Source organism: Miniopterus natalensis, chromosome 1 (genome assembly GCF_054644295.1).
Source record: "Miniopterus natalensis isolate mMinNat1 chromosome 1, mMinNat1.hap1, whole genome shotgun sequence".
In the NCBI taxonomy this organism is placed as follows: Eukaryota; Metazoa; Chordata; class Mammalia; order Chiroptera; family Miniopteridae; genus Miniopterus; species Miniopterus natalensis.
In genome coordinates, this window is record NC_142081.1 from 40,858,650 (window position 1) to 41,308,728 (window position 450,079).

At 42.3% G+C, this 450,079-nt stretch overlaps 8 protein-coding genes, 1 long non-coding RNA gene, 4 other non-coding genes and 2 pseudogenes across 24 annotated transcripts; 9 read left to right on the forward strand and 6 right to left on the reverse strand.

The window, feature by feature from the left end:
* Window positions 1–20,829: 20,829 nt before the first annotated feature.
* On the forward strand, window positions 20,830–117,364 carry DENND4A (DENN domain containing 4A). Of its 4 annotated transcripts, none has more exons than XM_016208621.2 (34): window positions 20,830–21,001; window positions 41,887–41,970; window positions 44,082–44,210; window positions 49,380–49,712; window positions 58,082–58,331; window positions 63,191–63,260; window positions 64,970–65,139; window positions 65,956–66,197; window positions 69,895–69,961; window positions 71,318–71,376; window positions 73,289–73,433; window positions 73,687–73,862; window positions 77,924–78,024; window positions 81,051–81,269; window positions 82,671–82,816; window positions 87,877–88,010; window positions 91,145–91,280; window positions 91,644–91,850; window positions 91,939–92,067; window positions 92,548–92,689; window positions 93,087–93,218; window positions 95,220–95,336; window positions 96,090–96,221; window positions 98,458–99,557; window positions 104,368–104,557; window positions 107,559–107,653; window positions 108,905–109,080; window positions 109,172–109,318; window positions 110,335–110,533; window positions 111,009–111,263; window positions 112,215–112,332; window positions 112,957–113,119; window positions 113,295–113,359; window positions 114,512–117,364. In XM_016208621.2, exons 4-34 carry the CDS (start codon window positions 49,402–49,404, stop codon window positions 114,646–114,648), a joined length of 5,730 nt encoding a protein of 1,909 aa, XP_016064107.1. In that variant the 5' UTR covers window positions 20,830–21,001; window positions 41,887–41,970; window positions 44,082–44,210; window positions 49,380–49,401; the 3' UTR covers window positions 114,649–117,364. The 4 variants fall into 4 exon arrangements, with proteins under 4 accessions (XP_016064107.1, XP_016064110.1, XP_016064108.1 ...); XM_016208624.2 differs by having other exon boundaries at window positions 93,090–93,218; XM_016208622.2 differs by having other exon boundaries at window positions 41,892–41,970.
* A 2,926-nt stretch (window positions 117,365–120,290) lies between these two features.
* On the reverse strand, window positions 120,291–152,645 carry SLC24A1 (solute carrier family 24 member 1). The gene is made up of 11 exons (XM_087820832.1): window positions 152,275–152,645; window positions 151,442–151,592; window positions 143,439–145,451; window positions 135,033–135,086; window positions 133,592–133,700; window positions 129,386–129,472; window positions 128,287–128,378; window positions 124,274–124,942; window positions 123,449–123,538; window positions 122,429–122,595; window positions 120,291–121,527 (listed from the first exon to the last, which is right to left on the reverse strand). Exons 3-11 carry the CDS (start codon window positions 145,320–145,322, stop codon window positions 121,278–121,280), a joined length of 3,402 nt encoding a protein of 1,133 aa, XP_087676958.1. The 5' UTR covers window positions 145,323–145,451; window positions 151,442–151,592; window positions 152,275–152,645; the 3' UTR covers window positions 120,291–121,277.
* Window positions 152,646–152,846: 201 nt separating this feature from the next.
* On the forward strand, window positions 152,847–182,615 carry INTS14 (integrator complex subunit 14). 5 transcript variants are annotated; one of them, XM_016208629.2, is made up of 13 exons: window positions 152,880–152,932; window positions 153,603–153,697; window positions 156,404–156,687; window positions 157,991–158,098; window positions 160,634–160,789; window positions 162,349–162,467; window positions 162,891–163,033; window positions 165,369–165,461; window positions 167,215–167,359; window positions 168,694–168,827; window positions 176,875–176,993; window positions 179,032–179,097; window positions 181,190–182,615. In XM_016208629.2, the coding sequence occupies exons 3-13, from the start codon at window positions 156,466–156,468 to the stop codon at window positions 181,439–181,441; spliced, it is 1,557 nt and encodes a 518-aa protein (XP_016064115.1). In that variant the 5' UTR covers window positions 152,880–152,932; window positions 153,603–153,697; window positions 156,404–156,465; the 3' UTR covers window positions 181,442–182,615. The 5 variants fall into 5 exon arrangements, with proteins under 5 accessions (XP_016064113.1, XP_016064120.2, XP_016064118.1 ...); XM_016208627.2 differs by lacking the exon at window positions 153,603–153,697 and having other exon boundaries at window positions 152,847–152,932; XM_016208634.2 differs by lacking the exon at window positions 153,603–153,697 and having other exon boundaries at window positions 152,847–152,932; window positions 178,998–179,097; window positions 181,190–181,277.
* Window positions 182,484–213,164, reverse strand: HACD3 (3-hydroxyacyl-CoA dehydratase 3). Its single transcript, XM_016208635.2, has 11 exons — window positions 212,935–213,164; window positions 202,890–202,932; window positions 201,019–201,092; window positions 199,629–199,793; window positions 197,587–197,638; window positions 195,277–195,387; window positions 190,553–190,680; window positions 188,974–189,086; window positions 187,952–188,058; window positions 187,260–187,391; window positions 182,484–184,142 (listed from the first exon to the last, which is right to left on the reverse strand). Exons 1-11 carry the CDS (start codon window positions 213,019–213,021, stop codon window positions 184,066–184,068), a joined length of 1,089 nt encoding a protein of 362 aa, XP_016064121.1. The 5' UTR covers window positions 213,022–213,164; the 3' UTR covers window positions 182,484–184,065.
* Window positions 213,165–223,998: 10,834 nt separating this feature from the next.
* DPP8 (dipeptidyl peptidase 8) lies at window positions 223,999–273,892 on the forward strand. 2 transcript variants are annotated; one of them, XM_016208618.2, is made up of 20 exons: window positions 223,999–224,281; window positions 226,952–227,221; window positions 230,641–230,753; window positions 236,961–237,134; window positions 237,917–238,085; window positions 243,376–243,486; window positions 244,654–244,782; window positions 245,521–245,582; window positions 248,993–249,093; window positions 249,760–249,937; window positions 250,768–250,927; window positions 254,065–254,144; window positions 255,652–255,804; window positions 256,075–256,210; window positions 257,375–257,520; window positions 262,219–262,365; window positions 263,539–263,691; window positions 265,306–265,448; window positions 266,006–266,117; window positions 269,676–273,892. In XM_016208618.2, exons 1-20 carry the CDS (start codon window positions 224,245–224,247, stop codon window positions 269,796–269,798), a joined length of 2,697 nt encoding a protein of 898 aa, XP_016064104.1. In that variant the 5' UTR covers window positions 223,999–224,244; the 3' UTR covers window positions 269,799–273,892. The 2 variants fall into 2 exon arrangements, with proteins under 2 accessions (XP_016064104.1, XP_016064105.1); XM_016208619.2 differs by lacking the exons at window positions 263,539–263,691; window positions 265,306–265,448; window positions 266,006–266,117; window positions 269,676–273,892 and adding an exon at window positions 262,759–263,221.
* On the reverse strand, window positions 241,286–242,147 carry LOC107533710 (small ribosomal subunit protein uS10 pseudogene; annotated as a pseudogene).
* Window positions 245,593–248,515, forward strand: LOC107533791 (peptidyl-prolyl cis-trans isomerase D pseudogene; annotated as a pseudogene).
* Window positions 261,728–261,860, forward strand: LOC148094105 (small nucleolar RNA SNORA38). Its single transcript, XR_015716511.1, has one exon. It is a non-coding gene; the product is annotated as a small nucleolar RNA SNORA38 (small nucleolar RNA).
* A 7,030-nt stretch (window positions 273,893–280,922) lies between the features above and the next one.
* LOC107533741 (uncharacterized) lies at window positions 280,923–284,089 on the reverse strand. Its single transcript, XR_001602901.2, has 2 exons — window positions 283,793–284,089; window positions 280,923–282,853 (listed from the first exon to the last, which is right to left on the reverse strand). It is a non-coding gene; the product is annotated as an uncharacterized LOC107533741 (long non-coding RNA).
* Window positions 284,090–286,961: 2,872 nt separating this feature from the next.
* IGDCC4 (immunoglobulin superfamily DCC subclass member 4) lies at window positions 286,962–325,119 on the forward strand. Of its 3 annotated transcripts, none has more exons than XM_087820858.1 (20): window positions 286,962–287,031; window positions 296,345–296,695; window positions 297,367–297,508; window positions 304,343–304,479; window positions 305,847–305,987; window positions 308,935–309,090; window positions 309,789–310,202; window positions 310,772–310,936; window positions 311,469–311,606; window positions 312,488–312,658; window positions 313,654–313,890; window positions 314,047–314,148; window positions 316,354–316,537; window positions 317,238–317,365; window positions 319,066–319,236; window positions 319,483–319,620; window positions 320,366–320,471; window positions 320,887–321,115; window positions 321,855–322,016; window positions 322,197–325,119. In XM_087820858.1, the coding sequence occupies exons 1-20, from the start codon at window positions 286,962–286,964 to the stop codon at window positions 322,599–322,601; spliced, it is 3,747 nt and encodes a 1,248-aa protein (XP_087676984.1). In that variant the 3' UTR covers window positions 322,602–325,119. The 3 variants fall into 3 exon arrangements, with proteins under 3 accessions (XP_087676984.1, XP_087676985.1, XP_087676986.1); XM_087820859.1 differs by having other exon boundaries at window positions 313,654–313,794; XM_087820860.1 differs by lacking the exons at window positions 313,654–313,890; window positions 314,047–314,148.
* Window positions 325,120–330,437: 5,318 nt separating this feature from the next.
* On the forward strand, window positions 330,438–369,405 carry IGDCC3 (immunoglobulin superfamily DCC subclass member 3; the record flags this gene model as incomplete). Its single annotated transcript, XM_087824136.1, has 13 exons — window positions 330,438–330,777; window positions 360,357–360,501; window positions 360,863–360,993; window positions 361,646–361,783; window positions 363,113–363,271; window positions 364,351–364,516; window positions 364,781–365,028; window positions 365,227–365,391; window positions 365,679–365,870; window positions 366,028–366,132; window positions 366,628–366,766; window positions 366,929–367,136; window positions 367,397–369,405. Coding segments are annotated over 13 exons (2,361 nt in total), but the record flags the coding sequence as incomplete, so codon positions are not given.
* A 1,983-nt stretch (window positions 369,406–371,388) lies between these two features.
* LOC148094106 (small nucleolar RNA SNORD35) lies at window positions 371,389–371,483 on the reverse strand. Its single transcript, XR_015716499.1, has one exon. It is a non-coding gene; the product is annotated as a small nucleolar RNA SNORD35 (small nucleolar RNA).
* Window positions 371,484–389,289: 17,806 nt separating this feature from the next.
* LOC148094107 (U5 spliceosomal RNA) lies at window positions 389,290–389,407 on the reverse strand. Its single transcript, XR_015716386.1, has one exon. It is a non-coding gene; the product is annotated as a U5 spliceosomal RNA (small nuclear RNA).
* An 8,247-nt stretch (window positions 389,408–397,654) lies between these two features.
* PARP16 (poly(ADP-ribose) polymerase family member 16) lies at window positions 397,655–420,896 on the forward strand. Of its 2 annotated transcripts, none has more exons than XM_016208616.2 (6): window positions 397,655–397,884; window positions 410,366–410,503; window positions 413,425–413,631; window positions 416,623–416,794; window positions 418,183–418,324; window positions 419,681–420,896. In XM_016208616.2, the coding sequence occupies exons 1-6, from the start codon at window positions 397,711–397,713 to the stop codon at window positions 419,820–419,822; spliced, it is 975 nt and encodes a 324-aa protein (XP_016064102.1). In that variant the 5' UTR covers window positions 397,655–397,710; the 3' UTR covers window positions 419,823–420,896. The 2 variants fall into 2 exon arrangements, with proteins under 2 accessions (XP_016064102.1, XP_016064103.1); XM_016208617.2 differs by having other exon boundaries at window positions 419,684–420,896.
* Window positions 420,897–430,662: 9,766 nt separating this feature from the next.
* LOC148094108 (U6 spliceosomal RNA) lies at window positions 430,663–430,769 on the forward strand. Its single transcript, XR_015716278.1, has one exon. It is a non-coding gene; the product is annotated as a U6 spliceosomal RNA (small nuclear RNA).
* The last annotated feature ends 19,310 nt before the right edge of the window (window positions 430,770–450,079 follow it).

Here is a 450,079-nt window from a genome sequence, read left to right on the forward strand (position 1 = left end):
CAAAGATAGACCACATGTTAGGACACAAAACCAGTCTCTACAAGTTCAAGAAGATTGAAATCATATCAAGCATCTTCTTGGACCAAATGGCATGAAATTAGAAATCAACTACAATAAAAACACTAAAAAACATTCAAACACATGGAGGCTAAATAGCATGTCATTAAACAATGAATGGGTTACCAAAGAGATCAAGAAAGAAATAAAAAACTTCCTGGAAATAAATGAAAATGAACTCACAACAACCCCAAATTTATGGAACATAATGAAAGCAGTCCTGAGACGGAAGTTTATAGCACTACAGGCCTACCTCAAAAAACAAGAAAAACTGCTAATAGACTCTCTAACCCTACAACTTAAAGACTTAGAAAGAGAACAACAAGAAAAGCCCAGAGTAAGTAGAAGAAAGGAAATAATAAAGATCAGAGCAGAAATAAATGACACGGAGACTAAAAAAAAATACAAAAGATCAATGAAACCAAGAGCTGGTTCTTTGAAATGATAAACAAGATTGATGAACCTTTAGCCAGACTCATCAAGAAACAAAGAGAGAGGACCCAAATAAAATCAGAAACAAAAGAGTTGAAGTAGCAATTGACCCAGCAGAAATACAAAGGACTATAAGAAAATACTATGAACAACTATATGCCACCAAGCTGAACAACCTGGATTTTGTCTAGGACAAATTCCTAGAAAAATACAACCTTCCAAAACTCAATCAGGAAGAGTCAGAAAACCAGAATAGGCCGATAACTGCTGATGAAGTTGAAGCAGGATTAAAAAAAGCTCCCAGCACACAAAAGCCCTGGTCTGGAGGGCTTCACAGGGGAGTTTTACCAAACATTCAAAGAAGAACTAACACCTATCCTCCTCAAACTATTCCAAAAAATCCAAGAGGAAGGAATACTTCCAAGCTCTTTTTTACGAGGCCAGCATTAGCCTAATTCCAAAACCAGATAAAGACACTACAAAGAAAGAGAATTACAGGCCAATATCCCTGATGAACATAGATGCTAAAATCCTCAACAAAATATTAGCAAATCAGATCCAGCAATATATTAAAAAGATCACACACCATGACCAAGTGGGATTTGTTCCAGGGATGCAAGGCTGGTACAACATTCGCAAATCAATAAACATGATACACATCACATAAACAAATTGAAAGACAAAAATCACATGATCATATCAATAGACATGGAAAAAACATTTGACAAAATCCAACACCCATTTTTGATAAAAAATCTCAGCAAAGTGGGAACAGAGGGATCATACCTCAACATAATAAAAGTCATATATGACAAACCTACAGCCAACATCATACTCAATGGGCAAAAACTAAAAGCATTTTCCCTAAGAACAGGAACAAGACAGGGGTGTCCACTTTCACCACTCTTATTCAACATAGTACTGGAAGTCCTAGCCACAGCGATCAGACAAGAAGAAAATATAAAAAGCATTCAAATTGGAAAGGAGGAAGTAAAACTGTCATTATCTGCAAATGACATGATATTGTACATAGAAAATCCTAAAGACTCCATCAAAAAACTACTAGATTCAATAAATGAATTCGGCAAGGTAGCAGGATACAAAATTAACACCCAGAAATCGATGGCATTTTTATACACCAATAATGTACTCTCAGAAAGAGGAACTAAAAAAACAATCCCATTTACCATTGCAACAAAAAATTAAGATACTTAGGAATAAACTTAACCAAGGAGGTAAAAGACCTGTACTCAGAAAACTACAGGATATTGCAAAAAGAGATAGAGGAAGATACAAATGAGTGGAAGAATATTTTGTGTTCATGGACTGGAAGGATCAACATCATTAAAATGTTCATACTACCCAAAGCAATCTATAAATTCAATGCAATCTCTATTAAAATACCAACAGCATATTTCACAGATCTAGAACAAACACTTCAAAAATTCATATGGAACCAAGAAAGACCCTAAATAGCCATGGCAATCTTGAGAAGGAAGAACAAAGTTGGAGGGATCACAATACCAGGTATCAAGTTATACTACAGAAAGCCACTGTAATCAAAACAGCCTGGTACTGGCACAAGAACAGACATATAGATCAGTGGAACAGAACAAAGAACCCAGAAATCGACCCAAGCCATTATGCTCAATTAATATTTGACAAAGGAGGCAAGAACATACAATGGAGTAAAGACAGTCTCTTCAATAAATGGTATTGGGAAAATTGGACAGGTACATGCAAAAGAAATGAAACCAGACCACCAACTTATACTACACACAAAAATAAACTCAGAATGTATAAAAGACTTAAATGTAAGACATGAAACCATAAATATCCTAGAAGAAAACATAGGCAGCAAAATCTCAGACATCTCTTGTAGCAATATGTTTGTCAATACATCTCCTGGACAAGAAAAACAAAGGAGAAAATAAACAATGGGACTACATCAAAATAAAAACTTCTGCACAGCAAAAGAAACCATCAACAAAATGAAAAGGGAGCCCAATATGGGAGAACATATTTGCCAGTGACACATCTGATAAAGGGTTAATATCCAAAATATAAAAACTCATACAACTTAACAAAAGGAAAGCAAACAACCCAATTAAAAAATGGACAAAGGACGTAAATAGACACTTCTCCAAAGATGACTCACAGATGTCAAAGAGACATATGAAAAAAATACTCAAAGTCACTAATCATCAGAGAGATGCAAATTAAAACCACAAAAGACATCACTTCACACCTGTCAGAATGTCTGCCATCAACAAGTCAACAAACAACAAGTGCTGGCGAGGGTGTGAAGAAAAGGGAACCTTAGTACACTGCTGGTGGGAATGCAGACTGGTGCAGCCACTATGGAAAACAGTATGGAGATTCCTCAAAAAATTAAAAATTGACCTGCCATTTGACCAGTGATCCCACTTCTAGGAATATATCCTAAGAATCCTAAAACACCAATCAGAAAGAACTCATGCATCCCTATGTTCATAGCAGCGCAATTTACAATACCTAAGATCTGGAAACAGCCCAAGTGCCCATCACTAGATGAGGCAATAAAAAAGCGGTGGGACATTTACAGCATGGAGTGCTATGCAGCTGTAAAAAAGGATCTCTTAGCTTTTGGGACAGCATGGATGGAACTGGAGAGTATTATGCTAAGTGAAAGAAGCCAGTCAGAGAAAGACAAGTACCACATGATTTCACTCCTCTGTGGAATATAATAAACAAAATAAACTGATAAACAAAATAGATTCAGAGACATAGAAGCATGGAACTGACTGAGGAATCTCAGAGGGAAGGCGGGGGTGGGGGAGTGGGTGGGGAGAGATTAATCAAAGAACTTATATGCTTATATGCACAACCTATAGACACAGACATTGGTATGGGGAGGCCTGGGGATGGGGTGGATGTGGGGTGGAGGGGATCAATGGGGGATTAAGGGGGACATCTGTAACACTTCCAACAACAAAGTTAAATTAAAAAAATAAATCAAAAAACCAAAAAACCACAATCTGACAAATACCAAGAACTGGTAAGAACAGGAAGCAACTGAATTCTCTCATACCTTCTCACGCATTGCTGGTCGCCAATGCACAATGCAAAATCCACTCTAGAAAAGAGTTTGGCAGTTTTAAAAATAAAGTTTAAAAGAATTACCACAGACACAACAATCTCACTCCCAGGTATTTATCAGAGTGAAGTTAAAACTTATGCTCACTCAAAAACCTGACCACATATTTATAGTAGCTTTATTTGTAATAACCAAAAGTTGGAAACAGCCCATATGTCCATTGACTGGGAAATGGATAAACTATAGTACATCTATAAAATGGAATACTACTCAGCAATAAGAAAGGAATAAACTATCTTTAAAATTTTTTCTTTTTTCTTTTTTAAAAAAATATATCTTTATTGATTTCAGACAGAGGAAGGGAGAGGGAGAGATAGAAACATCAATGATGAGAGAGTCATCATTGATCGGCTGCCTCCTGCATACTCCCAACCGGGGATCGAGCCCGCAACCCAGGCATGTGCCCTGACTGGGAATCAAACCTCAATCTCCTGGATCCTTGGCCAATGTTCAACCTCTGAGCCATGCCCGGCTGGGTGGAATAAACTCTTGATACATACAAGAACATGGATGAATCCCAGTACCATTTTGCTTAGTGAAAGAAGCCAGACTCAGAAGACTACATATAGCATGTTTACATTTATATGACATTCTGGAAAAGGCAAAACTATAGGAGCAGAGACCAGATTGGTGGTTGCCTAGGGTTAAAAGGTGGGGTAATGGTTTGATCACAAAAGGGTGGCACAGTGGAATCTGGGGGGTTGCGTTCCATATCTTGGTTGTAGTGGTAGGTTTACCACTCTACACATTTGCCAAAACTTATTTTACTGTATGTTAAATAACTTTAAAAACACACACGAAAAACAAGATTGTCAGACTGGGTTAAAAACATAGGGGTCTGACAGTCTCTGTTGGCCAAGGGCAAACTTTGCTCAAGGAAAAGTTCAGTTCTCATTCTGAAAAATCCTATGAGATTATGCACCAAACCTCATTAATAAGTGAATAGTATTTCTATTTTTAGACTGCTAACATCTAGCAGGAAGTAAAAACCAATACACATCACAGTTAAATATACTTTAATATACCATAGTTTTGCGTATCTTGTACAACTACAAAAGATATGGAAACTAAGAATCAAAGAACCTTTTTGCCTATTATGTGACTGATTTCAGTTACTGTGTTTTTCATTCCTAGAAGTTCTAATTTTTAAAAATCTACATGGCTACTTTCTATAGTTTCTTGTTTTGAATAAATGTTTTCCACTTTGTATTCTATTTCTTTACAAAATATCATCTGAAACAGCAGGATGAGTCCTTGAGTTTTCACGTCTCATCCAGCTGTTCTGCCATCAGAGAGCTAATTTTAGAAGGAGTAATCTTATAAAATACAGTGTAATTAAGAAAAGTAGGTTTGGGGTTGTTTCTTTCTTTCTTTGAGACTTCTAATTCAGAGTTGTACAGGGTGCTTGGTTTTCTGAAACAAGCCAGCAGCCTGAGAATAATCTGAACCATAAATCTAGGGCTAAGCCATGAAACTTTTAGCTAAAGGATCATAGTTAGCTTCTACAAGAGTTGAATTCCAGCTCCTTTACATTAATGGACTTTAAAATGAAAATAAAGTCACAAATAAAGCTTTTTCTCAATCCGTGAAAAACACGATGGAATCAGGGTGTGTGCTGGATTATTTTTCCCTGCAAGTTGAATGATTACATTTGCTTTGTCATGCATGTGAGGGATATGCTTGCCTACTGTTGCTAAAGACTGTAATAGCAGCTTCCCTTGCTTTCTTTTTCTGACAGGAATCGTCAGCAACATGGAACACGTTGCCACATTTTTTGAGCAATGGTATTTTTTTTTAATGTAGAGAGTTAAGCCCAATGAGTCTAACCCAAAGCAAATAATTTTGTCCACAAAGTCCAGACTGGTTTTCCTCATTTCTCAAAATAACTAGAACTGAGTGCACACCAAAATCTCCACTTTTTCTTGTACCATGTAGACATGGCCACAAATGCAAGCGATTCTTCACTTTTCAGGTAAAATTAGGCCATCTATGTGATCCTGTTACATAGGTGAACAGTGACTTTTCACTTACTAACTATGAAACAACATAGATTGAGAAGACAATTTCATGTAACTCCTCTCAGGTCCAAGTGCTGTATGAGGAAGGATTTAAGTGTTGATAATAGCTTATTGATGAGTTTCCATTAAACTACTTTAAAAAAGTCTTAACTTATACAATAATTCAACCAACCCCAAGGTCACCTAAAGTAAGTTATCCCAATCAGCCAAGAACCCAAGAAACGTTTATAGAAAAAGAAAAAGACCAAAGGAAATTGGCATCTTATATTATCCTAGAGTCATGCTTTTTCTGAGGCTTTTGTGCCACCTAATTATAATAAAATAATGCTCCAAGTAACACAATAAAGCTATTAGATACATCATGAGAGCACTGACTGTCTGAACATAGCTCTGTGTGGTTGGGAAACCGTATTACTGAACTTTTGGCCACTGGCTTGTGACATTTAGAAGAGCCCTGACAATTTACCCACAACTACTGAAAAAAAATTTTAAAGCCTTTCTTCAAAGTTTTCACATTAAAAATGATCTTACGTGTGTAAGAATGGAGGAAATGTGGAAAAGTTACTCCTGTTGGACTGGCTTTGAGTCTACACACCATGTTTACAAAGTGTTTTGCGATAGTTAGAGGAGCAGTTCTAATAACAGCATATTGCACAGTTATCATGAACCATGTGTAGCCGAAGGAGAACTTCAGTCTATCAGGGTGGCTCACATGTTGCTATTTGTCACTTCAATTTCTTATCAGAAATAAAATTGAAAAAGTGAAAACTCTGAAACCCAAGCAAGTCATCAAGTCATCTGTGGCCAGAATAATGAGGCCTCTTGGGAAAAAACACACAAAACTAACACATTTTTGAGAAAGAGGCTTTGGTTTCAGAGAATTACGGCAGCTGTTAAGTTCATTTGCTGTTGCAGCTCAAGTAGATAGGCATTTACAGTACATTTTTAAAGGGTTTATACGCCCTCAGTGATTTTTATCATTTTGAAGAGAAATGAGAAACACTATAGTAGTTACCAAGTAGTAGCACTTATTTTCAGAAGCTGCATTTTAGTGACTAAAGCAGCACTTGTAGATAAAAGGGTTATGTCTTAGCTACAGTTCCATACTGAATGTTATAGCAATTAAGAATGCTTTGATATAGACACGGTACAGGGTAACTTAGAGAATAATATTCTCCTAAAAAGGTGTTAGCTTTCCTTATAAGAAGCAACATGTGAAGTCTAGCAGACACAGTTTCATTTATTGCATTTTGATTGCCTAAGTTTTCAACTGGGTAGTATTCTATTTCAAGGCCATTCTGTTGCAAAACTTTGTTGTGTGGTTTTAACATAGCTCTGTCTGTTGTAAACCAGAGAGAATAGGAAAACAAACAAACAAAAAACCCGGAAAGAGTACTCCATATATAACTTTTCACTTTCACTTGAAGGTCTTATAGTAGGTAACTGATTTTTAAGACAAAAAATTCTTCCCAGCCAGGCACAGCTCAGCGGTTGAGCATTGACCTAAGATCCAGGAGATCGCGTGTTTGATTCCCAGTCAGGGCGCATGCAGGAGGCAGCTGATCAATGACTCTCATCATTGATGTTTCTCTCTCTCTTTCCCTCTCCCTTCCTCTCTCTGAAATCAATGAAAATATATTAAAAAAAAAAAAAAGACAAAAAATTCTAAGTTCTCTGAGCTTCTACCCTAAATGAGTCCCGCTTTTACTATGCTTTAAAGTGATTACTGCGGAGACTCTAAAGTTTAGGACAAAACTGGATTAAGGACAATTAATCATCTAAATAAATGATTGTCATCTTTATTAGAATTCTGAAGACCAACACAATAACAACAATTGATTGTCACTTATCAAGTATAGAAAATGTATGTAGTCCTATGCAATTCTTCTTTTGGGTTTTCAGGATTTAAGATGGGGTTTAGGGATAAAAATGAGTGACCAAAAGTTTATTATATAAAATAATTATCTTATGTTTTGGTTATTTTTGGCTGATGGAAGAAAGGGACTATGCCTGTGGAATTTCTTTTGTAAATGCCTACTTGTGTGGATATATAGAGACACCTGATTGTTTTTGATAATGATGATAATTAACAATCATTCTATCCAAATACATAGGTTGTTATAAGCTATGTAATTAAGAACTGGGCCAACATATATTCACAAAATGAATGATAGGCAATGTGATATCTTGTATGGGCCTTCTACTCTAGTTGTATCCTATACAAAAACTCCCTTTCCTGGTTCCTCTATAGTTATAGATATTTTTTAAAAAGGATCTTACAAAAGTTTCTCAGAAGCATCTGCACAGTTCTTGAAAAATTAGCATCATAACTCTCCATTCTAAGGAATTTAGGCCAAAAAGAAAAATATTGAGTGAGGTTTCTTAGGCCCTGGGTATGAAGTTTCCCAGGAGCTATAAGTCAATAATCATGGTCCAAAGGCCCAGTCTTTTCATAAAAAAAACATATGTCACAAACATCTTTCCTGTGCCAGTTCCAGAAAGTGACAGATCTCACTCTACATGCACTTAACATCCGGAACAAACCTTGTTTCATAGACAGCGTACTCACTCAAGTCATAAATCTTTTTCTGACAATTCAAAGTAGTGACAAGAGCAAATTATATTAGAAGATATTTCACTCTAGTTAGCAGTGTAGATGTGTTCAGTCTAGATCAGTGATTTTCAACTTTTTAAAAAATCTCATAGCACACATAAACTAATTACTAAAATTCTGTGGCACACCAACAAATATATTTTGTGTTGTTCTGACAAAAAATAAGTATAATTTTGGTTCATTTACACTGGATGGCTATTGTTTTGTTGGCTGTTGTAATTTTTTTATTTGACAGTCTAAGGGAAAAGAGGTCAGTGTCCCTGACTAAATAGTCAGATACTGCCTATTTTAAAAATTCTTGCAGCACACCAGTTGAAAATCACTGGTCTTGATGATATTCCAAATCAGTTTCTGGTCCACTTATTCAAATCCTTTGAATTTCTTAGTTCTGAGGACTGAGGTGGGCATAAGCAATTCTTCCTCAAACTTTCATCTGCAGCTATTTCTAATACTCTAACTCCCTAATGTGCTTGTTTCAACTTCCCTGTGGTTTTGGAAATTCCTGCATGTCATCATTTAGAGTCTATTTTACATCATTGTAGTTCCTTACAAATAGACTCACTATGTTCTCATCTCTAGGTATGAAGATTCGTTTTCTACTGATTGCTTTTATACATGAAGTTTACTAACATTCTAAAATTTTGCTTTTCCTTAAATGTATGCATTGGTTGAAATATTAATAAAGCTTCTGCATTAAATTTTGTAGATCACTTTGCATTGCACGTGTTCTGTAGAAAGATAAAACCCAACCTAAGTAAGTAAAATAGAGGATCAAGTCAACAGTCCAGCAGAGACTCTCCCAAAACCACAACTTCTTACCCTAATTTATAGTTTCATTACTGGCCACACTTTTATTTTGCTTACTTTTTTTAGTTCCTTCCTTAGATCTATCCCTTACATATACTTTTGGATAATAACACTAACCTCTACTGAATTCCTCCATCTAATGTAAGTTGGCCAGTTTCTTTTGAACTTTAAGTGCCCTATATGATAAAAAAGGCAATGTCCTGAAGATCCATGAATGCAATGATAACGGTATTTCTATTGTCTTTTTTCATCCTCTGTCCTTTCAATCTATCCCCACCAATGTGTAGTTACTATTAAACTATAATGACTATGCCTACATAGTCAATTATATATCCCTGCTTCTTTTGTTTTAATACTTTTTTTTGGCTTCACAGACTACAACAGTTTTAGAGCTGGGAAGTTGAGTGATCCTTTCCTCTATCATTTTCAGTGTAGGAAACATGATTTAGTAATAATCCAACATTTGATACAGTTTCTTTTTTTAAAACTTTTTGAAAGTTTACTTAAACTACAAGATACCACTGTACCATTTTAACCAATTAGAATGGCTTTTAAAAAAAAACCCAAACAACCAAATAAATAAAAATATGACAATACCAAGTGCTAGCTCTCATATTGCACTACTGGTGGCAACATTATAGGATACAGCCATGTTGAGGAACAGTTTGACAGTTTCTTATAAACATATTCTTATTATCAGACCTAGTAAGCCCCCTTCCTAGGTATTACCAAAGAAAAATGAAGGCATATGTCACAAAAACTTGTGTATAAATGTTAAAGAGGCTTTCTTTATAATCACCAAAACCTGGAAACAGCCCAGATGTCCCTCAACCAGAGAATGGACAAACAAATTGTGGTTGTTGGAATACGACTCAGCAATACAAAGGAAGAAACCATTGATGTGTGCAACACACAACAAGGGCAAATCTCCAATGCATTATGCTAAGTGAAAAAAATCCCTATACAGGTTGGGGCAAAAGTAGGTTTACAGTTGTTCATATAGAAAATAGTAAAATCATTAATAAATAATAATATGAGAATAAATTGTATTTCAAGTACTTACAACTATAAACCTACTTTTGCCCAACCCTGTATATTATATGATTCTTTTTATTTGTTATCCAGGAAAATGCAATATTATGGGCATAAAAATCCAATCAGCATTTGCCAAGGGCTAGGATACAGAGATTGACTACAAAGGGGAAAAAGTTTTGTGTTTTTTTTAAATGTTTTTATTGATTGATTCCCTACTGAGAATGGAGCCCCAAAATCTGGGCATATGCCCTGATCTAGAATTGAACAGTGAACCCCTGGTTTATAAGTTGACTCTCAACCACTGAGCCATGCCGGCTGGGCATGAGGGAACTTTTTGGAGTGAGGAAATGCTCTATATTTTTTATTGTGGTGGTGGTTCACAGATGTATACATTTGTCAAAACTCAACAAACTGTACACGTTAGAAGAACTTGTTTTACTATTCGTAAATTTTATTGCAATAAACCTAAGTTTTAAAAATATTACACAAAAATCTTTATGAAAATATTGGAAAATTATGAAGTCAATTCTGGCCCCTTGTGCCTAGGGATTTGTATTTCCTCATACTTAATTACTGCAAAACTCTTTTTTTTTTTTTTTTTTTTTTGCAAAACTCTTAAAATAGAATGCCAACAGAATTTGGTGAACTCCTGAAAGATTCCAGTATTGTTCTTATTACATGGAACTTAGTAGTGATACACATAGGGGAAGAAACAAAATAACTTAAAATTAATCAACCAAACAGTTATAACTGGAATGCCTGTATTTCAAGAGGAAGTGACCTTGTTAACTGTGCTTTCACTACTTCCTGATAGTAAGATAAAGTTTTAAAATGCTTTCCTTTTATGTATTAGATTTTTTGCAAAAATAATTCATTGAATAAAATGTAATTTTAAAATATTTTAAACATATAGAAAAGTGAAAAAAGAAACCTATATACAGATTTACATAGGTTTACAGGTGTGAGTACATGAAACACAGAGTTTATTCTTGTATTATTTATTATTGTATTGTTTTCCAAACAACTGTAAACCTGCTTTTGCCCCACAATTGTTCAATTGTATAAATTGAACAAATGCTATATTTTGCCATATATTGTTTATTTTTTTAATCCTCACCTGAGGATATGTTTTTATTGATTTTTAGAGAGGAAGGGAGAGAGAGAGAGAAACATTGATGTGAGAGAGAAACATTGATTGGTTGCCCCGACCAGGACTGAACCCGCAACCTAGGGATGTGTCCTGACTGGGAATCGAACCCACAACCTTTTTGGTGTACAGGACAATGCTTCAACCAACTGAGCAATCCAACCAGGGCTGCCTTATTTTTTTTTTTAGATGCTTCTTTAAAAAGCAATAAAATGCTACAGTTGAAGCCCCAACTTCATCCTATTTCCCAGGCTCCTTCTCCAGAGGTAAACACAATCCTGAAGTTGGTATGTATATTAGAACTTTAAAGATTTGTCCATGTTGATAGATGTCAGAAGGTTTTGCCACTTTAAATTATTATATACTATTCCATTGAATTATTATAGATATTTAGTTATCATCTACAAACAATACACCAATGAACACCCTCCTAGTGTCTTCTGGTTCATATGTGTAAGAGTTTCTCTAAATGCAGGGGTTTTCAAGCTTTTATGGCCAATAAGCATGGTGAGAAATAATTTTACATTTAGATCCTATATATGCATAGATGCATATATCATCACAGGCCAAATTGCCTGGGAAGCAGATCTGAGACAGAAATTTGTGTGCAGGATGTTTATTTGGGAGTGTACCAGGATCAGCACCTGTGGGGGAGTGAAGGAAGCAGAAATGGGCAGAGTTTGGGGATCTAATGAAGTGACTACAAAGATCTCAGGTGATCCTGCATTGGCTGCGGTGATCCCTAAGGATAATTTCTAATTGGGGCAAGGGGATCAGGCCTTTTATATACCTGTATTGATCAGTTACTGCATATAGCCAACCCAGGCAGAGGCTCTGACCTTGGGCAAGTAGCTCTCTTCCTGGAGAGGGAATCAGCTAAAAGCTGTTGGCAGCCAATCCTGTAGCATCTGGGTGAACGAAAGCTTCAGTCCTGGAGAGGGAGAATGTAAGTGGCACACAAAAATTTGCAAAACAATCCCTAATCTGATATTTTCTGTTATAGTTCATTTGTTAAAAATGTTTGTTGTAACCCTTAAATTGACTTCATAATCCACTAATGGATCATGTGTCACAGTTTCAAAAAAACTGCTTTAGAGTATATAGCCAGAAATGGAATTGCTGGATTGTAGGGTATATGCCTTTTTAATTTTACTAAATACTACCAAACTGCTTTCTGAAAGGGTTGGGCAATTTGACATTCCCACCAGCAGAGCATGAGAATTCCAGTTACCTAATAACTGTTGGTAATGTCAGACTTTTTAATGTTTGCCCATCTGATAGATGTATTACTGGGGTAATACAGTATAGAATCTGAAACCCATCCTTTGGTGAAAGTAAAACATCCCCAATATTGTAGTACACCATTACTACTTCCTGTTAGCTTATCAACCACACCAAAAGGCATGTGCATTTCCCTGATAATTAGGTTACGTTCAATTTTGAGTCTTGCAAAATAGAAATCTAGTCTGGCAAAATAAATCTTTCAGTCTTGTAATCTTTGCTATAGCACCTAGCACAATGCATAACACATAACAGTATAAAGTAAAGCACCTGTAGCTTGAATGAGGGAATGCGCATGGGCCCATGACATTGAAGATTTCACCTGTTTTGAATCTCTGAGGCAGTGTGGTTTGGTAGAAGCCTATTGGCCCAGAAATTGTAAGGCCTGGCCTCTGGTCTAGTTCAGAATGATTTGGTAAGTTCATTCTACCTTTTTTTTTTTTTTTTAAATTTAAAAAAAATTTTTCAATTACAGTTTACATTCAGTATTATTTTGTATTAGTTTCAGTTGTACGGCATAGTGGTTAGACAATCATATACTTTACAGAGTGTTCCCCCTGACATTTCCAGTACCCATCTGACACCACATATAGTTATTACAATATTATTGACTATATTTCACTCCACCTTTATGATCCTCAGTTCCTTCATCTCTAAAATAAGGATTTTTCTGAGGACCCAGCTTACTTCATGGGATCCTTGGAATACTGAGTTCTCGGAACTGTTATTTATGTAGTGGAGAAGTCAAAGAACTGGGAATCTGGAGATCCGGATTCCAGTCCTAACTCTCCTCCCACTATTGGATGTATATGACCTTGGAAAAATCCCAAGTAGGCAAATGTTCACTTATGAGAAAATGAAATGGTTACTATATGATCTCTAAGTTCCTTTCCTGCTCAAAAATGCTTTGTTCTGGGTCAGAGAAACATAAAGTCAGTTTATGAAAGTGTCATTCCCATAAAGTCATCATGATGTGGGTCAGATGATACATTTTAAATCCATTCCTAATTACCTGCCCCACCTCAATTGCTCTATAACCCTATTCATTTAGCCCTACCCTTATCCAATTTCCCTACATGTTACCTGAACTCCACCCTTGAGATTTTCCTTTACAACCAACCACCATTTTTATTATATTTAGTATTCCAATTCTTGCTCCTAACGTTGTAGCAAACAGAACCTTACACTATGTGATCATCAGGAGAATGTGACAGAAGAATATGTTTCTTGTCTCTTTTCATAACTTCACTAATTCTCTTTTATCATAGAGTTTGTTTAAAATGAGCCGTATTGTTACATACTCTGTTCAGTCCAACATCAAAGATTCTATGGCTCTCCTTTCTTCACTGTGCCCTCCACTGCCTTCCCGACAGCACTGCATAGGCGGGCAGGAGTTTGCCAGCACTGCCCTATTGTGCCATCTCTAAAAGCCTTTCTTCCATTTCAGTTCCAATACATTCAGATGAAAGCCTCATATCAACTTCCTTCTGCTTCTCTTTTAGCAGAATTTGAAACTCCATAGTTACTATTACAAGATTCTATTAAATCAATAGGGTGATGTTTATTAAATTTTTAAAATGCTGTTAAAATAATTACAACAAAATATGAAAACATGCAGGTTATAAGTGGAGAATGTAGAGAAAGAATATCTGTTTCTATGGGATAGTAAAGTGATGCTGACACTAGAGAGCCCTTAGAAGCAGCTTTGAAGATCTTCCTCGTTTTTAATTTAAATCTTTATTACTAAGTCTTTTATTCTCCAAATCCTGAGTAAGCTAATTGTTAGTTTTTCCTCTGACAATTCTGGATTAACTTTGCCCTTAATATAGCTAGCTTTATATAACTAACTAGTTCATCTCTTTGTACACACCTGTGTGGGTTCTTATGGCTTGCAGAGGCTTACTTCTTTCTCAATTAAGAGCCTGGAGTCGTGAGTCTGAATGTGTTGGGAATGAGAGGCTGTCTCCACCATACTGGAGAGGGGCAGGGGAGAACGAAGCATAGGCCCTAAGGCCCTGCTCTTCGTAGGCAATGTCAAGAGCGGACACTGATGAATTTTTCTACCAAGAATAGAAAGAAAAGAGAGGAGAAGGCTAGCAACCTCAAACCATGTCTGGAACGACTGGTCCTATTTCTTCTTTAGAAAGATCAGCCTGGCAACAAAGGACGGGATAGACAGAAGAGGGAAAGACAGGAGATGGGGAGTCCAATTAATTGATTGTAGCAAAATTTCAGATTAAAAAAAAAAAGTATGTCTGAACTGGGTCAGTGGGAATGGAGATGGGAGAGGTAAGGAAGGACACAATTGATGTTAAGCAGGTGATATCGATAGGTTTTTATGGTTAAGTGTTAAAGAATGAGGGACAAAAGGGGAGTTGGTTACTCAAAGGTTTTGACTTTTGTGACTGGTGCATGGTGGGTACAATTCAAGAAATTAGAGAATATAGGAGTAAACATAATGAGTCTACCTTTAAAAATGTTGAGTTTCAGGTACACTAGGTACTGAGATGTCTGGAAGCAGTTGAATACACAATCCTGAAGCATACAAGAGAGGTATGGACTAAAGGTGTCTGTCTCCTAGTCTGAAGGATTATATAGAAAACAGGAGTATTTTATTTTGTTTTGTTTTCAATTGCAGGTGTTTCCCCTTACAAGCAGGGTTCCTTAGGCCTTGACAATAAAAAAAAAAGAGTGTTCCTGTTGTGTACCCTTACAGGATGCCTGTCTGGGCCAATCAATAAAAAGAAAAGAATGATGGTGTCTTATTTGTTCATCTTAATGTTTCCCAAATATCCTAGCTGTAATAACAGTGCTGAGTACATGAAAAAAGCTGACTCATATTTCCTGCAAGTCAGCACAGATATCCATCCTTCCAAATTATTTGAACCTTTGGCCACTACCAGAGAGTCAGGATGCTGAAACAATTTATAAGCATCTCTTTCATTTGTTGAAAACAATTCTAATACATCTGTTATAAAGATTCAGAGTAAAAAAAAAAAAAAAAAAAAGCTGTTACTGCCTTGTACCACCCCCATAACCCAAACAATGATACCCTGGCCTTTCAAAGAAAGTCTAGGTTCTCTCAGGACCGGTTCAAATTTCACCTATTTGTCACTTTCAATTCCCACAATCAGAATCAATCACTCAACTCCCCCAGACTCCCCGGCAACAAGTTCATCCATCTATTGTAGAATTTCTAATAGCCTCATTTCTATTAAAGTTACCCGCCTGGTGCTTATCTTTGTTTTCCTTCTGTGCCCAGCATAGTGCTTTGTGTGAATTTGTTAAAAGTTATAAAAATTTGGCCTATTATTTAAAGAAAACCAGGGGGCATACTTGACTGTGGACAATGACAGTTTAAAAGATGCACTATATAAAAATAATTTCCTTTTGCAGATCATTTAAAAATTAAAAATTGAATTTAGAAGGAATCGTTGAGAGAGGTAAAAGCATTCACCTGAGGAGGATGTTGAGAGGTGATAATTTTCAAATTTGTGAAAAAGTGCTTAAAGATATGACTCAATTGGCCATCAAGGCGGTAAAGACAGCAGTGGCTCACATCACTGCAGCTTGCCTGTCCCTGGACACTCCTCTCAAGTATCAGGTTTAGAGTTTACCATTTGCAACATGATGTTTCTCACTATTATTCTTGCAAATTGTTCAGATAATCTGTCTTTCAAAAGTATTTCACCAGATTTGTGTTAAGAAATAAATTGATAATTTGACAGCATTGCTAGTAAATTTCAGTTTGTGGATTAAATACACTGGAATGACATTCTAACATTGTTTCACAATGAATAGAATTTGGCAATGTGTTCTGGTTTGGGACTCATCCAAAGAGTTTCTGATGGACCATAAGTGCCTGGTGGAAGGCTTTCTCACCCATAAGGAAGCCCCATGGCACAGATATCAAGAATGGCTTTATAGAAGGTTCCAGGTTTTTTAAAGATGTGGGAAACTTCTGGCATAACAATTAAGGTGAACAGATTTAACAGGTGGAAAGGATTAGGCTGTACAAAAGCTTGAGCTTCCACTGCTTTAAACTCTTATTGGTTTCATAGGTTTTTCTTTGTGCATTGTTCAAACTGCAGTAGTTAAAAATAACTTCTAGGAAGTAGCCATATAGAGTTCTAGGTGTAAAAAACGACATGATTTCAGAAATGGCAGGGGGCCCAAATTTCTAAGGCATATTTTTCTATCTGGCCCACATCTGCATTGTTAGACTCCACTGCCCAAATCTCACTTAGGTTTCAAGTTTGTTTAATTGTGACTATAGTGACATATGCATGGGATGTTGAGAGGATTCATGAAATGCCTGTTAAGGGCTCTGAGATACTTAGAGGCACTTCCTGAGCTGTATGTCAAGTACTGCTTAACGTTTTCTACTGCTTTTTAATATGTTCATTCAGAAAGTGTTTTCTTTGATTAAAGAAAAAAAAACTTGATGCCCTGGCCAGTGTGGTTCATCGGTTAAAGCACTGGCCCTCGAACTGAAGGGCTGGAGTTCAATTCCGGTCAAAAAGAATATCTGGGTTGCAGGTTTGATCAGGCCTGTTCCAGGCCCATGTGGGACACAGCCAATCCATGTGTCTCTCTCCCATCCAAGTTTCTCTCTTTCTCCCCCCCTCCCTCCCTCCCTTCCTTCCACTCTCTCTCTAAAAAATCAGTGGAAAAAAATATCCTCCGGTGAGGATTAACAAAAACAAACACTGGAAAGATTTTCAACTTTTGAAACTGTTTAGAGTATCATTCTGTAAACTATGCTTGCAACTATGTTTATAATATTTTAATTGGTATGTAGTAATGTAGATGAAAATATATGAACCTTTTTGCCAATTAAAAAAGAATGCTTCTTGTCGCTAGTCAAATGTTTTGATACAACAAGCTACTCCTCAAAGAGGAATTGACCTTGTAGGTATCTCAACAATTAAAACCAACGAAAGACTAAATCTTCATCCAATGGGGAGAAGATGGGAGGTTCCCAATTGGACTTTTAAATTTTTTACAGCTTTATAGAGATATAATTGACACACAGAGGACTACACATGTTTGTATGCAGCTTGAAAAGTCTGACATATGAAACCATTACTACAATCTAGATAGTGGACATATCCATCATCCCCAAAAGTTCCTTTGTACCCTTTTATGCTACGACCTCTCTCTTGTAATCTAGCCGTGCCCTCATGTTGGGTTTAAAAACACTGTGGATGACATGGGGAAGAGGCAGGAAGGGTCCAGCCTGGAAAAGAAATTTAGTTTGAGCCCTGGCTGGATGCTCAGTTGGTTGGAGCATCGGTCCAATATGCCAAGGTTGTGAGTTTGATCCCCGGTTAGGGCACATGTAAGAATCAACCAATGAACGCATAAATAAGCAGAGTAACAAATCTCTCATCTCTCTCTCTTTCACCCCACTTCCCCTCTCTCTCTAAAACTCAACCAATAAGTAAAAATTTTGAAAAAAGAAAATATCCGTGGAAATTTTAACAACAAAAAGAAATTTAAGTTTGTTTAATGGAGTTATAATGCGGCATTTAGGATGTATTTTTAATAAAAGAAAGGCAAAGGGGGACATCTGTAACAGTGTCAGCAACAAAAAATAAATTTAAAAAAAGTTATCAGCTCAGTATTTTCAGGTCAAAATTCTGATCTTTCGAACTTCATAACTATATAGAATGCTTGGTTATTTGAAATGTGGCAAAAAAACATGCTTTCTTTTTTCTTGTTTCTTTTTTTCTATTTTATTGTTCACAAAAGAGTGACTTTTAAAACTAAATTTAGCCAGAGATTAAATAACTTTTTTAAAATGAAAATTAATAGTATTAAAAAGATATGCATTTAGAGTAGTTGTACATAAATGGAGGAACAGGTTGTCTGGGCCATTTTGGAACATTTACAAGACCATAGAGCACATTTTATTGTCATGGAACATAGTTTTTAAGAGCTAAAAATTAATTGATCCTATATTAGTATTCCTCATTAGTATGATGTATTAGTCATCCAAGCTAACAACCTATGCTAATCCTTATTTCTTGGTGGTGGTTTCAAACTTATATGGAATGGTCCGTTGAACCTTTCAGTGGGAGCAAATAATTGTATTAATCACCGTTTGCCATCTTGAGGTGGGAGGGGGCCTCACCAGATACCTTTAAAATATACATGGCTTAGAAAGTAGGAGTTCCTGTTTACTGAATAGAGTTTCAGTTTGGGATAATGAAAAAAGTTCTAGAAGTTTTAGTGGTTTCGCAACTATGTGAACGTACATAATGTCACTTAACTGTACACTAAGAATAGTTAAAATGGTATATTTTATGTTATGTATATTTTACCACAATAATATTTTTTTAAATTCATGACTTGATAGCAAATTTTATTAGAAAATGCAGAGCTAAGCACTTAAAAGTACATTTGGAACTACAGCATCAAGAAACTACACATTTATAGCAGTTCATATTCTTTACCCTACCAGCACAATGTGCAAAAAGTAATAAGAATGGTTGGTTTCGATTACTACTTGTAATCAATAAAAAATGTACTTATCAAATAGCATTGATTAGGCAACTATACACATTAACATAACATATAAAACATTTAGAAACAACTTACACTATTTAACAACTTTCAGTGATAGTACTTTCTGTACACAGTCTTATGTGATATTCACACTTTTTTTTTTAACAATAAGGTAACTGAAGATCAAAGCATATAATTTGACCAACTTAGTACTGAATAGGCCCAACCCCAGGTTTCTGTTGTTTGCTTTGTCAGATGCGAACATCACTGTTCCCAACTCCCTTGCTCTAACAGAGTCATTCCCTACCCTTTCAATAGCTTCCAGCTGCAATTACAATAAAATCCAATCTTGTTTCTTCTATGTCTTCCTAGGACCTAGGGGAATGGGCCCACACTCACCTCTCCAGTGTGATGCCATGTTGCTCTCTGCACTGTGTGTTCCCCAGCACCAATGGGCTCCACTCAGTTCCAACAGCCAAGCTCCTTCCTGCCACAGGTTCTTTGCACAGCCATTCCCACAGCCTTAAATATTACCTCTTCACGTCTCACATAACTGGAATCTTTCTCATCCCTCAGATGATCCTTTCCTCATCCCTGTTTTTGGTGGTGGTGTTTTTTAAACTATCCTGTTATTTGATTGCCAGAATTCTGTTCATAACCTTCGTAGCATGTTTCCACCCAAAATATGCTGAAGTATTTGTTGTCCCTCTTTTTCCCACTAGACTGTCAGCTCCACGAAGGCAGACCTTTTCTGTTTCTCTCACCACTGGGTCCCCTCAAGTGTTTGTCTCAATGAATGTTTGTTGACTGGCTGAATGAATACTACAATGCAAGTTATGGAGATAAGAAATAGAGCTATAAACTTGGTTAGTAAAAGGGATCAATGCCTATTCTGTGCAATTTAGGAAAACTGACTTGAAACCAGAGGAATTTTTAGGGTCCTATTTCTTCCTTCACTTGTCCATGGAATAATATCTAACATTTATTGAGTGCTTTTAGGCACGACGCCAAGCATTTCACATGTGTTATAGAATGTAACCCTCCGAGCAACCCGTAGCAGTAATCAACCTTTATTATGCTCATTTTCCAGAGGCAAATTGCCAAAAGCCACTTACCGTGGAGCCATAGGAGGTTTAAATAGGCCATATCCCATTAATTCAATGTAATCTACACCCCTTCAGTCAACAATAGGTGTTTTATCTACATATTTTTCAGAGAACCCCACTGAATCCCCCATTTTACCTGACCTTCAGTACCTTGGGACCGAAATCTACTAGGTGGTTGCTAGCCCCTTAGGGGGTTTCCTGGGGAATCTGAGCACCCCTGGTGGAGGGGCGGCCGCCCTGACGGACGCGCGGAGTTCTGGCTAAGCGCTGTCAGGACTCCCGGGGCTGCTGCGCTGAAGGGAGGAAACAGATCAGTTGGCCCAAGACAGTCCCTGACCCTCCGGCTGGTGAAAGGGGAAGGGAAGGTATGTCTCGCCCACTCCCGCCTCGGGCTGGGGATCTCCCGACCAAAGAGGGAGCCACAAGCGCGTTTCTCCTTAACTACATCGCGCGTCACCAGCGGAGCCCCGCCTACTTTCTCACGCAATCAGTCTGAGCTACGACTCCGCCCCCTATGGCCGGACCTGGCCCGCGATTGGCCCTTGCTGGCCGCGATCCCCGCCCCCGCCCCTTCCGTCACTGCCAAGATGGCGCTGCTTGCAGCCGCAGCGGTAGAGGAGGCTGGAGTCGGAGAAAGAGGCGGAGGCAGCCGCGGTTGCAAGGGGAGGGGGAGTCCCGTCTGACTGAAACAGCAGGCCTGGGCGGGCGGGGGTGCCGCGCAGGGCGGAGCGCTGGGCTGGGGATGAGCTAAGCAGGCTCCGCGCCGCGGCATTCAGCCCCTCGTGTCCCGCCGCCGCTCGTGAGGGGACCGCTCTCCCAGTTCGACCAGCTGCTCGCTCTGGAGCCAGCAGCGGTGAGGTGAGTGCGGGGGCGGGAACGCGGACAGCGGTGGCATGTGGAGCTGTCACTGCCCGGAGCCGTGACAGCCGTGGGTGCGGGAGCCGGGCCAGCCAGACTCGGAGAGGTGGCGCGGATGGCCGCGACCTCCGCCCGTGAGCTTCTCAAAGCCAGGCTGTCCTCCGCGGGCTCGGTCCTCCCCGAATGGCGCGGCGGTGCTGAGAAGAGCAGTCGCGCCTCTGCGTCGGACGCGTGGGGGGTTTCAGTGTTTTCATTGGGATTTTCTATTCGGGGCTGGCCTGGGGCTCTCAGTGTTGGGAGGTGGGGGTGGGGACGGGGGCGGTGAGAGGGGAGGTCCCGGAGCTCGGAGTTTGACATACCGGTTACGTAAGATTGAGGCGGCCTCCCGGAATCCCACCTGCTCGGTATTTTAAGCCGGCGGCAGCGGAAGCCTGGCGGGGCCCCAGAGGCCCGAATTCCCTCCCGGGGGTCTCCTTCGTCTACCCGGGTCCGCGTGAGCTGCGTCAGCGTCCAAGTTGGCCAGTTTCCACCCACCCCCGGTCTTTATTTTCTCGGGGGGGGGGGGAGCTGGTGAAACGATTCCTAGTCTCCACCATTCGCTTTCAAGTTTATCGCATTCTGGGGGGAGGAGAAAAAAAGAAAAATGCTTGTGACCTAAAACTGGGTCGCAGCGACAGCTTTTCATTATCGTGCTTTTAAATGACAGATGTGCAGGAAGATTTTTGTTATTGTCTCAGTGCGCTTTTAATACAAACGTATGGTTACGCCTGGAGCGCTAGAGAAGGGTTTTGTTTTACAGGACAGTTATTTCTTGTTCGCAACAGTAGGACAGGCATCAGTCAACAGGCATGTATTTATTTAGGGAGAAAACGCGTGTCAGCCATCTAGAGACCCGTAAGAGCAGAAAGAGTATTACTCCGTTAATATGTTATTCTTGAAAATGTATTATACATTAATGAAAATAGTAGCCCAAATGTAAAAAAGCAGTTTTACAAGATTACAAGCTGTTGTTCGGTGTTTATAGTCTCTTTCTGTTTTCTGATTGCCCTAGTCTACTCCTCTCCTCTTGGTGGAAGGAGGCGGGGGCACCTGTAAACAGCGTAGCCCAGGTTACACTAATCTATTGTAGTACATTTGAGATTATTATAAAAAGTACTCTCTGGGAGACCTAGGATTAGGTAATAAGTAAGGACTCTTGGGCATAATATTCAGTTTATGTTTAAAGTAGATACTTCTGAGATTCAGTTTTTGAAATTTAAGTATACAGAATTTCTGAGCCATTCGAACCTTGTTTGAACTTATAATGAACAGAAGATCGTATTTGGCTTCTTTTATAAGAATTTTGTTTTGTTTTGGCCTGAATTAAACATTCTGAGCAACATTTACATCATTTTCGCAATTTCCCTTTGGACTGCAGCTCTCAGTAGGAGTTCAGAATAGCATATATCACCATCATCTTTATATATACTATATGCTATATAATTTTCTTTTTCTGAATGATTAAACATAGACCTACCTCATTGTGGAATTTTATGGGAATGCACTTGTTAGGAAGGTTAATTGATCTTGATACAAGCCCAATACTGGAAAAAAAAAAAAGAGTAAGTTTTGGCCTGAGTTTTGAATTTATGTACACAAATTTACACTTTTGAAAATTGGTGAAGTGATATATACTTTTCATTTGTGCAAGAGAGCTACCAAGCTGATGCTGATTTGTTCAGAACTTTTTCATATGAATTACCACTGTCCTTAGTAATTATTGATTCTTAAGCTTCTGGAGCTGTTGGCCTATTTATGGCAACTCAAATAATATTTGGAATAAATAGGAAGCTGTAAGAAGGAAGAGATAGGGTATATGACATTTATTAATTTATTCAAACAATAACAAAAATCATGGCAGAAATGTAAAAGAAAAATTATTTTCTCATTAAGCAATACTAGTTACATTATCTTTCTTGTTTGCAGATTTTTTCTAAGCAGTCTACTTTCTATGAAAACCTGGATTTAAGCACTGATACACACAGGGATGTTTGATATATTACAGATCTGTACTATTACTGTTTAAATGGATGGTTTATTATTCTAAGTGGAAAACAAAAGTATCTCTAGCAGGAAAATTGACTTGTTCTTCTTGTCCTCTCTGATGTCAGGGACTTTGTGGGACTTTCTTCTTCCCTACCAGATGTGGAAGAAGAGAATGACTCAAAAAAACTTGACAAAAATTTCTTCTTTTCTTGTTTGTTTAATGCCCTAGATAATTGCTCAGTAGAATTTTTGGGTTGGGGAGAAGTCAAGCACCCCACACTTAATTACTGTATATCATGGTTAACCACTTTGAATACTAAAATAGCAGTATAGAACTTTATACATAAGAAAGTATTAATTTCTATAGTGTGTTACTATAATAGTGAAAAATTTGTAACAGCCAAAATGCCCTATAATAGAGGGATAGTGAAATTAATGATAATCCATGTGATGGATGCAGCTTTTAAAAGTCACATATTAAAAAATATTTACCGCCCGGCCGGGCTTGGCTCAGTGGTTGAGCATCGACCTAGGATCCAGGCGATCGGGGTTCGATTCCTGGTCAGGGCACATGCCCGGGTTGCGGGCTCAATCAGTGACTCTCTCATCATTGATGTTTCTATTTCTCTCTCCCTCTCCTTTCCTCTCTCTGAAATCAATAAAGATATATTTAAAAATATATATATATTTACCGACATGAGAAAGTCCAGTGTGTTGAGAGAAAAATCAGAATACAAGGAAATGCATACAATATTATTATTTATATGATATCACATGTATGGCAAAGTGAATGCCAGGAAATACATCAAATATTAAAAGATGTTATCTCTGGATGATAGGATTATAGATAATTTTTATTTTAGTGTTTATCCTTTTCTATGTTCTGTCTTTTGAATAATGTTACACTAATAACCACAAAAATGACATTAAAGTATTTTCAGGGGTCATAGGAGAAAATCCTGAAAATCCCACATAACCACTGCTCCAACAGAAAAGCTATCTTATGATTCATATTAACAAAAATAATTCAATATATAGAGCTTTTGCAATGTACTATAATGGAAACAGCTAATATAGGTGAAGGCATTCTCTTAGTTAACAGCACCAGGCTGGTAATAGTTTTAAGTATATGGATGCTGGAGTTAATGCATATTGTTACATTCCAACCTCTTTTCTGTTTGGGTCTTACACCCAAACTGTTCTGTGTTGACAGTGCCACCTATTGATGGACTGCTTGACTCACTCCTTTTCTCATTGCGGGCTCATTCAGTAGCAGCAGTTTTTTAATGTTTATGAGGTGCCAGGTACAGTTGACTCTTGAACAACGCAGGGGTTAGGGGCGCAGATCCCCTGCACAGTCAAAAATCTGCATATATCTTTTGACTCCCAAAACTTTACTACTAAGAGCCTAGTGTTGATTGGAAGTCTTATCAGTAACAAATAGTTGATTAACACATATTTTGTATGTTACATATGTGATATAGTATATCCTTACAATAAAATAAAAGAAAATATTAAGAAAATCATAATGCAGAGAAAATATATTTACACTATGTATTGAGAAAATCTGTTTATAAATGGACACATACAGTTCACATCTGTGCTATTCAAGAGCCAGCTGTACTTTGCCAATCACTGAGGATACAAAGGTGAATGAGACATGATTTCTGTCCTCAAATTGTGGTTGAGAAAACTCTTCTTCTTGGGCTATCAGGCCATATTGTATACTCTGTTTTTCCTATTTCACTGCTCATGGCCTGGCACTTAAGGCAGTATCTTTCTCCTGGTGCTCATGTATCCTTTTTAAACTTTCTTTATGGGAAAATATGTTCTGAGTTCCAGACAACCAACTTATAAGAACATTTTTGGGATATTACTTGATTGTATGTTGGGGAATCTTACATTAACAAAGACTGCATGTATGTCCATCTGTGGATGTTATTTGTACAGCGTGTGGCAATTTCTTGTGACCTCTTTTTCAAAAGCAAGAAAGTAGAAAGAACAGAGAAGAGACAAACTATCAAGAAAAATGAGGTAGGCTCTAGCCAGTGTGGTTCAGTTGGTTGAGCATCATCCTGTGCACTGAAGGGTCTGGTGCATGCAGGAGACAGCCAATTGATGTTTCTGTCTCACATTGTTGTTTTTCTCTCTTCCTCTTCGACTCTAAAAATCAATGAAAACATATTTTTAAAAGAAAGAAAGAAAAATAAGGTGAAAGATATCTAGGGAGTTTTCCTGCTATTGCTATTTTCACTGAGGAATAGTGAGTCATCAAAGAGTATAATAAGATACTGTTTTTAATATACTTTTAGTATCTTTTTAGGTTCATGTAAAAAGACATTTTCTATATGTATATTAGTGTATATACATACATAAACTCACAGTTTAGCTGTTTTCACTTCCAAATAAAAGCTGAAATGAAGACTGGAAATTTCTTAAATTTCTTTTTATTTATATATTATAGAAATGTACAATTGAAATCTATATGATCTTATTAACCAATGTCATCCCTAAATTTAATTTAAAATTTTTTTCTTTTTGCTGTAATATTGCTTTATAGATAAGACATTTTTATTTTGACGTTTTAAAACTACAGAAAATTATAAAAAATAGTAAACATGCACATACCCATCATATAAACTTAACATTTTTTCATTTTTGCTTTAGACACATGTTTAATATAAAAGAAGTATGTATATTATAGTTATCACATTGAATTCTAAAAGAGCTGTGTATAACTTTATGCTGTACTTGAACAATGCTGGTCCAGTTAAAGTCCCATTTGTTCTCCCCAATTTCATCCTCTCTCCTCATATTCTCTCCAAAAAGCAATTGTTATGATAAATTTGAGGTGTATCCTTACAGTTTACCCTTTAATAAACTATAAATATAAACAGTATATGGCACTTCTTTGGATGCTTTTGAAGAGTGTGGACTTTGGAGTCATGCTTCCTCGGTTTGAATCTTTATTCTGCTGCTTATTAATTTTGTGACCTTAAGAAGGTTTTTAAATCTTTTCCATGCCTCCTTGTCCTCATCAATCAAACAGGGGTAATAGAACTGTCTCTTTCATAAGGTTGTTGTAAAAAGTAAATGAATTTTTGCCTGGCTGGCGTGGCTCAGTGGTTGAGCATCGACCTATGAACCAGGAGGTCACGGTTTGATTCCTGGTCAGAGCACATGCCTGGGTTGCGCCAGTAGGGGGCATGCAGGAGGCAGCCAGTCAGTGACTCTCTCTCATCATTGATGTTTCTCTCTCTTTCTCCCTCTCCCTTCCTCTCTCTGAAATCAGTTTTTTTTAAAAAATATAAATGAATTTATTTATAGAAGTTATTTAAAACTTTGCCTGGAACTTTTTTTTTAAATCCTCACCCGAGGATATTTTTTCCATTGCTTTTCAGAGAGTGGAAATGAGAGAGAGAGAGGGAGAGAGAGAGAGAAAGAGCACAACATACATGTGAGAGAGACACACTGTTTGGTTGAGGATCACGCCTGCAACCAAGGTATGCGCCCTTGGCCGGAATCGGACCCAGGACCCTTCAGTCCACAGGCCGATGCTTTAACCACTGAGCCAAACTGGCAAGGGCTGCCTGGAACTTTAAAAAAAGCATGTGCTGGTAAATTTAAGCAGCTATTAATATGATTGTGTCATGGTATACATATTTTGAAACTTGCTTTTTCAACTTTACCTTTTTAAAAAAATCCTCACCCAAGTGTATGTTTTTATTGACTTTTAGAGAGAGAGGAAAGAAGAGGGAGGGGGAGAGAGAGAAACATCAATGATGAGAGAGTCATTGATTGGCTGCCTCCTGCATGCCCCCTACGGGGGATCAAGCCTACAACCTGGGCATGTGCCCTGACTGGGAATCCAACCGCAATCTCCTGGATCACAGGTCGATGCTCATCTGCTGATCCACATTGGCCAGGCTCTCCCCGCCTTTTTGAATACCAGAATTTTATAGAAGTACCTTTTGTTTTATTTATTTTTATCTCTGAATTTGCTGTTACATTTCTAGATTTTCCGAGTCTTCCAAAATTTTGATTATGTGAAGCAAACTAGTCAGTTTTTCTTACAAATGTAAGTTTGCCTTGTTTTGAATGAAGAAATTGTACAGTTACTGGTATTCATTATTCGTTATCAATTTGAAAACTTACTAAAGAAACTGTTTTTTATAGTTTGAGTACTAATAAACTATCAAAATAAAAAGAAAACAATATATCAGTCTTGTTTTAGAAGTTAATGCCATGTAATGACTGTTCTATTGGGAAATGCTTCCCTTTTTATAGGTCACTGCCTTCTATGGCTAAGTATTTTAGTTGAAGACTCTTTGAAGTGGCATCTTTTTAAGAAAACGGTGTAGATGGATGGGAAAACTGTGTAATGATATTTAGGCTTGTCTAATAGGACTGGCTGTTATTACCAGAAAAAAAACCCACATTCCCAACCTCTTTTTGGTCAAAATTGTATATAAGTAGTAGTATTTTTCTTTAAAAAATAATTTGTTCTAATAAGCTCTAAGAGATTCCTTATCCCTTAATCTCTTACTTGTTTCTGAACTTCGAAATACAATTTTATTCATACTGACTCACACTATGCTGAAATTGGATTTATAGGATGTTGTTTGAACCTGTTATGGGTGGTGAGTATTTTTCATTTTGTTATGCTGAGAAATACCTGAAGATACCAATGTAACAGCCATTTTCTTAACAAGCCCCCCTCCATGGTTAACTGACATTTTGCTATTCCTACATGACCTTTTCTTTTTTGAGGTTTTTAAAATCAAATTTCTTTGGTTTGTAAGTACTAAAAACCACATTCAAAGTAACTCAAAAAAAGGGAATTAATGTTAATGGCAAGGATACTGGGGATTTTACAGTAACTAAAGATAGAACTACAGCTAGGCTTCATGAAGGGGAGGGGAACCAAGAACTGGAAACTCATCAGTAACTCAGGTAGCTATTTTCTCACCGCCGTGTGGCTGCATGGTCTCTCTGCTTCTCCCTAAGTGCCCACTTCATTTTCCCTCTCTACATCTTGTCTTTTATCACTGTGCATGGCTGAACAAGTCCTCTAACTCTTAAATTCATATATTAACTCATGGTTCTGTGATACCATTTAAACTCCTGGGAGAAAATTCAATTTAAGGCAAGTGTCTTATGTCTGGTCCCATCAGCTATGGCTGTTGAAACTAAGGTCTCAGAATATTTCAGGCCCTGTTTTTGGTAGGGGAGTGGATGCAGGGCGTACAACTCTCAAATTGGGAGAAGTATATAGTCAAATAAGTATTCTAAAAAGTGGTGATTACAAAGGAATACTGAATAATATGAAATAAAGTTAAGATTTTTTTTTTTAAATAAAAAAATTGGTCACTCATTGGCTTTTATATAATATTAAAGAACTTAAATTATTTGATCTCTAGTCAGGGCACATAAAAAAAGCAACCAATGAATGCATAAAGAAGTGGAACAACAAATCTCTCTGTCTCATAAATAAGTAAATAAACAAACAAATGTATGAAGATCCAAGTTTTTATAAAAATAAACAAAATGATACATAGTCTATGTGTAATGTAATTTTAACAGAAAAATCTCTAAAAATGACCTATGTCAGTACAGAAATGTTATAATTTTAGAGGAAAAAGCACACACACACACAATTTTGTAAAATATTATTTTACATTAGTTTTTTTTTCTCCTAGAGAATGGTACGTGCCTTTAAGCAAAACTAGTTAAGCAGTTGGCAGAATGCTTCGTGCTTCACTAGTCTGATCAGTTGATTAACATGTTTACTTCTCTTTTCAATTCCTTTATCCACTCAGTCATGATTCCTACACCACCCCCATCACAAAGCCAACCAACCAAATGAAAAACTCCCCAAAACCCAGAGCTCCATAGTTGACTGTTTAGAGAAGTGACTGAGATAGGTGAGAGAGAAAAGGTAGGCAGTTGTGGCCAGCTTTGTAGCAGTGATGGTGGTGGGCGGGTATGTTTCAAGCATGAGCTTCGTTTTCATATAGCAAGCTCAAAAATACCACTATTGTCACCCAGGTCACAAATTGTGACTGTTTCTCATCCCCTTCAGACCCATCAGTCTGCTTTTTGTCGTTTTTGTCCTTCAAATATGCTTTTGATACGCGATGTAGGAAAGAGGTAATGAACACAGGAAAGAAAATAGTCCTTTTTCTTGTTGCTCCTTCTGTTTGGAATGCCCTTTCATCTTTCCTCTATTATCCTACTCATATTTCAAGATTTAGGTGATATCTTTTTTTTTTTTTTTTTCTGATTTCTCAGGCCTAAACTATGTATCCTTCTTGTGCTTTCTGTGACCATTCACATTATGTAGACTTACCAATTATTGTAACTGCTTGTTTATTTGTCTGCATTCTCCATTATACTCTTACAAGACAGGCCCACTTCCTATTTGCCATTGTGTTTCCAGTGCCTAGTACAGTGCCTGGCACATGGTAGGGTTACCATTTCAGGATTTTTGGATGCAAACAGCAGAAATCAACTCTGATTAACTGAAGCAAAAGAAAAGAAATTTATTGGAAAGATATTAGTTAGCTTACAGAAATGACTGGAAGACTGGAGAACCAGACTCTGAGAACAAATTGGAAACAAACCAACCAGCCATCCTAAGTACTAGACCATAGCCAAAGTTATTCCACAGAAATATCCTTTTCCTGTTTAAGATACCATTGCTCCTCTGTAGAACACTGGATGCCATTGCTGGAACACTGTCATGGATGCTGTATGTCACTGTCCTAAGAATGAATTTTAAACTGACTTTGCGAGTTTACTTATTATTATTATTTTTTAATCCTCATCCGGGGATATTTTTTCCATTGTTTTTTCAGAGAGAGTGGAAGGTGGGGGGAGAAAGAGAAATGAGAAACATCGATGCGAGAGAGACACATTGGTTGGTTGCCTCCTGCACAAGCCCCAACAGGGGCTGAGCCTGCAACCAAGGTACATGCCTTTGACTGGAATCGAACCCTGGACCCTTTAGTCTGCAGGCTGACTCTCTAACCACTGAGTCAAACCTTTGCAACTCTGCTCTAGATTCAAATTCTGCTTGAAAGCATCTAATTGACTAATCTATGTAACTGGTCCCTAAATAGGGAAGCAAGTATATGGTCTTTTTGACTTCCATAGTTGACTCTAAGGCCCACTATCCTTCCAGAATACACATAGTGGCATGTAGGGAGTTCAGATGTTAGTAAAAAAACAAAACAACAATAACAAAAAACTGACACATGTACTTTTCAAAAAACTTTCAGTAAATATTTATTAGATGAATGAATGAGAAAATCAGTCATAATTTTCTGCATCTGACCCTTTGCATGATCAAACATTGATGTGATTATGGTGCCACTTTTGTAATCTAAAACAAAATCAATTCCAAACCATAAAATAATTAAAAGATAAGCAAAATCAGCAGAGTTCTGATTTTTAAAATGATACCTCATTGTTAAATTTTAAAAAAATTATTTGAATTAAATTGAAACTTTTGGTGCCCCTTTTTTTGCAATACCACATGCTTATTTGATTATCTGATAATCTAATACTGGATATAGCCAGGATTTGAACTTGGCCGAACTGATTCCAGAGTTTAACTGCTATTTTTATATTCTTCATATAGTTGTAGTAAACAGTGACTTAATTTAAATAAAAACAACAACAAACTTAATGTCATGGAGAGCTCAATCAGAGGAATGTTTGTGCTAGCAAATTTTTTAAAAATTTCTAGACCATCTTACCCATCAAATATAATGTTGTATTACAACCACTTTGGAACACAGACATATAGAACATATACTCTATATCTTAGTATGTAGAATATATATTATATATCCTAGCAATTTTATTTGTAGGTATTTTTTTAAATGTATACACTAGTGCATCATAATATGTACAATACTTTATACATGACTTTGTAATTATTATAATAGCCTAACATTGGAAACCAAATTCTTTTAACAGTAGAAAGGATAAACAAATTATGATGTATTCTCAAAATGAAACACTATACAGAAATGAAAATGAACAAACTACTGCTATGCATATGAGTATAAAAAAAATCTCAAAAACATTGAGTGAGAAAAGCTAGACCAAAAGAATATATATATGAATCCTTCTATGTTACATTTATATAAAGTTCAGAACCAGACAAAACTTAGAAGTCAGGATAGTATTCTTTATGGGAAGGTTGGAGGGGGATTGGGAACTTCCTGTTACTGGTAATGTTCTATTTCTTCGCCTGGCAGAAATGAGTGATGTGTTCAGTTAATAAAAATTCCTAGAGTTGTTCACTTTTCTAAGTATATTATACCTTAATTAAAAGGAAAAAATAAAATAATCAGATGTGTATGGATTAGCTTGGAGAGCATGGCTCAGCAAAGTTCCTGAAGTTGTATGTAAAGTTTTATCTGACTATCTGTATGTGTGTTTTAAGGGAGAGGTGATCCATAGCACATATCAGATTCTCAAAGGGGTGCATGACCCAAAAAAGGTTAAGAACCCAGATCACTAAGACCCGACTATTCAGAAAAATTATTGTTAAACATATTGTTATGGAAAGCTTGTTTTTACAATGAGATAAATCCTTGCCTGTATAATCAGACTGTCTATGTTTTGGATACAATCTCTCCACACTTTCTTAAGGTTTTTGCTTTTTTTCTCCTTCATCCCATTTTCTCCCTCTGATGGACGATTGCCATTGGCAGCCCCCCACCCCCTTAATTTCATTCGTTTTTTTAAAAAAGTCCTTAGAAAATAAACAAATGGGACTACATCAAAATAAAAAGCTTCTGCACAGCAAAAGAAACCATCAACAAAATGAAAAGGGAGCCCAATATGGGAGAACATATTTGCCAATCTGATAAAGGTTAATATCCAAAATATAAAAGGAACTCATACAACTTAACAAAAGGAAGACAAACAATCCAGTTAAAAAATGGGCAAAGGACCTAGACACTTCTCCAAAGATGACTTACAGGTGGCCAAGAGACATGAAAAAAATGCTCAAAGTCACTAATCATCAGAGAGATGCAAATTAAAACCACAAAAGATATCACTTCACACGTGTCAGAATGGCTGCCATCAACAAGTCAACTAACAAGTGCTGTCGAGGATGTGGAGAAAAGGGAACCTTAGTACACTGCTGGTGGGAATGCAGACTGGTGCAGCCACTATGGAAAACAGTATGGAGATTCCTCAAAAAATTAAAAATTGACCTGCCATTTGACCAGTGATCCCACTTCTAGGAATATATCCTAAGAATCCTAAAACACCAATCAGAAAGAACTCATGCATCCCTATGTTCATAGCAGCGCAATTTACAATACCTAAGATCTGGAAACAGCCCAAGTGCCCATCACTAGATGAGGCAATAAAAAAGCGGTGGGACATTTACAGCATGGAGTGCTATGCAGCTGTAAAAAAGGATCTCTTAGCTTTTGGGACAGCATGGATGGAACTGGAGAGTATTATGCTAAGTGAAAGAAGCCAGTCAGAGAAAGACAAGTACCACATGATTTCACTCCTCTGTGGAATATAATAAACAAAATAAACTGATAAACAAAATAGATTCAGAGACATAGAATCATGGAACTGACTGAGGAATCTCAGAGGGAAGGCGGGGGTGGGGGAGTGGGTGGGGAGAGATTAATCAAAGAACTTATATGCTTATATGCACAATCTATAGACACAGACATTGGTATGGGGAAGGTCTGGGGGTGGGGTGGATGTGGGTTGGAGGGGATCAATGGGGGGAAAAGGGGGACATCTGTCATATTTTCAACAATAAAGATAAATTTTAAAAAATTAAAAAACCACAATCTGACAAATACCAAGAACTGGTTATCAACTTTAATGTGTTTAGCATATCATCCTGAATATATTTTTGAAAACTATAGTACTATTTTTAATGTGTTTTTAATTCATATAAATGATATTTTGCTATAGATTCTTTTGTTTCCTACTATTTTTATTAAAAGCTAAAATTTAAAAAAATTATCTCTGTTGCTGTTTACATCTATTTCATTGCTTCCAACTGCTGCATGATATTCAAATCATGGTATCGGCCATATTCAAAAATTATTTCTTTACTTATGTACACTTGTTTGTTTATTCATTCATTCAACAAATATTGAATACATACTATTTCCAGGCATTGTAGATGATGTTTATATGCAGTGACTAAAACAGAAAAATTCCTACCTTCATTGAACTTCCAATCCTGTAGAGAGAGATAATAAATAAAATGAATAAGTAGAATATATAGTACGTTAGTGAAAAATGATAAGATGAGAAAATTAAAACAAGGAAAGAGAGAGTATGAATGTTGGGTGTGGGAAGTTGTTGAAATTTTAAATAGGGCAGTCATGGAAAGTCTCACTAAGAAGGTGACTTTTTAGAAAGAAGGACCTGAAGATGCAGCTGGCTCATCACCTGAGGTGCAGCTGGCTCTGCTGGCATAGAGGAAAGCTATTTCAGGCAGACAGAGCAGGAAGTATAAAGGCCCTGGGACTGGAACATGCCTGGTTTGTTCAAGGATCAGTAAGAAGGCTAGCATGTTACCTCCAAAAGTGCTTTCTAATAATTTTTTTAGTATGCTAAACTTTGTCTCTTCTTATTGTTCTTTGTAAAATATTTTTATTGATTTTTTAGAGAGAGAAACAACGAGAGAAAGAAACATTGATCAGCTGCCTCCTACATGCGCCCCACTGGGGGTGGAGCCCACAACCTGGGTATGTGCCCCAATTGGGAATCCAACTGGCAACCCTTTGGTGCACCGGATGATGTTCAACCAACTGAGGCACACCTGCTAGGGCTTGTCTCATATTATTATATTAGGACTTATTCCTGCCATCTTATGTTTTCTATTTACCATAGTTTCTTTTCCTTTCTTTCTTTTACTGTTTTCTAAAGATACATAAAAATGTTGGTGCCACTTTGAAAATTATGTATTCTATTTTTGTTCTTCTGGTGGTTACCCTTTACTTAGTCATATTCATATTTATTTTTGTCTATTAATTTTAAAAAATTTTTTATTTTAATTCTTACCCAACAATATTTTTTCCATTGCTTTTCAGAGAGGGGGGGGGAGAGAAAAACATTGATGTGAGAGACACCAATTGGTTGCCTCTAGCACAGGCAGATGGAGCCTGGAATAGAACCTGGGACCTTTCAGTCCACAGGCCAACTCTCTAACCACTGAGCCAAACCAGGTAGAACTTGTCTATCACATTTTTTAGCTTATTGATTTTCTGTATCTTCTGCCTGAACAAGACATGTATCTTAGTAGGCTCTCATAGTACTCTATTTTTCCCTCCTCTCCACCCCTTCCGTGTTAGGGTTCTCTAGCCTTTTGATGTTCAGGATTATTATGGATATGCTTTCCTTTTTTTTTTTCCTTCTTTCTTTCCTCCCTGACTCCCATTGTTTACTTAGCAATACTGAACCTTGAAGTTATTAACTCACCCTTTCTTGCCATATCTTATAGTGTCCCTAGATTTGTTTATTTTCCTACTACAATATTTTCTCTCACAGTGTTTCACTCTAAAATTCTGAGTCTTTAAGGCTGTACAGTTTAAGTGATCTTTAGACCAATAGTTTGATTTTTTTTGTTTAACTTTTTTCTTGGTAAATCATCTGAGTGCTTATATATTCCTAATAATATCTTTATTTCACCCGTGCATTTAAATGATTATATATATATAAAGTTTCCTTTCTTTCAATATTTAAAAAATATTGTTCCATTATCTTCTTATATCCACTGTTAGTGATTAGAAGTCTAGAGTTAGATTTTTTTTTTTTGAGTGGGTAAACTACTTTTTATATCTAGGAATTTTTAGAATTTTCACTTTGAGGTGTTTTTAGATTATAAGTTATCTAGGTATTTTTTTCTTATTTGTTATACTAAACTGACATATCTTTAATTCTTAGAAATTATTGGGCATTATTTCTCAACTATTTCTTCATTTGTTTTTTTTCCTCACCTTCTGAAAGTTATTTAGATATTGACTCTAATTTTCCTAGCCTCATATTTGGGGAGGGTTCAAAGCTAATTCTTTAATTTTTTTCCTTTTAAATATGCTTTTATTTTTTAGAGCAGTTTACATTCACAGCAAAATTGAACAGAAAGTACAGAGAGTTCACATACACTCCTGCCCCCCACAGAGACATAGCTTCCCTCACAATCAACATCCCCTACCAGAGTGGTACATTTGCTACAATTAATGAACCTACACTGATACATCATTATCACTCAAAGTTCATAGTTTCTATTAGAATTCATTCTGCATTGTACATTCTGTGGGTTTTGACAATGTGTAATGACATATATCCACTATAAAACAGTATTATACAGAATAGTTTCACTGCTCTAAAAATCCTTTGTGCTCATCCTATTTATCCTTCCTCCCTAACCAGTGGCAACTCTTGATCTTTTTACTGTCTCCATTGTTTTGCCTTTTCCAGAATGTCGTATAGTTGGAATCATATACTCTTTTGGATAACAGTCTTATATATCAGATATGTATTTTACAAATATTTCCTCCCAATCTGTGGGTTGTCTTCTCATTCTCTTAAGCCTCTGTATTTTAAAACTTTTACAATATATATTTTCAGCTTCTTTATGCCTTCTTAACATCTCATTCTGATCATCTACTCATTGATTTATTTTTAATGACATTTTGTTATTTAACCTATCTGATTTTAAATTTTTCAGTTATATATATATATATATATATATATATATATATATATATATATATTTTTTTTTTTTTTATTGATTTCAGTTATATTTTTAACACCTAATATCTCTAGTTGATTCTTCATGGCTCATTACTTTTCTAGTATCCTACTTTAGTTTTCTGAGGATGTTTGTTATACTTATTTAAGAAATGTGTTTTGTGTGGACCATAAATTCTCTTTGCTCTGGGATGGGTTGTTCTGTTCTTGAACTGTTTTTTGGTGTTTTACCCCCCCACCCCTCCCTTGCATTGTTTATTTTTTTTTTCCCCTTGATTCCACATTCCCTTGAGAATATGAACTATCTCAATTGATAATGCACACAAAATCCCAGATTAAAATTTATGCCCTTCCTGCTGAATTTTTAGAGTGCAAGTAGGTGTATGGCAGAGAAGTGTATTTAGGTCTAAAGTTGGAGATTTGCCAAAGAAATAGTTCTGTTTCGGGTGTTAGATACACAGATACAGTTATCAAGCAGGCCTCTTGGATCTCAATAGAGAGTCACGGTTGGTGATAGAAATTTGAAAGTGAGCAGCAGTTATCAGTGGGATTAACACATTTCCTTGGGGATATAAAGAAAGGGAAGATTTGGAGGTTCATTTGATTGTTAAAAGTAGGTTAAGGGAGTTTAAAGAATAGAAGTTATGCTTTGTCTAGGGCTGGACCTGGCCATCAAAAAGTTTAAAAAGAGCAATGTGTCACCTAGCTTCACTAAACTGATCTGCTAATCCTTGTCAATTCTGGATCATTGTCTCAGGCTTCTGTAGAATAGTCTACATGGTATAGTAGCAAGAGATCTGGAATAGTTTCAGGTCCTGCTTCTCTACTGATGAACTGTGCTACTTTGGGCAAGTCAGATTTGCCTTTCCACACTTGAATTTACTCATCAACAAAATGATGAGGTTAAACAAAAATATTTTTTGAAACTATGTTTTTATTGATTTTTAGAGAGAGAGGAAGGGAGAGAGAAACATCGATTTGAGAAACATCAATCAGTTGCCTCTCACATGCCTCCCACCTGGATCAAGCCCGCAGCCCTCTGGTGCGTGGACCACATCAAGTGAGCCACACCAGCCAGGGCCCAAAAGATTTTTAAGGTCCTTTTCTACTCTAAAATTCTGTGAACCTTTAAAGAGGTTATAAATAATCTAGACCAACAGTTTCTTTTTCAAAAATTTTTTTGCCCAGCCAGTGTGACTCAGTGGTTGAGTGTTGACCCATAAACCAGGAGGTCACAGTTCAATTCCACATGCCTGGGTTACAGGCTCGATCCCCAGTAGGGGGTGTGCAGGAGGCAGCCAGTTGATGATTCTCTCTCATCACTGATTTTTCTCTCTCCCTCTCTCCCTTCCTTTCTCTGAAATAAATAAAAACATATTTAAAAATAAGATATATTTATTTTTTGATGATGTTACCAAAATAGAATAAGTTGTTGATAAGAATACAATTAGTTTTAAGTAATTACTAGATGACTTTTCAGAAAAAGTGTTCTAATTCATAGTACCATTAACAGTTTTTAAGTGTGCTTGTTTTTCTTACACCACCACCAACCAGCATTTGGTTTAATGGTTTTATTCATATTTGTTAATTTACTGGATATGATGTAGTACCTCAAAGTTTATTTTTATTTTTTAAATATATTTTTATTGATTTTAGAGAGAGAGGAAGGGAGAGAGGGAGAGAGATAGAAACATCAATGAACATCTGCTGCCTCCTGTACACCCCCTAAAGGGGAGCGGGCCCACAACCCATGCATGTGCCCTGACCCGGAATTGAACTGGTGTTCCCTTGGTGCATGGGTTGATACTCTAACCACTGAGCACCAGTTGGGCTCAAAGTTTATTTTTAAAATTTTTTTGCAGGACTAACAATTCTTCCAAGCATGTTAATATTTGGATTTCCTTTGTTTGTAATCTTTGATCACCTAGTAAGTCCTACAAATCAAAAAATTGTATCAGTCATTATTAACTGGGACATTAACAACTCTCAAAGTTGTTTTCAGTTATTAATCAATTCTCAAAATCCTTTTCAGGTGCTTATTAACGAATAAATTTGTTATATGTTACAGTTTGTGGGGAAAAGTGGAAAGGGAATTTTAAAAAGGCTTAAAGTAGCTTTAAATAGGTGATGAAATTAAGAAATTGAAATGTTAAGCATTAATCAAATGACAGAACTATAAATCTTATATATCTGCTTTTCAAAAAAGGTGATATTTTTAATCAGTGGATCTCATTTTTATTATATATTAGTATAGCTGAATTTTAGATTACTCAACTTATGTAAATGTATTTTTATTCACCCCAGTGAATACTATTTCAAGTACCTTGTATATGTATGACTGTGAAATACAGAAGAAAAAACAGATGTGTGTTTGAGAGAAACTTTTGGGAAGATTCCAGTGGAGGCAACAATTCATTTTAGATACCAGCTAACAAATGTTTATAATAATTCAGAGGAAGTAAGAACTTTGTTATGTGGGAGTGGTGTGTATATCGGAAATTAAGTAAAAATGATAGTGCAAGAGACAAAATTTTAAATCAGACTTCCCTGTCACTCTAGACTGCTAAGCACGATATATTTGCATTTCATACACAATGCTGAATATGAACAGATTTTCAGTACAAGATTGATAATTTATTGGTTGTTACTGTTAGTTTATAGTGAATCTGATTTGACTATAGGAATAGTAGATCTCATAGTTTCTTTATTTTAAAAGAATGTAAATAGTATTAAAAATTCTCCAGATACCATTTCCCCATTCCATTTCATCATTTCTCAGTTTTTCTCATTTCTGCACTGTTTTTTACTTTTATACTTTCCCCAACCCCATCTTTTTAATTCTTTTTCTTACCATATCTCTCTGTTCAAGTTTCTTCCTTTTGTATTTTACTCTTTTGTCTTATTTTTGGTCATCCTTTTTTTTTTTTTTTTTTTAACCTGTTAATTGACCCACTCTCTCTTTAACCAATTTAACTTCTTCCATTTACCTGTTAATTTTCTTTGTCCATCAAAGCCCCATGTTCACTAATTAACACAAAGGTCTCCCCAGGAAATTGCTTCCTTCTCTTCATTCTTCAGTTGAAGTATAGTATAGTAGAACTCCAAATCAAATGAGAGTTGAGTTATAAATTGATGCATTTCATCTTAGGCAAGATGTTTAACTTATATGCCTCAATTTCTTCCGTTATAAAAAGAATTGAAACTAAATCTCCATGTATCCTTCTAGTTCTAAAATCCTATGATTCTGTGGTGTCTTAACTTTCTTATTTTTCCTCCTGTGCTGACCTTATTTAATAAATATTTTCACACCTACCATGTGTTTTTAACTGCTATAATTTATGTGACGGAATCAAAAGAAACAAAAGACAGAGTTCCTGCCTTTCAATTATTTATAGTCAGCCTGGAGAGACAAGAGGTAACTATCTGTATGTTAACACTCAGATAATTCTATTTTGTTCTGGATCAGTCCAGACCAGATCCATATTCTCAAGGGAAAACCAGATACACTAGTTCCAACCTAATTTTCCATGAGTGGCAGGGTTTCCCTGAACACAGTAAAAGACTCCTTTTTATGTTCTTATACATCTAGGAATCCCCATTGTAGTTTTCTGTAGCATTATTTTATGTTGTTCACTTGATCTAGTCTAGAATTTAACAATAATAGAAAAATTTATCTCAGAACTAAGGAGATTGATTTTCATTGTGATTATTTATTTTTAAATTAAATTTACTGGAGTCACAATGGTAAATATGAACATGTAAGTTTCAGGTGTGGGTTTCTATGTTACAAGATCTATATATTGCTCTGTGTGCCCACTATCCAAAGTCATATCTTCTCCCATCACTGTATATTAAGACACCCTTTATGCCCCACCTCCTTCCCTCTGGCAACCACCACACTGCTGTTCGTATCTACAAGTTTCAATATTATATCCCACATATGAATGAAGTCATATGGTTCTTAGCTTTTTCTGACTGATTTATTTCACTTAGCATAATATTCTTAAGGTCCATCCATGTTGTTGCAAATGGCAGCATTTCATCCTTTCTTATGGCTGAGTAGTGTTTCATTGCATACATGCACCACATCTTCTTTATCCAGTCCTCTATCACAGGACACTTTGGTTGTCTCCATGTCTTGATCACCGTGAATAATGCTGCAATGAATATAGGGGTGGATATATCTTTGCAAATAAATGTTTTCGAGTTTTTTGGTGTATATACCCAGGAAAAGGATTGCTGGGTCATATGGTAGCTCCTTTCTTAATTTTTTGAGGAACGCCAGACTGCTTTTCATAGTGGTTGTACCAGTCTACATTCCCAACAGCAGTGAATGAGGGTTCCATTTTCTCCACAACTTCTCTAACACTGGTTATTGCTTGTCTTATTGGTAATAGCTTCATTGTGATTTAGTAGATGTTCACTCTCTGTCCTTATCTTTTGTGTGCATACATATTTCTGTGCATTTATATGTTTGCATAATCATGTTCAAATATAATGTTCCAGATGGCTGAGTAAATATGACTAACAAGTCTTTCCACACCACATATACTTTTTTCTTTGGTTTGTTTCTGTACCTATTTTGTAGAGTGGTGTCCAGTTTTTAAAAGATATATCCATCCTGACCAGTTTTAGCAGTACAAAATGTAACAGGATTGTATTTAACCTTATTTCTCATTCATTCTTTTTACCCTCCATTCCATTCCAAGACATTTTATCAAATCTTGACTCGATTTAGGCCCTTTCCACCATTCTTTCTTTCTTTTCACAGACAAACCAAGTTAGGTAAATCTGGTGCCTTTGATGCTGCTGTTTCCTTGTCATTAGTAGGTAGTCCATATTGGTTAAAGCTGTGGTTTCTTCTACTTGTGATTACTGCATTTCAACTTGCTTTCCTGCAAAAGTTTTTGACTCTCACTAAAACTCCTGCCTGTGCATGTCTTCAGCATTATGTAACTAACCCACAGTGATTTGGTACAGTACAGTTGGATTGGTTATACTCTAAGACTTTGTCAGTGGCATCGTCTTTCCATTTGGTATTTAAAATTACTCATTACTACAACTTACTAAATTACTCAACTTTAAGAAAATATGTTCATAGCATATTGAATCCCATAATACAACAACATCTATTATCTTGGATGTAAGACCTGGGTTCCTTGATGAGATCTTAACCATATTAAGGATTTGATATAACTAATTCAATTTTTTTTTTAAAATGTATCTTTGATTTCAAAGAGAGGAAGGGAGAGGGAGAGAGATAGAAACCTCAATGATGGGAGAGTCATTGATCAGCTGCCTCCTGCATGCTGATTCAGTTTTAATACAAGTATTTAAAGAATTTGTAATAAAGGGAAATTACTTTTGGGTATTCTTTGAAACTGCTTATGTATACGAAAGTTACTTGAGTTAATGTTTAAATTGTCTTATATTTTTCCTGTAGGAATGAGATACTGTATATAATGCCCAGAAGTAGTATGCTTTTCTTTCTCACACTCACTGTTTCTGTATATTTACTTATTTATGTCATTATTCGTTTCTCCTCCCCTCCCCTCCTCTCCCCTTCCCTCCCCTCCCCTCCCCTCCCCTCCCCTCCCCTCCCCTCCCCTCCCCTTCCCTTCCCTTCCCTTCCCTTCCCTTCCCTTCCCTTCCCTTCCCTTCCCTTCCCTTCCCTTCCCTCCCCTCCCCTCCCCTCCCCTCCCCTCCCCTCCCCTCCCCTCCCCTCCCCTCCCCCCTCTCCCCTCTCCCCTCCCTCCCCCTCCCCTCTCCCCTCCCTCCCCTCTCCCCTCTCCCCTCTCCCCTCTCCCCTCTCCCCTCTCCCCTCTCCCCTCTCCCCTCTCCCCTCTCCCCTCTCCCCTCTCCCCTCTCCTTTCTTGTTTTTCTCCCATTATCTGCTCTGTCTGTGTTTTTGTGTGTCTGTTCTTGACTGAAATGTGTTTTCTGAAAGAGCTGGTGTTTGAAATTTACTTATTGGCTTTTAACCATATGAAAACAATATATGCAAGCATTTTGTTTGAAAATTATCATTGTTAACAGAACCTTAAGACATTGTAGGGGGAATATTTGATTGGAATTAATTTAAGCTTAATTCTTGTTCTTTTCAGTACAGTATTTCTCAAACTCTGAGGCTTGCAGAATTCACAAGGTGAGATCTGGCATCATTTTCAGAGAAAGACTTTCAGTAATGTGTAAGTAGTTTTTGTTTTTCATTTTGACTTATTTCTGTTAGCTGTTTTCTGTATTAAACACTGAAAGTTTAATTTACCAGATTTCTTAACCAGAATTTGGCATATATTCCCCACATAATGATTATGAGTAACAAGCGACACCAAAGAACTTACAGAAAGATGTCTTAAGATGTGCCCTTGATCAGTATTAATGACCACTTATTAGAGGTAGCAACCTCAAATATAAAGAACACTGGATTGAAGGACTTGAGTTCTTTCCCAGGCTGCCACTTACTAGCTAGGTATCCTTAAGTAAGCCACTTTTGTGCTTCAGTTTCTTTGGCTATGAAATGAAGGCTTGGACTATGACTAATAATAAGATCCCTTTCCCTCTAAATGGCTATTATTTCTACCTTAACTTTTTAAAAAATAAATCAGGGATTGCTAATCTTTCATAAGGCTGTTGTCAAATTAAGTTATGTTTTGATTTTGTTGTTGTTGGGTTTTGCTTGGGAACTGGTTTTGAGAAGGGAGGTGCTTCCAAAGTAGACTAGGAGACAAGTAAGTAAGCCTCCCTTGCTCAAGAAGTTTGCTCCACATAGTTCATCAATTTGGGTTAATAAAACTTACTTTTAAAAAGTCAGGTTTGCCTTGTGTGGGTTTAACCTTTTCAAAAGAAAGTTAACCTACCCTTAAATATGATATACAAATAAGATTTCTTTCCTTTCAAAATTTCCAGAGAATGCTGATGCTGAAGGAATGCCAGTTTTCAAGGAGATGGGGAAAAGGGATGATAAAATAGGGATCATCATGTTTGTGCATATGAGGCTTTAGAGAGAAAATGGTAGAGAAACTTTGGTCATAATGACAGCACACACTTGGAATCTGGAAGGGAGATAGAAGAAATGATGGCTAGAGGTAGAATAAAAGTATAGAAAGAGATGTGAAAAAGTAGAACTCAATAAGAAATGCCTTGAAAGAGGATGTTGCTTTCATCAGTATTGTCACTGGCTCCTAGAATAGTGTGAGATTGTAGTAAGTATTTATGAAAACTTTATTGAATGAATGAATCAAGTACTTCTTGAATAAATTTCTAATTTTGTCTAAGTTCCTGATTGTTTTGGTTTTTGTTTACTTGACTCAGATCATCTAGTTTATCTATGTCTATCCTACATTTAACAACAATTACAGTATTTAAGGTAATTGAAGTTCAGAATATTGATTCTGAATTAAAGAAAAAAGACATGCTTAAGAAAGATTATAAAATGAATTGTTCATTCATTTAACAAATATTTTTAAGCACTTATCTGCCATACTTTGGGACTAGTTGAGAATGGGAAAATGGGGTACTGGTTATAGTGTATACTATTTCTATTTGATGGAATATTATGTAGTCAGTATAATTATGAATATTATAGCACTTTAGAAAAATGCTTATTAAATGAATAAAATAATAAAGTATTTGTATTCTATATTATAACTGCTTGAGGATAAGAAGGGTATTTTCTGTTCTCAAAGGAAACTAGGAAACATTGTCAACTATAAACCATTTTTTTTATTATGTATGGGATTGTGTAATTTCTTTATGCTCTTTTGTACAATTAATAAAGTTTAAATGAAATCCACATATATTTAAATTCTTTGAAAAATATGATGAACATATGTTGACTAGAAAGAGGAAATGCTTTAGTGTTTTGTGAAAGAGGAAAAGAGCAAAACTACTTTTGAAGGACAGTAGATAGATTACCTTGTTTGGAAGAAAAATGAGAGACAAAGTTTAAAAAGGATGAGATTGGGGGGTCTGGTCTTTAGTTTAGTTTTGATAATGTAGGAAAAGAGCTGAATTAAGTTCTTATCTGTGGAATTATGTTTTTAAAAAAAGAAAATTTCTTCTAGCTTATATAAGTGAACTGGAGTGAGGAGCAGTCGAATTGGTCCATTGAGTTATAGACTATTTTTATATGTGTCTTGAAATTGTGGCTGTATATCAGGTCTATCCGAAAAACTTTCACTCATTTGACCACTTCAATAACGGTATTATTTGGTAAAATTTTCATGTTTAGATTTTTTGTTTTTCATATATCCTTAAAATGCTACCTTTGATTTCCACTCTTGCCTTTTCTTGTCCCTAGGGTTAGCCTAAGTAACAAATGCTTAACTACTCTGACCTAATGGAACTATATGAAAAATAAAAAAGAACCTGAATTGATTGGACAGAGCTTGAAAGGGAGAGAAACAAGTCTCTATTAGTTGCTGAATGGGTAAGAGCTTTCTTAATTTAGTTCCCATGAACCTTGAAGGAATAGAGAGCACATCCTTCTCATTTGCTATTCTCAAAGAAAATAGATTTATTTGAAATACTAGCTAAGCAGATATCTGAAATTTTAAGAAGATGCCTAAAACATTTTTATGACCTAATTCCTTAAGTTATCTATATTTTGTTGAATAAAGAAGAATTAAAAACAATAATTGGTTAATAATGTGGTATTACGTATTATTCAGCTTGAGTAAAGTTGTTTCAGGCTTTTATATTACTGTGAATACTTAGGGAACTGTTGGATCAAATGCTTGTTTTGCATGGTGACCCCCCAGTTTCCAAAATGAATTTAAAGAAATTTACCTAAAAAAAAGAAAGAATAAAAGAAAGAAAATTTTATCTCTAATTGTTTAACAGTTTTTGCTTTGATGTACTGAACTAAAAACCCAACCAAGTTTTGTGTGTGACTAAGAATGCTTTCCTCAAACGCTCTTTCCAAGTAACTTCTGGTCACTTTTGCCAACAAGGGCATTTTCTCATATCTATCTAGTATTTTCCCTTAAAGATCATAAATTTCACATGCCAATGGAAGTCTCTTGGCTTAATAAATTATTAGGAAATAATATTATTCATTTCTATATTAAATATTTTTTGTATTTCCTTTGCCATGTAATTTTTAACAATGTCTTCTCCCTAGTTTCTAAATCTCAAATTTACTGTATAAACAGTTGATTTAAAACAAAAAGTAGCCTGGCTGGGCATGGCTCAGCGGTTGAGCATCAACCTAGGATCCAGGTGATCAGGATTTGATTCCCGGTCAGGGCACATGCCCAGGTTGTGGGCTCCATCCCAATGACTTTCTCATCATTGATGTTTCCATCTCTCTCTCTCCCTCTCCTTTCCTCTCTCTGAAATCAATAAAGATATATTTTTTAAAAACAAATAAATAATAAAAATAAAAAGTAGAGGTGCATTTTCAGTATTATAGACTTCCCAAATCAATTAAAAAGCATTTAGATCTTTTAAGAAGTCACATGAGTCCAGCCGGGCATGGCTCAGCGGTTAAGCGTTGACCTAGGATCCAGGCGATCATGGTTCGATTCCAGGTCAGGGCACATGCCCGGGCTGTAGGCTCAATCAATGACCTTCTCATTGTTGATGTTTCTACCTCTCTCTCCCTCTCCTTTCCTCTCTCTGAAATCAATAAATATATATTAAAAAAAAAAGTCACCTGGAAATTGGCCAGCTATGTTCTTGGCATTATATACTTTGTCAACCATGCCTTAAAATATTTTGCCTTCTTTTCTAACCACTCTCCACCCCCAAATGAATAAATGGATAATAACAATAGCAACAACAAGGCAAGAGAACTGAGTGATATATAATTTACTTTTCTGTTAATAAATGTAAGAGGATTTTATCACCACTTTAAAATTAATTGTTCTTATGTCTTGATGAACAAACAACTTGTTCCTTTTTAGTAGTTATTTACTGTATTCAAATATGAATGAAAACAAGTTACTAAAATGTGTGAACCAGGAAGATCTAACAAAAACAAATTTTTCATACAAAGTTCTCCCAAATATCTGCTTATTAGTATAATAGCTATTGTTTTAATGGCTAAAATAGTAGCTTTCAAAAGACCTTATTAAATATATATATATGTTTTCATGATAATACTCTTTCCATTCTCTTTCCCCTTCTGCATAGCAAGACTTAAAACTATTATATGCCATAGTGACTATATGCTTTAGTTTAAATAACATGAAGCAAGAGTCTAGGAAAAAGGAAAATATTTGAACTTCTTTCATTATGAAGAGAGGAAAGTGCTCTTTCTACCAAGGTAATTTTTAAGAATAGTGTCTACTAAAAGCTTATCATTTAAAATTCATGGACACATAAAAGCACATAAATACTTATAGAGGCTGGTTATATAACTTTTGACCTAGCATTTCAACTTCAATACAGTAAACCCTTGATTTTGCAGACCTCGATTTAATGGACTTTGGATTTAACGGACAAAATTTCTTGTCCGTATGTGAAAATTAACACCCTGTTCATTTTAAAATGCTTTTAACCAAGAGTTGCTTATAATTAAGAGGTTATTTTTTGTTATTAATTCACTGTTATTTTTAACAAATTTTAGTCAATAGGCCATATGTTAGAAAAAACACTATAGTAATTTTGACAGCATAAATATATAGACATCTATAGTCTACATATTTAAATCCAAGAGTAACCACTCATAAACAATGTTCCGAGAATGATTAGCACCACTTCATACGAGGTAATTGGTTCTTTTGTCCTGTGGCCTGACTTTTTACAGCAGTTTCAAGGAGTGCCGATGTTCCCACGTGAACTATGCCACGCCCCAGCTGTGTGCATTTGTTTACACTCCGTGTCTGATGATTGTACCCATTTACTAGACTTATTCAGTATAAATTAAAAATTATAGCAGTACATATAGAAAACTTTTCTGTGAAATTAAACTTTTCATGCATACTTAATTACACAAACGTGTTTACATAAGTAAAAACAGGAAAGTTTGTCAATTTTTTAACATACTCATTCAGAAAACATACTTATCATATAACTGTCGGATTTAATGGACACCTCCTCACCCAAATTAGTCCATTATATCGAGGTTTTACTGTAAATTTATCTTAAAGAAATAAGAGTTGTAGCTAGAGGTTTATGTTCAAGTTTATTTATAATAGCATTTAAAAAATATTAGCAAAATAAGTAGAAGTAGAAATGATCGACAATTAGGAAATAGATCGATAAGGTTATGTTCATAAAATAAACTACTATGCAGCCATTAAAAATTACTTCAAAGACTATTTAATGAAATGAAGAAAAAATAGTGCTGCTGTTCTCCTACTTTTTGAGAATGAATAGATGGTTAACTGGGTAACACTGGTTGTTTCTTGTGGAGTACCTGTTTTATGCAGTCAGCTGAGTGACTATTCGAAGTTTAACAGTCTTCTCAGAGGAACGGGTTTTTACCTTCTCTTTACTGTTCGTCTAGGAGGCATTCCTGAGAAGTTTATTTAAGCCCATTATCTTGTGCAAAAATCTTACGTGTAAGGGAATTGTTGTATAGGAGCCATGTGTATCTAAATAAAACAAGGAGGAATATTTGACCCTCCTTTAGGCTTCTTTTTTTTTTTTTTTTAAATACATCTTTATTGATTTCAGAGAGAGGAAAGGAGAGGGAGAGACAGATAGAAACATCAATGATGAGAGAGTCATTGATCGAGCCCGCAACCCGGCATGTGCCCTGACCGGGAATCGAACCCTGATCGCCTGGATCCCAGTTCGACACTCAACCACTGAGCCACGCCCAGCCGGGCTAGGCTTGTTTCTTAAACAAACAGGGGAGTAGTGTTAATATCTCATGACGTTAGGAATACTGAAAATTAAATGAGTTTTGGGATTATGATAAGTGTGGTGGTACTTATATCATAAACAAGTGTGCTACATAGAATTTCTTTGCCCTTGGGTATTTTGTACTCTATAAAAGAAGGTTGTTTATTTTAAACTAGTATTTTCTAAAGCATGTTCTAAGAATTTTTTCTAGTTTTTAAATGAGAAAATAGGGTTCATTGTTCAAATATACTTGGGGCATCCTGGGTTAAACGAAGGTAATCAAGTACCTTTATCAAACGACTGCCAAGGCTTTAATATTTTTACATATGGTAAGTATACAAAAGAGGCATGTAGTATATATACCTAATTTATTTGTCCGCAGTATCCTTTGTTTGCATTTATTGGAACTAAGTCTGACGTGAGACATGTGTTGGGACTTTTTTGTTTTAGATTAAACTTTTTTCCTGTAACTGTTATGTAAGTAATGACAGTAATGTGGGGGCGTAATCTCCTAGTTAAAGAGACACATAATGTTTAATTGATACTAGACAACTGAAGGAAATTTTCCTGTTAAAGTGTTTACAAATACATGATGGATTCTACTGTGTACTTTTTCTTTGAATTTGTTATTAGGATGCATTCCTGTTACAATCTCTGCCTTATTTTTGTTTGAAGTTCTGTTTGTTGTATCTGCTGAGACTCATTCAAAGTGGATTTTCTTTTTGTGTGTTTTTGTAGTTTTGGAATAAGAGGTCATGTTCAGTTGGGCTTTATCTGTGTAAAACCTGGGTTGAGGGTGTACCCTCTAGAACTGTTTTGCATTTGCTTCCCCAGGGGCATCACTAGCCTGGGAACACAGTTATTGTTAATATCTCAGTTTGGAGCTTCCTGGGACCATGGCTTAAGGTCAAACCTCAAATCCAAGTGTGAGCAGGCCTATTGTTATACATTCACTGAGACTTTTTACCCTCCAGAGCAGGGCCCAGATTGAGGCAAACTTTATTATCTCCCCATACCAGTAGATGGATTTTTAAAATTCACTCTTTAACTGGGATATAGTCCTTTGAGGTTCTTGACTTTTTACAGGTGTCTCAGTTCCAACTCCCTGTCTTATATGATCTCAGGGTCTTCTGTCTCAATGACACCTTTTTTTTTTTTAACTTTTAAAAAGTATAATGGAAGGGAGAGGGAGAGAGATGGAAACATCCATGATGAGAGAGTCATTGATCAGCTGCCTCCTGCACACCTCCCACTAGGGATCAAGCCCGCAACCCAGGCATGTGCCCTGACGGGGAATCGAACCGGGATGTCCTGGACCATAGGTCAATGCTCAACTGCTGACTCATGGCAGCCAGGCTCTGTGATACCTTTTAAAACACAAACCCCTTGATTACTGAAGAGGTCAGCAAACTTCCCCCACCCAGTATCAGCTTTATATACTGCATTCTGGCCTTTGGTTTCCTCACTGTTTTGGGGCCCCGGGAATTTCCCTTACATTTTTACATGTTAATCTAAGCATTTAAAAGGATATGAGGGTTTTATTTTCTGCCTACTTAGGTAACCTAGGCATCCATATTGCCAAAAATGGAAATTCTCATATTTTATAATCATAAATAATGCTAACTATATTCTCATTTTTAAAAAATGCATACTTTTTATGTAAGAAAGTGAAATGTATACTACTGTGTTTATCAAGGCAGTAGTGCTCTTTTTGTAGTTTTTGTTTTGTTTTTATTTGCACACAAACCACTTATATTTATTTGGTTTATTATAGGAAAATAATAGTCTTTTACTTTCCTTTTAGATGTAACCTTCTGGAATGGAAGATGATTGAAGATAAAGGGCCTCGTGTTGCTGACTACTTTGTTGTAGCAGGATTAACTGATGTTTCAAAACCTCTTGAAGAAGAAATTCATTTCAATGATGCCTGTCATAAAGTAGCTAAACCAAAAGAACCTATCACAGATGTTTCAGTTATTATTAAATCTCTTGGGGAGGAAGTGCCACAGGATTATATGTGTATTGATGTTACCCCATCTGGATTGTCAGCTGACCTCAATAATGGAAGTCTTGTGGGGCCACAGATTTACCTTTGCTATAGAAGAGGAAGAGATAAGCCTCCACTTACAGATCTGGGGTAAGTCTTTTTATTTTTTATTTTTTTATTTTTAAAATTTACCTTTATTGTTGAAAGTATTACAGATGTCCTCTTTTGGGGATAAGTCTTTTAAAAAAAAAATTATTGTTGCCTTGGCTGGGTGGTGCAGTTGGTTAGAGTGCTGTCCCTTGCACCAAAAAAAGGTTGCAGGTTCGATTCCCGGTCAGAGCACATACCTAGGTTGTGCAGGTTCATTCCCTGTTAGGACGTGAACCAATCGATGTTTCTCTTTCACATCGATGTTTCTCTCACTCTGTCTTTCTCCCATACTCTTTCTCTAAAAAATCCATAAAACATATCTTTGGGTGAGGATTTAAAAAAATTATTATTGTTATAGACCCAAAAAATATCTCTTATAGATTTTGAAGTGAACTGTTTAAATTTTTTCATTAATAGATATATGGCAGCTTTAGAAAATGGACATGTATATATCCAGAATCCTGTATTCACTTTGTTCATTATACTGTTTCAGTGTCCCTTTGTCCTACAGGTTCCCAGAACTTTCATCTTGTCTGAGTTTCTTTCTGTTGAAGGTAGGGGAGATGCCCTGGCTGGTGTGGTTCAGTTGGTTGAGCATCATCCTATGCACCCAGAAGTTGCCAGTTCAATTCCCAGTCAAGGCACATGCCCAGGTTTTGGGCTTGCTCTCCAGTAGGAGGTGTGCAGGAGCCAGCCAGTTGATGTTTTCCTCTCTCTCCTCCTCCCTTCCTCTCTATATCAATAAAGTTGTTTTTTTTTAAATCAATAAAAACTTTAAAAAAAAAGCAGGGGAGAGAATTTAAAAAAAAACATTTACAGAAAAGTACCAGAAAATTAATGTATTATCCTGATCATAAAATTTTAAGTTATTTTTAAAGTATGAGAAAGGGTGGTTTTTAAGCATCTAATATAATAATTATAAATGGATAAGTCTCTGCATCAAACAAGGATCTTGAGGTAAATTAGTGCTTTCCTTAGAATACTATATTGAACTTGGGGCTCCTTTTTATTTTTTATTTTTAAATATATTTTTATTGATTTCAGAGAAAGGAAGGGAGCAGGAGAGAGAGATAGAAACATCAATGATCAGAGAGTTTTGATTGGCTGCCGCCTGCATGCCCCCTGCCAGGGATCAATCCCGCAACCCAGGCATGTGCCCTGACTGGGAATTGAACTAGGATCTCCTCAATTGTAGGTCAATGCTCAACCAATGGGCTACGCTGGCCAAGCAGGGCTCCTTTTTAATATCACAGCTTTATTGAGATGAAATTCACATACCATGCAATTCACCCATTTAAAGTGTACAATTCAGTAGTTTTTAATGTATATATGGAGTTGTGCAACCATCACCACAATAAATTTTAGGACATTTTTATAATGCCCAAAAGACTGCCTGTACTCACTATTCAGTTCTCCCTAGCCCCCTCAGCTCCAGGCAATCACTAGTCTACTGTCTGTTTCTACAGATTTGCCTATTCTGGACATTTTATATAAATGGAATTGTGTGTGTGTGTGTGTGTGTGTGTGTGTGCACTTTCACTTAGCATAATGTTGTTTTTTAATCCTTACCCAAGGATATTTTTTTCCATTGCTTTTCTTTTTTTCTTTTTCTTTTTTTGCTTTTTTAAAATCCATTGCTTTTCAAAGAGAGTGGAAGGGAGAGAGAAACATTGATTGATTGCCTCCTGCACGTACCCGACCAGGGCTGGGATCGAGCCTGCACCCTACGTGTATGTGCCCTTGGTCAGATTTGAACCTGAGACCCTTCAGCCCTTGGGCTGACTCTCTAACTATTGAGCCAGACTTGCTAGGGCTCACTTAGCATAATGTTTTCAAGGTTTATCCATGTTGTAGTATGTGTCAATACTTTATTCCTTTATATAGCTGAATAATATTCCATCTTATGGATACACCAAATTAATTTATCCTTTCATCAGTTGATTGTGGGTTATTTACCTGTTTTGGCTATTAGGAAATATTCATGTAGAAGTTTTTGTATGGGCATATGTCTTCATTTCTCTTGTATGTTTATTTAGAAGTGGAATTGCTGGGTCATATGGTAACTGTGTGTTTAACCTTTTGAGAACGTGCCAGACTATTTTCCAAAGCAGTTGTACCACTTTGCATTGCCATTGGCACTGTATGAAGCGTCCAATTTCTCCACATCTTAGCCAACATTTTGCTTGTTATTTTGATTATAACTGTTCTAATGGGTATGAAGTGGCATCTCGTTGTGGTCTTTATTTGCATTCACCTGATGGCTGATGATGTTGAGCATTTTTCATGTGTTTATTGGCCATGTGTATATCTTTGGAGAAATGTCTATACAGAATCTTTTTCCTGTTTTTAATTGAAAAACAGGAGTTGTCTTTTTATTGTTGAGCTTTGAGAGTTCTTTACATATTCTAGGTTCAAGTTCCTTACCAGATACGTGATTTACAAATATTCTCTCCCATTCTGTTCTTTGTCTTTTCACTTTCTTTATGGTGTCCTTGGAAACTGAAAAATTTTTAATTTTGATGAGGTCTGATTTAACTATTTTTCCTTTTGTTGCTTATGTTTTGGTGTTGTATCTAAAAAGGCTTTTACTACTCTAAGGTATGAAGATTTATACCTACCTGGGAATTTTATAGTCCAGCCTTTACATTTAGGTCTTTGATCCATTTTGAATTAATTTTTGTATATGGTTGAGGAACTGGTTCAATCTTACCCTTTTGCATGTGGATATCCAGTTGTCCCAGCCCCATCTGCTAAAGAGAATATTCTCACATTTTCAAAAATTAGTTGGCCATTGATGGGTGGGTTTATTTCTTGACTCTCAATTCTGTTCCATTTGTCTACATGTCTGTCCTTAGGCCAGTGCTACACAGTTTTTGATTACTGTAGCTTTGTAGTAAGTGTATACATTGGAGTGTAAATATTCCAACTTTGTTCTTCTTTTTCAAGATTGTTTTGGCTATTCTGTGCCTTTTGAATTTTCATATGAGTTTTAGGATCAGCTTGTCAATTTCTGCAAAGATTGGGGTTCTTTTTAAAAGAGGAATACATACATATTTTGCACATACGTAAAAGAGGATTATTTAAATGTAAAGATATATAATTTTTTTAGTAAAAGAGGAACAAAATTTAAAGGTAGGAAAGTTGAAAGAAAAAGACCAAAGGAAGGCCAGTAGTGGCTCTAAGAATGTCTTCAAAATAGGTGAAGAGTTTACAAGAAATAAAGATTAGCCTTCTTGTTTCCATTGCTGTGTTATAAAAGGGGATGGGCTCTTAACTTACAATGTTTTGGTTAAAAATAATGAAGATATCAACATCCCTACTGATGTCACCAGAAGGGGCTATAAAAGTTCCATCTCCTAATATACTAAGTCAGAAAGTGTATATGTAGTCATGTTTACTAACACCTGAGGGAAGATAGGATGAGCTCCTGAATTTTCTTCTACTTTTAAAATTCTGTCATGTAATGGTTGATATCAAAAAGTTACTGTGGGGCAGCATGGACCTGGAGAGTATTATGTTAAGTGAAATAAGCCAGTCAGAGAAAGACAAGTATCACATGATCTCACTCATATGTAGAATATAATGAGAGAAAAAAACCTGATGAACAAAATAGATCCAGAGACATAGAATCATGGAACAGACTGATAAACCTCAGAGGGAAGGTGGGGGTGGTGGATTGGGTAGGGAGGGATGAACCAAAGAACTTATATGCATATGTGCATAACCCATGGACAGACAATAGTGTAGGGAAGGCTTGGGGCGGGGGTGGTGGTGGGAGATGTGGAATGGAGGGGATCAGTGGGGAGGAAGGAACATCGGTAATACTTTCAACAATAAAGGTAAACTTTTAAAAATCAGTCTTCTGTTAATTCACAAATAATTGCAATAATTTTAAATTGGTTGCAGAACAGCTACTATATTGCTTCATGTGACGTTCACATATTTAGTAAATGGCTTGGGAAAGTAAGTCAGATGTTAGATCTTGTTTTCAAAAGATTAGATAAATTGTTCCTATGACCACTGACTATCATCAGAATTTTAGCTTATGGATAAAGTGAAGGCAGTGTTGCAGATTCTCATTTGGGTGTTGGAGTTCCCTAGAGTAGAGATGAGGAATTTTCCAAGCATAGGAAGGATTCTCAAATAGGAAACGACTTGAACTGAAATAAACAAATTACTCTTATAGCTACCCTTATATGTTTGTCATTGTAAAGAATATGACATCATTCTTGCCTTTAAAATCTTACAATTTATTTATTTTATTTTTTATTTTTTCAATTACAGTTTACATTGAGTATTACTTTATATTAGTTTCAGGTGTCAGCATAGTGGTGTCATATATACTTAACAAAGTTTTCCCTCTGATATTTCCAGTACCCATCTGGCACAATACATAGTTATTACAATATTATTGGCTATATTTCCTGTGCTGTACTTTACATCCCCATGACTATTTTGTAACTGCAATTTGTACTTCTCAATCCCTTTACCTTTTTCACCCAGCCCCTCAACCCTCCTTCCCTCTGGCAACCATCAGCCTGTTCTCTGTATATAAGGGTCTGTTTCTATTTTTATTGTTTGTTTATATTGTTCTTTAGATTCCACATATAAGTGAAATAATATGGTATTTGTCTTTCTCTGACTGACTGATTTTACTTAGCATAATACCTGCTTGCTAGGTCCATCCATGCTGTTGCATATGGTAAGGTTGCATTCTTTTTTCTTTTTTTTTAATATGTCTTTATTGATTTCAGAGAGAAGAAGGGAGAGGGAGAGAGAGAGATAGAAATATCAGGGATGAGAGAGTCATTGGTGGGCTGCCTTGTGCACGCCCCCGACTGAGGATCAAGCCTGCAACCCAGCATGTGCCCTGAACGGGAATCGAACCCGATCGCCTGGATCTGAGGTCGATGCTCAACCGCTGAGCCATGCCCTGCCGGGCTAAGGTTTCATTCTTCTCTTATGACCAAGTAATATTCCATTGTATATATGTACCACAGCTTTTTTATCCATTTGCCTGTTGATGGATGCTTGGGTTGCTTCCAAATCTTGGCTGTTGTAAATAATGCTGCAATAAACATAAAAGTGCATGGTTTTTTTCGAATTAGTGTTTTGGGTTTCTTTGGATATATACTCAGAAGTAGAATTGCTGGGTCATAAGGAAGTTCCATTTTTAACTTTTTGAGGAACTTCCGTACTGTTTTCCATAGTGGCTGCTCCAATCCGCCTTCCCACCAACAGTGCACAAGGGTTCCCTTTTTTCCACATCCTTGACAACACTTGTTTGTTTATTTATTGATGATAGCCATCTTGACAGGTGTGAGGTGATATCTCATTGTGGTTTTAATTTGCATTACTCTGATGATTAGTGACAGTGAACATCTTTTCATATATCTATTGGCCATCTGTAAGTCCTCTTTGGAGAAGTGTCTATTCAGGTCCTTCGCCCATTTTTTAATTGGATTGTTTGGGGGTTTTTGGTATTTAGTTTTATGAGTTCTTTATAAATTGTGGATATTAACTCCTTATCAGATATATCATTGACAAATATCTTCTTTAATTCAGCGGGTTATCATTTCATCTTGTTGATGTTGCTGTGCAAAAACTTTTTTGTTTGACGTAGTCCCATTTGTTTATTTTTTCTTTTGTTTCCCTTACCCTAGGAGATATATCATAAAAAAATATTACTAAGAGAAATGTCTGAGATTTTACTGCCTATGTGTTCTTCTAGGAGTTTTATGGTTTCAAGTCCTACATTTAAGTCTTTAATCTATTTTGAGTTTATTCTTGTATGTGATGTAAGAAGGTGGTGTAGTTTCATTTTTTTGCACATATCTGTCCAATTTTCCCAATACCATTTATTGAATAGACTGTCTTTACCCCAGTGTATGTTCTTACCTCCTTTGTCAGTATTAATTGACCACGTAGGTATGGGTTTATTTCTGGGTTCTCTATTCTGTTCCATTGATCTGTATGTCTGTTTTTATGCCAGTACCATGCTGTTTTGATTACTATAGCCTTGTAGTATCACTTCATACCAGGTAGCATGGTACCTCCAACTTTGTTCTTTCTCAAGATTTCTATGGCTGGTTGGGGTCTTAGGTAGTTCCATATAAATTTTGGAATATTTGTTCTAGTTCTGTGAAATACACCATTGGTATTTTAATAGGAATTGTGTTGAATCTATAGATTGCTTTGGATAGTATGGACATTATAATGATGTTCATTTTTCCTATCCATAAGCGTGGTATATGCTTCCACTTATTTGTATCTTTTTCAGTTTTTTTCTTCAGTGTCTTATTTCCCAAGTATGGTCTTTTACCTCCTTATTAAGTTTATTCCTAGATATTTTATTCTTTTTGATGGAATTGTAAATGGGATTGTTTTCTTAGTTTCCCTTTCTGGTGGTTTATTAGTGGTATATAAAAATGCAACCAGTTTCTGTATATTTATTTTGTATCCTTAAAAGCTTACAGTTTATTTATTTATTTTAATTTATCTTTATTGTTGAAAGTATTACAGATGTCTCCCTTTTTTCCCCATTGATCCCCTCCACCCTACATCCACCCCACCCCCAGGACTTCTCCATACCATTGTATGTGTCCATTGGTTATGCATTTATGCATGTAAGTTCTTCAGTTAATCTCTCCCCAGCCACCCACCCCCACCTTCCCTATGAGATCCTTCAGTCTGTTCCATGCTTCAATGTCTCTGGATCTGTTTTGTTTATCAGTTTATTTTGTTCATTATATTCCACATATGAGTGAGATCATGTGATACTTGTCTTTCTCTGACTAGCTTATTTTGCTAAGCATAATACTCTCCAATTCCATCCATGCTGCCCTAAAGAGAAGAGATCCTTCTTTTTCATAGCTGCATAGTATTCCATGGAGTAAATGTACCACAGAAAAGCTTACCGTTTAGACAGGAAAAGTCATCTAACAATATAAAAATAAAAAATAGTAATGCAAGATACATACAACAGCACAATATCTGATTAAATAGACATCATTCATATCACATGTATTTATATTCCATGTATTTTAAGAATATGTGATAATAAATAGTAGGGGGTTTTCTGTGTTCTATTTTTATTTTCTTGTTTTCAATTGAGCATCTATATGCCAAGCACTATTTTGGAAACCTTACTTATACTCTCACCTAATTTTCTCAAGATCCTGTGAGTTAGATTTTTAAATTTTATAGCTGAGGAGTATGAGGCTTAGAGATTAAGTAACTGCCTAAGATAGTATAGCTAGTAACAAGTGGTAGGAATTTGAATTTAGATCTGTGTAATTTCTCTCTGTTACAACGACTTTTTTTAAGATTAAAACAAAACAAAACAGAAAAGAGCAAGATCAAAAGGAGAAGTAAGAATAAGCAACTGAGCCAACAATAGGATAAACATAGTTGCTATGATTAAGCATCCAGTTTAGCTCTAAATTTTCCAAATAAAATGTTAAGAAAAGTTTTTTGTTTGCTGACAACCAGGACAAAAAGAACAATTAAAAATTACATTAGAAAGCAATAATTTGACCAATTTCTGGCACTAAATTTTCTTTATATAATGGAATTTTATAAAAGGGAATACTGACTGATGTTAAGGATTGCCTGTTACAACAATTTCTATAGCAAAAACACAATATAGTAGACCTTTAATTTTTTTTTTTTTTTTTTGATGCCAAGGACTTAGCTTTAAAATCTAATCAGTGAATTCTGTGAAAGAATTAAACTATATTATTCAAAGATGACATTTTCTTTGTTTCCCCAAGTACTTTTAGTATTTAGAAGACTTAAGGGATGGATGCCTGTCTTGTCCAGTATGAAAAGCCTGTGATTTTACTACGTAAAGAAGGAGGAGGGGAAAAAAGCCTATGTCTTTCACCTATACTTTTGAGGTTATTTTCTCTTTTAAAGACTAAAATTATCTCTTAAACCTGAGGGAAGTATTGGAAGTAAAAGTATGCAGGCAGGTTCTATACCCTCTGGTTAAGGAGTCTTTTGTAAAATTTTAATTTTGGCCACAATACAAAGTTGCTTTTTCTCAAGAAGATGCTTGGTTTTAGAGACAAAAATAAATAAATAGATCCATTAAATGGAACACTAAAACAAGTACCTTTGTGCTTAATCGTTGCCATCCTGTGGTTTATGTTTACAAACACAAAGGTTAATCTGAATTTTTCTTACATTATTTAAATTGTTGGTAGGGAAAACAGTTATCCTCTAATTTTATATGGGACTGTGCAATTCAAACTTGCAATAAGATTGGAATCTCTGCTACATCTAAGGATCAATTCATGATACCTGATAATATTACCTTTCATATTTGAGGGTGCTTTGTGTACTTATTTATTTAACTTATTTTTTAGGGTTTTATATGACTGGAAAGAAAGATTGAAACAGGGGTGTGAAATTATTCAGAGTACTCCCTATGGACGCCCTGCAAATATTAGCGGCAGTACCTCATCACAAAAAATTTATATCACTTACCGAAGAGCCTCTGAAAACATGACTCAGAATACACTGGCTGTCACAGACATATGTATTATTATACCCAGTAAAGGAGAAAGTCCACCACACACATTCTGCAAAGTCGACAAGAATCTCAATAACAGTATGGTAAGTGATTTTTGCACTAATAAAATTAGCCACTGATGCAAAGACCATAATGTAAAATCTTCGGAAAACAGCAAAGCACAATTACTAAATTAAAAATAATGTTTTTAAAGATGTTGGATATTTTATTTTTAGGTAAGTACTTTAGTTGTACTTTCAAAAGGAGTTATGCAAAAAAACATTTTTTTAATTAAAAAAAAAATTTCCCCTATTGCAAAAGTAATGCACTACCCAAGGTTAACCCTTCCCTCCATTTGTGCACTAGATCTGTATCCTTACCTATTTGATGATGTGACTTTAGCAATTCTCCTTACTTTCTTTGTGAGTCATCAATTTTTCTATTGGGTTATTTCCTCCAGCATGCAAACCATGTTTCTCCCATCTTTACAAAACTTGACCCTTTTATCCCCCCTTCATCTTTTGCCCCCTCTTTCATTGTTCTCCTTTACAATAAAATGTCTCAAAGAGTTAATTATATTCTGTCCCCTTCCTCACCTTGACTCTTCAGTTAGACTTTTGTCTCCACCATCCCACCAAGATTGCTCTTGTTGCATCTAATGATCTGTTCATTTTATTTTCGGTAGGTTTTGACATAGATGATCACGTCTTTCTTCTTAAAACAGTTGCAGGAAGAGATGTATTCTTTTTCTATGCAACCTCTTCCTCCTACCTCATCAATCATTCCTTTTCTGCCTTTGCTGATACCTTCCCATCTCCTTAACCTCTACACAATGGAATGCCCTAAGGGTTAGTCTGTAGACCATTTATCTTTACCACCTAAGCTCACACCCTTGATGATCTAAATTCAGGCTATGTGTGGATGACTTTTAAATGTATGTATGTACTATGTATGTATTAAGAAGAAAAAAACCCCAATCTAATGTACATAAGAAAATGTATGTTGAATTTTTCCTCAAGTTCCTACGTGATTTTTGTACCCAGTTTATAGCTTTGGCCTTAAAAAAAGCCTCTTCCACCTCTCCACTACCCATTAAGCTTATGTACAGAAAGAGTTTTGAAGAATTATTAATTTTTAAACTTTGAACTATACGCCTTAAATTATTTGGATTTGTATTGATTTAGAATAGAAGTATAATATTTTAGAGCTGGAAGAGAACTTATGAACGGTCATGTGATGCCAAAATGCAAAAATCTGTAGTTAAGGATATGTAGCCCAGTAGTTTTGAGTCACACAGTTTAACTCTTGGCAAATTTGGGACTCTCTACTCAGTTTTTGACTCATTGAGAGTGTTTTTTCATACCTTATGCAAATGGCTCTTGTTTTACAGTCTTTCAAAAATGTATTTGATTTAGCAAGTTTACTTAGAAAAATAGTTATTAACAAAGCAAGTAATTAAATCATGTACCTAATTCCTAAAAAAAAAAAAAAAGCACCTGAAAGTACTTTTTTGCCATGGTAAATCACAATACAGATAGTTTATAGGTTAAACATTTAAAGTATTTTTAGAACAATGCTCTTCCTACTTTCTTTTTTGCTCAATCTTGTATGTGAAAAAATTTAGAAAACCCTCTTTTAGTTTTGCTATCATGGTTATTTTCCTCCAGAGCCCTATAATTTTTATTGTATCTCTGAACTTCTATTTTTCATTTTAGAATATTCCTTTTGGTTTCTACCATATCCAAATGGTCATATAGCTAGCTCCCTTTTTATCATCACAAAGGTTATCAGTGAAAGTTTTTTAATCTTCACGAAATTTGGCTTATTGGGAACTGGAGTTGGGACTCTTCAATAGAGAGCCCTTTATTTCTAAATTTTTTTACTCACCCGATAAACTAAAAGTCCAGTTTGACTTACATTCATAATATCCACTTGACTTTTACACATTCATTCTTTTGATAGAAAAATACTAAAGCATTTATAAAAACAAAATTCTAACACAGCAATGAGCATAATTTAATGCCCTAAGCACGATTTAACAGTTTATCTCGTGGAGACACAGAAAAAATGTTTTATGCCTGTGCTTGGTAGCTCAGTTGGTTAGAGCGTTGTCCCAATACACCAAGGTTATGATTCGATCTCAGGTCAGGGCACACACAAGAATCAACCAATAAATGCATAAATAAATGGAACAACAGATCAATGTTTCTCTCTCTCTCTCTCTCTATCTATCTTTCCCATTCCCTCTTCTTTCTCTCTCTATAATCAATAAATTTTAAAAAGTAGAAAAATGCTTAAGAAAGCAAGAAAAATTTCTTGATGTTGAGCCAGTGTATTGCAACATTGTTTGTAATAGCCAAAAGAAAAAAAAAGAAACAACCTAAGTGTTCATCAGTAGAGGAATAGGTAAAATAAACTGATTCATTTATTAATGGAATACTATCCAGTAGTTCAGAAAAGGAAATTAGATCAACTCCACTAATTCCCAAAAACATGTTGATGAGTAAAAAATTAAGCTATAAAAGCATATATTCAGTATGTCATTATTTATGTAAAATTTAAAATGCATAAAACAATAATACATACACATAGGTGTGTATATTTGTATAGTAGAAATTTTTTAAATGCACGTAAATGAAATGCACTGGCTTTAGGTTAGTAGTTAACTCTGGAGGACAGAAAGGAGTAGAAGATGAGGCTTTAGCTAAAGTGTAATTTTTTGTTTCTTTATAGATTAAAATATCTGAAGCAAATATGATAAATTGTTAACATTTGTTAAATCTTGGTGGTAAGTAGGTGTTTGTTATAGTAGCCTCTTAATATGTAAAAAATATTTCTTAGCCCTGGCCAGTGTGGCTCAGTTGGTTGAGCATCATACTGTGCACCAAAAGGTCACTGGTGCAATTCCTGGTAAGGGCACATGCCCAGGTTTCAGGTTCAATCCCCAGTTGGGCTGCGTACAGAAGGCAGCTAATAGATGTTTCTCTTTCCCATAGATGTTTTTGGGGTTTTATTCTTTCTCTCTCCCCCTTTCCCTTCCTCTCTTTCTAAAAATCAGTAGAACATATTTAAATACATATATTTCTTAAGTAAGTTTATTTTCTCCATATATCTGTCCTCAGTACTATGACTCTATCCTCATGTACTAGTTTATGCAGGTACTCTATCATGTGTGCACAAACATGTCCTGACTAATTTAACACATATTTATTGAGCATTTCTACATAGTAGGCACAGTTTTAAGTACTACAGATAAAATAGTGAACAAAACAAAGCCCTTGCCATCATAGAACTTATATTTTAGTGGTGAGAGGCAGATACTAAATAAGAAAATATGCAATATGCTATGCAGGGAAGAAAAGCAAGAAAGGAGTGATAGGGAGGACTGGGAAGGGTAGAGGGAGGCTTGTTATTGCATATAAGGTGATGAAATAATAAAGCGGCATTTGAGTTGAGGCCAAAAGAAGGTAAGGAAATGTGCTAAATGAATATATCTGTCACCACCTAATGTCAAGTGGTGATGTCTCCCAAGTTACCTTAGCTCTATATGACTCTTCACTTGGATGTCTAATAAATTTTTCAAACTTAACATGTCTAAAAACGAACTCCTTTTCTTCACCCCAAAATCTGCTTTAACCACAGTCTTCCTCATCTCAGTTACAGCTGGGACTAGAAAATTGAGACTCCTTTGGGAGTAGCAGTTATTTAAAACCATGGGACTAAATGTATGAGATCATTTAGAGCGGGGGTGGTCAACCTTTTTTCTGCCAAGGGCCATTTGGATATTTATAACATCATTCGAGGGCCATACAAAATTATCAACTTAAAAATTAGCCTGCTATATTTGGTCAAACATTTAATTAACTCATCCCTAATATGATGACTGGAATTGCAGTTGCCTTGGCAGAGCCAAACCAAATGATTTCATGGGCTGTATATATGGCCTTCTGGCTGGACGTTCCCCACACCTGATTTATAGAAAGTAAAGAATAGAACATACTTAATGATCAGGAAAAGAGAAAAGATGATTGCTACAAAGGAGACTGAGGGCCCTCACCAGGTAGCTCAGTTGGTTGGAGCGTCGTCCCGTACACCAAAATATTGTAGGTTGATTCCTGGTCAGGGAATATACCTAGGTTGTGGTTTCAATCCTGGTTGGGGCAAGTGCAGGAGGCAACCAATTGATGTTTCTCTCTTCATCCATTTTCTTTCTCTCTCCCCCTTCCTTTCTCTCTCTAAAATCAATAAAAACATATCTTTGGGTGAGGATTTTTTTTAAAAGGCTGAGGGATGGCCAGAGATTTGATGGGGAGGGACCAGGAGAGTGTGTTGCCTGAAAAGCCAAGGAAAGAAAATGTTCCAGGAAGGGAGTCATTAGTGGTATCAAAATCTGCTGAGAGGTTGAATAAAATGAAGACTAGGAATCAACTACTGTATTAGATTTGGCATCATTAAAGTTGTCAAGGTGTTCTTTTAAGGAACGGTAACATTAAAACTTTTTTTGGAATGGATTCAGGAGAGAATAGGATATAAGGAAATGGATATGGCAAATTACTACTCGAGTGTTGGTATAAAGAGCTGCAGAAAAATCTGGCAGTATCTGAAAGGGGTTATGGAATCAAAAGGAAGACATACATATACACAAGTAGATATTTCTTAGTTTATCACTTCTGCCCAGTTTTTCACTTAGCATAAAATCTAAATTTTTATGGCTTCGTTTTGTTTTAAGGGGTCAGATTTTCATGTTATTGCTGTTGCAGGGAAAAAATATGTTAAATTCTACTTCTGAGAGAAAAGTGGGCAATAACTCCAATAAAATGCTCACAAAACAACCAACTGAAAATAGCTAACAGAGAGCAATCTTTTACATCTTAAATAATACATACTAGAAAGATCAAAGAGACTCCAATTTATTAAGTTATTACCTTTTAAAATTAATGATATTTTCTTTTTTTTAATTCAGTGGGGATCAGCAGTATACTTATGTTACAAAAAGTCAGTGGCAAAAACTAACACTATCTCTTACAAAGCTGGTAAGTATAATTTTCATGGAATACTTAATATATAAATGTATTATGGGGGCCAGTAATATTAAAGAAAATAAATAAAACCTGTCTTACAGTGTGTTAGTGTCAGGACTGGGACTATAACGCATGTCTTTTGCTTCTGTTTTGTTTTCATCCATACAGTTATTGGATGCTTAATGGAAGATTTATATTAAAAGAAGGCGAGATATTTTTAAACATTAGATTTAAATAATTAAGTAGAAATTAGTTCTCTTTAAGTTTTTGAATCAGTAGAAAATGGAGAAAAGTATTTTCCAGTTAAATTAATGTTTAATTTTTACATCAAATTTAGTGAAGTCTATGGTTCATATGTAATTATTTCATAATAATCTGAAATATTATAAACTAATTTGTGATTTTATAATACATAGCTGAAATTTTCAATTGCCAGAAACCTCAAAATAGCAAACATACTGATCTTATTTGCAAGAGAGCAGCTTCAGCCTTTTAAATAATATAGGTTTAGAATCATGTCCTAGACTATTAATTTCTGTTCTTTTTTTTTTTTTTAAGACCTACATACAATTCATCACTACTTCTGAACTACTTAAAGCCTATACTATATATAGCCTTATGACCTGGGAGAGTAGAGGACAATTAACTGTAGACCTTCATGGGATCTACTAGCTGGCCAGCACATAATTAGAGAATTTTAGAACTGCCTTGGACCTTAGTATATCTAGTTCATCTCACTTTATAGATGAGGAAACCAGTCTTATAGGTATATGATTTGTTCAAAATCACACAGATATTAGTGGCAGACCAACTACTGGTATTCCTAATTTATCATTTTGTCTTTAAGGCCATATCTAGTGATGGTTTCCACTTGGCTTTTACTGTTCAAGTTCAGGGAACCTATTTTCTATTTCTAGTCTCACAAAATCAGTATGAGATTCTGCTGGAGGATGTGTTCAACAGAAGATTCCTAGACCACTTTCTAGACTAGTCTATTTAACATGAAATCATAGGCCACTTGAAACTCTATCTTCATATAATTTGGGATTATTCAGAAGCCGGGCTTGAGTTGATACTATTCTGAAGATACTGTAAATATATGACTCTTCTATTTTTATTGGTATTTTTCTTGTATTTGTGCTAGAAATTATGTATATACTCCTATAGGACATCTATTTTAATGTGTAAAAACCCAATAAAAGTTATTGAGAACTGGTGAAATGGATATATGCAGGTAAACATATTGAAAAAAAATTTTTAATAGTATATTCATGTGCTTTAAGGTAGTGTGACCACAAATTGAATTTTTGAATATGTGTGTATTTATGTATATTTCTTTAGAATAATCTTTTCTTGTTTGCCTTACTTAGCTTTTGTGGATGAAGTTTGATAAATATTAAGCAGTTAATATGAATATGTTTGAGGATTAAAATCTATATGAATCCTACTGAAGCATTAAGTAGGATTAATGAACATACAGGGTGGGGCAAAAGTAGGTTTACAGTTGTTCATATGGAAAGTAATACATTAATTAATAAATAATAATATAAGAATAAACTCTGTGTTTCGCATACTCACAACTGTAAACCTACTTTTGCTCTGCCTAGTATATGTAATGTTTTGAACTTTGAAATGTGTTAATAAAGCATTTCAGCATCATTCAAATTATGAACACCTAAATTCAAGAGATGATGACCTAATATTTATTTTTGTTTTTATAGGTCTGATTTGTAGATATCCTCAAGAAGATTATGAGTCATTCTCACTCCCAGAATCTGTTCCCCTATTTTGTTTACCAATGGGTGCAACTATTGAATGTTGGCCATCGAATAGCAAATACCCTCTCCCTGTATTTTCTACATTTGTGTTAACTGGAGCCTCAGCTGAAAAGGTACTACGTGTTTTAACAAGTTATATTGGGAAGTTCTTGTACATTTTACATTTAAGTTTTATATAGTGCAAGGAACAGTAGGAAAATATAACTGGTTAAATTGAATCTATTATACGTACCTCTTTCATTTGGTTAAAGTAACTATATCCAGGGACATAGGAACAGAAAATTTTCATTCTCTTCCATATTCCCAAATGCTTTCTTGTGAACATGGTGAAAGGTTTTTTAATTGTTAAATGATGATCCTTCATTGCTTTATTTTCTGTGATACAGAAGCTTTGAAAATAATACAAAAGACATTATTAAATATGTGATGCTTTTTTAGAATCATGTACTATTATAATTGGAAGGGACCTTGGAAATTACTTAGTTTGACATTCTCATTTTATAGATTGAGAAATTGAGATCCAGAGAAAATCAGTGAATTGCCTGAAATTGGAATTTATATTTCCTTATCTAAAATTGTCCTACTGTCTACTAAATAATTTTTAATTTTCTTCTTGTAGAGATTATTGATACACTTTCTTTCACTGTCTATGAAACCAATGCAATTTAATTGAAACACCTTTTTGAAAAAATATAAGGAAATGTGAGAGTAACACTTGTGTAGTTTTAAAATTTTATTTTTAATGTACTTCAAGAAAGCAAAGAGTGATGTCTGTTCACTACTGTGTTCCTGGTACCTGGCACCTTGCCTGACTCAAAGGCGTATAATGGCTTATAATGGCCTGGCTTATCTATTAAATATTTAACTAATGATATGATTTGAATAAATTATATAAGGTGTATTTAGTAAATATATTACTTGTTTTCCAGGTCTATGGTGCTGCTATTCAGTTTTATGAACCATATCTTGAGGAGAACCTCACAGAAAAACAGAGACTTCTTTTGGGTTTAGCATCATCAGCAGATGGGAAGTCTGATAGTTCCAAAACAGTTCACACTAATAAGTGCATCTGTCTTCTTTCTCACTGGCCTTTTTTTGATGCATTCAGGAAGTTTCTGACGTTTTTGTATCGTTATTCCATCTCTGGACCTCATGTCCTTCCAATTGAGAAGTAAGTTTGAAGCCTTCTTGGTTCAAAATTTGGCAGATCTTCCCAGTATGTGTGGTATATTTGTACTAGTAATTGAATTTTACTGGTAAATTTTATATGGAAACTAGATTTGTCAGGAGTTATTTGGGGGGGAAAAAGTTTGGTTGTTTCAATCAGGAATATTTCTCTATTATACTTTTTTGTTGTTTGAACTAACATCTACAATTTATTGGGCAAATTTCCAAAGCACTGCATCGCATACATTATCACAATTGTTTCTCATGGAAGCCCTTTGAAGTAGGTATTGCATCCAGATCTTTCAGAGAATACAAGTCTCAGAAAAATGAGCTGTTTGCCCACAATCACTCTGCTAGGGAGAAGCCAAACCATAATATGATCCTAATCTGCCTCACACACCAGGAAGAACTGACAGATAAAACTTATCTCCATGTATGAGAGACGCATATTATATTATACTTTTACAGTCATGTTATTTTAAATAACTTTATCTCTAACAAAATAAGCGTTTCATTTTTTGATGTTCTTGTGAAGTTTGGAGATCCTAATTGGAATTTTAAAAAATAGTTTTGTAATTCTTATTTTACACGTAGTTTGGATTTATTATGAACCTTTAAAAATATTCCTCACTATTTTTAGATGTCATGAATTTAAAGGAAAAATTAGATGAGTGCATTCTTTATTCTTTTTAAAAATTGAGTGATTCACTTTAAGATCATTAAAACTGAATAATGTTTCATACAGTAAGATATTCAAATGAGATCTAAATATCTCCATTGTCTATTGTTTATTTTATACCATCGATCACTTAAGCTCTTTCGTGTTCTTAGGCAGAATTCCCTGACTCTAATGACAGTTGAAAAGTGATAGATTTATCATAAGAACACTTGCTTTACAGGCTTAGGCTTTAATTTTCCCTTGCACTTTTTTAGTCTCAGTATTCCAATGCAGCAGTTCACAGATTTTTTTGGTCTCAGGACTCCTTTATACTTTTAAAAACTGAGCATATCTGTTGATATTTATTATAGTAGAAATTAAAACTGAAAACTTAAAAAATATGTTAATTAATTTTTTAAAATAATAAACCCATCACATGTTAACATAAATATATATATTTTTTAAAATAACTATTTTCCACTGCAAAAAAAATTAGTGAGAAGAGTGACATTGCTTTACATTTTTATAAATAATGGCTGGATTAATTGAACACAGGTAGGTTCTCATGTGTGCTTCTGTATTTAATCTGTTGCAATAGGTTGTTTGGGTTGTTTGGCCTTACACAGATAAATAGGTGGAAAAGATAAGTAGATGGACATTTGAATAGTCTTTTCAGAAAATTTTGGATTTTCCTTTTTGTTACTGCACCAGACATGACAAGTGGAGTTTATTATGGGGATTAGCAGACATTTGGTCCTGTCTAAGACATCCATGGAGACATTTGGTCCACATTGACCCATCTACCTATTTACCCCATGTGCCACTACCAGCTAGGTTACTGAGGCAAGAAGGGTTATTATTGGCAGTACAGATACAGGACAATTATTAGATCAATAAAATTTGATAGTATTTTTTTAATGTATTAATCCTATAAACCAAAAGTATAAATAACTGTTATGGGCTATCTGAACCCAAAGAATGTTTTCTAAGCATGGAAGTTTTTGACAGGACCAAATATCAAGAATAATTTGTCATGTACCAAATATGCTCATGGACATTTTTCATAGAACCAAATGTTAAGGACCTTTTGGCATGGACCAAGTGTTGCTGTGGACTCAGTCACACAAGTGCTTTTCAAGACAACCATTTGTACTGCTGTGCATAGCAGAAGTGCTTTATACATACTTCCCCTTTCATCACAGATTATTTTTTTTTAAAGTACACTGAAGCCCCGGCCAGTATGGCTCAGTTGATTGGAGCATGGTCGCGTACACAAAAAGGTGGCAGGTTGGATCCCTGGTCAGGGTGCATATGGAAGGCAGCTAATTCGTGTTTCTTTCTCACGTCAATGTTTCTCTCTCTCCCTTTCTTCCTCTCTAGAATCAGTGAAGAACATATCCTTGGATGAGGATTTTAAAACTAATTAATAGTGAATTAAAATTAATTAATTTTGCCCCCACAGGGACAAAATTTAATAAAATTAATAATATTTATTGTTTTATCAAAGACATTCTTAAGTGAAACTGAATACAGTGACTACTAATACAATTTGGTGCCTTGATTCATAGTAAGATGCTCCATTAGTGCAAATATCAACACAGTGAAAAAGGCAAATGAAATCTTACTATAAAAATAGTTTTGCTCCAGCTGGGTGGCTCAGTTAGTTGGAGAGTCGTCCCATACACCAAAAATGTTGAGATTCTATCCCCTGTTGGGGCACCTGTACGGGAGGCAACCAAGTGATGTTTCTCTCTCACATCAAGGTACCCCCCCCTTGCTCGTGCTCTCTCTCTCTCTCTCGCTCTCTCTCTCTCTCTCTCTCTCTTTCTCACACACACACACACACACACTCAATAAACATGTCCTCAGGTGAGGATTTAAAAAAATTAGTTTTGATCTTGCAGATCTCTGTGAATGGGTCTTGGAGATCTTTAGATGTTCATGGATCACACTTTGTTTTCTGCTGTTCTAATTACTTCAGATAATTCAAGCAAAAGTGTCCTCTGGAATCATCCCCTTATCTTTTTTTCTTAGGTTATGAGTACCTTCATGGTATAAAGTGGTAGTATAATATGCCTTTTTTTATAATTCCCATAATGTCTGTCAGTGTCTTATACATAGCAAGCAGTCAAAACATGTTTGTAAAATTAATACATTTCTCTTTTAATGCTCTCTATCCAGTTGAAATTATTCCAGCTCTAAAACAAAGATGGTTTTGAAGTAATGTTTAAGAGAAAAGTAATGCAGAAATAAAATAACTTTTTCCTAAAAGAAGAAAAGATTTTCACTATTCTTGCCTTTTACCTTTTCCAGTGTTCAAAACAAAACATGTCAATCTAGCTTTTTATCCATTTTCTTCTGGGAAAAAACAACCATCATGTAATAGGATTTTTAACCTATTGTTAGTAGAAAGTACAGGAACATCTCAGAGATGTTGTGAGTTCCATTCCAGACCACTGTAATAAAGCGAGTATTGCAATAAAGCGAGTTGTAATCTTTTTGCTGGTGGAGGGTCTTGTATTTAGTTTATAAAAAACACAATATCTGTAAAGTGCAGTAAAGCAAAGCTCAACAAAATGAGATATGTCTGTATATTGTTCCTCTTTTAGAAACAGTTAAACTCTTTCATTTTTCTGGAGCACTCTAAATGGTGTTTCACTTTTAAAATATGAGCAGTTGACTAAAAAGCATATTACAGATGCATGAATTGGTTTCTTTGTTAATGCCCACGCCTCTGGCATGTTGTATATCATCTGCTTAGGGAGAGGTAGAAGGTAAAATGGCTTTTGAGATATTCATAACATGAACGTTGTTGAATGTGAACAACTATTAATATGAGAAGTGAATTGGATTTAGGTAGAAGCAACTTGAATGCAACAAATGATTTTTGGTTGTTTGTTCACTTGTTTTCATAGTAGCAGGGATTTCGAAATTACAGGTTCACAGAGCTTTTGACTTAACTTGGACTTGGGATGACATGTTGACCTTTGTAGCGTATGGTACTCACTTTGGAATCAATTGCCTTTTTTTGTTTGTTTTTAAGGCATATTTCTCATTTTATGCATAAAGTTCCTTTTCCATCTCCTCAGAGACCACGGATTTTAGTTCAGGTAAGACTTTCTTGCTATAAGTGCCCTGTTGAATGAATATTGGATCTGTCAAAATGTAACATAAGAATAACTATTTTAAATGGAGGAAAAATCAAATGAAATTGAGAGAGAACAAGATGCTATTTCATTTCAGAATTTGGGCCCTTATTGTCTTATTAACTGCCTCTCAGACAACTAATTTTTCTTTCTCAAATAAAGGGTTGCAGAGTTAAATAGGAGGCAGTAGACATTTTGAACACAAAAAAGGAACTTATCGTCTTAAATTTGTTCTAGGTATTTGAAAGTTTCTGTGTGGCTTTGGCATTTATTCTCTAAGTTAAGTATATTAGAATATACAGAAGGAAAAGTTGTGTGTTTTCATAGATTGCAGGAAGGAATGCTCATATCTTTGTGATGGAGGAAGTTTAAAATGAACATAAATTATTTTCCCCATCTCTTTTTTCAATTGACTGTATCTTTCCTCTTTTATTCATATTTTTTGTTTGTACTTTTGAGATGTAAATTTCTGCTTTAATCATCATTTATGAAGTGATTTACATTAAGATATTTTCATGTAACATCACTGTGTGTGCTTTACTATATCTATCACAGCCCTTAATAGGGTATCATTCAAAATTAGAAATTATCTGGCAAATATATATTTACAAATTTGTGAAAATCTGCGTAAATTTTAAAATATGGATAAAAATAATTGCATTATTATATTGATATAGATAAAATATTTAGAAAAATACTATTTGATAAGTTTTATAATCAGTCTTCATATTTACATATTATTTCTGTCTGTCTTTTTGGTATTTAGTGCCAGAATATATATAGCAAACTCAGTTTGAATTCATGTAAAAGATTTGTTTTGTAGCAGAAGTTGGCAAATTTTTCCTGTTGAGGACCAAAAAGTAAATACTTTAGTGTTTACAAGCCATGTGATCTCTATTGAAACTACTCAGCTCTGTTGTTATTGCACAAAATCAGCTAGAGGTAATATGTAAATAATGAGTTCCGATAAACTATTCATAAAAACAGGTGGCCTGTGGATTTGCCCTGGAGGCCATAGGATTGCTAACTCTGATTTTATGGTATTAAATTAACAAATTAGTCTTTCAATACAGATTTTTTTAAATGGCATCAGGGAAACATTGAGAAACAGAAGAAAAGATATAGGATTTAAAATGGAAGAGTTAGTAGTCAGAAGAGGTCAGTAATCAAGATATATTTTTCAGCATCTTAGTAAGTGATTATACTAATGAATGAATATATTGAAACTTCATCATCATTAGTCTATATGTTTTTACCAGAAAGTAGTGTTTTAAAGTTTATCTTTATATTTCAAATACTTTATTTTGAATCTTCTTCCAGTTATCACCACATGATAATCTGATCCTCAGTCAGCCTGTTTCTTCACCTCTTCCACTAAGGCAAGTAAAACTTCACTTCTGTTTATTTCTCTAAATTTAGTGTGAGCTCAAGTAACATTCAAATATTTTCTTTCTTTCCCAAGCAGAATTTCAAATGATGATGGAAATACTTTTCATTTAACTTTTTTTTATCTAAATTCCATTTACTTAATATTTAGGTTAATGTTCTTAAAAAAAGAAAGAGTTTTATAGTATTGTTTGGTATTTTGTGTATCCATTTGTTATCAGTAATTACATAAATAGGTACATATGTATGTAGATTATGAAAACAGTTCTTTTTAGCTTTAAATATTCTATGAAGAACATTCAGATGCAATTAACTTTCAATTTAACCTCAAAATAAAAAGACATTTATAAATATTAAACCATGGGGTAGAACAATGTATTTCATCACCTTAAAAGTTCAAAGAAATTATGAATTATGTTTTTCTATGGTATCATTTCTTGACATTTAATTAGCTGTATAATTTCTCTAGCATAGAAATAGTTACGGTATAATTAAGCTATTTTGTAGCACATTCCTAAGGGTGACTAGGTGCCATCTTTGACATTAATTTTGTAAGAATTGCAGATTATTTCATCACTAGGTCTTGGCCCAGAGTGACCAGTGTTTTCTTAACCTTTGTTTAAGCCAAAAATAAACTAGATATACTGACTGAGACAATGTAAAAATAATTCTAAATTACCTGAGGATTTTGTTGCTAACAGCTTTTTTGGTATATATTTCACATACTATACAATTCACCCAGTTAAACTGTACAATTCATTGGTTATATTTACAGAGCTCTGAAACTATCGCTATAATCAATTTTAGAACATTTTCATCTCTCTAAAAAGAAGCCTTGTATGCTTTAGCAGTTTACCTTCCCTATTTCTCCCATCCCTACATGGACAAACACACACACACCTCCCCAACCCTTGGCAACAGCTGATCTGCTTTCTGTCTCTACAGATTTCACCTATTCTGAACATTTCATATAAATGGACTCATATAATATTTTGCCTTTTGTGTTTAGCTTCTTTCACTTAGCATAATGTTTCCAAGGTTCGTCCATGTTGTAGTATGTATCAGTACTTCATTTCTTTTTATTTCTAACAAACATTTCTATATATGAATATACCACATTTTATTTATTCATTAATCAGTTGATGGACTTTCTGGCTACTATGAATAATGATGCTATAAACATGCACAAGTTTTTTGTGGACGTATGTTTTCATTTCTCCAAGAGACTTTTGTTACTAGTTTTGCTTTATTTTTTAAAAATTAATTCAGTGAAGCCAATTATTTAGCATTATATAGACAAAGTACTGGTTGGCTTACTGAATTATTAATTTTGTTACTATACAGAATGTCTAAGTTTTGGTTATGAATTTGCTTTGTATTTATATATCATTACTTGGTAGTCTGGATTTCATATTATTATCATCGTTACAATATGAAAGATTATCTATTCGTATATCTAAGTTTTAATATGTGTATTTACCTTAAGGGATGTAGGCCTGTAAGTCATGTAGGGTTTTTTTGTTATTATTACAGTGGAAGATGAGCCAAAACTCATTAAAGAATTTGCTTTCAATCAAAGCATCCCTCTTATAAATTAAATTCTTTGTTTGGACATTATCTACATGGTAAATCTTTCTATATAAAATAAAGCAGATGACTTTTCATTTTCCATATTGAATACAATGCAGAAGATTTGAATGATTTTGAAACCTCATAAAACTTCATTGTTTTATAGTGTGTTTCTGATGCAGTGTCTTCCCTACATAAGATCAACAATCATATTTAAAGTTGAATATATATACAAATCCTACCCTAACCATGAACTTTTTTCTTCTTCATTATTTTGGGTAATGAGGCTATTGGATCTTTATTTTATTAATTACATATTTTTGTTTGGATTGATAGTGGTGGCAAGTTTTCAACACTACTTCAGAATTTAGGCCCTGAAAATGCTGTGACACTACTGGTATTTGCTGTAACAGAACATAAGATTCTGATCCATTCCTTACGGCCTTCTGTGCTTACTAGTGTGACAGAAGCATTAGTGTCTGTGAGTATCACAGTTTCTTATTGTGAAAATATATGATTTAAAGCTATTTTAATTCAAAGTGTAATAAATTTTTATGTTGTGGAAACAATTTAAACTTTCTGACTATTAACACTGGTTATAATTATTTAATTCATTTTTAAGCATTAGACTTTAGGTATAAATGTTTAAAAGACAATTTTTTTGTTCATGCTGATAAATTATGTTTCAATGTCAAGCAGCTAAATATTCTCCAATATTCTTTTGTTTATCCAAGATGATATTCCCTTTCCACTGGCCATGCCCATATGTTCCTCTCTGCCCACTGGCCTTGGCCGATGTCTTGAGTGCACCATGTCCATTCATAGTAGGAATTGATTCAAGATACTTTGATCTCTATGACCCTCCACCAGATGTTAGTTGTGTTGACCTAGATACCAACACCATTTCTCAGTAAGTACATTTTAGTGATTCTACACCCAATAATTTACTTCATAATCTGTGTATGTAATTGTTTATTTTATGAAAGCTTATTAGAATTTCCCTTTGGCTATATTGTTTTTGTTTTTGGGATTATCACCATCTTTGAATCAGCAATTACTATACTTGAATAGGATAGATTTAGAGCATTGGCTAAGGTTTTATTGGAAAGAAAATGTAGCCCTCATCCTTAGCTTTTTAAATATTTAAGAAACATTATAATCTTATGTTTACCTAGAAATTTAACAGGAAAATTGAGGTTAGAAATAGAAAAAGGTTATTTCCCTTTAGTCAGATGAATATGGGTAAAACACAAAGTGAAATACTGTTCCTTGTTTACAACACAACTTGAATTGAAATACTATATCTAGTGTAGTGTAATGCTATTTAGAATACTGATACTTCATATCAAAATTAATGTAATGTTTTAAAATTTTTGGCCCGGCCGGGCATGGCTCAGCGGTTGAGCATCGACCTAGGATCCAGGAGATCGGGGTTCGATTCCCGGTCAGGGCACATGCCCGGGTTGAGGGCTAGGCAGCGGATCAATGACTCTCTCATCATTGATGTTTCTATCTCTCTCTCTCCCCTTCCTTTCCTGTCTCTGAAATCAATAAAGATATGTTTAAAATAAATAAATAAATAAATAAATAAATAAATAAATAAATAAATAAATAAATAAAATTTTTAAATAAGTAAAAAAATTTTTATTGTTAACAATGTTGCAGATGTCCCTCATTTTCTTCCCCCTCTGCCCACTTCCACCCAGCCTCCAACCCCCGTCCCTTGGCCCTCACCACACTATTGGCTGTGTTCACAGGCTATGGGTATATATTCTTTAGCTAATCCCTTCACCTTCCTTTATCCAGTCCCCCTCACCTCCCTCCCCTCTGTCATTAAATAACTTTTAAATTATACCTTTTTTTTTTTTACTTTTATACCGTAGGAGTATAAGGATTTTATAAGCTTCTCTCTTTTATTGGAATAATATTTAAGTTGTACTACTGGAGCTATATACTTACAGCTTCTTTATAATTAAGTGTTTCTCTTGTGTCCCTTATTTTCAGTTTAATCATACTTATGCTATTCAGGAAAGAGGAAATTGATGCAGTGACCATATTGAATCCACAGGACATGCTTAAAATAACTACAAGTTAGTCTATCAGTAAAGCCCAAAAGCTAGTATGCCTTTTACAGCTTAAATATGTATTTGTGAAATAGGTTTTTAAATATGCACGTGTTATATTAAAGCTTTTTTATTTAATTCTGAAATCTTAACATTCTAGTTTTGTCATATGTCAAAATTTCAAATATTTAAATCATCAGAAAAATTTAGCAAAAAAATAATTTTCTGCTATAAAACATGTATGCTTTATAAAAGCTGTCAAAAGCTTTTATTCAGAGAAAGCCTAACCAAGAAAATATAGCATGTACTTTGTGCATAAAAACCATTTTATGTATGGGATCAAAAGAGTCAAAGATTCTTTACCAGGAATATTTAATTCTTTAAATATTAAAGTAGTATCTCTTTTCTTTGCCAGTTGTTAATGTTACATGACATAATGTTTTCAAAAATTGAAATTAAGGGTGGTAAATGAGCATATCCTAAGGTTATTATGGTAATAAATTACATTTCCCTACTTTTATACTTTCCCTCAATTTGTTAAAAGAATTTTTTTTTAATTCTCACCCAAGGATATGTTTCCATTGATTTTAGAGAGAGAGGGAAGGAGAAAGAAAGAGAAACATTGATGTGAGAGGGAAACATCAATTGGTTGTCTCCTGAATGTGTCCCAACCTAGGTATGTGCCCTGACTGAAAACCGAACCGGCAACCTTTTGGTGCATGGGAAGATGCTCCAACCAACTGAGCCGCACTGGCCAGGGATACAGAATTTTTAATTATTTTATCTTTCTGTTTTGATCACTAATGAGTTAAAGAATAAAAGAAACATGAGTCTTTGCACTCATTAGTATTATTCCTTCTTGATATTATCATCATTACAAATCTGTGGGAAGACTAAACTAGTATACTAACAGCTTCCTACCTTCCTTTACCCAGAATTTCTGGAGCCTTGACCTAAAATTTGAAAGAAAAACAAATTCTGAATATGGAATTTTTGGTTTCCTTTTCCCTCTCTGACTGACTCTTAGATACATGTAATACAGAGTGTATTATGAATGTCAAGAAATTTCTGAAGAAAGGGAAATTAGAATCTGATATGTGCTAGGCATAAAGCTGTATGCATAGCCTAAGTTATCTATTCTCTTTATTTTGTGAGGTAGTTTTTATTAACCCTGTGACAGATAAGAAAACCAAAGCTTAGATTTTTAAGTAATTTATCAAAAGGCACACAACTTATACTGGCCAGACTGGATTTTGAAACCATCACTGTGTGACTCCAAACTAATACATGTATCACTAATGATCAGCTAACTATTTATGTTATAATTACCTCATAAATGATGTTACCATGAATACAAATGCAGAAGGCTATCATGGATCCAAACTCAGGTACTAAATAAAACTGTCCTACTCAGCCAAGTTTTAAAGTGAAGCTATCAAGGGTTAGAGAAGGAAATTAATTACTTGAATAAATAATTAGATGTAATGAAGTGATATTTTTCATTCATTTGTATGGCAGACATGTCTTGAGTACCTTGTTTTGCTAGGCACGGAATAAAAAGGAAAACCAAGCACACTCCCTTTTCTTAAGTTGCTTGTAATGTAGTCTGACAAGGCAGAAGGCAGGCATGCATACAGTGAATGATAAGGCGCAGTGGGAGTGCTTTATCAAGAAAATAACGCGAATAGTGTTTCTGTGTTGTGTTCTCACTGCAATGTAGAATTCTATGCTCCTAGTCACATTATAAATGAAATAAAACCTTTCCAGCAGGACACCTGTAATTTTACCCTGCCCTATCTGTATTTTTATTCTCATCTGTGAAAAGATAGGATAGATTCCAAGACAGTTGTTCTTTGTCAGCTTAAGCTTTCCCGTCCACTCTTTTTCCTTTGTTTAGTTTTCAAAGTGATATTTGCCCTTTTTGTTCTGTGGGAAGTTTAGGGAACATTGAAAAAAAAAGTTCAGCAAGTTTCACTACACACCTGTGCTATGTTGTTGTCTTTGGTCATTAGAACATGAGTGGTAGATGTGCTTTTCTTCTCTTTTTTCTGTACCTTTTTCAAAATTTCTAAAATGAGTATTCATTGCTGTTGAAATACAAAAAAAAAAAAAAAAAAAAAAAAAGATTTAATAAAGAATGGAATAAACAAAGCTATAGTTAAGTCCAAAACCTTTATGGTGTTTTAGCACCGTGCTTTTTTCTTCTCCTACCCCATATGTAGTTTAAAGAGCAACTAACTGTGTTGTCAAAGTTGTAATGGAGATTATAGGAGTTTGTCATAGAAACCAAGATAGCACTTTCAAACACATATCCTCTTTTGTAGTTATAAAACTATTTTGGACTGTTGTAGTTTATTCAATTAATTTAATATTATAGATTATTTCTTTTCTGAAGGAAACAAAATAATTTTTCTTCTAGGAAACTAAAAAACAATATTTAAATATGACAAAGTGTTTTGATAAGCTCATTGAAAGTTTTCTACAGTGCTCTATTTTCAATCTACAACAACAACAAAATCCACACAGTACGATTTTCCCAGTATTTAGCCGTCTAAAGACTCTTAAATGGAGTTTAAGAGTAATGACCACCACATTAAGTTTGGTAGTGATTAGCATGATTCCAATTAATGTGGAATGTGCTCAGTACCGATATGATTACAAATTTTTGAGCTATATTTAATGCAAGGTTTCATCCTCATATAAATTAATTTTTAATATTGAGCATTCCAATTTACCCCAGTAATATTTTTCTCCTGTTAACTAGAATATTTTGTTAAGTGTTTTATTTTTTGTTCAATGTGTTTTCTCTTTTCCTTTTTGATATGTATCAAGTATACACTTCCCCTTTCCTCCCCACCCCCCACAGGGTTCATCTAACAAATATATTATTTTTGCCATTTAATCTCAGAACCGGTGACAAGAAAAATGTAGCCTGGAAGATACTTCCAAAGAAACCATGTAAAAATCTGATGAACACACTGAATAATTTGCACCAGCAATTGGCAAAATGTAAGTGTCTAACCTAGTTAAAGTAATTTAATCTGAGAAAAGGACTCATTACTTTGCTGTACTTGTAAAACGATAGTGTTTATCTAAAGGAAAGTGTTTTTACAATCTTAAAGACAAATGAGCATATAGGTAAAATTTGTTAGAAGTTGAATGGGAGGTTTATAAAATTTATTTTTGATACCACATTTTATAGAACCATTTTAGAATAATAAAATTCAAAAAGAGGTTAAGGTGGTTGTTTCCTTTAATTTTACTTTTACTGAAATACCATTGAAAAAATAAGCATTTCCACTTGTATCTTTTCTTCATACATGGAACAGAAAGTTAGTTTTGAAAATCTAATATGGATGGTTTAAATTACATTAGAAAATGCTGATTTACAGTAGGTTGAGAGCTAGGTCATATACTTTTCACCTGCAGTGGATCTTAATACTGTGCTTTCCTCAAATAATTTGAAAATAGAAGCTTGCTGAAAGCATTAGGAAATTAATCAAAATGAAAATTGATTGGGCCTGGCCAGGCATGGCTCAGCGGTTGAGCGTCGACCTATGATCCAGGCGATCGGGGTTCGATTCCCAGCCAGGGCACATGCCTGGGCTTCAGGCTCAATCCCCAGTCGGGGGCCTGTAGGAGGCAGCCAACCAATGACTCTCATCGTTGATGTTTCTATCTCTCTCTCTCTCCTTTCCTCTCTCTGAAATCAATAAAGATTTTTTTTTTAAAAGAAAAAGAAAATTGATTGGGATATGGAATATTTCAGTAAAAAGCTTATGTAAGAATATCTTGATGGTGATCCAGAATTACTAAGGAGAACTAAATCTTCATTTATCTAATCCTCTTGATATTTTATAACAGTCATTCAGGGCCCATAATTTAATACTTATTGTATGAAAAATGGTCACTAATTGTGTCGCAATATTTGAGGTTCTCATTTATGTAGTAGGTGAAATATAAACATAGGAGGTGGCTTATATCTTTGAGGGTTCAAGGTACCTGTAGTATACTTGGAAGTGGACACGAAAGACAATGTTTACAAAGTAAGCCTCATGACGAGATAATTTGGATGTGGCTCACAAATATTGGGGTATTTAAAAAATGACATCAAATGAATAAAATTTTATTTTATGGAACAAATAAATTATGTGTGGAATTTTATTTAAACTGCCTAGTTAATTGCTTTCTAAAAGTGCATGCACTTCTTTTGAATAGCTGCGAAGTCTAGCAACTTTTGTAGCAATATTTAAATATTATTAAAATCAGTGAAATAGCTCATTTAGCTCTATTAAAGGGCAGAATCTTAAAGCTTAAAACTACAGACTTTTAAACAATACTGATAGTTCAGGATTGTATAACACTGTATAGCTTCAGAGAACTTTCACATACATTCTTTTATTTTTACAACTATGAGGTGAGGATAATAAGGCTGAGAGAGGTAAAAAGTACTTTCTTAGGGGTCATACATACAGTTGAAGCTAATGATTAAAACCTAGGCCTTCTGTTCCAATGCCCACATTCTTTTTAATACTACTTTTTTAGACAATAATAACTCAAAAAAACTTGCTAAGATGATTTATTCCTCAAATTTTAAAGTCTTTAAATTTTGAAACAATCACAAACTTTTCTCCTGACCCTTTGAGAATAGATGCCCCATCACCTCCAGATGGAATGTATTTCCTACCAACAAGTACATTCTCCTATATCACTATAATATAACCATGAAAATCAGGAAATTAACATTCAGCATTACTGCCATCCTTATCCTCAGACCAGATTTGAATTTTTCTAGTTAAAATATGTAATGTTCTTTATAGCAAAAGAATTCATTTCCAAATCAGATGTATTTAGTTTCAGATCTCTTTAGTTGTCCTTTTCTCTAAACAGTTCAATTTTTTCTTCATTTTCTTGACATTTTTGAAGATGATACTTACTATTATAGAATGGTCTATGATGTGGGTTTGACTGAATGTCTTCATGATGAGTACAGATTATGCATATTTTACAGGAATATTGCAGAAGTAACGCTGTTCCTTTCATAGCATCCTTATCAGATTGAACACTATATCAGTTTGTCCCATTATTGATGAAGATGTTGACTTTGATCACTTGATTAGGTGTCTACCAGGCTTCTTCTCTACTACAAAGTTATTCTTTTTTTAAAATCATGTATGAGCGTTTATTCCAATAATGCCAGCATTATGGAGAGAGCAGCAGTAAAGTTATTCTTTTACTACCCAATGACTTTAGCATTGAATTACAAGAGTTGATTTTCACATTTTCATCCTAGAATGTTCCTCCTATAAGCACTTATATTTTTTTTAAAAAAAAGAGGAAACGAAGGACTATTGCATTTAACCCTGTGTCCAGTTGCTATGGTTGTTATGATCTTCATTCATTAATCTACATATAGTTATTTCATAACATGAACATTTTCTCTGACTGTAGTCAGATAAACAGGGATTATTTTATGTTTAATTTAAATAAAATATACTCAGCAGAGCCTAAAAAATGATATGGCAAGCTTTTTTAGGATTTATATATTACGAAGTTATATAAACAAAGGTTGAGGTCAGCTTGAGCCCTTTTGAAAACAACAAATTTATTTTTTTCTTTCAATTTTATTGAGATATAATTGACATACAGAACTATATAAGTTTAAGATGTACAGCATAATGACATACATATACAATAAGTTTATTTATTTATTTATTTAATCCTCACCAGAGGATATTTTTTCCATTGCTTTTCGGAGAGAGTGGAAAGGAAAGACAGAGAGAGAGAAAAACATCAATGTGAGAGAGACACATCGATTGGTTGCCTCCCGCATGCACCCCGGCCAGGGCCAGGGATGGAGCCTGCAGCTGAGGTACGTGCTGTTGGCTGGAATTGATCCCAGGACCCTTCAGTCCAAAAGCCAATGCTCTAACCACTGAGCAAGCCCAGCCAAGGCTACAGCAAGTTTATATTGATAAAACTATGAACATTAGTTTTGACTGTTTGGACAAAACTAACACTGTATTTCTTCACAGTGCAGCAGAGACCAAGAGATGATGGACTAATGGACTTAGCAATGAATGATTATGATTTTAATGCTGGAAAGAGGTTGCACATGATAGATTTGGAAATCCAAGAGGCGTTTTTGTGTTTCATGGCCTCTATTTTAAAAGGTTATAGATCATACTTAAGACCAATAACAAAAGCCCCGTCTGAGACAGCTACAGATGCAAGTTCTCTTTTTGCCCTACAAGGTGAGTGATTGCATAGTATTACAGTTGTCATATTATTGAGCTTAACCTTGTAGTGATTTAATTGCTTTCTGGGTTAATAGCTAATATTTATCAAACTATATACCTATTTTGAGAGTATGTGAATAACAACTCAGTTGGTAATTCATTTCCATAAGATTAGTTATTTCTCAAGCACTATGCATAAGGAACTATTTGAAAAGTACAGAGATTTCTAAACATGTACTTTTGCACTTGAGTCACAGGTGTGTTGATATGATGCTTTCAGCTTTCGGGGAAGCCAGTCAATGTTGGGCATGCCGAGTAGCCTGGGAGGGTCACCTCCATGCTTGAGCAGCTTCATTTGTTTTACTTTAATATGCTTTATAAATATTATTTTCTGTCTATGCCACAAAGTGAAAAAATGTTGGGAAGCCCTGGAATGCATTTGTGTCGTATTTTGTATTTACTTTCTCTTGTGATATTTAGCATTTAAAAGAGAAATGTATTTCCTAAACACATATTGAGTGCCTCCAAATGATAGGCACTAGATATATAGTGGTATGCAAAAGATACATGGTCACTCAAAAAGAAAAGAGAAGAGGGGAGGGGAGGGGAGGGGAGGGGAGGGGAGGGGAGGGGAGGGGAGGGGAGGGGAGGGGAGGGGAGTGGGGAGGAGAAAAAAGAAAAGGAAAGAAAAAAGAAAAGAAAAGAGAGATATGATCATTTCTCCCTTGGAGCTTATAGTCAAGAAGATAAGCAATTTGAAAATAATATGAATGAACACTTCAGTTCTCAACTTTAGATCACAGAAGGCCCTTCTGAAGAATTCACAACTGAGCCATGATCAAAAGGAAGAGTAGAAATTAGCCAGACAATGGGAAAGTAGAAGAGTGTTTTGGGCAGAAAGAACAGTTTATGCAAAGTCCCTGAGGCTGGAAAGAGTTTGAGTTCACGGGCCCAAAAGAAAACCCAAGTGTTGTGTAACTGAATATAGTGAGCAAGGTGGAGTGTGAAATCAGGAAATAAACTTTTACTCTCTTTAAGTATTAACACAAACATAAATGAATACTAGAGGGGATGTAACTGCTGCTTCGAGAAAGCTACATATGTATATGGAGAGAGAGCATGAGCCGAATGCAATACATGAGGGAAAATAGCAATTTTAAGTGCTTTCACATTTACTAGTTTATGTGTAATCTTCACGGTAGTGAGGGCACATCAGAGACAATTCTGGATGAGGATTTAGAAGATCTGGATTCAAGTTTCTTTCCTGTTGCTGTTTTTGTCAGGTCACTTTCCCTTTCAGGGTCTTAGTTTCTTTTTCTGCAAAATGGTGGGTACAGATGACATGATTGATCAAGTTCCTTCTAGCTTAAAAATTCTATGAATGATATTCTGACATTGTAAATTTATGTTGAACAGCTTTCTTAAGAAGCCGGGACCGATCACATCAAAAATTCTATAACATGATGACCAAAACACAAATGTTTATTCGCTTCATTGAGGAATGTTCTTTTGTCAGTGATAAAGATGCAAGCCTGGCGTTTTTTGATGATTGCGTAGATAAAGTAAGTAATACTTTGTCCACAGTGCTTTAACTTATTTTGTGTGTCTGTTATAAATGTTAGGAATTATAGTTTCTATAAGTTTTAATAGCTTTTAACAAAACCTAAATTAATTTCATTCCATCATTGACCCTTTATTATGAAAGTTTTGGTGGCCTACCAGATATTATAGAACACAACCTCTTAGGAATACCCTGCAGGATTTTACTAAATCGTGAGTTTTATTTTAGCAGGAAGGTCTCTATCTCTGCCTGCCCACTTACAGACAATAGGACTTTTGTTCAAGCCTGTAGACCTCTAACTCGAGCATTCTTTTTTTGTTGTTGTTAATCCTTACCCAAGGTTATTTTTTCCATTGATTTTTAGAGAGTGAAGGGAGAGAGGGAAGGGGGGAGAGAGAGAGAAAAAAGTCAGTGTGAGACACATCGCTCTGTTGCCTTCCACACAAGCCCAGACGGGCTGGGGATCGAAATTTGACCAAGAATTGAACCTGCGGCCCAACCCCTTTCCCCTATGACAACTGTCAGTCTGTTTTCTGTATCTATAAGTCTATTTCTGTTTTGTTGTTAGTTTATTTTGTTCATTAGATTCCACTAATCTTGCTGGTTTTAATTCGAGTTTATTAGATTAGTAGTTCATCTGGTTTTATCATCTCATGACATTGTTTAGCATCGTGTAGGCATATATATATATATTATACCCTTTACTCACTTAAGAAAACTCGAGGGATGATGGATGTAGAGAAATACTTCGCTGTGTTGATAGAGAATTAATAGGCTAAGGTGCTTGAAGTCCTTGAAATGCTTTGGAATAGGGAAAAGATGGATATATGCCACAATCTGCTTAGAACTCATAATTCATTTTACCATAGAAACACTGATATAAAGGGTGATTGGCTGTAGTTCAAATGGTGCAGGGCTGCAGTGTTGTGCTAAAAATATGTATTAAACTTATTTTTGGTGGAATGGTACTCTAACCGCCTTTTAGGGCAGTTTTTAAAAAAAACAAAATTCAGAGATATATCAACAATATATGCACCTTTGAAATGTACAGTTTGATAAGTTTGGTCAAATATAGATTTCCATGCAACCATGACTCCAAATATAGAACATTTTTACCACCTCAGAAAGGATGGTGTTTTTTTTTGAGGGGGGGGGTATTTTCTATATTTTAAATAACCTATTTACAAATGGACCTTTAGATCAGCGCCTTTTTGTAAGTTTACCTCTGCCCATATGGGGCTTTGAAACCCTGTTTATTTTGAGAAGTTATGCCAGCTCCTTGACAATTTTGTCTTTATTGCAGCATTGTACCAAGAACTTGTTTTTCAGTATTTCAGTCAGATTTTTAAGTTTGCTTTATTTGATGCCTATATGGTTAAATATTAATAGAATAAATAAATAGATGTGCTTTAAATAGAAAAGATTTCTCTAAATACTTTTTTACAGGAATAATTGTTGGATTTTTTATATGAAAGCGATATTCCTGACTAGCATTTTGTACTAGCATTTTGTACTTTTCCCTGTATGGTGCTGGGCTTCCATTGGTCATCCATTTGTACTTACTGAGCTTTCCTTGTGAACAACTGCATACATTTGTGTAACAATTGTTTGCTGTACCAAACTAAATGGACCAAATTAGTGACCAGGGTTTTACTAATAGCTTTTGCCAATAAATTTATTAATTCACATAGGAACAATGAATTAATTGTAGGAATCCAATTAATAGTGCAGAAGAAAGAAATCTTGTGTTGTTCCTGTTTATATTTCACTCACTGTGTGTATTTTGTTCACCAGTTAGTGTTTCAGCTAAGGACTCACATTATTTAAAAAGTACTCATTAATATTGTAAGACATATAAGAATTGTAATTTTGCTAAGTACCTAGGACTTCATGTTCTCAGGATATTTTATTACTAATAATTACTACATTATTTTGTCTAGGATTTTCTGAGAGTAGATCACCTACTTGCTCTTTACTTGATGAGTCAATGCAGAACATGACTGGAATAACTGCTTAAAGAATAAAAGTTCTGAGAAGTCTCAAAAAAAGAAACAATTCCATTAAATGTATAACCATTATTTCTAGGAAGACTGTTTTCCTAAGATGCAATTTACCTATTTAAAATCTATATCCAACATAAGATCACATATATAATGGATTAGTGTTATACTTAAAAGATTTTAATGACTACTTAGAAAGTCAAAACCAAAAATTCACTCATTAAAACATGGTTACTCATATTTGCTTTATTATAATTCAAGGAACTGTTTTTATTAGAGAAAATAAAATGTCACAAGACCCAAAATATATCTTAATAACCTTCATATATAGTTAGAGATCATTTGTATTTCTGGTATAATTAAGCAGAACTCTCTGAAATAGTAAAAATTATGCAGTGCTGTTACTACCTTTTATATTTTAATACTACAATTTTAAGTACACCCAACACAAAAAGTCAACAAGCTTGCTTTTAATCTGCGAATCAGTAGTACTTTAAAAGTAATCATTAGTGGGGGGTTATTCCTTAGTTGAGTGACTTTGAGCTTAAATTTTTTTTGGCTTAATTTTTTTAAGTGAACAGATTCTCTTACCTCTCCAGTTTAGCTATGGAAAATAAATAATATTAGATACGCATTAACTGCCTGAGCCAATCCATGATTAAGATTGAACAGAAATTATACATATTCCTCTTTTGATCTTAGCATGTCCAAACAGAAAATATTTGACTGACTTAAAAGTTGGGGTGGTTAATGCTGAATAGGAATAAGAAAAACAATATATGAGAATCATTTGAGATTCATTTATGACTAAGAACCATGTGTTCTTGTTCTTCAGATGATTATATTTTAGGTTGTCACAATCTATTCTATAGGATGGAGTTTCATTAAGGGCAGTTTGTTTGTTTATGTACTTTGGCACAAGGATGATTTTGTTGTTTTTTTAATGTTTGTGGGGTTTTTTTTAACATCTTTACTGATTTCAGAGAGAGGAGAGAAGAGGAGGGAGAGAGAGAGAGAGAGAGAGAAACATCAGTGATGAGAGAGTCGTCATTGATCAGCTGCCTCCTGCACACCCCTCCCCGGAAATCAAGCCCGCAACCCGGGCATGTGCCCTGACCAGGTATCGAACCGTGATCTCCTGAATCCTAGGTCGATGCTCAACCGCTGAGCCACACCCAGCCTGGCCAAGGGCAGTTTTGTTTAACAAATAATCTAGCAAGATTTTTCTTGGTCTCTTGAGCATCTCTTTATGTCTTCTGAGGATATTAATATCTTGTGAAAAAATATGAAGATACTATGAAAATTATTTTAATTTTATCCTGCAAGGGGTGTTGGATTTCTTTTTCCCCCAATAAAGACAGGTGTCACTGTGCTTCCCACAAGACAGAAATGTCCGACTGATAAATGCAGGAATTATTGCATTGCTGTTTTTATAATGTTGAAATGAGATTTTATTGGTATAAATGTTTAGGGGAATATCTTTTACCATGGTACTGAATCTATAGTGAAAAATTTTAATATTTTAATAGTCTTTACAATAAGAATTAAAGCAGTTGTCCTTGTCCACAGGTTTTTTCTGTGCAAAGTGGCTGGAGAGTAGGAAGTAGGCACAGGCCTGGAGAGGGAGAATCTGTTCAATAAGTAAATAAAAATTTTATAACACCTGATGTTCATTGACAAGCAGTTCTCTTATAATGTTCCATCATGGATACAGGAGTAGTTTTCAGCTTCCTTTCCAGTGACCTTCGGTATTTGTTTAAACCTTTTTATTCTAGTCCATCTTTTCTATTTCATTATCATTGCTGCCCTGCTAATTAGATTAAACCCACTTCCTCTGCATAAAAATGTTTGTATATAGAGCTTTTCATTTGTTTTTGGGTTGCCCATAGATACCAAATTCTACTAGGGATACATACGGTTTATCACTGACAGGTTATTACTATGAGTTATCACTGACATGTTCCTAATGTTGTTTTTTAAAATAACTTTTAGGCTTGCTAATAATGGCTTAGGTGTTCTCTGTTTTCATTGAAAGTTTAATTTTTTAACACTTTCATTAAATTTTGTGGAGCCCAGCCGGGCATGGCTCAGCGGTTGAGCATCGACCTAGGATCCAGGTGATCGGGGTTCAATTCACGGTCAGGGCACATGCCCAGGCTGCGGGCTCGATCAGTGACTCTCTCCTCATTGATGTTTCTGTCTGTCTGTCTCTCTCTCTCCTTTCCTCTCTCTGAGATCAATAAAGATATATTTAATTAATTAATTAATTAATTAATTAATTAATTAATTAATTAATTTTGTGGAAAATAAAAGGGAGAGAAAACTTTGTAAGTCCAGTGCCCTTACTAATCATTTTGCATTTACTTTGTGTTTTTTACATAATTATAATATAGTTTCATACTTTTTTACATAACCAGATCTTATAAGCATTTTTTTTAAATATTTGTATTGATATTTTAGAGAGAGATGAAGGGAGAGGAAGAGAAACATCTATGTGAGAGTGAAACATCAATCAGCTGCCTCTTATGCCCCTGACCAGGGTTGGGAATCAAACCCGCCACCCTCCCATGTGCAGGCCGATGCCCTAACCACTGAGTCACACCAGCTGGGGCTCCCTCTCTCTTTACTCAAAAGTTAGTTCACTATAGCCCTGACTGGTTTTTCTCATTGGTTAGAACATCAGCCGGTGGACAGAAGGATTACAGGTTCAATTCCTGGTCAAGGGCACAATCCCCAGCCCTGGCGGGGGGCACCCAATCGAAGTGTCTCTCTCCCTCCCACTTTCTCTAGAAATCAATGGGAAGAAATATCCTTTGGTGAGGATTATTTTTTAAAAAATTTCACTATATACAACGCTCTGCACCTTGTTACTTTCACTTAATTATCTTGAGATCCTTCTGTAGTGGTACATAGAGAACTTGCTCATTCTCTGTTTTTTATTTATTTAATAGCTCTAGAATATGCAGTCGTGTACATAGTTTATTTAACCATTCCCCTATGGACGAACACTTGGCTAACCAATCTATTTTTTTTAATGTATTTTTTTTTTAAACTTCTTCAGGTGGATATGGACAAAAGTGGTGAAATGCGACTAATAGAATTGGATGAATCTTTCAAAAGTGAACATACTGTTTTTGTAACACCACCTGAGATCCCCCATCTACCCAATGGTGAAGAACCCCCTTTACAGTACAGGTATTCAAGAGGCGAATGTTTGAAATTGAAAGAGAGAAGCAATCCATCATCTGTGACGTAGCTTTCTAAGGACTGTGGTATTTTCAAAAATCCAAACTTTACAGATCCCTAATTTTTAGGTGGTAAGCAAGCTTATCCCACATCCATTATTAAGTTTTGAGGTATAAAAAGAAAAAAAATTATAATTTTGCAAAATACAGACTTGGGAATGGGAAGCTCTCTATATCTGCATAAGTATCTGTTCTCATAAATTCATTTAGGACTCTACCCCACCAAAATGCAGCACTTTTATTATAAAATTTTGATTTTTGTTTCTCACTAAAGCTGACTTCCTCACTTTCATCCACTCCTCCATACACATATTGGTTAATGTATAATCTTGGTTTACAGAGGTTAAATCTAATTTAGAGTCAACATTTGTGGCCTTGATTTGTGTGATATAATTTTTTTAGGTTAATTTTTCCGTGATTTTTTATTGTAAGTCAAGGAGATTCAGAACTATTGGAATTGATGGCTATTAATTTAGGAAATATGGTCAGACACTGTGCTAAGTGCTCGGTATTTAGACTTGAATGATACATTGTTCCTGCCTTCAGGTCTAGTGGGAAAGAGGAAAGTTCTGAGCACAGTGAAATAAAGGTTATGATAGAGACAGACTTACTATGCCTCGATCTACCTAGATATATATTATACATATACATTTGTTATATACTATAGGTAGTTTCCAGTATATATTTATTTTTACTTAAAGTGGTATTTCCTTTCAGATTTTAAATTATTTTTTTATTCTCCAATAATTCTCCTTACTTTATTTAAAGATTCTAAAACCATTTTTTCACCTATCATTCATTAAGTCACAGTTTATTTTCATTAAAAAGGGACTTTTCAGGACATCCTCATTTATAACCCAGATTATTAAATTTGAAAACTGGTGTAACAGATGTTTGTAAATATTAATTCATAGGCCACTTGATTCCTGCCCTTTTCATCTATTGCTGATGTTATTCATATCACTTTTTTTTTAATCCTCACCTGAGGATATGGTTTTATTGATTTTTAGAGAGAGAGAGAGAGGAATATCAATGTGAGAGAGAAACATCAATCAGTTGCCTCCCAAACTCGCCAGGCCAGGGCTCATATCACTTTTTATTTTAATTTTTTAAAAATTTATCTTTATTGTTGAAAGTATTACAGATGTCCCCTTTTTCCCCCCATTGATCCCCTCCACCCGGCATCCGCCCCCACCCCCCACCCCCAGGCCTTCTCCACACTATTTATTGTTTGTGTCCATAGGTTATGCATATATTTATATAAGTTCTTTGATTAATCGCTCCCCCTGTATCACTTTTTAAAAGTCTGTCTTTTGTCCAAAACATTTAAAATATTTCTTCTAATTTCTCTCTTTTTCTTTCTAAACAATACCTCATTTCTTCTATTTCTTTTGTTCATTATATTTCTTTTTCTCTTTTTGTTAATCCTCACCAGAGGATATTTCCATTGCTTTTCAGAGAGAGTGGGGGGTGTGGAGAGAAAGAGAAACTTCAGTGTGAGAGAGCCACATGGACTGGTTGCCTCCTGAACACACCCTGACCAGGGGCAGGGAGCGAACCTGCAACCCTTCAGTGCGCAGGCTGACTCTCTAACCACTGAACCACACCAGCCAGGACTGTACATTATATTTCTAAGACTTCTTTTGGTATGTTTACTAATACATTTGGGGGGGGGGGGCAGTTGTGGTTTGGTTTTAACTTTTTAATTAAAATTTTACTTTTAGATTTAGTCCTTTAATAAGAAAATTACTTAGCTTAAAAAGTTTCCTTTTTTTTTTTTTTAATATATCTTTATTGATTTCAGAGAGAGGAAGGGAGAGGGAAAGAGAGAGATAGAAACATCATTGATGAGAGAGTCATTGATCTGCTGCAGCCCACAGCTGGGGCATGTGCCCTGACCGGGAATCGCCTGGATGCTAGGCTGATGCTCAACCGCTGAGCCACGCCCGGCTGGGCAAAAGTTCCCACTTTTTAAAGAACCTAAGTTATTTTTTCCCCTTGAGACTACCCAGTATAATTTTGGTGTAATCATACTCATCATTTGAAAAACAACTTAAAATAAATGCCTTTAATGAACACAGTGGGTCCTCTTAATAAGAGATGATTATGTACTTACATTTCTGTATAAAATGATAAGGCAGTAAGTTTCCACAGAATACACAGAATGGTCGTCTTATCACACCATGTACATACAATGAATTTTTTTAAGGGTCATTTTCTTGAACTACTTTCATATTTTATTCTTACTTGACATTCAGTCATTACCAATATTTTATTATTCAACTGAATTTGCATATTATAATTAATACAGTTTTCCATCCTTTATTATAGTTTTCTTCTTAGTTAATTAAAACTGCTTGTAGCCTTTAAGAATATAAAGTAGGTTAAGTTTGCTGTTCAGGGGCTTCTGTTCTTTGCAGCATGTCTTTTTCTTAGCTGCTGCTACCTTTTAAATGTCCAAACACCTTCCTCTAGCACCCAAATTAAACCTACCTCCTCATAGAGCCACGTATTCTAATCTTTTCTTCCTCTTCTTTAACCTCTTCAACTTTCTCATAAATGAGGCCCTGAACCTGCTAGCTAACCTGATAAACCAATTCATGACAATATGAGAGCTTGTCCTGGTGTGCTAATATGTTATTTGCATCTTTTTAAGAGGGAGGTTCTACAGTAATTACTTAATCCAAAGCAATGATATTAATGACTGTCCTCTTCGAAAGAGTATTGATTTGGTGGGCCCTTTACCAACTGTTATATTATCTGATAAGTTTGCTATATATTTACACAAATACTAACAAGGTGCTTGAGTTACTTTGTAGTTTAATATCAATTCAGCAAAATTTTTTCCTCCAAAATATATATTTGAGTTTATGTTTGGCTATTACATTTCTAAATATTATAGTAAGAAAAGAAAAGAAACATTAGCATGAGTATTTGCTGAGTATATATCCTAGTCTGATGGAGAAACATAGTGAAAATAAATTGTAAGTTAAGAAGTTATTGGTCATACATTTTTTAGCTTTTAACCAGTATGATATGATAATCTGTGTGTGCTTGAGATTTTCTTTCTCTTTTCAAAAACAGCTATAATGGATTTCCAGTTCTTAGGAACAATTTATTTGAGAGACCTGAAGGATTTCTACAAACACGAAAGAGCAAACTGCCTTCAAAATCAAGTAGTCCTAGTAGTCCTTCTCCCATGTTCAGAAGAACAAAACAGGTGCTTTGAAAATTTTGCATTGTTCATGTTATCAGATATTAGAACAAAAATAAATATGACACTCATCCTCCCTTAATATACTTTACTACCTCATTTATGACTAGATTAAGCTCCCTGAAGCTTTCTGAAGATAATTTAGAATAAGTGGACTTCAGAAAATTAACTAGTTCTCTTGTGCTAGAACTTTATTTTATGTATGGTATAATACAAATTCAAGCAGAGGCTTGAATATATATTAATTATAAACAGATTTTGTTAGGGAAACATAAAAGCAAGTGACTCGTATTTGTTCAGCATGCAGTTAAATAAGGATGCCATGTATGTAAATTTAATAATGAGATCCTTGCTTTTTTTTTCCCCTAGGAAATTAAATCAGCCCATAAAATTGCCAAGCGGTATTCTTCCATTCCTCAGATGTGGTCTAGGTGTCTACTACGTCACTGTTACGGACTATGGTTTATTTGTCTCCCAGCTTATGTGAAAGTATGTCATTCAAAAGTCAGGGCTCTGAAGACAGCATATGATGTGCTTAAAAAAATGCAGTCAAAGAAGATGGATCCACCAGATGAGGTAACAATTGTCTTTAAAATGCATTATTTCTATATTTATGTACACACATGTTTTATTTCTGTGCACTTTTGAACTTACTGTGTTTCAGGTGTGCTACCGAATTCTTATGCAGCTCTGTGGACAATATGATCAACCAGTGCTTGCAGTTCGAGTACTTTTTGAAATGCAGAAAGCTGGTATTGACCCCAATGCCATTACTTATGGCTATTATAATAAGGTGATTCCTTTTATTTAGTGGAGAAAGAGTGTAACTTTTGTGATTATACCACCTTGATTTAATGGCAGAAATTGTTGATGCAGGGGTTATTTGGCATTTATTTTAGTTTAGTTTAGTTTATTTATTTTATATATTTTTATTGATTTCAGAGGGAGGAGAGGAGAGGGAGAGAGATAGAAACATCAATGATGAGAGAGTCATTGATCGGCTGCCTAGCCTGCAACCCGGGCGTGTGCCCTGACCGGGACTCAAACCCCGATCGCCTGGATCCTGGGTCGACGCTCAACCGCTGAGCCATGCCCGGCCGGGCAATTTTGGCATTTATTTTAGAGTATTTAAAATATATTTTGTAAATCAAGTAAAAATTTTTTGTGCTATTTTGTGTTATACAACCTAGATTTTTTTTAGTTTGACTCTAAAGACAATGTGTTCATTTATAAAAATTATTATACTAATTATTTTATTTTGTTGAACAAATAGGCTGTCTTAGAAAGTACCTGGCCTTCACGAAGTCATAATGGCTATTATCTTTGGACAAAATTAAGAAACGTTGTTTTAGGAGTAGCACAGTTCAAAAGAGCTTTAAAGAAATATGCACACTTATCACAAACAACTCTCTCAGGTAATTAAAGGTTTTTAAGGGATGCATGTGTTTAACTTTTTCTTTAAAATTAATTGACTAGTTATACTTTACATTTTTTAGAAATTAGAAATACTTTCAAAATATTGAATGTTTTCTAGTTTTTATTGCCAGTAAGCAAATTCTCATATTGGGGTATTCTTCACATTAAAAACACAAAATTTTATGTTTTTTCTTGTAACTTAAACTATCAACGTTGGTGGTCTCATTTTAGTATTCGTTGATGATTCACAGTAGGGTTCTTTGTTACAGTTGTATTTTGCTAGTTATGTGGCACTTTTCATGTTCAGTATTAGTAGATATTAGTTTGAGCAACAAACTAATGTGTGTTTTTGGTATCTCCCTGAGTAGTAAAATGCTGTCAAATTGTGTTCTTAAGCAGATGGCAGTGACCTGGATGCTGTTAGTCATGGCAGCATGGATAGTGGTCATGGGACACACACTGTGGAGCAGGCACCTTTTAATACGGGTTTAATCAAAGTATATGCTACTGATGATAGATCTAGTACAGGTTTGTGTGTGCTTATGTATACATATATTACAGTATATTTTAAAAATTAGACTTGCTTACCTGTCTTTTTTGGATTTTAATGCTCAATTACATATTTAACTGTCACTTTTAATTTTGTATGTTAGGTACTTGATTTGATATTGCATTTAATAACTATATGCAATTTTATCATTCTTTATTTGAATAGAAATAACAGTTTAACAGTTTATTCAAGGATTTAGTCCAGGATAATCCAATTAACTCTGGATAGCACACAGCTCTCTTTATCATATCAATTTTTTAGGATAAGTTCTTCTTTGCAATTCTGAAAGTGTAATTAGAGTTTTTAAAAAAGAAATTTATAGCCCTAATCTTAGTTAACAGTACCATATCAACATTAATTTACTATTTCATGTAAAATATTATTGGGAGAAGCTGAGTAAAGGGTACACAGGAACTTTCTCTGTACTGTATTATTTTTGCAATTTCTTGTGAGTCTTAAACTATATTAAAATAAAAAGTTACAAATAAATAATTTAAATACATATAAAATTTGTAGTATTCTAGCACTGAAGATGGCATTAATTTAATTAAAATGTAAGATTTATACATAAGCTTTCTCTAAGTAATATTTAAACTGACATATTTAAAAAAGAAATTACTTCAATAATTCTGTCCTTTTTATTATTACATTTAAAAAAGTACACATGGTTTTCAAATATAAGAGCCACCTCTTAATGGACAGAATTTTACATTTAAAAATCCGAGCATTAATAATAAAATATAAAGGCTTCTATCTCTGCAAAAAGTAACACTGTTTTGGTCTGTCTTATTTTGTACCTGTTTTTAAGAATATAAATATAAGCTAATTGTGTTGAAATGTAATTTTCATAGTTGTTTTTCTTTGGCTGGTTTTATTTCTTAATCATGCAATGTGAATATAATCAGAGTTATAGTAGTCCTCAGGCATTATCTCTTAAAAATGGAGAAGTCTATCTTTTGTTTTTAACTATGGCCTTAAAAAAGAAAAAAAGAGTATCTTAAAACAGCACAGAACCTAATAAACCTAATAAAGTATGAATTTCATCAAGATTATCTTCATATTTTTAATTTGTAGTTTCTTTCGGAATAGAGCTGAAAAATTGATTACCAGAAGTACAATCTAAAAAATACAACAACTATATTAAATGCCTAGTGATACTTCATAAGGTTTCTTTAGACAGTTTTTTACAGGTATAGAAAATCATTTCATATATAGTTTCTCATATAATCATAACAACCTTGTTTATTACAAATCTTGGGACTAGAGATCCAAACAAAAAGGTTATATAGTTTTACTTAAAATTATGTCTGATAACATAGAGAACTAGGATTCAAAACCTTATGTTTTGATGCTAATCTAGTGAAAATAATTTGCTGCAAAGTAGAGAACCTCTTTAACACAACAATATACAATGTATTAGAAGTTTTTCTTGTATCAATGTAGCTTTTGCTTTTCTTAACAATAACTTTAACACAATTTTTTTCTCATTCCCATGTATTTGTACTCATGAGCAATTCAGTATGATTGAATTTTCAAAAAAAAATAATTACCTACATATAAATTTAAATCTTTTGGGGGGTGGTAAAATCATTTAAACATTCAGCTTCCTGTGTGTGAAGGTTCTGTTGTGAATTCCCTGCAGATTTTTCTTCTTCATTGCTTAGTTGGAACTCAAATTTTTACTTAGAAAGGTCATGGATTTGTATAAAGAATGTCTGGTTTGTCTGTGTCTTTTGAAGCCCAGATAATATTGTGAATGTATATACTTTTATCTGCAATGTGGAGCCAAAAATAAATTATTTTGAGATTATCCCTTTCTTGCATTAATAGAGATGGGGTGAGGGGAATCCAGCAAAATAATGTTTTCAATTTAAAGTTATCCAGAAAATTTTCTATAAGTAACTCTGAACATTAATGTGTTGCTCCTAATTCCAGTTCTCACTGAAGAAGGTTATGATAGGGATTTTTTTTTTTTCTAGGTGGCCAGTCTGATCTTGGATATAATTCATTATCTAAAGATGAAGTTAGAAGAGGAGATATATCTACTGAGGACATTCAAGAAGAAAAAGATAAGAAAGGGAGTGATTCTAGTTCCTGTAGGTATTAAGTTGATATTGTAAAAAAATTGTGAACTTATATTAATAATAAATACAACTGCTTTAAGTATAAAAGTACTAATTTTATTTTTCACTTTCCTATTATAACTCCTCTTTCCTCCTATTACGAGCCCTCTCTACCACCTAATATTCCAACATGCAGATCTTCATGTGTGAAGTGTATAGTCTCAGTGGCACAACCACTTTCCAGTCAAATACTGTTCTTCTTGTAGTCGAAATCTGTTTTTTTGAGCAGTGACTCTTTTTTTTTAATCCTTACCTGAAGATATATTCTTATTGATTTTAGGGAGGGGGGGAGAGAGAGAGAAAGAAAGAGAAACATTGATGTGAGAGAAAAACATCGATCAGTTGCCTCCTGTATGCACCCAGGGCCACAAAGTGGCTCTTTTCTGAGGTGTAATAGTATCTTTATTTAATGCTTTTATTAATGGTCTGTTGCTTATATTTTCCCCTTGCTTTTTCCCATCAAAAGCAGTGTTTTATAACCAAAGAAGTAATATAAATGTATGCATGGATCTCATGCATGACCAGTACTTAGTAATTTGATACATACCTTGAGGCCTCAGATCAGTGTAATTACTTATTTGTGATTGACAAATACCTATAGAGGTGTTCACTAATTTCTTATTACCTACTTTGAGGAAAAATATTCAGAACTAAAAGCTACTTCTTTTTATGCCTTCTATGATCTATGTAGATTTCATCTTACCAATTTCATTTTAATCTTTACAGTATCAGAGAGTGAGAGTGCAAAAGGAAGTGCTGATTGTCTTCCTAAGCTCAATTATCAAAGTTCTTCCAGTATAGTTCGCCTCAGTGGTACAAATACCAACAGTGCTGATAAAATATCAGGAGAAAGCACAGGTGAGTTGAATAGTATACCTCTTTTATGTGCAAAATAGCTTGTATCTGTATTTCTAGTGAATATTTATTTTTTTAAGTCTTAATTCTCCAGGGTTATTTTTTATATATTTGTGCAGCCTCTCATAGTATAGTTTAGTAGCTTGAATTCTGTATTTTATAATATAATTTATTCAAGCTTTTATGATAAAGTATAGGGACAAATTTATGAGCTACACATATCTTTTGAGTTTGGACTTTAGGGACTTTTGGGAGGGGTAAGTGGGAACAATTGAGATGATCAGCCTGAGGGTACAGTTTACTGAGCCAGCTGTTAAATGAAGTATCTAGTTCCTTAGTCTTCATATTGTCCCTATTTATTCAGGGGCAAAAGGATAGACCTTCAGATTGTTTAGGTAACAATACCTAATGTTTTTTCTTTTCAAAGTGATTTTTATATATTATTTTATATTTATTGATATAGTAATGCTTATTATTAGTGAGAGGGGATATTAGCACCATTTTTAAAGATGAGAAAACTAAGGCATAATCTGACTGTTAGCAGATCACATAAGTTAACTAGTTAATGGGAAAAGTCAGTTTAGGATTCGTGATAATACTTGATCTCACAAATTTTTAATCAGATCATTTTGGGAGGTGAGAAGGATATAAGGTTCAGAATTTCTAGTGTTAATAGTCTAATTACATAATTACATTCTTTTATTTTTGTAATAGCTCAATATATAACGCATATATGCTAGAGATTTTATTTGATTTCTACTTGCCTTGCACATTGTAAGTGTTCCATAAGTATTCAGTAATTTTACAATTTTTAAATTATTCTCTTGTAAGTAATAATTAAAGAGAAAATCTTATATAATTTAGCATCACTTTCACTACATAAAACTAAGTCAAAATCCTTTGAAAAATAATCTCAGAACCTTAAATAAATCTTAAATCCTTTCATAGGATTAAAGATATGGAGGGCATTATATACTTACTTGTCCTTCATTTTGCCCAGTGAGAAGTTCAAGTGTAGTTTAATGTATGCTTCTCTTGGTTTTTCTGCAACTTCTCCCCACCTTTCAAAAGAGTCAGATTATTTTTCTGAGTTTCAGTTATTCTGTTTAAGTCTGATTACCAGGTGATATCAGATTTTCACTTTACTTTGCAGACATGGACAGCCTTTATCAACAGGATAATGATTTCTTTTTTATGTCAACTTATTTTCTGTTTTGTTCTTCAGTGTAGCTTTCAAGTATTTTGTGTAAATTTATCAATTATGCTGAACTTTCATTTGTAAAAAATAAGCATTATTTTGTCCTTTAGGACAGTAGGAATAGAAATAGAAATTAATAAGATAAGAAATGAACTTATCTGAATTATTGTTTTATGTTGTGTTCAATAAGCCAAGTAAGCTGATCATGTAATTTCCAACTAAATTTATGTGAATATGACTATACGACAACTTAGTTGAACTTTTGGCACAATATAAGCAATTAAAGAGCTTGTTTTATAATCTAAATATTTACTTTGAAATCTCAGATATCATACTACTAGAATTTAATTACATGTACTTTTCCCTGAATTACTTTTTTCCTAAGGATATAATGAAATAAAAAAGGAAAGTGAAAAAAAAAAATAAAGCAAAGGTAAAATTCTTCAGTCACATCTATAGTCATAAGGATTTGAAGTTTTAAAAACAATTTTTATTTATGGATAAAGCTACTACAGCTGCCTTTTATTTGGTTTGGTTTAATGTTTTGGGTTTAGTTTTTCATTTTTAGAGTCAGGAGACTCAGACCCTTAGGGTCATCTAACACAACCACAGTTGTATTAACCATTGTTATTTATTCAATTTAGTGGAATTAACATGAATTAATTATTATTAAGGATACCATGAATAAATGTTAATTTTAATTTATACTTTTTAAAAAGCAGTGTATTCTAATATCTAGGAGCATACCATTTATAGCTAGTCAAATCTGGATTTGAATCCCAGTTCTGTAGTTGAAGGACTGGGTAACTTTGAGCTAGATAATTAATCTCTGAGTGTCAGTTTTTTCTCAACCTATAAGGATGTTGGAATAATTATGGTAGATAATGTAAGTAAAATGCTTAGTATAGTATCAGTCAAATAGTAAGCCCTTGATGAGGGCTTACTATTATCATTTTCATTACTAGTACTTTAAATATTTAAGACAACTTATATTAGCACATTACATTTTTCATGGCTAAAAACACTTCTCTTGTTTTTCAGAAAGCACACCTGAGGCACTCTTCATATCGTCTTTTGAGGATACGAATGAAACAGGAAACATTCAGAATCGATGCTTCAGAAAAAGGCATAAAAATGGCAGTGAACCTAATTTGCAGCAGCAAATGTCCTGGGGAAATAGAAACCGCAATCATAGTGGAGGAGTAGTGATGGGACTTATGCTCAGTAGAATTAACCAGGAAGCAAACCCTGGAGATATGGTTGAAAAATTAGGAGCTGATGCAAAAATTCTTTCACATGTTATCTCAAAAAGCACAAGACCAAATAGTCTTGATGTTGGAAGGCCATCTTTAAGATCAAAAAGAGACAGCCTAGAAAAGGAATCTAGTGATGATGATACAACTTTTGATGGTTCTAATTGTTTGACAGATAAAGTGGATTCTCCAGTTATTTTTGACTTGGAAGACTTAGACAATGAAACCTATGGGTCAAAAATGGGATATGTTGCCACACAAAATCCTAAAAGGATTCAACGTATGAACAGCAACTTTTCAGTAAAACCTTTTGAAAAAACTGATGTTGCAACAGGATTTGATCCCCTCTCTCTTTTGGTTGCTGAGACTGAGCAGCGGCAAAAAGAGGAGGAGGAAGAAGATGAAGATGATAGCAAGAGTATTTCAACACCATCTGCTAGGCGTGATTTAGCTGAAGAAATTGTGATGTATATGAATAACATGACCAGTCCTTTGGCAAGTCGGACACCAAGCATTGATTTACAACGGGCATGTGATGATAAATTAACGGATAAGAAAAGTCCAACATTTGTTAAGGCATGTAGAAGATCTAGCCTGCCTCCTAATTCTCCCAGGCCAATGAGACTTATCAAATCTAAAAGTTACACAAAAAGTGAAGACAGACCAAGGGATAGACTCTGGTCTTCTCCAGCCTTCTCATCTACTTGCCCATTTAGGGAAGAATCTCAAGATGCATTAACCCATTCATCACCTTCATTTCATTTAGATACACTACTAGTACCTAAACTAGATGTTCTAAGGAGCAGTATGTTCTCTGCTGGAAAAGGAGTCGCAGAGAAAGCAAGCAAATGGTACTCAAGATTCACCATGTACACCGCATCAGCCAAGGTGAGTTTCATTAGCACTTTCTGCTTTTCCTTTTATCCCCCTTCACCACCAAAATTCCCTTACTCGCAAAGATGCCTGCTTTTTATGTTCTCCTTAAATACAGCTTTAAAAAAGGATTCTTGGGATGTGTAAGGTTTGTAAGTATCAGAATTTGAACTTGAATAAAAACTTCAAAAGGAAAGAAAATTCACTAAGGTTATGTTTATAGTTCAGTTTTGAAAGAAAGTGACTTGTAGCTAAAGTAAAAATTAGTGTTATATGAAAATGCTCACTTCATTTCCTTCAAAACGCAGATTTTTTTTTTCCAGGCACAATGTCCAGCATGCCTTCAAAAATTACCAGCCAGGTGTAGGACTTCTCCTGTTAGGGTGGAGTAGCTTGTGATGATACACTTACATATCTCCTAAGAACAAAAAGCTAGATGAAATATAGAAAATAACTGTTCAAAGTCATCAGAGAACCACTGAAGCAATGAGAAAGTAGAGGGACAAGATTCTAGAGAGAAGAGAATTGCAGAAGTGAACTAAAGTTCTTCAGCTACTTTTTCCCTGAGGTCATTTGCTTGTTTTGAGCACAGAGCAAAAATTTGCAAATCCAGGCTTCGCCTTATCAGAGGACTGTGGACAGGTAAAGGGGGCCAGCAGAGCTTTTGGGATCTTACAAAGCTGGAGAGACAAAATTGAAGACTTGAGGGTCTTCAAATACACAATTTTTTTCCTTTAAGACATTTTCCAAATAATGAAACTGCATGAGACAGGAGGCTAAAAGGGTAAGCAGAAAGTCTCTGACAGACAAGAGTTTTCAGAAGTTTTATGGTGCTGGTAATATAGCTAGAGTTCATTAACTGCTGGGCAAAGGGGTAGGGGTGCTGGTAAACACTCTAGGCCCTTAGTTGGAAGTCCTGCAGAGCTATGCCTTAGGAAGATTGGCAAACTGGAGGTAAGCTGAGCCTGACCAAAACTGAACCTAGGCTTGACTAAGCTCAGTCTTTGGTTAGATTAAAATAATCATCATTTATCTAAAAGAGGAAGGAGTGTACCCTTTCTGGAAAAATAGAACATCATCTGGAGTCCATATAATTTTTTATATTCTGTTGTTCAATTAAAAATAGCTATGCCAAGAGACAAGACCATAACTAAAAAAACAAAAGAAAAACAGATGGTGGAAACAGACCTTTAGGGAATCCAAATATTTGAATTAGCAAGAGACTGAAATAATTATGTTCAAAAAAATAGAGGAAAAGGTAAAAAATAAAATAAAATAAAAAATAGCTGCAAAGATGGAAAATTTCACCAGATAATTATTTATTAAAAATAAGTGTAAATTCTAGAACTGAAAAAGATACAAAAATTAAGAATGCAGTAGTTGGATTTAATAGCAGACAAAACACAGAAAAAAAGGCTAGAAAACTAGATGAGAAGTTAGTAAAAAATATCTACACCAAAGCATAGACAGGGAAAAAAATTGAAAAATAAAGAAAAGAATATGGGGTTTAGTGAAAATGCCTAACATTAATGTAATTGAGTTCCAGAAGAAGAAAGAGGAATGGAATAAAAGGAACATTTAAAAAGCTAATTGTCAAGAATTTTCCAAAGGAAAATGAATCAAAGATGTTAACTCACATATTTAAAATATCTACAAATCTTAAACAGAATAAATACAAAGAAAATCATAGTCACCTAATGTTGAAGTAGATGAAAATGAAATACAAAGAGAAATCTTAAAAAGAGCCAGAGAAAAGAGATATATTATGTTCAAAGGAGCAACACAATAAGAAATTGACAGTTAACTTTTGAATAGAAACTATGATGTCATAATATACTGAAAAAACATCTTTAGAGTGTTGAAAGAAAATAACTGCCAACCAATTTTTCTATATCCAGCAAAAATATTCTTTAAATATTAAGATGAGAGCTCTAGTTCCACTGTAGTAACATAAGTACACTAAAGCCCATCCCTCCCATTGATTACAACTAAAAACTCCAGACAAAATACGAAAAACAACTATCTAAGGATTCTGAAAAACAAAAGTAGGCGGCTTGTGAGGAGGGACTCACACAGAGAAGAATTTCCCATTTTCTTTTCTCATTCATATTTGCCTCAAGAGCAGGTCCCTGTCACAATGTGGCATGGCAACTCTGGAAGCTAAAACTTTAAGAAAAAAAACATATTTCCTGGACAAAGGAACCAGGGAAGGGACCTCTATAGGCTGGAACACTGAGGTGAATCTGAAAGAAGGGGATTCACTAATTCTGTGTATGGCCCACACAAGTCTCAAAAATCAAAGCACAAATTATAACCTGAAATAATTCAATTGACTGCCTGCTAAAACAAAAGCATCAACGTTTTCCAAGAGATTATAATAGTACTTAGACTGCACAACATAACATTCACAGTGTCTAAAATAAAATCCAAAATTATTTGCTATATTAAGAACCAGGAAAATATGACCAATTCTCAAGGGAAAGATGGCCCTGAGATGGCCTTGGTATGGAATTATAAGACAGAAACTGTAAAGAAGCTATTATAACTAGATTCCCTGAGGTAAAGAAAAACACATTTGAAATAAATGAAAAGAATTCTCAGAAAGAAATAGAATTCATTTTTAAAATGTATAACAAAAAATACACTGAAACTCTTTGGATGGGTTCAATAGGAGAATGGAGATGACAGAAGAAAGTGTCTAGAAACTATCCAATTGAGGAACAGAGAAGATTTTTTTTTATGAAAATGAATAGAACCTCAGATTTTGGAGACAGTTATCACAAGGTATAACATATAATTGAAGTTCCAGAAGAACTGGAGAAAGAAATCATGGTAGAAAAGACATTTGAAGAAATAATGGCTAAAACTTACTAGATTTGGTAAGAGATTTAGATTTACAGATAGATACAAGAGAGTCAGTAAACAATAGACAGGGTAAACTCAAAGAAAACCATACCCACACACACATAAGCAAATTACTAAAAACTAAAGATACACATCTGCTAATGACTGATAATGAAAGAAAATGAGTAAAAAATATCTTAAAAGCTGTTGAAGAAAAATGGCACATTACCTACGGTGGAATAATTATTTGAATAACCATGTATTTTTCATCATAATCCATGGAGGTAAGAACAGTGGAACAGCACCTTTAATGTGTTGAAAGAAAAAAACCTGTCAGCAACCCAGAATTCATATCTAATGGAAGTATTCTTCAGTGATAAAGGTGAAATAAAAACATTTTTTTGATAAAGGAAAAGAATTTTCGGCCAGCAGACATGTTCTAGAAGATGTGCTAGAGGAAGTTCTTCAAGATGAAAAAAAATGATACCACTAACAAAGGAAGAGCAAACAGATGCTAAATAGCTGGTTAATTTAAAAGATAACTTCTTTTACCTCTTAAATTCCTTAAAATACTTATAATTGTCTAAAACAAAAATTAGAACATTATCTCATGCGATTTTTCAATATATATATATATATATAGATGTTTTGTAGTGGTAAAGGGACTCACCCTATTAACGTTTATTATACAGGGTGAGACAAAAGTAGGTTTACAGTTGTGAGTACATAAAACAGTTTATTCTTGTATTATTTATTTATTATAGTATTTTCCATATTGTATTATTTTCCATATTTTCCATGAACAACTGTAAACCTACTTTTGCCCCACCCTGTAGTTATATTATTATATACAAAGTGATACAATACTAACTTTAAGTAGACTGAAAATGATTAGGTGTATATATTGTAATCCCTTGAACACCCACTTAAAAAATACAATGAACCAACAAAATAAGACCTAAGGTATGGAGGCATGGACTAGACTAACACATCTGGGGGGCAGGGAAAGAGAAGAGATAAACCAAAGAACTTATATTTATAGCCCATGGACACAGACAATAGTATGGTGAAAGCTGGGGGTGGGTGGGAGGGGATAAAGGGGGGAAAATGGAGGACACCGGTATACTGTCAAATGTGTGTGTGTGTGTGTGTGTGTGTGTGTATAAAATAAAGTGCATTCACAATCACCACTAAAAAAATACAGTGAGCCCTGGCCAGTGTGGCTCAGTTGGTTGAAGCATTGTGCTGTGCACAGAAGGGTCACAGGATTGATTCCCAGTCAGCACGCATGCCCAGTCAGGAGGCAGCCAATCGATGTTTCTCTCTCACATCATTGCTTCTCTCTCTCCTTCTCCCTTCCTTTCTCTCCATAATCAGTGAAAAAACATCCTTGGGTGAGGATTAAAAAAAAAAAAATACAATGAGATGTAGTAAAAAAGCCCATAAAAATATTCAGATAATCTTAAAAATTACAATTCAGTAACACACACCTGACTAGAAAAAAATATATTCTATCATCTAGGCAATAGAATTATAGATATTAAATTTTTTTTTTCTTTCTACAAAAATTTGTGTCTACCAGATTTTCTTATGGATCATTGGTATAACCAGAAAAAAAATTAACTTTGGTATTCTTAAAAGCAAAAACTAGAATAGATGTCTTTATGGTCTGGATTATTGTGTAAAAGAATAAAATGTAAACATAAATGAAATTTTAAAAGAATAAAATGTAATTCTAATGGTATCATCTCAGCCAGATATTTACTGTGCTCTAACTAAAAAATGTCTTAAAAATTGATCTACAGCACATGTTGGTCCAAATTAGTATGCCTTGTAAAATCAGTTGTTCTTTCCTCTAGGAGTTGTAATGTTGAGTAGTTGATCATCTTGAGTAATTAAGCACTTTCTCTGCCTTAGAAATGACTTTTTAAATAATACACATTGAATATGAAGAAAAGTAAGCTTATAATTATGTCCTTAGGATCAAAGTTCTGATCGTACCAGTCTTTCTTCAGTGGGAGCCCAGGATTCTGAATCCGCCTCTTTAACAGATGAAGATGCCTGCCCAGAGTTGGAAGGAGCCACTTCCTCCCAAGAGTGCAGTGCCACCACAGGGACTAAGGGAATTGATTTGAGCAGAACAAGCCTAGAAAGTTCTGCCTCCCTAGAAGGTTTGTTCAAACGGTATTGTCATATTTCATTTGACAGGTGGTACCTTTACTTTTTCTCCCCTTAATGTTTTATTTTTGTAAAAGATTTGCATGACTCCAAAGTCAAAACAGTAGAGAACCAGGCACTTTCAGCTTCCACTCCCACCCCCTTCATCTTGTTTCTCCCTTTCCCTAGAGGTAACCAACCATTTTTATTCATTTTGGTTTATCCCTCCATTGTTGCTTTTTAAAATAATAGGCTCACGGTTGTGTGTATTTTTATTACCTTCTTGTCTTGTTACTCAAAAGGTAACATACTGAAAATACTTTGCCACTCCTTTTTTTTTTCCTCTTAACAGTAGATCAGTCACTACATATCATCACATAACATTGTCCCTCATTCATTTTTATGGTTGCCTAGTTCACCATGTGTCAATGTATCATACTTTATTTTAACCCCGTCTCTGTTGATGGACATTGTTTCCAGCCTTTGACTATTACAAATAATGCTATGATGCATGTATGTCATATTATATTTTTGCCAGGGTACTTTGAAAGATACTTCAAAATTCTTCCTTGAAGTGATATTGCCAAGTTCCCTTCCTCAGGGCTACACTATTTTACATTCCCGCTGGCAGTGGGAATATAAGAATACCTATTTCCTCACAGCCTTGTCAGCAAAATATGTTGGCAAACTTTTGGATTTTTGCCATCTGATAGGTGAGGAATGTATTTCAGTTTAGTTTTCATTTATACTTCTTTTATAATCTGAGTTGAGGATCTGTTAATATGTTTAAGGACTATTTGTATTTCTTTTTCTGTGGACTGTCCTTTGCCTACATTTCATTTGTTGGCCCTTTTTAAAAAAAGTTTTAATAGCTCTTTTTGTATTGAGGAATTAATCCTTTATATAAATCCCTTTATCTCTTATATAAATGGCAGATACTTTTTCCAAGTTTGTCAAGTTTTGTGGGGGTGGGCAGGGGTGTTTGTCACAAGTAAGGTTTTAATTTTATGTCATCAAATTTCTCATTCTTTTCCCCTCTTGCTTCTAGATTTTGAGTCATTAGAAAGATTTCCCCTCTTTTTTTCCTCCTTTGTCATATATTCATGAAGAAATCAGGTGATTAGCTCCCTTCCCTCTTTTTTTTTTAAACATACAAGAATAATTTAATGTGCTAAGCTCACAACCTGATCCATACTTGTTAAAATGAATGTTTATTCTTTGCTCACAATTAATTAGATACAAAGGTGCCCACATAAATGATTGAAATAGTCAAGGCAGTCCGGCCGGGTGTGGCTCAGTGGTTGAGCTTTGACCTAGGATCCAAGCAATCTGCGTTCGATTCCCAGTCAGGGCACATGCCCGGGCTGTGGGCTCGATCCCCAGTCGGGGGCATGCAGGAGGCAGCCGATCAATAACTCTCTCATCATTGATGTTTCCATCTCTCTCTCTCCCTCTCCTTTCCTCTCTCTGAAATCAATAAAGATATATTAAAAAAAAAAAAAAATAGTCAAGGCAGATATTAGAAAGCAGTTTTGAACTAGCTTTAGCAGAGAGAGATTACAGAAGGTTATTGGGAAGCCATCAAGGAAAGAACTACAGTTTCCACCTTCAGTTCTCTCTGCTTCCCTACATCTCTTTGTGGCAGGGCCTAGGGAGAGTGGTCTCTCTGGAGCTATCTTTTTTCCCCCCTTGTCATCATTTATTTGCTGAAGCAGCCAGTTCATTTGTCTGGATTATGCTGATTGCATCCCCATGGTGGTGGTTGACATGCTTTCCTATCCTCTCTATATCTTGTGAATTGGTACTTTTTTTACCTTTACTTTATATCTATTAAAATACCAGTGCTCATTCATAAAATTTAATAACTATTGGGAAAAAATAGAGAAGATATAGATTACCTCCAATTTTACTAACAAGATATAGTCACTGTCAACAATTGATTTGACCACAGAAGTCACCTTTTTGTCGTTGTTGTTTTAGTACTTACTAGTATCCTATTGCTCTTAAGAATATACTTGGAGCCTGGCAGGGCGTGGCTCAGCTGCCAGCATTGACCTAGGATCCAGGAGTTCGCGGTTGATTCCCGGTCAGGGCACTTGCCTGGGTTGCAGGCTCAATCCCCAGTCGGGGGCATGCAGGAGGCAGCTGACCAATGACTCTCTCATCATTGATGTATCTATCTCTCTCTCTTCTTCTCTCTGAAATCAATAAAGATATATTTCAAAAACAAAAACAAAACTTTCTATCTTTAAAAAATAATAATAATAATAATTATATACTTGGAAGTGTGTGTGTGTGTGTATATATATATATATATATATATATATATATATATATATACTTGGAAACCCCCCATAAATGGCTTTTTTTTTTTTTTTTTATTGTTCAAGATAATACAGATGCCCCCTTTACTCCCCATTGACCCCTTCCACCTCTTTCTCCACCCCTCCTCCCCAGTCCCTCACCACACTAATCTCTCCCCACCCACCCCCACCTTCCCTCTGAGATTCGTCAGTCTGATCCATGCTTCCATGTAACTGATGGAAACTCTTTCCTAGTGTCTAAGAGCAAGATAACTGTACCAGATCCTAAAAGAGCCTTTCGTGATTTGAAATAAGATTAGCTACTTTGTACTTTTTAGACCTTAGAACTAAACACTTTCTTGTATTTTAAACATGGAAAAACACAAACAGCAAAATAGTAATTACAAAAAACTAGAATGGCTTCTAGTCTCTACACAGAAAGTGCTTGAATAAGTGAGGGATGGATAAACGCGCCGAGCATGTGGGAATCGGGAATTGGAGCACACTTCCTTACGTTTGCGCTCAAAACAAAAATGCATGCATTGAAAAACATTTCTTTGTTGTTTATTTGTTTTTCTTAAATTGCCTTTAATATTTTGAATAGAAGAGTTTAACATTTTATCGGAGAAAAATGTTTATGAAAGTGAAAGATTCTTATATCCTTTCTCATTAATTTTAATGGTTTTGCTCTTTATTTTTTAATAATGGATAGGATCCCTGTCAAAGTTTGCCTTACCTGGGAAATCAGAGGTGGCGTCTTCCTGCAACACGAGTAATACAAATATCTTCCAGAACTATGCAATGGAGGTACAATTTTAATCAAAATAGCATTTTTATGTACTACTTTATGAAATTTACATTTCTTAAGTATTGATAATCTTGGATACTGTAATAAAATGTTAAATATGTAGCATCTGAAAATTTCAGAATGTATGTCACACCTGAATAAACTGAAAATATCTAGTATTTCAGATTATTAAAGTCATACCACTTTACCTCTATTTAGAAAAGTTCCTTTGAGATTTATCAACATAAAAGAGCATTTTGATTTTCAGTGTTTATATTTATCCCTTGTTATATGTATGTTCTCTTTGAATTTTTATTTTACATCTTAAACAAAACCAATTTTGCTCTGCAAGCACACTTGATGAGAATACAGGGAGCAGTTTTGGCATTTGTGTCAACTTTTTCCATCATGTTTTTCACTCTTTGTATCAGTTTGATGTAGCTATCTGCTGGCTGTGCTGCCATATCTCATTTTATTACAATGAAAAAACTATTCTTTACTCTTTAAAAATTTCCCCTAATTTTGGGGTAAAGATTGCTTTCAAATACATTTGCCAGTGTTAATACTGTTTCATGCTAATTTGTATAAAATTGGATAATAAATTTGTATGCCACTGGAAAATAAATGATGAGTACTGGTGTTGCAATTTTACAAAGTTTCTGATGACTTCAGGAATTTCTACATTTTATTAATGTAAGACAGTATTTATGTTTATCCGCAGCAACAATCTATAGTGACAGACCAGGGGTTTATTGTTGTTTTAAATCTCCAGTTTGTCATGGCTGATACTCTTGTAAAATATGTTGATCACACACTTACTTGTTGCAGCATTGACAAATTACTTTAAAGATTTTTAAATCATCCCTTCAATTTCTTATCTTATCACAAACTTGAGTTTGTGGACCAGCACTTGTTTGGTAACCACACTTGGAGTAGCACAAATCTATAATGTATAATTACAAATACTTATTTGGGGTATTAACAAATTATGCTTGGGTTTACTTTTCCATTGCAGGTTTTATAGTAATTATTATAATAAAAATGCTCACTTAAATGCAAGTTTCCTTTCCAGGCAAAAATTTTGGAATAGATTTAGCTGAAATAGTTAAAGATTAGTATATTATATAATGCACTGAATGTAATTCATGTTTTATTTGTAACTTATGAAGTCTTCTGAGCTTTAGTTTCCCAGTAGACATGAATTGAACCGGTTTTTAATTAATAATATGCACTAACCGGCTTACTTTATACAGTGCCATTTTCTCCCACAGGTTCTCATCTCAAGTTGCTCTCGATGTAGAACTTGTGATTGTCTTGTCCATGATGAGGAAATCATGGCTGGCTGGACAGCAGATGATTCAAATCTCAATACTACATGCCCGTTTTGTGGCAATCTTTTCTTGCCCTTTTTGAATGTCGAGATAAGAGATTTAAGACGACCTGGAAGGTAACGATTTATGCTTTTTTTCTTCATGTTTAAGGGTCACGTTTCCTAGAACCTCTCTTTTCTCAGTAAGCTCCTTTGACTCACATTGCAGATACTTTTTGAAGTCAAGTCCATCTACAGAAAATATGCATTTTCCACCCTCCTTTTCAAGTCAGACAAGGCAGCCTTGTATCTCAGCATCAGCCTCTCGTCTTGACACACCTGCTATCTCTAGTCAAGGGAATTTTGATGTAAATAGGTGAGTATGATTATGTGGAACTATATTTAATAATTTATATTATACATGTTTTTTATAACAAGAATTAGTTGAATATTTTAAGATTTATATTGCTATGTATAATAGATTTATAATCTTAAATTTTTCTAAGTTAAACAATATTAAAATTATCTAATAGCCTAAATGTTTAAACAGTTATACGTTATGCTCTATGAATCCCCAGGGTGTAAGCTGTATATTATAATGTTTAATGGTATTTTAAAGGTAAAAATTTTGTAGAACACTTAAAGTTTATAATGAACACCTTTCTCTTGTTTTTATCTCTTCAGGAATTAAGTTAGTACTACTATTTTAGAATATTTAATTTTCTACTTAGGAATATTTAATCTAAGAAAACATTTGGAGCTGATAAAGGAACTATAAAATTAAACTAAGACATATACAGTAAGCCTAATATAAGTAAATCTATGCTTAAAGCAAATGCATAAATCAGCTTCATTTTGGAGAAGTGCCAAATATAGATTGCTGGAAGGTGAAGCCATATTGGTAACTACATGTGCAACAGAAAATGCCTACATAGTACTGGAAGGCTCACATGACCTGTTTAATCCTAAGGCAGCAAAATCGCAAATCTGTGTGTGCACTCTTTCATCACAGGTCTGTTGTAGCCCTTTCTTTGATGCCACTAGCTTGTGAATAAGTGGGAATCTCCCTTTCCACTAGCTGAAGGAATAGATGCCTATTTTCTCTGCTTTGTATTCTCTGGACCTACTGTGGTTCCTGCTGTACAAAAGTTGTCCACTAAATGTTTTGAATAATTGAATGGCTCTTGAATATTTAAAGTTCACTGGATAAAAAGGAAATTTAACATGACTAGACTACTTAAAAATATATTCATTTTCCAGACTGAATCCTGAATTCCTTGGATTTACTTTGCTATGTCCAGTTCTAATGCTAAAAAGAAAAATATGGTCTTTCTAGATGAAATAAAGTAAATCTAGACAATGATATGCTTTTTTCTTTTTCCAATACCCAAGCAAATCTAAACAGCTGGAAAATGCATATGCCCGAAGTATTCAGATCCCTGCTGATAGATCAAAAACAGCTATATCAAAATGTCCAATATTTCCAATGGCCAGGAGTGTCAGTACTTCTGGTCCCTTGGATAAGGAGGACACTGGAGGGCCGAAGCTCATTCCTACAGGCAGCCTGCCAGCTACTTTACAAGGAGCTACAGTATGTATTTTGGTGTTTTTAAAAATTCAGATATTGATACTTTACATGATTTTGTTCACCTTGTCCTAAGCAACCTTATTAGCTTTAATTTTCTTTTAATCCTCATCCGAGAATATGTTTATTGATTTTAGAGAGTGAGGAGGAGAGAGAGAGAGAGAGAAACATCTGTGTGAGGGAGAAACATCAATTGGTTACCTCCCATACGCACCCCTACCAGGGATGAAACCCACAACCTAATGTGTTCCCTGACCAGGAATCGAACCCACAACATTTTTGGTGTATGAGACGACACTCCAACCAACTGAGTCACCCTTCCAGGGCTAGCTTTAATTTTATTATTGTCAAGAACAGTTTTTGTCCCATGATACAACTATAATACCTTTCTACTTACATGGAAATCATTGACAGGAAATTTTTAATGATTTAGTATCATAAATCTTGTATTTGCCATTTATGGTTTTTATTTATTCAACAGGATTCTTTAGGATTAGAATGGCACCTCCCAAGTCCAGATCCTATCACTGTCCCATATCTTAGTCCTTTAGTGGTATGGAAGGAACTTGAAAGCTTATTGGAAAATGAAGGCGATCACGCAATTACAGTGGCAGACTTTGTGGATCATCATCCAATTGTCTTTTGGAACCTGGTTTGGTATTTTAGACGACTTGACTTACCCAGTAACTTACCTGGATTGATTCTTTCTTCTGAACATTGTAATAAGTATTCAAAGGTATGAGAGTAAAAATTAACTAAAAGGCAATTCTTTTGTCACCATTGTAGTGTTTGTATATTCCTAATGACAAAAAAAGTAAAATTTATGCTATTTTTAATAACCAGCTTAATCATTAGACAAGATTGATCTAATTGCGTTTACAAATAATTTTTCTTCTTACAATCTAAGTCATGTTTTTTAGCCTTCTTGTAAAATTTATGCAAAAATGGCCTTTTTGTTATGGCCTCAAGAATAAACTGTAAATGACTCATAAGATTTTGTGAGTTGGCCCCACTCATGCCTCAACGCTTCTTTAAGAGAATGTCTCTACTTCATATTGCAGTCATGTGCTACCATTCTCTTCATTCCTTTACTCTAAATTTTTGTTTAACATTTAGGTAGTCAGTTTGTTATATATTCATTAGTATTTTTGTTATGTTGTTCTATAAAACTGTTTCCACTTTTTCATATGCTATCACCACCACAAAATTAGAAAGTCTTTAAGTTCAGAAACTTTGTCTTCTCCTTTCTTGTACTTTATGTCTATGATGGTGCACACGCTTCAGATTTTCAGTACATGATGAATGAGTGACCAAAGGTTAACTCAATTGGAGTTATCTGGGCCAGGGTCTTGGACTGATGTAGAATGGGGCGGCAGGGTTTATCTTTGTTTGGACCCTCACTCATAAGCTACAGAGATTAGCCCTTCATGCTACCCTTTGTCACTGATTTCAGTGTTTTGTAAAATCTACTTTAAAGTGGAGATCACTTTACTTTAGAGATCATTAGATTCTCAACTCAGCCCATCTTTCTTCAGTCAATATAAAATGCATACAAACCAGTCATTTTCTGTTCTCTCTCTCTCTCGCACACATACATCCTAAAAAATATTTATAAGGATATTTATAAGATATTTACAAAACATTATGTAAGGATCGTTAATGAATGTTTGTTTATTCTTCAATACAGATTCCCCGCCACTGTATGTCTGAAGATAGTAAATATGTTTTAATACAAATGTTATGGGACAATATGAAATTACATCAGGATCCGGGACAGCCCTTGTACATCCTCTGGAACGCCCACAGTAAGTGCCATCATAGAATGCTGGCTTTGTTCATATGAGAGCAATCTCTATTTACTTTAAATAGCCTAAACTAATATATAACTGCCTTTTATTTTACTATACTACTTTTTGTCTTACAGGTCAAAATCGTACTCTTTTGTTTGAGAGTGAGTGTTAAGTTTGATGTTTTTAGTGCTTATCGTCTATGGAGGTCAAGGGTTTTTGGGTTTTTTGTTTTGGTTTTGTTTTGCTTTTTAGTAGCCCTCTATATGTGCTGCAGGGGTTATGTTTTGCAGAGTTCTGCTTTTAGCACATTGCTTATCCCAATTTCTTCTTTATACTTATTTTTTGTTTGTTTGTTTCCATCCGGGCTGCTGATGTAGAACTTCCTCCAGGGGCTGTATTAAGGAAAACAGTATTTTTAAGTTCTGTCTTTGAAGCCAAAAAGCTTTATGCCTATTTTTATTTTTATCATTATTTGTCATACATTTTTCCTTTTTTTCTTTCTTCATTCTTAGATTTCTATTGCCCTTAATTTATTTTTAGTGCTTTGAAACTCCTTTGATAGCTGTCAATTGCTGCTTAATTACATTCTCCTTTCTACAAAGAACATTTTCCTTCATCTGTTCTTTGGTTCTTTTACAGCCCAAAAGTATCCAATGGTCCATTTATTGCAAAAAGGTGATAATTCATTTACCCAGGAACTATTGAAAAATATGGTAAAAAGCATTAAAAGGAATGATGTCTATGGACCAATGAGTCAGATTTTAGAGACACTGAATAAATGTCCTCACTTTAAAAGACAGAGGTAAGTCATTATCTTAAATGAATATATTGTTCCTCTAAGCATATTAATGTTGTTTGCTTAGTAATTTGTTAGAATATCTCATGTTTATATTAGCATGAAAATTTTTGTAGAGAATAAATAGACTATATGCATAGTAATATCTTCTCCATTTCTTCTCTCCCCTCCCCCCCCCCAGGAGTTTATATAGAGAAATACTATTTCTCTCACTTGTGGCACTGGGAAGAGAAAACATCGATATAGGTAATTCAGCATAATATATAACATAAATATTTATATGTCATAGTATAGTTCATATTGGTAGTCTTTATTTTACTATTAATTTATATTAATAGAATAATTTTTCTTTAATTTTTTAAATATGAGATACTTTGATATTTTGGTAAAGTTGTTAATAATTAATAAATAAAAGGTAACAATAGAATTTCCATATGATTCAGCAATTCCACTTCTGGGTATATACCCAAAAGAATTGAAAGCAGGGTCTTGAAGAGATATTTGTACACCCATGTTCATAGCAGCATTATTCATAACAGCTAAAATGTGGAGACAACTCAGCTGTTCATTGAGGTATGAATGAACAAAATGTGGTACATCCATACAATGGAATATTATTCAGCCTTAAAAAGGAAGAGTATTATGGCATATGCTACAACATGGATGAATCTTGAGGACATTATGTTAAGTGAAATTAGCCAGTCACAACAACTCAAATACTGTATGATTCCACTTATGAGGTACTTAGAGTAGTCAAAATCATAGAGACAAAAGTAGAATGGTAGTTGCCAGGGGCTGAAGGAGGGGAGAATGGAGAATTATTGTTTAATGGGTATAGAGTTTCAGTTTTACAAGATGAAAACAGTTATGGAGATGGATGGTTATAATGGTTGCACATTATGAATGTATGTAATACCACTGAACTGTATAGTTAAAAATGGTTAAGATGGCAGCCCTGGCCGGGTAGCTCAGTTGGTTAGAACATTGTCCTGATATGCCAAGGTTGAGGTTCAATCCACAGTCAGGGCACATACAAGAATCAATGCATAAGTAAGTGGAACAACAATCGATGTCTCTCTCTAAAAAAATCAATTAAAAATGGTTAAGATGGTAAATTTTACGTTATATATATTTTACCTCAATTTTAAAATTTGGGGGAAAATCATTTTTAAAAGTCAGCATCTTAAAGCTTTAAATTTCACTGGTCTGTGTAATCTAGCTCTAAAATGCTATGGACTTTCAGCTCTGAAAATTCTGTGGTCCAGTAATTATCACAAAAGACCTCAAGATTCCTTCTTAGCCTTTAATTTTGCAGTTCTGTAGTATTACAAAACTTGGTTGTTGTCAACATCAAATATAAATTTCTTTATACCTTTATTTCTGTATGAATTTTTTTAGATGTATTTGATAAAGAATACAAGATGGCATATGATCGTCTCACACCTAGTCAAGTCAAGAGTACACACAACTGTGATAGACCGCCAAGTACTGGGGTGATGGAATGTCGAAAAACCTTTGGAGAACCTTATCTTTAAGATGTGTGTATGTGCGTGTGCGTGTATACTTTCAATATGTATTGTATAGTCAGTGTATAAAATAGCACTTTTAGACTGTAAACTTTTTTTCTTCAATTTTTCAAAACAAATTTGTAAATGGTTCAGAATGTCCATATAGCTTATGTACAGAATGTTTTAAGAAGAGAATAGTGACAAATGAGGAGAGAGCCACTTTGTTTCTCATTTCCTTTTTTTCCTTTACTTTCCTTGCAACAAGCAATTATTTTTGTGGTGAGGAAATCCCTAAACAAAATTAGTTCCCATAAAGTAAAAAAACCATTTTATGGTTTCTCTTAGAAGAGACAGATTGAAAACTCATGTATGGAACTTGAACTAATGTAGGGTCAAAGCATCTCCCGTTTTCACAGACTAGTCAAATGTTTTGACCAGGAAGTTGTATTATACATATTTTAAATTGTTTATAGTAAGTTGATATTTTTTTAATTTTTAAACTAATATAGCAAACTTAAAATGAACAAACTTGAACTTATGAAGCAAGCAACTAAGTGCTTATTTTCCTTGTCTGCTATTTGAAATCATTAGTACAGCTGCAGATCTCTATATGTGTATCTATCTATCTATCTATTTTTTATTACTTGGGGGAATGATTCCAAAGTGTCAGTGCTAGTGTTCATGTTGTCCTAGAATTGCATGTTAGTACTCCTAAGCCTGACTGCAGTGGGTGAGTCATGGCAAGGGTGTGCACTGCCCAGACTGACTCATTGAGTCTCATAGAAGGAGAGCCCCAGAGGTTCCAAGTCTGCTTCTGCAAAATCAGGTTCAGCATACCACAATTCCAAAATTTCTCTATCTCTAATAGATACATACAGTACACAAGGAAAATAGCTGACAAAGCCAAATATCAATTTAAATTTTAATATTCTACACAAATATTTATGTTGGGAAACATATCAGACAGTTTACTCTATCCCAGATTTTAACCTTAATAACCAAAATATTGGGTATGATGCAAATTGTACTGTATTTATCGGGAATAAGACCTACTGGAGTATTTGGTTAATATTATATATACATATAAATATTCAAAAAAACTTTTCAAAAGTAGAAAAGTAATAACTCTCTAAAAGTAAAGCCAGAGAGAATTTCCCATACTGAGGAGCTTGGCTTTTTCAGTAACCCTTCAGAATCTGAAGTTTATGGAATCTAAATCCAAAATACCAGAAATCGGACAATAAATGGAATGTTTAAGCACCATGGGTAGACTCTAAAAAATATTTTTAGTCTCATTATTTCTAACATTACTTTCTTTGGGTAATTTCTGATCAAAAATATTCTTTGGCTGTTAGCATTATTTATAATTTTCAATATGTGTATTAAGGAAGGAATTCTCTAGCCAATTTCAAAGAAAATAACAGATGGTCCCAAATTATGTGTGTAAAGCCAGTAGAGACAGGACATTTGGACTGGAGATATCATGAAGTCCTGGGACTTAGAATCAGTTCAGCTGCAGAAAAACTACCTTTGGAGTTCATAGCACTAGTGAATATCACCAAGCTGAAACATTTCACAGCTTTCTACTCTGGGAAACAATGGGGAGAGTTTAAAAATGTAAATTTTTAGTTCAGTTAGTTTGGGGCTGAACTTGCTTACTTGAAAAACCTGGTGCTATGCACATGTATCTGCCTCACCTTTGTAAATACCACTCCTATTTTATCTTTAACTATTCAAATCCAGCTTCTCATTCTAAGTGAGTCTTTTGTTTTCTAAATCACGTGTAAGTTGTCTAATGAGATACATATGATAGGTAAACCTTTTGACATTGGCCACAAATGTCCCTCCAAAGAGGATTCTGGCCTGGCCTGTCGTGACTGGGCAGTTGAGTGTAGACCTAGGATCCAGGAGACGGCAGTTTAATTCCTGGTCAGGGTACATGCCTGGGTTTCGGGCTCGATCCCCAACAGGGGGCATGCAGGAGGCAGCCGATCAGTGACTCTCTGATCATTGATGTTTCTCTCTCTCTCTCTCTCCCTCTCCCTTCCTCTCTCTGAAATCAATAAAGATAAAAACAAAACAAAACAAACAAAAAACTAAACTAAAAAAAAAAAAACAAGGAGGATTCTGGGGTTCTATTCTGGTTTTTGTTGTTGTTGTTTGGTTTTTTCCCCTTATAAGAACAGCTTTCACTATCATTTACCTTATCTTTAACACAATATGAATCACAATTTATTGATTTCAAATATGTGACCAAAAAAGGTTAGATAAAAGCTATTCTTCATGGTTCAAACTTATTTCGAAAAGTGTATGTAATTTATATCTCCTCCCCCCACACATATAGTTTTGTTTCTGTCTTTTTTATTTTTAATATGTTTTTTAAATTGATTTCAGAGAGAGGAAAGGAAAGGGAGAGAGAAACATCAGTGATGAGAGAGAATCATTAATCAGCTGCCTCCTGCACCACCACTGCCCCTCACCCCCCGGGGATCGAGCCCACAACCTGGGCCTGTGACCTGACCTGGAATTGAACTCTGACCTTCTGGTTCATAGGTTGATGCTCAGCCACTGAGCCACACCAACCAGGCTGTTTCTGCTTTTGGTTGGGTTTTGTTTCCCCTACTTTTAATCCCCAAGGAATATTATTTGCACAAATTTAGTTGTTAAAAAAAACTCTGAACCATGAATAAGAAGTGGTAAACACTGCTCAAAACAAAGTTAAAATATAGATCCTTTAAAATAACTCCATACATACTTTCCTTCAATTTTTTCTCTGTTGACCATACATATTAGAGAATCATAGCCAGTTGACAAATACCCTTTCCTACATTATCTGTCTCTTATTTTCTTACTCTTAGTTTTGTTTATATGTTTAATAGTTGAAAATAAATCATTCTGTGCCCTAGTATAACTTGTTTACTACTTCCTTCAATTGTGTTTTGAATGTCACACATTTGTATTTTATATCATATGTTAATATTCAACTTTTTCATCCTATTGTCAGGTAGGGAATTTTGCAGCCTATTCACATTCTGATTTTTGTCTTTTATGATTGTTTGGAGTTTTTTTTGCTTTAAGACCCTAAAACCACCAGCATATTTTAGGGCAACTAGGAAGTGCTAGCCTGCTGTGTATAGAAGGCTGTTATGTTGTATTTCTAAATACCTTGTAAGTATACAGTAAGAAAATACCCATTTGTATGGTAATGTGTGATGACCCAGCTTTATTTTTATTTCTCCCACTAGAAATTGAAAGCACTTTTAGGCACTTTATCTCAGAGCAGGAAGGGAAAGAGCAGGCTGCCCTTGGCTCATCTTTGTGCTAGTGTTCGTATGCTCTGCCCTTTCTGTTTAGACACAAGACTGAGTTTTATTTCAGAATTGAATTCTCTAGCAGCTGCATACCAGTTTACCTTCATATCCTCAGTACTTTCCTTCATACATACTTTTTATCCCTCATGTTACCCACTTCCTCTGGCCTCAAAGTAAGTACATTTGATGGCTTAATTCTTCTTCACAAAATTAACAGTGCACAAATTAATATAGGAATTTCTGTCTCTGATTCAAAAAGTCTGTGTGCAAGGGCTTATTCTCTGAGATGGTACCAGACTCTTCTGATAAAGTTACTGTGGCCCTTTCCATAGTTGCTGTTCATTTGGATGGCTCCCTCCTTTTGTATTTAAATATTTTCTTTTCAAACATAGTACTGTGATAAACCACTGAAACAAATGAAATTGAAATTAACCATAAGTAAATTATCCATAAGTAAATGAAATTATCCAGGTTTTACCTGCTCATCGCAGGGAAGGGCCTGAAGAACAGAAGCAGTGCCTTTGGTGTGTGGGCAGCCGTAGGCCAGGGTGTCCTGCTGGCTCTAGTGACCCCCCCCCCCAGGGGTAGACAGCCTGATCATGAGCTCTCTCTTTGTACCTTTCCTAGAGACCAGTCCCACCTGCAGGGGGATCTCCCCACAAAAAAAGGGTCAGAACCAAGGATATTCTTGGCACATAAGGTCAATCTGTTCTACCAGGCTTTGCCCAGAATATTACATTCCAATTCTGGCTGCCTTTGGAACTCAATCTTTTAAGTAAATGGTAATAATGTATCTATCAAATTATAAGCTATAATCACAATGTATAGTAACCATTTAAACATATACCAATTTTCATAAGTTTGGAATGTAGCCCTTTTTTCTGGTACTATATAGAATTTTAACCCATTAAATTTGGAAGAGTTTCACATATTTAGAAATTTGGCCCAAATCCATGAAGCAAATGGAACCTCATGGGGGATGAAGGAGAAGTCATCTATCTGTTCAACCAGTCTTCCAATTCAGACACCAGTGTGGGTACAGTTCAGACTTTCTAGGCTGAATGAATGATCTAGAATACTGATCATTTTGCCTGACAAATGAGAGGACCATCTCACCATTTTCTTGGCATTTTAAGATGGTACTTTATCTCTAAAACAGCACAATTTTAATAAATTTTAGATCTGTAAATGTATGGCAAAAATTTTAATTTCTCAGCATAACACATCATTTAGAAGTTACATGTTTTCCATCTTCCTGAAATTTTTCTCCCTTTCCCCTTGAATTCCTACTCATCTATCAAGACCCAGCTTTCATTTCATGTCCTTGACCCTTTCTGTCATAATGTAAAGTGATCAGAACTTCCTTTCTAGGCAAAGAGAAATGCCAGAAATTTAGCACACCAATCAGGAAAAGGTCCTTAGATGGTTAGAGTTGATTTTAATCATGAAGCGGCTCTCCAGTGCTTTATCATTACAGAATGTCTCGCTGTCCATCACTCCCCACTCAGTCATTCTGGGGAACAGCGCCAGATCCCGGGCCGTCAGGGAGGAGGTGAATCCCTGAGGCTAGCTGGAGCTGGCAGAAACCAGGGTGGCACCCAGAGTGAGCATTGGGCTCTCCCTCCACATGCACTGTTCTCTCCTATTCTCAGGCCACAGCATATGGAGACTGGGCTATGCAGCAGCATCAGGAATGAGGATAACTAATTTCAGAATATGGCATTGGAACATGATTCCATATTCATCAGTCTTCTCTTGAGCATTCTGACCAAGTGACCTAAAGATATAGATGAACCCATCCATGTTTGTAAAATTAAATACCATTGGGACTCACAATTCATTGAAATTGAATAAAAATAAAAATCATTTCCAAAGAATATGAATCCTGGGGTAGTGAGGCCATTCATTAAATTCACCAATCCTTTGAACGCAGCCCTTCAGCACCAAAATGTTTAATTTTTTTTCTTATCACATCTGTCCTGCTGTCTTCTAGTCTTCAGTGAATCCTCATGTTTGTAAATAAAGCTGTATTTACTATCATAATCCATAGTCACCTCAGTTCCCTTTGCTCTGAAGCCAGGGACATAGAACTGTTTCATTTCTAATGTGTCCCTTAACTTGATGCTAGTAAAAGGTAAGCAGTGGTGTTTAATGTAAAGCACTTCAAATTCCACATGAAATGTTTAAATAACCACACAATTTTTAAAAACAAGTGTCTTTTACACTAGCTACCTTGGAAGTGGAAATACTTTTTTTCTCACCGTGTTGCCATTGTGCTAAGCATTTCTGGGGTTTCTCCTTTGTAATTGCCTTAACATCCATTTGTAAACCACACAAGACATCAATCTTCTTGCTTTATAATCCTATCTAGGTTAACATACAAAAGTGGCATTGCCCCACTGGATCTCTTTCTTTATAAACCTGGCTTGGCTCTACTGACTTTGAACTCTACCTTCTCACTCACTAGGAGCAGCTGTCACTGTTGGGTGAGAATATGCTGGAGGGGCAGAGCCGGTACAGCTGTGTTAAAGGTCTAATCCTTCAAGGTAACCACTTGATGGAGACAACACTAACTTGGATTTTCTAATAAGTACATATTTTTAAATAGCCTTCAGAGTAGTTTTCCTTCCCTAATATCCATGCCTTCCACTTCAAGGACAAATTACAAATTTTAATTTCTTGGGTTACTTATTTTAATTTCACTCTTTCAGAAATGCAATAAGAGCTAATGTAACCCTTTTAAGCTATAAAATACTGGTACACCTTTTACTAATGATAATTGATTCCTATTATACTTAATTTTTTCCTATAGCCTTAGCTCCTTAAACTCACCAGTAACTGAACCAGTAATGATTACAAACCTGATAGAACCTCATGTCTTGAACAGAAAAAGAGGAGACAGCAAATTGCAGCATATGCTTGGGGCAGGAGCCAGGAGGGTCAGACACAGACCACATCTGCATTTCTTGGACCAGCAGCCCTTGAATGATCAAGGAATTGTGAGCATGGGAGCTTGTCTTTATTGTGCCTGCCCCAACCCTCACTCCAATTATCTCATGTTAAAAATCCCTCTGACTCAAGGGTTCCTTCTACTGGTCTCCATGTGACAGCTGTCTGTATCAGTCGGGTAGGAACTCCACCCAGCCAAAGGTGAGATTCTTAATCCACAGTGAGCTGCAGGTGTTTCCAGCGATAACCTTCACTCCTGTATCACATTCACATCAGAGGCTCTCAGCCTCTCAGTTCACTCTCCTGGATCATGCTCATTCATTAATGTAGCAAGAGGTACAATAACTTCCAACATGGTTTTCTGATCCATGTCCATTTTGGGCAACAGTGACTGACTCAGATAGATACAGGACAGAATATGATGCGATCTTCTAACATCACACTGATTATCAGGAATACAAAGTAAAGGAGAAACATTGTGAAGCCCAGGATCTTGTTCATTCTCCATTTGCATGAAGCAATTGAAGAGATCACAAACAGGAGCATGAGAAAAAGCAGAACAATTGCACAAAACAAGCCATTGCTGCTGACTGGAACAGGCTGCAGTCCATTGATAAGAGAGAAAAGCAACCAGGGGACAGGCAGGCTGCAAGATTGAAGAAACAATGTGAGTATTTTTCATGTTTATAATCATCCCATATACTGCGTTCTACAATTTACAAAGCACTAGTTTTTCCACACACACACAAATCTATTACGCAGAGCAGAAAACATTAGCCCCATTTCACAGATGAGGATACTAAGGTTCTGGGAAATTAAATTACATGCCCTTGGACTCACAGCTAATAACCAAAGTTTTCTGGGTCTGAGTGTTTTTTCTTCATACTAAATGACTTCCATATGACTAACCCAGATCTGTTGATATGTGACTGTAATCTCTAAATTTTTACCATAAGGCCCAGCCCAGGATAACATTTCTTTAAATTCTTTAGGGGTGAGGACTCTCTTACGCCCTTTCCCTGCCACACCCCTATATACACATAAGTAAATTCAAATTAACGAAACCAAAGCCACCACTCGAGTCCAGGACATGACTGGGGAAATGCAAATAGACCAGGTGAGTAAGGGAATGGGTACAGGAGGATGCGGCATTTGCTTGTTTATACAAAATGCTTTTAGAGCTGGCAGGAACCCAAATGCAAAGGAGCAGGAATATCAGGAAGTGACTGAGTCATTGTCCCAACCCCACCTCCACCACCTTGCAGGTCAGCCAGCAGAGCATTTGATGGTGTTTGGTAATGGAATTTAATGGACTTCATTTTTCAATTCATCTATAAATTCCAGTCAGTCACATTTCAGGCCACATTTTAGTTCTATTACCTCATCTGGCTGTGATGAATGAAGGGAGGATACTTTGTTGCCTTACAGAAACTAATATAAATGCCCTTTTATTCCATGTATAATGAATGAAGCAGAAAACCAGTGAACAAAACCAACACAAGGTTTTCCAGTCTTAATATGCCTTAGAAAGCAACTTTGCCACTCACCCCACGGTGATATCAAATATGTTACTGCCCACAGAGCTTGACACGGCCATGTCTCCCAGGCCTTTCCGAGCAACAATCACACTCGTGATGAGGTCAGGAATTGATGTGCCTGCTGCTAGGATCGTCAAACCCATAATCTCTTCAGAGATCCCTATTGTTTCACCAACCTGGTAAACAGTAACAGTAATAAGAAACCATGGCAACAGCAGGTGGAAAATCTGAGGCTCTTCAAAACACCAACAACATACATACTACTTTGTGCAAACCCAGCACTTCCCATGGAGCTCAGCACACTCCCTTGGCCTGAGTGAGGCAGGGTGATGGGCCGTAGAGAGAGAATGGGGCCCCTGCTCAAGGCTTCAGGGAAGGACTGCTCTTGTCTAACTTGGACTAAAAGTCCATCTATGATACCACCTGTCACTGTCATTTAAACAGCACCTCTACTTCTAAAAGAACTGCCCCTCCAAATGTTCATGTCACATTTCCATTTCCAGAGCCATGGACACCTGCTGTGTGCCAGAAACCAAGTGGCTAGGGAGAAAAGTATGAGCAGTACAACACTGACCTACTCTCCACCTAGTGAAGGAGAAGAGCTTGTAAACAACGATTACAGCTCTGGGCTAAGTGCAGTGTTCCAGGCGGAACAGAAAGTCATGGGCACTCAGAGGAAGACCGATTACAGTGCCAGAGAGGGGGCCAAACTGAGCTTGCTTTCAGGAGTGTGCTTGATTCCCCAGGTGGAGAGGAGTGGGAGATGCATGACAGAAGGCAGGGAACAGGGTGACGAGCAGATTGTGAGGGGCCTTCCACGTCACACTACAATGTGAGCGTAAGACAGAAGGGCCACACCTGAAAAGCGCCACGTTCGCTGGGATAAAAAGTCTGCCTTTACAAACAATGCAGAAACTGTACAAATGCACGTGATCCACACCATTCCCGAGGTACTAGAAATTTACCCTGAAGGGAAAAAGTGTGCTTTGGACCTGCCGATGCAGGGTCTAGTTCCTGCCGTTCACTCACCTGGTGAGCCCACCACACCATGAGGTATGAGAACATGGCGATCCACATGATGGACCCCAGGAAGGTGACAACAAAAAACCTCCTAGACTCCTGTTTGAAAAAAGAAGTAAGTTGCAGAGGCTGAAGGTCTTTGGCCCTTCTGAGGGAGCCCCAGAATCAGTGACAAGATCTGCCGGAGGGGTGGTGGGGAGAATCTAGAGATGTGAGAGCTGAAATCTGTTTCCAGTGAGGACCTTGAGACGGCTGGGAAATGATGGGGTTGGTGGCCCACAGGCGAGTCCAGCCAGTAGTGTGTTCAGCAGTCACCAACAGAAGAGAGAGGTGCTTGCCCAGGAACCAGGCCAATCTAGGTATCTGACTGGGCTTCTGCAGCCTCTCTGCCCTACTCCTCTCCAGACCCAGAGACAGAAATGGACTGCCGTTGGGCGGGTGTGCTAGTCAGGTCGCTCCCTGCAAATAGGAAGCTGGGAGGAAGTAGCATTACCACCCTGGGGTTTCCCAGTAACCCTGTGAGGTGTGAAGGGGTGTAGTGGCATCGTTCCTATGTTAAAATCAAGACACTGAAACAGGAGTCAAGGAGGGACTAGTTCACGTTGCTTACAGTGGTGGAAATAAGCACATTCTAGGGCCTCGCAAGCCCATCGGTGTGTCCCCCTCGGTGCATGGTCCCCCCCAGAGCTGCAAATTCCAACCCAGATCCTCTCTGTGGTTGAGCCCTGCCAAGCTGGTTGGCCCTGTCCTGTCGGCTCCTCTTGGGCGGGATGCCTAGGGACCCCACAGCCTCCCCGGGGACAGGCAGCCTGGGGAATGGCTGGGCAAACTCACCAGCCTCCGGACGTCGGGCACCGTCAGCCACAGCGGGAGCAGGATGGGCAGGAGGAAGAGGTAAATGGTCTGCTTCTGCCGGGTCTCGGGCCACTCCAGGGACAAAGGCTCCTCATTTCCTTCCTCTTCCTCCTCCTCCTCCTCCTCCTCCTCCTCTTCCTCATCTCCACTGTCACCTCCATCACCTCCCCCTTCACCATCTGCACCTTTCCTATCACTTTTGGCGTCACCTTGATCTCCAGCACTGAATCCCTGCTCTTTGGTTTCACCTTCGTCACCTTCCACTTCGCCACCTTCCCCTGTCTGGAGTTCACCTTTGCCTTCATCGTTTCCTTTCATTTCCGCGTGGGCCTCACTATTCTGCCCATCACGCGCACCATCGCCTCCATCACCTCCCCCTTCGCCATCAGCACCTTCCTCCTCACTTGTGGCGTCACCTTGATCTCCAGCATTAAGTCCCCGCTCTTCGGGGTCATCGCCTTTCATTTCACCATCATCTCCCTCTGCTTGGACTTCACCGTCACCTTCATTGTCTCCTTTCCCTTCTGCTTGGAGTTCACCTTCACCTTCTAGCCGAGTTTCACCTCCACTCTGCTGTCCATTGTCGCCTTCACCGGGAGCTTCGCCTGTCATTTCACCTGTGCCCTCGGCTCCAGCCGCGTATCCTTCCTGCAATCCAAAGCCAACATTAACGTGATAACTTCTCTGCTTGTTTTCCTTCCCAGTTTCTTCCTATTATCTTTGCTGCTGTTTTCTCAGAATGTAACTAAAAACTCGAGTATAAGGAGAAAACTAGTTCAATTACTCAGCAAAATTCCCTTCGTAACATTCCTACCTACTGGTGGTTTAGTCTTTATTTGATCATGTCCAGGGATGGAAAACTCACCACCTAATGCAGCTTCTATCATCTTTGGCAACTCTGATTGGTTTGAAGTCCATATTAATACCAAAGAGCTACCCTCTGGGTAAAGGTTTACTCTTCGGAGATGCATAGAACAAAGAGAATCACTCTTCCACGAGACAGTTCTCTTCTCTGCGTTAAAGGCACCCAGGTCCTCCTGTCACTCCCCCATGTAACAGCCTAGAGCCTCATCCCCATCTTGGCAAACTCATTCTACACAACTTGTATCCCATGAGGAGGCTTCTGAAACTGAACACAGAACACCGCAGAGTTTAATAGGGTTATCAACGCCTTTGTCTTAGGCGTTATGCTTCCATTAATGTTGCATGATCTTGTGGTGGTTACATCACATTGCTGTGTCCACTAAAATCCTAAACTGTTATATTACCTCATATGTATAAAATGATGATAATACCTATTTATTGAGGGTTTTTATGTGCCAGATACTATGCGAAGCGGTATAACAATAATAGCTAGCAGTTACAATGTAAACTAATTTACGATATAGATAGGATTAAACCCATCTGACCGATGGAGAAACCAGGGTACAGAGCAGTTAAATAACTTGCCCATGGGTCACACAGTTTGTGATGAAGCTGGGATTTGAATATGGGTAGTTCAACTCTTGGTCTCTTAACCACCAACCTACCCTGTTTTGCAATGTCAGGGCCAAATGAGATCTTTGGTTCCCAAACCTCACAGTGCAGGAAGCTTATTAGAAGCGCACATTTCCGCCCTGGCCAGTGTGGCTCAGTTGGTTGGGTGTCGTCCATGCACCAAAAGGTTGCCAATTTGATTCCCATCAGGGTACATGCCCAGGTAGTGGGCTTGATCCCTGGTAGAGGGCATGCAGGAGGCAGCTGATCTTTTGCTCTCACATCGATGTTTCTCTCTCTCTCCCTCTTCTTTCCTCTCTCTCTAAAACTCAATTAAAAAATCTTTAAAAAAAAGAAATACACATTTCCTTACCCCACCTGAACCAACTGAATTACAGTCTCTGGGGTTGTAAGCCAGGAATCTATTTTAACATGCTCACAAGTGCTCCCAATAGGTCCATCTACAGACCAGTGTTTGGGAACAATGGACTGACTCCATGCACTCTAAAGCCATGGATTCTGAGATTCCTCCTAGTAAGGTTTCAACTAACCTATAACATGCTGGTCAAATCCCTTAAACAAATGGCCTGGGCTGTATGCTCATGGAGTATGTTTTCTTTAACAAATTTCATGACACAGCCAACCCCCAAGGGATGCTCAGTGATTCTCAACTCGGCTGCATATTAAAGTCACCTGGAGACTTTAAAGCTTCCCCAAATTATTCTGATATGCAACCAGAGTTAAGAATCCCTGATGAAGTCAAATGTTAGTATTTACTTTGAATTGGGAATGAAGAGTGAGATTTTAGTCTGAAATAATTCCTGCCCTCCCTCCCCAGCCCCATCAGGAAAGGTTTCCTGGAGAAAATGACAAGTCATTTAAATCGATAGGTATGGGAGTGTTTGCCCATCCTGTACCCTTTCCTAAAAACTGTCAACTCTAATAGTCCCTTCTTCCTTGTTAAAGTCAAAGCACCCCACCTCTCCCTGACACAGCTGATCGGACACAGGCTGGATCTCTACCCCATGACCTGGTTTGACCAAATTTTCTCTCTTCTGTGACTAGGAGCCAGTCACTGGTTGATCACCTGAAGACTGGAGAACTACAGTAGTAGTTTAGGTTGTATGAGCTAATAAGGAAGCAAATGGAGCCAGACTGCCAGGAGAGGCTGAGTGATAGAGTATGCACATAGAGAAGGGAATGTGAGAGAGAGCCAGACACGGAGACTCCACCAGGGTCACAGATGCCTTCTCAGGCCTAGGTCCAGCTCCTGGTGACACCAAGCTTCACTTCCTGCCCTGGGGTTCCTCTTAATCCCTTTTAGTTGAGCTGGCTCTCATGGGACTACTCAGGACACTCATGACACCATGCAGATGTCTTAAACACTGAACCCAAAATTGCTGGCTTAAGGATGAGCTATAACAGTGTTTCTGGGTGTCAAATTAAAAAAATAAACAGCAATGAATCTTGCAACTTGAATATTAATTTATTACCAGTCACTCAACCCTTTTTGAGCACAGACAGCTGTGTGCCCTGAGTTTCTCTCTGTAGGGAAAACAGGCGACTCAGAACTGGACCCTACCTTCAGGAACCTCACCACCTAGCAGGGGAACTAAGAGGCTCACAGAGTACAAGGAAGGCAGTGTTAAGAGCCCTGGGAGAGCCCTGGCCAGTGTGATAAGAGGTTAGAGTGTTGGCCCATGGACTGAAGGGTTCCCGGTTCAATCCCAGCCAAGACCATGTACCTCGGTTGCAGTCTCATCCCCAGCCCCAGTTGAGGCAAAGGAGGCAACCAATTGATGTGTCTCTCTCAAGTCAATGTTTCTCTCTTTCTCTCTCCCTTCCAGTAGTATCTCTGATAAAGCAATGGAAAAAATATCCTCGGGTAAGGATTTAAAAAAAAAAAAAAAAAGAGCCCTGGAAGAGGAACAATGTACCATACGCATTCAGATTGAGGGGATCAAGGAAGCCTTATGACAAAGGAGGCATTTGCACTGGCCTGAAGGGAGATTCAGATATTTGAAGAGGGAGGGAAAAGGCATCCAGGGAGGAAACCAGGTGGGCCGTGGCGTGGAGGTAGAAAAGCACGGAGAAGCCAGTGTGGCCATAGCATGGTGGAAGGGCCTGTGAGGCTGGAAGGACAGCAGCAGTATCAGGAAGCCCTGCGGACAAGGCCGAGATGCCTTGGAAGTTTCAAGGCCTTTACCCAGCAACCCTCCCCTTGGCATTTCGAGCTGACTGGTCTCATTGTCCCCTGGCTGCTGACAGACCCCTAATAGTTATTCTTTATGTTTTCACAGCATGTGACACTTGCAACACATTCTCCTATATATTATCTCACACTAAGGTGTTAGGGTGAATTGACCGGCCCCGTGAGGTATCTGATCTTGCAGTGCTTACCCCAGAGGAATGAACCTCAAATAGCATTTCAGACCTTGAAGGAGGAAGGACTTTTGGTCAGCAAGTCCATCCCTGGGCCTCTCAAATCCCTCTACCTGGAAGAGGCTTGTGCCTACCTGACAGCCAGGATCCTCCTCCTGATCTCCCTTGACGTCTGGAGCAGGGGCTGGTGTGACCATGACCGCAGGGAGCTTAGCTGGCTCCTCCTCTTTAAAGGATAAACATGGGATAGGTCAGAAGAGAGCCAGATTTTGAGGGCAGCTGGCAGAGACTGATGTGAGTGGCTACAGGGCTATTGGACTTGTCCACTTCAGGGTCTCCGAAGGGGAATTTCTGGCTGATAGGAAAAGTAAAACGATGTGATGTGAACTGTTACTGTCCTGTCCACCGAGATGCGCACAGATGAAGGTACAGCTGGGGAACGGCTGTCCTTGCTCCCCCCTTATTCACAGACTTTTCTGTCCTGGCCAGTGTGGGCAACTGGAGCAGAGAGAGGGCAAAACCCCAGCCCTAAGGGTCTGGCCTTTCCCCCACTGATTGCGCAGAGAGGACCCTAATGATTTCAAAGACAGCAGCTAGGAAGTCTTGAAAAGCCTGGAGAGTTGGGTTTAGGCACAGGCTGTTTCACTTGTTCGCTGTGCAGCTTGGGACAAGTCACTTGACCTCTCTGAGCCTCCCTTGTCTATAGAATAGGAACAATGACTGTTGCTCTGCTTCCCTCCGAGGGTTACTGGGTACAACAGATAGGCCTGGAGTGCTCTACAGAGCCCACAGGACAGTAGCTGTCTCACTCTCCTTGTCCCAGCTGCCACACAGATGCTGGACTTCTGTGTCACCAGGCTCCATGGTTGCCTTTCCTCACTGGGGTTGCTGATCTCAGACCAATCCCTAGCAGAATCATCCTTGTATAAAAGTGGCAGGAAGAAGAAATAGAGTTCAACAGAGTCTAATGTGGGAGAAGATTTAGCAAAAAAAAGAGGTGGGAGTTCAACAATCTTTGGCCTGGCCTTGCCTACCCCATCTAAGGAGAGTACAGAGGGAGCTGCACAGGACTGCCTCGGGAAGGCGGAACCCGGAGGACAGCAAAGTTCAGAGCAGCACCAGATCATCACTTCAGCTGACTGACTCAGAGACGCCAAGAGGCTGGCCTCAGCCTGACGGACAGGAGGGAGGAAGGTGGCAGGAGAAAACCCACTGGTCTCACCATCCTCTCACCTTCTGATTTGCTCTCTGCTTTGGCCTGAGGCTTGGCTTTAGCCTCCTGATTCAAGGTCTCTTTGTCCTTGTTCTTGGAGGAACTGGCTGCGAATGAAAAGGGGAACACATCTGGGACCACAGTATCCCCGCCACACCCTGACTGGCCAGCAGCCAGAGCAGCTGGAGTGCGTGGGAAGAGGCTGGCCTGGGAGTTATGATGTCTGGATTCTAGTCCTACCAGGCTTGTCATGGTGCCCAGTTCCCAAACTTTAGTCTTACATTCCCTGCACTGTCACCAACTGGCTGTGACCGTGGGCAAGTCACTTCCCCTGCCTAGGGCTATTTCCTTTCTGGTAAAATAACAAATAGGATTTATTTCCTTTGTAAGGCCAAGTGATGGTGGCTTGAGTGTGAAATTGAGGAGAATCCGCATCAGAGCTTGATAGGAGAGTGTCATGATTGCTGGGGGTTCCGCAATGGGCGAGGAGTGGAGAAATAATGGCGGGGATTTGTTTTTGCCATCCTTGGACTGGATTATGTGTAAGGGCCTTTGCAGCCTACTTTCTTCTTCTTTTTTTTAAATCCCCACTGATTTTTTAAAATTTTTTTTTTTAATTTTTAATTTTTGTTAAAATCCATTGATTTTTAGAGATTGGAAGGGAGGAAGTAGGAAAGTGAGGGGGGAGAGAGACATCAATATGAGAGAGATACATCTATTGGTTGCCTTCCACATGCACCCCCCTCGCACTCCTTACAAGGGGGCCAGGGATCAAACCTGCAACCCAGGTACGTGCCCTGGACTGGGAATCGAACCTGCTACCCTTCAGGGCACGGGACAGTGCTCAACCACTGAACGACACCAGCCGGGGCAACAGCTTACTTTCCATAAATCTACTAGAAGCTTTGCCATAACTCCAGGGGCACCATGGGGTGGCCATGCTCATGAGCCTCCCCTCTCAGTAGGAAAGGGGCTGCAGCTGCCCACCAAGCTCCCTGCCACATTCTCTTTGACTCCAGACACCTGGAACCCACCCAGAGGCCCATTCCAGATCCCTGTGCACATGCTTTCCTGGAGGCCCACAGAATACTGTGCCCAGAATGGCGCTGCCCTGGTTTCCAGGCAAGAAAAATGGGGAGGGCAACTCTTTCAATGCAACTATGTTCCAGGAAACATGCAAAGTGCTTTGCATGTGTTTCAGGAGGGAGGCACAGAGACCGAGGTGCAGGGTCCTCCTCACAGCAGTGTAGTGTGGCAGGGTGAGGATAATGGTAGAAATGATAGAACAAAGTGGTGCCACGGAGTCTGTTTTGAATCCCATGCTGGCTCTGCTATGAACACTGGGTGACCTTGGAAAGCCTGTGTCCCTCTCTAAGCTTCAGTGACCCTTCTCTAAAAAGGCAACACCATGATATACACAAAGCAATGATGCAGGGATCCATGAGACAACATAAATAAAAATATTTTAATTGCTGCAAGTAAAATATTATCATCTTAGGTCAGACTCTGGAACCAGACAGCCTGGATCTAAATCCTAGTTCTGCCACTTGCTAGCCATGGGCCGAGCTGGGTGATTCCTTAACCTCTCTGTACCTCAGATTCTTCATCTGTAAAATCTTACAGAGTTGTTGAAGGAATAAATGAACTGATACATGAACTTGCCTATTAAAAGAGTGCCTGGCACCTGGAAAAAACTACATCTGTTTTAGCTATGACAATAATGACGAACTGACAACAGTAGTTGAGAGCAGCTGTCCCACCAAGTTTGCAGTGATGAGGCCCCACATTCTGAAGGGTTTGGGTTCGACCCTGAAGGTCCTCTGGTCCATAATCCAGACAGGCTGAGCAGGTGCAATCTGGGGAACTGGGTGGATCAAACTCTGCCTGTGTCCAGGATGGGCAGGAAACATAAATAGGTCGGAATTTCCTCCTCTCAACCTGCCTCCTGAACTCTCGGAGTAGGTTCAGCTGTAGCTGCCTGTGGCAACAGGCTCCATCCTGCAGAGCCACCGTTCTGGCATGTGTTGTCCCTCGAAGTATCCCAGGACTGAAATGTCAGGAAGCAGGCACTCCACTGCCTCTTTCATCCAAAAAAGTCCAGCACCCCCGTGGCAGTGATCAAACACCGTCATCTTCTGTTGAACAATGTGTAGCTATCATCAAAGAAGGGCTCCCCTGTTCCAGTTCTGGCTCTGAGAATATCTGCTGTTAGCTGGAGGAACTGGCAAGAAAATCAAGTTCCCCTCTTTCCCTTTCATTCCTCATCACACACCCTACCCTCTCACTTCTCATGCCACCAAGGAAAACAGGTTAGCAACAGGGCCTCTCTGTTTCTCTGTCTTCCTCTCCAGCCCCCCACAGGTCCAAGTAAAAATCACCAGAAGAGGCGTGGGATCATTGGATCCTGAAGAGGCAGAGCCCCTTCACAGGGTGAGAGTTCAGACCACAGAGCAGCTCTATGGAAGAGTGGAATACCTGAAAGAGTGGAACCCTCTGGACAGACATTTGGAAACAACATATGGAAACACAAACATGTATCTGGAAAGTCTTGAGAACAAAAGCCTTCATCACAGCCCTGTGAGGTCCCACCCCCTCCTGGATGGAATCTCAGGGTGAAGGATCAGGGTTGGCTTCTCTGAGCAGGACTGTACCCCAGAGCGTGTCAGCAATCATTCACAGTGAGGGCGACTCCATGCCACATATGCACACAATGGACCACGCAGGACTGTCTTCCCTGAGATGAGGGTTGCTGGCTCCCCGAGAGCTCATTTCCTCACAGGCCTCTCAACTCTCAGCGCTGAGGATCATCTCCTTAGAATCAATCTCCTCTGACCTCGGCCTGGCCTGGCCATCACATAATCCCATTAGGACAAGCAGGCCAGCTGGCGGCTATTGGCCGTGAAAGTGGCCCAGGCAAGGAGCCCAGTGGTCCCTCTGAGGAGAAGTCTTTATCTTTCAGACTTTGCCAAAGTCAGTGACTCCTGGAGGAGAGGTCAAACATAACCCAGAGACACAGCTTTCTTCATGACACTGGCACAGGTAACACACGGCTGCCAGTCGCTGCAGGCTGCGCTCTCAGAACCCCAGCAGGACTGATTCTGGAGCTGATGCTTGTGGGTGGCCTCTGTGTCTGCCTTGGCTCACCTCGAGGATTTTCTAAGGAAGGTTTGATCACCTTGTCTTTGACTCTGCTTTTCACAGTACAATATACTTGTTTCAAACACCTAAAATCCCAATATTGTGTCTGAAGAAGATACTTAAGGGCCTGAGGAAATTCTAAGTCCCCCAAATTTATCCCTTAACCAGAAAGCTCAGTCAGGGTGCTCCCTGGAGCTCAAGGGTCAATCTCTAGTGTCACACACAGTTCAGTCCTATGCCCTACTGCCCAACTGCAACTCCAACCCCTTGGCTTCTGCCCAAAAGCCAACCTTCCCTTGATGGGGCTCCTGCCTGGGCTCCCAGTTCTGCACCAGAACCCCAGAGTTGGAGGGGCTCAAGGAGAGCAGGTGCCTTTGGGGGCCTGAGAATCATGTTGGCACAGCTCTTTGGAGAGGGAGGCCAGAAGGCAAGAGCTGATAAGATGGATGGTGAGAATCTCAGCTGTCCCCATCATTTGTCAAGTTGGACATTAGCCCCCACTGCACTTTGGACTCTCACCACCCCCAAAACTGGTCCTGGCAGCTCCCAGGATGCCCTCTGGGGTTCCTGGCTGGGGGAAGGGTTAGCAGTCTTCTTAGGACACCAGAGCTAAATACAGAGCTTATGGCACCTAGCAGGTTCCCCTGGAAGTGACCCTGTCACTCAGCCTGAGCCAAGCTGCCTGGCAGGAGACTCTGGGGCACAGGCACCGACTCGTGGGCGGTGGGCTGCGCAGGGAAGATGCTGAGGGCAGCCCCAACATAGACCAGTACAGGGCATGAGGCTTCACGGCCTCAGTAACTACAGCTGAACCTCCTCATTTTACAGGTGAGGACAAGGAGGCAGGGAAGTAGTGGGATGTGGACACCTAAGGGCCTTGGCTCCTTGGGACCCTCTCCTGTCCTAGTGAGTTCGGTGTCTTTGCCTCTACCTCGTCTCCCAGACTGATGATCACCCACTCTCCTCTGCTAACTCTCTCTTCCCGCTCCCGCCCTCATCCCACCCACTGCCTCAGTCTTATAGGTCCCAGCTGCAGGAGGGAAGGACTGGCCAGGGAGACCACGCAGGTCTGGGGAGGCCTCGCTTACCTTCCCTCAGAGGGTCCAGGCTGTGGAGCATGAGCCAGTACATGGTGCTGCGGATGGTGCTGTTGTGCAGAGAGGCTGAGCTGCTCCCTCGGGTCAGCACGGACGGGAGCTGAGCAGGAGAGAGCAGCACAGGCCTCAGTGGGCCCTGCCCGAGCCAGGGGAGAGCCTCACTTAACCCTGCATCCCTCCCAGAAAGATCAGCATGAAAGCACAGGAGCCTTTTCCTGGCCTCCCCTTGTTCTTCACCTCAACCAGGAGAGTTACACTACTTTCTTCTCAGCCTTCCCTCAACTCTCCCATGACAGACTAATTCTACACACTGAGTAATTCCCTAAAGTCTCAACAGGGAGCAGCAATGTGTACTGAGGACACCACATTGCCAAGAGCTTGTCCATCCCCCCAAGTACACTCCATAGAAGCACACACTCACCCACACACCACACAGCAGACCCCCTGCTTGTGGGTACAGCCCTTCGCAGTCCACGAACAGCATCGTGGTGCTTTATCACTGCCCCACTCCCAGAGATAAGAAAGACTGTGACCCCCTTCTACAGGAAAGGAAATGAAAACTATGAGTTCATGAGGGGTGACAATGAAAAGATTCAAGACTGGCACCCAGGGCTTGATTCCCATTCCAGATTTTTTTTCCTATCCTTGTGCTCAAGAACCTTCACAGGCACCCACAAATGCACACACATATACAGCTATAGGTGCAGACACACAGATGCGACACACACTTATCCATAACGACACACACGGATTTACAAGGGAGCATCCAAGAACAGACAAACGCTTGCTCAGTCCCTCCACATCCCCCCTACGTTCACCTTCCCCATTCCTCTGACTCTGAACTCTTCTGCCATCTAGTGGCTGTGGTAACGCAGTACTGTACTTTACAACAGGCCTAGGGATTTTCTTCCGACGGGAGAGATTTCATTCAGGCCCAGCCTCTCCTCTCTATGGTCCCCATACTTCTTCCCCCATTGGCCAAAGGCAGCTAAGACAGTTTTCCACAAACCTCAGACTCCCCTGCCCCAGTGCCCCTCTGACAATTCTCTTAGTTTGGGGCATTCAAAGCCACAGGTAATTAGGCTTTTGATCAATCATGGCATGTCGGGGCTGTAGAGTAGGGCCTGAGTTCATCTACTCCAGTCATTTACAGATGCAGAATCTGTGGCCCCAGATCACACAGTGAGCTAGTGGCAAAGTGCACAGTGACATTCTAGCTCCCAAACTAGCACCTCCTCCACGGCCACCTGGGATTGAGAGTCCCTGGCAAAGGAGCCAGCCTTCCATGGCTCAGCCTGGCAGCACTCCCAGGAACTTCCCAGGCCTGAACCCAGTCCAAGATCCCCAGCATCAGGGCCACAGAGCCCTGAGTCTGTGGCTTTCTCTGAGACCCCACAGTGTCCTCACTGGGCAGACTCCACATGGCACCCACCTTCAGCTTCTTGATATCCTGTGGCTCATCCACCGCAACCGCCCCATCACCTGGCTGCAAACAGGGACAGGAGTCACAAGATGTTTGAGAGACCTTCAGTCTTTCTCCCTACTTCCCTCTCTCTCCAGGAAGCCCTCAGGTTGGAATACAGAAACACACCAGAGATAGCCTGGCCTTCCATAGCCTGGCTTCAGCCTACACACATCATTCCCAGTCAAACGTGTCCACTCACCACGGTCCAGTAACACCACCTATCTTTTAGTCCCTCAAATGCACCGTCCTCTTTACCCACCTTGAAACCTTCATCTTGGGGTGCACGTCTAATTCTCTTTCATAGACTTCTATTCTTTTCCTTCATAGCATGCTCCCCACTTTATTTGTGTTAGTTGTATGGTAGCAAACATGCAAATAAATCTATTGCCCCACTAGCATCTTGAAGGCAGACTGCCTATTTCATTTACCATGTGTGTCCAGCACAAAAACACTGCAAGGGTTCAACAAATATTTGTTAAATGAATGAACTGTCCTCTAAATATACCTAATCTTTTCAAACTCCTATTCCCTTGTTCATGCCTTTCCCCTCTGCCTAAAATGCCCTCTCTATCTCTCTGTAGGCCAACTTTTCAGATCTAAAGTTTTCCCAAATGGCCCCTTCCACCTCACCCCCACTTTAGCTCACTCATACATCTCTCCTCAAAAGCTATATAACGACAGTGAGCACATTTTGTGATACCAAAATCTGGCTCTGTAAATAAATAAGTGCTAATGTCCTAGGGAAGCTGTAGGACAGCCCTCTGGGAAATGGGGCAGCCCTAGAAAATCAAGATGAAGGCCCATTAAGCCCACGGTATGCATTGGCTGGACCACTAGCTTACCACTTTGCATTTACTGACGTTTTAACTTAATGGGATCCCTTGCAGCTGTTCATAGGAACCCAGGGAGGAAGCATGGCAGTCCCTCAGGGGGCTTGTCCTCCTGATTTTCAATCTCCCACTGACATAGCAGTTAATCATTGACCTCTCTGTTTCTAGACACACATCCCTGACACTTTTCCTGAACCACACATTTTAGTCTGATTTTTGAAAACATTCATTCAACAAATACTTACTGAAACCTTGGGATGAGTCCTGCCTTCACTCAGGTTACACACTAGTTGGGGACTCTTCATTTTATCCCTTCACTGAGTACAGTCTTGCACCCTGATCCACTCATTTGTCTAGGCTGGAAACCCAAAAGTCTACCCAAATTCCTCCCTCTCTCTCATAGACCACATCCAACTAGCTGTCAGACCTAATTCATGAAAGTCCTCAAATTTGGCCTCATCTTTCCATTCTCCTGCCTAGAGTCCTGCAACAGCTCCTGACTTCTGATCTGTTCTGGTTCATTCTCCAGCCTTCAGCCAGTGATTTTCAAAGCAAAGCACATCATGTCCCTCCCCTGCATCCTGGGAGCTCACTGGCCTCAGAAGGGAGCACAGACTCCTAAGCTGAGCACACACCAGCCTCCTGCTTACTTACCTCCAAACCAGCTCTGTCGAGCAGAAACAGAATGCAAGCCACATATATAATTTTAATTTTTTTAGTAGCACATTTTTCAAAGTAAAAAAACAGGTTACATTAATTTTAATATACTTTAACCTAATATATTAAAAATATAATACCCTCTAGGTTCATCCATACTGTTGCAAAAAGTAAGACTTCCTTCTTTTTTACACCTACTAGCCCCATTTCTTTTTAAATATATAAATGTCGACCTTCTTAACATGCTTTTTTTAAATTTTTTCACTTACATTTTACATTCTGTGTTATTTTGTATTAGTTACAGGTGTACAGCAGAATGGTTAGACAATCATATACTTTACAAAGTGTTCCCCTGATATTTCTGGTGCCCAATTGGCACCATATAGAGTTATTACAATATTATCAACTATATTTCCTATGCTGTACTTTACATCCCCATGCCTATTTTGCAACTACCAATCTGTATTTCTCAATCCCTTCACCTTTTCACCCAGTCCGCCAACCCCCTTCCACTCTGGCCACCATTAGTCTGTACTCTGTATCTATGAGTCTGTTTCTGTTTTATTTGTTCATTTATATTGTTCTTTAGATTCCACATATAAGTGAAATCATGTGGTATTTGTCCTTCTCTGACTTATTTCACTTAGCATAATATACTCTAGGTTCATCCATGCTGTCACAAATGGTAAGATTTCATTCTTTTTTATGGCTGAGTAATATTCCATTGTATATATGTACCACAGCTTTTTTTTTTTTTTAATGTTTTTATTGATTTCTGAGAGAGGAAAGGAGAGAGAGATAGAAACATCAATGAGTCATTGATTGGCTGCCTCCTGCATGCCCCCCACTGGGGATCGAGCCTGCAACTCAGTCATGTGCCCTGATTGGGAATCAAATCATGACCTCCAGGTTCATGGGTCAACGATGCTCAACCACTGAGCCAAGCCAGCTTGACGTATCACAGCTTTTTTATCCACTTGTCTATTGATGGGCTTGGGTTACTTCCATAGCTTGGCTATTATAAATAATGCTACAGTGAACATAGGGGTGCATATATTCTTTCAAATTAGTGTTTTGGGTTTCTTCGGATATATGACCCAGAATTGCTAGGTCATAAGGCAGTTCCTTTTTTTTTTAACTTTTTTTTTTTTAAATATATCTTTATTGATTTCAGAGAGAGGAAAGGAGAGGCAGAGAGAGAAACAGAAATATCAATGATGAGAGAGTCATTGACCGGCTGCCTTCTGCACGCCCCCGACTGGGGATCAAGCCCGCAACCGGGGCATGTGCCCTGACCGGGAATCGAACCCCGATCGCCTGGACCCCAGGTCAATGCTCAACCGCTGAGTCATGGCCAGCCGGGCCAGTTCCATTTTTAATATCTTGAGGAACCTCCATACTGTTTTCCATAGTGCTGACTAGCCACATTTCAAGAGCTCAGTAGCTGCATGCTGCCAGTGCAGCTACAGTCTCTTCCCACTCTCATTTTCCAGCCTTTACACATGCCTAGGAGACTCCCTACCCCTTCTTCAGTCAGCCAACCCCTGCTTGTCCTGTACTACTTTCCCCTTCCTCACTAACCACACTGGCCTCCAATTCTTTCCTCTACTGCACCAAGCTCTTTCCCCAATCTGAGCCTTTGCAAATGCTGTTTCCTCTTCTGGAATCCTTCAGAACATGGTGTGTTTCCCTTCTCATTCTGAAGACCTCTACCTGGACTTCTCCTCCTCCAAAAGGCCTCCCTTGCTCTCTCTATATATAAAGGGGACCCACTACCTTCAGTCACTCCCCATCACATGCACTGCTTATTTCCTCCATAGCACTTGTCAACCTCTGAAATTATCTTCTTAATTTATTTTACTTGTTTATCACCCATACGCCCACTCCTCCACACTAAAAAATGTTCTGTTGGGTTTATGTTTCCAATTTATATAGGTGGCAGAGCATCTAGAAATCATGCTGTTCTCTGTAGAATACCATGAATATCTGATTTCATATTTAATCCCATCATATACACTATAGAAAATATACTGTGTTGCATGAGTGCATGTAAAACCTCAACTGCAGGCATACACATTCCCCATAAAAACAACACGGTATTGGACGAGGCATGATCACATCGGAGTTTTTCTGTTAATAGTTGTTTCTCATGCATTCACTTTGTCATCTGCTAGCACCCACTAGCAGGAGAACACTGAAAGCTTAAGAAACTTTTATGAGGAAAGGGAGCTTAAAATTGAGAATTCTATTCTTACCATCTTTTCCTGACAACTGGGGGGAAGCTGACCATTACTCAAGGAGTTAAAAGGAGGGAACCCCTCAGCCCAGGCTAGGATGGCCTCTTTGAAAGCACAGTGGATCCCCTGCAGCCGAGCATGGGCAGGGTCCACAGAGGCAGGAGGGGCCCTGGTGGCTGCTTAGTTGCCTACACCCATCTTGTCTGCACAGTAGGCAGCTGGCAGTACAGGCCACTGATGAAAGCCCTTAGGATAAATGTCAACCTCGACAAAAAACCTAAGGAGACCCCAGGTTTGTCTGCTTGGGGTCCTGTTGGTTGGTTTAGTAAACAATCCTGCCAGGAAGAAAACAGTCCCGGATGCATTTAAGAAAGAGTGTCAGGCTTCCCTCCAGAGTTTCACATTCTGAAGTATTTGGGGGTCAGAATGTGGATATGGAGTTTTCCGAGGGGCCCACACCAGACTTATTTCCTGCCTTGCGTCCCTTTTCACCACTGGTGTCCCACAGGGCTGCCTTCCCAAACAGCATCTCATGCAGATGTCTAGTCCTTCCTGGCTAAGCTCGTAACTCTCTCTCTAAAGAAGGGCCAATAGTCCTCCAAATACAGATAAGACTTTTCAGCCAGGCTAGTACTTCAGTTTTGCTGTTTGTTGTCTTTCTGTGAGTGTGCACAGTCAAGGCAGGTCCAATGCTTGTCATTTTTGGCCAGAACAAATACATTGAGAGCTTCAAAATCAGGTATAAACTTTTAGAGTAAGCTAAGTTAGATTGTGTTGAACAAACATTTACCATTTCCTTATTGGGGTAATTCCTCGAAACAATACATGTCAGTTTGACAATGTTGTCTAAAATATTTTAGGACTTGATTTTTTTTCAGCCAGTGTAAAAAGAGAGACTCTAAAATAGTTGCTATGTGTCTATGTCTGAAGCTACATAATTTATTTTTTCTGAAAATACTTAAATTCTGATTAGAACCATCCCCAAAAACTTTTATCCTGGTTCTAGATTATCAGAGCAGAATAAAAAGTAAAGTGAACGGCCCTCCAGCTTAGAAACTCCATAGTCATCAGTTGGATGTTCAGTTCTTCAGGTAGGAGAAACCTGTGAGTTTGTTGCTCTTAGTGAAACACCATGTGGCCATTCCCATTTGTTTACATATTGTCCATGGTCTGTGGCTGCTTTCACAATGGAGTTGAGTAGTTGTGACAGGCTGTATGGCCTACAAAGGCTAAAATATTTAGTATCTGGCCCTTTGCAGCGAAAGTCTGCCAACCCCTGCACTAATTCATCCCATTTACTTTTCAGATGAGCAATCTTAGGCCTGGATGAAAAGCAAAGTGACTTTGTAGCACTTTGCACAGTGTTCCCTTTATTATAAGGACTCTTGTCTATGCCCGTGCCCTCTACTGGATGGGACACAATCTTTTTATTTTCCACACTGTTTTTCATTTCAGTGCTTAATAATAAAGATTTATTGAACTGCATTGACTTGCCCAGGGTAACAGGGATAATTAGCAGTGGAACCTGGGTTAAAACCTAGATATATGGATTCAAAAACCAGTGGGAAGGACCGTCAACTAGCTGTGTAACTTTGGATGAGTTAATTATCTTCTCTGAGCCTCAGCTTCCTCATCTGCAAAATGTGGATAACAATCTGTTCCTTGTAGGGTTTTTATGAGAAGTCGTTGAGATAATGTATGTATGTAATAGAGGAAGGGGGTGTCTTTCCTGTTCCTGTTCCTTTCCAAGGAGGAGAGGATCCCACTGCCCTCCATGGCTCTTCCCACTACTTGGACTTCCTAAGCAGCTATGGCTCTGACCTTGTCTCCCCAGCCATCCTCCTTTGCTCCCTATCACCCTGCCTGGCCTCACCCCACCTCTCTCTGATTTCCTCACCTTTGGAGCATGGCTGATTAAATAAGCCCAGTTTCTCTGGCTCCCTGCCTTCCTGAGATGATGCTCAAAGAAGAGACCCATTAGTCAGGGAAAGGTGTGAACTAATAAGTCAGTAAAAGTAAGGCAGAGAGCAAGGCATAGCCATTTTCATAGTTAAAGTAAAATAATTTACAGGGGTGAGTACATACTCTTGCATAAACCACCAAAATGAATACCAGCCCAGGTTACTAGATCAAAGACTGGATTTTCAGAGAATTGCTTTATGAATTCAAAATGGAATGGCTTCTCAGTTTGTCAGTGAAATGCAGGATGACTCATCTCTCTCTAACCAGATCATAGGTCTTGGCCAGACAAACACAGACATAAAGATACAAGCAAAGGCAGTGTCCTCTCTCTCTGGCTATAAGTAACCTGGGGTGAAACTCCAGATCCAGACAGTTTTAAAAACCATTTCAAGCCGGGCTGGCATGGCTCAGCAATTGAGCATCGACCTACAATCCAGGGGATGCCGGTTCAATTCCCAGCCAGGACACATGCCTGGGCTGCAGGCTCGATCCCCAGCAAGGGGGTATGCAGGAGGCAGCTGATTAATGCCTTTCTCATCACTGATGTTTCAATCTCTCTCTCTCCCTCTCCCTTCCTCTCTCTGAAATCAATAAAAATAATTTTAAAAAAAATAAAAAACATTTCAAAATAGGTATAGTTCCTGAGTTATTTGGACTAATTTTTAGCAGGCAGTGGTTAGTGCTGGGAAGTCTAAACTATAGGTTTTTAATTTTAAATAAATATAGATTTGCTTTCAAGTATAGCCAGTAATTCAATCTGCTTTTAAAAACATAATTCTGTTCATTAAAAATCATGCTGGATCTGTTTTGACAAATAGCTAAAAACAGAGTTGTAATAAGCACCACTAAAACTGTTTGGCAACCAGCTGCTATGAAAGCCCTTGAAAAGTCTCGGAAGTAGATTACAAATTCTCCTTTGAAATCATGATTATGCTTCACATCCTTGGCAAGCTTTGCTCTGATGGTCTAGCTCCAAATCACAAATTCAGAATTTGCAGTTTAAATAAAAACAGAATGACTATGAAAGACTGGGAGGCAAGTCAGAGGCATTTTGAAAACTGCTGGCCTGATGTCTACCAGGCAGTAAATGCTTTCCTCAGAGGAGAGTACCAAGCTCCATGGCCACCCCTAGCAAGGTCTACCCTGAGAATTTCATTAAAGGGAGGCCCCTGCATCTTCACAATGAGTGATAGGACACTTTAAGCCTCCCTTTCTTTTTTAAGCCTCTGGCTTCATGGAGCAGTAGTCTCATGGTAAATAGTGCTGAATGGGGAGTTAGGATAGTGGATTCCAGTTCTGATACCTGCAGGCTATATGACCTTGGGCAGAACATTTCTCCTTTTGGGGCAATATGCAAATAAGGCAATTGGAGCTCAGTTGATCAGATCAGACAAATAACCATTGTGCTGGGCCTGCCAGAACTGAGCTCACTTGGACACAGCACATTATCAATGAATGTTAGAATCAGAAAGACCTTTTGGTGATTCACTAGAATTTGTGATTTCCCCCAAAGAAGGGAAGGAACCTGTCTAAGGTCACACAATTAGAGGCAGAATTGGATTAGAACCCAGGTTACCTGACTCTCAGTTATGTGCTCTGGCCAGAACATTATCTCAAAAATCCTAAAGGAAATACATTTTATCTCCTTTGCATCCTGTATCTCCCAGACATGTTGCTGAGTTTGGTCTCCATCCTGCTCACTCATCAAAACTGCTCTGGATTAAGTAGCTAAATCCTTCTACTCTTTGCACGCAAAATTCTGCTCGCACCAGTAGCCTCTCTGAGACCTGAGACGGGCAAGTCTCAGAAAGGCCACTGACTGAGCCTAGACTGAGCCTTTAGGAGCAGGAGAGAAATGGAGTCTGTGTTCTTAGGGTGCCCTCACTTTGGAGATTCAAGGATAAACAACTTGGAGATGAATTTTCAGAGATCACTTCCCCAATTTAACCTGCAATGAATTTAGTAGGAATGGGACAGAGAATTTCTTGGAAAGGAACTTTGGGGCCAGGAGAAAGACCCAGAGTTAGCATTCTTGGTATCTGGTCTCCAGTCAGCATGGAGACCAGCTCTGTACCCAGGGCTGCCCTGTCAGTGGATGAATGGAGCTCTCATGTTAACTATTTTAAAAACAAAACAAAATTTAAAAAATCCTTCCTTCCTTCTCGGACCCCATCCAAGCCACCAGATCCTCCAAGTCTGGAATGTGAACAAATAAGATTAAATGAAAGTGAGGATGCTACATAAACCCTGAACACCATGCACATGGAAGAGATTATCATTTTTCCCTACCTGATACCTCTTTGGACATTTTCCAAAGCCCAGCTCAAATGTCATTTCCAAAGACCCAGTCAGACCAACCTGGGTTCAAATCCTCACTCCATCACCTATTTGCTATGTGATATTGAACAAGTGGCATAATTAGGCTTCAGTTTCTTCCCTTGCCAAAGGGGGGTCATAATAATAACCATTTTATAGGATGATTGGGGGCTGAACCAAGTTCACTCTGGGCAAAGACCCCAGTATAGTGCCTGGCAAAGAACAGGACTTTAAATGTTGAATGAATAGCAAGGGAACCAGCGCACCCATCTCTTGAGGTCTGACCCAGCACTTTTCATTCTTTAGTCCCGGGCTTCCCTCACCCTTTTGCCCCAAAGAGGCTAAAGAAGCCTGAGCTAGCCTGCTCTTACCTTGCTAAAGTCCCCTAGGGCCATGACCTTGGCCCCTGGCCTCCTGCTGAGCTGCTCTTTCACCCAGAGCTCGAGCTTCTTGTTCCACTTCATGGTGAACACATAGGAGGCATAGGCCAGCAGCAGCAGTAGGCTCTCCCACCAGACAATGAGGCTGTCCAGGAAGAAGAGAATGAGCATCATCAGGTCAAGGATGTAGAAGGAGACGTCACGGAACAAGGGCCACCAGGTGAGGTGGAGGATCTCCCGGGAGAAGAGGGCACAGGTGCCGATGACAAAGAGGATGTTGAACACAGCAGAGCCCACGATGGTGCCAATGCCCACATTGCTGTGGGAGATGAAGACGCCGATGAGGGAGGTGAAGAGCTCAGGAGCAGAGCCTCCAGCAGCCATGAATGTGGCACCTGCCACATCCTCAGAGATCTGCAGCTTGTCTGTGATGACGCCCAGGGCTGGGACAAAGTACTCGTCACACACGATGGCCAAGGCCACAAACACATACATCATGCCAAAGATGTGCAGGACCACCCAGCCATGCCTCCGCTCCTCCACGCTGAACAGGTCTGGGGGATAATCTGCCATGGGGTGGAGGTCTGGCTGGCTGGGGGGCAGCGCTGAGGGACTGGGGCTGGGTGCCTCTGGGAGCAGGGCTGTTGTCACACTGGGGGAGGGGATAGTGGGAATGGCTGGAGCTGACTCCACAACTACATAGTGACGAACCTGAGTAGTCAGATTTGCCCTAACGCTGGGAGTTGCTGAGGTGCTTGGTGCTGTGGAAGGTTTCTTCGCCAGCCCCCAGAAGGTGGCTAAGGACATTCCAATGGTTGGTACACTGGTTCTGGATGAGGGATTCCTAACCCTCCCAGCAGCAGTAGAGACTTTGGTTTCTGTTAGGCTGCTTCCTGTCATGGTGCTAGTCATCACTTGCCCCTCAGAGATGGATGCAGTGTGCTCTAAGACTGTTCCCTGGGTCATCAGGTTGTTCTTTAGCACTAACCTCCGAGGGTTGGTTGAGCTGTCCACTCTTCTGGGGATAGTCAGGGTGTTCTTTTCCAATGTACTCCTAGGAGAAGTCAAGATGTCTGTTTCTATGTAATTTATCAGGAAAGTTGGAGTATTATCAGTTACTCCCTTGAGAGTAGTCGGGGTGGTTTCCTCCACTATTCCCTTGGAGGGGCTGCTCTCCAACATTTTGTAAGTTGCCATAGTTTCACTGTCTTTCACTGTTGTTCCGGGGGTGATCCCATTGCTTCTTGTCATTGTCATGAATGTGGATGGGGCAGAGATTACTATTCTACCATGTGGGGATGGGGTGTATTTTTTTACCTTTCCCCTGGCTTGAGTTGGGTGGTAGTGCTTCATTTCTCCCCCGGGTGTTGTTGGGGTATAATTCTTTACTGTTGATGTGCTTGAAGTTGGGGTGTAGTGATTCAGTACTCCACTTGGTATGGTTGGAGTGTTTTCCTTCACTCTTTCTGTGCCTGCTGCTATTGGGCTGTAGTTATTCTTGGGTACCGTTGGAGAGATGTTGGCTATTCTGGGTGTATTGGAGGTGTTCTCCATTGTTATGTCAGGTGTTGCTTCCTCCTTGCCCACTGTGGCTTGGAGTGCCAGTGTTTCACCCTCCATTTCAGAACCTGCTCTTGGAGGGTCACTGCTCACCATCATCATCTCATTGTTGGGAAGGTCCCGGCTGGCCAGTTTTACAGGGTGTTGGGAAGGGACTGCTGCCCACAGTGAGGGGAGGCCCCAGGGGCTCCTCAGGTGCTGGTAGGTGGAACCAATGATCAACATTCCCAGTAGGAAGAGGAAGCGGATCCATTGAAGCCGTTTTGGCCACAGTAACTGCCTTTCCTGCATTCCCACCCTGATCAGTTTCCCCATGATGGCCAGTTATGCCAGGTTACAGAAGGCTCTCATTCTGTCCACTGAAAGATGGGGGCTGTTCTGGGATTCAGGTTGGTGATCAGGGAAGATTTCTCCATGAAGCCCAGCCAAGAGATATCCACAACCCTAGAGAGGGGGGGAAAAAAAGAGGTTATTTGCCCTTAAGAGGAGAGCTGGGATCCACCAAAACCTCATCTGGAAAAGAGTAACAATTCATGCAGGGGCCTTTGTGGAGAAGACAGTGTTTCTGTTGGAACAAAACTACCTCTGCACCCTGCTCAAGGGGGCAATGCCTATTCATGGGCAAAGGAGCATCTAGGGGTCCTCAGTGCTGTGTAGGCGTGCCAGCAACCTAGGCTCCTGAGCTGGGTCCACCCGAAGTCTGCCAGCACTCCTAGGTATAAGCCTGAATTGCTGGGAGCTCAGTCATATGTAGTTGGTGCCCAGGCCACAGATCTCACCTTATCAAAGGCATAAGGGAGATAAAAAGACATGTTTTTAAACTTTAGACAAAAAGAGGCAGCAGTGGAAGACAGTGCCAGGGACATCAAGACTCCACATGTTTTTTTCAGACTGGCTTAAAACAATTCCACCATATCATCCAGAGGGGATAAAGCTTAAAAGTTAATGTCATGAAGGTTCCCAGACAGTGTGATGCGGTGGGAGGAACATGGACAATGGAGTCAAAGACTTGGATTCCCAGCTCTGCCGTTTGCCAGCTGTGTCACCCTGGAGGGGCTGAGCCTCAGTACCTCATCTGTGAAATGGGCATAACATATATGTTGATTATGTAAAGATGATCTCTGGAAGGACATCTAGAGAAGGGAAACCAAAGGCCAGGGGTCAAAAGGAGACTTACTTTTCAGTATACCTTATTGTTCAGTTTAACCACTCAACCTTTTTATTATATGGATGTTATATTTTAATTTTAATTTTAAATTTTATTCATTGTAATAGAAATAACAATAGTAATAACAATACCTATGTCATAGGAATGTTGGGAGAGTAAAACACATAAAGTCTGTGAAAAGCACTGTACAGAATCAAGTGCTCCATATGGCTATTTTACATAAGGACACACTAGGAAAGACCATGAAATGCCCTCAAAGAATCCTCAGTTTATCAAGGGCACTGAGGCTCAGTGCAAGTGAATATTTATTAAATCTCTAACCAATGTCCACAGATTATTATAAAACAGTAACTAGAAATGACTGGTTTTGCATATGAAGTAATCTATTAGAAGTGAGATGAGTAACCCATAGAATAGTAAGTAGTTAAAGGCAGAAGTTACTAACATTATTTAGTGTAACTGCCCATTTGAGATATGAAGAAACTGAGGTCCAGCCCTGGCCTAGTTGCTCAGTTGGTTAGAGCATCATCTCGATTTGAGAAGGTTGAGGGGTCGATCCCTGGTCAGGGCACATAGAAGAATCAACCAGAGTGCATAAATTAAGTGGAACAACAAATTGATGTTTTTCTCTCAAATCAACAAATTAAAGAAAAAAAGAAACTGAGGTCCAGAGAGATGCAACTTGCTCAGTGTCACACAGCTAGTGAGTAGCAGTGCATGTGAGCCTTCTACTGCCCCAATCTTCCCAGCATACCACACTAGAGACGCAAATGCAATTGTCTTAAAAAGCAAAAGAGGGATGAGCAAAAGGAGAACTGCAAAATAAGTGATTTTCCTTCTTTGTCCTTGATTCCTATAATCGTCTTTCCACTGTCTCCCTGTTCACCCTGTCCCTTGCCATAAACTCAACACTTTGAATCTCCTAAAGAAACTTCCAAGGGTCTCTCTTTCTGGTATGCCTGTGTTATGTAACAGAGCTGAGCTGGCATCTCAACTGATCCTTCCTACCTAATCACCTACCTTCAAACCTGGACATCTGGGTGTCTTCTCAGTTCTGGGAACTTGTCAAAATCCAGGGTCTCAAAGAGTGGGTCTGAAGCTAGACAGCAGGGAACACCCCATTCTCCCGTCCCCAGCTCTTCTATGGAATCCTAATTCAAGGCAGGGTCGGGTATGAAGGGCATCTCAGGGGAAGACTATCCAATCCCTGCTAATACCCACTTCTAAGCAGCTTACCAGGGCATTGTACAAAGTTCTGGGTCTTGGTGCCTCTGCCAGAGACGAAGAGGGTGCACCTTGCACCAGGGACACAGATGGACTTCCATGGGCCTCTGTTGTCAAGGAGGAAACTGAGGGAACTTCTCAAACTTGTTTCTAAGCTCTGGGAATAAGATGTGGTCTGGGGTTTCCATGCTTATGGGAAGGAAAGATTCAGAATTCACTCTGTGGGAACCAAGAGAAGGTGCCTGGGGCTTAAGAGATCAGAAAACCTCAGTTAGCACTAGGCTCCATTTGCTACGGTGTGATTCTAAACATAATCTAAATGTAAATGTGGAGATAATAATACTTGCCGTACCTATCTGTAGGGTGGATGTGAGAATCAAAATTTTAAATGAAAGAATATCTGCTCAATTTTGCTGTGAGCCTAAAACTGCTCTAAGAAACAGTTTTTTGTTTGTTTTTTTAAATGAGGGAACGTGGGGAAGATACTTTACAAACTTTAAAGCATTTCACACATGCAAAATATTTTATTAGGCCTAAGGGAAATCCTTGGGGGAGAAGGGCACTGACAGATCTCCCCAGAGCATACTGGAACATCCCAAGATACCCCAGGAGTTGTGTTTCCAACCCAGGGCTGGAGCTGAATGGAGTGGAAGTGAAGTGAGGCAAGTGGGGGTCTCATGATCCTACCCAAGGACCTGGCAGCCACTTCAATCATTCCTTTAACTCCGCCTGATATTTACTGATTACTCCTTTCTCCCCTCCCTGTTTTCCCCAAGGTGCATGCATAGCATGTTGCTTTGATTACTTTCACTGGAAATAGCTGGTAATCCCTCACAGCCTTCCCCCTGCCCTATTTCCCCCTGCGTAGTCTATAACAGTGATAAGGTACCCAGCGTCCTCTCCTGGATCACACAGAGGTGCCCACCCCCTGTGGAGGAGCTGTCTTCATTTCTGGGTGTCCTGGAGTCACTCTGAATGTTGGAAGCCTGGGTGGAGAGGCTGACCTCTGCTAGCTACCTTGCCTTTAGACTCCTGCAGGCAGAACCAGATCTAGTTACTTCCCTTCTCACACTATCTAACACAGTCTCAATCTGGTCCAGAAAGACGGAAAAAGCAACCCAATTCACAAGATGGAATATTATTTAGCTCTAAAAAGAAATGAGCTATCAAGCCACAAGAAGACATGGAGGAAATTTAAGTGCACATTACTAAGCAAAAAATGTCAATCTGAAAAGGTTACAAACCATATGGTTCCAACTATGACATTCTGGAAAAGGCAAAACTATGGAGACAATAAAAAGATCAGTGGTTGCCAGGAGTCAAGGGAGAGGGAGAGATTAAAAGGCAGAGCACAGAGGATTTTTAGAGCAGTGAAACTACTCTATATGATACCACAGCGGTGGATACATGTCATCATAAATTTGTCAAACCTACAGAATGTACACCACCAAGTGTGACCCCTAAGGTAAAGCATGGACTTTGGGTGATAATGATGTGTCAGTGTAGGTTCATGAATTATAACAACTTTATCACTCTGGTGTAGGATGTTGATAGTGCAGAAGGGTGTGTGTGTGTGTGTGTGTGTGTACACAGACTACATGGAACTCTCAGTAATTTCCACTCCATTTTGCTATGAACCTAAAACCACTCTAAAAATAAAGTTTATTTTTTTAAAAAGTTCTTATCTTTTAGAGATACATACTGAAATATTTATGGACAAAATGTTATCTGATCTACAATCTGCATCAAAATAATATTTTGGGGAAAGTGGGTAGAGGTATAAATGAAGTAAGATTTAGAATTGAGTTGACAGTAGAAGCTGGGTGAAGGATTTATTATGCTATTTCCCCTACCTTAGTCTATGTTTGAAATTTTCCAGTAATGAAATATTTTAAGAGGAGAGTGGGGTTGTAACTACAATTTCTTTAGACACTCACTTTGGTGAAAATAGTGGAATGTGGTTTGAGGATGAGGGAAAGGAGACAGCCTGGCACTTAGAAGTATGGTTTGGGAATGGACAAGGTCTAGACTAGAGGGAGCAGGAAGGAAGACATAGGGCAAAGGACAGTATAGGAGAGTGACAGGGAGAGAATAGAAAAGGAATGTGGGCTCACTGCTTCCTGTCCCCCTCTCTTCCCTTTTCTTCACTCACTCACTCACTCACTACTTACCCTTCACCTCTGTGAATGAAAAATGAAGGCTCCAGGTACCAAACCATGAAATCCCAATTCAGTTAGCATGAACTGGGAGTCTACATTTTCTTTTTTTTTCTTTTTCTTTTCTTAATTTATCTTTATTATTGAAAGTATTACAAATATCCCTCTTTTTCCCCCTTGATCCCCTCCACCTTACACCCCTCCCTCCAGGCCTTCACCCCACTATTGTCTGTGTCCATCCATGGGTTATGCATATATGCATATAAGTTCTTAGGTTAATATCTCCCCACCCACCCACCCACCCACCTCTGCCTTCCCTCTGAGATTCATCAGTCTGTTCCATGCTTCTATGTCTCTGGATCTGTTTTGTTCATTAGATTCCACATATGAGTAAGATCATGTGATATTTGTCTTTCTCTGGCTTATTTCCCTTAGCATAATACTCTCCAGGTCCCACTATGCTGTCTCATTGGGTAAGGGATCCTTCGTTTTTACAGCTGCATAGTATTCAAAGGTATAAATGTCCGAGAAGATGCTTGATATGATTTCAGTCTTCTTGAACTTGTAGAGACTTGTTTTGTGTCTTAGAATGTGGTCTGTCTTTGAGAATGTCCCATGTGCACTTGAGGAGAAGGCATATTCTGCAGATTGAGGGTGAAATGTTCTGTAAATGTCAATTAAATCCATCTAATCTAGTGTATCATTTAGAGCCAGTTTCCTTGTTGATTTTTTTGTCTGGAAGATCTATCCGGTAAAGTTAGTGGGGTGTTAAAGTCCCCTACTATGACTGTGTTGCTATCAATCTCTCCTTTAAAGTCCTCCAGAAGTTTTTGTTTTTTGTTTTTTCCCCCCAGCCTGTGTGAGTTTTTTGTTCTGAGGTGAGTCTCTTGTAGACAGCATATATTTGGGTCGTGTTTTCGTATCCATTCAGCTACCCTATATCCTTTGACTGGAGCCTTTAATTCATTTATATTTAAGGTTATTATTGATAGATACTTATCTATTGCCATTTTATTTCTTTATGCCTATGTTTCTCATTCTCTCTATTTCAACTTATTATTACAGCAGTCCCTTTAACATTTCTTGCAATGCTAGTTTGGAAGTCTACATTTTCAGCACGTGCCCTAGGAGAACTGAATATATGAACCTCTCTTGAGCCCAGTACCTGGCCCTGTGAGCAGTTTGGTATTTCTGTCACTAACCTTACTCTGCCAGAATGAAGAGCAAACCACTCTGCCTTTCAAAACTTCTGGGACAGTACTGTTTCAAAGCAGAAAAAATTAAAGGGGATGATAGATTATGTAAAGAAGTTGTTCACTGATTTCTTTTAATATGTGTGCGGAAATATGCAAATGATGAGGGTCTCTTGAGTGGGAAAAATAAATTTATTAGCGAGCTATGGCTTGAAAGACATCTCTTTTAAGACCTTATAACTCTTTGAGCTAATGTTCTCTGATTTTATATTCACTGAACAACCTTCTGATTTTAATGGGATTCTACTAAGAATTAAAACACAAAAGTAAAAGCACTCACCAGCTGCCCTAAGAGATGCAGTCCTCTTGGTAGTTCCACCTTTTACTGTCAATTTTAATAAATTGCCCTTTTACTTCCCTTGTCTCCCAAAAGCCTGTATTCAGAAGAACTAGGTCACCACCCATCTCATCACCCATCAGCAAACTAGTAAACTTAAGCTTTAAGGCAAAGATAATGAATCAGTCCATGGACTGAGCTGGAACTACCAGAAGAACAGCGACCCTATGGCTGAGTCATTATTACATTAGAGGTAGCTAGACAACTCCGTTGCCTACATGTTCTTGGCCACATCCCTTCCATTAGGGAAAGCATGAGAAATTATAACCAAGTAACCAGGGTGCAGCCTTACTTACCTAGACCCCAGTGCATAACAAGGTTTTGAGATGGTGAGACCAGCCAAGTTGGGGAGAGAAGTTCTGAAGCAAATGGCACAATCTTCAGGCCCCTGGGCCCTGATGCTGACAGGAACACTCCCAGGGACTGGCCTGTCTTCCTCTGACACCTCTAATATAAGGAGGAGACAAGAAAGAACTATGAGCAGCTGGAGCCCCCACTCTCCCACAGAACAAGCTATGAAGAGTCAGACCGGGGTGTTTAGTTCGAAGCTTTCTCCCTCCTTACCCCACCCTCTACATCGCCCTATCCCACCGACTAAAAGAAAAATGGCCCGGCCGGGCGTGGCTCAGCGGTTGAGCATCGACCTAGGATCCAGGCGATCAGGGTATCAGGGTTCGATACCTGGTCAGGGCACATGCCCAGGTTGCGGGCTCGATCAATGACTCTCTCATCATTGATGTTTCTATCTCTCTCTCTCCCTCTCCCTTCCTCTCTCTAAAATCAATAAAGATATATTTTTAGAAAAAGAAAAAAAAAAATGGCAGAGGCTTGGGCCTTCCAGGGGCCTTTCTGTTCCCGTTTGTTCTCTCCGCGGACCACATGGTTCTCTGAACCACAACTCCCCAGGGCCTGCTGGCGCCCCCTCAGGACGGCCTCTCCCGCCGCGTTTCGCGGCTCGCCCACGGCTAGGGAGAAAGCTACTTCTTGCCCCCTCAGCGACCTGGCTGAGGCACAGGCTGCTGTGGGGCACCAGCTGTTCAAAGGTGAGGCAGGAGCGGGCCCAGGCCTCACAGGAAAGCCCGAGGGCAAACCCCTCAGCATCGCCCCTGGGCCGGGGTGGGGGAATTACCTCCGCCTCCGGGAAAGGAGGGGTGGGGATGAAGTGAGCCGCGCGCTGGGAGACCAAGAGGGACAGTCTTGCCAGGTAAACTGGCTCAGGTCCCTTGAGAAAAACATACGGCGTGCTTCGTAGGCGCACTCCTCAGGCAGGAATTACAGTTTAAAAAGAGTACAAAGAGGATTCTGTGAGCTGGTTCAGAGAATATGAGTGAGGGGTCTGAAGAGAGACGGAGAAAAGGGACAAATATCTGAGAGGGTTGGGCTGGGGGCACCAGCCGGGCCCGGGTGAGTAGGAGACAAAGTGTGAAGGGGTCACAGAGTTACAGGAACGAGGGGAAGGTGGGCAGGAGGCCAGCGGTAAATGGGGGACGAGCCCGAGGACGGAGAGGGAGGCGGGGAAGCGGAGGGCACGGCTCAGGCTGAAGGCGGCCGGAGGTGTGTGCGGAGGGTCGCCGACCGCCCCCCGCGGAGAGCGGCGCTGACAGGAACGCGCCCCCTGGCGTCCCCGCCGCGCCCGAGCGCAGCCTCGCGCGAGCCCTGGAGCCCCGCCCCCGTCTCGCGCGCAGTCCGGGCTCCGGGCTCCCTTTGTCGCGCGGCCCAATAGTTCCGGCTGCGGCGCGCGGGCGGAAAGTTTATGCGGATGGACTGTTGCCGGCGTTGGGCGCCGGGTGAGTGGGGGAGGCCCGGGCCCTGGGGTTGCTTTTCGTGGCTTGTTGGACGCGTGGGAGCAGGGGTCCAGGGTGGGGGACAACGCGGGGCCAGCGCCCGGCTTTCCCGGCTTTCCCGGCTGCCGCTCCGCGCGGTCTCTGCGGCGCCAGTTCCGGGGCCCTGCTCCCGGCCTCCCCCTTTCTGCGGCTCGGGGGTCACCGACTCCGCCTTAAACACCTCGGTTTCGGCCCCCGGCCCGGGCCTCTGCGCCCCTCCTGCTGTAAGAGACTTCCTGATCGCTCTCACGCACACTCTCTGGCGCTTTGAGAGCTCAAGTGCTGAGAATCAGTTCTTTATAAATGAGCTAATCGTCACCTTAAGGGAAGAATTATAAATGTGTACTGATGGAGGCTTGGCATTGAGGCCACACAGGTGGCTAGGGTCTCTTCTCAGGAGGAGACTGTTCTTGAGAACGGTTCTTACGCGTTGTATGTAAACAGACTTGCGCGAAAGGGGTGGGGGTGGGGCGGGAGACTTGCAGGTGAGCGTCAACCCAGGTGAGAAATGCATCAGGCTCTCACAAAGTTGCTGGACCGTGGTGGGCAGGGATTTCCTTTTATCAGGCCTCGACTGCTTGAGCGAACCATCCCTCGGAAACACTCAGTTATTCTTTCACTTCTATACTTCCAGCCTGAGTTACCAAATTGGTTTCCCATGACTTTGTTAAGGAGGTGCGTTTGCTGGTGGACACAAATGCGTCAGTCAGGAGAAAGCCATCTCTACAGGTGTGTGCAGAGAAGGCAGAACTGCCTGCTGTGGTCACCCATTCCAGTGTTACAGCAGATTTCATGGTCCCATCCTAAGAGGCAAGGGTAGTACTTCTTTGATCCCCAACTTTCAATAACATAAAGGCCTCTGTGCGTGAATGGGGCTACCATGCGAGCTGCATAAACTGTAAATGGGCAGAGGCATAGGTAGGAGTCACTAGTGTCTCTGAATGGGAAGAGAAATGTGTTTGTGGTGCCCACGGTTAAAATTCATCAGATGTTTTGCCAAAGAATTAATGATATATTAATGGTAATTAGGGGTAGTTCATTAGTCATCAAACATTTGTCAAGTACTTAACTATGTGCCACTTACTGTGATAGGCTCTGAGGAGACACTGGGGAGCAAAAACTGACATGGTCTCTTCCCTTACTGGGCATATTATCTAATGTAGTTGAACCAATATTGTGCAGGACCTCACTTGAACAACACAGCTTGAGATTCAGAAAGAAGAAAATAAAAAAGACTGAGTAGATGAAATAGTACCAAGTTGACACACCTCAGCTGATGCATTTAACACTAGAAATCCATAGGCTTTCAGAAATGGTATCTTTGACTTTGGACACAGTTTTGACAAGCTTAATTATCTGGCTCTCCAGCCCATAGTAGCCAAGAAGCAGCAAATTGGAGGATGATTACAGAGGATTACTGAGAAAAAGTGGAATTGCAAGCTATGGTCTAAAAATTAATTATAAAGAGGAGGCACCAAAACAGAGTACAACAGCCTGGATTTTTTGAATACAAGGCATTGTTTCCATATATGTTCTATACTTCACTTATCCTATGGGACTTTAACAGTAATTGTGTAAAGAAGGGTTAAGTGGAAAACACAAGGTTAGCAAATTAAACTGTATTCTTTGCTATAGAACTCAGCATCTGTAATAAGGCCCGAACTCATGTTTCTTGAAGGATCTCTCCAGAACAGTGTTCTGCAGCACACACTTTGGGGAATGCTGGTATAAGTAAAACATCAGGGAAGCAGTGTGCTGGGCAGTATTGGTGTTTAGAGTGGTGATGTCAAGTCAGCATGAATTATGTTTAGCACACAGTGTTTAAGAGGCAGAGAAGAGGAATACACATTTTAATTTTTTCTGTCTGGAAAGGTAATTTATATCTCTAATTTAATCTTTGTTGATATTGGATACATGAGGCATTATTGTATTTGAAATGTATCTCAGACCATTCATTATGTGCTAAAAAGGCTTTTCCTAACTAACTCAATCGCTGGCACTCATTTATAACATTGTTTCCATGAACCAATATGTTCTGAGTTCCCTGCATTCTATTTACACATGGACTTTTAGAATATCACACATTTGCAGTTGGAAATTGTACCAAAACAAGAAGTCTGGCCACTGTTAAATGTTTTGAAGTAAGTTCCAAAAAAGAAATTAGTGAATGTTAAATTTCTAACTTGTTTATGTCCATTCAGTCTTCCCTAATTGTATATATACAATATGATTTTTATGAAGCTGTAATCAGTGTATACTTACAATCCTGTGACCTGCTTTTCTAAGTTACTAATACTTTATATAAATGTTTCTGATATCTACATGTGTCATTTGTTTATATGATATTTTATTGTGTCAACAGACTATAGTTTGCTTAATAATAGAATAGCAGCAAGCTGTGTTCCCAAGAGCAGGTCTGTGTATCTGTGAACTCTTTATTTTTGAGCACAAAAATGTTTTCTTCATGCTAATTCTCAATCCATAATTTTAAAGAACCTTGTGTTTTTTTCATTTCTGCTACATTTTGACTTTTATACACAATTTCGTGAGATAATGCCAGTTGTCATACACATTTAACTTTGTTCTTTTTCTTCACAAAGCCCTGTTGCCTGGTTACATTCAATGAGTACTACCAAGGCTAGCAGTCATGGTTAATGATTTACAGCTTTGTCTAATTTGGATTATGATTTTACTAGCCCTTTCACTTTTATATTTTGCACTCATTGTAATTAAAAGGGGGGGGCTGGCTGGTGTGGCTCAGTTGGTTGAGCGTCTACCCATGCATGGAAAGGTCGGTGGTTCAATTCCCCGTTCAGGGCACATACCTAGGTTGTGGGTTTGATCCTCAGTTAGACCATGTGCGGGAGGCAACCAATCAATGTTTATCTCTCATATCGCTGTTTCTGTGTGTCTTTCTCTTTCCCTCTCCTTTCCTCTCTCTCTAAAAACAATAAAAAAACAATTTTTTATAAAGAGGGGGACACCAAACAACATAATAATTAAACAAACCCTTGCACAAATACTGTTGTATCGATTAAGTTAGTAATCGTGCCCAAAAAGACTGGTTGATTGTCCAAAAGCACCACCATGTGACAACTAGAAATGTTCTTTAGTGAATTAAGTGTTGGAGAGGATGTAGGAGTGTTTGTTATATTCAGGTGCACAAAATTTGGAACTGTGAAAGTCAAGGACTACCTAAATTTAATGTTTTTTTAAAAATAGAAACACTTAAGGTTATCCTTGATTTATGGCCAGTTAGTGGGTGACTGCTTGCTTGCTTCCCTCCCACTGAATTCTCTGCAGATTTGCCCATACCTCAACTTACGTGGGGTTTGCCTGCACTCATTTCTGGAAAGTTTGGTAAAAATTATGGTGAAAACTACATACTTTTTACTCTCCACAACAGGTAATCCTAACCATATTTATTTTCTACAGCACTTTTCTGTTTATAGCTGTCTGTTTGCATTCTGATTGGGAACACTGGGATCATTTTCATCATGCCAACAGTGGTGGTAATGGACGTGTCCCTTTCCATGACCCGACCTGTGTCTATCGAGGGGTCTGAAGAATATCAGCGCAAGCACCTTGCAGCCCATGGTTTGACAATGCTGTTTGAGCACATGGCCACGAATTACAAGCTTGAGTTTACAGCCCTGGTGGTGTTTTCATCACTCTGGGAGCTGATGGTTCCCTTCACAAGAGATTACAACACCCTACAGGTACAAAAAGGAATGAATTATTGAATTGGGAGCAAAAAGTGTTACCATATTGTACTGAATATTTAGGACTTGGAATTATTTAATGATGAATCTGTGGGTATAATACCTGAGTATACCTATAAAACAAGGATTCACAACCAGTAGGTTTTATGCCTTTGGTAGAGCTGAGTCAGAGTTGTGAGTTGTTGCCTTATTTTCTTCTCTTGGTTTTCTGGAATTCTCTCAGGATGTAGTGCCCCTTTCCCTAAAGTTCAGGATCTTTAGTTTCAACACTTTACTTCTTTTCCTATAAAACTCGAGGAAATGAAAAATAGCCCTTCCTCATAAAACTCTTATTCTGGAGTAATTCAGAATTCTGTTTCCTCTCCAACAAATAGCCTTTGATTTACAGATGCCAAGAAATAATAACTTTTAAGCCTCAACTGATAGGTGTTATCTTTCTAAGGTGTTGACTATGATATGCTCAAGAACTTAGTTCCTGACAACATCTCTAAACCGTTAATATTTCCCACAGTGCCTAGCATGATGTCTTACCCATAGTGAGCAGCCAGTGTTTGTGAAATTAAGTTGAATAGATTAGTAATTGCTAGGCAGTTTAGAAATCCAGGGTCAATGTAGTTTGATTATTAAAGTATAAGTAATAAAATTTTGTTAAATTGTTTCTTCTGTCTCACTTTGTTTAAATGACTCTAAAACTTTTTAAAAATTGCAGTGGGTTTCTTATAAGTGAGTAAACTAAAGATTTTGGATGTTCAATAGTTCTGAAAGTCACAGAATTGTTGTGGAAGTGGTGCAGAGTAATTAAGACCAGGAGTCCTGCAGTCAGAATGACTGGGTTCACATCTAGACTCTGCCACCTCTAGGCACGAAACCTGGGAAAGTTACCCAGTTATTCTGCACCTTAGCGTCCTCTTTTTAAAAATAGGTTAATAATATGTAGGGTGTTGTGATGATTAAATGCATGTAAAGTGCCTAGAATGGTGTTTAGGATACAGTTAGTTTTCAGTAAATTTTGGCATTTTTGTATTTAAAAGTGCTTTTATTTTAATTATTTCCTTCAAGGTCCACTTATAAAGATATGAACTTGGTGGGCTGTTCACTCTCACCCAATAAGAGGACAGAATGAAGGGAAGCTCTTTTAATTATCTTTTATAGCTGAGGAAGCCTGTTTTACTGTTTTTAAGAACCTATGCTTTGGGACTCTCAGAAACAGTGTCCCCTGTGTAACATTTGTGCTTTTAACAGTCTATGTTGTTTTCTGATAACAAATTAAAATGGTCATTTGTATCTTTTATTCGATTAGGAAGCACTAAGTAACATGGACGATTATGATAAAACCTGCTTGGAGTCTGCTCTCGTTGGTGTTTGCAGTATTGTTCAGCAGGAATGGGGCGGTGCAATTCCTTGCCAGGTAATTATCAATTATTTTTCATTGCCCAAGTTAAAAATGTTAACCACTGAGGAGCTTCAGTTTTCAAGCTCTAAGCATGCATTGTAATTTCTACAAACTGTGTTTGTTATACACTATTGGTATCTCTTTAAAAGAAGGCACTAAATCACGAGTAGGCTCAGAAGCAGCACAGTTGTGCCTCAAGGAGAGTGTCCTCCTAGTAAGTTGACTGTTTGCAAACTAGTGTTATTTGTATAAAATACGAAGGGCTTGCTGTGGGATTGGAACACTCCATAGAAGAGGTGATTTTAGGTTTTTGAGTGATAGAATTGTAAACATCAGTACAATCAGTCTATCTTCATTACATTTATTCAGCCAACTTTTAGCTATCTCAGCTACCTAAGTTATCTAAAGAGTGAGGAGTCTGAATGTCATAAATCAGTTGCCCTGTAGAGTCTACATGAGCATCAAATCAGAGCAGAGTAGTAGCTGAAAAAGAGAATTGGAAGTATGCCATACACAGGTGCTGTAAGAAGTGGTAGCATATTTTAAGAAGAAAAAAATTGCTAAAAAGAAAATCATAATACTGTAGTCTACAACAGGAGTCAGCAGACTTTCTGTTTTGGGCTTTGCTGGTGTTCATGGCAACTCCTCAACTTCTCTGTCATAGCATGAAAGCCACCATAGATAATAAGTAAGTGAATGGGCATGGTTGTGTTCCAGTAAAACTTTATTTTCAAAAACAGGCCATGGGCCATAGTGTATGATTTTTATTACAGGGTCAAACAGGATTCCTCGGTAGTGTCAGTGGCATCACTGGTGTTACTGCCTGGGGTAAGGGTAGGGTAGGGTAGGGGTTGGCACAAATGAAGGGTGAGGGAATGTGGGAAGTGAGGGAACTCGTCTTCATCTTGATTGCAGAAGTGGTTATGTCACTAAAAGCAGTTTTCAGAACTGTATACTAAATAGGGTGAATTTTATTGCATGTAAATTATATCTAAATAAACCCAACTTTTTAAAAATTGTTTTTTCTTGCTGTAAAACCACGCTGTTTTATAGAGTATGAACTCCAGGGTTAATAGAGACCCTGAGCTACTACTGAAAGGTTAAATCAAATCACTTTAGTGGACACTTGCTAAAAAAAAAACAGTAAGTGCCTTATAATTAATTCATTTTCAGAAATAAAAATATTTGGCACCTTCATAAACATTATTTATTTAGTAAATCCATGCATACAGAATATCTAATCTCCTAACAATATATTAAATAAATGAAGTTTTGTTGTCATTAGCAAGTAGCACAGTTTCATTTGCTAATTCTTCATTAGTTTTATTTTTTAATTAAATTTATTGGGGTGACATTGGTTAATAAAATTACATAGGTTTTGAGTGTACAATTCTATGAGACCTCATCTGTGTGTTGCACTGTGTACCCACCACCCAGTCAAATTTTCTTCCGTCACCATAGTCTTCAGTATTAGAGAAAACACTCAAAGAATTTGTGCATCAGAGAGACTTCTGTCTTTGCATAAAGGAAGAATCTGAATTTGGGAGGTATTGTACCCTGAGGGCAAGGGGCTGGGCCTGAATCCACTTAGACTTGCTTGATGAGTTTTGAGGTGAACAGTCCAAAACACTGGGCTAGAGGTGGAAGTTATTAGTGATTATTTTTATAATCAATTACTGTCAAACAGATTTGTTTTAATGTGGAATTTTTTTTTAAATATGATCTTTTATTGATTTTGAGAGAGAAAAGAAGGGAGAAGAGGGATAGAGAGATAGAAGCATTGATCGGCTGCCTCCTGCACGCCCCCTACTGGGGATCAAGCCTGCAACACCGGCATGTGCCCTGACCGGGAATGGAACCGGCAACCTTTCAGTGCACAGGACAGCACTCAGCCAACTGAGCCACACCAGCCAGGGCTTTTATCTTTGAAAACAAAGCGTTGAGGTTCAGACTTCTGTGCTGATACTCTCTAGGGACACATAAAAACACTGCCATTTTTGACATCGGTGCCTTAGGCGCCACCTCTTTACCTGAGAGAGAGGATTCTAGTTTTAGGACAGTTAACTAAGAATTAGTTTTGGATGTTTTTGTCCTTTTTTAAAGTGTTCATAGAAAGGTGCTTTTTTGTAGGTTTAATTAATTAGAATACAGTAAAATGCAGAGATCTCAAGTATACAGTTTACTGAGTATTGACAAATGCATATACCTACGTAACCACTGCTCCAGTTAAGACATAGAACATTTCCATTGCCCCACAAAGTTCCTTATGCCCTTTTCTAGTCAGTATCCCCCATGCCCACAACCCCAATTTGGTTTATTTTAGCTTTGATTTACCTATTCTAGAACTTCATATAAATAGAATCATATAATGCATCTGTTGTCCTCCACTTGACAGAATGTTTTTGAGATTTATTCACATTGTTGCTTGTATCTTTGCAAAGGTGGATTTTTCAGTATAGATGCAATTAGGGAAAAATGAAATTGCTAAATGAGGCTGCTTAAATGAGTTCGTTTTTTTCATACAAACCTTCCCTCACTTTTTTCAAACAGGTGGTTCTGGTGACAGATGGTTGTCTTGGCATTGGTAGAGGGTCGCTGCGGCATTCTCTAGCTACTCACAGTCAGAGAAGTGAGAGCAACAGGTTCCCACTTCCTTTTCCTTTCCCATCTAAGTTATACATCATGTGCATGGCAAATTTGGAGGAGGTAATGCTTTTTACTAATTCTAGTTTGATTAGATACACTTTAGGACTCAGTTTCTTTTTTAGTATGTACGTTCCATTAGTATTATTTGCAGATACTTTGACATTGAATTCCTTTGGTTTCAGCTGAGGCTGGTCACCAATTACCTTTGAAAAGACTGTAGAACTTAATTGCTCTTTAAATGTTCAAAGTGTTACCTCATCTTGTGAAACATAGATAAGAGTTGGTATCCAACCTACTGCCCACAAAGACTCTTCAGATGCTGAAATGTTCTTTTTGGTGTTGGATATTTCCCTCATTTAGGAATTCTTAAGTCCATTCTGCCAGAAATGTTGACAGAAGTGTGCTTTGATTTTTTTGGTAAAGTAACATTACCCTGATGCATGTTTTATTAAACTCTACTTCCTGGTTTTCTCATTTGCTCAGGGAAGTTATTTAACCCATCTTCATCTCAGTTTTTTATCTGTAAAATGTAGGTAATAGGGGTACTTACCAAAAGTTGTTAGAAACATTTTGGAGGAAAGATACTTTGTCAGTACCAACTGAGGTCACCTTGGAAAATCTTTGCAAAACTACATCTGAATGAAGTAGCTATCCTGGTATCATTTTATATGACATTTCTTCTCTGGTAACTTTGAATCAAAATTATTATTTTCCTTCTCATATTGTTAAATTGTTACTGGACCAGGTCTGGGCCAGGGCCATTCTGCCTACGGCCTCCCAGTAGTATGTGGGTTCTTGACTTTCGACAGGAAAAATTTCACAATATGAGTCCAGGTGATTTTGAGAGTATGTTTATTAAAGCTGGGGACAGTGAAACAAAAGGAAGGCTTAAGGTAGGAAAAGCAACAGGAGAGGAAAAGTCAGAGGAAAGGGAGCCTTGGAGGCAGGTTCATGGGGTTAGCCTGGGTCCAGCTGCCACTGTCCACTGCTCTCCTGGTTGCAAGTCTCGGGGGTCCCTTAGAGTTTAGGAGAAAAACAGGAAAGACACAAGCTGTGGGTGTGCTCTTATGAAGTCATCCTGTGACTCCTTTGTCTTGAGGCTTTTTCTCTCTCTTTGGCCTGCAAGAATCCTAGGAGAGGTCTCAGGGGAGGGTCTCCACAAAATATTCATTAGCTTTTCAGGTATGTCCTTCAATATGTGATTCAGCAAAATGTGATTCATCAAAATAAGCTCAGGGCTTATTTTCTGGTTGGTTTCATTTTTAAAGAATGTCATCAAGAAGATTATTAAAGAGGGACCAGGACTGAGGCCATTCTGTCCTAGGATGGTCTGGAATATATAAACCCTTTGCTCCTTAATGTCCTTGGTTAGGGAAGATAAAACCTTATGATTCATTAGCTGACTATAAATTGTTCCAATTATTTGGTCTTGCTTAATTATATTGTCTCAGTTTCCCTTATTTCGCTTGTCAAGGAATCTCCTTAGCTTCTTACTATCCTGCCTCAACATCATCTCCCTTATATTTATTGCCTGTGCTATTGTGATGGATGTGGCCTTGGTGTGCTGATAATAATCTGGCATTTTGTGCCACTTTAAACAAATCTGTTTTGCTTTGTAGCTTCAGAGCACTGACTCCTTGGATTGCCTTGAACGTCTCATAGATTTAAACAATGGTGAAGGGCAGATTTTTACTATTGATGGCCCCCTGTGCTTGAAAAATGTGCAGTCTATGTTTGGGTGAGTATGTATTTAGAGCTTTTTTTGCCTTCTTACAGTCCATTATAATTTGATATCCAACAATAATGTCTATTTTATTATTTCTAATTGTGTCATTTCATTTACCCCCAGTTTCACATTTTTCAGATAAAATGCTTAGTAGTAGTGATTTTTGAAAGCTCATTCCCTTTTAAATTATGCATGACTAAGTCTGTAATGCCTGTAGATACTGACTTCCTTATACTGACTCAGCAATTTCAAAGATTAACTTGCCTTTGGGCTTTTCAGAATTAAAATTACCTCACCAAAAATGTCAGATTTTGTTCTGTTTCAAAATGGCCACATCCTTTTGGAGTCAACTCAAAGGGAAAACAACTTAGTATCTTGAAAAAAATTGTATGTATCATATTACACTTCCTATAACTGTTAATCATCATATTCTAGAAAGCTGATAGATCTGGCATATACGCCTTTCCATGCTGTTCTCAAATGTGGCCACCTGACTGCTGATGTGCAAGTCTTCCCCCGGCCAGAGCCTTTTGTTGTAGATGAGGAAATCGATCCTATCCCTAAAGTCATTAACACAGGTAACTCATTTTAAAACTTTCTTCTTAGTTCTTCTGTCATCTTGACTTTTTTCTACCCTCTGACTTTTACTCCTCTCTATCCAGGAGAGTTGAAAAGAAATGTAAGTTCTAATACCAGGGTGCCGTCGTCGTCAGTTACACACTTGGGTGGGAGGATGCTTTGCCTAAGGGGTAGCGGATTACTAGTCCTGTGTGGTGATGGTGAGGTCACGAATTACTCTCCAATCCTAAATAATTATAACCATAGATTACTAGAGTTGGAAATCATGGCCAGATTCACTAGCACTGAAATCCTTGAGGTAATTCTTAAATGATACTAAGATGGATTAGCGTAATAATTGAGGTCAGACATGAAGGACTTGGCTGAGTGACTCTTCCTGCATGACCCTGGACAAGTCACTTCCTTTAGTTCTTATTGGCTAAGTGAGTGGTATCTCCAGGTGAGTGATGGTCTCTAAAGTCTCAGGTCTGCCTGGCTAGTGTGGCTCATTGACCTGTGATCTAGGAGATTGTGGTTCGATTCCCAGTCAGGGCACATGCCCAGGTTGCAGGCTCGATCCCCAGCAGGGGGCTTGCAAGAGGCAGCCAATCAATGACTCTTTCATCATTGATGTTTCCATTTCTCTCTCCCTCTCCCTCCCTCTCTCTGAAATCAATAAAAATATATTAAAATTAAAATAAAATCTCAGCTCTGATATACCATACCTCTCTAGCTCTGCTGCTTATGTTATGACTGAAAGAAAGCGTGCCACTGCTTTTACCTGGTTCGTGTTGCCAGTGCTATTCTTAGCTAAGACGGGCAAAGTGAAGAGTCCAAAGTAACAGGAATAGTGGAGAGGAGAGTTCTCTCCGGTTGGAGGGTGGACTCCTTGAGTTGTGGGTACACATTAAACCGTCACTGTGTCAGTCACCATTGCACCCTCAGTGCCTAGCATAGTGTCTGATGCCTCGTAGATGTTGACTAGGTAATGGTTCAATCAACAGATGATTAAAATTAAGTGCAGAGTAACTATTCATTTCATTCTTGGGTGTACAGTTTTAAGGAGTTTATAGTGAAGGGCTAGGCACAGGCTTTTTATTTTTGTGCCTTTAGCTCCTGGCTGTCAGGAAGTAGGGCAACCATCTCTCATTGTGACTGGACAGCAGTGTACTGAGCTATGTCAAATTTTTTTTGCCTTTAAACCAGTTATATTCCCTCCCATCCTTTTTTGATGATTAACTTTGAATAGGTCTTTTCTTTTCTATATAAATAAACTTTTAGTCCATGATCTTTGTTACAGCTTTTATTTAAACCATTCTCAAATGAAAAATATATAGCTGCTTATGCTCATTCATTTGTTATTCAGCTAAAGAAGGCAGTGAAGGCAAATCTCCAGAGAAGCTGACTTCTTGGTATCTTAGAAGTACAGTGTACTTACATGAGCCTGATTTTTTTTAATTGTTTTAAAAATATGAGTGTGTAGCCCGGCCAAGCGTGGCTCAGCGGTTGAGCATCGACCTGGGATCCAGGCGATCAGGGTTCAATTCCCGGTCAGGGCACATGCCCGGGTTGCGGGCTCTATCAGTGACTCTCTCATCATTGATGTTTCTATCTCTCTCTCTCCCTCTCCTTTCCTCTCTCTGAAATCAATAAAGATTTTTTTTTTAATTATAAAAATATGAGTGTGTATATATGCCTGGGAGACTGAAAGGCAATTCAGTAAAATATTAATAGAGGTTTCCTTTGATAATAAATAATGAGTGATTTTATTTTTCACCTCTACAATTTTGAGTGCTTTGGATCAGAAAAACAAACTTTTAAAAAGTAGTTTGGGTTACATCTTATATTTTTTACTTATTTTAGGTTTCCAACAAATACTTTGGATCTTTAATAGGCTTCTATAAAACAAAGAAATCATTGTCATATTTAGACTGCTAGCTTGGTTTTGTAGAGAATGTGTTTCTCAGAATAGATTTACCCTCCAAGGATGGTTACTTGGAGTTGTTGTGGAAGTGTTTAACTATGACATCCCCTGGTGGCTGGAACATCCCTTATGATATAGAGGGATTTTACCTTTAAGCTTTTGCCTTGGCTGGGGACCTAGATTCATAAAAATAAAGTTTAGCTGATTTGTCATATAACTTAAATTCATTAAATAAAGACAATTATTGTGATTTTCTGAGATACTTAAATGAAAATTTATTAATTATCCAGAAAGACTTCTAATAATCTTCCTGGTCTTCATATTTGAATTCCCTATCTAAATTAAACATTGTGTTTATGAAATCTAGTACATATAAAATAGTGTACTTTCCTATAGAACTAATTAATTCTATATTGGTTTCTTCTTTTCAGATTTAGAAATAGTGGGGTTTATTGATATAGCTGATATTTCCAGTCCCCCAGTTCTCTCCAGACATCTGGTCTTACCTATAGCACTTAACAAAGGTAAGTTCTCTTCATGTTCAGTGATACATATGAAGTATCTTATTATCTAAAGTTATTCTTAAATTTAGGTAGTAGGGTAGCCCATTTTGCATAATTTGGGGGAAAGGAGTAGTTACTGGATTGGACTGGATTTCTTTAAAATGGAATGTTGCCTGATATACAAGAAAACTAATTCTGCTGTTTTACACTGTGCAAAGCAAATTGACATGTATTTATTGTGTGCGTATTGCTGTTAATTTACAGTGGAAGTCCTCTTTAGAAATGAGAATGCTTTGTCCCTAATCTGCCTTTCCTGGTAGGAGCATGGCGAGGAAGTCAAAGTGATTCTCAGAGGTTGCCTGATAAATGTGGAGTCAAATACAGCTTCATAAGGGAAGAACCTACATCTGTTCTTTACCAGTGCCTAGCACACAGCAGATACTCAGTAAATACTGTTGAATAAATGGAAGAATCTAGCCCCTCGTGAGGCTTCATTACTGCAGAATAAAGCTCTCCAGGAACTATAATGTCCCCCAAATTCAGCACCTCTGTGGAGAATGTTGGTGTCTAGCACTTTAAGCTTCTCTTTTCTCTGTTCTAGGCTGACCACCCACTTTATATTCACCAGCTTTCTCCAAGAAGTGTATATAGTCAATCAGGTTTCTACTCACTGAGTTATGATCACAGTCCCTTTAGGTCAGTTATCTCAGTTGTGGAATTGGGTGTTTCATAATTCTCAATCACACATCCACAGACAGCATCTTTATATTGGCCCACAGATGGCTTATTGTGATTATTGTTTATAATTTACCTTATTGTTCTTGATATTAATATTGATAACCAGATTTTTCTTATTTCTAAGATCTGTCTTGAGTTGGCAGGGAAGGGAAGGGATTATGCATACCCGTATAAATTGCCAAGAAAGAAAGTGAGCAAAGTGAAGAGTTTGTGCAGGGGAACAGTAGAAAGAAAAGTGTGGGAAGGCAAAATGGAGCCATGTTTTAAGGGCTATTGAATGTCAAGCTAAACTGGGCAAATTCTTCCTGTTGAATTAGAAAGTCTTTGAGTGAGATTGAGCAGGCAGATAGTTCCAGAGGGAAGTTAATTGTAGGAAGATTCATTTGTCGGCAGAGTGTATGAGAGAACCTGGAGTTGGAGAGTCGGATCAAGAAGTTTATGGAGTAACACTGCTCCCTTTTGGGGGCACACATCCATGTGCTGCCTGAAGGCTGTCAGTTGAGAATATTCTTGACATCTCTGAATCTGGGGTTCTGTTTAGATGGTACCTGAAACCCCCAGAGAGACCTAGCTGAGTGTCCTAGTAGAAACTGTAGAAAGCTGATTATTTTGTGTAGCAGCGTCACTAAAATATAATTCACATACCATACACTTCACCCATTTAAAGTATACAATTCAATAAATTTTAGTATATTTACAGACCTGTGCAGCCATCACCATAGTCCATGTTAGAACAGGAATTTTAAAACCCCTAGCCCTTCATCTCCCTCTGTCCCAGGTAACCACAAATGTCCTTTCTGTCTCTACAGAGTTACCTCTTCAGCAGGTTTCATATAAATGGAATTCATATAACATGTGAAAACTGATTTTTATATGAACATAGGAAAACCAGAATATGAGTTTTTCTTATTTGTATTTATTCCTTTTATAACTCCATGTACTTTCCTTCCAAATCTAGAAACAGCCAACAGAATAACTGGAGTTTGGAATTTTTGTAGCAAATCTTGGTCTGACCTGTTTCCTCTTCTTCCCACAGAAGGCGATGAGGTGGGCACTGGCATAGCTGATGATAATGAAGATGAAAATTCAGCCAATCAGATTGCAGGCAAAATACCCAACTTTTGTGTCCTGCTCCATGGCAGCCTAAAAGTGGAAGGAATGGTAGCAATAGTTCAGCTAGGGTAAGAAACTTTGTTTTCCTTTGGTTGAGTAAAGGAGAATCAATTTACAAAGTGAAATATTTCCCAGTCTTTTCTGAAAGAAATAGAAAGGTCTTGTCACCTTTTTCCTCTCCCTAATATACCATTCCCACCTACCATCACCTTCTAAACTGCTTTTTTAAAGTATCCCCTAGACTAAGTATAGAATTAGCCTTTTAATTATATTGCTTTTAGATTATATCCTAAGTTTTCTTCTATCTAGGAACCTAGATTCAGTTATAGCAATGCTGCTAACTTGCTATTAGGATCTTATGTAGTATTCACAGACTCCTTAACTATAAAACGAGGAGGTAGAAATAAATGAAAAGAGAAGCTGATAAAATTAATTGAAGTTTTTACCATATACCAAGCACTCCTCTAGGCACCGTATATAAACTCATTTAATCCCTCACAAACACTGTACAGGCGGTATTGATATTATCCCCATTCTACAGATGAGAAACTGAGACTTAGAGAGGTCAAGGAACTTGCTAAAGGTCGCACAGCTAGTAAATGGAAGAGCCAGGATTCGTATGCATTCTCACTCCAGAGCCCATGCTTGTAACCACTCTGCTGTGTTCCTCCCCTATGAAGAAAGCCCTTTTAGCTTCCACATTCACTACGGTCTGGAAATTTGCAAAGCTACCTGCTTCCCTTTTTAAAATACCTGTTGTTAGAAAAGAAGAGGTGACTGATCATTTTCTGGCCATTACCTGGGGTAGACTAATAGAGGAGACAAGAGGTCAGGAGTACTCAGGGAAGCGTGGCTCCATGCCTGCTTGAGTTGAAGTTAGTTAGTCCAGAACGAAGAATGCATTCTTAGGTATTGGTTTGCTTATTCTTTGGTACCCAAGCTACTTGCACTGGCTCTGAATATGAGAATCACCTGGGGCCCTTTGAGAAGTGGGAGCAGAGCTGGGTGATGGCTTTGTGTCCTTTGTTACAAGGTCTTCTCTGTGTGGGTGCTGCTGTGAATGGGAGGGAGGGGGCAGCTGAAAAGACCTATAGATCACAGCCCTGGCTCCTCATCACCCCTGCAGCTACCTCCTGCCCTTGTGATTCTTTTTTCCTCTTTTAAGACTGCTTTTGAGTTTTGTATCTACGTAATTGAAAAATAATACCTGTCCCAGAAGAATGGTGATATTAGAGGGCAGCAATATGCATTTTCAGGTTTAGGGTTTGGCTTTAGTAAAAGTAATGCACCTGATTTGAAAGCTGAAGCCCATGTCGCTCAAGAGGAAAACACAGATTAGACTTATTTAATTGATGGTCACAGGCTTGATATTCTCCTGATCTTCCATCTTCTCTCCATCTAGTCCTGAATGGCATGGAATGCTCTACTCCCAAGCTGACAGCAAGAAGAAATCAAACCTCATGATGTCCCTCTTTGAGCCTGGCCCAGAACCTCTCCCATGGCTAGGGAAAATGGCACAGTTGGGTCCTATTTCAGGTATAACCCAGATCAGATTTTATTGGTCTTGACTTTGTTTTCTCTCTGCTGTTCTGAATGGCTCTGGCTGTGTGGTCAGAGAGCTGGGTGGTCTCCCCTCTAGGTGTGCTGTGGTCTCGATGCCAGGTGTGCAAATAGAGAGTCCCAAGAGAGTTCGATGTTTGAACTTTTTAACTTCATAGCTCAGGGGAAACCAACATTTAGGTTGCTTTAAGTACATATGAATCTTCTAACTGCTTAGAGTAAAAAAACTACTCTCCATAAACTTATTTTTCCTTAATGTAAAATTTCTTTAGTTTAATTTTAAACCCAGGTAATTCCCAGTCATTCCTAGAAAATTTAACCCCCTTCCTTCTTGAAACTTTCCCCTTGGCTTTCCTAACATTGCATTCTCCTGGTACTTAACCTTTTTCTTTGGCAACTGTTCTTTTTCTTGTCATCTTCTTGCCTCATGATGTTCTTTGCCTTCTTCTCTCGCGTTAATATTCTCTACTGGTTACTTCATCAGCCATTAGCTTCAGACTCCCCCAAGTCTATAGCTCGAGTCCTGCTTGATCTTTCCCTGGAGTCCGCATATTGTATTTTCACTTCCCATTGGACCTCTCCACCTGGATATTCTGCTACAGTCCCAAGCTCAGTATGTTTGTGATAGAAACCATTGTCTCACCCCGTCCCTCTTCACCTGCTCCTTCTGATGGAGACCTTTGTCCTCCTAGATCCTCAGGTTCCAACTGTAGAGTCATCCTTGACTTATTTGGGCCTGTTTCACTTTCAAGAACATCTGCCAAGCAACCTATTTTGTGCCAGGTCTAGGGATAAAAGAGTTAGCAGAAGTTGCTCAAAGTCTAGTGGAAAGTTGACCAGTAAACACAGACTGACACAAGGTCAGAGTTGGCCTGCAGGAGGGGATGGTCACCTCTGCTCAAAGGACTCAGGAAAATCTCCAAAGAGGAGAGTTACCCTAGCCGACATTTGGGAAAAAAAAAAAAAGAATTTGGTGAGTGAATGAAGGAAGAAAGGGCATCCTGGACAAATGGAACACCTATAGGAAAGAAAGGAGCACTGGATCACAAACTGGGGGGGGGGGGGGGGGGGGGCAGATAGTAGCTTAGAGGTTGGCAGTGGCTAGAGCAGGGCAGACCTTATCTGCAATGTGAAGAGTTGAAACTTTATTCTGCAGAGATTGGGAAGCCACTGAAGGGAAGTAATATATCAGGTCCTTCTGGCTGTAAGGAGAATAGTGGAGATACCAGTCAGGAGACTTGATATTCTAGATGCCCCCTGGTGTTGTACAATATTACTGAAATCCAAGTGAATGGTGGTAAATTAGAAAGGTAACTGGAGTGTGGATTTGAAAAGGTAAGGGCATCCTGCAGTTAGAAGTCAACTGTGATAGTACTGGAGATGTGAAGGTGAGAGCCAGAACAAGGGACAGTGACTGGGGACAGAGAGAATGGGATCATGCAAAACATATTTACAAAGTAGAAAGAAGGAAAGAGAAGAATTGAGAATGATCCCAGGTTTCCGACCTGGGCTGCAGGATGAAAGGTGGTGCTATTAGTTAAAACAGAGAACAGAGGAGGAAGAGAATGTTTGGGAAGAACACCTTTTGTGCCGATTGAGCTTATGGCTATGAGATTTAGGTGGAGGTACCTAGAGACAATTCCTGTAAGTCTAGAGTTCAGAAGAAAGGGCAGAGTTGGAAACATAATTTTCATTATAAACACATCACTATTCATTAAAATGGTGACAATGAGGGAGATTACTTAGGGTGATGGTCCACAAATTTGAGTTTCCGTGTACAAAAATAAACCTGGAGAACTTGAATAAAAATTATGTTTCCTGGGCCCCACCTACAGAGATTCTGATGCAGTAGGTCTGGATTCAAGCCCAGGAACTTGCAGTTTTAATATTACCCTCATGGTTACAATCTAGGTCATTCATACCACACTTTAAGAAGCCCTAGCCTCAGGAAAATATATAGATTAAAGAAAAAAAGAGAGCCAAGGACCAAACTCCTAGAAAGGGCCAGCTACTGAGGACAGTGGAGAGGGTGCTACTAAAGGAGAGTAAGAGGAAATAGGCTGATGAAAGAGGAAAAGTAGCAGTGAAGTTGCAGAAGCCAGGAGAAGAGAGACTCAAGAAGAAGTACAGTGTCTCATACACATGTGCATGCATGTCACTGAGGATGCCTTTTGCCATTGAAGCCTAGAGAAGATTTGGACTGAATAGTCGCCCTAGAAGCTGGGCCAAGGTTCAGCAAACTTTTTCAGAAAAAGGACAAGATAGTAAATATTTTAGGCTTTGTAGACAATATGGCCTCTGTCATAGCTACTAAACTCTGCCATGGTAGCATCATGTGTAAATAAATGATAGTGACTGTATTCCAGAAATTTTATTTTTGGACACCAAAATTTGAATTTTATATAATTCTCATGAATATTACACAAAATAATATTCTTTTGATCCCACTTATTTAAAAATACAAAAACCATTCTTAACTCAAAAACAGGCAACAGGCCATAGTTGCCAACTCTTGAGCCAGGATCCAGGGGCTGGGGTTTTAAAGCTCACACAGGGACAGGAAACATGACTTTGGTTTCAAACAAGACAAAGAACTGATCTCTATGAGTAAAGCTGAGAATGTGGAAGGCCCACCCTCTCAGTGAGAGGATGGCAAGAAAAATTCTACCCATTTTTTTCTATTGACTTTTCTATATATAAAGAAATTTAAGTTTCCTGTAAGAAATTGAAGCGCAAGCCCTGCACCATGCAGATTGATACTACCCATTCTGAAGTGGGGACTTCTAAAACCAAACAATACAAAACCAAACCCTTGGTGCATCCTCCAGAAACTCATACAGTGGCTCTGTGGGACACCTCTACAACCCAGGGCAAATGGACTTCTACAGAAAAAACATCCCCACTGACAGTGAGTTTCCAAATCATGTGAGGACTTTTATCTCCTTTGCAGGAAGGCCAACAGAATGATTAGCACCTTGAGAACTTAATCTGAAAGAAACTGTGGAATGAGTGTTTTAAAGATTGAAGAGTTTTAGGAAGGACTAGAAGCCAAGAGGAAAGAAGGAGACTATAAATAAGAGTCATTTGATATTGACAGGAGATTATTGGTGGCTTCATAAAAGTAGCTTCAGTAGATGGTTAGCCAGTACATAGGTTGAGAAATGAATTAGATATAAGGAAATGAAAATAACAAGGTTGGCTACCAAGAGGAGAGAAATAGGACAGTAATTGGGGGAGAACACAGGGCAGAGGAAGAGTGTGTGTGTGTATGTGTGTTAGGATGGAAAGATGCCTCACCCCTAGATTCCTCTAGTCTCCAGCATTCTTACATTCATTCTCCCTTTTCATTCTCACTGCTCTTGCCTTGTTCTGACTTTCTTTACCTTTCACTTAGATCAGAGGTCAGCTAACTGTGGCCTGCAGGTCAAACTAGCCCACTGCCTGTTTTGTAGGTAAAGTTTTATTACACAGGGACACTCATTCCTTTCATATAGTCTATGGCTGCTCTCCCGCTCCAGTGGCAGAGTAGAGTAGTCATAACGGAGACCATATTACCCACAAAGCCTAAAATATTTACAGTCTGGCCCTTACAGAAAAAGTTTGCCCACCCCTGACCTAGACTGTTGTGGTAGTTTTCACCACAGATGCCTGTCCTTAATCTAAGATAGTAGCACTCACATTTCTTTCTGATCTGGCTTCCCACCTAGCAGTGCTTGGCCTGTTACAGGCATTCTTCATTCAAATTGAATTGCTGTTTACTCTGCCTTATAGTCATGCTGTTCTTTTCCTCCCTCTGGGCCTGTTCTTTTTTTCAATGAAGATAATAAGAGCTAACTTTTTTTTAATTTAAAAAGTTTATTAAAGGTATTGCCTTGTGAGTTTTACGTGAAGCTTTCCCTTTGTTTGGTTTCTGGTTAACTTCAGTTAGAATAGCAGTGACCACTAGGTATAATACTGGTTCCATATACTAGTCCAAATATCATGCATACAAATATGTGTTATTTTGCAATTACTTATTTTTAAAGAGTATGGATCTGCTAACTTATTAAGGATACTGCTGTCTAGTTCCTTCTTGAAAAAAATATGAGAATTCTTGGTAAAACAATTTTAATTATTTTTTTCATGTCTGTTTTTATGTAGATATCCTTTGCAGCTTATCTGCAAAGAAGAGAAATTTTACAAAGCCATGGAAAGATATAGTAGCTTGGGAATTAGTATTTCTCTCTCTAGTGTCATTTTATCTCTATATGAGAAATATGAGGAATTAGATTTCTCATTTGCTTTAGCAAGTGCTTTTTTAAAAAAGTTTCTGTGTCTTTTTTATCTCAGAACAGTCTGTTTAAAAGGTCTGCTATTTACTTCCTTATTTATATTTTATCCTCACCTGAGGATATTTTTTCCATTGCTTTTCAGAGAGAGTGGAAGGGGGAGAGAGAGAGAGAGAGAAACATCGATTGCTTGCTTCCCACTAATGCCCTGACCAGGGCGGAGGATCAAGCCTGCAACTGAGGTAGATGCCGGTGACCGGAATCGAACCCAGACCTTTCAGTCTGTGGGCCAATGCTCTAACACTGAGCCAAACTGGCCAGGGTTGCGCTTTCTTTTCTTTTTTTTTTCTTTTTTAAATATATCTTTATTGATCAGAGAAAGGAAAGGAGAGGGAGAGAGAGATGGAAACATCAATGATGAGAGAGCCATTGATCGGCTGCCTCCTGCACACCCCCGACTGGGGATCGAGCCCGCAACCTGGGCCTGTGCCCTGACCAGGAATCGAACCCCAATCGCCTGGATCCTAGGTCAGCGCTCAACCACTGAGCCACGCCTGGCCGGGCTGAGCTTTCATTTAAAATGTCATTTTAAAAATGTTTAAGGATGACTACTTAGGTCTCAGCACTACCATTTTCACCCACCTACCATCCAAGAAGCACATTTTTCCCTTTATCCTTGCAGTGTGGTTTTAGTGTTCTTTTTGGTTAAATCAGTATTCTGTCTTTGTTAGATAATGTAAACAAAGCCATGTGGTATACCAGTCACGTTTCTTTTGTTTTGCAACTCTCCCCTGCCCCAGTTATTACTTCTTTAATTAGATATTTTTCTTTTTTCTAATAGGCAAGATAAATATGTTCTAACTTCAGTTAAAAAGCAAGCTGTATTGGAAGGGCACTTAGGTTCCTCTGAGACTTCAGGAAAGAGCTGGGCAGCCAGGCTGTGGGGGAGTCAGCACAGATGAGTGCAGCCTTCACCCTGGGCTTGCTCCTGGCCGCCCTCTACTTTCTTTTTTTTTCTTTTTTTTACTATTTTTTTTACTATTTTTATTGATTTCAAAGAGAGGAAGGGATGGGGGGGGGAGAGAAAGAGAAACAATGATGGGAGAGTCATTGATCATCTGCCTCCTGCACGCCCCATACCGGGATGGAGCCCGCGACCCGGGCACGTGCCCTGACCAGGAATCAAACCTCAATCTCCTGGGTCACTGGTTGATGCTCAGCTGCTGAGCCACGCCGGCCGGGCCCTCTACTTTCTTTTCTTTATTTTTCCTTTGCTGTTTTCTGTTTACCTATCACTAATTCCTGCCTAAGTAAAATACATTCTTCAGGGATTTTGTCAGTTTCCTTTTTTTTCTTAGAGTCATCTTTCTTCCTCTTGTTTTATAAAATGAACTGGTTTTTCTCTTAGCCTGTTGCATAGTTGTCATTCTGAGTCTTCCCCTCACCTCTCTCCTGTGGCCCTCCTGTTTCATGAATATTCCTGAGAAAAGGATAGATGGGAAGTAAATGTTTGAAATCCTGCATAATTTGGAAATGTCTGTATTTCTTCCCTTACACTCGATTGGTAGTTTAGTTGGATATTGAGTTCTAGGTTGGGAATCATTTTCCTTTAGATTTTTGAAGCATTGCTCTGTTGTTTTTTCTGGAAGCTTGCTACTGAGAGTCTGGTGACGTGCTGACCGCCTGGACTTTGAGTTGATCTTTATTTCCCCTGCGCTCCTTGGGCTCTTCTTTGTGTCCCTGCTTTACTGGATTTTCAGAATGACATGCCTGGTTGCTGATCTCTTTGTTCATTGTACTGGGCACTCAGTGTACTTCAGTCCTGGGAACGAATTATGTCCTTGATTTTTTCCTCTCTATGGTCTCTCTTTTTCCTTTCTCAAACATATACTTGTGATTTGTGTTTGTGTGTGTGTCAGTCGTCTTATCTGGTCCTACCCATTTTTCTGTTTTTTTCTTTTCTACCGTCTGTAAGGCATCTTCAACTTTCTCTTGGAATGTTTATTTTTAAATTTCTGTTATCATATTTCTTATTTCTAAGAATCTCCTGTTCTTTTTTCATAAATGCATTATTTTCTGTCTGCTAAGCCATTTACCACATATAGGTTCCAAACAATTAGAGACTGTACAAGATGGGCTGTGATTAGATGTTGAAATGTTGGTCCTCATACTGAGTGCTGTAGAATAGAAGGGTCTTGGAACCACTTCATGTTGAAGGTAGACTAGGACCTGGACCTGGAATGTAAGTTTGGGTAGGTGAGGAGCGGCAGTGTTGAGTGGTTGAATCTGTGTTGGCATTGGAACCAGGCCCAGCTGAGTCACTAAGAAAACCTGTGCAGGTGCAACCTCTCTGAGCCTCAGTGTCCTCATCTTTAACGGGACTAATAATATCTACCCTGAGGGTTGCTGTAAAGAGAGAAGTTGTATATGTTTAGTGTATGGGGTGTAGTGGAATTAAATGAACATTTTTTATTCTATAAGTTTCTTAAGGACAGAGAAATATCTTCTCTAGCAACACTTCCTAGCACAGTGCTTGCTACATAGTGGGTTCTTAGTATCGATAATGAGTGAGTGAGGGAATAAATGAATGAGCAAAGGAGAGCATTCCAGGCAGGGGAAATAACAGAAATAGTGGTCGGGAAGTTAAAAATAAGCATGTTGCATGGGAAAGGACTGTTGGGATCTTGGCCTGACCGAAAAGGTTTATGTAGAGATAAGTCTTCATGAAAATATGTCTGAAAGTTGGGTCAGTACTTTTTGGAGGGGTCGGGAGGAAAGATGTCAGGAGGTAGTATGGGCCAGTGTAAAGCATTTAAATTATTGACCAAATCAGGGTTAGAAAGCTTCTGGCTCAGTCAGAGAAACTGAGCTAATTCCAGTTTCAACATGAACGTTTGGGCAAGGGATTTAAGCTCCCTGACTAGTTGGGAGAAAGATTCCTGCTCTGTCTACCCCAGAAGGTAGTAACAATAATGATAAAATAAGCCAATAGAGAGAAGTATGCTCTGTAAGTTTGTGGCAGTTTCATTAGCTCAGGAAGCAGGTAGAAAAACAGGAACACTTATTTATCCATATGGCTATAAAACCAATATAGCTTTAATCCTTTGGAAGCAATAAACTAATAAGCCATAATAAATAGTGGGGTATGTTTCACCAGAAAGTACTTCTTCCCTTGCCTCTTTTCTTAATTTGGCTATATATAATTTTCCTTTTTAACTTTCCCAATGCCTATACCTGTGTTGTCTAATCCAGTAGCCAATGCCACATGAGGCTATTTAATTAAAATAAACAAAGTGTAAAACTCAGTACCTCAGTCACACCAGCTACACGAAAGTGTTCAGTGGCCATGTGGGCTAGTGGTTGCCATTCTGTTATCGTAGAAAGTTCCATTGGAGAGTGCTGGACTAAGGTATACAGAGTTTCAGTACGTATGTTTATTTTTATTTTTTTGAGTAGTACATTAGTTTTATTGTATGTATTCATTTTATCTTCTCTGACTTCTCTAGCAAATAAGTGAAGTTTGTTTCTTTAAAAACTTTAAGCTGCTTTTCACTTACATGGGCCTTCATCTCTTACATCAGTGGCTTTTACTGAGAACAATTTCCCCAACCTGACTGAAGTTAATGGATTTTCTTAATTAAGGAAGTAACAGGATATAGAAGATTGAATGATTTCAAAAAGCTTCTAGCCTAATTGGAAATGTAATTGATTGTGTTTTTCCAGATGTCTTTTCAAGAATGTCTTTTTCTTTTAAGATGCTAAAGAAAACCCTTATGGTGAGGATGACAATAAGAGCCCATTCCCCCTTCAGCCCAAAAACAAACGCAGTTATGCCCAGAATGTGACTGTCTGGATCAAACCCAGTGGCCTGCAGGTAACATTACCATTCACATTGCTTTCCCCTGGGGACAGGAGAGGGATTCTGGCAGGCAGGCAAACACTTGATTTGATTTTCCTCTCCTTTGATACTTAGTAATTCATTTACTTCTAATGTTTGTCATTATTTCCAAAAACGATTTGAGGTTGCCTACAGTAAAACACGTATGCAGCAAAATCATTTTTTACAAAATTTAGATCAATACAAAACCTAGTGTAAGGGGGAGACAATTGTTCCAGGAACCCAAGGCAAAATAATTGTATTTGAGCAATTTGGCTCTGAGCTTCCTGCTACCAAGGTCAAAAAAGAAACAGGTAGAGTTTTATGTTATAAAGGGTTATATGTCTGGTAAAAGTAAACACATCAGTTCTTCTAGAGAGGCATTTCCTGGCATTGAATTTTAATGTTTAATTTTGGACATGCTGAGGCAGGCATCAAATAATATAATGGGTGTTATCTTTAACAACAGTTTTGAGAAAGATGTAAAAATCTTCATGTGGCTATTTCTTCCATCCCCACAGTAAGCCCAAACCATAGCATTACACTGTAATTCCACACTTTTGTGGGAAGCTGAGAGTAGACTATTACCAAGGTATGCTACTTTCAGGCAAGGTACTCGGTGACATTTCTTCATTCATTGACATAATGTCCTTTATACCTATTTTTAAAAATCACTTTTGAGCCTTTTTTTTCCATTTAAGTGTCATTGTTTTTTCTTTGTTCGTTCTTCCAATGAGTCCAGCTTAAGCCAGATGAGAAGAGGCAGTGAGGCCACCTGACAACAGAAGTAGCTTCTGTTGATGGCATAGTCCCCCTTTTCATAGAAACTAGACACATCCTGCCATGGTGAAGGTGGGAGGGATCCTTCTCTTTGTTGGAAAATTAGGTTCTCCCTCTTTTTTCTGTCACCCCTGACCACAAAACTTCCCTATTGGAAAGATAGCTGAATTTTTTTTTCTTTTTCTTTTAATTTTTCTAAAATTATTTAAAAATTTTTATGTTAGAGTGGGTATATTTTTTTATTATGGTGAAATACACATAACATTGACCATTGCAATCATTTTCAAGTATATAATTCAGTGGCATTTAGTATAATCACAATGTTATTTAACCATCACCACTACCTAGTTTCAGAACATTTTATCACCCCAAGAGGAATCCCTGTATCCATTAAGCAAGTCATTCTATATTTCCACCTTCCCCCAGCCCTTGGCAACCACTAGTCTGCTTTCTGTCTGCATGGATTTGCCTATTCTGGATATTTCATATAAATGGCATCATATAATATGTGGCCTTTTTGGTTTGGCTTCCTTCAACTAAGCATAATGTCAGTGTTCATTCATGTTGTAACATATATCAGTACTTCATTCCTTTATTCATTGTATAACTAGGCCACATTTTGTTTACCCATTCATTCAGTTGATGAGTATTTGGATTGTTTCTGCCTTTTTGCTATTCTGAATAATGCTGCTATGAATATTCATCAGATTTATTTTTTTCTTTTGTTGCTGGACTGCTGTAACTAAGAAATCATGGCCAATTCCAAGGTCATGAAGATTTGCCCCATGTTTTCTTCTAAGAGTTTTAAATGTAAGACTTGTAGCTCTTGCATTTAGGTCTTTGATCCATTTTTATTTACTTTTTTGTATATGGTGTGAAGTAAGGGTCGAACTTTATTCTTTACTATGTGGCTCTCCAGTTGTCCTACCACCATTTGTAGAAGAAACTATTCTTACCCCCATTGAATGGCACCCTAGTCAAAAAAAGCAGCTGGCCATATATATTGGATTAATGGGTGGGTTTTTGTGAGACAAGTTTATTTCTGTCACCAAGGGATTTATTATCAAGCACTTTGAAAGAGGGAGGTACTCTACTGATACTGAACAAAGGAGTGACATTAACTCAGAAGGAATCCTCGTTTTGACACGGTAGCTCTGTGCATATTTTCATTTCTTTAAACATCTAGAACCATCCTTTTGTATTCTTTCCCCTTTACCACAGAATTCTGATGTTGAATTCTTTTTACCCTTGATAGACAGATGTACAGAAGATTTTAAGAAATGCAAGAAAACTACCTGAAAAAACACAGACATTCTATAAGGTGAGACTGTCAGAATTACAGTAGAGGAAGGTGGGCCCTGGGATGTGTGCCAAAAATAAATGGTTCACCATAGTTAGTATGGGGTAGCAGAATGAGCATGGACCAGGATTAGAAATATATGGCTTGTGCCTCAGTTTTTCCATCAGTAAAGTCAACAGAAGTAATAGGTCTGTTTTTGCCCTAAAATCCAAGAATTGGAAGTGCTTAAATGGCCTGGCTCTGTGCAGAAGGGTTTCTCTGTGTTGGTGCTACTGTGACTGGCTGAGGGAAGGATCTGAAAGGACCTTAACCCTCTTATCCCTTAACCCTTCTCACCATTCCCCTGTGGGCAGATATCTAACCTAGCCCCAGGCAACTATTGTACGTGACTTCCTGGCTCTGGGATGGTGATGGCCCAGAACATTCTTACTGAACCAGATAAGCTCTCCCAGGAATGGCTTCTAAAATTGCACATTTATGAATTGCAAAAGATGGCCCTCAGGAATCATACCTGGCTGATCCAGAACCACTGGTGGAAGGAATAAAGTTACAAGGGGTGAGGTGGAGTGTGGGGCATTTAACCTCACTCATTCCTCCCGTCCTGGTGTTTGGCTGAAATCACACTAAGTGTCAGTGTGAGGTATAGTGTTGTCAGTTGTGTCCTAGTTTGCTAATCTTAAAATATAGACACACAGCCAGCCCCAGGACAGCATTTCTTCCAGAGAACATACATGCCACTTTTTCTGGATGTTATTTCATTACCTTTCTGTCACTGTTGTCTTCAAACCTAATTATGTAGTTAGCTGGTGAAATCAAGCAAGAGCAACCTTAATCAGTTCAGCCAGAGTCCTGACCAGCCTGCCATGCCCCTAACTGAAGCCCGTAATGCACACAGGTACTGATGACCGCTTGCTGTAGTCCTCCCTGCACAGCTTTCTACACGCAGTCATCAGCTGTCTGTCCAAGTCGACACTCTTGTACACTGGCCTTTTGAACTTTACACTTGTTTAACATGATAAAGCAGTGCTCAGAAAGCCCATTTCTCTCTTCTGGTTCCATATAATCCCACATCAGGGCTGGAAAGGGCCTCTACCAGGCGATTGCATCAGCTCCTGCAGTGGGCAGGGAAGAGGTTTTCCTTCTCATGTTGTAAGGCCACTGAGATCCAGAGAGGCCACACAACTTGCCCAAATCGCACAGCTATGTGGTTGGTGCGGCACTTCCTATTTCTCTGCTCCCATTCACTACCCCACCTCTTTGTGGCAGTCTTTCAGGTCAGATTTCCTGACTCCTCCAGAGCCTCCAGAGCCTCCAGAGCCTTTATTGTCATTCAGCCCGAGAGGCTTGAGAGTCTTAAGAGCCCTCTGAGGTTTGGGACAAGCCTTTTCCATACCTGAGCTAGAGGAAAAGGAACCCTCCTTAGAGTTATGAGTAAATGAAACGATGTATGCAAAGTGCCTCAAGATGTTTGCATACGTCCTCATCAACTGTGGAGTTGACGACCTGTGTTTCAGTGTCCTCACCCAGCTTTCTGATCACCTGTAGAGGAACCGCTTCTCAGCCGTGTCGTCACACTCTCGTTACAGGCATCTTTGTACAAACATTTGTTCTCACATAAAAATGCTCACTTAAGTTCAGGGTTCAAAGAGAACTTATTCCAAGCTGAGCACTTAGAATGTATGTGATAATTCCAGACGGAGGGGTGGCTGGACTGGCTGGTCAGGAAGACAGAGTTGACGGGAGTTGGTCAGGAAGTCAGTCAACAAGATAGTAGAAGATGAAGTGGGAATAGAAATCAGTCAAGAAGTGGGGACCACAAATGGAGTTTTGACTGAGAACTTGATAATTACTCTGTCAGTGTGAACTTTACTATTTTCTGCCTAATCATGTACATTACCCATCAAAATTTAGGTCATCATAGTTGAGGTGTCTCTTTGCAGATAAGGTGGTTATATTTTCTTAAAAAGTACTTCACAAGAATGGTTGTAAACAAATCTACTTACCAGTTACACCTTTGAATAAAAAAACCTGCTTTTACTGTCACACACAGACACAAAAGTATGAGATGAGGAAATTGCATTTTAGGAACATTGATGTTTTTTAAATGTTTCAGGAGCTGAACCGTTTACGAAAGGCTGCCCTGGCCTTTGGTTTCCTGGACTTGCTCAAGGGGGTGGCTGACATGCTGGAAAGGGAGTGCACACTGCTGCCGGACACAGCCCACCCTGATGCAGCATTCCAGCTGACCCACGCTGCCCAGCAGCTCAAGCTGGCCAGTACCGGCACCTCTGAGTATGCCGGCTATGACCACAACATCACGCCTTTGCAGACAGACTTCTCTGGGAGCAGCACTGAAAGACTGTGAAGCTGACTTTTGGAGCCTTCCTTTCCTCATTTCAAGTGAAAATGATTTAGAGTAAAAACCGTTCCAGAGTGTTCACCTCTGCAATAACTACCCGAAGACCTCCCTGAGGCTGCCTCAGAAGCACCACTTGCTGGTTTGAATGACAAGTCTGAGAGGGGCTCTGAAGGGTGGTTGGCTGCTTGGGCTTTGATATTAGCTTCCTGAGGCTCAGAGTCTTTCAGCCCAAAAAACACCTGTTGCTCCCATGATGGGAACATCTCCTGAGAAGCTTGAAGGTCTGATGGGCACAGAGCTCTCCCCATTCCTCAGGGCCGCAAAGGCCCTCTGACTTTCTGAAAGGCATCTTCTCCTCTCAGTCATAAGGACATTTTCAAGCTTCTGCCCTTGGAGTGAGCAACCCAAACTTGTCTGGGACTAGCTAAGTACAAGCCCTACACCACTAAGTTTTAGAACTTTTCTTAGAACTTGGGCAGACTTGGTGGTAACCCGTAGGTGCTTTGGGTACGTCTTGAGATACAGACTTTTAAATAGCAACCATAAATGTATAAAATTATTCCTGTCTTTTTTTCCTAAATGAAAAAAAATATTTGATTTTCTATAAAATGGTTTTACTGGGAAACTAATGAGTCTTTGCCTTTTGATCTGTTCTACTTGGGTATAATTTCAGCTTCCTGTGTGGCAGATTGACAAATCATGAGGGTTCCTTGGGTTCCATACTGCCTTGTTTCTGACACTGGTTAGGCCTCATTGCCCGGGCCAGGTTCCATCCAGGTAGATTCCGACAGGTCACTACAAGTCAGCTACCCTTCCATTCATCAGCTAGTTTCATCATCCTGGGCAAGTCCTGTAGCTTCTTTAGGTTTTATTTACATCATCAGTGCTTTTCAAATTCTCTGTGAACTGCCTAAGGTATTACTCCCTCAGGCTTCAACCTGAGCAGCCATTTTTAACATGCTGAACTGCTATATAATATTTTGTCTGAACAAAGGACTTTATCACTAACAACTTGAAAACCATTAAATAAATTACCTTTAAACACAAGTTATTAGGATTTTGACTGTAAATGTTTAATAGAAATACACACTCTTTTGCTTTCTTAGCAAAGAATATAAGATTCTGCCACAGATGCAGCATAATCTGCTGCAAAGCTGATCTGCCCAATCACACACAGAAAGTCAGGTGAAAGAACATCAGAACTTAATACAAATATTGACAGAGGTTACAGACATGCAAAATACCCATCAGTGCAATGAACTTGTAAGAAAAATCAGCCAGCCTATGCTAATCATATGTTTTTAGGTCAAGCCAGGTTTCCATCTTGGGCTCAGAGAAACAGCATAGCTCATTCAGTCCCCTTTTCCCCAGGAACAACGGGAATGGCAAAACAGAAAGCGCAATCATGCCTTAAATTCTTTTATGCAAGCATTACTTGTAACACATTTTACTTGGTTTATTTGGAATGTAGTAGAAGAAACTTGATGTTTTGACAATGGCCAAACTTCATAATGCCTAGATTTTTTTCAGTTCCTGTTGGTGGGTTTCCGTCCAGGAATCTTATTAAAGGACCACCTGGTGGTTCTCCAGCCAACATTCTCTGTTCACTGTCCTACTGCAGAGTTGAAACACAGCAGAATAAAAGCAGGTGGTTTTGAGGTCTATTCAAAAACAGACAATCCCACCACTTCTGACAAGTACATAAGTAAATGGACTTAGCTACTTCAGGGGAAGGAAGATTGTTTTGTTTGTGCACAGCCTAAGACAGTTTTGCAGGCATGTTTAGACTGGCCCACTCTAGTGTTCTCAGTTTGCTACAGGCTGCATTGCCAGCAGCTGTCTTATGGCCAGTTGGACCCTTCTGACCCCTGTAGCCATTTGGGGTTGTAACTCTCATAATTTCATTATTTTCTAATTAATGTTTCATCTTTCTTTAGTGTTGAAAATAGTTCTGACATCTCAGAATGAAGTAAGTGATCATGGTGTTCCAAGGTTCTGACTGGTGCCTGTCAAGTCATTCTGTGCCCACACAGGTAAGCACTGTATAGTAACAATATCTTTAGAGAGGCCAAAAAATTCAGAGGTAATATGTGTTCTCTATGCCCACTTGGACTCAGAAATGTTTTATCAGTAACTGAGTCAAATAGATTTTTTAAAAAGTCAATGCCACTCCACTTAACAAGTAACCCCTTGGGTACAGAATATATTAGGCCCTGCCTGGGTCACTTTAACAGCCTCCTACAGAGCAAGTCTTGCTTTTTCTCCATAATCAATAGCCAAAAAGAACAAATTCCAGCTGTAAGAATGGCCAGTACCTAGTAGGTTCAGGGCACTGACAAAATCTCTCTGGCTTGTGTGAAACAGACTAGTGACTGGACATGGAGTGGTTGGAGGGCAGGGCTGAGTCTGCTGTCACTAACAGAATACAAAAGAACAAACAGATGTCATGCAAGTACTACACTAATAAAATAAATCCAGGATGTTACTGGGGAAAAGGGAAGATAGCCTTACTGAGAATTTAATAGTTTAACTTTAAAAAAACTTTTACATCAGTACAAGAAGGTAAAACCGTTAAGAATTATAGATTAGGCTCAAAAGTCTAAATGGCAAGAAGTCATCTAAATCTCTTCTCAGTGGATCTTTTTCTTTTTTTGTCCATAGCGCCGCCTACGCTGTTTATAAAGGTGACGGAAATTTATGTATAACCCTGAAAAAGAAAAGAGGCCGGTTAGAAGTGAGAATCTTTGCCCTTGTTTATAACCAGAAGTTCCTGGGCAGGGACAGTCTCTAGTTGTGTTTTTCATCTCCCTCTATGCTTATTGCAGCTGCTCAGGAAGTACAACTTAGTAACAAACTATTAACAAATTATTAACGGTGCACTAGAGACAACTCAATTTTTCCCCAGTGGGTTTACAATTCCACTTTCTCCCATATTTTATTGTGAAAATTTAAGTATACAAAAAAGATTAAATCATTGTACAGGAAATACCACCTGGATTTAAACTTTTTTTTTTTTTAATTTTTTTTATTTCAGAGAGAGGAAGGGAGAGAGAGAGATAGAAACATCAATGATGAGAGAGTCATTGATCGGCTGCAGCCCGCAACCCAGGCATGTGCCCTGACCGGGAATCGAACCCTGATCGCCTGGATCCTAGGTTGATGCTTAACCACTGAGCCACGACTGGCCGGGCTGGATTTAAACTTTAACTTGTTACATTTACTTTACCGCATACCAATTCCCATCTCATTTTTGATGTTTTTCAATGAAAGTTACACCTGTATCCCTAAACATTTCCTTAACTGGAGTTCACAATATTCTTTCTTTTACCTTCTTTTAAAGTAAGACTTACACAAAATACACAAATCTGAAGTAATAGAAGCAACCCAATTTTTAATTCAAGGCTGTGCGATAACCTGTATTGTGCAATAGTTTAAAAGGTGTGGGACCCTTTTCTAGGAAGCACAATCTAGTGAATTAGAACGCATAGGATTTCAGAGTCAGAAAGAACAAATTTCGGTTCCACATGGCTTAGCCTCAACTTCAGTTTCCTCATTGTACAGCAGAGTGAAAGACACTTATTTTGCAGATGTAGTGTGAGAGAAGGCAGGTTTAGAAAAGCACTTTGGTCTATATACAAATGTAACTGGTTGTTATTACTGCTTCTAAATCATGCAAATTTAGGATCTATTTCCTTCTGAAGAATAAGAACAACTACATATTCACTGTAGGCAAACTAGATATGAGTATAAAACCTTGAAAATTAGAATGTGCAACCCACATAAGCAACGTGAAAAAAAGCCATTAGGGTTACTGCACATTAACATACTTCTAACTCTTCTAACTTTTTTAGTAAAATATTTTAAGGGTCTTTCCAATACTTATTCCTCTTTAACACTTTCAGTATGTCCACCTCATGGAGCCTAATTACAATAATAGAGATTTATCTAGTAATAAACAGCTCTTTTAATGAGTACATTTTCCAAACTGAAGCTTACTCCCTTCAACGACCAACCATTTTAACATTTTGGTTAGAAATCTTCCTGAATTGTATTATACCCTTTATTTATTTTTTGATCCTTACCCGAGGATATTTTTTCCATTGATTTTTAGAGAGTGGGAGGGGAGAGAGAGAGAGAAACATCGATGTGAGAAAGACATCGATTGGTTGCCTCCCGGGCACGCCCCTACTGGGGCCAGGGATGGAACCTACAGCCCAAGTACGTGCCCTTGACCAGGAATCGAATCCACAACCCTCAGGTTTGCAGGCCAATGCTCTAACCACTGAAGCTAAACCGGCCAGGGCTATTATACCCTTTCTGAAACAGGAAAGAAATGGAATAAAATTTAATCTTTGGCAAATGACCTATACCCATAACATATTATTTAACTGTGCTTCTGCCATGCGCTGATATCCTAAGTGTAGGTCTCTTCTCCCCTAATACTAAATGACCAAAACCGCTGGGCTTTCTGGCTTCTTGGGTTTACTTTTGGTCAGCTTCCTATCACTGTCTGGGGTAGCCAGTGATCCTTACCTCCTAGTATTTCATACCCTTGTGCAGTCCCCCCCCACACTTTACTAGGTAGGTCTATGTAACCAACAGAATATGGGAAAAGTGATAGTATGTCACTTCTGAGATTAGGTTATAAAAGGCAGTGTGGACATGATAGAGGTGCTAATTATGACCTACAATGGCAATCATTACAATATATAGATGTATCAAATGAACATGTTATATACTTTAAATTGATACAATGTTATATGTCAAACATATTATAATTAAAAATTAGACAACTTTTTTAAAAGGCAGTGTGGCTTCTGGCTCTCAGACCACTTGCTCTGGGGGGAGCCATGTCATGAGCAGCCTTATGGAGAACTGTAGCAGGAAACTGAAGCCTCCTGTCCACAACTAAATGAGTGAGCTTAGAACAGATCCTCCAGCCCCAGTCAAGTCTATAGAAACTGTAGCCCTGGCTGAGCTGACAGCTTGACTGAAACTTCATGAGGGACCCTGAGCCAGGGCCACCCAACTAGGCTGCTTCCTGACCCGCAGAAACCATGTGAGATAATAAATGTTTGTTGTCTTAAGCTGCTAAATTTTGGGGTAATTTGTTACACAGCAATAGATAACTAATATACTATCTGTTGTCACCTCCTCTGTTGCTAAGAGACCAGACGGCCATACTTACTTAGGGCCAACTCAAGACTTGGGATAAATACATAAATTATATTAAAATGTATTAGAACTTTATCTAAAGTAAAAAGTCCTTATAGTTAGGAAGGATTATAAATCTCTTATATTTGCAATAATTTAGGTTTATATATTTTTCCCTTCTTTTAATTTTTATGAATTAAGGCAAGAACTTATATTTTATATAAAAGTACAATAATAAACATGTTTTACATGAGGAGCAAAGGAGCCTCCTATTGTTAGGTAGAAGGCTTTATGACATCTCTTGGCTGTTCTTCCTTCTTGCGGCCACTTGTATTACCACTCCTGTAAACTCTGGGTAAGGAATGTGCTACCGAAATTAGTAAAAGTAAAATGAGCTTCTTCTTATATTGTTTCAAACATGAAATATATTATGGTGAGTTCCCAATGACCTAGAGCACTTCAAGAAAGATAACCACCACCGGGATTTGGGAAGAAATGCTTCCCATACATAGCATCTCCTCCTAGTGGGTCTGTTCTGCAAAGTCATCTTTCTCTAACTCTGCACTGCTCTTTGGGAAATAAGATTCCTAAAGGCTTTTAAAACTTTGAATCATTTAGTCTACCCTCTAAAGAAGTGAGAGAGAAAGTCTATTATAGAGCCAATACTTACCTAAAAATAACATTATAAGATAAATCTGAAGAAAAAAGGAAAATCTAACTTTGATTTTCACGGGATATGGCAATGTGAAACTGAATCTTCCTGTTTCATTGAACACTGGAATGGACTGGATCACCGAGACAGCTGAAGGCAGAAACAAGAACTTGTTAGAAGCAAGTAAAACGCAGTCACATGCAGTGACAGCACCTTCTAACCCCTCCAAGTTTCAGTTACAGGCTGCTGGAAGTGCTTCCTCCTCCCTTTGTACAGGAGGCTTCCGCCTCTTCTGTTTCCCCCGTTTTCCTGAGAGATGAGCCTCCAAGCGGACAACAGATGAATGAGCAGCAGCCATCTGATAACACTGGGCTTGTCCCCTATTCTATGAGGTGGAGAGAAAAACCCCTGCCTGACTCACCCACTAATTGTTTGTCAAAATAAAATAAAGCCATCAATATGAACCTGCTTTGGAAAATTAAAAGAACCATATAAATAGGAAGCTCACAATATAGGACCATCCAGCTTCCAAATGAGCGACTTCCCTGGAACAATCTGGATACCAGGAGTATTATGGAAGGAAGCTACTATGAGGAAAATCTTGAAAAGTCCAACATCCACACACTAAGGCTGGCGGAGGGAGGAAGATCTGGCCTATTGGCTTAGCTATCCCTTGGAGCTAAGCTGTAACCTAAAGTTCCTGAAAGTACCTTCTGCCAAACATCCCAGAGGATACAAAGGAATCCACACAGTGTAACGGAGCCATGTGAGCACCTTCCAATCCATATCAATGCAGGAAAGCATGTAGAAGGGGTACCTGTTGAAAAGAAGGAATTCAGATATTGAAAGCCACATCAGGTTCTGAATGCAACCCTACAACATCATTCAAACAGAACCATCTCACAGTTAGCCACACATCATCTTCAGAACAGAAGTATAAACCTGGGCTGTCTGCCCACAAACTCCCATCATGCTCCTCCCCCAGTCCTCAAAGGATGTGAACTCTCTTTAATGACAAAGTAAGTATAGGTCTCAAAGGAACCCTCTTTGAAATAGTGGAGTATGTGGGATAGATGCTCAGAAGTTTTTTGGCTTTATTCCTAGTTTTGATTGACCTTCCAAGTAGGGAGGGATGACAGACACATCGACAGGCACTTTATCTCTGGATAAATGAATGCTATCAAAATTAAGTACATTTAAGTATACCAAAGACCTTTAACCTCGAATCATACTTACAGAATATGTATGGTTGGTAGAGAAGAATACATCTACTTTAATTGGATTTTTTTTAAAGATATTTTATTGGCAACTGAGGATGGAAGAATCAGATAAGAGGTCAATTTAAAACTTCAGAAATCTTGTAGTAGAAGATTCATTTCTACCATCCCTTCTAGAAGGGTGGTCTTCACTAGTTTCATCCAACCTGGATTGCTCCTTCAATCCCATGTTTCTTCAGCCCTTTCATGAATTTTTCTCTTCCCAGTAAGATCCTGAAGGGTAAGATGGGTCTTTTCATTTCCCTGGGTCTCTCCTTCTGCTCCCCAGTGCCCAGGTTTGGCACTATGTAGGATCCAATGACAGCTTTAAAAAACTCTGCCTTGCTTTTGTGGAGCCCGTAGATGCAGCTACAACTCTCCACAGGTGGAACCTTAATCCCAAACCAAATGAGACCCTGGAAGAGAGCTGATCCAAAGCAGAAGAATACAAACACCATCCTAGCATTTCTACCCACCTGAAAATTTCAATTGTGCTCCACAAATAAAACACAAAGAAAACCACAGCTTTGTTTTGCATTTCTTCCATGGTGCCAAAGATGATAAACAAAATGAAATTTCTTCCAAAAAGCTATTAAAAGGACCCAAGAGAGAGAAAAAAGTTTAAGAATATATTTTTTAAAACCATATACATGTGTTATTTGAAACCTAACCCCACTAAATTCAAGGTAAATAGAAAAAGACTGAGCTCAACTGGTTTAATCCCCTGCTCCAGTGTTGGAACAAGTTAAATGCCCACACCAGTCTTTCTAGATAAATGAGTATGCATATGTGTATAAATGTATCATCATAACTAGTATATTTTTAAAAATACACATTCAAACACAGCTTAAAGGATACTGCCAAATGAACATCTGTGTCTGCATAAGCCAAGCTAAGAAATAGAACATTACCAGTATGGCACTCCCCCAACCCCAGAAATAACTACTATCTTGTGTTAAGCATTTCATTGTTTATACGTTTACTGCTTATGTATGTATGCTTAAGCAGTATACTGTTTCACTCTGCCTGTTTTTTAATGTGCTGAAATCATGCTACACATAATATTCTGTGACTTCTTACTCAATGTTATGTTCCCAAGATCATCCACACTGAATCATGTGGCATTGTCCAGCTCCTAGAGGCTTCATTCACATTGTATTCTATGTCACTGGCACTTGCTGGAGCTATGCAATGTGATACTGAACCAGTCCCATCCACCTTGTCCTAGAAATTCTACCCAAATGCTTATTTGTACTAGCCTCTGATACACAAAAAACATTATTCCGCATTAGTGGGTATCACTATCCCCTTCTTATTTTTTAAACTAAACAAAGCAGCCTCTTTCCAAGGGCAGAAAACCTAGAAATAACAAAGCTATGTACTAACACCCTTTACCATGCAACTGATACTATTAGCATGCCAGAGTTGGTATACCACAAAAAGATAGAATTATCAAAACTACTCCAGAAAAGACTAACCAATAATCACCACTTCTCCCTGTGTCTGGGTAGGTGGTATTTAGTGATATGTAATTGCATAGCTAAGAAACAGAAAAGCGGACGAAAGGCTTTGATGCCCCATTCCTGATACTGTCTTCCAAATATCAGGAAAATACATAGATGTACTGGGGAGAGGGATCCCCACACAAGTCAGAAGAATCACCTTCATATATGAAAGTTGAAGGAAAAAGAGTTCCTAGGTATTATACTGCCTTCATCCACCCAGGCTGGGAGGAGACCAAGCATCTCTCTCTAAGAAGACTAAGGGTAGGATTTTCTGCTCCTGCCTGAGAATCAAGTTTCCCTAGTTTTACAGCTCTTTGTATAACTGTGATTTCATGAAGATGTTATAATGAAATCAACCTGAAATGGCAAAAGTTAACTTTGGAAAATATTCCTAAGGTTTAAATTTCTCTTCCTTATTCAGACAAAACAATGCTTTTCCTGTGCCAATAGGTATTTTTACTAATTGAGACTTCTCAGCAGATTGTGGCATAACTACTAAATAAACAATGAAATCTTTCATTCCCCACCCTTGAGATCAACTGTCCAATACCTGGAGAACAGAAGGTATCACTGGTGACTTAGTGACTCCAATTGCTGCATTGATAGTTTCCACAACTGCCAGCATCTGGCAGAAATACATCATGTCAGCAATGGTGTGGAATGTGTCATAGAAGGACTCTATGGGACAAAGTACATTAAGGGTAAATGAACTGGCAAATCACAACAGAATAATTTCTCAAACTATATAACTCCTTACAGGAAAGGAATTTTAAGAAAGGTATAATAAATATCCAGTCAGATTCAAGTTTACTAACCAACTGCACTGGAAGAAAGCAGGCCTGTGTGATCGTGAATGAGTCAATTATTGGTTACCAGAAAGCACATAAACCACACTGTATGCACTTTTCATTTTAAAAGACAAGGGAGAAAGGCATACCTAGACTTCATTCAGTTATTGTATGCAATATAATATAAGGCACAGCAATAATTCTTTTCAGCTCCATCATCTCATTTAACTTAAAGCTAAAACTATATCACATATATTGAATGCAATCTAGCCTTTTAAAATCTCAAAAATTATACAATCATAAATAGAGGTGCAAAAGTATTGAATAAAATTAACTTTCAAAAACCTTAATTGTGCTTCTATATTTAATCCTAATTATTCTTTTTCTGAGAATCTATCCTAACTAAAAAAATCTAAAATGAAAAAAACTTTAGAAATAAGGTTGCTCTCTCAAACATTTCTCAGTGCATTAAAGTAGAAACTGTCTAAATGTATAAGGTAATGGGAAGTTTGAGTAAACTATAGTATATCTACTTCATGGATATTATGTAATAATTTAAAATAACAGTTATTGCTTATATGAGGTCAGCAAATATATCAATTTTGAGTGGTCTGTAATATAAAATCCTTTCCTTTTCATGCTGATCCTCACCTGACATCCTGTATTCCTACATTCCTCTTTGCAGTGTTTCTCAACCAGGGCACCACTGACATTTTGGCTAGGATAATTGTTTGTCCTGCACATTGCAGAAAGTTTAGGATTTTTGATGCTTATTAAATCCAAGTATAGTGCTTCCGAGGATCTGGCAGAGTTAGGGCAGTTACCAACAAAGACGACACTGTAGGAGCCTCAAAGGGTACGGTTTAAATACCAGATAAATAATAAGAGGCCCTTGCAAAAACTGAAGAAAACCTCTGAAGTATTTTTGCAAAACTGATTCATTTTACAATCCTGCTTTAAAGTCAAATGTGAAATGAAGAATGGTATGTATTGCTAATGCATAATTTTACCAGAAAAAAATCCACCAATAAGTAGTTCAAAATTTGACTAATTCTTTTCTTTGAAAAAATTTATGCAAAATTACAATTTAAATTTTACTATATATAAAATAAAAAAATTATTTTCATAATTTTAAATGCCCCTTTTTCAAGACAAAATCCCCATCAAATCTTTTTGTCACCATTTACAATGAAAATTCTGGTATCAAGAAGGGGGTTCACTTTAAGTGGCATTCTCCTTTAAAAAATGAGGACCTCAGAAAGTTGTGACTTAAGATTTGGCATATGGTAAACAAAAATTAGATCTTATGGGCTTTGCCTCTGATTTTATGGGACATTGGTCTTTGCTTCAATTCAGGAATAGAAATCTTATTTCTAAAATGATACGTTACAAAGAATATTAGTAACATTAAAATGTTTATAACATTGTTTTAAAAACAAGATGCAAAATTTATATACAGTATGATTATTAAACTGTAGGAGGCAAAAAAGGCTAAAAGGCAATGTATGGAAATATTAATAGTGATAGACAATGACTTATTAACCTCCCCTTCCTTCTCCCACACCTTCTTCACCCATTTTTCCCCCGTTTTACAAACTTTCTTAAATCAGCACATTTTAATTTAATGATTTGGGGGAAAAATTTTTTTGAATGTAAGAAAAGGCATTCATGTTAATGGAATATGGATTTAAACAGAAGTAGTATAAAATAGTATATACTCTTCCTAGTTATTATGCATCAAGATCCTTAAAATAACTTGTCCTTTAATCTCACAATTCCACTTCGGAACTGTTCCTAAGGCAGTTATATGGGAAAGACGCCAAGAACCAAGGAGCCAAGAATCTACTGCTCTCGTTGGGACTATGGTAGAATTTTTAAGTCTTTATTTTCTGATTTCTTCTGTAATGTACACATTTTTATAATTAGAAAAAAATTAAAAATTTAATAAAAAAATATTAATAGAGAGCTAGGCAAGCTCAAATAAGAGTTTCTACATAAGCCCAAGAATCTGCTGCTGTGTCCTTAGCATATGAAGTTTAGCAACTACATGTTTACATGAAAAAACAAGTACATGTGTGGGACCTGCCATTCACCAACATCCTTTATTCAAAAGGAGAAAATTGCAAAGGGAAAGCTAGGACCCTGGGTACCAGGCCCCAACTCCTCTCTGAGAACTGATAGGGAAGAATTAAACCAGCAGCTCTGTTCCAGAAGGTGGTTAGGAAGGGGCTCAGAGCCAAAATAGAAATTACAAATCCAGGCAGCTTACTTTAAACTCATGACCCAGATACTTAGCAGCTTTTACACTGCATCACCTAACAGCCAGAGAGCTTACACGGCAACATTCAGAAGCAATCCAACTGTGTTGGTTTAAACTGTGGTTTGCAGATCCAAGGTGTTAAGAAGGCTGTAAAAATGTGCACTTCTTTCAAATAATTCTAGAGCTAACTACAATTCACCTTCTAAAAACCTCAGATGGAAAAATTTAGGAGTGAATAAGAGTCTACAGGAGCTTTTCTCTCTCTTTAAAGTTTATATTTTTCCATTACACTTATATTTTTCCTCATATCTATTTTACAAAATAAAGAATTTTTTAAAATTATCCACATTCAAACCATTTGAAAATGGTACGTTTCCTCCCAATCTTTTCATGTGATTGGTTCATTTTCACCTTTTTATATGGGTGTGATCAAACTGGAAGAATAAATTTATATGTTACTTCTTTAGACTGTCCTCAGTATTTTTCCATGTTATTACAAACTCTTTAAATACTTCATATTTGTTTCACAACATTACATGAGAGAATATTCTACACCAATCCCTCACTGGACATTTAGGTAGCTTCTAATCTGTCACTAATATAAGTAATGCCATAATGTCTATCTTTTTGAAAAAGCTTCTCTTGCAGTTTCAATTAGTTCTTTAGAACTTAGTTCCAGAAGTGAAATTACCAGGTTCAAGGATACGGACAGTTAAGGTTCCTGATTCACTCTGCCAAATGATTTCCCAAGAGTTGTTGTAATTACATACCCTCCCAGTAGCCACTGGTATGTCTATTTTAGCATAGGTCCTCTTGATTTAGATATCTTTTTTAACTTTGTAAAATTGATAATAAAAAATGTCTTAGATTTTATTTTCTTCATTGCTGACTTAAACATTTTTTCTGTATATTAGTTTCAGTTCCTCTTATGACTTTCCTGTACATACTTGTGTTTATTTGGTGGAGTTTTCACATATTTAAATCAATTCGTAAAAGTTCTTTATATGTCAAGAAATCAACCTTGATTTGTATTTATTGCAATTTTCCATCAAACCTCCATCCCCACACTGCTAACCTCAATGTACTTTTCATCTTCAATGCTGTCGTGGCTGGGATGTTTTTAGATATACAGGAATTTAGATGTTTTCTTGTAGTCAAATATATTGACCTTTTCCTATATGATTCTTCCAACACTTTTAAGCTTAGAAAAGCCTAACCTTCCACATGAGATTTTTATAAGTATCTATTTATATCTCCTATTATGGCTTAGCTTTTTGACATGTAATTCTTAAATCCCTGGAGGGACTTATTTTTGTATACAGTGTAAGGAAGAAGCATCAAACAGAGCCCTTGCTCCCTAAGGTGCCCGAACCTAACCCAATTTAACCTGGAAACATTTATCCAATAAAAAAGTACTGGATAGTATTTCTCTTTCCATTGATTCATGATTCCTTTACCATATATAATTCAGGTATGTATATAATGTAAAAGCTATTCCTAGGCCACCTAATCTACTCTGCTAATTAGTCTATTCTTACACTAAGACCATACTATTTTAATTCTCTCTCTTTCATATCAGGTGGAGAAAGTCCTCTCCCATTACCTTTCTTCCCCCAAATTTTATTATCCATTTATTGCTCACAATAAAATTTCAGAATACCTTAGATCACATTCTCAAATATTTTCCATAGTCATGTATGTTGGCCAGAATTCTGTTAAACATGCAAATTAATTTATCAAGAACTATTTTTTATTTTTTTTGTTTGTTTGTCAAGAACTATTTATATGATAGTCTTTTCATTCATTTTTAGAACAGTCCAGTTGAGAATCTATTTAGGCTCCAAAAAGATGAGCTCCCTTTGGACTTGCATAACTTTGACACTGGAAGTATCACACCCATTTCTTTAGTTATAAACTACCATGTCGTGAACAGAAAAAGGGATGCTAGCCCAAGATATGCTCCTGGTGAACTGTGTGGACATGGACCATTTCTTTGGCCATCTCTAAGCCTGTTTCCTCACCTGTTAAAGAGACAGAACATCAGCCTGCCTGTTTCAGAGGCCACGGGAAATAAAAGATGTGAAAGCACAATGAAAAGCATGAAGTACTATACAAATACGGTGGGTTATTACTAATACCAAAGGCAGAGAGTATTACCTACCTTTGGTGAGCAGTGGGCCAATCTACTAAAAAAAAAAAAAACTAGCATTAAAATTTGGTACTTGCCTTTTCCCAATATAAAGAGCCGCACAGTCATGTTGACAAACATCCAGGAGAATCCCAAGAATTGCACAAGATTATACATGAACATGTATCCTTTCTTCAAGCTTATAAGAGCTGAAGAGTAAAGCAAGGCAGTAAACTGTTACAAGCAGTCAGTAGTCATAGTCACAGCAGAAGAAGGGGGTGTGTAGGGTATACAGTCTTAACTTCATCCCTCTTTTCTATTTGGGTGCCCTAAGTTCCCACACAAATACCTGGCCCAGGTGTGCACCAGCCTGGCTCCTGGTCCCATACAGAAACAGGTAAGGGAAAATTGTGAGGAACATTCCACTCCAAGGTATGTTTTCAGCAGTCTTCCCCTCAGAGCCTTTAAGTGTTAAGTATACAGACATAACAAATCCAAGAAGAGAATATATCTTAGGAGGCATTAAAGTAGGGGGAAAGAGGCTATACTCAGCTCCTGTTCTTGTCATCTTAATATAATCTACAGTTACTTCTTTTCTTGAATTTTTTTAAGGTCATACAGGTTGAACTAGCTCAAAGAGAGAGAATGACTATTGAAAAAAATTCTGATATTTGGTCATATATTCATTCAACCAAGCATAAATGAACACCTACAATGTCCAAGGTACAGAGGGGCACTACTGGGATTCAAGAACTTACAATCTAAAACCATAATACAAGACAGAATAACAGGTAACGTCTTGTGAAAATTTCAAGGTGAGAAAATGACATTGGGCTGGGAAGTGGGAATCAGGTAAGTCTGACCTGAGCTTTGGAGGATGGGTAGAAGGAGGACATAACCAAAGGAGGAAAATTACAATCTGAGAGGCAAGAGAATGAGGGACATTAATTTTGTCTGCAGCCTAAGGTTTGTGCAACACAGCTAATTAGAGTTAAGGAAGGAGTGAGGAACTTAGAGCCACAGTTGAGTCAAAGGAGTAAAGGACAATTCTCAAGAAAAGCGCTGGAGTGCAGATTCTGCTGCCACACATTTATTCCCAACTACAGATATTCTGCATACTCACTTGGTTGACGCTCAAATAATCACTAAACAGTAGTGTGGTTAAGCAAAAGCAACCTTATTCTAAAGGGCCAAAGAAACCAGACTTCTGGCAACATTTAACTAATTAAAAATTTTTCTTCAAAACTATAAAAGTTTATCACACTTCCCCATCACTTCTTTCACTAGGAAACTTAATGAATTTAGACAAAACAGTTCAAGTTTTATCTAACATTCTAAAAATCCATCTATAAGCATTTTTACATAGTTTTGAAGCTTATCCCTCTAAAATCAAAAAATTAATTTAAATCTCAGGTGGCCATTTATATTGTTATTCTTTACCTCCACTAACTTTCTCCCCTCTCCTTTGCTTTGCCACAGGACTATTTCTCTAAATTACTAGTTATTGAAATCTTTTTATTAGAGTAATAAAACCTTTTCAAGAGGAACTTTATTTATACCACCAATACATAAAACACAAAAGCAGAGTTGCTTTGGCTGAAGTCGAACTACTTAGGTAGCCTATGCCTCCAAAGCATCTCTGGGAACCCCTGGGTTGCCATAGAACATAGTTTGAAAACCACTGCTCTACAACTTTCCACTTCCTTATTTACGGCATGCCAAATAAGCGTCACTAAAACTTGAAAAAGTATGAACAAGTGAGGAACCCTTACTCTGTTTTAAGCATTAGTTTTAACTTACAGACTTTCACAGTCCTCCCTCTAGAATGTAAGCTCTTAGAGCACAGGTGCTATGATGAATTCACTGGCTCCACATCTCAAGAGACTAGTACAATGCTTTCAATGCAGCAAGAATTTAATAGAGAGCTGTTGAATTTAATCTATGTCACCCAGAATATAATACACTTACAGAGCTTCTTGCTTATCAGTGTTGGACAGATAGAAATGGATTTTTTTAAAGGTTGACAACCGCACTTATCTGTGGCATGGCCCTTAAGATCTCAGTTGGGAGAAAAACACTAGGCTGGAAGGAGGGTAGCCTTGGACCTACATGGTATTTCCACATGTCCATGCAGTATATGCTGTCACCTAACATTAGGCCAGTCCAAGAGACTAAGGTTCTTCCATACTACTATACCAGCTTGGTATGCTCAGGTGACGTTAGGCTCCCAACGGAAGGGAAACATTACAAATAAGGCTTCTAATGTGGGTGTGCACAGCATAAGCACTGGACATTAAGGACTACTCATCAACTCACCTACACAATATTAGCTCTCCTATCACATCACACTCATCCATACCCCCATCTCAAGTTAACTGGTTACTACCACAGCAGCAGGGGCAACTTACTTTCAGGGGAGCCTTGGCTTTCAATTCTGAGTTTATTTAGGCGTTCTTCTTCCTAGAATTTGGACAGAAGTTTTTCAAGAACAGAAGTTAGAATTCCCAGTTGCTTGCAAAAATCCACATACTGGATAAGTGATCTGACTCCTGAAAGCCACCTCCTCTAACTGTGTGCATGCTTCATTGTGGAAAATGTCCTAGCTCGTAGTGCCAAAAAGCCCAAGTCCTCCTTACTGAGGAGCATTCACATCACAGAATGCCCATCCAATGCTCACAGAACTAAGCCAATCAGCTGGCTTCTAATTTACAAAGTGGGTAATCTTGAAATCTTAGAGCTGGAGAGACATTCAGATTTGTCACGGTCATAGAAACAAAACAGGAATTTAAGACAGAAAATAGATTGCTATTTTATTTTTTTAACACCTCTAGATTTTTAGTATAATTTTTCCAGAATCTAAAATCATGTCTCCACATTGGTATGAACTCAAATTAGGATAATATATAGGTAGTTACATATAGAAATATTTACAGATATATGTATTTGCATAGGCAGTATGTACACACATAGTTCGTTTTTCGGTCACCTGAGAGGACCTAGAAGCAATGACACCCCAGCAGCAATAAGCATAGCTGAGCCCAGATCTTGGTTTCCACTACCATTCTCCAATAGAAAGAACAGAGGCTCCTTGAAAAATAGCTGATTCTAGGGCTGGAGCAAGGAATACACAAGATAAGCCTGGTGCCCTGGCAGGAGAGTCCACAAACCCAAGAGTCATGGGTTCAATTCTTGGTCAAGGTCACATACCTCAGTTGCAGGTTCAATCCCTGGCCCCCAGTCAGGGCTACTGTGGGAGGCAACCAATTGATGTGTCTCTTTCACAAAGATGTTTCTACCCCCCCAACTCTCTCTAAAAATCAATGGAAAAAATATCCTCGGGTGAGGATTAAAAAATAAAAAGATAAGCCTGGAGCAGCTTATAGTGCCAGAAATTAAGGAAAGAAGGAAGCACAGGGAGGAAGCGAAGGAAGCAAAGGGAGGAAGGAAGGAAGCACAGGGAGGGAGGGAGGGAGGGAGAAAGGGGAGGGAGGAAGGCAGGCCCAACCCTAGCTGGTTTGGCTCAGTGGTTAGAGTGCTGGCCTGTGGCCTGAAGGGTTGCAGGTTCGATTCCTGCAAGGGCAGATACCTGGGTTGCCAGCTGTAGGCTCAATCCCCGGCCCCGGTCGGGGTGCGTGAGGGAGGCAACCAATTGATGTGTCTCTCTCACATTAATGTTTCTCTCTCTATCTCTCCCCCTCCCTTCCACTCTCTCTAAAAAAAAAATCAATGGAAAAAATATGCTTGGGAGAGGATTAACAAAAAAGAAAGCCTGCCCCGCAATGATGGAGCTTGGAGCTTTGTAAAAGGGACACAAGAGCCAACTGAAAGAGTTCTATTGGCCAAAGCTGAAATAATTTGAGCAACAAAATAACTAGTATAGAATTATAACCCAAACTATAAAATAAATATTCATTACTGATATATTTTTTAAATGACTGAATAAATAAATGGGAGAGAATAATCTCCAGGAACAGAATAGTTTCAAATATAGTAAGTAGATCCTCCACCCTGAAGATGGGAAGCATAACTCCCCACTCCTTAAGCATGGGCTATGCATAGGAATTTCCTTCCAAAGAGTCCAGAAAGGGGGAGAAGTAACATTACAGTAAAGAGACCCGGCAAACACTACCTCAGCCACATGAGCAAGATCAGTATCAACAGCAATGTCATGTTGATAGTACGGACCCATTATATGACATGATAAGATGGAACCTCTGTGGTTTTCCTCCCCAAAGCCAATCACCCTAGTCTAATCATGAAAAAAATCAAACCACAGGGAAGAACAGTCTACAAAATATATGACCAGTACTTCTATAAAACCATGTCTCCAGGTCATTAACTGAATTTCTAAGTTTGTATTTATTCTATCAGACCCTTAGAGGTATCTGAGGTGGCCCAAATAACTTGGGCTCCTCATGATTTCTGTCTAGGTCCTAGGGTCCTTACTGACCTTGGCTCTGAGCTCCATTTCCGCATCAGACTCGTCCAGCCAGCGATCAAAGTCAGGGGCCAAAAACAGTGGGCGCTTCTCTTGCTTGGTGAGTCTCTCCCACCATTGGCTCACCTTCTTCTGTATCGTAATGTTTACCTGCCTCTGGGTCAGTTTGTAAACCGGCTAAGAGAGAAAATGAGAATGTGAGAATGCCTTTTCCTTCCCATCCCCTCTCCTTCCCTGAAACTGCCCCAAGCCAGTATGACTATACGGAGAAGCTGCAGGTAGGCTAATTCCCCTTCCTTCTCTGTTCCTACACATCCTGATACAAGAGAACATCTAGACCAAGGGCTGGTATAGGGAAGAGCTGGTAAGAACAGCACTGTCTGATTCTCCCAATGAATGCCACAGGAGGAAATCAGGGTAAGAAAGGCAGAGTGTTCCTGGTTATCCTAGAAGAAACTAGACACACCTCCTGCCAGATCCACATCATGCAAGGTACCACATCCAATCACTCTCTCAAGTACATCCTCACCTTCCAAATTTTCCTCCCATGAAGATGACTGAATTCAAATGATCAATGGTCCCTGGCATAGGGTCCTTATGTTAGAAAGGTCTAATCAAGGCCACAACTGTACTGGATCAGACACAACTTTTTCACAAAGGTCAGCCAGGGAGTCTTCCCAACTACACTCAAATTCTTAGAGGCTGTTCCAGTTCATTATTCTTCTACATAGCTTCTCCCTTCACCTCCAAAGCAAGACCCATGATAAGTTCTCCACCCCTTAAACCACTGCTATTAAAACAACGAAGCAACTGAAACCTCCTATAGACAGAGAGCCATGTGCTCAAGTCCCCAGAGATAAGAAAGAGTGTAATTCCAGAAAGTGAAATACACCATGTGTTGGATTCTCTCCCTTCCTGTTACAGAAGCTTCGTCAAGCTCTGAGAGAAGGGAAACTTCAACATATGTCCCACATTCTTTCTAAAGATCAACTGTCTTAGCCTTTCCGATTTCTACTGCCCCTCTGGCAAAGTCACGTGAAAGTCACCTGCCCTCTGTAACTCTGCTCTCTATGGGGACCATTCTCCTCCTCTGTCATCACTAAAAAAACAGAATATCAGAGCTGGAAAACAGCAGATTGGATAAGAGATCATTTAACATATAAGAAAACTAACTCAAAAAAAGTGAAAGGATTTGTTCAAGCCACTAATAAGTGACAGAGCCCAGAATCACCTCAGGTTCTGACTTCCACATTCCTCTGCAGCTAAAACCTGTTCCAAACAATAGAACTATATTCTCCTTTGGTTTTTATCTTCTTTCCCACAACCCCTGCTCCCCATTTCACTAAAATATTAGTATTTATTTCCAAAAACAGAAAGGAAAGTGAGAAAGGAGAGAATATACCTCTGGCTTCACAAGGTCCAAGAACTCCAGGTGAAACTCATAGACATTGTCTCCTTTGGCACCATGTCCTTGAGCTGTAAAGAAAGAAGTGAGGGTTACTGTGAACTTGAGCAGAGAAAGGCCATCCATTAGTGCAGTTCTTTCAGAAGTATACAAATGTCAGTGGTTCCTGCCAAAATGAGTGGGGGCTTGTGAGAAGAATTACTCAACAGCTAGATAAGCTAAATCCTGAACAAAAGTTTATCTCCACATGTCCTTCTGATGGTCAGTTCCAGAGTAGCTCCTTAATCTTCCAATGTGGCCCTGACAATGCCCAGTACAAATAGGCAGGGAAAAGATTACAGAAAGCAAAGCCAAAGGTATCACATAGATATAAATTTAACTTTCACTTGTACTATGGCGCCGAATCCAGAGCAGAGAAAAATCGGGTTAAGGAAAGTTGCAGGGTACATGGCAATACTGGATTGTCTCAAAGAAAGCTCTGACCCTAACACCTTTCAACCAGGGATAGAAAATGGAGAAGATGACTTCTCCTTTAGCACATCCCAAATGGAACAAAAAAAGAGAGAAATCATTTTCTCAACTCATTCCTAAGAGAGGACAAAGGGCACTGGGAGGACAGAGCCTGGGTTGACCATTATGCCATCCCTGTGCCTTCACATAGCTCCTCTCCCCAAATCAAGCCATGCCTCAGTGCCAGTGCCTGCTGCACATCCCTTCCCCTCTCACTCTCTGACCTATCAATTCGGTTCTATTTCCTCATCTGGCCATATGTAGCAGAACTTGCCTAATACTTGCTACAGGTAGCAGTTGTTCCCTAGGACCATACATTCCTTAAGACAGAACAGTCTCTAAGCTCCAAGTGGAAAGATACACTTTTATCACTTTAACTTCTATTCAAATGTACAAATCCTAAAAAAATCCCTGAGCTGCTACTACCACTGCTCTCATCTTGAAAAGTAGATACAAAAGTCAGGCTGTGATTTCATGCAAGTATCTTAAGGCAGATGGAATCTCATATAAAAGAGAAACTCTTCAATGTCCCATAACCCTAGTCACTTACTAATGGCATTCCGAAGAACAAGAACAGAAAGAAATCAGGACGAATCCCACTCCACTGGGTGACAATAAATCCAGACCTACCCTCTGAGGCATAGCAGCAAATGTGCTGATAGACTGAGGAGAAAAGAGATGGAGGCAGATTCACAGAATCCAAGGCTGCCAGAGCTGGAAAAGCTTTAGGTATCATCTAGAGTGTTTCTTAAACTGGTCTGTAAGTATAATATCAGGGTCATTAAGAAAATTTCTGGTTTTGGTTTCATTATAATCTTTAAAAAAAAAAAAAAAGGTCCCCTAGATGGCTACCTTATAAGGGAGTACAACCACCAAGTTTAGTGGCTGTGTCTGCATCTCTGTTCACAGCTGCAATGAAGCCACGTATCACTTAAAGTGACCATGCTTAACTCAATGTTTCTCAATCTAGGTCTATGGCCCTGGGGATGCTGAGGACATATTCTCAGATGTCTGTGGGTCCTCAAGTTTGAGAGACACAACTTATAACCCAATACCCTATTTTATAGGTCAGAGAAGTCAGTAAGTTGTCTAAGGTAGCAGCAGAATTAATCTCCGTATTTCTAGCCCAGGATTCTTTTTTGCTATATCTACTGCCTCTCCAAGGGGAAAGCAGGATTTTAAACAAATTCTTTGACTTTCTTAATCATGTATTTCAAAAACAATCTAGTTTACCCCAAGAGTACCAGAGAGGTGAGCATAAATAGAAAGTGAATAAAACAGAGATAAAAATAAAAAGAAACCACCACTAAACCTCTTCAACTTCGTAGAGAGCTGGGAGCATGTACCCAAATACTGACCTTTGAAATGCAGAACATTTTCAGTGATGCTGATGGCAGGATTCTGTGAAAAGAGACCAAGGATGCGAGAAGGGCATTTTAATGAGGAGGAAAATGGAATTAAAACCATCCTTCCCCCTTGGGGACTCACCTCCTACCCTGTGCCTCCCCCAAGAAATACATTTAGTCGTTGATTCACATCTCTGTGCAGAGTTTCTCTATGTCTATCTGCACCCATCTGAGATTGCAGGCTCCTGCAGGAAGGACCCGAAACTGCTCTAACTGTGCAGAACAATCAGGTAACTCAGCCAGTCCATCTGATAAGTGCGAATAGTGCAAGGTGCTGTATGAGGTGTTACAGGGGAATGCTCAGATCTCTCCCCTCAGTCCCTGGGCTGTGGAGGCAGAGAACCTAATTGAACAGATGAGTCATTTCCTGTGAGAAGATACCAAAGAGTATCAAATAACACATGCAAGACCCAATGAGTAGTAAAAAGCAGTAAGCGTACAGTTAAACCAGCAAGCAAACTGGAAACCGACCAGCTGGGGAAAGCTTCGCCAAGTGCGAGGCCTGTGTTGCAACTTGAAGAATAAATCAACTCCAACAGGTAGAGGGAGGGGCTGAGGACTGGGGCTGGATGAAAATGAAACACGCAGCACCTTAACCTGAGGCCCCGCACTCTCTTAGCCCCAGTTCAAAGGAAGAGTAGAACAGACCGAAATTCTCAAAACTGTTCATTTCTCCCCAGAGGTTGCTACATGCCTTTAGCAGCATAATTTAAAATGAAGTAGTTTAACTCTTTTCCCAGTAGAGAAACAAGTCACCTCTCCTACCTCAAAGCTAATAAGCAAGCAGCAGCAGGTTTCCATTGCTACTGCCTTAACTGGTTTATTTTTCTCCTGTAGGCTCAGTCTCTGTGCTCCATCACACATCAAAGGAAACCAACAAGACAGAAGATACTAATGGGCAGTGGGAGCCTAGATGCTCTATTCATAGCCAAGAGTATTAGGAAAAGGGGAATAATGAAGACTTGGGGTGGGGGAGCATTTGAGCCAAGCTTTATGTTAAGAACCAACTCTGTGGAAGTAAAGATTTCAGGCTGAGCAGCTCAACCAAAGATTGTCTAGATTGTCAACAATCTAGACAATCTCTGACAGGAAGAGGGAGTTAGGAAACCTAATTTTAAAAAAGGCAAAAAATAAATAAATAAAAAATAAAATAAAAAAGGCTACACTTCCAGGGGCATGATTCCTCAGCAAGGGAAACAGGGTTTTGATGTAAATATGATCTGAAAGCTAGAGTTCTGGGGTGTCTTAGAAGTAAGTTTCCTACCTAGGTCACTTCTTGCCCAACTCTTCCCCATACCCTAACCCACATGGAAGGAAAAATGGAGGTTTGGAGGCCCATTTTACTCTCCTCAGACAGACAGGTGTGTGCAAGCAAGGTCTAAGGGCTAGCTGCAGCCCAAGTCCAGGAGGTCATTAAGCATTTCTGTGAGCCAGATTTCAGATGCTAACTCAGCAATAACGGGGCAGCTCCTACCCAGCAGTACACTGGGCATTTCAGCTTAAGCTTCTCCAACAGTGGTGGCAGTAGAGGAATATTTCAGTTAAAAATGCTTATGCCAGATACAAGTTCAAAATTGGGAAGTGACCCTGAAGTGATAAAAAAAAGTAGTATATACAGTTTTAAGTGAGATTGGCCTACAATTTCCCTTTCTTATATCTCCGTCTCCCTCCCCCCTTCTCTGGAAATGTAAGTACAAGTCTGGTGTGGTAGCTAGCCTTCAAAATGGCCCCCAGTGAGCCTCTCCCCCCAGTATTTACACCCTGTGCGGTCGCCTCCTAACTGACGTCAGGTATGATCTGAGTAACCAACAGAATACAGTGGAAATAATGTGACTTCTGAGGTTAGGTCATAAAAGCCATTACAGCCTCCATCTAGGCCGCCTCTGACCGTTCACTATGGGCAAAGGCAGACACCATGTCATGAGAACACTCAAGCTGTCCTGTGTGGAAGCCTACATGGAAAACAACCTGTGGATGCCAATTTGCCAACGAGGTAAGTGAGACACCCTTGAAGTGAATACCCCAGGCTACCATACAGCTGACATCTGACTACAACCTCGTGAAGAGATCCCAAGCCACAACAACCCTAGTCCTTCCTGAAGGACCCACAGAAACAGAGAGATGATAAATGATTATTGTTGTTTTAAACCACTACATTTTGGGGTGATCTGTTATGCAGTAATAGATAACTAATAAAACTAGAATTATTTCTATCAATGTTTGGTAGAACTCAATGGTGAAGCCACTCAAAACATCTGGAAATTTCCTTGTGGGAAGATTTCTGACTACTGATTTATTTAATGGTTATTGTGCTAGTTAGGTTTTCTATCTCTTTGATAGAAATCATCTTTACTTTCTAAGAATTTATCCATTTTATCTGACATAAATTCAATATTCTCTTTGCTTTTTAATGTCTGTAGCTTCTATGTATGGTTAAGCCTTTTTCATTACTGATAAGGTTTGTATTTTAATCTTATCAAGAGATTGGTTCATTTTATTTGTCTTTTCAAGAACTAACTTTTAGCCCTAGCTGGTTTGGCTCAGTGGTTAGAACATTGGCCTTCAGACTGAAGGGTCCTGGGTTCGATTCCTGCCAAGGGCACTACCTCGGATACAGGCTCAATCCCCAGGGAGCTCCCTGGGGCCTATGAAGGAGGCAACCAATCAATGTGTCTCTCTCACATGGATGTTTCTCTCTCTCTCTTCTACTCTCTCTGAAAAGCAATGAAAAAAATAATCCTTTGGTGAGGAAAAAAACTAACTTTTAGCTTTATTGATTCTATCTCTGTTTTCTGCTCTTTATTACATCCTTCAACTTTAAGAGAATTGGCTTTTTTTCTAACTTCTTGAAATAGACTCAGAGGGCGTTAATTTTCAGACTTCATTCTTTTCTTTTAATTAATACTTTAAATGTAAGCATTTAAAAATATAAATTTCCTGCTAGCTCCTACTTTGGTAGCACCTCTCAAGCTCTGAATGTAGTATTTTCATTATCATTCACTCTAAAATATTTCCTAATTTACATTATCGTTTTTTCCCCCCTTGAAACATGGGTTACTGAGAAGTGTTTCTTAATTGCCAAACACATAAGATTTTCTAGCTATCTTATGTTTCTACCTCAATTACACTGTGATCAGAGAACATTCCCTATATGATTTTAATCCTTTCAAATCTGTGGAGACTTGTTTAAGGAAGCAGTATATAGACACAAACTTTGTAAATGGTCTGAGTAAACTTGAAAATAATGCATATTCTGGAATTATTAGATGCAGTATCCTATATATATATCCATTAGGTTTACTGTTAAGTATGTGTTCCAAAATCTATCTTTTTGGAATTTTGTCATCTTCTATCAATTACTTAAAAACTCACATTATTTTAAACTTGTCTATTTCTCCTTGTACCTGTTAATTTCCATATTATAGAGACCATGTTACTAGTTTTATGTAAGTTTAATATTGTTGTATCTTCCTGGTGAGTTGAAACCTCTATTATTTTGAACTGACCTTTTTATCTCTAAAAATACATTTGACCTAAAACTCTTATCTGATATCAACACAATGATCTGCATTTGCTTCTGCCGGGCATCTAGGAACCCTATCAATTTAGACCACTTGAAACTAAATTCATGGCTTGAAGGTTTTTGGGTCTCCAAAACTGTGCACATTTGGGCTGCATAATCTTTTGAGAGCCAACTAACAGTTTTAAGTCCTCAAGGACCTCTCCCTCCACTTTGTTCAGTGCCAAGGTACGTGCAGAGAACACGGGCTGGGTTTACCTCTAGTCCATCCCTCTACAACTGTGTAGTCCTCTGAAGTAGAGTTAGTGGGGAAAAGGGTTTCCTATTACATACTGCATTTCCGATGGGATTTGGTCTTACTTCTGTCCCCTGCACTCTGTCAGGTTGTCAAAACCAAAATTCAAGTTCATGCAGCTGAGCAAATGTACTGAAGGCAAAAGCAATTTCAGAGCTCAGCTTACCCCTCTGAGTTCCCGCTTTATTTTCTAACTTGTTGAATTCTTGATGATTTTAAGATTTATATTGAATACTTTTAGTTTTTAGTAGAAAGATTGATCTGCACAACTCAGCCCATCTTTTACTAGAGATGGAATTGTGCCTTTGCTTATGAAAAGAGGAGTGAATAAGGAAAGGGGTAAAAGGTCGCTCTGGAGTCAGATGGACCTGGGTACAAATCCTAGTCATATCATACTTATTTCTATCATTCACTTTTAAATCCACAGCAACTGTCATCATTTAAAAACAAAACAATAAAACCCTTTATTTCACAAGATTGTTGTGAGAGCTACAATAATATGCAGAGTCTGACATCTAGTAAGCACTCATATTATGGTTGCTTTTCTTCCTCTGATTAGAATGCTCTTCTAAACTTCCTAACTAATCTATTCATCTTTCAACATCCAGGTCAAATGTTAATTCCTCTTCCCATCTACTCACTTTCAACATCAAAATTAATGGCTTCCTCACTACCTCCTCTTCACCTTTATTATAATACTTATCACAATGTTCTGTATTTATTGTTTCTTGGTTCATCTGCCCCTCTAGAATTGAGTTCCCTGATAGCAGGGACTATGGTTCACACATCTCTGTATCCCTAATGCCTCAATAGCTATTTAATAAAGTGAAATTAAATCAACTCACCCCATTTTCATAATTTTTGACAGAACTAGAGTTCAATGAATTATCTGCTACCTAAATCTTTAGACGATGGTTTCCTTTCTAGTTCAAATTGTTAGTATTTACCTTTACTGGCACGTATGATTAATATATGTGCAGAAAAGACTTATAAAGTAAGCAGGAGGCTCACTGAACTCCCAGTTACCTAGCACTGTGCGTGGACCATTGTGAGTACTCAATAGTTACCAAATTATTTCATTACTTTATTGTTTTACGAGTATTTTTCTACTGTGGTTCTGAACAGCTCAGACTTAATCTTCGTTATGAAATATTTAAAAAGCAATCAGTCGTACACAGAAAAATACAGCAAACACCACTCATCCGTTAGCATTTAGCTTTACTTGAATCAGTGGGGTTTTTTTAAAGAAATAAAATAGATATGGGTACAGTTATACAATTACTTAATCCCACTGCCCTGTCTCTCTCAAACACATCCCATCCTCACAGGTAACCACTATTTCCATTGCATGTCTTTTTTTTCTTGTCTTTTTTTCTGTTTTTATTGAGAGAGAGAGAGGAAGGGAGAGGGAAAGGAAAAGAAAGAGAAACATTGCCTGGTTGCCTCCCATACACACCCTAACCGGGAACCAAACCCAAAACCTGGGCATGGGCCCCGACCAGGAATGGAACCAGCAACCTTTCGGTGCACAGGACAACACTCAACCAACTGAGCCACACCAGCCAGGGCACCCACTGTATTTCTTTATTCACTTATAACAAGTTGGGTATTTATTATTATACAAAGTATTATTTCACATGTTACATAAATGGTCTATATAATTCTTTGACTTGCTTTTTGGTTTATATTATATTTCTAAGCTTTATCTTTATAGATACAGGCAGTTCCGTCTCATTTATCTTAGCTGTTCTACAGCATGCCATTGTTTAAATACATCACAGTCTATCCATTCTTCTGTTGATGAGAATTAAGATTGTTTTTAATTTTTTTGCTGCAGTGAACATGCTGTCTCTTTGTACATGAATGGAAGAGCTTCTCTAAGGAGCAAAATTTCCAAGGCATATGGATATGCACATCTTCAGCTTGACTAGACAGTGCCACACTGTTCTCCAAACCAGTTGTACCAATTAATAATCCCACAAACTGTATAAAAATGTCCCACCATTGAACACCCTTGCCAACAGTTGGTAATGTCAGACTTCTGATTTTTCACAGTCTAATGTGAAAAATAATGTCCTATCATTTTAATTTAAATGTCCCTGATTATAAGTGAGGTCAAGTATCTTATCAGGTTTATTGACCATTCTTGTTTCCTTTTACTCTCAATTCCTTTTATTATCTACCCCTTTTCTATTGGGTAATATGCCTTTTTCTTATTGATCTATAGGTGGTTCTTTATATATTCAAGATGCCAGTCAGTTGTCAGTGATATGTGTCACAATTTCTCCTTCAAGTTTGTCTTAAATTTGTCAATCTTTTTCTTATTTAAAGTTTCCTGTGTCTTGATTAATGCATTCTTCCCTGTTCCATTAACATACAGTCTCCTATATTTTCTTTTAGTAGCTTTGCTTTATGCATTTAGGTTATTAACCCACCTGGAATCGACTTCTGTGTATGCAGGCAAGATCTCATTTTATCTTTTTGCCACTTGGATGACCAATTGTCCCAGTACAATTTCCTGAATGGTTCATCCTTTCCCATATTAATCTGTAAAGCCACACGGTTGTACAGTAAGTTTTCTTATATATGGATAAATTTTCTAATAGACTACTCTGCTCTATTGGTCTTTGTATGTCTCTCATCTGAGGTTTAATATCACAATGATAATCCCTTACACTTGAAGAGCACACTAGAATTCACAAAGCACTTTCAAATCTAATATTCAATTCAAACCTCAAAACAATCCTCTGAATTAGGTGTTATTATTCACATTTACTTGGATGAAGAGGCCAAGGCTCACAAAGGCTAAGTGAATTACCCATGGCCACCAGATAGTAAGTATAAGAGCAAGGACTCAATCTTCAGCTACCACTCTTTCCACCAGACTCTGTTGGGTAAGAACAAGAATCTTATTTTTCAAACAGCTCCCAAATAGAGCTATGCACTTTGTCCACACACAACTAAAATAAACAAACAAACAAAAGCCCTGATAAGTGAACAAATGCTTCAACTACTATGGTTGCTGACACAAATCTGTCCATTAGGTTTATCTTGAAAATAAACTCTATTCTGAAAGTAACCTTGTCCTAGCCCCTCTGGACTCTAGCTAGCCTCTTTGCTACCGCTCACCTCAAACACAGACAATGCTACTGCTGAAGTCTTTACTGCACACCATTCCTCCTCACATCAGTAGTGGTTTCTCATCAGCCACTAACCCTGCAGCTCCAAAGACAGAATAGAGACGTGAATGTTGGTAAGGTGCATTTTTAAAGAAATTTATCTGTCTCTCAAAACACAAAAACACACACAAACCAGATGGTTCTCTCTTTCAGAAAGGGAGGGAAACCGAGCTGATGCCCCAAACTGGAATTCAACACTAAAACTCACACATAAGCTAGTATTATAATATGGGACATGCTAGAGAGAGCAGGGGGCGACAGAGAGCTGCCCAACAACTCAGCACCTAGCTTAATAAGGTAAGAGTAGGTGCTACACAAATGGTTGAACCAATAAATGAATTGCTTCATCTTGTACTACACAAATGGTTTACATTAAACAAAGGAATTCCTTCATCCTGAGCCAGAATCACTGGTTTCACAGGCCCTGCACAGAGCAATGAATTAAGAAATTTTAAAAATAAAATAAAAAGCAGCCCCTGATACTCAGAAGCTGGCATGGCACTCACAGCTAAAGCATGTTATTCTCCTACCAGACATAAACGATCTCACAGAATACCAACCTCAGACAAGGTTATTCTGAAACCTTGATTTTGTGTGTGTAGGCACAGACAAAAATTTGACCACTATGTCACCTGTAAGATACCAGGCACCTTTCCTCTCTTGGCGAAAGTAAGTGACTGCTACTTCCCTACCAATTATAAACAGTTTTATTTTTGTGCTAGTCTCTTCTCTATAGATAAGATATATTCAGATGACCAACCATTTTATGACAGCATCTAAAGTGAATCCCACTTCCTCGGACCATCCTCGAATCACCAAAGTCGACATCCTGTAATCAGTTCTTTCTAATACCCTCTTAAAACACCCCATGGCTCTATGAGGTATGCCTTCCCTTGCTGAAAAAAGTAATAAACCCAGCGTGTTTAAGTACTATGTTTCTGGCAGTGTTTGGCTGGATGGCGTTTACACAGTACAAGTCACATGATCTAAAAGTCTACGCCTTTCTCTTTCTAGAAGCTTCTCCCAATCTCAGTTTGACAAGAATTCTTCATCTTATTTCTGGAAGTCAACTCTAAACAAAAGAAAAGTAACAAATTCCTTTAACACCAAGGGACCTGGTTCAATATTCAACTCCAAATTTGTCAGTAAACACACTCATGCACAAAACTTTTTGTTTTATATAATATGCTTCTTTGTAAATAGTACACCCTTAGAAAGCCAAATCTTTCTGACATAGCTTTACAAATCCATAGTATCTCAACATGTGGTAGAGGATTTCTTTTATGAATGGCATGGACATGTTGCTTTTAAACTAATGGTAGCTAAAATGGATGTCTCAGAATTACACATAGGAAATCCCAGAGGAAAAACAAAACAAAACAAAAAAACTCAATTGGAGAAAAGAGATTTATTTTTTCCCCAAAAAGTTAAAAAAATTCCATTTTTTTCTCCACCTTTACATTTCTTCATTTTAACTATATTTCAAACTTACCTTCATATTTTTAAATATACCAAATACGATTGACATGCATTCATGTTTCTTAACTAAAAGGTTTAAACCTTTTAGGAAAAATAAGTATGATGCATTTTTTCATTTGTCCAACGAACTTCCACTTCTTTCCACCACCACCACCACTCCTTTCCCTCTAAAAACACCTTTTCTGTTTGCAGCTTCAAAAGTATCCCAGAATATTATACCCTTATTACATGACAGACACCTACAGAGGGCAAGGTCTTAATTTATTTAATTGGTCTACATAATGCTAAATACTTAGAAACTGTTGTAAAAGACAGGACTCTTCTTATTGGTTACTGGAAAAAAGCCCTCTCTAGACAGAAACTTCGACCCCCATCTACAAAAACTTTGTTTTCTTCCTTTTTTATTAAGACACCCTGAAGCAGAGAAGAGCTGGCACAGAACATTTACTCACTCTCTGAGGCAAAAGTATAACTCGGCCTGGTTTAACACTTTAAATGACACGCCGTACAATGTCACAGACTACTCAAAGGCATTCTGGCCAGTACTGCCTCTTCTCTTTTGATGGGAAAACAGGTTTATATTCTAGATGCAAAGATTAAATTCAACAAATTCAAGTCCGCACTCAAAGAGCACCTACACTTTGCAAGACAATAAGCCAGACAGGCTGACAGATCCAATCATAACCTCAGAGAGAGAGTGTAAGTGAAATGGAAGTTACAAAGCACCATAAGTGTCAGAGTGGGGGTAAGGATGACTGTAGAAAGAACATTACAGACTGAAATTTCAGTTCCTCAAAGACTGGAATCCTGAACGGTTTGGACAGAAACATGGGGGTACTCAGGTCCAGAGATCACCACTGAGGAAGCCTCAGCTCTTGCTCACACAGGGAGCCAATAAGATCAAGCATAAATGCTCCATGTGACAAGATAATTTTTAAATTCTCTATGCAACTCAGCAAACTTGAGCTCACAGCCTTCAGAGGTCTTCGAGGTCTTCTGGACTTTAAAATAAACAAGAATGATTTCCAACACTGAACGGTTGGGGAGTGGGTGTGGCCCCTGACTGGACCTCTCAGGCCCCCTCTGGACGTCCAGCCACGGCCGATCAAGCCACAGTCACACGGCGCCCTTCACCCAACGAGGTCGTCCCACGCCTCCAACGGCCTCAGCAGACCCAAACCCTAAGCGCCAGGCCTCCAGGGCCGGGCTCGGGCTCCATCAGACCGAAGACTACGAACAAAGAGGAGGCCCGGGACAGCCTCCGAGGCCCCCGCGAGACTCACGCAGCCCCCGAAGATGCCTGCAGCCCTCAGGGGGTCGTGCCCCGGGCCTGCGGGTTTTCCTCAAGGGCCAACTCGTGCCCGGGGCTGGACGCCGTCAGTGCACCGCGTCCCGGGTCCCGCTGGCGCACTGCGGACTCTCCAGCGCGCACAGGAACAAAGAAGCAGAGGCTCCGGTTGGGTCCCACTGAGTCCCGGGAGTCCCGGCCCTGCGCGCGTCCCGCCGCCCGGACCCGGCCTTTACCTGCACGTCACTCAGTTCCACGCGCAGATACAGCTCGCGATGTCGCTGAGCCCAGTAGACGTGCGGCGTCAGCACCCGGTTCTCCATGGCCGTTCAGCCCAGGGCGCAGGGCGAATCCGCTCGCTGCGCCTCGCTGCCTCTGGTAGTGCGTGGCTGGAGCCCGAGAACGCAGGCCGCAAACCCGCGCGCTCCTGAGGGTCAGCAGCCCGCAGCCTCCAGACGCCCCCACGCTCTCCGGCCGCACTTGCGCAGTGACGAGCCCGGGGAAGCGGAGCTGGCTCCCGCGCTAGGCGCGAGCGGGCTGGAGACTGGGCGGGGCGGGGCTAAGGCGGGGCGGGGCGGGGCTAAGGCGGGAAGGGGCGGGCCCAGGAGTGCAGGACGCCGAAGCTGGTTTGACTGCCTCCGGGATCGCAGATGCGCCGCGCTTCTCTCTGTTCTTTATGGCGACCTTTATAGATAAGCTTAAAATAAAAAACGCTGGAAACTCAAAAGAATGGGTCATCATCGGGAAAGGGCTTGGGACTGGGGTGTCGGGAAGGTCCCTCCCGTTCTGTCACTCATTAATTAAACAGTTACTGAACGCCTGCTTATGTGCTTGGGCCGCGAAGCTAAACACTGGAGATACAGCTGTTAAGACACAGTCCCTGACGACCTGGAACCCTCAGTTTATTCAAGGACGCAAGTAATTTCAGACACAATAAGGATGGTGGTTATAAGGGAAGCAGTGTGGGAACAGGATGGAAGAGTGTTCCCGGGGTGGAGAGTTAAATGTAAAGGTCAGAGATTTACAGCGCTGATGGAAATACTCCATTCTGAGTTGCCCGATACAGTAGCCACTAGCTTTTGCGTGCTTGAAATGTGGCCAGTGAGAATGAGAAACTGAATTTTTAATTTTACATACTTCTAGTTAACTTAAAAATCCACATATTAGTGCTATCCTATTGGGTAGATCAGGAGACTTGCCTCTCTTAAAATAGGAAACCCAAACTAGAGCAAACACGAATTTATGTCTAGTTTAAACGATCTCATCTGTATTCTCTTTCGTCTCCAAGTCTGCCACCATGAGAAAGCAACATTACTATGAAAACCAGAAGTCTGGGACAAAAATGGAACTTACTCTTCAGTTCTGTTAGCACTCATTTACTTACCAAAGTGCTGAGCACAGGGATGCAGAGATGAAAGAGAAACAATGCCAGCTCTCAGGAAACATTTAGCTCAGGGGGGTGGATTGTATAAAATATAAAGGGTTTTAATATGGGAGATGTGCTGAGTTCACAAAGAGGCAGGAAGGTAAGAACTAAAGGTTGTAGAAACCATGGGTGTGGCCTTTTTATTTTTTTAAATCCTCACCCAAGGATATTTTTTCCATTGCTTTTCAGAGAGAGTGTAAGAAAGAGAAAGAGAGAGACATCTATGCAATGCACCCTGACCGGGGCCGGGGATTGAGCCTACAGCCCAGGTGTGTGCCCTTTTCCTGAATCGAACCTGGAACCCTTTAGTCTGCCGGCCTATGCTCTAACCACTGAGACAAACTGGCCAGGGCCATGGGCCGCCTTTTAAGAGGGAATCCTTGGGAGCTGGATAATGAAATGTGAGGAGGAATTTGATAGAGGAAGAAGCAGAGGTAGGGCAGTTTAAGAACAGAGAAGGAGTCCAAAGGTGAAGAGAGGTGGAAGGTTCTGACTGCTGGGGTTAAGGACCTAGAGAAGAGAGGTTGCCCTGGATTTGGAAACACAGGTTGGGAGTGGATTAGGAAAGTCTTTATTTGCTTCAGCAAGGTGTTTGTTCTATATCCCACAGACACATGGGCGCCAAGAAAGTTTGTTTAACTTAGATTAGCAAAATCAAATATGTGCTCAGCAGAATAACCTGTCAGTGAGGAGGAATTGGCAGTAGGCATACCAGTTGAAGGTGATATAATCTGCCAGGTATGAAATAGTGAAAACAGTAACCTGATAGCCTTGAATGTTAAAAATAAAAAATTTTTAAGTGACAAAAGTGCCTTGGTCAGGTGGCTCCAATGGATTAGAGCATCGTCCTGTACTCCAAAAGGTTGAGGGTTCAATTCCCAGTGAGGGTATATACCTAGGTTGCGGGTTCAATCCCAGGTAAGGGTGCAAAGAGGAGGCAACTGATAAATGTTTCTCTCTCTCTCTCTCCCTTCCTCTCTCTCTAAAACAACCATATCCTCAGGTGAGGACCAAAAAAGCACAATAAAAGTATTTTAATTGCATTGCCTTTACTACAGCACAGATAAAATATAGGGTACTTTTTAAAAGTTGAACTATAAATTGCATATAGGAAATGTGCAACTTTTAAATGCTCGACTTAAGCGGAATTTTTACATACTTTTATACCTGCGTAATTAACTACCACCCAGATCAAGATCTGGAACATCTCTAGCATCCTAGAAGTTCTCTAACGTCAGTATACCTTTGCCTCCTATCCTTCCTCCAAATAATTACTGTCTTGACTCCTATCACCACAGAGTAGTTTTTATCTGTTTTTGAGTTTCATGTAAGCGTAATCTACATTATGTACACTTTTGTGTATGGTTTCTTTAATTCAAAATAATGTATCTGAGATTTACCTATGTTTTATATGAATCAGCAGTTCATTCTCTTTTGGTTTCTGTTTGCTTTTGTAATGTAGTATTTCAATGTATGAATATACCACACAGGATTTACCCATTCTCCTGATGCTGGTAATTTGCATTGTTTCCAGTTTTTTAGCTATTATAAATAAAACTACAATGAACATTTATGTACCTGTCTTTTGGTGGATCTATGTGCTTAATTCTCTTGGGTAAATACCTAGGACTGGAATTGCTAGGTCATAGGGTAGGTGTGTGTTGAGCTTTAGTAGATATAGCTGAGCAGTTTTACAAAGTGTTTTTTTTTATCAATCTACACTCCCACAGCAATGTTTGAAAACCCCCTTTGCTCTATAGCCTTGGTATTTTCATTCTTTTTAATTTTAGCCATTCTGGTGGATGTATTATTAAAAAAATTGAAAGCCCGGCCAGACGTGGCTCAGCGGTTGAGCGTCGACCTAGGATCCAGGCGATCGGGGTTCGCTTCCCAGTCAGGGCACATGCCCGGGTTGCGGGCTCGATCAGTGGCTCTCTCATCATTGATGTTTCTCTCTCTCCCTCTCCTTTCCTCTCTCTGAAATCAATAAAGATATATTTAAAAAATAAAAATAAATAAATAAATTTAAAAATTGAAAGAATTTTAATCCAGCATATTGAATCTGAGACTTATCAACTGACCTCTATCCAAGGTGAAAGCTGTTGATAAGCAAGGAGATTGAATTTTGCCTCAGCTGCTCCACAAGAATGGTTCAGTGGAAAGGGGCCTATCCAGCCCGGTTTGGCCACTACTAACCTGTTGGATGACTTCTTTGGGCCTGAATTTCCATATCTATCAAATGAGAGTAAGAGTCAGCCCCCTCCAATGTTCTTACCAGCTGTTTCTGAATTTTCCTGTGAAAAGGCCAACTATTGTAGACCCTTCTCTCCAAGGGAAATCCAGTCAGGAAAAATATATATATTGAAATGGAAAGGGGAAAGAGTAGCATCCAGGTAAACTATAAAACTAAAAGGTGGCAGAAAGGATAAAAAAGTACAACCAAGAGAAACTGCCAAGCTGGAGTAGGTAGGGTTTTATGATAACACTAGTCAAATGAAAATGCAAATTAAGCACTGTCTTTGTTTCCTACCATGTAGTCCTACCTTGTTTCCCGCCTTTCCAGCCCCATTTGGCCCAGCGCCATCTCTCCCTTGGGGCCACAGGAAGCATTTGCTGAGTGCTTGCTCTGCAGGAAGCACATGCTCAGCAGTTCAGGCTACTTTCCTGCCTTTGGTAGGTGCTCATGTGCATTCCTGTTCATCTTTTTATAGAATCTTTTATTCCTGAAAGAAGTTTTAGAAAATAAGCTGGGCCTTGGCCAGGTAGCTCAGTTGGTTAGAGCGTCGCCCCCATACCCAATGTTGTCGGTTCGATCCCCAGTTAGGGCACATACAAGAATCAACCAATGAATGCATAAACAAGAAGAGCAACAAGTCAGTGTTTCTATCTCCTTCTCTCTCTCTCTCTCTCTCAAATCAATAAAGATTTTTTTTAATGTTAAATTTAAAAAAAAGAGAGAGAGGAGATTAAAGATGGTGACGAACCCAGTGGAAACTACACTGACACTCTCTCGGGACCAAACTGGAATTACAACTAAAACATAGAAAAACCACCCTAAATAATCATCTGCAACTGAAGACAAGCTGGAGAGCACCCTCATAACCAAGGAGGAAAAGTGGAGACTGCACAGAGACTGGTAGGAAGTGCAGAGGCATGAGAGGGCTGCTGGGCTCCCACAGGCAGGAGCTGATGGTCCGGAGGGATAGCCCAGCTATGGGGGGTTTCTACTGAGGACTCAGGGGCCTAAACCCTAGGCTGGGCTTCCCAGTCAACGGCACCAGAACTGAGAAAGTTTCCCACATAACACCTGGCTGTGAAAAGCAGCCGGCTTTCCGTGTGCCAGGGAGAGGTGGCTGGAAATGCAGGCACCCTCTTAAGGAGCCAAAGCACAAAGTATCATGTACAGCAGAGTGGACTGGAGCTGTGTGAGGAGAATCTAGGGTTATGGGCTCTGGAGATAGAGCTCAGAGGGCACCCCTCTGGATTCCTATGCTGAGTCATTCCCCCATACAGCAGAGGCAGACATTTACGTTCCAAGTAGCTTTTGTCTGAGGGGGAAGCAATTGTCGCACCCTACTGGAAAACCACTTGCCCTACTGGTAGAGTTTCTACAGCCTGAGGTTCATTAAGAGAATCAGATTAATCAGCCTACAGCCAGAGGCAGACTTCAGAATGCTTTGAGTCTTTGCCTGTTCTGGGTGTGGGCACTGGAAAAGCAGACTTTGGTTGCATCTTGGTCCTGTCCAAATGCACCCAGCCCCAACAGAGGGGACCTCAAGCTGTGGGTTGTTGATAGCTCCAAACAGGGTACTCAAGGCCAGTTACAAGCAGAGTCTGACATTGGACTGCACCAGAGACCTTCCAAAAAGACTGAGAGTCCTAGCAGGCCTACCTATTACATAAAAACAAGCCCAAACCGGCAGCCAAAATGGGGAGACAAAAAACAAGCCCCAAATGAGAGAACTAGAGAAGTCTCCAGAAAAAGAGCTAAATGAAATGGAGATAAGCAATCTACCAGATATAGAGTTCAGAATACTGATTGTAAGGATGATCAACAGCATGAAAAAAGATATGGAAACTATGAAAAGTGACCAGTCAGAAATGAATAATGATATAGCAGAACTACAGAATACATTGGAAGGAATAAACAGCAGATTAGAGAAAGCTGAGGATCAGATCAGTGAATTAGAAGACAGGGTAGAAAAAAATCAATCAGAGATCCAAAAAGAAAAAAACAATTAAAAAACAGGAGAACACTCTAAGGGAGCTATGGGACAATATGAAACATAACAATATTTGCATCATAGGAGTGCTAGAGGAGGTTGAAAGTAAGCAAGGGTTAGGGAACCTGTTTGAAGAAATAATGGCAGAAAACTTCCCTAACCTGGTCAAGGAAAAAGTCATTCAAGCTCCGGAGACACAGTCCCAAGCAAGAAGAATCCAAAGAGGCCCACACCCAGACAAATCATAATTAAAATGCCAAAAATTCAAGACAAAGAGAGAATCTTAAAGGCAGCAAGAGAAAAGCAAATCTGTTACCTACAAAGGAGCTCCATAAGGCTGTCAGCCGACTTCTCATCAGAAACTACAGGCCAGAAGGGAATGGATGAAGTTTGCAAAACAAGGATCTGAAACCAAGACTACTCTATCCAGCAAGGCTATCATTCAAAATATATGGTGAAATAAAGAGTTTCCCAGCCCGACCAGGTGTGGCTCAGTGGTTGAGCATCGACCTAGGATCCAAGAGATCATGGTTCGATTCCTGGTCGGTGTACATGCCTGGGTTGCAGGCTCGATCCCCAGTCAGGGGCACGCAGGAGGCAGCCGATCAATGATGACTCTCTCATTACTGATGTTTCTCTCTCTCTCTCTCCCCCTCCCTTTCTCTGAAATCAATAAAGATATATTTAAAAGCAAGAAAGATGTATGCATTAAAATGTTCATGGTGTTACATGGTGAAATAATGGAAATTACATGAGAATGACTGATTGAATTGCAGTATTCAGTAGAAAAACTATATAGCTATGAAACATGATGAATTTGAAACTAGCAATATTAAAAATGTTTAAGACAAAAAATTTTAAATCTGGTTACAACTTTATATAGTGGTAAAATACTGGGAAGTAACTTGCATTTTTGTTTTCCTCCTTTACAACATCTGATCCTTCCCAATTTAGGGAGCTAGCATGGGGCAGCCATTGTCTTCTAGGAGTTGTAATGGTAGCACTAGAGAACAGAGAATGGAATTCTTTTCTTTTAAGCACAGCTGCACATGCAAGACAGGAAATATCTGGAATAATATGTAGACTAAATAAATTTTTTCCAAGTAGAAGAGGAAGGAGAAAGTCAAAAGGGAAGTAAGGGAGTACCCTTGAGAAGGAGCCTGAGTCTTGCCCTCACCTCCCCTTAAGGGCTTCTCCAAAGCTGAGGGGGATAGTAGATCTCCCCCCCTCATGACAAGTTCAGGGATCTAGGGAAAGAAAAGACCCATGCTTATGCTCAGGCATGAGTGCAAGGCCCTAGAGAAGCAGTGCCCTAGTGTGACAGCAGTGAGTGGAGGTGGAGGTTGAGTGCTGGCAAGAGAGGGCCTGAGGCTTCCTGGGTGTGGGTGGAGGTTCAGGAGAGCATCTGAGAAGGGCCAGCAGTTGTGATAAAAAGGAATAGAGAGTGTGGACAACTGGAAACTGATAGATAACAGATATTTAATTGGGTGCATCATGGGGGGAAAGTTCACACCTGAGGATTAGCTGGCATATTCGTTTTCTAACGCTGCCATAACAAAGTACCAAAAACAAGGTGGCTTAAAACAATAGACATTTATTCTCTCACAGTTCTGGAGGGTAGAAGTCCAACGTCAATGTGTTGGCAGGGCCATGCTCTGAAGGCTCTAAGGAAGAATCTTCCTACCTCTTCCTAGATTCTGGTGGCTGCTGTCAATCCTTGGTGTTCTTTGACTTGTACCAGCATCATCCCAATTTCTACCTCTGTTGTCGCATGGCCTTCTCTGAGTGTGTGTGTCCCTATGTCTTTATATGGCCTTCTTAAAAGGACACCACTCATTGAATTTGGGGCCCACTGTAATCAAATATGATCTCATCTTACAAAGACCCTATTTCCAAATAAGATCTCATTAGAGATTCTGGGTAGACATGGGTTTTGGGAGGACACTATTGAAATCACTATAGCAGGAATAAGGGACATCTTAGCAGATCCTGGTACAAACCAGGGACTGGTCATTATCCCCTTCCCCAGGAAAGATTGTGAATTGTATTACTGGGTTTGCCTGGAATTAATCAAGATTATACTTTTTACTATTAAGTGAAGTGGGTCATGTAAATACAGGTTGGGTTGAATAGAAAATCTAAGGATATGATATGTATGTGCACATCTGTATGTGGCTTGAAAATGTTGCTCCTGAAACATATGTAAAATATGTATACAAAACAAAGCTACGGTAGGATAGTGGGATTATTGGTGGATATTTCTTTAGTGATGTCCAAAAGTTGTGTTTGCACTCAATTCAAATTGAAAGAATGATACTTGTTGTTGGGTGGAGCTGATACCCAACAAGGCATGCCCCTCTGGGAAGCCAGGGTTCCCAGTTTTCTCTTCCTTTGATCTGGGTCATGCTCTAAATTCAGAGAGATATTGCTGATTGATTGAGGTCCTCATAAGCCTCCCATCCTCTGCTGTTCCGGAAAGGTCACAAGATATTCTGCTTTGGTTCAAGCTTTTGCCTGTGAGGCAAGCCTATATGGTTACATGCAAGGTTGCCCGGGTGCATGGTGGAGATGTTCCCCTTCAGCTTTCTCAGGGTTTGAGGCTTTTTAAGCCTGCCGTAAATAAAAACAATAAGATTGAAAACCAAGAAATCCGAATTCAAATCTAGTTCAATCTAAAATTATCCAGATGACTTAAACAAGTCGTGCTTATTTTTTAAAGTCTGTAAAATGATATATTCTTCCTTTGTTCTTCAGGAGGTCTTTTCCCTCTTATTAGAATGTAAACTGCACAAAGAGGGGTTTTGCCTGCTTTGGTCACTATTGTAGCCCCAGTGCCTAGAACAGTGACAGGCATGTGACAGAGATTCAATAAACACTTGTTGGATGAATGAAATGAAGTGCAGGATATTTCATTGTATTTTGTTAGTATGTGCATGTGCATTCAAAGCCTTAAAATTGACTTTTGGATCATGTGCAGAAAATTCATAGAGGAGTTCCAGTGAAAATGACTGTACCTTTCTTTTCGGGGAGCTCAACTAAAAAAAAAAAACCTGAGGGAAGACTCATTTAACCTCAGAGTGAATAATTACATACGGAGGAGTGGAAACGACACCCAAATGGATCTTTTATTAGAGCTATTATAATAAATCTTAATGACACATGGGCCATTGTAATAACAGAAATAGCGGAGGGAGGCCCAGCTTTTCCACTGCTTGGTTCTATGCCCACCACTTCCTCAGTCATCTTCCCAGGCTCCCCTTTTCTCTTTCTCTCAGCCAATGTATGGTGTAGACTAGGAAAGAAATTGTGGGTCAAGGGACCTGCCTCTGCTCCGATTACAGCAAATGTCACTCACTTCTCCGCCCGGGGCCCCGGTTTCTCCATCTTTACGTTAGTGTGACACAGATGGTTTTCCTTAACTGCAACTGACCTGTTATTATATCTTTTATAGATAAGGAAATCTTGGCTCAGAGAGATTGTGAGAACTGCCGAAGGCCACTAATTAGAACTAGAGCCAAGCTTTCTGACTCCAAGTTCAGGTTTCTTTCTACCATAACAATGAGACACTCGGAGGATCCCCAAGGCCCTGGTCCCTTCCCTGTCCACGAAGGGGCAGGGATTTGGGCTTAGCTTGCTCCTTGCCGTAACCTCAGCGCCAACAGCTCTGCCAGGCGCAGAGCGCGCCCTCCAGACATGTTTGAATCAGAAAACTGGACGAGTGGAGACGCGCCACTCTTCGTCCTGTGACTTCCTGCAAATCGCTGGCTGGTCTCCGGGCGTCGCCTCAGCCCCCCCCCCCCAGTCTCTTTCCCACGCCCCGTTCGCTCCTCCGGCCACGAGAAGGCACTGTCGTAAGGGACCCCCCCGGCCGGGAGCGGCGCCCCTCTTCTCCCCGCTGCGCCTTCGCTGGTCGAGGGCGGGTCGCGAGGAACCGGAAGTGCCGGAGCCGCGGGAGCCCCGGGAGCCGTCCCCGCCGCCGCCTTTAAGAGCCGCGCTCCGCCCGCGTTTCCACCGTCGCCGTCGCCGAGGAGGCCGCCGCGGCCGGGTCGGGGGAGGAGGCGGCGCGGCATGAAGCGGCGCAGGCCCGCACCGTAACGCGCGTCGGGCCGGGCCGGGCGGGGCCGGGGGAGAAGGTGCAGTATCCGCCCCCTCTGCTTCCTCTGCGCCCGCGAGGCCTGGGCCCCGGCCCGCGCGGGTCTCCGCTTCCCCGAGCAGCCGCCGCGCGCCCCGGGGCCCGTGCGCTCCGCGGTCCCGCCGCGCGCCGCCCTGCGCGGCCGGGGGCTGGCGGCGCCCCGCTCGCCGGAAGAGGAAGCGCAGGCTCTGAAATTCCGAGTCAGCCAACGTCCGGCGGGCGCCCCCTGAGCGCCGGGGGCTGGCCTTCGCCTCCCGCGTCCGTTACCCCCGGAGGGGCTCGCTGGGGGTGGGAGCGGGTACCGGGCGGACTCACAGACCAGGGAGCGGGCGCCCGCGGAGGCAAAGGGATCTGCCTGGAGCCCGAGCGCGGCGGATCGCGTTGGGACGGAGCCTGTCTGGTCTCCCGGCTGGTGTTCTTTCCTTCCTGCTGCTCCCCTCTAGGTCGAGTCCCTTCCCCTCCCGACTCCAACCCCCACCCCGTGCTGTTCCACCCGCCTGGGGCCGGAGAGGCACTTTCCTTTCCAGGATTTCTCTTATCACACATTTTTGTCCTAAGACAGCCTCTCCCCAGTCCCCCCGTCCCAACGTTCCTCATTCAGAGCTTTTCAGAACCTCTGCCGGCTCTGATGGCGAGCCCCTCAGCTGCCCGTGGACCCTGACTAGTGAAATGGCTGCGCTGCAGTGAGGCGTGGGGTGTTTGAGTGGACGGCGACTTGGCCCTTGGATTAAAAATTAAGAGGTGATATTTCAGTGGGTCCAGATTCGAGAGTCCCCGCCTGAAGCTGTTTCCTGGCCCTTGGTGCTCTTCTCTGAGGGGCTGATGTACACGGCGCACGGGCAGGTGCCTTGACATCGTCCCGCGCCCTCCCTCCGTTTGCCCCCGAGCTTTTCTCCCCACCTCCCGCTCCAGCACCACCAGCCTGGGCTGGCGGAGCCCAGAATTAAAACGGGTAGAGGAACAGGTGTCATCACAGATCCTCCTTTATTTTTCTTTCACTAAGCCATCGTTTCAACAACCTTAACGCTTCCGTTTCTAGAAAAGTTGCCTCTAATTTAGTTATTTTTCAGAGCGTACATGGAAAGGAAAGAAGCCTAAGGGGAATACACTTAAAATGTATAGTACATTCTTTATCTTGTGAAAATCTGAAGTTATTAAATGCCAGTCAGTTCCCTTTCCACAAGAAAGGCCTGTTCTGTAATTCTACTAAGTGAGTCTGTTCTGTCTCCAGTCATCTCGGTATGTGTTATGTAAAATAATACAAATGTGCTATGTAAGACAGAGGAACAGGACCATAGAAGTTAATTTTGTTAATCATCTGTCATTTTTGAGAATTTCCAGTAGCCAATGGGTAACCTCACATCTGTATGCCTTTTATAATTTTTAAAGCTTTTCTGTAACTTTCAATGTATGTCTGGGTGTCAGGATTTATGCTATTGTTAGGATATTCTTTTGAGTACGTTTCTGAAGTAATTTTATAACTTTTAGTAATCTGAAGTGCAGATACAAATTAATTCAGGCATTATATTTTAACCCAAAAGAATATTTCTGTATCAGTTTTAAGTACTATTTGAGACTTTTAAAAGTTAATCTTTTTGGCTGCATATGATTCATTTTAATAACGATCAGCAGCCTTATATCTTATTTTATTATCTTGGTGAATAGGATTGGATGGTGAGAAAAGGAAAGACTCCTGTGAGAAGAGAGCAGAATGAACAGAGGGATCTATGCTTGAAATTGAGTCACTTGAAAAAGATCTCTTTGAATGTGGAAGAGATCTGAGCAGATGAAAATACAATCAGGTAAGCACTAGGGAAGGGCCTTAAGTGAGGAGATAGATGGGCATAGTGAAATACATACACTGTGCTAAGAATGTATGCTGACCCTATTTTCTAATTTTTGAAATTAGAAAACTTGGGTCACATATTTTGAGAATGTTTCTGTATGTATAAGTGTTATGGAAATCTGGAAATTAAGTCACTTAGTTACACATTTGTGTAAATTACTGAAATTATAAGTCAGACCTATCCTAGGAACTGCAGGATATACATTTACCATAAACATGGAGGAGGTGTGTCATTGGAACTGTAAAATTTGTGTGTGTGTAGAAAGACAGAGAAATAGTCCAGGGACCTTACACTTCAGCAATACTAATAATTTTGCTTAACTGCAAGCTAGTGCAGCTTTTATATAGGATAAATGTCAATCAAGTTAATGATAACTCAAGAAGCTGGGCAGTAAGACTTCAGAAATCTGTCTGCTTAGCTCCCTGTTCTATTCCCTAGCCCTATTCTTGGAGATGAAGTTCCAAATTTAACACAAGGGAGTTGAGAAAAATGAGCCCAGTGTGTGTGGCTGCTTCTCTTGCGCTGTTAAAAATAAAGCTACGTCCATTGACGTATTTGATAGAAAGTAGGTCTACACTAGCTTTTAGGTGGACAACCAACCACCTTTGTTATGTATTGCCACTTAACATCAGTATGCTGAATACCAGTTGAGTTAATTGACTTTTTCTCTCCTGAGCTGTTTGGATTTTAATCATTGGTGGTAAATGCCCAGTGTAGTAATATTATAAGTTGTATATCGATATAAAGTTGCAATAATGTTACATGTTGTATACCTGATATAACTCTCGAATGGCTTCTGGCCACTTTTGCTACTATTACATTGCAAATGGTAGTACAGTTCACTATAATGTGAAAAAAGATACAATATCCTAGCCACACAGTTTATTTTGCATGCCATAATGCATGCCTGATGGGCTGATTCACAACCCATAACCACTAATTACTTTTTCTGTGTCGTTGGTAGTTCTTACCATGAACAACTGTTAACCTGCGAAATTGAGCTTTAAAAACGGCATATTGGCCCGGCTGGGTGTGGCTCAGCGGTTGAGCGTTGACTTAGGATCCAGGCGATCGGGGTTCGATTCCTGGTCGGCACATGCCCGGGTTGTGGGCTCAACCAATGAGTCTCTCATCGTTGATGTTTCTATCTCTCTCTCTCTCCCTCTCCTTTCCTCTCTCTGAAATCAATAAAAATAAAAAAATTTAAAAATAAAAGGAAAAATGGCATATTAAATATACAGCATGTATTGATTGTTGTTCATTTGCTTACATAAATGCAATTTCCCAAGTCCACAGGTTTTTGGCATTTAATAGTTCAAAAAGAGTGGGTTGTCCCAGAATTTGTTTATGTTGCTTCTTTTTCTTTTTTTAAATATATCTTTATTGATTTCAGGGAGAGGAAGGGAGAGAGAGATGGAAACATCAATGATGAGAGCCATTGATTGGCTGCCTCCTGGCATGTCCCCTGATGGGGATTGGAGCTGGCAACCCAGGCATGTGCCCTGACTGTGAATCAAACCGTGATCTCTTGGATCCTAGGTTGTTGCTCAGCCACTGAGCCACGCCGGCCGGGCTATGTTGCTTCCTTTTGGTAATGTCATGAATGATGCTTGTCAGAATATCACACAGTGGCTTTTAATAACACTGCTTGTTATTTTCTCTGATACTTTGCTGTTACATTTTAATATTGAAACAGATAAAGGAAAAATACGTCTTCTTCTGGATTTGTAACATGAAAAGAAACATTAATAGATGAAATGTTAACACTGTTTGGGGGTTGAACTGGTAAATTGGACTCAAACTTTTATCAAAATAGTGATAATACAAACATCAATTGCTTTCTGTATTAACTACAACTATTAAGGCCACTTAAAGATAGTAACTTTTTTTTCCTTTCATTTAATCAGGAGAGTAAAACTTGTATAACCTGTAATAGTAGTCATATAAATTCCTTATAGTATAGTGTCACCACAAGTGATCATAAATTAGTGATGTCTGGGCATGAGCAGAAGACAGAAAAAAACGTACCAACCAGTTAAGTCTTTTGTTGCTTGGAGTTTCAATGAAAAGGAAACAGTATTTATATTACCTTGGGTAAGTGCCCCAGGAAGACTATTAAAAGTCTGTTGTTTGCAGCAATTTTACCACTGTTCTAATTGGTCGTGATTATTTCTGTTAGCTGAAGAATTCTACATTTATTAAATGTGTCACTTTTTAAGGTGCAGAAGCACTTAAATCCCTTGGCACATTTAGCTTCACTATTGACATGCTTGTGGATGAAGCATAACAGCCAACTGGCATATGGCCTCTTTCCTTCCAGTGTGGGAAAGAAAAAGGGAATTTTGGCAAGAGATACCTAAGGAGAGCCTTTTATAAAGGTTCCCAAAGGGATTTATAGTCACGGTGAAATAGACATGACCTCAATTAAAAAAAAAAAATCTCATTTTTAAACTGAACACAGAATGGGGAGCTATTGCTTTTCTTACTAGATTTCTGTGCAGCCGTGCTGAAAAGCATTTATTCTTGTGTTGGAGGCAGTGTGCGGGGTTCCCTATCAGACTTTCATTCTGATTAGTATAGGAGAAGGCAGGCCTGAGAACAACTTCATGTGCTTTGTTTTTCTAGGAAAATGCAACATGGCAGCAGCAATGGAAACAGAACAGCTGGGTGTTGAGATCTTTGAAACTGCAGAGTGTGAGGAGAATATTGAATCAGGGGATCGGCCTAAATTGGAGCCATTTTATGTTGAGCGATATTCCTGGAGTCAGCTTAAAAAGCTGCTTGCTGATACCAGAAAATATCATGGCTACATGATGGCTAAGGCACCACATGATTTTATGTTTGTGAAGAGGAATGATCCAGATGGACCTCATTCAGACAGGATCTATTACCTTGGTGAGTATGAAGTGAGTTTCTGAGAGGAAGTGCTTGCTTAATTCACACTTAAGAGGCTAGGTACAACTGGTGAATAATTAAGTGCATCAGTGATGGATCCGTTAAAGGGAAACAAAAACTTCTTTGAAGTTTTGGTTTGTCCCATTAACTTTATTTTACCTTCAGGTGATCTCATCTTCAAAGTCAAAATTAGAGATGCCAGAAATTAATTCTTTCTAAAGCTAGTCCAAAATGCCTTTCCTTAGTAATGGTCAGATTAGGAATACAAACAATAAAACCATTAGTTTGTTCCCACTCTCAATAGCTGCTGCTTTCATTTTTTTAAACCAAGGCTGGTTTTGGTCTCCTCTTCTTGAGTCTATTCACTCCAGATTTAAGGTCTGTGTAGAGTAAATATATTATACCACTGATTAACTTATTGTTTATTAGTTTTATCTTTTTTTAAAAAGAATTGTTTATTGATTTTTAGAGAGAGCAGTAATTATAGATTCATTCTCTTTTTTAGTGACTCTAGAGTATTCCATTACATAATTGTACCATATTTTACTTAAGCAGACCTCTGATAATGGGCATTTAGGTGTTTCTATTTTACTATTATAAAAGACGAGGTAGCGAGTATCTCTGTATTAGATCATTTTGTACGTGTGTGAATTTACTTATGTAGGACTAATTCCAAAAAGTGAAATTGCTGGGACACTGGGTGCATATATTCTGAATTTTGAATTGATGTTGCCAAATTGCCCCTCCAGTAAGGGTTGTAGAGTTTATATTCTTATCAGCATTGTATCTGAGTATCTATTTCTCTACACCGGTACCAATAGTGAGTAATCAAACATTTTTATCTTTCCCAGACTGATCAGTGAACAGCAGTCTCTCATTGTAGGTTTTTTATTTTATTTTTTTTAATTGAAGTATAATTGACATGTACTAGTTTTAGGTGTACAACATAGTGATTCAATATTTGTGTGCACTGCAAAATGATCGGCACAGTAAGTCTAGTTAACATTAGCCTCCTTACACAGTTAACAAAAAATTTTTTTCTTATGATGAGAATTTTTAAGATCTTTTAGCAACTTTCAGATATGCCATACAATATTAACTATAGTCACCATGCTGTACATTACATACCCATATCTCATTGAAGTATTAATTTGTATTTCTCTTATGAGTGAGGTTGAACATCTTTTCACATATTTAAAAGACATTTGTATTTCCTTTTCTGTGTCACATTTATAATCATTGTCTATTTTTATTGGGTTATGGATATTTTTTATTGACTTAAGGCATTTTTTTTGTATAATGAGAGAAGTAACCCATTGTGATTTTTTTCCTTTGAAGTTTAATTTGTCTTTGCCTTTAGTTAAGCCTTTTGACATGTAGACATCTGTGATATATTTTTTGGTAAATTTTAATTTTTCTGTAGTTTTGCATTATATCTAGAGAGGCTTTCCCAACTCCAAGATTATACTTTTAAAAATATTTATAACTTTTGGATGTTCTGTTTTGTTCTACTGATCTGTCTGTCAAGTGCCGGTGGTATGCTGCTGCTTTTATTGTCAGAGCTCTACGTTTTACTCTTTGATAGCACTACTCACCCTTCATCACTCTTTTTTCATATTTTTGTTTTCTTATTTTTCTATGAGAACTTAAAATTGGCTTGTATAGCATCTTCCCCCAAAATTCTGTTTATACAGTTTAGGATTACAACATATTTATAGATAAAATTAGGGAAAAGCGACAGTGTTTAGAATGTTGAGCTTTTCAAAAGTTGTATGCCGTTTCATTTGTTCAAGTCTGACATCCACTGGAATTTTAAATTTTTTCTCAATATAAATCCACTGTTTCAAAATTTTTAATATGCTTCAAACACCAATAAATACCAGTATGTCATCAGAACAGAAACAATGGAAAAGCTCGTTCTGTGCTTACACAGAACTGGTGTGTGTACGTAGAATACCTTGGAAATTTAAAAAAAATTTTCAATTATAATTGATATTCAATAATATGTTAGTTTCAGGTGTTACAGCATAGTGGTTAGACATTTATGTAACTTATGAAGTGATTTCCCCCCAGAAGTCTAATACCTCCTGGCACCATGCCTTAGAAATTTGTACTGGTCATGGATGAAGCCAAGGAAAACATAGAGTAAGGAGCAGTTTCAAGAGGGGTAACTGAAGTGATTATGGGGAGTGGCTCTCATTTGAGGATAGCTGAGAATCAGTTTTTTCTTACTTGAGGGCTGAAGGCTCTTAGAAGGAGAGGGCTAAAGGAGGATAGGATCATATTTAGTAAAATTATGAATGGTATGGATAGGTAACTGCAGTCTTAAGAATTCTATAACAAAAAAAACTCTGGAATATATAAAATAGATATAAGACAAAGCAAGAGCTGAAGGAAGTGTCAGCTGATATTTAAGTTTTTACTCCAGAGGCAACACAAACTAAGAAAGGTTTAAGAAAATAAGGGATAAAGGATGGTGTGGATATATCAGGGCTCATCTGCAGCCTTTGCAAGGGTTAATGCAGAAGTTGCCATGACCTTCCACAGACTGTCTTCTCTGCCATTATCAGAAACACTAGGCTGAGACTCTGTTCTACCCAAGAATTTCTTGTTCTAACTATGAGATTTATTTTCTCCTTCCTTCACTCTCTCCTAGCCTTTTAGGAAGTGATACCTTTCTAATGCCATTTAGGGTAGACAGGCTTTGTTTTCCTTTGGTTCACATCTTCAGAACCAAAGTGTGTTTCCATTCTACACTGCTGTGATCTTCCCATTCAGCTATTGCATGATTTCCCAGAATAGACCTGGCTTCTACTTAATATAGACCTTTCTCCATCACCCTTCCTCAATAAAGGACAGAGAGATTTTTAGCAAATCAGATACCAGATTCTGTGTTGTTTTAATATGAGTACACTTTTCATTTGAAACTTACAGTGATTACAGTTATAGAATGTTTATAATGAAGAAAAACTGGAATTTCGTTAGACCTATATATATTTCTGAATAAGTACTTTAATGATTCAGAAAAAGAAAAAATTTAGTAATCTGAAGTTGTCACAAAGCACGCACATTTGGAATCCATGAGTCTATTGCCAACTTATAGGAGACTAACAATTAAAAAAAAAAACTAAAAATGACACTTGTCCTTATATCACCTTGTACACTTATATTTGTTTTGAGAGGGACTAAGATCTGAATATCAGAATGAAACCTGAGCATTTTTCTGTGAAGCCTGAGTTTTATTGAAGCGAATTTCCATGGCAAATTGCATGTGCATCTCCTACTTGTTAGCATTCATTATAGATTCCACAGAGTACAAAAATTTGCAGATATAGACGGCATTATGTACTTACTTCTATGATTGCAGTAGATTGCTATTTAAAAAAAAAAATCTAAAAAAAGATTGTTTTCTCTTATAGCTATGTCTGGTGAGAACAGAGAAAATACACTGTTTTATTCTGAAATTCCGAAAAACATCAACAAAGCAGCAATCTTAATGCTCTCTTGGAAGCCTCTTTTGGATCTTTTTCAGGTAGGATTAGACAGTGTTATTCCTGTGACTTGGTGTATGTTTTCAGCATTTATTTAGAGGCAGAAATTCAATTGGGGTTTTATATTTGAGGTAGATGTGAATCAGAGAACATACTTTGATTATGTGAATCATTTCCAATTTTTTGAGTCTTATTTTACGGCCCAGAATATAATTCATCTTGGTAAATGTTTTGTGTCCACTTGAAAAGAATATGTGCTCTATTTGCTATTATTGAGTCTATAAATGATCATGAAACCAAATTGGTTTATTATATTATTTAAATTGTCTCTGTTCTTACTGATTTCCTATTTGTTCTATCAGTTATTGAAAGAGACTGTTGGAATCTCCAAACATGATTATAGGTTTGACGATCTCTCCTTGTAGTTCTATTAGCTTTTCCTTTATTTTTTTTGAAACTATGTTATTGGGTACATCAGTGGCTAGGAGTGTTATGTCCTCCTGATAAAGTGACTCCTTTTTTGTTATGAAATGACCTTTGTTTCTAGCAATATTTTTCACCGTGAGGTTTAATACAGCCACTCCAGCTGTCTTTTGATTAGTTCAGCATGGAATATGCTTTTTCATTCTTATTTTTTTAACCGACTTTATTGAGATATAATTCACATACCATGCAATTCACTCAGAGCATACAGTTCAGTGGTTTTTACTGTATTCACAGAGTTGGGAAACTATCATCACAATCTAACTTTAGAACTTTTTGTCATTCCCCCAAAGAAACCCATTAGCAGACACTCCCCATCTCCCCACCCTCCCTACCCCCAGGCCTAGGCAACCACTAATCTACTTTGAGTCACTATAGATTTCCCTATACAATATGTGGCCCTTCATGACTGGTTTCACTTAGCACAGTATTTCCTGAAGTATTGTAGCAAATAACAGTACTTCATTTATTTTTATTGCTGAATAATATTCCATTGTATGGCTATACAGTAGTCCCCTGCTTATCTGTGGGGGATACATTCCAAGACCCCCAGTGGATGCCTAAAACCACAGATAGTACTGAACCCTATATATACTATGTTTTTTCTATATATATGATACAGTTTATGTATACCTATGATAAAATTTAATTTGTAAATTAGGTACAGTAAGAGATTAACAACAATAGCCTATAATAAGATAGAATGGTTATAACAACATATCTGTAATAAAAGTTATATGAATATGGTGTCTGTCTGTCTCTCTCAGAATATCTTATTGTACCTTTTTACTTAATGGAAGCACTTTATGGCTTCTCTTTGGCATATCTGGATTGCCAGCATCACTACTCTTGTGTTTTGGGGCCGTTATTAAGTAAATAAAGGTTACTTGAACACAAGCACTGCAATACTGAGACAGTCTATCTGATAACTGAGATGGATCCTATGTGACTAACAGGCGTGTAGCATGGGCAGCATGGATACGCTGGACAAGGGATTATTCACATTCCAGGCAGGATGCAATAGGTAGGTGCAAGATTTCATCATGTTACTCAGAATAGTGCACAATTTCAAACTTATGAGTTATTTATTTCTGGAATTTTCCATTTAATATTTTCAGACCATAGTTGATTATGAGTAAATGAAACTATAAAAAGTGAAACTGGATGAGAGGGGACTACTGTACTACATTTATATTTATCCATTAGTTTATGGATAGTTGGGTTATTTCAGCTGGGGCTTTTATAAGTAATCCTGCTTTTAACATTCATATGCAAGGTTTTGTGTAGATTTGTTTTCAGTTCCCTTTGGTATGCATCTAGAAGTTAAATAGCTGGGTCATGTGGTAACTCTGTTTAAATTTTTAAGGAACTACTAAATTGCTTTCTGTAGCAGCTACACCATTTTACATTCCCACCAGTAACTTGAAGGTTCTAAGTTCCTACATCCTCATCAGTCCTTGTTACATTGTTCATCATTTTGATTATAGCCACCCTAGTGGGTGTGAAGTATATCTCATTGTCATTTGCTTTGCATTTTCCTAACCACTGATGTTGGGCATTTTTTCATGTGTTTATTGGCTATTTGTATATTTTCTTTGAGGAAATGTCTATGCAAGTCCTTTGCCCATTTTTAATTGGGTCTTTTTAATGTTGCGTTGTAATAGTTTTTTATTTTGGATACTGGACCCTTATCAGATGTGATTTGCAAATATTCTATCCCATTCTATGAGTTGTCTTTTTACTTTTTTCTTTAATTGCAGTAATTATGAATATAAAATCAGCCACAATTACCTTTGGCAAGTGTTCAGTACTATAATCATTAACTTAGATCTGTAGACTTAAATGCAGTTACTTTGGTCTCTTGTTTATGGAGGATAAAACATTTGTGACTTCCGTTACTGCAGGAAGAGTTAAATTGGAACCCATAGTCCCTCTGTTTCCAGTGTGTCGGTAGCTAAACCTTTCCTCGGTCAGGCATCTCAAAGGGTGTACCTTTCACCATATGTAGGAAGACGTACATATAGCCAAGTTATGGATGATATTGATCAGGGTCTAGGTGACAGGACTGCTGAAGAAGGGGATACTGAGTAGAACCACATGCAGCAGTCCAACCAAGATGTAGGCCAGCCACATGGCCTTGGTTATTCATCACCTGAGGACTGGGGTTTACTTCACTGTGTGCCGCCCCCACATTTATCCTGCCAGCTTCAGATGCCCAACAAAGTTTTAAATTTTGATGCAGTCCATTTGTGTTTATTTTCTTTGATTGCTTGTGTTTTTGGTGTCACATATAAGAAACTTGCTTAATCCAAGGTTATGCAGATTTTCATCTGTATGTTCATACTGAGTTTTATAGTTTTAGCTCTTACATTTAGGTTTTTGATCCGTTTTGAGTTAATTTTTGTATATGGTGTGAAGTAGGGGTCCAAATTAATTCTTTTACATGTGGAATCCAGCTGTTCTAGTACCATTTGTTGAAAAGCTATTTTTTCACCATGGAATGGTGTTAGCACTATTGTTGAAAGTCAGTTGATGGTAAATGTATGGATTTATTTCTGGACTCTCAATTCTATTCCATTGGCCTATATGCCAGTACCATGCTGTCCTGATTAATGTAGCTTTGTACTAATTCTTGAAATTGGAAAGTGTGAGTAGGGTGCATCTTAGTTCTTTAAACATTTGGTAAAACTCATCAGTAAAGCCACCTAGTTCTGGACTTTTGTGGGAAGTTTTTTGATTATTAACTCAATCTCTTTACTCATTATAGGTTTACTTAGATTTTCTATTTCTTCCTGAGTCAATTTTGGTGGTTTGTGTGTTTCTAGGAATTAATTTAACCATTTTATCTACATCATCTAATCTGTTGGCAGAAAACTGTTTATACTATTTACTTAAAATCCTTTTTATCCCTATAAGATTAATAGTGACCCTCTTTCATTCTTGACTTTAGTAAATTGAGTGTTCTCTCTTTTTGTTTTTTTGATCATTCTAGCTAAATTTGTCAAATTTGTTGATCTTTTCAAAGAACCAACTTTTGGTTTTGTTGAGCTTTATTGTTTTTCCATTCTCTATTTTGTTTTATTTCAAGTCTAACTTGTATTATTTCCTTACTTCTCCTTGCTTTGGATTTAGTTTGCTTTTCTTTTTTTACAGTGTCTTAGATGGAACGTTGGATCATTGATTTGAGGTCTCTTTTTTGATACAGGCATTTATAGTTATAAATTTCCCTCTGAGAACTGCTTTTGCTGCATCACTTAAATTTTGGTATATTGTGTTTTCTTTTATCTCAAAGTATTTTCTGATTTCCTTTGTGATTTTTTTTCTTTGACCTATTAGCTTCTTCCTTACTGTGCCAACATCTGGAAACTGTCAAGGCAGTTAGCTGGTTCAAGTGTAAGGCTTACCTCATTTATTTCCCATTTCTCAGGGATCGTTGTCTGATGTCTAGTGTCTTGGAAATGTTATTTCATCTATTTTGTCCATTTTCTCAGTTGTTTCAGATGGGAGGATACATCTGGTCCCTGTTACTCCATCTTGGGTAGAAATGGAAAGTTAGTTTCATTTTAACATTTAAATCTCTAACCCATTTGGAATATGTGAAAAGTAGATCCAGTGTTATCTTTTTGTATATGACTCTGCAGTAATTCCAACTGATTTAAAATGTCAATTGTCTGTTTTAGGGTTTTTTTAATCCTTTAACATTGTTCATTATGTTTATTCATGTTTTAATTTTTTAATATCTGGTAAGGCTAACCTTTTTTTAATTGATCTTTTTTGAGTTCTTTTTATCATCTTGCTTGTTATTCTTTCAATAACAGATTTTATAATCACAAAATTATAAATACAGAGTTTTCTCATGAAAGTTAATTTCCTAGCTCTGAAGTTTCTTGTGTTGTGATTATTAAGCATTAAAATATATTAAGCACAGATCAAGTCTGATGACATTGAAGGAGAATAACAGGGGAGAAATTAAAATGTCACATAGTCAGAATTGCTCTTGGCTTCTACAGAAAATCTTGAGATATTTAAAACAATATGTTCATAGAATTTGTGGGGTTTTTTGTTGGAGCCTAACACACACGTACAGATTTGCGTAAATATAATTAAACACTAATAAAAAATTGATATAATGAATACAAAAAACTAGGTGAGTTTTTACCAGGATTCTAAGGTTGTTTTTATTTATTTACTTTAATTGTTTTTTTAAATCCTCTCCCAAGGATATTTTTTCCATTGCTTTGTAGAGAGGGTGGAAGGGAGGGAGGGAGGAAGAAACATCAATATGAGAGACACATCGACTGGTTGCCTGCTACCCACCCCCTGGACCGGGGCCAGGAATTGAGCCTGCAGCCAGGGTATGTGCCCTTCGCCAGAATCGAACCTGGGACCCTTCAGTCCGCGGCCAACACTCTAACCACTGAGCAAAACCGGCTAGGGCTAGGTTGTCTGTTTTTTAAACCTTACCTAACATTATTTCAGGTTTGTAAGTACACATCCTATTTGCCATCTTTGAAAACAGTGTTTACTTTCAGTGTGCTGGCTTAATTTTGGAGTGGTACGTGCCTGCCAACAAACTTATCTAGACCCCTTTCCAAAGCACTACTCCTTGATAGCAGAAACCATGCCTGTTTTCCTTTTATCAAACTCAGAGTGTAGGGAGCTCTTAGTGAGTGAGGGAAGATGTGGGATGCAATTTTTTAAGTTGGCGCTTATAGATTTGTTTTCTTTATATTCCTCTATATTTTATACATGTATCAAGTAATATTTCTAGCCTGGGAAAAATTCTCATTATCGTCTGTCATTAATTACAAATATTCTTTGAGAAAGATTTTAACAGACACTATAGGCAGAAAAACAAAACGATACAGATTCTGCTCTCAAATTTTTTATGCTTTTTAAAACCTATTTCTCCTCAGAAATACTGGAAAAAAGTGAAAAACAATACGATAGCCAAATGAGTAAAAGAGATAGTAACTCTTACATAAATTTCAAAGAAGAGATCACCACTGTACCTGTAATGGATCAGAAAGCTTTCCTGGCCAAGATTGAATTAGAGCTAAGGTTTTGGGCTATCATTAAAACTTGGATGGATAGAAAGAAAAATACCGTTTCAAGGGGGGAAAATGGAAGGAACAAAGGTCAGGAAGCGGAACATCACATGTTAGGTTTGACGTCAGTGATGTGGCCAAACCTGACCTAGAGTTTTATTAGAGGACTATTAGTAGATGTAGTGGAAAGGTACTAGTGACAGCTAATATTGAAAACTTACTCTGTGTCAATCATTGTGTTAAATACTTTGCATATTTTTATCTCAGTTAATCTTCACAAAGCAGGAGTAGATTATCTATTGCCATTTTCAAAGTGAGAGAAATTACTTTTTGAAGAAATTAAGCTACTTGCTCAAAGTCAGACTTCTAATGAGGGTCAAAGCCTAGATTCAAACCACTTGACTTCAATGTCTGTGCTCTTTAACTGCATGTAAAATCATTAAGTTACACTTTGGTAATGTAGAAGATCTTGAATGCCACGCCAAGGTGATGAGATGTAATTCTTGTTCTCTAATGTACATAAACAGTCATCTAGAGACCCTTTACCAAGAAACCTTTCAGCAGACTTCCTCAAATTAATCTGCTTAAAGTTGCTGGCAAATTTGGGGGTCACTCAAAATGTAGGTTCAATAATATTGGAGATGCTAGAATTTCAATGCTAAAAGCAAAAGGCAAGCTTTCAGAAGACTGAAGTAGGTGATTTTTCTTTTGCATTAGGCAACACTGGACTATGGAATGTATTCTCGAGAAGAGGAATTACTAAGAGAAAGAAAACGTATTGGAACAGTTGGAATTGCTTCTTATGATTATCACCAAGGAAGTGGAACATTTCTCTTTCAAGCTGGTAGTGGAATATATCACGTAAAAGATGGAGGGCCACAAGGATTTACTGTAAGTTGGTATTACTACTCATTAAATCTGTTTTGGGGTTCTAAGGGCTATTTGCACCCAAAACAGAATATTCTGTTTACCCATCAACTAAGAAATTTAGTGAAGAAAACAAGAAATTTGGGTATTAATTTCCAACTTTAAGAGTTAATAATTTTTCCAGTGACATTAATACACAATTTTTAAAATGCTGAAAACACTTGCTATGTAGGGAGGTATAGTAAAGAGCGTCAGTGCCCACTTTCTGAGTAAGTGCTGGGGAGGATAGTATTATCACAAGGCAATCTATTTGGGGTTCCCTTAAAAGCTTAGTTTGTCTTAATAAATGGTTTTAAATGTTTGGTTTTATTCCAGGCAGTATTTATGTGCTGTTAGAACTATTCTTTTGATAGAAATGTGATGATCCTGGCTTTCGTTACATTTTTTTATGAGAAAACTACTTTATATTGTTAAAATTAATTTGAAATGTTTAATAAATAAAAAATAAGTTATTTAATAAATAATAACTATTCTGTTAAACAGATTTGGGCAACAAAATTTATGAAGTGCTGTTATATTGTCTTAATTTCCTCTCCTGTTTCCCTTAGCTTTCTAATTCATAGTTAAAAAAAAAAAAAAAGCGAGTCCTTCCTAATAAGTTAAGGCATATGAAAGTATATTTTTCTGGGGAGCAATTGTCATAGTTGACATTTTACTTGGAATTATTATTCATTTTATAAGAAGGATGCTGCAAACAAGTGCATATCAACCTGATTCTTTCCTTAAAATGTTCTTTACTTTTCTAGCAACAACCCTTACGGCCCATTTTAGTGGAGACTAGTTGTCCCAACATTAGGATGGATCCAAAATTATGCCCGGCTGATCCAGACTGGATTGCGTTTATACATAGCAATGATATTTGGATGTCCAACATTGTTACCAGAGAAGAAAGGAGGCTCACCTATGTGCACAATGGTAATGAGAGTTCTTCAAATTCACTTCTCTGAAAAGTTTTTTTAAAATGTAATTTGCTTTTGGCTACGATTTTAAAATAAAGCAAACTGGATGATCTTTATATTTTAAACTCAAATCTTTAAAATTAAAAAAGAAAAATGTGCAGAGGGTAAGTGGTGCGTATCACCTGGGTAATGCTGCCTTGTTTTAATGTTTCCAGACAGCACAGCAGTAGCACCCCTGACGTGACTGTTCTGTTAGCCAAATGAGACCTCCAGAATTTCCCCAACTGTTCTTATTAAAATAAAATTTTAATTAAAAAAGTTAATCTTGTTTTTGGGAAACAAACCAAAAAATTAATACTATAAGAACTATCTAAAAATTTGTTTCCCCTTTTTGGAGAGTCTACTAAGTTATTTTGTCATAGTAGGAAAACATAACTTTATGGAACTGTGTATTGTGGAAGTATTTAATTTTGATTGAAGTGACTATAATAATACTAAGCACTACTCAAAGCACAGAAAAGATGTGGATGTTTTCCTCTAAAGCTTTTATACAAATGAAAGATGGGAAATACTGTATTGCTTTTTCTTTGAACATGTGAAACAGAGCTTAAGAATAAACTTCATCATGAAGAATGGTCACTCTGGCAATTCATTTGTCCAACGTTTGCTTAATCTAATGTTCACAAAGTTGATTAGGTATCGTCTTTAGTAAGTCGTTTTACAATGTAATAGCGTATTGACAGCAAGCAATTTTTCTTCATTAGGCTAATCAGTATTATAGAAGAAGCCTTTTCCTGAACAATTTACTTTGATAGACCACTGAATTAAGAGTCAAGCAGTCTGTTCTATTAGTTGATCAACAAAAATACGTTAAGTTCCAAACAGTGTGGCAGGAACTAATGATGCAGAGTTGAGTAAGACGTAATTCTGCCCCTCAAAGAAACTATGTAACCAAAGGACAAGAAAACAATGATAAGAAGCAAACAGAGGGTGTTAAGAGAGGAAAGGCTTTCCAGAAGAGATGACACCTAAATAGTGATTGTACAGTAGCCAGTACACTCCAGGTGAGGGGACTGTGTGAGAAAGGTCTTGATGCAGAAGGTACAATGGTGTGTTTGAGGAGTTAGAGGCAGTGCGATAATCCTAAAGCATAGGGTCTGAGTCAAAAAGTGGGGATAGGTAAAACTGGCAGGTAAGAAAAGCCAGGACAAGGGTAGACTGCAATGTAAGTGAACATGGTCTTTATTGTGATGTGGGGTCCATTGAAAAGTTCTAGCAATTGAGTGGTAGGGTCAGAGTCATATTACAGATAAATTGTTCTGGGTACTTTGTGAAAGTTATAGTTGAGAAGCACAAGACTAGGGACAGGGACACCAAAGCTTGACTGTTGCAATTATTCAGGTTTTATGGCCTAAAACTGGAGCATAGGATAGAGAAAAGAAGGTTGAATAGGGCAAATTTTAAGTAAAAAGTACATTTTTGGTGTTTAATGGGTCTCCATTTGGAGTCAGGGAATCAAGAGCTATTAATGGCAGTAGAAAGATTAGGTTGGTAGGTAGTGAATCTAGGTTGGAAATCCTGGCAGTTATTTTATGCTTCAATGAACTTTGAACACTCACTGTGTACCAGTTATTGTCCTTGAGGCTGCGACTGCAAAGTTCTGAAGTCAAGAAATCTGTTCTAACTATTCAGTCGATCAACAAAAATACATAAACTACCTGTGTGCCAGGCAATGTGGCAGGTACTAAGGATACAGAATTGAAGAAAATATAGTTCTAGCCCTCAAAGAAACTGTAGAATTAAGGCATTCTTTAGTGTTATTTTTTTCCTTCTATAGAATTGTTTTCCATGAAGATTGGCAGAATTTAAAGTAGAAAGCACTGAAACCCTGCAAAATTCTGTAGTGTTTTTATTCTCTTTGTGTGTGTGTACATGTCGGTATGTGGTGTATTTATTATTTTCAGGACTAATGTGGTAGTTAAACATACAATCTAGAACCAGACTGTCTGGGTTTGAGTCCCATATCTACCATTTTTTAGCTCTGTGGCTTTCAGTTATTTAACCTCTTTGTTTCTGTATCTGTAAAAAGGTTAGTCAATAGCATGTCATCATAGGGTTTTTATGAGGTTTCGATGTGTTAATATGTGTGAAGTATTTAGGACAGTGTCTGAAACATGGAAACGCTGTGTCTGTTTAGATGGAAAGGTAGGCAGAGTGAGCAGCGTGTGCTCGCTCTCATTCACAGTAGCGTTTCAGGTAGAGGCTGCGTGTCGGTGGGTTTGGTCGGTCAGCATGTGATGAGTTTGTGTTTATTCTCTGCCTAGTAGGATAGAGGAATTTAAAAGTAGTATTTATTAATGCCAGCCTCTACTCTCAAATGGTGTGTCTTACTGAGAGAACAAGATACCACTTACTCATATAATAAATAACTTAATAATTAAGGTCTGTAATACATAATAGGGAGGTAGAAATGAGTGGTACCTATTTTCACTTCTAAAGGAGAACACAGTATAGAACAGTTTGGGGGGTATAACTTTAGGGTAGTTGAAAGATCTAAGAAAACTGAACACTGGTTTTGGCTATATCATTAATTCCAAAATTTAAAAAAAAACTTTGAAAACTTAGGTTAGTTTTCATTAGCTTAGTGCTAAAACTAATTTGGTGGCAAAACCTGACCTGACCTGACCTGAGGATATTTATAACCTTAATCCTGCTTAGTGTGCCTATTCATATGTTTGCTGCAGGAATATTGGTGTATTTGATTACAGGGTATTTGATTACCCTGCTGGAGATCTTACATAATTATATGATAGAGGTATAAGGTGTGAAAAATCCCCCAAATTCTGAGTTCCAAATACTTCTGAACTCAGAAATTTTGGATAATGGATTATGGTTCATACATCTCAGACAGTACTTAGAAAATACAGACAAAAAATAATACATAAAATTAAAATGACTATGAAATATTACTCTACATCCCCGTTAGACTGGCTAAAGTAAAAAAGAGAAAGCACCGAAGGCTGGAGAAACTCATCATACGTTTCTATGCAGAGTATAACATAATACAAATCCTTAAAAGTTAAACATATACTTACCATATTGCCCAGCAATTCCGCTCCTAGGTCTTTATTTAAGAGAAATAAAAACATACATCCTCAAAGATTTGTGTTTTTTTGTTTTTTAACAACTTATAGTCAAATTATTAAAAAGGTTGATTTAAGCATCTGCAGTGGTGACTTCAACCTCCACTCCTGGTGCAATACTGATGGAAATAATCTTAACAGTCTCAGAAGGACTGCAAGTCAATGTGTCCCTTTTGGATCCTCATCTGAAAACGATCCCAAGTCTAAGAACAATTCCCACAAGAAGTTTTCTAGTGATTCTCAGAGTCTTGGTAGGCATCCGAACTGGTCCTTTCACTTCGCAGTTCTTTTCCTTTGCATCTCTGATCAGGTCGCCACACACTTTCTCCCAAGATTTTATGTGTGTGGCTGGTTAAAGGAATTGTAACTTGGTGAATTGCACCTCTGGTTCCAGGGGTGACTTGCTGGTTATCTTTAAAAGCCACGGCTGCTGTGCTGCTTCCTGACCAACTTGTTCTCCCACAGCCAGAGTGCACAGCAGTGAGTGAGAAGCAGGAGTGGGCGAAACGGGGCTCCGCTGCAGCTGCGACCATGTCTTCCGCAAAAGCCACAAAGATTGTTATACAGGAATGATCATAGCATCTTTCTTCATGATAGCCAAAAATTGGGAGCAGCCCAGATGTCTATTAGCAGATAAATGGATAAAAAAAGTGTAGCCCTGGCTGGTGTGGCTCAGTGGTTGGAGGGTCGGCCTGGGGACCAAAGGGTCATGGGTTGGATTCCTGGTCAAGGGCGTGTACCTGGGTTGCAGGAGGCAGCCAGTCTATGCATCTCTTTCACATTGATGTTTCTCTCCCCCCATCCCACTCCCCAAAAAAATCAATGGGAAAAATATCCTCCAATGAGGATTAATTTAAAACAAAACAAAACTGTGGCATACAATGAAATACCACTCCAATGAACAGGAAGAAATTACTGATACGTTGATACATCATGTTGATACAATATTGATGAATCTCAAAAAGCAGAGAAACACAGATAGATTATTTCATTTATATAGTATTCTAGAATATGCAAAACTAACCTATGGTGATAGAAATTAGATCAACAGTTGCTTCTGGGCAGGAATGGACATTGACTGGGAAAGGGGCATGAGAAAACATTCTGGAGTGTTGGAAGTATTCTGTGTCTTGATAAAGTGCGATTATACAGATGTATGCATTTTTCAAAAATAAAAGGTACACTTAAGATTTTATAAATTATAAAACAGTTTTTTTAAAAGCTTTTCCATAGTCTCACTATTTGGAGAAAACCACATTTTGGTTTACATCCCAATACGTTTTGTTGTTAATCCTTACCTGAGGATATTTTTTCCATTGATTTTTTTTTTTTAGAGAGCGTGGAAGGGGGTGGGGGAAGAGAGAGAGAAACATCAATGCGAGAGAGAGACACCCATTGGTTGCCTCCCACTTTTGCCCCAACCGGCCCAGGGATTGAACCTGGTGCATGCCTTGACCGGATGCTCTAACCACTGAGTGCCGGCCAGGGCTTGTGTAACATTTTTATAAATGGGATCACAGTGTACATGCTATTTAGTAGTGTGCTTTTTATAAATTCAAGGATATTGTAAACATTTCCTCATGTCATGAAATCTTACATAATTATGGTTTTGTGCTTTTTGTTTTTAAAGCACAAATTCCCTTATATTTGATAGAAACTTTAAGTGTAAAACAGATCAAAACTGAGCTGCTCTGGTTGAAAAGGAGGACGGGGGGAGGAGGAATCATGAATTACATGATCTGTAAGACCCATCCTAGGTCTAAAGGTGTGCTTCCCTGTACAGGAGGAGAGTTACGAGTCAACATGACCCTTTACATGCGTTCTTTTTTCCATGGTTCTAGCTAAATTGGAAAATAACATTTATGGAGCACATACTATGGTGCAGGCTTTGTTCTAAGTGCTTTATGTGAATTAATCCTCATAACAACCTTAAAAGGTGGGTTCTTATTCCCATTGACAAATGGGACACTTCAGCGGAATGAGATTGGGTGATTTGCCCCAAGTCAGTAAATGATGGAATCTAGACGTGAATTCAGTCTGTGTGGCTGCAGAGTTCACCACTATACTACAGCTGTCTTTCAGAATAAACTGAATCATTCTGCTTTGTATCCATGAAAAGGTAGAGAACGTCCTGTGATAATTTTGCCTTTTATGTTTGTCTAGAGCTAGCCAACATGGAAGAGGACCCCAGATCAGCTGGAGTTGCTACCTTTGTTCTTCAAGAAGAATTTGATAGATATTCTGGCTATTGGTGGTGTCCAGAAGCTGAAACAAGTAAGGGGGTTCAAAACAGGTCAATTAAAGTACTATGAGATTCAAGTACTAATTACTTAAGCTCACAGATTCTAAATCCTGATTAGTAGATTCTGAAGTGATGAAGATTAGATTTCACTAGTAATTTAGAATATAGACTATATATATAGGCTGTATCTCTCCATAATGAATTCTAATAAACAATTGTATTGTAGTTTGTTGGCTTAGGTCCTTCAACTTCCCTTGTCAATTTTTCATTTAGTAGCTGGTCTTGGTAGTATTTGGTGGCAAAATACAAAATACCATACCTTAATTAGCTGTAGGATTGACTAGAGAGTCTGTACAAACAGATGCCCCAATTAGTCTATGAATGGAGCAGAAAAAGGACACGGATTCCTCTTTTTTTTTTAACTGTTTTACTGCCTGAGAAACAGCTGTCTAAAGCAGTGGCTGACCATTACACAGTGAGAAATTTGCTTTACATTCTGGCCTAATACATTGTACAATATATACTGTAGATATAAAACTAGAAAGTAAATTTTATGAAGGAATACTTAGGTATAACATACTCTTGTATATTTTTTATTTTTGTTTTATTTTTTAAATGCTGGTTATTACCCATTAATAGATTTCATGACTCACTCACTAATGGATTACAGCTAGCATCTGAACACTTCTCTAAAGGACCAGGAAAAATACTTATTTTTAAGCCATGTCTTAGATTTGGACATTTTAAGATGTAAAATATTTTGCTATAATTGTATGTTAAGAGCAAGATTCTGACATGAATTAGAGAAACCATTCAAAAAAACTGGACTCTATTTAAATAGCATTTATTTTGTTACAGGAAGTATTACAAATGCAATTAAATAATTCATTTTTCAATAAGGAGTGCATGCTAATGTATGCAAAGACTAAAGTCCTTCACACATGTTCCCTTGTTTTAATTACGTATATATACATAATTATCTTTAGATTTTGCTCTCCAAAAGGAGTTTTAATGGTTGTTAACCAGTAAAAATGGCTTAGCAGTAACTCGCCTTCCTACTGCAAAGACTAGTGATATTTTCACACACAAAAGTATATTTTATATAAAAATTATTTTTCGCTTGGGAAATATAATACTGGAGGGAATGGTAAGTTATTTCTGGAATAATTCTAATTTTCAATACTTAAATTCCTTTTAAGCTCCCAGTGGCAGCAAAATTCTTAGAATTTTGTATGAAGAAAATGATGAATCTGAGGTGGAAATTATTCATGTTACATCCCCGATGTTGGAAACAAGAAGGGCAGATTCATTTCGTTATCCTAAAACAGGTACTGTATTCCATTGTCATTTATATTCACTCATTTTCACTTTCTAAACAAAAATCTCTCTGCAATCATCCAAAGCTATAATCAGCATTGGTTATAGCCTTAGTAAGGATGGGTTGTTAAGTATCACTGAAGTAGATTTTGTAAATTACAGGATGATCCTTTTTAATTATTTTCAAAGGTGGAGAAGTACACAAAACTGGTTATTTCAAGGAATGAGTAAAAAGGTGTCTTTGCTACAAGATAAAGATTTTTAAGGGATTATGTTCTTAATACATTGATAATTTTTTCCCCATTTTGCTGTTTACAACATTTCAGAATGATACAAAATTTCCCTTTATTTCAAACTATTGATATATTTCAGCCTTTTTAAATTTTATTTTTATTTATTTATAAATTTTATTATTTTTAAAAATTGAGAGAGAGAAGGAGAGAGAAACACCCATTTGTTGTTCCACTTTTTGCATTCATTGGTTGATTCTTGTATGTGCCCTGACCAGGGATTGAACCCATAACCTTGACATATCGGGATGATGCTCTAACCAACTGAGCTACCCAGCCAGGCAGCCTCTTTTTTAAATGCCCATATTAAAAACTATGAATTTGTGATAGTGTTTGGAAATTCTTATGCAATAAAGCTCTGACTCTATAATATTGTTACTTAAGTGTAAAGAGGATTATCTGGCAATATTTCAATAACTTTGGATATACATTACTCTTTATTTATGTCTCTTTCTAAAGGCACTGCAAATCCAAAAGTCACTTTTAAGATGTCAGAAATAATGATTGATGCGGAAGGAAGGGTAAGTATAAAATGTTGAGTTGATTTTTTTGTGTCATTTGACTAGTCTAGTCAGTCTAGAGCTCTTAGGTACACTTTTTTCTTTTGGGGGCTTGTTGAGCTTGCAGACGCACATCTATGGATCATGGTTCCTGGTTGACCTTATTTTCTACTTTGAAAACTTCTGCTGGTTCCCAAAATAGGAATATGGGAGTATGCACACATACCACTCTTTTCCACTAGTTTCTCCTGTTTGCCTTTGTTAATTCTCCAGATCAGTATTTTTAAAACACTGGTTATTGACTGGTGAAGTACCTTCTGTGTTGGATATATGTTTATGTTCTATTAAATATCCCACATTTCTCTTGTAGTGCCACTTTCCATTTGGATAGTCAAATGCTTATAAGCTGAATGCACACAAGGTTAATTATAGATTTAAGACTTACTAAAGCAGCTTTATTGAGATCTGATTCACATACAGTACAGTCTACTAACTTAAAGTTCATAATGACTTTTAGTGTATTCACATAGCTGTGCAACCATCACCAGTCAATTTTAGAACATTTTCATCACCCAAAAAAAGATACCCCACATTCCTTAATCGTCACCCTCCAACCTCCTCACGTTCCCCAGATCTGGCAACCATTAACCTACTTCCTGTCTAAATTTGCCAGTTTGAGACATTTCCTGTAAATTGAATCATATAGTATCAAGTCTGCTTTATTTTTAGCGTGGTGTTTTGAAGTTTCATCCAAGTTGCATCATGTGTCAGCACTTCATTACTTTTTATCACCTAATATTTCATTGTATGGATGTAGCACATTTTATTTACTCATCAGGATGGACATTTGGGTTGTTTCCACCTTTGGCTGTTATAAATAATGCTGTCATGAATGTGTGTGTATAAATTTGTATGTGGATATATGGTTTTATTTCTCTTGGATACCTAGGAGTGGAATTATTGGGTCATATGATAACTCTGTGTTTAACCTTTTGAGGAATACCAAACTGTTTTCCAGTGTTGCTGTACTATTTTGTATTCCCACCAGCCGTGTGTAAATTTTCCAATTTCTCCACATCTTCATCAACACTTGTTACTATTCATCTTATTTATCATAGCCATCCTAATGGCTTTGAAGTTGTATCCCATTGTGGTTTTGATTTACCTTTTCCTGATGGCTAATGATGTTGAGCATCTTTTCATCTGTTTATTGGCCATTACTATGTCTTTGAGAACTGTCTATTCAGATCCTTTGCCCATTAAAAACATTTTTTTTTAATTGTGTTGGCTAGACTTTTGAAGGAAAAAGTTTGCTTACTCAGGACTATTTCACTAATATATTATAAAAATAATATTTTAGGCTAAAATATAGAGAACTCTGGTTGGGTTTCAGCTGCTAGGTGGCCATGAGGTGCTCCTGATCTGCCTCCAGACATATCTGCAAGTCAAAATGTTGCACCCTCACGCTAAGCCCTCCGACCCCAGTACCCCCAAGTTTTTTTTGATGTGGATGTCAGAAGCGAGTGAGTTGGTCGAGTTGTCCTAGAATTGTTTGCAGATGTTGGATCCAAAACTGCAGGAAATTTTCGTGCATTGTGTACAGGAGAAAAAGACATTGGACCCACCACTGGGAAACGTCTCCATTTCAGAGGGTGCTGTTTTATCAAATTATTAAGAAATTTGTGATTAAGGGTGGAGACTTCTTAAATCAGAATGGGACAGGTGAAGAATGTATTATGGTGAAAAGTTTGAAGTTGAAAATTTTATAAACCCAGGAGGGTTTACTGAGCATGGCAATGCAGGCTGCATTACAAATGGTTCTCAGTTCTTTATCACAGCAGTTCCAACTCCTTATTTGCATGGGAAACATGGTATTTGGCCAAGTAATTAAAGGAATGGGTGTGGCAAGAATTCTGGAAAATGTAGAAGTGAAAGGTGAAAAACCTGCCAAATTGTATCTTACTGCAGAATGCGGAGAATTGAAGGAAGGAGGTGATTGGGGAATATTCCCAAAAGATAGTTCTGGTGACAGTCATCAAGACTTCCCCGAGGATTCAGATGTAGATTTAAAAGATGTAGATAAAATATCCTTAGTAACAGAAGACTTAAAACATTGAAAATACTTTTTTTCAAATCTCAGAACTGAGAGATGGCCATTAGACAGTATACAAAGGTGTTAAGATATGTGGAAGGCTGAAAGGCTGTTACTGAGAAAGCAGGTTGATTGAGGCTGCAGCCTGTAGCTTTAGGCTGCATACTGAATGCTGGTGCTTATAAACTTAAGATGTGAAAATGGCAGGGAGCAATGGACAGTTGTTTGGAGGCTCTTGAAATAGACCCATCAAATGCCAAAGCACTGTGCCACAGAGCTCAAGGATGGCGAGGATTAAAAGAATATGACCAAAAATTTAAAAAAGAGTACAACCAAGCATTAGCCGATCTTAAGAAAGCTCAGGAAAAGATAGCACCGCAAGATAAAGCTATCCAGGCAGAATTGCTGGAAGTCAAACAAGAAAGAAAGGCACAGAAAGGTAAAGAGAAGGCAGCGTGTGTAAAAATGTTTGCCTAATAAGGAATTCAGTTATGCTTAAATATTACACATTGACTGGCGTGTAAAGGCAAAAAGAAAATTTAAGGGGCTTTGTCTATTATATATGATCCCTAATGTGTTTCCTTTGATACCTCAGTTCCCCCTTGTTGACCGTTTAGGAATACTGATATCGGATTACTCTTAATAAGAGTGTTACAAAGTAAAATAAATAGATAAATAAAAATAAAATACAGGGAACTAGGAACTATTATTTTTCTTAGATACTAGAGCCTAACATAATTAAAACTTTTTTACCAGTCATTATCAAGGGTTCAGTTGGTATGGGAAAAGACTTTTAGACTGTGCTAATTCTTTTTTATTAATTTATTATTTTTAAATTTTATTTTTCAGTTACAGTTTACATTCAATATTATTTTGTATTAGTTTCAGGTGTACACATAGTGGTTAGACAATCGTATACTTTACAAAATGGTTCCCCCAATATTTCAGGTACCCACCGGGCACTGTATATAGTTATTACAATGTTATTGACTATATTATTCCCTATGCTGTACTTTACATCCCTGTGGACTGCTTTGTGACTACCAGTTTGTACTTCTTAATCCCTTCTCCTTTTTCACCCAGCCCCGCAGTCTTCCCCCCATCCCCTCTGGCTGCCATCATAGACTCTGCTAATTCCTGTGGTTAGAACCTTTTTAGGCATAGAGAGCACCAGTATAGGTAACCCACAGCGGCTGGTTTTGCTCTATGCTGTGTGCCTTTTTAAATGCCTAGGTCTGAAAAAGTGTCATGCTACTAAAGATAATGATTTAAATAGACTAGTAAGCTAATTATTTATCTAAGTCTTTTGTAACTAGATTTCTTTTTTTCTTTTTAATAGATTATAGATGTGATAGATAAGGAATTAATTCAGCCTTTTGAGATTCTGTTTGAAGGAGTTGAATATATTGCCAGAGCTGGATGGACTCCAGAGGGAAAATAGTACGTATGTTAAATTATCACGTCTTTACAGACTTGGATCCAGAACCTTAGAAATGTCTATGCTATTAGGTTTGCCTTTCAGTTGGAACTGCTTTCACATGAAAGTTTGCAGTGTTGTTATTTATACAGAAAGAATTTTTTTTTAACTAAGTGGACATTTGGATTTGCAATCCTATAAGCATAGGTGCATAGCATTTTTATTATCTCTTAGCCAGTCATGGTTTCAGTTGTGGTTAAAATAGTATGGCTTGAAGGCTCACATGTAAGTGCTTATTTTTTTTATTGTATAATTTAAGCAGAAATATTTGTAGAGCCCTATGTGAAGATGATTACATATGGTTCTATCTAATGTAGACAACAGGAGTTTTACGAGGCTGGCATTTATTAACACTAGAGGGAGAAACCAATTTCAGAGGCCATCTGTGATTTTGGAAGTTTAAAGAAAAGCACTTTAAAAGACTCTATTCAGGCTTAACTTTTAAAAACAAGTGTAAAATAAGTTAATACTTTTAGCCATTTGTAAATGATAATTTAACATATACTAAAGCAATTTTTTTGTTATGATTTCAAAAATAACTGATAGGTGCTAGGGGAGAGAGTAGGGGAATATTCATTTTATGAGAGCTTGCTTTATTTTTGGTGCTTTTCTCTTATTTGTTTAAATAGTGCTTGGTCCATCCTGCTAGATCGCTCGCAGACTCGCCTGCAGATAGTGTTGATCTCGCCTGAATTATTTATTCCAGTAGAAGATGATGCCATGGAAAGACAGAGACTCATTGAGTCAGTGCCTGACTCTGTGACACCACTAATTATCTATGAAGAAACAACAGACATCTGGATAAATGTATGCCTGTTCTCCTGTACTTGGTTAGATACCTTCTCAGAATGCTAAAGCAAATGAAGTTTTATAGTAGACTATCAGAATGAATTTTTAAGTTCAAAGTAACCACAGATATTATTTGCTTAGTTTTGACATTTCAAATAGGAATGATGGTTCTAGAATAATGAAATGGTTATAGAGAGTAGATGCCATTGAAATTACATCTCCCTGGCTACAGGTTTACCCTTGTTCCTGGACACACAGCCTCATCAGTACCTCTGAGAGGACCATAAGAGTCCTGTCTAGAAAAGACTTTTTTTTGGCAAACTATACCAAAATATACCAATTTGGGTTGAATTTTGCATTTTCCAATTTAGTGGGGAAAACTTAAGATGTAAAATAAGTAAAGCCAGCTCACTCGCTTGCTGAATATAAGCTTTATAATATTCACCTAAAACAAACATCTGTTTTCCCTTCAACTGTTAGAATCCTTTCCTTTGGGAAAAAAAATGTTTAAAATTTTTTCCTTATCATTTCTGTAATAAGATTTATATCCTTAAACAAGCCTCATGCCATGTTTCAAAGGATTACAGAAATAGTGAGTAAGGAAAAGCCTTTGACATTTTTTTTCTCCATTTGGAAACATTTATTTCTCAATGGATGAAGTCTTTGACTAAAGTAAGATAAATCTGAAAGGCCCAGGCAAAATCATAATTGTAAATATACCATAGCCACTTGCACCAACAGTTATTTATACTTCAGAGTATGTTTATCAAGTCTTTCTCTAGTTTAATTGAATTGTTTATGTAGTATTTCATTAATGTGTATAGTAAATTAAGCTATTCATTTTACAGATCCACGACATCTTTCATGTTTTTCCCCAAAGTCATGAAGATGAAATTGAATTTATTTTTGCCTCTGAATGCAAAACAGGTTTTCGTCATTTATATAAAATTACATCCATTTTAAAGGAGAGCAAATATAAACGATCCAGTGGTGGGCTACCTGCCCCAAGTAAGAAATCCTTTTTTATTTAAAAAAGAAAAAATATGGGGGGCAGAAGGTGGGAGGGGCAGGGTAATGTAGTTTCTCTTTTATATACTTTATAAGCATCAATACTACTTCATTAAACTCAATATATAAACTAAAGTATAAATATGTGCATCTGTAAAAACATAGGACAAAGATGTTTTCCTTTGTTTTTGTGAGTATGTTTATTTTAATACTTGCAAACCCTAATTAGAAAGTTACATTCCAGGAGTTCAGTTGCTGTCTACTTTGCCATCTTGCCGCTGCCCCACAGGACCAAGTTCTTGAAAGATACATCGTAAACTATTCATAGTGAACAATCTCTGGGTAGTGGGATTACTTATTTTTGCTTTCTATTTTTGCCTTGAATGTAATTTTTAATTGGCTTAAAGTGAGCCCATATCATTTCTAGACTTAAAAAGCTATTTTATTATTTTTTTAATATATCGATTTTAGAGAGAGGAAGGGAGAGGGGGAGAGAGAGAGAAACATCAATGATGAGAGAGTCGTCATTGATCGGCTGCCTCCTGCATGGCCCTGACTGGGAATCGAACCTCAATCTCCTGGATCCTAGGTCGATGCTCATCCACTGAGCCATGCTGGCCAGACAAAAGCTATTTTTTGAATGTCATGTAGTTATTAGATATTTTTACAGGCTAGATTTTTTTAACACTGTGGCCATCTACGCTGAAGTTTATTTATAGTTATAGCACATCAGATTGATATAATTATGGTGGGCCAAAGTGAGATTAAGTATTATGTCAGCTGAAGCTGAGTTGCTCCCTCTTTGGCTTTTGTGAATAACACTGCGATGAACGTGGGTGCATAAATATCTGTTTGAGTTTCTGCTTTCAGTTCTTTTGGGTGTATACCTAGAAGTGGAATTGCTGAATCTCATGGTAATTCTATTTTTAATTTTTTGAGGAACCATCATACTCTTTTCCATAGTGGCTGCAACATTTTCTGTTCCCATTAGCAGTGCACAGGTGTTTCAGTTTCTCCACATCCTTGCCAATACTTGATTATTTTCTGATGTGTGTGTGTGTTTATAATAACCAATCTAGTGGGTATGAAGTGGTTTGTCTTTATGGCTTTGATTTGCATTTCCCTAATGACTAGTGACATTGTGCACCTTTCCATGTGCTTGTTGGCCATTTGAATATCTTCTTTGGAGAAGTGTCCAAATCTTTTGCTGAGTTTTTAATTGGGTTGTTTTTTCAACATGGCCTTTTACATATTCTTATTTAGGAAACAGCTACATCTTAGGACTAGCAAAGTAAATACTGCCTATGACTATTCCTTTCCTCAGCCTAATTTTTTAAAAAGCCAAGCAAGATCTTTTATATCTAAGATGGAGAGTTTCTTCCCTGAGAGCCTTAGTTTAATGTGGCCCTTAGTGTGAAATTGTGCTACCAGTTCCTCTATTGTTCAGAAATTAAATCCACTTATGTAATTCCAGAAAGTGTAGTGATAAAGATGGGTTAGAGCTGTGAATAGTAGTTAATTAACTAAAATACTTTGAGGACAATGATAAGAAGATGATAACTCAAAAAGAAGAGCCATTGCCCTGGCCAGTGTGGCTCAGTAGTTAGGGCATCAACCTACGCACCAAAGAGTCTTGGGGTCGATGCCGGTCAAAGGCACACACCTGGGTTGCAGGTTCAATCCCCAGCCCCAGTTTGGCCGTGCAGGAAGCAAGCAACCGGTGTGTCCCCCCGCCCCCGTCTCTCTTGCTCTCTCTCCCCTTCCCTCCCTCCCACTCCCTAAAAATCAATGGAAAAAATATTCTCAGATGAGGATTAAAAAAAAAAAAAAAAAAAGCCCTGCTGGGCGTGGCTCAGCGATTGAGCTTCAACCTAGGATCCTGGAGATCGAGGTTCGATTCCCGGTCAGGGCACATGCCCGGGTTGCAGGCTCGATCCCTAGTCGGGGGGCGTGCAGGAGGCAGCTGATCAGTGACTCTCTCGTCATTGATGTTTCTCTCTCTCCCTCTCTCTTCCTCTCTCTGAAATCAATAAAGATATATTTTTAAAAAAAATTTTTTTTTTTTTAAGAAAGAGCTATTCCCTCAGTTAATACTCATCTTAGAACACTGGCCCTGTTCCCTCTCAGTGTCTGTTTTGGGCCCTTCAATTTGCCCACCTCTCCTTCCCCTCTTGTTTTCTTAGCCTGCCTTGCTCCGGGCCTCCTCCTTTCCCTTAACATCCAGTATATTTTCCTCTTCCTCTCTGTTTTCTTCCTTAAGTGGCTATAATGTGAAACAATTAGTGCTTGTTATGTATATATGCTAAATAATATTTATTTCCTGGCCGTCAAATTTAAAGTACTAGATTGACTTTTTATATCTAAGAAAAAGAAAATAAATCCATTTTTTAAATATGAGTGGGCCTAGTTAAGACCCTGTACTGTCATCCTGCCAGCCTGTCCTGGGCTTCCGCCTCCACAGCCGTAGTTAGCAGCAGCTTGGCAAAAAGAAATAGTTCCCAGTTTTTAACTTTCTCCCTAAACCACCCAGGGAGCCTCATCTGCCAAGGCAGAGCCTCGGGAAGACAAATGGGGCATGTTGGCATTTAATATGGTAATACCCAGTTTATTTTTTGGCAAATGAAGGACAATTATATTAAAATTTTCCTCCTGTGGCTTTTTAAGTGGTTAATGTTGCATTTCTAGAAGAAATGCGTTTGTTGACCCACTAGACTTCTTTGTCTGACCAAAGGCCTATGAATACAGGTGCTTCTGAGTTCTTTCCTGGCATTGCCATGAGAGTCAGTTTTGCCTTTCACTTTATTTGCATGGGTTATTCCATCATTATCCAGAGTATTATGAAGACTCATAACTTGGATGTTTTATTAATGGTAGATCTCGTTTTAATTAAGTTGAACTTTACATAACGTAAAGTAACCATTTAAAACTGAACAGTGGCATTTAGTATATTCACAGTGTTAGTGTTGTGCAACCACCACCTCTAACTAGCTCCAAAACATTTTCATTACCCCGACATAACTTGACATTTTTAATGTACCTTTTTGGGGGAAAAAGAGTTTAGAATACTATTATTTATTGTTTTATTTGCTTATATAGTCTGGTATAAAGTGCTGAATCATAACTATGTTTATCTTTAGGTGATTTCAAGTGTCCTGTCAAAGAGGAAATAGCAATTACCAGTGGTGAATGGGAAGTCCTTGGCCGGCATGGATCTAATGTGCGTTCTGTTATTCTGCTGATAGGTTTGGTTTGGTCAACGTCTGCTGTGTATATGCAGTGCTAAAAATCAGTAGTACAACTTCATATGACCCCCAGTGTTTTGAAAATACCAAGTTTGGACCTAAAAGAACACAAGTTGTTGGAAAAGAAGAATGTTAATTTAAATTATAAATCTCACACATTTTATGTCCCTGGTATTAGATGTGTACTGGTTACTACAGGTCACCATTTTCACATATTGTGTTGCTACTTAATAAGGGAAGGGGAAGTCCATACTTCTCAAGTCTAGCAAAAATTGTAAATTAAAACATAGTTTAAAAATTACTTTTAAATCTCTTACAAACTACTTATGTCATTTCTACATTAGAAGTTACATTTACTCCTGAGGTAGTGATTCTCTTTCATTCACCTGTTTATCTTATCTCACAAATTTAAAATTTCATCCAACATCTGCGATGAGTGATAGGAATTTATACAGAGTGTAGATTGATAGGGAAAAGGAGGGAAATCCACCCTGTTTCACTCTCAGCATGTAGCTTTCTGTGGTTATTCATTGAATTCTAATTTTTTTTCTTTTGCCTTTCATAGTATCTTATGAAAACAAATAATAACTTATTTGTTTCATCTTTCAGTTAGGTGGACAGTTTCATGAGGTCTCTAAGAACTCCATTCTTTATATGTGTGATACATATAGTTAAGTTGATGTATGCTACCAGGACTTAGTGAAGGCCTGTGATTTCCTCAAGTTGATTTGGAGATTTATTGAAGAATTGTGTATACTGGCTACTAAGAGAAGTCACTCATAGCCCCCAGATGATTGAGAAAGAATGAAGATCCAGGTCCCTGGTTTGTTTTTGTTGGTAAAAACTCTAGACTATCATAGGGTTTATGATATTAAAGTCTAATTTTCACTGAGAGTCTCACATGGCCTTCTGGTTATATATCCAAATAAAATTTTTCCTGTTTAGGGACCTTGGATGTTATTGTTAACTGAGAATAATCAGAATTCTAAGTTTTGATAACAAAAAATTACACTAATGTAAACCTCATGCGGTGTAATGGTTGGATAATAGCTAGGCAACCCCCAAAGTTGTATTTACATAGATCTGAGCTTTATTTGGGCAGCCTGTATGTCTGTCTACTACTGTCCATTATGTGCATCAATGTCTTTGTTTATGTCATGCTTATTTATGTGATGTGTTTGTGTCTCTCTTTCTTACTTTTTTAATTTCCTGTAGAGGGTTGTCATTTTAATGGAATAATTCTTGTATTTTAAGAAAAGCACACATTCTGACCATATAGGAAACTACCAGTGGTGCAACTCTGGTGCCCTTTCTTCTTCTTGACAGGATGTTCTTAGCTATAAGTCATGAACAAAACAGACAGGTTTATTAACATTTATGACAAATTTTTAAAAAGATGCACAAATCAAAGGGTGATTCATATGATTTCTAAATAAAATTGGGGATTGTTGGTTAAGTTACATATTGTTGTTATTTTGTCAGATCCAAGTTGATGAAGTCAGAAAGCTGGTATATTTTGAAGGCACCAAAGATTCTCCTTTAGAACATCACCTGTACGTGGTCAGTTATGTGAATCCTGGAGAAGTGACGAGACTGACCGACCGTGGCTATTCTCACTCTTGCTGCATCAGCCGGGTATTAAGTCCCTGTTTGAAAAGGATTTCCTGTCATAAAAAAAACCTCTACTCCTGTAATACTCCTTTTGAGTAATTTGGAAATTGGTGAAATTGGCCTGCAGAACTCTGATTCTCTTAGGAAAAACTTTGAAAATTTTAGCCTTAATTTCAGCATTATGTGTGTACATAAATGGTCAGACTCATACTCCTCTGACATCAGTGCAGATGTAGCAGATAACCTTTGTTACTGTTCACTGAGGAAAAAGTAACTGTTTCTCCTTTTCTCTAGCATTGTGACTTCTTTATAAGTAAGTACAGTAACCAGAAGAATCCACACTCTGTGTCCCTTTATAAGCTATCAAGTCATGATGATGACCCAACTTGCAAAACGAAGGAATTTTGGGCCACCATTTTGGATTCAGCAGGTACTCATTCCCTGAACCTGGTCTTAAGTAGGATTAGTACATTCGTGCTCTAAAACCTATGTGATATGTCTTCCCATCTCCTAAGCTGCTGGGTTTCTGATGGATCCCACCCCTCCTACTCTTATCAGCTACCAAGTAAAATGGGTTACCTCCCACTCTAGGCAGGAGCAGGCCTGGAAGGCCTTTTTGAAAATAGGATTAAAATAGTCAGTATATCAGCCAGGAAAACTGATTCTCACACTTTTGGATGATTTCCCAGATAAACAAATGAACTTGAAGATAATGTGCCCTGAACTAGTAATACTCTTTGAGCAGTGAAGCTACAGCTTTAGGGAATAACCAGCTGGTAGCTTTCTTAAACTTTTAAAGGACTTGCACTGGCCGTCTTAATAAAAGAACTCTTGTTCTGTATAGGAGTGAAGAGCACGGTGAATTATCTATTTTTAAAATGTTTGATTTCTTAAATACAAAAAAATGGAATAATTTTATATATCCTTTAATCCACTATCTCCCCCAATTTTTTTCCTTTTAAATATTTTCATGCATTAATATTTGCTAAGGGATTAAGAATTATTATAAAACCACAGGGTGTAGGTATGTTCTAATGTGCACAAGCAGACTTTGTAATATGATGATGATTCTGCTTAAACTGTAACATCTTCCAGTATACACAGAATACTTAGGATAGATCTGTATAGCTTTGGTAAACCAAAGACTGATCGTGACTTTCTTTTTTTCTGGCTTCTGATTAGGCTTATTCTCTAATAATCAGAAACAAATATTTATTGATCACCTGCCTTGAGCAGGTTAAATTGACTGAGATAAATTTGTGCTTCCAGTTTCTAATCAGATATATGTATTAACGGTTAGTAAGTTACACCGAACCGAGCACAAAGTATTTGTATAGTTCTGCACGTAAATACCTCCTAGGCTCCAAGGATTATTCAGAATACTGTGTGTTTATTTCTGAAATAGATAGTTTGATATGTTCATTAGGTTTTCTTTTTTAAAGATAAATGTTGTTGCTTAATTTTTTGAGTATCACCTGAAAGGGGGATGGTCAGTTATTTGTTTGCCGTTGTGGGTTTCTCTTTTCCTTGCTCTCAAATTGCAGATGTCCCATAATAACTTCTCTTACAGACCCTGTATGTTATTTCCTTGCAGGTCCTCTTCCTGACTATACCCCTCCAGAAATTTTCTCTTTTGAAAGTACTACTGGATTTACATTGTATGGGATGCTTTACAAACCTCATGATTTACAACCTGGAAAGAAATACCCTACTGTGCTCTTCATATATGGTGGTCCTCAGGTGAGTATACTTTATTACATATACACACACACACACATATGTATTGTGTGCGTGTGATTTGTTTTTCAGATGTCTAGTCAATTGTTTAAGTTAAGATTTGAGCATTGTTGAGCCTGCCTCTGCTGTTATTGACTCTGGCTTTTGTTACAATTATCCAGCCTAGGAGTTCAGGAAGCTGGGTTTTGTTAGATGGCTAATTAATAAACCTGTCAGTTTCTTAATTTACAGTAAGGACTGTAACTGTCATGGGGAATAGAATATTCATCTCAGTAGGTAAATATGTTGTTTTCTATTTAAAGAAATTTGCTTGGAAAATGAAATTAAATCATTAAATTTCTTGATAAATAGAAAGAGTTTTAACAGCTATTTTTAGAAAATCATGGTAGCCTGATGAATTCTCTCTCTTCATTCTAAGCCTGTATCTCTTAAGCAACTAGAGTACTTTTATTAGTTAGTTAGGGCAACTGCTATGCTACTATTCAGCACCGTAAAAAGTTTAACCTTGATTTTCCTTTTTCTGTTTTAAACATTAGCATATGAGTATTAAGTAAATTCCGTTGTCTATCAGAGTAAAGTATTTGGGATAGGTGAATGGTTAATTGGTAATTTTTAAAAATGTTTATTCTTGATTATATCTTACATTGAGCTGTTGAAGAAATGAGAATATAATTACATTGTTTTTACAATGTAACTCTTGGGCTTGGTAAATATCCTTTATAATTATGCCCAGTTATTTAGTATCTGAAAATATATTTAGATTCCAAGTCATCCAAAAAATAAAAGTAAAGCAACTACATAAGCCATAAACTCTCAGTGATGATCTATATCAAGTTAAATCACTTTGCCACCGTTAAGTGTGTTTTACAAACAAGCATGATTCACATTTGTATTATAGTTACCTACATATATATAAATCATGAAAATGTTAAGTTAGACTTCTGTTAAAAACTTGAAGCCAAATCTTTGTAAACTTTAAAAAAAAAAGGCTTAATACAACAAAACTCAAAAGAGAAATTATAGGACACTCTTAGAAGCTTTATATGTTTTGTTATATTATTTTTATATTAAGGCTAAGTAAGACCGGGGGTTTCCTTTCCAATGAAGAAATGCTATGTGAAAAACACAGTATAAAAACCATCTGGTTATCTAGATTTTAAGATTAACAGACACCTTATATTAGTAATTAAGTTTTAAAAGTCTAAGTCAAATGAAAAGATACTCAATATCACTAGTCATTAGGGAAATGCAAATCAAAACCACAGTGAGATACCCATTATATCCACTAGGAGAGCTATGGTCCAGTTGCTATGGAAAACAATATAGCAGTTCTTTAGAAAGTTAAACAGCCCTATCTGGCCTTTGGCAATTCCATTTCTGGGTACGTATCCAAAGCAGAGACTTGTGTCCATTGCAGCGTTACTCATAGTAGCCAAAAGGTAGCAGCAACCCAAGTGTCATTGACAGATGAATGGGCAAAGTGTGGTATATAATAGAATATTATGTAGCCTTAAAAAATATAACATGGATGAGCCCTGAAGACACTGTGCTAAGTGAAATAAACCAGACACAAAAGTACTAATATTGTATTATTCCACTTGCATGAAGTACCTAGAATAAACACATTAATAGAAACTGAAAGTAGAAGTTGCCAGGGACTGAGGGAGAAGTAGGAAGTTACTGTTTAATAGGTATGGAGTTTCTGTTTGGGATGATTAAAAAGTTCTGGAAATAGAGAGTAGTAATGGTTGCACAACAGTGTGAGTGTACTTAATGTCCGTGAACTGTACACTTGAAATGGTTGAAGTGATAAATTTTATGTTATGTATATTTTACTATAATAAAAAAAAAATCTCAGTGCAATTAAAACAAAATTGTTTAATTATTTGGAGTATTTTATGAACACAGCTTTACTTTCTTATACTTATAGAAACAATTCCTTCCTCAGAGTATTCTTTGGAAACATTCAAATTTGGTGAGGCCATAGGAGAACCTGGCCTTCAGTTTGCAGAGAGATTTCCCTAGGAGACTTTGCATGGTAGAATGCCTCTGGCACTTCAACCCACCAGGGAGATCAATTCGTCCTCTTGCTGGATGACTCCATTTGAGTGAGTTAGGAAGAGGCTCCTTAATGTAAGACCAGGTCTTTCTAATGGCACACAATAGCCTTAGAAATTTGATTAAATCACGTAAGGGGTCCATGTTCTGTTTTGGTGTATATTCAGGTCAAAGTACCATAATTCATAACATGTCACAATTCATAACATGAGTTGAATTATTTTGTCATTAAATACAGCAGTGTTGTGTTATGATGCTTCCTGTGTGCTAGACACTGTTCAGCAAATGTAAAATGTACCAAAGAGCAGGCTAGGTGATACCGGGCACAGGTTTTGAAGAATTGATTCTGAAGGAACTCTTGAATTCTCACTGCCAAAGGGCATTCTGTTTAAGTGCCTCCTTGCAGAAGTAGCAGGCCTCCAGGCTGCAAAGGCAGAAACACTGGCTCTGGGGGAAAGTTTTCATCAGACATTTGAGGCCATCTTCTGTGCATGACAACAGGCAAGGAAGTGAGGTAGCTTTCTTTCAGTGCTCATGTTTGTGTTCTTCTATACCTAGTACTTCTTTTTTCAGCTCCCTTTAAAAAAAAACAAAAAACACCTGTGCCCACCAAACCTCTCCTCTCATGGTAGAAGGGAAAACATCATTCTCCTCTCTCTGTTTTTCATTCAGCAAATAGTTACTAAGTTCCTATTATGCATCAGGCACTATTCTAGGCAGTGAGGATATCACAGTGCACAAGTCAGACTAATGTTCCACCCTTTTGGAGCATAATAAGGAAAATAAGTAGACAAGAATATATATATAACTTCATAAAGGGAAGTGCTATGAATAATTGTTCGGAAAGAGAATGGCAAAGTGACTAAAATAGAAGTGTTGATAGGAAGGTCAGGGAAGGTCTCTACAGAGGGTGAGAAGGAATGAGCCACATTAAAGGTCTGAGGGAAGAGCATTCCAGAGAGAGGGAACAGTAAATGTCAAGGTTAAGGTCCTGGGGTTATAATCAATAGTTGATAATAAGGTTAGAGTACAGTACATAAGGAAGGAAATGTATGAGATGAGGTCAGAGAAATTGCCAAAGGCTAGATAATGTGGGGTCTCAAAGGCAATGAATGGTAAGGGGTTTAAACCTAAGCTCCTTACCATTGGAGAAAGCTAAGCTACAAAATCGTATCTGATTTACATTTTTGAAACATTGCTCTGCTACCATGTGAAGAGAGTAGGAGGACAAGAGCAGAAACAGGAACACCAGTTTGACAGTTGTTACAGTGGCACCAACATCCAAGTGTTCAAAAAGAGAAGGTTCTCTACACACACACCCCAGTCTAGCCCAATAAATGCTCAGTAGTATCTATTGAGTGAAGATAGTGTTGATTCTTACTTATTTATTTTAATTTTTTAATTGATTTTTTAGAGAAAGAAACATGGATTTGTTGTTCCACTTATTTATGCATTCATTGGTTGATTCTCGTAGGTGCCCTGACCGGGGAACAAATCTGAAACCTTGAGACAATGCTCGAACCACCTGAGCCACTTGGCAAGGGCCAATGTCGATTCTTGTTTAACTCCTGACTGACTTGGTTTTCCCATTGGTTTCAGTGAGAGAAAACTTCTTTCTCATTTGCCAGAGCATGTTTTTTTGTTGTTGTTGTTGTTTAATATCTATCTTAGTGTCCACCAAACCTTGAACTTCTATTTCTGCCCACTAATTGAAGTCCTCTTTTCACTAGACAGTTTTTTTTGGTGAAACACTAAACTACATTTAGTTTCCCAGTCATTTTGAAGTATAGTTTCTAAGGCAATAAAGGTATTTAAGAATTATCCTGCCTTTTGCACTGATTTGTGTAACGAGGGAAAAAGAAACTGGCCTGATGTCACAGTGTTTTATTAAAATACTAAGTCTTCCTGCTACTTGTCAGAGACAATCCCAGAAGAGATGGGTAGGGAAGAAAAATGATCCATTTATCCTTGTTTCTGCCATTTGAATGACACAGTTGTTTAGGGTAGAAGTAATCATTTTAGTAACTTTTTCTATGGGGTAGGTTAAATCTCTTGTCTTGTATGTAATTAATATCTTGGTTATAATTTTAAAGTCATTGGTTGCTCACTAATTGCCCTGACTTAAGTGTGAAGTTAAGAAAGAAGAGAAGTACCCTCCTACCTGAAGACGTGTTGGTGGTTCCCTGTCTTTGGACACATAAGAATTGGAGGCAAAGAAATGTGGATTTGGAGAAATCTGGGGCCAGCTTGCTCCCTGCGGGCTCAAGATCAACCATCCCACATAGTAAAAAAAAAGAAAAGCAACATAAACATGGAAAGATTTAAGTGAATTTAAAAATAAATTTGGGGGAGGGGAAACTTACTAATCAGTGGGTATAAAGTCTCAATTATGCCAGATGAATAAGTTCTAGAGATCGTCTGTACAACAGTGCCCTGTAATTAATGATACCGTAGTGTACACTTAAAATTTTGTTAAGAGGGTAGATCTCATGTTAAGTGTTCTTGCACATAAGAAAATAAAATGTCATTTTAAAAGCAAAATAATATTAAAAACATAAGCTTTCTACTTTTCTCAGTGTCCTGCCTCTCATGCTTTTGTATGCTACCATATAATGAATTTCACTGAAGTTGGATTTCTTCCAGGTGCAGTTGGTGAATAATCGGTTTAAAGGAGTCAAGTATTTCCGTTTGAATACTCTGGCCTCTCTGGGTTATGTGGTTGTGGTGATAGACAACCGGGGATCCTGTCACCGAGGGCTTAAATTTGAAGGCGCCTTTAAATATAAAATGGTGTGTGAATATACAAACATTTTTCTTTTAAGACATATTTTCTGGTTCATTGTTTGGTGTGAAATCCTAGAGAGAGAGAGTCGGGGGAAGGGGCTGTGAGTGACTGAGTGTGTGTGTTAAGTTTGGGGGTGGGAGGGAAGCTACAATTTGATATTCACTAGGCTAGCTCATGTCTACTCGTATGTAACTTTGGGGAGCTGAGATAGAACCACTTTCACATAGAAATAGCCTCTCTTTCTTTTTGTATGTCCAGCTTAGCCAGAAGGCAGCACTGCTTAGCTTTAGCATCCTGTATACTATTGAAAAGAATAACTGAGATTTGTTCTGTCCTCTGTGAAGAGAGAAACCAACTGGTTAGTGCCTTCCTTGTGACAAGCCTCTTTCTCTCTACAGGAAGCTTTAAATGCTACCTTTTAGAGATGCCCCATGTCCTTTCTGCTGCTTTGGGAAATGATGAGAATCCGATGTTCCTTTTGCACAGTAAGGCAGTTACTGTGTTTGCCAGTGTATTGGACATGCTGAGTAAGACATGGGGATTTTCTCCCACAGCCAGTTCTTTGACCTTATGTTGTATTCGCATGTAAGTTTTGTTGTTTTTATTTTTGTTTTTTGCTCAGTGAAGTGAGATTGTGTGCACTGGCAGGCCTAGTAATACAGACAGGGTGGTGGTGGTAGGAACTAGGACTTAATTAGCAGGACTTTAAAGAAATGGTATGTTCAGTTGCTAGAGGTAGACTGTGGGGAAACAGGAGGATAAGGCTCAGGAGTGATGCCTTCTGCTTCACCCATTGCGTTTTAAGAAGGAGCAGTGAAATTAGTCAACCACTGAAGGGGGCTCATTTTTTGTCTCTGGGTATGGGAAGGCTTGTTACAAGGAAGATGCTGACTCTTAGCAGACAACAGAACAAATGGAAGTGGGGAGCACCCGTATGGCAAGGGACAGTTTGGGCTGCAGTAACTAAACTCCAGGGCAGGCTAGCCACAGAAGCTGTAGGCTCCTGTCTCTAAAGTACAGTTTTTAAAAAAGTTTTTAGGGCAACAGAATCTCGATGATGAATTCTAATCTAAAAAACTACAGGTGTTTTTAGTAAAAACATTTATTAGCTTCAAAAGCACTCTCATAATGAGGCTTCTTTTCATTGGCATCAGTAAAATGTTCTCCCTTTTTTACAGGGGCAAATAGAAATTGACGACCAGGTGGAAGGACTCCAGTATCTAGCTTCTCAATATGATTTCATTGACTTAGATCGTGTGGGCATCCATGGCTGGTCCTACGGAGGATACCTCTCCCTGATGGCATTAATCCAGAGATCAGATATCTTCAGGGTATGTGACTTCCTCATGCACTTCTTTTGGTAATAAGAATAGAATTTTCTCTAAGTTGAGGATATGAGAAAAATGCTGATTTTTCTGAAGGTTTACAGAGCTGGCAGTATTATGGAATGTTAGGGTTTCTGTGTTTAATAGTAATGTGAGGCAATAGAAATATTTGTCAACTTGTGATAACCATGTGAGCTATATATTTACATATTACCCTTTTTAAAAAAATACATATATTGATTTCATAGAAAGAAAAGGAGAGGGAAAGAGAGATAGAAACATCAATGATGAGAGTCATTGATGGGCTGCCTCCTACAGGCCCCCAACTAGGGATCGAGCCTGCAACCTGGGCATGTGCCCTGACCGGGAATCAAACCCCGATCTCCTAGATCCTGGGTCGACGCTCAACCGCTGTGCCACTCCCAGCCAGGCATAGTATCCATTTTTTAAAAAAACCACTTGTCAACCTGATGACCAGTTATTGGCTATTTGTAGACGTATGCCAAAGATTATGAGAGTTAGTCATGATTAGTAGAACACACACACATACATATTTGGATTGTAGTTACTTGTTTAATTGTTGAACTGTAAGCTCTGAGAGCAGGAACCTGGTCTGTCCTGTATATCACTGTATCCTCAGCAGCTAAGCACAATGCTTGGCACATAATAGGGCTGAAGTAAATATGTATTAAATGAACAAATTATTAAATATATAAATAATGGTTACAGTGCTATAAACAACTTCTTAGGAAAATGTGCTAGAAGAAAATATATCAAGATGCTAACAATTGTTAAGGTAATGGAAATTACGAGTAGTGGTTTTCTTTTTTATACAGGGTGGGGCAAAAGTAGGTTTACCGTTACGAGCATGCAAAACACAGAATTTATTCCTGTATTATTTATTAATTATTGTATTCTCCATACGAACAACTGTAAACCTACTTTTGTCCCACCCTGTATTTCAATAACATGATTTATTTTATAGTGAAAAATAATTTTTATTTTTAAGAATAAAAATGATAGGGTTTTTGTTCTTTCATGTATATTCAGATAACATTTATTTATAATAACTACAAAATGAACTCTGAAAACTAATAATTTCTCCAGGCTTACAGCTATCAAGAATGTAATAATAATATTTAAATATAAAACTCTATGGGAACCGTAAAGTGAGGTAACTGTTTAGTGCTTAAATATATTTCATTCATTGTTTTAAATTCTGTACTGCCAACAGAAGCTTTTAAAAAAAAAAAAAAAAATTTTTTTTTCCTATATAGAGCTAACACTTCTCGCCCATTTTCCCCCTTTAGTTTTCATTGTGGCATTTGTATGTTATAGCTCAGTCTACCTTTTAACAAACATGTTTCTATTTCAGCCATCCCAGGTTAAGGGCTTGGTATATAGCATGCCTGTGAAACAAAACATTAACTGACTCACAAAGTATCAAGTCCTTGACCTTGGCACCCCGCTTTAATTTTTTGAGTGGTCTGAGACCCTGTAGCTCCAGTCGTGGGGCTAAAGCCTAAGGATAATTTTAACTTGTAAGTTTGCAATTATAGATTCTCATTGCTAGCCATTCTTTTTTGGAGCACACTTGACTGTCACTGTTATCTTATGCAGGTTGCTATTGCTGGGGCCCCAGTCACTCTGTGGATCTTCTATGATACAGGCTACACAGAACGTTATATGGGTCACCCTGACCAGAATGAACAGGGCTATTACTTAGGATCTGTGGCCATGCAAGCAGAAAAGTTCCCCTCTGAGTAAGTTCAAGCTTTTAAATTAAGATTATAAATTTAAAATTGTGTTTTTAAAAATTGTCTTTAATAATAATGAAAACTACAAATACTATAACTAAGACTAATATTTTATAGAATACTAGAATGGCATGGGTGTTTCCCAAAGCTGAATTATAGGCCAGTTATATCATTTGGTGTTTTTTTTTCTTTATAAGTTCTATTTGAAGCAGTTTGCTTGTGCTAAAAGAAGCTTAAGTGCACTACTATTTAAGGTGGAAAAAATTTTATTTCTGCGTTATTTTACAAATGTTTATGATTTTTTTCTGGGACATGCCATCATTATTGATGTGTGCTAATATATTAATAGGAGATTATACACATCTTTTTATTTTTTTAATCTTTTATATGTGTGGCATCTAGTTAATATATTACAAATATATTAATATTGGAAATGTTGAATCCTCTTTCTAACATTACAGTATAAGGAAGTCAACATAGTTAAGTGTGATTAGTTTAAAGGAGTTACGTGGTTTTCCCAGTACTCTGTTTTGCCTAATCCTCTGATATTTCTATTTCTCCAGACCAAATCGTCTACTACTTTTACATGGATTCTTGGATGAGAATGTCCATTTTGCACACACCAGTATATTACTGAGTTTTTTAGTGAGGGCTGGGAAGCCATATGATTTACAGGTGAGTTTTTCTACATTTTTAAAATAAATAATGATTAATGATTGATTACTTTAAAATACAGTCAACCATGGAGTAAGGCCAAATTTTCAGCTGTGGTCATTCTTTGCTTAAGAAAACTAAAGTAATAGGCATAGTTAGTAGTGCCTTTAGTTGGATAAAAATTAAGATTCTGTTGAAGTCAGGCTGAAAACTGGCCCATTGGATTCCATGACGTGTGTATCTGTATCTGCTTTCAGTTTGTTATCATGGAAAAGATGACAGGAATCCAATTACTGTCCTCCTTTGCCTTTCTTCCCCTTGGAAGGGTGAGGAAATGTTACTTGATTTCATGGTTGTAAAAAGAAGTTTTAAGACCTGATTACATGGTCTTTTAATTTTTATTTTATATTGATATTGGAGCAGAAACCAGAAAGTTATCCACTTTCATTGCTCCATTACTCACATAAAAAGGTTTTAAGGGAAACTTCCTCCTTTCTACTTCTTACATAGATTATATACTCATAAGAAATGAAGAAATATTACTTTTTCCTTTTTTATGTTTCAGTTGACATTTATGTAAGTAAACTGAGACATTTGTCTATAGCAGCAGTTGTCAAGCATTTTGGTCCTCTTTACATACCAAACAGCTTTTGTTTATGTGGGTTATGTCCATCAATATTTCTCGTTTAAGATATTAAAACTTAACAATTTTAAGCCTTGGCCAGTGCGGCTCAGTTGGTTGGAGTGTCGTCCCATGCACCAAAAGGTCGCCAGTTCTGTTCCCAGTCAGGGCACGTGCCCAGGTTGTGGGTTCAGTCCCTGGTTGGGGTGCATACAGAAGGTAACCCATGTTTTTCTCTCACGTCGACGTTTCTCTCTCTCTCCCTCTCCCTTCCTCTCTCTAAAATCAGTTTAAAAAAAATTTTTTTAAGTTTAAAATATTTATTTATTTAAAGCTACTAGATGTTAACAAAAATCATTTTTATGGGAGGGGGAGACTATTTCCCAAAACAAAACAAAAAAATTTACTCAGAAAAGTAGCATTGCTTTCTTTTTTTGTAAATCCCCTTAATGTCTGGCTTAATAAATAAGACACCTGGATTCTCATAGCTACTTCCAGATGCAGTCTGTTGTGAATGTTCTTTTGGCTAAAGTGTGAAGAAAATTCAGCCTCACAGAGTATGTATTTAAGAAATGGGAGGTTTAGCCTTTTCAGATAATTGTGAATATTCTTCTTTGATACTACAAAACTGGACAAATGGTAGTTTCTTAAAGGTTAGTTTTTGTGTGGAATCTGAGCCATATCTATAAACTTTTCATACTCTGTTACATTATAATCTCTAGGATCTTGTACTTCAAGTGGACCTTTTACCCGTGCATTGGTCATCTGGAAAATATTGGTTCACTGTGTTATGCCAATCTTCTAAATGTTGACTCATTTAATTATATATTATTTTAAAACTCACATGAAAATTCCACTGATCTCATCAGAAAAGTCTCTTAAGTTCATATTGGGAAGCTCAAGAGCCAGTAGTGGTAAATGTAAGTTTTCCAGAATTCTAATTTTTTAAAAGCTCAGAATTTGCCCGGCCGCGCGTGGCTCAGCGGTTGAGCGTTGACCTAGGATCCAAGCGATCGGGGTTCGATTCCCAGTCAGGGCACATGCCCGGGTTACGGGCTCGATCAATGGCTCTCTCATCATTGATGTTTCTATCTCTCTCTCTCTCCCTCTCCTTTCCTCTCTCTGAAATCAATAAAGATATATTAAAAAATAAAAAAAATAAAAGCTCAGAATTTACCAGTATTTGGAAACAAATACTGTCAGTGTTGTTCTTGAAGTGACCAACTCACTTCATTCATTTTTGAGAAAATGTTTGCCAGATACCCAAGTCCGAATCACCATAATTGTCAGCCATTCTTTCAAGTTAAAATGAAGTTCCATTTAGAAAGTGGCAGTTCAGCTCACAGCTCCATCCTATAGCAGAAGTACTTTATGTATTCTTTTCATTTCGTCACCGCAGAATATTAAAAAGATACCTACTCAAGAGTTGCAATTTAATAAAATTCTAATTTTTATTGAAAGTGAAGTTGGCATTTTCCCTTTTTACTGCAAGTATGTGGCAGTGAATACTGTGACTCCTGGTACAATTTAATGTGATTATCATGATTCGTGCTAAGGCACCAACACTATCACTCACCATTGCTTTTGCATTATCAATACAAATGCCAACCCAGGGAATAAAGGCAAATACTGTTTTAGTATTGTTCTGAAAGGAGTTTGACCTCGTGTATCTCTTAAGAGGGTTTCTGAGGACCCCAGAAGTCTGCAGACCACACTTGAAGAACCATTGTTCTACACCTTCGTAAGCTTAGTGGTATATAGGGAATTATAAAAAGTGGAGAGCGTTTTCCATTTAAGTCTTTAATCCATTTTGAGTTTATTCTTGTATGTGGTATAAGAAGGTGGTCTGTTTTCATTTTTTTGTACCAGTTTTCCCAACACCATTTGTTGTATAGACTTTTTTTTAATCCTCACCGGAGGATATTTTTCCATTGCTTTTAGATAGAGTAGAAGGGAGGGAGGGAAGGAGGGATGGGCGGGGGAGAGAGAAATGTTGATGTGAAAGAGACACATTGATTGGTTGCCTCCCATATGTGCACCCCTACCGAGGCCTGGGAACAAACCTGCAACTCAGGTACATGCCCTTGACCAGGAATGGAACCTGTGACCCTTTGGTGTGCAGGCTGACACTTGAATCACTGAGCCACACCAGCCAGGGCTGTATAGACGGTCTTTACCCCACTTATGGGTATATATACGAAGAAACCCAAAACACTAATTCAGATGAATATATGCACCCCTATGTTCATTGCAGTGTTATTTACAATAGCCAAGCTATGGAAGCAACCCAAGTGCCCATCAATCGACAGGTGGATAGAAAAGCTGTGGTACATATATACAGTGGAATATTACTTGGCCGTGAAAAGGAATGAAATCTTACCATTTACAGCAGCCTGGATGGACCTAGGGGGTATCATGCTAAGTGAAATAAGTCAGACAGATAAAGACAAAATACCACTTGGTTTCATTAATATGTGAACTCTAAAGAACAAAATAAAGTAGAAGCACACAGATACAGAGATCAAACTGATGGTTGCGAGAGGGAGGGGGTGTTGGGGGCTGGTTGAAAAAAGGTGAAGGGATTGAGAAGTACAAATTGGTAGTCACAAAATAGTCATGAGATGTAAAGTACAGAATGGGGAATGTAGTCAATAACATTGCAATAACTATGTAAGGTACCAGGTGGGTTCTTGAAATATCGAGATGGGGGACCACTTTGTAAAGTGTATGATTGTCTAACCACTATGCTGTACATCTAAAACTAATACAAAATAACATTGAATGTAAACTGTAATTGAAAAAATAATTTAAACAGAAGAGAGGGGCCTTTAGATAGGATGTCTGTGTGTAATATCTTAGAGAGGGTATGCTTTATATTATTAATCCTGTTGGAAAGTTTTGGAAGGAGATGTATTACTAAATTCTTACTTTTTGTTTTTTGACTTTTTGTTGTTAAGATCTATCCTCAGGAGAGACACAGCATAAGAGTTCCTGAATCTGGAGAACATTATGAACTGCATCTTTTGCACTACCTTCAAGAAAACCTTGGATCACGAATTGCTGCTCTGAAAGTGATATAATTTTGACCTGTGTAGAACTCCGGTATACACTGGCTGTTTAACCAAATGAGGAGGTTTTATCAATAGAGAGCATAGAATTGATGATTACATTTTGATACCTGCCACATAACATTTACTTCTGAAGGTATATTTGGTGCCATGCAGGCACCTACAGCTTGTGGATAGTAATCTAATACTTTAACCATACACACACAGAAAATTGAATGACATATTTCTAAGGGACCCAGCAATACTTTGAGAATTACTGAAAGAAATAAGACATTAGCACTATGTATCCGTATTACCTTATTTTCACTTTTAATAGCATTATAAACCTCATGGACTTAATTAGTGTATTTTTACAGTATACTTTGAGTTTGTTAAACTATGATACTAGTGATTGGTTGGTTCAGTTCCAGAATCTCTGACTAGTTACAGATTTGATAGCACTTAAATGTAAGTGAATAGCTTATGCTTCATTGCTTGGGGTGTATCCAGCATGTTATGAACTAATCACTATTAAGCCTATGACTTAACCAGTCATTAATGATTTTTCAAGGAAAACTTAGTGGCCTCCTGAAGACACATTTTGTTTCATTCAAGCTCTGACCAGTTTTTAGCCAATTTTAACTGTACCTAGTATAAATAGTTCTCTTTGATGATATGGCAGAGTGAGTTTTTCCTTTTGCATAAAGGCAAGTAACTATATGTAGCATGGATTTAATTAGTCTTATAATATTGATAATTATAGGCAAAAAATTTTTAATCAAACGATTAGAGCTTAAATATTTACTGGAAATTATTTTTCCTTTAGGAAAAGGAGAAAGTACACATTCACTTGTATTCTTCAGAAATGTAGTGGTGCCAGCCTCCACTGGGCGTTTCCTTATCAGAATGTCCCAGGGCTTTAGGGAGATGGAGGGAACGAGGTGGGGCAAGGAGACCAGGGTGTGGAAAATGATGGATGGGAGAGGAAAAGGCGGAGTCTGCTTAAGCATTAAGCAGAGTGTAATTTGACCAAAAGTCCTCATGAAAAAGTTTGGAAAGTGAAATTAAACTCCTAGAATGTTAAGGAAACCAGAATTTAAAAATTATTCCCTTGCCAACACAACGTTAGACTGACGTTATTCAGGAGAGGAAAAGTTCCTTAAGAGTTCCTTAAGAGTTTTATAATTCTAAATTCTAATTTTTTGTTATTTTCTTTTAGTTTTGGAAACCTTACAAATTCAAACTGCCTTTATCCTTTTTAAATTATCTGAGCATAATTTAGATGTTGTGAGCTTAAAGAGGTTTCTGGAACAACCTCTTTACCGTAAACTGATCCCTGACAAGCCGTGTCTCTCTCTCAGTGTTCAGAGCCTATAGCAGTTTCTGGAGTGGCCATGACATTTCCTGGGTTAGCTCTAGCACGTGACTGGAACGGGGCCCATAGGCTTTCCGGTGCTGATGGGACCCGGCCACTGAGAGTCTCGGCATGCTAGATGGGTCACGTTGGAGCCAGTGGCGGAGAAGGCACCTGAGCTTGACCCTGTTTATCACAAGCCTCAGTGTTTGGAAAGTTGTTACTAATATTTTTAAACAACACTGCAAGAAAAATTGCCTTTTTTCCCTTTCTCACCACTACACAGAGCAGATTTCTCCCATAGAGAGCACAGCCTCTGTTGGTAAGAATGGTGACTGTGCGTCAGAGGTGGACTTTATCACTGAGGGCCAGGTGCGAGGTGGGGAGAGTCCAGAAATGGCAGGGCGACTGTGGTTCTGTCCGTGGGAAGGGGAGGGGTTTGCTGTTTGTGTATTATACTGTAAAATAGGTGCCACACTTTTTCCTTTTGTCTGTATATGTATTGACTTTCTTGTTTATGATATTTACCCATGCCAAGATTTGTTTATATTTTTTTAATGTTAAATTAAATTGATTTGGGTAACTTTTCTTCCCCAAGAAAGTATTTTCCCACATGACTTAAGTATATATCTGACCATTGAAGGTGGTTTATGTCTGTGAACTAGTTGGCATCTAAGGATCTATCCTTATATAATATGCAAAGTAGAAATGGTATGGACAGTGGCTTTTAGATAGCCACTCATTTGAAGCCTCTTACCCATTAAGGCTGTTTCTTCAAAATAGCATCTCTTATTTTACCAAAACAAACCTTTAAAAACCTCATGCGCTCTTGAATTAACAGGTTTTCCTTTTGCATTTTGCCTTCTCTTTTCCTCCTATCACAAGGAATGCTTCTGTTTTAATTCCCAGTCACTTAAATGCCAGTCCCCGTCTATAGGGGGAAAATACCTGACTGAATTCACTTGCAGAAAGAGAGCTTGACTGAATTTGATTTTTTTAAACTGATGTGAAAACAACATAGTCAGTTCAAGCAGTCAGTTAGAAGTATTACTAAAACTATCAGTCCCCTGTCTACAGATAACAACTTAAAAGGCTAACAACCTTATTTCTATATAAAAGTGGCAGCAGTTTTTATAAGAGCCAAAAAGCACTAGGTTAAACATGAAATGGGTTTTTGCAGGCTTAATAAATGGGTGCACTCGATCAACCATTGGCCAGTATAGTTGCCTGTGCGTTGTTAAGCCAGTGGGACTGAAAATCTAAAATTCATCTCGGATACTTAACTAAAAGAAATGCGTTCTTGAACTCCACTCTTAGAAGTTTGGATTCGGTTTACTTGGGTGGAGACCAGGAATCTGTATTTCTAAGAAGCTTTCCAGGTGGTTCTAAAGCAAGTCATTTGTGGGCTGCTTTAAGAAACTCTTCTGTAGATAAGGGGGTTGGATTAAGAAAATAATAGGCAGTTTTTGCACTGGACTGGTTTACAAGAGCTTAAAACAACAGTCCAGGCAGCTGTTCATCTGTGATAACTGTCGGTCCCTTCTCACTCTAAAAGAAGCAGAAGGTATCGTTCACTGTGTATCCCCTTTATCTGGAGAGTCCTTTTGGAATGAAGGTTTTTCCCCCTCTGCCATTCCTGGCTCGTGTCCAAAGCCTCCGACGAGAGAATGGAGTCGCAGTGCATGCGTTACCTTTAAAAGAATGAGCCTATAGATAGTGATGCTTCTGTTTTTTTACTACTTGTTTTATGCCGTACAGAAGGTGTAGCCCACCTCTCTGTAACGTCATTCTCTCTCTAGGTGGAATGATTCCTGTAAGAGCTCTCCTTATTATAGAACCGTACATTTTCCAAGCTATTATGTCTTTGATATAAGCTAATATTCTTTGTCGGAGGAACCTACATACGTAGTGAGAAGGATATATACCCATGGCCAGTGAGTGTTCAGTTGGTACTAGACTCTATCCAGATGTCCTGACTCAAGGTAGTCGAATATGTAGAAAACACAAATTTTTAAAGAAGTATTTATTAATATATTCCTATGAAACATTTTAAAGATAACGTAAAATGGTTAATCTTTCCATTCTAAAGTAAATGCTAAGCATGCTTATTAATGAAGCAGTACTTCTCATTAGTATATGACATTCTGAAATTAATTAAAATTGTTATACTAAATGTGTCTTCCTCGGTGTAGTGCGGGGATTTGGGGACCGGGATATAGAGTGCTCGCTTAAGCCTAGGAGCCCAGCGTACAGCTCTCTGAAGTAAGAAAGGAGACATGGCCCTGCCTAAACTAAGCTGTGTGAGTGTTTAGTCCCAACAGACATAAAGGAATGAGGAAACCTCTCTGACATCCACCTTCCCAGCCCCTCTCAGCCTCACCGATCAATCATGCGCCTAGAATATGGAAACATGTTAGTGCAAGGTGCTGGCTCCGCTTTTTTTATTTTGTCAAGAGACAGCTCTAGGTAATCATTTCAGAAGTCCCTTTCAGGCAGAGAAAACGTAGTAGTCATATGTTTGCTTTTAAATAACCCAAATACAAATTTATGTTGTATTCAGCACAATCGGAGTTCAGGTCTTTAATTTTAGAACATAAAGTGCCTGCTGTTTTAAGCATTGACTTGTATAAAAAGAATTGCATGTCTCACACCAGTAAGTTTATGGATTTTCTCATTTTCAGCTACATAGCTTTTAATCATGTAAAGCAAAACATTAGTTTTGTTGCATTTTATTACAGGTTCTTTGTTGCAATAAAGATGCTGCTAAAATTAATTGACGTAAATGTTCCTTTTTTTCCCCAGTTCCCCATTTGTACAATCTTGCCTTGATTAGTGACATGTATGGAGTGATGACTACACACGAACAAGGTCATGTGCTTGCAGTGGAGAAGGGAGACTGCAAGGTGATTACATGGGCCTTCTAGTGCTATAAACACTAACTGCAAATGCATCCAGACCCAAAGTGCAGTGTGCAGAGACTGCTCTGTACCTGTAGGTGGTTCCTAACACCCAGCAGTTGGTACTGCAGGGGGAGGTGGTGCTTGGAGCCAGTGATTAACAGATCCTCCCTGAGCAGCTGGAGTTTCTTGGGATTGCCACTTAGAGTAGATAGTGGTTTCTGCACATTCCCCAGAAATTTTAAGGGAGTTCAGTGTAACGCTTTTAGATTTTTCTTTGACAATTCTCTGGTTTTTTGAAGCTGTACTAGAGAAAGGGTGTGGGAAAAGAAGCAGATGAACTCCTCTAAAGTTAGTAAGTTTGGGTTAGTAAGTTTGGGCCAGAACGAACACTTCATCTGGATTTTATAACCCTCTGAAGTTTATGCAAAATACTGCATGGATGAGTGGAAGGAGGTGCGTTCTGGGAAGGACTTTAGCTTTATCAGATTCTCATAAGGGTAATGATAAAGAACCACTGCCGCAGTATGTATTCGGGTCTTAAATTTTTAAGTTGCATACAAAAATTATTAGGAATAAAGATGATATTTAAACAGTAATGCTATAGAGCAATGCTTCCTAACCTTTTCAAACCTTATGACAAAAGCACATTTGTGTGACACTGGGATAAACTGAGTTACACTGGATTAGCCTGTTGAGACTGCTTACAGCCAGAAGTGACGAGTCAGGCCCACCCAAACTAAAAAGATTTAACATCTCAGCATTCCCATAATCTGTCTATGGCATTCTGAGAAATTTAAAGACTACCTTGGCCTCTGGATTTAATGCTAATCAAAAATTAGCTTTCGCCCGGTTGGTTTGGCTCAGTGGTTGAGCATCGTCAAGTGCACCAAGAGGGTTCTGGTTCGATTCCTTGTCAGAGCACATGCCTGGGTTTTGGTCTTGATCCCCAGCAGGGGGCGTGCAGGAGGCAGTCGATCAATGACTCTCATCATGGATGTTTTATCTCTCTGTCTCCCTTTCTCTCTTAAAAAACAATTAGCTTTCAACCTGGCCATAAGCATTCTGCAAAGATTGTTCAGAGGTGCAGACTTCCCAGTGGCTGTAGTCCAGTGCTATAGTCAGATCAGAGCAAGAGCTATGGCCTCGAAGCCTTTGAACTTCCCTTTGACCTAATCTCACCCAGTCTTTGGTTATGAGGAAACAATATTTGATCCCATAGTACATTTTGGGTGAGTAGAATTGAAACAACTGCCGTATGAGACTCATAACCATAATTTTATTTTGGGTTTTGAATGGTTTAGAGAATTACCAGGATTTAAATGTTCATCAGCCTAGTTCTGTCCACAGATCTGGTGCCCTGGCCCTGGAAGAAGTTGAGCTCCCATCAAAGTGGATAGAATAAGATTCTGCTTTGAGACAGGCAGTGAGATTGCTGAGTTTGCTGTGTGTTTCTTACTGAAAGATGCTTTCTAAATTAGCTCCCAGACTTGAGTTCTTGAAATAGAAGTTTAACATTCTACTCACAGGTAACCCTTCTTTGTACTCAAGGTCCTCTGGCCAGGTAGTTTCTGGAAACCACACTGCCCAAATGAAACTCTCCGTGCTTGCTAGCTTGGTTGCTCGCCGTGCATATGGTCATAGATGCACCCCTAAGCATGCATGTGGATGCTACTGTCCAGTGGGGTACTTAATGATGTGCTGCCATGCAGTTAATTGCTTTGCATTGTCTCCTCCATCATCCCTCATTCCTATTGCTCCTGCCTCGGCCTAGGACTGCAGTGTCACGCTGGGTAACTGCAGCAGCTCTCTCACTTGCCTGAGTTGGAGGTGAAGATTAAGAATTCCAAGTGACGCCCACCCGGGTGTGGCTCAGCAGTTGAGCATCAGCCTAGGATCCAGGAGATTGTGGTTTGATTCCTGGTCGGGGCACATGCCCGGGTTGTGGGCTTGATCCCCAGTTGGGGGCATGCAGGAGGCAGCCGATCAATGACAACTCTCTCATCATTGATGTTTCTCTCTCTCTCTCTCTCTCTGAAATCAATAAAGATATATTAAAAAAAGGAAAAAAAGAATTCCAAGTGACTTCAGAGAAGCAGTTCTCAACTTTTCACTCAGCAAATATTTAGTAACAACCATGTGCCAGGCCTCTGTTAGGCTATGAGAAAACAAAGATGAAGAGGACCTAACCCTTGTTCTCGGGACCAACTTCACCTCCCACCTCACTAGTGCACCCAGCAGGACACAGCCACTTTCTTGAAGGCATGATAGATTCTCTCTGCTGCTCCAGTCCCTAAGTTGTGCTTGACGTTCAGGGCCCTATATCACCTGACATAGCCTCATTTTCCTTCACCCAGGGCTCCTCATTCACCTACAAGCACCTAAGGGTTTCCTCTTTACATTAGTAGAACAAATGCTTTTAAGTGAGACCCAGGTTCCTGTTGGCATCCGACGGAGCTTATATGGGGATCTCCTGACCTGGGATAGGCGGCGTGGCAAATGGTATCAGCACTGGCTTTGGATCCAGGCTTCAACCCTGGCCTCTGATTCTTGCTAGCTTTATGGGTTTAGGCATATTTACATAACATTCTGACCCTCAGTTTCCTTAGGTGTGAAATAGGAATAATAACAGAACTCTCCTTAATGGTTTGCCGTGAGGATTAAGTTCATTTACTATCCTATAAAGCCTTTGGTGCCTGGCATGCAATAAAAGCACCCAATAAACGTTGTCTCAGGTTTAGCACTTCATTTTATACCACACTGTTTGCCCCTGGTTTTGTTTCTCCAGTTAGATTACAGACTCTGTGAGAGTAGGCTCTTGGTTAATCCTCCCAACCGTACTTACTACAGAGTCAGGTCAGAATCACTTGCTAGATACTTGAGTACCCAAAATTTTTCAGATGAAAAAGATCTTTTGACCTCCCTCAGGGTTGTCTGATTGGTAGATTATAGATTCCTAAGCACCCATCTACCAATTTACTTGTAAGACTGCAAAAGAAACCAAATTCTCCCTAATTTAAGCTTTTAGGACTCCTTTGAGCTGGCATTGGAATTTTTTTCTTTGAAGCTTCAGGTCTAGAGGAATGGTGCTTCTCAACCCCGGTTGCTATCATAGTTGCCAGGGGAGCTTTAAAAAATGTTGATGTCGGAGTCCCTCCTGGGATCAATTAATCAACATGGGGTAGGGGGTAGGATAGGAGGTAGGAGGGAGTAGGTCTGCCATCTTTTAAATTTTTTTTTATTAGCTCCCTAGGTGATCCTAATGTGCAACCAGAGTAAAGAGCCAGAGCAGATTCTTAGAAATCATGTCATCTGCTGCTTTACTTTACAAATGAGAAGCTAAGGCCCACAGCCAGGAAGTGATTATACCGTAGCCATCCCAGCTGTTTAAAGAGAGTCCATGCTTGAGCCCAGGTCTTCTAGCTGTCTTTACCTCCCAGAGCAATGTTCTCCCAAACCAGACCTCAGCAGAGGCATTTGCCAAAGCGAGGGAGCTGAGACTGCTGCCAGGAAACCACAGGGTTCCAGGCCCCCCCAGCTCTTACTTCACCCAGAGCAGCCTCAGCTGTTTACTTCTGTACGATTGGGGGCACATGTTCTGCAGCTTCAAAGAAAAGGTGGCCCCTCAAATATATCAGTGACCCTTCCCATCAGATGGGGACACTGGGGCCCAGAGAAGACTACAAAGCCACACAACTGTGAAGTGGCAGAGCTGTTCCCAAAAGTCAGGCTGAGTAAACTCCCTGTGACATAGGCGGATAAAGTGACTTCCCCAAAGGCACAAAACTAGTTAGTAGCTGAACAGAGACCCTTAAATGCAGTCTCTAGCACACCTACTAAATTTCCTAAAATCTAAGATGTTACTGTTTGTAAGATACTGATAGAAGAAATATAAAAATGAAAATAAGAATGTATCTTAGAATCAAGGATATACGGTATTTGCCTGAAATCTGAGTTCCTTCAGGGACTGAGATCATGCTGAGAAAGCATGTACTGGGTGGGTCTTGGATAGGACTCTCCCTGAGCTTGCCCAGAGAAAGAAGGGGGAGCATGGGAAAGACTAGAGGATTTGTAATCTGATAGACGGGTTCAAGTCCAGCAGTTGTGATCTTGAGCAAGCCCTTTGCTTCTCTAACCTTGGACCCTAAAGTGGCGTTCTAACACTTCCTTCAGGGATGCAGTGAGGCCAAAGTGCCAGGCACAGGCCTCGCATGGGATGGGGGCTTGGAAGTGACTTATGACGTTCAAGTTGGCACTTCTGCTGTAGATCTGACCCCATCCCCTCTAAGGAGTGAAGACTGCCAATGGGAACCGTCTGCTGTCCAGGACCTGAGCTGTCAGGCCCAAGCTCTGGGGAGAAGATAGATGCTGGGTTGGAAGGGAAACATGACTCAGCCCAGGGATCTTGGGAGAACAGCAGGTTCTGGGACATCAGCAAGAAGGGTGGGTACAGAAACCTTCTTCCCATGGGGGTGACTAGACTCTGGCTTGGCTTCAGATACTTCCCACCTGCCTGACCAACGGCTGATTTTCCAGTGTTGCACTTTATTAGGATAAAGGTGTCATTAACTGTAAGGCCTTTGTTAGGGACAGCATGCTTTACCTTCGAGCAGGTGACACATTTCCCTCTGAATCCCAACCGCTAACATTTGAATGGTGAGTGTCCCACCACCTAGAGAATATTTCCTTATAACAGCATCATGTTCAATTTGATCTTCACAACAAGCTAGGAGACATTGGTTAGATAGTATTATGGTTCCTCCTGTGTCTCCCATCCCAGAAAGAAATTAGAGCTCAGAGAGGTCAGAGTGCAGAAGTAGAATGCTAACCCTGGCTTCACTCATCCATTAGCAAGCAACACAAACTGAGCAGCTGCCATGGGCCCGGTTTATGATGAGGGATCCAGGGATATAAGGATGCTCAGAGGAGTCAGACACATTCTCTACTCTCAAAGGGTTCTCAATCCAGAAGTGGAGATGGATATGTAAACAAGAGGGTCAGTGCAAAGAGAGATGTTGAGTGCTGTGTGAGCCCCCAGGAGGCAGAGCAGGACAGCAGTTAGGAAGGAGTGTGGGCTTTGACCCAGAGAGCCTGCAGTCCTATCTCCCACTGAACCACTTCCTACTGTGTGACCTTGGGCAAGTTATTTAACCTCTCTGTGCTCCAGCTTCCTCTTCTATAACCTAGAGTTAATGATTGTAATATTTCATGGAGTTGCTGTGAGCTTTGATATGAGAAAACACTTGCAAAGCTCCTAGTATCTGGCACACAACACTCAACAAATATGAGCTATTATTTTCTCTGGGCAGTGAAAACAGGATGGTCAGGGAAGGCTGCTCAAAGGAGGTGGCATTTGAATGAGGTGTTAAGGAGTGAGTTTCCTCAGGTGGAAGGAAGTCATTCAGGCAAAGGGAATACTTTACACACAGACATAAAGGAGTAAGGGGGGAACTGGCACACTGGGAGGCAGAAACCTGAGAGGGGGTTGGGGGCAATCACAGGAAAAGGTGCAGGTGCTGGGAATGGAGTGTGAAGGACCTTACGCACCTGCCCCCGGCTCTGCTTGCTTCACCTCCACTGGTTTAGTTTGCCTGAGAGGCCAGAAGAGAGGGTGGGCCATGGAATAGACATATTTTGATGGGGAAACTGAGGAGGGAGAAGGCTGTCGGGCAGGACAGGCCTAAGGGGAGGACCCTGGCCTCCTGCAGGAGAGGGTGCAGTTTCCAAAGAGGGGTGGACAGTGTGACCTACACCGCCCACCTTTCGGTTCTGCTGAAGGTGCTGCGCGCATCCTGATCAGTGTGTCCAGCTGAGGGCAGAGCATCAGAGACCCCGGGTGAGAACAGGTCACACAGCCCACTGTGCCGGTGTCTGTACAGGGGCCCTCATAAACGGGACCAGCAAGGAGCCATGTGACTCCCGGGCTTGCTGGGCAGCCTGGCCTGAAGCAGAGGTGGCTGTTAGGACCCATGGTTCCAGGCAGGAGCTAGCTGTTGGGAGCAGCAAGGAGGTGATGGGAAGTGGAACACTGTCGGCCTGGAGAGCCGATGAGGAAGGACGGTTCGGGGCCGGATGTGTCAGTGTGAACAACAGTGACCTGCATCATTTTATTTTTTTTTTAAGTTTTAATTTATCATGGTTACACAGGGACATAGCTTAAGGGGTCAAATTCTAAAATCTCTAAATAGCATGTTTGTAATGTTATCCTGTGATTTTTTTCCAGTTTTTATGCATTATTTAGTGGTATCCCACTATGAAAGATTCGAGTTTCCCATTTCCACCGAACACACACACGTCCCAGCTCCCTCATTTTTTCAACAGAGTTCTATTGTAATTTCACTTAGGCCATACTCAGTGTTTACATCATTTTGACTATGTAAATGTATTCAGAGATGAGTCATGTAATAAACTGAACCATCTTTATTCATGCAGAACTTTGTTTTACCTAGTTAATAATTATCTTTTTTCCAGTGTATGTATTTGTTACTAATTCAATCCCAAACTTCTCAACCTTTCCATTGCTTTTTTGTTTTAATTGCTACTATTTCCAATGTTTTTCTGCCATATATTTTCATTGCCAACATACAACTTTTTAGATACTTAGTGAGTGGAGCTGGTTTTGATTGGGTGGTCTGAGAACATAGCCACCCTTTGTGGTTGTTGATTCTTTAGGGAAACGTGTTTTGCTTTCCAGGCAATTGATTTTTAAGCATACTGTAGGCATGACCACCTGTATAATGCCAGTTTCTGCCCTCAAGGAGTTTCCAATGTGATCTGAGACACAAGGCTGAAACAAATTACGTAAATGAAGAAATTGCTGTATGAGGCAGAAATAATCCAGTGCCTCTGAGTGGTACAGACAGATGGGTAAGGACTGGATAGATGATCACCTTGAAGGAGCTGGGATTTGAGTTTTAAGGGATTATATATGTTCTTTTTATTGTGGTAAAATATACATAGCATAAAATTTATCATTTTAGCCATTTTTAAGCATACAGTTCAGTGGCATTAAGCACACTCACACTTGTGCAGCCATCACCACTATTTCCAGAACTTTCTCATCTACCCAAACTGAAGATTGTAATTTTTCCCCTCTCGGTTCCATTTACTATTTCCGATTACAAAAATAATATGTGTCGCCCGGCCAGAGTGGCTCAGAAGTTGAGCATCGACCTAGGATCCCGGAGATCACAGTTCGATTCCGAGTCTGGGCACATGCCGGGGTTGCAGGCTGGGTCCCCGGTGGGGCCATGCAGGAGGCAGCCGATCAATGATTCTCTATCGTTGATGTTTCTATCTCTCTCCCCCTCTCCCTTCCTCTCTCTGAAATCAATAAAGACATATTTAAATAATACTAATAATAATGATGTGTTCACTATAGATAATTTGGAAAAAACATAGAAAAGCACAAAGAAGAAAATTAAAATATCCCCTAATTCCACAAGTTGGTTAGCAATCTGATGATATTAGAGGGGTGGGCAGGCATCCCAGGGTGATAGGAGGCCCACCCCACTGGCTCGGAGGGTTCGAGCCGAGGCGCAGTGTGAGGGAGAGTTTGGAATATGAAGGGTGAAGATATTGTAAACATACCTTTTTTTTGCATCTTCCTTACAGGAGGATGAATGGGGGAGGCAGTGAGTGGTTCTAATAGTGAACCCGGCCCAGTAAAGACTCCAGCAGTTGTTCTGGGTATCTAGTACAAACCACCCCAAACGCAGCGGTGTAAAACCACCGCCACCATTGGTTATAACTGTCGCGCACAGTGCTGGGTGAGCTGGGCGCAGGGCCTCCTATGTGGTCAGGGTCAGAGTGGCGGGGCCGGACGTCGGGGAGGCGGCACTTCCCAAGGGAACGGCTGGGCCTCCACCGGCATCTCTATCTCCACGTGATCTCCTCGCATGGTCTCTCCAGTAAGGCAGCCTCAAGGTGGCCAGACTTCCCACGTGGCGGCTCAGGGCTCCAAAGTCACATGTCCTCCAGAGAAAGCCAGGTGGGAGCCCTGTCTTCTTTTATGACAAGCCTAAGAAGCCACGCAGTATCACCTTCGCCACATTCTAGCCTTTAGAAATGAGTCACTAAGGCCCGCCTATGTTCAAAGAGGGGAAGGAGACACTGCTTGTTGGAGGCAGAAGTGTCAAAGAGCTTGTACACGTATTTTTAAACCACCACCAGGGTGGATTCCATTGTTTGTTCTAGAATGATATGAGCTCCACAGACAGCCACTGCTGGTCCTACAGAGCAAGTTCTTGATTTAGAGTCACAGAGCCTACCGAGGTCTTAGAGGTTACTCAGGCCAGGGCTTCCCAACATTTTCTGATGCCCAACCTCCTTTCACAGTAATATGCTCTCTTGAGAACTCCCTTAGTGATTTAAAACTTCCATTATTTTTGCACGGCATCTGATAAAGCAGTAACTTTTAAAAAAACATGCATTGGGATCTTACTATATGCTGTGCACTGTGCTAGATGCCAGAAAAACAAAAGCGAGCAAGAGCCACATGGTTCCTGCCACAGGAAGCATACTGACTAGCAGTAGAGCCAGTTTAATACAGACTATGATAGTGAAGCGTATTAGATATTCTGACAGAAGTACCAGCTCACACAGTAATTTCTCTGGTTCTGATCTCTCTGCTCAGATCAAAACGGTGTTTCTGGTCCTTGTAACATTTTCACTTGGAAGCCATGAAGGTACCTCATACTCAATCTCCATGTTCTCTGTTTAACGACATCCCATCCACCTGGTCAAACCAATTAAAACTATAGTCCTCTCGCCTTTTCCCGGTCTCTGAGCCGCTACATTGAGCTGTCCCCAAGATGTTACTTCAGCCTTAGAATTGTCTCAAAGAAGAAAAATAAAGTGTAACAGTATATTGTTAATTGAAGGACGTTTAAACATATTTAATTGATGAGTTACAAAACCCTCTTCCCCATTTAAGAAATGCATGCTGATCTTGAATTAATTGAGAAAAAGGCATGATTTCTTAACAAACAAAACTGTATATCAAATTTGGGGACCAAATATACATTGAAATTTAACCACAGGATCAAAAATTGCTTTCCTGATATAATTCCCTTTTGTGCTACAATTTTTAAAAAGTAAAAATTTTTTTTTTTAGTTTTATTTCTGAAATGTGAAATAAAAGATTTTATATCTATTTTGGAAGTACTTCTCCACAAATAACATTGTAGATACAATAGGTCTGCCTTTCTGATAGATGGAATTATCACTAGATTTATTTTTTTAAACATTGGCTTTTGACGTATTAGTGACTAAACGACTTTTGATTAGAAGACTGGAACATTCTTTTCCATCACCTTGAGGTAAATTTGCAAAATTATCATTTCTCCCTCAGCCTTAGATTGTTGTAAATTAGCGATCAGTGCTCCTTATACTTCCTGTCATGTATTTCTTATGGTCCAACAAGGCTATAAATTAAATAATTTATACATAAATATAGCTAAGCTGTTTAAGGGTAAGAGCCAAGACAGTGGCTAATGACATTCACCTGAGCATGTTCACAGCCCCCCCCCCCCATGGACCTCTACATGGGAACACCCCATACACATTTGGAGGCGTTCCATGGTACCATTTGAAGAGGGAAAATAGTAGACTATGTTATGAATTGATTTAAAAAGCAAGATATTAAGGCAAGTGCCATATCAACTTTTTTTTTTTTTAATTTATCTTTACCATATCCACTTTTAATGGTGTGAATTCTTTGGAACCCCTGGTTAGGAATGTGCATCACACCCAGCCCTCTGGTTTTTCTCACTCACCAAGCTGAGGTCCAGGAAGAGGAAAGAAGTTGCCCAAAGTCACATAGCAAATTGTTTACAGAGGCAGGACAAGAAACCCTGGCTCTTGTTCCTTACACTGGATTTGGCTGGCCTGAGCCTGTCACACCGCTGTCCTACTCCACCCCTGTGTGCTGAGATACAAAGACAGAAATGAACTGGATTTTTGTGTGTGGCTTGTGGAATCAGCAACATTCTTTATATGGTGACACCTTGTTCATTCATTTATTCATTCAATTGAGAGCCAAATCATCAACTGCTTTCTCAGCAATATACAAGGCCTTCCCCATCTGGTCCCAGTTTCCCTCTTTGGCTTCCTCTCCCACCCCTGACCTCTTTCCTGTCCAGCCACACTTCTTACATTTTGCTTACACTGGGTTCAGGTATTTGTTTTCTCTGAAGCTTTCCCTTCCTTTCCTCCCTGTGCCCCATCACAGTCTGTATCATACAGTATTATAGTTCCCTTTCTACTTGTCTGTTTCCCTCACTACACCAAGTGCCATGCAGGTAAAGAACCATGTTCACCACTGTGTTTCCAGTGCCCAGAGCAGGCCTGACCCACAATAGGTGGCCCATGAATATCTGTGCAGTTAATTATTGGCTCTGCCATTTCCGGAATACATACCGTGCTCTTACACCACAGGGCCTCTGCAGAGGCCTACTCTCCTTAAATTGTCAAGACCCAGGTCAAACATCTACAACAATCAACAGTTCTGTGAAGAATTCTTCCTCAACCCCCCCACCACACCCTCCTTCTCTTGTTCCCATCCTTCCAGCTACCCCACGCCACTTAGGACACTATTGTTCCTGTGGGTAGTGATTTGTATCTTTTATCCTGGCCACTGCACCTACACAGTGCCAGATACTGGTCTAGCTGCTTAGAATTCAGCAGTGAACCTAACAGACAAAAATTCCACATTCTGGTTGTGGGGACAGACTATAAACAAAATAAGTAAAATGGCTATAGAGCATGTTAGAAAGAAGTGAGATAAGAAGAGTGGGGGAAGTTGTGGGGACAGGAGGGATGGGGGTGGGGACAGAGCTTCAGACTTATCCTAGCTGGGCAAAGGTCTAGAGGCAGGAGGGAGAAGGCTGGTCATGATCAAGTTACAGCCACGAGGCTAGTGTGGCTGGAGAGGTGGTGAGCAAAGGGGATGGTGTGGGAGGTGAGATCAGAGAGGTAAAAGAGGCCTCCAGGTTACACTTTGGCTTTTGCTCTGAACTAGGAGGCCCTGGTAGGTTTTTAGCAGAGAAGTGACACAATCTCATTTACATTTTAACAGAATCACTTTAAAAATATATATATATGTCTTTATTGATTTCAGAGAGAGGAAGGGAGAGGCAGAGAGAGAGATAGAACATCAATGATGAGAGAGTCACTGACTGACTGCCTCCTGCACGCCGACTAGAGATCTAGCCCAAAACCAGGGCATGTGCCCTGATTGGGAATCAAACCGTGACTTCTGGATCCTAGGTCAATGCTCAACTGCTGAGCCATGCCCGGCCAGGCTAACAGAATCACTTTTGATGCTGTATTGAGAAAAAGACTGAAGATGACAAGGACAGAAACAAGGACACCCATGAGGAGTTTACTGCAACAATCCAGGTAAGAGGTGCTTGGATCAAGGTAGTGGGAAGATAGAACATGAAGGATGTGAAAGTGAAGGGTCAAGGATGACTCCAATGTTTTGGAAGATCAGAGCTCAATCGTGGACATGTTAAATATGAGATGCCTATTAGACAGCCAGTGAAAATGTTGAGCAGGTAGCTGGATAAGTCTGGGGTTCAGGGGAGATGGTCCAGCCTGGAGGTATAGACATCTTCAGTATAAAGATGTCACTTAAAGACTTGATGACCCGATAGCATCACTAAGAGAAGCAACTGGGAGTGACTGGCTAAGTCAAATGCTGCTGATGGGCATGGCAATGAATGAATAAATGCCAGATCCCATTAGATCTGCAAATCACAGGTCATTTTTAAGGGTTAACTAGCAACAGATGGGTAAGGCACCTACTGGGTACAGAGACAAAATGGCTCTAAGTCATGGGAACACTGGAAACACAGGGAATAAAGAACCACAGCATCTTGGTCTTGGAAGGGACCTTAAATAGGTCATTTAATCTGTACTCCTCTCCCCACCCTCGCCTGCAGATTGAATCCCTGGCTTTAGAACAAGAAATATTTGTGGGATACTGAGGCAACCAGTCTGGCTAGGACAGAGAAAGGCACAGTTGAAGAAAGAGTGGGAAACGACTTTCTGGAGTCAGAACACCAGGGCTCTGGTCCCGCATCTGCTGCTCCCTGACCACATGTCCTTAGGCAAGTCTTCACCTCCTCCAGCCTCAGTTTCCCTACGTGTAAAATGAAAGCAATCAAACCTCCCTGGTCCCTTTCAGGCTTGCAGAGATGTCTGACTGTGACGGGGCTCAGGGTTGAGTAAATGCCCTGCCTGGGTTGGTTATTGCAAGAGCAGGGGAAGGAGGCCAAGAGAAGCCCTGGGCGTGGAATGGCAATGGAAATGGGGGTGAGGAGGGAACCGTCACGTCCTCAGTGGGGGTGCAGAGTGTGGGGAGGCTAACCAGGATTCAGGACAGGGCCTGGGATGGGATGGGCTCCGAAGGCAAGAAGGGAAGACGGGGCCATCAGGACGGAGACCGAGGCCTTGAATCTGCCTCCATTCAGCCTGGAACCGAGATGGGGGAGACCCTGAGGCAGCGACAAGGAAAAGGAACGGAGACACCAAGGCAGAGAGACCCGTGGACCCAGATACAGAGGGACTAAGAGGCTGACCCAGAGACAAGCGGCCCAACGGGGCCCACGGCGACCCAGAGAGGGCCAGGCACTGGGGCGCAGACCCCAGCAGGGCACAGCCCGGCGGCCCAGGGTCACGGTGGCCCGGCCGGGTCCCCGGCGCAGCCCGGGCTGCCGCCCTCGCGGAACACCACCAGCCCCCCCACCCCTCGGCTGCTCGCCCAAGATGGCGATGGAGGGGCGGGCGAGGCGGCCGCGGCCCCGGCCCCCGCTCGGGCCCCGGCCCCCGAGGCCGCGCCCCCGCCCGCGGCGCCGCGCCTCCCCGGGCCACTGACGCCCGGCGCGCCCTCCCCCGGCGGCGGCGGCCGAGGTGCGGGGCGGCGGCGGCCGGGCCGGCCCCATGGCGCGGGGGGACGCCGGCCGCGGCGGCGGGCTCGTCGCGCTGACCTTCTGCCTGCTAGCCGCGCGCGGTAAGGGCGGGCGCCGCGGCCGTGGCCGGAGCCGCAGCGGGGTGTCCGTGCGCCCGCGCCGGGGGCTGCGCGGGGCTGCGGGGCCGGCGGGCGTCTTGGGTCCGGAGCGAGTGCGGGGTCCGTGGGGCGCGGGCTGCGCGTCCGGGTCCCCGCGACGCCTGCGCTTGGGGGCGTCTGCGGCTCCTACTCGTCCGCAGGGGGTGTGTGTCCTTGGTTTTCGGAGTCCGGGGCGAGCGCGGAGCGAGCGGGGTGTGCGCGTCCGCGCGCGCGCTTGCGGAGGGTGGGGAGGGGGCTTCTGCGGGCGGACGTGTCCGCGGCGCGTGCCGCGGTCTCGCGCGGCGCGGGGCTGCGGTGCGGTGGCCGGAGCGGGGCGGGCTCTGCGCTGCCCGCGCGGTCTCGGGGCTGGGAGCGTGTGAGAGAGCAGGGCTGTGGGGGTGCGTGTCTGCACCTCCATTTGTGTCGAGACCGTGTGTCATTGCGTTTATGGGGCTGAGCTAATATTTGGCCTTGGCTTTTGGGAGTGTCCTTGCCGGCGGTGGGGAAACAGCAGGAGATTTCTGATTGACTAGGGTTAGTGGTGGTAAAACACTCAACTTTGCCCAGTGGGTGTGGCCCCCGGGGCTGGTGTATGCGTAGGGGGGGTGTTGCTCCCCCAAACCCTGGCCTGGAGTGGGCTGAGGGAGGGGGCGGGAGACCAGTTGCTTTTGTGGGAGGTGTCCAACACTTGCACTCGGGATGGGACGCGTGTCACTCCTGCCCCCACCCCAGGGGCAGATCAGGGGAGCGTGAACGGGGTCAGCCAGGCCTCCTCCGACCTCCCACCTCAGTTCGGGGTGGGGGTAGGAGTCAGAGTTGTCCACGCTGGAGAAAGGGCCGGGGCTGGGGTGACGGAGTGCGGAGTCCCTAAGCCTAGGGCTCCTTCTTGCGCCCCTAGCCCTCTGGCTCCCAGTCCCGCGCGCGCTTGGGGGGCGGCCCATGGGGGTGGTAGGTAGGAGGGCTAGGAAGGGGGATGGGCTGCCCGCTTTGTTCGCCCAGTTCTAGCCTTCCCAGCGGAGGGGAGAGCTGAGGATGTGTCCGGGGCGAGTCGGGGAGGGACTTGGCGGTGGGGGTGGGGAGGGGTATTTCTCTCCAGCTGCTGCGGCTTTCCAGAGAGACTCCGCCAGGCCACGTGGGAGGGAGCAGGGATGGCGGAGGGGGAAGGAGCCCTAGCCCCGCCGGCCCCGGGCCCATCTCCAGGAAACCAAACTGCGGGTGGGAAAGTGCCGGAAACTTCTGGGATCCCTTCTTTCCCTACAAAGACACGCCCCTTTCTAGGCTGAAGGCCCACCTGGCTGGAGGCCTCCTGGGGGCCGAGTCCCGAGGCTGGCCCTGGGAGTGAGGGGGTTCGGGGTTGTCAGGTGAAGAGGTCAGGGCGCATCTCCTGGAACCCAGGAATAGTTGTGCCCACGGTCTTTGGCTTTTCCAAGAGCTCCAGACACCACGGGCTCAGTGCCACCCAACAAAGAGGGACCAGGGCTGGGAAGTGCACTCGAGTATTATGAATACTGGTGGGGCCTCTGGCAAGGGGCTCGGTTTGCCTCAGAGATCTGGCCTCTCTCTGCTCTGGAGTGCACAAGGCGGTGGCAGGGGCAAATCTGGGGCTCCCTTGACAGCAGTGTGTGGCTAAAGCAACTGCTCTACCAGCCTTCAGCCAAAACCCTTGCTGTTCCAAGCTCAGCTGGCCTGGGACAATCCTATAGAGTTCTGACTAGCCACCATGATCTGGACCAAGGTCGCTTATGCATTCATTCAACAAATACTTAGCACCTTGTATTATTATTTTTTTTTGTCTAGCATGTGCCTGGTACCTAGAATATAGTAAATAAGGAGGCAGACCTGGTCCCTGTTGCAAAGTTTCCAGTCTGGTGGAGGGAGACTGACAGGTACTCTGGAAAGGTCAGCAAAGGTTTCCTCCAGGAAGCGATGAATAATGGAGCTCAATGCAGGGCCCCAGTTAGCCCTGTGGAAAGAGTGATGGTGGAGCAAGTTTTCCAGAGAGAACAGCACGTGCAAATGCTGAGAGGTGACTTAGTTTAGACCATTGAATGAAGCTAAATCTGGCTGTGGTGTAGAGCACAAAGGGTGAGAGTGGACCAGGTTGGGAAAGGATGGGACAGAGGCCATGGAGTGTCAAGGGAGAAGGGAGGTTGGACATGGACCCAGCTTATGAAGGGCCTTGTAAGTCCCACCAAGGTTTCCGAGACCCTAGGAGCCCTTGGTGGGTTTCCAGATCAGCTTTGCATCAGCTCACTCCAGCCAGTGTGGAGAATCGATTGGGCAGGGCTGAGGCAAGGAGCTTCAACTTCTTGGGAGGCTGTTATAGTAATCCAGAAGAGTATGGTGGCAACTAGTGGAGTGGCAGTTGGGGTGGCCAGAGTAGCTGGATTCTAGAGATACTTAGTAAGTGATATCAGTAGGATTTGACAATAAATTGAGTTTGTAGGGGTTGAGGGAGAGGGAAGTAAAAAATAATAGACACTTCAGCAACCTCAAATGGCAGAACAAAGGGCTGGTGTTGGGGTCAGGATAGTGACTGCCCCTCTCCCCTGACACTTCCCTTGAGTCAGGGATTGGGAACTGGGGAGATGTTTTGTAAGAATGGGGTTGATGCTCGAACTTTTTTTTAGGTGCTGTTTTCATGGTATGCAAGAAGTGGGGCTCTTCGTTTCACCCAGCCAGAAGTTGGGGGGTGGGGAAGCCAGAAGTCAGTAATAGAAGGCCTCTAAGAACATGAAAACTGCTTTCCTCTTACCCAGAAACTACCCCCTATCCCTGTCTTGGTCTGGAGGCTCAGAGGCCACCTCAGTCAGTTGAAGTGTTGGGGTGGCCCTCTCTGACCCCATCTTGGAGTTTAGGAACCAGGTGAAACATACTTTCTCTTAATAGTGAATCTTTTTTTAAAAATCCTTGCCCGATATTTTCATTGATTTTGTTGTTGTTAACCCTTACCTGAGGATATTTTTTTAATTGATTTTTTAGAGAGAGTGGAAGGGAGGGAGGGAAAGGGAGAGAGAGAGAGAGAAAAAAAAACACACATCGATGCGAGGGAGACTTGTCGATTGGTTGCCTCCCACTCATTCCGTGACTGGGCCGGGATCAAACCTGCAACCCAGGTATGTGTCCTTGACTAGAAATCGAACCCGCAATCTTTCAGTGTGACGAGGGCCGACGCTCTAACCACTGAGCCACACCAGCCAGGGCTTCATTGATTTTTGAGAGCGAGAAACATTGGTTGCCTCCTGTATGTGCCCTGACTGGGGATCGAACCCAAAGCCTAGGTATATGCCCTCACCTGGAATCGAACCCGAAACCTGTTGGTATATGGGACAATGCTCCAACTACCTGAGCCGCCTGGTCAGGGCTTAATAGTGAATCTTATCCAAAAGTTATCTAAACCTTCATTGATCCTATATGTACTTTCATGGCCCAATTAATCACATATAATGTAAGTGACCTCACGATTAGACCATCATCAAACGCCAACACTAAAGGGAATTTAGGAATAATTTTAGCATGAGCCCATTTTATAGATAAGAAAACTGAGTGACTTCCCAAGGTTACATGGATAGGGACTGAGCTGGGGCTGGAACCAGTCTCCTGGCTCTCGGAGAAGCTGAACTTTCCTGAGATTTGGTGCACACATACCCAAGTTCAGTCTCTCTGTACTCCCTCCCCTTTACATGAGAAGTTATTAACTTTGAGCTTGGGCCCCCTCAGTTGGTGTGTCTGGGCTCTGGAATCCACCCTCCTCCCTCCATCCCCTTCCCCCACTGCCTCTTGTTCAGCCTCCACTGTTTCTGAGGTACAGCAACCAGACTTGACACAAAATTCCAGATGCAGAACAGATGTCATTGCCAGGCCTGCCTGGGGGCTCCCAGCTCCCTGGGGTGGGGGAGAGAAGAGTAAGAGGAGCTCTAGTGGGGGAGGACCCCAGCCCCAGTCTGGTTAGAGGTGGATGATGGGAGCTGCAGGGGATGGAAAACCAGAGAGAAGATGTTCTAGGCCTGACATGCAGAGAAATGGAATCCTTGTCTTCTGGGCTAGCTGGGCTGCCAGGTAATACTGCCTCACTGCTGAAGCTGAAGCATCCTTTGAACTCAAGGGGCTGTGGGGTCATTGGGGTCAGGGAAGCAGAGGCTCAATAAGCTCTCAGGTGCAAGCTGGTACAGAGACAAGACTTCTGGAAGGTTCGATAAGGGGCTCATTACTTTGTCATGGAGTTTGGAGGACAGAGCCCTGGCAAGTGAGTGGAGCATATGAGGAGAAAACAGTGGGCACAGGAGGAAGATATTTTTAATCATACAAGCCAAAGAGCAAAACAAACAGGTGAGGTAGTGAGCTCCCTAGTCCTGGCAATGTTTAAAGTAGTTTCTTTCAGTGTGAGTTTGCTATTCTGTCCCTGTGCTTTTTAAGCATTTTGTTAGGTGTCTACTAGGTGCCACATAGCCTGCAAGGCAGTTTCCACATATATTACTCACATCATCTCCAGCCCTGAGGGGAGTTCCTGTAATTCTTACAGATGAGGAATTCAAGGCTTGGAAAAACATGAGGGGCTCTGTGTCATATCTTTTTGAGTGTGTTCCGTGTGTGCACTCTCATGTTCAAGGAATATTTATTGAGCACCTACGATGTGCCAATTACTGTTTTAGGTACTGGGGATTTAGAAAGCTGATAAGGACATAAACTTGAGCTTGTGACCTAGTTGGGGAGAAAGACAAATCAAAAATTTAGAATGCCCTAGCCAGTTTGGCTCAGTGGTTAGAGCATCAGCTTGTGACCTGAAGGGTCCTGGGTTCGATTCCTGCCGAGAGCATGTATCTCGGTTGCGGGCTTGATCCTTGGAGCTGGTTGGGGCACGTGCGGGAGGCAACCAGTTGGTGTGTCTCTCACATTGATGTTTCTCTCTCCCCCTCCCACTCTTTCAGAAAAGCAATGGAAAAAATATCCTCGCGTGAGGATTAAAAAAAAAAATTAGGATCTTAACTGCAATGATCAAGGTGCCCAGGGTCCTATAGGGCAGAAAAAGGAGCGGTGTCTAAATCAGACACTGGATGGCACAGCTATCGTAGGGAGAGGGTGCAGCATGAGCAGCGCATGGAACAGCAACGTGCTTCCCGAGAACTGAAAGTGGTCTGGTTGGTGGGTACAGAAGGGCTCAGGGAAGGGAGGTTGGCAGCCGAGTGTGGCTTTGCTGTCAAGTCGACTGAAGGGGGTGCCCTGGCTTTCCTCGTGTCCCAGGCAACCATCCCAAGCTCTCCTTCCAGCTGTTAGTGGGAGGGGCTTAGTGTGTGGTTAGGGAGGTGGCAAGGTGGGGGCAGGAAGGGAGGTTTCTGGAAAAAACTGACTTGTGTCTCCTGGGAAAGGAGAGTGGTGATGGTGTCATGGAGAATTGCCCTAGATCAAAAACAAGTTGTAAATCTGTTGGGCCCTGAAGTTCAGAAGTGACAAGGCATTGATGTTTGTGGCAAGTTCTTGGCTTAATTAAGGAGGCATCTGGCTTCGTTCCCCTCCCCCCACCCACCTCTTTCCTGAGAGTTCACTGGAGAGTGGAACCCTGGCTCACACCAGGCCCCTACAAATCCCCTGAAACAGCATTGAGCTGACCCTGGGGCTCAGCAGCATATCTCCTTTCTGTCTGAGTTCTAATTGGCCTCATAAAATCTAATTCATCCTGGTAAATGGGTAAAATAATCTGTCAGAAAAAGAAGATTAAGAGATGGCCTTGGGGCTCCTAAGCATAGAAGCTCTGTGTCTCTGACGGTCTCTCGGAGGAGACCGAGGATGACTATGGGAGAGGGAGGCCTCGAGGCAGAAAGCTGGCAGGCAGCACGTGTCCACTGTGTCCGCCCCAGCCCTGAGAGGGACAGCTGAGAAATACTTGTGGGAAGGGCTTTGGGGGTCAGCCGTGGCAGTGGGCTGAGGGTTGCAGGAAAGATCTGGCCACAAAGCCACTGGACAAACAAGACCCACTCCCCAGAGCATCACTTTTACGAAAAGATGTGATGGTGTAGGAACCACATTTATATTAAAACAAACATTGCTTATAATGGAGCAGAATGCAAAATGTGCCAAAGGTTTAAAATAAAACCATTTTGGGCAGCCAGTAAGCCTCCAGAGTATGCTCCTCTCTGCTTCTGGGACAATTTTGGTGAAAATGAGAAATGTGAAGATTCTTCATTTTTAAAACTGTGGAAATGGAGGCTGAAAGGAGGAAAGCAGTGGATCCAAGGTCATACAACAAATGATGGACCCAGGACTCTGACTCTATAGGTCAAGGCCCATTGTCCATCTAGGCAAGAGGAAGAATGGATTTCCAAGTGGCTGTGTGATGTGAGACTCAGGGAAAACTTCACCGGGGAAGACAGGGGCAGCTTCATGTAGGGCTGGTGCCTGAGCTGAGCCTCTGAGGATGCTTGTCCAGGCCCCAGAAGTTGCATGGGGCACTGAGGCAGAGAGAAACCTCTTATTCAGAAGCAACTGCCTCCAAGAGAAATGAGACCCTCCTTCTGGGCCTCAGTTTCCCCATCTACAAAGTGAGGAGTCTCAGGCTTCCCAACATGGGCCAGCGTGTGTTCCCGGCACAGCCGTGTATTCTCCTAGGTTCTCTCTGCAAGTTGCATCACTGTTGGTTTCCCTGTTCTGCCTTGTTGGGTGCTGCTGGGCTCCTCGGAGGTGGGGAAGCCAGACATCTGCTGATCCATGAATATTCAGGAAGGGAATCGGAGCCTCCTCTGGGCTCCCCAGCCAGCCGCCCTGGCCCCTCTGGCCGCCGTCCTGCCCACCAGAGCCCAGGCTGCTGACATACCCAGCAGCTGCTCGGGCCCCAACTGTTCACATTGTTTGTTCAGCTCGGCAGGGGATTTTCCAAGCCCCGGACGTGCTTTGGGGGGCGGGGAGGCTGCCGGAGGGCTCAGAGATTCGTGTCATGTGGGGCTTTCTCCCCTGAAACTCAAACCGACTGCTCAGCGGCTGGAACCGTGCAATTGGAAGCCGCTGGGCTGAGAGCCCAGACTTGCCTGCGTTTGAATCCTAGAATCTTGGGCCTCAGAGATAGAAGGGACTGGATGTTAGGAACAGCGATTAGCATTTGTGCAAGCCCCTTTTCGGTGCCTTTAAAGAATGAGCTCCCATTCCTTGATTGATGCTTATTAGGAGCTGAGCTGGAGCCCTGACTTACATCATCTTGTTTATTTCTCCCAAGCTGGTGATATCATTATTTTACAAATGTGGAAACTGAGGCCCAAGAGGTTAAGTGGCTTGACACACAGCTGGTAGGTGGAAGAACAGGATTGGAACTTTGACCTTATATGCCAAGGTCAAATGCTCTTTCCACTACAGCAAATGGCCTTCAATGATGGGAATGCCAGTTTGGTTTCTCCAATTAGAATGGAAACTGGATGAGGGCAAGGGCTGCCTTCTCCTCCCTGTACCCACTGGTAATGCTGAGCCCAGCTGTGGAGCTGGGGGTGTCAGCAGAGCCTTTCTGATAGATTCAGGCTCTGTCTGTCCTTCACACTGCAATGTCAGAGCCCTGGCTTTTGCCCTGGTCTCCTTATCTTAGCCAGTCAATGTTTCTCCCCTCAGTCTTGTTCTTCTTCGAGGGTAGTGGGTAGGGAGCCTAGGGACAGACAGGGGTTCTAAGTGAGGGTCTATGTGTCCAGGTTTCAACGAGTGTGGCAGAGACTGGGGTGCCTGTGTTCAGGTGTGGAAGGTTGTATCTATAGTCTCTGTATATGTTTAGATGATGCTCTATGTTTCTTCAGTAATAGGTATGTCTAGTTCATTAATAATCCTAAAATCATAGAATCTCAGACATCACCTGCTACATTTGAGTAAACTAAGGCAAGGAATAGTCACTGGCCCACAGCTAGACTGTGACAGAACTGGGTCTGGAACTGAGGGTCCCTGATATCCTAGCTATTGTGCTTTCCGCATGCCCCACATGGCTCTGTCTGCCTCGACCTGCCCCATGAGAATGGGTCAATGTCCCTGGTTCACTCTCAGATACCTCATTCTGCCCTGAAGAAAGGAGTCAAGTCAAAGGATAAGAAGTGACCTTGGGCTATTGAGCTTTTATCAGACAGGGAGGCAGCAAGTCAACCTCCTGGGAAACACAAATGGAAGAACCAACTATTTCTCTGAATGATGGTTCCTGGGCGCAGCTGAAATGTTGGTTAAAATAATGAATATTGGCCCTCGAATGTTTTTGTTTTGACCCTGGGACGGCATTTCCTTCCTCCGTCGTTCCCTTACCCTTCCCTTTGTGACAAGGGCAGTGCTGGAGCTGCAGGCTGTCCTGGGGCCTCTGGAGAGAGAGGTCCCTGGCTTGGTCAGGAGACTAGGGTTCTGGTTCTGGCTTGGTGTGTGGCCCTGGGGAACCGTGCTGCAGGAGGGGTGCCTAGCTCCTCCAGCCACAGGGCAGAAGTGGGTCGGGCTATAGTGGTCAAGGCGATGTGTTTGGGTTCAGGGAGGAAGTGACATTACTGAGCCCGGTTCTGTGCCAGGTCAGGCACTGCGCTGTGCTCCTTCCCACACATCACCTCACTCGGTGCTCGCAACAGCCCTATCCCGAAGCCATCACTGTGTCTTTTTTTCCATTGAGATGCAATTCGCGTACCACAAAACTCACCACTTAAAGTGTACAAATCAGTGGTGGTTAGTATATTCACAAGGTCGTGCAGCCATCACCACTATCTAATTCTAGAAATTTTCATCACTCCAAAAAGAAACCTTATATCCTTCAACCGTCACTCCTCATTCTTCCCTCTCCCCAGTCCTTGGCAACCATTAATCTGCTTTCTGTCTCTATGATTCGAGTATTCTGGACGTTTCACAGAAATGAGATCATGCAATATGTGGCCTTTTGTGACTGGCTTCTTTTACTTAGCATAATGTTTTCAAGGCTCACCCACGGTGTAGCACATATCAGTCCTTCATTCCTTTTGGTGGCTGAGTAATGTATTTATCCACTCATCGAGTTATGGGCATTTGGGTTGTTTCCACTTTTTGCCTATTATGAATAATGATGGTAAGAGCTGTGTATTTTAGTGGGTGAGAACACTGAGCGGCTGGGGGAGATGGGCATGGAGAGGCGCAGCCATTTGCCCAAGATCACAGTTAGTGAGGGACAGAGCCAGGATCCAGACTCAGGTCTTTTTGTGAGACCTTTTTCTCCATGATTTGCCCTAGCCCCTGGGTGGGTGTTTCAGGAGCTGGGGGCTGTGGGAGGTGGGGCACACACACTGATGGCCCTGGTGCCCCCTCCTCTATGCAGGGACGCTGCCGTTGCCCCAGGAGACAACCGTGGAGCTGAGCTGTGGACCAGGGCCAGTGCAAGTGATTCTGGGCCCAGAGCAGGTGGCTGTGCTGGACTGTAGTCTGGGGAGTGCCGCTGCCGGACCCCCCACCAGCGTCACATGGAGCAAAGATGGAGGTGCCCTGCAGGAACATGACCACCTACGCCTGCTACCCAATGGCTCCTTGTGGCTGTCCCAGCCGCCAGCACCCAATGGCAATGAAGAGGCGGCCCCTGCAGCCTCAGATGTCATCGAAGGCAGCTATTCCTGCCTGGCCCATGGCCCCCTCGGAGTAGTGGCCAGCCAGGCTGCAGTGGTCAAGCTCGCCAGTAAGTGCTCATATCTGGGGTCTGAGCTAAGACCCAGGAGACCTGGGGTGTGGGAAGCGGGACCCTGATTAGTTACCTGCACAAAGGCCTAACTCTTCAGCCCAGACCCCCTTCCCTGCCTCTTGTCCTGCTCAGTGGGTCCCTCCCTGGTATTGTCTGCCTCACTGTTCGTTAGTCCCATTTCTCCAGTCCTCTGTTCCTGCCCCTTTTCTGTCCCATGGAGTTCGAGAGTGTAAAATGCTCTCCTCTAGGAAATCTTCCAGAGAGGCTTGTAAGAGTGTGGGGAGCTCCCTGGGTGCCTCCCCAGAAAGCTCCCCACCCCACAGTAGGTGGAGTGTGTAGAGTCAAGCCCTACTGTCCAGCCCACCCTTTGGGGGGGTGGCTCTTAGGAGGCACAGATCACCAAACACTAATTTTCAGGCCAGAAAAAATGTGTATCTTATTGTAGTCTGACCATGATGCTGATGTTAAGCCTGGGGACTTTGGAATCCACAGCATCTGACCAGGGTGTATCTTTGTTGGTCTGAATTTGCTCTGCTTGTGTTTCTATCACCCATGTTTCTCGTGTGTGTGTGTGTGTGTGTGTGTGTGTTTCACTGTCTGTGCCCCCTGTGGCCTCCTCTCTCTGTCCCTCTCCTGTCCCTGCCTGTGTGTCACTGTCTTATCCTCAGCACTCACAGGCTTCACTCTGCACCCGGAGTCTCAGACAGTGGAGGAGAACGGGACGGCTCGATTTGAGTGCCACATTGAAGGGCTGCCAGCACCCATCATTACTTGGGAGAAGGACCAGGTGACAGTGCCTGAGGAACCTCGGTGAGTGCCCTGTAGGGGAATGAAGAACGGGTCCCAGTGGGTAGGCCAGGGAACTCTCAAGGATTCTTAGAGTCAGGGCACCTCCATTTGCTGAAACTGACTTAGTAGCCAACCATTGCCTGACTCTCAGCTCATTTCTCGTCCCAAAGAGAAGTTGGGCAAGAAGTTTTTGTTCTCTGGGAAGAAAGCCATCCCCTACGTTCTGGAGCTTGGGTAGAGAGTAGTGATAGGGATCTTCAGAGCTTCTCTAGTCCAACCGCTTACTTTATTGAGGAACCCTAGGGCCATAGAGGAGCTGTGGTTTATCCAAGGCTGCACCGTGAGTCACTGGCAGAATGTTTGTTGTTTGTTCAAGGACCCAAGGCTGCTGGAAAGGTATTCTCTTTGTAAGGTTCTCCTGGAGTTTCTACCTCTCTTCTTCTCTCAGTTCCATTCAGTAGGGTGCAGCATCTGATAAATGGCTTGTGGAGGTCCCTCCTGTTTCACACTCCTCTCTCCCCATGAAGTCAGTGGACAGAGGAGCCACACCAGGGAAGAGTTCCTAAGGTGGAAAAGAAACAGAGGCTAGACCCTCTTGCAGCCTTCTGGGTAGGAACTTCAGCATGACCAGAAAGCATAAGGCCCAGCCTCATCTGTGGTATCTGAATTAATCTCATAACTCGGTTGTCACCCCGTGGATTCTTACATCTTTGGACATGCGGCTCCATAAACCTTTCCTAGTCTTCTCACTACATCTCTCTAGCTATAGTTACCACCTTGCTCTTTCCTGGTGGAGGCAGGGTTCCTTAGGCTCAGAAACACTGGTTTTCAGATCTTCCTGCCTTGGGACTAATCTATCCTGAGTGTGCTGAGTTGTCCCAGCTCCTCGGACTTTTGCCCATATCTAGGCCGGGCTGTGGAAGTGTAGGAGAAACTTCTAGGTAGAAAAGCCACAGGACACATCTCTGTTACAGTGGAGAAGGAGGAAGGGCAAGAGGTCAAGGTATAAGCCACCCTGTTGACTTTGATGAGCAGTTAGCCCCATTGGTCCTCAGCAAGTCCCTTCTCACTCAGCTTCATTGTCAACCATCTATAAAATTAAAAGGAAAAAAATGAAAGGGTTAGATCAGATCATGGTTTCCCAAAGTGTGTTCTTTGTAGAACCTTAGTACCTAAAGAGGCTTTTTGAAAAAACTACTCTGTAGGCAAGGTCATGAAACTGCCTATAAGTGTCCCTCTTGGAGTTTGACAAGGCACTGAGAAGTCCTGTATAGAAAACCTGTTTAACTTGTTCAACCCTAAGGCAATTTCCTGGTACTTATATTAATTTCTGATGATAGGGGATAATTTTTCTTCCATGGGAATCAGTCATCAATAAGAGTAATGTTTCCCAAAATCCAAGCACTTATAAACTGCCTTTATATAATTTTAGACTCATCTTCCCAGACCCCCTCTTGCAGCATTCCATGAATGAGCATCCTAGGGAGCGGACCATGGAAATACTGACATTTTAAGTTCTATGCCTTCCAAATGTGGGGCTTCCCGGTGCTATTTGGTGGGTGCTTCCTGGGAGTTGCTGGGCAAGAAACAAGTGAAAGCTTACTCCTGGCAGCCCCCCCAAGGGAATGGGAGAGAGCAGAAACCACTTAATGAGAGCTATGTTTTCTCACGTAATCGCTCCCATCATCTTTCAAGGTAGGTATTTCTTATTTTTCATGTTGCCCTCTTTTAGTTCATATTCCTAGAGAATGCATTTTCAAATTCATACAAATAAAAAAGAACAAAGGTTACTCATAATCCCATCACCCATAGAAAACCACTGTTAGTTAAAAATTTTTTTTTATTCTCACGTGAGGATATATTTTTTCCATTGCTTTTCAGAGAGAGTGGAAAGGAGGGAGAGAGAGAGAAACATCGATGTGAGAGAGGCACATCGACTGGTTGCCTCCCGAACGCACTGCAACAGCGGGGGGGGGGGGGGGGGGGGAAGCAAACAGCAACCTAGGTACATGCTCTTGGCTGGGAATCAAACCCGAGTCCCTTTGGTGTTCAGGCTGACTCTCGAACCACCTAGCCACACCATCCAGGGTCACTGTTAGTTTTGATGTCTATACTCTGGACTTTCCCCTATACGTTTATAAATATTCTTTTTTAAATTTTGGATTACATTGTACATATTGTACTGGGTTTTTTGTTCAGTCATCTTTTTTTTTTTTCTTCCTCAAAACAAAAATGGGATTATATTTCAAATTTTACTTTTTTTTTCCACTTAACACATAATAAATATCCTTCCAGGTCTGTACATATGGCAATGGCAGATATTATTATCCAGATTGTTAAATGAGGGAACTGATGATCAGAGATAGAAATACCGTGGCCCAGCTCACACAGCCAGTGTTGGATGCCAGAGCGCTGGCGTGGATGACATGCCAGCCTCTCGTGATTTGGTGGGAGGTGGGGGATGGGGCAGTTGCAATGTCTGAGGAAGTTCCTGCTGCAGGTGGGCTTAGAGAACGGGTGGTCCATCTGTGGCTCAAAACAGAGAAGTTTCTTCCCCAAAGTTTCTCAGCAAACAGTGGTATTGAGACCTCGCCTCCCGACATCTAGTTCAGGCATCATTCCATGAGGCTACGGGCCTCTCCCAGTAGCCTGGAGCTGCCAGTTCCTGAGCTCTGGGAGTGTTTGCCCCCAAGTCCTCTGAAAAGTGATCCTCATCTATAAATAAGCTGGACTTACATGTCCCAGCACATTGTGTGGGGGGAATAAAGAAATGTCTAAAACAGCAACTTGATTATGCCCAAGGTATGTATTTTTACAATACATGCCCAGATATAGTACATGTACAAATATGCTATTCATAAACTCAGCCCAGTGGTTTGAAGGAGACCATATGCCTTGGTGTAGGGAGCGCACATGTGCAGTTAATAAACACACTCTGTCAGGGTATATGTGCATAGTTTTGAAACTGATGGTGAAGACTAGACCCTAAGGCAATACCCTGGTACTTATGCTAATTTCTAATGATAGGGGATAATTTTTCTTCTATGGGAACCAGTCATCAATGAGAGCAATGTTTCCCAAAGTCCAGGCATTCATAAACGCCCTTTATAATTTTGGCCATCCCTAAACCATTTATACAATCACTTACTTAATGCATTTCTTTAAATCAACTCTCTCTTTTGTAACTTAACACATACTTAAGAGAAACATTATCTCACTGCAGTAAAATGGAAAACCAGCAACAGTTACCATAAATAGAAGGTGGCCATAAAAATAAATACCTAACCACTGAAATAAAAAAATGTGTGTCTGGATCCATTTGAAATCATTGTGTTATCTCCACTCACTCACACTTTAAAAACGTGGCACTAATGGACTTAAATACTGAGGGATCCCTAGTCCAGTCTTCTGCCCTGCCCATTTCCCAGTGTCCATCGAGTGTCAACATGGTGTGACCCTCGGCTAGTGTCCTTTGCCCCAGGGGATCTCTGTAGGGCTTAGGGGTGGGGCTCTTTGGTCTCAGGAAACTCAGAGCAGCTGTGTCATTTCTTCTGTGTTCTTGAATCCCTGGGTCCAACTGGCTTTTTGGGGGAGTGGAGCAGCAGACTCAGTCTCAGGCTTAAAGAAACAAGAATTCCTCCCTTTTGGATAGAGGTTTCTTTTCATTCTATAAGTAGCTATTTTGTTTTATTTGAAACTTGAATTAATTTTTAAATGATAAAATATACTAACTTAAAGGGGGAGAAATCGCCTACCACCTGAACACAGACAGCTATTATCGTTTTGAGTGTTCCTTCCAGTCTTTTCAAATATGTGTACAGTTTACACCGTTGTAAAGATGTGTTTAGAGTTTATAATTCATAGCTAGTGTTTAGGTCCATTATGCAATGTGAGCTCATAAGATGTTAAAAGGGTCAGAGTTGTGAAGTAGGAAGGACAGAAATTCTTTAACCCATTTTTCAGAGGAGATGCTGAGGCACAGACATGGGATGTCACTTGCTAAAATCACATATGTTGGAACCAGTTCTCTCCACTCTGCCACAGAGCCTGGAGTTAGAAAACAAATGTACAAGAGCACATGCTTTTTTCCATTTAAATTCTTTAAAGTTTTATATTTCCAAACTAATAAATATTCACTGCAAAAAAAATTTTAAAACACAACAAATAGCCCGGCTGGTGTGGCTCAGCAGTTGAGCATCAACCTATAATCCAGGAGATCACTGTTCGATTCCAGGTCAGGGCACATGCCCGGGTTGCGGGTTCGATCCCCAGTGCGGGGTGTGCAGGAGGCACCTCAATGACTCCCTCATCATTGATGTTTCTGCCTCTCTCCCTCTCCCTTCCTCTCTCTGAAATCAATAAAAATATATTAAAAACAACAACAACAACAGCAAACAAGTCCCCAGTAACCTTACTTCCAGAGAAAACCTTTATGGGTGATGGGAGTTTTACCACCCTGGATTTTTTTGTGTATATCCTAACATATCATTTATTTATATTCCAAAAATAGAGTTGCTTCATAAACACTGTTTTGTGACTGTCTTCCCCACTAACCAATAGATCTTGGACATCTTTCCAAGGACAGAGCTTCTAAAACCACATTTTAACAAAACAGAAATGATTTTTGGTTCTATTTTGCTCTGTTGGCTGTAGCAACAGCACATCTGAGGAAAGGTGTTCATTCATTCATTCAACACACATAATTAAGGAAATGTTACTTGTCGAAAGAGATATTAGCTCTTGGGTCCCTGGAGCACAATTTCTCTGGAAAGACCAGGGAACTTTGGGGCTAAGAAATGTAGTTTCTCCTGGCAGGAACCCTGCAGGCAGAGTCAGCTAGCTAGACTGAGGGAGCACGAACGGCCTTGGAGGCAGAGTATGTTAAGTGGAAGAGACCTGGATGGGGATGGGGGCTTTGTTTCCCAGATGAGTCCTGCTTGTCCTTCCCCACTTGGCTTTTCCCATGAAATTTCCTGTGGCTGCAGGCTAGGCCCTGGCCCAGGAATTTTTAATTTTTTAAAATATATCTCTTGATTTCAGAGAGGGAGAGAGAGATAGAAACATCAAGGATGAGAGAGAGTCATTGATCAGCTGCCTCCTGCACGCCCCTGACTGGGGATCAAGCCCACAACCCGGGCATGTGCCCGGACGGAATTGAACCATGATCTCCTGGATCCTAGGTCGATGCTCAACGGCTGAGCCACGCCCGGCCGGGCCTGGCCCAGGATTTTACCTCCAACTACTCTTTCCCTTCTTGTCCCTTCTCCCCCATTGGCCTACCACAGATGTGGGCAGCTGTCGTAGCTGAAGGAAGATGCTGGGGCAGAGTTGGGTTTGCCTCTGGAGTGAGGAAAGGAGTGATGCAGGTTTCTGTTTTTTCTCTAAGTCTTTGGGCCACAGTAGGTTTCCAGGCCCATGGCCAGAATTCTCTCCCAACACCCTCAAGCTGGTTCTCATCTCCTGTGTTTAGATTTTCTTATACCCCATTTCCCCACAAGCTAAGGGAACTTCTTTACCAAGTGCACAGCTGCCCTGTTTCCTCTCTGACCTTGGCCCAGCCTATATCCAGGCACCAGCACTGTTTGTTCTCTGAGATATTAGAACTCTCAGCCCTGAGCCCCCTGTAGGGATCACAGTTGGAGGATGCAGGAGGACCCACTCATTCCCTACTTGGGCTAGAGCCCACCACCCTGGCCCCCATGGACACTTCTCTGCCCTAGATTGCTTTGTCTCTCAAGCAAGGTCTCTGGGCCTTCCTAGCGGAGGCCACGTTCCAACCCTCTAACCAAGAGGGCAGAGAACACCACCCTCATCCATCCTGCTCGTCCTCAGTAATGTCCATGTTGATTGGGGCTTGCTGGGCACTGTGTTCCCTCCATTGGCATTCTCAGTCATGTAAGGGCTGCCAAGACAGGCAGGTGGGAAGAACATGGGATCTGGGACTAGAAGACCTGGATTCAAGTTTTAACTGCTCCAGCTGTGAGACCCTGGGAAAATACCCTGCTCTCTCTAAGGCTTAGTTCTGTCACCAATAAAGTGAAGGTTGTGATCCCCTCTATTTCTTCGACTTGTTCTGCGGGTCAGATGAGATTGTGTGAATAAGAGGGACTTTGCCGGGGGAGGAAGGAGGTATAGAAGGCTATATAATAAAAGTAAGCCCTCCCCTACTTTCAGCTCCCAGGATCCCAGGGCCCCTCCTCAGAGACAGCCACCATCATAGGGACATTCGGTGCCTGCATACACATGTACAGATCCCCCCCCACACTGTTGTGCACAGTACACATTTTGGAGATCTTCCTATATGAGCACACAGGGAGCTGCCTCCTTTGAGCAGCTGCCTAGCATTCCATTGCATGAATGTAGCCACACCGATTTAGCCAGTCCCCACCCTGCAGATGGGCACTGGATTGTTTTCCAGTCTTTTGCTATTAAAGACCATGCTGGAATTAATATTATTAAACATACATTTTTGCGTACATGTATGAGAACATCTGTGGGATAGAGTCCTCAAGGTGGCGCTGCTGGGTCAAAAGGCACCTGCAGGTTTGAGTTTAAGGTATCACCAGCTTGTCCCTGAAAGAGGGTATATTGCTTGGCATGGCCACTAACAAGACAAGAGTGCCTTCCCCCTATTCCTTCATGTAGGTAGGGTGTTATTAAACCTTTTGACCTTTGCCCATCTGATAGGTGAAAATGGTTTCTTATAGTTCTAATTTGCATTTTTAAAATTATGAGTGAGGCTTGAAAGTGAGACGCTAGGTGTTTCAGGTCGGATTGGAGAGACACAGTTTGCGCATGCCACCCTCCCTGCCGAGCTCCTGCCCACCTCACAGGTGCCCTCTTCCCCTTCCCAAGGCTCATCACTCTTCCCAACGGGGTTCTCCAGATCCTGGATGTTCAGGAAAGTGACGAAGCCTCCTACCGCTGCGTGGCCACCAACTCAGCCCACCAGCGCTTCAGCCAGGAGGCCGTACTCAGGGTGGCCCACAGAGGTAAGGGGGCTGGCTGTTGGGGGAAACCAGGGTATTTCTGGAGTCAGCCACCTCAGAGCTTGGAGGGGCCTCAAGAGATCCAAGCCCTGCCTTCAAAGAGGTGATGGGATATCACTCCCATCAGACAGATGAGGTGATGAAGCTCAGAGCAGGCAGTGCCACCCAGCAAGTCAGGAAGAGACTTGGGGCTGGATTCCCAATGTAGTGCTCCCTTCCCATGGAGGCCCTGTGTTCCCTGGGATTGGTTGGAGCATCTAGGGCTGGAGACAGGGGTGGGGAGGTAAGGCATCTGAGAGAGGGTGTCAGTGCCCTGAAGCCCTGGTCCCTGCCCTTCTGTGTGCCCTGGGGGCTCTGGGCACTGGGGTGTTTGCCCCTGGATACTTGCCATGCCCTACAAATCCACCTCCCTGCAGTCTGGTGTTTCTGCATTCTCCATTTATCTGAAAAGCTCCTGTCCCAGGGTGATACAGTAAAAGGTAACAGGCTTTGGGGTCAGAAAGACCTGATTTGAATCCTGGCTTCTTTACTCACCATCTGTGTGACCCTGGGCTGGTTATCAAATGTCCAGCTCTGGAAGGTTTTGAGAATAGCTGAGATAAGAGTGGAAAGTGCCTGGTACCTAGCAGGTGCCCCTCGGATCTTACTTCAGGCCTCCCCCAAGGGTGTCTTACTTGCCTCCCTTTGCCATGAGCATCTCCCCCCACCCTACCCCTCTTCACATCTCCAAGCCCCCTAATTATCCCCCCCTCCCTGTCCCAATTCTACCCTATTTCCCGAGGGCTTAGCTAGTGAGCGGCTCTGAGTCTGGTTTGCTGTCCCTTCAGTGCCTGGAGTCTCTGTCTCCATCTGCTGGAAAAACCAGGTATTCACCACGCTGACCCAGGGGACAAACAAAATCACACTGAGAACTTGGCAGGAATCAGTGCTCAGGGAGCTGTCAAGCTGGCAGAAACTTGAGCCCACCTCCTGCCTTTTGCACATGGAAACCGGAGACCCTTTGGAGAAGGGACTTGTCTACGGCCACACAGCAGGATAATGATGATAATAAGCGTCGGAACTGGAAACTGGCTGTTGACTCCAAGTCTACTCGACCCTGACAGTCCTCTGCCTGGAGGGCGGGTTCGATTTGGCAGGGAAGATTGGGGAGGGGGGGTTGGTGTTGGAGACCAGGTTATCCCTCTCCTGGCTCCAAGAGAAAGAGCTCCGAGTCCGAGGCCCAGCTCTGTGGAACTCTGGCTGCTTTTGCCATCTGCCAGATGGAACCCTGGCTGCTTCCAGCCCCACCTTCCTCACCAGGGGCATCAGGGGAGGAACACAGGTGAAGACGCCTAATGGTAAAACTGCCTGCTGGTCTGCCCTCTCTTCAGGGTCCCTGGCATCTACCAGGGGGCAGGACGTGGTCATTGTGGCAGCTCCGGAGAACACCACAGTGGTGTCTGGACAGAGTGTGGTGATGGAATGTGTGGCCTCTGCTGACCCTACCCCTTTCGTGTCCTGGGTCCGACAGGGTAAGTGGACGGAGGGAACTGGAAGGGCATGGGAAAGGAGGGGTGTGGCATCTCATGTGTCCCTAAGTCATGGAGCTATAAGGGTGACCTCTTCATCGTCACCAACCTTTGGTATGGCAGGAGTTCATCTCCCAGGGCTGGGCATGGGTGGGGGACCTGAGCAGACTTAATCACCAACCTGTGTAGCATGTTCCTTTTACAGGCACTTGAATTTGCCCCTCACAAAATCGTTATTGAGACCTTGCTTAATGTGGGCACTGGGCTGGCTTCTCCCCCTTACTTATTTCATTCTTCACAACAGTGTTGCAAGTGAGAGTGTGAGAGCTGGAAAGGTGCCATGCGGCCAGTGAGTCGGGTGGAACCAGGCCCCCACTGCTGCTCTGTGGCATGACAGAGCTGCCGCTTGGTCCACCCACTGTGTGCTGCCTTTGTGTGCCTGGCATCACGCTGGGCACAGTGAATAAAATACCCAGATGAGAGACACAGACCCTCTGCACTCATAGTCTGGGTGAGGGAGATAAGACACACAGCCATGAAGAGTCTTAACAGTGTGACAGTATCAGGCAGCAAGTGATAAGTGGCGAGTGGGACAGCGTCACAGGCGATGCTATCAAGGTAATGAGAGCGCTGGGCCTGCCGTCGCCTGGCGGTCTACTGAGCACACACGCCTCTCCCTGCCTCAGCCTCCAGAGCCCTTGGAGGAGGGGAGGGGCCAGGACTATTGTTCCCAATCGGCTGATGAGAAAGCTGAGGCTGAGAGGCAGGTGGAAAGCCAGGACCCAAGCTCGAGCTAGTCTTCTTTCTACTACACCACTCCCTACAGTCCTGTATGGAAGAAAAGGCAGGATTATTTTTGTTTCCCTTGTCGATAAGAAGTGACTTGTCCCAAGCGGATGGCAGAAGTCTTAAAAACCTGGTCCTCTTTACCCTTCTTCCCTGGCTCAGTCTGTTACCCTACACTACCTCCTTTTTATAAGTTTGTATCTCACATTCAAGAGTACATAATGAATACACAGAGGTTAAAGAAAAGTAATAAGCCTGGCCGGGCGTGGCTCAGCGGTTGAGCGTTGACCTAGGATCCAGGAGATGGGGGTTTGATTCCTGATCAGGGCACATGCCTGGGTTGCGGGTTCCGTCCCCAGTTGGGGGCGTGCAGGAGGCAGCCGATCAGTGACGACTCTCTCATCATTGATGTTTCTCTCTCTCTCTCCCTTCTCCCTTCCTCTCTCTGAAATCAATAAAGGATATATTTTTCAAAAAGAGAAAAAAGAAAGAAAAATAATAAACCAAGCAACTGTGTACCTCCTCCCACTGATCTGATGAGATAGAACAGTTCTGGAATCTTTGCACCTCCCTTACCTGCATGGCCTCATTGAATTTGTGGCACTTGCCTAGTTAGGGGGATCCCAGGGCCAGCAGGGACCTCTTACTATTATCGGGGCAAGCTTGTGATGTTGTCCAGAAGTTCTAATGTCAGTGTTTCTCAAATACTGACCATGCACCAGAATGACCCAGGGAGCTTGTTAAAACTACAGACTCCTTCCCTTCATACCTGGAGAGTTGTAGTCTTGCAACTGAAAGTGTGGTCTTTGGATGTACCACCTGGGCCTAGTTAGAAATGCTGAATCTGGGTCCTGCCGTGGCCTCTGCATTTGGGGTCCCCGGCAATTCCGTGATTCATGTGCACAATATGGATTTGAGAATTGCTGTTCCAGAGGATCCTGACACCTGTAGTTGTGGGGACTCACTTGGGCAAGCTCTGCTAATAACATTCCTGGACAGAGACTAGAAAGAGAAAGACACCAAAAGGACTTCATTCCTGATCCCGGGCACAGCTAGGGAAGGGCCTTTTGTTTTATTTTCTTCTGATTGCAAAAGTTATATTTGTTCATTGTAGAAAACTGGGGAAAAGCAGAAACAGAAAACATTTCACCATTCAGAGATAGAAATTGTTAACATATGTGTATATTTTCTTCCAGATTTTTTTCTATGCACATATACATTTTTCCCCAAAATTGAAAGCATGTTGAATTTACAGTTTCAAGTTCTATTTTCATTCAATAGTATCTCATAAGCATTTCCCCATCTTTAAAACTTTTTCAAAAAATAATTATGATTATATGATGTTCCATTATTTGAAGATAGCTGTAATGTAATTTTCCAGTTCCTACTGTTGAGTTTTTAAGTCCTTTTCAGTTGTCCACTGTTACAGTTAACACGACAGTGATCAGCCCTGTTCACATCTCCCCAGGACAGGTGCCCATAAGTAGAATCCCTGGCTTCAGGGTTCAGGTGGAGCCCCTGTATAGTCCTATCAGCATTTACCCTTTTTCCAGCATTGCAACTTACTGTTTTTAAACACTTTCCCAATATGATAGGTGAAAATGAACATTGTATTTTGATGTGCATTTCTTTATGTGAAACTGAACACCTTTTTATGTGTTTCTTGGCCATTTGCGTTTTCCCCCTGAATTTTCTGTTCATGTCCATAAGGCAAGGACTTTTAAAATGGTTTTCATTGCACATCAAGGTGAAAGTCTCTGCACATATTTAAATCTTTGGTTTGGGTCAGACCTTTCCAGCCATATTTCATCATAGGTACTGCCCTACGACCATACAGGAGTGTGTCCTTCTTGGGAGAAATCAATTTTCACAGCAATGGTAATAGACAACTGACTAGCGCTCCTGTTATGTGCCTGCATTGTGCCAGGGGTTCTCACAAATCCTATTCCTTCCACGCCCACGGCAGTCCTTCCAGCTAGGCACTATCTCATTTTACAGAGGGAGACACTTAAGATTCAGAGACGGGCACTAGGCTAGAAAGTGGAAAAGCTGAGATTCCAACCGGGTCCCGCGCCCGGGTGTAGAGGGACCCCCGAGGCCCGGGGAGCTGATGGAGGCGCAGTCCTCATCTCCCCCTCCAGCGTCCTCCCTTCTCCTCCCGCAGACGGGAAGCCCATCGCCACCGATGTCATCGTCCTGGGCCGCACCAACCTCCTGATCGCCAGCGCGCAGCCCCGGCACTCTGGCACCTACGTCTGCCGCGCTAACAAGCCCCGCACGCGCGACTTTGCCACCGCAGCAGCTGAGCTTCGTGTGCTGGGTGAGGCGGGGTGAAGGCTGGGGCGTAGGTGTGCGGGAGGCCGGACTGGGGCGGGTTAGCTGGGGCCGAGGGAGGACTGGGGAGGCAGGGAGCGTGCGGCCGGGCGCGCCGGGGCGGCTGAAAGGCACCCCGGAGCGTGCCGAGGGGCGGGGCCGGGAGGGGTGGCTGCGGAGCTGGTGGGCAGGAGAGCTTCGTAAGGGGGCGGTGCTTGGAGAGGACACGCTGGGCAATTGGAGGAGGGGAAGGGGTGTGAGAGCCTGGAGGGCAGAGTGGGAAGAGTTCAGTTGGGGAAAGAAGGTGGGGGGAGGGGTGGTCTGGGTGGGACTTAGGTAACGGGGGAGGGGGAGGACCGAGGTTACTGGGGGAGCGAGTGGACCCGAGTTGCTCAGGACAGAGGTAACTGTAGAGGGGTACATCTGGTAGGTGTGGGAGACGCTGGTAGGGGAGGAGCTGATGAACGCGGACGCGGGGCTAGACCCAGGACGGGGGGCTTAGGGGGCCTGGTCAGCGCGGGACTGGGGGAGTGGGGAAAGAAAGAGGTAGCGCTGCGCTGCACTGGAGGTTTTTGGGGGGAAGGGGTGAGTCAGGGAGAGGTTAGAGAGATTGGAGGGGGTGTGGGAGCTGGCTGGGGCCCCGGGGGAGGGGCAGAGCGCCGAGAGGCCGGAGCGCGCGGTCAGCGTCCTGCCCCTCGCCCCCAGCGGCCCCCGCCATCTCACAGGCGCCGGAAGCGCTGTCTCGGACCCGGGCCAGCACCGCGCGCTTCGTGTGTCGCGCCTCCGGGGAGCCCAGGCCGGCGCTGCGCTGGCTGCACGACGGGGCGCCGCTGCGGCCCAACGGGCGCGTCAAGGTGCAGGGCGGCGGCGGCAGCCTGGTCATCACGCAGATCGGCCTGCAGGACGCCGGCTACTACCAGTGCGTGGCCGAGAACGGCGCGGGCACGGCGTGCGCCGCCGCGCCGCTGGCCGTCGTTGTGCGCGAGGGGCTGCCCAGCGCGCCCACGCGGGTCACGGCCACGCCGCTGAGCAGCTCCGCCGTGCTGGTGGCCTGGGAGCGGCCCGAGCTGCACAGCGAGCAGATCATTGGCTTCTCCCTCCACTACCAGAAGGCTCGGGGTACGCCTGCGGGGTGCGGGGAGGGGCGGGGGAGTCGGGGGAGACTCCGCGGCGAAGGCCCAAGCGCCCCAAGCGGGACTCGGCGAGGGCGGGGACAAGTTGGATGACGGAAGGGTTGCCTGTCCGCTACCTTTGGGGCTGAGATGGGATGGGGTGGGAGCCCACAGGTGACACCCGCGTGCATGTGGGTGAGGCCTGCAGCTGAGGGGTCAGTGTGTGTGGCACGTTCCTGCTCAGCCGCAGTTTGTGAGAGAGGAGGGAGAGGATGCTTCTCCTCCCAGGGAAAACGCCTTGGCATTCCTGGAGCCAGCTGTTACATGCATCAGGAGTCACTTCAGTGGACGCTGGAAAGGGCTTCCTAACCAGTGGAGGAAGGAGGAATTAATACAGTGGAACTAGAAGCCAGGGGAGTTTATAATCTCCAGTGAAGATGATCTGGGATGATTTAGCTATAAATACACTGTTCCAGAGACAGGGACCATATGAAGGACCCCCAGATAGCCTCCAGCTAGTGGGCCCCTGGCGGTGCTCCTGTGACAGTCCCTTTGTCCCCTGTGTTGCCGCCCCAGGCATGGACAATGTGGAATACCAGTTTGCAGTGAACAATGACACGACAGAGCTACAGGTTCGGGACCTGGAACCCAACACGGATTATGAATTCTACGTAGTGGCCTATTCTCAGCTGGGGGCCAGCCGCACCTCCACCCCAGCGCTGGTCCACACACTGGACGATGGTAGGGCCTCTGTACCTGCAATGGGCACCTTGGGGTCCAGAGAATTCCCTGGGGATGGTAGTTTGGCTTCTCTTTACTAGTGAATGCCAAGACTCTTTTATCTGCCTTGTGCCATCTCTTATGCCCTAAAAGGGGTAGGCAAAGGTTCTTTTTCCCAATTTACAGTTGGGGAAACTGAGGCCCAGAAAATGAGAGTGACTTGCCCAGAGTCAGTGGGACAACTGGGACTTGAGATCTCAGCTTGTGAATCCCTATGTCATGTGGCCCTTGACTCCCACATACCGTCCAGTCAGGCAGGGACCAGTGACTTTAACCCACTGGATATGGAAGATTGTGCCCTAAACCTTTTTCAGGGTGGGAAGGATGTCCCCTCCTCTCCAGCTTGGGGCTCCCCTGAGAGGCTCCCTTTCCTCCCTCAGATCCTGGTCCTACTTCTGACTTGCTGTGTGACCTGGGCAAGTCTCTGACCGCTCCTGGGCCTCACCTTCCACGTCGGTGGAGCAGAGCTCATGCTGATGTTCTTCTGTCTCAGTCCCCAGTGCAGCGCCCCAGCTCTCCCTGTCCAGCCCCAACCCCTCGGACATCAGGGTGGCGTGGCTGCCCCTGCCTCCCAGCCTGAGCAATGGGCAGGTGGTGAAGTACAAGATAGAGTACAGTTTGGGAAAGGAAGGTGAGTGGAGGCAGGGTGCGGGCTCCACCTGGGGGGAATTGTGTCTGTGAAGAGTTGGTCAGAGCCTCTGAGGACCTGAGTTGAGTGGTGGGATCCTGAGTTGAGTGGTAGGCAGCCCGGGGGATTAGGGAAAGGTGAACCTGGAAAAGAGGAGTGTGGGCTAGGGTAGAGGTGGCAGGAGTGAAAAGAGGGCTCGCTCCAGGCAGGGGGAGGCCTGGGTTCTGGCCTCAACTCCTTTACAGTGTGTCATCCTACTGAATCTGCCTCAGTTTCCTTATCTGTGAAATGAAGCAGGTGGCCTATGTGATCCCTGGGGCCCCTTCCAGCTCAAAGAGCAGATGAGGGGTAGGGAGGTGTGTGTGTGGGGGGGTGTTTGTGGGGTGGGGGAATGGAGCATTGGGGAGGGTGTGTTAGGGCAGATGTCAGTGATCTAGGGCAGGGGTTTGAAAGGGATTAAGAGGAGAAGGCACGTGGCTGGAGGGCCAGAGTGAGGATGAAGAGGGAGGGAAAGGTGAGGCTCTGGAAGGCAGGTGGTGTCTGATGGACCTCATAGCCAACCCGGGTGCTTTTGCCCTGGTGTGTATGTTGGGGCCGGGGGTGGGGGGCTGGGGAGTGTCATTGACTGCTTATGGGGAAGTGGGGACCAGGTGCCATGATTCTCCCCACTCAGAGCTGAGGCTGATGGCTGTGTCAGCTAGGGTGGGAGGCCCAGGAGTCAGCCCTGGAGCTGTGAAGTCCATCTAGGCACTGGGGGTGGGAGGGGCAGTGCTGAGAGCACCTCTGGCTCTGATGGGCACTGAGGTGGAAGAGTGTGTGCAGGGGAGCTTAGGGTCATTGTCTTCAGGTGGCCTCCCAGCAGTCAGTTTTTTCTGTCCCAGCAGATGTGATTTTCTCCACCGAAGTGCCAGGGAATGAGACACAGCTTACGCTGAACTCACTTCTGCCCAACAAGGTGTATCGAGTACGGATTTCAGCCGGCACGGGGGCTGGCTATGGGGCGCCCTCCCAGTGGATGCAGCACAGGACACCCAGTATGCACAACCAGAGCCACGGTACGGGCTCAGAGGGGACAGGACCAGGAGGTGTGCATGACTGTGTGAATGTATGTGTGACCTTGGAACCCAGACCCAATCACCCCCTCCATTAGAGACCTGCCATGGCTCCCTCTGTTTGACAGGTCAGGGAGGATGGGTGTAGAGGTGACTGGCCTTTGTAGACACATCTGGGCTCAAGTGCCCCTTCTGCTGTGTGACTCCTACAAACCATTCACAGCTCTAAGGCTTCATTTACTTGTAAGCTGAGTTGTGAGGATTGATAATGAATGTATTGCAAACAAAGTGTTTAGTAACACAATAGCTGTTAAATAGCAGCTGCTTTCATGATTATGATTGTTGTTTTGTTGAAAGCCCAATAGTAGAGTGATTAAATGCAGACAAAACCTGGTGCATATACTGTCTGTGTGACCTTGGGCAAGTTACTTAGCTTCTCTGAGCCTCAGTTTCTTACTTGTAAAACGGGGATAACGGTATTTTCCTTACTTTATAGGGTTGTGAGAATGAAGTTAAAATATATGCAAAAAGTGCTTAGAACAGTGTCTAACACATAGTAAGTCCCCCACATTTAGGCTCCAAGTAGGGTCCAGTGGCTCCACCCCTCCTTCCTGGCTTCAGCAACCCTTGTGGCCTTCTTGTCTTGCCAATATCCATGCGTTCATTCCTTCAGAAAACTTACAGATCCTGCACTGTGCCGGGGACTGTCAGCCCTGCCACAGAGGTGCCCCTTGTTGCCCTCTGTGCAGATGCCCAGGAGACATCCCTCCCTTCTCAGCACTCTGGGCTTGTGGAATAGTGGGTTCACCTCTCGACCAGCCCTGGCCTGGCACTTGGTGTGGTGGCTGAGTGGTGATCATTGGGAGAAGGCTGGCAAGACTCTCGCTCAGTGCCACCTTCCTGCTTTTTGCTTCCTCCTGCCTCCCCCCTCTCCCACCCCTGACCTCCTCCACACTCCCCATTCACTTTCTCCTCCCTCCTCTCATCCTGCTCCCCAGTCCCTTTTGCCCCTGCAGAGTTGAAGGTCCGGGCAAGGATGGAGTCCCTGGTTGTGTCCTGGCAGCCGCCCCCTCACCCCGCCCAGATCTCTGGCTACAAACTGTACTGGCGGGAGGTCGGGGCCGAGGAGGAGGCTGATGGTGAGAGTCCCCCAGGGGGCCGTGGAGACCAGGCTTGGGATGTGGGGCCTGTCCGGCTCAAGAAGAAAGTGAAGCAGTATGAGCTGACCCAGCTAGGTGAGGAGGGCTGGGGGTGGGGGAGGGAGATAGACATAGCTTCAGTGGGGGACTGGAGAAGCTGGGTGCAGGAGTTGGAGATGGAACCTTACTGGGGAGGAGAGAGTGACCCCACAGGTTCCTCTAGCTAGTGAGTGACCCCATGACCTTCCTCAGTCCCTGGCCAGCTGTACGAGGTGAAGCTTGTGGCATTCAACAAACATGAGGACGGCTACGCAGCAGTGTGGAAGGGCAAGACGGAGAAGGCTCCCACACCAGGTGAGGGGGCTCAGGCGAGGGTCTGTATAGAGCTTCCTTTCCCTTTCCTCTGGGCCAGCCTTGGTGGCCAGGCTGTCTGGTAGCCGCAGCCACCACCAAACCCATTCTCCTAGGCTCAGGAGTCCTCTTCGAGATCCAGACAGCCTCTGTCATAGAAAGAAGCTCCAGCTTGTACGCTGTCTTCTAGGTCTGCTACCGAATTTTCATTGTCTATGAGCAGTGCTAATTTGGAAGGTTTGGACAGAGAAACCCCATGGCTGATCAGCGACTCCTGACCCCAAGTTTGACCTTTAGATGACTTTTAAAACACGTCCACCTGTATCACACGATCTATCAGATTATCTCTCCATTCTAGGCAGGGAGACCATCCTTATGTGGCCCATCAGGAAACTGAGGCTCAGAGATCAGAGAGGTAAAGGGACTCGTCCAAGGTCACAACAGCCTAGACCCCTGGAACCAAGACCCCTGGCTCCCAGGCAGAAGTCTTTCCATTGCAGTGCACTGCCCGTGTCCCTGTAGTGGACATCTCTGTTGCCCATCTTGACATTCCCTCACCCCTAACTTCCCATGCTGATTTTTAACCATGTGGAGCACTCAACTAGGGCCAAGAAACCTGGGTTCTAATTCCAAATATTTTACTGAGTGTCTACTATGTGCCAGCTCTGTTCTGGGAATTTAGTGGTAAACAACACAAGTAAGGGGCCTGCTCTCATGAAGTTCATTTTCTTTTATGATTATGTAATGAACACATCATTCATATAATATAGTGCTTGCTATATATGTCTTAGTTTAGGCTGTTATAACAAAAATATCACAGACTTAAGGAACTAACACTTCCCATAGTTTTGGAGGCTGGGAAATCTAAGATCAAGGCACTGACACAGTCAGTTTCTGGTGAGAGCCCACTTCTCACTGTGGCTGAAGAGCTCTCTGGGGTCTCTTCTATAAGGACACTGTTGTGGACTGAAAGTTTGCGTCCCCCCAAAATTCATATGTTGAAACTCTACCCTCCAATGGGATGTATTGGGAGGGAATTAGGAATTGGATATGGTCTTGAGCGTGGAGCCCTCGTGAACGGGATTAGTGTCCTTGTAAGAGTCACAGGAGAGCTTGCTTCCTTTCGCTACTCTTCACCATGTGACTATCCAATGAGTGGTTAGTCTGCAACCTGGAGGATGGCTCTCAACAGAGCTTTACAACTCTGGTGCCCTGATCTCAGACCCCAGCCTCTAGAACTGTGAGAAGTAAATTCCTGTTGTTTATAAGCCACCCAATCTATGGTACTTTGTTATGGCAGTTCAAATTTCAACATGAATTTGGGATGGAGGGGACACAAACATTCAGTCCATGGCAATATGCCAGATACTATAAAAAGGAATTAAGTGCCGATATATCATACAACAGGGAGGAACCTTAACATTATAATAAGTGAAAGAAGCCAGACACAAAAAACCCCACATATTGTATGATTCCATTGATATGAAATATCCAGAATAGGCAAATCCATAGAGACATAAAGTAGATCTGTGGCTGCCAGGGGCTGGAGGAAAGGTGAAATGGGGGGTTATGAATAGAAGGAACAGAGTTTCTTTTCAGGGTGATAAAAATGTTATGGAATTAAATAATATGGATGGCTGCACAACCTTATGAATATACTAAAAACCACTATAGTATACATTTTTAAACTGAATTTTATGGTATGTGAATTATATCTCAAAAATAAAACAGAAAAACAATATGCCAAGTACTTTTCTATATACTTTGCAAATATTAGCTAAGTTAATCATCATAACAATACTATAAGGTAGGTATACTATTATAAGCCCCACTGACAGAATAGGGAATGGAGACAGAGAGGTTAAGTAACTTCTCCAAGGTCACACAGCTAGTAAGTGGCAGAACTGAAATTTGAACCAGGGCAACCTGGCTCTAGAATCTGTGCTCTTAATTGCCATGACTCACTGCCTCTCTCTTTTATGGTTTGTTTTATATATGACCTTTGCAAAGAAAAAAATCCCTTAAATTCTTGGGAGCATCATTTTCCTCATCTGTGAAGTGGGAATGATGCTACCCAACTCACAGGATCAAAAGAGAAAGAGTAGAAGAAAATCACTGTAAACTGAGGACTGTAAAGCACCGAATATTTTTAGAATTAATGTCCTTCCCCCCTTCCCCACACTTGAATTTTCACCTTTCACCTTCCAGACTTGCCCATCCAGAGGGGGCCACCCCTACCCCCCGCTCATGTCCATGCGGAGTCAAACAGCTCCACATCCATTTGGCTTCGATGGAAAAAGCCAGACTTCACCACAGTCAAGATTGTCAACTACACTGTACGATTCAGCCCCTGGGGGCTCAGGAATGCCTCCCTGGTCACCTATTACACCAGGTGGGAAAGAGGAGCTAACACTATAAAGGCGGGGGGGGGGGGGTAGACAGCAGGTGGTGATGAGGAGAGGGACCCTGGGGGATTCAGAAACCTTTCAGGCCTCACCTGTTACACTAGGGGAACACTGAGGGTCTGATGACCTGATGGTGGAAAAGGAGAGTCCATGCGATCCCATCCGCTTACAGCAGGGCCTTCTACCGACCCCTTGGGACCATGATGCAGACAGACCTGTTTCTTTAACCTCAGAGGGCTCCCAGTATGATGGCGAAGAGACAGCCCAGCCACTGTCCTGAGAGGGCCCCCAGTCAGATGGGGAGACAGAGCCCCTGCCCTCAGGAGCTGCTGGCTTGGCAAAGGAAACATTGCATAAAAAGCAGTAGATGTGTACAGTTGCAGCTAAAGTAAAATTATATCAAGGAAAAGAAGCATCACAGATGGTTCCTTGGGTGAAGTATGGCTTGGGTTAATCCAGGAAGGTTTCCTAGAGGAGGGGGCCTGGCTTGGAGATTGGACATGGAGGATGATACCCTGGGAGCAGTGTACATCCAGACCTCTCAGAAGGTTCTCTGGCTAGTGTTAGTGGCCCACTCCCCAGGGTAGGGGCTGGGGCTGGAGCTGGGGCTAGGGGAATAGATTTGGAGGAGTTGCCCTACTAGGAGGGTGTGCCTGAGATTACTAGTCACATTTCTTGCCTTGGCAGCTCTGGAGAAGACATCCTCATTGGCGGGCTGAAGCCATTCACCAAATATGAGTTTGCAGTACAGTCCCATGGCGTGGACATGGATGGGCCTTTCGGCTCTGTGGTAGAGCGTTCCACCCTGCCTGACCGTGAGTGGCCCCTCAGCCCTCTTGCCATCAGTCCATCTTTTACCCAACTCCTTCTTGCCCAGAAATATCCCTTGGAATCCCATAAGGGTGTGTCATTTACTTGCATTTACGTACGCCAGTCCTGTGCTGGTCTTAACCATTTATCCATAAAAATAATAACATAGGATTTAGAGGAGTGGCTTCTTTTAAGAGGCTGTGCCGAGACCCACTGAGCTGGTGAAGAGGGGCCAGGGAAGGTGGGAGGCAGGTGTCCTGGATTTAGTATATGGGTCCCCATCCTGCCTCTGACACACAGGGAGATTTGGGCAGGCTCCTTCCCCACCTAGGGCCTCTGAGTCCTCATCTGTAAAAAGAGAGGTGGGACCATTCACTCTGTAAGTCTGTGGCTCTGGAACCCTCTGGAAATGGCATTGCAAGACAAAAGGACTTCCGTTCTCACAGCAGAGGCTCTTCTGCTGACCCTAAGACTGTTCACCTTCCCATCTACAGAATACCTTTGTCCCATGACCTGAAATAGGAAGATGTGTGTGGAGGTCCTCCATTCTCATGAATTTGCTTTTTAGAAAACTGCTTTCAAACTGTTTCTCACCCCTCAATGACCTCAGTTTTTATGGTCTTAAATTGTGTACAGAATTTAGGGAAACCCAATGTTTTCTTTCTTTTTTTTTTTAATATATCTTTATTGATTTCAGAGAGAGGAAAGGAGAGGGAGAGAGAGAGACAGAAACATCAATGACAAGAGAGTCATTGATCGAGCCCACAACCCGGGCATGTGCCCTGACCGGGAACCGAACCCCGATCACCTGGATCCTAGGTCGACGCTCAACCGCTGAGCCACGCCCGGCCGGGCCCAATGTTTTCTTGAAGTTGACTATGACATTGGATCCCCAGCACAAGTGACCAGGCTGCAGAAGGGGATGTTTTTTTCTTCAGATGGGGAAACGAGCCTGAGAAGTGGAGAGTCACCTAGGATCAAAGAGGTTGCTCTGTTACATCTTAGTGCCCTGGGTCCCCATCCCACCCTCTGTCAGGCCTTGAGAACCTGATCTCCCAAATCTCTATCCTTCCCAATTCACCAGTCACCTTGCGTTTCTCCTCACCCTTCCTAATTCACCACCACCTCCCAGGATCAGCTTCTCTAAAAACAAAACATGAAGTCTGCCAAGATGGTACTTCTCACATTGGGGTGCCTGTCACCCTGTAGGACCTGGGGGCATAGACACAGGCTACACAGTTCATCAACCAATTTTACTTAAAGATTTGGGGTGGCAAGGGGAGTTAGAAACTTTAAATGATAATTATAAACACTATTTTTATATTAAACTTTACCATGGAATAGATGGCAAACTTAGTTTGAGAGTTTAAAGTAAAATGTAAGCCTTTCAAAAATTTTTGAGCTCTGCCCTCAGGTCCCCAGAATACCAGACAATCTCCTCAACCCTTGGAAATACCTGGGTATGGAAGTTTAGAGAGCTCTTCTCCAAGGAGTGGAGAAGAGTTTGAGGGAGGGGAGGCACAGTGGTGAAGCCCCCCTTCCAGAAATCCCCTAGTTAGAGACCAGACTTTATTTTGCTTTGTGGCTTGTGATTTGCTCCAGTAAAGGAGGAAGAAGAGAGGCCATGTCCTCACGCCCTCTCTCACTACTGCCCCCAGAGCTGGGGCTCCCAGTGATCCCCCCTCTCCCCTTCTCTATATCCCAGGGCCCTCGACGCCCCCATCTGACCTGCGCCTGAGCTCCCTGACACCGTCCACTGTTCTGCTGCACTGGTGCCCTCCCACGGAGCCCAATGGAGAGATCGTGGAGTATCTGATCCTGTACAGCAACAACCACACCCAGCCCGAGCACCAGTGGACCCTACTCACCACGGAGGGTGAGGGCTCCTACCCAAGGGTATTGGAGCAAGAGCTTCCCCACCCACTTCCCCCTCTCCAGCTTCTCAATGACTGGATTAGTAGTGAGAGTGCCGCTGAAGTTCTAGGGGTTCTAGGAGGAACAGGCAGAAGCTACTGCCTGAGTGGGAAGAGCAGACTTTCTCAGTCCTACTTGCCAGCCTATCCCTGCATCCCACCCCACTCAACCCATGAGCTCTGCCCTCCCTGCTTCCCCTGCCTCCCAGGAAACATCTTCAGCGCTGAGGTACGCGGCCTTGAGAGCGACACGAGGTACTTCTTCAAGATGGGGGCACGCACAGAAGTGGGGCCTGGGCCCTTCTCTGGCCTGCAGGATGTGATCACTCTTCAGGAGAAGCTTTCAGGTAAGAAGGTGGGAAGGGGGCGGGGGATCCATCCTGAGGCAGCCCGAGGTCTCCAGAGACCCCTGGAGTTGACTTTTAACCCTAAAGTCATCTCTTCCAAGGTCCTGCCGCCAGGCACGACTACACTTTCCTTGTTTTGGACAGCTGCCCTCCTAGTTTGGTGCAGAGAGGACAGATTTGAAGGGGAAATGGATGTGGTTTGGTTCAGTGATGATTTGGTTGAGAGTTCAGATTTTGGGGAGACTGGCTTGGTTTCTTTGGGAGATTGCTCAGGTTGGAGGGTTGGCTTAGATGAGTTTTATGGGGTGGTGGTGGCAGCAGGGCTCGCTATGTAATTTGCAGGGCCTAATGTGAAATGAAAACGAAGGGCTCCCTATTTTAAAAGTAGGAAGAATTTCAAGATAGTGACTGCACAGCATTAAACCAAGCATAGAGTCCTAAGCGTGGGCTGTGCAACTGCACTTACTGCACCTCCCTGAAACCAGCCCTGGTTGGCAGGCAGATAGTTGATGGGGAGGGACCACAACTTTCAGATGTCCAGTGGGGAGGACAGTTGGAGAGAGGTAGCTGTGGTCTCTGTGAGGCTGTAGGGGCCTTCTGTCCTTGCATCAGAAGATTGTGAGTGTCCAAAGAGTGAGACTCATGCCAGTGGTCCCCTGAGGAAGCCACAAGAAGTCCTGATCTATGAACCCTAGGCTTTTCCTGTCCTTGACCTGTCCTGTCCCCTCTCTTTCCCCCCAATCAGACTCCTTGGATGTGCACTCAGTCACGGGCATCATCGTGGGTGTCTGCCTGGGCCTCCTCTGCCTGCTGGCCTGCATGTGTGCTGGCCTGCGCCGTGGCCCCCACAGGTAGGAGAAGGAGCCAGTCTGACTACGGAGAGATTTCCAGGAGGGCTGCAGAGATGAGAGAGCAGGGAAAGTGGCCATGACTTAGCATCCCCAGAAGCCCCATTAAAGTTGGGACTCAGATGAGGGATTGGGTGATGTCCTCATGAGAGTGGGGGATGGCTTTAGGGAAGCCCCCAGTGTAATCTGTCAACAAGGGCATAAATAGGCAGAGCTGCCTGTCTCCCAGCTGCCAGAATCTTGGAAAGAGGGACCCCAGATCTCCAGCTGTTTTGAACAGAGTTTCTTACTCATTACACAGACTGGAAACCAAGTCCTAGAGATGGATAGAAATCTGCCCAGGGACATAAGCTGGACTAGATCTCAGTCCCACCTCCACCCCTCACTCTCTGACTACCATGCCCATCTTTCCTTCCAGGGAAGCCCTCCCAGGCCTGTCCTCCACGGCCACCGCTGGGAACCCCGCTCTGTACTCCCGAGCCTGCCTTGGACCCCCCAGTCTCCCAACTACCCATGAACTGGAGTCCCTTGTGCACCCCCGTCCCCAGGACTGGTCCCCACCACCCTCAGACATCGAGGACAGGGCTGAAGTGCACAGCCTTATGGGTGGTGGAGTTTCTGACTGCAGGGGTCACTCCAAGAGAAAGGTGAGCCTGGAGCCTAGATAGGTTCAAGTCCCACACTGTGGCGCACTCCCAAACATGTCACCAGGGGGCGCAAGAGCACAGTGGGTGACCCTGTGGGAGAACCTCCCTCCACCCCACCCCCCTTCCTCTGGCCAGCTGCAGGAAAAAAGACACTGTCTCTCCTTCCATGAAAAGGTTGGCAGGGCTGGGAAGCAGATGTGCCTCCATCCCTGGCAGAATAGGTCGGCCTGGCTCTCATGGAAGGAGGGGAGGGCCCCCAGTTGGCTTTTTGCAGGTGACTCAATGTAGCCAGAACACCCAGATCCCTCCTCCTGCTAGGAGCTGGGGAAACCTCTAAGATCCAGCCCTCCCCCGTGTGGAGAAAAGAGGATGGTTAGTTTGGCTGTAGCCAAGTGAGACTGGGACCTGGATGAGGTGGGCCACATAGGGCTGGCAGTGGTGGCTTGTCCCACCCTTCTCTGACCAGCCTGCTCAAGCCCCTGAGTCCTTCCTCACTCTTTCCCTGCATCTCTGCTGAAGGAGACCCTGCCTGGCTGGAAAACCTCTGGGGCTTTGCCAAAACAATGGTATAGGCATTTCTGCAGGAGAACTTCTTCATCCTCAGTTCTCCGATTCAGCCTATTCTGTGTTCCTCCCCACAGCCTCGGGGAGGGAGCAGACAGGGGTGCCAGGACCGTAGAGGGGGCTCCATCCATGTCGCTCTCCCAGCTCAGTGCTCCGGCTTCTCTCCACCTTGCAGATCTCCTGGGCTCAGCCAGGTGGGCCGAGCTGGGCAGGTTCCTGGGCAGGCTGTGAGTTGCCCCAGGCAGGCCCTGTGCCTTCTCTGACCCGGGCCCTGCTGCCCCCTGCTGGAACTGGGCAGACGCTGTTGCTGCAGGCTCTGGTGTATGATGCCATAAAGGTCAGTTTCCAGGGATGAAGGGGGAGGAGAGGAGAGAAGGGTCCCCATGCTTGTGAAGACCAAGTAGTGAGTTCCCTGGAGACCCTGATGGGTGTCAGTCTCTCTCCACCCCAAATATGTTGGTCATTTTCATCACTCTTAGTGATGGTCACCTGTCTTTGTGTTCTCTGCTCTGACCAGGGCACTGGGAGGAAGAAGCCACCCCCAGTCTGCAGGAACCAGGTGGAGGCTGAAGTTATTGTACACTCTGACTTTAGTGCCTCCAAAGGGAACCCTGACCTCCACCTGCAAGACCTAGAACCTGAGGATTTCCTGCCTTCCGAGGCTCCTGACCTTACTTTGGATGTTGTGGATCTAGGGCAAGGGGTAGACTGGCTGGACAGGGAGCTGGGAGGGTGTGAGCAGGCAACCACTGGGCCAGACAGACTTACCTGCCTGCCAGAGGCACCTTCTTGCCCCTACCCAGACCTCCAGCCCAGTGAGGCTCTGGAGGAGGCCCCTGGGAACAACTGCCAGTCAAAGGCCCCCTGCCCTCTAGGAGCCAGCCCAGGCTTGCCCAGAACCTCAGTCTCCTCCTCTGCATAGCTCCCCTAGAGAGTACAGTTTGGGACAGGCTCTTATGGATCATGGGATATGACACCTGTGTACCTGCAGATACCGAACAAGCCATTTGGAGCCTCCTAGGGTGCTTTGGCTAGAGACAGAGAAAGAAATGGCTTATTCACTCCCCCCATACGCTGTGACACATGATATGTGAGAGACATGTGAGGCATGGCAATATGTGATGTACACATATGTGAAGCACATGTGTGTGTGCTGGTTGGTGAGCTGGGAAACCTTGGTCCAGGCAGTGGTCACTACAGCCGAATTGATCCTCCAGGTTAGGACAGTGCCCCAGAGTGGTCAGTCCTCAGCCCTGTGCGTCCCCCACCTCTGCCACCCAGCCTTTTATTACACACTCTGAGAGTGTCTCCAATGCCCTGTCTGACAAGACAGCCCCAGTCCATTTTCCTGGCTGGCTGGGCTGAGTGCAAATAGGCTCTGAATGCCTGACATTTTAGTTCCGTTGCTGCCCATCTCCCACCTCCCATTGCCCAAATTGAGAGGGTGACTCTGGTTCCCCTCAGAACAACTCTGCAGTTAATTTTGTAATTTGGGAAGTGCCTGGTTTTGAACATCTGCTTTCTCTTGCTCTCCCCTCCTTCCTTCCCCTTCGCTACTCTAATGGCCTCTCCCCCAGCCGACTTGCTCTCCTAATTCCAGTGCCCTTCGCTTCCTTCTGACACTTTCCTTTCCCCTCTGCTGTTTCTGTCTCCTCTTTCTGTCTGCCTCTCCTGTCTCTCACGCCTCTCCCAAAGTGTGTATGTGGTTCTCCTGCCTTCCTTCCCTAACAACATGACTACCTCATGTCTGCTTCGAGGCCATAGCGTGACTCCTGTGTCTGCCCCTTCGCTTTACTCCGTACCTTCCTGCCCCCTCTTCTCTCTGTGCCTCCGGCTGCCTCCTCCCAGCAGACTGCCCACCCCTAGTGCAAGTTTGGAGAAGGCCTTCCAGCTTTCCTTGTATCTTTCTCCCTGGGATTGAGATGGGAGGGTTCTCCTTGGAGGTGATGAATCCAAGGCGCACAAGGGGACTTTGGGGATGGGGAAATGGGAACATAACCCAGAGGCTCAGGATAAAATTCCCCCCTCCCTTCTATGCAGGGAGGCAGGTTTGCTGGATGGGAGGGTGTTTTGGGTCCTTCTTTCTTAGCTAAAGCTAAAAGAGGGGAAAGCGAGTGGGAATTCGGGGCTCTGCAGCCCTGCAGCTTCCCACTCTGAGCACCTTGCACATGAGCTGGTGGGGGAGGAGTGAGAGGAATCTCATCCCTTTGGGTGCTGGAAGGGAGCTCTTTGCACAGGACCAGGGCAATTGGCTCATTTTTTTTGTTCTGTTTTGTTCTGAATTCAGTCCTGAAGTCGATTTCTGTTGATCTGCCCCGCAAGGACAAGCTTGGCTTCTATGTTCTGTGCTGACAAAACAATGCATTTTATTTTATTTTGCACCTCAGCCTCTCGTAGGAGCATGGAATGTGGGGGTCTTTTCTCCCTAAATGCATTTTTAACTGATTGGGATATCGAGGGTTAACTCTGGCTTCTGGGCTAAATTAGAAATAACCAGTCTATCTCCACCCGCCCCCCTTTTTTAATGGTGAAATGTCTCTCAGCAGAGTTGCAGCGTCCTCAGACCCTTTCAGCATCTGTGTTTATTACACTCGGGTGTCACTCACGTTTGACATCGCACCTACATTTCCTCCCCATCCCCCTCTTTCAGCCTATGATAACACTAAAGATTATTAATGTTGGTTTTGTATCTTGTTAAGGACAGAATTGTCACTTGTACTATTTCTGTGGCATTCAGCGTTGCTGTGGCTAACACCACACTCTATATGTTTCATCATTGCTCTGAAGGTCAAAAGCCTCGTTTTATTTTGCTGGTTTGATTTTTTTTTTCCTAAAGGAAAAAAAAAAAAACTGCCCTGAATTAAATGGCTGTTTTAACAGTAGGCTCTTAGCATTACACCACATAGTCATTTTTCATGTTCTTGTTTAACAGGCACTGAGGTTCTGGTTTAAATTAAATAGCTGCAAATGAGACAATTTATAACCCATTAGGTTGGGTGGAAAATTGTTTCTCAAAAGCAAATAAGTAATAAATCTGGTATCTGCCTATAACTCACAGTTGATAAGAAAGTGGCCATTACTCACTAGTATTATATATGATTTGGGCTCTGGGTAATTTGGAAGTGTTAGGTTTGTGTCTTTGTGGCAGTATTTTTATTAGAAAAGAGTCTATTGGCCTTTTACAGGGTATTAATCCCTTTGTCACCTACCATCGATGCCTTACGTTTTTGAGTCTCATTTTAAAGCCTTCCCTTTTTTGATGCATGGCAAGTGTAATCCTTTCTGCTCATTTATTTGTCTGTATTTAGTTTATGCTCTTTATTTAATTATTTTTCCAGCATTTGTTTCTCTTTACAAATATGACATTTTTTAGTGTTAAGCCAAGGCATTGATCATGTATCTGTCCTTATAATGAATTAATAAACTATTTTCCAAAAATATGGAATTCTCTTTTGGAACCACTGTCCAGAATTTCCTCAGCCTTTCTGCATAGAGAATGTATTTCCTACCAGATGGGAAATGTTGGTGTTTGAGGGTAGAGAGCAGGTGGTAATGGGAAAGAACTGAACCATCTTCCTCCCTCAACAGGCACTTAGGAAAAAGACTTAAACTTAGGAAAGATGTGTTCATTGATGACACTCCTTTAGGTTCTCCGGGGATCTCTTTCCATCTTGACATGCATTTTTTTAAAAAATATGTTTTTATTGATTTCAGAGAGAGGGAGAGAGAGAGAAAACATTAATGATGAGAGTCATTGATCAGCTGCCTACTGCATGCCCCCTACTGGAGATCAAGCCCAAAACCCGGGCATGTGCCCTGACTGGGAATCGAACCGCTATCTCCTGGATCATAGGTCGATCAACCACTAAGCCAGGCAGGACACACTTTTTTTTTTTTCTTTTTACCTTTCTCAGGTGCAAGAGAGGAGTGAACAAACAACTCCAGAGATTTGGGGCTCCATAATTATTCTTCTGCATAACTCTGGCCTCCAAAATTGCTCATGGCTGCACATTCACACATATAGGCAAGCTCAGAGATCCACATGTGCATACTCACCTTCACAAACACCTTTGTGTCCACTTACTCAAATATGGGCACACGGTCACACACAAAACACACTCATACCCACACTCATCTCAGGATCATGATTGGCAGCTGCTCTGCTAAGATCTTTACAGAGCCTGGAACGTGCATGCTATTGTTTCTTTATTTTTAAATTTTTATTTATTGATGAGAGAGAGAGGGAGAGAGATTTGTTTCTCCACTTATTTGGTTGATTCTTGCATGTGCCCTGACGGGATCAAACCCACAGCCTTGGTATATTGGTACAATGCTCCAACCTATTCAGCTACCAATCCAGGGCCACAGGCATGCTTTTCTGTTGGAGGGAACCAAAAGCCAGAGGCTAGCCTGCCCAGGACCACCCCCAAAGTGGCTGGTGGGCCAGACCTGAGTTAATTGACAGATCATACGGAGAGATACTGCTCATTTTGCATGCGGCAGAATAGCCATTATTTGCATATCACTCTCAGACCAAGTGTTGTGATAAAGAAGAATTAAACACTTGTCAAAATGAATTTAAAATGACAACAGCTCAGGACACCAATTTGACCTCTTGGAGTCCAGGACAAGCCAAGAAGGGGTTGTTGAGAATTCAAACCCTGTGGGAGGGAGTTCCAGGACTTTGGCTGCCCCCACCCTTCCCTCCCTTTCCTATGGCCAGTAGAGGTCTATCATTCCTGCCCTTCCCTACCATAAAATCAGTTTGGGGCTTTGGTGTACTACTGTCCCCTGACCTGGAATTTCTCCTTTGCCTCCCACTGCTCACATGCCTCAAGTGCTTGTCTCTCAGATTCATCTTCCAATTGCTACTACAGAGTGAGGAGTCCCCGGGCTGCACAAACCCCATCATTAATAAATGTGTCTGGTTTCTGGAGGCCTGCCCTTCTTTATGCATCTACGCCAAGGTTAGTTTTATATATGGGTAACATTCCTGATCCCAAGATTCCAGAGTTGGAGTCAAAAGAGAGACTTGGGCCCTAGCTGGTTGCTCAGTGGTTAGAGCACCAGCCCTCGGACTGAAGGGTCCTGGGTCTCTCACATCAATGTTTCTCTCTCCCCCGCTCCCCTCCACTCTCTCAGAAAAGCAAAGGAAAATATATCCTGGGGTAAGGATTATAAAAAATAGAGACTTGGTTATTCCTCTGCCATCTCAGTCCAATGCCAGGAGCAAATAGCTGAGTGAGGCAGAGACTACTTTAAATCTCCTGCTCCTAGAACTAAGTAGGTGCTCAATAATTTTGCTGGACTAGCCCATCATGCTGGACTCAGCAGAAGGTCATGTGATAGTGAGTGGTGAAGAGTCAAGATCTCTGAGGGCTAGGAGGCATGCCTACCTTCTGTAACATTCTCACATGGGACCTGTGTCATCTACTTATTTGTTCTCTGATGGAAAACACTGAATCTTCTTTGGGCGTAGAAATGTTACTGGGAATTTTAACTTTCAGTTTGCTTTTCCAGTTCCCAGGTCATTCATCGGGACCTGTGTGGTTTAAAGGTCTCTAGGGGTCAACAGGAGAGATATGATTATCTTTACTTTTCAGGTGAGCTCAGAGAGTGACTGCCTGGGTTGGCTGGGCACCCAGCTGGCAGAACTGGGGTGGGTACCCCGTTTACTCTAGGGTCCCCTTCCTCCTGTTGGGTCGGCTCTCCCCACCCTGGAGGAAGCTGCCTTCCCACGCCTCCTACCATTTAAGCACCACAATGCTTCAGTCTAGAGAGGTCAGTCTTGCAGCTCAACGTCCTAGCCTTTGGGTGGAAGTACCAGAAACCCATGGAAAACCGAATCTTTGACAACTTTATGCAGTTTTGAAGGAATTATCTCGAAAATACAGACTTGGGCTCGGTGACAGAGGGGGTCGGGGCAAATCCCGCAGCTTTGCGTGTTTCTCCGCAGCCCAGACCCACTCCACAGTCCGCGGGGTCTCCCATTCTCCAGCCTCCCGAGTTCGGGGCTGGCCCGGGGGGAGGGCACGGGGCTGCAGCCCGGGACGGCGCCGGCCGCTCCAGCCGCAGTTCAAAGCGCAGGGGGCGCGTCCGCCGAGCAGCCGGGAATGTCCGGCCGCTTAAAGCGCTCGCCGGCTCTTTTGTTCCCCAGACCGGGCCTCCGGGGAGAGGGGGCTGGGGGAGGGGACCGCAGGGTAGGGAAAGGGGGCGGCAGTCGGCGGGCGGAGGGAAGAGGGCGGGGCGGGCTCGACCGGTGCGAGTGCGGAGCGCGCAGCCCGGGCGAGGCTGACAGATCGCTGGAGTAGGTGCAAGATGGCGCAAGCGGCGCTTCCCCGGCGCCCCCGGCGCTCCTAGGCAGGCATGTGGCCCCAGCCCCCCGCCGCCCGGGCTCGGCCCCGGCCGGTGCCTCGGCCCCGGCCCCGGCGCCGGCCCCGCGGGACGCTGTGAGCCGCGAGAGGCCCCGGAGCTGCGCGTCGCCGAGCCGAGCGGACCGAGAGCCCCATGGCTGCTCCGCGCGCCGCGCCCCCGCGCCGCCCGCCCGCGCCGCGCCGGCCCTGGCTCCTGCCGCCGCCGCTGCTGCCGCTGCTGCCGCTGCTGCTGCTGCTGCCGCCCGCGCCGAGCGACGGTGAGCCAGGGCGCCCGCCGCGGCGCGGCTGCGGACCGAGCCCGAGGACGGGCGGAAGGGAGTGAGCGGGCGCGGGGGCGGACCCGCGGGCGGACCCGGGCAGCCGCGCCGCGCCGGAGAACGGGAGCTGAGCCGGGCTGGGCGGAGCCCGGGGAGAGGGCTCGGAGGCCGGGATGCTGCGGACGGAGCCCCCGGGGAGAACCCGGGCTTAGTCCGAAGCGGCTCCAGGACTCGGGGCAGAGCCCGAACCGAGGGGGCAGGAGCGCGGCCAGGCGGGAGCTAGGCGGGCAGACTGGAGTTGGGGAGCGGGGGAAACGAACCAGGGGGACCGCAGGGCTGAGTCCCATCCGAGCCCGGCGGCGGGCACCGAGTAGCCCGAGGCGGCCGAGGCCGGACACAGCAGACCGGAGGGCGGAGGCCTGGCCCCAGCGGGCTGCCCCGGGCAGAAAGGACAGGGACTGGGTTGGGACGCAGGACCGGGACGCGGGGCGCGCAGGAGGGACCGAGGAAGAGAGGGATGAAGATTCCCCGCGGCCGCGCGTGGGGAAGGGGAGACCCGAGAGACACCCTGCGGGCTGGGGAAGGGGAAGGGAAGCCGACCCGGAGCGAGCGAGCGAGGAGATGCCCACGTGCCCGCCCTTCCCGGAGTGTGCGCACGCACCGCGGCCGTGCCCGGGCTCGGGGGTCTGCGGCTCTGCTGCCCAGAGCTCCGCCACACCACCCCGTTCTCTCGGCGGCTGTAATGGGTGCGGATCTAGACCTTTACCTTCCCACCCCCAGTTCTCAGCACTCCTCTGGGCCGCATTCTCTCTCCTCTCAGCTCCGAGCCGCCGGCTATCGCGTCCGCATCTAGGAGAAACTTTATTCCCCAAGTTGCTATACGGGGGTTGGGTTGGGGGCTGAGGCAGCTGAACCGGGTCCTGGGAAAAAGATGGGAAGGGGATTGAAGGGGTTTGGTCCTCAGATGTCTGCAATATTACATAGCGCCGCGGGCGGGGGACCGCCCATTACCCCGCCCTCCTGCTCCTTTCTCTCCACCTACTCCCCGAGCTCCCGCTGCCCCGACTGACGCGGGTCTTCGGGGAGGGCCAGCCCCGGGATCGCTAGTTTTCTGGAAATGGGAGGAGAGGGGTCTGTGGCTGCCCTTTCAGCCTAGATGGGTTCGTATCTCCTGGAGTGAAGTTGTAACTGGTCTGGTGAGTTGCTTGTTGGAGAAGTTGGCGACTTGGCATCATGCCTGGGATTGGAGCGCGTGCCTTTCCCTTAAGCTTTTCCTGATTTCCCCCTCATGCTCTCCCCCCCCCCCCCCCCAGCTCTTCTCTCTTCTCTGCAGGAGTGGATGTGTTGCTGGGAGTAAAGGTTCTAGGAACCTCCTCTTCCCGAATTTGGGGGAAATCGGAGTTGTTGTTTGGTTCTTCCCTCTCCTTATGACAAAACCACAACAACCGAAACACACACACACGCACACACACACACACACACACAGAGAACAAAACCCAGCGCATCCTAGGGGAGAGGCAATGGAGCTGGGCCATAGCCTAGCCTGTACCTGGTTCTGGGCCCACACACCCTCCTCCCTGCCAGGCATCCACCAGGCCTCAGCTGGTTTTGCCAGCAAAAAGAAGCAATGATTTATTTCTATCTCACTTTATATTTGTCTAGAACTTTCAACTTTTCATAGTGCCTTTAAGTCTTCTAATCATATTCAACAACTGTATGATTGAAGCTACATTGTTGTTCCTGATTTAAACAGATGAGGAATGGGAAACCAGGACAAATTGAATACTTTACCCAAGGACACACTCTGAAAGTCTGTGGAGCTTCAGTGCTTAACCATGGTGACCACAGATTTGCAACTATTAACTCTGAGACCCTGGACAAGTTGCTTAATATCTCTGGGCTTCAGTTTCCTTGTAAAAGAGGAGACAGAATAAATAATGTCTATCTCTCTGAGATAGTGTGTTGATTAAGTAAATTACTGCATGAGATGACACTTCATAATGCATAAAATTCTACATATTAATAGAGATTCCTGTTAACATTACAGAAAGATGGGGATGGGATGTACAGAGAACTTAGGACTCCTGTGTATAGAGTTCTTTCTGTCTGCTCATTCCGCACTAACCTCTGCTTTTCCTCTCATCTCCCCTGCCCGACGCAGGTCTTGGCCACTCTGCCGAACTGGCATTTGCTATGGAGCCAAGCGATGATGTTGCAGTCCCTGGGCAGCCTATAATGCTGGGCTGCAAGGTGGAAGGGACCCCTCCAGTGCGAATCACCTGGAGGAAGAATGGGGTGGAGCTGTTGGAGAGTCCTCACTCTACCATGCTGGCCAATGGGTCCTTGATGATCCATCACTTCCAGCTAGATCAAGGAAGCAGCCCTTCAGACGAGGGTGACTATGAGTGTGTGGCTCAGAACCGCTTTGGGCTGGTGGTTAGCCGGAAGGCTCGCATCCAGGCTGCAAGTAAGTGGGCACCCTTTCCTTTTTCCCCAGACTGGGGGTGGAGGGCATAGAGAGCAGGAGGGGCAGTTCCATCTCACAAAGCCTTCTGCAGGACTTATTTCTCAGCATGGGTCAGTTGGGAAGTGCATAGCAGTAATTTATGGTGGTGGAATTATATCATATACTCATTTAACTGATTAGAATGTGATTTGACAAGAATATAGCCAAACACAGTAGTGGGGAGAGGAAGAGAGAGTGAGCGCTTTATCCAATTTTGCGTGTTTTAGTATCCAGATGCCTGTATACTGTGAGCTTCCCGATCCGTTGACTATGAGTCTTGTGTTTCAAGATAAACAGTTGTCATATTTTTGGGTGATTTAAGAGATTTTTGAAGGGAAATTTTGGCTGTATGGAATTTTTAATTATGTGCTGACTTTCAGCCTTTTGGGTAGGATAAAGCCTCACTATACCAATAAGGACATCCTGAAGCTTGTCAGTAATTTGCTTTACAAAAAATATGGTAGAATGACTGTGGAGTTATCACAATAATGGCATTAACATTACTCCCACTTACCTTCATGCTGATGTGTTTTAAAATTTCAGTTTTATCGAGGTATAACTGACAACGAAATCATAAGATACTTAAAGTGTACACTGCGGCGAATTGACACCTGCTGTGCTTTTTTGAATGGGAGAGAAAAATGCCAGGCAAGGTGTTTCAGCTCTAGAGTTGTGCTTTGCTCCAGCTGATAGTATGATGGAAGGATGGCTGTGTTTTATGGCCCCGTCTTGCAAAATTCTGTTGTCGTTGAGTGTAATCTGTGAACACCTGTGGGAGTGTGTCGCATAAACCAAAATTATCTATGTATCTTGGGGACGTGGCAGGCTGTTGGGTGGGGGAGGGGAGCATGATTAAGAACCTCTGCTCTTGAGAAACGACAAAAGTTTTGGCAGGTGTATGTGTTCTACATCCTATAGCTCTGTACTTCTCAGGGGGAGGGCTCCCTTAAAGAGACTGCTTTAACTGGTTGACAGTAATTCTAGCTGATACTAAATAAGCACTTGCTGCATGAGGGGCACCCTCAGTGCTTTACATGAATTATTCAGTCATCACAAGGACCCAGGAAGATAGGCAGTTAGCATCCCCCTTTTACAGATGAGAAAACTGACACTTAAGGGGATTCAGGGACATTCTGATAAGCAGAGGACCCAGGACTAGGCAGTCTGAACCGTACACCCTCCTGCCTAACTCCTGTGGCACGCTGCCTCTTTCCTGTCTGATCACTGACAAGTTTCTTCCTGGCTCTGAGGGCATTTGCACGGTTGCTCTGAACGGCTGGTGAGTGATGAATCGCTCTGAGGCAGGAGCCCTCTCATTGAGTTTAAGATGGCCCTTTGTTCTAAGGAAGGCTGGTCCAGGCCCCCATATGGAGCTCTCTGGGAGGCTGCTCTGGACCTTGAGACTGAATCACTTCTGGCTCAGCGACCCTCACACCCTGGCCCTCCTGGCAGTGCAGGGGAAGGCTGGTGCAGCCTCTGAGCAGATGGCTGGGTGTGAGGAAGAGAAGCATGGACAGAGTGTAGGGACCCGGGGAAGCTTGCGGGTGGGAGAAATGAGACTTATCAAGCTACACTCCCTAGTTTGTGCCAGTGCCAAGGGATAGATGACCTCTGCATCACCAGCCTAGAATTCTGGGAGATAAATCCCCAGGTGTTTCTATATAGTTAATTGTAAATGTGTTTTTCTATAAATGGTAATACTTTCAAGATGTTTGGTTTCCTTAAACTCCTAACAGTATAAAAAACTGCACTGTGGGCTCTGGCTGGGGGAAGCAGCGGTGGGTGAGGTTAACCTGGTTAAGCCTTTGGGGTCCTGGGGACAGCTGGGGTGTTGCCCCCAAACACTGGCAGTCTGATATGACCTCTCTCTCCCCGTAAAGCTGGTGGCCCCATGGAGGAATGCTTGGATATCAAGCAAGCAAGTGGCTAGATCTCCTTTTCTCACTTCACAGGCTGATGTCCCTAGGAACCTCCAGAGCTGCTTAGCTGCCTAGGTTTCCTCCTTTGGTAATAACTCCCTGTCCATGTACCTGCTGCAGGCACTACAGATGTGGTGTGACCTGGGAGGGTGCTTTGCTGAAAGGTGTGAGGAGCCCTCGGAAGCCCCTGCTTCTCCTGCCTGCTCCACAGGGGCTGATGAGGAGGGGCATGCTAAGCACCCCGCACAGACACGCAATCCACCTAGAGGACTAACCCAGTGAGGCAAATGAGGTCCAGATCTGTGTGGGCAGGTCTGCTGGGACATCCGAGGCTGACCCCTGGGAGTACCCACCCCTTCCACCCCAGTGGGCTCAGACGCTGCCTTTGAAAGTTGGCCTGACCAGGGTAGTCTAAACTATGGGTTGATTCCCTGGGGGCTTCAGGTCCGAGTATCTCCCTTTTAGGGTCAGGGTCCTAAGAGTACTCAGGCCTCTAGCATGCCTGGTTTCCCTGCCTTGCTGTTCGATGTGCTTATCATTTGGGGACTGAAAATGAAGACACTTGTTAAGGGTGAGATCCTGGACCAGTTAACCTCTCCGTGGCCAAGTTTCCTTGCCTGTGAAATGTACATCCTACTTTGTGAGATGGTTGTGGGGACTAGCACACCCCACACTTTGCCTGGCACATAGGAGGAACTCAGTAGTGGGAGCCAATACTTTAATCTTCATTGAGAGGCAGTTCCACTGACATGGCTAACAAAAGCAAACTGCCCAAGTCTGCTCCCAGCTGCCAGCTTTCTCCCTTGCTGGGATTCAGTTAGGGAGCACTCAAGGGAAATCTATCAGGGAGTGGAATTACTGGAGCCTGAGTGCGACTTATTCTGTTTTAACCCCATCCTGAGAGGGCCTGGGGATTTTCCCAAGACTTTGTGTATCGGCTGAAGCTGGGCTGTGAGACCCTCTGCCATTCCTCTGGAGGGGTTCTTGGGAGGGTACATGGGTCACCTGACCTAGGGGAGCATGTGCATTGACTCACACCAGTTGAGGTCTGTGTTCGTGGATGACTCCAAAGAGGGATGGGCTAGCTACAGGAGGGGTGATAATTGGGGGACCCACCCCCAGCTCCCCTCAGGTAGAAGCCCTCAATTCTTGCCCTTCACTTCCTGGCCACAGTCCTTGGTGCCAGGCCCCCTGGGGAACTGGAGTGAAGAGCCATGTTATCTAGAGCAGGACTTCCTCAAACTTTATCGTGCCTGTGAATTACCTGGGGATCTTGATAAAATTCAGATTTGGAATCAGTAGGTCTAGGCCAGGGGGGATTCTGCATGTCTAACAGGAGCCAGGTGATGCTGATGCTGCTGGTACACTGGTCCTAGAGGAGAGCCCACTCCCATGTCACCACCACAGGTGTGGGGTCTGTAGGCAGCATAGTGAAGTCTGAAGTACTTGGGCTTCAGGACCAGACCGAGGCTGGTTTGAACCTCATCTCTGCCACTCCTTGATCATGTGTCCTTAGCACAAGTTACCTAACCCTCTTGACCTCTGTGCCCTCCTCTTAAAAAATGGGCATAATCCTACGAGCCTATCAGGGCAATTGGAGGATTAAATGAGGTGATGGATGTGAAGCACCTGGCACAGGCTTGGCATCTAGGAAATGCTCATTAAGTATTATGGTTAGTGCCAGGTATAGACCACTAGTTTAGGATGAGGTCCAGCCTGTTTCAATGCTGGCTGGGTTCTCGAAAAGCCAGGATTGCCTCCCCCCAGCCTGGGGCCGTCCTGACTGGGGAGGCCCAGTGGTTATGAAGGGGGATATGGGGGCCACGAGATCCTGGCTAGGTGGACTCGGGCAAGACTCTTAACCTCTCTGAGTCTCAGTTGCCTCGTTTTTAGAATAGGGAAAAAATACTTGCCAAGGAGAAATTTTGTGAGGATGACCTAGGATAATATGTGTAAAGAACTTAGCAGGTACAGAGCACATAGAAAGTGTTCCTGCCCAGCCAGCATGGCTCAGTGGATGAGCATCGATCTATGATCCAGGAGATTGCAGTTCAATTCCCAGTCAGGGCACATGCCTGGGTTGCAGGCTCAGTCCCCTGTGGGGGTGTGCAGGAGGTGGCCAATCAATGACTCTCTCATCATTGATGTTTCTCTCTCTCCCCCTCTCCTTTCCTCTCTCTGAAATCAATAAAAACATTTTAAAAAAGAAAATGTTCCTTAAAGATTATTATTACTCTGGGGGAGGGAGGGTATTAGAGGTGAGAAATGTGATGTTCTAAGCTCTGTTAGTTGTGGTGGTTCCAGGAAGGCCCCTGGTGAGCCCAGACCCCTAGAAAGAGGCAGTGGGGTGACAGGAAAGAAACTCCAGGTCCAGTCCCTCTGTCTCTACCTCAGTCAGTCACTACTTCTCAGGCCCTCAGTTACCGACTTCTAAAGTCCAAATCATTCTCAACTTGTCTGAGGGAGGGCAGTTTAAGCAACTACTCTGAAGTCCTCTTTCAGCTGCAAGGTCCATGGTTGTGTGGAACCAGGTCTGGGTGGGGAGTCAGGAAAACTATGGGCTGGAGTTGCTGGGGAGTACAGTTTGTGAGTGGCTCATTGGATTTTGGGGGTTTCTTCCAGGGCAATGGGCTGTGGAGGGAAGTGGTTCCTGGAGCAATGGCTGGTAACCCTGGAGGCCTTTGTCACCTGGAGGTTGTATGCTCAGACCTGGCATATGGAACGTAGGCAGCTCAGCTGAGGTAGCCCTGAGGAAGTCTCCCCCATTGGCCCTCAAACACACGTCTGCCTACCCACTACTAGGACAATCATCAGGTGCTGCAGCTGAAGTGCCCCTGGTATGATGAGCGAGTGGCCATGCCTAGGCCTGCTCTCATGCCAGGCAGCCTACTCATACGTATGCCATGGCACAGAGGTAGATACAAATGGGTGAGGTTCAGGCCCTTTTGCCTGCTAGTCAGCACTCCACAGACCAACCCCTTCTGACACTCCTGAGAAGCAGGAAAGACCCTTGCCTGGACACCAGGCATCCTGTCTGGCTCTTGGCAAGTCAGTCATCCTCCCTGGGCTTTGCTTTTCTCATTGTAAAGTTGGGTGGCTGGACCGAGGTTCATCTTTGCCCTAAGGTGTTAAGACTTCCTTGTCATCCAACCAGTCCTTGGGACACGCCTGCCTTCTTTGGGCCTTTCCCAGTCTGTTTTTGCCCCTGCTCCTCCTTACCCCATCCTTCCCTAAGGAGCATTTAGCTTACAGTAATTCCTTGTGCCCCCTGCTGAGTCGGGCAGTATTTGTGGTCTGTGGCACTCAGGCTCAGCTTTCCTCTCCGTGATGGCTCCTTGATTGTTAAGTAACTATTTTGTGGCTGGATATTCCATCTGTCTCCTCAACTAGATTTTAAGCTCCTAAAGGGCTTCTCTTTCTTTTGTATTTCTCACATCCCCCGACTGTGGAGCCTGGTAAAAACGAAATGAACATGTGGCCTTCTGGGTACAGAGCTCTGTCTCTCTTGTTTCTCCCTCTGTTTCTCTTTTGCTTTCTCTCGCTCTTCCTGACTCGTAATTGATAGCGTAGCTCAGAGGAGCAGAAGCTTGTGAATGGGAGGATCGGCGGGGGAATATAACACACTCGGGGCACGCACGATTGTGGGGTGGCTGCTGCTGCGTGTTTATCTCTAGATAATTCACACCCCTCGCCAGATGGGGTGTGAATCAGAGACTAAAGTGCTTGGTATCCCTCATGGTGCTGGGTCTTGGGGTCTCCTTCCTTGGACTTTATTCCCTGGCTGGATGAGGCCTGTATCCCTAGGCCCATTGGCCCCAACTGTTAGGGGAGGGCCCCCCTCACTTCCACCCACAGGACTTGAGTGTGGAAGTCGAATACTTCTGGTTCCCACACCTTGGCTCCACTGTCGCAGGCAGCCAGCTGGCCCCTTGAACACAATGTGCAAATCTTCTCTGTTCCTGTTCCCGGCATTGTCCCTGGCCAGGCGCCTTGGCTGGGAATGTGGGCCGGTGAATAGGAGAGGCATTTGCAGCCTGCAAATGAAACAGGCCCCCAGCCCCCCTTAACCCCCTGTCCCCTCCCCACCCCCAGGGAGAAAGGACTTTTTCACTCCTGGCCTTCTTGTATTGCCTTTCTCTATCCTCTGCAGAGTCCCTGCAGGCGAGAATGTGTGTGTGTGTGTGTGTGTGTGTGTGTGTGTGTGTGTGTGTGTGTGTGTGTGTAAGAGAGAGAGACTTTTCACAGCAGCTTGAAGGCTGTTGTACACAGCCTTCAATAAAAGTAGGATGGAACAGAAGGGCACCCAGGATGGAAAACCAAACAGCTCACTGCTGTCTTTGTTTAAACTGGACCGAGTGATTCCAAAAATGTCTGCCTTGTGTAATTAACCTATGGCCCCCTAAGATTCTCTGGCCATAGCCTTGATGCAACAAAGAACATAGAGACCTTGTTGTGTACATGTGTGTGTGCGCATGCACGTGCACCTGAGTATTGCCATGTGCACCTGTGTGGGTACCTGAGCATATAGGTGCATGCCTGAAGAATGTGCATGGGGCCCAGGATTGGGGTCCAGCTCTCCTTGAAGGGTCTTCTTGTGGGAATCCCTTTTCCCTTGAGCTTTGTGGCCAGGCTAGAGAGCTACAGTGGACAGAACTGGTGCCAGGCAAGAGGCAGTGGTAGATCATTTTATTAGGTCTAGGAGGGTGCTGATACTTACCTAGCCAGCTGAAGGGAGAGGGCAGGAGGGAGGTGAATCTTGGGTCGTTGGTGGAGGGTGGAGGGTGGGGGCTTGCATGACGGGCATGTGGGCATGGCCACAGTACCTCTGGGAGCCTTGGCCATAGTCTTCTTATTCATTAGGCGGGTGCCAACAATCTGGCTGCAATCCGAGCCTGCTGCCCTGTGCTGCTCCATCCTTCCCAAAGGACCGCTCTTTGATTTCTGAGCTTGCCTCCTCCTACCCCCAACTTTGTTCACCCTGTTCCAAGAAATGCTAACCCTCTGTGATTGAGCTCAAATGGAAGGGCAGAAGAGAGTCATCTCTGGGGACTGGAGCAGTCCCCATGGCTACCTGAAGGGGGTGCCCGGACAGGTGATATTGGGACCCAGTGAAGGTAGAAAGGGCAGGGGTGGAGCAAAGGTCTGAAGACGGACAGGCGTGAGGGACTCCTGGCCAGATCATAGGGAGATGGAGGGGGTGGGGAGTGTGGGCTTAGTACAGGCCAGCCAGCCACCTGATTCAGGCAGGGGGAGAAAAATTTGATGCAAAGGGCTTACATCCCAGCTTCTCCCTCCCACTCGCCCTTCTCTGTCTCTCCTCTGGATCTTGGTCTCCAACCTCTTTGATACTCCCACATACACTGACCCTCACCTCTGCCTTCCTGTGAGACCACCGTTAGGGTCTTTGTCATTATCATCCCTCATCCCTAGTTTCTCCTGCTTTGTCCTACCTACTGTCTTCCTTTCTCCAGCTCCTCTCTTTCTATTGCCCTGTCCTCCTCCTGCCTCTTCTTCATTTGTGGTGATTTCTGTGTCCACCATCCTCTGCTGTGCTTGGAGGGAGATCCTTCTGTTTCAGGAGCAAAGTAGGTGAGCTCAGGCCTCAGCATAGAGCAAAGAGATAGGAAGAAGACAGACTGTGAGGGTCAGGTTCAAAGAGGACCCCAAAGGAAAGGGCCCGTGGCTTCCCCAGCAAGTCGAAGCCTCCCCAGGGGCAGACCTTCCCTGGGAGGAATCTGAGAACACTTGGCCCCTGCTTGGGGCCTGTCTCTGAGCCTGGACACTGACCACAGTGGGTGGTGGGGGCAGCTCTCTGGAATGCTGGTGTTGGGTTGCAGTGCAGATGTGAGCAGTGATAATGGGCAGGAACTGGACTTTCTGGTCTGGCTGCTGCCCCCAAGGCTATTGGAATGTGAGGGGGGACAAGCAAGAGGCCCTAGGGACTTGGGGTGGGCAGATGGAGACCAGACCACCTAAATGGAGAGGAGGAGGCAGACCACCGGGAAAGAGAACCAAGTTCTAGTCCTGTCACTGAACTACAGCAAAAGCATCCCAAAATTCCCAGCCCATGTAGGACATTGGCGGTCTTGCCAGCCTCTAGGTTGGATCCCAGGCACCCAGAACTGCAGGAGAAACTTTGGAGCTCTTCTGGCCCAGTCTTTTCATGTTACAGACTCGAAAACTGAGGCCCTGAAAGGGTAACCTGCCCAAGCATGGCTGGTCCTCCTATATCTTCCCAGGACAGACTGACAGGCATATTTCTGTTTTTCTGGGGTCCTACCATGTCCCAGGCTTTGTTGGTGGTTGTGGTTCTGGATGTGTTAACCAGCAAACCTTGGGTGGAGGCTCCTGACATCCATGGCATATTACAGAGGGCCTCTGAGTCCCAAGCATACTACTGGATGCTGAGCTGAGTGGTTTGACGACTACCTATGTGTTGGTGCTGGTGGTGAACTAACTAGAAACCGTCCTAGTATTATGGAGCTGCACTGTCTTAAGCCCTTTATATATTAATTTATGTTAATTCCCACAACAATTCTGCTAATAGATATTACTAGTCCTATTTTACAGATGAGTAAACAGAAGCCCAGAATGGTTCATTAACTTGCCCAAGGGTACACAGCATGTAGGTAAGCTGAGATTTAAACCCAAGTCTGCCTGACCCAAAACTCAGTGTCTTGAGTGTCCTTAGAGGGGACTGGAGTCTCTTGAGAACATAATCAGCATTAGTGCCTCAAAAAAAGAGGCAGGTCCATGGGCACGGAGGAGTGGGGGAGTAGAGGACAGCTTAGAAGTCGGGGTGGGGGGGGGGAGTGTTGGGAGTGGAGGACAGCTTAGAAGCCAAAGTGGGGAGCCACTTCTGGCTGGGCCAGGAAGGGCTACACACACACACACACACTCTCTCTCTCTCTCTCTCTCTCTCTCTCTCTCTCTCTCTCTCTCTCTCTCTCTCTCTCTCTCTGCCCCCACTATCTCCAGTCTCCACTGGAGGCCCTTGGAGAGCCTGGAGGGCCAGTTAGGCTGGGATGCTCTCCTCTGCATAGAGTCTTGCCCTACCTGTGAGGTTGGGCAGAGCTGGCTGGGGCAGAGCTGGCTGGCGAAAGGAAATTGGGAGGGTGCTGGGGCTGCTGGAGGTGAAGGTGGAAGTTACTTCTTGCGGAAGAGGGAAGACAAGTTACCCTCCCCCTGGGGCCTCCTCTGCTTTTCCCTTTCTAGTTTCCCTGAATAATGATGCTGATTGCTCCACATCTGTCATAATTACTCTTTGTTTGAAAATTCAGAACAAATCACAGGAGAGGAACTGGTGTGGTTTGAGAAGGCTCCTTCTCCCCAGGGGTCCTGTTGGGGGGGAGGGGTAGTAGGGAAAAGCCATAATCAGGCTGGAGGAGCGAGGCTGCTGATTGTCCTTGTGCTATCCCCTCCCCTGGGCAAGGTGGCCTAAGGCCTCCTGGAGTTACATGTCCCCACCCCCACCCCCACCCCAGGCCACAGTCCCTACCTGCTGTGGTGGTTGGGAGATTCTGTCCCCATCCCAACCTGAGGGGCCCCTGCCCTCTTGGCCCCACTGAACAGTGGGTTAGACAAAGGCTGCACAGTAACCTGAGCAGCACAGCAGGGAGGGGCAGCCCCAAGCATGGCGCTAGGGTCCTTATTAGCAAGAGAAGTGGGGCTGTTGTGGGTCCCTGGAACAGGGCAGGCATTGCATTGGGTCTCTGAGGTGAGAACCAGGAAAGGGGCTGTTACTTCCAGGGAGCACCAAACCAGACCCTCTTGGTAACCTGCAGCAGCCCTGGGTACTCAGTGCTTCCACACTCACTTCTCCACAACCTGACTTCTGCTGAGGGTCCTGGTTCCACCTCCCATCCCCCACCTGAAGGCCCTTGGTTTAGGAGGCTAATAATTCCTGGTGCATGAGCCCCAGCCTGTGGCCCTGCCTGCCATGGGCACCTCTCCATGTTCCCCACCCAAATTAGTCCCTTCGCACCTGGGATTGTATCTGCAAAGACTATGCACTTTTGTGTGGGGAAATCAAGGCCAACCTAGAATTCATCCTCAAACCCTATGTAATGAAACCCCAGTGCTCTTGCAGGGACCATGGGGGACTACGGACACCCTCAAGGAGCTGGAGCCGGTGCGAGATGCACATAGACTTGCAGGCGGTGTGGAGAGGACCAGATTAAAAGACTCCTGAAGTCCCTTCCCACTTCTAAAATTGTGAAACACTTTTTCATTTTGAGCACGGTTGCTCCTCCCTCTCTCTTCCCCTCGGCCTCTCCCCAGGCTCGCCGCAGCTCTCTCCTCCGTCTCCCTCCATCCCTCTCATCTCGAGCTCTCCTGGCGCGCTGAGCTGGGCCGCCTCCGTTTTTAAATGTCAGGATCAAAGTTTTACAGAAAAAGCTCTCTTGTCACGCTCACCCTCTTTCACTACCCCCCTGGGTGGCCGCCCTGCTCGCTCCCGCCGGCGCACGCGTCCAGAGCGGCTGGCGGACCCGTGTCCCCGCGGAGTTCCGTGGTGCGCTCGCGGGTCCTGCGTGCGCTCCCGGAACGCGGTTGCCTGCGAAGCCCGTCCCCGCGCGGGGACTCGCTCTCCGCCCGGGGGCCGAGCGCGGCGGAGAGTGGCCCGGGAGGAGCCGGGCTCCGAAAACCACCCGGTCGCTCGCGGCGGGCTGGAGGGACGTCCCTCTCCGCCGAGCACAAAGCGGCCGCTCCCCTCCCTGAGCTCGGCGGGCGGACGCGCAGCAGAATCAATGTGCATTCAATTAACCCCGCGTCGCGCAGTCGCGGGGCTGTCAAGTAACCGCGCTCCGGCGTGTCTGGGGTGTGGCGACGTGTGTGCGTGTGTGTGGGTATATGTTGTCTGTGGGTGTACGTGTGTCCTTGTGTCCCGGAGCCCTCGGCTCGGTATGTCGGGGTCACTACTTCCCTGGCCAGCCCTGGCCAGGGTGAGAAGAGACTTTTTCACTTGGTAGCCCGGGAACTCGCCCCCACCAACCGGAAGCCTGGAACTGATCTTAGAGGGTGAAATGAAGCAGGAGAGTCGAGGCCCGGGGTTCCCAGCCCCCTTTCTCCTAATTGGCTTGAAGTGTAGGCCAGGGATTTCTGACAAGGGGCTAGAGCTAGACAAAAGTTTGTGGGCAGACCTTTCAACAGGCCAGCTCTAGGAGGGAAAGGAAGCAGAGTCCCAGCCTTTATAGAACAGCAGGCTTGAACACAGGGATGGGAGCTTGTCACTCTAAGAGTGCTTGGGAGTGCTCTGCCCAGGGCAGACAGGATTGGGGAGGGGGTTGAGCTTTCCAGGTTTTGTTTACCCTACTCTCTCCTCTCCCCTAGCCTCCTGCCCCTGTTTCTCATATCACTGCTGTGGAAGCTGAAGGCCTGCCCAAGTCCAGGGTGTACAGAGCTGGGACAGAAAGGCCCAGATGCTCTTCCCAACATGCTGATTGGCCAAATGAGATTTGGGCTCTAACTTCAGAGCCAGGATCTTAGAGAACTGAAACCCAGTATTCGGCATGTGATAAATAATTCTTGAATATTTTTCTGTCATCTTCACCCCCTTTAGGGTTATTTTTGTTTTACCTCTTGCATCCCAGCTTATATGGAATGTCACGTCTTTCTGCAATAATTCTCTTCACCCTGATTTTTGGAGGTCTCTTAAAATTGTATTCCAAATCTTTAGTACCGTAGAAAAGCCCTGTCTAATTTAGTCCCACTTGCAGATTGGATTAGAATATTCTTCCTTCTGTTATGTCAGATTACCAATAACGATATTACACAGAACGAGTTTCAAGATTGAGCCTGTTTGATATTCCTGCCTTCCTGTGTTTCTGATTTTGATTCTCAAATCAGTCATTTTCTCATCAAACTGTGACAAAATCAAGATAATTACAAGCAAGCTGCTAACGGTGATCCTGAAAGGATCAAGGCTTTCCTGAAATAAAGTGATATAACTTTTATTATATCAATTCAAGAAAGATGCTTTGGGCTGTGTGCTGAGGTTGCTTTTGGGGGGTGAAGGGGGGATCAAAAGACTAGGTCTATTCTGAGACAGTGGGTATATAGCTTGTCCCTCCTACTGGTCTGCAAACTCCTTGAAGGGAGGGGCTAGTTCCTCTGCATCCTCAGTGCTGCGAGTGGGGCTTGGCCTGGAGTCAGTATCTGGAGAGGGTGAGAGAATGAGAAGCTGTAGGTGTATGAAATGGGAGGGTAGGAACATTTCCTGCCCATTGTGGGTCCTCACCCTCAGGAACTCAGCAGCCTGGGGCTGGGGTGGAGGGTTGATAAAACTGAGTCAGGTATTACTCCCCAAGGGCCTACAGGGACGGTTTCACCTAAGCCATTCTCCCAGGCTTCTGAGTCCCTATGTCAGGAGCTGAGAGCGTCTGTGTCCTAAGCCTCCTATGCCACCCTCTTCTGGTCTTAAAAGGCACCCCTATTTCCCTATTCTGTTCTCTTGAAATGCCCTTCTTCCAAGGTCCTACCACTGGCCGCCTGGGAGAGGAGAGGGATTAGATTGAGCTGAAGGTGTCACAACTTAGTGCCGAGTGGGAAGGACTTGGCCTGGTGAGTTCAGACCTCAGTCTTGCGACCCCAGGAGAGGTGGAGAAAGTCCCAGGATGCCAGTCTACTGGCCTCATCCCCAGAAGATCTAATAGCCAGGTTCTGTGCTAAGAAGCATCGCTCTGTCCTCCAACTTCTCATGCATCCTCTTTGGAAGGACTAGCCCTGCATGCATGTGCCTACCTTCCTGTTATCTTGAAAATCGTAACTGTGATAACGGAGCATTCTGTAAATGCAGGCCACTGTGGAAATGGAATGGGGGGAGGGGGAAACGCAACTCATTATTATGCTCATTAGCTTCCCACAGAGCATTATTTTTAAAGTTACTTATGGTCTTGGGTTTGGAAAAAGAAGAGATGTGAGAGGAAATAGGCTTCTTTTGAAAGCATTTTTTCAGTTAAAAGTATTGGATCTCTAATTTAGGCCTGGAGGCAACTCTTGCTTTTTGAATAGTGGATCATTTTCCAAAGTATAATTTACCTGGGGGTTAGACGTTTAGGCACTCTTGCTGAAATCTGGACAAGCCATAAAGACATGCATAGAGTGATATATAGTAACAATTCTATTTGCAGTTCCTGTTTGCATGGTCATTTTAGTCTTGTGAAATGAAGCTAGTGGTCTGTACAGCATTAGAATGACCTTTGATCTGCCAACTAGCTGTTGTATCTTTGGATAAATCCTTTTTACCCCTCTAGACAAGGGACTTTAAGCATCATTCCCTATAGTCCTTGGGCCTGTGGAGGGGGCTCAGGGGCTGGAGATGGGGGAAAGGGGAGGCTAGATTGGTGGGGCTCCAGGCCTCCCTCATCTACCCCATGCACAGCACCCCTGCTTTATCTTTTTGTTTTGTTTTGGAGTTCTCTAAACCAACTAACTAAGAGGACTAATTAGCTAGGCTGATTGGCCTAAGTAAGCAGAGGAGTACTTCAGCAGCAGCAGGTGCTGGGATGCCAAGCGGGCTTAAAGGTTCTAGAGCCTTAGGCAGAAGAAGTATGTCTCTAAGATGAAGATTTCGGAGAATTATGAAGAAAAACATTGTGCGTCACATCCGAAGTTATGATCAGGGTTGACTCAGGAGTGGGTCAGAAGAACAGTGAGCTAGACTTACATTTTTCTCTCTTTTAAAATCATGCTTCTCATGTATCACTCTTACAACTAGTGCTTGGTCATGTTAAATATGGTTGGTCAGTCAGAGCAAGGAACAGTTTTGGCTGCTGGTTACTCAGTCTCTCAACATTGTTGTCCATTCTTTAATTTTATTCTCAAATGGATGGATGGATGGATGGAAGGGTAGGTGGATGGTTCTGTTTATGAGTTTAGCTATGGGCGGCCCACAAAGGGTTTATAATCTAGCTGTGGTGGCATGGGCATTAGAAAGGATTGAGGCTCAGAAAGAGCTCTGTGATTTGCATCAAATGTGCAGTGTAACTAAGGGTTACTGGTTCAGTCCAATGGCCTGTTGATCTAAGCAACATACTAGAACTTTTTATCATTTGATGAGCCCAATAGAACATTGGACCCTAGGTATTACATTCTTCCTTTAGGCAGGAATAATCTAAGGGCCCATCAAAAGGGAGTATAAAGTACATGCTTCCAGGAAATGGATATGTGGAATTGAGGGGTATTAAAGCGGGTCAGTTCTGAAATCCACAAATCTCCAAGAGCATCTATCTTGTGCCTACCTTACTCTGAGCTAAGTATTCTGAGGAATAGAAAAATAAGACACTTCCTGATCTTGAAGGATGTAATCTCCTTCTCCCCCATCCCCAAAGAAAAACCAGCCTAGTTTGGTGGTGATGGTGAAGAGGAGGCAGCCTGAGATAGCACTTGGCCCTCTGCATTATGGTTTCCTTTAGGTGTGATTTCTAAGCTGAGCTACTTCACATCCTTATACGTGAAGAAAGGTGAAATGCCTCAGGCTAGTCCCCTTTCTGACAATGAATCAGTTTCCACAGACCTGTGGTTGGAACTCCAATCTTACCTCCGAGCCCACCACTCTCATCGGGCTCTTCCTTGGATGAAAAGAGTGGCCTCAGTGTTTTGGGCATTACATCCACATTCCAACCTGGCTTTGCAGCCCCTCTGTGACTTGGATCCCCCTTTCCAGCCATTGCCCTCTTCCTTCCTGAATACTCCAGGCATTCACGGCTCCCCATCTTCCTTCCCCTTCTTTTCGGAGCCTTTCTCTCCTGCCTCCTCTAGGCAAATCTCTCCCAGCCATTCTTTGAACTTCTCCAGCCCTTTCAGTTGGTGGCACACAGCTGGGCACTGAGGTGTATAAATTCCCAACGCCACCGATTGTTTCACGTGTTCAGAACAAATCTAATTAGTCTGTTGAATGCAGGGCCCTGCCTGTTTTTCTGAGTCAAGGACAGAACTGGGCGACCGGTGGCCCTGAGAATCTGCTGGTGGAGAAAGTTTGGAGAGGAGCCCAGCGGTGGGCGTGAGAGAGGAGCTCGCGGGCAGTTGTGGGTCCCCCTGCCCGTCTTCCACGGAAAGAGACGAGAACTGCTTCCTCAGTTTCCCCGGGGCCACAGCCCAGTCCAACGGGTCCGGCCCAGCTGGGAAATTTGCCCCGCTGGGGGGAGGGGGTGGCGGGAAATGGTGCCTCGCTCGCCCCAGCGACATCAAACCCTCATTTGGCGTGTGAGGACAATGGCTGTCTTATTTTCTCCATTCGCCGCGCACAATGCCGGATTCTCTCATTCACCCGCGGCGGTGCGAGCGAGGTAATTAGCCAGCGCCATTCAGCGCGGACACTATTGCTATGCGGGGGGGCGCGGACGCCCGCGTCGGCGGGGATTAGCCGCGGGCCGGGGTGTGCAGCTGCGGCCACTTCAAAGGGGCCCGGCGGGCCCGCCGCTGTGGGAACCGGCGCTGCCTCCCGCACCCCCGCACCCCCCCCCCCCCCCCGCGGGAGCCGCCCCGCCGGCGCGGTCCTGGGCCGCCGCGCCCCGGCCCCGCCGGTCCTCCCCGGCCGCGCCGCGCCGCGCCCCGCGCTCTCCCCGGGGCTGCCCGGCCGAGCTCCCGCGGCTGCTGTCGCCCCCCATCACACTCCCGCTTTCATCAGGACCTCAAGTGCTTTTTTCTTTGGAGTCCCGGGAGTCAAAGGGCATGCAGGGGAAGGAGGGGGCGGAGCCGGGGGGATGGGAGCTTGACACAAAGCGCTGACCTCGGAGGAGTGCAGCAGATGGTCCCACTTACTCCTGCCGCCGAGCCAGCGCTCTCAGGGCCTCGGGCTCGGGGCCCTGACCCCGCCCGCCACCCGAATGCCTGAACTGGGGCCCCGCGGGGGCTGAGCTCCCACAGGCGCCTCCGCCCGCCCGCTGCCCACTCCACGCCTGCTGGCACTGGACCCGCGTCCTCCAGCAGGGCTCGAGGGGCTGGGCCAAGAGCGTGCCCTTGTCTGATGCCGGAGCCCTAAGGAAGATAAGGAATCTCAAGAACCTGCCAGACCAGGGGTTCCCAATCCTGGCTATGCATATGAGACACCCCCTCCCACCCCCCATGGATCCTGAGCAGCACGCCAGACCAAGGGGCCTGACTCTCTGGCAGTGGGATCCAGGAATCTGCACTGCTCGCAGCCCCCTAGGTTATTCTGTGCACAGCCGAGTTTGCTGCTGAGCAGCCTAGTCCAACTCCTTTGTAGAAGCAGCTGAGGCCCAGGAAGAGGAGGCAACTTACCTAAGGCTAGACATTGAATTGCGGCAGGGTAGGGTGGAAGAGATGGTGGGGAATGACCCGCCCCTCTCAAGACCATGTGACTCTTTATTTATTTATTTATTATATGTTTATTGATTTCAGAGAGAGGAAGGGAGAGGGAGAGAGAGTTGAAACATCAATGATGAGAGTTGTCATTGATTGGCTGCCTCCTGCATGCCCCCTACTGGGGATTGAGAGGGCAACCCGGGCATGCGCCCTGACCAAGAATCAAACCAAGATCTCCTGGACCCTAGGTCGATGCTCAGCCGCCCAGCCACGCCTGGCCGGGCAAGACCATGTGACTTTAAGGTCAGCTTTCAGACAGTTTATGAGGACTTATTATTTTATTTGTTCTAGGTGCTGGAGAGTAGAAAGTTAAATTAGATTGTTTTCTGCCCCTAAGAGACTCACAGACTAGTGGGAGGACTGACGTGTGAACAGCTTACTCTGATATAGTCTAATAAGGACTAGGAGAGAAGCACAAGACTACACATTCGAGGCAGGAATTAAGTCTTCCTCCTCTGGGGGATGTGGAGGGTGACGGTTCCCTTAGAGAAAGAAGCAAGGGTTCCAGGCATAGGGGACAGCAGAAGAAGTATAAGCGTGAACATCTATGGTATGTCCAGGGAAAGCAAACTTGTCTCACATGGTCAGAGTACAGATCACATGAGGACAGAATTAGCTGGCCCTGGCCGGCGTGGCTGCGTTGGTTGAGCGTTGTCCCACGCACCGAAGGGTCACCTGTTCGATTCCCAGTCAGGGCGTATACCCAAGTTGTGGGTTCATCCCCAGTAAGGGTGCGTGTGGGAGGCAGCCCATCGATGTTTCTCTCTCATGTCCATGTTTCTCTCTCCCTCTCCTTTCTTCTCTCTCTAAAAATCAATATAATATTTTTTTAGAAGACAGAATTAGCTGGTATTTGAGGCTGGAAAGATAAAACAGGATTAATAATGAAGACCGCCAATGCCATCCCAGGGAGAGTACTTTGATTCAAGGCAATGGAGAGCTACCAAAGGTGTTTAATGATCATATTGGATATTCAGGAAGATAATTAGCGATTCAGGATGGAGGAAGAAAGATGGAAAGAGAATCAGAAGTAGGAAGGCTGGAAGGGGGAAGCTATTATAGAAACAAGAGTGATAAGAGCCTCAGCCAAGGCAATGGGATGGAAAAGGGAGGGTAGACTAGGATTTGGTGACCAGTTAGCTGCTGTGGGAGAGAGGGAGAGGATGGGATAGTGACCCCCTTGAGACTCCATTATCCTCCCATGGATCTGTCTTCCCCCAAACAGATAAGGCTTATTCTGGTGTGTTGTTGGGGTAGAAGACCTGCAGGCCTTAATCTATTGTGGTTTGGTGTTGAGCCACCAGAGATTCTGTAAGAGCCATGAGACATAAGTACAGCGTCAGATTTGAGAATAGGAGAGGGTGCTTTCATGGCTGGAGAGAGAGGGACCACTTTACCCAGTGTTATCTTAGAATCTTTTTTAAAATTTTTTATTTATTGATTTTAGAGAGAGGAAAGGAGAGAGAGAAACATCGATTTGTTGTTCCACTTATTTATGCATTCATTGGTTGATTCTCATGTACTCTGACGGGGGATTGAACCCAAAACCTTGGCGTATCAGGAGGATGCTCTAACCAACTGAGCCATACCAGCCAGGGCCAGGGCCAGAATCTTAATGTTGGTATGGGCCTTAAAGATTATTTTGTCACCCTGGTTGGTGTGGCTCAGTGGTTAGAGTGTCAGCCCACGCACAGAAGGGTCACAGGTTCCATTCCTAGTCAAGGGCATGTACCTGGGTTGCAGGTCCATTGCAGGGAGGCAACCAATCGATGTATCTCTCACATCGATGTTTCTCTCTCTCTCTCCCCCTGTCCCTCCCTCCCTTCCACTCTCTCTCTAAAAATCAGTGGAAAAAATATCCTCAGGTGAGGATTAACAACAACAACAAAAATTATTATTTCGTCTGTTCTGCCCCACTCCCATTTTACGGATGAGAAAACCAAGATTGGAATTGGAAAGTCACATAGGAGTCTGTGACAGAGCCAGGCACGATCCCAGGCTGCCTCTCCACTACCTAACCCCTACTATATTAGTCCCTACAAATCCTAATATATAGCTCTGGAAATTTGGGGGAAGTATCTGTTTTTGTTGAGTAGACCTCATGGTCATGTGAAAGCAATTTACTTAATAGCTCCAGCCTGGGCCCCCTAACCAGACGCCCTTCCGGGAGGTGAGGGAGATCCGGTGTCCTGACCAGAATGACGGAAGTTAAGGATGTTGTGGGCCTGGGCAGGTTTACATAAGGAAGATTGGTGACCCTGACACAGGCGGAGACATGCAGTCTGTGGAGAGGGGCTCTGCTGGGCCTGGACATTTTCAAATCTAAGGCAGAGAATGATTCCCAAGTCACCTCCCAGCCCCTGACCCCATACCCTTGGTTGGCACTTAGAAGCATATGTGCCTCAAAGGCTACAACTGGATGAGACTATAATTTGTCCAAATCAACTTCCCCATTTTACAGAGGAGGAAACAGAGGCCCAGAGAGGGGCTTTGGCTTCCTCAAAATCACACATACAGATTTGCAAAAACTTTAATGACCTTGAGAGTATTATGCTAGTGAAATAAGTTAGAGAAAGACAAATTCTGTTCACTTATATGTGGAATCTAAAAACAAAAATATAGAGTTGTGGGGATGTAATGTATAGCATGGCAATTATAGTTAAGACTGTAATGCATTTTTTTAAATCCTCACCCAAGGATATGTTTAGAGAGAGAGGAAGGGAGAAAGAGAGAGAAAAAAACATTGGTATGAGACAGAAACATCAATCAGTTGCCTCCTGCACCCTCACCGGGGATCAAACTCACAACCTTTTGTGTATGGGATGACAGTGCAACCAACTGAGCCACCAGCCAGGGTTATAATGCATTTTTGAAAGTTGCTAAGAGACTAGATCTTAAAAGTTCTCATTACAAGAAAAAACCAATTCAGTAACTATGTATATGGTGACGGATGTTTAGACATTGTGGTGATTATTTCACAATATATACAAGTACCAAATCATTATGTTGTACATCTGAAACTAACAATGTTTGCCAGCTATATCTCAATTTAAAAAATAAGCCCTGGCCAGTTTGGTTCAGTGGTTAGAGCCTCGGCCCATGCACTGAAAGATCGAGGTTTGATTCCTGGTCAATGGGCACGTATCTGGGTTGCAGGTTCCATCACTGGCTTCCATTAAGGCGAGTTCACGAGGCAACCAATCGATGTGTCTCTCTCAGATCAATGTCTCCCCCCCTTCTACTCTCCAGAAAAAAAAAAGAAAAAAAATCCTCAGGTGAGGATTAACAAAAAAATTAAAAGAAATAAAAAATTAAAAATAAATCACAGATCCAGTTATTAGAAAGACTAAATCAGTCTCAGTGGTTACCCCTCCGTTTAGCATTTCCACTGCCTCCTCCTCCAACTCACCCCACAGAAGCCACTGGCATTACACAGTGCTTTACCCTCCCCGCCAAAATCAGGAAAATAAATTGCTCCTCTATTTTATAAGGCCCCAACAGGCGGCAGGAGTCGCCCTGCAGCTGGGACTTCCTGGATCGCCAAGTTGCAAGTGCTTAGGGAAGAGCCACCCTGGGATAATCGCCTCGCTGGTTGTTCGCCTATGTTAATGGAACTTAGGGAATGTGTGGCTCAGTTAGTGGGGTGATAATACCACCTTATCATGGTGCTTATCTGCATTAGTTACACTCTACGGAATCTACCCCGAACCCTGGGGGAGTTCAATTAAAGTGAAACCTAGCGTGTCATGGGTGCCCAAATGTGAGTAGGCATGGTGCTTATAAGGGTCTAGGATGTTGTGTGCCTCTGTGTTTTTCAGTGTGAATGTCCTTAGGTATCATCAGTGATGTTTGAGCAATATTTGAATGTATGTCTCCCCCACTCCCCAGGGCAGCTGTGGTGCAGGAAAAAAACCACTGGATTTGAAATAAGAACACTCTAAGTTCAAATGCCTGCCTTAACACCATTAACTAGCTGTGTGACCTTGAGCAAGTTACTTAACCTCTCTGAGCCTCAGAAGGGCTAGTAATCCCTACTTCTCAGAATTATACTGAGTAAGTAATACGTGATCTTTGACCATCAATGGCAACTGCAGATCTCTGGTTTTCAGGACAATATTACTGTGATAGGACCTAAGATCCTGACCTTGGTGCTTTCACCCTCTGACATTTCTTAGGAGCATGGATGGGAACATCTAAGGATAGGGCTTGTGGAATGGAGAGAATTTGCACCTGGAGTGCCAGGTCATCCTTTCCGACACATTAGCAGTCAATACCTTTCTAATGAATGCTTAGTCAACTCAGTGCGTGTGCTGTATAAATAGGACAGATGAATGCATTTCCCAAACCAAAAACCAGAATGCATCCTCTGACTCATTGTCTGATACATGGGTTGAAAACAAATATTTGAAATTGGTGCTGCTTTTGCAAACCCATCAGGTAGGTAGGGTAGTCGCATGGGGTAGGTGTGCTTCCCCCCCCTCCCCTTCCCCTTCCCCTTCCCCTTCCCCTTCCCCTTCCCCTTCCCCTTCCCCTTCCCCTTCCTTCCCCTTCCCAGAATGTGTCTGAGGCTCCCACTGAAAGCAGTGGGGCACACCCACCCACAGGCACATCCAATATGTTGCTTAAGGCAGGCTCCCAAGCTATGTCCCACAGCACATACTCCCCCAGGCACACTTCACACACTGCGCTGAAGGCTGGAGGGCGCAGGGGGAGGAGCCCATGGCTTGATCTGGAGGAAGAACTGGAGCCTCCGAATTATGGACTGAGTAATTAAAAGTAGGGCTTTGAGAGGTTTTATTTTCCTTGAGTTGTAAAAGCCCAACCCAAGGCTGCAGAGAGCCCCAGATTTCCTCCCCTGCAGCCGTGCATCAGGCCTTACAGTCCATTGGAATCAAAGATCAGGCCTTAAAGGTTCGATGCTCACCAGTTCTACAGTGGGCCAACGGCTGGATATGGGGACTTTCCCAAGCTGAGGCCAGCCCCCCACTGCCTCCCACCTCCCCCCCATCCAGGCCCCCATTTGTCAGAGGTGGCTGCTGGGAGGGAGGAGAGAGACATGGATTTATGGCTGCTGACTTGAAAGACAAAGTTGCCTTTTGTGTTAGAATTGGGGCCGGGGGGACTGGTGAGCTGGTGGTGGAGTAGGAGAGTGGCAGGGAGGGGCTGGGGTTCAGGGGCCCAAGGCAGGGGGTGAGGGGCTTGAGGAGGCTGAGGAGGAAGACAAAGGGATCCAGAGGCTTCTCAGAGCAGGGTCACCAGGCAAAGGCCCACATGAATCAGTCACCCCCCAGTGAAGCTGAGCAGGGCCTCTGAGCCATCAGAGTCCTCTGGGGCTGTTTGTAAGTGCTAGACAGTGTCCACCCACCTCCATACAACACCCAAACCCTACGTACACCCCTCCACTCCTCCTCAAAACATACCCTGGATTCAGAATCTTAATTCAGCTCTCAGACACCCCTTTGGAAGCCCAGGGGAGTAAATGCAGGTCTTCTAAGTTCATACTTCCCCTCCCCCAAATGACTACAGCCAGTCAGTGTGGGGGTTCTTCCCTTATAGATCCAAGGTCAGGGCAAGGTGAGGGCCCAGATAATGGGGAGACAGAGACAGAGTGGTGGGGAGAGTGTTCCTGGGCTAGAGAACTCTAAGAATAAGACCAATACCCTACTAGGAACTGTGGGCAAGTCACCAGCCTCCCTAGGATTCAGGGTTTGTCTCCCTCCTTTCCATACACATGTAGAGATAGGACATTTACAAGTGCTTTGAGGAGTTTAAAAAGCATGTGAGGTGGGCCTGAGCTGGCCTCCTTGCCCTCTAAGGGTCACTCTGTCCCTGCTTCACCCCACCAGTGGCTCTGCCTGGTGGGTCTGAGTGGAGGCCAGAGTAGTCATCGGGTGCCTGAGTTCAGCAGGTGCTTTAACTACACCTCGGAGAGCCACATCCATCCCCCGAATGAGCCTGGCCAATAAAGGCATGAGTTTATGGGCTTCATAAACATTTTACTAGAGAAATCAAGGCCTCAATTACCCAATGGCCTCTTCCAACTGACAGCTCGGTCTATTGGGGCCTCTATGAAGCCCCCAGGCAGAAGTGAGATAGAAGAAGCCAAGCTCTGGTTTATACCCAGTTGGCCCCCCCCCCACACACACACACACACCTCCCACTGACTCCCTCACCATTCAAATCTTGCAAATTCTGACTTTACTCACATCTCCAGAGGGCTGGAGGCTCTACCACTAACTCTGTGAGCCTAGGCCTTTCTGAGGGAAGAAAGCTGCCCCCTTGGAGAAGACAGCTACTACCCCTCATCCCCAACCCCCAGCCATACCCTTTCATAACCTCTCAGCTCCCTTTTAACTCAAGATCCTACTATTTTTTCCTCAGTAATAGCTAAGAAGTATTTACTACTTGTCAAGGACTGTGCCAAGCACTTTACAAATATATCTTGTTGAATCTCCCTAGTGCTGCAGCTCTGGCAACATGAGCTGTTACCATCTCTACTTTAAAAGTGAGAAAACAGAGGTTCTGAGAGGTTAACGTGCCTAGTCACACAGCTGACAGCGGTGGTGTTCAGTTTTGAACCCAGCTCTGTGTGATTCCAGAGCCTGTACCGTTAACCTCTTCACTGTAACACTGCTTCAGAAAGCTCTTAGCCCTGGTGGGTTTGGCTCCGTGGTTAGGGTGTCAGCCCGTGCACTGAAGGGTCACCAGGGGTGCTTGCCTCAGTTGTGAGCTCGACCCCAGGGCTGGTCGGGGCATGTGTGGGAGGCAGCCAGTCGGTGTGTCTCTCTCACATCATTGTTCCCTCTTTCTCTCCCTTCCACTCTCTCTGAAAAGCAATGGAAAAAATATCCTCAGATGAGGACATGAATGAATGAATGAGTGAATGAATGAGTGAATGAATGAAGCTCTTAGGAGATATTTCCCCACTAGGAGCCGAAATCTTGCCTTGTGAGCCCTTCTCCGCCATGCAGTGTGACAGCCCTGGGATGTTGATCGAATGTGGGCCTCGTCAGTGGTCTCTGAGTCTGTGGAGGGAGCTGTTGGGCAAGGCGAGGCTAGTGATGAAATGGAGATGAAAGGGGGCTCTGGTCAGGGCAGCAAGAGAGAAGGCAGCCATGGGTCTGAGGCCTTGCTTGGAGTCTGGACCAGCACTATTATCCAAGAGAATTTTCTGTGATGATGGAATATGCTATTGGTGCTGTCCCATAATGTAGCCAGTACCCACTTGTAGCTGTTGAGCACTTGAAATGTGGCTAGTACCCAGCCAGTGTGGTTCAGTTGGTTAAGTGCTGTCCCATGCACCAAGAGGTCATTGGTTCGATTCCCAGCCAGGGCACATGCCTGGGTTGTGGGCTCAGTTCCTAGAAGGGGACGTGCAGGAGGCAGCTGATCGATGATGTTCTCTCTCGTCAATGTTTCTCTCTCTCTTTCCCTCTCCTTTCCTCTCTCAAATCAATAAAAACATATTTTTTTAAAAAAAAAAGAAAGAAATGTGACTAGTGAGGCAGAGAAACTGAATTTAAAATTTTTATTTAATTTTAATTTAAATGCCTGCATGTGGCTAGTGGCTACCATATTGGACAGCACAGGGATGCTCACCGCTGCTGATGGCTGAAATCTGCTAAGTCCTCTGGTAACATAGTCCTGTGAGTACTTCCCCAAAGGGCTCTGGCCACTTCCAGATGCCATAGTCATTGTAAGGGGGCCCTGCCCACTCGGAGCTTGGCTAGAGGCTAGAGCTTGCCTTGGCTGACGGCATCTGAACATCATTTCACGTCACAAGTGGCTGAAGGATTTCAGGGTGTTTTACCTCAGATCTTTCTCAGGGAACACCCAGACCTCAAGTATTTGAAGGGCTCTGTGTAAAGAACAAAATGGGTTGTGTCTTCTAGAACAGTGCTAATTAGTGGAAATATAATGTGAGCTGCCATAGGTCAGTTAAAACTTTCTTGTAGTCACATTTACCAAAAAAATGTTTAAAAAGAAAACAGATGAAGTTAATTTTAACAGTAAATTTTATTTTACTTAATATATCCAAAATATCATTCCATAGATAATCATTATTTTTAATTATTAATAATACTTTTATACTTTTGGACTACCTTTAAAATTTAAAATATTATTTCAGTTTGTAATCAGTATTTTAAATTGTTAATTATTATTATCAAGTAAAATTATTATTTTTTCCAATTTTTTTATTCTGGTAAAATACACATAATATAAAATTTACTGTCTTAACCATTTTTAAGTATATAGTTCAGTGGCATTAAATACATTCATATTGTGAAAACCATCACCACCATCCATCTTTAGAACAATTGAACGATAATTCCCTTTTTCCTTCTCCCCAGCCCTTGGCAACCATCATTATACTTTCTGTCTCTACAAATTTGACTACTTGAGGTACCTCAAATAAATGGAATCATACAGTATTTGTCCTTTAGGGACTGGCTTATTTCACTTGGCCTAAAGTCTTCAAAGTTCATTCATGTTGTAAGCATCTGTCAGAATTTCTTTTCTTCTTAAGGCTGAACAATATTCCATTGTATGTATATAGGACATTTTGTTTATCCATCCATTCATTCATTGATGAACACTGGGGTTGCTTCCATGTGTTAGTTATTGTGAATAATTCGGCTATGAACACGAGTGTAAAAATAACTCGGTGAGACCCTACTTTTAATTCTTTTGGGTATATACCAAGAAGTGGAATTGCAGGGTTGTGTGGCAATTCTATGGTGGTGGTGTGTGTGTGTGTGTTGTGCGGTTTTTTGGGTTTTTTTGAGGAACACCATAGTGTTTTCCATACTCGCCACACCATTTTACATTTCCGCCAACAGTACACAAGGGCTCCAGTTTTCCCACATGCTTGCCAACACTATCTTCTGTTGCTTTTGATAGTAGCCATCCTGATGAGTGTGGAGGGCATCTCATTATCATTTTGGTTTGCTTTTCCCTAATGTTTAGTGTCTTTTTATTTTATATGAAGTCTTCGAAATCCAGTGTGTATTTTACACTTAACACCATTTCAGTTTGGACTGTCCACATTTTTAAAGTGCTTAACAACTGGCTACTATATTGGAAAATGTGACTCTAGAGGGCAAACTTGGGCAGTGGGTAGAAACATGGGATTCGGGCGTGTCCCTAGTATAAGGAGAAACGTTACAATCACCCAAGCTGCCTGAGAAGGAGCTGGGCATCCGGGAGGCTGCGTATCCCTGGTTCTTGGGAGGGATAGATACAAGGAGGGGACTGGCTCGATGGCCTTTGGAAGAGGCTGCAGTTCGTGGCTGTTCCTCCTGAATGACTGTGAGAGTGGAGACAGTCTGTGCCTCAGACCCCCGGTGGCATTGGCTTTTGCAAAGGCTGTTTTGAACTCTTCATCCCAATGTACCCATTGGTCTTTTTGTCATCACACATCGGATAAAAATCTGCCTGTAGCCAAAGGGCGGGAAGCTGGGCTTGGGGGGAGCCGCCAGCTTCCTTCCCAGCACTCTGCCTCGACCCTTCGCTGCCCCGCAGCGTCCCCCTGGAGCCTGTCTAATCAGATCCAGGCCTGACCTCTCCAGAGGTCCTGGACCAGGAAGAAAGCCTCCCCTCCCCTCCCCTCCCCGAGCTGCTCTAGATCTGGCTCTCAGGAGACCCCTCCCCTTGGGGTGATTTATAGGGGTGTCCAGGAGTCGTTTCCTGCCTGCTTCTGCTCTCTTACAGCTTGGAGAATTGCTGGGCTCACTGTCTGCCCTTGTCTTTCCCCATGGCCTGGCTGTACCCAAGGTCATGGTAGAGAGGGGCTAGGAGATTCATTCCTGGATTGCTTGGGGACAAAGGTGTTTCTTCCTTTCTCCACAACTGCTCCCAAGCAGGCCCTTGTTTACCCTGTCTCTCGCTCTCGCCCTCACACTGGAAGGGCCTCCCAACCACTGCCCGTTACTTCCTCTCGTCACCCAGCTAGAGTGAGGGTCTGAAGACTGTCCTTACCTGACTGAGATGTCAGCAGGAGTAGAAAACAACAGCCACAAGCCACAGTACCACCTTCATGTCCACCAGCCACAGACACATACCACCACCACCAGCCACAAATATATAGTGCCTGTAACCTGTGTGTACCATTATCCATCACGCAGTGGCCTCCGGGAGGACTTGCTCAGGGCTCAGGGTGCTCAGAGGCCTGACCCTCAGCCTTACGTACCCATGCTTGCCAAGGCCCCCATCCCCTAAGAGACACAATGAGGCACAGCTTCCCCCGGCTCTGTGTCCTGCTAACACAAGCCAGGGCAAAACAGATTTATAGACCGAACATGTCCCACTCTGAGAGATTGGAGAAGACTTAAATGGCCCCAAGAAACTTTCTCCTCTGACTTCCTAAAGAAAAAAATGCTGTTACCTCTGAATTAGTAGTGAGTGAAAGACTCCAAGAGAGCCCAGCTAAGCTGAGTATGGACCAAGACTGTTTATGAAGGTGGCAGGAGCCAGAGCTGGATTACCTTCCCACCTCTTCATTTGCAAACCAGATGGCACTGCCCAGGCTCTAGGGATGTGCAGGGCAGGGGTTGGGTAGGGGCGTGAGGAAGGGGAGGAAAGAAGGAGCCTCCAAGACAGAGGACCACACCTTCCTGTTGCACCCACCTCCTCTGGACCACATCTGTGTAGCCAGCTGGGCTCTAAGGGACGGGCTTGAGGAACCATCTCTGTGCTCTTACTCCTCGCTGCAACTTGCAGCAGGGTGCCAACTCCCAACCAGCGAGAAGAGGCTGGCCCAACCTGCAGTCTCCAGAGTTACCTGCCCTTGGAGAATGAAAAACTTGCTGGAGAACTAAGGGACACCCCAGTAGAGGGCTGGGGGTATGGAACTTCTGATTCCAGCCTGGTAGAGCCACCAACTGGGTCTGGACCTCAGTTTCCCCTTTGTAAAATATAGGGATTGACTTTAGATGAGTTGTTCTTAAGCACTTTTAAAGGCAAAGCTACTCTTCAAATAAAATGTTTGGCAGTCTGCAAATGATTTAAGCGGAGAGGCACAGCAAGGTGCCACTGTCTGACAGAGGGAAATGTAGGGCCCTGAGCAGGGACGGAGTTCAGCTGCATCCAAGGGGCCCCACTGGACCTGCGTGAAGAGGAGCAGACTGGCTCGTACCTACCACCCATCCTGCTCGAGCACTACTCTCCAGCGTCACATTAAATCCATGCTACTGCCATTGTTTAGTTTTGGGGGAGAAAGGGGGGCTAGAAGATAGAGGCTAGACTTTCTCCATTCCCCAACACCCTGATAAAGAAGCAGCCCTATCCCTTGTATCTCTCCTCAGACCAGTTTCTAGCTCTGGGAGCCTCCAGGGAGCCCAGAATGGGGGCTAGAAACACAAAAGGATTCAGTTCCTTAATGAGGAGGCATCTGTAGTCAGCAGAGCCATTAGTCCCCGCCCATGGACCCTGGGGGTCTGTGAGCTCCTCTCTAGCAGGAGTAAGGAGGGGCAGGCAGCTCCCCAGATCCTGAATGGGCAGGGCCCAAGGAGCAGAGACCCTGGACCCAGGAGCCTGGGTGCCTTCACACTCCCCAGCCCGCTTCCAGCCATGCCCTCCTGGGTGGAGGTTGTGAGGCAGAGAGGCCTGGAGGGAGCAGAGGGTCCCCAGCAGTGCCTTGGCCCCCACCCCCAAGCTCCTGGGCTGACCTGCAGGCCCTTGGCCAAACACAGCCTTTGGCCTGAGACAGGGCAGGCTGACCTTCTGCCACTCCCTAGGGAATCCTCTCGAAAGCCTGATGGGGACACCAGCTGGGGCACTTGCCCCCACCTCCTGCTCCCAGGGCCCCAAGGTGCTATTTGTACGGGCTATACCTACAAGGGGACACATGTGATTGATTATCAGAATCACACACCGGCCACAGGAGCCAAGGGCCACAAACCCCCCTTCACATCCAGCCGTGGACACTCATACCACATACACAAGGTAGCCACATTCTCCTGGCAAACACAGATCTGCACACATGTGCAAGGAGGCACTCACACCCATCAGCCGTGTTCCCTGGAGGCCCTGAAAGAGGAGGAGGCAGGGCAGGGGATTTTTATGCATGTTTATATTTAATGAACCACATGCAAATGAGATGGAGAACATGCCACAAAAGAATCAGCCCCCAGAGGCTCTGCAAAGAAGGGCACAAAGGCTATGCCTTTCTGGGCTGCCTTGGAGTCCAGAAGAGGCCTGCGGATTGAGGGGGACTGAGACAGGGTGTGCCCACCCACACCAGGGAGCAGGGATCAGGAGCCAGGACCAGCTCCGGCACCCCTGCTGCTGTGGGGGGAGGGGTACTTCTGGGAGGGGACGACTGTCCCAGTTGATGGAGTGCCGGAGGGAGGTGCTGCCTGCCTGGACAGATGGTGAGCTGCCTTCCCGCACTTGAAGCAAAGTGGATTTTAATGAAATCACAACCCTGGTGCTGAAGCTGGGAATCTGAGAGGGAGGGGCCCCTTCCCTGGGCTTTATGGGGTGAAGTTTGGGGATGGGTGGGAATGAGGGTGTCCAGGGACACTTAACCAGCCTAAAATAGGGTGGGGGGTATGCTACAGCCCCTCTGTACCAGCCTCTGCAGACCAGGGTTCAAACAGTTCAGATTCCCAAAAGGTGGGGAAGGGGCCCCTGAATATTTATGACGCATTGAAATGTAGATTGGTAGGTCTGACAGTCTTCTGAGAGGCTTGTCACTTTGGATGGATATACCACCCCCTTGGGGTACATCTAGAAGCTGTAGAAGAACCAGGGAGGGGGGTGATGAGGAAGGGCAAAGAATACCTCTGGGTGCTGGTAACCAGGGTTTAATGACAGGTGTCTCTGCTGAGCAACACTGGGCTACCTGCTTCCCCTCTCTGGGCCTCAGTTTCCTATTCTCTAAAGCGTGCAGCATAATACCTAGACCTTGCTAAGGGGAAGTTTATAAAAATAAATGAGAAAGCAGGGGGGAAAATTAGGCAGCAGGACTCAGGAGAAGGGTTTTCTCTGACTGGCCTTTGTGGGTCAGCAGCACAAGATTTCCTGGTTAGAGGTTTGTCATGCAAGAATTTGTCCAGACTTTTCTCTAAGTGTGCCAACCCAGCCTGTACGACGCCTTAGGGGAAGATGTTTCCCACGGTGGGAGGCAGGATGTCCCCAAGCTGATGCCCTGTGTGTGCCAGTTCCAGGAAAACCCCTGCCCCTGGGTGAGGTGAGCTCTGGGGTTCCAGGACACCGGCCTGTGACCACCCCCCTACTTCCCTCTGCTCCTCAGCTGTGTGCCTCTCCCCCACACATCTCCCTTTCTCTCACCAGCCATGTCAGACTTCCACGTGCATCCCCAGGCGATCGTGGGTGAGGAGGGCGGCGTGGCCCGCTTCCAGTGCCAAATCCATGGGCTTCCCAAACCCCTGATCATGTGGGAGAAGAACAGAGTCCCCATTGATACGGACAATGAGAGGTGAGCCACACGTGGAAATGCTGGGGGAGAACAGAGGGGCAGGCCTGGGGCCTGGGCCTTGAAGAAGGACTGCCTGCCTGCTCCAGGGTGGGGTTTCAGCAACTGTGTAGAGACTGAGTATCCCCGTGGCTTGCGGGGACCAGATTTGATGCTCGTGGATGTATCCATGAGAAGGGGTGTGTGTGATGGTTGTCAAGGCTGGAACTCCGGGTGCATCGAGATCCCCGGTGTGTGTCTGTGATGATGACGGTGACATTGGGACAGCACCTGGGCACTGGGCTGTGCCTGTGATGCTCAGTATCCCTGTGGCCAGTGGTGCCAATGGCTGTGCTGGTGTCACCTGTGTCCCCCTCCCCAACAGGTACACATTGCTGCCCAAGGGCGTCCTGCAGATTACAGGACTTCGGGCTGAGGACAGCGGCATCTTCCATTGCGTGGCCTCAAATATTGCCAGTGTCCGAGTCAGCCATGGGGCCAGGCTCACTGTGTCAGGTGAGGGTCCTTTGCTCTGCTTTGTTCTTCCCTCAGCCAGCCTCTCGACTTCTCCCCACCCTCAGATCAGTCCCCCTTCAGCTGGCCACCAGAGACTTGTCAGCCAAGGGCATACAGAGAACTTTCTAAGCCCAGAGCTCTGTGCTCCTCGCAGTGAAGGTTCAGAAGGAATCCAAGGCCTGGCCGGGCGTGGCTTAGCGGTTGAGTGTTGACCTGGGATCCAGGCGATCAGGGTTCGATTCTTGGTCAGGGCACATGCCCGGGTTGCAGGCTCGATCCCCAATGACTCATCATTGATGTTTCTGTCTGTCTGTCTCTCTCTCTCCTTTCTTCTCTCTGAAATCAATAAAGATATATTTAAAAAAAAAAAATTAGAAGGAATCCAAGGCCCACTCCCTGGCTCATTTCTACCTGGGGAAGCCCAGCCTCTGCTCATCCTGGTAGCTCTCCCATGAGTAGAGGCCTGCAGAGCCAGGAGCAGAGTGATGGGTGTGAGCAACGTCCTGGGGCCCCTGGCATTGCCTCTCTGTCTACAGGACCTGACTTCTGAGCTGAAGCTTGTTTTCTGCCCCCCATGTCCTGGGCTGTGGGTGGGGTGAGGAGGTAGGAAGGGTCTGAAATGAAATGAAGAAATGTGGCATCTTCCTCCCAGGCTCGGGCTCTGGGGCCTACAAGGAGCCCATGATCCTCGTGGGGCCTGAGAACCTCACCCTGACAGTGCACCAGACCGCGGTGCTGGAGTGTGTCGCCACGGGCAACCCGCGCCCCATTGTGTCCTGGAGCCGCCTGGGTGAGCCTCATCCCAAAGCCCCTGCCTCTCCCACCCCAGTCCCACCCCCTGGGAGGGCCAGTCTCATCACCCAGCTCTGGGGGGACTTTGAATCCTGTTTGTTCTCTGTGGGGGTCCAGTCTCTGCAAGGCCTGGGAGAAGGTTAGTTCCCTCTTCCTGGCAATATGAGGGAGGTCCCCCTGCCCAGTGCATTCTCCTTCCCCCTGCACGAATGGCTTAGCTCCCTGGGTTACCTCGTCTAGTCCTGCTCCAGTCCCTCCCCCCTGCTTCCCTCACCCTCAACACTGGGCCCACCAAAACCCCTCTGCACCTCTCACCACCCTGGTCTCTTTCCCCTCCTGCTCACCTCTGCCCTCTGTACCCTGGCCATACACCCCAGCTATGCAATCCCAGACCCCTCAAAATCTCAACCAGTTGTCACACCCTCACCCCCAGTCTCTAGCCTGGCCCCCTAAATCCCTGGCCTAAATCCCTAGGCAGCTGAAGGAGAGAAATGAAAGGGTGCAGATGGGCCCACATTGTCTGAGCAGAAAGGTCACGAGGGGTGGGGTAGGGGGGGAGAGTCTGGAGGGACAGGGTGGGGTGGGCATTCACAAGGAGACTGCACCACATTGTAGCAGCTGAGTGACTGGGGAAGGAGGGGGCACCAGGCGGGATAATGGAGTAGATTTCACCACTTCAGGGACTGAATGGGGAGCTGTCTTCTTGCATTCTGACTGTGCTAATCTGATCCTGGGGTTGGGGGAGGGCCTGGTCCCTGGGAGAGACTGGAAAGAGTGGCCTTACCATTAGGAGGAGCCCATAGGCACTGCAAAGACCATCTGGTCCAGCATTTCCCAAAGCATGATCTGCAGAGTGAAAGAATGGATTGGTGGTCTAACAAGTTTGGGAAACAGAGTTAACCAGGTCCTTCTGCTGCAGGACTTCTCAGAGCCTTTATATTAATGGGCATTGTGACAGTCCAGGAATAGAATGGATATTTGACCATGGAACTTTTTTCAAGAGAGACAAACAAGGCTGGGAAAAGTCCAGTTAATTCAAACCCCTTAATTTCCTGGTTGAGAAGCCGAGATGAAGGGACTGGGTCACCACTGAGTGAGTGAGAATACTTGAATTAGGACATGGGTCTCTACTGCTAGACAAGAGTTTTCTGTGTTGTTCCTGCCACCTCCACAATGTGGAGATGTGATGCTCAGGAGGGAAGGTGCCGAGTCAGAGATTGGAGCCCCTGCAAGGTAGGCGGCTCTGCAGTCTGGAATGTTCCTGTTCTTCCTCCTCTTCACACCCATCTCCCTACCCTCCCTTACATCCAGTCCTCTTCCTCCTCAGATGGCCGCCCCATTGGGGTGGAGGGCATCCAGGTGCTGGGCACCGGGAACCTCATCATCTCAGATGTGACTGTCCAGCACTCGGGCGTCTACGTCTGTGCGGCCAACAGGCCTGGCACCCGGGTGAGAAGAACAGCACAGGGCCGGCTGGTGGTGCAAGGTACCTACCTCCCCACCCCTGGGAGAGGAGGGAAAGAAGCTTCCTCACAGTCCTCTCCTCCTGCCCTATTCCTTGCCTCATTAACATCTGTGGCCCAAGCCCAGGACCCTAGGCCAGGCCAATGGGGCAGCTTTCCTCCAGGAGTGGGTGTTTGGGGAATGGGAGGACATTCTTGGTCATGGGCCCCTGTGTGCCACTTCCAGGTGCCAACACGCCCCCCCCGCCCCCAGTTATTTCCACTTTATAATCTCAGCTGGTTTCTCCGTGTTGATCACACATGTCCCTCGTGCCACATGCTGTTTTCATTCACACGTGCGGCACTTCCACGCTCACACCTGCCTGCGCGCTCTCAGCGTGTTTGTCACTTTCACTCACACCCCAAGCTGGCCTCCACTGCCATAGTGTTCAGGCCTCTGCAGCTGACCAGGTCATTTTGTCCATCCTTCTGCCCTGGGGCTCAACTGTCTGCATGGACTGGGCTTGGATTTCCCTTCGTAGAGGTTGTCTGTGGTTGTGCCCTCCTGGAGAGCTGGGGAAGGGGTGGCAGAGAGGGGTATTAGGGACTTAAATGCTCGTTTGTTTAGCATTCCATGTGCCGTTAATCTGTCCAAATGAAAGTGATGGAGCATTTCATTTCTCGGGTGTTAATGGAGGCTTGAGGCCTGGGATTGGAGGAGAGCAGAATTGAATGTAGAGGCGAGGGGGGCTGGCACGGAGGGCTCATCCATCTCCCCGTCATTACCGCCTTCAAGGTGCAGCCAAACCTATTAGCACATTTATTTATTTAACAATTTCCTGAACAGGGAGCTCAGCTTGATTGCTTTCGGATACAAATGTCAGTCTTTTAAATAGTCATTAAAATGGAGCCCTCTGTTGGGTCTGCCTCTGGGGTGGATAGAGGTGAAGCCTGCCACCATCTCCTGGAACCTGGGCCCCACCTGGAGGGTTCTCCAAGGGATGTGTACAGGGAGCCCACCCTGTCCTCCTTTCCCCTTTACTCATCCCTTCACTCACAGCTGCCTCGTCCCTCTCCACCTGACCCCCCACTGCTCTCATGCTTCTCTGTGCCCCCCATCCAGCCCCAGCAGAGTTTGTCCAGCACCCGCAGTCCATTTCCAGGCCAGCTGGGACCACAGCCATGTTCACCTGCCAAGCCCAGGGTGAGCCGCCCCCTCACGTCACGTGGTTGAAGAATGGACAGGTGCTGGGGCCAGGAGGCCACGTCAGGCTCAAGAATAACAACAGGCATGTGTGTGATTTATGCTGGGGTTGGGCCTACAGTCAGTGGCCTGGGCAGACGGCACCTCCCACCAGGGAAGAACGCTAAGTTGGGAGCTAGAGACCTGGGTTTGAATCTCAGGTCTGCCACTAACCTGCTGGGAAAGTTCAGACAAGCCATTTGTTTTCTGGAGGAGCTCAGTTTTGTCATCTCTCAAATGGGGAAATTTGGCCACCTGCAGGGGTACTCTGGGAGGAGGATGGGACCTGAGGTTCTCCCTCCCCCTGCAGCACCCTGACTATTTCTGGAATCGGCCCTGAAGATGAGGCCATCTACCAGTGTGTGGCCGAAAACAGTGCTGGCTCCTCTCAGGCCAGTGCCAGACTGACCGTGCTATGGGCTGAGGGGCTACCCGGGCCCCCCATCAATGTGCGAGCTGTCTCCATATCGTCCACTGAGGTCCGCGTGTCCTGGAATGAGCCCCTGGTCAACACCAAGGAGATCATCGGCTATGTCCTGCACATCAGGAAGGCTGCTGGTGCGGGGGGGCCAAGTGGGCAAGGCTGGCTCTGCAGCCCCTTCCTCTTATTCACTGTTTCTTATCCCTGACATCTGCCTGTCCTGGCCCAACACCTTCCCTTCTTTCTCCCCCCTGCACCCTGGTTGCCCTCATTTCACCAATGCTGGGAGGACTCTCTCATGCCCCTGACACCTGCCCTACCCTCCACCTCCCCAGACCCACCAGAGCTGGAGTATCAGGAAGCAGTCAGCAAGAGCACCTTTCAGCACCTGGTGAGCGACCTTGAGCCCTCCACTGCCTACAGCTTCTACATCAAGGCCTACACCCCACGAGGGGCCAGCTCAGCCTCGACGCCCACACTGGCCAGCACCCTAGGCGAAGGTGAGGCTGGGTTGTGGAGTACAAAACTGCAGACACTTGGGGTATCAGAGCACAACCACCATGCACACTTTTCAGATTGGGCACTGCACAGAGTGCTTGGCTCTGGGGCTGAGTGGGGGCTGGTTCTATCTGGAGGAAGGGGTGTCCTTTTCTAATTCATGTAAAGGTACAGTTTCAGCAAGCTAGAGTCAGGAGCCAGAGAGCTGTCAAATTCTTGGGGGTCTGGGTCACCGGTGGAACATGGAAAAAGTCCTCACATCTTGGCCTCCTTCTCCACCCACCCCCAGCCCCCGCCCCACCCCCGTTGTCAGTGCGAGTCCTGGGCAGCTCCACCCTGCAGCTGCTGTGGGAGCCCTGGCCCCGGCTAGCCCTGCACCAGGGCGGCTTCAAGCTGTTTTACCGCCCAGCAAGCAAGGCCTCCTTCACCGGCCCCATCCTGCTGCCTGGAACTGTCTCTTCCTACAACCTCAGCCAGCTCGGTGAGGCGGACACAGCCTGGGCTTGGGGAGTCTGGCCTTGGTGCAGTGCCTGAGGCCAGAAGGTGGGGCACAGGTGTCACCTCTGTTATCCTGCCAGGATAGAGCCACCCACCGGTGGCTGAGGGTCACTCAGCAGCCCTCCCCGCCTTTCCCCCAGACCCTGCTGCAGTGTACGAGGTGAAGCTGCTCGCCTATAACCAGCATGGGGAGGGCAACTCCACAGTCCGCTTTGTGTCTTTGAGGGGAGCATCTGAGAGGACAGGTGAGGGGTTGGGTTTGGGATGTGGGGCTAAAGACTGGCACTCAGGAAGGGAAGCCAGGGGCCGAGGGAGAGGGGAGCAGGGACCCGGGGAAGGTAAGAGGGTAGAAGAGTGCATGCAGCCCTTGAGAACATAGACTTAGATTTGAGTTTGAAGTTTGGCTGTGCAACATTCTAGCTGTGTGACCTCGGGCAAGTTCCTTAACCTTTCTAAGCCCCAGTTTCCTCTATAGAAGAGGGATAATAATACCCACATTATAGAGTTATGTCGCGGCTGTACAGTGTTATTCCCAGTATCTGGCACATAGTGTTCAATAACTGGTAAAAAGAACTGAAAAGTTTGGGCTGGGGTCCCGTAGGCAAGGACAAAGGATCTGGGGACTTGCGGGTGGGAGCAGTACAGAGATAAGGAGCTCCCAGAGATTGGGTTGCTTCAGACCCAATTGAGAGCGCTTCAGACCAGGAGAGCCACAGCCCCCAACCCACCTCCCCCAACAGCCCTGAGCCCACCATGTGACTGCCGGAAGGAGGAAGCCACCAACCAGATGTCCACCACAGGCATCGTCATTGGCATCCACATCGGGGTGACCTGCATCATCTTCTGTGTGCTCTTCCTCCTGTTCGGCCAAAGGGGCAGGTGGGCACTGGGCCAGGGAGAGGGGGCTGGACTGACCTGAGGCAGGGAGGCCTGGAGAAGGAGGAGCTGCGGGGGGAGAGGAGAGTCTGGGCTCACTGTCTCGATCCTTTTGTTCTCCCTCCCTCCCACGTTCCTCTCCCTAACTCTTGGCTCACCCTTTAGGGTCCTCTTGTGTAAGGATGTCGAAAACCAGCTGTCCCCTCCTCAGGGCCCCCGGAGCCAGAGGGACCCTGGTGTCCTGGCACTGAATGGGGCCAGACTGGGAGATCGGGACCAGCTGGGCCGAGACGAGAAATGTGCGGACATGAAGGAACTGGAGCAGCTGTTCCCCGCAGCCGGGGCCGGGGGCCAGCCTGACCCCAGACCCCCGGTGAGTGTCCCAACCCTGAGCAAACCACCTCCTTCAGGCTCTGACCACCGCCTGATCCTGCCCTCCCTGTACCTTGGCCATCGGCCTTCACCAAGGTCTTCTTCAGACACAAAACATGGCCGGTGCATCTCTCTGTGCCCCTGAGTTAGGCAGGGAGGCCTGGAGCCCCTCAGCCCTGAGTGGGATTGGATCCAGAGCCTGAGCCTCTGGCTGGAGGGCTTGTGGACCCTTGACACCTGTGTGACTGGCCCATTCCCCAGCAGGATCCGGCGGCCCCTGCCCTGTATGAGGAGACCCAGCTCTCCATGCTGCCACTTCAGGGGTTCAGCCTTCGGGAGGAGAGGACGTCGGAGGCCAAGGCTCCGTGCGCAGGCCCCGCAGCTGCCCCACCACCTCAGGACACAGGCTCCGGCCTCCTCAGTGAAGGACAAGCTGCCCAGCCTTCCTCAGCACCAGCCGCGCAGCCAGCTCTCTCGGGACAGTAGCCAGTGTCTGGCCAGCTCTGAGGGGGGCAACCCCCCATTCTCAGGTCAAAGGCAAGATTTCTCCTGTCACGTGGGATTCGGATGGGGGCTTCCCAGCATTTCTGATGGCCCTCAGGTTGTCAAGACCTCAAGAAGCCTCGGCAGGGAACCCCCAAGGACCTAGAGGGGTCTCTGTAGCAGCCCCTCCCTTGGGCTAATACCCTTCACCTCTGCCTGGTGCCCATATGACTCAGAACTGAACTAATGTTTTCTTTTTTAAAAAAAACACAAAACTTAAAATGAAAAAAGAAGAGAGAGGAAGGTGAATCATACTCCAAAAATATGCCCCTGCCTTGGCTGGGCCCCTGACACTGTCACCCTCCACCGACCTTGTTTTCTCAGGATGGATTTTTGCTGTTTTGGTTCTCAGCACCTACCTCAGCCGGAATGAATGTCCTGGGGGCAGTGGCTGTGGCCTCAGCCTCCCTCCCCCACAGAGCCCCAAATGCACTCCTACCTCAAGCCCCTTTATGGGCACCTCCTCCCCCTCCCCACATTGTTGTCCAGAGTTTAAAAAAAAAAAAAAAAGGCAAAAAAAAGCACTTCCCTATTTCCAGGTGTGAAAGAAACCATCTACCTCAAGGCTCACTGGCTCTTGGGCCTGTGTTGTTATCACTGGACCCTCTCTCCTGGCTCCTCCTCCCACCCACAGCCCTGTCTCTCCCCAGAGAGGAGGCCAGAGGCTAAGTCACCAAGGGTAGGCCCCTTGGGGCCTATAGAAATGAAGATGGAATTGGTCAAAGAAAATGTGAAAAAAAGCCAAAAATGAGAGGAAAATTTGTTCCTTGAAATATAAATTGTTGCTCCAAACCAAGCCACCTCCCAGCACGTTGCCGGTGCTCTGTTTCATCTTGTCTTGTCTGTCCACTCCCATTTGACCCTCTCAGCCAAGTCATCCTTGACTGGGATCCCTATGACCCTCTCTCCTCCTGGGCCTTGGGAGGGTGGGATGTCACTCTGAAGCCTGCCTCCTGTCCCGCCCAGACACAGAGCCCTGGAGCAGGCTTGCCCCCGGAATGTACTGTGTGCGTGATGGGTGTGTGTGTGCGTGCGGAGGGGTCCCCAGCAGAGGCGCTCCAGACCTCTGTCCCATGGGACACAGCCAGCTTGACCCACCCCCTGGACAGTGGAAAGACCGCTGTCAGCAAGTGTGGCTGGAAGCTATTTTTATACAAGGTGTGTTTAAGGGTTTTTATGTTCTTGTGACTTCTTGTTTCTCTTTTCTGTTGTGTTGTTCTTTGAAATACTTAGTTAAAGAAGAAAAAAGAAAACCAAGGAAACAAATACCTATTTTTGGTTACACTCAGAAACATTTTTTTAAATAGCAGAAAGAAAACTTTTTTTAAAGGAAAAAAGATAAGTGGATTCCTTAAGTGTGAGATTTAGACTATAAAGTCCCTGACCCCAACCCCTCTAGGGACCCCCTCCCCTGAACTTTCATTAGCTGAAGAAGGTAGACTTTGTGATGTTTTCCTAGAAGACTGGAGTCGTGTCCGTGTGGTCTCAGAAGGGCAGTCCGCCCCTTCTCCCAAATGCTGGGCCTCGGCTGAGGGCTCCTCAAAGCTCCCAGATAGTGCCCTCTTGGTCCCTGCAGTGGCTTCTCTGCACCCCCCTTCATCCTGTAACCCCCTCTCCTGTGGGAAGGGTGGGTCTGGGAGAAGAAGGGGATGGGGGGCCACCTGGCCTGACTGGGCCTGACTTTTGTCACACTCTACTTATTTTGACTGAATAAAAGTCCTGTTGCCAAAGTAAACCTCACATTTTTTGGTGGCTGTTTCAGGTCCTGGAGGAGCAGGTGAGCGTGTGGGCTGGGCCGGGCTCTCTCAGGGTCAGAGCCCAGCATGGTAACAGCAGACTGCTATGTACCACATATAGGCACCACCCATACTAAGTCTCCCCCGGTGGGAGGCTTCCTGGGTCCTCACAACCTCCCTGGGAGGTGATATTCTAGTTATCATCTCAATTTTACAGAAATGATAAGTCAATTACAGCAGGATCAGAGCTTGAGTCCAGGCCAGGCCATGTGGTCCAGGGTCTGCATCCCAGCCACTGCTCCATGCCTCCTTAGCTGGCAGTAAGGAATCCTAGACCGTCCCTTGGCTCTGTAGTGACAGCCCGCCGGCACTAAGCCAGGTGCTGGGCAGGCCAGAGTCAGAGAGAGGGGCATCTAAACCCATGCACCTCCCACAGAGAGGTATTCTAAGGACTGATTGGGGAGTTCTGATGCTCCCCTGGGCCCTCCTGTAGCCACCTAGGGCAGGGAGGAAAGGGGGACAGCAGAAGCTGGAGGGCTGAGGGAGGAGCCAGGCTGGGAAAGGTCTTGCTTCTTGAGCTCTGGAGGGATGTGAGCTGGACTTAGAGCTTCCAAGCACACAAACAGCCTGCTGGTCACCCTGTGCCATGTGCCCACTGCCATAGTGCAATGTCTGGCCCTGCTCCTCACTCTAAAATGCCAACAGCCTGGCCTGACTCTGGATTAGGCAATGGTTCTTTGATGTGACACCAAAAGTACAGTCAAAAAAGGAAAAAAAAATAGATACACTGAACACCATCAAAATTTAAAACTTTTGTGCTTCAAATGACACCATCAAGAAAATGCAATGAGCCCGGCCGGGCGTGGCTCAGCGGTTGAGTGTCGACCTAGGATCCAGGTGATCAGGGTTTGAGTCCTGGTCAGGGCACATGCCTGGGTTGTGGGCTGCAGCCAATCAATGACTCTCATCATTGATGTTTCTATCTCTCCCTCTCCTTTCCTCTCTCTGAAATCAATAAAGATATATATATATATTTTTAAATGCAATGACAACCACAGAATGGGAGAAAACAATTGCCAATCATGTCTTTGATAGAGAACTTTTATCTAGAAAATATAAAGAACCCTTATAAATTGATAATAACTCCATAATAAAAATACAAGTAACCCAACTTAAAAATGGGCAAAGGATCTAAATAGACATTTCTCTAAAGGATATACACAAATGGCCAATAAGCACATGAAAGAAAAAGTAAAACCACAATGAGCTATCAACTCACTCCCACTAGGATGGCTGAATCAAAAGGTCAGCTTCCCAGCCGGGCGTGGCTCAGTGCTTAAAGCGTCGGCCTAGGATCCAGGCGATCAGGGTTCGATTCCCGGTCAGGGCACATGCCCGGGTTGCGGGCTGCAGCCGATCAATGACTCTCTCATCATTGATGTTTCTGCCTCTCTCTCTCCCTCTCCTTTCCTCTCTCTGAAATCAATAAAGATATATTTTAAAAAAAAAAAAAAAAAAGGTCAGCTAATAGCAAGTGTTGACATGGATGTGGTGAAATCAGACCCTCATACACCGCTGTGGGAATGAAAAATGGTGCAGCTGCTGTGAAAGACATCTGTCAGTTCTGCAAAAGGCTGAACATATAGTCACTGTATCACCCAGCAGTTTCATTCCTGGGTGTATATTCAAGAAAAGTGAAAACATATTTGCTTGTTTTTTTAGGAATTAACAGTCAACTTTATTGGGCTCAGTTCAGGAGTCCATGAATCTTGAGGACCTCTGTGTATGTCAGTTTTCTTGTCTGCATTCTTTTTCACCTGTTTCTGTAGCCTCGTGAGCTGTTTTTTCTTCCAGTAATGGACCTTGGCCTTCTCTATCTGCTTTTCGAGGGTGGCTGTGACTTCCTGGTACTTCCAGCCAACCTCACAGGCCAAACACCCTAGACAGGCAAAGCCTCGTGAGGGCTCCATGCTCCTCCCGGCATCAGATAAGCCATTGGCATTATCAGGGCTGCCCACAGTGGCATCGTGGCATCACAGACCACCATTGAGAAAAAACCATCATCTGCCAGCCTTGGGGACCTCAAGTTCACTTCCGAGTGGGCCCAGAATCCCTAAGTTAGCCCACTCAGCATAACCTGGAACTCACTAAAAACATGTTTACACAAAAACTTGTGCACCAATATTCTTAACTGCATTATCCATAATGGGTAAAATGTGTAAACAAGCTAAGTGTTCATCAGCTGATGAATGAAGAAATGAAATATCCATACAACAGGATATTTTTTTAACAGTAAAATGGGTGAACCTTGAAGACATTATGCTAAGTGAAAGAAGCCAGTCCCAAAGGACCATATGTTGTGTGAGTCCATCTATATGAAACGTCCAGAATAGGCAAATATTTAGACCTAAGGAGATTAGTGGTTGCCTAGGACTAATTAGTGGAGGCTGGGGGTTGGGGGGAAATGAAGAGTGACTGCTAACAGGTACAGGGTTTTTTTGGGGGGGTGATTAAAATGTTCTGAAATTGTGGTGATGGTTACACAACTATGTGAATAGATTAAAAACCATTGAATTGCACACTTTAATGGGTGAATTGTACAGTATGTGCATTACATCTTGATAAAGCTATAAAAAAAACTTGAAGAGGACTCAATGAGTTCATAGTAAGCGAAGTGTGCAGTTTAAGTGTTCAAACAATCCACTGTTACAAGTAGAGAAACTGGGATGGGCAGCACAAAGTCCCCCAAGTGGAGGGTGGGGGTGAGATAAAGTAGAAAGTAACTTGAAGGGGCCTCTGCACACGGCCTGGCCTCTCCGAAGCTGAGGGAGCTGAAAGCTGTGCTCCGGGGAGAAGGGCTGTGACTGGAGTGTTTTGCTGCCACCCTGTGGAACTGTTGAAGATTAGAGCCGTGGGGACTAAGGCCTGACCCCATCCACATCAGACTGAAGCCGGCAGTTAACATGTGCTCTGCCCCAGCTGACAATGCGGGCTTGAAAAAAATAACTGTAATCTATCTATATACTTATTTGCCTGGGTACCAGCAACAACCTATAGAAACTGAAGAAAACACTATTCTCTGAAGTCCGGAATTAAGGGAGGCTCCGAGGAGGAGTGGAGAAGGGGGAAAAGGCATCCAAGGCGGAAGACACAGCACAAGCAAAGGCTCGGAGGTGCGAAGTGCACGGTGAGATCCCTGAGCAGCCAGGAGGCTGTCACTGCATGGGCCTGGCACTCAGTAGATGCTCAGTAAATGTATAAATGAATGATGACTAGATTTCCAAAGTATATGCTTTTTGCACAATTGATGTATCTGAGGAAAGCCTTCTGTGGCTTGGCAGGTGGAAAGGGGATCCATCAAGAGGGTCAACTAGCCTAGAGCTTCCTCAGGGAAGTGAAAGAGCCTTGTGGTGTTTGACAGAATGCCTCCACATTACCCCATCTGAGCCTTCTCACAGCCCTGTACTGTCATCCTCCCACTTAACAGATGAGGAAATAGAGGCCCAGAGAAGTGAGGTGGTAAAGTTAGGGCTTGAACCTGGGCCTCCTTGTTCCAAGCTCATCCTCTCTGATGACTTGTTATCTGTGTATTAAGGAGAAGGGGGCAGGGGAACTTAGAAGCAGGGGAAGGGGAAAGGGAATGATCTACATTGGTTGAGATAGAGATTTTCTTTTTGAATATTGAGAAGAGACCCAGGAATGTCAGACCCTTGAGTAGGAGGGTTGGGCATGTCCTAAAATGCAGGTTGGATTAGGAACCTGCCATAGCTCCCCATTGTTCCCGGAGCAGTCCAACACCTTTGGCCTGATATTTGAAGTCCCTTCAAGAGCAACAGGGTAGCTCAGTGGTTAAGAGCACCAGCTTGGCCCCTGGCCGGGTGCTCACTTGGTTGGAGCATCATCCTGAAATGCCAAGGTTGTGGGTTCGATCCCATCAGGGCGCATAGAAGAATCAACCAAGGAATGCATAAATAAGGGTAATAACAAATCAATGTTTCTTTCTCTCTCTCTCTCTCTCAAAAGAAAGAAAGAAAGAGAGAGAGAGAGAGAGAGAGAGAGAGAGAGAGAGAGAGAGAGAGAGAAGAAAGAAAGAAAGAAAGAAAGAAAGAAAGAAAGAAAGAAAGAAAGAGAAAAAGAAAAGAAAGAAAGAAAGAAAGAAAGAAAGAAAGAAAGAAAGAAAGAAAGAAAGAAAGAAAGAAAGAAAGAAAGAAAGAAAGAAAGAAAGAAAGAAAGAGAAAAAGAAAAGAAAGAAGAAAAGAAAAAAGAGCACTGGCTTGGGTTTGTAATCTCCATGCAGCCACTGTCCGGTTATGTGACCCAGTGACATCCTGTAACCTCTAGTCCCATTTACTTCTCTATAAACTGTGGATAAAGATAGCACCCATCTCATAGGCGACTGTGAGCAGTAAACAAGTCAGTTACATAAAGTACTCAGGCCCATGCTTGCTATTATTATTATTATTATTATTATTATTATTATTATTAAGAACAAAGCCTAATTTTCAGCTCTATCATTGACTCCAATCCTCCCCAGTTGGGATCCTGGCTTCTCTGGAACAGGCTGTGCACAGTGTTGCCTCCAGACCTTTCTGCGAGATGTTCCTTCAGCCTGGAATGATACCACTCCACCACCCCTCCTTTCCAGATCCTTCCAAACATCGCCTCTTCCCAATCCTTCCTGATCCTCCCCAGCTAGAACCACCTCTCCTCCCTTTGCCCTTCCTGTGCTCCTGGCTTAACCTTCAATCTCCTTCAGCAGTGTAATATGCATAAGACATATGTCTGTTGTCCCTGCTCTGAGAACTTTGGATGTGTTTCTTAGGGACAGGCACGGTATTCAATCTCTTTATGGCCCATCAATGCTGCCATGGAGCAGCGCTCAACACAAAAAATGCTGTGGGAAGAAAATGAGAAAAAAGGAAAGCAAAGAGGGAGGGAAGGAAGGACCAAGGAAGGAAGATGGAGAGAAAGGAGGGAGAGAAGAAAAGTGAATTAGAGATGATGCCAAGAGAGACTTTAGAGAAACCAGCCCTGGCTCCATTGCCCTTCCAGCAACTTCGGAGAGAAGAATCTGGAGACTGGAGGCTGGATAATTTGCAACTCTTTGGTGGGTCTTATTTTCATTCCTTGAGCCACGGCATTGAAACCGACTTTGAAAACCTCACAGCAGCTCTGGACTTGCTCGGTGGCCTCTCTGAAGCTCAGTCTCCACATCTGTAATGGAATTATAATGGTACTTATCTAACTAGGTTGTTATGAGGGTCAAATGAGAAGATAACTGGAAAATCCTTGGCACCTGTTCCATAGCAAGAACTCAGTAAGTGCTGTGTTATGATGGTGATGGTTTGATGACTCCAAGAATTCCAGACATGTTCGAATAAAGGGCTGAACGCTGCTGAGGAGGGGAGGTGCTTCCTAAGCATGGAGAGATGCCTATTGTCCTAGCGCCCGGCCCAGTGGTCACAGTGAGGTCACACAGTGTTTTCTCCTGGGCCTTCCCACCTGCCCCCCCAAGACACACAATAAAGACTTCTGATTGCTTGATTAAAGGAAGCGGATACACAATTAATTTCAATTTAAGACTCACTCCCCACCCATTTTTCAAAAAGAATTGAACACCCTATTTCAATTTACACACTGAACCAACATGGAATTTTCCATCAGGTTCTCGAAGCCTTTGAAGTGACCAGACCAGACTATTGATTTATTTCCAACGAACCTCTCTCTTTGAACCCAGAAGGGTCAAGGTTAATTATATAATAAAACACACTGAGCCCAGCTGCCCCCTCTGAGGGCCCAGGGAGCCCCCAGACCTTCCCGAGTAGGTCGTATTTCTGATCCCTTCCCTGCATTTATTTCCTTCATCAGGGCCCATTAAGAAGAAGAAGAAAAAAAAAACCCACAAAAAAAAACCACCGCCCCCTCATTTCCTCCCTGAGAGATAAATTTTAATTTGCTGGAAACCAACAAAGGGGATCTAAGCCATGTTTCCAGGCTGCACTCCGAGGTGGAGAAATCTTGCTGGGAGCACCTTTTATGGGGCTGGCTAGGGAGTGGGGTGGGGAGGGCGGGGGGAAGAAAGGGGTGCAACAGCCCCCACCCCCGGATCTGCCTCCCACGGGGAGAGCAAGCCTGGAGGGACTGACTGGGCGCTCCCAGCATGGCTGTCCATTCAGCCTTCCTGCTGGCTAAAGGGAGATAACCGTCTGGCCACGGCTTCTCCTGCGGCACTCAGTCAGCCCCCAACAGCACGCGAGGGAGACACCATTGTAACCCCGCTTTCCCGGATGAGGTAGCAGGCCCTGAGCGGTCACAAAGCGCTTCCAGTTGCCCTGGTGGCTCAGTGGGTTAGAGCATCGTCAGGCTTTGCCAAGGTTTCAGGTTTGATCCCCAGTCAGGGCACGTACAAGAATCAACCAATGAATGCACAAATAAGAGAAGCAACAAATCGACGTCTCTTCCTACCCCCCTCAAGTCAATAAATAAAATTAATAAAATTAAAAAAAAAAAAGTTTCCAGTTATCCCAGTTAGGAAATGGCGGGCCAGGATTGGAAACTAAGCTTCTGTCCTCTTTGCTACACAATGGATTCTCTTCCCTGCCTCCTCTAACCCAGCGAATTTCCCTCATCAAAAGAAAAAAAAAGATTCAAAACTATTATCTAGTCCATAATCCAGTGTCCCCAGTTGTCCCCACGATGTTCACCTGAGCTTTGTTTTCCCAAGCCAGGATCCAGCCAAGACTTACCCACTCTCTCGGCTGTCCCTGCTCTTTCCCTGCCCCTCCCCGCTTCCAGAACAGCTCCCTGAACAGCTCCCGCCTTCCCTGTTTTCCCTGACATTGACTTTTCTGAACGGACAAGGTCAATTTTCCTGCAGAGTGACCCGCAGTGTGGATTTGTCTCATGTTTCCTCCTGACGAGAGAGTCAGGTAATACTTTTGCCATGAACAGTTTACACTTGAGGGCATCATATTTGGAGGCCCATGATGCCAGTCGTTTTTGATGAGGGACCCAGGATTTTCCACCCAAAGGCCAACGTTCGTTCTCTGGCCCCCTGCGGGCTTCACAGTGCGGAGGGAAGGAGCGTGAACGCCATTAGCATTAGCCACTGGAGGAGCCTGTTCTCGGGGCTCTTCCAGCCCCACAGATGGCCACCCACCAGCCTGAAATGCACTTTCCTGTTTCTTCTCACTAGGACGTTTGCGGCAAGGGCAATACCCACCTCCTCCTCCATGAGTCACCTGTGTGACTCTCGGGCAGAATCAATGTCCTTTACTTCGCCCCACCCCCCTGCTTCCACAACCTTGTTGCGTGGTTTGTTTCAATGAAGCAGAGGTCGCTGTGGAGCTCTTACTGCCTAGGTACATCCAGGGCCTAGCCCAGTGCCCACCATAGATGGTTCTCCGTAAATATTTGCCAAAAATGTTGTAACCCAAAGAAAACCAGTCTGCCTTGTGATCAAACTTAGTTTTACATTCCAAAGAAAGCCAGCATCCCAAAATGACTTGAAAGCTGTTTAAGCCCTTGCTGACTGGCCTGGAAGTGCAGGACAATGGATTACACTAGACGTCATACACCAAAGAGTCTCGAGTATTCCCTTTGCCCATCTTTCTCCCTGTGGGCTCATGGCTCCCCCTTCGCCTCCAAACCTCTTTCTCTCTCTCCCCAACTCCAGTTTATTCTGGATTTTCTCTCATTCTTGCCCAAATCCCTCTTCCCTCTGGATGAATTTGGTTTTTCTTCAAGTAGTTCTATGTCTTAAGAAATTTTGTCTATTAATTTAAGTTAGACAATCAATACCAAAAAAATTCCTCTTGTTAAAAAATAAATAAAGTGTTATGTTATTTCCACTTGCAACCACTCCAAGCCCAGTCCCTTCTGGGGTAATTGGTATCAGCTTATGGTATCCTTTCAAGCCTTTTTCTATGTAATTATAGACATTCCATATGCACCTAAGTCAAACACATGGCATACTAAATAATGCCATTTATATTTCCAAAATGTTTCTAAGTTCCAGTGCACTGGCTTCCTGTGTTCATCAGCGTGTTTCTGTGGAGTAAAAACAAGGGGATTTGTTGAGCCCTGGGCATGTGCTTTGTGAATCTAACCAGCTCCCCGAATGATCCTAGTAAGTGACTGTGCATCTTTACTCTCCACCACAGCTTATGAGAGAACCAGGACTGTCTTGCATGGGCAGCTTCTGTTTCTCCCAAGGCTGTTCTGAGAATCAAAGAGAGAATCCAGGAGCTTTGCCCACTAATAAACAGCTAGTTCAATCCCAACAATCTTAGCTGATTTAGAAATGACTTAATAGCTTTCCTTATACAGTGCAGACTAAGGGCCAAGCACCCATGTTAACACACTTAACACTAAACCTACAAGGTAGATACTGTTATCATCATGTCTTCTTCACAGATAGAGTCATTGAGGCACAGAGAAGTTAGGTAACTTGCTTGAGGTCACACAGCTAGGAAGTGGAAAACTGGGATCAGAATCCAGGGCATGTGGCTCTAGGGCCTGAGTGTTAACCACTGTACCACACTGCCTTTCAAGATTTAATGTGGGGATACCACTATCATCATTAGGCATATATATTTATTTTCCTAAACGCTATTCTTTTTTAAATTTTTAAGCAATGCTTTTATTGATTTCAGAGAGAGAGATAGAAACATCAATGATGAGAAAGAGTCATTGATAGGCTGCCTCCTGCACGATCTCCCAAGTGAGGATCGAGCCATAAACCTGGGCATGTTCCCTGACTGGGAATCGAACCTCAATCTCCTGGTTCATGGGTCGACATTCAACTACTGCACCATGGCAGCCGGTCCTAAACACTATTCTTATTCTGTGATTTCACTTGAATCTCTCGATGACTCTTTGAGGGACAGGAAAGCCCAATTTAGAGATGGGCAAACTAAGGCTCAGAGAGAGATCACCCAGGGCTACAGCACAACAGGGACAGATTTTGTCTCAAGAGGAAAGAGGAAGGAAAAGAAATGCCACGTCAACAATGTAATACCCTTACCAGGCTCCACAGTGTCAGTCCAACCCCCCTTTTTTTTTTTTATCTTTATTGTTGAAAGTATTACAGGTGTCCCATTTTTTCCCCCCCAATTGACGCCCTCCACCTCTCTCCCACCCCCTCCCCAGGCCTTCACCCTGTCATTGTCTGTGTCCATGGGTTATGCATATATGCATATAACTTCTTCGGTTAATCTCTTCCCACCCTCCACCACCCTTCCCTCTGCCCTCTGAAATATGATAGTCTGTTACATGCATCAATGTCTCTGGATCTATTTAGTTCATCAGATTCTTTTGTTCATTAGCTTCTTGTTAAAGAAGACACTTCAACATTTCCTGAAGTGCTGGTTTGGTGGTGGTGAACTCCTTTAGCTTTTTCTTGTCTGAGAAGCTCTTTATCTGACCTTCAATTCTAAATGATAGCTTTGCTGGGTAGAGTAATCTTGGTTGTAGTTCCATGTTTTTCATCACTTTGAATATTTCTTGCCACTCCCTTCTGGCCTGCAAAGTTTCTGTTGAGAAATCAGCTGATAGTCGTATGGGTGCTCCCTTGTAGGTAACTAACTGCTTTTCTCTTGCTGCTTTTAAGATTCTCTCTTTGTCTTTAACCTTTGGCATTTTAATTATGATGTGTCTTGCTGTGGGCCTCTTTGGGCTCCTCTTGTTTGGGACCCTCTGTGCTTCCTAGACTTGTAAGTCTATTTCTTTCCCCAGGTAGGGGAAGTTTTCTGTAATTATTTTTTCAAATAGGTTTTCAATTTCTTGCTCTCTTTCCTCTCCTTCTGGCACCCCAATAATATGAATGTTGGGCCTCTTGAAGTTGTCCTAGAGGCTCCTATACTATTTTCATATTTCTGGATTCTTTTTTCTTTTTGCTCTTCTGGTTGGGTGTTTTTTGTTTCTTCGTGTTCCAGATTGCTGATTTGATTCTCAGTGTCCTCTACTCTACTATTGATTCCCTGTAAATTATTCTTCATTTCAGTTCGTGTAGCATCGATTTTCTCAATTATTTTTGTCATACTCTTACTAATATCCTTGAGCATCCTTATAACCATTATTCTAAACTCTGTATCTGTTAGCTTGCTTGGGTCTATTTCATTTAGTTCCTTTTCTAGAGATTTCTTCTTTTCTTTCCTTTGTGACATGTTTCTTTGCTGCCACATTTTTGCTGCTTCCTGGTGTTTGTTTCTATGTATTAGGTAGAGCTTCTATGTCTCCTGGAATTTGTAGAGTAGCTTTGTGTAGTAGGTGTCCTATAGGGTTCAGTGGCTGAGCCTCCCCAGTCACCTGAGCTGGGCCTTCTAGGTGCTCCCCTGTGTGGGCTGTGTGCACTGTCCTGTGGTAGTTGAGCCAAGCCAGCTTGTACCAGTGCCTTGCCCAGGGCCACCCAGCCTGAGCTACACAGCAATCCGTAGATGGCTGCTACTTGTGCTGGGCTTGGAGGTGTCCAGGAGAGGCCAAGCTATGAGTCAATGCAGACTGCTGCTAGTGCCAGGCCTGGGGCCACTTATTAAGCCATATGGGGTATGCTGAGGCCAGCTGCTGCTTGTTTGAGAGATTTTAGGAAAGTTCTAAGCATGAGGCTCGAGAGGCCACTTGCATAGAAAAGCCCCTGGAAGTGGCCTGGATGAGCTGCAGGTGGGGAGGGGCGGGGCCTCCGGGAATCACAGGGCGGGGCCAAAGGTGAGAGTCAGGTGCTGGCGATTCCAATATGGCGCCTACCTGCCGGCTGTGTGCGGAGAGGACTCGCCAAAGGAGCCATGGCCTCTGCCAGCTCTTCTGCCTGGGAGGAAGCCACCCCTCCAGCTCTCACCCGGATCTCAGGCAGGTTAGTTCCTCCCCGAGTGTCCCAGGTCCTTTCAGGCTGCTGCCCGGCGCTGGGCTCAGAGGGAGCGTCCGAGTGAGTCTGTGCGCGGGCCCTTTAGGAGGAGCTGCTGGGGCTCCTGCAGCCTCCTCGACCCTCAGGGACAGTCCCCGCTGGTTTCACAGCCCGGAGTTGTGGGGACGTCTCTTCCAGGCCCTGGAGCTCTGGGCTGGGGGCCTGCTGTGGGGCTGGGACCCCTCACTCCTCCAGGAAACCCCCACTGCCGAGATTCCCTCCTGGGTTTCAACCGTGGCACCGGGTGTGGGCCAGTGGCAGCGTCTCTCTGTCTCTCTGACTCAGCCCCGATCCGCCCGCGTCTCCGCCCCTCCTACAGTCTCGATGCTCCTTCAGCTCCCTGGTTGTAGGGCTTTTCTGTGAAGCCAGATCTCAGGAGGCTCTGAGTGACGGTGGTTCTGAATTTTAGTTGTAATTTTGATGTGGTGGTGGGAGGTGGCGGGTGCAGCTGTTACCTACGCCACTGTCTTGTTTCCTCCCAACCCTTTTTTAATTAAGATGTCAAAAGAAAAACTCCCCTACTCACCTGTTTAGTCATCTTCCCTCCCCGCCTGCCTCCCTCCTCCCTTGTGTTTTACTTCATTATCTCCCTCATCTAGTCCATTCATCCTTTCAAGAAACATTTCTTGAACCTTTGTGGCCAATCCCAGGAATGCAGACGTGAATGTTGGAATTCTCCCCTGGGAGGGCCAATACCAAGTCAGCTCCTGCCATCTGCCTGCTGTCTGTCTATCCACCCTTCTCACTCCTGATCTCCCTTCCTCCGCCCCCGTTATCCACAAGAGCCCTTTTTCTGCCTGCCTCCATCACGCTGTGGCAGATGCTGGAGAAGGGCTAAGACTCATGAAATATGTGCGAATTGGTACCAGCAGTGGAGACCCAGAGTGGCACATTTGCAGAGGAAAGTCGTGGGTTCTGCACACCCATAGAGGCCTACTCATTGGGCCAGCAAGATGCCCCATACCCAGCCTCACAGATCCCAAGAAACGGTAGCTGGTGACTTAGGGCAGAAAAGTGGGCAGGTCTCCAGTATGCAGCACTTAGGATGAATGTGTTTGTGCACGTGTATGTGAGCATGTGCACATACATGTTTGTGTGTGTGCATATATGCACACACTGTGTATGTGTGCACGTGTGCATGCATGTGTAATGTGCGTGTGCACAAGCATGTGTGTGAGTGGCTGTGCGTGTGCACCAGTGTGTCCAGCCTGGCCATCTTGGCGTCTCTGTGCAGCCCTACTTTGGTCTTTCACCCTCATAGGGAGCATTGTCTCAGTCGGGGCCTGATGGGATCAGCTGTGTAACTGAAGGCGGGGCAGTCTGATCACAGGCAGTGCTGTTTGTCTTCCTCCCACTCTTATCTCCACTGCCCTGAGCCCAGAGTTTAGCATCATAAAATGTCAGAGCCTGGAGGGAAATGGGACATATCTAACTCAGGCCCTCCCCTGACATGAGGGAGATCAAGCCCCAGAGAGGGTACTCAGTCAGTTAGAGACAGAGCTGGGAGGAGAATCCACATCCCCCAACCCAGTTTCACACTCTTGCCACAACTCCATTGCCCAGGCTTGTGTCTGCCTCACAGTCTGCAAATGATAAACATTCCAGGCTGGGAATGAGGACCCTCAGTGCTGGAGAAGGGAGTCCCAAGCTGCTTCAATGTGTCCACCACTCCCTCCTCCTTGGGCCAGCATTATACCTGCTCTGGGAGGGTATTCTGCTCTCCTCATGCTGATCAGAACTTTGTTTGGTGGTCAGATGTGCTTTTGATTAGTTACAAATGAGAAATTAATAAATTATTACTTGATAAATGCAATGGCCAAATCCAATAGGTGGGGTTCATGAGAAAAAACAATAAATTTTGTCTTTGGTGAAAGTCTCGGGAGGAATGTCTCTGGAGCAAATGAGTGAAGGCTGAACTCGAGTGGCTTTTGGTCTCTTCATCAAAACAAAAAGGGCCAGAGAGTCCTCTGTGTTACCTCAGGAGGTAAGTTATCTTTGAGGAAATGAAGAGGCTTTTCTATGAGGGAAAAGGGGCTCCCCTTGACAACAACCCAATTGTTCTGGAAAGGGAGTGTAATTAGAATTTCTTTGTGTTCTGGAGGCCATCCTGGGGCTGCCCTTGGAAAGGCTGGATGGGAAAGGATCTTCTGAGGGGTAGCTCCGAAAGGAGAGGCAGCTTGCACTTGTTGGTGTGGGAGCCCAGGCAGGACTGGGGGCTGTGGTTCTGGGCTGTGAGGTGACCCTCCCACCCCTAACAATGCTGATGTGGGCCCTGAGGAAACAAAATGCTTGCCTGGGGCTGACCTCTGTGCTCCATAGCAGGCTGAGCACAAGGGAGGGATCCCTTCTCCCACTGAAGACACCCAAAGTGAGGTGCCATCACTGAGTGGAGGTCCCAGTCCTTAGTAGCATCCTTAAGTGGTGTTTGCAGGTGACATGGTGTGGCCAGAGCAGCATCCACAGTTCTGCTGCAGGAACTGGCTGGGCAGTGGGCCTTTGGTGTGGAAGGCACAAGTTACCTCAAGCTTCCAGAGTTTGGAACAAATGTAGTGTGTGTGTGTGTGTGTGTGTCTGAGCTGAGTTCTTGTCTTATTTGCCTCCGCCTTTCTGGAGCAGGTGACACGTGTAATTGGAAGACATAAGAAGGGGCTCTGCAGGAAGCCTCTGTGTTACCAGTTCTGGAAGATTAGAACAATGTTTTATTTTGCCTATCACTTTTATTTATTATTTATTTAACAAGTTTTTAAAAATATATTTTTATTGATTTCAGAGAGAGGATGAGAAACAATGGGAATACATAGAGGCCATTGGTGGAAATGTAAATGGGTACACTCACTTTCAGGAAAAATTATTATACCTACCTGCCCTAGATGCAGTGATTCCATTCCACACTTTAGAGAAAGAACACCCTGTATTTTCTCACAATGAGTAACATAATTCCTTTTAAAAAAAAAAGATTTTAAATTTATTTTTACAGAGAGAGGAAAGGAGAGGGAGACTGAAACATCTATAGAGCAAAACAGCATTGGCTGTCTTCTGAACGCCCCCTACCGGAATCCAATCAGCAACTTTTCAGTGAGCAGCCCGATGCCCAACCAAGCCACACCGGCCAGGGCACATCATTCTAATAACCATAATCTGGGGGTGGAGTGAATGAATCCTCCATGAAAGGAGAATGAGTCTATAAACTGTAGTCTGTTCATACATTGTAATACTACAGAGTTGTTTTGTCCAATACTGTCATTAGTCACGAGTGCCTGCTGAGCGCTTGAAATGTGCCAAGTGTAAAATATACACTGCATTTGGAAGATCTAGTACAAAAAAAGGTAATGTAAAACACTTTCATAATCTTTTATATTGATTACATGTTGAAATAATATTTTGAATCTATTAGGTTAAATAAAATATACTAAAATCAACTTCATTTCTTTTCTTTTGCTTAATTTATTTTCTAAAAGTTTAAAATTCTGTTTCTACTTGACAGTGAGGCAGTGAAAAAAGAAAAAAGATACAAATACAGTTAACAGAAGGCAAATATTCAGCCTGGCCAGGAGTGGCTCAGCGGTCGACCCAGGATCCGGGAGATCGTGGTTGATTCCCGGTCAGGCACATGCCCGAGTTTCGGGCTCGATCCCCAGTCGGGATCGTGTAGAAAACAACCGATCACTTAGGACCCTTTTCCTGATTGATGGTTCCTTTCTCTCTTTTCTTCTTTCAAAAGTCAATAAAGGTGTACAAACCTATGTGTAAACCAAAACGAACCAAACCTCGAGAAAGAAATAAGAGAAGAATCCGTTCCATGCAGTACAAATTAAGACACCTCAGTAAGCGTTAAGTACACTCTTAGTGGTAATAACTTCATAGCATTATTTGCACAAGCACTTAACATAAAAATAAGTAGTAAAACAAAACATAGTTTTTATTTCTTTCTTTGAACACTATGACCCAGCCTTGCCGAAGCAAGGCCTCCAAAAATTAGGTTGCCTCCCAAAAAAAAATGGGAGAGAGAGAGTATGCTGCCAGTTGCCTTAACACACACCTCGGGTGAAAGCAACTTCTATTACACTAATGGTGGCTAACTATTGCCAAGATTCAGTGCCTAAGTAAAGATATTTAGGTAATTTTGTAAATAAAAGTCTAATTTTTGGAAAACGTAAATTGAAGAAATCTTAAATTTTTCTGTTTTAAACTTGGACTTGGTGCGATGCATTGTGGGTATGCAAATAAGGCGAGGTGAATAGAGAAATATCTTAGTATTTACATGGTGCCCTGCGTCACCGTTAGGGGGCGAAGCGGAGGATTGGCTGACTGGGATCTAAACGCCGTCCTGATGAGACACGTTTTATGTTTTATGTATTTATACATCTGAGTTTGATTTCTGTTAAATACCTTGCTGTTAAATCGAAAATGAAAAAAAATTAGCAAATAAGTTACTGACACAAAATTCAGGATGGTGGTTCCTACCTTCGATGGGGAGTTAGGGATGTGTGGCTGAAGGGCACAGAGGGGTTTTAAAATGTGACAATTTCCTTTTTCTTAAGCTGCATGGTGGGCGCAAGGGTGTTTAGTTTGTTGTTTTTTAACTGTGCACCTCCAGGGTATACACTCTTGAATATTTTGCGTATTTGTCTGCCGTTTGAGAAAAATTCCTGGCAGTGTCCTGTTCAATATTGGAGCTTGCATGCTCGGTTTCAGGTTTCCTGACCCACCTGACGCTATGGCTGCGGATGAAATATTGTATTCGAGTTGCAGGCCTCCCATCTTCTTACCTTGTGTTTTTAAAACGTGCTGTTCTTGGCCCTAGAACATCGTCCTGATACACCAAGGTTGCTGGGTCCGTCCCTGGTTAAGGCACATAAAGGAGCAACTAATGAATGCAAATAAAAATTTTAAAAATTAAAAATAAAATGTGCTGTTCTCTCCTTCGTAGCGCTCAGCTGCCAGGTCCTACCAAACTACACGGACTCCTCCCTAACCAATCCATTGATTCAGATCCACCTTGGTAACAAAACAACCTTGGGAAGGGAAACTGCAGCTCTTTTTTTTCTTTCCTACCTGCTTGTGCAAACATTCCGCTTCCCAACTTTGACACCTTGTCTGAGCTGGCACATTTTTTTTTCATTTTGATGGTTCTTTTGCTAACAAGTTGATTATATTTGACATACAATTGCATTCAATTTTTCTAATACTGTACATTTAGAAAACATGTTTATGAGATATGATTCACTTGCCATACAATTCACCCATTTAAAGTGTATTATTTAGTGGTTTTTAGTATATTCACAGAGTTGTGCAATGGATGTTTTGATACTCTTTACACATGCTTGCTACATGTAATGGAAAGTTAGATACCCATAGAGAAGCAAAGTTCCTGCCCTATGATAATAGCTACACCTCACAAGACTTGACCAGGCGCCAAGGCACTGATGCCATACATTTAAGTAGATGCAAAGGGTGAATATTTTGTGCATTGTAAATATTAATACTCTAAGCCATTACATCACTTTTCAATGTAAACAATGGAAGGTAAATACCCAAGAGAGTTGATACTTACCACCTTAACTTTTTAATTTTAATTTTTTACATAATTATTTTTTGTTCTTGAACTTGTTTGCCATTTCCATTTATCCAAAAATGGAATACAAATATATTTTCATACTTGAAAGTGTTTTACTGATTACTCAATCATATTTTAAAAAAATATTTTTATTGAGTTTTAGAGAGGGAGAGAGAGAGAAAACATCAATGTGAGAGGGAAACATGGATCGGCTGCCTCCTGCACCCCCCTAGGGGGGATTGAGCCCAAAAGGGCATGTGCCCTGACCCAGAATCAAAGTGGCAACATTTCAGTGCATGGGATGATACCCAACCAACTGAACCACACCGCCAGGGCACACAATTATATTTTTTATGACAAAATAAGTACATTAATTGAATTTTTAAACTTTTTCCACATTCTTTGAATTTAAAATTCTATGTATTAATGTTTTTCTTCTGGACTGACTTATCATTACAATTATTTGTAGTACATGTGTTATTAATCCACTATAAATTTATTACAAATTTTGATAATTATGAAAAAAAGTGTCATCTTATTGGGACTGCATTTTTTTAAAGTTGGTTTTTTAAAAATATATCTTTATTGATTTTAGAGAGAGGAAGGGAGAGGGAGAGAGAGAGACAGAAACATCAGTGATGACAGAGTCATTGATTGGCTTCCTGGATTAAGTCCTCTTTAAATTCTGTTGAAAGATTTGGAAATCTTTTAAATTACAAAAGAAATTATTGTCCAGACTTGTTCACTCCCTCGAAATGGCTGCATATATTTTAAATGGATATTTATTGGGAACCCTAAACATTTTAGATCCTCCAGGATTGTACCTGTGAAAGATTTAAGGTGGATGACAAAAGAACATTCACTTTGTGAAGTGGGTGAAGGACAATCAGTGAAAGGGAGGCAGGAAAGGCGTCGTCCACAGAAACCTCCCAAGGTGAAGCACTCCCAGCCACCTCTCCTTTATCACCAGGCCAAGCCCAGCCTCCTGTGGAAGTGAGGTTGCTCAGTGGCTCCTGCCCTGGGCGTGGATGTCGGGAGCTTCTTGGCCTAGCGTAGCAGTGATGGAAATGATTGTCCTGTGCTGTCCAAAATGGCAACCGCCACTCTCATGCGACTAGCGCATCTGAGGAACTGAGTTTTTAATTTTATTTAATTTTAATTAATTAAATGTAAATAGCAAACATGGCTAGTGGCTACTATTGGACAGCGCAGAGCAAGGAAATCTCAGCAACCTCCTGGGCTGGGTTTTCCACTTGACCAAGGGACTGGACTGTTGTGCTTTCTCTCAAGGGGAAGAGATGGGACTCTAGTCCTTTCTCTTCTGAAGTTAGATCAAAGTATCCCTCATGCCTAGCCCCCATCCCTATCCCATTACAGAGGGCCCCAGAGGAAAATCTTGACATCTGAAAGCAAAATCTTAAAGCAATGTGAAGAATTCCTGGGGCTGACAGGCAGCGTGGGTGGCAATCCAGATCCACCCTCCTGACCTCCTGACCTGCACCACTCTGAGCATCCATTGCCCTGGGGTTAAATGAATCCTTTTGTCCTGGCTGTCAGCCTTGGAGGGAAACAACCCAGAAGGAGACACTGGGCAGGATTCATTGTCCAAGGAGAGACAGGCAAACTGAGCCTGCAGGTTGGGATACAATCAATCCCAGGGTAATCTGGGTCTGTGAATGGTAAAGAGAGCACATAGAGTGGCTTCCCACATTGGGTGGTTATGAGGCCAAAACTCAGAGATGAAGGTGACTGTGTGTGTGAAAGTGACTGTGATGGTTAATTATATGTGTCAGCTTGACAGACTAAGCAATGCCCAGATGGCTAGTAAAACATTATTTCTGGGTGTGCCTGTGAGAGTATTTCTGGAAGAGATTAGCATTTGAATCAGTAGAGTGAGTGAAGATCACCCTCACCAATGCAGTGGGCATCACCCAGTCCTCAGGGGGTTCAAATACAACAAAACGGTGGAGGAAGGGTAATTTTGCTCTCTCTGGGTAAGCTGAGACAGTTACCTTCTGTCCTAGGACTTTGGCACTCCTGATTCTTGGGCCTTGGAACCACACTTCAACCATTGGCTCCCTAGTTCTCACGTTTTCAGGTCTGGACTGGAACTACACCACCAGCTTTCCCAGGCCTCCAGCTTGAAGACAGCAGATCATGGGTCCTCTCAGGCCCCATACAAATGAGCCAATCCCTCATAATAAATCTTTCCAGCCCAGCCCAATCGCTCAGGTGGTTAGTACGTCCTCCAGATATGCCAAGGTTGCTAGTTCCATCCTGCAGGTAGGGGACATTCAAGAATCAACCAATGAATGCATAAATAAGCAGAACAACAAACTGTTTCTCTCTCTCTCTCAAATCAATAAATAAAAATTTAAAAAAAATTCTATATATCTATGTATAACCTATTGATTCTGCTGCTTCTCTAGCCTGGTTCTGCTTCTCTGGAGAACCCTAATAGTGGCTCTCCTGTTAAATTCTCTGAGGAAGGAAGGATGGAAGGGGGGGAAAAAGAAAAGCAAGAAATGATTCCCACAGAAAGGTTAGTGTCTGGTTCTATGGGCTAGAGAAGGGATTGCAGGGAGGAAAGCAAGGGTGAACGTGTTGACAGGTCCTGGAGTCCCATTACCCACAAGGTCTTTGTTAAGCACACTGCATATTCGGAGCCCTTTAGGTGCATAAAAGTTACAAACATTTTCCAAAATAAGTAGCATCAAATGCTGAAGAATCATACTAAGCAAAGAAGATAAGCTAGAACAGAGCACCAGCTCCAACAAACAATAGCTCATAGAATGGAAAACGCTGATAAGAAAGTAGATTAAGTCTTATTTAAATAAGATTAGCTCTGCCAAAACAAAGTCTAAAGTATGGAGAAAAATAATGTAAAACATCTTAGCAATTAGTTACATTAATTATATCCAGAAATCACACCATTTTGGATCTATTGAATTAAACTATATTATTAAAATCAGTTTCACCTGTTTGTCTATATTCAATGGGGATTCTACAAAGTTAAAAGCTCCATCTGTACCTCAAGTTATATCTGTATTGGACAGTGCCACGAAAAAAAGAAGAAAAAAAAAAGAACCAGAGCAAAAGGAGGGTGAGCGAGAGATGTTAAGCAGGGGATGGGTACAAGGGAAGTGGTAAAAAAAGAACTACAGCAGATACTTCTATTAAGGGAATGGTGAAAAGAACTAGAGTGGGTAAGCTTTTACTAACAGAACAGCAAACAAACTCAGGAGAATGCTTCTATATTTAACAGAATGATAAAAAGAGTCCTGACCAGAGAGCTCAGCTCTTCGCTATCAACCACAAGGCTGCTTACACTTGTTAAGCCAACCAAGCCCACAGACTTAACCCAAAAGTTCCAAACAAGCCACCTCTACAGTTTAGTCTCTGTTTGTACAATGTAAACAGCCTTGTAAAAACAAGACTTAAAAAAATTGAGTGAATACTCAAGCTAGTTTCTCTCCACGGAAACCTTTAGTAAAAGGCGAAAGATTTATACGTTCTGAAGAGAAACACTAGAGTGGAATTATGGGCTGTTAATAATTTTTCAGGAAATTTCGACTCCTGGTGCACTGATGGTGACTATTTATCTCAAGAGTTGATGCCAGCAGAAGTTTATTCTGAAAATAACATTTTCATACTTAGAAAAGTTGAGTAGAAAAAAATTTTTTAACTTGAAAACTATTATACTGTTTGCAATGTGGTAAGGATATGCAAATGAGACCTGAAGAATCACACTATGTTCCAGGAAATGTCTTAGTATTCAAAATTTTCTCTGGGAGGATGTGGGGCTGGGTGGAGGGGGCCAAAGCCTGGGAAATGGGGGACATCTGTAATAGTGTCAACAATTAAAAAAATAAAAGTTAACATCACACAACTAAAAATACTTGCTCTGGGGCCACCTTTAAGGGGCAAAGTGGAGGCTTGGTTTCCTGGGCTCTAAACTCTGACCTGGTCAGCTAGAGACATTCTACTTTTATCTATTCATACAATGCGAATTTGAATATGATTTCTTTTAAATAAAGGAATTTTCTGATTGTTGGGGCAGGGGCAGGCCATGAAAATACCAAAGCACATAATGGTTAGTACAAAATTCAGGATAGTGGTTACCCACAGTGGGCAGTGAGGGGTGTGATTGGGAAAAGACCCACAGAGGGGTCAAAGGCGTTGGCAATATCCTTTTTCTTAAACTGGGAGAAAAGCATCAAGGTTTCATTTTGTTACTTTTTCAGTACATTCATATATCATATAATATTCCTACATCATATCCATGAACATTGTAAATCTTCCCCTTCATTGAGTCTACTTTTATGTCTTCCAATATAGCTTTATAATTTGACCATAAGGATTTTTTGTTAGATTTACTTTATTCTTAATACCTTGTAGTTTTGTAGCTAGTGTGGATTTTTTAAAATCACAATTTATAGTTACTTATTGCTGGTATACAGATATGCAGTTAAGTTTTTACTTATTGCTCTTGCATTCAACAATCTTACACTCTAGTTCTAATGGATTGTAGATTCTATTGGATGTTATATGCATACCACAAATCATCTAAAAATGACAACTTAGTTTTTTTTTATAAGTCCTATACTTGTTATTAACACATTGAACTGAAGTATAATTAGTATCTTTATAATAGTATAATAGTATCTTTTTCTTATTTTGGTCATAGGTTTCATTGGCCCACCATTAAATGTAAAGTTTGCTGTAGACAGGTGGGCTTCATGGGCAAGTGGTCTGTGTAGTTGCATATTCAGACCCCTTTAGGTGCAGAAAGGTTACAAACCCAGTTGCGTTGGGTCCTGTGCTCCTAAGGCTCCAGCCCTGCTATTGCCTTCATGACATTCTTAATAATTCTTGAACAAAGGTCCTACATCTTCATTTTGTACTGGGGCTCAACAGGTTTCTGGTAGAAACTTTTGATTAAGCTAGTTCCATTCTATTACTAGTTTGTGCTTTTTTAAAAATTAAACTTATTGGGGTGGCATTGGTTAATACAATTATATAGGTTTCAGGTGTAGAATTCTATAATACATCATCTGTATACTGTATTGTGTGTTCACCACCCCAAGTCAAGTTCTAGTTTGCTTTGATATATAGATATATATTTTTTAATAGTATAGGCAGGTATTGAGAGAATCATGTTTTCCCTTTTAATCTATTGTTGTTAAAAGACAAAATTCAGTGAGTAAATTTGAAGATCTAATTGGGTTTATTAAGTAATTCATAAATTGTAAGCATCCCATCTAGCAGCTAACTGGAAGAGCGCTCTCAAGGGGTTGTACAAAATAGAAGTTTTTTTATAGGCAGAAAGAGTAGGGAACTGAGAAGTTAAGAGTGGATTACTCCACGCAGGGATACATTTCTTAGGGGAAGGCAGGGGTCTTAATAGGCAGATTACCTCACTAATGTGGATCAGGAAGTTCTAAAATGATTGGTTTAAAATTTCACTTTTGGGAGAGGCTGAAACTGCATTTAGGTTAGATGTTAAATCTAAGTTTGGTATCATAGGCTTCTAGCACAAATGGGGCCATATTGGGCCTGTGGTTTCCACTAACAATGTGGAAAATTACATTCATAGATTTTCTGTGCTAAATCATCCCTGCATTTTTAACTTAAACTCAATTTGGCAATAATGTATTTAAAATATATTTTATTTTGCCCTAGCTGGTTTAGCTCAGTGGTTAGAGCATCGGCCCGTGGAGTCTAAGGGTCCTGCGTTCAATTCTGGCCAAGGGCACATACCTCAGTTGATCCTGGTCCTGGTTGGGTGCATGGGAGGCCAACCAATCAATGTGTCTCTCTCACACTGATGTCTCTCTCTCTCTCTCTCCCTCTCCCTCCCTCCATTTCACTCTTTCTGAAAAGCAATGGGAAAAATATCCTTGGGTGAGGATTTAAAAGGGGGAAAAAATATATATATATATATGTACATATATATATTATTATTCTTCCCCCAGCTGGTGTGATCCAGTGGTTGAGTGTCAACCCATGAAACAAGAAGCCACTGGTTTGATTCCCAGTCAGGGCACATGCCTGGGTTGTAGGCTCAGTCCCCAGTAGGGAGCCCACAGGAGGCAGTTGATTGATGGTGTTTCTCTCTCATTGATGTTTCTATCCCTTTTCCCTCCTCTCCCTAAAAAAAAAAAAAAAAAAAAAAAAATCAATAAAAACGTGTTTTAAATAAATTTTATATTTTTAAAAAGATTTAAATTTACAGAAAAATTGTGAAACTAGTACAGAGTTCCTGTGTACTCCACACCCAGTTGCCTCTATCATTAACATGTTATTGTTTGTTGGGAGCCGGTGACGTGTCTGCACATGGTCCACACCACCTGAGGGTCTGGAGTCAGGGACTCGACCCTCCCCACAATGACCCTTGATATTTAGAGCCCGCTATGTGTCTGGACATGGTCCGCGTAGCCTGAGGCTCTGGAGCCAAGGACTCAACCCTCCCCTCAGGTTTCTGTGGGGAGCCGAAATTAAGATAGTTACAAAGGTCTGAGCTCATGCAGGAGGCAGGATGTTTACGCTGAAAGTGTGTTTGTGCAGCCTGGGAAGAACTACTTTGTATCACCCTCACTTTCTTACCAGTTGTTTGTTACTCACTGTATAATAAAGGCGTTGAAGCCATTTGAGGCGGCACCTCATCGGAGGGCAGCCCTCCTGATCCCATAACTGTGTTTGTCTCTAATTCCCACCGCTCGAACTCAGGTTTGTTCGTCTTTCAGGCTGGTTCCTGACAATTGTTAGTATGGTTCAGAGAAGCAACACTCATGCATTTATCCAAGAAACAGCCCTTGAGGCTAAGAATGAGGCTTTGTCTAAGGGACAGTGACAGGGTTGGAGCTGGTCTGCCTCAGGCCAGCCTGCAGAAAAGATTTCACATGAGTCCAGATGATTTTGGGAGTACACTTACTAAAGCTGCGGACAGTGAAACAAGGAAGGGCTTAGCATAGAGGAAGCAACAGGAGAGAGACTAGATGGGGCTGCTTTGGCTCTCTAGAAACATGGGCAAGAAGTGAGCCAAGGCAGGGCTGCTGTCAGCTCACCGGAGAGTCAGAGAAAAGAGGGCCTTGGGACAGGTTCAGGGGTTTAGCCCAGGACAAGCTGCCGCTGTGCTCCCCTGGTTGTAACTCGTGGGGACCCTTAGAGTCTAGGAGATTCATGCCAGTGGGGAAAGAAGAGGAGGAAGGGAAAGGCGCGGGCATGATCCTGGGAGGGAGAGAGCACGCTGGGTCCTTCATCTTGAGGGTTTTATTTATTATTATTATTACTTATTGATTTTAGAGAGAGAGAAACATTGATTTGTTGTTCCACTTATTTATGCATTCATTAGTTGCTTCTTGTATGTGCCCTGACCAGGGTTCAAACCCCACACCTTGGCATATTGGGATGATGCCACCCAGGCCAGGCTGTCTGGAGGGTTTTAAAGGCCGGGAGTTGCCTGGCCAGCATGGCTCAGTGGTTGAGCATTGACCTATGATCCAGGAGGTCACGGTTTGATTTCTGGTCAGGGCACATGCCTGGGTTGCCGGCTCTGTCCCCAGTTGGGGGCGTGCAGGAGGCAGCCGATCAGTGACTCTTATCATTGATGTTTCTATCACTCTCTCCCTCTCCCTTACTCTCTGAAATCAACAAAGATATATTAAAAAAAAGAGAATAATTTATCAAAAAATAAAAAAATAAAGGCTGGGAGTTTAGGGAAGGATCTCAATATAATATTCATCAGCTTTCGCCGGTGTATCCTTTTGAGTCTTGGTCTTGTCGCTGGTGGAAGTGGTGTTCTTGCAGTGTCTTGAGGAAAAAAAAATTCCAGGGACCCACAAGAGAGGATGAGGTTTGGTGGCAAAATTTATTCGGGAAGCAAAATTAAAGAAGTTCCCCAAAGTCCCACCTCTTTCCATCTCACCATAGAAAATCAGGGCCAGAGATGTCCAGAGATCCTGTGCCATATTAAAGCTTAGTTCAGCCCTAGCCAACTTGGCTCAGTGGTTAGAGTGTCGGCCTGGGGGACTGGAGGGTCCTGGGTTCCATTCCGGCCAAGGGCACCTACCTGATTTGCAGGCTCCATCAGGCCCTGTCGGTGCGCATGTGGGAGGCAACCAATGGATGTCTCTTTCACATGGATGTGTCTCTCCCTCCCCCCACCTCCCTTCTATTCTCTCTGAAAAACAAAGGAAAAAATATCCTCAGGTGAGGATTTTAAAAAAATAAATAAAATAAAGCTTGGTTCAGGCCAGCATTTGGTGAGCTTAGCTGGAGTTCCCGGCTGCAATCCGCAGCTTTGCTGCTGAACCCAGGCTCCTGCCGGGGGTGTGGAGTCCCTGCAGCCACCGGCCGGGCAGCTGTGGCTACAGAGAGAGAACTGGAGGACGCAGGAACCTGTAGGTCGCAAGCCAGAGTTTCTTTGTTCACCTGGAATTATGTATTCGCAGGCTTGGGAGGAACCAGAAGTTCATTCATAATAACTACTAATTAGTTTCTGAAATTTTCGCGGGCTTGCATTGGCTCCACCCCCCTCAGCCAATGAGCTTTCCCCCAGGTTAGATTGACAGGCTTCCATGGTTCAGCCCCTCCCCCTGCGCCATTTTGACTTAAATGCGCATGTCCTTATCGTCCCCTGCCTCCCCTCCCCCAATTCAGCACCCCAGCGGGGAAGGGAGGGGTGTTAATGCCCTTGAAGGGACAAAGCTTCCATTCCCTGGGGTGTGAAGCTGTAGCTTCCTGGTGAAACAAACAGGCCTCTGCTTCCCAGCTGAATATGCTCAGCAGTGCTCCCCCTTTGCTTCCTTTCCCCTCAATAATTCCCCAACTATGGTAACAGCCTCCTCTGATTGGTCTCGGCAGGGCAAGGAGTCATTAGCGGTTGCAGCTGGTGCTAGCATTGCCCACCCGGTTTTGCTGCTTTTCTGAGCCTGGAGCTTAAATACAACTGAAGCCTAGATGTTATCGCTAGAGAGGCAAAGTCAGGGGGGCCTGGCCAGGGATATGTCAGGGGAGAAAGGCTACCCTGGGGGTGAGGTCCAGCACCGCTTTTGCACGTTGCTAAGCACTCTGGGCTTTCCACCTTGGTGACCTTCTGTATCTGGCTGTAAGCTGCTCCTCCAGTTTGTTCAGCTGTGTTTCCCCATTCCACTTGCCAACAAATTTTCCTAGCTTCTTACAATCCTGCCTCACAGTGAAGAAGAGGTGGAAGGAGGGATGGTTCCTGTTATGGGAGGATTACACGAGTGGGATTCCTCCCTTGCTAGTGGGAGTGGGGTTCTTGGGTGCCACTAGAATGAGCACTTACAGAGGCCCTCATGGCAGGATGAGATGTGGAAAAAGGCTTTATTTTCTTGGAGTTACATTCCTTGGGTTTAAGGCCCCATGTCCCTTAACCCAGTCCTGAAAAAGGTGCAGCTGGGGCTTTAGTAGAGCTAAAAGCAAAGCCAGTGTCCAGAGTTTCCATTTCATGGTGGAGTGGGGTCTGATGTAGCATTAGACTAGATTTAGCCCATCAGTCCATTGTGTGGGTCCCACATGGCTGTGAGCCATGTGGGAGAATGCAAGGCCTCCAGGGCCTGCAGGCCAGGAGTCAAGCCCAGGCCAAGCGAGAGAGGCAGGGGAGAGAGACGGGGAGCTCCTTTGTTTAGAGAGGGGGTGGAGAGCCCGGCCGGGCTTGGCTTAGCAGTTGAGCATCAACCTGGGATCAAGGCGATCGGGGTTCGATTCCCGGTCAGGGCACATGCCCGGGTTGAGGGCTCGATCAATGACTCTCTCATCATTGATGTTTCTCTCTCTCTCTCTCTCCCTCTCCTTTCCTCTCTCTGAAATCAATAAAGATATATTTAAAAAAAAAAAAAAGGGGGGGAGAGAAGGGGAGCTCCTTTGTTCAGGAGCTTAAATATCAAATCTTCCCTTGCTTGCTGTGGCCACACCTACAATTTACTTTAGCCAATGCCCAGTTCTCAGGTGTGACTGAAGGTCAACAACCTTCCCACCTCACCCCTAGTCCCTTCCCCCAGAGACCAGTGGGGAACAGACTTGGAAAATGTTAAACTGTAGCTTTCTGGCATAGCTGCATAAATGGCAAGCCAGTATTATCGAATCTTCTCTTTATTCCTTTCCTGTTATTTAATAACCAGGTTATGATAACAGTATCAGTTCCCAGGCCTCCTGCACCACCACTGTAGGCTCTGCCTTTCTGGGCCTGACCTTCATTCAGCACTTTGGTTAGACTAGGACACTTTTTAGTGCTGCTGGACCAGTCCAGGCTTCAGAGCAACAGGGGTCTGACTAGGTCTCCTGGAGCAGCCAGCACTCACTGCCTGGCCTGGGAAGCCTTGTGGTGTCTGGGAGTCCAATCTTGTTCTTCCTCCCAAAGTCATACAATCCAATGGCACAGACCACCTTTCCTCAGAGGCCAGGGCCCAGCTCAGCCTGGATTCAGGAGGGGAAGTTCCTCCCTCAGAAGATACTGGGGTGTGGGCAGGGTACTGAGGGGCTTCTTGGTCTAGGAATTAGCAATGGCCTGTGCTTAGATTTTCATGTGACCATGAGGCCAAACTTTGGGGTTTCCTCTCTAATGGGGTTGTGAGTTGAAAGAGTGGGAGTCTAGTCCGTTCCCTCCTGCAGTTAGCTCAGTCTTCCCAGGCTCCCTTTCAGAGAGGGTTACAAAGGAGGATCTTGGCACGCCTTGTCTGAGAGGCCAGAAACTTAAGCACTGCGGAGAATTCCGGAGGCTGAAAGGCGGAGGGAAGGTCTTTTGGTTTTCAGATCTGGGTATGAATCCCAGACTCATCTGGTCCAGCTGGGGGACCTTGGGCAAGCGCTGCTGCACTCTTGAGACTCATTTTCCCCGGGTGATAAACGGCTCTTTCTGCTCAGCCAGTTTTGGAGGGAACCGTTTCAACAGGGTGGCAACAGGTAGTAGCAATTCCTCAGGAGAGGCTAGACACAGCCCGCGGAGCTGGGGCCAAGTCAAGTCCAAGGGTGGATCAAAAGGGCGCCAGCGTCAGTTTCTACTCCCGGCTTCTGAGAATGGCACAGAGCGGCGCGCGCGGCTCCGCGGAGCCGACCGAGCAGCTGGGGACCACTCGGGCCGCGCTGGGCGGGCACACCCTGCACCTGGGAGGGGGCGGGCACGGGAAGGGGCGGGCCCTCGCTGGGCTGGGCGGAGCGTCGGGCAGCTTGGGGAGCGCGGCACCGGGAGGGGAGGTAGGCCGGGGCGCGCGGGGCGCCCGAGTCCCTCTAGCGGGCAGGGCGCGGCCAGGGGACCCGTACGGTTGGGGGAATGCAGGCGGCGCCGAGGGCAGCCGGGCGGGCGCCGGGGCTTAGGCTGCGCCCCGCCCGAAGCGGGACAGGAAGGCTTGGGCGGCGCCGCAGCCTTGAGCCGCTCGGGGAGGGGTGCCTGCCCCCGGTACCCCTGGGTGTGCCCCCAGCCCCAGGCCCCTGCATAGGACGCGTGCCAGCACGTTCCTGCCGTTGTCATGTCGTCTCACCCCATGTCATAGCCGCTCCCCCATGCCTGGGAACCACCCCCCCAGGCCCCATTATCTCCAGCCCCTCCCATCCCCCCGCCGCACTGACCCGCGGCCCCTGTGCTGACCCTCTCCGGGGGCCCGTCTCCCCCGGCAGCGAGCTCCCGGGCCAAGACCCCCGCAGAAGACACTCGTTGTTAGCACGTTCTCACCCCTGTCATCTCACCCTTCTGCCTAGCTCCACCCCAGGCCTGGCAACCCCAGCTCCCTCTGGCCCTTTGTCCCCGGGCCCGGCCCCGCGCTGACCGCAGGCTCAGCCCTCGCTCCTGAACCGCCCAGGCACCGAGGCGCGACCCAGGATGCAGCCGGCAGGCTGGGCGGCCGTCAGGGAGGCGGTGGCCCGAGACTTGCTGGCCGCGGATCTGCGGTGCAGTCTGTTCACTTCGGCCCTGCAGAGCTACAGGCGGGACTCCGCGCTGCGGCCTTTTCCCGCATCCTATGCCCGCCACGACTGCAAGGACTTTGAGGCCCTGGTGAGTGTGTCCCCCCCCCTCCCCCCCCAGCGCTGTCCACTGCTTCCCAGGCCAGGTGCCCTGTGGAACCCGTGTTAGAAAACATGACAGCCCCCAGGCTTTTCATCCCCAGCCTGGCCTTGGGGAGGGTTCCCTTGAGCTAAGAACGCTCCCCAGGCCCTAATGTTGATACTCCCAAGGCACTCTGTGGCTGCTTCCTCTTGTTAATGGCAAGTGACTTCCAGGAGCAAAGGGAGGAATTCAATAGTTAGATAGGCCTGCACGAGATTACCCAGTGTGGCCAGCAATTGGGTGTTGATCTGAGTCATCCGGCTCAGCCAAATAGGAAGTTATTCATCCCTTTGCAAATACACAGACACCGAAAGTAACCAAAGCCACCCCCATACCTTGATCTTCAGATGGGGTAATATATGGGCAGTGCTCTTATAAATTGTAACATACAATACACACGTGAGCTGTTATTTCTCCGATGATTCACAAGGCACTTAATTTCTTGCAGAGTTCACCTTAAGGTTGGCATTCCAGATATCAGTTATTTTTGTAATCCAAATGTTTGAAATTACCTAGAAAAATATAATTTTTCAAAATTGATTCTATGTGAAACAGAAAATTAAAATAATCTATATTCATTAAAAACATTGGATTAGTAAATTCACTCAAAGAAAACTCAGGCCTAGCTGGTTTCCTTAGGTGAGTTCTGCCAATCACTGAGGGAATAAATCCAGTTGTACACAAATTCTTCCAGAATATTGAGAAAGAGGCTAGTATAACCTTCATCCTACATCTGATAAGGATGATATAAGAAAAGAAAATTACAGGCCAATGTGACTCATGAGTATAAATGTAGAATTCTCTATAAAATATTAGGATCCTGAATCCAGCAATGTATGAAAAGAACAATTCCTCATTAACAGGTCAGGTTTCTCTATTTCAGGAATGCAAAATAAGTTCAACATTTGAAAATCAATTAATGTTATGAACCACATTAACAGATTTAAGGAGATGTTTAGAATTATATCTGATGAGTTGTCAGTGTTGGGTTCCCTCTTTGCTTTCACTTCCAGGACACTGAAGGACAAAGGCCTAGTCTCCCAGCCCCCACCTGGTCCATTGCAACCCAGGCCTGGGCTATCGTATAGGTGTTTCAGGGCACAGGAAGCAGGAAGTCAGAGAGAGATAAGCCAACTGACTTTCCCCACAGTTTGTTCTGCAAATGCAGATGTTCAGTTTTGTGAGTTTGTGATATTAGAGCCTTGGGGATGACCATATCTTTATTTTGTCAATATATATTAATGGAGCGCTTGCTGTGGGGCCAGGTGCTGAGGATACAGAAATACCCAAGGGGAGGTTAACAGTGTGCTCAGCCGTACTGTGGGGTAAGCCCTATGTGGGTATAACTCGGAGATATTGCAGGTTTGGTTCCAGAGCACTGTAATAAAGTGAGTTGTACTCTTTTTGCTGGTGGAGGGTCTTGCCTTTAATTTGTAAAAAATGCAATTCCTGTGAAGTGCAATAAAATGAGGTATGCCTGTATATATGAAGAGGAAGCCCAGAGCAAGGGGCTCCAGCCCTTGGCACTGAGCTGGGGTCAGGGAACACTAACCAGGGGCAGTGGCTGATGCCATGCTGAGTCCCTAGGGACACGGACAATTTCAAGGAGCAGAGAGGAGAAAAGTGCTATTCTAGGAGGAGCAGCAGCATGGGCAGAAACCTCGGAGCTTACCAAGAAGAGCAAGTCTGTATTTTAGTGTGGCTTTTGTAGGGAGCAGGAGAAGGTGAGGCCAACAGAGCATGCAGGGCTTGGCATGTCCTGCCAAGATGTGTAGATTTTATCCTTGGTCAAGGGGGAGCATTGTTGAGATCCAGGATGTATTTCTGAAAGACCCCTGTGGTGGTAGGGTGAGAGAGATACCTGTTCAGGAGGAGAAATTGGAACCAGAGGGACCACACCCACCAGAGATGGTGCCCTACAATGCACTTCATTAATTTTACCAAGAAACTTCCAAGTGGAGCCCGGCCGGGCGTGGCTCAGTGGTTAGGCATTGACCTGGGATCCAGGCTATCAGGGTTCGATTCCCGGTCAGGGCACATGCCCGGGTTGCCAGCTGCAGCCGATCAATGACTCTCTCATCATTGATGTTTCTATCTCTCTCTTTCCCTCTCCCTTCCTCTCTCTGAAATCAATAAAGATATATTTTAAAAAAAACCAAAAAACTTCCAAGTGGACTAGAATGCTCAGCACCTTCTCTTCCTGCTGAAGGGCTTATTGGCAAAAAGAATCAGGTTTGTTTGATGAATATGGGATATATGCAAAGGGAGCTTTGGAGTTGTTTTGATTTGTTTATGCTTTTTAAAAAATTTAATTATGCAAGTACAGTGGTATCTCGGTTTTTGAATGTAATCCATTCCGGAAGACTGTTTGAGTTCTAAAACATTAAAAAACCGAGGGATCAATAGCCGACAGCTAGGCCTCAGGATCTTAAACTCAGTGGAAGCCACGACTTCCAAGGCATGTTCGAAAACCGAAGTATTTACTTACTACGTTCATAAACTAAAATGTTCAGCAGTGAAGACGTTAAAAAACCAAGGTGCCACGTAATATATTTTTGTTATAAAAAATTCAAATGATACCAATCAAGTAAAAGTGCCCTTGATAGAGCTCACACTATCCCACATCCCTCCCTATAGGTATCATCAGTGCTCTCAGTTTGAGGCGTATCCTTTCTCCCATACCTGTAATTCCTTAGGAGAGCATCTGGGAGCCCCAAATAGTCACCTCCTCTAGAGAGACAGACTACCCCTCCCATGGGGCTCATTGTGCTGGTTCCATAGTGCACACTTTCTTTCTAGGGCGCTGGAGAAACACAGATTCTTACCAGCCCTTTCTGTTGCCATGTTCCTTATTGGGCTCCATTGTTAGGGAAACTAGCCCAGCCATATAGATTTTTGGCTGTCTGTAGGCATGTCCTTAAGGAGCAGTTACCCAAGAGAAGGCTGCGCACCAGGCACGACCTGGTACGACCTCTGGGAGCATGCACGTGTTCTTAGATAAACACACTTCAGATTTCCTTTTGCCACGTTACATGAGTTACAGAAAAAAGTGTGGAGAATTCGGCATCTGGACCTGTATCCGATTTAGTGATTAACTTTAAAAGAAAAGGGAATGAAGTCTGGATTTGTTCTTCTGGGTCCTTTTATGGTTACCTGAAGAAGGAAGGTATGGGCTGTTAAAAAGCACCTCATTTTCATTTGTTTAGCTAAAAGGACTTGGAAGTAATATGAAACAGTTTATAATTTTTAACCACTTTAAATTAAATTTGTCCATACTATAAGGTGTCGTTACACAGCTATAACACATATGTTGCAGTTTCCAAAACTTAGAGCTCTGGCTTGAATTACTTTATTGATTATTGCTTTTCTGGGAATTCCCCCTGCTAAACCAAACTCTTGGCTTTAGGTACGGCTCTGGCCCAAATCATCTCTCAGGTGCCTTGTTTTGAGGATATTTTTATCCCGAGGCAGTACAATTTTACACTGGGAGGTCTTTGTTTTCCCAGTGCCTGGCCTGTGAGGTGCTTATCAGATGTTTGAGGAATCAAATTGGGTATGTGTGATTGCCCAGGTTGAGGGTTTCTGATTTTATTCCTTGGAACAAAGATTGGCTAAGTCCTTATTAGTTCAGAGAATCTGTAGCATTCTTGGGATGTCTGTAGGCCTGACCATTGGCCCTCAAACGTCATGTTTGTTTTGTTTTCCCCCTAGGAAACCCCATGCCCTGGTTCATTATCCTGCGGACCCTTTCTGGGGGTGGGAGGCGGGTGGTAATGGCTCCTTTGTACTAATTCGAAGCCCTTGTCATTCAAAGTGAGGTTGAGGACCAGTAGCAGCAGGATCACCTGGGAGCTTGTTAGAAATGCAGAATGTCAGGTCCCCTTTCCCCACACCTACCCGATCAGGATCTGCATTTTTTAAAAAAAGTTTTATTTATTGATTGATTTTAGAAAGAGAGAGGAGGGGGGCGGGAGAGAGAGAGAGAGACAGACGTCGATTTGTTCCACTTATTTATGCATTCACTGGTTGCTTCTTGTATGTGTCCTGACCAGGGATTGAACCCAAAGCCTTGGCATATGGGGAGGATACTCTAACCAACTGAGCTGCCAGGACAGGGTCTGCATTTTCAACAGGTCTGAGAAGCATTGCATCTAGCCTGTCCTATTCCCATCTACCATATGGGGGTGAGGGGTTGGCTCCCCTGGTTCTGGTCTCTAGCTTGCACTCTCTAGATAAGCTGACTGGGTTAAAAACATGAATAAGCTCCTCTCTGTCCTAATTCCAGGGCAGGGCCACCCTCCCATGCCACCCTCCGTGTTATACATGCAAATTCTCCCTCATTCTTTAAGACATAGCTGGAACCTCATCTTACTCTATGCTTTCACCTCCAGCAGTTGGGAGTTCTTCATTCGGTTCCTTCACAATGTTATAAATTTGCTTTCATAAATAATATTATGGTAAACATCCTGCCACATTAATCATTGTTTATATTTCTAGTTATTTTCTTGAGATACATTCTGAAAGGTGAAATTGCTGACTCAAAGGCTAACAGAACTTTCTAAGGAAGGCTTTGATGCTTATTTTCAGATTAGAAAATGAATTGACATTTACTGGGGGAGATCATTCTTTACAAGGCTCTCAACCTTGGTTCGCATTGGAATCACCTGGAAAGCTTTAAAAAATCCTGCTGTATTGCCCAGCCGGTGTGGCTCAGTTGTCCCATGCACCAACAGGTTGCTGGTTTGATTCCTGGTCAGGGCACATGCCCCTGTTGCAAGCTCGATCTTCGGTAGGGGGTGTGCAGGAGGCAGCCAATTGATCCATGTTTCTCTCTCATTGATGTTTCTCTCTCTCTCTCCCTTCCTCTCTCTCTAAAATCAATAAAAGCATATTTAAAAAAAAATACTGCTGTCTGGGCCCCCCTCTTAGGGATTCTGATTTAATGGTCTGAGGTGGGGCTTGGGCATTGGGATTTTTGGTTTGATAATTTGCAGAAAATATGTAGTTTAAAATTTTTTCCTCTTAATTGATTTCATCATTTTCATGAGCACCCACCTACTGGTAGTGAGGAAATGGTAACAATTAGATTCATTCTAGTCAATAAATGTACGTACTTGGTATCTCAAGTTAGAATTTTCACTCTCTCAGATTACCTTTTTATTTCCCTGCTCTCAGAGATGGTATCTGAAGATGGGGGGGGGGGGGGATGTTCAGATATAAAATAGATATGGATACAGACAGATATGATGTGATGTGACTGGCAGTGGGTGTGTGGCTTGAATGATTCCTCAGCCTATGGGATGGTGATGAGGGGAACCAGGGGTGGGATTTATCTTTCCAGCAGAAACCACCTCCTCCCTTCCCAGAAATGCAGGCCTTTCCTCAGCAGATTGGTGAGCAGTAGAAAAGGACATTTGATTAATAATAATAATAATAATAATAATAATAATAATGTAGTACCTAACCCATACAATACCAATAGCCCCTATTACTTGGTGGGTACTGTTGGGAGCTGTTTCTACATGGCAGTCACTTAATCTTCCTAACAACTCAGTGATGTAGGTTCTATTATTATGTCTGTCACCATCAGCTAATCAGTACATGTGCTGGAGGCAGACCACCCTCCAGCTCCCGGCTTCGCCGTGTAGCCAGGGTAAAGAACCGCTCCTTTAAAGGGTCCCGTGATGACCCCTTTTGCGGGCGGAGTTCTCCTGTAAAGCAGACGCTCACCCTCAGTCTGTTTTAGTGACTCTGGATTTTCATACCTTAGGTTCGTGCAAAGCCAGGTGCACTTGTCTGTAACTGCAGTGTCTGCCTTTCTAGCCTTATCTTGGCAGCCTATCAGTTGGCTCTACCCATCCCTCCCACCCCACTGTTACAGGTGTCACTTTGGTCCTGAGGCTGGTGACCTTGGCTGTATCTTTCGTTCATTTCCTTTTAGCACCTCCACCCTCATCTAATAACTATGACCTCTGGTATCTTCCTAGACAAGGATTTTTTTTTTTTTTAATCGTCACCCGGGGACATGCTTCGAGAGAAAAAGGGAGAGTGAGAGAGAGAGAAACATAGACATCCATCGGTTGCCTTTTGTATGTGCCTCTACTGGGGACTGAGCCCACAACCCAGGTATGTGTCCTGACCGGGAATCGCACCGGCACCAACTGAGCCACTCCAGCTGCGCGACAAGGATTTTTTTCAGATGTTCTTTCTTTCCTGCTTCCAGCCCTTCCAGGCCAACAGTGCTTAATATCTAAACCTGGTGATAAGAAGCACCTGTGGCAACTTCTGTACACTGGTTCCTGGGCTGCCTCCTCAGGAGAATGTGATCTGGGGGTTGCAAAGTGTCCACCGGGCTGTCGTCTCACCACCTGACTCAAAGCAAGGAGGTTGAGTTGTCTCGGTCCAGGCTCATCAGTCCTCTCTTCTCTGCTCTTCCCCTGCCGTGGCCTCTCAGTCACCCAAACCACCTTTTTTGGGAGACTTATTTATTTATTTATTTATATTTATTTATTTTATTTATTTTTTTTTTACTTTTTATAATTTTTATTTTTGTTTAAAGTATTACAAATGTCCCTTTTTCTCCCCAATGACCCATTCCCCCCCCTCCCGTTCCTTCCCCCTCCCCAGTCACTCTCCCCACCATTGTCCGTGTCCTTGGGTTGTGTATATATGCACATAAATTCTTTGGTAACTCTCTCCCCCTCCATCCCCCGCCGCCCTCCATGGGAGACTTTTTTTCTTTTTTTTTTTAAAAGAGATTTTTAAAATATGTTTTTATTGATTTCAAAGAGAAGAGGGGAGAGGAAGAGAGAGAGAGAAACATCAATGATGAGAGACTCATTGATCAGCTGCCTCCTGCACGGCCCCTACTGGGGATCAAGGCGGAAACCCAGGCATGTGCCCTGACCAGGAATCAAACCACGACCTCCTGGTTCATAGGTCGATGCTCAACCTCTGAGCCACACCAGCCAGGTGAGAATTCCTTTCTTGAACCCTGGACTGCCCAGCACTGCCTGCTTATTCAGGGCTTCCAAAGACTCCCTGAGACACTTCTCCAACTGAATCCTTCCTTTTTCCCCAGAGTTGAGACTGCAAAAGTGTGTTCTGTGGGATGACAGGTTGTTCTCCAATCTTTTAGAAATTGAGAAATTAAAAAAAAAAAATACAGCTTGCTGATTTCTTTTTAAAATGAAAAAAATCAGCCCGGCCGGGCATGTCTCAGGGATTGAGCATTGATCTAGGATCCAGGAGATGGCAGTTCGATTCCCAGTCAGTGCACATGCCTGGGTTGCGGGCTCGATCCCCAGTCGGGGGTTTGCAAGAGGCAGCTGATCAATGAGGACTCTCTCATCATTGATGTTTCTATCTCTCCCTCTCCCTTCCTCTCTCTGAAATCAATAAAAATATATTTAAAAATAAATAAATAAATAAAATAAAATAAAATGAAATGAAAAAAATCTGAGGCTTTGCTGCCTGGGTGGTCGCTCTTGGGCAGAAAGCAGCTGGAACTGGGGGGTTGGTGGCTGGGCTCTGTGCTAGGCCAGGGGTCTCTGTTCTTTGGGCTGAGATACTTAGTCCATTATAAATTTCTCCATTGATAGGAGAGAACCACAGAGAACAGACCTTAGAGTCAGGCTGCCTTGCTTCATGGCCCTGCTACTGAAGAGCTGCAAGTCCCTAGGCAAGGTGCTTAACCTCTCCAAGCCTTGGTTTCCTCCCCTTTCAAATAGGTGGTTGTGAGGGTAAAATGAGATGACGTGTGCACAGCATTTAACATTTAGAGCCTGGCATGTGATAAGGCCTCAGTAAATATTAGCTTTTACTATCTTGTTCTGATCTCTGTGCCAGGTTCTAGGCTAGCTGCTGGGGCTCCAGAATACATACGATGGAGTTAGCGCTCAGGAAGCATTTGTTCCAGCCAGATTTCATTTTGTTTTTTTAATCCTCACCTGAGGATATTTTTTCCATTGCTTTTCAGAGGGAGAGAGTGGAGGGGAGAAAGGGAGGGAGAAGAGAGGAGAGAGAGAGAGAGGGAAACATCCATGTGAGAGAGACACATCGATTGGCTGCTTCTCACATATGCCCCAACTGGGGATGGGGAGTGAACCCCAAACTGAGGTAGGTGCCCTTGACCGGGAATGGAACCCACAACCCTTTAGTGCGCAGGTCAATATTCTAAACACTGGCCAGGGCTTGTCCCAATCAGATTTGTTGTGGTACAGAGTCAAGTACCAAAATAAGATTCTGCATAGAGCACAGGGGAGCACAGCAGTTATGAGTAGTCAGAGTCAGGGGAGTTGACTAGGCTGGCCTTGAAGACTGAGTGGACTACTCTCATGCTGGGCAGCTACAGAAGCACAGAGAAGGAAAGACATAGAGCACTTGAGGAATGGCGTGGGGGGAGCAAGTGAGAAGCATGTTGCAGGAGGTACTGTTAGGCAGAGAGGCCAGAACAGATTCCCAGGGGTCTTGTGAAGGGCAGGGTTGCTAGATTTAGCAAATAAAAATATAGGCCACCTATTTAAATTTGAATTTCAGAGAAGTAACAAATAATTTTTAAAGTGTGAGTATGCCCAAGTTATTGCATGGGTTATACTAAAAAAAATTATTTTGTTTATCTGAAATTCAAATTTAACTGGGCAGGCTGTATTTTATCGGACAGCCCTACTTGTGTGCCTGGTCCCCAAAAGGCCCTGCTAAAATCCAGACAGGTTTTGGTCACAGGAGGAAGAATCCTGTTAACTTGTTGGAGCAGATTTATTTTTCAGAGTAGCCTGACAAGTGAACTAGGACAAAGGGAAGGCCAGTTGAGGGGTTAAAGAGTGGCGGGCAAAGAGAGCATCCGGGCAGGACACACTGCGCACGCAGCAGTAGGAGGGCCTGAGCCCTGGAGGAGGGCTGTTCCCGAGGGAGCTCAGGTGAGGGCTGAGTCCGTCTCGGAGCTGGGAGGGGTCTCTTCCACTTGCCCAGACTGAGCCCCTGAAAGGAACCTGGCTTAGCTGACTGTCATTTTGTAGGGGCTCCCTGTGCCCAGGTGTGGACTGTTGGCAAGGGCTGTGACTCACAGGTGGGATTAGAGAACAGGAGTGATGGGGACAGTAATTGTGGGAGAGAAAACTCAGCTTTGGCTTTGGGATAACAGGTGTGGCCAGGAGTAGAAAAGCAGGACAGGAGAGGTCACAGGATGCTGGGAGATGTACTTTGGACTGGACATGCAGCAGGCCATGTGGGTGGCCACCTGAGGGTGCACCATTTGGAACATCTTCAGGTACCCTCAGTGGCTCTGTACTGCCTGCAGAACAAAGCCCAGACACCCCAAGGGGGGTGTCCAAGGCCTTCGAAGGCTGATCTCATCACCTCTTGTTCCTGCTGGTGACCCCTCCCCCACAGTAGGCTCCAGCCACACCAAAGCACCTGCAGTTGTTGATGCCAACAACCATGGCAGTCCCACTAACACTAGCGTACTTAATGCCTTTCTATTGCTCTAAGCATTGCACTTGTTTAACTTGATTAACCTGCACAGAGATCCCGTGAAGTGGCTCCTAGTATCCCAACTATGTATTTGAGGAAACCAAGACACAGGAAGTCAATAGCTTCGAACTTCTAATGAAACTATCTGTGTACATGCCCTGACCACATGCTGCACCGCGTCATTGCACAGCACGCCCAGGTCACACAGCATCTCCTCTGCCAAAGCCTTTCCTGACCACCCTGTCCCTCAGCCTCTACCCAACACAGGTCCCACTAGGTCTCCTTAGTAGTTTGTATCCATCTTTGTTATGACAGTGAGGGTTTAAGTCATAATTATTTACCTTTCTGCCTACCCACTGAATAGCACCAACACTCTTGGAGCATTTACACACCCACACATCCATGTTTTTTTATTTTATTTTTTCATTTTATTAATTTTTAAAATATATATCTTTATTGATTTCAGAGAGAGGAAAGGAGAGGGAGAGAGACAGACAGAAACATCAATGATGAGAGAGTCATTGATCGAGCTGCAACCTGGGCATGTGCCCTGACCAGGAATCGAACCCCGATCGCCTGGATCCTAGGTCGACGCTCAACCTCTGAGCCACGGCCGGCCGGGCCATGTTTTTTTTTTTTAAACTAATGCTCCATGAGGCATGTACACAGATAGTTTTATTAGAAGTTCGAAGCTATTGATTGAATCTTTGAAAGAGATAGGAATAAAGCAGCCCTGAAATGTTTCTGATTTTCAACTACAGAATTAAAAAATAAAACACTCCCTGCCCTGGCCAGTGTGGCTTAGTGGCTAGAGTGTCAGCCTGCGCACCAAAGGGTTGAAGGTTCAATTCCCTGTCTAGGGGACGTACCTCAGTTGCAGGTTCACTTCTCACCCCCAGTTGGAGCATGTGTGGGAGGGAACCACTCTATGTGCCTGTTTCTCTCACATTGATGTTTCTCTCTCTCTCTGTCCCCCCTCCTCCCTAACTTCCACTCTCTCTGAAAAGCAATGGAAAAAATATTCTCAGGTGAGGATTACACAAAAACAAACAAAAAAATTAAAAACCGCCCAAGGTCAGCATCAGTGGTTGTAAAAAATGGAAAACCCCCCCACTGATATTCATGAAGTACCAACTACATCCCTAGTAAAAGTGTGTATGGAAGTGTTGTCAGGGAGAAATATAAATAAAAAAAAAAGAAATGGACAATGTATAAACCAGGCCCTGATATTCTGTTACTTTCTTTAATCTTCCCGACAACCTGATGTGGAAATAGTGGGCTTCCCATGTGAGAAAGGAGATTGAGGCTCAGCCAGGGACTGTACTTTGCGTGAGGAGCAGGCATTCACCCCGTAGGGGGCGTGCAGAGGCCTCCGAGCTAGTCCGGGCCCATGCTCCGGTTTGGGCTCAGTCTCCGGTAGGGGGCGTGCAGAGGCGGCCGATCTGTGTTATGCTCTCACATGGATGTTTGTCTTGCCCCTTCCCCTCAAAATCAATGAACTGTTCTTAAAAAAAAAAAAAAAAAAAAAGGAGCAGGGATTCAAACCAAGATCTGTCTGCTTTTCCCCCTGCATCCAGAAAAGAGAATTAGAAAAATACAAGACTGTCCCTGGCCTCTGGGAATTCTGGCCATACTGGGGAGAGAGTATAGGGGCTGAGTGCTTTAGGTGTTCAGAAGGAGGGGTACCTGGGTTGGTAGAAGTGGGGGAAGGGGCATTCCAGGGGACTGAGTGAGCAAAGTTTGGAAGTGGTGCAACCCAAGGCATGTTCACAGATGGCACCAGTCTACGGTGGTGTTTTAAAATGCCATGCTAGAGAGATTTGGCTTCTAGTCATAATTTCTGAGCAAAAGCCACAGTTACCTTGTAACTGTTTGTTAGTCCAGATCTCCAGTCCCTTAAAGAGAACCTGGCACCAAATGTGTTTCGGAATTCAGATTCTGCCCAATTTTACAAAGGTGATAATGTGGTGTAATGACATAAGTAAACTGGCCAACTCAGACATCGATAGCAGGTCACACGGGCAGGAGGCCCTCAGGTCACAGCTTACAGCAGGGTGTTCCATTTCTGTGGAAGTCCTTGTAGCAGTCCACACAGAGGTCCAAGGACCTAGTGTTTTCCCCCAAGGGTCACAGTTTATGTGTGAAAAAAGGAGATTCATGTTGGGTGGGTATTGGAGCTGCTTTGGCCTAATGAACCCTCATATTTTAAAGAGGCTGGTCTCTCGTAAAAACACCATAGGCATAGCTGCCAGGGCTCTCACAAAAAGTCACCACACTCAGGGAAGTCTCAAACCATGGATCCTCCACTTGCAGTTTCTCCCAGTGCAGGTGCAGCTTACCATTCTGGGTCATTTTTATCATAAGCAGCGCTGCCTGGCTATGCATGTAGTTGTCATACTACCGTTATCTGGTCTCCAGGGGAACAGGCTCACAGGAAGTTAACTGCAGGTCATTTTCTCATACTTTGCTAGCCCTTTACCCATCCGTGTATATATGGTATTTGGTAACACCTCCAGCAAGGTACATCCCATAATCAGAATTAATACAGGATGTCCCCCAAAAATGTATACACATTTTAACAGCTGACAGCTCAATTGATGTTTCTTTCAGATTTAACCCATTGGAATTAATAATTATTCAAAGTGTATATACATTTTTTGGGGGACACCCTGTATTCCTGCAGCAAAATGTAACATGAAGTGGGATAAATAAATATTAAATAAACCTCACATAAGCTCAGGTGAGGTTTTGTACCAAGTGAGTTACAAAACAATGTTTCAGTGTTTGGAGCATTTGAGGTTGGGTATTACTTGGAAAGGGGATAGCAGACCTGTGCATTTCCCTCCTCTTAGGGAATTCATGACCTGAAAGAAGTGCAGGTTGCCTGCCTTACCACTAGAGGGACCCTGGTTCTCATTTTGTCTAGGATCCTTGCTAATGGATGTTTTCCTCACTTCAGCTTGCGGATGCCAGCAAGTTACCCAACCTGAAGGAACTTCTCCAGTCCTCTGAAGACAAAGACAAACGAACCTGGGATCTGCTGAGCTGGATTTTATCCTCAAAGGTCCTGACAATCCACAATGCAGGGAAGTCAGAGGTGAGACTTTGGTCTGTAGCATCAAAGGTTCCTAGGGACCTCTTTGTGCACCAAATGACCCAGGCAGCTTGCTGCAGATGCAGATTCCTGCACCTTGCCCCAAGAGATTCTGATTCTTTGTCTTAAGTGGGGCCCAGGAACTTGCACACTGGCAGTGCAAAGCTGTGTTCTTCCTTCTACTAGCTGTGTGACCTTGAGCAGGTTTCTTGATGCATTTCAGTACCTCAGTTTCCTTATATATAAAATGGGGATACAAATAGTGGTACTTTCATCAGGGAAATGACTATGAGAATTGAATGAATATTCACACTTAGTACAGTGTCTAAGGGCACACGCTAAGGGCTCTGTAAATGTTGGATATCACAAGCATGCCAGGTAATTCTGATAAGGGTAGACCCTTGACCACACACTTTAAGATACACTGGCCTAACCCAGTTATTGGGGAACAGAGAGGCAGAGCCTGAAGTATCTGAAAACCTCAGGCTCTGGGTTTAATTTCCACTTCCATCCATAATTGGGTCTCCTTTTCCCCATTTGTAAATTGAGAGTAGTAATAGTTACCTCAGAGGGGAGCTATAATAGAATGTGTGTCCCTGCCAGTATAGATTTTGGCATAGACCAGACCTTCTATAATTTGGTGTCCCTTGTCTGGCTGGATCTCCCAGGGACAGGCTGGGATGACAAGGACCAGAGTGTGGGCTGACAGATCCCCAGTCTGGTGCTTTTTCCTCTGAGAGGCAGCAGGGGTTTATCTGTAATGTTCTTCACTTAATTAATCAGTTTTAATTTAAGAGTGTTCAATTTTGCAAGCTCTTGCTAAAGACAGAAATCCTCCTTAAGTGGCATAGAATTTGATGTCTTGGATTTTGGTGTCTAGGGACATCCATCTGTGTTGGATGGTAAAATAACATAAAGAGCCCTGGAGTGGGAGTCAGGAGATCCATATTTTCAGATCCAGGCTGGAGTCTTAACTCTTAGATGATCTCTGGGTTTCACTTTTGTCATCTGTTAAATTGAGATTTATTCATTCCTCATATGAGCATCAGCCACCTACTGGATATTTCTGCAGGTAAGGTAGATAAGGCAGTAGCTCCTTGACTTTTGATTATGTACCAATTAACTTCCATTAAAATATGGAGTGTTTTTGCCCAGCCGTTGTGGCTCAGTGGTTGAGCATCGACCTATAATCCAGGAGATTGTGGTTTGATTCCTGGTCAGGGCACATGCCCAGGTTTCAGGCTTGATCCCCAGTAGGGGGCGTGCAGGAGGCAGCCGATCAATGACTCATCATTGCTGTTTCTATCTCTCTCTCCCTCTCCCTCTGAATTTAATAAAGGCATATTTAAAAATATATATATGTATATGGAGTGTTGGCACCCAGGATTATCAGCTTTTTATTGTGCCCAAGCAAGGACATTAGCCTACCATAAACTATTATTTTATTTTATTTTAATATTTTATTTTTTATAAGTGTCAAAATAATAGAAAGTTTAATTTTTACCAATATAGCTCAGACACAACCTTTGGAAATGAGCACAATAATTTTAACTACACAACAAATGTACTACTTATTCCACTCCAAACACAAGTATCGTTGATTATTTTGATTTTGATGTCATTATTTTATAAAAGGATGTTTTAACACAAAAAAGGACGATGGTCCTGACCTTAGAATAAAGAACAGTTCTTCTAAAGAAAGGATTATGGCAACCTTACAGCAGTGTATGTATGTATGTGTGTATATATCTATATAGTGTATATCTATATCTAATCTATATCATCTCTATCTCTACCTCTATATCTCTATATATCATCTGTGTCTATATCATATATCTGTAATATATATTATATAACATACATATTATATATAATCACATTACCCAAATTTATGTATTGATTTTAGAAAGAGAGGGAGAAAAAGAGAAAAATATTAATTTGTTGTTCCACTTATTTATGCATTCATTCGTTGATTCTTGTATGTGCCCTGACCAGGGATGGAACCTGCATCCTTGGCGTATCAGGATGATGCTCTAACCAGCTGAGCTACCCAGCCAGGGCCACCTGATTTTTCTTATTTAATCACAACCCAGAGAAAATTTTGCCATAGGATGTGACTTACTGTTTGGAAATCACTGAAGTGATGTGGTCTCTGCCCTGAAGGAGCTCACCTTTCTGTATCAATTAGTTTTTAGCTGTATAACAGGCCATCCCCCCAAAACCTAGTGGCTTAAAGCAACACTGATTGTTTCTCATAATTCTGTGGGTTGGTTGGGTGGTTCTTCTGGATGGGCAGACTCATCTGGGGCTGGGTCGTCTAGGGTAGCCTCACTTATATGTCTGGGGTTTCAGCTGGGATGGCTGCCTCTATGAGGCTCTCATCCTCCTAAAGGCTCACAGGGCTTGTTCACATACCAGTGAAGGGTGAAGGGTTCCCAGCAGCAGACAAGGAAGGGCAAGTCCTTTTCAAGTCTGTTTGCCATGTTTACCAAGGTCCCATTGGCCAAGGCAAGTCACACGGCCAAGTCCAGATTCAAGGGGCAGAATCTTGGTGGAATTCCACCTGCAGAGTCACATTGCAGAGGGGTAGGAGGAAGAATATGTGGCCATTTATCACACCTTTCTACCTCCTGAGATTATTGCAAAGATGGAATACAGGAATTAGATGTGAAAGTGTTATGAAAATTAGAAGTGATCTTTAGTTAGAAGGAGCAATGCATGCTTCTCAGCCTATTGTAGGAAAAAAACATTATCAGAGCTATAAACTCCAAGCTTATTTGTAAATTGATGTCTTTTTTCTCATGAAACCAGTTGTTCTCATGAATAGAGTTCATTGGACTTAAGCCCAAGGCTTTAGGAGGCCATTTAACAGCACATTTTACCAGCTTCCCAAGTAAAATTTCAACTCCCTTCATGTTTTCAAGTTTGAAAAGATCCAAAAGCTGACTGATGCCCCTCACACTCCTGTCCCCGTTCCGGACTTCCTATTTGAAATTGAGTACTGCGACCCAGCGAATGCCAAATTTTATGAGACCAAAGGGGAACGAGAGCTAATCTACGCCTTCCACGGGAGTCGCCTAGAAAACTTCCATTCCATCATCCACAATGGCCTGCACTGCCACCTGAACAAGGTGGGGCCTAATCCTGCTGACATTTTGGGGGGTGGGTCAGAGTTGGTGAGAGGTGGGGAGGGGTAGGTCCCCTAAGTCCTTGCCACTCAAAATGTGGTCCACAGACCAGCAGCAGCCAGGAGCCTGTGAAAATGCAGAATCCTGGGCCCACTTGGACCTTCTGAGTCAGAACCTGCATTTTAACAAGATCTCCAGGTGATTTCTATACTGATGACAGTTTGAGAAGCATCTTTTGGAGTCAGGCCCAGACAGCAGCATGCTTTAAAAGCTCACCAAGTGATCCCAGTGTGAGGCCAAGCCTCAGCACTCAGCATGGTTCATGGACCAGTGGCATTTGCATCACCTGGGAGCTTGTTGGACAAGTAGAGTCTCATGGCCTACTCTAGGCCACCTGATGAGAAATCACACCTTAACAGGCTCCCTAGGTGATTCATTTGCATGTCAAAGTTTGAGAAGCACTGCTTTAGTGGTCACTCTAACAGAGTTTGCCCTTGGAGAAGTTGGGGGATGCCCCAAGGAGAGGTCCTTTCCCTCCCTCCTTGAGCTTGCTTCCTCCCTTTAGTTTCCTCTTTTTCAAGAGTCAAAACAGTGTCAACTACCCCTTCTCTGCTGGCACTTTTTTTTTTTTTAAGATTTCTTATTGATTTTTACTGAGAGAGGAAGGGATGGGGTGAGAGAGAAACACTGATGTGAGAATGCAACATAGATCAGCTACCTCCTGCATGCCTCCTACTGGAGATCGACTGCAACCTTTTGGTGCACGGGATGACACCCAGCCGACTGAGCCGCACCAGCCAGGGCTCCGCTGGCACTTTTTTGCCTCTCACTGAAGTGTAGGAGGAAGAGTACAGACAGGAGCCAAAAAAAACCACCTTAGCAGCTCTGTGGCCCTGTGCAGATTGACTTAAACTCTCTGAGCCTCAGTGTCCTCATCTGTAAAATAGGGCACCATTCCCACCTGCTGAGAGGATTGAAACAGTTCATGCTTGCAAAGGGCTCTTTCTGTACTAAGCACCAAGGATGCTGCTTTTCTAGGCTGATGGAGAGGGAATCGGGGGGAGTCGCAGCCTTTCCTCCAGTCGCGCAGCACCTGCCATGTCTGGGGGGCTGGCTCCCTGAGCCCAGGCTGAGCTGTGGCTGATGCAGCCTGGAGGCGGGAGAGACTTCCCAGCAGTGCTGCAGCCGATTAGTGCGGTTAGGTTTTGTTGAGGATGACGGGCTTGTTTACACTGGCTCTCAGCTGATTATTACCGCCAGGCTACTGGAATCTGGGGCCTCCCTCCACAGCAGAGCCAGCCTGGAGAAGTTGCCTGCAGATTACAGTCTTGTACACCAGACCTTCACTTCAGTCCCCCAGGGAGTTTGCTGCTTAGCGACATCTCCTCAGAGTCCCTTGCTCAAGTGGCGGCTCTTCTTGCCTCTTCTGTCTGGGTTTTCAGTGAGAGGCCTGCCAGTTGAAGCTGTGAGGTTGTTCTCATGGTGGAGATACCCCAGGTTTCCCACCCTTCTGTTCACTGCAGCCACGCTCGAGGTTCTCGAGTCTAGGAAGGGCGTTATATAGCGGGCATAGGGGAGAATGGATACGGGGTCCAATCAGAGGATATCCAGTGTCCTTGGAGAAGGTCTGTGTCAGCTTTTAAGACATTTGAACTCTGCCTAACCCAGCAAGGGGCTTTCCGAAGGCCAAGCAAAGGCTTGTTTCGTATCCCCTAAGCTTCACTTTACTGGCTTAGAATTGTGGAAGTCTGGTGCCACCAAGCAGGACATTTCTCAATTCCCAAGCCTAGGATGTTCAGTGTGTTGTTAGAATCCACTCATTGTCTTGAGATACTGATGCTGTGGCTCCAGAGTAGCAGCTGTTCTGTGTTGCAGCTACCTGGACTGTTGTGTTGAGAAGGATTCTGAGTCAGTGTGAATGAGTGTACTGTGATTGATATTTTTATGTTGGCCATCATGGTTGATTATTGATGTCTACCATGGGCAAAGGATGTGTTTGCTATGCCTTCTGTAGGCTCAACTTGAGGTATTTTATCTGAGATCCTTCTCTCTTACCTGGCATGCTTCCTCATGGAGAGCACCAAATTAGCACCAACCACCAGGGAGCTTCCTTCTAGATTTTTGGACATTTTTTAGGTCAATACCAATACAAAGAGTAACACTTACCCTGCCCCTCTTATAGGGTTTCATTATTCAGTTATAGTTTCTGGTCTGAGAGATTAATTTCTAAGTAATGATCAGATTATTTCCCCCTTTGGGTGTGATCCTCCTTCCAGTACATATGGGTGTGATTTTGCTTCTGCCAGCCCAGCAGTGTAGCCATGCTAATGCATTTGTGTAGCAGGGATTACTGTATATACTACCACATCAGGTCCTGTGATGGAGAGCCCACCCCTCTCATGTGCCAGGTGTCCTGATTGATGCTTTATATATGTTATGTCATCGAATCCTCATGCATGAGTTTATGAAGGAGAAACTATTATCACCATTTTGTAAATGTAGAAACTGAGACCCAGAGAGTTTATATAACTTGCCAGCTTGTTGGAGATAATAGGCAAGATTCAAACTCAGGTCTGTTCGGACTCTTATGTTTTTCTCACTCAGCCTTGAGAGCAGGAACTACTAGGTGTTTTTTTTTGTTGTTGTTTATTTTTATTTTATTATATATATATTTATTTTTGTTTAAAGTATTACTGGTGTCCCTTTTTCTCCCCAAGGATCCATTCCACCCTATCCCACCCCCCAGGAACTACTAGTTTTCCAGGCTAGTCAGGTATTTCCAGTTAGTTAAACTGTCGTCAGATAGGAATGTGTTTAGTAATAACCCCATAATGATGTCGTAGGATTATTTGATCTTACGCCTTTTGCTGGGGGAAAAAGGGGCTTGATAATGTTGTGTTTATGACTCTGTTGAAGAAAGACCTGTGTTGTCTTGCTCTGCCATTCTATACTTACCAAGTCCTGTTTCTTTTCTGATGGCCTCTGCCATTCTAGACATCCTTGTTCGGGGAAGGGACCTACCTCACCAGTGACTTGAGCCTGGCCCTCATTTATAGCCCCCATGGCTATGGGTGGCAGCGGAGCCTCCTTGGCCCCATCCTTAGCTGTGTGGCTGTGTGTGAGGTCATTGACCATCCAGATGTCAAGTGCCAAACCAAGAAGAAAGGTGAGTGAGCACTTGGCCCAGACCTAGACTGAAGGCCTCTAGGTGTGCAGACTCTTGCTGTTGGCCCAGTTGTTGGGTGGAGTACCCATTGCATGCCAAGGGATGGACTGAGTCCAGAGCTATGTGGGACAGGGGCCTGCCTTCAGGCAGTGAACAGTCTCCTTACGGATTGAACATACAATAGAAAAGATACACTTACTACAAGGTGGTGGTAGTGCCAGGTGAGGGGGCTGATGGGATCCACGGGGAAGCTCAGAGCAAGGAGCAATCATGGTGCGTCCAAATGCTCAGAGAAATCTTTGGGGAGGAAGTGAGGTGTGATAGCTGAAAGTGAGTGTGTGAGGCCAGAGCATGGGCTCCTGAGGGCAGGAAGTGGGTCTCAGTCAGTCTTGGGCACCTGGTATTAGTAGGGAGCCTGGTACATACTTGACATTCAGTAAATATTTGCCAAACTGAAGCTAAAGATGTGTGTTTAGACCTGTCCTTCCAGGCTGCTCTGGTGTGTGCTGGAGCCCCTGGAGGAAGTGAAAGGCAACTGAGGCCATGGGCAGTAAATCTCAAGCCTGCAGGGAGCAGATGACTAGCTGGCCACCTCAGTCCACTTACCCGAGTTCCTTAGATTATTTGCCCAGTACCCCCCGCAAAGGCAGAAGAGTCACAGAACTGTCATTCTGGACTCCAGAACTGGCCTGTTGGTTCCACTGAGAAAAGGAAAATTGAGAAAACCATTCCTGGCCTCTAATGTAAAACAACTGGTCTGAGAAACGGGCCCAGGTCTGACGCCACCCTCCTAAACCAGACAGCATGAATATTTGCATTTATAATTCTTAGGAAGTTTGCAAACCATGACATTAAGCATCAAAACAAAACCTTGCAACGTCTGCTGTCACACAGCTTTGGCTTCTTTTAAATTGCTAAAGCTTTTCATGGTATTAAAAGTTTTGTTTCTGTTTGTTTGTTTAAACAAGCCTCGGTACAAAGAGTAGAAGATGTGTTCTAAGAAGCTCGAATCCAAAATGATTAATTTAAAATGCCTGCTAAGAGACACATCTCAGATCAAGTCCTGTTTCTCATCCCAGATTATTTTTTGTTTTGAACATCGATCTGCTGCTTTTCTCAGCTTTCCCCATTCAGCCAGGTTTTCCCCCTCATATCTCTTATTTCCCTGTTCCTTTTTCCTTCTGTTTGTCTCTCTGTTGATTCTCCTATCTTTTACTGTGTTTCACACACGCACACACACACGCACACACAGGCCCATTCCCCCCGCTGCAGGGGCTTCTCCCCCAGGGCTGGGAGGCTCGACCCACTGACAGTCCTCTTTTGCTTCTTTTATTATTGTATCACTTCCCCCACCCCCAGTAAAGTTGCGCTTTACTCTCCTTATTCAGATTCCAAGGAGATAGATCGCAGGAGAGCGAGAATCAAACACAGCGAAGGGGGCGACATCCCTCCAAAGTACTTTGTGGTCACCAACAACCAGCTCCTGCGAGTGAAGTACCTGCTGGTGTACTCACAGAAGCACGCCAAGAGGTAAGAAGGACGGGCCCTGCCGGAGCCCAGGAGACAACTGAAGGCTGCGCTGAGTGTTGGGTTCTTTGTTACCAGCACCCCCTTTCCTCCAGCCTTAGGCCTCAGCTGTGTATAAAGTATAGGAAGCATTGTGCTAGACATGGTGAGGAGGGAGGGTAAAGTTGCATAAGATGTGGTCCTGGCCCTTAGAGGGCTGTATATTCCAGCGAAGAAGACCAAGAGGTTCATAAACACAGCTAACACGAGGGACTGAATGAAGCCAAGTTGGCTGCCGCAGACCGTGAGGCCCCTCAGCCACCTTGGCTCCTGGTTTCAGTCTGAAACCCACTGATTAGACTAAGCTGAGAGGCAGGGTGGTGGCTGGACACTGGCTGGGACTGGGTGCCGCCCAGCTCAGTCACTTTCCATGGTGGCTATTGAACCACCATCTTCTCCACTCTGGACCTGAGATGCTTCATTTTCATCTTTAAAGTGAAAGGGTTGAACCCAACGGCAGATAAGGCCTTCTGGCTTCTAAGAGCCGTGGCGGGTGCCTCATCCCATCTCAGCAGTGTGGGGTGTGTGTGTGCAGGGTTCTCCAGGGGTGGGGTCACTTTGAGATCTTGCAGCATTGTTGGGGGTCTAGCTTTTCATGGGACTGAGCAGCAGGTGAGCAGGTAAGACAGGAGAGGGGGTCACTTTTAATACTCCCCACTCCTGCTTGTATACACCAATGGTTTCTATGCTTCAGGATTTCATAAACCAGGAAAAATCCCTCCTCCCCCCAAATCTGGGAAATTTGTTTAGGGTTCCTGAGTCTGGGGGACATTATCCTTTGGTTTAAAATCATCTGGCTTTTTTATTTGAAAATTCCATTCCTTCCTACTTCTCCCTGGAGTGTCTCTTTAGTGCACACTTGGACGGTTTAGATTATCCCCTAGCGGGCCAAAGAGGATTTCCCCAGCACAGACTGATATCTGTACGTGTCTAAAACTGAAAAGACTTTTGCTATATAAACTGCTACCTGCTGCCATCTGGGCAGACACCTTGAGCGAGGTCATTCTTCTAGATACCGAAGTCCTGCTTAAGAAAAGATGGGATCTAGAAGGTTCGAGAGGAGCAGCTATAAAAGAGAAGATCGGGATGAGCTCATTGCATAGCTGTCTTTGTACATTTAGAACATGTTCTGGTGAAAGGCGTGTCAGTGCCAGGGCAAACAGCCTCAGATTTCTCGAGCAGAGAAGGCACGAAGCTTCATTTCATGGCTCACTCAGAGGATGAAATTCATCATTTCATCTTTGAGCCAGGAGTTGTTGCATACACTTTAAAAAAATGTTTTTCTCATTTTGCCAACATCACTCTTTTTTCCCTTTTAAGCAGGGCTTCCCGCCAGCTGTCCTGGTTTTCCAGCCATTGGTTTACGGTCATGATATCCCTGTATCTGCTGCTGCTGCTCATAGTGAGTGTCATCAACTCCTCTACTTTCCAACACTTTTGGAATCGTGCGGTGAAGAGATAGTCTTTCTGGGCTGGGTGTGGGGACCACCTCAACCATGTGCCTTAATGACAACTTACTTTGTACCTCCCATGCCCACGTCCAGCCAGGCTGAGCCTGGGGGCCAGTTGGGGACGACAGGACAATTTTTATATGCCATAAATGTATTGATTGCCTTTGATGATGCTCCAGCCATACTCTGGCCAATGTGACCGCTGGTCCCTCACTCATAGGTTTTGGGGAGCCCTCCTGTCTGCTCCTGCCTAAACAGCTCTGGGGAGTTGGCTTTTCCATCAGGGCCAAAGGAAAAAGTCCTGCTGCATTTAAAAACAAAGTGTCCAAGCTGTCAGTGGTATGTTTACAATCGCTCCTGGCGGACGTTGGCCCTTTCTCTAATGCCTTCTGGAAGGCGGAAAATGCGTAGTGGGGACGATAAATCACTAGGCGGTTGCCTTGTTTTGACTTGAGACACTCAAGAGGAATAGTCATGTTTCTCATAAAAATTGGTGGGATCGGTTTTTGAATTCCATCCACCTTTGTAAGTACAAAACATTTTCAGTTTTCTCAAATCAACAAACAGCATTCTGCTACAGCTGTAACCCCGTGCCCGACCATGGATGAGAAAGGAAGGAGTCAGAGATCTGATTAAAAATACAAACCTAACAGTGAGCAACTCAAGTGTCTTTTTCTAAAAATTACCAACTGCTAATTATAGCTGCAGGCCTGCCTCCGGATCTTTTCTCACGAAGCTGCCTTGATTGTGGCCTGCCAGCCACAAGTGCCACGCTGTAGGCCCTCTGTCACTGTCAGCCTTCAGTGTGTCACATATATGTGTGGACTGAGCCTCCCTCAGAGAGGTCACAGGCCTTTGGGACTCAGCCTGGGCAGGAAAAGCCTCTGGCTGCCCAGAGAGCCTCAGTTCTACTTGCTGTAGTCTCTGTCCCTCCTTCCTGCCCTGTTTCAGCCATAATGGAGCCCTTTCTTATGGGGGATTGCGGGGATTTCTATAAAGAATGGGGAAAGTAATTTTCTATAATTTTTAAAGTTGTGAAAAAGCCACTACCATGGTTTTTACATTGAATATTGGAACATTTCAAAAATAATAAAGGTATTTTCTTAATTACCAGGTCGTCTTTGTGCCAGCTTTCAGCTCAGCCCGAGTCTGCCATGTATGCCCTTTTCCTAAAAATCTTACCCTCTTTTTCCTTCCTTGTTTGAGGTGGCTGTTTGCTGGAAAGTGTATATCATCAGGATATCTGGTAGGTGTTGATATACCAAATAAGAGCGCCTATTGTGTGTCTAGGGCAGGACCAAGGTCAAAAGTCCCTGTCCTCATCGAGCTGACAGTCTGGCAAGGTGTGCAGGTGGACATTCTCAGCAGTGAGGTTGACATTATATGGTATTATTATAAAGGAGTTCTGGAAAATACTTGGCAAATGTCTTAACCTGGCCTGGGAGTGTGGAAGTGACACACATAGCTCTGCGATGTGCCTTATGTAGTACTGATTTCTTTAATCCTGACGACAGATAAAAAATTCAAGTCCCAGAGAGTTTAAACAGCTTGGCTAAGGTTACTTGGCTAGGAAGTGGCAGAGCTGGGAGTTGAACCCGGCAGATTGGTTTCAGTGTTGGTCTCATAACCACCATGCTATACAACTCCCCCCCCCCCAGCTCCCAGAAAAGGTGCTGCTCAACTGAAAACGGAAAGATCCATTAGTGTTAGGCTAAGAGGTGGAAGAAGAGTATTTGGGGCAGTGGGGATAGCACATGCAAAGACCTAGAGTTCTCGATGGAGAAGCTAAAAGCAGGAAGATCACAGGAAGAGGCTGTAATGAGAAATGGGGCTGGAGAGGTTGGCAGCAGCCAGGTCATGAAAGACCTTACCAGCTGTGGGCTGGGGAAGCCATTAGAAGATTTTAAGCAGAGCTTTTAAGTGGGAGATGAGATTTGGTTTTGAGAAAAGTCACTCTGACTGGTGGTTGGAGAATGGATTTAGGATTATTTTGAGGATTTAAAAGAACTGATAATTTACAGTAGTGCCCAGCACAGAGTAAATAGCTGGTGTGTTTCAGCTGCTATTATTATCATTATCATCATTATCATTATCATCACTATTATTTGTTTTTAATGGCCCACCAGAGGAGATGGCATGTAAGGAGACAGCGGTAATATCCAGGGAAATAGGAGGAAACCACGACAGTGTCATAGAAGCCAAAAGAGAGAGCTTGCCCTCTAGGAGTGAAATGCTGCTGCGTAGTCAGGATTACACCTGAGAAGTATCTGCTGGGTTTACTGAGTTGGAGCTCACTGGTGAACTTGGCAGGAGTTCAGTGTAGGGAATGCGGACAAAGTCCGACTGCACAAATGTGAGATGTTGTGCATGGTTTCCAGGGGTTCTTAGGCAATGTTTATTTAAAACCTAGCCCTTTTTTCCTGAGCACTGCCCCCCCCCCCCCCCCAAAGCAATGCAATATCTGATGTGACTGTGAAACAAGCAGAGTTTGTGGGAACATGAGGATGAGTGAAGAGTGGTCCTGCCCTCTAGGAGCTCCCAGACTAGTGGGGCGGGGGGTCATTGGACAGATTCTTTGTGATATGGGGAGAGAAATTCCTGGGATCTAGAGGATTGGAGTGGGCAGGAGGGAAGACTAGAGCAGGGCCACATGACTTTCATGGGATCTGAGAACTTTTGCCTTCGTGGGCCCCCTCCTCAATAAAAAATACTTAAAATTATTTTATGACTGCATTGGTATAAAGGTGAATGTATTATTATTATATACTAAAACATTTTCTTCCATTTAAAAAGCTCATTCCCCCCCCTTCTGATTATAAAAGAAATTAAGACATTTCATAATGTGGGTCTTAGGAATTGTGCCTACAATGCCTAATGGATGAGTCAGCCCTGGACTTAAGGTAATGGGGAATAGTATGAGATCTCTGGATACCTGAGAATGGAGAGGTAGGAAGGAGGCAAACCCTAAAGACTCAGTTCTATTTAGCACCGACCTTCCATCTAGGGCAGATCCCACAGGCTAGCCATCTCCAGGAAAAGGCACATTTGGGAGTTGGGAGCTGAGGAGGCTCATGCTGCAGACACTTTTTTATGGAGGAAGATGCAGTGTCCTTGCTGACAAACCCCTGCTGGGCCAAGGGTTTCACCAGGCAGCTGATGGCAGAGGAGACCAGATGGTGGTTCAGTTGGAACCACCTCACACTGGAACTCCAGCTGCCTTGGTCTCGGGAAAGCAACCCCATCGGCCCTCTGTCACTAAGTCACTGTCAGGGGGACAGCTTTGGGAGGGTACTTCCCTTCCACAAGTGAGGTACCTGCTCCTTCTGGGAAGTGCTAAGAATCCTAGGAGCTGTCAGTTTCCACCACAAAGGGAAGGAGTTTCATTCTGTGGGCTTTTGGATAAGTGTCCGTGTATGTGAGAGAGACGTGGAGTAGAGATGTGGTTCACTGTTGTTTCTTATTAATTCATTTTATTAAACCCTGATTGCCTACAAAACTGGGAGTGGATGGAGGGTTTGTGATTTAAAGAGCCCAATTCAGATATTTTTCTTTAGAACATGGCCCCAGGCATCTGAGCCCATTCCTGCTGCTAAGCCCAGGAGGTTTGTGTTGGCTTGGAATCTGCAGCACTTACCCTCCCTGTTGTCATGGTGATTCTTGGGTGGGGGGTGTAGGACTGGATTCAGTCCCTCACATGCACAAAATCCCAGGACCATGCCCCTCCCTAAGTCCCCTCCACAGCCCCCACCCATCTCCCCACTCTGCTCATCTCCACCCTGCCCCACCTCCTGAGTTTTCCATCTCTTGGCCTTTGTTTGTTTTTGCTTTTGTCAGTCTCTTTCCTCTGGATGGGTTTCTGTTTGTTTCCGAACTGTCTGGGGCTCTGCACCATGGAGACAGTGTCCCGGGCTGCCCCTAGCCCTGATCTGGTTAGAATAAGCCCCTCTCCTTTGCATGCCTCTCCAACCTGCTGTTAGGAACATCCCAAACAAATCACGACATTCTGAATCAAGATAGAAACCACTCACTCCTGCTGGCACTCTTGTCCACCTGGAAAGGGTTTTTAGAAATTTTTTGGTGTTCCACTGCAGTGTACATAGAGCACAGCCCTGAGAAGGGGAAGCAGCATTTATCAAATACCTACTGTATACCAGCTGATGGGCTAAGCTTTGCTTGGGGATGTTTCCTGCATTAATATTCAACTTCAAGCTGCTGAAGGGCAGTGTCCAGGTTGTCTTTGCAAACCCAAGTATCTAAGATACAGTGGATACTCAGATTGTTGAGTGAATAAATGGATGAAAGGGTGCAAAAAACTTCCCTGCTGTAGTAGAAGGTAATGACTGAACATCAGCAAAGGGGACTGAAGTTAAACTTGAGAAAAAATCCATTGGCAGGGCAGTGTGGGTAGGTGAAGGTTTCAGAGAGGGTTGTAAACATCTGTTGCTTGATTCCAGGGAGTCCCATTTATTTTCTGTCACCAGAAATACTTTTGGGCCCTAGCCGGTCTGGCTTAGTGGTTAGCGTGTCGGCCTGAGGACGGAAGGGTCCCAGGTTTGATTCCGGCCTGGGCACGGACCTCGGTTGCAGGTTCGATCCCCGGCCCTGATTCAGGGCTCCTGCTGCAGGCAACCAATCGATGTATCTCTCACATCGACATTTCTCCCTTTCTCTCTCTCTCTCCCTTCCACACTCTCTGAAAAGCAATGGAAAAAATATCCTAAGGTGAGGATTAAAAAAAAAAAAAAAAATACCTTTGGGAATAGTGGAGGGTGGGCAGGACAGATACTTTGTTTCACTGACAAGGCTCAGACTTAAAATGCATGTGGTCCTGAGAGAGCTTAAACTATTGATTTCATGCTTATTCAAACACATGTGTAAATGACTGATGACGGCTTTTCTGAAGAACAGGTTTTAGTAATTAGTTGGGGGTGTGTGTGCTGAGAGAGTAAGAAACCACTGGAGATTCAAGGGTGAGAGGAGCTTTGACCTTTTGAGGGGTTAAGGGGAAAAAGGAAGGCTGGGGTCGCTGGAGTCAAACTCTCAATACCAGGAGACGCAAAATGAGCTCCCTTCCCAGGCTAAAACTGTTAGCTTTGCCATGTCCCATAGGCAGAGGGCACCTGGGATACGGGGAGTGGGACCATGGGAAGTCTTCCCTGATGCCCACACTTATTTATTTATTTAATCCTCACCGAGGATATTTTTTCTATTGCTTTTCAGAAAGAGTGGAAGGGAGAGGGAGAGAGAGAAAAACATCGATGTGGGAGAGAGACATCGATTGGTTGCCTCCTGCACGTGCCCCGACTGGAGCTGGGGATTGAGCCTGCAACCAAGGTATGTGCCCTTGGCTGGAATCAAACCTGGGACCCTTCAGTCCACAGGCCGACACTCCAACCTCTGAGCCAAACCAGCCAGGGCAGATGCCCACACTATTAATAAGAGCTCTGGGCTCAGCTCCAATTACCTTTGTAGCTCCATCACTACAGACCCAGCAGATGAGCTCAGAGGCACACAGGGCACTGAATGTGGGGCAGGGAGGAGTGGCCCCTCCCTGGCACCCCCACCCCTTGCTGCCTGCTCAGAGTTCAGGCCATCAGCCTGCTCTGATTAAGTTGACTTCTTCGAAACCTTACATCCAGGAGCTGCCAGCAGCCAAATCCCCCCTGATTGTCTGAGATGTTCCCGACATCAGAGAATAAACAGTCTCCCCTGTCCAGCCAGCTGTGACGAGCAGCATTCCTATCACCACACCCGACTGGGTGGGGCTGCAGCCCTGTGTCCACCTCCAGCAGAAGCCTGGGGGACATGGAGAATGAGTAGAAGGGAGAGGAGAGGTCGTTGTCTGTCTCCAGACTGCAGAGAACATTCCTTTCCCTGAGTCTCCCTTTTCCCCCAGTACCAGGCATCTCAGCCTGAAGCTGCTCCCAACACTAGCTCTGTAATAATGACTCTGACTCAAGAGGAGGCCTACACCAGGCCAGTGTCTCTGGGGTCAAGCCCCTTCACCCTTACCCAGGGCTGTCTGGGGAATTTGAGACTCCTACGTCATTCCAGCTAGGTCTGAAGTGATCACACCCAAATGGCACATTTTATAGAAGTGGACACCCTGAGTCAGCAGCAAAAGCAGGACTAGACCCAGGCCTTTCATGCTGTTCACTGCCTCGGGATGCTTTGGATGCCCTGGCTACCATGACGCCGGGGCTCTTAGTGAGAGGGCGGCCAATGTTTTTACAGAGGAGCAGAGGTGTTTTCATCCTACGCCTGTTTTGGAGATCAGGCTTGAGGCCGGGCCATTTCCTGAGGAAGCAAGGCTTCTGGAAAAGCGCTGTTCACCAGCTCCTAAATCACCCTGTCATGGGTAGAGCTAGGGCAGCAGGACCTGGAGTTCTACACAGTCCGAGACCAGTGCCCAATCTGGGCTTGGCCAGGCCATGGGGTGGATGGGACGGAGAGCAGAGCGCTTGGGGAAGTGGAGCCCCCCTTACCCCAGCCCACACCATCTGCTTCTCTGCCCTAGGACTCTGGCCTGGGACTGCGGGGGAGGAGAGAGCAGCCTTTCTCAGCCAGTCTGCAAAGGGAATTCCTTTAGGAGCCCCTCTGGCTGCAGACAGCCAGGGTAGGTGGGTGGGGGTGGGGGAGACAGACAGTGTGGAAGCCCAGGGCGGCCCCAGGGGTCTCTGTGGACAGGTGTCTCTCCCAGTCTGTCTCGGGCCTCCAGCTTTGTCTCTCTGTCCAGCTGCATGTATCTCTGTGGACTGTATGTGTAGGCGGCTGCATTTCTCATTGCAGCTGGGTTCCTTGGTGGGAAAGTGTGTACTTACGTGTTTGCCTGCATATGTTTGTGTCCACATCTGTGTAAGCTCGTGTGTAAGGGAAAGTGTGGTTCTCTATGTCTTTGCATAGATGAGTGGGTCTATTCCTGGCTACATGTACCATGGGAGTATGCTTGTGAGCATTTAGGTTATTTTTTCTTTTTTGCACTTTAATATGTTTTTTTAATTGACTTTAGAGAGAGAGGAAGGGAGAGGGACAGAGAGAAATATCGATGAGAGAGAAATATTGATCAAACATTGATTGGCTGCCTCCTGCACGCCCCCTACTGGGGATTGAGCCCACAACCCAGGCATGTGCCCCGACTGGAATTGAACTGGTGACCTCTTGATTCATGGGTTGACACTCAACCATTGAACCATACTGGCTGGTGCATTTAGGTTATTTTGGTGTTAACATGTACTTGTCTTTCTAGCCATAAGTTTAAGCATGTGTGTCTCTGGGAGCGTGAGCATATATTTATTAATATGTGGATGAGTCCCAGAAAGCATGTATGCCTATTTACATTCATACAGAAGCATTCATTCATTCACTCATCAATTCATTCATAAACTGATTTGCTCATTTACTAACAGCCATCTTTAGAGTGCTCGTTCTGTGACTGGCCCCTACTGAGCCCACAGTGGGAATTGAGAGAGGTGTCCAGGGCAGCTCCTAACATTTGCAAGAACCAGGACAAGAGTACAAGTGAAAGCTTCTATCTTTATGTCTAAATGTTTACATGTTATTAAGTTAAAGCAACAAACTGCTGAGGAGAATACTCAATCCCAATAACCCAGAAGGTTGAGTTTGATTTTGAATTCTCAGCTCCTCCGAGTTCTGTGCTGGAACTCAGCAGCACAGAGCAAGTGGCCCCAGCCTCTTTGTCCCCCTTCCTGGCTCTGCCCTGTATCTTGAGGGCCTTGCATACATGTGTTACTCCTCACATGTGTCCAAACTACATGCATAAACTCCACAAATCACTGCCCCTTGGTCATCCTTTAGGCCTTAGGAGTGCCCACATCATTGGCAAAGTCTGCCCAAATGGCTCCAAGTAGGAAGGAATGGGACCCTGTGTACACACGTGATTTGTAATCCAGGAGGACTGCATGGGCTCCTCTCCCTTGGTCTAGTTGGGGCATACCTGATTATAGAACCCCAGTTCTGCCATGTATGAGCTGTGTCTCCTTTAGAGTTACTTAATATCCCTCAGAGATGTGAGGAGTAAATAAGATAATGTGTGGAAAGTGTTGAGCACCATGCCAGGCTCACAGATGTTCAATAAGTATTAGTTTCTGTCTTTAGCTAGGGTCTTTCCAATTTTCATACCTTATAAATTCTGGGTTCAATTGACATGTTGACTAGCTGAAATCATTGGAACCAATGTTTAGGGAGTGCTGGCCTTATGTTGGTTGTGTGTGTGTAAGAGTGATAATTAGGTGAGAAAATCTGGCTCTTTTTTCAGCATCTTCTGTGAACCTGTCTGTTCCCCCCATTCTTCGATGGGACCCTTGGCATTTTCTCAGACTCATGTAAAGCATGTGAAATGCAGGTTCAGTGCCCTCCTCTGACCTGATTCTGCCCCTGAGCCCCTCCCTGGTGCTTCAGGATGCTGAGCTAAGTAGGATCAGGCCCCAGAGCAGAGCTGGGTCAGGTGAGGCCTCGGGCTTCCCAGCATGTCTGAGCCTGCCCGACCAACCCTGATAGAGGGCAGATCCAACTGCACAGAGGGCACCCGTCTCCCATGATTGATCTTCCTGGGAGGGCGTTGCTATGCTCCTGGCATAGATAGCCTTAGGATCCAGGGAGACTGAGGAGACCTCTGTGCCCCTGTACCCTCAAGGCCTGTGGATGGCTGAGTTCCAGCAGGAGCAACACGAAGCGAGTGGGTAAGGGCAGGTGACAGTGCCTCTCAGTCAGGGCTGGAGGGGGGGACCATCTTGGGAATCCCCTAGAACCTGTGAAAATTGGCGGCTCTTGAGCTGTCCTGAAATATCTCTGACCTGGAGGGAATGAGGGAGGGGTCTAGGGCTGGCCAGGGTTGCTGAATTAGGAAATGCTGTATGAGCTCTGGGTGGCTGAGGCCCTGAGTGAGGCAGGAGAGGGTCGCCTTGGGGTCATGCTGGCCATCCCGCTGACCCCCCCCCCCACGGGTGACTGAAAATTGATTTGATGATCTCCCAGCTTCAGGGATTATTGGGGAGGTAGGAGTAACTTAAACAGCAAAAGGCCTTTTTGGGGGTCATTGTGATCTCCCCCCACCATGTCTAGGCTGTTCTATTTGGGGCCAGAACTGGGAATTTTCCTCTTGAAAAAAAATTCAAAGCAAGGGAGCAAGCAGTGGATTGAGGCCAAAATAATGTGTTTAAGGAAATTTCTGCTTCATGCTGGCTAGGACAGGGAATGTCTGGTCAAAGGGCTGCTGACGGCCAGGGTCTCTGTAAGTAAACAGGCCGCCTCCGATGGCCTCCCTGAGCTCATTTCCCTCAGCACTGTGTGAGGAAGATGATGTCACCAAGCAGGACCTCCTGGTCATGGAGTTTGTCAGTGAACAGGACGGAGGCACAATGATTGCCGGCAGCTTGGGTGCTGCTGCGTAGTTATTGCGAACAGCTGTTTCCCACACAAGTCGCTCTGACACCCTCCTACATATACTCATCTATGATGGGACTGCAGCCACATCCGTGACCCCACAGCCAACGATATTCCTGGGGACACTTGGGATTAACTGTGAAGTTGCCACCTCCCATGCAAGGCCCCTTCCTCAGCCAGAGAGCTAGGCCGCCTCTAGTCTATGGAGAGGGGACCGAGGATGGGTTCAGTTGCAAGGAATGGTCCCTGGAGGTACAGACTCAAGTCCCGCCCCCGTGCAGAGCAGACAGTGGCAACGTGCACCACAGCCTGTCTCCTGGGGCCAGGCAGCCAGGACCAGTTGGGAAGTTTCCATGAGCAGAGTGCCCAGGTCAGGGGAAGTTGGAAGGTGGGGTGGGGAAGAAGCCACAAAGCCCTCTCTGTGCCTCCTGCACAGCCTCTTCCTGCGCACTGCGGTCACCGGGTGAGATTTTTATGGGGTTTGAAAGCCCTGAGGCAGAGGTGGGTCAGACTCTGCAGCCTGCCCCTGTTCCTCCTGTACCACCCCCACTTCACCTCCTGGCTGGGCAATGGGGAGCAGGGAGCCTCCGTGTAGACAGGTGGGCCCAGAAGCTCTCGGTGGTGGGCCTTAGCCTTTCACTTCTTTGTGTCCCCCAGAGTCCTGAGCCTATTTCACAGGGGGCTCATCAGTCACATAGACCCACCCCACACAGCAACCACTCGATGCCCGCCCGACCTTCCCCAGGCTGACCAAAAGCCTCGGACTGACCGGCAGGCTCACAGAAGCCTCACTGACTTCCCCATGTGCAGCCTGACTGATCAATAGGCCAACCCACTAATTTGGTCTCAAAAAAAGAGTCATCGGGCACCTTGTTTGTGCCAGGTGTGCTGCGTGCAGGAGATAGAGCAGTGAACACGACAGACACCATCCCTGCTCTTAGGGGGCTGACAGTAAGCAAGCAAAACGATGACAGGGTGTGATTATGTATTAGGAAGGAACTAAAGAGGATGGTGTGGGGAGAGGACCCGGCAGCCCCCCCCCGGGTATAGGGTCGGGGTGGTCGGGAAAGACCTCCCTGACTATAGCCTGAGACCTGGGGGGTGAGAGTGAGGAAAAATCCAAACCTACAAAAACCCCGTGGAAGAGCTTTTCAGGTAGAAGCAAAGGCAATGCCAAGGCCTTGCGTAGGGAAGGAGCTTGGCCTGATCTTGGAGACCAATGTGACTGGGCCATAGTGAGCGAGAGGACGGTGGCATATAGATGAGTTTGGAGGGATGGGCAGGAGCAGACCGGACAGGGCCTTGTAAGCCACAGTAAGTGTGAGGGGAAGACCCTGAGGGTTTAAGGAAAAGTGTGCTACACATTCAAGAAGAGATAGCCTGAATAGTCCTACATCCACCAAAGAAATTGAGTTTATAGTGAAAAATCTTCTTATAAAGAAAACTTTAGTGCTCGCTTCGACAGCACATACACTAAAATTGGAATGATACAGAGAAGATTAGCACGGCCCCTGTGCAAGGATGACACCCGAATTCGTGAAGCGTTCCTAAAAAAACAACCACCCCAGGCCTAGAATTCTAGAACACCTGCTAGATTCTACCTAACATTTATGGAAGACAGGACTTACCTGCATGTAAGTGTTGTTTATGGTTAACTATAGTTTTCTCTGATCCAGGGCTGGGAATCCCCTAATACAGAGGGCCAACTGAAGTTGCCGATTTTCCACTGTGTGGGTGGGGCAAGGGTCAGCACCCCTAACACCCTCGTTATTCAAGGGTCAGCCATATGTGAAAATCTACGAACAATGGATGCATTACAAAATACCATTAACAATACTGTCAATAAAATGAAGTACTTAGGGATAGATCTGACAGAAGCTATGTAAGATTTGTACACTGAAAACTATAAAACAGTGTTGGAAAAATGAAAGAAGACATAAATAAATGGAGAGAGGTACTGTGTTCATGGATCAGAAGACATGTTATTTCAAGATGGCAATTCTCCCCAAATTGATATATAGATTCAAAATAATTCCAATCAGAATCTCAACAGGCTTTCTTTTTTTTTTAGAAATCAACCTGCTGATTCTAAAATGTATATGGAAAATGCAAAGGACCTTGAATAGCAAAACAATTTTTAAAAGAATTATAAAATGTGAGGTCTTTCCCTACTTGATTTCAGGACTTATAAAGCTACCCTAAAATAGTATGGTATTGATATAAACAGAAGCACACAGATCCAGGGAACAGAAAAGACATTCCAAAAATAAAGCTTCACACGTATTGCCAATTGATTGTTGACAAAGGCGCCAAGGTATCCTTGGGGGAAAGATAAGCACTTCAACACATGGCCCTGGAGCAACTGGGGGGAAAAAAGTGAACATCTTCCCTTATCTCACATATATACAAAGATTAATTCAAAATGGATCACAAACCTAAATGTAAGAGCAAAAACTAAAACTTCTAGAAGAAAACAGGAGAAAAGCTTTGTATTTTTTGGTTGGGCGACGAGTTCTTAGATATGACACAAAAGTGCTAACAATAAAAGAAAAGGTCGATAAGCTAGACTTCATTAAATTTAAAACTTTTGCTCTCTAAGGTACCATTAAGAAAATGAAAAGACATTTATCAGTGGGAGGGAATATTTGCAAAACATATTCAACAAAGGAGTTGTGTATGGAATATATTTTTAAAAAATCTATATATGTAAAATATATAAAGAACAAAGGATTTGTATCGAGAATATATTTAAAAAGTATATGAAGCTCAATAAGGCTAAAACATTTTTTAAAATGAGCAAACACTTTGAACAGATACCTCTCCAAAGGAGATATGCAAATAAGCACTTGAAAAATGTTCCTTGGTTATTAGAGAAATGTAAAGCAATGAGATTCCACTACATACCTACTAGAAAAGCTAAAATTAAAAGACTGACCATATTGCCCTAACCAGTTTGACTCAGTGGTTAGAGTGTTGGCCTGAGGACTGAGGGTCCAGGGTTCGATTTTGTCCAAGGGCATGTACCTCAGTTGCAGGCTCGATCCCCAGTCCCAGTGGGGACATGTGTGAGAGGCAACCAATTGATGTATCTCTTTCAAATTCTCTCTCTCTTCCCCCCCACCCCCTCCCTTCCACTCTGTCTGAAAAGCCATGGAAAAAATATCCTTAGTGAGGATTAAAAAAAAGACTGGCCATACCAAGTGTGGGCAAGCATGTGACCAACTATGACCCTTCCACACTACTGGTGGGAATGTTAAGTAGTATAAACACTTTGGAAAACAGTTTCTCAAAAAGTTAAGCATACACCTCTCATATAACTGACTTATTCCTCTCCTAGGTATTTACTCAAGAGAAATGAGAGTGTAAGGCCACACAAATACCTATACAGGAACGTTTATAGCAGCTTTACATATAATAGCTGTAAACTGGAAACAACTGTCCATCATCAGGTGAATAGTTAAACAAATTGTGCTGATCCATACAATGGAATACTACTCAACAATAAAACAAAATTAATTATTGATACAGTGAACAACATGGATGAATCTCAAAATTAGTAAGCCACATATACATATGTGTAATAAATACTATATTACTCCATTTAGATAAAATTCTGAAAATGCAAACTAGTCTATAGTGACAGAAAGCAGATCCGTGGTTGCCTGGGGCTGGGAGGCTGGGAGGGAGGGTTGGATTTCAAAGGAGCACGAGGAAATGTTTTGGAGAGATAGATACTTTCCTTATTATTACACTGATGATTTCACAGGTGTGTACGCATGTCAAAACTTATTCAATTTTACACTTTCGTATGTCAACTATACCCCAATAAAGTTCAGAAAACTGAAACCTAATCTAATTTTTCTTAACTCTGGTTGCTGTGCGTGGGGCCTGTGGGGGGTAAGAGGAGAAGCTGGGGATCATTAGCAGACTGGTGCAGTCACTGGGTGAGAGATGCTGGTGGCTGTGGTCACAGTGGAAATGGAGTGGAGAGATTTAAGAATTATTTTGAGTTCTAAACAAGAAGACCTGCTAGCAGTTGTGTATAAAGCATGAGGGAAGTGGAGAAATCTAGAATGGCTACCACATTTCCGACTTGAGCTCTGAGTGGCTGGGGATGCCTGGCCAGGGAGATTTGTGGGTGAGAATGGGAGTGGAGCCAGAGTCCTCTTTCCATCTACCTGTGATGATGGCTGGGCTCCATGAGAAGGGTCTGGAGGGAGACAAAATTTGGAGGGTATTAGCAAATAAATGGCATTTTAAAGTCAAATGAATGGATGAGATCACATAGAGAAAGAGAATAGACAGAGACGACATCTGAGAACTGAGCCTGGGGTGTTCCTTCACTTAGAGTTCCCCTGAAGGAGCCAGTGAGGCTCATCAGGAAGGAACAGCTGGAGAAGTGTCCAACTGTATTAATTTCCTATGGCTGCTGTAACAAATTACCACAAATTGGGTGGCTTAAAACGGACAGAAATGTACTCCTTCACAGCCTGGAGGCCAGAAGTTCAAAATCAGATCACAGGGCTGAAATAAAGGTGTCAGCAGAGCCCCACTCTAGAGGACAATCTGTTCCTTGACTCTTCCAGCTTCTGGGAGCTGTTGACATTCCTTGGCTTGTAGCCACATCACTTTTTTTTTTTTTTTTAATATATTTTTATTGATTTCAGAGAGAGGAAAGGAGAGGGAGAGAGAGAGAGAGAAACATCAATGATGAAAGAGTCACTGATCGGCTGCCTCCTGCATGCCCCCGACTGGAGATTGAGCCCGCAACCCGGGCATGTGCCCTGACCGGGAATCGAACCCTGATTGCCTGGATCCTAGGTTGATGCTCAACCGCTGAGCCACGCCCGGCCAGGCCACATCACTTTTATCTCCATCTCCCTGGTTGCATTACTTCCTCCCCTTCTGTCCATGTCAAATCTCCCTCTGCCTCGCCCTTATAAGGACAGTTGCCTTAACCCAGATAATCCAGGGTGATCTCATCCAGAGATCCTTAATTACATTCACAAAGACCTTTTTTCTTCCCCCAAAATAAGGTCACATTCAGAGGTTTTGAGGATTTGGATGTAGACATGTATTTTGGGGGGCCACAATTCAACCCGCGTATCGTGACGGATAGACTAAAGGAATGACTAATTGAGTGATGCAAGATGGCAGGACTTCCTGTGCCTGGGAAGAGGGACTGAGGAGGTCAGATACAAACTGCAGGAGCCTTGTCTGGAGGTAAAGGACATAGGCTGCTGCTGGCTTGAGCACGTGTGTGGGAGAGGCTCACGCAGAGGGGAAGTACTGCAGACAGGACTCTCCCAGCCCTCCCAGTCCTGACTCAGCACCTGGCAGGGGCCAGCTACACAGCAGCCAAAGTGATCTTTAGAATGTAAATCTGTTCCTATCACTCTCCAGTGAGTGACCCTAAAACAGTTTCCCTCAGCTTTTAGGCCAAAGACTGCTATCCTCACCTGGCCTGCAAAGTCTGGGGGCCTGGCCTCCGCCCAGCTCTGTAGCCTTGTCTCACACCTGCTATCTGCCTCCTGTGCAATCTGCCTCCAGACACACTGGCTGCCTCCCAGGCCACCTTCCTCCTGTCCTAGGGCCATGGCCTGTTCCCTCTGCCTGGAAGCCCCTCTTATTTAACCTGCTCCACAGAGTTTGCATCCTCCAATGGTTCAGCTCTCAACCCAGCTGTCTCTTCTTGGGGGAATTCTTCCTTGGGTCCCTGGTCAGGTTATATGAATGTATAATATAATTTCTCATGGCTCCCTTTCCTCATCTGCCACAGCACTATCAGAGTTTACAATTGTGACATATCTGTAATAGTGTTTTATTAGTGTTTATCTCCACCACTAGACCATAAGTACCATGAGGGCAGAGTTTATATGACTCACCACTGTCCCAAGGGCCTTTTCCAGCGCTGGGCACTCAGAATGGGTATGTGGTGGTTTTAAAGCATGTCTGCAAAAACATGTCTTTCCATCAAGAGATAGAGTTCAATTGATCTCCCTTTAAATATAGGCTGGTCTAATGACTTGCATCTAGTTAACAGAATGTGGCAGAAATGAAGCTGTCTAGGCCATGAAAGGGAATACGGCTTCCTCCCGGCCTGCTCTCTTTTTTGATGCTCCCTTTCAGAACCCAGATGCCATGCTGTGAAGATGCCCAGGCCACATAGGGAGGCCACATGTAGGTGTTTCGGCCAAAAGCCCCGCTGAAAAGCTAGCCTACAGCCAGCATCAATTGCCAGACATGCACTGAGGAAGGCTTTAGATGATTCCAGCCTCAGCTGCTATCTGACTGCAACCATATGAGACACCCTGAGAGAGAATTACCTAGCTGAGCCCAGTTACTCCTGGAACTGTGAGAGATAAAAATAAAATTGTCATTATTATATAAGCCACTGAGTTTTGGTATGACTTGTTATGTAATAGTAGATAGCTAGAACAAAAATCCAATAAATACTTATTAAATGAATAAATGTGGCGAGCTCTGGTTGAAGGAATATTGCCTGTGCTTTAGCTCTGTGCAAGTTTTAGGTGACAACTCTGTTTCTCCTTCCCCAAGAAGTCCTGGAGATCCTGGGAGCCAAAGTTCAGAAACTCAAAGGTCTGTACTCCTCATAGCCACCCAAGGGGAGAGAGACTTGTGGAAAATTTCAGCTCTGGGCAGAGAACATGGGGAGGCCATCAAAAGTTAGCTCTGCAGGAACCTCGGAGAACATTCATGTCTTTGGGGGTTCTTAAACTCCCGCATGGTTTCAGGGTAGCAAAAACATACATTTTCTCTATGTATGTGTATTTTCTTGGGGAGAGGATCTCTAGGATCTAATTTTTTTAAAAAAATTATTGATTGATTTTAGAGAAAGAGGAATGAAGGAAGAGAGAGAGAGAGAAAGAGAGACATGAACTTGTTTCACCCCTCCATGCATTCATTGGTTGACTCACGCATTTGCCATTGAACCCACAACCCCAGTGCATCAGGGTGAAGCTCCAGGCAACTGAGCCACCTGGCCAGGGCCTCCAGAATTGAATTTTTATCAGACTCTTAAAACGTCTGTGTCCCCAAAGTGGTAAGAACTACTGATCTAGTCCAACTCTCTCAGTTTCTATGTTAAGAAACTGAGGACACTGTTTTCTAATAATAAGGTGGACTAGGTACCCTAAATAAGCGTTCTTCTGAAAACAGTTCTGGATAAAAGAAATCTTTTAAAATGCACTGATGAGCCCAGCTGGGCGTGGCTCAGTGGTTGAGCATCAATCTAGATCCAGGAGATCAAGGTTCGATTCCTGGTCAGGGCACATGCCCAGGTTGCAGGCTCGATCCCCAGCAGGGGCTGTGCAGGAGGCAGCCGATCAATGACTCTCTCGTCATTGATGTTTCTCTCTCTCTCTCCCTCTTCCTTCCTCTCTCTGAAATCAATAAAGATATATTTTTTTAAAAAAATTCACTGATGACCTGGCAAGAAAGTGAGGAATACTCTGGCCAAAACACTCAAGAACCCAGAGAGGTAAGCTATGCAGTGAAACTGACTTTTGCTTTGAGTACATTTTTATTTTATTTATTTATTAAAAAACATATAACATGAGATCTACCCTCAACAAATTGTATCGTATTGTACAATACGATATTGTTAACTGTAAGCACAATGTTGTATAGCAGAAATCTAGAACTTTTTCATCTTGCGCAACTGAAACTTTCTTTTTTTTTAACTCAGTAAACTTGAACTTGAATACTTATGGTCCTGTGGGAGCAGAATGATTTGAGAGAAACCAGTGGCGTGCTAGTAATTGGCTCTTCAACAAAGCAAAGCACCCTGTTTTTAGTGTTTGCTGATTTCCATGGTGCAAATACTCCACCATGGCCAATTTTAAGCTATTAATGGTATTAAGAACTGGCATGCAAAATTCCTGGTTATTTGATTCTTCTGAGCTGGCTAGAGCCAGTTCCAGCACACTACTGAGAGAAACTCGGGGCCCCTCTAAGGTGGGAAGGCTAATTAAACCGTCCCCATCTAAGATTGGGACTTTAGTGAATGAATGAACTAGATATAAACACAACCATCGCCCGGCCGGGCGTGGCTCAGCGGTTGAGCGTCGACCTAGGATCCAGGCGATCAGGGTTCGATTCCCGGTCAGGGCACATGCCCGGGTTTCAGGCTGCAGCCAATCAATGACTCTCTCATCACTGATGTTTCTATCTCTCTCTCTCTCTCTCTCCCTTCCTCTCTCTGAAATCAATAAAGATATACTTAAAAAACAAAACAAAAACACAACCATCTCCCAACAGACTGAAAAGGAAAAATGTCTACCTTAATTTCCCTATTCTCAGGAGAAAATAAAACATCCCCTCCAAATACATACCGAGGAGCCAAATATCAGAAGGCCAAATTCATATTACTTAGGTGATCTAAAATATTTAAGTCAAACATTAATTTAAAGAGTGCCCAGTCTGGTAATGCTCTAAGTATCTGGCAAATCAAATGCAAACCCTTCTGTAAAAACTTGCCTTTACCCCAAGTCTCAAGCATTCCCACAGATAAAAGTTCCAAAGAAATGAGTAGCTCCTAGTTGAAAATCACAAAACTTTCAGGGAAACAACACACAGTGGAAACAAATCATCATAGACTCCAAATGTTGGAATTAACAGACAAATAATATAAAATAACTGTTTAAAATGCTTAAAAAAAGAAGCTTGAAAACCTGAGCAGGGAACAAGAGACTCTGAGAAGGATCAAATATATTTGAACAAGAAAGAAATAACATGTCCCTCTGGAAATTCAAAGTATCATAACAATCTACAAACCCAGTGGTCATATTTGATAGGTTAGACACAATTCACTACATCAGACACAATGAAGTGAGAACTGAAAGTTAGACCTGGAGAAATTCTCTAAAATAAAAATAAAAATATGGAAAACATGAAAGAATAGAGTGAGAAGGTCCAAGATACATATAACCAGAGGGTCCAGAAGGAGAGGAGAGAGGTTATGGGACAGAAATAATATTTGAGTCGGTGGCTGAGACTCATCCAGAAATCCATCAGTCCATACATTCAAGAATCTCAAAAAAATCCCCCTCAAATAAATGTAAAAATCTACAAGTAGATATACCATAGTGAACATGTTGAATACTGAAGAGAGAGAAAGTATTAAGGACAGGCCCTGGCCAGTGTGGCTCAGTGGTTAGAGTGTCAGCCCACGCATGGAAGGGTCGAGGGTTTGATTCCCCGTCAAGGGCAGGTACCTGGGTTGCAGGTTTGATCTCCAGCCCTGGACGGGGCACATGCAGGAGGCAACCAATTGATGTGTCTCTCTCACATCGATGTTTCCCTCTCCCCTCCCCCCTTCGCTCGCTCTAAAAATCAATGGAAAAAATATCTTCGGGTGAAGATTAACAACAACAAAAAAAGTATGTAGGACAGATTGTTTTCAAAGTAGTGACAATTAGACTGAAATAGCTGAAAGTCAGTGGAATTATATCTTCAACATGCCAAGAGAAAATAACTATCTACCAAGAATTCTAAAACCAGTGAAAGGATATTTTAAGAATAAGAAAAAATAATGACATGATGAGATGAACTGAAACTGTGTTTGCCACCAGCAGGCAGAAAGAAAGTGATCCCAGATGGAAGGAATGAAAGACAAGAAGGAATCTACAGCAAAAAAAGTGGTACATATATGAGGAAATTGGAAAAAATATTGTGTAAACAATAATAACAATGTCTTGTAGGCTTAAAAAAAAAGCTATAATATATGAGTCAAATACAAAAAAGCTATAATATATGAGCTAGGAGAGGGGAGGTTAGAATTAGCTTTAAGGGCCTTGTTTTATTTAAGAAAAAAAAATAAAGATATCGGTTAAATTTAGACTTAGATAAATAAAATATGCACATTAAAATTTTTACTCTAACCACTAAAAATAGGAAAAAGGCATCATTTGCAAACTAGTAAAGAAAAATTGAATAAGAAAAAAGAGTTGAGAAAGCAAGAAAGAATAGAAAAAGAAATCTCAAAAAGTTTGGGGAAAATACAAAATAATAGGGTAGAAACACATACACATATACATACATAAACACATAAATACATAAGTGTTATGTGTGTGTGTATCAGTATTTTGATCAATGTAAATGAACTAAATGCTTCAGTTAAAAAGATTGGTGGCCACACTAACCAATGCATTGGCCTCCTGTTTCACAGGGATATGTTTATGGCTCTATCTCTCCCTCTATGGGTTGAGATCCTCAAAGGTAGGGACTGTGCTTCCTTCTTTTCTGTACCCGCAGCACCTAGCTCAGGGCCTGATACATAATAGAAGCTAAAAATATTTGCAGGGTGAATGTGTGAATACAGCTAATTTATGGTAGAGTCAGGGTTTAAGCCAGATTTTTCTGGCCTCAAAACCTATGCATTTTCTACCTTAGACATCAGGGGGTTGAGGCAGACTTGCTGAGACTGAAGGGTTTTTCCAGTTCAGCAGTTCCCTGTTGCCTCTGGTCTTGCTGAGGATGTAGGTGCTTCTCTGGAGGCCACAGCCCACCCCAAGGGGCCTAGGTCCTCCCTGTGCCCACACTTAATGTGCCCTCTTTTTGGTGTGCCCTCAGTTGGAAAAAAAGAACCTGTTCCCTGAGTGGGGTTGTGGCCTCTGCTCTGCCTAGACTTCCCTCTTGCGGGGCCCACTCTGGCAGCTCTGTCCTCTCCTCCTTCCTGCCTTCTGAGGTGGGCCCCACACCGCGCTCCCTGTAACTCCCTCTGGCCAGGAGCCCGGGACACAGCGCTGTGCGTAAATCTCAGAACAGTGTCTCCAGTGAGAGCCTGTTTTCGCACAGCTCACCTGAGGAAAACCAGCCACTTCTTCCCGAGGCCAGAGTCTCCCACGGGGGCTCTAGTCCCCTGCCTGTTCCCTGCCCCATTGAAGAACCTCAGGCCTGGGGAGGCTGAGGGCTCTGGCCTCCAAGAGAGGCCTGGACTTCAGATGAAGCTCCCCAGGTAGGGGCTGGGCTGCCCCTAGAGAGAACCTGTCCTCTCCTCCTTTGTCCAAGACCTGCTAACTCTGGGATATGGCACTCGGGGTGGATACTCCTGTCACTGGGAGAAGCCCTGTGCTCTCCACTCTCTTTCCCAGGCACTGGCTCTCCAGCTGTTTTCTTCCTCTGGGCCCTGGAGCCTCCTGCAGATCCTCTCTCCTCAGGACGAGAAAAGCAGATGTCACTCTCAAAACCAGGCCCCCAAACAGCCTCTCCTCCCCCTGCACCAGGCAACTGGCTCTCTCCTCATTTAATTCTCTAGTGACTGTTGCCCTTTACCCCAACATAAAGTGAGGGGGTAATGAGAACAGGGCGACCTTGATCCCCCATTCTCTGGACTCAAGGCCTGTGTCTGGGGAGGGGAGGCTGTCACTCAGCCACAAGGCTGGGTCCCTCTAGGGAGGGTCACCAGGGCAGGTTTGTTGGGCCCTGGACCCGGCCAGAGGTGGTGGCTCAGAGGCATCTGTTTGTGGGCAGAGCTGGCTTGGAAATTCTGAAGCCACCTGCAGGACCCCTTTCTGCCTTTTCTAAGTGCTTTCCTCCTCCCCTGACGTGGATTTCAGGCATCCAAGGGGTCATATTTTCTGGAAAATGAGTGGTGTGGTGCCCTAGCTCATCAAACCAGCAGCTGGAACCTGTCAAAAGTCCCCTTAGAAAGTGCTCTCCCAGCACAGCAAGTGGTTCTCAGCTACGGCTGTGAGTGAGAATCACCTGAGAGCTTTTAAAAACCCCAGGTCCAGGCCGCACCCCACGCCAATGAAATCAGCACCTCTGAGGGTGAGCACGTGCAGGAATGTGTTTCGAAGCTCCCCAGGTGATCCGAATGTGCAGCATTCGAGCCTCACAAGGACCTTGAAAGACAGGCACTGTGCTTACCCCCGCTGTACAGGCAGGACCATCGAGGCTCGGAGAGGTAAGCCACTTGGTCAAGGTCAGAGGACGAGTGGAAGGGGTGGGACTGGAGTCCCAGATGGAACCAGCAGGTGGCCCCCTGCTTGCCGTGGTCCAGGCTTTACATGGCACCACGAGACCTCAGGCTGGCCCGGGAGCTGGTGTCCTTTGGCTGTGAAGACATTTCTGTCACCTCCTTCCCTGAAGCACTGGGCTGGGGCTCTTCCAAACCCAGAACGTGGTGGGTCACCCGCACTCACCCAGCTCCCGGTTCCTCTCACTGGAGAGGCTTGCCCTTTGGTGAGGGAAGGATGCATTTTTGAGGTGAAATGTTGTGTAACAGCCAGGGACGGAAAATATTAAAAGTCCATGGGCGCCAGCAAGGTTCGCACCGGGGCCAGAAAGTTCAAAAAAGAGGAGGAAGCTCCCTGTGGTGGCCTACCCACCCCCCAGGCTGCAGGATCAGCCAGGCGCCCACGCCTTGTATCCTAGGCCACCTCCACCTTCAGGGTCAGAGCAAGTCTCCCCTGGGCCAGAGGAAGGTCCTGGGATAGTGGCTCCAAGGGGAAAGCCCCATGGAGCTTAATCTAATTAGGGTATTAGATTTAGTTTACCCTAATACTGGGTATAGGGGTGGTGGGTATGGGTGGGACCATTGGAGATGGAATATCTTACTGGGTGTACATGAGGCTGGGCCAGCCCAGGCCACACACAGGTTCTGAATGGTCCAGGTGCTGGGATGCTGGGAGAGTGAGACATGGTCCCTGTCCTCTAGGGGTTTCACTGTAGTGACAGGGCTGCAGGAAAACAGAAAATGTCAGTAGAATGTGATCAATGGTCTTCTGAAGGAGGATACAGCACACAAGGCTTGTGGAAGACAGAAGGGGGACAGTTAGCTCAGCCCAGGGCTACAAGGAAGGGTTCCCGGAGGAGGTGGTCACTGGCTGAGTCTTGCTACAAATGGACATTGTGAGAATGTGCACAAAGCCGGTGTGTGGGTGCATGCCCTTAGGAGTGAATCTCTGTGTGTTTGGAAAAAGAAACACAGAGACACAAGCAAATGGTCTCATTCTCCTCATGGGGGCCCCTGCCATCTGCTCATCACAAACACAATAAGGTGCAGGCCACACTTGTAGTCACAGACAAATACACATGAGCACATGCACATGTACAAGGTGATGCTGAAGGTACCAAAATTCTTCTTGGTGAGAGAGCTGTTCCTGAGAGGTCTTAATAAGAACTGGGGGTAGAAGATAAGGCCCCTGGGGGCTGGGCATCTGCAGGGATGGGGTTTCAGAGGCTGGGAAAACTGCTCTGCTGAGAACGGAGAAGGGTCTGGAGGGAGGTGGAAGGAGCGGTGGTGGAAGAGCAAGAGGAAGAGGAAAGAGCCTTAGAGCCCGTCTAATCCTCTCATTTTACTGTGGAAGAAACTGAGGTCCAGAGCTGGAAAGTGAAGCGCCTGAAGTTAACATTGCAGTTGGGATCAGAGCTGAGTGTGGGCATCACACATCACAGCACACCCAGTCAGGCGCGCGCACTCCCACACAGCTGCTGGCACTACGCAGAGTGATGCCCACAGCCACTCCACAGTTGCAGGCGCTGTCCCCTGGCTTGCCGTCGCGTACACTTCAGGCCGTTCTGATCCTTCATTAAGCTGGAGCAGCTGGGTCGCCCACTGCCCCCTCCACTCCAGGCCTCGTGAGACATGTGGCCCAAAGTGGGAAGTACAGCATGTAGGAATCTGGGTCATGCTGTCTATGTGTCTGCTCTGAGCATTCCCTGGGGGCTCCCTCCAGCAGAGCAGGAGCTTCACCCCAGAACTGATTCAGAGCTGCCCGGGTGTCAGGGCTGGGCCTGCATCCTCAAGGGACGATGTCTCAGTGTCTCGGGGCAGAGCCAGAAGCCTTGCCAGACCCACAAGTGGGACTGCAATCCTCTAGCTTCATCTCAGTGAGATGCCAGGGAGCCTACTGGAGTGCAGAGAGGAGCTATGTGTGGAACAACAGACTTGGGCTCCACCCTGGCTCTGCCCCTCCCTCCATGGATGGCCTTAGATAGCCTCTTCCCCTCTTTGAGATCTATGAACTCATGATGTTGAGCCAGGCATATGGTCCTCGCCCTTCAGGAGCTCAAGTGAGGGAAGACACAGCATTTCCAGGTAGAGAAAAGGGCTCTTCAACTCAGGATGGAGGCAGTTGGGAAATGGTGAGGCTGGGACTGGGCAGCTCAGAGGGAGGAGGTAAGTGCAGGAGTGCCCAGGGTGTTTGTGTGTGCATGTTTCAGGTATGGGAATAAACCCTCATATTACGTTGGCAACTCTCATGGTAATCCCACACCCCAGATCCCCTTCTAGCTCTAACTGCCCACTGGAAGCCCCCTAGTTGGGGAAACTGTACCCCCATGGTGTTTGGCCAGGAGTGGCCACTGACTGGCTCAAGCTGAGCATCTGACCTAAACACTGTCCCTCCACAGGCTGGCTGGTGCCTGGTGAAGGGCTTCACGGGAAAGGCTCCACCCAGTAGGGGTCGAGGTCAGAACAAGCTGAGCCAATGATGATGATTCCTGCTAGGATTTGAACTAAGAAAATGCCATAGATCTGTCAGGAGCAAGAGGCAGGGGAGCTTCCAGGTACAGTGAAGCTGGCACAGCACAGGAGAAATACCAGGATGCCTGTGAGAGAGGGGCCTGTCCAAGAGTTGCCCAGCTCCAGCTCCTGACTTGGCTGTTTTTACAACAATTCTTGTTTTTTCTCAGAATTTCCTGAGTCATCATTTTTGTTCCTTGAAGTGCATAACCAGTTAAGGAACCCCCTCATCTCCCTGGCATCCCGGAAAGCCACCAACTCTCTCCCCCGTCCTGTGTGAGAGGCCACTGTGAGAAAATGAAAACATCCGAGGATGGAAATTAGGAGACCCCGCCTGGGTTTGAGCCTGAATCAGACTCCTAAGCTTCCCCAAGAGCCAGGTCTTGGTAAAAGTCTCACAAACCTTGCGCAGTGTGCCTGTCCTTCACTGGTTAGGGTCAGGCTAAAATGAAAATCCACAGCAACTTTGACAGGTGAAAGCAGCCAGAAAGGTAAAGGCAGCTGCTGCCTTCCCAGGGCGTCTCCCTCTGTTTGATGGAAGCTGGTTGGCTGAGTAGAGAGCAGCCTCCCAGGAGATATGCGAGTCATTGGGGGGGCAGTTCTGACCCAGGATTGTCTTGACATTCATACAACCTCCTGCGGCAGTTCTCAGCAGGCTCAAGTCTCAGTCCTGGGGAGAGCAGAGGGGCTGAAAGTAAAAGCTAAAAGAGGCCCTAGCTGGTTTGGCTCAGCGGTTAGAGTGTTGGCCCTAGGACTGAAGGGTCCTGGGTTTGATTCTGGCCAAGGGCGTGACCTCGGTTGCAGGCTTGATCCCCGGCCCTGGTTCAGGGCTCATGCGGGAGGCAGCCAATTGATGTGCATCTCTCACATCAATGTTTTTCTCTCTCTCTCTGAAAAAAGCAATGAAAAAAATACTCTTGGGTGAGGATTTAAAAAAAGGAAAAGCTAAAAGAGATATTTCACTGAAAAGTCTTTGTCTCATTTGGGCATAGGCAGTTTTGGAACAGGTAAGAGAGGCATTCATTCCTGTAATGCTGCTGACCTTTCTGCATTGAGAAAGCTCTAGGGCTCTGGTGCCAATGCCTCAAACAGCCTTGGTGTTAAAAAAAGGAAGGGGGGGTTAGTCAATGGAAAAAGGACAGTCGTTTCAACAAATAGTGCTGGAATGATTGGACAGCCACGTGCAAAAAAAAAAAAAAAAAAGAAGCTTGACCCACATTTTGCACTATAGGCAGAAGACTAGTTAAAAATGAATCATAGACCTAAAGGTAAAACTTAAAACTACAAATATCCTAGAGAAAACATAGGAGAAAATCTTTGTGATCATGGATTAGTCAAAAATTTCTGAGATCCAACTTCAAAAGCACAATCTATAAAATAAAGAATTGTAAAGTTGAACTTCATCAAAATGAACTGCTCTTCAAAAGACACTGTTAAGAAAATGAAACAAGCTACAGACTGGGAAAAATTATTTTCAAAGCACATATCTGATAAAGAACTTGTATCCAGGCTACATAAAGTACACTTAAAGCTTAATAAGAAAACAACTTGCTTACAAAGTAGGAAAACTATTTGAACAGACATTTCGCCAAAGAAGATAGCTGCATGGCAAGTAAGAAAGATGCTCAGCATCATTGGTCACTACAGAAATGCAAATTTAAAGCACACCAAGATCACATTGCACATCCTTTAGAAGGGCTACAGACAAACAAACTTACACCTTTGACAGTATCAAGTGTTGATGAGAATGCTGAGCGACTGGAACTCTCTTATGCTGCTGGTAGGAATATAAACGGTACAATCACTCAGAACAGTTTGGCAGTTTCTTATAAAGTTAACATACACTTAGCATATAACCCAGCAACCCTATTCCTAAGTATTTACCCAAAATAAATGAAAAACATGTTTACACAAATATTTATAGCTAAACTGTAATTGCTAAGAACTGAAGACAACCCACATGTCTTTCAGCTGGTGCATGGATAGATAAACTGTGGTGCAGCCAGCCAATGGAGTACTACTTGGCAATAAAAAGGGAACAAGCTGTTCACATATTCAACAACATGGCTGAGTACATTAAGTGAAAGGAAGCAGAATTAAAAGGCTCATATTAAAGGATTTCATTTACAAGGCATTCTTGAAAAAGCAAAACTACAGGGAAAGAAGACAAATCAGTGGTTGTCAGCAACTAGGAATGGAGGGATGGGGTTGACTACAAAGGGAACTTCTGAGGTGGTGGAAATATTTTATATTTTGATTGTATGGTGGTTACAATCAATAGGGTGAATTTTACAGTATGAAAATTATACTTTAATTTTTTTAATGGAGTGGGGTGAGATTAATTTTTTCTTCCCTTTCTTTGCCTTCCTTGTCACTGCCCAACATCCTGTCCTCAAAGTTACGTTTTCCTGGGGGGAAAAACGCCCTGATCTAGACACTCTGAACATTGCTTTGCTTCTGGAAAAAAGGCCAACCCACTAAGTATAGCCTCTGCAGGTCCACACATCTGTCTCCCTTTGTCCCACCTTGCCTGGCTGAGCCTGCTCACTAAGGCCATTCTAACCTCCATTTCTCCTTCCCTGCCTGCTCACCCTGGCCATGTGGAGTCCCAAGTCCTTTATGGCCCAGGTGCTATGTGGGTGAAAGATTCTGCTTGGAAAGAGGGAGGTTCCTCACACTCAGCTTTCCACAGCTCTAGCTCATAAAACAGCTGCGTGACCAGAAACATACAGCCAGAGTGGACATCTACTCAGCATCTGCCTCATCTTGTCCCTGAGCAAGGCCGCCCCTGTCATGCTGCAAACTCTTCTGGACACCGTCAAGCCATACCATACCCAGAACCACCTGGGGCCTCTCTGGGGAGTCATGGAAAGAGGCCTGAAGTCATGGAAAGCAGGGGTGAGCCTGATGAGTGACTGGGGCAAACAGGTCACATGAGTGTGACTAGTCAGGGGAAGAAAGCATGAACATTCTTGAAATGACACCTTGGTAAGTGTGCACCCTAATCCTATACAAAATCATGAATGTCGACTTTTCTGAGAAATACTGGGGGTGGGGGCACCGTGGGGATGCTATGACATCCATATATACAAGATGAACTCATTGGTTCGTGCGACAAACACTAAAATGTCACTGGATGTGAGCAAACTATAAAGTGTGGTGACTATGAGCACACCATGGCAAGCTTGGTGGACATCATGGTGACACAGAGGGGATCCCGGTCTGGGGGTGTGTACACATTGTGGCAAGCAAGAGAACTAGAGGCACTGCGTGCGAACATAAGGTTGTGACGGTGGTGAATACACCGTGGGGACAGTGAGGTGACCACAGTAAGCATAGCACATCAGGCAGAGCGCTCTACTGGCGTGTTTTGGGGTGTCTGCCAGACCACGGCCCATTCCCAGGGAATCTGCTCCCACCCGCATGGAGTAAGCACATTCTTACAAGGCAGGGCGCTGACCACAGGCTGCAATGCACAGCAACCTGTGGGAGTGCATGGTCCTGAAGGTTTCTTTCTTTTTCTTTCATTTTTTAAGTTGGAGATGTTATTATGGCTCACTTTGCTCAGCTCTTCCAGGGAGTGTTGATGCAGTTACAAGGTGGGGGGAGCCGTACAGGGGTGGGTTTGCGGCAGAATAAAGGGCAGATAGACTCTGAGGCTGCCAGCTATTAAAGCGATCTCTTGATATCAAGATTCAGCTCCTGATAGCCAGGTCAGCAGTTAGGCATTTCAGGTTGACTCCTATCTATTAGGAAAGGGGTGCTTATGTTTGTGGATGTATTTTTAGCGGGCACATGTCACTTTTTACTTCCCAGCATCCATTACTCCTACTCCGGTGACAGCACCACAGTTTTCCTTTGAGAATAATCAGTCCATGTGATCCCAGTAGGATGATCTACTGGCTTTAGAACTGGGCTAATCAGAGCTTTCCATACCCATGGCTACAGCGACTGGGTCAGGAATGAGCCATGAGAGCCTTTCCTAGGAACAAATGAGGAAGACACTCTCTTTCCACTGGATTTGAGATGTGCTAGGAGGGAACTTAGAACTTCTGGATATACTATGTGGGAACAGCCTCTGTTCCAGTTGCTGTTGCTCTGTAACAAACTACCCCAGATTTTAGTGGCTTAAGTGGCAGTCATTTTATTATACCCCAGGAATTCTGTAGGTCAGGACTTCACATAGGGCGTGACTGGGCAATTCTGCTTTTTGTGACATTAGTTGTACTAATCTGGTAGATGAGCCAGTCTGCTCTGGAGGATCCAAGACAACTACACTCACATGTTTAGTGCCTTGGTGGTGAGGGCTAAAAGGCTGGACCCAGCTGGGAAGACCAACCAGAACACCTACACCAGTCCTCCCCGGTATGGTGGTCTCAGGGCAGCTAGACTTCTTACATGCCAGCTGGCTTTCCCCAGGACAAATGTCCCAAGAGAGCCAAGTGGAAGCTGCATGACCTTTTCTGACCTCACCTTAGAGGTCCCCCTCATTCTTGTACAAGCAAGTCATAGGCCAGCTCAGATTCAAGGGGAGGGAAATTAGATGCTACCCCTTTTTAAAATTTTTTAACTGTTATAAGAGATTATATGAGCCAAACTGATAACATATGCCAGGGAGCAAGATCTAAAATGCTCCCTAGATTCTACCTCTTGATGGTGGAATAGTGCAGTCACATTACATTGTACAAGAACGGGGGCAATGGAAGCTATCGTTGCAGCCATCGTTGGAAAATACAGCCTCCTTGAGAAAAGAGCAATCTCAGAGGAAGCAGTTGAAAAGTGGAAAGAGAGCAGTCCTTACGATGTCTGAAGTTGGATTCAATTTTTTCTCAGGAGTTCAGTTATGAGAATCTTCAGATTCCTTTTCTGCTTAAACCAATCTGAGTTGTGCTTTTGTCACTTGCAACTGAAAGGGCTTTTCCTCTTAGTGTGTACATCAATTATCTGTCACAGCATAACAGACCCCGAGAAAACTCAGCGGCTTATAATAATGACTTATTATGTCCCAGGATTCTGTGGGTTGGCTGGGCCATTCCGCTGCTGGTCTTACCTGGGCTCACTCATGCAGCTGCTGGAATGGAAAGTTCAGGATGGCTTCATTCACGTGTCTGGCTGTTGGCTGGGAGCCTTAGTTCTTGTACATGTGGTCTCTCGTTGTCCAGTAGGGTAGACAGACTCCCTCCTTCCTGGTATGGTGGGCTCAGGCCAGTGTTCTGAGAGTAAAGGTGGCAAGGTTCCTTGAGGCCTAAACTCCAGAAGTTGTAAGGCATCTCCTTTGTCATATTCCTTTGTTCAAGGCAAGTGACAAAGCCAACCCAGGTCAAAGAAGTGTGTAAATAGACTCCACCTCATAATGGGAGAGTTGCAAAGAATTTGTGACCATATTTAATCCACCATAGCTTGATAGATAGCTGGATCATGTTATATGAGAACATCTGTAGAATTAGTGTACGTATAGGAAGCAGGGAGTGTGTGCCAGGTTGTTCTAGGCATGGTTTCACTGAGAAGCAGACAGCTAGAGTGTGATTTCCATGGTGGTCCCTCTGGGCTAAGGGCCTCATGACAAAGTCTGTACCAGACCCCTGGTGCCCAGGGGCAACTTTGAGTTGAAGACCTACTGTGTCTGAGTGACTTCACTTCTATGGGCCTCAGTTTTCCTCTGTAAAATGGGTGTGATCACTCCTGCCTCACAGTTCAGCTGTGTGGCTCGAGATCAGATAATGACCATAAAGGCACTTTGTAATTTACAGAGGGCCTTGTACATGTGTCTGAACGTTATCATCTGAGACCTATGAAGGAATAATCAAGGTGGGCCTGGGTGGTCGGAGAGCGGGAGGAAGAAGAGTAAGATGGAACTGTGAAAGATGAGAATATTCATGCTGGTGGGGAAGAAGGGCTATATTTCAAATTAGGAAGCTGGGCAATACAACTATGAAGGCACAGAAGTGGAACAGTGACAGACTGTACCCAGGAAAGGAAGGAGAGCAAGGTCAGAGGGGGGGGTCTCTCCCACTGCCCTGGATTCCAGATCTCTGGGCTGCTGGGTACTGGGTCTTGCAGCCCTTGATGGTCACTCAGGGCTTCAGTCAAGTCTCCAGTCCTCAGGGATCATATGATCAGTGGCCTGTTCCTAGCCAGTCCTGCAAAGCCTCCCCAGGCCACAGGAGGGCGATGATGGGAGCATGTCACAGGAGGTCATACAGCATCTTAGAGACAGAGTGTCTTTTTCTGGAGCCACCAGCATCAGGTCAGACCCCTTCCAGGGTTCACAAGCTCCTTTCCCCTCAGGAGCATGAGAAACCCTGGCCATAAGCTTGGATCACTGGTGGCCTGGCAACACTGGGCTCTAAGCTCCCCTACCCCCAAACCCCTGGA

Bases quoted from the DNA above. Each gene is read 5' to 3' on its own strand.
- DPP8 (XM_016208618.2), top strand. From the start codon at position 224,245: ATGTGGAAGAGATCTGAGCAGATGAAAATACAATCAG. The intron at 230,754-236,960 runs GTAGGATTAGAC...CTTTTGCATTAG, and splicing joins CTCTTTTGGATCTTTTTCAG to GCAACACTGGACTATGGAAT. The intron at 249,094-249,759 runs GTACGTATGTTA...TTGTTTAAATAG, and splicing joins TGGACTCCAGAGGGAAAATA to TGCTTGGTCCATCCTGCTAG.
- DENND4A (XM_016208621.2), top strand. From the start codon at position 49,402: ATGATTGAAGATAAAGGGCCTCGTGTTGCTGACTACTTTGTTGTAGCA. The intron at 49,713-58,081 runs GTAAGTCTTTTT...CTTATTTTTTAG, and splicing joins CCTCCACTTACAGATCTGGG to GGTTTTATATGACTGGAAAG. The intron at 71,377-73,288 runs GCAAGTAAAACT...TTGGATTGATAG, and splicing joins TCTTCACCTCTTCCACTAAG to TGGTGGCAAGTTTTCAACAC.
- IGDCC4 (XM_087820858.1), top strand. From the start codon at position 286,962: ATGGCGCGGGGGGACGCCGGCCGCGGCGGCGGGCTCGTCGCGCTGACC. The intron at 287,032-296,344 runs GTAAGGGCGGGC...TCCTCTATGCAG, and splicing joins CTGCCTGCTAGCCGCGCGCG to GGACGCTGCCGTTGCCCCAG. The intron at 316,538-317,237 runs GTGGGAAAGAGG...TTGCCTTGGCAG, and splicing joins CTGGTCACCTATTACACCAG to CTCTGGAGAAGACATCCTCA.
- INTS14 (XM_016208627.2), top strand. From the start codon at position 156,466: ATGCCAACAGTGGTGGTAATGGACGTGTCCCTTTCCATGACCCGACCT. The intron at 167,360-168,693 runs GTAAGAAACTTT...CTCTCCATCTAG, and splicing joins GTAGCAATAGTTCAGCTAGG to TCCTGAATGGCATGGAATGC. The intron at 176,994-179,031 runs GTAACATTACCA...TACCCTTGATAG, and splicing joins TCAAACCCAGTGGCCTGCAG to ACAGATGTACAGAAGATTTT.
- HACD3 (XM_016208635.2), bottom strand. From the start codon at position 213,021: ATGGAGAACCGGGTGCTGACGCCGCACGTCTACTGGGCTCAGCGACAT. The intron at 197,639-199,628 runs GTCAGTAAGGAC...TCCAAATTCTAG, and splicing joins AAATGGAGCTCAGAGCCAAG to GAAGAAGAACGCCTAAATAA. The intron at 184,143-187,259 runs GTAAGTATTGGC...TTTCTTTTTCAG, and splicing joins TCTTATAATGTTATTTTTAG to GGTTATACATAAATTTCCGT.
- SLC24A1 (XM_087820832.1), bottom strand. From the start codon at position 145,322: ATGGGGAAACTGATCAGGGTGGGAATGCAGGAAAGGCAGTTACTGTGG. The intron at 122,596-123,448 runs GTGAGTGAACGG...ACTGTTTACCAG, and splicing joins TGGTGTGGTGGGCTCACCAG to GTTGGTGAAACAATAGGGAT. The intron at 121,528-122,428 runs GTGAGTGGCAAA...TCAATCTTGCAG, and splicing joins ATATTTGATATCACCGTGGG to CCTGCCTGTCCCCTGGTTGC.
- PARP16 (XM_016208616.2), top strand. From the start codon at position 397,711: ATGCAGCCGGCAGGCTGGGCGGCCGTCAGGGAGGCGGTGGCCCGAGAC. The intron at 413,632-416,622 runs GTGGGGCCTAAT...CTGCCATTCTAG, and splicing joins TGCACTGCCACCTGAACAAG to ACATCCTTGTTCGGGGAAGG. The intron at 418,325-419,680 runs GTAAGAAGGACG...TTCCCTTTTAAG, and splicing joins TCACAGAAGCACGCCAAGAG to CAGGGCTTCCCGCCAGCTGT.